The sequence below is a fragment of the Pipistrellus hanaki genome (genome assembly GCF_964339955.1).
Source record: "Pipistrellus hanaki genome assembly, chromosome: 6".
Lineage (NCBI taxonomy): Eukaryota > Metazoa > Chordata > Mammalia > Chiroptera > Vespertilionidae > Pipistrellus > Pipistrellus hanaki.
In genome coordinates, this window is record NC_140508.1 from 54,639,158 (window position 1) to 55,189,992 (window position 550,835).

Below are 550,835 nucleotides of genomic sequence, written 5' to 3' on the forward strand. Positions count from 1 at the left end.
AATTCCATCTTAGAACTTGAAACTTGGGAGAAACGTACACACACAGACACACACCATGTGCTACAGCAGAACACTCCCTCTCAGGGAATACTTCTTGTTCTGGGGAACTCCAGTGGGAGAGAAAAGCTGGTAGTTCTCATGTGTATGATGTTTCCAAGTCAGGGAATTTTTAAAAATATATATTTTATTCATTTTTTTACAGAGAGGAGAGAGATAGAAAGCTAGAAACATCGATGAGAGAGAAACATCGATCAGCTGCCTCCTGCACACCCCGGACCTTTCAGCCCAGAGGCCGACGCTCTATCCACTGAGCCAAACTGGTTTTGGCAATCAGGGAATTTTAATTTGGAATAAGAGCCTATTTAATTTCTTAAAGGGTAATGGAACATTCATTCAAATTCATATCTTTCCTACATTTCCCCCTAAATTTTATATCATTGTGATATCATTCAGGCCAACCCATTGGAGAGCAGGGTCCTACTTCCAGTTCAGTGGTCTGACATTGGAAGGGGACTCTCATTGCCCTGCCTTCATTTACTCACATTAAAAACGAGGCAAAGTAACATCTGATGTGTCATCCTCATAGAGTTGTGCTAAGCACCAAGTGAAATAATACTACTGCCTTCTTTTTGTGTAATACTTTGGCTTTTTTAATGTGCTCACACCTTTTATTCTCTTGCCAACTCTGGAGGAAAACTAACTCTTTGGACTTCGACAGCTTCCGTGAGGCCAAAACAGAGGAAACTATATGAGCAGGAAGATGCTTGGCACCTCACACAGCCTGCGACCACCACCTGGTTGCCCTCATCCCAGCTGGTACCAGGCAAAACACTATTTTTAATTTGTTCTTCATTCCAGTGAAAGTTCACCAAGGAGCCCAAAGTTTTGAGAGATTAAGCAGGATATTATCCTCACTCAAACACGTTTACAGATATGCTTTCCTCCATCTCCAGTATGTTCAATTGGTTTCTGTCAAATCAATGGGCCCCTGCTGAAACCGGTTTGGCTCAGTGGATAGAGCATGGGCCTGCGGACTGAAAGGTCCAGGGTTCGATTCCTGTCAAGGGCATATACCTTGGTTGCAGGCACATCCCTAGTGGGAGGTGTGCAAGAGGCAGCTGATCGATGATTCTCTCTCATCGATGTTTCTAACTCTCTATCCCTCTCTCTTCCTCTCTGTAAAAAATCAATAATATATATATATATATATATATATATATATATATATATATATATATATATATATATATATATATATATTTTTTTTTTTTTTTTTTTTTAATCAAAGAGCCCCTCTCCCTTCACCCAGGGACACCAAGCAGGGCTGCCCTAACGCCCATGCTTCCGTAATTACTTGCCTGACTTTCTGTGTGGTCAACTCTGCCCCTCGATGGGGACACGCCAGCCACCACACAAAAGGAGCCGTGACTCAAACAGCGGTCACCGAGACCAACCCCCGCCCCCCCCCCCCCCCCATTGCAGCCACTTAGTTAATCATAAATCACCTTTATTCTCTCCCGCTCTGTAAGCCCAGAGTTCGCCCTTCCCAGAGCAAGTCCACGTCCTCTCTTTGAGTAATGGGTTTGAAAACCCCAGCTCAAACACAAGCCTGCCCGGGGCGCGGGCTTATCGGGCCGCGTGGACGGGCCGGTGGAAGGGGCAGAGCCAGAGAACAATGGCACCGGGGCCGCAGGGCCGGCTTATCGCGCTGCCATCGGAACAGGCCCGGCTCTTGTTTTCCTTTCTGCGGGGCGCGAGCTGGTCCCCGTGTACAGTACCAGGCGGTGTAAAAGGCTGCTGCCGGGCCCCTCTGTGTGTGAGGCCTGTGGACACAAGGCGGAGTCCAGGTGATGCAGGCTGCTTCCCGCCCTGTGTTCCACAAATGGGAGAAACTCCGAGGCGGGACCCTTCGCCCACAGCGGGGGAGCGGCATCTTTCGGGAGATGGAGGCTTTGTGCATCCTGGGAAGAGCTGGTCACTGGAGAGCGCACCTTAGGAAGAAAAGGTGTTCGAGTGCAGCATCCCGAACAGGTGGTACCAAAGAGGAGAAAGGAAGCAAGGCCTTAAGAAATGCTACAGAACGTGAGGCCTGTGACTCACTCTCCAACCCAACTCTCCTCTGGTCATGAGACCTGGCAGCCTAACTCCCAGCCTAGACTTTATCTTGCAGGCTAGACTATGAAACATTCCCAGTTCCCTACAGTCCTTCACATGGCCCGAGGATTTGGGAATGATCCCACAGGAAGCTGCTTGGATGTCCCTGCTGATAGCCCCTCTGGAAGCAATAATCCAGGACCATTAACAATGCTATAAAGCCCACACCACTTGATTCAGGGCCTTTCAACATAAATTTTAGCGACTCTCTTTATTTCTAGCCTAAACTTCTCTTTCCCATCTCAGTTCTCCATGTTCTGTTCAGTTGTGTATTTGTAAGTTGTGATTCTTATTGAAAAGGGTGAGCCGCCCTAACCAGTTTGGCTCATTGGTAGAGCATCAGCCTGCGGACTCAAGGATCCCAGGTTCGATTCCAATCAAGGGCATGTACCTTGGTCGAGGGCACATCCCCCAGTAGGGAATGTGCAGGAGGCAGCTGATCATCGATGTTTCTCTCTCAATGATGTTTCTAATTCTCTACCCCTCACCCTTCCTCTTTAAAAAATCAGTAAAATATATTAAAAATTAAAAAAAGAAAGAAAGAAAAGAAAAAGGGTGAGCCATGGTGAAAAGTAAAATACTTGAGAGGGGAGATGTATGTGCCCTCCGGGATGAGATTTCAGACAAATCTATCTCTCCCTCTCCCTTCCTCTCTGAAGTCAATAAAAATATATTTTAAAAAAATAACAAAATGTTCTTTCCTTTTGGTGACATATGTGCTACTTGTTTTCTGACCTGACTCTATGATATATATATATATATTTTTTTTTTTAAGTAGAATCATACTACTTTTATTTATTTATTTATTTATAATATATTTTATTGATTTTTCACAGAGAGGAAGACAGAGGAATAGAGAGTTAGAAACATCGATGAGAGAGAATCATCGATCAGCTGCCTCTTGCACACCCCCTACTGAGGATGTGCCCACAACCAAGATACATGCCCTTGCCCGAAATCGAACCCGGGACCTTTCAGTCCGCAGGCCGACTCTCTATCCACTGAGCCAAACCGGTCCCGGCTGATTCTATGATATATTTTAATTGATTTCAGAGAGGAAGGGAGAGGGAGAGAGAGAGAGAAATATCAGTGGTGAGAGAGAATTACTGAGTGGCTGCCTTTTGCATGCCCCACAGTGAGGATTGAGTCTGCAACCTCCTGGTTCATAGGTGGACCCTAAAACCACTGAACAACACCATCCGGGTACTAGTATTAATTAGTATGGATAATGATTTTCCCCTCTATATCTTCTGTGAGTCATTAGCGGTGGTAAAGTATGTTATTATTTAATCGGGATCAGGCCTGTGCTAGGTACTTTTCATGCGTTACCTCATTGAGTCCTCAGAACAACTTATGAACGCAGGTACTTTTACTTTCCCATTTCATAGCCAAGAAAGAAAGGTTTAGTGAGAGAATATTTAACTAGCTCATACTGTAAATGGCAGATATGAGAAGTCCTAAAACTAGCTGGGTTTCAGGAACCAAAAGGATTAGGGCAACGATAATCCGTAATTTTTTTCTTCCAGCTTCAACATCTATTATTCTAAACTGAGCATAATTTTGCTTTATTGCCATCTGCTGTGTATTGAAATATACTATAGTGGATCAAACCTAATGTATAAAAAGCTATTGTGGCTTTTAAAAAAAGATTTGGCTCTAGTAAATTCTAACTAAATGGACTCATTTTTGTCTGTAGTTGTTCCCAAAGCTTTCAAAGAACTTTTCCTCCATCTCAGGTGCCCTACCCATTCTCACACCATCCCATCTTTCCAACTTCTGCCTTCTGCTGTCCACAATTTCCCCTCCTCCCTCCCAGCATACTCACTCCCACACCTGCCTCGCATTCCTTCTGCCACCAAGCCTGAATGGCTACCTCTGAACATTATTAAGACCCAATTCCAACCAGTAACACCTCTCTGAGTCCAAAGTCACTTCAAAAAGGCTGAAAAGAACTTTACAGATTCAAGTTGCTGCTCTTCTCCTCCCCCCCTGGATCCATGCATCCTCTCCCCTTATCTGAGGGGAGACTTCCCAAGACTCCCAGTGAATGCCTAAAACCATGGATCGTATCGAATCTTATATATACTATGTTTTCTCCTATAAGTACATACCTATTTCAAAGTCTAATTAATAAATCAAGCATAGTAAGAGATTAAGAACAGTAACTAATAATAAAATAGGACAATTAAACCATATACTGTAATAAACGTTCACCGGCTGGTGTGGCTTGGTGGTTGAGCATCAGCCTGTGAACCAGGAGGTCAAGGTTCGATTCCTGGTCAGGGCACATGCCAGGGTGAGAGGACCCAAGCTCCCAGATCAAGTGGGGTGTACAGGAGGCAGCCGATCAATAATTCTTTTTCATCATTGATGTTTGTATCTCTCTCTCCCTCTCCCTTCTTCTCTGAAGCCAATAAAAATATATTTTAAAAATAAATAAATTTTTTTTAAAAAGCTACTAGTATGTTCTTTCTCAATATCTTATTGTACTGTATATACAGTGTGTATACTCTGGTCAAAGGGATGATTCACATCCCAGCTGGGATAGAGAAGGACAAGGTGATGTTTTAGCATGTTACTCAGAAAGGCATGCAATTTAAAACTTATGAATTGTGTATTTCTGGAATGTTCCATTTAATATATTTGACCTCCATTGACCACAGGTCATTGAAAACAAAGAAAGTGAAACTGCAGATAAGGATGATTATTGTATTCCTTGGGAATCTTTGAGGACAGAGATTCTAAACTGTAAACATGCATGCAAATTATCTGGGAATCTTGTTAAATGCAGATCCTATTAAATGCAGATTCTGATTCCTGACTCAGGTGGGACCTGAGATTCTGCATTTCTATAAGCTCCCTGGGGATGCTGCTGGTCCCTGACCTCACACTTTATCTCAATCAGCCCCTTTGCATCCCTTCCAGGAAGGGGTATTGTTCACAACTTACAGATGAGAAATGGGCAAAGAGAGCTTATGAGAGGACCCAAGGTCCCAGAGCAATCTGAAATTAGCTCTGGGATCATTCTGACTCCATACAACAAAAAAGAAAAAAGAGTGTGTATGTGGGGTGTGTGTGTGTGTGTGTGTGTATGTAAAGATATTAAAGATAGTTATTGCCCATCTCATTTCAGAAACATGAACACTCACAAATGACAGGAGAAAACTTTCAGTCCTGCACATTGTCAGCACTTAATAAATATTAAATCTGTAGGTGTGAGTAGGAATGTATGAGGACCTGTTACATGGGAGGCCTGTTCCTTTCATTAGAAACGGGGCCACATGGAGGCCTTTCCAGAAGTTTCTCCTTGGAACTCCACATTTTACTTATGTTACTGATTAAACGTATTGACTCTAACACCTTTTTTTCCTCTTAGCAACCCAGTCCCATAGGGAACCTCACAAAGTCAGGCATTTCATAATTAATTTGATTAAGAAAGTAATAGTGTGGATAATAGAAATCATAAATGGTGAGTCACTGCCATCTCACAGAGTAGGAACAGGATGTTACGTCAGCAACACAGGGGACAGAGCCTTTGCTTCTCCAAGGAGGAAACCTTTGCAGCAGCCATAAGCCAGTTTGGTGCTAGATGCCGTTTGGGGGCCCTGTAATCTAGTTGGAATATGTGTGTCAGTTGAGAGAGAGGAACAAGAAGATACCCTATATAATAAAACCCTAATATGCAAATCAACCAAACAGCAGAACACTATGATGTGCACTGACCACCAGGGGGCAGACGCTCAATGCAGGAGCTGCACCATGGTGGTCAGTGCACTTCCACAGGGGAACACTGCTCAGCCAGAAGCCGGGCTCATGGCTGGTGAGAGCCTCTCCGCCTCTGCTACAGGCAGGCGGTAAGGAGTGAGGGGTCCCAGACTGCAAGAGGGTGCAGGCGGGCTGAGGGACACCCTTACCCTTAAGTGCACAAATTTCGTGCACTGGGCCTCTAGTTAAACAGAAAACACAGAGAACAAAGCAGCAAATACACAAGATTTCAATGGGCGGCACTCCTGTGAGTGGAGACTAGAGGCCACGAAAGCCCAAAGGAACAGCTCTTAGGAGCAAGCAGGATTCAGCTGGACTTGAAGGAAGAATGGCATTTGGGGGGAACGGCATCCCAGACAAAGACCCAGGGACGAGTGAGAGACCCAGGTATTCTCAGGCGGGAGAGGAGAGGAAGGAGAGATCCTTGCCAGGAAACAGGGCAGAGAAATGGGAGTAGCGGGCACCCGGGAAGGAGGGGAGTGACTAAGGAGAGCCAACAGGCAGGCTAATAAGTGGTAGACAGGCAGCTAAAGTCAGGAAAGGTGGCTTGAAACCCAGGCTTCACCATTTACTAGGTAAAAAATGGGAAGCATCACACCTGTTTGAGCCTTAAATACCATCATCTGTAACTTGGGCATAACAATTGTTTCTCATAGTATTCCTTCCGAAGGCCCTAGGTTATAAAAATAATGATAATAAATAAAAGAACGAGGTGAAGGGGATGGCACAGAGGAGGGGTGGGGTGATGGGAGGCTCTGACACATAGGTCATTTTCACTTTGGTGACTCACGTCCTGGTCCAAGAACTGATCAAGGGGCCACTCGGTCAGCTGCCCCTGCCTGACACTGGTGGGGAAGGAACCAAGTCCAACCAGACCGGAAGATGCCCTCTCCTCAGGCACCTGCCCACTCCCTGCCCAGCGCCTTACGGAGGGTCCAGAGAGGAACAAGGACAGGCCAAGCCACCAGCCACTGCAGGCAGGATACCTGTCTTTGTGGGTCCTGAGGCTGAGGTCCAGGAAGGGCAGTTTGTCTTTTTGCTAATAGATTAGGGAACAAATAGCACAGGGCCTCTCAGCACAATGGGCCTAAGAAAGGGCAGGGCCAGAAAGGACACGAGCCTGGGGTTCCTGCTGCTACAGCACAGGGGCCAAAGGCCGCAGGGGTGGAAGGTCTGTGGCCGGGCTGGGAGTGACCTGGTAGCTCAGGCTGCTCCTTTGCTCCCTGCTCCGGGTTCAGAGGCCTGTATGCCCTCAATGACTCATTATTCAGTAAGAAATCAGATTCTATTTAGAAAACAAACATTTCCTGTACATCTATCCAAGTGGGACACATTTGCATGATGACTCTGCTTATCACCACAGCAACCCTTTTACTTAGGTGTCTTTAATCCCCATTTTACAAATGAAGACGTTATCCTTCTGAGAATTGACTCCTAGTTCCAGGATTCAACCACAATTTCCTTCGTGCCCATCCCACCATTGTCACCAAGAGCTCTTGCTTCCCTTTTTTTCTTAGCCATAAACAAAGTTTGAGAACTTGTCTTAACATGTCCCTCTAACTAGGTTTGCCCGTGATGTGCCTACCATTACTTCGTTAGACTGTCCCCTCTGCTAGTCCCAAGGAGGAATAGTACTAACATTATCAATTTTACCAATGAAAGTGGCTTTTATTTGTGAGTGCATGAGTTTATATATACAGTTGACCCACACAAATAAAAGCCATTTTACCAATGAAAATGGCTTTTATTTGTGTGTGCTCAGCACATGAGTTTATATATACAGTTGACCCTTGAACAGTGTACACGACTTTGGACGCCCCCAAAATATAATTTATACAACAGAGTAACTTAAATGGTAGATTAACACATATTTTGTATGTTAAAAGTATTACAACCCTGCCTGGTTTGGCTCAGAGGCAGCCGAGGACCAAATGGTTGCGGGTTCAATTCCTGGTCAAGAGTATGCACCTTGGTTGCAGATTCCATCCCTGTGAACAAGAGGCAACCATTGAGGTGTCTCTCTCACATCGATAGTTTCTCTCTCTTTCTCCTACCTCACTCCCTTCCACTCTTCCTATGCAAAAATATATTCAGGTGAGGATTTTAAAAGAAGGTATTCCATACTGTATTCTTACAACAAAGTAAGCTAGAGAAAAGAAAATGTTATTAAGGAAATCGTAAGAAAGAGAAAATACATTTACAGTATTGTACATATTTATTTAAAAAAATCCATATGTAAGTGGATCCTCGAAGTTCAAACGCATGTTGTTTAAGGATCAACTGTGTACAATCTTTCTTAATTTTATAATTATATGTAAATTATATATGAGGAGATTGAAACACAGGAAGATAAATCCACTTGCCCAAGCTCATAGGTAGAAAATGGTAAACCTGGGGTTGGCATTTAAACCCATGAACTTTGAGTTCAGAGCATACAATTTCAAGCATAGGACTTACACATTTTCCCTATTTTAGAAATGCTCGGAAATGATAGAAGAATTACACTTGGAAATAATCAAAACATGGGGGAAATGTGACAAATAAACTTGTCCCAGGGTCTTTCGGTGACAAATATTTGGCATCACCATCTACCCAGTTGTGCAGCCGATACCTGAGTCATCTTGATTCAGTATATTTTCACATACTGATAATTTTGAGACAGAGTCTTATTTATTTTTCTGTTTTCTTTTTTTCTTTATCTCATTTCTTTTTTTTTCTTTTTTAAAATTTATTTATTTTATTTTATTTTTATTAAATTATTATCTGTGTACATATCTTACCATTGCCCCCCCCCCCCCCAGGCAGAGTCTTATTTAAACTAACCCATATTTATTCTATGCAACAGAATCTGAATCCAGTAAAGTGGTGATTCTTTTTCCTGAGCTGTAGACATTAGTCTCTATTCGGTCTTTAGTCATAGAACACATTATTACACATCATACTAAAACTAATTCTCTGCCCACGAGCTCTGTCCCTCCTCTGAACAAGTGAGCTATCCAGCCTAAAATAAATAGCAACTTTTATGACTAGCCGTATTGTTTTCACTCCTAAACAAACCTTCAGGAAAGAACGCCCATTACCAACATATTTGTCAATTGTAAATTGCCATCATTAAAACAAACACAATTTAAACCTTTCAAGCGCTTGGAGATTAGAATTTGGGGAGTTGGGAAGAGGGTTGCAGAAGGAGGTAGTATCTTTAAAAAGAGTAGGGAAGGAACATCCATCTAATCTAAGAAAAATATCCTAACCTTTAAGGATCCATCTATACCAGTGTTTCCCAAACCTCTCTCATGATGAGAATCACCTGGTGGAGTTGTTAAAACACAGATTCCTGAATCCCAACTAAGAAGTGCTAAACTTAACTAGTATACTAGTATACTTAACTAGTGCTCTACAACTTTACCTATATGTTCCCAAAAATTCTAGTTTAGCACTTCTTAGTTGGGATTCAGGAATCTGTATTTTAACAACTCCACCAGGTGATTCTCATCATGAGAGAGGTTTGGGAAACACTGATCTAGAGAACAGCAGAATGCAAAATAGGTGAACTTATGTGTATATGTGTGTGTGACACACACACACATTTACAGTATTGTACATATTTACTGAAAAAAAATCCACATGTAAGTGGATCCTCAAAGTTCAAACGCATGTTATTTAAGGATCAACTGTATGCAATATTCCTTAATTTTATAATTATATGTAAATTATAGATTTACATATAATTATATGTAAAGAGACTGAGACACAGGAAGATAAATCCCCTTGCCCAAGCTCACATAGGTAAAAAATCCAGTTCCAGGATTCAACCACCAATTTCCTTCGTGCCCATCCCACCATTTTCACCAAGAGCTCTTGCTTCCCTTTGTTTCATAGCCATAAGCAAAGTTTGGGAACTTGTCCTAACATGTCCCTCTAACTGTGTTTGCCCATTATGATGTAAATTTATGCAAGAGTAGGCCTTCCTTCTGCTGGATGCTGGCACCCACCGGCTTCCCTCTGGCCGCCAGCCCTTGCTTCCTTCAGAAGGTCATTCGAAAGGACATCCAGTCTAGTTAGCATATTACATATATATATATATATATATATATATATATATATATATATATATATATGAAAATCATAAGAAAGAGAAAATACATTTACAGTATTGTACATATATATTTCTAAAATTTATCCACTTGACATTTCTCAAGGGGAAATGAAATAGAAACCTCGGCTCACCCACCACAGCTCAGATCCCCAGCGCGGCCAGAGGGAGGTGCACTCCCAGTACCTGTGTGATCTCCATGGCTTGGGTGAAGCTAGCAGTGGCCACCCAACAGCAGCTCGCGCCCTCTTAGGTCCCCAAGACTCACCCTCCACATCCTCTATGAAAGGTACAGATTGATACAAAGAAACTGCCTGGCTCTCCAGCACTCTACCGCCAGCTTTGCAGTGTTTACTCCTATCCATGTTGTCAATATGGCCTTGACTTAGCAGAGAACTTCCATTTTATTTGTTATTTTTTAAAATATATTTTATTGATCTTTTACAGACAGGAAGGTAGAGGGATGGAGAGCCAGAAACATCGACCAGCTGCCTCCTGCACATTCCCCACTGGGGATATGCCCACAACCCAGGTACATGCCCTTGACCTGAATCAAACCTGGGATCTTTCAGTCCGCAGGCCAACGCTCTATCCACTGAGCCAAACCGGTTTCGGCGAGAACTTCCATTTTAAGGTGTTTGGAGCCAGGCAGCCGTCCAGTGTCAGACCTGAAGTGCTCGAAGAAGCTACCGGCTTCCTCTGAAACCAGCGTGGTCACGGTCTGATTTTGAAAAGCTCTTGGGCTCATGGCGTAAGAAGCCCTCGGAGCCTGTGAGAATGGCGTTGCCAGATGGAATAGGAAAACAGTGGCTGTTCTGTGCTGTCCCTGTGTGCTCTGTGGTTCACCGGGTTCACGAAATGACACCCGTCACCCAGAGCAGCCAAAGTGGCCCACGCGAAAGCCTGCCCTAAACTGAGCTGCTCCGAAGCAGGAAAGCCCTTTTCTCGGAAAGCAATGTTTTACGTGATCATCAAAATACTCGTGAATCTTTTAAACTTTGCAAAGCTTTTTCCACGTGACAGAGATGGTCGTGTTAACATCGAAAGAGTAGTGTACCCGGTAAATTGTTGCCTCGTTAAACTTCTTACAAAATAGTTGACTATAACTTTATTTTAAGGACGCAAAAGGGGCAATCTCAAGAGCCATAGGTATCTTAAAATAAATATGAAAAGCCCCCTCTCTACAATCAGAAGGTCAGTAGGTTCTGCGGATATTAGCATTTCTATCCTTTCCTTAATGCTTGTTTATTTAGCTGAAGGCCTATTTGTGGCGTTTCATTAGCATTTCAAAAGAGGGTTGTTTGTTTTTTAGGTTGATGAAGCCCACATTTTCCTTATTTTGAGTGGGGGTAGAATGAGTACTAAAGAGTGGAAAGAGGAAGAGTCTTGAAAACAGAGGATCTTAATTGAAATTCAGATTTGATGATTTCGCTCTTTGTGTTCTGGGCTAGTTAATTCCACCCCTCTGAGCCACCGTCTATTTTTCTACAGATCGAAGGTTTGTATTGGCAATAAAATAAAATACCGCACGTTGGGGCCTGGCATGCGTTGGAGCCCCATACTTTTGCGCATTCTTCCTCGTGGTTAAGCGTCCCTAATTAGTAGTCACACCTGGTTTCGGAGTCTCCCCATCACGTGAGGCCTGATCACTCAGGGCGGCCCTGGCCAGGCCCAGCATTGCCGAGATTCCTTCTGCTATTCCCAAATTCTTCTCATTTTTAAACACTCTCTGTCCTTTTCCCCAGGTCAAAGGAAAGGAATGATCTCTACAATAAAAACGAGACTTCTTTTTTTCCATTGACCTGTTGAATATTCCCTAACTACCCCTCTGTGTCCTAAGCGATGATGTAAGCACTCCGAAGGAACTTCTCACCCAGCATTCTTACCTTTCCTTGCTGAAACCTAGACTGGTCATTACTACTATTTCTTTGTGGGATTTTTAAAAACAAACAGGTATCTCTCTGTTTTTGCTGTCCTTGAATTGTTATGTATGCTAAAAAGAGAGCGTTGATTTTAGGTTACATGGCCCTCGTATCCTATAATCGACCCTTAAGTCTAGCTTTGATATTTTATAGACTCGAGGGCCCGGCCTGTTGGCCAGGTCCTGATGTGCCCACAGTCAAGCCCAAAGGGCCGACCTTCCCACTGGTTTGCAATCAGGAAGCTGACAACCTCCCAGCCAGCCACCCGTCAAAGTTCCCGCTGGTGACTCTCCCCCAGCAAGCCATCTCCCTTCCCCCCACTTTCCCAAACATCTTGGACATCTCAAATAATCCCAATTACACTCAGGTTGTTTAAACAAACAGCAGCACAATTCCCCAGCCCTGAGCCCCAGCTGAGCGGTCCCCTTCTCACCGTCACCACCACCCGCTCCCCACTTGCGGGCGAGAGCAGCCCCAGCAGAGACAATGGCTCTGCGCTCACAGTGGGCAGCTTCCCGTGTCTAAATGTTTGCAGACACTTGGTAGAGTGTCCCAGGCCAAGTTTCCAAAGGACAATACCTCCGCGCTGCGTTTGTTTAAGCGGGCAATCCCAGATAAGAGGGTGGCTGCCTCCCTCCTTCAAACGCCAAGAATGCGAGACGGGCTGGAGGCAATGCTGTGGGAGGCTGGGGCAAATTCCACTGGAACCGGAATGCCTGAGTCCCTCTCTCCACTCCTACCCTCCCTTCAAAGCCTGGATTCACCCTATGGGAAATCGGAAATCAGGGAATTGGTGGGGTTTTTAAGAATCTCTGAAATAAGAGAATGGAGCAGGAAAAGGTTCCGTTTTCAATTCTGTAGCTGGGTTGGACATAGGAGACAAGACACGGGGCCCTGCAGAAGGACTGACTACGCCTTCCCCATGGGGCAGCCCCCCTCTTGTGAAGTCCCGTCAGCACCCAGCACCTTACATTTTCCGCTGGCATGTTAAAAAGAAAAAAGAACCCATTTTTCCGACCTCTGGGTCTCTTCAGGCGATTTCTGCAAGGGCTGCCACCAAACCTGTAAGGATCAACAATTTGAGGGCACCATCCACAGTTCATTTATGCACCCAACCAATATCTGTAGGTTATCTACTTAGACCAAACCCTTATAACACAGGGATTGGGAACCATGTTGAAGTCAAGACTGTCACCTATGCTAGAAAGTGATAAGCATCTTCAGCGGAGCAGAGACACGGGGAGTTCAGGGAAGAAAGGACTTCTGGTGGGTGGAGGGAAGCTGAGGGGAGAAAGCATCTCAGAGGAGCTATGTGAGTCGGTCCTTGAACAGCTGCCACCAGCAGAAATGGGAACAAGCTCTGAAGTCGGGCTATGGATGGGCCCTTCCCCACATATTTCTAGTTCTCGCTACTTATGCTTGATTCTGCATCCATTAAAACAGAAATTCTTATATTTTCTGAGTCACAGACTTAAGAGGATCTCTTGACTCTCTCTCCAGAAAAATGTAGGTCACCAAAATATGGCATGCAATTGCAGAGCATTTGGGCATCCTCATTCAGGGATCTCAGTTAAAAATCCTTAGGGTTGGCCCTGACTGGGTAGCTCAGTTGGTTAGAGCATCACTCTGATACACCAAGTTTGTGAGTTCCATCCTTAGGGCACATATAAGAATCAGCCCAATGAATGCATACCGGTAAATAAATGGGGTGACAAATTGATGTCTCTCTCTCTCTCTTTCCTCTTTCTCTCTCTTCTCTCTCTCTCTCTCAAAATAAATAAATAAATTTTAAAATAAAAAATAATCCTTGGGCCTTAGCTGGTTTGGCTCAGTGAATAGAGGATAAGCCTGCAGACCACGGAAGGGTCTCTAGTTAGATTCTGGTCTAGGGCACAAGCCAGGTTGCCCCAGTAGGGGGCGTGCGTGAGGCAGCCAATTAATGATTCTCATTATCGATGTTTCTATCTCTTCCTCTTCCTTCTTCTATGAAATAAAATTTAAAAATATACATACTTTAAAAAAAAATCCTTGGGTTTGAATGTTGGTGTCAACAGACCCATTTTTATAGCATTGAGATAAAAATAAAATTCCCATTTTTCTATCCTTTACATTTTCCTCCATATTTTTTGAGTTAGATAATATATGTGGTCTACAAACACTAAAGGAGAAGAGAAATAATTTCTTCACTTTTCATGTCATTTAAAAAGTTCATTTACCTAAAGAGCAATTCCTTGTACCACCACCCAGGTACAAGGCTGTCATATTTCACCTACGATAGCCTGTCTGACCTATTGTACCTTGTTTGGGTTGCAATTTTTGAAGCAGGTCTTTCAAAAGCCCCAAAACTGACACTCTGAAGTGTCTCTCATAAAGGCATCTAAATCAGATTTCAGCATTTCCTTCTACAATCCCTGAGAGCCATGGATACAAGTGGAGGGATTCTGACTTAATGTCATTTCACCAAGATGGGACAGTGTGTATCTCTGAGCTTTGCTCAAGTCTGCACACCATACCTGCTGTGTGAATGAAAAAATAAAAAATAATGATTGAGGGAGTAAATGAGACGTCTTATAATAGAATGAATGGGGCAAATATACATGGGGTTTTGGTGAGAGCAAAATTTAGGTCACTTTATAATATTGTTCATTCAGAACACGATGTCCAAATAAAATATATATTTTAAAATTAATATGATTAGCTCATAATTTAAGAATATTGGGCTACAAATTCAAAAAATACAGAAACAAATTTCAATTTGACATTTAAGATCATTGTAAATTCACCTGCAAATGTAAGAAAAAGACAGAGATCCTGTGTACCTTCCATCCAGTTTACCTGAATGACATCTTGTAAAACGATAGCACAATATGCAACCAGAATATTGGCAACAGTACCGTGAAGATACAGAACAGGCCCACGCCCAGGGGAACTCCTGTTGTCCTTCTATAGCCACAACCATCTCCCCTCTGTCCCACCACCTCCTTCATGCCTGGTAATCACTACTTTGTTCCATTCTATAATTTTGTCACTTCAAGAATGTTATATAAATGGAATCATATAGTATGTATATGGGGGGAGGGCGGGGTTGGCTTTTTTCCTACTCAAGATAATGCCTTTGAGATTCATCCAAGTTGTTGCATGTATCAATCAACTGTGTTGGGTGTTGTTGTTATTTTAAATATATTTTATTGATTTCTTACAGAGAGGAAGAGAGAGGGATAGAGTTAGAAATTCTATGAGAATCATCTATCAGCTGCCTCCTGCACCCCCCTCACCAGAATCGAACCCGGGACCTTTCAGTCCGCGGGCTGACGCTCTATCCACTGAGCCAATCCGGTTTCGGTGGGTGTTGTTGTTTTTGTTACTGCTAAGTACCATCCCGTGGTGTAACCATGTTCAATCATTCACCCATTAAAGGACATTGGAGCTGTGTCCAGTTTGGGACTCTTAGAAGTAAAGCTGCTATAAACGTCCATGTACAGGCTTTTGTTGGGCATAAGTTTTTATTCCTCTGAGGCACATACCCAGAGATGTGATTGCTGGGTCACATCATAGTTGCATATTTATTTTTTTAGGAAACTGACAAACTGTTTTCAGAGTGACGGTAACCATATTACATTCCTGCCAGCAATGTAGGCTGGTCTTCTGCACATCTCCACAAACAGAAATGGTGTTGTCACTACTTTGCTTATTTAGCCATTCTGACAGGTAGCTAGTGATGTCTCATTATGGTTTTAATTTGCACATGCTTACTAGTTAATGATATTGATGACCTTTTCATGTGTTGATTTGCTATAAGTATATTCTCTTTAGTGGAATGTTTTCTTTTTTTTCCTTTTGCCCATTTTCTGATTGGATTGTTTGTTTTTACTGTGGGGTTTTTGAGGCTCCTTTAAAAAATCTAGATACCAGTCCTTTGTCAGATATCTACATTGCAAATATTTTGTCCCAGTCTATTTTAAAAATATATTTTTTATTGATTTCAGAGAGTAAGGGAGAGATAGAAACATCAATGAGAGAGAATCGTTGATCAGCTGCCTCCTGCATACCCCCTACTGGAGATAGAGCCCATAACCTGAGCATGTGCTCTTGAAAGGAATTGAACCCGGGACCTTTCAGTCTGCAGGCTGACACTCTATCCACTGAGCCAAACCAGCTAGGGCTGGTATCAGGGTAATATTGGCTCATAAAATAACTTGGGAAATGTTCCCTCTTATATTACCTGAGAAAATTATGTAGAATTGGTGAGAATTCTTGTTTAAACATTTTACAGAATTCTCTGAAATCATCTAAGCCTAAAGATTTCTTTTTGAAGGAGGATTAATTATTAATTCAATTTCCTTAATAATTATAGGGCAATTTAAATTATTTATTTCCTATTGGATGAGTTGTGATAGTTTGTGTTTTTCAAAGAATTAGTCATTTCACCTAAGTTTATTGCAAATCTAAATTTATAGGTTAATTACAGTGTTCCTTATTGTCCTTTTGATATATTTAGGGTATAGAGTGATAGGCCTGATATTGAAAATTTGTGTTACCCAGCCAGCAAAGCTCAGTGGTTAAGTGTTGACCTTTGAACCAGGAGGTCAGGGTTCAATTCCCTGTCAGGGCACATGACCAGGTTGCAAGCTCAATCCCCAGTATGGGGTGTGCAGTAAGCAGCCTATCAATAATTCTCTCTCATCATTGATGTTTCTATCTCTCTCTCCCTCTCCCCTTCTCTCTGAAACCAATAAAAACATATTTAAAAAAAAACAAACTTGTGTCTTCTCTCTTCTTTGTCTCTCTTGCTAGTCATTTGTTAATTTTATTATTTTGAAGAATCAGCTCTTTGGTCCATTGATTTTTCTCTATTGCAGTTTTGTTTTTTATTGAATTGTTTTCTGTTCTTTATTGTTGTTTCCTTTCTTCTGCTTCTCATGGGTTTATTTTCTCTTCTTATTCTAGTTTCTTGAGGTGAGACCTTAGCTTATTGATCTCAGACTTTCCTTTTTTTTTCCAATGTAAGCATTTAATGCTACAAATTTCCTTCTCAGCACTGCTTTGGCTGTATCCTACAAATTTTCATTTATATATATGTTCAACTTGAGACTTAAGTGTTTAGCTTCTCTTTGTGTTTGGTTTCCAAATGTTTGGAGATTCTTCAGTTACCTTTCAGGATTGATTCCTGGTTCAATTCCACTGTTGTCATAGACACTAAGTAGGGTTTCCAGTTCTTCTAATGATATCTGTATATGTTTTCTTCATGTATGTATAAATACATCTTTACACATACCTATGATTGCAACTGTAATGTATTATATATTTTGTAAACCAAATTTGTTTACAAGTGGTCTACCAACATCCCCAAGAACTTATTTGAGACACTAGCTTCCTGTTTATCTGAAGACACTAGCCCCTTTAGTCTTTCTATTAAATAAGGCTATTTTTCAGAGCAAGTAACTGAATCTTGCATTAAAAAGTCTTTTTTTTTTTAAATCAGTAATCTTGAAACAAAAAATACCAGCAGCTCTAAATGTCCATTGTTTGATGTCACATCTTCCTGAATCAGACTGTCTTCCAAATGAGAGAGACAGGGAAAGTGGCTAAAAAGAGGATCCATGGGAAGATGAAAGTCTTTATTTTGCTAAATATCAGTTAAAAAGGTCCATAACATGTACCCTACTTTTACCTCTATCAAATTTAAAGAGCCTGTGTAGGATAAAAGAAAGTTTAAGATCATTCTCAAAAAAAAAGCCCCTAGTTGATAAGGAATGTAAAACTGAGGAAGTAACTGGTAAAATCAAAAAGAGGGATAGGTCAGGAAAAGTTTTCCATTCCTTCAATTGGCTTTTCTAATTTTGACTGCCACAATTTTATAATAATTTACTAAATCACTCTAGGCTCTGAAAATCCCTTGATTGAGTCTGTACCCCAGGGGAGCCAGCCCCTCATACCTGATAATCTATATTTTTGAAAGAACTTGTTTGTTAACACCAATAAAAAACATACGCCTGCGCCCATACCCTTTACTGGATTACTCAGAGTGGGATGGGTGCTGATTCACTCCCAAAGGCTCTGATGAGCAGGCCAGGAAGGTTTTCCCAGTAGAGACCCGCCCCTTCTTCCCAGGATAAACACAAAGCAGAGACTAAGCTCCCAGCGGGATGACCTATAAGTGACCCTTGGACTGACCTAACACTCTGGTCACTCTCACCGACAGATTTGTTTATCTTGGAACCTTGGAGCCTCTGCACCCAAAAGCTTCAGCTCTAGACTCCTGGTCCTCCCGAGTGAGCTGTCAGTCACAGCTTAAGTGCGTGCGGGACAGTTGCATGATAGCCTGAGTTTATTTACCAAAACCCGGTGTTTATGCTGTCCAGCAACAAGTAGGGGCCATGGGCTGCTGACTTAGCAATTGGGGAGCCAACTAACTATCTCCATCAGGCATTAGCTTTTCACACTACAGAATTATCAATGGACCCTGCTGGCACATCTCTCCCTCAGAAATTAAACGTCCTGGGGGATCTGAATTTGACATCTCCAAAGGAGGGGTCTGTGGTCAGGCCATTCCTCTAGAGCACATGTGTCAAACACAAGGCCCGCGGGCCAAATCCAGCCCGCCAGGCCTTGCAATGTGGCCCGCACCGCGCTGTCATCACTGCACTCTGCTGTCAGTTTATGACATTGTCAGTTTATGACTGTTCAGTAAACCATTTGGCCCGCGATTTAGGCTGGATTTTAGATTTTGGCCCCTTCTCTGATTGAGTTCGACACCCCTACTCTAGAGCTTATCTGAGTGAAACGTAAGGGGCACAGCCACAGCTGATGCGAAGGGGAAGCTCGGTTTTTCTAATCCAAGCCCATCACGTTGTGGCTTGTCTAGGAAGACTACAGTTTCTTAGTTTACACGTGACAGTGATATCTTGATATTTACAAAAAGAAAAATAGAGATGCTGTCCCTCGTTTGGGCCCTGAATGAAGTGATGAACAAAATGTCAACAACAACAAAAAGACAACGATGAATGTAAAAATTTTACTAAATTATTTTTTTAATAGATTTTCTTTTCTCAGATACAATCACTTAAGGAACCTCAGCTGCCACATAGAATTCTGTACTTAAAATTTGGGTAGTAATCCCAACGGGCATAAGCCGATTTAGAGGGTTGAATTCATTCTTATTCAGACCTATCCCTATAGTTTCTTTAAGGATGCTGTTTCCCCTGGCTAAGTAAGGAAAACAAGGACATTTAGTTAAATGAGGCCAAACCAAGAAAGATGACAAGGTTAATTACAGAAATGGACTTTATTTCCCCCCTCCGAGCAGAAGATTTCAAATAGATCTGAATCTTTAAGGAATGCTTTTATTTGGCAGTCCAGATGAGGAGAGTGAGAACTGTCCCTTCAGAGGGCAGGGTAGAAAGAGGGCTGTCCTCCCCTTTCATCCTATTAAAGACCTGCTGGCTAGTGACTGAGAAGGCCCCTCTATTATCAGCCAGGGCTTAAATAAACCTTCTGCCTCTGCACCCAGCCGCCCCTCCGCGCAGCAGGCTCATCCATCACTGTCACCTTTGCAGAGTGGCTGCCATGACAGTTCATGATCATTAACCAGCCCTGGTGTGCTTTGTGTTAAAGTGAAGACACATCAAACGCAGAAACTCCATAGTTCCTTAAAGTTCCTGGAGACAGGGATGCGCTAGGGCCAACGTCGGCCAAACTTGACACACAGCTTTGACAAAAGGTGAAAAATGAGCCCTGGGTAAAGGTGCCCCGGTGTTTCTTCTAACCCCATCCCCCAACTCCGCTCTCGAGGGTTAGACACCGAGTGGAGAGAAGCAGTGTGAGGACTGGGCCGCAGGGCCATGCCAAAGGGACTGTAAGCCCAGAACACAGCAACACCGCTTCTTACACCGCCCTCCCCGGCCTTCCCCGAGATGCACCCCACCCCCCTCCAGCATAAAGGCCTGCTCCCGAGAGAAGCTCACAGTAAAGTACCTCCTGCTCTCCTTGGCACTCTCATCTTCTGAATCATTTCACAAACCTTCTTCCTCATGGGCTCAAATCCCTAAAGGAAATTAGGTTGAACAATCTCACTCGCTACTTCACAAAGGTTTATAACATGTAAGTAACAGAGTGCACGCAAGGCATTTGTGTATTGGGTGATCCTGCTCACATCTCATGATTTTTCTCTGGACCCATTGCTTAATTAAGACATTTATTTTTTAGAATATCTTTTTATTGATTTCAGAGAGATTGAGAGAGATAGAAACATCAATGATGAGAGAGAATCATCTATTGGCTGCCTCCTGCATACCCCACACTGGGGATCAAGCCCACAACCCAGGCAGGGGATCAAGCAGTGACCTCCTGGTTCATAGGTTGATGCTCAGCCACTGAGCCATCCCGTTGGGCAAGACATTTTTTTTTTTTTTTTTATCATGCACGACTTTTCTGCAATAAAGCCCAGCTTAGGGAAATGACTTTTTTTTTTTAATGTATTTTATTGTTTTTTTGTTTGTTTGTTTTTTACAGAGAGGAAGAGAGAGAGCTAGAGAGCTAGAAACATCGATCAGCCAGCCGCCTCCTGCACACACCCCTTACTGGGGATGTGCCTGCAACCAAGGTACATGCCCTTGACCAGAATCAAACCTGGGACCTTTCAGTCACAGACCAACGCTCTATCCACTGAGCCAAACCGGTTTCGGTGGGAAATGACCTTGGAAAGCAGTTTGATAAGGCAAGGGGAACTGGCTCTCCCACCCAGTATTTAAAATTCAAATAATAACAAGGAAAAAAAAACAAACCATAACCACCCTACTGTCAAGGAGGAGGAGTATGCATACAATTCCTTTATTCCTTTAGTCATTCAGAGAACATTTATTCAGTCCTTCTCACGTGCCCAGCATTGAATTATGCCCCAGTGTTATAAAGAGCAAAAGGGAGCTATGGGAAGTAACCTCACAGGATGGAAGTCACAGTGGGTAGTCATGCCCCACGCATGTAACTTTTTAGCAAAAGGCTTATTTTTGCCTTAAACCAGCCCTGCCCGCTGTTTCTGTGCATCTAGGTTAACACTTTTGAAATGCCCCTTCCAGACCCTTGCTTCTATAGTGTGACCACCCTCAAGAGAGCATATAGTCTTAGCTATCTTGTAATCCAGTGTTTCCCAAACTTTTGACGTATGGGTACCCCTCCTATAATTTTCGTAACGCTGAGTACCCCTCACTCATGAGAACGTAGAATTAGGCGCAGCTAAGCACGGTGCAGTGCATATCCCCACCAAACTCTTCCCGTACCTCTGGGGGTATGCGTACCACACTTTGGGAAACACTGAATTAATCCAATCACCTCCTAGCTTTCTCTCACCTTCATATAATTCTTTCCTCCTTAATTTCAAAGGTATTAAAGAAACTGCAAAACCGTAATTCTCCTGAACATTTAAGATTTTTTTTAAAGTTATTTTATTGATTTTTTACAGAGAGGAAGGAAGAGAGATAGAGAGTTAGAAACATTGATCAGCTGCCTCCTGCACACCTCCTACTGAGGATGTGCCACAACCAAGGTACATCCCCTTGACTGGAATCAAACCTGGGAATTTTCTGTCTCCAGGCCGAAGCTCTGTTAACTTAGCCAAACCAGTTTAGGGACATTTAAGATCTTGTACCATGATATACTAGTATGTTATCACTTTGGGCTCAAATAAACTCTTACAAAAATTCTCTACAGGCCTAATTGTTTTTTATTGTTGTTTTTAAAATGTTTTTTAAATTGATTTTTAGAGAGAGGGAGAGAATTATTTGTTAGACAGAAGCATCATCCATTGGCTGCCTCTTGCACGCCCCCTACTGGGGATAAAGCCAGAAACCCAGACATGTGCCCTGACCGTGGAATCAAACTGGTGACCTCTCGGTGCATGGGACAATGCTCAACCAACTGAATTACACTGGCCAGGATTAGACAAAATCTCTTTTTTAAAAAAAAATATATTTTATTGATTTTTCACAGTGGGGAAGAGAGAGGGACAGAGAGTTAGAAACATCGATGAAAGAGAATCATTGATCAGCTGCCTCTTGCACACCCCCTACTGGGGATGTGCCCACAACCAAGGTATATGCCCTTGACTGGAATCGAACCTGGGACCTTTCAGTCCGTAGGTGGACGCTCTATCCACTGAGCCAAACCGGTTTCAGCGACAAAAATCTAATCTTTCTAACAGCCATATGAGTTTTGTACCTTCATTTTTCAAATGAGAAACGAAAGGCCTGGCAGAGTTTGCTGTGCCTACAGCTCAGCTGGTAAGCAGCAGGAAAGAGGAAGCTTTCGAGGGGTCAGTGCATCTGGCAGTTCCCAAGGCTGGAGCATTTGATGTGGAGCTGGAAGGGTAGGGAAGGAAGCAAGAAAGAGGAGAGTAAAGCGGCTTCACGCGATATGTTCATATGTGTTTGTTGTCTAACAATTCAAACAACATAAAGGAATAGAGTGGCATGTAAGGATCCCTCCATCCAGACCCTCTTGCCACCATTTTCTTGGTTTCCCTGAGAGGTACTCAAGACGTAACAAAGTATATAAATATATAAAATATATATGTGATATATTTTATAAATTATATTATAATTTACTAGTATATTTATGTTATATATATATATATATATATATATATATATATATATATATATAATCGCCCATCTTGTACAGATGGTCTGGCTCCTTTTTAAACCACTTTATATATGGGACTAGTAAGATTTTGCTGAAAAAAGATTCCTCTGCTTTAAAAACACTTTTAAAGCTACTTTTTTTACTTTAAAGTATAATTTGATTGTTTGGATCTTTTCTTCCACCATATGATTGGTCATCAGTTTGATTTATTTGATGTGCAATTCTCAGCCGAGAACAAGGCCCCTCACTACAACATTGTTCCTGTGAGGAAAAGTGGCTTTACAATAGGCCACTTGAAAATATAGAGTAGTTCTCTTGGACATAAATTGTGAATACAGAGGAAATCAAAACAAAATTATTTATTTTTCTTAAAAAGAATTCAATGTTCTGCTCTTTAACTGAGATGTCTTTTGCTTTATTCTCTGTGTTCATATGTTCCAAATTCCAGCCCCAACCTTTGAGCAGTAGCATTAGGTATATTATTTAATTTTTCTCTTGGTTTTCTCACCTAGAACACAGAGATAATAATATCTACCTCAGAGGATTAGGAGAAATAAATTAAATAATATGTGTAAAAGTGCTTAGTGAAGCTCCCTAAATATAATAAACACTAACTAAATCTAATTTATTTTCATTATTAGTAGTATTATGTCTTTACTTGTATTTGCAAACCTTTATTATATGGGTAACATGTCAAATGGGTAAATTTTATTGCCTATCTCAATGGACTATTTTGTGAATTAAATGAAATAATATGTATGAAGCCCTTCCAGTACCAGGAGCATGGTAAGCATTTTAGTATTATATCCTTAGGACTTACATAAGGAAAGCTAGAACCTTTGTACTATGATGGCATAATCTTACAGTTGTATATTTACAGTATTAAATGTGAAAATTAATTGTATTATCAAGCTTACATCTTTAGAATTATTTTAAATTATCGTTGCACTGTGGGATTATTCTAGCATCACAAAAGGGATATTTATTATCCGAAGAACACACACTGCTTTTCCATATGCTTGAAGTCCTCTACTATAGCACCTCCTAAATTAATACCCTCATCATACCTGAGACCAGATCAATTCTAGACACCATTTTACAGCTAGAAAAACTGAGGGTCTGGGTCATCCACAGATATAATTTAAATCTCCTTCAACAAGCCCCTCCCCCAGATCTCCCCCATCTCAGGCCTCTAGGCTTAGATAAGTGGTTCTTAAATCCTGGCTCTGGTTTGTAACTGGCCTCTAATACAGCCTGCTTGTGGCTCCTGTGAGTGAGTGGCGAGCTCTGAGGGCCACTGCACCGCTCAGTGGCCTGAGTGTCAATCTGGCCAAGGGTTATGTGGTACAAAGGCTTACATAGCTACTTGCTGACTTTGGGTATTATTATTTTAGGTACCAATAGGAGAAAAATTACTGTACTATTTTCTTTTATTTATTTATCTTTAATATATTTTATTGATTTTTTTTACAGAGAGGAAGGGAGAGAGATAGAGAGCTAGAAACATCGATGAGAAACACATCGATCAGCTGCCTCCTGGACACCCCCTACTGGGGAATGTGCTCACAACCAAGATACATGCCCTTGACCGGAATCGAACCCGGGACCCTTCAGTCCCCAAGCCGACGCTCTATCCAATGAACCAAACTGGGGAGGGCTGTGCCCAAATCTTAATAAAAAGTCTCAGAGAGACATGACTCCATAATTGGTGTAATATACGAGCCTTGATGAAACTGGTGAAAGATGAAAAGGGAAATACCCTTTTCTTTTCTTTTGTTATGCTGCAAACAGGCCGAACAAATGAACGCGGGCTTTGGGTGAAAAGACTTGAAACCAAAGTCTTGGGAAGTCTGAATCCCAAAGGAGAGCTGTCAAGTTTCCGAGTGAGTGACATGGTTCCTATCAGCATTGTGACATTCTGTGTTGTGTGCCATGATTGATGGAGTTGTACTTAAAAAAAAAAAAAATGCATATCTTTATTGATTTCAGAGAGGAAGGGGGAGGGAAAGAGAGATAGAAACATCATTGATGAGAATCATTGATTGGCTGCCTCCTGCACGTCCCCCACTGGAGACCAAGCCAGCAACCCAGGCATGTGCCCTTGACCAGAATCGAACCTGGGACTCTTCAGTCTGCAGGCCCATGCTCTTTCCACGGAGCCAAACCAGTTAGGGCTGGAGTTGTACTTTTAAGAGTAGACTTCTGTATGCTTGTGCCTTTAGTTCTACGGGGATTTTCACAAATCCTAAGAGCACCCCCCTGAGGCGGTGGGGAGAAGTGCCCTTACCCTATCCCAGCGTGAAGGCTCTGTGGCCAGCAGGGGCAGTGTGGAGGGAGGCACAGGGAGGCAGTTCCCCTATGGTTGCCAAAGGGAAGCACCCCACCTCTGCTTATCCACCAGGACGCAGAGGGGAGGGGTGAAAGGTCAGGATGTGAGCAAAGCCCTCGCCCCCGGTCACAGAACCATTCCTCTACCGGGCTAACTCAAGCAAATGAAGGAAGCCAGGAAAAGGTGGCTCACGTACATAGCCAGTCACATCCACTATGTCTCATCTCTGATGGGTCTGAAACAGGCATAACCATTTTGGAGGCAATTTGGCAGTGACCACCAAAATGTAAATACAGGTGCTCCTCAGCTCTCGATGGGGTTCTGTCCTGGAAAACCCGTGTTCGGTGGAAAATGCGTTTACTACACCTAACCTACTAAACATCATAGCTTAGCCTCGCCCGCCTTAAACATGCTCAGAACACTTACTTTGGCCGTCAGTTGGGCAAAATCATCTAATACAAAGCCCGTTTTATAATAAAGTGTTGCATATCTGATGTAATTTATTGAATACAGTCTCCAAAATTCACTGGCAACACAGCACCTTGTGGAGTCCGGGTTGTTTGCTCTTGTGATCACGAGGCTGACTGGGAGCTCAGACTCACCGCCACTGCCCAGCACCCTGAGAGAGTATCTCAGCACCTCCCACCCACCAGCCGCGGAAAGATCAAAATGCCCAGGACCCGTTCTACTGAATGCATATCACATTCAAACCATCGTCAAGTCCCAAGTTGAACCATCGTTTAAGTCAGAGACCGTCAGAATGTATTTCTTCAGACTCAGCAATTCTAGGAATTCTCTTTTCCAGTGAGCTCACCTAAATGTATAAGACCATTCCCTTCAACGTCTTTATAGTTATGGGACATCTTTTTGTAAAAGCAAACACTAGAAACCATCTAAACGTCTATCGATAAAAGATTTGTGTTAAATAAACTATGGTGCAGATAAATCTGCCACTGTGACAGGAATGGAATAAATCTAGAGAGAAAGACATGGAGAGATAATTGAGCTTGTTCTAAAAACACAGTCAAGATTCATAAAACATACTCTGCTACTCCTGTAGTTACACTATTTGCATGTTAATAGAAGCAAGGGTGCCTGAACCAAAAAGAAGCAAATTTTGATGCATGGAATTTGCAGATATCCTCAGGCACTAGGAGGGGCTTTAGGGAGGATAAGACACTCCCAGGGGAGGCAGAAACCGCCTAGTAGAGGGAACCCCTTGTTCTGCTGGCCCTAAGTGAGGCTTCTTTGGTTTCTGGGGATTTGAGAGTGAAGGGACACCAGGAGCATAGTACCAGATTATAAATGAATTAAAACCTTGCTTCATCTGCACATGCACCTGTTGTTATTTGGTTAGTTATTTTTTTAAATATATTTTTATTTATTTCAGAGAGGAAGGGAGAGGAAAAGAGAGATAGAAACATCAATGATGAGAGAGTATCATTGATTGGCTCTCTCCTGCATGCCCCCTACTGGGAAAAGAGCCCAAGCCTGCAACCCAGGCATGTGCCCTTGACCAGAATTGAACCCGGGACGTTCAGTCCACAGGCTGACGCTCTATCCACTGAGTCAAACAAGCCAGGGCTGGTTAGTTGGTGTTTTGTGTGTGTGTGTGTGTGTGTGTGTGTGAGTGTGTGTTTAAATATATATTTTATTTGTTTTTTTACAGAGAGAAAGGGAGAGTGATAGAGAGTTAAAACCATCAATGAGAGAGAATCATCCATCAGCTGCCTCCTGCACACCTCCTACTGGGGATGTGCCTGCAACCAAGGTGCATGCCCTTGACCGGAATCGAACCTGGGACCCCTCAGGTTGCAAGCCGAGGCTCTACCCACTGAGCTAAACCATTCCTCCTACCGGGCTAACTCAAGTAAATGAAGGAAGCCACAAAAAGGTGGCTTACGTACATAGCCAATCACATCCAGTATGACACATCTCTGGTTTGGTCTGAAAACAGGCATAACCATTTTGGAGGCAATGGTTTGGAGGAATGGATCTGTGACCGGGGACGGGAGTACTGCTCACATCCTGACCTTTCACCCCTCCCCCCCGTTACTACAGTGTTAAAAAAACTAACTAACCCTGACCAGTTTAGCTCAGTGGGTAGAGCCTTGGCTTGCAACCTGAGGGGTCCCAGGTTCGATTCCGGTCAAGGGCATGTACCTTGGTTGCAGGCACATCCCCAGTAGGAGGTGTGCAGAAGGCAGCTGATGGATGATTCTCTCTCATTGATGGTTTTAACTCTCTATTTAACTCCCTAAATCCCACCACCCAAAATAAAAACCGAAGGACAATAAACCTTATTTAACCATCTGACCTCATCCTGGCCCCCTTCTTGCCCACCTGAATCCCCTGTTCCCCATGCTCTCACTCTCCTTTAGAAATAGTTGATTGACTCTATGTGTGTATATATATATTTTTTTAAATTTAAATTCTCTATAGTTTAAAGTATTCCATAAATCTCCTTTTCTCCCCATTGACCTCTCCCTGGCCACCCCACATCCCTCTGTGTATATTTTAAAGTAGTATACTTTTATTTTGGTTGTTTTAATTATAAAAGGGGTATTATGTTGTTTGTAATCTTTTAGAACTTATTTATTCACTTCACACATGTTAAGATTCATTTATATTGTAAGAGTTTAGTTTATAATGTTTGGTTTATAGTTGATATTGCTTATTTCATACAGTTGCCTGCTTTATTTATTTATTTATTTATTTATTTAATATTTATTCATCTACTCTCCAGATGTCTCCAGGCTTTTGCTATTGTGAACAGTACTGTTTGATCACTCTTGAGCATGCCTTTTATTGTATTGCTAGAGGCCCAGTGCACGAAATTTGCGCAGGTGGAGGTGGTGTCCCTCAATCTAGCCTACACCTTCCTCCAATCTGGGACCCCTTGGGGGATGTCTGACTGCCCGTTTAGGACTGATCCCTAAGGGCTTATGGGATCGAGTCTAAAGCGGCAGTTGGACATTCCTCCAGCAATCCAGGACTGCTGGCTCCTGAATTCTAACTTGCCTGCCTGCCTGATTGCCCCTAACCGCCTCTGCCTCTGCCCCCACCACCATGGCTTTGTCCAGAAGGAGGACCAGGTGACCAGAAGATGTCTGGTTGACCGGGTCTAATTAGCATATTACCCTTTTATTAGTATAGATTATTATTATGCAAGAACCACTTTATAAACCATGGAGTGGAACTGCTTGGTCATAAGGGTTGTAAATGTTCTACTTGAGGAAATAATGTCAGTCAGCTTTTAATGTGGTTATACCAAATCACACTCTAGAAGTCACATGTTAGAGAGATTTCTTTAGATCTGCACCACGTCCAACATTCGGTATTGCCAGACTTTTATGTTTACCAATTAAAAGGATGTGAGCTGTGGGCTTGGTTTGCATTTTGCTGACCACTGAGAACAGTGGGTATCTCTTTATCTCTGAATTGGTCACAGGTATTTTCTTTTTTTGTGTCTTTTGCATACTCCTCTGTCCCGCTGTTTGTGGTCCAAGTAAGTCTTGGGGCCTGAAATGGAAATTCCAGAGAAACATTTTTAAATGTAACTCATTTCCACCTGCCAGGAGATGGGGCCGGAGGGATGCAGAATCTTAAGAGTTTGGTTTTAATAGAGTTCAGCAAAAGTGTGAGCATGAAATCCTAAGCAGCCAGAGACTCCAGGAGGTGAGTGGAGCAGGGGGTGGGGGTGGGGGTGGGAGGCTGGAAGGCTAGAGCAGCCATGTCAAATTCTTCTCCTTGCCTGCACCTACAGCAGCAGCAAATTCCCAGCACTGTGTGCCAGGTGCTTCCCTGCACTTTCCACAGCACCCTGCCAGCAGCCCTCAGCACCTACATGTTTGGTGTTCCTTCCGCTGAGAGCAGAACAGCGAGTTCAGATTTCTACCCAAATAATTTGGCAACTGAAATGATAACTTCAGCTCTATCCTCTAGTCCAGTATTTCCCAAACTTCTCTCATGATGAGAATCACCTGGTGGAGTTTGCCGGGGACTGGAGGTGGGAAGGGGTGAGGATGGGGAATTGCTCTTCAATTGTATTCTTAACTAGTGCTCTAAGCTTAACAATTTTACCTATATGTTCCCCAAAATTCTAGTTTAGCACTTCTCAGTTGGGACACCAGGTGATTCTCATCATGAGAGAAGTTTGGGAAACACTGTTCTAGTCCTTAGAAAATGAATGTCCAGAAGTTTCTGAGCAGTGAAGGAAGAGCAACATACTCAAGAAAACCAATTTCCCAATTCATACACAGGAAACAGCAGGCTCAGTAGTCTGAAATTCAGAGGAGATAAATAAATAGGAAGCATGGAGTGCATTGCTCCCAGGAATGGCCACCTCTACCTCTGCTCTAGACCAAACAGTTAAAGGCAACACAAACCACCCCCTCACCTCATTAAGAAGCTGCAACTTATTCACTCTTCCAGGAGCCACCCACAGCCCTCACCCGCTTCCTGTCCTTCCCAAGATCTCCTGCCATCATGTCTACCAGCTGTCACCTTTCTTTAATTACCGATTAATTTCTCCCGTCTCAGCATTCCCATTCTCATTCCTCCCCGTTTTGGCAACACCTGACCTCGGCGTGCTTTCTCTGGCCGCAGGCAAGGTGAGGTCAAGCTGACCTGCTCTTAGTTCCTGTGCTCTGGGTCAGAGACAGCCCAGAGAGACACAAGCCACTGAGCGGCAAAGGGAAGGTGACCAATGAAGTCTTTGGTTTTCCTAACTTTACATGAAAATCATGTGTGCATACTCTTTTTTATTATAGTAAAATGTTCATAAGACAAAATTTACCATTTTAACCATTGTTAAGTGTACAGTTCAGTGGCATTAAGTACCTTCACGTTGTTGCAACTATCACAACCATCCATCTCCAGAAATGTTTCATCATCCCAAACTGAAACTCAATTCCCTCTCCTTACCCTCTCCCACCTCCAGTCCCTGGCAGTCACCATTCCACTTCCCGTGTCTGTGAATTTGACTACTTTAGGTACCTCATATAAGTGGAATCATTTAATATCTGTCTTTTTGTGTCTGGCTTATTTCACTTAGCAAAATGTTTCCCACATTCATCTATGTTGTGGAACGTATCAGAATTTCATCCTTTTTAAAGGTGGAATGATACTGTGCATCTATACCACATCTTGTTTATCCATGTATCTGTCGATGGACATTTGGGTTGTTGCCATCTTCTGGCTATTTTGCATAATGCTGCTATGAACCCGGGTGTACAAATATGTTTGATGAGTGCTGTTTTAAAACATTTAAAATTGTTTTTTCTTCCAATGTACAACTACCCTGTGCCTAACTGAAAAGCTAGTAAGAACTGATTAACAGGGTAGTTACCCCACTATAATGAGGTCAGTTTCAGCACAGGAGCCAATGAGTGTGCATTTTTGGGGTTCTGCACACTTCTCATCATGCTCAGCACCTGGGATACGTGCAATAAATATGGGCTGTTGGCGACACAGGCAACACATATCACATGAGTGCCTGTCAAGGCTAGACCTCACAAAGGGCCAGTGAGGCCCAGGTTATCAGTTCTTGCCATAGCCCAGTCTTATCAAAGGGTTATTTAGCCCTCATTTTGATTAGCCAAGTACTTTATAATCATTAACTAATAGATTTTTTTCCATCATCAACAGCCATCACCCCATATGTGGAAATGGAGTATTTGGTTAGGGAGGGAGCCAATTTCGTGTGGGATTTATGTGCAAATATGGGTGTAATCATAAAGACCAAACTTGCTTTGCTATTAGGAAATAATGTTTCAATTTAGCTAAGCAAGAATACTAAAGTTGGTGTTCTGTTAGTGAAGCCATTGTCCTGAGGCTGGCATGAGGCTGTGCCTGACTATCCAAAAGGATGGCATTAAGATCCATGACCTGTGCTGACTTCTCCCCATGCCCTCCCCTGACCTCCTTAGAGCTTAGAGCTTGTAGTGGTAAGAGGACAATGCAGTGAGAACATGACCCATAACGGCTGATCTCCAACAAGGTTGACCCAGGTGATATAACTATTGAGCAATCTGCCACAATAACCTCATAATACTACTCTGTTATTCAATAATGCAACATATGGGGCTTTTAAAATCCCATTCCAAGCTGCAATTTTTATAGTTTTTTTAAAGACCCTCGGCATGTGAGACTATACAGAGCTTTAAGTTCCATTTTGTAAACTGAGATTACGTTAGACAGTGGAATCTTAATTCGTCCTGGAAGGCTTTTCTAGAAGTGATTTGTTAAAAAACTGAGTCATTTTTTTCTCATTGGAAATAATGTAAGTTGGCGAAAGTGGGTCTTCTGTATTCGTCAAATATCCTTCCTAAAGGAAACCAAATATATGGTAACAGAAGGAAACTTGACTTTGGATGGTGAACACATTATACAATACACAGATGATGTATTATAGAATTTTACACTTGAAACAAATTATCTTATTAACCAGTGTCACCCCAATAAATTTATTAAAATTAAATATATGTACATGTCCTTTGTTAGACTCTACCTCAGGCATGTATGTCTTTTCCTAGGGACCATAGCAGTACCCTCATGAGGTACAAAGAGATTAACTCTGGATCTATACTGTCCAATACCATAGCCAACAACCACATATGGCTATTGTGTGTGCTGGACATGTGGCTAGTCCAAATTGAGATGTACACACCAGATTTGAAGGATATTTTTTTATTTAAAATGCAATAATTTTTATATAGATTATATGATAAAAGGATATAATTTTAAATAAATAAAATAGATTAAAATTAACATCATTTATTTTTAAAAATATAAATTTTTAAATTAATTTCAGAGAGGAAAGGAGAGGGAGAAAGAGATAGAAACATTAATGATGACAGAGAATCATTGATTGGCTGCTTCCTGCATGCCCTCCACTGGGGATAGAGCCACAACCCAAGCATGTGCCCTGGCCAGGAATCAAACTGTGATCTCCTGGTTCATAGGTCGATGCTCAACCACTGAGCCATGCCAGCTGTGCTCACTTATTTCTTTTTTTTACTTTTTTAAAATGTGGCTACTGGGAATTTTTAAATTATATATGTGATTCTCATGACATTTCTACGGTGAGAGATGCATTAGATCTTTACTATTTTTTTTTTAACCTTTACTACTTATTTTAGACTCAGTTGTGTTTCCCCTAAAATGTAAACATTGAAGCCCTAACCTCCAGTGTGACTGACTGAATTTGGAGATAGGGCCTTCCAGAAGTAATTACAGTGAAATGAGATCATGTGGGTGGCTCTCTGATTCAATAGGACTGGTGTCCTTAAAAGAAGAGGAAGAGACACTAGAAATTTGGGCACACAGAGAAAAGGCCACGTGAGGACACAGTGAGAAGACAGCCACCTACTAGCTAGGATAGAGTTCTCACCAGAAATCAAACCCTGCTGACATCTTGAACTTGGACTTCCAGTCTCCATTACTGTGAGGAAATAAATGTCTGTTGTCTAAGACACCCAGCCCATGATATTTTGTTTCAGCAGCCCTAGGACTCTAATAGGCCTCTTAAAGCGTGGTCCATGGACCAGCAACCGCCATCACCTGGGAGCTTGTTAGAAATGCAGAATCTCAGCACTACCCCCCGCCACCACCACCATTGGAACCAGAATCTACGTTTTTACAAGGTCCCTGGGTGCCTTGAGGAGCCCTGTTCTGAAGCACGGGCCAGCTTTCAAGAGGATGGAGGCCGTTTGTCAGGGATTTGAAGAGTGGAAGACCGAATGTGGGAGGTGTGCTGTGGAATGGAGAAGTCAAAAAACAAACAAAAAATCGGCCTTCCTTAGTGTCCTGTCTCCTCAGAAAGATCAAACATCCGGAGCTAATGTTGGGGAAGAGCCCTAGAATTTGAATACCCAGCCCAGGAAGCTTTTTCTGATCTAATGATTGGAATCACTGCTTTTCAGAGCTGAAGGTGATCCTTCCAAAAATACCTAGTTCACACTCTTGAGGGGGACACTATAGCTGACCCAAGGCCATTTGGTGGGGATGAGAACCTGCCACCATTTAATTTAATTCAGCATAAAAATTACAACAGATAGCTACAATTTCAAGGGCCCCATGGGTTGAGGTGTGTGTGTGTGTGTGTGTGTGTGTGTGTGTGTGTGTGTGCTTTCACTCGGAGAAGCCTGCTTAGCTGGTCTTGGGAAAGAAGGAGAGAAAACGGGTGAGTCCCGTGGACCTGAAGGGTGAGTGCACACTCTAATATCAACCACATGTTCTTTGCGCATCTGATAGGGATCCCACACTTCTCACTGCAAGTTTCCTACTAAAGGTTACCATATGCCATAGGAATGTTTCACCACCACGAACTAGCTATATAAGCTGAGAGCTTTAAATTACTGCACAGGCAGAGCGAGTTAATCTATGCCTTGATTATCTGTGTGTCTGGTTATCTAAAGACGTCCCTGGCATGGAGTTGTAACTCATGACTGACTTGCTAATTTGAAATATAGATGTGTGTCTTCCCTCCTTTCTCCCTTCTTGTGCGCACACACGTGCACACACTTAGATGTTGATTACAGTGAAGTTTGCAAATGGATTGAATGTATTGTCAAGTCTGTCCTCCATTAATTCTTATAGGTATATTGCTTCCTGGGAGTTGGGGAATTGCCATGCAATCGAAAGTCACAGAGGAGAAGGGTGTAGAAGGGAAAGGGGGTGGAGAAGATATTGCAGAGGAGTAAATGAGAAAATAAGTATAGATCAAATATTCATTGCTTCAGTTGAAAACTATTGCTGCCTGAGGGTTGGACCGAAAATATGTTTTAGAGTGGTAACTTAGATACAAATCTCAGCTTTGCTTCTTTTAAAAAAAATAATATATTTTTATTGATTTCAGAGAGAAAGGGGGATAGAAACATGAATGATGAGATAGAATCATGCCCCCTACTGCACATCGAGCCTGCAATCCTGGCATGTGCCCTTGACCAAAATCGAACCTGGGACCCTTCATTCCGCAAGTTAACACTCTATCCACTGAGCCAAACCAGCTAGGGCTCAGCTTTGCTTTTTAAAAAAAATATATTTTATTGATATTTTACAGAGAGGAAGGGAGAGAGATAGAGAGCTAGAAACGTCTATGAGAGAAACATTGACCAGCTGCCTCTTGCACACCCCCTACTGGGGATGTGCCCGCAACCAAGGTACATGCCCTTGACCAGAATCGAACCCGGGACCTTTCAGTCCACAGACTGATGCTCTACCACTGAGCCAAACCGGTTTCGGCTCAGCTTTGCCTCTTGATGGGTGAGTAACTCTTGGCAAGCCATTTCATCTGAGCCTCAGTTTACTCACCTATAAAAAGAAGAACAATAAGACTTTTCTTGTGGGATTTTCTTACAAATTACATGAGAAGATATAGAAAATGCGCATGGTAGGGTCTCAGTCAAGGTTGATTTTCTTTCTTTCTTTTCATCCTTTCTTCTCCTCCTAGTGAAACTGAGATGTTTTCTACACATGATACTGGCAAGGTGATGCTTTTACCTGCCCAGTCAGAGGAGAGATTGTGAATAGATACAATAAGATCATCTTCAGGGACACTTATTGTTTTGCTTTGATTGTTTTATTGAGCCACTCTGTAATTTTCACAGCTATCAGAGAACATAATGACCACAGTATCAAACAATGGAGATTTATTAATTTTTTTAAAAAAAAGTAGCAGAAGGAACAACAATCATAATATTGTCATTGCTTTATTCAAGAGGTAAGCTAATGATCTTGGTAGTTGAATGTTTGATATACTTTAAATGGCCATCTCAAGGTCTGTTGACATAAATTTAAACTTGCAGAGACTGTTAAAATCAGCAAAAGATCTTTTTTTTTTAACATCTCAATACAATATTTTAGAATGTTGTTGGCAAATAGGGCTTGTCTAGGTATAGCATGTAAAATATTGCTCTATTATTTCAGGTGTCAAAGACACTTAGCTGAGAAATAAAATTCCTCCCTGTATAAAAGGATCATGCCGCCTTTTAGTCATTTCTGGGGCTCTTCGAGTGGAGTCATCCAACTGGACCAATAGCTATGGCCAAAGCCAGAGGAGGAACGCTGGCCTGTCAGCCCATCCCTGGACTTTGGGACTTGGGAATTCAAAGGCTGTCTTTCCAAGGAGCTGGAAACAATAAAGAACCAAATGCAATATACACATATCTCTTTTCACCTACTTTTGCAGACTCATTCCCTGAATCACCAGAAAAGTAAAAATAATACTACTTATTGGGTCACTAACTACATGCTAGAAATGTATTAACTCATTTTATCTTCAAACAATTCTATCTGATGCCATTGGCCATGTTACCACACCGGGACAGAACTCCCTGCTCCTTGGGGATATGAACCATGCAGTCTAAAATGCACTTGTATTGCTTATCTGCAGTGGTCTGCTTGCTGGCATGCTGCACCTGCAACAGCAGCTTGACCTGCTCCATGGGTGTTACCACTGTCTTGGAGATGGCTACGGCCACTTCATCTTCCCAGAAGTCCTTGGTGAAGGACATAGCAGCGTCTTTTTTCTTTAAAAAAAAAAAAAATTTTTTTTTTTTTATTGATTTCAGGGAGGAAGGGAAAGGAAGAAAGAGGTGGAAACATCAATGATGAGAGCATCATTGATTGGCTGCCTCCTGCACACCCCACACTGGGGATTGAGCCTGAAACCCAGGCATGTGCCCAAACTGGAAATTGAACCATGACCTCCTGGTTCATAGGTCAATGCTCAATCACTGAGCCACGCTGGCCAGACCTTATTCACTTCTTTAATCTCTTGGCCACCAGCTGCTATATAGGGTGGGGCAAAAGTAGGTTTACAGTTGTTTGTATGGAAAATATTATAATTAATAAATACCGATATAAGGATAAACTCTGTTTTGCGTGCTCATAAATGTAAACCTACTTTTGTCCTGCCCTATATTAATTTGTTTGAATGTCCATTGCGGTCTGCTCTGAGTCAGGCACTATGTTCTTTTATGGAAAAACAAATATTAATAAGTTCCCACTCTCGTGTTTCCAGACTAGTGGGGTCTACAGTCATGCAATAAACAATTTCAGTGGAATGTGTGACCACTGTTACACACTTTTATACTAGTACACTCTCACACACTCATAGTCAAAGCTGGAGAAATAGAGGATTAGCAATGACACCAGGTTGGAAGCACTGGCAAGTGGTTAATATGTTAGTTGATTGTGAAGGCTGGAAGGTAATGGCCAGGCATCAAGGTAGGTCTGAGCATTTCAGTCAGAGCAAGAATGAGAAGGCATGATTGGGCCTGGAGTATTTCAGGACTTATCTGTGGGACTTTGGGATGTGAGGAGCAGAGGAGCACATGCAATGGGAGGGAAGTTAGGAGAAGTTCAGGCCAGGTAGGCAGGCTTCATGTCCCTTGCTCAGGGGTTTAGGCTCTATACTGTGGGCAAGGAGGTCCCACAAAGGTTTTACAAGGGGCATAATACAATCAGATTCTTCTTTTAGGAAAAACCCCTGGCAGCAGTGAGAAATATTGCCAAAAAGAGAGAGACCAGTGAGAGGGAAACCGATGACATGGCTATTAGTAAACCAGATGCAAGACTGGCTTGATTCCATGGGATGGAGCTGGGGACCACATATGAAGACATTTCTGAATTAGCATTAACAGAATGGAGAATGGCCTAAATGTGAAGGATTCGGGATCTGAGTTCAAACGAACTCTGACATGTCTTACTTGGTGACAGTATTAAATAATATAAAGCATTTATAGGAAGGCCAGGTTTGAAGGATTGGGGAGTGGGGCAAGAGTGTGAAATATAAAAAATAAAAATAAATAAGTACTCTTGCCTGGGTCCTGCTCCCAGAGATGCTGGTTTAATTTGTCTCTGGTGTAGCCTGGACATATGATATTTATTTAATCTCTTCAGGTGATTATAATGAGGAACCAAGTTGAGAACAACTATTAGGAAGAGATGAGAGAAAACTGATAACAGAACTCCCAGAACCACAATTTTCAGGCACGAAAAATAGCCCAAGTGTCCATTAATAGGATATTGATCAAATTAACTATTTGATTCAAAACTTAGCTTGAGGCTCCAAGTAAAGTGGAATAAGCATACTACACCCTGTCTGAATGCAGCTATAAACCTGGGCACAATGCATGGAGCAGCAATTTGAGGACTCTGTAAAGTAAATAATAGCAGATGGATTGGGAAGGAAACCAGAGTTCAAAGTACCTCTGAACCAACAGTGAGTTCACCATATTGTTTGCTTCAATTTTGCACAGACTAGACATAAGGTAGCCTGAAACTGCAGTGGGCCCCAGGAGAAATCCTCTGGTTCTGGCTCAAGAAACAAAAAATGTGTCTCCTAATGCTCAAAGAGGATGGAAGAAATCCCACTTTCTTTTTTCATTTTTCTTCTGACTGGAGGACTGAAAAGAGGACCCCAGGAACCAGGAAGTATTGGGGACATTATAAAGAGGAAAGTATTTGGAAAAGTGACCTGGTAATGTTGTTTATAAACCCCTGGACTCATCCTAAATGGCACATAGGTGAATCTGACCCTAAACAGTGTACCAAAAGCTTTCAGATGAGAATTATAAATGGAGATAGACCACCACCCACAACTTATCCTGGCCACAAGGGGGCACACATTCAGGACAGATCAGAAGAGCATTGCAAAGACTTTAAAAGTGGAATTGACATTGGGACCACCACCCACAAAAGTGTAGTTGAAACTTGCAGCCTGAAAACTGGGTTAACTGCTTACTAAAGTATATATTTCCCCCCCCCCACAAAGGAATTTTAAAAAGACCCAAAGACCCATAATATTCAAAATGTCCAAAATGTAATACAAATTTACTCCTCATAGGAAGAACCAGCAAAATCTCAACTTACATACCAAGATGATACAGATGTTGGAATCACCTGACAAATACTTTAAAGCAGCTATCATAAAAATGATCCAACAAGTAAAGACAAACTTTCTTTAAATAAATGGAAGATAGTCCCAGCAAAAAAGAAAATATAAAGAAAAAATCAAATGGAAGTTTGAGAACTGAAAAATACAATAAATACACTTTTAAAAATCACTGATGGGGTTCAATGGCAGAATGGAGATGAGAGAGGAAGGAGTCAGTGAATGTGAAGATGTGTCTGTTTAGCTGCCCCCTGGTTTTATCCTAATGTCTTGGACCTGGACCTTGATTACCATTTCACATTAGCTCTTGTACTTTCCAATTTATTTCCATAATGAGTTATATTATCATTGAGTTCTTCTAACAACTCTGGGAAATAAAGTCAGAAGACTAAGTTAATTTAAAAAATTTAGCTCATGTTATAATAAAAAGACAAATTGAAACAAAACAAACAAAAGAAATTATTTAAGCTCAACAGCAAAAAGAATAAAATTTTGTAACAAAAATGAACAAGCCTTGGGACCTTGTGGGACAATACCAAAGGCCTAACATTTGAGTTATCAGAGTCCCAGAAGTAGAGGAAAAAGTGCATCACAAAAGAAAAGAAGAAAATGGAGGAGGAGGAAGAGGAAGAAGAGGAAGGGGGGGAGCAGGAGGAGGAGGAGGAGGAGGAAACGGAGAAGAAGAAGAAGAAGAAGAAGAAGAAGAAGAAGAAGAAGAAGAAGAAGAAGAAGAAGAAGAAGAAGAAGAAGAAATAGTAAGTAAAAACATCCCAAATTTGGCAAAACACATAAAACCTACAGATTTGAAAAGCTCATCAAATCATAAACAGGAAAAACAAAAAGAAGCCATGGCCAGAATTATTATAATCAAACTACTTAAACCTACTTAGACCTAAAGTAATAATGAAATCTTACAGGCAACTAGAGAAAAGTGACATATTACTTATGGAGAACAATGACCCAAATAATTTCAGATATCTCATCAGAAATCATTGAAGCCAGAAGGAACCAGAACAGCATTTTGAAACTACCAAAAGGATAGAACTATCAACCCAGGATTCTATGTCCAGCAAAAATATACTTCAAGAATGCTGGGGAAATAAAAATCTCAGAAAAAGAAAGTAGAATTTGTTGCCAGCATACCTGCTTTATATAAAAGTACATTCTTCAAACAGATGGCAATGATACCAGATGGAAACTTAGACTATCAGGAATGAAGGAAGAGTAACAGAAATGGTGGAATATATGGGTAAATATAATAGACTTTCTCTCAAAAATTTTTTAAATTCTGCTTTATGGTTGAAGACAAAAAGTATAACACTGACACAATGTTTATAGATGTAATACATAAACAACTACCAAATGAAGCAGGGGTAGTAAAGACCCTGAGGGGTGGTAAGGTTTCTGCATTCCTCTCAACGTGATAAAATATCATGAAAAGGATGTGTTTTGTAATTCCTAGAGCAACCACTAAAAATGTTGTACATAGAGATATAATAACACACACACACATATATATACACACACACAATAAATAAAATAGAATACTAAAAGTACTCAGGTAACCTCAAAGATAGCATGAGGTGGGAAACAAAAAACAGTGGGAACAAACAAAATAAAATGATAGGTTTAGCCGAAGCCGGTTTGGCTCAGTGGATAGAGCGTCGGCCTGCGGACTGAAAGGTCCCGGGTTCGATTCCGGTCAAGGGCATGTACCTTGGTTGCGGATACATCCCCAGTGGTGGGTGTGCAAGAGGCAGCTGATCGATGATTCTCTCTCATCGATGTTTCTAACTCTCTATCCCTCTCTCTTCCTCTCTGTAAAATATCAATAAAATATATATTTAAAAAAATGATAGGTTTAAATTCAAACATAAATAAATCTATAAAATGCAAATAGTCTAAACAAATCAATTGAAAGGCATTGGCAGACCGCTTTTTCATGATGCCTCAGAGGCGGTCGGCTGCTTTAGGAGGAAGCTGAACCTCTCTTTCCCAGCCACTGGCTGCCAGAAACTCACTGAGGTGGACAATGAATGCAAATTCCCAGCCTTTAGTAAGAAGTCTATGGCCTGATGTTCTGGGTGAAGAATGGCGGGGTTATATGGTTCTAATCAATGTTGGGAATGACAAACAAGGTTTCTCCATGAAGCAGGTATCTCAATCCATGGCCATGTCTGCCTGCTGCTGAGTAAGGGTCATTTCTTTTATAGACCAAAGAGTTGTTTCGTATCTTGTCTGATGGAGTTGTTTTGTATCTTGACTATTGTGGTGGTCACACGAATCTACTATATGATAAAATTTTGCCTGGCTGGTGTGCCTCAGTGATTGAGTATCGGTCTATGAACCAGGAGGTCAGGGTTTGATTCCCAGTCAGGGCACATGCCCAGGGTGTGGCTTAATCCCTGTGTGGGGTGTGCAGGAGGCAGCCAATCAATGATTCTCTCTCATCATTGACCTTTCTCTCTTTCTCTCTCCTCCCCACTCTCTTCCTCTCTGAAATAAAATTTTTTTAAAAAAGAAAAAAAAATTCACTGAACTAAATACAAACACACACATATGCTTAAGTACATGTAAAACTAGTGAAATTAGAATAAGTATATGGGTTATATTAATGTCAATTTTTCTTTTGCAGTTGTACTATTGTTACCTAAGATTTGAAGATGTTACCATTGCGTAGAACTGAGTTAAGATTACTAGTTTGCTAGGCTGCCGTAACAAAGAACCACAGGTGGGTGGCTTAAACAATGGACATCTATTGTGTCTTATTTCTGGAGGCTGCAAGTCCAAAACTAAGTTGTCAACCGGGTTGTTTCCTTCTAAGGGCTGTGAGGAAGACTCTGTTCTCTCTTTGTCTTATACACTAAGTGGCCAGATTATTATGATCTCTGAATGCATAATAATCTGGCCACTCAGTGTATTTGTATTTCAAATGGGTACCAAAACTATTCTAGACTGTTGTTGGAGATCAACCACCTATTTGCCCTGAGCTTTCTATCAGCCAATGCAAAGGGGAAAACTGATCAGATGTACGATTTATAGTATCTATGATATCAAATAAATGAGGTATTCAAAAGAAGTACACCAAGTGGCCAGATTATTATGCGTTTAGAGATCATAGTAATCTGGCCACTCAGTGTATATGGCTATCTTCTCTGTGTGTCTTCACATCCTTTTCCTTCTACATATGTCATTATATCCAAATTTTCCTGTTTTATAAGGACACTGGATTAGGAACCACTTTAGTGGCCTTAGTTAAACTTGATTAGTTCTGCAAACACCCTGTCTCCAAATCTCGCATTTTGAGGTTTTGAGAGTTAGGACTTCAACATATGAATTTGGAAAGGACACAATTCAATACAGAACAGCTCTATGGATCTTTCTGTAGTATTTCTTACAACTACAGGACAATCTACAATTATTTCAAAATAAAAAGTTTTTAAAAAGATAAAGATGGGAAAAAATCAAGTCACAAAGTTTTCTCTGATCATAATAAAATAAGACTAGAAATCAATAACAGAAAAGACTTCAAGTACTTGGAAATTATTTTTTTAATAAATCTTTATTGTTCATATTATTACAAATGATCCTCATTTTTCCCCCCTCCATTGCTCTCCTCCATAAGGTTCCCACCCCACCCTCTGCCCTTTCCCCACCCCCCATTGTCTTCATTCATAGGTGCACAGTTTATGTTCAGTCTCTTCCCGCACCCTCCACTCCCCTTTTCCCCAAGAATCGTCAGTTCACTCCCCTTCCATACCTCTGATTCTATTATATTCACCAGTTAATATTGTTCATCAGATTTTTTTTTTTAATTCCCTTGGTTTTTAGATTCACTTGTTGATAGTTATGTATTTGTTGTTCATAATTTTTATCTTTATTTTCTTTCTCTTCTGAAAGAACCCCCTTCAACAATTCATATAATTCTGGTTTGGTGGTGATGAACTCCTTTAGCTTTTTTTTTTTTTTTTTATTAGCGAAGCTCTTTATCTGGTCCTCGATTCTGAGTGATAGCTTTGCTGGGTAGATTATTTTTGGCTGTAGGTTCTTGTTATTCATCACCTTGAATATTTCTTGTCATTCCCGTCTGGCCTGCATGGTTTCTGTTGAGAAATCAGCTGACAATCATATGGGTGCTCCTTTATGCTGCTTTTAATATTCTCTCCTTGTCTTTTGCTCTTGGAATTATAATTATGATTTGTCTTGGTGTGGTCCTCTTTGGATTCCTTTTGTTTGGGGTTCTGTGCGCTTCCTGGACTTGTAAGTTTAATTCTTTCACCAGGTGGGGGAAGTTTTCTGTCACTATTTCTTTCAGTATGTTTTCGGTATCTTGCGCTCTCTCTTCTTCTGGGACCCCCATAATTCTGATGTTGATTCGCTTTAAGTTGTCCCAGAGGTTTCTTACATTATCTTCAACTTTCTGGATTCTCTTGTCTTCTTGCTTCTGCAGAGGAGTGTCCTCTGGCTCTTTATGTTCCAAATCTTTGACTTGATTCTTGCAGTCTTCCATTCTGTTTTTAGGACTCTGTATAATATTTTTTATTTCAGACAATGTATTCTTTTTTTCTTGTTGATCCCTTATTATTTCTTGTTGATCCCTTATTATTTCTTATTGATCCCTTATTTTTTCTTGTTGATCCCTTATTATTACTTGTTGATCCCTTTTCATATCCTCATAGGTCTTATCGGCCTTTTCTAGGAAATTCTTAAAAAAAAAACCTTATAAGCGTGGTTTTGAACTCTATATCCAGTCGCTTTTTGTCCTCCATTTCTTTAGTTTGTGATCTGTTTCCTTGTCTCAGCATTTTCGCAGCTTCCCTGAGTTGGTAACCTTAAAAGTCTCTGTGTTCAGCTTGGATGGGGCGGAGGGTGGAGCCTACAGCCTTGGCTTCCATCAGCAACACCCTATGAGGCTCCTGAGTCTCAGTATTCCTCAGGGTCCTCCGGCACACCCTGCAAGCACCTCTGAGAGAAAGGCGCCCTTGAGTTTCGCCTGCCACTAAACAGTCTAGGCTCTCCCCCAATGAGCCCAAAACTGGGGTTCAGTTTAGTTGGAAGTGGAGTTGGAAGTGGAGTTCAGAGCAGTCTGGAGCTTTTGTCTCCTTCCCGCCAGGGCAATCCAGAGGCACAGTCAACCGTCCATTCTCTGCACACAATGTGCGCGTCTCCGGGAGCTCTGCCTTTCGCCGCTCCCCCGAGATTCTGGCTCACAGCCCAGGCTACCTCTGGATGAGCCTGGGTCCCCAAAGTCTAGCCCAGAACTGGGGTTCAATGCTGTCAGAACTGGGGCTCAGCACAGTCCGGAGCTTTTAGCTCCTTCCCGCTAGGGAACGCCTGCCAGGCACTCAGCCGCCTCCTCCTCTCTGGCTCCGTCCTCTCTGCGCGCCGCATGTCTCCGTACCTTAGGCTTTTACAGCTCCTCTGCTTTTCCTTCTGGTTTTCTCTTTCCTTCTTGTTGCAGAATTTCCAGTCAGTCGACTTTCCTGTAGTTCTGGGTAATGTCCATTTTGTATTTTAGTTGTATTTTATTGAAATTGTTGTGTGCGGCTGCGACTAGGTGTTTACCTGTGCAGCCATCTTGGATCCTCCCAGTACTTGGAAATTAAGTAGCATACTTCTACATAAATCTTTGATCAAAGAAACAGTCTCAGGGAAAAGAAATATATATTGATTTTAAGACTTCTATCTTTAAGAATTATAAGATGATAAACATGTTGTTTTAAGCCACTAAATTTTTGGTAATTGGTTACAGCAGCAGTAGGAAACTAATATGACTACAGATGTTCTGCTCCCTCCAGAACAAAGTACTGCCTACTAACTTCCTCATCAACACTTCACTCTTAGGAAACACAAGTGAGCCTCATATGTCTTCTAAATCCCTGACGGGGGGAGGGGGGGAGTGAAACAGAGAAGGCAAGGTTGTGTTTTCCTGTGAGATGTTAAAGATGTCGGCCAAGCAACCCAAGATCTTTCTCCTACACATCCCCAGAGGGAATACTGAGCTAAGCCTTGTTGAATAAAAAGGACTAGAAAGTCTTGATTAAAAAATCTAAGAGCTCATTACCCTCCACAGAGATTGAGCAAGATCTGTAGAAACCAAAGCCCGTGGACTTTTTTTTTTTTTTTTTTTTATCCCTACTGGCAATGTTATTACCTTCAGATGGCCATTTTTTAGGCCAAGAAGTTTAAAAGCTGCCCTCCTTACCCATTTCCCAGAACTCAGCTGTATCTGGCAGCACCTGCCCATCTACAGATCATCCATCAGCTGAAATGTCTGCATGTGGTTTGCTTCATGTCCATCCTCTTAAAAAGCCCCCAATATGCTTCATATCTAATGCATGTAATATGTTCATTTCATGGAACTGGCCCACAGAGGGAACTCATGTGATAGAAGACCCAATAGCAGGTTGGATGGCAGGTCCAGCTAATGGCCTATAAATTTTTTCCAGCTCTTTCTACTTCAGATGGATAAGGATAGCACAATCACTATCACCACCTTCACAGAAAAGACAGCTTTGGATCTGGGCCAGCTATGACCTAAAGATCCACTTAAAACTCATTGAAGAAGCACTTGAAGAATGTGGATCTATGACTAGGAGACAGGCCTGAATAAAATAATGTAATATTTCTTATAACCCAAAAGACAATGGTTACTATTTAAAGAGGGGAACTACTTGATATTGGCCCCAAGGAAACTTAATCTCCAGAATGTGGAATTTTATTATTGATAAGAACAATAACAATATTATTGAGCATCTGTTGCAGTAATCCTGTGGTTGTTTTGCTAACAGGAATTCCGCCTCCTTCCAGGAACAATGTTTGGGCAGGATTTACCTGCCACCAGCTCAATATGTGAGTCCTGGTTGGTCAAAGCCAATCCTTTATTTCATCCCTCTTGCCACAGTGATTAGTTCAGGGATTAGCACCCAATGAAGACCTGAGCCAATCAGCACTTGGCATTTCAAAGCCAACTGGTCCAGAGTGTGATAGCACATGACCAAACATAGCTTCACTAGAAGAAGCCCAGGATTTTTGATCTTAGGTGGAGGGAGAGACATTCTCTCTTTTTTGCTATGATGAGGTGCATGCAGTCCTGCAGAGCGAGAGCATCCATCTTGCAAGAAGGAAGGAGGCTGTCTGGGATGAGGCCAACATCCTGAAGGACCTTGTGACTTCTTTGGGCAACTAGATTAAACCAACTTCTAAGCCTGCCCTCTGGGTATTCAGTGACATGGAGCAACAAACTTCCTTGTTATTTAGGCCGGTGTGAGTTTGGTTTTTTCTGCTTGCAACTGATGCACCAACTATATGTCAGGCACTGTGTGAGTGGCTTTCACACATTCTATCTCAATCTTCAACATGGCCCAGTGATGGATGTGTTATCATCCCTTGTTTACAGATGTGAGGTGTTCTAACTTCAAAATGCTGTGAAGTGGAAGAGCCAGAATGCAGCCTCAGATGTCCATCCCTCAGACCTCTGCTTTCCACCAGAATCTGTTGGAAGACCCCTCCTCAGTGCCACTCTCTGCAGTAATTCAGCAGATAAGCCCTAGAGATATTTTCCCTATAGTCATACAGACTGCTATATTTCATATCTGGCATCCTGTTTCAGGATTTAGATATTATCTGTGTACATATTTTAACATTGCCCCCCCCATACATCCCCTCCCTCCCCAGAGTTTTGTGTCCATTGGTTGTACTTATATGCATGTATACAAGTCCTTCGGTTGATCTCTTATCTCCCCCAGATCTCCCTACCCTCCCTGCTTTAATTTGACAGTCTGCTTGTTGCTTTACTGTCTTTAAATCTGTCTTTTGGTTCATCAGTTTATAATGTTCTTTAATATCCATAAATGAGTGAGGTCATGTGGTATTTCTCTTTCATTGACTGGCTTATTTCACTCAGCATGATGTTCTCTAATTCTATCCAGGTTGCTGCAAATGATGAGAATTCCTTCTTTTTTATGGCAGCATTGTGTAGATGTACCATAGTTTTTGGATCCAATCATCTGCTGATGGGCATCTAGGCTGTTTCCAAATTCTAGCTATTGTAGATTGTGCTGCTATGAACATAGGGGTGCATATATCCTTTCTGATTGGTGTTTCTAGTTTCTTGGGATATATTCCTAGAAGTGGGATTACTGGGTCAAATGGGAGTTGTTCCATTTTCAGTTTTTTGAGGAAACTCCACACTGTTCTCCACAGTGGTTGCACCAGTCTGCATTCCCACCAGCAGTGCACGAGGGTTCCTTTTTCTCCGCAACCTCGCCAACCCTTGTCGTTTATTGATTTGTTGATGTTGGCAATTCTGACAGGTGTGAGATGGTACCGCATTGTTGTTTTGATTTGCATCTCTTGGATAATTAGTGACTTTGAGCATGTTTTCATGTGCCTCTTGGCCTTCCTTCTGGCTTCTTTTGAAAATATTCTATTTAGGTCCATTGCCCATTTTTTAATCGGATCATTCATTTTCCCTTTATTTAGTTGTATAAGCTGTCTATAGATGTTGGAGAGGATTTAGATATTTCTTACAAGTGTTGATGAATCATTGTAAAAAAAAAATAGTAATTAACAAATTCATCATTAGAAAGACACTAAAGGCCCAGTGCATGAAATTTGTACATTGAGGGGGTGTCCCTCAGCCTAGCCTGCACCCTCTTGAAATCTGGGACCTCTCGGGAGATGTCTGGCTGCCAGTTTAGGCCAAATCCCACAGAGATTCCTCCCTCTCACAATCCAGGACCACTAGCTCCTAACTGCTCACCTGCCTGCCAGCCCGATTGCCCCTAACCACTCTGCCTATTTACCTCATCACCCTTAACCGCTCACCTGCCTGCCTCATCACTCCTAACTGCTCACCTGCCTACCTGATTGCCCCTAACTGCCTCTGTCTAGGCTTCCAGCCGCTGCAGCTTCATCCAGGAAATCTGGAATGACATCCAGAGGGTCGTTCAGTTGTCCAGTCTAATTAGCATATTACACATTTATTATTATAGATTGCAGAAAGATCTTATAGAGTTCTTGTTGGCATTTTAGACAGAATTAAACTCCAAGATCCCAAAGGTAACCTAAGTATGCATGTATCTAATCTTAAATTAAGGTGATCAGACATCCCGCTTTTGGCGGGACAGTCCCAATTTTTAACAATTTGTCCCGAGTCCCACTGCGATTTTTTTCCAAAATTGGGACTTTTTTAAAATGCGACGGGACGCGGGACAAATTGTTGAAAATCGGGACTGTCCCGCCAAAAACAGGAGGTCTGGTCACCTTATATCGGGGGCATACACTAAAATTTTATTCATTGCTTATCTGGAATTCAAGTGTCACAGGGTGTCTGGTATTTTATCTGGCAACCCCACTATTGAGTCTGCCGCATCAGCAAGGTTGAAGCAGGGATGGGACAATGGGGGAGTAAATCATGAGATGTGGGAGGACATGACAGAAAACCCACAAGCCATGGGCAGAGACACCTAGGCGTACCTGTTACCTGATGTGGAACCAGCCCCAGTTGCTTCAATGGTTACCTAGTCATATGGAGAAGTCCGTAATTCACAATGGTTCATTTCCTCCCCCTTTGAAGATTTTTATTCTTGTAAAACATGAACTTTAATAATCACCACTTAAGTTGTATTACTATCTAATTTACTATTTATAATTCTTATATTAAGGAAACTCCAGTGCAAATACCAACTATCTACTTTTTCTAATCCCTTTCATTCAACCTTTCACATATTTTTCAGGCACATATCTTGTCTCAACTATAGTGATAGTGGTGGAGGATATAACTTGAGGCTAAAACAGGACCCTACCTTTAAAGACTCCACTCATTGTCTGGTACAATAGCCTTCAACATTTTTTTATTTTTATTTTTTTTAACCTTTTTTTATGTAAGTATTAGCTTTTCTAAAATATATATATTTTATTGATTTTCCTCAGAGAGAAAGGGAGAGGGATAGAGAACTAGAAACATTGATCAGCTGCTTCCTGCACATCCCCTACTGGGGATATGCCCGCAACCAATGCACATGCCCTTGACCGGAATCGAACCTGAGACCTTTCAGTCCGCAGACCGACACTCTATCCACTGAGACAAACCAGTTTCAACTCAACATTTTTTTTTTTAAATCATTTGCTCCATCAGTTTAAAAGAAATTCAACAGATCTCAGCTTTTGTAAATTTACTTATTTATTCATCATGTACATATCCTATCATATATAACAGTGATAAATATACACTTAAATACTTAAATAGTACATACTTATATAAATGAAACTTATGGCAATAAGCAATATAAATATAAATTATAACATTTTTGTTTTCTCCTCCTACTAAGAATCCTCTTACCCTCTTGCATGCTTGAATTCCAATGTGGAAGCCATAGGGCTAGTGGATAAGAAAGTCCTGTTAGTAAATAATTTGGGTGCAATCTGATAAGTCCTGTAACTGGGAAGTAACTGGGAAGTTAAAAGAACACAAAGAGGAATGGGAGCTCAGCTGGGGAAGAGAAGATGGAAAGCTCTATGAAGAGAATTAAAGGATAAGAGGGACTTTCCCAGGAGACTTGAGGATGGGGAATGCTTTTCAGTGGAAGAAAATCACTTTTTAAAAAGCATATTAGTATGAAAGAGGATGACATACCCAAAGAACAGAAGCACTTGCTTATGGTTTAGAAGAGTTAAAGGAAGCGAGATGGGTCATTCTAGAGCAGGCAGGAGAGGTGAAGTCTAGGAAACAGTGCAAACCTGAACTCTAAAGCAGCTCGAACCATGTGCATATTAGAAAGATCACTTTGATAGAGAAGAGAAATTCTAGATGAAATCTTGGAAAACTGAATAAAGGCAGTATATTACATGATAGTTTATTATGCCCAAATAAGATTTATCCCAGGATAACCCAGATGGTTTAATATTGGAAAATCTATTAACATAGACTTAGATTACATTTTAATAAAAATTATTTATCCCAATAGATACAAAGAATCTATTCAATATATTCCCAACCTAGAAAACTAGGACTCTCTTAAACAATAAAGAATATCTATCTTAAATATATAGCTAATGTCATATTAAAAGTATTTTAATGAAAGTCAGATATACAACAAAAATACCAAATACTAGCATTATCATGTCCTATTGTGCTAAACATTCTAGTCGATGCAAAAGATGTTAATACAAACAAGATTATATAGGTGGTATTACATAGTAAGTGGAAAAGCTGGGCTGTAAACCCTGAGCCTTCCTTCCTAACCACTACAGCTGGCTGCCCAGACTTGTGCTGGGAGCTGGGAAGATAGTGAGAAGCTTAAGGCTACAGCCTCAGAACTTTAAAATACGGACAGGCAAAAGGATGGGAAATAGCTTAGCTCACTCAATGCCACTAGGTTTAGCATGATACCTAGGACCTTGTAAGCAGGCATTCATCCATCCATTCACTCCCTGAACAAATATTTATTGAGCGCCCCCTCTGTGCCAAGCACAGTGCTGGCCATGGCTATAATCTGAACAACACAGGCATGGTCTCCACTATGGAGCTGAGCCTGAAAAGGGGAATCAGGCAGTAAACCTACATAAAGAGAAGTTCATTAGTTCAAATTGAGGTGATATCGAGGGAGGAACAGGTTGTAGTGAGAGAATGAGAGAAGGCACATGTTTTGGGACCTTGGCAGATACAGAGCTGTCAGTAGGTTTTTTTCTGATAAAACTCCATTTGAGAAGTGGACCCTGAAGGATGTGTTTGAACCAGCTTAGGGAGGAGCAGGGGAGGAGTGCCAGGTCCAGGAAGCCTAGGCCAGTGGTCAGCAAACTCATTAGTCAACAGAGCCAAATATCAATAGTACAACAATTGAAATTTCTTTTAAGAGCCAAAATTTTTAAACTTAAACTATAGAGGTAGGTACATTGTTATTAATTTAATTAAGGTACTCCTGAGCTGGCCTTTGCTAAATACTCAAGGGGCCAAAGAGCCGCACGTGGCTTGCAAGCCGCAGTTTGCCGAACACTGGCCTAGGAGGATTCAAAGGGCGAGAGATCAACCTGCCAAATCCTGCCACTCAGATGGAGACCTGAACATGCCCCTAGATTTGGCCACTTGGCTGTCCTGGAGATCTGCATTAGAGCTGTCTCAGGGGCATGGCATGTAGAACCAGAATTCCTTCCATCTGGAATGTTATTATGGGATAGTTAGAGGAAGTGTAGATACTCCAAAAAATACAGCAGAATCAAAGAAGACACCCCTTGCAGAGGAGAGAAGTTTTTGGTTTCTTTCCGGTGAGCGCAGTGGGCAGGTGGGCCTGCTCACTTCATCGCCTTGTTTGAACTTCCCAGGACCGACAGGTGGATGTTTTCCACCTCCTCAACTATTCCAGGAGGAAGGCCCAGGGACAGGGAGACCCCTGCCCAGGCTTCTAGAGGCCCTGGACTTCACCCTCTCAGTTCTGCAAGGTCTGCCAGTCCCTCCTCCCCAGTACAGGTCCCTTCTGCTGCCTTGTTGGCCAGGGCTCCCATCTCCTTTGCATAGGGTGGCACCATCACCGGCAGTGCCCGCTGCAAGGCCTTCACCACAGCAGCCTACCATCGCAACATAACCAATGTGTGCATCATTGGTAGGGATGGCAGCCTCCCAGGGGGGAGAAGTCTTTCTGAGCTAAGCCTCAGATGCAAACCAAGGAAAGATGGCATCAGCTCAGCTCATCAGCCAGCCCTCAAACTCCACCCCTGGACACTGTCCCCGGGGACCAAGTCTCTAGCTGTGGCCCCAAAGGTGGGCTTGAAATAGGCATCAGAGTGCTTCATCAGTCTGAACACATTAGTTAGAGGGTCAGGAACCAAGCTATTCTCTGCTGTCTCCTGTCATGAGAGGGTGGCATTGGGATTGCACCCCCTCACTTTTAAAATATATATATATATTATTGATTTTGTACAGAGAGGGAGAGAGAGAGATAGAGAATTAGAAACATCGATGAGAGAGAGTCATCCATCAGCTGCCTCTTGCACACCCCGCACTGGGGATATGCCCGCAACCAAGGTACATGCCCTTGACCGGTATCGAACCCGGGACCCTTCAGTCCCCAAGCCGACGCTCTATCCATTGAGCCAAACCGGTTTCGGCTATATTATTGATTTTTTACAAAGAGAAATAGAGAGTTAGAAACATCAATGAGAGAAAAACATCGATCAGCTGCCTCCTGCACACCCCCTTCTGGGAATGTGCCCGCAACCAAGGTGCATGCCCTTGACCAGAATTGAACCTGAAACCCTTTAGTCCGCAGACCGAAGCTCTATCCACGGAGCCAAACCAGTTTCACACACACACACACACACACACACACACACACACACACACACACACCCGCAGCATCTGGCACAATAACCCTGGCGGGGGATGGGGGAGGGAGGCTTCAAACCCACCTCAGCCCATCTCAAAGGCCCCATCTGGGCTACATCCCAGTCATTTCTGCTTAATTCTGAGTCGGTGTTTGAAACTGCCTCTTTGCAGTGGGCATGGGCTGGGCTCCGGTAGCACACTCTGGAAATGATTTGTGTTCTCTCCTGGTCCTCTATGTGGAGGTGTGAAGACCTTGGGATTCCAACACCCTAGACGCAGCCTGAGCACCCTCGAGCAGGATTCCTGCGTGTGAAACAGCAGCAGGGTGTGTCTTAATAGAGGTAGTTCCCCCCACCCCCACCCCCAAAATACCCAGCGCTTCCCCGCAGGTCAGAAGAATGCCTTGACATTTGAGGTGGAGGAAGTGGGATGACAGGAAGCAGAGTGACAGCGCATAAAGGAGGCCAGAGGCCGCTGGAGATGGGACTTATCTGTGCTTCTCCCCAGGCGATTAGGTTTGGGCCAGCTCTGTCTGTGTGGGTGCCGGACCCCAGCGCCAGACTCTCCTCTGGAAGGTCCGTGGGAATAATGGATGAGCTGACACCCGGAGCCCAGGGTGACAGCCCTGGGGGGGGGGGGGGCAGGCTGACTCCCGCAGGAGGGAGCCTGGGTGACAGACACCCTTTCAGAGAATTATCATCAACGGGCGCTGACGAGCACCTTTCCCAGAGAAGGCCTCGAACCCTGGACTTAGGAGGCTGGAGAGAGGCAGGAAACCCAAGGCCTCTCATGAATTATGAGCTGAAAAGGCTCGCCACTCCCCAGCCCTCTCCCTTTCAGACACTGGCTCCATTGTTGACAAGCAATTTGGCAGTTATTCTAAAGTGGCTAAAATTTGGCACACCCTCCCAGGCCTTTCCTGGTCAGATCAGGTGACCGTTTTCCTGAGAGAAAGAAAGGATTACCTGCCGCCTCCCCTCCCCTCGGAGGCAGGTGAGAGTAAATCCACTAACTGACCAGCACTGTCAGTTTACAAATACAACAGAAACTATAAAAGCCGCCTTTGTTCAGCGAGGCAGCCACCCTGGCGGAGAGGTTAGATTAGCAATTTGTCCTTTGTCAGAGGATTAGCAGAGCCTCATTGTTTTAGTGTTTATTTATTAATTTGCATCTTCTAGCAGATTCCACCCAACTCAAGGCCCCAGCTCCCCGCTTCCCTGCTCATTTTACCTCCTCTGCCGAGGGACTAACAAAGCTGGGTTGGAGCGAACCCAGCATGAAACTCATGCAAACCCCCTACCTTTTCCTCAAACTCTCGCCTCCCCTCTCCCCCTCCCATCTCCACCCCTCCACCACAGAGCGGAAATCGCAGCCTGGCAGAGGAGAGAAAAGACAGTTCGTCCAGACGAAGGGACCATTCTCCACACCTGTAAAGTTGCCTCTCTACCACAGAACTCCACACTCCATCAATATTGTGGGAAACCTACAATCCTAATTGTGATGTCAGTTCATCCTCAGGCGGGGGCCAGGTCTCACCACACCTGGGGGTTCCCTTTAATTTTGCGGTGGTTATGGGGGATCTGAATGGGGTGGAGATGACTTCCTCAAAGCTGACAACGGGATGGACAGTTATCACGTTCTGACCAATTGTTACCACATTCCTCCCAAAAGAAAACAACGGAGTAAGCACCCAATTGCACGTGATTCCCTACAAGAACTATACCATCCCAATTCCTTCTCAGGTGTTTTGGCCTAAGACTAGCTTACTTCTCATGTACACATAAGGAACTATTTGACATTGAAATTGGGACTCAAAAGAACTGTCAGTACAGAAAGGAACTCACTACAGACTGATTCATTTGCCTCTCAGCATAACCATTATGGCTTTTCTCAGTTAAGGTTCTTACAAGAGTATTTCTTAGATCGCATGATCTCACACATCTAGAGGAAATGATGAACAACATAGACTGATGAACAAAAACAGACTCAGAGAACGAGAAGCACCGAACAGACTTTTAAACCTCAGAGGGAAAGTAGGGGAGGGTGGGGGTAAAGGGGAAGAGATCAACCAAAGGACTTGTGTGCATGCATATGGGCCTGGCCAGTGGCCATGGACAACAGGGGGGGGGGGGGGCCATATGTAGGGAGGGGTTTGGGATGGGATTGGGGGATGAGGACAATTATGTGATACCATAATCAATAAAAAAACAAAAAAAAAACAAATAGAAGTGGCAAAAAAAAAAAAAGAAATAAAATAATTTTTAAAGCTCTACTATTTTTTCTTTAATCCTCACCTAAGGATATATATATATGTTTCAGAGAGGAAGGGAGAGGAGAGAGATAGAAACATCGATGATAAGAGAGAATCATTGATCAGCTGCTTCCTGCACGCCCCCTACTGGGGATCGAGCCTGTAACCCGGACATATGTCCCTAACCAGAATCTAATCCGCAGGCTGACGCTCTATCCACTGAGCCAAGCCAGCTAGGACAAGGATGTTTTCTTACTGATTTTAGAGAGAGTGAGTGAGGAAGGGAGAGAAAGAGAGAGACAGAGACAGAGAGACAGAAACATTGCTGTGAGAGAAAAACATTGACCTGCTGTCTTCCTATGTACCCTGACCGTGGATCAAACCTACAACCTGGGTATGTGACCTAACCAGGAATGGAACCCACGATTTTTCGGTGAATGAGACGACTCTCAAACCAACTGAGTAACACTGGCCAGAGCTTAAGGCTCGACTATTTCTTCAAAGCTGCAAAATTATTTTTCCAAATGAAAGCTTTTAGGGCCAAATTGCATGAAATAAAATAAGCACACTGTTCTTTCACATTGGTATCCCCTGAAGCATCTCAGAGTGCTCTGACTCTGCAGGACACACTTAGAAACTTCTGGGTTAAATAAAAAGGGTATGTATGCTTTCCTCCAGCTCTTACAAGTCAGGCTATTTCCTCCCCTGTCGTTTTCCTGATCTGCCATGAGGCTTGTGCATCAAAAGGATGCCGGTTCAATTCCTGGTCAGGGCATATACCTAGGTTGTGGATTCGATCCCTGGTCAAGATATGTATGGAAGGCAACCCGTTGATATTTCTCTCTCATCTCTCTCTCTCTCTCTCTCTCTCTCTCTCTCTCTCTCTCTCTCTCACACACACACACACACACACACACACACTCTCTCTCTCTCTCTCTAAGCATGTCCTCAGGTGAGTCTTAAAAGTTAAATAAATAAATAGCAAGTATACTACCAATAATAATAATAAACACAGGAAATTTTAAGAACTTTATATCTATTAACTCATAATTCAGAGTTAATTAGAATTAGAATTTATTAGACTATTATCTCTGTTTTGCACGTGAAGAACTGAGGTACAGAGCGGGGTCACACAAGTAGTAAGCAGCACAGAGAGAATGTAAACCTATGTAGTTTGCTTGCAGAATCCATACTATGCTGCCTCTCAGTTCTCTTGATGCCATTATCATGATCATTATCAGTGTCAATACCACTAAGTGGTGGTGAATCTGGAGGAGGCAAAGACAGGTAATTAAACAAGCAAAGAAAAGCAGAGTTTATCTGCTGGGGTGTCCCCAGACTAAGCCAGGAGACCAGAGTCGTGGGGCTGAAAATCTAGACATACAAGCAGCCAAGTTTTACAGCTGGGGAAGGCACCTGCCTGCCAACAAATTAAATCTATGCCCCCGAGCCGAAGCTGGTTTGGCTCAGTGGTAGAGCGTCGGTCTGTGGACTGAAAGGTCCCAGGTTCGATTCCGGTCAAGGGCATGTACATTGGTTGCGGGCACATCCCTGGTGGGGGGTGTGCAAGAGACAGCTGGTCGATGTTTCTCTCTCATTGACGTTTCTAGCTCTCTCTCTCTCCCTTCCTCTCTGTAAAAAATCAATAAAATATATATTTAAAAAAAAATCTATGCCCCACAAAAAGTGAAGTAGCTCCCTGCTTCAGCAGGACTGCAGCACAGTCTCCTAGTATTTGTGAGCAAATATATGTGTGAGGTATTATGCTAAGCACCATGTGAAGTTTCCAAAGATAGTTCACAAGGAACTTAAATGCAAAGATAGCATTAAGCTGGCCTTGAGACCGAGAAGATGGTAGATGAGTAAGGTGGATACTTGGCAGATCCCTTTGGAGCTGCCATCTTACTGGCTGAGATGAAAAAACTTTGGTTCCCAGAGTGGCCCACTCAAGGCAGCAGTTGCAAGAGAATTACCTTTGAGCTCTCTTGGGTCAAACAAGTCACCTGGTCTGAAACAAACCAAATTTCTAACTTCCTTAAGAACATCACTGGGAAACACTAGGGTGAAAGGTTGATTTGGAAATAGCTAGGTTCCTGGCCTTGATTTTTTTTTTTTTTTTGACAAGATGGATTCAGGAAAAATAAATTAATCTGTGCATCAGGATCAGCTGTGGAATTGTGAAAGAATGTTGGCCTTCATTGCAGGAAGGGAAAGTGCTCAAAAACTGCCTCCATGAGGGCTGGGGGCTCCAGGAAACGCTGTGTCTTGGCCTCTGCCCCCTGCCCCCAGCATGTCATTAAACCGGGAGGGGGTGGTAAGGAGGCCCATCTGCTTTCTCTTCTGTGCTGCCCTACACAGCAAATACTCGTGCTTACTCTCACTGAGAAATCTTGGTTCTATTTTAATGTAGAAAGAATTAAGATTGGAGAGATGGTACCATTACAGCATGAGCTCACTCCCCTCCATTTTTTGATCAAAGAATAAAGTTTCTGCTCTGCTTTACAAAAAAAGAAAGAAAGAAAGAAAGAAAGAAAGAAAGAAAGAAAGAAAGAGAAAGAAAAGAAAAAAGAATTAAGATTGGAAATACTTTGTTTCAGTAGAACTAAATCCAGATGCATCTTGGAAAATTCTAAACTTCAGCTTGGAGAAAATAGACTAAAATTATACTTGAATTAAAACAAGAAAATTAAAATAAATAAAATAATAACTTAGAGTCCAAGAACTAGCCCCCTTCTCTTTTCATCTTGAGAAAGAGCCCAGGAAATGTTGGAAATGTTTATGTTTTACCAATGTATTTATCTAAGTTAGAACTACATTTTCATTCATTTAGTATTGGGTTCCTAACATTTGGTGTATTCAAACCCCACACCAGAAAACAGGAAACATATTCAAGGAGGAAGCAAATCAGCTGCTTGCTCTGGAATCAAGACAACACCTGAACCATTTACTAAGCCCTACAGCCAAAAGGGCGGTGGGCCGCACGATCATTCCCTGAAGCAAAACCCAGGCCCAGCGTGGGACAGAAGAGTGAAGCAGTAATTCTCCTACCAGTTACGTGCTTCCCTGGAATCATCAGTAGAGACCAGAAGCCCCAGAGAAAAGAAAGGAAACCCAAAAAGAACAGTGAAGGATGTTCTAAACTAAGGGCTTGGAGACGCTCACTCCTTTCCTTTGGAAAAGTCATTATTATGGGAAAGAGAGAAACTGTGATTCCTAAAATGCATCTAAATTACTAACTTAATGTGATTGAAGAAAAGTGACCTATTAGTTTGAGTGGATAAAGTTGGGTAGGAATACGTGGGCTCACTTTGAAAGGCTCTCTCAGATGGCTGCGTATGCTGCTGCCCCAGGGCAGAAAAGGACTGGAACCCATAGCAACCCTACAACCAACATTATCCCAACTCTGCAACACAGCCCAGTGGGAGTGTCAGACAGAGGGACTGACAAGAAGCTGAAACTGCACAGATACAGCTCATTGGTTCTCTTAGCTAAACAAGACTTTTTTCACTGAGAAAACTTACATGCATTAAGAATTACTCTTTTTATTGTACAGTTCTGTGACTTGCCAAATACATATAGTCATGTAACCACTCTCACAATCAAAATATAGACTGTTCTGTCCATTCAGAATACTTCCCCAGGCCCTTATAGTCAACCATTCCTCCCTCCCCTAGCGCCCGGTAACCACTGATCGGCTTTCTGTCTCTAGTTTTACCTTTCCCAGAAAGTCATAAAAATGGGCCACACAGTACATGGCTTTGAAGCCTGGTTTTTTTCGTTTAGCACAATGCACTTGAGATTCATCTATGCTGTTTTGAATATCAGGAGTTCATTCCTTTTACTTACTGAGTAGAATTCCATGGTATTCATGTACCACAGTCTGTATACCATTCACCAACTGAAGAACATTTGGGCTTTTTTTTTTTTTTTGCTTTTTTTTTCTTCATTTTAAGACAATCACAAATCAAGCTCTTATAAACACTTACATACAGGTTTTTGTGTGAATGTAACTTTTCACTTTACCTGGATAAATACTCAGAAGTGTACCCAGCCAGAGTAGCTCAGTGGTTGAGGAGGTCATGATTCAATTTCCGTCACGGCACATGTTCGGGTTGTGGGCTCAATCCCCAGGAGGGGGCATGCAGGAGGCAGATGATCAATGATTCTCTCTCATCATTGATGTTTCTCTCTCTCTCCCTTTCTCTCTGAAATCAATAAAAATACATGTATTTTTTAAAAGAAGTATGATTTCTGAGTTTTATAGTAAATATGCTTTATTTTATGAGAAACTACAAGACTGATTTTCAGTCTCTACACAATTTTTGCAACTCTCCAGCAATGTGTGAAATTTCCAGTTGCTTCTCATTCTCACCAGCAGTTTGATTATGTTGAGGTTTTTGTTTTGTTTAGTTTTCTAATCTTAGCCATTCCAATAGGTGTGATATCACTTTGTGGTTTTAATTTTTATTTTCTTAATAACTAATGATGATGAAAATCTTTTCATGAGTTCATTTGCCATTGTGTATCTTCTTTGCTAAAGTGTCTATTCAAGCTTTTGCCCATTTTCAATTGGTTTGTTTGTTTTCTTATCATTGAGCTTTGAGACTTTGTCAAAAATTCTGGGTACAAGTTCTTTCTCTGACATGTGATTTGCAATTTTTCCCCCAGTCTGTGACTTGTCTTTTTATTCTCTTAGCTGGGTATAACAAGGATCCTTTTACTTCTAATTAAACTACATTATAATTTTGTGTGAACAATTAATCATATAAAAATGCATGGTTTGGGTTTGTTCTACTATGCTTACTACAGAGATAAGCAGAGTGAGCACGAATAATTATGGCAAGTGTGATCCTTATTAGGACACTTTCTCATACCCACCACATCTTAGGATCCAGCACACCCTCTGGTACATAGTGGACACTCAGTAAGAAATTATTGAGTGAAAGATTAAGTGAAATATAGGGCCAATAGAAAGAGTGCAACAGAGATATAGGTGAAGAGGGAGGTAGAAGCCAATACCTAACTATAAGGCTGAGAATTTTAAACCTTATCCTGTAGGCTAGGGGTGTCGAACTCAATCAGAGAAGGGGCCAAAATCTAAAATCCAGCCTAAATCGCGGGCCAAATGGTTTACTGAACAGTCATAAACTGACAGTGTCATAAACTGACAGCGGAGTGCAGTGATGACAGCGCGGTGCGGGCCACATTGCAAGGCCTGGCGGGCTGGATTTGGCCCGCGGGCCTTGTGTTTGACACATGTGCTGTAGGCAGTTGGAGGCCTTGAAGAATTTCAAACAAGGAAGTAATGAAATAGAATTTGCATATTTTTGAATGATCATACTTGAAGTAGCATAGAAAATAAGAAACGAAATGGTGCTAGTCATGAGACTAATGAGCAGACCATTAAAAGTTTTCAAGCAAGAGATGATGAATGGCTAAAATACAGATGCAACAGCAGGTACAGAAAGCACAGGGCAAATACAAGAAATATTAATGAATCAGCAGAATATCATTTTGCCTCAACATTATGTGAATTTGAAAACCTCTGACCAATATACTAGTATATCATGATAGGGAAGATGGAACCCAATGTGCATCATATAATTCTTTCTCACATACCCCTTGCAAACTTATACATACCTTCTCCTAATTATCCCCCCGCTAGTCTTCACAGCCAAATATTTTTTCTAAAAACATGACCACTTGCTTTTTCACCTCCTCATTTCTATTTTATGCCCCTTGACTTGACATGTGAGTAAATAATAACTTACCTTGAATCAGAAGCCCAAGAACATTTGACCAGGAAAATAATATTATTGAAATTAAATAGATAATTTCATGACCTATGTAGAACAGATTAACATAAACGTATAAAACAAGCAATCCTCTCTTTGTGTGTGTGTGTGTGTGTGTGTGTGTGTGTGTGTGTGTGTGTGTGCAAGTGCGCATTTTAGTATATTTGTATTGATTTCAAAAAGGAAGGGAAACATCAATGATGAGAGAGAATCATTGATTGACTGCCTCCTGCATGCCCTCTACTGGGAATGGAGCCCACAGCCCACGCATGAGCCCTTGACCAGAACTGAACCTGGGATCCTTCAGTCCGCAGGCTGACACTCTATCCACTGAGCCAAACTGGCCAGGGAACTCTCTTCTTTTTGTGCTGCCCAATCAAATCCTATAAGTCACTTCTCCCTACCTTTATCTGCTCACTTATCAATTTTTCAAATGCAGACAAATATTGACATTTGAAGTGTCAGGACTCAGAGCAGTCAGGAAGTTGCCTTGCAGACATACACTTTCAATAGACTCTCCAAGAAAGCAACAGAAAGTGTCAGGAAGCAGGTATTGTCCATAATATATTATATGCTAGGACAGTAAGAAGTCTTTAGGGAGACCATTGTTATATTTTCAATTTAAGTGCCTTTGAGACAATGCTTTTGGCACTGGTCTTTTTCTGCCACCTATTGTTGGCAGTGATTCACTGTCAAGATAACAACAGCTAAGAACTTCTAGCGCATGCTCTGCTATTCATAACTCTAAGAAGTTACTTAATCCCTCTGACCCCAGTGTCCTCATCTACAAATGAGATTGGTCTAGAACAAGATCATCTTTAAGATTCCTGCAGGAGGCGGCTTGTCGATGATTCTCTCTCATAGATGTTTCTATCTATCCCTCTCTCTTCCTCTCTGTAAAAAAATCAATAAAATATATTAAAACAAAAGATTCCTGATTAAATGAGATCCTGGTTATAAACCTAACTTCAGAGGAAAATCTTAATGTATAACCATTGATCTTAGTGAATTAGGGCATTAAATGTCTTTCTAAAGATTTTAAAAAGCCAACGCTCCTTTATTGTGCCAGTGGGGCAAATCAATACTTTTGTTGCTACATTTACAAGTAAACCTCCAGAACAAAGAAAAAAAATCTGGTGTCTGTTAATAAAGTCACTTTTTAAAAAATGGGATTTTTAAAATTGATTTCAGAGAAGAAAGGAGAAGGAGAGATAGAAACATCAATGATGAGAGAGAATCATTGATTGGCTGCCTCCCTACTGGGGGTTGAGCCTAAAACAAAGGCATGTGCCCTGACCAGGAATCAAACTGTGACTTCCTAGTTCATAGGTCAACACTTAACCACTAAGCCATGCCAGCTGGGCAACAAGGGCACCTTTTAAAAAAAAAAAAAAAAAAAAAAAAAAATATATATATATATATATATATATATATATATATATATATATATATATATATATTATTGATTTTTTTTTACAGAGAAGAAGGGAAAGGGATAGAGAGTTAGAAACATCGATGAGAGAAAAACATTGATCAGCTTCCTCCTGCACATCCCCCACTGGGGATGTGCCTGCAACCAAGGTACTTGCCCTTGACCGGAATTGAACATGGGACCCCCCAATCCGCAAGCCGATTCTCTATCCACTGAGCCAAACTGTTTTTGGCACAAAGGCATCTTTTTATTTTATTTTATTTTATTTTATTTTATTTTATTTTATTTTTCAAAGTCACCATTTTAAAAGAGATATCCAAATGTATATTTGCATGCCAGCCACAGCTAAACAATTTGCTACCTAAAAGCCAAACAAAAAATTCTAATTACTTTCTCTTTTTATTGAATTTATTGGGGTAACACTGGCTCACAAAACCATACAGTCTACAACTCAACAAAACATCATTTGCACACTGCATCATGTGCCCATCATCCAAAGCAAAGTCTCTTTCTGTCCCCATTTAATTCTAATTACTCTTAAATTCTCTTTAGTCATTATATCATCCCCATCACTTCCTGAATTAAATTTCCAAAATCTCTTCTAAAAGAAACTTCAATACAAACACACATATATACAAATGTTTTAGAACTCAGAGTACCATGAACTGTGTAAATTTTTTCCTCAGAGTAATCTCCAATAAAGAATTATATTATAGGGTCTGTTCAATTTCCAGACTGTATAGCTATGATTTCGAGAGACATATCATGAGAACAAAATCCTATTACAACTACATCGGATATAGTTATACTGATATATATGCTTAGGTATAGTCATATATGGATATAGTTATGTAGACTTCATGTTAATAAGATTTCACCAGTCCTCATCAGACAAAATCCAGGACCTAAACTTTAATTTGACCTTAAGATGACACATAGAAAAAAAATTAGTTATCTGTGTCATATGGAGACATAAAACATTTAAAATTTTTTATAGATTCAAATATGTTCTTTTTCTCCTTATTATTTCCAGGTTTCCAAAATTTCTTTTAAAAATTTTCCCAACTCTGAAATTATATAAATATTCTTCCAATATTTTTGCTTTTTTACATCATTGTATCTGGAGCTCATTTCTGTACATGATGTAAGAAAAAGAAAACTATCTGTTCCATATGGAAATTGTTAGTTATGCCAGCATTATTTATTAAATAAATCACCTTTTCCCCACTGAATTGAAATATTACTTTTATGATAGATCAAGTTGCTATATCTTCTTTGGATTATTTCTGGACTCCATCCATTGTGACTGATCCAAATATATTTATAGCAGTATTATTTGTATTTATAAAAACGAGAAAAAACTAAAATGTCTATCAATAGGAGAATTGATAAATAAATTATGGAACATCATATCATAGGATATTATTTACCCTGGAGAGAGAATGAGTTAAATTATAAACATTAATCTGGACAGATAGCTATGAAATACTATATTTTCTTTTTTTAAAGTTTAGGATTATGATTTGAGAAATAGAATCATTTATAATTGAATATTTGGGGAAGGAAAGTGTTCACATCAATTTTTTTTTTCAGATAGTGATGATGGGGAAGGGGGAGAATATTAACTTCATAGGTGTCTGAATTGCTTAAGTCATTGAAATAAGCAAGTATGAACTTTTTATATATACATATCTAGAAACATACCATAAATTAAAATATTATGATTTTATTTTAAATATATCTTAGAATGAAAATTTATATTTCATCCATCTCTGGAGAAATTGACAGCAATAGCCCCATGTTAGAATAGCAAAACGGGGACAACGCAAATGTCCTGCGGAGTGAGGTGCTGATGAGAACGAGTCTGGACTGACACCATGGCAGAAATACTCCCAACTAAGGAAACCGCTTCTCCCAGTGCTGCGATTTCTGAGTTTAAAGAAGAATTCTTGAAGCAGAGTTGCCTGGTGAAGATTATTCCTGAAAAAGGAATGATCAACAGTGGTTTTATGGTGCCTGGATCTCTCTGCTCCAGAGCTTACTATTTCCCTCTCCTTAGTACTCACATGGAGGGATTTAGCGCAGGGTCTGTCCTTCATTCTTTTCCCCCAATTCCATTATCAGAAAGACCAGCTGTTATTCTCAGGTGAACATGAATTTACAAGTATAAATAACCAGATCCCTAGGAGAACTACCTTAACTGACAAACAGTAAGCTGAACAACATATACATGTAAAGCAGAATTGAAACAAATGGATCAAGAATTTAAAATATGCATTATTCATATACACAAGGAAATAGTAAGTTATATAAGAGCCAAAAGTGAGAATTAAACATAATAAAAAGTAGAAAAATTGAGTATGAAATACATAAAAATTGAAATAAAGAACACAATCAATTTTTTTAAAATAACAGAAGAAAGAATTAGCAAATTAGATAGAGGAACTTTCCCATCAGGCAACAGGAAGGGATGTGCCCTATGTGCCATTGTTGAGTCAGCTCCTACTCCTGGCGACCCTGTAAATGAGTGATGTTCATAATATCCTGCCCTCAACAGCCCTGCCCAGCTCCTGTAGACACATGCATATGGCTTCTTTTATAGCATCAATCCGTCCCCTATTTTGGTCTTTCCCTGCTGCCTTCTATTTTTCCCAGGATTTTTGTCTTTTCCAAAGAGCTTTACCTTCTCGTGATGTGCCCAAAAAGGACAACATCAGTCTTGTCAGTTTTAGCTCCAGCAATGATTCAGGTTTTAGAATGTAAAGTGGTACAGGCACCATGGATGGTTCCTTTAAAAAGTAAAAATCGAACAATAATGTGATACTGCAATTCCACTTCCGGGTGCCCCCCCAAATTAAAAATAGCATCCAGAACAGATATTTGTACACCCATATTCATAGCAGCATTAGTCACAATAGCCAAGCCATGGAACCAACACAAACGCCCATCGATGGATGATTGGATAAACAAAAGTGGTGTACACATGCACTGGAACATTATTCAGTCCTAAGAATGGAAATCCTGGAGGCTTTCTCCACGAGCACGTCCACACCTTTCCCACCACTTCCCCCAGGTGTAGCCTTCCTGCTTCTGTTTCTTAAATCCAAGGGCCCTTCTGTAACTTGGTTCCTGAGCCCATGCCCAGCTGGCTCACTTTTCCTACCTTTGTTATTTTCTAAATAAACATTTGCTCATTAAAAAAGAGAGAGAGAGAGAGAGAGAGAGAGAGAGACAGAGAGACAGAGAGACAGAGAGAGACAGAGAGAGAGAGAGACAGAGAGAGAGAGAGAATGAAAATCCTGTCACATGCTACAGTATGGATGAACCTTGAAGACATTTGCTAAGTGAAATAAGCCAGTCAAAGAGGGACAAATACCTGCATGATTCCACTTTTTTAAGGCATCTAAAGTAGTCAAACTCAGAATCGAGGATAGCATGGTGGGTACCAGGGGCTGGGCAGGGGGAGTAGAGACTTGTTTCATGGGTATATAATTTCAGATTTGCAAAATGAAAAAGTTTTGGAGATTGGTTGCACAACAGTGTGATATATTAAACACTACTGAACTGTACATTTAAAAATGGTTAAGGTGGTATATTTTATGTTACCGAAATTTAAAATAAAAATTAACAAGCTATGGTGCCTTTTGAACTAGAAGAGTGGGAGGAACCTTTCTCTATTCTGCAATTCTGGGTGAACAAAATACACAAATCTTTTTACACAGTTATGGGTGAATAAAAATAACCTGGGCTACTTTGCTTTTTTTTCTCTTTCAATAGAAAAAGAAAAACTCATAAGAAGAGGGACTATGTCAAACACATTTAGTTAGAAATCTCTTACTAAAATAAAAGACTAAAGCAAATACCTTTTTTGTGATAATGATCCCATAATATTAAAAGGCACAAAATTAAAAGCACACAATGGCTTATTGTTGCACTTAAACCAAGGGTAGTGCTGTGCACTGAATTATTAAATAAGCAACTATGATAACCTACGATATTAAAGACAGTGTTGTGTCAGGGAGACCTAATGCATTGTTCTGGGGGGAGGGGGGGTCCCAGGGGACCGCCCTCACTCCCTTTTTGACAGCACATATGGATTTCACCACACGGATGAGCTTGTCCACAAGTGTCATATCTAACAAGAGAACAACATGTACATAGTCCCAAAATTTTGGTTTAAAAAAACAAAACAAATGCCTTTGCTTTTCCATCCCACCGGGGAATAGTTTTAATGAACACACTAGGTGACATCTTTATCAGCCCTCATAAACCTTGATTGAACACACAGCGATAAGGCCTGTTTAAACTGTCCTGATAACAGGCCTGGAGTCAGCGCCGGCCTTAGCAACCAGCCTGCAAAAGAGGCCTCCCCAAAACCCAGAGTGCCGGCCGGCCCCTCGGCGCAGGCACAGGCTTCTTTGGGGGTGAAGCTATGGTGGTGGGTAGGCGAGTGTGGGCCCTTCTCTCTGGTTTTCTTACAAGGAGACTTTTCATAAGCAAGTTTGGCTCCTGGGAGTGAGGAAGAGGTGGGGGCAAGGACGTGCTTTAGCCCCAGTGACCTTTAACATTTACATCCACAAACACAAGAGAACTCCAGACGGGGCGGTTTGAAAGGATTTGGGAATGGCCAGCTCTGGTTTTCTTTCCACCAGCATCATAAAGGAGTGAAAGGTACCGACATCTACAAAGCAGCGGGAGCCATGGATTTTTCTAGTAAGCTTTAAGTCTCCTACTGCAGCCCTTTCCTTTGATGTTCTCATTCAATCACTACTTGTGTCTTCAAATCCCATTCCCTTGCCTCCCAGTCCAGAGCCACAGCAACCCCCACAGGCTGCAGCCGCCAGGCCCTTTGGCGGGAGAGGCCATCATTCTAGGGCGCAGCGGAGGGCTGGTCTCAGCAGCCACAGCCAGCAAAGGAGGACAGTGGTCCATGAGGCAGGCTGACAATCGGCTTCATGTGTGACCCTGGAAAATGCTCTGAGCTGAGATGGATGGCCTCTGAGTCTAGCTGGTCCCAGCCTTATCCGACTTACTGGCAGCCCTTGAGTCCAGCTTGTAACTTTTCTAGGTCTCATTTTCTTCGGTAGAAAGGAGAGATGGTTGGACTAAAAGATCTTTTCAATCTCTCTCAGGTCTAAAATTAAATGATTCTCTTTCAAAAGCATTTTCCCATATTCCCCTAATCTCATTTTCCCCAATTTTTAAAGAACATTTAATTACCACAACAGGGTTATCTTAGAGGTCAGGACAGAGTATCCCGTAGGTTATTTCCTTCATCACGAAGATATCGGTTTTCACAATAACCTCCAACACATGGATGACAGTAAAATTTCCTCTCATCTCTCCCCATCCCACCCAAAACTGGACATGCCTCCAATGAGGGTCAAGGCAGACCCCTAAATTACCTTTCTGAAGGTCAGTAACCCAGATCTTTGCCAAAACAGTAGTGAAAGGAAGTTTTACAGCTGGGAAATTCCACCGATCTATGGGAAACACCTGGCCTATGTGATGTTCAGGGACTTGTATCTTCAATTGAGTTTGCAAAAGAACTCAAGCTTCTTTTGACCCAGGAGGTAAATAGGAAGCCAGGTCATCTCCAGGGAGACAGGGCGTCAGGACCTGTCTTTTGAGCTATACCCAGCACAGGCTCCACGCCAGCAAAGTCCCTTGAACATTTACATGGACTTTTATATTCGCAAAGTGGTTTCCCAACACGTAGCCATGAGTCTACACCCCCACCAACATTATATCACTTGTGATTTTTTTTTATATATATATAAAGAAGGGATTTTACGCAAAGTGAGAGAGAAAAAGGAAATGAAGTGACAAAACTAATAAATACTGAGCCAAGGATTCTAATTTTTCGTGCTAATTTTACATACATCCATTCAATGTGTGTATTTTCCAAACCTAAAGTTAGCACGTGAGAGGCGATGAGCAGGCATGTGTTTTTGAGGGTGATATGGCAGAATAGCTGGAACCTCATGTGGCCACCAAACCTACAGGAACTCCTAGGAAAATGGATGCTGGGATCCATTCTTCAGAGCAAAGACACAGGTTCCGAACCATCATAATAGTCAAGCATTAAATACAGAGAGAAGCAGACTTCTGGTCAAGATGGCTGAGTAAGTAAATGTGGTACTCGCATCCTCCCATGACCACATCAAAATTACAACTAAACTATAAAACACCTATCATTCATAACCACCTGCAATCTAGCTGACCATAAGTCCTACAATTAAGGATATAAAGAAGAAGGCACATCAAGACTGGTGGGAAGGGCAGAGATGCAGAATGGGTTGATCCCATACCATTGAGTGGTGGATGAAAATTAAGAGGGGAATCTCCCCCGGGGTGGGTTCACCCCTGAGGAATGAGGGGTCCCAACCCCACACCAAGCCCCCAGCTCATGGTTCCAGTGCCAGTAAGAGAGGTCCCTGTAACTTTGGGCTGTAAAAGCTAGCAGTGACTGTTGGCTGAGTGAGATGGAAGGCTGCTAGAGTCCCAGACGTTCTTCTTAAAGGGTGAGCACACAGACTTATGTGGACTCACTCACTTTGAGCTTCAGCGCTGGGGCAGTAGCTCAAAAGGCACCAGGGGCATACAGGGAGGAACTGAATTGTTTGGTATCAGGGCATGAGCTGAAGTGGCATCTTTCTCCCAGACAGAAGTGCTGGCAAAGACCTGCTCCAACAGAACTAGCACACAGGTGCCATATCTGAATCTCCATCAATCTGGTTCACACTGTTCACCTTGCCCTGATGATTCCCTGAGATACTGCCTCGCCCAACTTGTAGGCCCACTGAAGCTGTTTCCAGTGGATTTTTTTATATGAATGACCTGTCTTGGTTTTAATATATATATATTATTGACTTTTTACAGAGAGGAAGGGAGAGAGATAGAGAGCTAGAAACGTCGATGAGAGAGAAACATTGACCAGCTGCCTCTTGCACACCCACTACTGGGTATGTGCCCGCAACCAATGTACATGCCCTTGACCGGAATCGAACCTGGGACCTTTCAGTCCGCAGACTGACGCTCTACCGCTGAGCCAAACCGGTTTCGGCTGAATGGCCTGTCTTGGCTAATGCTTCAAACTTGCCTAAAATTTCTCAAACAAGCAGCAGCAAGTCTCAGTGTGCCCAAAACCTTATGCTAAATGGCCCCAGGCCTGGCACTAGTGGCAGATGGCCTTGATCACAGCTTGGTCTCTTCCAAGCTCAGAACACTTCCAAGCTCAGAACAAATTTCATCTGCAGAACACTTTGTAGTTCATGCCAGGTGGCCCTGGGCAGGACACAGGAGGCAACTGACATTGGACTCTATCTCCAAGGAGGCCCTACAGCCAGTGTACCTAGTGGATAGCTTCAGATCACATGGAAGCACCACCCAATGATTTTCCCAAGTGGCATGCTCAAGGGGCTGGCTCAGCAGGCACAAGAGCCCCGCTGAAGTAAGTCCTGCTCTGTGGAGTGGGTACCTACACAACTGATCCTCCATGGTGGTTGTATCCAGTCCTTGCAGCCAATTAGTCTGGGAGTAAATCCCTCCCATTGACATGCCAACGGCTATCAAAACTCAACTACAGACAAAGCTGGTTTGGTTCAGTGGATAGAGCATCAGTCTGTGGACTAAAGGGTCCCAGGTTCGATTCCGGTCAAGGGCATGTACATTGGTTGCAGGCACATCCCTGGTAGGGGGTGTGCAGGATGCTTCTCTCTCATTGATGTTTCTAGCTCTCTATCTCTCTCCCTTCCTCTCTGTAAAAAGTCAATAAAATATATATTTTTTAAAAAGGCTCAACTACAACAAGAGGGTATACACAGTACACAAAGTGTGGGGGCACCTGGAGTGTACAGCTCAGATGAAAGGAGAGGCTATGCCACTGGATCCTACAGGACACCTACTGTATAAGCCATTCTATCAAGCCCAGAAGACATAGTACCTCTACCTAATACTTAGAAAGAAATACAGGGAGGTTGCAAAAATGAGGAGACAAAGAAACATGTCTCAAATAAAAGAACAGAACAAAACTCCAGAAAAAGAACTAAACAAAATGGAAATAAGCAATCTATAAGATTCAGAGGTCAAACACTGGTTATAAAGATGTTCAACAAACTTGGTGAAGAGTAGATGAACTTCCTGAGAACTTCAAGATTACCCTCCAGCAAAACTATCATTTAGGATTCTAACAAAGAGATAAGAAATATAAAAATGCAACTAGAAAACATAAAAAAAGGACTAGTCAGAAATGAAGGATAGATTAACTGAAATGAAGAACACATTACATGGAATTAATAGTGAAGTAAATGAAGCAAAGGATCAAATCAGAGATTTGGAAGATAAGAAAGCAGAAAATATCCAATCAGAATAGTAAAAAATATCTAATAATAATTTTTAAAAGAATCCAAAAAAATATAGTGTAAGGAGCCTTGGGATAACTTTGAATATGCCAACATTTGCATCATAGTGGTGTCAGAAAGAGAAGAGAGCAAAAAATTAAAATCTATTTGGAAAAAACAGACAACTTCCCTCAGCTGATGAAGAAAATAGACATACAAGCCCAGGAAACACAGAGAGTCCCAAACAAGATGAAACCAAAGAGGCCTGTATCAAGACACATCATAATTAAAATACGAAAGGTTAAAAACAAAGAGAGAACCTTAAAAGCAGCAAGAGTAAAGCAGTTCATTACCTATAAGGGGAACTTCCATGAAACTGTCAGCTGATTTCTCAACAGAAACTTTGGAGGCCAGAAGGAATTAGCAAAATATATTCAAAGTGATGTAAAGCAAGGACCTATAACCAAGATTACCCTCCAGCAAAGGGTATCATTTAGAATCAAAGGACATGTAAAGATCGTCCCAGACAATAAAAAACTAAAGGAGTTCATCACCAACAAACCAGTATTGTATGAAATATTAAAGAGTCTTCCAGAAGAAGAAGAAGAAGAAGAAGAAGAAGAAGAAGAAGAAGAAGAAGAAGAAGAAGAAGGAGAAGAAGAAGAAGGAGAAATACATTATCTCTTAACAATTGAATCTAAAAACACAAATTAAATGAATAAGCATAACAGAAATAGATTCATAGATACAGAGAACATTTTGACAGTTGCCAAATGGGAGATGCCAGGCTTCACACAACTCAACCTAGATTATTTTTTCAGATTTTCCTCTTGTTTATGAAAATTCAACATGTCAAGGTCTGGAGTATCATAATTTTTATTCATTCCTTCCTTTAGTTAATGTATATTGATCCCCTACTGTATGGCAGGTAGCGTGGTATCTGCTTGATTCTTCCAAGCACTTGAAGTATAGTGCCGCATCAATTGAGATTAAAATCCTGGTTTCTCTTTTAGCACAGACCTCAGTTCCTTGAGCCTCAAGTATCCTAATCTGTCAGGTGGGGACAATAAAGTAACTACCACAGTAAAGTGCATGTAAGTGTCTGGCACAGAGGAAGTGCTTTGTAAGTGTTACTGTAAGCGATGGAGTGGCCTGTTTCTGACAACCGTTTCATTTATGGTGATTTTTCTCTCTAAAGATGTAGCTCAGTCCACAAAATACTCATTCATCTCACTAAGTGGCCATCAGATGTTGGACACTGGAAATGACACAACCAAGCATAAACAATGTCAATCTCTGCCTCTTGGTAATTTTACAGTGACTGCAAAAGGAAAGATGATCACAATTGGAAATGGAAACAACCACATGAGAATTAAAAAATATCAGTGCTTAATAACTCTGACAATACATTAGAATTATACAAAGAGATTTATTTTTCAAGTCGGGGACTTGCCACTTACCAACTGAATGATCCCTTTTACAAGTAATGCAAATAACACAGAACATTGATGAAAGGGTTTCACCTGTTAGCGAATGGGGCACGGATAAGCTGTGAATCCTTTGCCATACTCACTGAGAGAGTAGCGGTTTTGAGTGTTTATTATGTTGTACCAAGGGCTCCATGAGTTGGTTTGGTCCGAGGTGACTTCAGAGGGGGAAGAAGTTGAGCCAGGCTAGGAAGGATGCTGGGATTAGGATCAAGAGAAAGAAGCTGGGGTTTCCAAGATGCAAAGGAGATGGAGTTTGCATTTTTGGATTAGGGATAAATAGAATGAGCAAATTCAATGTTAGTATTTGTGCTGCCAAAGCAATCACTGAACAAATGTAAAAGTAAATCAAATATATATTATCCTCACTTGAGGATATATTTTATTGATTTTAGAAAGAGAGGAAGGGGGGAGAGAAACATCAAAATGGGAGAGAAACCTCGATCAGTTGCCTCCCATATGCACCCTGACTGGGGATCAAACCCACAGCTTGGGTATGTGCCCTAACCAGGAATTGAATCTGCAACTATTTGGTGTACGGGATGACACTCCAATGAACCACCCAGCCAGAGTGCAAATACTTTTTGTTTTATGCGTAGTTTACATGTCCTCTGTAGCCTGTAGGTATTATTAAAACAGAACATTCATTCCCCAAAAGGGAAAATTTTTATCTTAAACTGAAAAATGTATGGCTTCCAAGGCATAAACAAGCAGGCCGACCTACATTCTCACTTCATGGAGTCTTACGTAACTGACCATATTCACAGCACGAGCTACAGTGAAACTGCATGGGAAACAAAACAAGAGTAGGTCTGTGTATGTTCCTTTCGCTTTGCCCTTCCTATCTCCTGACCTCTGCTGTGTTCCCTGAAAAACCAGCAGCAAGTTCTCAGGGATCAGCCTGGAGGCAGCACTTTGGAGTCGGGTAAACATGAATAAAAGAACAACAATCAGAGAGAGACAGAGACACACAGAGAGAGCTTATTAGATTTTAGTTACAAAAATAAAATTAAAACATAGCCTCATGCAATGCAGACTCCCTCTCTCCCCCTAAGAGAGAACGGAACTGTGGTGTCAGAAATGGAACAACTCTGAGAAAGCCAAGATTAAACAGGCAGAAAATAAACCCATCATGTCACACCAGAGGATTTTTAAGATAAAAATTCTTCATTCAGCCTTATTCTAGGGAAACCCAAATCTCCCTCCTCACCCCCACACAAGGCTGGATTAGACAGGTAGGTATTTCTTGATTTGTTAGACAACTATTTTCCAGGCTTCTACAACGTGAAAGACCCTATTCAACGCAAGAGGTGAAGAGGGGGCGGCCAGCATATGACCCCTGTGAGACACTCTTTCAATTAGGAATTTGGATTTCTTCTACCATCTTCTGTTGTTGTCTGCATTTTTTTCCTGTCATCTCACTTTGGTTATGATACTAGGGAAACACATTGGTACAATCCCTTATGTATTGTGCAAAATCTGTGCTAATTTGTAGACCATCCTGAAACCCCAATTAATAACTAACCCTGGGATTTCGCATCACAGACTACAGTCTCCACATGATCCTCCAGCAACCTTATGGGTTAACCATCATCATCCTCATCCCCGTTTTATCCATAGGAAGACTGAGGGTCACAGAAGTTCAGTGGGTGACTGAAGGTCACAGGTTATTTGGCACAAAGTTCCTATTCTAAATCCCATTTCTTTCTACTAAACTATTTTTTTCCTGCATCTTTGGGTATTTAATTATCTCCCTCATGCTGAGGTAATCAGGATAGAGAAAGACGCCACATTTCAAAAAGTTCATTTTATTGGCTTCAACTGACATCTCTGACACCAGTACGAACCACGTGAGGCGTCTGAAAACTTCACCTCTGCTTTCACACATCCAGTCCCTCCCTTGCTAATGCGCAGGATTGTGTGGGCTCCGCTTGCTAATCTCCAGGACTCGAGCTCCCCGGACCGGACCCTGCGGAGGTGATCCCTTGCCTCTCCCTACATGTGATGAATGGTCCCAGAAGTGCAATGGACCGATTTCAGGAGCCAAAAGAACAACAACCCAGGGAACTCCGTAATCCTGCAGCAACACACACAAAGAAAGCAAGCTCCAAGTATTATCAAGGGTCAGGCCCAAGCATGGAGACACTCCAGACTCTTGTGTGTGTTGGAATTCCCACCGGGACCTTCAGCCGTCCTTGCTGGGTTCTCAGTCTGTAATGCCTTACAGATTTCAGGGCCGGCCTCTGACAGCTCTGACATATCTGAACTAAGCCTAACCTCAGCGAGTTACTTGAAAGCCTGATAAGTTGTACTGTACCTGTCAAAGCCTCTCTCCACCGAGATTCTCTCTCCTTCTCCAATGGGGCAACGAAACAAAACAAGAGCAGAAGAAGAAGGGAAAGAAGAAAGCGAATCTTCTTCATTTGACTGGCATAACCTCCTCTGCAATTTGTAATTACCATTGTATTATTTCAAATCCTAACTTATAACCAAAGGGAAATGTAGACTGCTTCGTTGAGAGGGCAAACATATCAACTCAATTTTCTCCAATTTTACAAGGCCTCTTTTAAAACACAAATTCCAGGTCCAAGCTGTGTAGGATAGAGAAGTCATGTCCACATTGTCAAACATTAGACACATCACTTTACCCCTTCCAAAAGTCAACAGGTTCCCTCTAGCATTCTGCACAGTGGAAGTCAGTTCTGCATATTGTCACCCTCTGTCATCCATGAGAGACAGCAAACGCTGGCCCCTGCCCCACACCCCTCCCTGGAAGTGGACTCACCCTAGAGGTGGTGCTCCTTGCTAGCCCCCGAGTCAGCATCCGGTAAGGAGCTCAGAAAAGATCACAGGGAACCTCTCAGGAAGGCCCTGGAAGAAGGGAAGATCCAGTCTCCCCTCATCTGGCCCAGTCCTGACTAGTGAAGAGATTTCACTTTGGACTATGGAACAGTTAGGAAATTAAAGATGTACCCAGGTCCAGTCTGGCTTTACAACCATCGTTCATTAGTCAGATCAGTAAAGACTTTAGGAAAAGGAATATGTCATGGAATAAAACGAAATCATAAACAATTTCTACCCTTGACCCATCGCTGTTATAAGACCTTGAAGTGATGTTTTTCATCCTTTTGCCACAATTCTCTACCTATTATAAAGAGGGAAGCCTACACCTTTCTTTCAAGAGTACTGAAACAGGAAGTAATTTTGAAGTGTTATCATAATATAAGAACTGCATAAATCTTAGAGCACAAATGATACTGCAAATGATTTATTTCTTAGCAAATAAAATTACCCCTGCTAGACAAATACAGTTACAAAAGGAACTGGTAGAGTGCTTTCAGGTGAGGTCAGCACAAACATATTGATGTGTTAGGGACATGGGGTCACCGAAGACATCCCTGCCCTCTAGGTACAGCTGACCCTTGAACAAAATAGGTTTGAACTTGTGTGGTTTAAAAAATAAATATTGTAGCCCTAACTGGTTTTGCTCAGGCCTGAGAACTGAGGGGTCCCAGGTTCAATTCCGGTCAAGGACATGTACATGGTTGCGGGCACATCCCCAGTAGGGAATGTGCAGGAGGCAGCTGATTGATGTTTCTCTCTCATCGATGTTTCTAACTCTCTATCCCTCTCCCTTCCTCTCTGAAAAAAAAAAAAAATCAATAAAATATATATTTAAAATATAAATAAATATTGTAAATGTATTTCTCTTCCTTATGATTTTATTCACATTTTTTGGTCTCTAGCTTACTTTATTGTAAGAATTCAGTATATACAATGCATGTAACATTACAAAATGTGTGTTAATAGACTGGGGTTTTTGTTTGTTTTTTATTGATTTTTTTTTTTTTTTAAGAGAGAGGGATAGAGAGATAGAAACATCAATGAAAAGAGAAACATTACCTATCGACTGCCTTCCCCAACTTGTGGGCCCACTGAAGCTATTTCCAGTGGCTTTTTCATCCAAATGGCCTATCTTGGCTCAGGTTTCAAACTTGCCTAAAATTTCTCAAACAAGCAGCAGCAAGTCTCAGGGTATTTGATACCTCACACTAAGTGGCCCCAGGCCTGGCACTAGCTGCAGCTGGCCTTGGTTCACAACCTGGGCAAGTGCCCTGATCCCAAATCAAACCAGTGACCTCTTGGTTCCTGGGTCGATGCTCAACAGCTGAGCCACACAGGCTGGGCAATAAACATTTAAGTTATTGGTAACGGTGGGCTTCCAGTCAATAGTAGGCTATTGGTAGTTAGTTTGGGAGAGTCAAAGTTATATGCAGATTTTCAACTGCACCGGGAAGCCCACACCCTTAACCCCTGCGTTGTTCAAGGGTCAACTGCGCTTTCCTCTCATAAAGATTTTATTTAATGTTTCTTACATTTTAAAATTTAAACAAAAAGTATTTTTAAAGCACGTCCTCCCACCAGTCCCACCTGTCCTTCCAAATGCAACTCCTATTAGCTTCTTGCTGTGCGTCTGCTGGGCTGTGTGGGCCATTTACCTGCATGTGTGCTAATACTAGTGCATATAGTATCTGATTTTTACATACACGTTCTCTTACTCAAGGATTATTTGACCTGTGGAACTTTAATATCAGTATGAACCCTGGGTAAGAATTTAATCTCTAAGGCTGGCTTGTTCCTTTTATACAGTAGAAGCTAACTCCAGGGTAATCACAAAAGAAATCAGTACTACAGCTAATTCTCGATCGTGCGAGGATTCATTTCCCAGTCTGAGAACTCCTGAGCCTCTGCTTTTTAAAAATATGTATTTTTATTGATTTCAGAGAGAAAGGGAGAGGGGGAGAGAGAGAGCAATAGAACATCAATGATGAGAGAGAATCATTCATTGGCTGCCTCCTGCACATCCCACAATGAGGAGAGAGCCTGCAACATGGGCACATGTTCTGAACAGATCTAACCGCGATCTTCTGGTTCATAGGTCAAGGCTCAACCATGAGCCACACCAGCCGGGCCTGAGCCTCTGCTTTTCCAGCTCTACGTGAGTACCCATGTTTTGCCCATTTTCTCTCTCACCAGCACCTCATCCAGAAAATAAACCGGTTGCATTCAAAAGACTTCTAATATAATCACTGTTACTTGTTACCCCTTTCATCAGTGTGTTCAAAAGCAGAGAATTTGGATTTCCCCCCCACCCCCTCTCTTATTGTCTAAAACAAAACAGGTTTATCTGCAAATTCTACTTACACCCCACGGCACCTTCCTCGGCTGCCCACAAGCACCAGGACAGCCCAGATTTGGCTTTGGCTGAGATTTATGGGGGCGCGGAGGTGGATTTCCTTCTCTACCCTGGCCTGCTAATGTCCAGTTGGCGGGCGTTCAGGGCAGAGTGCCAGGCCTGTGTTTTGGGGAAGAATCATCCAGAGAGATAGGGGCAGATGTGATTTGGCAGCTGTGTGAGATCTGGCATGTGATTTTACGTGCTGCGGTGTTATGTTTCTTAAACTCAGTACACGCACTTAGGAGGCTGTTTATCATCATCACGGAATATCCAGGCAGCCCCTACTTGGCACCAGAGGCAAATATGTCTCACTACAGTAATATTTCAGCAGGAGGCCCGGGAAGTGCATAAGAGAGTGGCACTGTGTGGTACTAACATATTATGCTGATACTGGCATTTCATGGGAAATTAGGACATTTTCCTGTTTCTGACCATCAGAGAGAATTCTGGAAAGGCCTAAGATACATGCCCAGGTTTATAATTGTTTTCACTTACTCAGTGAAAACAATGGTAAGCACATACTTTGAATTAAAGCATTATTTCTTGGGCTAATAAAAAAAAAATGAAACTAATACTAAAACTTCGTCTTCTCGCTGCCTTTCTTCCTTCCCTATATAATTCACAAATGAGGAAGAAAGACACTTTTTCGCCACTCTTCTGAGCAAAGCTGTCTTGCCTGGTGCTTACACGTTTTCCAGGGCTGTTTCCCGCCCCAGGTTAAGACTCCTTATTTGTGATGATAGGTTCTGGCAGCAGGACTTGGGAAGAGGTATCCCGAGACTGCACGGTGAAACCCCAGCACTTCCTTTAGCCAAGCCTGCTATTATTTTGCTGTCAGCAGGACACATGCCCGTGTATCACTCAAGAATAATGGGGTCCCACACATTTTTGAAGGATCCAAGTAAAACACGTGGGGCCAGTTTTGCAGGAAGCAGTCAGCGAAAACAGAGCAAGCGCGGCCCCTTGTCCCATCAGGTAGCTGAGGAAGTTCAGGGTAGGTTGATGAAGTGTAGGGATTCTCTTCTGACTTCGGACAAGGAGTCTGGTTAAGACAGAAACACCATCCCATCAGGAGATTGCCTCCCTGAGGCTGACTCCCCTCTCGTTTCAGAAGACAGGGGCAGGCTGATGCCCTCCAAGCCCCTTCAGATCAAGAATTCTCAGGCTGCCATCAGGGTTTGCCTACGTGGCCTTTTCCCCAGCAATAATAAAGTTATTAGGAGATGGGGAGGGAGAAGGGCAAGTGAAATGAGTCAGCATATTTTCGATGGGCCCCTTCACTTTACTAGTGTCTTGTCCCCACGCAGAACCCACCCTAGTCCCTAGAAGCTGGTTTGGGGAAACAGACAGCAGGCTGACCCCACAATGCCATGTTTATTTTAAAAAGACGTCACTCTGGGGGTGTGGGTTTGTAGTGTTTTAACCAACCGGTAACTCCTTCTCCGTCTTCCTCTTCCATAGCTAAGTTACTGGCACCAAGCTTTGGGTCTGGTGACAGGAAGGTAGAGTTGCCTTGTCAGGCAGGTGTCATGAACATGCCCGTTTTACAGGCGAGTAAGCTGAGACACAGAGAGGTTGCCTGATGAGCCCCAGATAAAGGCTCCCTCGTTGTCTTAAGACAGAGAGAAGAGCCCAGCAAATGGCAGAGGCTCATAAGCTCAGATCTTAAATTAAGCTAGCAAAGCAAAAGACTCTTTAAAGCTGCATAAAAATCAGGTCATGTCACTATTCCTAAGGCTGCTCATGGTGTCAGACGCCCAGCCCTGCGCCCGCCCGAGGGGAAGAGGACTTCCTGGAGGTCTCAGCACCCCAGGCCTCCTGGCAGGACCACTGCTGCACCGTGGAGCACCTCCTTCCTAAAAAACTGAGCTCCTTCCTGACCCAGCCAGCCTGCTGCTGGCCCCCATGCAGGCCCCATCCCTGGGGTAAGAGAAGATAGTTTGATAGCTCTGGAGCCAGAGGGGGGTGGGTAAAAGGAGCCGGGGGGGTGAGGACATCTCCAGGGACAGGCCAGGGGAGACAGAGAAGAGAAACTGCAGCAACAGAGAACAAACTCATCAACTGAAACCCACAGGTGCCCAGAATCATCACACGTCACCCCTCCAGCCCCCCAACCTGTCCTTGTCATGACTGCTTGCCGGAGGGAACGGTGAGCTTGCTCTGGCTCCAAGTGCCCCAAACCTCGCTACCTCACAAAGACAGACATTTGAAGTGGGGGTGGGGACAGCAGTAACCAGATTTGACTACCATCTTCTTGTTAAAAAACAAAGATTCTGACCAGGTTTGCTTCAAAGTTGCTTCAAACAAAGAGCTGCGACATATCCAAGAGCCCATCGGCAAGGTTGGGGGAACTTTACTAGGTTTTCTTCAAGATCGAACTCTACCTTCTCCAGCCCCGTTCGTCTCCAGTCCGCTTAGGAGGAGGCTGCCAAAAGTTTGGTCCTCAGAGAGGAGACAGAGCTGCATCAATCAAATAAGTATTTATTCAGTGCTGACATGCCCAGGACGGTGATAGGCCAGCAAGAAATCCTGGTCCCTGTCACCAATTTGTTTATAATCTAACTAAACAGAGATGGACTCACATAAAATGCTTTGTAAGCAATCTGCTAGGACGTCACTGAAGGCTAGCCCAGAGTGGGCACTTAACAAATATTTGTTGTGGGAATTGTTAAAACTTGTAGTTTAGCTGGAGGAGAGGTCCTGGCCTTGGTGTTGCTGGGAAGGCTCCGTGGCCCAGGGTCAGAAGGAGATGTGTGCTGGGTGGAGTAGGTTTTAGGCCAAGGGAGAAGAGGTTTATCATCACTGAGTCCGGGGGGAAAGTAGACAATGGGCCCAAGATGGCTGTATATTCTTAAGTCTCAGTTGAACACTCACTGTGCCGTGCTATGGGTGTCCCTGATTTTTTTTTTTTTTAATTGATTTTTTACAGAGAGGAATAGAGTTAGAAATATCGATAAGAGAGAATCACGGACCAGCTGCCTCCTGCACACCCCCTTCTGGGGAGGGATGTGCACACAACCAAGGTACATGGCCTTGACCTGAATCGAACCTGGGACCTTTCAGTCCGCAGGCCGACGCTCTATCCACTGAGCCAAACCAGTTTCAGTGTCCCTGATCTTTCTTACTGATACAATGACCTGTGGCCAAAAATAAAAAAGAGCAGTTTTTCCAAAGTAGACTGCATTAGGGGACATCAAGAAATCCTGTGGCCATGGCCGGTTTTACTCAGAGGTTAGAGTGTTGGCCCTCAGACCCAAGGGTCCAGGGTTTGATTCCCTGTCAAGGACATGTACCTGGGTTGCAGGTTTGATCCCAGTCCCCCCAGCCGCCTAGGCCCCACTGTGAGGGGGGAAGGAAGGGGGCGAGGGTGTGGCAGGAGGGAACCAATCTATGGGTCTCTCTTACATCAATGTCTCTCTTTCTCTCTCTCCTCTCTCTCTCTCTCTCTCTCTCTCTCTCTCTCTCTCTCTCTCTCTCTCTCTCTCTCTCTCTCTCTCTCTCTCTCTCCACTCCCTCCTCCCTCCCACTCTCTCTAGGATCAAAGGCGTAAATGTCCTCAGGTGGGGATTAACAAAAACAAAGAAATCCGGACTTGGAATTGCCTGCCTATCGTTGGAGAGGTACTGTCACTGGATGGGGACTAGGTCCCTTTGGCAGAGGGCCATGGTTGTTTCTTAGCTGTGTGCTTTGATCTGTCAGTAAAGCTGTGGTGAATTAGTTCTCTGGGGATCTACGCAGGGGATTTACCCTAAAGATAAAGAAGCTTCAGCCCTGCCCGGTTTGGCTCAATGGATAGAGAATCTGTCTGCGGACTGATAGGTCCTGGGTTCGATTCCAGTTAAAGGCATGTACCTTGGTTGCGGGCACATCCCCAGTGGGGGGTGTGCAGGAGGCAGCTGATCAACACCTCCCCCTTTACTAGACAGGCTCCTTCCAAGGCTTGGGAAGGGCCCAGGACTGTTTATGCATTCACCATTTGTAAAGTGGGCAAAAACAAGATATTTTATAGTTAATTGGTTGAGACCACTTCCTGTTTCCACTCCCACTCTTGTTTTGCTTCCCTTTGTCAGGTGGCCCTGTGTTTGTGAGAGGAGGCAGATGAGGGTGCATGGAGGATACATTTATTTGGGGTTTAGTTGGACACACCGGTGTGGCTTCCAGTTCCTTCTGTGTCTGCTTAAGGTGTTGCTAAGCCATCCTGGTATAGAAATGGCTTCTAGGACACTGCCGGGTGCCCCGATGGAAAGCAGCAGGGCCAAAGGAGGAATTGCAATATGCTGTGTCCAAGGGCGCCTGGTACCTGAAGGACATGGTTGTGAAGGAGAAAGATTTGAAATCAGTGAAGTCAGAAGCTGACTTGTGGAAACTCTTCCAATCATCAGACATGCAAATGTGAGCCAAAGATTAGGTTCTCATTAACCTTAGTCCAAATGGAACTTCCCTCCTGCCAAGGGGGCAAAGAGGGAAGGAATTGGATACGTAGGGAGTTTAATAAAAATATGCTTATTCAGATATAATTGCAAGATATAGAAAATTAAAAATTAATTTGTAACCATATTTTATGTACAGCAATTTACATGTTTAACTAAAACATCATTTTAAGTTAAAAGTAAAAAATGAATTGAGACTTTGTGCTCATTCCATTTGTTTCATTCCACATGGTAATATGAGGATGGAATACAGATTCCAGATGAATTCAGCTTGAATAAAGCAGGGTGAGGAGAAAGAGCACGTGAAGGTCAGAGGTCTGTTCAATAATAGAATGATCCTCTCTTGTCTCAATACTAAGCCAAATGGCTATGGTAGTAACAGGTATTTAATTCACTAAGAGGACTTTACTGACCCCTTGTGGACGAGAGAGGTTGGTGCACTCAATAAAGATTACAGTTTGGGGAACTTACTTTCACACTGGAAATCCTTTTGAGGGTAGAAAGGGGATTAAGGAGCAGAAAGGTGAGGTAGGTTACTACCACTTCCTATTCAACTTGAAATTCTCATATTCTGTTACTCCTAGCCAGTTTGGCTCAGTGGTTGGGGTGTCAACCAGGGAACTGATTCTGGTTAAGGGCATGTATGTACCTTGGTTGCAGGCTCGATCCCCAGCCCGTTAGGACAAGCGTTGGAAGGAACCATTTGATGTTTCTCACACATCGATGTTTCTCAGTATTCTTGGGAGGACAAGCAGGGAGGCAGTAAGACGTAGAGAAGGGGCACTGCAGACAGCCTTCTGTGGTCCTATGTTTAGTTTCTGTCTTTTAGTGCATCTGTCCCTGCGCCGTCACCTTCCTGAGTGCTTCTCAGTATTCTCCCCCTTTGGGGGCTGGATTCCGTATTGGCCTTCCCCAAATGGAAGCCTAAAGTGGGCTGCACTTGGGTATTTTGCCAGTTAGGCCCTGGCAGAATGGTTTTCCTTCAGGGCAGGCCTTGTTCAGGCGCACAGAATGCCTATGTGTGTCAGAATGGCTGCTTTTCCCTTCTCAGGCCAGAAGCATAGGGGGTTTGCCTCCGAGCTCCTCTGTAAGAACCTGGCAGGCCCCCTAATGGTAAAATTCAGGGGTGGGGGGGGGGGGCTGGAGTTTTTAACTCTCATTTGTCCACACTGAGCATCTAGCATTTGATCAATTAGCCGAGGGTTTTTGGTTGGCACTGGTTCCAACTTGGTGTCAGCTCCTGGGTTCTCTGGCACTGCCTGTGTCTGGTTTCTGCAGCACTGGCTCCTGTGGCCTCAATTCTCTGATCAAATAAGACTTGTTGATTTTCAGTTTGTTCAGCTTTTTTCTTGTTGTGAGGAGGGAAGTGTCAACTTCTGATCTCCTTTCATAGCAGACCAGAAATTCTAAAGCCAGATCTCCTTCTTTTTAAAGGACAATAATTATTCATACAGAGGCCAGATGGACATGGGTAGGGGCTGTCACAGTGAGACCAGGTAAAACACTTCTGAAATTATCCAGGCAGAGCTGATGGGGGTGGAGATGAAGACTAAAGAGATATTTCCAAAGAAGCAATAGCAGGATCTAACAAATAGATATGATAAAAGGTAGTCAAATATGACTTAAGTGTTTACTTTAAGAAACTGGGTAATAGGATTAACACAAGTATACTAGAAATAGTCTATTTAACACTGAGACATACTAGGTTTGAGATGCCTGCATATCTATTCAAATATGCCCAAAGGAAGTTGGGAATAAGAAACTTGGAATGTAGAATCAGGAATCTTCCAAACATATAGCTGATAACTGAGCCACAGTAATGGCAAGATCATCAATATAGAATATAAAGATAAGAAACCATATGTAATATACCAGTGCATTTATAAACCAGAATATCATTAATATCATTGTTTCCAGAACATTCAACATTTTAAGCAAATTATTTCATTTGAGACCATCCCACATTCATCGAGGAACTGCCTACATGCTATTTCTGCTAATCTTGGTGGGTTTAATGAACCTCTCAATGCAATCATATCAGTTCTCTAAATCTACTGCTGAGAATATTTTCTCTACCTATAGAATATTTAGTAATATAGGCCCAAATTCCCATCTGCCCCTGTGGTGGGCAGAATAATGCCCTCTCCCCCCAAAAGATGGCCATGTCCTAATCCCTGGAACCTATGAATATATTACATTGTTATGAATATGTGTTATGAATGTTATGGCAAAAGAGAATAAAAGTTGCAGGAATTAAGGTTACTTGTCAACTAAAATTGAAATAAAGACATACCCTGGATTAGCCAGAGGGCCTAATGCCTCAGGAGTGGAAAAGTAGAAGAGGCAATGTCAGTGATGCAATGTGAGATTCAATCACCCGACGCTGGTATTGATGGGAGGAGGCCAAGGAACATGGCTGCCTCAGAAACTAGAAAAGGCAAGGAAATGTTCTCTCCCCAAGAGCATCCAGAAAGGAACAGAGCCTTGATTCTAGCCCAGGGAGATTCACATCAGACTTCTGACCTCCAGGACTGTAAGGTCATCAGTGTCTACTATTTTAAGTCACTACGTTCATAACTATCTGTTATAGCAGCAATACAAAATCAATAGGATATTCTTGTACTATAACATACATATTAAAAGCATATAATCTTTCCGAACATCACTCTTTCTTCAGTGTGGTTTGCCCATGGTCAGTAATCAAAGACTCTATGATTTGATTCTGTTTTCCTATTAAATCAAAGTTAACTTCACCTTCAGGAGCTTTTTCCAAATTTTATGCAATGGGAAGAGAGAGGAAAGGAGAGTAATATGAGAAATAATGAATATTTATATTGACTTGAAAATCGGCCTTTTGGAAAGCTGCCACATCTGAAAATGCAAGGACCTGGTCTGGTATAAAGGTTCACCTAAAGCATGACATTTGATTAGAGCAGCGACTTTTAAACTTTTCATCTCATGGCACAAATTACTAAAATTTTGCTCCATACCAGAAAGTATATTTGTTGCCCATGTGACCAAAAAACTGATTAATTTTGATTCATTCACATTGGATGGCTACTGTTGTGTTGGTTGTTCTCATTTTTTTATTTGACAATCTAGGGAAAAGAGGTCAGTGCCCTCACTAGTCAGGAATTGCATACAGCACCGGTTGAAAATCTCTGGATTAGATAGCATTAGTGCACAGGCAGCATGGCCTAACAGTCTCATTGATACTCATTGTCTTAGCCATTGATGGTCTCTGTCCTGTTCTTGTCTTATACTTAGAGGTGTATTTTTTTTTTTTTTTTTTTTTGGTCCTAACAAAATATAGTAGTAAAAATGAGTTTATCAACTAGTTTTGTTATAAATGAAAAAAAAAACAACTAGTATTACAGAATTGTACACCTGAAACCCATATAAATTTAGGAACCAATATCACCCCAATAAGTTCAATAAAAAATGAAATAAAGGGAAAAACTATTAGCCAACTGATCATTCTTCAGCAATGAACATATCTGACATCATTTCTGATGTTCTACTTTCACCAATACACTTATTCTAGCTCATAAATGCCTACAATGATCTGTAATACACCATTTAAAAGTTATCAATGTCAGTAAATTTGGGGAATTCCACACTATAAAACTAAAAAACAAGCTATGAATAACTGTCAATGATAAAAAATATATATATAAGTCGAATTTTCTACAATGGCTTTATTTTTAAAACCTATACAGTTTCAATTAATAAAATACTGCCACAAAATATCTAATTATACAGCAACAGAAAAACAAAAATACAGTTAGAGGTTATCCAAAACTAAATTCACAATTTTGAAGATGAAATACATGTTTTTTCAAATAAACAATTTAAAGATTGTTTCAGACAGCTTTCCTCTTAAACGTCCGAGAGAGACATGCTCAATCTTTTGAACTCAAACTAGACAACCTCTCAATAACTTCACAATTGCTTCTATTAACATGAGAAGCTTAAAATAATTAAAATAATCCTCAAGCCACTCAATAACTAATTTAGTTACAAAATTTACTTGGCTACTCTTGAAAATGAAATCTATATCTGAATTGTGAAGAGGAACAAACTTTTTATAGAAAAAGTTGAGTCCTCCTAAGTAATTGATTTATTTTCTATTAAATGATCCTATTCAGACTACTTTCACAATATATCTTAATCCTGAAAGAGTTCGAGGTGTTAAAATACGAAAAGCTTCTTTGGCCCTTTGGATAGAGGTACCTTATATGTAAACAACTGTAATGAGAGCCTTCTGCATGTGGACACTGTGTCTTACTGAGTTGGAGATGTGTGTCCTTGTTTCTGAAAGACAGAGAAATTCATTTCCTTATAATAAAAGAGTTGATAGATACTGAGATTTATTTTCAAATGCCTTATCAAAATTCTATAAAGAACAGGTTCAAACGATCAGAGGAAAGCATTCCATAATGATATTACATCATAGGTTTTATTAATGGTAAATGTTTGCATTTATTTTTAAAAGCTTAGCTCTTGCTAAGCACCTTAAAAAAAAAAAAAAAAGCTAATAAGCAAGAATCATTTGCCATACAAAAACTATATTCACAAACTAGACTTTAAATTTAATCAAGTGAAAGCTAAAAACCACTGGAAAAAATACAACGCAAAACTCTGCTGAGTCAACTCAATTGCTTTCTCTAACTGAATATACAGTATTTAGGATGATACAAGCATGCTGAACTTAAAAGTAATGTTGTGGATTCAATCTAAGCAAGACTGGCAGTAAGACTGGCATATCGACAAGCAATTCCTGATTTCCACTCCCAGCCCCAAACATTTCTTTAAACTGAAATCACTTGAACAAAAGGTTTCTTTTTCATTTGAGAGGAAGATCATCTGTGTTTGCCAAACAGGTCCTCATTTCATATTAAAATGGCAAACTGAGCCCTATTTCCTCTTCCCAGAGGCTAATTATACATGGCTTTGCATAATGACTTAACATAGAACTACTCTTCTGGTAACAGTGTGGTGGCCATAAACAATCAGTTAAAAAAAAAAACACAAAAAAAAACTATTAAGTGCAAATCTAAAAGAATTCCTTTAAAGAATTACCCAAACCTAGCACACACACAGTATCGCTATTACACAAGCTTAAGCAATACAACCTATAAACATGTGTAGGATAGACACACACACACTATGCCTTCTATAAAGTTTTAGTAGTGTTGCCAAGTTAATAATTCTTTCAAGGCACTGAAGAATTGTGTAGATGAATTTTCCAAAATATAATTACCAATTGCTTCAACTGTTAAAAAGCCCTGAGTCAGAACTTTCAATAGCTTCCTAACATTATAGATTTCGGCCAAAATGGCACATTATTTACTTTATAGAAAATTATAAGACTAGTTTTGCTTTTTGGAGGAAAGAAGTCATGTTTAAGAAACAAAATCAAACAGACTGTAAGGAAAAGTAAGCTATCGGCACTATTATCTTTCTTACACATTTTATGCCAGGTGTGAATTCAACTTGTGGTTATGAAATTAAGTGCCAAATTGACGTGGCAAGTCACCTTTTCTGTACCTGCTCCTTAAATCCTCAACTAAAAATTTCAATTTTAACCTCGGGTTTCCATCTCCTCCTTAGTCACAAATACGGATAAATGCTGGAAAAAATAATATTCTGACAGAAAAGGAGATAGAAAATGCTAATGTAGCAACTTACAATTTTAACTCATCACCTAGTTCATATTTTAATGCTCATTTCACCCACTGTTAACCATTTATCAGTAAACTGAGGTTCAATCTAAAGAGTCCCCCTCACTGTAGCAAAGCAATGTACACATGAGACGGCATCGAATAGTTTTTCCTCAAATTTAATGTTTTAAAGAAGTACAATTGTAATTACTAATACTATTATAGTTTTATATATATGTTAAAGTTCCAAGACTATATATGACTACTAAGTAATATCAGTAAGCATTCCTATCATAATAGTCAAGCAAATAAAATTGCTTTTTGAGAAGAAAAAAAATTTTGAAACAATTACATGTAGACTTAAAGACAACTTACATTTTCAACAAGGCACACATAATTGTGAAAATCTTTTACCTTCCCAATTTAGTACAAGTTCAAAGCTTAACTAATTCTAATGTTTAAAATGTGTTTCTTTCCTCTGGTTCAAAATGAATTCACATACCCTTCCAATTAACAGACTTTTAAAACCTACTCAATTAGGACTGTTGATAATTGTAGGGGAGGGGAAGTTCTGTCATCCCCCAAATTTTAGAAACTCGATGTTTACCAAGACTTTAGATCTTGCAAGCACTAACAATTAAGATAATTCAGGCATTTCTTTTTATATTCAATCAAAATTCTACTCCAGTTGGGGGAGGAGGAGGAGTTTGTGTTTTAATGGGTATATAGTGTCACTTTTTCAAGATGTGATTGTTTCACAACAATCTGAATTTACTTAACACTAGTGAACTGTACCCTAGAAAATGGTTAAGATGGTAAATTTCATGTTGTTTTACCATAAAGAAATGCAAAAACTTCGATTCCAAAGTTCGATTTTTACACAAATTATTACTATAAAATACTTTAGACATTCCGAGAAGGTAAGTGCTTTTCCTCTTGCATTTTTTTTTAAAGCAAGCTGTATCAAAGCCTATAATTTCCAAAGCAATTGTCAATTAAACTATACTGGAAACTGGTTGAAAGGCCCTTTCTATTATTCAATTAAATGCACTCTCTCCACTTACTGCTTTAATAAAATCTACATGATCCCCTTTTCTCTTTAATTCAAACACTTGACTTTTTTAATTTTTTTTATTTTTTATTTTTTTTTACTTTGGCAAACCCTACTGTCTTCCCTATTCTACCCCATCACCAAATCTCTTAGTTCATTAATTTAACTAATTCCTAGTCCAAAAGGGTCCAAACTTGATAATAAACAAAAACGACAACGGGGCAACACAGATTAGAGAGTGTATTTCTATCATGTAAAAATGAAGCAAGCTTTGAAATTTGAATTGGATAAATCTTAAGCAACATGCATTTCAATATGCTAGAATAGTCTTATAGGCTAAAGCCATCAAATATAAAATTTAAGAATTCAACATTATCAATTAATTTTATACCTCAGTAGCTAGCTGGCCAATTTGCAATGTTTAAAATTAATAACCAAGCATAATTTAGCCAACTAAACTAAACACTTGTCTAAAATAATATTCCTATACTAACACAAAATGATCTTTTCTTGAAAAATGATCTTGCTCCCAACAAAATTAAATATGAATATAGTAGAAGCAGTAACAATGTTAAATTATGTGAAGAACACAATTGGAATAGCACCACCATCTGCTAAGTTGTATGTTTTGGGTATCAAAGCTGACAATCTTAGAAGAATAAAGCAGGTAGAGAAAATCCAATATCACTTGATAACTCTTATAAAACATTAGGAAATGCTATCAATACATTTGGATCCCTCTTTGTCTATAGATTACTTCAAATATATGACTGTATGATAAATTCTTTATGTGCTAAGGTGCTGACCATTTTTTTCAATGTTGTATATCTAACCCCTGAAGCCCAATATATTTTTTAATGAATGCATATTAGTTTTGTTTGTTTTTTTTAAATGATTCCAGGAAAAGTAAAAGCTCTTTGAGGCGTAAGATGAAGAGATGATAATGAGAAGGAAACACACCTAACTGGGAAAGTACTGCTAAACAACATATATAATAAGAGGGAGCAGTTTCACAGTTAGAGGAAAGTCACGTAAATTCCTATTCTCTTTCATGATCCCCAAATAAATTTTAAAAATTTTTCAGGTGGCTGAAAATGTGAATAAAGAAACATTTTCTATTTGTTAAGTAAATTTTAAAGTGGTACAAATACAGAAAATCACAAGTGCATAGCACTATAATTATATGACTCCCTTTTGTAATAGTTTGTTATTATATTTTTAATATGGTGGGAATAAACAAATCTGGAAGATAAAATTGCCTTTTAGGAATATAAGTTTTAGCACTGCAGCTCAGAAGACAAATAAAAGGGATTTAAGTAGAGCTCTAGACCACAAAACCCTCTGGTTGGCCAAACTATGCATGCGTCAGCCAGGTGTTCTCTCTCACCAGCAGATCTACTGGGAAAGAGAGGGGTGGCCCCGGGCAAGGAAGAAAAGGAAATCCTGACTTACACGGTCTTCAAATCTAAAAGAGCAGAGTATGTCTCTTTAGGTGAACATTATCAGTCAGATGTTTTATCATTTTATAACTTCAAAATATGGCTTGAAAATAGTCTCAGTGGCCCTTTATTAGATAACTGAGTAGAATAAATAAATTTTCAAATGTAAATTTATAAAAATTTAATCATTCTGAATGATGTTACTCAGCTAAACACAGATATGGAATTACCAAGACTATAAAATCAGCCAGCAAAGCTCACCAGTGTTTTCTCCAGCATTTGCAATGGCACAAGCCATTAAATAATCAAAAACATGATGCTATAAAGGCTAGAGACTTTATACTTTCAAGGTTAGTTGTTGTAGCAGGAAAAAAAAAAAGACTTAAGAATCAGATTCAAAGGGGGGGAAAACTACCAAAAAGATAACTACACTTAGGAGTAAGCTTACACACAATATTTAGTAGACACTATTGTAAACAGCTGGTATCTTAATAATCTAGCAGCAATGAACCCCAAAACTCTTATTTATGTGTATACTCATCCTAGATAAGATTACTCATTCAAAGGAGAGAAAATGATTAGAAGCTCTAAAGTCAAAGTTTAAGTTAAAAAATTTTATGGGTAACCAGACACATTTCTGGTCCTAGTTATTCTTTGTAAAGTAAGTATTTATTTTTAGGTTATTTACTATGTCTTGGGTATTGTTGGTAGTTTAAATAATGTCCTTGTCAATAGGCATAAAGAGAGACTATGTTCTTTATAGGAAGCCTCACTGAAGAGAGAATGGAAGCAAGACTAGAATCAGTATCACTGTCAGAATTAACAGACACGGAGAAGAAAAGACTGCTACCTTTGGGCAATGCATTATCCTTCTCAGCTCACTAGGCTATTGCTGTTGAGCATATCAGAAAGGTTGAATCAAACTTCAGAGACTATTCAGGGTATTATTGTTTCACTGGACAGATCAAACCTGGATAAGTAACCACAAGGAAAACTGAGGTATACTTTTCACAGGCATTTTTTTAAAGGCTTACTGAACAGAACAGTGTATAATGAACATAAGAACGAGAATCATTAACAGCAGTTTGATTGAATAATTTTCCTCCCTTCAGTTCCCCACTGTAATTTTTCCTTTTCATGTCTACCCGTCATTTTAACACTGGCAACTAGATTCAAGTTTCCTTCCCCCTTTAAATTTAGAAAATAAGCTAAATGCAAAGCCATTATTCTTTCATTCTATGCTTTCATTTACTCTAAGAATTCAGAAACAATCATTTGGATAACTTTATGTTACTTAAAAAGAATTCTCTTTAATATTCCCCATATGTGACAAAATAGTTTGACTTGCCCCTTTCATTTGATGCAGAACTTTTCTGAGTACCTGTGTCAACTCACTGTATCAAATCATGATAAACTGAAGGATAGCAGGTTATAACAAAATGTATTTTCTGAGGTCTCACAAATTTATAAAAAGATCTTTAAAGGATTTTTCCTCCTTCATAGATTTTCCCCTTAGCCAAAAGTAAGTTATCTATTAAGTACATAAATTTGATGTTTCAAATTAAAAAAAACACACATAAAACCAAACAAAACAAAAAACACACAACTTCAAACACTGTTTTGTAGAGTTTTGTTCTGGTACATTTACAGTTTAATTATACTCTAGTAAAGAAACTATAATATTAAAAATTAATTCATTAGAACCTCCAACTATAATAGTTTAAAGGCTTACTAAGATCTCATGACCAAATACCTTAGCTAACAAAACACACTGAGTTTCTCGTTAATACAAAAGAATCCTTCGTTCAATAGCCTTGCGACAGATTGGACATTCACTCATTCGGTCTCCACAGAGTTGGCACGTTCCATGGCCACAGAGGAAAATCATATTCTTTAGACGATCCAAACACACTGGGCACATTGTCTGGATGGGAGATAATAAATAAAATAATAAATGCTGAGACGTTTTATATTTTGAAAGTGTAACATGTGACAACTCTGTAACATCATTTTCTTTTATTGTTTTAGTCAAATAATCTTTCGTTGCTTAGAACTTTTTTTTTTTTTAATATACTTTATTGATTTTTTACAGAGAGGAACGGAGAGCGATAGAAAGTTAGAAACATAGATGAGAGAGAAACATCGATCAGCTGCCTCCTGCACACCCCCCACTGGGGATGTGCCCGCAACCAAGGCACATGCCCTTGACCGGAATCAAACCCGAGACCCTTCAGTCCGCAGGCCGACGCTCTATCCACTGAGCCAAACCGGTTTTGGCAAGAGAGCCAAATTTCTTTTTAACGCCACTTCAAAATAGACTCGCCCAGGCCGTGGTATTTTGTGGAAGAGCCACACTTAAGGGGTCAAAGAGCCGCATGTGGCTCGTGAGCCACAGTTTGCCAACCCCACGGGTCGTAAGAAATAACAGCTCAGACGAAGCCAGTTTGGCTCAGTGGTAGAAGGGTCCCAGGTTCGATTCCGGCCAAGGGCATGTACATTGGTTGCGGGGACATCCCCGGTAGGGGGTGTGTAGGAGGCAGCTGGTCGATGTTTCTCTCTCATCGACATTTCTAGCTCTCTATCTCTCTCCCTTCCTCTCTGTAAAAAATCAATAAAATAAAAATAAAATAAAATAACAGCTCAATCCTTTGAATTAAATCAGATGTAATTATTGAGTCAAATAGTAAGGTTGGGGAGGAAAAAAACTTTCTTACCTATGCTTACAAATTTTAGCTATTCTTTTATTTTTGCTTTTATTAAATACTGAGTAGATATAAGAGCATTTCTGTTTGTATGTATCTATAATAATAAAAACATAATATGCAAATTGACCCAATGGCTGAACAGAACGACTGTCCTTCCAGACTACCTTCCGGAAGAAGCAGGGGCTGCAAGGGCAGAGACAGCCAGGGCTGCGAAGGCCTACTCTTGCACGAATTTCATGCATCGGAGCTCTAGTAAAATATAAAGAATATGACCACCATGCAGCTTAAAACATGAAACACTATCTTTTATTTTTAAGCCCTTCTACACATCTTCCCCAATCCTTTCCATCTACTCCTCAGATAACTATTCTGAGTTTTACCTTTATCTTTCCCTTGCTTCTCATTATGGTGTGTGTGTATGTGTGTGTGTGTGTGTGTGTGTGTGTGTGTTTGTGTGTGTATTTTGGAAGTATACCATCTATACATAAATGCGCACAACTCCTATGTGTACAGTTTTTGTTGTTTTTTAAATTATATTTTTATTGATTTCAGAAAGGAAAGAAGAGAGATAGAAACATCAATGATAAGAGAATCATTGATTGACTGCCTCCTACATGCCCACACCAGGGACCAAGCCCACAACCCAGGAATGTGTCTTGACTGAGAATCGAACGGTGACTTCCTGGTTCATAAGTCAATGTTCAACCACTGAGACATGCCGGCTGGGCATAACTGAACAGTTTAATGCAAGTTCACAAACTCATAAAATGCATGTAATTGATAGTTAAAGCAAGAAGTGGAGTATCACTCCTCTAGAAACTTCTTTTATGCCTCCTCTCAGACATCCCAGACAAGAAAACCACTTCCCATGATTTTAAACACCATCTGAATGATTATCCAAGTTTGCATCCCCAAACATATTTTGTTTAGTTTTATTAGATAAATGACAAATTTCTCCATGTTTTTACTAAATGACATTCCTCCCAGCATTGTGAGTTATGGCTGCTACATATTCTGCCTAAACACTCTGACAGTTTTTAACACTAAGTTTTTCCCACAGTCTGAGAGGTAGCAAAAGATACCTCATAGTGGTTTTAATTTTCATTTCTTAATTAATAACATGGTTTAGCATTTTTTCATGTTTATGGTCATTTGTGTGTTTCCTATTTTGGAAACCTTTCAATCAGGTTTTACCTGCTGCAAATATTCAAATAGTACAAGTGATACATTAATATGAACCATGCCTATTATAGGAAACACTACTGGTTTTATAGAAAAATATGAAATGCCACTCTCAGGATCATTTTTATCATGCAGAAAGCCTTATTACCTGCTCCTTAATGTCCTGCAACTGCTGCTGCAACTTCTGCACATCTGCGTTGACATTCGTATTATCTTTGTCCTTTTGTAACACTGGGATATTTCCACTTGCTATAATAGAGATAAAAAAATCTAATGTTATGACTGTTTTGACACAGTAATGATTTTTCATTTCTAAAATCATTACTGTTTTATTAAAAACACAAGATTATTATTAGAATCCTCTTTACATGTGGACAATAGATACAGTAGTGATATTCATGCTATACTCCCTCACTTATAATCTTCAAAAAGAAATAGGTTTATATATCAATTTCAGATTTTATTTAACACAGCTAACCCAGACTTTCGGGTTTTCCAAGGCTCTGCTTGCTTTCTTTGACAAGTTCACAAGTACATTTTATACTCACTTTCCCTGTTCCTGCACTGTATGAACCCAAGAAGACAAGCAATTATTTTAGACAATCCTAGCAGCAAGCTATCTTTCTTTTAATCCCAACTCTACTTATTGTTAGTGATCTGAGATGAGGAACTCCATGAAAGAAAGGCCATGATCCATGGCCTACTAAAAGGGGGGAAATTTTTTATTTCATTTTTCCTGCTCTCTAGATTCTTGGTCTTTAACTCTAGTTAATCTATTCCTGGGATTATATTCTGCTTTACTGGTGATAAAGACAAAAGTCCTGGGCAGAAGTAGTTACACTAATGTTTTCCTCATCTGTACACAGACCAAAGAAATCAAAGATACCATCCAGCTTATAGTAATGCAAAGATGAAAAACATTTTTACATAGCCATACTATTGAAAAGGTTAAAGATAAATAATTTACTTTTCAATTTTCATCTTTCCACTTGTTCACTAGAATATACTTCAGTTTACCTACAGTTATTCTGTCCAAATTATTATTATTCCATAAAATACTCAAATACTCTAGGTAAACCTGCTAGATATAGGATGAGGCTAATACTTCAGTAAACTAAAAAAAATAATTTGTAATATGATGATCCCCCAAGATACACTAAACTTCATCTTTAAAATAGATAGCAAATTTTTTTTAAGCAAGCATACAATAATACTCTTTCTATTACATTGAAAGCATCTTAAAAGGGTAATGTTTAAAGTTCTGTAATCATAGCACAAGCTAGAAAATTTTTAGGTTTCTAGTAATGCAGCAAGAACAAAACCCTACCTGTTCCTCTGTAAATTTGAGTCATAGATCTTACGTTTTACAAGACCACAGTGTCCTATACATGAGAAGATATGTTCAGGGAAGTCCCAACAAGATGGATAATGGGTAAGAAATCCACTTACAGATATCATCAGTAGCATCTTCTGAACTTTTACCTCCACAACACATAATAAAAGGCACTCTTCGTTCAACCACTGCCCGACACTGCACACACTTTTTCATTAGATTAGCACAGTCTGGAAAATAACAACAGGACACTTCTTACAAAAAGAGAAAATGATTAAGAAAAGGGTTGCCTTTTTCTGCTCATTCTTATAAAACACATCCTGCAGGCCAAACCCGACCAGTAGACTATTTTTGTAAATAAAGATTTTTTTAAAATATATTTTATTGATTTTTTACAGAGAAGAAGGGAGAGGGATAGAGTTAGAAACATCGATCAGCTGTCTCCTGCATCTCCTGCACACCCCTACTGGGGATGTGCTGGCAGCCAAGGTACATGCCCTTGACCAGAATCAAGCCTGGGACCCTTCAGTCCACAGGCCAACGCTCTATCCACTGAGCCAAACCAGTCAGGGCTGTAAATAAAGTTTTAATGGAAAATAGTCCAACCCATTCATTAACATAGTCTATGGCTGCTTTGGCAATAAAATGGCAGAGTTGGGTGGTTGAAAAGAGAAACTACATAGCCCACAAATCAAAAATATTTATCATTTAACCTTTTGCAGAAAAAAATTTGCTAACTTCTACACTATGAAAACTTAAATAGCTTGAGCTCTTGTAAGCAGAATTATCTTTCTACATGCACTCTGACCACTGATCATAGGCATTATACCAGTCTTTGGTAAACAGAAACAATTACTTGTAGCAAAATGCTACAGTATAAAAACTTAATCCTTTCTTTAGTTGATGAACTGCATATCAGAATGAAAAAGGCTAAAGCAAATCTAGGTTACTGAGATTTATTTACCATGAAATTTGTATATTATGTTAGATATATTAAACTCAATACCTATTGAGTTAACTATTTTTTAAGAGGAGTTGCCATGCTTTTACTTTGGGCCCATTTAACTAAGGTATAATTTATTAAATGTGTTTAAAATCCTTCGTTGACAAATGTAAAAAAGCAAAGGGGAGATAATATGAATACTGAAAAAGCGTATGAACTTGAAAAGAACAAAGGGGATATATAAAGGCAAAGTTTAAAACATCTCTTAAACTTAAATATTATCCTCATGAAGCACATTGTCAAACACAAGGCCCGCGGGCCAAATCCAGCCCGCCAGGCCTTGCAATGTGGCCCGCACCTCGCTGTCATCACTGCACTCCGCTGTCAGTTTATGACATTGTCAGTTTATGACTGTTCAGTAAACCATTCGGCCCGCGATTTAGGCTGGATTTTAGATTTTGGCCCCTTCTCTGATTGAGTTCGACACCCCTATTGAAGGAAAGATTTTTATAGGTTCTCTTGACAAAGAGGTTAAATTAAAAATGGCTAAGAAGGCCAGAAATTACAACCCCAAATACTGATGTGGGTATTGGGGAAATTATGCAAGAAAAGCAACATTAAGGTGAAGACAAATGAAGATGTGTTAATTTTATATGTGAGAAAGGGATAGACAAAATGTTTCAACATTCATTTTTAGAAATAAATTTCTATTGCGTGTGAGAAGTGATCATTTTGTGCTAAAACAAATAAAATCAAAATTTGACATAGTGAAACCCAGCATAGTCTTCTTTAAGGCTCAGGAGCAAGGAGGAAGATAGGTGGCATTTTGGTTGAAAGAAAGAAACAGAAGGTACTAGCAGCCCACCAACTTTGTTGTTCATAAGTTATCAAAAAATGTGTTTCATTTTCTATTTTTATAGGCTGAGAAAGTTTTGTATAAGCTACTTACTTTCACAAGCACACATGTGTCCACATGGTTGAAAAAGAACAGCTGCTTTCTTGTCTGAGCATACCACACATTCTTCAATCTACAAAAATGAAGTAACACAGCAGAAGGGTGAGCATCTACAGATAAAACTCTAAGTTTCTTTTGTATACAAATATATTTCCTCTGTAAGGAAAAAACTCTGGGCATGCAAAATTTAATACATACTTCTCTGTCCTCTACTCTCTTGGTTTCTCATTTTCCCTGTTTAGCAGGTTCTATCTCCACTTTATTCTTCCCACCTGTCCTAAAGGATGATATAAAAAAAACTCAATTTCCTCTGAAGTTAGGAAGATCAGACTAGACTTCAATTTTCTTTTTTTCAAAAACTACTTTTGGGAGAAAAATTAAGAGAACAAATGACTAATATTAGTTTCCAATACTAATAAAAATTTAGCCAGACTGCTAAAACCCAAGGGGATTTTTCTGTTTACCTACATCTGAGAAATGCTACCTAACACATCCAGGAGTTGGTCAATTCTCCAACACTTGCTGGAGCCAAAAGTTTTTTTTTTGTTTTTGTTTTTTGTTTTTTGTTTTTTTTAGCATTTTTATTTTTATTTTTTTTATATTTTATTGATTTTTTTTTTGACCCCCTCCCTCCCACACATCCCCTTCCTTCCCAGAGTTTTGTGTCCATTGGTTGCACTTATATGCATGTATACAAATCCTTCGGTTGATCTATTATCTCCCCCAGATCTTCTTCCCGTCCCCGCTGTAACTTGACAGTCTACTTGTTGATATACTGTCTCTATATCTATCTTATGGTTCATCAGTTTATAATGTTCTTTATTATCCACAAATGAGTGAGGTCATGTGGTGTTTCTCTTTCATTGATTGGCTTATTTCACTCAGCATGATGTTCTCCAATTCCATCCAAGATGCTGCAAATGATGAGAAATCCTTCTTTTTTATGGCAGCATAGTATTCCATTGTGTAGATGTACCATAGTTTTTGGATCCAATCATCTGCTGACGGACACTTAGGCTGTTTCCAAATTCTGGCTATTGTAGATTATGCTGCTATGAACATAGGGGTGCATATATCCTTTCTGATTGGTGTTTCTAGTTTCTTGGGATATATTCCTAGAAGTGGGATTACTGGGTCAAATGGGAGTTCCATTTTCAGTTTTTTGAGGAAACTCCACACTGTTCTCCACAGTGGTTGCACCAGTCTACATTCCCACCAGCAGTGCACGAGGGTTCCTTTTTCTCCGCAACCTCGCCAACACTTGTCGTTTGTTGATTTGTTGATGTTGGCCATTCTGACAGGTGTGAGATGGTACCGCATTGTTGTTTTGATTTGCATCTCTCGGATAATTAGTGACTTTGAGCATGTTTTCATGTGCTTTTTGGCCTTCCTTCTGTCTTCTTTTGAAAATATTCTATTTAGGTCCATTGCCCATTTTTTAATTGGATCATTCATCTTCCTTTTATTTAGTTGTATAAGCTGTTTGTAGATGTTGGAGATTAAACCTTTATCAGTGGTAACATTTGCAAATATGTTCTCCCACACAGTGGGCTTTCTTGTTGTTTTGTTGATGGTTTCTTTTGCTGTAAAAAAGCTTTTTATTTTGATGTAGTCCCATTTGTTTATTTTCTCTTTAGCTTCCATTGCACTAGGGGTAGTATCAGTGAAGAAGTTTTTTTGGCATACGTCTGAGATTTTGTTGCCTGTGGATGCTTCAAGTATTTTTATGGTTTCCCGTCTGATGTTTAAGTCCTGTATTCATTTTGAGTTTATTTTTTTTTTTTTGTGTATGGTGTAAGTTGGTGATCTAGTTTCATTCTTTTGCATGTATCTGTCCAATTTTCCCAACACCATTTATTGAAGAGACTGTCTTGACTCCATTGTATATTAGTGGAGCCAAAAGTTTTGTGCTATTCTTCCTCCCTGATTTCTAAAGTCTTCCACAATCTATCCATAATGTCTCTCAATTTTACCTCCTCTTCATCAGTTAATCTGAGTTTTGAGTGTGTAACTATTTCTTAACTTTGGCTCTGGCTTCTTTTACCCTCACTCACCTTTTCTTCTCCATTATGACACACATTCAGTCTATCCACATCTTTTTCATTTAATATTACAACTCACCTATAACTTCACCTAAGCAACCAAACACTGCATGCATGCTCACTCTCTCTGGACTTACCAACTTACACCCTGTATGTGCAGAGAATTTATACAGTTGTAGTCACGGGAGAAAGCAGTAAGAAATTGTATTTATATTTCTGGATTCAAATTCCAGAGCCAGTACTAACAAACTGCCTAACATTGTTGAGCTGCTGTCTTTTAAAAATCTGAACGCTAAAGAACAATCCTTTACAGTGTAGTAAAGAGTAAATTAGAAGATAGTAAGAGGAGTCAGGTGACCCTTATTCAAGTATATCTTGAGCCAGTGAGGGCATAACTAAACTATGATATAGCAATTTTGAGAACATTTAAGAAAACTTGGTAACTAATAAAAAGTGAGGAATGAATGGTGTAGATATCTAGCACATTTGCTAAGTTTCTGACTTAACTACTGATTTCAAACAGTTGAAAGAAGCAAATTTCAGTCTTCTACAGCTCATAGTATTAACTTAAGGGTATTTTTTCCATCTCTAGGATTATACATCCAGGCTTCAGTCCTATTCAAGGTCTGATTACAGTGAAAGGAATAGTTCCCTTCAGTATAGCCATATAGCCCCAACTAAATAAAAACACTAAGGGGGAGAGGGGCGCAATGGTAAGATATATATATATAAAAAAAATAAAAATAAAAATAAATAAAAAAAAAAACACTAAGCAGTACATCTCCAGAATTGTGGGGTAGGGAGCAAAAATAGGAAAACCTGGACATGGATGGCTAAGGAGCCCATAGCCTGAGGTAAGTATACTAATTTTAATAACTCCCAAGAAAGGTTTTCCTCTCTCATAAAGGAGACTGGCTAGGACTGGACCTTGGCTAAGATTCAAAGATGTCAGTCAGCCATCTATTTGGCTGGCTAGTAAACTAAATAGAAAAGCAGAAACAATCTGGATGAAAGAAGAAATAAAAATCCCAAATGTTAGCAATTAGAGACATAGACAAAAGTGTTAAGAGCAATGATGGCAGGGAGGTGAAGCTCTAATTAATCTAATCTTTGTATATAAGGAGCATTTTTTCCTATAATGTTTTAAGATCTACTGTGTTAAGTACTGATGGAAGATTAAAATGTGACAATGTAAAAAAAAAAAAAAAAAAAAAGAGTAAATTAAATGTTATGTGTAACATGTTTAGTTCAATGTCTAATATAGAATCCAGGCCGAATTCATGAAAATTCTCTTCACCTCTCTCTGTATATAATGATGTGCTGGGTTTTTTTAAATGGTTCCTAATGCAACTCCCTAGGTATCTGAATTATTTATCAAGACTTTAAAATAATCTAGTAAATTTATTTACCCAATCCCGTTAATTAAAAACAAGACAAAACAAAACAAAACAAAACAAAAAACACTTTATAACCATAACCTTTTTCCTCTTCTGGAATTTTTCCTCAGGTTATATTCCCAGGAATGGAATTAGTATATTAATGTGTTTATTATGAAGATTTGTGTATATAAAATGTGAGGATGGTCTCTCAAAAATGTGAAGCATTTATTCAATCTCAAGCAGTTAAGAGAGTAACCAGCCTGGTCAGTGTGGCTCAACAGTTGAGTGCTGACCTATGAACCAGGAGGTCAGTTCCCAGTCAGAGCACATGCCCGGTTACGGGCTCAATCTCCAGGAGGGGATATGCAAGAGGCAGCTGATTAATGATTCTCTCTCATCAATGATGCTTCTATCTCTCTCCCTTTCCCTTCCTCTCTGAAATAAATAAAATATATTTGAAAAAAAAAGAGAGAGTGCCCATTTCCCACTTCCCTAGAGAAGAGTTTTTAAAATTTTATTTTCACTAATTTAATAAGAATGGTTAATAAATTCATAATTTTTTTTTCTTTTTTTTGTTTTGTTAATCCTCACCCAAGGATTTTCTTCCATTGATTATTTTTTTTTTTAGAGACAGTGGAAGAGAAGGAAAGACAGAGAGAAATATCAATGTGAGAAAAACACAGCAATTGGTTGCTTCCTCCACAACCCTGGCCATGCTTCCTGCACAACTGAGGTACATGCCCTTGACCGGAATCAAACTGGGACCCTTTGGCAATAACTTATAATTTTAAAATCTGTATTTCTTTAATTGCTAAAGAAACTAAGCTTATTTATTCTTCCTTCCTCCGATTACTAGTTTTACAATTTATCTTCCTTGAAGATGTGTATATCTTTTAACCACTTGGGGTCACTATTTCTTTATCTTCAAAGGCTCTGCAACCAATCTGGCAAATCTATTTGGTAGATGTGTTAGTTTTTGTACTTTTTTACAGGTTTGAAAATTTCATAGTTTAAAAAAAAATTGAAAGATTACTAATTCTTATCATTCAGAACTGATCTAAAAAAAAAAAAAGACAGCATATTCCTTCCACTCAGCCTCCCTGTTCTATCAATGCCCCCTTATAGATGCTGTTTTTCATTTTGTCTGTATATCTTAACACAGTGGAAAGAACTTAAGAATCAAGAGAACTGCATTATCATCCAACTGTTTGTGTACTTCCCAGAGCATCAGTTTTTCCAACTGTAAATACTACAGTTGAACTAGAAGACCACAAGGCTATTCCACATCTGAGACTCTGCTTTTGACAAGCTGGGGCTCGGAACTCACTATACTGGTACATGTCTTAAAGCACCTACAACATCCTATATGGCAGAGCAGCTCACTAAGTCACAGTTTGCCAAGGGATTATTAATTTTTAGCAGGAAATTATCATATACATCTATATCCTGACTACAAAACAAGACAATAAAGGTTTGTTGGAATAGGGCTTAATATAACATAAAGTCTCAAGCACAAAAGCAGAATACACAGACCAATCTAAAAACAAGAGAATGGCTTGGGTTTTTATTCTTTTAGATTCTTTCCCAAACTGTTACTTTGTAAGCAGCTAACTAAAGTTATCAGTGACAAGTAGAATACTCCATATTTATATATTAATCAAATTTGACAGATAATGCGTATAAAATACCAACACAGTGCCATGTACTCAGAAAGGGGGCAATTTATAAGTAACTACAAAACAAAATGGATTCAAATATATCTTTAGGTTATAAGGTGCTCTGAAAGCAAAATAGATAATTTTTAATGACTATAGTTTACATATAAAGAGGGAATCTCATGAATGGTCTCAATATATAAATTATACATTCCTATATTTAAAACAGAACATAATTAAATAGACACAAGGCATCTTATAACTTTATCATTAATTGTAGTTTCAAAGATCTTCATAAGATTATAAAATACCATATTAAAAACACATTACCTTTGTCCTAGATTGAACTTGTTCTTTACAGATGAGGCATTTCTTGACTCGTGGAGAACATAAAGAACAGGTAGCAACATGTCCACATGGGCCAAAAAGAGTATCTCTCTTCATATCTGAGCACACCATACACTCCTCTAAGGTTTCGGAATCATTACTAATCATTGAAGGACTTCGAGAACCCACTTGACCACTAATAAAAGAAAATATTTCAAATCAAGTGTATCGGAATATTTATATTACAAATTCAATAGTTAAAATGTTTTTAAGAACATCTAAAGCATCATTAATATATATATATAAATAGCTTCAGTTGTTAAAAAATTAAGCATCTGTGTATGAAACACTGTATACTATATATTCTGTTTATATACATCTCTGCATCTTCACCTATTTGTAGTACTATTTGAAATACCAAGTGAACAAGTTCTTACACATTGGAAAGGGTGGATCCAAATCTTCTAACAAAGAAATAAAAAATACTAGTTAAAAATTTTGCATAAGCACAGTTTTACTCAGAACTTGTTTTGCTTATGTAGAACCAGCTGAGAAAGGTATAGGAATAAAAAAATAAATAAAATTTAAAAATAATAATTAAAAAAAAACCCCGAGAGTCCATGTTAGTTATCCTAATTAAAGACAGGAAGAAATGAAGCATCTATAAAGTTCACAACTGACAAGGGCACTTGGAAAATATGTCACTACATAATTTTCTTATCCAATGTCACCCAATAAATTTAATAAAAAAAATAAAGGAAAAAAGAAGAGGAAGAGCAAAGACAAAAGCATTCTCAAGTAGTCTGTTATGAAACTACATGATACCTTATGTATAAAATATCAAGTTTTATGATAATATATAATACAAACCTGACTTTTTCTTTATGACATTTTGCCAGTGCTTTGCAGAGGCTTGGATCGGGACAGAGATCAAGTGGTGACTGACCCTTCTTATTTCGAATGCTAAGGTCAGCACCATTAGCAGCCAAGAAGCAGGCAATAGATGCTGCACTCTTCTTCTCTGCCCCCTGGGTACCAAGTCCCATTATTAACTGAAATCAAATGAAAAAAGAGTAATTACTTTCCCTTTAGGAATCTGTTATCAATTCCTACCACCAAATATAGGGTGGACAAAAGTAGGTTTACAGTTATGAATATGTGAAACACTGCTAATTCTTGCATTATTATTTATTACATTATTTCCCTTAAAAACTACTGTAAACCTGCTTATACATCACATATACAATGCGTATATAGAATATGTACCTACATACTCATACATGTTCGCACATGTGTACGTGCAAATATGTATGAATGTGTGTGTTACATATAAAAATGCATGTCTGGTAAAATTTAAAGGCCATATAAATATGGTGGATATTGATAAGTTGCAGCCCTAATATCCATTCCCCCTTTCCCTGTAGCCCCACTTTTCTCAGGCATATAGTTTGAGGACTGGTATACACTCCACTTTAAAGGTGGACCATGATGGATCAAATCAATTAGATATCAACCTGTCTGTGTGATTAGTTCAGGGATGACACATAACCCAAGTCAGGTCATCTATCTATTGACTCAAACATCTTACCTGAAAACAGTCATAATAATTGTTAACATTTACCAGGTGTCTACAATGAACCAAGAATTATTTTAAGGACTTTACATAAATTAACTAATTTAATCTTCATAACCTTATAGAGATAGTTATCCCTTCCCCTCATTTTAAAATGAGAAAAATGATGCACACAGGAGTTAAAGCAGCAATTCTCAAACACTTAGGTCACAGAACCCTTTACGTTTCTTTTTTTTTTTTTTTCAATATATTTTATTGATTTTTTACAGAGAGGAAGGGAAAAGGATAGTTAGAAACATCAATGAGAGAGAAACATCGACCAGCTGCCTCCTGCACACCCCCTACTGGGGATGTGCCTGCAACCAATGTACGTGCCCTTGACCAGAATTGAACCTGGAACCTTTCAGTCCACAGACCGATGCTCAATCCACTGAGCCAAACTGGTTTCAGCCCCTTTACATTCTTAAAAATGATTCTCAAATTCATATGGAAAGGTGAAGGACTTAGAATAGACAAATAACTTTGGAAGAAAAAAGTTAGAGGACTTATACTATCTTATCTCAACAAATAAAAAACTAATATGCTAAGTGTCTGGTCGTTTATTCAACCAATCAAAGTGTAATATGCTAATGATATACTAAGGCACTCAACCGCTCACTATGACCACCAGGGGGCAGACAGTCGACTGGTAGAACAGTCGCTATTGATGTGCACTGACCACCAAGGGGCAGACACTCCAACTGGAACGTTAGGTTGCTGCTGGGGTCCAGCGGATGGGACTGAGCAAGATGGGCTGGACATGCCCTGGAGCCCTCCTGTGGTTCCTCTCCAGCTGGCCAACCTCCTGTGTCCCTCCCTGGCCTCAATCGTGCACCAGTGGGGTCCTCTGCCTGGCCTGCACCCTCTTACAATCCAGGACCCTTGGGGGATGTCAGAGAGCCAGTTTCAGCCCAATCCCACAGGCCAGGCCGAGGGACCCTACTGGTGCATGAATTCATGCACCAGGCCTCTAATTTGTTATAACCTACAATAATCAGCTCGGCTGGCATGGCTCAGTGGTTGAGTATGAACCAGGAGGTCACAGGTTTGATTCCCCGTCTCAACACATACTTGGGGTTGCGGGCTCTATCCCAGTAGGAGGAAGCCAATCCATGGTTCTCTCATCATGGATTTTCTATCTCTTTCCCTCTCCCTTCTACTCTGAAATCAATAAAAATATATTTGAAAAAACAAAAACAACAATTAAGACAGTGGGTTGGCATCACATAGCTAAAGACAATAGTTCTAAACATACTAGAATATCGGATCCAGAAAGACTTCACATACATGGTTAAAATTGATTTTGGATAAAGATACACAGGTGATTCAATACAAAAAGACAGTCTTCTCAACAAACAGCGCTGGAATAACTGGATATCCACAAGCCGAGAGAATCCATGTGCATATCACTTATCTGATTTATAAAATTTGCATTCAGATCATATAATAACTCTCAAAACTCAAAAGTAAGAAAACAGCTCAACAAAATAATGAACAAATGAACAAATGAACAAATAAACATTCATCAAACATGTGAGTGACAAAAAAAACAGAGAAAAGATGTTTGATATCAGTAGTCATTGGGGAAATGACTTTCAGTGGTACTGAATTAAAGATTATCTTTACTCACTGTGTTTTTGGATGGCTCCCAGGCAGCATCAACCTTCCCCACATCTTGCATATCCTGGAGCTGACGTAGCTGAGACAAGGTATGATGCCTCAGAGCTTCATGCAAAGGAGTGTCCCCATCCTTATCCTGAATATCTAATTTGGCACCTGCTCGGACCAAAAGCTAAAAGAGAAAGACATCTCATTTTGCTAAAGTATCCCCACCCACAAGAAATTACAATACAGCTAACGTAAGAATGAGAGAGCCCACCTGGAGGGGCTGCCACTAATAATTCTTATGCATTTGCTTGCTACTATTCATAACCCTGCGGCTCCTTACAAATAGTGAAAATTATGGATATTGAATTAAAGAAAACAAAAAAGCTCTATACACTGAGCCAAACCGGCTAGGGCTTGGCAAATTATTTTTATTTGATTTTTACTTTGTTCTTTTTTAAGATCACATACAATTTAATTCCAGAGCAGTGTTTCTCAAATTCGAACATGTATCAGAATGACCTGTAAGGCTTATTAAATCAGATTCCTGCCAGTTCCCATCCCTGGAAGTTCTGATTTAGTTGGTATGAGGTGGGGTCCAAAAATTTGCTTTTCGCCGAGACCGGTTTGGCTCAGTGGATAGAGCGTTGGCTTGGGGACTGAAGGGTCCCAGGTTCGATTCTGGTCAAGGGCATGTACCTTGGTTGCGGGCATATCCCCAGTAGGGGGTGTGCAAGAGGCAGCTGATCAATGACTCTCTCATCGATGTTTCTAACTCTCTATCTCTCTCCCTTCCTCTCTGTACAAAATCAATAAAAAAATAAAAAATAAATAAATTTAAAAAAAATTTGCTTTTCTACTAAGGTCACAGGTAATAACGCTGATGCTGCTGGTTCAGCCTCCACACTTTAAGAATCACTGCTCGGCCCTGACCGGTTTGGCTCAGTGGATAGAGCCTCAGCCTGCGGACTGAAGGGTCCCAGGTTCGATTCTGGTCAAGGACATGTACCTTGGTTGCGGGCACATCCCAAGTAGGGGGTGTGCAGGAGGCAGCTGACTGATGTTTCTCTCACATCGATGTTTCTAACTCTTCTATCCCTCTCCCTTCCTCTCTCTAAAAAATCAATTATAGATAGATAGATAGATAGATAGATAGATAGATGTATATATACAAGATTCACTGCTCTACCAAAAAATATTTTTTAAAGATAACCTTTCAAATATTTTGTCTAGAATAACCAGGTTAATAAAATAAAAACATTTTATTTGGAATCAATGCAGCAAATATCCAGCCAAAGTTTTAAATTATAATTCAGTCTCAATTATATAAATTAAGAGGGAATGTACTTTTTAAAAACTAATTTATATGCTACTTTGAAATTCTTTGATTTAATCTGGGAATTCACAAATCTGGCAACAAAATTATAAAAACTTTAAATATCAGAGTTTTAAGATATTCCCTACTATAAACTGCTATAAAATAGTCTAAAATCATAATTTTTACATATAACTCTGTCTTCTGAGAAATCTAACAATGTGTTAAATTTCCAAAACATTCTAGAAATCCGTCTGGTTAAACTACAACTGCAAACTAAGATTCATGTTAGTAAAAACTTTACCCTAACAATCTGGGTGTGCTGTCGTTCAACAGCAAGATGGAGGGCCGTTTGTTGGTTCACATTCTGGATATCCAGGTTTGCATTACCCTGAAAAACAACAACAAAGTTTTTATAGTTAAAATCTAACAACAACTGAGACTGAAAAACAATGGGAAAATATTGTTGTGTGAAGATTAACAGAAAAAAAAAGTAACATGCAAAATTGCCTCGCAACAATGTCTGGCATAATAAAAAATAGGAAATTAAGAAAAGGTTCAAAAGATTAAACTTTATCATCCTGTTTGTATTAGAACCATTCATGCTCTCTGATTACAACTCTGATACCCAACTGTGCCCTTGCTTGAAGCATCAAGTACAGCTAAAACTCCAGTAATGCTATGACATTTTCTAGAAGGTGGAATTTCTGGTTTGTTTTTATTATTTACTAGAGGCCCAGCGCACAAATTAGTGCACGGGTGGGTCCCTTAGCCTGGCCATCGATTTGGGCAGATCAGGAGGGCTGGCCTGCTCGGGGGAGGGACCGCAGGAGGTTGGCCTCAGCAGCAAGTAACCAATGGCTGATTTTGTGAGGAATCGGGCTCCTTCCTCCCTCCTGTCTAGGTCCAGGGTGCAAGTGAAAACGATTTGGGGCTGTCAGGGCCCCAGAAGCAAGGTCTGGGTCAGTGCGTGTCATAGCTACTGGCCAGTCGTCTGGTCGTTTCAGTCATTAAATCATAAAGGTCACTTAGGCTTTTATATATTTAGATGTTTTTTGAGTGAAATCCTGAGGTACCTAATCTCAGCAGTTTTCTTATGACCATCTGATCTAAAAAAAAAAAAAAAAAAAAAAAAAAAAAGTAATATGCAAATTGACCATCACTCCAAGACATAAGATGGCTGCCCCCACATCCAAGATGGTGGATACAAGATGACTGCCACAAGATGACCAGCAGGGGAGGGCACTTGGGAGGGACCAGGCCTGCAAAGGAGGGCAGTTGTGGGCGACCAGGCCTGCAGGGGAGGGCAGTTAGGGGCAAACAGCCTGGTAGGGGAGCAGTTAGGCATCAATCAGGCTGGCAAGGGAGTGGTATGGGGTGATCAGGCTGGCAGGCAGAAGCGGTTAGGGGCAATCAGGAAGGCAGGCAGGCAAGCAGTTGGGAGCTAGCAGTCCTGGATTGTGAGAGGGATGTCTGACCCTAAACAGGCAGTCAGACTCCCTAAAGGGGTCCCAGATTGGAGAGGGTGCAGGCTGGGCTGAGGGACAACCCTCCCCCCGGGCACGAATTTCGTGCACTGGGCCTCTAGTTCTTATATAATGCAGAAAGTGAGGAATTTCCTTTTCAAATTTCCTGAACGTTTCCATCATTTAGATTTTCCAAAGTAGTAAGTATGCACTGTATAGATGTACCGTAATTTGTTTATCCTGGCACCAGCTGATGAACATTTGGCTTGCTTCCACTTTGAAACTATTATAAATAAAGCTGCTACAAATATTTGTGTGGAAATGTGTCCTTAGTTCTCTTGGATACGTACCCCGAAGTGAAACTGCTAGTTGTATAGTAAAATATGTTTAATCTTATAAGAAACTGCCAAATTGTTTTTTTAAAATGGTAGTTTGAAAATCACCACCAATGTTTGTGTATTCTAATTGTGCCAACTCCTAATCAACACTTGGCTTTTCTGGCCTTTTTAATTTTATTCATTGTAGTTGGTAATTAGTAGTATCTCAATGTAATTATAATTTATTTCCCTAATGACCAATAGTAATTTAAGCAATGTCACAGGATATATGACCAATATACAAAAATAATTGTATTTCTATAAACTAACAATATACAAAATTGAAGTTTTAAAACAATGTAATTTATGGCCAGCCAGTGTGGCTCAGTGGTTGAGCATTGACCCATGAGCCAGGAGGTAACAGTTCAATTCCCGGTCAGGGCACATGCCTAGGTTTCAGGCTCAATCCCCAGTTTGGAATGTATAGGAGGCAGCCAATTAATGATTCTCTCTCATCATTAATGTTTCTATTCCTCTCACTTCCTTTTTCTGAAATTAAAAAAAAAAAAAAAAAATACAATTTACAATAGCATCAAAACTTAAAGATAAAACTAATATGTATGAGAGCAAACTCTCAGAAAGACTTTTTAAGAGAAATTAATAATCTGATTCTAAAATACATATGGACATTCATTGAGGACCCAAGATGGCTGCTCGGGTATACACCTAGCCGCAGCAGCTCACAACAATTTCAAGGGAATACAACTAAAATGTAGAGTGGACATTGCCCAGAGCTACAGGTAGTCGACTGACTGAAAGCTCTACAATAGGAAGGAGGGAGAAAACCAGAAGGAAAATCAGAGGAGCTGAAAAAAAGCCTAAGGTACGGAGACATGCTGCGCGCTCGCACACGCGCGCACGGAGAGGTCGCAGCCAGAGAGGAGGAGAGGGCTGGGTGCTGCCTGGCGTTCCCTAGCAGGAAGGAAATAGAACCCCCAGCCTGGGCTGAACCCCCGAACCGGCAGCGCTGAGCCCCAAGTTATGTGCCAGACCCTGGGGACCCAGGCTCCGGCAGGGGGAGACAATCCCGGGGGACGGCGAAATGCGGGGCCCCCGGAGTCGCGCGCACATGGTGCGCAGAGGACTGAATGTTGACTCTGATGCTGGATTACCCTAGCCGGAAGAAACAAAGCCTCCGGCGGCAGCTCTGAGCCTCAGTCCAGACCGCCCCGAACTCCAGGTCTGGGCCAGTCCCTGGGGACCCAGGCTCGGGCAGGGGGAGACGGAGCTGTGAGGTGGAGTCCTGGGAGCGCAGCGAAAGGCCGAGCCCCCGGAGTCGCGCACACTGTGCGCAGAGGACAGTCTGTTGACTCTGATCCTGGACTCCCCTAGTGGGAGGGAGAAAGAAAGCCCCAGACTGGAGGAATTCCACGAGGAGCAGGAGCCCCTGCCGGACACCGGCCAGCCGGGCGCCAGCAAGGAGCCGGGCGACGGGGCCCCCAGTGGGGGGGGTGCCCCTGAGCCTTCGACTGCTGAGCGCTGGCAATGGAGCCAAAGACGGGGGCTGCTTCCTGGGCGGCGCCGACCCCGGCAACAGGCTGGAGCAGCGCGGGAGCCCGCGGAGAACAAAGGGGTGCCACAGGCCAACCTGCTGAGCTCCCAGGACAAGGAGGAAGAAACCAAAGAAGTTCTCAATGTGAAGAAATCAAGTGAGAGCAAATGATAGTAAAATTACTTAAGAAAGAATACAAAGAAGATCTTGAAAAATCAAAGACTAAGTCAGAACTCAACGCACCAGCCAACATTGCAACATAAATGCGTTTTGTTTTGTTTTTTTAAAAGAAAAAAAAAAAAGAGAGAAAAAAGGGACAGAATGTTGGAACAGCGGCGACCAGGCCTAGAGAGGCCAGGCACAAGGCAGTGGCAGCTGGGCCCGGAGCAGCAGTGGCCAGGCCCCAGAGCAGCAGCAGCCAGAACAAGAGCATCAACGGCCAGCACTGGAGCAGCCAGACCTGGGGCAGTGGCAGCCAGGCCTGAGGCAGAGGCGGCCAAGCCCAGGGTGGCCAGTCCAGGAACACCCAGACACGGAGTGGCTGGGCCCGGAGAAGCCCGGCCCAGAGCAGCCGGGTTGGGAGCAGCCAGGCCCAGAACAGCAGTAGCCAAGCACGGAGCATCCAGGCTGGGAGCGGCCAGGCTCGGAGCAGCCGGGTCGGGTGCGGCCAGGCCTGGAGCAGCGGCAGCCAGGCTGGGAGCGGCCAGGCCCGGAGCAGCCGGGTCTGGTGCGGCCAGGCCCGGAGCAGTGGCTGCCAGGCTGGGAGTGGCCAGGCCCGGAGAAGCAGCTGCCAGGCTGGGAGCGGCCAGGCCCGGAGCAGCCGGGTCTGGTGCGGCCAGGCCCGGAGCAGCGGCTGCCAGGCTGGGAGCGGCCAGACCCGGAGCAGCAGCTGCCGGACTGGGAGCGGCCAGGCCCGGAGCAGCCGGGTCTGGTGCGGCCAGGCCCGGAGCAGCGGCTGCCAGGCTGGGAGCGGCCAGGCCCGGAGCAGCCGGGTCTGGTGCGTCCAGGCCAGGAGCAGCGGCTGCCAGGCTGGGAGCGGCCAGGCCCGGAGCAGCCGGGTCTGGTGCGGCCAGGCCCGGAGCAGCGGCTGCCAGGCTGGGAGCGGCCAGGCCCGGAGCAGCAGCTGCCAGGCTGGGAGTGGCCAGGCCCGGAGCAGCCGGGTCTGGTGCGGCCAGGCCCGGAGCAGCGACTGCCAGGCTGGGAGCGGCCAGGCCCGAAGCAGCCGGGTCTGGTGCGGCCAGGCCCGGAGCAGCAGCTGCCAGGCTGGGAGCGGCCAGGCCCGGAGCAGCCGGGTCTGGTGCGGCCAGGCCCGGAGCAGCGGCTGCCAGGCTGGGAGCGGCCAGGCCCGGAGCAGCAGGGTCTGGTGCGGCCAGGCCAGGAGCAATGGCTGCCAGGCTGGGAGCAGCCAGGCCCGGAGCAGCGGCTGTCAGGCTGGGAGCGGCCAGGCCCGGAGCGGCCGGGACCAGAGGAACCGGGCCCAGAGCAGCCGGGTCGGGTGCGGCCAGGCCTGTAGCAGCAACAGCCAAGTCCAGAACAACTAGGTCGGGAGCGGCAGTGACCAGACCCGGAGCAGCTGGTTGTGGAACGAACCAGAGCAACAGAGGCCAGGCCCGGAGCAGCCAGGCCCGAAACAGCTCGCTCCTTGCCTGTACCTGCCCACGGCTGCCTCTCAGACATGGCTAGAAACTTTTGCGGGAACTTGAGGGTCTGCTGAATCAAGTGATGAAGGCTTAGATCTGGATGTGTTGAGTTAGTATAGCGCTGGGGTGTTGATCTGTGAGTGCCTTGGGTGGGGCCTGGATGAGGCTGGTTGACCTATTTGGAAATGTCTTTTGTGTGAAGTGTATCATTGGGCATGTGGAGGTATTATTGATATGAGAAAATGCTAAGTAACAGATTTACTATCTTAAAAGGGATTTACTATCGGGGAGAGGGAGGGAGGAAGAGACTGAACATAAACTGTGCACCTATGGATGAGGACAATGGGGGATGGGGAGGGGGCAGAGGGTGGGGTGGGAACCTGGTGGAGGGGGGAAGAAATGAGGAACCTTTGTAATAATATGAACAATAAAGATTGATTTAAAAAAAAATAAAAAATAAAAAAAATAAATAAATAAAATACATATGGACATTCAAAAGATCCAGAATATTCAAGTAATTCTGAGAAAGAACAAAGTCAGAGGACTTACTCTAACTGATGTTAAGTCTTACTATAAAGCAACAATAACAAAGACAGTGTGTTATTGGCTTAAGGTCTGCCATTTGGATTAGGATAAAAAAGAACATTACAATTAACAATACTTTTAAAAGAATTAATTTTAAAAATAAAGGCTTAAAATGGCAGGGGAAAGGTAGTTTAACTTTTGAACTATTTCTTTATCTAAACTTGTGTAGTTTATCTAAACTTGTCTAGTTTATGGAGAATCTACCTTATAATCTAGGGTTTAATTGCACATAATGTACTATCTCCTAAATTTTTCTACTTGACTCCTTGAAGTCAGGGACCACAGACAACTTTTTAATAACTTCAGTGCTTCTATATGGCATATACTTGATTGAAGCATTTGTAATATTTTGCTAAATATACTAAAATAAATTATAAACTATAATAAATAGGTCCCCATAAAAATTAGTCATAAAAAGTTAAGTCTTATTTTGGAAATGAATGAATGACTAAAGTAAGTGTCTGCTGCTAACCAGCCACACATTCCACAGGTCCAGCAGCAATCATGAATTGAATCCCCAGATCCTGGCTTCAGCCTGGTGTCACCTGCTGGCAACTGGCCAAATCAGCTTAGATATCAATATGATGGTTCTTGGTCCTGAGGCTAAATGACACTTCCAGACAGTGGCAGTGGTTCTGGAAAATCCCTTGTAGTTTTGCTCATTTCATTGGATCAATCCAGGAAGACTGTGCAGAGGGAACACTGGGGACTGAGGGACACACAAACATACCCTTGCCTCCCTTTAATAATCAGTGTCAGCAGACTAATGTGTACTATTTCTGAATGTGCATCATCATGGGATTTTACTGTAGCATACTAATAGGTAGCTGATAAACTAATAAATAAATGAATGGCAATGGTCTAAAACTGTTAAAAATTATTAAATTGCTTTTCTTACCTGATGTACCAACAATTCAGCCACTTCCACGTGATTATTAAGAGCAGCCAGATGCAAGGCAGTATAACCATCATCTTTTTTCTCATCCACAATCCATGGTCTTGGTAATTTAGACAGTAAAACACGCATTGCACTGAAAGTCAAAATTATGCTATTTTTATATTTGTATAATCTTATATTTAATTATCAATAAATAGTTGTTTTTGAAAAAAATATTTTAAAAATCTTTTAAGTCAAATGAACATATTTCTCTTTAAAAAATATTATGCACAAAGACAAAAAATTTCAATTTTTCTAAAACTCAAATGTACAGCATTTTAAATTTTTTTTTTAAGCATTTTAATATTTTAAGAAGTAAACAAACTGTTACTAACTAGAGAACAGAATCAAAATAGAATGGGAGTGCTACAGAGAAGAACCATGAGAGTCTAAAAATACCAAAGGGTTAAAAAATATACCCTAATAAGGATAATAATTTTGATTTGTGGAATCTCTTAGGTTCGATTTGAATAGTATATATTAGTGGAAGAGTTAATAAAAAACAACCAAGTAACAAAAGTATTAGTGCAGAAAAAATAGTAATAATAATTGAAACAAATTTTATGTAGCTTAAAGATTAACATTAACTCTGCAGAAAAAGTTAAAAATCTGTCATTTAGTAGTGCTAAAACCAGCTGATGTCAAAACACATAAAATGGGTCCTTATAATCTAATATTTGAAATTTAAGAATCAGAAAGAAAATATTTCCAAAATAAAAAAGGCAGTTATCCTTAAGAGCACCAAAGATCTATATGTATAAAAGGCTAATATGCAGTCTCCCTTCGGAAGTTGATGGTAAGAGGAGTTCGATCACTCACTATGACATGAGCTGACCACTAGGGGGTGGCGCGGAACAAAGGAAGGCCCAGCTGGCAACCAGCAGCTGGGGAAGGAAGGCTTCAGCCAGCAGCCAGAAGGAAGGCACCAGTCGGCAGCCAGAAAGCCCCGATCAGCCCTGATCACCAGCCAGGCCTAGGGACCCTACCCATGCAAGAAATTCATGCACCGGGCACCTAGTTAAACCATAAAAGAGCCAGAAACTAATTATCAAGAAATGATGCTTCTTAGAGAAAAATCAACTCATCTCTCCAAAAGAAAAGTAAAATTAGAAGCAACTTTTCTTGCTACATACATCAGTAACTTTTCTTCTTTTTTTTTTTTTTTTAATATATTTTATTGATTTTTCACAGAGAGGAAGGGAGAGAGATAGAGACTAGAAACATCGATGAGAGAGAAACATCGACCAGCTGCCTCCTGCACAACCCCTACTGGGGATGTGCCCGCAACCAATGTACATGCCCTTGACCAGAATCGAACCTGGGACCTTTCAGTCCGCAGACCGATGCTCTACCACTGAGCCAAACCGGTTTCGGCCATCAGTAACTTTTCTTAACAGGAATGTTTATGTGGAAAATTCATAATATAATTTGAGGGGAAAATCTCCCTTAACATATTTATCCAGTAATTGTTCTTTATATTGCTTTTTTTCCTCCAATTTTACATTTTATTTTTAATTTAATTTATTAGGGTGACTGGTTCACAACACCATACAGTTTCAATTTTACAACTAAATAAAACATCACCTGAACACTGCATGGTGCACCAATATTGTCTGGTTTTGTCCCCATTTTCCCCTCCTTTGCCCACCTCCACCCAGCCCAGACCCCACTTTTCCTCTGGCTATCGCCATAGTGTTGTCTGAGTCTATGTGCTACAAATGTATGCTTTTTTGCTTAATCCCTTCATCTTCTTTCATCAGTCCCTGTCAGTCTGTTCTCTGTATCCATGAGTCTGTCCTCACTTTGGTTGTTGGGTTTATTTTGTTCATTAGATTCTACATATGTGATATTTGTCTTTCTCTGAGAAGCTTATTTCACTTAACATAATGATCTCCAAGTTCATCCATGCTGTCACAAAAGGTAAGATTTCAAGGTTTGGTGTGATTTTTTTACGGCCAGTAATATTCCATTGTATATAAATGTACCACTCATCTTTTTTTTTTTTTTTAATATATTTTATTGAGTTTTTACAGAGAGGAAGAGAGAAGGAATAGAGAGCTAGAAACATCAATGAGAGAGAATCATCGACCAGCTGCCTCTTGCACACCCCCTACTGGGGATGTGCCCGCAACCAAGGTACATGCCCTTGACCGGAATCGAACCTGGGACCTTTCAGTTCACAGGCCAATGCTCTATCCACTGAGCCAAACTGGTTTTGGCCCATTCATCTTTTTTATCCACTCAACTACTAATGGACACTTGGGCTGTTTCAGATCTTGGCTATTTGAAAAAAAATTTCCCTTAACATATGTATCTACTAATTATTCTTTTTTAAGACTATAACCTAAGATAAATGCTCCACAGACTTAAAAAAAAAAAAAAAGGCAGTAAAGATGGGAAATAAAAGCTTTTAAAATTGTTCCAATAGGGTATAAAAGGTAAATAAGTAATAGTAAGATATATATTACCTAAGGTGATATCCTATATAATAAAAGCCTAATATGCTAAGTGTTCTGTCAGCCATTCAACTAATCAAAGCGTAATATGCTAATGATATGTTAAGGCGGCTCAACCACTCACTAAGACATGCACTGACCACCAGCGGGCAGTCGACCAGTCGACCAGTAGCTATGACATGCACTGACCACTAGGGGGCAGATGCTATGACCGGTAGGTTAGTTTGCTGCTGGGGTCCAGCTGATTGGGACTGAGCGAGATGGGCCAGACACGCCCTGGAGCCCTCCCGCGGTCCCTCCCCGACCCCAATCATGCACCGGTAGGGTCCCTCCACCTGGGCTGGACCCTCTCACAATCTGGGACCCGTTGGGGGATGTCAGAGAGCTGGTTTCAATCTGATCCCGCAGGCCAGGCTGAGGTACCCCACTTGTGCACGAACTCGTGCACCGGGCCTCTAATATGTGAGATAAAAATTTGAAATAGAGAAATGTCAGAAACATAGAGTAATAGTCTGAAGGTGCAGAATATGTGTAAATGAAACTGCAAGTCTCAAAAATAATGAGACTAAGGCCTAATATGAGCCAGAACGTGTTTCCTTAATGGCAGTGGTTTATGAATCCTACATAGCAAGTCCAAGAATTCTAAGAACAGGTTTTGGAGGATCCAAGAACCTCAAAAATTGTACCCAAATTTGAAAATTTACAGCTTTTCTCAGAATTTAAACAGGTTTATGACCCAGAGTATAATGAGACTCACAGCTTAAAGACACCCTTCAGTGTCTGTACTGAAGTTACAATCACTGTTTAGGTGTGACAGACTTCTTTGGAAATCTATGGACTCACCTGCCCTGAGAAATTCCCATAAAAATCTTAACCTATAATTTTGAGTCTACAAACCCCTAAATCACATTCATGAACCTCATAAAAGCTAAGGTTTCCCACCTGAGTTTGCTTTCAATAATTTAAAGAATTCTAATCATCCTCATTCAGTAAATTCAAACAAGATACTAGATATTCTGTAGATTTTGATTCAGATTCTTAATGGGGGAAAATAGTAGTATAACATCATACTACTGAATGCTCAGATTTGGATAATCATGATACTAATGCCATACATTGTCTGCTATTTTACGCATTTGGCTATGTGAGAAACAGAATTTATAGGGGTTTTCTGATTCTTGGACAATTTTAAAGATGCAAGCATTAAATCATGTGAAAAAAAGCTTTATTAAAAATAAAATGTATTAAAAATAGATATGTTACTTGGTGGGGGGACAAAGAGATGAAGAGAAATGAAAGCAGAAAAAAGTTCATCTTCATTATAAGCTTTGTGGTAATATTTACTTAAATATGTATGTATATTAGTTTGATAAAAAAAAATTTAAGTTAAAACACTAAGATAATATTTAGGCTTACTACCTTAAAAATTTTAATTCGCAACTTTACCGTGACAGGCAAGATATATAAATGCCGTGTATGTGTGTGTGTGTGTGTGATATATACACACACACACACATATACACACACACTTCTGAAACTACTAGTAGAATGGGAGATGGTGGGAAACATGCTTCCATAAGAACAAACTTCTCAGGAATATAGAGCATGTTTAATAATAGCTCAAAGGAAGAAAAACAAAAAAAGGAGTGACTTCTCTTCTGAACATAAGGTGTCCACTTCAGCTCCTTAGTTATTTAAGAGGAGACTGGTGTTATGCTGCAAGCACTGAGGCCCATAGAGTTGCTGGGATTGGAGTGGTACCGATTCAATAAATGAATTAATTTTATTAAGCTAATAGACTTGCACTTGTGGAGCATAGTATAGGAGATATTGAAATATTTTCCTTAATGCTCAAGCACTCTTTTGTATTTCTCAATCTGGTTGTTTTCCAAGAAGTTAAGGACATGGATGGTTTAAAGATAACATCTTACTACCAGTTAAGCAGGCATTTGTGAATACTGCCAAAGAAACATTAAGTTCCGGAACAACTAATAGTGGAGCCTAGCATAATCCTTGGCACATGGCAATACTCAAACGTTTGCTGAATGATGAACAAACGAGTTCTGAGAAGCAGAGGGGACAGCAGCTGTCTGCAGTGGTATGTGATAGTCAAATGGCTCTGGGTCCATTTTTAGGGCCTGCCATGCTTTGCAATCTATCTTCAGAGATAGGCAACATTTTTCCAAACAGACCACAATTAAACTGTGAAGGCCTTACAGATTAGTATTACTTAATATAAAAAGAGTTAGAATAGCACTAGAGCACAAACTAGGAGTTCAATAAATGCTAAGTTATTGTTGCTAATAAATAATCCCTCAAATAATAGTTAAAGCATGTTGGTCCAGAATCCATAAAGGAAGTTACTGAGAAAGCTGATAAATACCAAGAAGTTCTTTTGGGCATGCTAAAAGCAGGTTAGTATGTAATAATCTGAACATAGTTTTGTCCAATATGTACCCTTCTCTGAATGGACACAGACAAATCTAGGAGGGTATATACCAAAATGCTATCCACAGTAATCACTTTAAATAAAAACGAATGGTTTTTGTTAGGTTAGACAGGTAAAACCAGAGAATGGGTGTTACTTAAATGTGTTTTTAAATTCTGTTTTTGGTGTGTTTTTCCTACAATTCTTTTTGACAGATATTATAATTTAAAGGTTCATTATTTTACCTTAAATTCATTAATTAAAATTTTGGTAGTGTAGAATTTAGTTCAAAATGAGAAAGATATACAATGACAATACAGGCTGTAGAACAGGTAAGTTCTTGATCATTCTTAAATTAAAGACACTAAAATGATCTCTTGTAACTAGTGAGCCCTTATTTCTCCTTTTTTTTGTTTTGTTTTGTTTTGTAGTTTGTTTTGTTTTGTAGTTAATCCTTACCTGAGGATATTTTCCATTGTTTTTTAGGGAGAGTGAAAGAGAGGAAAAGACAGAGAGAAACATCAATGTGAGAGAAACACATTGGTTGCCTCCAGGGGAGGAGCTTGCAACTAAAGTATGTGCCCTTGACTGGAACCAAATCCGGGACCCTTTGGTCCACAGGCTGACACTCTATCCACTGAACCAAACCAGCTTGGGCTTATTTCTCCTTTCTTGAGATAAGCAAGGAAACCTATTTTACTTATCTTTATATCTCTTTTGAACATGTAGGATAAGGAGCTCACAGTTCTGTTCAATGGAACAAATAGTCAAGTAAACAATCATCTTTCTGAATATAATAAAGGAAGAACATTAGCAACATTATATTTTTGGTGTATGTTCCAGTCCCAAAAAGTATAATTCACTAACTGATTTCATTACTACAATATAGAGCAGCAGCAAGGAATAGTGGTTAAGAGCTTTGGGAGTCTGTAGCCAAACTATCTGGGTTCAAATTATACCTGTAGCAAACTGAACAGCAGGTGACTTGAGCAGATTACTTAACTTCTATGCCTCAGTTTCCTCATCTATAAAATGTGAGAATCATAAATCCTATCTCATAGGGTTGTTATGAAAATTAAAAAAGGACTTTGAAAAATTCCTGACAATACATTATATGTGCTTGCTGAAAAAAGGGGGGGAGGGGAATTTTCACCGCTACAAAATGGTTAACAAATCTAGGATAATGTAGAAACCTGAAAATTAACCCATCTTACACTCTGACACATGTGTCACCTTCTTACACACAGTATGTGTAAAACTATTTCAATAACTATGAAAGCTGGCTCTTTAAATTTACCAAATATCTACATAAGCTTGGCTGGTATGGTATTAAATGTTAAAGACAAAAGCAGTGTCAAGGACAAACTTTCCTTGTAAGAGAATGAACTTAGAAAACTGGTTTTTCTTGATTCTAAACTGATTCAACATTTAAAGTAAGAACAAGGCATAGTTGGTTTCTCTTGGACATTTTTAGATTTATAATATCTTAAATTTTATCTCCATAGGTTTTTTGGATTTGATGTTCTAATATTTTTTCTCCTTAGTTAAAAAAAATAAATTTCAATCTTAAAATTTATTGTGAATATGCTATTAAAATTTAGAGCAAAAGTATTTTTCCTTTGAGACATACGCTATATGCCAAAGTTATATATAGGTTAATGACTATTTTAGTCTGTAATAAAATGTGAAATGATCATGCTTAATGCTATTGCACAAAATTAAAGAAAAATGGTGATGCAGAAGGGAGAAAAGCACCACTTCACATTTGAAAATGAAATAGAATTTAATTAATAACATGCATGTTAATAGTTATATATGTATATATGGTTTCCAATACAGAAGTACACAATTACTCAAAAACATCCCTGACCCTGTTTTACACATAAACACTACAAAAATAAATAAATAAATAAAAATTGTCACAGAATTGTTTTAATTAGCACTTCCAAAATTTCATTTGCACACTACTCCCTTCTTAATGATCTTTTTCCACCTTCAATATACAGGTTCTACTTACCATTTCTACGTATTTTCCATTCAAATATTAATTCATTAAATTTAAAGAGCATGTATAGCAAAAACTAGCTCTAAAGATAATACTACAAAATCCCTTCAGGCCTCTAAGTATGTAAAATATCCTTATGCATAATATTTTAACCAACAAAAATTCAGGTTATGAAATATAATATAATATGAGAGCACAGATATTCTATTTATCCTAAAGACTGTCTTGCTTCTAGCTAGGGTGATATTTTTCCTCTCTCCTATTTTCTCTGCAGTGCTAAGTATAGTGACAGCCGCATCAGGCTTTCCCAGTCTCAGCGCAAGCTCAGTGAAAATCTGGGAAATGTAAGTGGAAACATGAGAGACCGCTTTATTTGGCAGTGCTTAAGAAAAAAAAAAAGGGCAGGACAAATGGCAAAGCAGTGTTTGGACCGCAGGATGAACAATCAATAGGCAGAAAGCAAGATAGAGGCTTCCTCAGTTTTTGGATCGACAATCGACAGCTGGGAGACTATTTTTTGCTATGGTTGACTAAATATGGTCAGGGAAGAGAGAGGCACAAGAGAGCCTGTTTGCCTGGGAGTGCATGTTTCAAATGCTTAGCTGCCTATAAAGCTGTAACAGTTTAGCCTGTAGCCACTGAGGGAAGAATTTAAGTTAACCTCTGTAGTGACCATGTGGAAATCCTGACCTTGCTTGCAGACTTGACCTCTGGATATGACAAGGTAGCTTCAATACAGATTTACCATTTACTCCTGGAAATGGAAAAAAAAAAAAAGAAAAAAAAAATCTCAAGCAAGAAATATGCAGAATTATTTCCTAAGAAGTCAGAAGAACCCAGTGTATTCTGAAGGGCAAAGGAAAATAGTATGGATGTTTATGGTTAGTTGGGAGAATGAGGTGTGTTTTGTTTTTTTGGCTTTCCGGCTGTTTTAGGTTATAAAATTAACTTGCTCTGCAACTTTCTCCCCTCTTCCGAAGCATTTCATCTGAGAAATGAGAGGTTCAGTATCTTGGACGTAGTAGCAACCTTCCTTGCTTGCTTAACTTTCTGTATAACAGATACAAGCTACTCATATCTATGCAATACTGGTAATTTAACATTCTAAATCGAACAGCCAGTGCTGATTAATTTTTTCTCTAGTTTATTTCTTTTTAAGGGTAAAGGAAGGAAGAGGGAAAAGATGGCTGATTTATTTTTGTTTGTTCAATTGTTTTTCAAATTTATCTTAAAAGGTGAGATTCTCTGTTCACTGATAATTCCCTCTGACTTCACCGACTCATGAAAAGAAGTGCTGAATCAGCGGATAGAGTGAAGGAACAATCAAGATGAGATGGCTGCTGCTGATGTGACTCTCTAGGTCATTATCTTTCTTCCTGCTGCAAATGCTGCATGACACTAAGCTCACAGGTAACAGAGCACCACAAAGCCTGTACTTTTAAGGATGCTTGTTTATGACTTTCTGCATGCTTACCTATTACTGACTCAATATATGTTTTTATTGTTAAGTTAAATTCTATCTGGGCAAAGCCTAATTTCACAGTTCAACTAGAGAGCTTATGTAGTGTAAAAAGGAATGCTGTTCAAATATCATGGCAGGTAATTCTTTATCTCAAAAATGTACAAATGCATTACTGTCATTTATATTATTAAAGATTTAGTCTTTTATTGTTTCAGATTACATGATTTTGCATCCCTAGTAAATTACACCCTGCTCCCAAAGTATGCTAAATTTTAAAAACTATTAATTATTTCAAGATTTAGTCAAGAAAGAAACTTGGCAGATTACAGAACACTTTTTTAAAATATCCTCAAAGTTGGCCACACAAATAAATCAGAATGTGTGTGGTGAAATTCTAATGCTGCAATGCTGAAACTGCTGTAGTACTGCCCTCTCTCCTGACACATTCTAATTTGCTCTCTGTGAGCTATACTAGCTTTTTTATCACAGGCTGCAGAAATTCTTTCCCTGTCTTTTTACCCCTTCTTTCCCAAAGTTCAAAATTTCTTACAGACTTCTTTTAAATTAACTGTTTACTACCAGAATAATTAAAGGCAACTATTATATCTTTCAATGATGAGTAATCAAGCTAAAACCCAGTGCTAATACCTTTCAGTTCTTTTAACTGTTCTGACAGTTGTCCTTTATATTTAAAAAAAAAAAAAAGAAAAGAAATGAAGTAAACTCACCAAAATTAAGTATTTATATACTTCTGTTTAAACTGTATTAAACCCAAAATGTAAAATGTAAAATTCAGATTAGTAGCTAATGAAGACAAAGGAATGACAAAGAGATTTTCAACTGATCATGAGTTCTTATCTGTAATCTTAAAAAAAAAAAAAAAATCCATCTTTAAAAATTCTGTTTAACCTTGGCCAGTGTGGCTCAATTGGATGGTGCATCATTCCATACACCAAAAGGTGGCAGGTTTGATTTCTGATCATTGCGCATATCTAGGTTGCGGGTTCAATCCCTGATCGGGGCACCTATGGTAGGCAATTAATGTTTCTTTCTTCTTCTCTGTCTCTCCCTCTCCTTTTTCACCCTCTCTAAAAATTCAATTTAGAAATTTTATAAAATAAATAAAAATAGAAAAATTCAGTTTGCTCTAAAAAGACCTGTTTTTCTCATTATCATTTCAGCTTTAGGGTGAATATCAGAAGAAATACTAATTTGTTGATTGGTTTTTATTAAGAAAACTAATCTATAAAAAATAATCTGTACCAAATTAATTACTATCTACTTGTAGGATCTAGAAGCACACTACAAAATAAGAAGAATTTCACTCTGAAGACTCTGAAGAAATACTAGGCTGATTGTATAAATTTCTGAAACATACTCTGTAAAAACTCCACTGGTTCTATAAAGCTATTGCAAAAAGGACCAAGCCAGGATAAAGTACAACAGATAACTGGTCAGTGTTTAGAAGTGTATGTCCACCAACAAGGAACCATAAATGGCATTAATGCAATGCTTCAGGTAAATTTTTTATGAAGTTTAGTCTTTGATTGTTTCTACAAATGATCTACCATTGTTCTACATCAGTAAGCGGAACGTTTTACTAATAAACGGGAAAATAAAACAATTCATGTTTTTACAGCTAACAACTTCGTAATACCTACTCAGAGTACATACTTCTTTATGTACCCATATGAACATACAATGCTATGGAATGTAAAGAAGTATGTATTTTTGGTAGGCACTAAAACGCCAAGAGGAAAATAAACTGCAGCTAAAAGAAGCCCTTACTTCTTTCTGTGTGAATGACCTTCATATGGTATAGTAACCTAGAATCAAAGAGATGACCTTTGGGAATAATAACATAAAATGTACCTACTGCTTATAGATGAAAACTAAATGTCACTAAGATTTAGATTTTTGAACAAAAAAAAACAAAAACTACTGAAATAGATTTAAAATGATCATGAAATTCCTTTCAAATCTTTTACATTTAAAACATAATACATTTTTAAATCTATTATTCACATGATTAATATATTCTTTTACATGAATATTTGAACACGAGAAAAAAGTATTACTAGCACAAAAGAATGTGATACACACATGACCTATTTTCTGTTTCCACAATTTGATCTTAATTTAAGTATATCACATTAATAGGGCTGACTGATTTATTAAGAAAAGATACAACAAAAGATGATTTCATTTACATTTTAACAGCTATTCATATTTTTATAAATTTATAATTTAATAATATTAGAGAATTTTTTGAAGCAAGCTTTTGCTTTAGATTTTCTTTTTTGAAAACTAAACAAAGTCATAATTTTAAAAGACTATATTTTAAGTAAAATCATACTCTCAAAGGAAAAAAGTTGCCCTTATCTTTCTCAAGTTTATCATGTCTTTATGCTAAGTTAGTACTTAAAATAAGTTAAAATGTAAGATTTATGCAAGAAAAATGACTAAATTCTGGGTTACAGCTACAAGTCAACAAAGCATATTTGTAACAGACTGCCAAATATTTAAAATAATTTATTATCTATATTATCCTTGAAACTTATTTTACCCAAAGGAGATACTCAAAATAAAAATACTATAGTCAAAAAAACAATTTATACAAATAGAATAACCTTCTTTTATTTTTAAAAAATATATTTATGTTGATTTCAGAGAGGAAATGAGAAGGAGAGAGAGAGAGAAGCATCAATGATGAGAGAGAATCATTGATTGGCCGCCTCCTGCACACCCCTTACTAGGGATCGAGCTGGCAACTCAGGCATGTGCCCTTGACTGGGATCAAACCTGGGGCTTTAGTCCATAGATCAACACTTTATCCACTGAGTCAAACCAGCTAGGGCAGAACAACCTTCTTTTAATGGTATATGCAATTATAAGTCAATTTTTATAAACATCAAAGACCTACTATATAATGTATGTTAGAGATATCAAAATACTTCCATATTTTATACAAAATTTATTTTGTATTATATTTATATATTAATAAAAATTATAAATAAGCTCTTAATTAATAAGCAGTATCTATTTTAGCTACTATGATAGACTTATATTAAAAATATTAATATTCTAGTCATGTATTATTAGAAGTATTATTTCAACTGGCATAGTCATGTAAAAAGTATAGTAATATTTTTAAATTTCTGTCACAAATTAGTATAAATAGCTATAAGGTGACTATAATTTTCTCTGTTTAATAAGACAACTAGGTAGTTAATTGTCTAAGTTGATTTTCATTTTATCAGATTAGAAAAAAAAGAAAGAATGGATCTATTAGATATGATAGCATATAAGTTATTACATGTTTATTGAAAATTATAAAAAGCTCATAATTTTAAAATTCTGTATTTCAAAGAAAAAAATAACTAAAGCTTAACACTTAAGAATAAATCTTCTTTCCAATCATCCACCAAAAAAAAAAAAAAAAGGCAATGCTTCATATTCCATTTAACTGCATGCCCTCCCTAAATATCAAAATCTGAAAATATACACCTCAAGAGGTTCCTCTATAAAACTATCCAAAGGGTATTACTATATCCATGTTTTATAATAAAGAATTATATTCATTATTCTATAGGTATAAAAGCTTTTAATTCATTTAAATCATCCAGTATCTAAGAATCTTATGATTGTAGTATTGAATATAATCCTTAGAAAATAAAATGACAGCATCTGTTATTCTTTTTTTATTTTTTTTATTTCTTTATTGATTAAGGTATCACATATTTGTCCTCAACCCCCCTGTTACTCATTTTAAAAAGTAAAATTATATACTGATTCTGGTGCTTACAACTTTAACTTAACATATCTACGAGTATTTTCAATCACTCTAAAATGTCACATTCATCACTTAGGTCAGCTGTTCATTTTTAACTGAGTACATATTAAACTCTGGGCATCTGCTGACACTGGTGTAACTCAAACATTTCAACTGTCTCTCTGACAGGGATAACAGATGCTGACATTATCAAATGCTGTACTATTTTTTTCCCATGGCCTCTCCTTGCCCCGATATGGCCAGTATATGAAACTGAACTGCCATCCAAAAGCACACTTGAGCAACTGGATCTGCTAAACAGCTCCCATATAACTATTAAAAATAGAAGCCAGTTTTACTGCTATCTTCAGCACTTAAGTCCAGGCAATTTAGCACCTGTTTCACTTCTATTAGAATAAAATATGGAAAAATTTTAGTTATATTAATTTCAACACAGCATGACACTTACAAACCAACAGATGCAGAATATACTTAATATGACAATTATTTAAATATTGCCTGAATTACTGACCTTCTCCCAGTTTAGTTCAGAACAGTAATTATTTCCTTACTCTTTATATTTCACTTACTTTTACAGGCAAACTATAATTTCTCAAACTTTTATTTTAATCAAGCATGTTTCAGAAGACTTGCCTACCTGACATTGAAATGCAACACTGAAGTTACATTATTAGCAAAAATTGCTGGACTGAGTTTTAATGGTAGGTTTTAATACTCAAATTTATGAATTGTAGCCACAATTCAATGTATTATTAATAAACTGATAATGAGGAATAACTAGGCAATCTGTACAGAGAATTCCGTCAAAGAAGTAGACTCTTAAAAAGGTTAAATTACTAGTCTATGATTTGTAATACTACATAAGTAAAAAACAAAGAAAAGTAAGCTAGCATGTATGGTAGTTCCTCTCAACACAAATCCAAGTAATACACTAAAATACACATGCAATCTATTTATAAACCAAAGGGCAGAGGTACTTTCTTAAGGCCACTTGTATTCTTCCAACCTTAGTCAGCAACTTTCTATTAGTCCTCCAGTATAATAATAAAAAAAGCAAGGTGCCTTGGCTGGTATGGCTCAGTTGGTTGGACCCATATACCAGCAGGTCACAGGTTCGATTCCCAATCATGTTTCGGGTTTGATCCCCAGTCAAGGCACTTAACAGGAGGCAACCGAACAATGTTTCCTTCCTTCTTTCCTTTCTTCATTGAGAATAAAAATAAACAATTTTAAAAAGGCAGGGGGTGGAAGAAAGGTGTAATTAACAGTACTCTTTCGGAACCTGTTAGGTTACTTGGTTTACTGCGTAGAGAGAAACATAAAACATTACTCTGAAATGCATCAAGATCTATTTGTTCCTTTAAATGTTGTTGGTTTCGAAACACCTTATTGTCTACATTTAAAAATTAAGTGTTAATAACAAAATGCACACTGATAATTCCTTAATGCATTAGCAACATGTTGAAGGATAAAGACTTTTCACTTTTAGAGCAGGAAATAGTAGGAAAAGTGCCTTCAAAATAGAAAAATTTATATTCAATGACTAAAGAACGGATATGAGAATCTAACTTATGTGAAAGGTCTATAACCATAATTTTACAAATAAAAGCATTTTAACTGTTTTAAAGCCCTAACTAACAGCATTGCAATGCTTTGCTAGAGCTGGTAAAATGGAACCAAATCGCCTCTTCAATGGATTTGGTCCCCTTCAACCAGCTGTAGCTATGCATTGATTACTACAAGACAGCCAATGGTTTCACTTCTAAGTATCAGACATGTCAACTAACTTCAACTTAAATTATTCAGATTGTGCTTTAAATTTTAAAAAATTGTTATTCTCTATTCTTCTTGTAAGAGCCATAGTGGTTAACAATGTTTATTAAAAGCTTTATGAAAAATGTGTGGGTCATTTAAGAATTACAAATAAAGTAATTTTACTTATTTATGGTCTCTTGGTATTAAGTTTCTTACCCTTCGGAAAAGAAATGGTAATGAAATGTAGGCTATGCTGCGTAATATAGTTTCAAAAAAGAACTTCCTATTGAGGAAAAAAGTATCTGGGAAGGTCACCTGAAACCATAATAGGAATGCCACATTGTGGTTCACATGGACATATTTTAAGTTAAAGAAAAATATAACATTACATAAAATAACACACTAGAAATGTTGGGTAGTATCTTCTGAAGAATTAGCATTTAATTTTACTGCCATTTACCTGAATATTGATAAAGTAAAAAAGATGAGGATACTGAAGAATATCTTGTGAAAAGACAAATAGTAAGAATCTCATTTTTCCAACTCTGAATCAAAAGTTCTTAATCCTCAAAAATGAAAGAAAACCTAAGCATTGTTACTTTTTTCTCTATAGATATTTCATCTCTTCAACTTGTCTCCTCAACTGTAAAACTAATAACATTCTATGAAACTCCTCATTCCTCTGTCTTCTTTGTCCTACACACACACACACACACACACACACACACACACGAGCCTCTCTCTCAATGGGAAGAAAATGAAGAGGAAAATGACAAATGATTCACCATCTTCTAATTTTCTTACTGACTGTAATTAGACTATAGCTAATGTAATGTTCTTTAATAAATACAAGCATTTCATCAATTAATGAAAGATTACAGAGGGCAAATAGTAGTTTAAAAACATAGATATTCACACAATCCTCAACTCCTTACCACTCCTCTATTTCAAAGCAAAGAGATCATCCCTTAAAAGATTGTGGGTAAAGGAAGGCATATGTAAATGAGTCAACGCCTCATTCAAGTTAATTGGCCTTCTTCCTTGTATGAATTACACCTGTCAGGCACATTAAATATATTTATGAATTACAAGGCACGCAGTGCGTGAGAGTAGATGCATGGACACAGAGAGAAAATGGACATACTATAAGTATAGTCCATTCAACAGTCTCTGAGCTACTTTTTATATATAGCACTCAGCATATTTAGAGTTTATAAGAAAAGAAAACCATTAAACACAAAGATATGGTCTAGATTATCAAATCTTTCTATATTCAACAGTCTCATAATTTAAAAAATTAAATAAAGGTATAATAACATTCTACAGGGAAAATACGAGGTGCTCACATATTCAGTAAGAATTAGTACGTGTCTTTGTGGGAATAAATAGATAAGTAAATAAGAAGGGCCTGTGAAGTTACCTTAGTGCTATGCTAAACTGAAAATATACCACATCATATGGCTCACTCATATTTTACTATTACTTTCCATATCCAACTTATATTAGAGAAAAACTTATAAATAACACTACCTAAAATAAGTGTATAATGTTGTTATCAGTGCCTCCAAAATACCTAGCAATTGTTTTTTAACAGCTCTTCAGGGAATGCTGCTAATTTGTTTTCATGTCTGCGAGGGAGCTCTAAACACTTCAAGGTACCTAAAAATGCAACATCCTCACAGAAAATACCTAAGTAATGTGCTGATTAGTGCCACTAATCAAAGGAAATTTAGTTTTCATCTTTAGCAACAGAAATGTTTTCAGCTCTTCATTTAAATCTGAAATTTTACCTGTTTATAAAAATAAAGGATAATATGGCTAAATTCTAGGGAAAATGCCAAATATCAGAATACATAAATAGCACTGTCCTTCATAAAGATTTCTTAAAATAAAAAATAACTACTATATTAAAACATACTTCAATTACATTCTAAAAAGCTCCAAATTTTACAAAGCATAACCGAAGTACTCAGTGTCTCACAGCAAAAACATATTCTCTTACATAATTCTTAAAGAAAAGCAATGCTTTATAAGTCTTTTTCTCTTAATATCTTTATTTCAGTTAAGGTTCTTTATGAATAAACACCAAAATCAGCTCTGAAATCTGGAATTTCTATTGATCTTCACCTTTAAAATCTAGATTTCAAAAGTACATTCTTCAAAAACATCAGACATTTAGACATATTTTTGATGAATAGGAAAAGTCATTTTCTTTTAAAAAGCACATCCAATAATTACTAATTCTACTACGTTGTTGGCTGTTACTGACTTAATGCTGAAAAATTATTATTAAAAGCAAAACTAGGAACTAGAATGCTACTTAAAGTCCATGTGTATACATGTACATAAAATTTTGAAAATTTTTCCGCATTTCTAACCATAATAAATTGAAATTATTATAAGAAATTATAATGCTGGTATTAAATTATACTCACAATGATGTAAATAATTTACTGTAGATATATGTGTGTATATATATATACACACACACACACACACACACACACATTCTAACAAAAAAAAAACAGCTAAGAATTAGTGCCATCAGTTGTATGTATGTATGTATGTATGTATGTATGTATTTTTATTGATTTTAGAGAGAAAGGGAGAGGGGAATAGAGATATGATATGAAGTTACAAATTTTCAATTATAAATAATATATAAGTTGTATCATTTTCCTGACATCTTGGCCAATTAACATTACACTCTTTATCTGGCAATCTACAGCTCACACCTACATAAAAATGCCTTAAGGAAACAGGAACAAAGAAGTCATGCAGTGAGTGCCTGGGCTGGTAGCTAAGCTAGTTAGAGTGTCATCCTGATATACCAAAGGTTTCGGGTTTGATCTCTGCTTAGGGCACATACAAGAAATAACCAATGGAACAACAAATCAATGTTTCTTTCTCTCTCTTTTCCTCTTTCTACCTCTTTCTCTAAAAATATCAATAAATGAAAAAATTTTTTTAAAAAACAGAAGTGATGTAACTTCATTTGAAGCACTACTTTACTGTAAACTAAAAGTGTTTTTTCCTCTTTTTAAAATGTCACCTGACACCAATTATCTGGTTAGAGGTGTCACTATTGAAAATGTTTAGGGGAATTCTCAAGAATTGAAGAAATAAAAGTAGTATAGTTCCTCCTCCATATATATAAGCTTAGCATTATTAAACATACTATGGCTATTTCTAATAAAGTGAAACAAATCAAAATATTAGAAGTCACTCGTTTCCTAAAATCTTCAATTTTCAGTTTACCTTAAACTTTATGATTTAATATTTAACCTAAATTTCCTCAATAAAATCTCTTTCTCATCTGTAATAATCACTGTTTAAACTCCTAATAGTTTCTCTATGGAATTTTTTTCTGTAATTGATCATATACACTCTAATAATATCTAATACTGTCCTGTCAAATTAAGAGTAACATTTACTGAGTTCCTATTATAGCCAAGGCATTGTGGGGAACATACAAATGAACATGAATGCCCACAATTTAAGTAGAAAGGTACATAAAAATGCATATACTTAGGGACAGCACAAAGCAGATTATAGGTGCAGTAAAATAAGAACACAGAACAAGGAAGTATACGGCAAACAGAAAAGTTTCTATGGTGAGATCTAAGAGTTCTAAAAGAAAGATAAAGAAAAAATGCTTAAATGAAAGAAGAAAGAAACAAACTATCTTAAGAAAGGAGAGTAGAATAATGTAGCTGAAGAGCAAGGTAGGCAGATGGCTTTTATTTAGTGAGAGATAAAGTCAGAAAGACTCAGGACACACTGTAAATGAGTCTGAATGCCAAGTCAAGGTGTAAAGATTTTATTCTATGATACAAACACCAATAAAGGCTTAACTGCAACAAGACTGAACACAGTCCACAAAAGGTTGCACCAAAAGTGTCCACCTCAGGTAACTGGGGAGGCTGAGCCACTGGACCTTTAGGACACCTAGCCACTCTATCAACTCAGGGAACCTCACAAAATTCGGAGACAAAGAAACAGGTCACAAATGAAAGAAATAGAAGAAAGCAAACGACTGACTATAGAGTTCAAAACCACAGTTATAAGGTTTTTCAAGAATTTTCTAGAAAAGGTTGATTAATTTAACGAGACCCTCGAGGATATGAGAAAGGATCAGCTAGAAAGTAAGCATACACTGACTAAAATAAAAAATAATATACAGAGACCCAACAGCAGACTAGAGGAACACAAGAATCAAGTCAAAGATTTGAAATACAAAAAAGCAAAAAACACTCAACCAGAAAAGAAAAAAGAAAAAAGAATCCAAAAATATGAAGATAGTGTAGGGAGCCTCTGGGACAACTTCAAGTGTATCAACATCCGAATTAGGGGGTGCCAGAAGAAAAGAGAGAGCAAGATACTGAAAATCTATTTGAAGAAATAATGACAGAAAACTTCCCCCACCTGGTAAAAGAAATAGACTTACAAGTCCAAGAAGCACACAGAACCCCAAACAAAAGGAATCCAAAGAGGACCACACCAAGACACATCATAATTAAAATGCCAAAGGCAAAAAGACAAAGAGAGAATCTTATAAGCAGCAAGAGAAAAACAGTTAGTTACCTACAAGAGAGCACCCATACAACTGTCAACTGATTTCTCAATAGAAACTATGCAGGCCAGACGGGAGTGGCAAGAAATATTCAAAGTGATAACTAGCAAAAACCTACAACCAAGATCACTCTACCCAGCAAAGCTATCATTCAGAATTGAAGGTCAGATAAAGAGCTTCACAGATAAGAAAAAGCTAAAGGAGTTCATCGCCACCAAACCAGTATTATATGAAATGCTGAAAGATTCTTCAAGAAGAGAAAGAAAAGGTAAAGATAAAAATTATGAACAACAAATACATATCTATCAACAAGAGAATCTAAAAATCAAGTGAATAAAAAATCTGATGAATAGAATAAACTGATGAATATAATAGAATCAGGGGCATAGAAAGGGAGGACTGACAATCTTCGGGGGTAAAGGGGTGTGGGTGGTGCCAGAAGAGACTGGACAAAAATCATACACCTATGGATGAGGACAGTGGGAGAGGGGGGTAAGGTCATGGGGTGGAATGGTGTGGGAACCAGGTGGAGGGGAACTATTGGGGTATAAAAAGAGGTACAACTGTAATAATCTGAACAAAAAACTGAAAATGGAACTCCCATTCGGCCCATTAATCCCTCTCCTAGGAATATATCCTAAGAAACTAGAAACACAAATCAGAAAGGAAACATGCACCCCTATGTTCATAGCAGCACATTTACAATAGCTAGGATTTTGAAACAGCTTAGATGCCCATCAGCAGGTGATTGGATCAAAAAACATCTACACAATGGAATACTATGCTGCCATAAAAAAGGAAGAATTCTCATCATTTGCAGCAACCTGGATGGAATTGGAGAACATCATGCTGAGTGAAATAAGCCAGTCAATGAAAGAGAAACACCACATGACCTCACTCATTTATGGATAATAAAGAACATTATAAACTGATGAACAAAAAGATAGATACAAAGACAGTAAAGCAACAAACAGACTCAAATTACAGCAGGGAGGATAGGGAGATATGGGGGAGATAAGAAATCAACCGAAGGACTTGTATGCATGCATATAAGCAAAACTAATGGACAAAAAACTCTGGGGGGAAGGGCATGTATGGGGGGAGGGGGGGAATGGAAAGATATGTACACATATAATACCTTAATAAAAAAAATTTTTTTTAATTTATACAAAGAATTATATTATTGCCCTAGATGGTTTGACTCAGTGGATAGAGCATCGGCCTGTGGACTCAGGGGTCCCAGGTTCGATTCCAGTCAAGAGCATGTACCTTGGTTGCGGGCACATCCCTAGTAGGGGTGTGCAGGAGGCACCTGATCGATGTTTCTCTCTCATCAATGTTTCTGACTCCCTATCCTTCTCCCTTCCTCTCCGTAAAAAATAAATAATATTTTTTTAAAAAGAATTATATTATTAATAAGCAATTAGGTAACTTAATAGTTATTTAGCCACAAGTTTAAAAAAATAATTACTATGCAAATGGATTAACATGGGGTTTAGAGGACACCCTAAGAATGGTCTTAAAGAAACATAAATTTCAAAATGCACTGCATCCTAATTAAAACTTTACAATTTAAGTGAGTATTCCTGATCCTCTATATCCATATTAAATATATATTTTGACATTTCATACTTCATTAGTTTAATAACACAAAGAATCATTAAAAAATTAATCTAGTGAAGACAATTTCCACAGACCTTAAAATGATTTAAAATACTAAAATAATCAAAAATTATTTCCTTATCAGTATCAGAAAAAGAGAACCAGCAACAGAAAAATATTCTTAAACTGCATATAAAATGGTGAAAGATACCATTTTTACCTGGGATTTCCTCTTAGTGCAGCATGATGTAGGGCATTAAACCCATTATTGTTTGTAATGGTAACATCTGCTCCAGCTTCCAGAAGGACTGCCAGGATATCATCACGTTTCTTACTTATTGCATCATGAAGAGGAGTATCACCTTCAGAATCCTTTTTTTTAATTTAAAAAGATTTTCATTAGTTCTTTTTCAATCATTCTCATCTGTAATTATTAATACTTATAATAAACTACTAAACAAAGAAACAAAAACAGAACCATATCCAACAACCATCAATAAAGCATACTATGGGTTTAATTTAATAAATGTAGGCAAGAAATAGCATTATAATGAATAAACTTATACTCAATCTAAATGACAAACACAATAAACATGCTGTAGCTTTAAAAAAAAAAAATGAAAGAAATTAAATACCCTCAAAATAATTAAATAAATAACAAAAATAAGTGAGGTGGAAAAGTGGCCAAAAAATTCATTCATTTAAAATCACTTGCTAATACCATTTTCCTACCATTAATTGCTGTACCCTGAAACTCCATACCAAACCTACACCAATCTCAGGGCCCATGGCAATTAATTAAAAGTCAGTGGTTCTCAACCCTGGCTGTACTTTAGAATCTGTTGGGAAGCTCTTAAAATCTTGTAATAAAATAAATAAATAAATAAATAAATAAATAAATAAATCATGTAATCCAGACTGTCCTTCAGATCAACTAACCTAGAATCTCTGGTTGGGACTCAGGCATTAGTAGTTTTTCTGAGTTTCCCAGGTGAACATATTGTAATATATTGTGTAGTCACTGTTAAGAATCATTACTCTAAACATTTTCAAAGGGCAGGAAAGAGAGTATTTAACTCAAAGTGAAAACAAATGTAAAAGAAAATTTGGCAGTCTCAGTCTATGTTTTTTTTCCCCAAGTTGATTACTTCCTTCATTAATCAACCAATGTAGCAATAAATTTTTATTCATTATTAGTCATCTGTGTAAATGGGTAATTTAGTCTTCATTCATTTCATAGTTTCATAAATACTATTTTCAGTAAAGCCATATATAGTTACCACAGTGGCCAAATCTAGGCTGCCCATTTTTATAATTTTATTTACATAGCCACACACATGCATTTTATGTATTATCTACTAGAGGCCCAGTGATGAAATTCATGAACAGGGGGCTGGAAGCAGGATGAGGGTGGTGGTGTCCCTCAGCCCAGCCTGCACTTCTCCAATCTGGGACTTCTTAGGGGATGTCCAACTGCCAGTTTAGGCCCAATCCCACAGGCAGTCAGACATCCCTCTCACAATCCCGGACTGCTGGCTCCTAACCGCTTATCTGCCTGCCTGCCTGATTGCCCCTAACCGCTTCTGCCTGCCAGCCTGATCATCCACCAACTGCTCCCCTGCCGACCTGATCACCCACAACTGCCCTCCCCTGCTGGCCTGATCACCCACACTGCCCTTCCCTGCCAGTCATCTTGTGGCAACCATCTTGTGGCAGCCATCTTGTGGTGTCGCGCAATGCCACCTAGGCTTTTATTTTATAGGACTAGGCCAGGGGTCTTCAAACTACGGCCCGCAGGCCACATGCGGCCCGCAGAGGAGTCTGATCCGGCCCGCCAGGTTTTTTGGGCAGTGAGCGCAGCCGAGGTGTTACAGTAGGAATTAGTAGTTCATATAGTCCGGCCCTCCAGCTCTCTGAGGGACCGTGATCTGGCCCCCACTTTAAAAAATTTGAGGACCCCTGGACTAGGCTTTTATTATATAGGATGGCTACTTTGGTGCTACAATGGCAGCATTGGATAATTGTAATAGAAATCATATGAAAGCCAAAAATATTACCTGGCCTTTCTTAAAATATATTTTTTTAATGATTTTTAGAGAGAAAGGAAGGGAGAGGGAGAGAAAGAAACATCAATATGAAAGAGTAACATCGATCAGCTGCTTCCTGCAAGCCTACCTACTGGGGATCAAGCCCACAACTGGGGCATGTGCCCTGACTACAAATCTAATCAGCAACCTCTTGGTGCATGGGACAACGCCCAACCAACTGAGCTGAGCCACAATAGCCAGGGCTTACCTGGCCTTTCACAGAAAAAGTGTGCCAATCCTAAGCATATATTCATCCACCCACATACAAAATTCCCAACACAAATTCAGTCCAACAATCCACCTTTCATCCTCCTATGGTACTAAAAATTCGTGATCTCCAACTTGAAATGGGCTCTTAACCTGATAGGAATACGCTTCTACAGGCTCTCATCTGTCCTCTCTCTAGCTCCCCACAGTAGCTATTTCAATGACCCTTTCTATACTGACCACTCCCCACTCACTCTCACCTAATAACTTTGCCTCCCATATCAGATACACAAAAGAAGTCAGCAGGTATAAATTACACACTCCTTCAACAGATTAATACCATACCTCCAGCGCCTTCCCCATCTTTTAATCCTGCCACCCTGTATCTCAGAAAAACTAGTCTGTAATAATCATCTAGCTGAACAGAATCTCTGACACTTTCGATTCTTGTCACACCCTCAGTCCCATTACTCCTGTTCTACATTGCTTTTCTAAGACCAATCCAAATCAATTCATCTGATTGCTGAAATTTTGAAAGGGAATAATCATTTCGTAGGCGACCCTCGCTTAAAAAAAAGTAGGTCCTACTATAATGAATAAACTTTAAAAACCTATGTATTTCCCAAAACAGAAAATCTCCTAAGACTGGACTAATGACTACACCAAGACTCTTAAATTACATAAGGCTAGAACTAAAATAATTTAAATAGCTATGAAGTAACTATTAGGAAATGCAACCTATTACACTTATTTAAGTTGCTGAAGCCCAATGTCATGATCAATAAAATTAAGTCAATTCGAGTAAAAAATACTTTTGCATGAAATCCCTATCCCCACCCTTCTATATAAGACAGATCTACTTGACACTTCCTTAAAAAGGCTTTTCTAAGAAGGAAGAGCTACCAATTTTATTACATTCTATACCTTTGGTATCACTTACTATGACTAATCATATAAAAAAGAATTGTAACACAGAAATGCTGACCATTGAAGCTAGTACTTCCCTTTAATAAGATCCTAGCAATATCTACAGAATATATTTTGTTAATGGTTTTACCTGTAGACTGGGATGACAACCAAAGTCCAATAAAGTCTTTACAACTTGAAGATGACCTTTATTGACAGCAATATGAAGTGGTGTCTGTCGGCGTTTGTTGCGAGCATTCAAGTCAGCACTGCCTCGATGTAATACTTCAATAACAGCACCTTCGTCTCCAAAAGCTGCATGGTGAACGGCTCTATCTCCATCTTTGTCCTAAACAGCAGAATTAAAATCTGAATTAATGAATATCTTAGAAAAATAAATAAATCTTGAAACTATAATTCATTAAGAACCAAATTGATATAAGAGAGAAAAAAATATTAAATAGAGCCAACAAAATAAGCAGAAATTCACTTTAATAGTGACTAGTCTCAAAAATAAATGACGAATTCTAGATCCATACAGGGGTGGGCAAAAGTAGGTTTACAGTTGTGAGTATACAATACACAAAGTATATTCTTGTACAATTATTTAATACTGTATTATTTGTATTACAACTGTAAACCTACTTTTGCTTATCCATGTATATTATATCAGACATATATTGCACCAATAGTTTTATCAGAAGTAGTTCAATTCTTCATTACCCTAATTTATCAGTCATGATGATAAGCCAATATTAGGAAAATACTGATATATAACACTATACATAAACTTTTTTCCATTTAAAAATTTTACAAAGACTTTTCAAGGACATAAAAATTACACTAACTTAAGTTGAGTGGTTTTAAAAGAAAGATGCCAAAAAATGTGATCTCAATTAGTTTTAAGGGGAGAAATATATCAACATATTAACACTGATTATCTTTAGCTGGTGAGTATACACTTTTCTGTGTATTTAAGAAAAGAAAAACATTATAAATACCACTTCAAAAGACAAAAATGAAACACAAACCAGCATAATTTCATACATCCAAAATTCTAAAACTATTTCAGAGGAATCCAGTAGGTATGCCTCATCTTTTGTAACTGGAGGAGATGAGAGTCGGAGAATTGGTGGTGGCAGGAGCCTCTCCCACCTGCAGGGCAGCACTAAGGATGTCTGACTGCCAACTTCAGACATCCCGAGGGCTCCCGGACTGAGAGAGGGTGCAGGCCAGGCTAAGCGAGACTAAACAATTCTAATATACTGGTTCCCTTACGAGGAAAAAAAACGTAACAGAGGCCTCTGAGTGTCACAAATCAGAAAAAAATCTTGACCCACATGATTTATATTCCCCTTCTCTCAACTTCCCCAGTATAATTCTTGGGTGAACCCAACTGGGATTCCAACAGCAGTTGGGGCTATTGCCAAGAATACTGAGGGATCACAGAAAACCAAGAAATACTTCAAGTTGTCTTTTATCAAATTTTTCTCTTCGATCAGAAAAGTCTTAGGTAAATATTAAATTTCAAAAATGAAAACAATTCATCTAATAATACAAAAGTAAGTACCATTTCTAGGACATTTTTACTGAAAATATTGTTCAAGCTTAGTTTAATTACCTCTGCTTCTACATCCACATTTTGTTTCAAAAGTAACTTCAAAATATCAACATGTCCATTCTGACTAGCAGCTTGCATAGCAGTGTGGCCAGCACATTGTCCATTTACCTAAATAAAATAAAAAAGAATAAAATGTTACAAATCAGAAAGAGCCAATATATAAATATAGTATAGGTTCAAATTTAGTACATTGTATGATTCTATGAAAATAATTTACTCTACCCCAAATGTATTATTTAGAATCAAAGAACACATAAGATCTTCCCAGATAAGAAAAAGGTAAAGGAGTTAATCACCACCAAACCAGTACAAGGAATGTTAAAGGGTCTTCTTTAAGAAAAAGAAGAAAAAAGATTTAAAATATGAATACAATACTAACAAATACATATTTATCAACAACTACTTTAAATTCACATGGATTAAATTCTCACATCAAAACACATATTGTGGCTTAATGGATAACAAAACAACATATGCTATCTACAAGAGACTCACTTCAGATTGAAAGACCCACACAGATTAAAACAAAGGAATAGAGAAAGGTATTTCATGAAAATGGAAACAAACAACAACAAAAAGCTGTTGTAGCAATACTTATACCAGACAAAATAGACTCTAAACAAAGACTATATCAGGAGACAACAAAGGACTCAGCAATTCCACTTCCTGGTATCCATCTGTAGAAACTCAAAATACTAAATCAAAAAAATATATGCTGCTTTATGCTCACTGCAGCATTATTTACAATAGACAAGATACGGAAGTGACTATCAACAGATGAATGGATAATGAAATGGCACACATCCTATATATTAATAATAAAAATGTAGTATGCAAATTGTCCCCTCAACTGGGAATTGTCTGGGAGTTCAACCAGGGGGCAGGGCAGGCTGGGGTTAGGAGGGAGGCCCTGGCCGATGTCGGCAGATGACCGGAAGAAGGGAAGGAGACCCTGGCAACAGCAGGCAGCCAGGGGGAGGGAGAGAGTACCCAGCAGGCAGCTGGCAGCCACTAGGAACCCTATTTCATAGGGATGAGTTTTGTGCACCTCGCCTCTAGTATTCAATAAAATTGTGACTCAACCATAAAAAAATGGAATGAGACATCACCATCTGCAACAACATAGATGACAACCCCAGCTTGTGCCCTGACTGGAAATCGAACCATGACTTCCTGGTTCATAGGTCAACACTCAATCACTGAGCCACACCAGCCGCGCAAAACATTTTTTTTTTTTTTAAATCACTATGTTGTAAAAAAAAAAAAAAAAAAATCACTATGTTGTACACCTGAAACTAATATAATATTGTATGACAACTATAATTTTTCAAAACTTTACATTCCAGAATGGAAAGAAAACTTTTGGGAGGAAAACTTCAATTATAAGATGTTCAAGAGGGAACTTCTATTATAAATGTTCCTCTAAATCAAGAGGAAGGTGCTATTAAAAAAACACCAAATAAACAAACAAACAACAACAACAAAAAACAACAGAAAAGCTAAAGAGAAAAAAAAGTCCCATTAGTAAGAGCTAGAAATTTTTTTCAGTATTTAAGATTATAAAAGTATATTTTGCTCTGGCCAGTGTGGCTCAGTAAGTTGGGCACTGAGTTCCCTTTCCATGTCAGGGAACATGCCTGAGTTTCAGGCATAATCCCCGGTAGAGGGTGTGCAGGAGACAGCTGATCCATATTTCTCTCTCTCCCTTCCCCCTCCTCTCTTTCTAAAAACCAATTTAAAAAAAAATTATATATATATATATATATATATATATATATATATATATCCTTATACTTTTATTCATGGTACAAAACAACTGAACCTCAATAAACCTCTTAATAAAATATATCCTTGTTTTTTTATCTTTATTATTGAAAGTATCACAAATGTCCCCTATTTCCCCCCCATTATCCTTTTCTACTGGTTCCCACCCTACCCCAAGCCTTCACCACTCTATTGTCTGTGTCCATGTGTTATGCATATATGCATATAAGTTCTTTGGTTTATCTCTTCTCACCCTACCTCTCCTCCTTTTGAGATTCATCAGTCTGTTCCATGCTTCAATGTGTCTGGATCTATTTTTTTGTTCATCAATATATTTTGTTCATTAGATTCCACCGGTAAGTGAGATCACATAATATTTGTCTTTCTCTGACTGGCTTATTTCACTTAGCACAGTGGTCGGCAAACTCATTAATCAACAGAGCCAAATATCAACAGTACAAAGGTTGAAATTTCTTTTGAGAGCCATATTTTTTAAACTTAAACTTCTTCTAATGCCACTTCTTCAAAATAGACTCACCCAGGCCATGGTATTTTGTGGAAGAGCCATACTCAAGGGGCCAAAGAGCCGCATATGGTTCGTAAGCCACAGTTTGCCGACCAGGGACTTAGCACAACATTCTCCAAGGGTAAGCATTCCTTTTTACGTCTGTATAGTATTCCACTGTGTAAATGTATGACAGCTTTTTTTATCCACTCATCTACTGTTGGGCATTTGGGCTGTTTCCAGACCTTAGCTATTGTAAATTGAGCAGCTATGAACATATGAGGTGAATATATTCTTTTTGAATATTGTTTTGAGATTCTTAGGGTAGATCTTCCTGGAAGTGGGATCACTGGGTCAAACAGCAGTTCCATTTTTAATTTTTTGTTTTCAGTATGGCTATACCAGTATGCACTGCCACCAACAGTTTACTAGAACATGTTTTTTCATTAAACGATGGGTTGTATTTAATTTATTTACGGCATCATACTAAAACAAGAGTAAAGTTTTATTTTCTTTTAAGCTTCAATCTACAAAGATAAATAGAACTAGCAAAACAGAAACCACACACACACACACATACATACATACACACACACACACACACACACACACACACACACACACTCATATATACAGGAAGCTGAAAAGCAGACTTAAGCCTACTATGAAAAATAGCTATGAAAAAATATGAAAAAGGTAGCAACCCTTTTTCCAAGGAAGCCCAAAAAGCTCGAAGTTGATGAGCTCTGAATATGGGGTTAATATGGTAGTGGATGTTAAATACAAAAGCATCAGTTGACAGTCCTCTTAAAAATCATTTAGATCCCTGGATTCCCCACCTCTGCACAGCTGCTCCACCCTCACACTAACAGAAACCTGAAAATTTATGCTCCAGAAAAGGTAAAGTGTCCCTGGCCACTGTTAAGGATGGGGCAAAGAACTAAAAACAGAAATTTTATGTAAATATTTACAGGCCAAGTCCTAAGAACCCAGGCCCTCTCCCCTTAATCAATATTCATAAGGTTGGTATCAGGTTTATAACTAGCAGAAGAACTGGAGATCTTTCTGGGGAGACAGACCAGCCAAAGAGAAAAGACCTAAAGACCAATACCCAAGAATAATCCAAGGAAATGTCCAGATCACTCGATAGTGAAAACCAGAGTCAACAAACACACACACATACATACACACACACACACACACACACACAGACCTTTTACTGAGCACTCTTATACATAAATGAACAACCAAGGAACACCAACATCTGAGAAATGGCCTCTGACATGAAAAGATTGTATGGAAGAAGTTAAAGAGGTAAAAATAGTTGACTCTGGAAGAATGAGAAAATAAGGTTGAGAAGGAGATGCCATTTTTCATAACAAATCTTGAACTACTTTTCCCTTAAATTTTTAGAATGTATGACATTGTTAAAAAAAAATACCTAAGATACCAATAATTAAATTTTATTTATTTAAAATTTAATACCAGTAATTAAATTTTTAAAATTAAATATAAAATGTAAATCTGCTTGATTAAATATGAAAAAAGTCTGACTCTTTATTTCAAATACAAAAACATTGGTACTTTCCTATCAGTAACAAATTATTTGTGATATATCTTACAACCAATCAAAAAACCACTTTGTTGCCAAAATCAGTTTGGCTCAGTGGATGGAGCATCGGCCTGCGGACTGAAGGATCCCAAGTTTGATTCCGGTCAGGACATGTACTTTGGTTGTGGGAACATCCCCAGTAGGGGATGTGCAGGAGGCAGCTGGTCGATGATTCTCTCTCATCGATGTTTCTAGATCTCTATCCCTCTCTCTTCCTCTCTGTAAAAAATCAATAAAATATATTTAAAAAAACAAAACACCACTTTGTTGTGCTATTGCAATTGCTCTATCAAATAAGCCGAAAATGCTATGTGAGCTCATAGGAATAAGATATTTATACCTTATAATTATAGATCTGATCTTCTTCAAACTGTCTAGCATATCTACATAAAAAGATGTGCAATAAAATCCATCATAAACACAGAGACTACCACTCCACTTACAATCTTGGTCGGCACTAAATATCATATTGGTGCCAGCATGGCAGCAATGGCAAAGCCAAAGGATGACTAAGTAAGAATCAAAATAACCATTTAAAATAAGGGCTTATATGAACAATAAGGTTACAACATAAAATATTAAGATTTACAAAGTGCATGACATCTAAGTCATCCGCCTTACAAACTATGAGAAGTCAAGTTTCACAGGAAAGAAAGGGTAAAAAGTATAAATATTTTAAAAAGGATAGAAGCCGAAACCGGTTTTGCTCAGTGGATAGAGCGTTGGCCTGAGGACTGAAGGGTCCCAGGTTCAATTCCGGTCAAGGGCATATACATTGGTTGCGGGCACATCCTCAGTAGGGGGTGTGCAAGAGGCAGTTGATCGATGATTCTCTCTCATCAATGTTTCTAACTCTCTATCCCTCTCTCTTCCTCTCTCTGTAAAAAATCAATAAAATATATTTTTAAAAATAAAACAATAGAAAATTGCTTATAATATTTATTAAAATATATTTAAAACACATGATGATATTTACATGAGAAAAATTTACTCAATTTCCCAAAAGGACATTAATCACTTAAAAACCTAAATATAAATTTTGTCAATCATAAAATAAAGGCCACAATGTTAAAATAAAATTCCAATAACTTTTAGATATGCATACTGAAAAATGATGACTGGTGTCTTCTTTAAAATATCTCAGAAAAACAAGGACTAAAGCGCATGTGGCAGTCTTAATAAATATTGAAGTAATGTGGCAAAATCTAAATAACTGTTGAAGTATAAGGTTCATTATACTATTCTATTTTAGTGTATCCTTCAAAATAATTTTTTAAATGCTCACATCCACATCTGGTCTTTTTAGCAAATCTTCCACTTTAGCAACATCTCCATTGGCAGCAGCCTTAACTAATTCTTCATTGAGGTCACCAGATTCTTGGGTTTCAAATAATTTCTTCAAGAGTTGGGAGAGTCTTTCTGTAAAGCATAAATAAAGCTGCTAATACAGGAGAATCTCAAATTTTTAACTACTAACAGACAAGCATTAACCATATGCCTATAATATATACCTTTTTTATTATTTTTATAATGTTATTTTTCTATTATGCTACAGATATTACCCATGCAAGTTACTATTACATATATATATATATCTGCATTAAATTTGAGCCCATAAGTATTGCAAGTGTTTTCTAATTTCTATGTCTTTCAAGTTACAATTTCAGAAAAAGCAGAGTTATAATAATAATTCAAGTCATACCAAAGATTTTAGAAATGGACACATCACAATAGGACTACCATGATACAAACTTCCTTTGAGGTCTTAAGCATACCAGCACAGTGAGTCTCTGAGCCCAATGCTACAGATCTTAGAATAAATCAACAGATCGATGATTACGACTCAAAAGAAATGTAGTCTCTATAATATCAGGGGAAATATTTTAGAGATAAAACAATTTTCAGTTGAAAATGGACATCTAAGTGTTAACAACTTATCTCAAAGGTGCCCATTGGTTAGTTTAGACCAGTGTTTCCCAAAGTGTGGTACGCGTACCCCCAGGGGTACAGGAAGAGTTTGGTGGGGGTATGCGTTGCACCGGAGTTTGGTGGGGATATGCACTGCACCGTGCTTAGCTGCACCTAATTCTACGTTCTCATGAGTGAGGGGTACTCAGCGTTACGAAAATTATAGGAGGAGTACACATATGTCAAAAGTTTGGGAAACACTGGTTGAGACTAAAATGAGAAAGAAATAGGGATTTACAGACCCTTTCCTAATATATTTTTTCTAAACAGCATTAATCAGTAGAAAACCTACTCAGTTTTTACTCCTTAATTCTTAGATCTTATTGTAAAGAAACAAAATCACACAATGGGGTAGAGGACCACCAAGTTCACATTGCTTGAGAGAAAAATATTAACCATCCTTCACTCTTTTAATTTATATGTAGTCAGCCTATTATGATACCATCTAACCTCAAGATAAAAATAAACACCATCTGATTTAAACTGTAAGCACACTAGCAGATTTCAGCAGGAAGTAAGAAACAGAAGCAGAGGAAGTGGAAAGCAGTACAAAATAAAATTGGAAGTCACTCTATGTTTTCCTTTACTTTCTTTTTTTTTTTTATTAATATATTTTATTGATTTTTTTACAGAGAGGAAGGGAGAGGGATAGAGAACTAGAAATGTCGATGAGAGAGAAACATCGACCAGCTACCTCCTGCATACCCCCTACAGGGGATGTGCCCGCAACCAAGATACATGCCCTTGACCGGAATCGAACTCGGGACCTTCCAGTCCACAAGCCAACGCTCTATCCAGAGCCAAACCGGTTTCGGCTCCTTTACTTTCTTAATATTTATTTTAATGTTATGTTTCTACCTTCTTTTCTGGATGACAACAATATATCTCAGTAACTTATAATTTGTTGTAGAAAGAACTGAGTCTGTGTACATAAAGCTGGAGCATAGAAATAAAAGACTAAGCTCGAGTCTACCCAAGCATCCAGTATATTCATATTTCAACATGGTTTTCTACTCATTGTAGAATGTATAGTTACTCTTATTGAATACTAAGAGAAAAAATATGGCTGAGATGTAAAAATATCCAGAAAGAAAGCCATCTGCTAGCAATCATGTTGACAACAAAAGGAAAATAAAACACTCTAAGAACGTGATGGTTCTTTGGCAGAAAACAAAAGTTCTGACTTAAGAAAAGAATGTTGAATTTTAGATATCTTAGATTTGATATGGAGAAGCACTCAATATATCTAAGATAGAGCACATATTTATGGAACTTTTCCAGTGCGTACCTCAGCCAGAACACAGGTTGTTCATTGTATGGGGGGGTGGAGGGAAGTGTTAGGAAAAAATTATAAAAAGTTTAAAAGGCAGTTAACCATCAAGCAGAGTTATGTGATCTGAGAGAAAACCAAGAACACATACAACATTAGTGGTATATGAGAACTAGGAAATTAGCAAAGGTTCTAATGTAAATCATATTACTTTTAAAGAAACACAAAATAAAACATACCACCAGATGCATTGCTAATGGCTGATCCTGCGGATGCCACCTTGGAAACTGCTGCTGGATTATATGTCCAGGATGTGCCACAAACTTCCACTTTTAAATCGCTGTCTGAATAAATCTGTTGTACTCGGCCAACTTTACCTAAAGTCTTTAAAAAAAAAAAAATTAGATTCATGTTTCCAAGTCCACAGTATATACCATAAAAATCAAACACCTGGTTTTACATGTTTAAAGAATTTATTTTATTTTGTTCCTAAAGGAAAACTTATATATATATATTGTTTATTGGAGCACTAGTATATAAATATTGAAATTTGTCTTTCAGGTGTTCTTCCTGTACCCTCTTTCTTCACTAATACTTTTATTTTAAATAATAGTATTTAGTCCCAATTAGTACCTTATCCCTACATTACATTCTCCACTAATGACTCTATCAAAAAATATTAACTGTAGTCCTTTTTGGACCTTCCCTGGCTAATTTAACTGGAATAACTTAGAAAATAAAAAGCGTAATTATGCCCAGCTGCCAATGAAGAACACAATTCTCGAAGAATTATGCTAATTTAGTTTATAAAATTAAAAGTACTTTTAAAACTTAACATAAGCATGGTATAATTCCTAGTCCAAAACTATTTTATATATACTTACTGGGAGCATAGCTTCAGCCCATTCTCCATGTCCTCTTTGCAGAAGCTTAATTCTTTCCAGATCATAACAAACTTGTACAAGATCACCCACTTGAAACTGTGAGGTGCCTCCTTCTGCACCTTGAGCAGCATCCCCACTTCGGACAATGTTTGCTTTAGTGAGAACAGCAGGATTGAAGGTCCACCTAAGGATCAAAGCCAAAACTCAAAATGAATTGTTTCATTTTAACAAAACATTTTTTTAATATATTTTATTGATTCTTTACAGAAAGGAAGAGAGAGGGATAGAGAGTCAGAAACATCCAGAAGAGAGAATCATCGATCAGTTGCCTCCTGCACATCCCCCACTGGAGATGTGCCCGCAACCAAGGTACATGCCCCTGACCGGAATCGAACCCGGGACCCCTCAGACCGCAGGCTGATGCTCTATCCACTGAGCCAAACCAGTTTCAGCAACATTTTTTATTAAGTATTACTGCCTGGAGAAAAGCCTTATAACATCAAAAAAAGTAAAGTCATCCATTATAATTACCTCCTGAATTATTTGTATTTCATTTTATAATTTTAAAATACAAATTTGGGAAAATAATCATCATAATCTCACCACCCGAATATGATATACTTCTGTGAAGATTTATTACCCTTTGCATATTAAAAATAGTTATAAAAATAATACACACTCATTTTTAAAAATTAAAACTTTTCAGAAACATGTAAAATATGTGAGCCTTGAGAAGGAGCATATCTGCCAAGAAGGACTCCTCAGGGTTAACTGGGCCCAAGTCTAGCAGCCATGTGGACAGAGGCCTCTCACATATTTTGCATTTGAGGGGAAAACTGCTCCCGGTTTCTGAATTCTGAGTCAATTCTTATAAGGGAGTTCCTAGTATCATCTTTTGACCAATGGACTGAGACCTGCCACATCCAATCAGAACTGTGCAGCTGTATCATTTGCTCTATCTGACCAATCAGAGCTGCCCCAGAATGACCAAATCAGAATAAACAATTTTGACCAATGAGGACCATGCCATTTGGATTAATCAGAACTCTGCAATATCAATTTCTGATTTGTATAAAAATTCAGCCAAAACCGGTTTGGCTCAGCAGTAGAGCGTCAGTCTGCGGACTGAAAGGTCCCAGGTTCGATTCCAGCCAGGGGCATGTACATTGGTTGCGGGTACATCCCCGGTGGTGGGTGTACAAGAGGCAGCTGGTCGATGTTTCTCTCTCATCGATGTTTCTGGCTCTCTATCTCTCTCCCTTCCTCTCTGTAAGAAAATCAATAAAATATATTTTTTTAAAAATAATAATTCACAGAAACCAGGGAGGAACTTTCTCTATGAAAGATAGCACTTTCAGTTTTCACCAGAGGTTGCATTTCCTAGGTTTGTAAACCTGAATAAAGTTTCTTCTCTTTCCACAACTGAGATTGGTAATTTTTGTTGACAAATGACAGTTACATTTCACACACACACTTGGATCATCATTCCCCACTGTACTAGAAGCCACTGTTAATACTACATTGTGTATCCGTGCAGATCTATCAATATGCTGAGTGACAGCTATAATGTAGGAAGAGAATTGTTTTCTTTTCCATAAATAGAATTATTATATAACTAGAGGCCTGGAGCAGAGCCAAGTCTCCTGCTTGCTCCATGGCCGGCAGCCATTTCTGTTTGGATTTGTTTACCTTCTATCATTGAAACTTTGCAGCCTTGAGTGGAAGCCTAGGCCGGCAAGGGCTGGCGGAAAGCTTGGCTTCCTCCATTGCCTGGGAAACCGAAGCCTCCCTCCTGCTCTCTGTGGCTGTAGCCATCTTGGTTGGGTTTGTTGCATACTTGCTCTGACTGGATGGTGGGCGTTGCTGGTGGGTATGGCTTGTGGGTATAGTGGAATGATGGTTAATTTGCATATTACTATTTTATTAGGTAGGATTCTGTGGCTTTTTTCTCAGAAAATGTATCTGGGAAGATTTATTTTTCAATGTCAGAAACATGGAACTACTTATTTCAGTTTAATGGCTATAGAATATTCTATAACATGGATAAATACTAATTACTTAACCATTCTATTGACTATCATTTAAAGTATTTTCACCCAGCCAGCATGGCTCAGTGGTTGAGCGTCAACCTATTAACCAGGAAGTCACCGGCTCAATTTCCAGTCAGGGCTGTGCCTGGGCTGTGGGCTCGATCCCCAGTTTTGGGTGTGCAGGAGGCAGCTAACCAATGACTCTCAACACTGATATTTCTCTCTCTCACTCCCTCTCTGAAATCGATAAAAATATTTTTTTAAGTAAAGTATTTCCATATTTTCACTACCATATTACAAACAAAACTATAAAGAACATCCCTTTATGAACATCCTTGTGCACATGGGGTATTTCATTAGAAATTCTTGGAAGGACTGTAACAATTTGTTTACAATTCTAATAAATAGAGCCAAACTGCTCTACAGAGTCCACCATTTCTCCATATCAGTGCCAATCTCATGGCTAAAATAGTATTTAGTTTTAATTTGTACCCAGGAAAAAAAGGTCATGTGAAAACACAGTGACACATCGACTCACAGGGGAGAAGGCCAGTGAAGACAGAGGCAGAGAAATGAGTGCTGCATCTACAAAAGCCAAAGAATACCAAGGACTGCTAGTAACCACTAGAAGATAGAAGAAAAGCATAGGACAGATTCTCCTAGAGCCCCCAAAAGACCCTAATCTTGTCAACATCTTGATTTTGGACTTCTTATCTCCAGAATTATGAAAGAATAAATTTTGGTTGTTTTGAGACATCCAGTTTGTGGAAATGTTATGGCAACCCTAGAAAACTAATATACCATCTAAACAATATTAAATCTTCCAATCTATCAATATAAACAGGAGAGGTCTTTCCATTTATTTACATATTCTTTGATTTCCTTCAACAATGTTTTAAAGTTTTTAGTGTACAAGTCTTGTACTTTTAAGGCTAAATTTATTCTTAAGTATGTGATGCTATTTTAAACGGAATTGTTTTCTTAATTTCATTTTTAGACTCCTCATTGCTAGTGTACAAAGATACAAGTTATTTTTCTCTATTAATATTGAATCCTACAACTTTGCTGACCTCATTTATTAGTTCTAATAGTCTGTAGGTTCCTTGTATTTTTCTATATACAAGATCATGTCACCTGTAAACTGAGATGATTTAACTTCTTCCTTTCTTTCTTCTTACTTTTCTTTTTCTTGCCTAACTGTCTCAGCTAGACTCTCTAACAATACTGAATAGAAGTGGGGAAAGTAGATAAGCTTGTTTTGTTCCTGATCTTAAAGGAATAGCATTTAGTCTTTCACCATTGAGTATGATATTACCTGTGGGTTTTAGAAATTCCCTTCTATTCCTACTTTATTTAGAGTTTTTATCATAAAAGGGTGTTAGATTTTGTCATATGCTTTTTCTGCATCTCTTGACATGATCCTATATAATAAAAACCTAATATACAAATTGTCCCCTCAACCGGGAGTTTGACCAAGAGTTCGACCACTTGCTATGATGTGCACTGACCATCAGGGGGCAGCACAGAACATGGCAGGTGTTGGCGACACGGTGCTGGCTGTGGGCGGCAGTGGAGGTGCTGTCGGCCCCATTGGGCCCCAACAAGAGTAGACTGCAGCAGGATGGTGGAGCAGGTGAGCAGGCGGCACTAGGCCAAGGCGGATGCAAGCTGGGTCTAACTGCCCCGCCAATCGCCCCACAGATGGCAACCAGCAGCGGGGGGGGGGGGGGGGGGGGGGCGCAACGGCTGGCTCCCAGACACTAAAGGAACCAGGAGGGGGCCCAATGACTCAGGCAGAAGGAGGCATGTGGGGTACCTGCCTTTCCAAACCAGACACTAGCATTTTGATGGACAGCCAGGCGTAGAGAACCGCACCAGTGCACAAATTTCATGTACTGGGCCTCTAGTCATGTATCAAATCTGAATACAATTAGAACTAATTCTATACTTTGGTAAGCAACTCAATGTTAATTTTTCCAATTCCCTAAAGAACCTCAGGAGGAATTGGGTAAAAAAGATAAAAGGATTAAGAAGTACAAATTGGTTATTACAAAATAGTCACAGGGATGTATAATATAGCATAGGAAATATAGTAAAAAATATTGTAATAACTATGTATGGTTCCAGGTGAGTACTGGAAGTATTGGGGGAACACTTTGTAAAGTATATGATTGTCTAACCACTATGCTGTTCACCTGAAACTAATACAAAAGGTATTGAATGTAAACTGTAATTGAAAACAAAAAAAGTTGCTGAAACCGGTTTGGTTCAGTGGATAGAGCATCGGCCGGTGGACTGAAAGATCCCAGGTTCGATTTTGGTTGCAGGCACATCTCCAGTGGGCGATGTGCAGGAGGCAGCTGTTTCTCTCTCATAGATGTTTCTAGCTCTCTATCCCTCTCTCTTCTTCTCTGTAAAAATCATAACCTTGGTTTCTTTATATACATGTCAGCAATAAAGTTGAACAATTATTCAATTTAACTACTCTTTTTCTTTAAAATGCCATAAACATATAAGTACATTAGGCATATTTTGAACACTAAAGAGCAAATATCAATACATAAAAGGTACAGGCCTTGTCTCCAAGAAACTCACAACCTAGAGGTCAAATAAATAATCATTTTAATAGATAACAGGAGACTTATACAGATGAATAATGTATGCATACACCAAGGAGAGCGGAAGGAGAGAGGAGATTCCCAAATATATAAGCTCAATATTTATAGGGTGCAAACCAGTTAATCCAGAAAAAGAGGGTATAAAGGAGGAAAGGTCATTATGCATGAAGGGAATGGTATGTGCAAAGGAACAGAAGTGAGAAAATGCATGTAACTCTATGTTGCTGATAAGGATTAGTATGTGTTTGTGTCTGTGGCAGAGAAAGCTGAGTTACCAGTTACCAGATATGGAGATATGGGCCAGAAGAGTATTAATTTTATCCTTCTCATTCATAGATGGACTCACTGTGAACACAACTTTTTGCTATACTTGGACCTAATGATGACACAATATACTGTATAGTCTGCTCCCTGAAGGAGAGATACAAACACTTCTTGACATTTATTCCCTTCCACCTTACCATCATATTCTGGATTTTTACCTACTGAGAACTACCTTTAAATACTCTTTGGTTATATCACATTATTTGCTTTCTTTAAGGCTCTTTTCTCTAGATTCGCTATTACTGAAAATTAAGAAATAGCACCAACCTATTTCCACTTGGATACTGTACTACAATATCATGATCTTCATCAATGCCACAAACAGTTCCAGTTGTAGTTAAAGTCTCAAACATGCCATCAGTCCATCCTCCATGACCATGCTGCAAAGACTGTACAATTTCTAGGTCAAGATCTATATTTACCAAGTCACCAATCTGCAACCCACCAGGATTCCTGTTGCCATTCTGCTCACCTGTAATTGCAGAGAAGGTGGACGAAGGAAAAAGAAAGTTATAGCAACAACATGCAACTGCATTATTTTTAAACAAAAACAAGCACCAAGATTTCAAGGATTCATAATCATGAAACATTTCAATGAGGGATTCAAAATGTGTATGTTGATTCTATCCTTTTCTTGTGAAGGGAAGACACAAGAGTTTCTTTTTTTTTTCCCCTTTGGTGCCAAAACCTGGGATCACAAGGAAGTTTCTGGTAGCAAGAGAAATGGATACTCTCAGCAAGAATATATGTATTTCTTTTATATTCTCCTTTAAAAATAATAAGGTGTCATGCAAGAAAAGAACACTTTTTATCAAAAAGGTAAATCCAATCATTTGGAAAGAGGAACACAGAGTCTACATGAGAAAGAAAAGCATTCAGAGACTAAAGGCTTATTAATCAGATGAATGTAGTAAATGTTCATCATGACAACAAAAAAGAATCTATAAAATTAAGGTAGTTTTGGTTTCTTATTCTTTTTTATTTTAATGATATGTGAAATTACATTTATTATGTTACCTTAATTTTGGGAGTTGTTTTTGCATTAGAAAGGAAATTCTAAGGATTCCATAAGCTATAAATTGTCAGATTCTATTCTTAATAGTGAAGAGATGCAATATATAATACAAAATTTTTCAGTAAGTTTACATTTAAAAGAAAAAGTTTCAAATATATTATGATATAAATGGCATGTCAATTCTCAAGATATGACAACTCAGTGTCTACATAAATCATTTAAAAAGAACAAATCCGCCGAAACCGGTTTGGCTCAGTGGATAGAGCGTTGGCCTGCGGACTGAAAGGTCCCGGGTTCGATTCCGGTCAAGGTTGCGGGCACATCCCCAGTAGGGGGTGTGCAAGAGGCAGCTGATCGATGATTCTCTCTCATCGATGTTTCTAATTCTCTGTCCCTCTCTCTTCCTCTCTGTAAAAAATCAATAAAATATATTTAAAAAAAAAAAGAAAAGAACAAATCCTTGCCCTGGCTGGTTTGGCTCAGTGGCTAGAGCATTAGCCTGTGGGCTGAAGGGTCCCAGGTTCTATTCCCAGGGGCACATTCCCAGGTTGTGAGTTAAATCCTCAGTATGGGGTGTGCAGGAGGCAGCTAATCAAAGATTCTCTCTCATCACTGATGTTTCTATCTCTCTCTCCCTCTCTGAAATAAAAATACGTATTATTTTTAAAAAGGACAAATTCTTTAAAACGAAAATAAGACCAAAAAAATATATCTTCAAGTAGCTTTAATGGTAATTAATTTGTTAAAAGTCCACTTAAATATTTTTCCAATTCCATGAACTCTGATCCATTATTTAGTTATTTCCTCCAGTCTGCTAACTCACCTAGCACAGGGCAGTGATCTCTGTAGAAAGAACCTCCTTTGGCATCCTGGACACACTTCAGATCAGACTAAGAAGGAAGAAAAAAAAAATCACTCTTGAAAATGTCAACTATAGCTAAAGTAAACAAAATGTTCATTAGAAACATACTCTCAGCAGAAAAAGGTGGTGGGATTAAAAAGTACAGATTGGCCGAAACCGGTTTTGCTCAGTGGTAGAGCGTCGGTCTGCGGATTGAAAGGTCCCGGGTTCGATTCCGGTCAGGGGCATGTACGTTGGTTGCGGGCACATCCCCAGTAGGGGGTGTGCAAGAGGCAGCTGGTCAATGTTTCTCTCTCATCGACGTTTCTAGCTCTCTATCTCTCTCCCTTCCTCTCTGTAAAAATCAATAAAAAATATATATATTTTTTAAAAAGTACAGATTGGCAGTTACAAAACAGCTATGGGGATTGTGAAGTACAGCATCAGAAATACGGTCAATAATCCTATATAATAAAGAGGTAATATGCAAATTAATCCTCATGCCTTCACAAGATGGCTGCCTACGACCAGGCTGGCAGGGGAGTTTGTGGGGGTCGACCAAACAACTGAACAAGCAGGCTGCATGGGGGGTTAGTGAGAGATGACCAAACAACTGAACAGCAAGCTGCATGGGGCTACCAGGCCGGCAGGGGGGCCATGACAGAAGACCAGGCTAGCAGGGCGGGGCAGTAGGGGGCAACCAGGCCAGCAGAGGGGGCAGTTGGGGGTCATTAGGCTAGCAGATAGGGAAGACTAGGTCGGCAAGAGAGGCAATTAGGGGCGATCAGGTCGGCATGCAGAGGCAGTAAGAGGCGATCAGGATTGGGGGGGTGGGAGCGCCTGGGGCAGTTAGGAACAACCAGGCAGGCAGGCAAGCGATTAGGAGCCAGCAGTCCAGGATTGTGAGAGGGATGTCTGACTGCCGGCAATCCCTGCGATCGGGCCTAAACTGGCAGTCGGACATCCCCCAAGGGGTCTCAAATTGGAGAGGGTGCAGGCTGAGCTGAGGGGGAAACTCCCCCCATGCACAAATTTCATGCAGCAGGCCTCTAGTCTATACTAATAAAAGGATAATATGCTAATTAGACCAGGAAATCTTCCGTACATCCTTCTGGACAAAGCCATGGTGGCAGGGCCAAGGCACAGGCAGTTGGGGGCGAGCAGGCCAGTGGGGGAGCAGTTGGGGCAATCAGGCTGACTGGGGGCCAGATAGGGGCCATCAGGCCAGCAGGGAGGAAGTTGGGGACAATCAGACCAGCAGGGGGGGCAATTGGGGGGCGAGAAGGCTTGCAAGGGGAACAGTTGGTGGCAAGATAAGGCAGACAGTGGGGGGAGCAGTTGGGGGAGATCAGGCAGGCAGGTGAGCGGTTAGGAGCCAGCAGTCCCAGATTACGAGGGATCAGGTCTAAACCAGCAGTCACACATCCCCCGAGGGGTCCCAGATTAGAGAAGGTGCAGGCCGGGCTGAGGGACAACCGCCCCCCCCCACCCGCGTGCACAAATTTTGTGCACCGGACCACTAGTATTGTAATAAAACAAGAAAGCAGAGGGGCAGTTTATATTTTAGAAACATGAAATAGGGGGCTTGAATATATGTACTGATTACACAACTATTACATTACTATTATACTTTATTATTAATATAAACTTTAGAGTAAACTTCAAAAACAAAAAAAATAATTTTAACATCTACTGTTATTTGTATTTTTACTAGAGGCCCAGTGCATGAATTCATGCACCAATGGGATCCCTGGGCCTGACCTGCAGGGTCAGGTCAAAACTGGCTCTCCAACATCCCCCAAGGGGTCCTGGATTGCAAGAGGCACAGGCCAGGCCAAGGGATCCCACCAGTCCATGATCAGGGATAGGGAGGGACATGGAAGGTTGGCCAACAGGGGAGGGATCGCGGGAGGGCTCCAGGACATGTCCACCCATCTTGCTCAGTCCTGATCGTCCAGACCCCAGCAGCAAGCTAACCTGCTGGTCAGAGCGTCTCCCCCCTGGTGGTCAGTGCACATCATAGCAAGCGGTTGAGCAGCCTTAATATACCATTAGCATATTACACTTTGATTGGTTGAACGAACAACCGGATGATTGGACAATTAGCATATTAGGCTTTTATTATATAGGATCAGCCACCAAAGCCTAGAATGCAAATATACCATAAAAATCTTATTATAATACTATTTTCTATGCAGATGATTTTAAGTCTTAGATTCTTACACTGACTATTAAATAGTTCAAACAAATATAATAAATATGTAAAGTTTATTAAATTTCTACTTTATAGATTTCCCCTCCTATTGCATATTCATGATGATTCAGATAGCTTTATTCTTACAAAAAGAGATGACAAAAGAAAAAATTCAAAAATAGAATTATTTCCCTTCTTTCATCCATCCAATATTTTCTTTTATGGTTCTTACTACTTACCATGCCCTCAAAGCCAACTCTGTAAAGGTTCTTAGCACCATTATCCCAGAGAACATATGCTGCACTATGTGGGCTTGATGCACTCCAGTCTTGGATTTCTGTTACCTATAAGAGAATTTTTTGAGAAAATTTTTTAAAGGGAGATAGAAGAGGTTGGTTCTTTTAGTTATATTTAAATCTTAAAAATTATTTGTTATTCTGTAAAAAAAGTCTCAAATGATAAAAAGTCTCAAATATGAATGTTATTTACTTCAGTGCATCTAGCATTTAGGATAACACAGAGTATACATAATTCAACACACATTTTTTTTACTGAATCAATGAATTGTCAACAAAAGCTGACCATAAAATCCAAAATAAATAAATCCAACAACCCATTTAGCCTAATATTTCTGGCTATCTCACCCCAGTGAAACAGGTTCTACACAATTCCCTTCAGAATAATTGCTAAAACTGACCCTAAACAGCTCTACACACTACCTGAGAATAGTAACAAGAGTTAAGTGGACTAGGTAACAAAGTAGCTGCTTATTACCCCCTAAGACTCAGGTCTTTGAAAGAATGGAATATAAAACAGATGAAATTGTAGCCCTAACTGGTTTAGCTCAGTGGATAGAGTGTCAGTCTGTGGACTGAAGGGTCCCAGGTTCAATTCTGGTCAAGCGCATGTACCTTGGTTGCGGGCACATCCCCAGTAGGGTGTGTGCAGGAGACAGCTGAATTGATGTTTCTCGCTCATCATTGTTTCTATCTCTCTATCCCTCTCCCTCTACCTTCCTCTGTGTAAAAAGTCAAAAAAATATATTTATAAATAAATTTATACTAATAAAAGACTAATATGCTAATTAGACCAGGAGACCTTCTGGACAAAGCCATGGTGGTGGGGCCCAGGCAGAGGTGGTTAGGGGCTATCAGGCCTGCAGGGGAAAGCAGTTACTAGGGAGATCAAGTAAGTTAAGAGTATTAAGTAAAGCTCAGGGAGGGCTAACCCAAACAGATTGTTTAGAATGGCATTCTGAGCAACAAAGCAACAATATTGAAGCCTAAAGATAGAAAGGTAAAATCTACCCGACAACTTTCTCAAGAAATACCAATATTTACAATGGAGCAGGAAAAAAAACTTTAAAAAAAAAAAAAAATGGAAATTAAGATTTAAAAAATTGCTCCTAGCATAGAAAAAAAAAGTGCCACAAAATTAAATTATAGTAATAAAAACTCCTGACATACTGTATTCTAGAATAACATAATGAATTAAGAAAAAGGTTTTACCTTCCCCCTACGTCCATTTCCTCCATCCTGATCTTCCCATTGCCAGTCTACTCCTCGTACCACTCTGGCACCTGCAAAGATCCCTCTGGCTGTAATCTTCTTAGATTTTCTACGAGATTCTAATAGAACCCTAAAAATAAAATTATTTCAAACTTGTTTAAAAATAGGTAACATAATTTTTTAACAACAGTATATTAAAGGTTATTTCGAAAATATAAAAGAATTTTTAAATAGTAATGAAATCCACATATAAACACAATCTACTTCAAATTATCACTATACTCTTCACTGCTTTAGAGATAGCAAACTCAAATCAAGTACAACTGTTAGGCAAATAATATAAATGAGTTTCTAAAAAAAAAACAGTGCCACAGAAATGAAAAATGGCAAGTGGCACTTTGACCTCAGGCTTATTTAGGAAGACAACGGGGAGTGGTAGGGACTTTGGTGAACTCAAGCATGGATTTGTCTACAGGGTACAGGTGCTCCTGTGCTTCAGCAAACTCTTGCCACGAACAAATGTAAGCCCAGTGCTAAGTTTTCTGGGGGTGTGCGCACATGAGTGTGAGAGTGTGTGTGAATGTGTGCATATTTTAAAAGTATAATAGATAAACTTAGATTTTTTTTGTGAAATCACCCAATTTCAAAAGATTAACAATTGTTCAAAATTTTGGAATATGGTACATGTCAAGTAAAATATATACATCTGTGGCCTAGTCTTGACCTGCATTAAACTGCCTCCAAAGTTCTGCACACCTACAGAAGACTGTGGACCTTGAAAAAGATTCTAATTATATGGACCAGCTGGGTTTTCCAAGCAACTACCCCATATTCTACATCCTTCTCATTCATAAAACCAAAAAGATTTTGGGATTTTTTCCTTTTGCTTTTCTGCTTTCATCTCATTATTCTATTCATTTTTAGAATATCTTTATTATACTCTAATTTTTTTAATTGTAAACAAAAGACAAAAATAAGTTGTTCCAATTACTTAGTAAATAAATGGCAGGAGCATGATTTGAACTGGGAAACCAGGTCACCCAAATCCATCTTTCAATTACTCTTGCTGCTTTCCTATGACTGGCTAGATTCGTGCTCTTATGCATTATCCATCCTATCTAATAAAAGAGTAATATGCAAATTGACCATCACTCCACCCAAGATGGTTGCCCCCATGTAGACACAAGATGGCCATCACAAGATGGCCAGCAGGGAGGGCAGCTGTGTACGATCAAGCCAGCAGGGGAGGGCTGTTAGGTGCAATTGGGCCGGCAGCAGAGCTGGCATCGCTCAGGCTGGCAAGGGAGGGGTCAGGGGGGTGATCTGGCTGGCAGGCAGAAGAGGTTAGGGGCAAACAGGCAGGCAGGCAAGCGAGCAGTTTGGAGCCAGCAGTCCTGGATTGTGAGAGGGATGTCCGACTGCCCGTCCCATCGGGCATAAACAGGCAGTTGGACATCCCTCAAGGGGTCCCAGATTGGAGAGGGTGCATATGGGCTGGGCCTGTGCATGAATTTTGTGCACTGGGCCTCTAGTATCTACATAAGAAGACTAAATTACCTGAAACTCTATGCCCTTTCACAATTAACACTCCTCTCTCTTACTCCGACGACGACACTCAGTACATATCCCTATGTAGAGTATAAAACATTACATGATAATCACTGTTGATCAAATAAACCCTTAACTTGAAAACTCTTTAAGTACTTTACCTTCAAATTTACACAAGCAGAGTAGCTGCCTCAAAGTCTTAATAAATGCCTCTTGACTGGATCAATGGACCCTAGTGGTAGCAATTAACAAAATAGAAAATACAGCAAAAAGAAAATAATCAGCCCTGATGGTAGCTCAGTTTGTTAGCACAGCGTACAATACACCAAGCTTGGGGGTTCAATCCCCAATCAGGGCACATATAAGAATCAACCAATGAATGCATAAGTAATAGGAACAACAAATCAATGTTTTCTAAAAATCAATCAACAAAATAGTAATAATAAAAACACCAGCTTGTTAATAAAAAAAATAAAGAAGAAAATAATCAGTCTCTCTTGGGCTACCCTTGCATTTCCAAATACTGAGTAGTGCCAGATCTCTAACTGAGAGAAAGAATCGCCTCAATTATCTTGGAAAAATACTTAGAGCTTTGTCTTCGCAGAGGCAAGCCTGGTCTACTTATAGCCTGCTACCTGCTACCTCCTGCCTAAACTAGCTCTTAGAAGCTTTCCTAATCCTGCTTTTAAGGCTGAATAGTATAAAATTTTAATACAAACAAGAAGTTGCGACTGAAGAAAAGCTATTTCCCATACCGCTCACTCCCAGGTGTGGTGATTCTATAGAAGCGGTGCCTTAAGTGGTGCTTGTCTCCATGGTAACACACTGTGCACAAATCATAATTCGTACACTCGGCACACTTCCATCGAATGCCAATGATTGGCTGCTGGCGGCAGGTATCACACATGGTTCCATCATGCTTAATGCCTATTAAAACAAGGATACATCCTTATATTAATTACAGGTATTATTTACTTGAATATTATTTGTTAAGGGGAAAAATAAGAACACAACATTTTACCAAGTATTTCAATAAAGTAGGAAATAATATTTCAAATGCACCATATATAGTTTCAAGATAGCGTATTACAAATATTTTAATCAGCACAAATTATAGGCTAAATAGCTTCTATCCCTTCTTTTTTCCATTAATAAAAACATTTCTCAGTAGTGCTTCCCTTTAGCAGTTGGGGGCAAGATCAGGCCAGCAGGGAGGGCAGCTGGGGGCAACCAGGCCAGTAAGGGATGGCAGTTGGGGGTGAGATCAGGCCAGCAGGGAGGGCAGTTAGGGGTGATCAGGCAGCAGAGGCAGCACGGCGGGGGGGGGGGGGGGGGGGGATCAAGTTAGCAGGCAGAGAGGTTAGGGACAATCAGACAGAGGGGTTAGGGGCAATCAGACAGAGGGGTTAGGGACAATCAGGCAGGCAGGCAGAGGCAGTTGGGGAGGTGATCAGGCAGGAAGGCAGGGAGGTGAGTGGTTAGGAGCCAGTGGTGTCAGATTGTGAGAGGGATGTCCAATTGGAGAGGAAACATTGATATTTCTTTCTTTCTCTTCCCCTTCCTCTCTCTATAAAATCAATAAAAACATTTTAAAGTATTAAATATGAAAAAAGAAAATCATAAAACTACTAAGAAAAAGTTGAACAGCATACTTTACAATTTTGAGTAAAGTTTTTCAAAGCATGGCACAAAACCTAGAAGTCACATGCATGCCCATGTGAGCACACATATACATACATAAGTGTATAAATAGCGAAAAATCTGTAAGCCCACTACAAAATTGCTGACAATGATTGAGGGTGCACAGATGGGGAAGGAGAAGGAACTTTCATCTTTTGTTTGATATACTTTTGAATTGTTTAGTTTTATTATAAGCATACTAGAGGCCTGGTGCATGAAATTCATGCATGGGTAGAGTGCCTAGGCCTGGTCGGGAATCAGGACCAATCTGTGGGGTGACCAGCAGGGCGGGGGGGGGGGCCTTGCTAGCACCCACCTTGGAGGTAACCTGTGGGGCGATGGGGGGCAGTGCCAGCCCCGCCCCCTGACGCTGCTGTTGCCGGTTGCCTCCCTCTGCAGGGCCACCAGTGGGGCAATTGTGGGGCGCCTGCTGGCACTCGCCTTGGCTGGCCTGGGGCCTGTGGGCAGCTCCTGCACTGAGCGTCTGCCCTCTGGTGGTCAGGGCATATCAGTGTATCCTAGTGACCAGTCATTCCACCAGTTGCTCCACCATTTGGTCAATTTGCATATTAGGCTTTTATTATATAGGATTATTAATTTCATACTTTTTTAAATATATATTTTATTGATGTTTTACAGAGAGGAAGGGAGAGAGACAGAGAGCTAGAAATGTCGATGAGAGAGAAACATCAACCAGTTGCCTCTTGCACACCCCCTACCGGGGATGTGCCCGCAACCAAGGTACATGCCCTTGACCAGAATTGAACCCGGGACCTCTCAGTCCGCAGACCAACACTCTACCACTGAGCCAAACCGGTTTCGGCTAATTTCATACTTTTAAAAAGAAAACACAGCCAGTGTGACACAGTGGGCTGGGTGTCATCCAGTGCACCAAAAAATAGTATCCAAAGATACTATTTGTAGTAGATAGAAACAAAAATTTAACATAACTGATGTAAAAAACATGGAGTTATTGCCTGACTGGCATGGTTCAGTGGTTGAGTATCGACCTATGAACCAGGAGGTCATGGTTAGATTTCCAGCCAGGGCACATGCCTGGGTTGCGTGCTCAATCCCCTGTGTGGGGCATGCCAGAGGCAGTCGGTCAATGGTTCTCTCTCATCATTGATGTTTCTGTGTCTCTCTCCCTCTCCCTTCCTCTCTGAAATCAATAAAATATATTTTTAAATAGGGTTACTTATGTATAAACTATAGTCATTCATAAAGGAAATTCAGTTATTAAACCACCTTATAGAAGAAATGTTACTGACATCATAAACTGTATTATTATTTTATAAAGCAGTTTGCAAACAAATACAGTATACCATTTTGGTAAATAAATTACATAATACATATAATTCATGTGCACATAAAAACTGGAAAGATAATCCCCAAAATGTTCTGACGGGATTACTCTTTGTAGTTTTCCAAGTTTTCTACACTGTATTAATTCTAGGAAGCAGCTGGGTGAGTAGAGGTATTTAACATGTAGTATAAGCATATAATTAAACTAAAAGCTAAAACAAACAAAAACATGAGGGATTCTAAACAGATTTTAAAGAAACCAACTTTTAAATATTTACTTTAGCCGAGACCGGTTTGGCTCAATGGATAGAGCGTCGGCTTGGGGACTGAAGGGTCCCGGGTTCGATTCCGGTCAAGGGCATGTACCTTGGTTGCGGGCATATCCCCAGTGGGGGATGTGCAAGAGGCAGCTGATCGATGACTCTCTCTCATCGATGTTTCTAACTCTCTATCTCTCTCACTTCCTCTCTGTACAAAATCAATAAAATATATTTTTTAAAAAATAAAATAAAATAAATAAATAAATAAATAAATATTTACTTTAGCAATAGGGTATTAACTGTTATTTAGAAATTTTTATTTCTTTTAAGCCTTACACAAATTAAGCAATTCATGTGTATGAAAAGAAAATATATACAAAAAAAGAAAAGAAAATATATACCTTATTTAGATATACTTCTCATTGCCTCATATCTGAAGTTAGAGTCTAATCTGTTCTACTACAGGAAAACACTATGACCAAAAACATAATATCAAATAGCATAATAGTAAATATCTCCACAATGATTAGGTTTCTGAACAAGATGTAAAATAGGTCTTCTATGTCATTACAAAAAGTACAATCACTAAACAATCAGTATCCCTATGCATTTAGAAGATTTTTTCCTAAGCTATCAAATGAGTTGATAAAAAGCATAGGGAAAATGTATCCCAACTCTCACTGACCACAAAAAGAAAAAGTTCAGTTTTTAGCTATCTATATAGTTCATCTCTACCTTAATTTTCCACAAAGCACAATGATAACATTCATGAGCTCATAATCTTAAGCAGGCTTTCTTTAAAAGAAACCATTTAAATATACAATAATAGCTGGGGGTGTGGTTTTTGTGGGATTTTTTGTTTTTTAAAGGCCCTTCTACAATTCATGGTTTTAAAGAATACTCCAGGAAAACCATTAATGCACACAAAAGCATATCCAAATCCGGGTTCCCACAGTTCAAACACCAACTACTGAGCAGCTGTGAAAGAGACTAGTGCTGAGAATTGGAAAAAGTAAGCAAAGCAACACCTCCTTCCATTACCAACATGAGCACTAAAAACCTTTTTAAGAATGCAACTGATTTTTTTAAATTGATATTTAAAGAAAACATAAAACAGGAGAATGGGCATTACATAAACAAGGCCCAAATCTGACTTATATCTCACTTTGGTGGCGTTTGGTTTCCAGTTACTACCGTGTTTCCCTGAAAATAAGACATCCTCCGAAAATAAGACCTAATGCATGGAAAGATAAGACATCCCCTGAAAATAAGACCTAGTGCAACTTTGGGAGAAAAAAATTAATATAATTTCGGGGAAACAGGGTACATCTATCCAATTTATTCTCATCTAAAACTATTTCCTCCCAGTCTAAACCTCCTTCACCCTCGCAAGAATTATTTCTTAAAAATTTAATTTCATAAAACTTAATTCCCTAACTAAACCTATTATATTTTTTCTCCTTCCTATAGAATACCATGTTACCATCAAGAGTTAATGCTCTCTCCCTTTGCTAAGCTTTAGGAAGACATCTGCCACCATTAAATGAACCACCTGATGATAGCTTTTGACTCATTCTATTAGTACTCAAATGACCATCTGCTGTTTTACCGGCATCTGGCCTAAATGCAATAACTTAGATAATTTACACAGCTTAAGTCTCTTTATTGGAAAATTTTATGAGAACAGTAAAACGTGCTAGTCAAGATCAATAACCACAAGTTAAAAGAGCCAATGAAAACAGCTCACATTCACAAAACGCTAATCTATGCAAGTAAAATGTTTAATTTCTAGCCAGAAAAGATGATTGAAAGAGGGTACTGAAGTTCTCATTACAAGTAGTTCACTATATGAATCACTTCGACATGGAATAAGAACATCTAAATTATCACTTTGCATAATAGCAAAAGTAAGCAATATAATTGTCTATTTACAAAGAGAGTGGGAACCTATATTAGGTATACAATGGCATACCTAAAATGAATGTTCAACATGAATGAATCCTTCAACTGCAGTACTGAATTTTTTAAGTACACAATTCAAAATGCTGCAAATAAAGCAGTGTACACTGTTTACAGATATATAAAAACACCAGAGGCCAGGTGCACAAAATTCATGCAAGAGTAGGCCTTCCTTCCCCCAGCAGCCGCACCAGCTTCCCTCTGGCATCTGGGACCCGGGCTTTCCTCGCAGCCCCAGCTTCATCTGGAAGGTCGTCCAGAAGGACATCCGGTCTAATTAGCATATTATGCTTTTATTATTATAGATAGCATAGCCCTAGCCTGTTTGGCTCAGTGAATAGAGCATCGGCCCTCAGAATGAAGGGTCCCGGGATTGATTTTAGTCAAGGGCACAGACCTTGGTTGCAGGCTTTCCCTGGGCCTGGCCAGTGCACATGCAAGATGCAACCAATTGATGTGTCTCTCTCACATCAATGTTTCTCTCTGTGTGTCTCTCCCCCTTCCTTCCCCTCTCTATTAAAAAAAAAAAAAAAATCAATGGAAAAAATATACTCAGGTGAGGATTAACAAAAAAATTAATCAATTAATTTAATTAAAATGGCATAAATGTAAACCCATTGGAATAAGTTATTTCTAGATAGTGGTTATTCTAGCCTACGAGAAGAAGGAAGAGAATGTAATTGGGAAGAACAGTGTTTCAAATGTATTAGTAATGCTTTGCTTCTAGATGGGTTCACAGGAATTTATTAATTATTTATCTACTTGGATATTTAAATATTATGTAATAAATTTTATAAGTTTTTAAAATAAAAAACATCCCTAGACTAGTATAGTGCCAAGGTTAATCCTCTAAATTTTTGCCCTACTTAAAAGATTTCACCTAAGATTAAAAAATAATTTATAAGTTATTAACCAATTCTTAGGTGCAATTATTTATTATGGCATATTGTTATCATTCAAAAAACCAAGAAACTCTATTTCTGACTTATGAATTCATTCAATTTGAACCCCAAATTAATGTGACAAAATGTTTACAGAGATTTAAAAGAGGGTTAACCAACTAGAGTATGCATCTTAAATTCCTAATAAGGATGAGGCCTTGGTAACCTACCAGTTGGTATAGTTCACATTCCTTACTCATGAGAAATACTAAATTAATGAAAACAGAATTGTTATTATTAATAACACTAGACACTAATTATTAGTACCAAGCTTGGTGCTTCACATATTTTATTTAACCTTCCCAACAATACTAAATGGTAGGCATTATTATCCCCAATTATAGAGGAAGAAATTGAGGCTCCGAGAAGTAACCTGCCTGAAGCACACATTAGTAAGTGGCATGCTCAAATTCAAACCTAGGTGGGTCCGATTACAAAGCTTGGCCCCTTATGCTATTCACTCTGCCAGGGATTTTTTTCTACCTAGCTCTTATCTGAAAAAGAATTACATATCTAGGAGTCATGTTCCCCTTTCAACATACTGGATTCAAATATATGCTATTAAATCATATTCTAATGTTCAAGTAAATCTTGAAGAGATACATTTTAAACATTGAAAAGATTATCTATTTTTTTGGTTAATTTCAATAGTGTAGTAGAATAAAACACCATCTACTTCCAACCAACTCTTTTTTTTTCCAACCAACTCTTATTATGAGTATTTTTAAAAATGACTTTGAAGTTGTCTCACCCAAAATCTACAACTCTATCATATTTTTTCTATTGGACAAAAATTATTCTCTCATCTAATATCTAATTTTGTAACTCTTACTACTCTATTAGAAGCTTGCATAACAGAATTACAATCATGCCCTCATGCAGTCCAAACAAAAGAAGTTGTCAAATTAGGTAGACAATTGACAATTTTATTAATATATTTGTTTTTTGTGTTTTGGGGTTTTTTTTAGCACTTGTTACACAGGGGTAAAAAATGAGGTCAAACAAAATTAGAATTATATCTGAATTTTTTCCTGCTAATTGGTAAAAATTCATTATTCCATTTCAGAAGCAAAAGACCTGTGTTCATACCTTGACCTATTCCAACTTCATTTTATAGGTGAAGAATTAAGGCTCAAAGAGAATTAAGGCTCAAAGTTCATTTCTCATAGCCTGTTTTCTCATCAGTAAAATGAAAGCCATCAAATAACATTGTTAGGAGGATTAAATGAGATAATGTATGTAAAACAATTAGCATAGCACCTGACACATGACTGAACTCAGTAAATGTTAGTCCATGTCTCTAATTAATAGACCCATCTGATAAAATCTAGAATGAACAAATGTTTTCCCTGCTAAGTGACTGCACTGTCCACTATTCCATGAAAAGAGACTATTGGAAAGAGGAGAGCAAGACACCATAATGTAAAATATTACCACCCCAAGCAAGCTTTTATGGTTTATCACTAGCTCTGCAAAACTCCCAAAATTCAAATAATTATTTTTTATATTAAAAATTTACCACCCCTTTCTTGCTTTTTTAGAAACAAAATTATCACCAAGAGGAGAAAAACTCATGAGTGTACTTAGAAAACATAAACTAACTCTAACTAAAGTAAATGTGCTTTAAAAAGTATTCCAAAGCAAAAATGAATGTCTATCCGCTGTTTCATTATCTCCTCCACTAATTTAAACTCCACCTTATCTTGGTCAGTTGTTTGGAACTCAGAACCCATTTTTTCTCCCAGAAACAACATTTTAAAGATACTTAGGTCTCAGATATTTTACAAAAACTGATTTACTCTACATAGAAATAATCTAGGGGCAAACAAAGATAAAAATTATTGTTGTGGCCGAAACCGTTTTGGCTCAGTGGTAGAGCATCTGTGTGCGGACTGAAAGGTTCCAGGTTCGATTCCGGTCAAGGGCATGTACATTGGCTGCGGGCATATTCCTAGTAGGGGGTGTGCAAGACGCAGCTGGTTGATGTTTCTCTCTCATCGATGTTTCTAGCTCTCCCTCTCTCTCCCTTCCTCTTTGTAAAAAATCAATAAAATATATATTTTTTAAAAAATTATTGTTGTGTTCCTAGTTCCACCTAAGAGATGGTTCAATCGCTGTAATCCAGACATAATGGTAAAAGAGGCAAGCTAAATGGTGTGAGGCATATGAAAGTATGCGAGTAAAGAAATGGCTTTAAGAGAATGAGAAGGCATGTTCTAAAAAAGCCATTTTTCTACTGGTACTTAAAATGCATAAGCTCCTGCTTGGGGACTTAGATCAGCGCTTTTCAACTGGTGTGCCACAAGAATTTTTAAAACATGCAATATCTGACTATTTAGTCAGGGGCACTGACCTCTCTTCCCTTAGACTGTCAAATTAAAAAATGAAAACATCCAACACTAAAATAACCATCTAGTGTAAATAAACCAAAATTATACTTATTTGTCAGATCTGCATTTTTTTTTTTTTTGGGTGTACAACAGAATCTTTGTAATTAGTTTGTGTGTGCCATGAGATGAAAAATGTTGAAAATCGCTGACTTAAAGCACTGGTTTCCAGGAGACGTAGAAGATGGTCCTTTGAAAGCAAGATAAAATATAAAAATCCACAATCTCTTATCTGTAATTTCAAAATCAAAAACTCTTAAGTTTCTTGTATGTTAGCAGCAACTTACTTACGGCTTACCACTAACAAGATGCTATGCATAGTATGTAGTCTTCATCACCTTAGTATAATTATTCATACATTTCACTGTAAAAATACTAATATATTTGCTAGCAAGGTGCTGCTGTGGACCTCAAAGTTGTGTTAAAAAATATATGGCAAACATACCATATTATGGTTCTAAAATCCAAAAGTTTATAAACTCAATCCCAAGCATTCTGAATAAAGAGTTGTGAACTTCCATTAAAACTTTTATTTTTAAAAGTTTGAGCCGAGACCGGTTTGGCTCAATGGATAGAGCGTCGGCTTGGGGACTGAAGGGTCCCGGGTTCGATTCCGGTCAAGGGCATGTACCTTGGTTGCGGGCATATCCCTGGTGGGGGGTGTGCAAGAGGCAGCTGATCGATGACACTCTCTCTCATCGATGTTTCTAACTCTCTATCTCTCTCCCTTCCTCTCTGTACAAAATCAATAAAATATATTTTAAAAATAAATAAAAAAATTTAAAAAAATAAAAGTTTGAGAGCATGAAGACCTAACACTGATGCTCACCTCTGGCACATTCAAACCTGCTGAAGTTTTCTGGGGCCTAGGTAAGCAGATTTGTATAGTGTATCTTAATGAAACAAAACAACAGGTTATTGACTATCTTGAGACACATACCTAAATGTCAAAATTAAAAGTAAGTTCCAGCCCAGCTGGTGTGTCAACCTATGAACCAGGAGGTCACAGTTTGATTCCCAGTCAGGGCACATGCTGGGCTGCAGCTCAATCCCCAATGTGGGGCATGCAGGAGAAAGCCAATCAACGATTTTCTCTCATCATTGATGTTTCTATCTCTCCCTCTTTGAAATCAATAAAAACATATTTTTTAAAAAAACATAAGGGGCTTAAAGAAGAGGTCCCATGGGACGATATCCAGAGCTTTGAAGAGGAGTTGGCTGATACTGGGGTCACTGAGGAGTGGACACATCAAGGCTATTTCTGAAAAGAGGCAAACTGGAATCAAATACTGATACTGAAAGGCTGCTGGATGAGATGACACCGAGGAGCACGGAAAACAAGAAAAGAGCAAATCCCTCCTTCCCCTGCAGCCTTCCAATCTCCTCTAAGTCCCTAAAGTTGGCAAAGCCAACAGGATTCAGTTGTTCAACAGGAATATTGTTTGCCAAAGTCCCAGACCAACCTCACAATGCAGAGCTAGAGAAAATTTATATTTAAATTGGCTTAATCCATTTATTTCATAAAGGAAAAAGCCACATAAAGGAAATTTCCTGCCACACCAGATAATATAATTATCTATGTTGCCCTTCATCACACATATAAACATATTGTAAGTATGAATAGGCTCATTTTTCTCATAAAACAAAAAGAAGCTTAACAAAAACAGGTTAGATTTCAGTAATTTGAATATTGGATAGGATGTGATAATTTAGTAGATAACAATGTCATAGATTCTGCCAAGAGCACAACTTGGCTTCAAAAATGTAGGATTTGGCTCAGTGGACAGAAGGGTCCCAAGGTTCAATTTCAGTCAAGACCATATGCCTGGGTTGTGGACTTGATCCTCATAGGGGGCGTGCAAGAGGCAGCCAATCAATGATATCTCTCTCTCCCTCTCCCTTCCTCTCTGAAATCAATAAGAAAAATATTTAAAAAAAAAAGTGTAGGGTGATTGGGACTTTGAGCTGCTATTTAGAATACAAATTTAAAATATTTAGAGCCCCAGTAAAGTAAAAATACAATACCGTAATAGTAAAGATTGACCAACTAGACAATCTGCAGCTTTGTATGCAGCTCAATTACTTGTTTTGATAGCAAAACCTCACTCTCATAGTAATAATGTTGTTTTTAATAGGAGGCTAATGTAATTATAATAAACTACCTGTTACATATTGTATACACACAGAAAAACTGCTGATGTCCAACAACAGTGTTACATTAGTCAACTAACCATACTAGATTAGCATAAATTATTTAAAATTCCTAATCAATTTTTCCTCAAATAAAGTAGTACAAATGGTGATCATTTCTGAACTACTATACTATAAATGGAAGAGAGAATGACAGAGAGGGAAAAGCAAACTAACTGACTATTCATCCTAACATTTACAGTTTACCAGCTTTGTGACTAGACAAGTTTTTTTAATTTCTTTTTGTATCTGTTTTAAGATAATATCAATCTAACCTCAGATCAAATGAGTGAAAAATTATTTGAAAAAATTCTCAGAAAATTCATTCAGAGCCGTGGCTTTACTACAAAATGGAGATACAAGGAACACACAAACACACTTTCCTTCCCCTCAAACTAATAATCTAGTGCAAAATTACAACACAGCATACCTGTGGCAATAGATAGAAGCACAGAGTACACTGGAATCATGCTGTCTAACAATTAAAGAAGGTGGAGGAGAGACTTGAGTAAGTGGCTACCTGGAAACACATCCAAAAATAAACATCTGATCCAACCAGAGGGATAAGGCAGTAAAGTACAGAACCAGAAATACATATTAAGATAGTATTACATTTATGCTCTGGCTGAGTGGCTTAGGTGGTTGAAGCTATTGTCCCATCCACCAAAAGGTGTTATTCAAAGTGTATCCATGAGCTAGCAACATCTGTATATCACCTGTGAGCTTCTTAGAACTACTCTGTCTGAATCCCATACAGAATCAGAATCTGATTTTAACGGTCCACAAGCAATCTGTGAGCTTACTAAAAAAGTTTGAGAAGAGTTGCTAGTTGATTTCTTGAGGTCCTCAGGTTCAACCAAGCTGCAATCTACAGGAGTATTAAACTTTCTTGCATCCTTGAAAACATTGTTTTATTAGATGGAGATAAATAAGGAAGGGTATTTTACATAAGTCTTTAAAATAAAACAGGATCTATAGGAAAGTCAGGTTTTCTTTACATATGCCATTACTAAGAAACATCTCACACTATTTCATCCTTAACAGGTGTGACATCCTCTTCACCTGTGTTTTCCGAAGGCTCTGTTACCTAATAATACTCCCTCTCCTTCTGTAGTTCTGGAAACATCAGAAATAGGGGGCCTGGGCCTGGCTGGTACGGCTCAGCGGTTGAGTGTCAACCTATGAACCTGGAGGTCACAACTGATTCCTGGTCAGGGCACATGCCCAGGTTGCAGGCTCAATCCCCAATGTGGGATATGCAGGAATTGATTCTCTCTCATCAATGATGTTTCTATCGCTCCCTATCCCCTCCTCTCTGAAATCAATGAAAGACTATTAAAAAAAAAAAAAGAAATAGGGGGTCTCCAAAAGGAAAAGCTGGAGATATTAACTCATTTCATTTATTATCCAGGGTGAGCACTTTTAGATCTTCAGTTGAGTACTAACATCTGAGGAGTTTGTTAGAAGCACTCTTTGCTGGGAATGGAAAAAAAGTACAAAGAACTGCTCCCAAAACAGCCTGGACCAACAATACCAGAAGCTATTTTTTAATAAACCTAATCATCTATACCCTTGACTTTTTGTTATCCATACCCAATAGGAAACCCAAAATCATTTTCTCTACTCTTTCTCTGGAAATAATACTGTAGTCAAGTGACCACAAAACAAGTACTAAGTAAATCCTAAATCCTATAAAATCAGTACCTAAATGATAAAATATCAACTGTGCATCAATTTCCCACAATTAACTCTAAATTAATTCAACAATAATGTATACATATATTTGTGCTATCTTCTTGCTCACTACAAATTAGCCAAATATATCTGGACATTAAGATAGAAGTTATATCATTCAAATATATACTAAATTCTTCTTCTCATGGTTTGACTCTCCTAGGCCATAAATTCAAACATATCATGTGTCACCTAAGAAAAAAAAAACTTATATGCCAAAATATTACAGTCCTCACATACAACCCAGACACAAAATATTCCATATGTAATAAGGGAATACGAGAGATTCACAATGACCCAACCACTCCAGAATCCTTAACTCTCAGAAAAGTTTTGCAGAATTTTATTTTAAAGGTTACCCATTTCTTAATTCCCAAATATACTGTAATAAATTTTTTGCTCATATAGTGTGGGTATAAATAAGGGAAAAAAATGAACATCAAAGATAATCTCAATTGTCCTTACGGTAAATATCATAGGACTTTTTTAAATTAACTATAAAATATGTCAAGCACACACACAAAAAAAGGCATAAAAACTTAACAAACACCTATGCGCCCACCACCTAATTTAAGACATAAAACATTACCAAAATAGTTATACCCCTGGGGTACTACCGTGAACTGTGCTCCACTTCCTCCAACATAAAGATATCCACTCCCTGGAAGTGAGGACATTACTTTTCTTGTAGACTTTTACCACACACATATGTATTCCTAAACCAATGAGGATGAGGAGCAATGTTGCTCCCTATTGGGTATTTGGTAATATCTGGAAATATTTGGGGTTATCATGACTGTATCTATGTGTAGAGGCCAGGGAAGCTGGTCTACAATGCACAGAACAGCCCCCTACAACAAAGAATTATCTAATTAGTCCAAAACAGCAATAGTGCCAAGCTAAGCAACACTGCTCCAAACAATAAATAGTACTGTTTTGCACTTTAACACATCATAAGTTTCTTTTCCAAAAAACTTTACTTTCTTGCTTTATTTGCTTAATATTAACTTTGTCTTCTATACAGAACTTCACTGTATAAATTCAGTTTGTTTAGCCATTCTTCTGTTGATGTACCTTTAAGTTTTTTCCAATTTTTCGCTCTTTAAATCTTTTTTTTTTTTTTTTTTTTTTCAGAGAGGGAGAGGGAGGGAAAGAGAAACATCAATGGTGAGAATCACCCATCAGCTGCCTCCTGCACACCCCCTACTGGGAAAAGCCCACAACCCAGGCCAGGTGGCCTTGACAGGAACGAAACCCAGGAACCTTCAGTCACAGGTTTTATCCACTGAGCCAAACCAGGTTCTAATTTTTTTATTCTACATGCAATATTTCTGTGAACATTCTTATACAAGCCTCTTGATTCTCAATGAGAGATTCTGTCTAGGGCAGTAATTTTCAAAATGTGATTCTTGAACCCCTAAGGTAGTCCCCAGGACCCTTTCAGGGGCTTCATGAGGTCAAAGTATTTTCATAACTATACCAAGGTTATATTTATCTTTTTCATGTTGGCATTGCAATGGTAGGTAAAAATGCTGGTGAGTTAGCCAAGTTAACACACTCATTAATGAGACATATGGGTAGCCTGTACCTCCTGAAATAATGCAATTCTTAGGGCAAAACATCGCATCTACGGTACTTATACCTAAAACACATATCTGAATTGAATCGTGAGGAAACATTAGAGAAACCCAACGTAAAGGATATTCTATGGAATTATTAGTAAGTGTCAAAGTCATGAAAGACAAAGAAAGACTAACTGGACCAGATCGGAAGAGACCGAATGACAACTAAATGCAATGTGTGGTCCTGGATTGGATCCTGGAGCAGAAAAAGAACGTTAGTGGGACAACTGGCAAAATCTCAATAAGGTCTGTAGATTAGTTAGTAGTGTTGTAGCAATATTATTTTTCTGCTTTCAATAATTGTACTTTATAAGACATTAATATTTTAGGACTATGGCTGAAAATCCAAAAGGAACTCTTTTTACTAGTTTTGTAGTTTTTTGTAAGGCTGCAATTATTTCAGAATAAAAATTGATTCTTTAACTATTGTGTAAATAAATATCAAGTATGGTATATAATAAATACGTATTAAATCTTCAAAATATAATATAATGCTAACATCTATTTTTTAATATTTTGAAGAAGAAAAAAAGAAAAACTTGGATAGTAGTATTATATTCCTGGGGCAAAAACAGAGCCAAGAGTTTGTGATTTGTTCCGGTATTTCATAAGAAGACTAGCTGCCCTTCTAGGAGTGCTTTTATTTTATTTTATATATTTTATTGATTTTGTACAGAGAGGAAGGGAGAGAGATAGTTAGAAACATCGATGAGAGAGAGTCATCGATCAGCCGCCTCCTGCACACCCCCTACTGGGGATATGCCCGCAACCAAGGTACATGCCTCTGACCGGAATCGAACCCAGGATCCTTCAGTCCCCAAGCCAACGCTCTATCCATTGAGCCAAACCGGTTTCGGCTAGGAGTGCTTTTAAAATGCTCGCTGAAGAGCCTGGCCTGCCCTAGCCAATTTATCTCAATAGATAGAGCATCCGCCCAAGGACTGCAGGGTCCCAGGCTCTATCCTGATACTTCAGTTGCAGGCTGGATCCTTGGCCCTAATCAGGCCACATGAGGAAGACAACCAATAGATAGTCTCTCTCTCACATAGATATTTGTCTCTCTGTCTCTCCCCCTCCCTTCCATAATCTCTAAAAATCAGTGGGAAAACATCCTCAGGTGAGGATTTAAAAAAAGCATCAACGCATGAACCACGAGGTCCCCAGTTCCATTCCCAGTCAGGTTACATGCAGGGTTTTTGGGCTTGATCCCTAGTAGGGCGCGTGCAGGAAGCAGCCAGTCCATGTTTCTCTCATGGAACTTTGCATCGCTCCACTCCTCTCCTTTCCTCTCTCTAAAAAATAAAAATAAAAGCTGAATGAATTTTTTTTAATTGTTTGCTAAAGAATCAGTTGAACAAGATGAATTGCTACACACAGCAAATTAAATAATGCATGGAATAATCTTGAAAATTAAACTAAGATTTTATAACAGTTAACCTCTGAAAAGCACCTGCTCTATTTAAAATAATGAAACTGTTTATAGGACAGATATACTCCATACTAGACATTAATATCCATTTAACAAATTGCTGTAGTACGAGATTTGTTACACTTTACCTTTACCCTGGAAAGACATTTAAATTTCCCTATAAACCTATAATAACTTATCCCATGGTGCCTCCAAATTATTGAGTTATGGTCAAACTTTAGTTTGAGGTAGCATGAAAACATTTTAAGAATGTACAAAAACAGGTATAGGCCTCATACAGTGTTGCTAGGAGTTTAAATTGGTAAATGTCTTCAGAGGGCAATTAGTCGCTATCTATCAAAATGTTAAATACGTGTATCCTTTGATGCAATTCCACCTCAGATATACTCAGCACAAATGCACAAGGATACACTTACAAGGATTTAATCAGTCCATCTCTGTAAATAAGAAGACATGAAACACTATCAATGCCCATCAAAAAAGCACTGGTTAAATAAAATACTTCATCCAGTCACTGGAATACCATGCAGCTATGAAAGAATAAGGTGCCAACATGGCACAATTGCCAATCCATATTATTAAGAAACAAAAGTGCAGAAGAGAATAAAGCTTACTACTATTTTTGCTTAAAGGGTAATAGATTTATAGTATATTAATATATATGCTTGCAATGAACAGATATTGTGTAAGAATACACAAGAAACTGCGAACAATGGCTGCCCCTTTTTGTACTGTTGAAACTTTCCTTTTGGTACTTCACGTACCAATGTTTCAAAAGCCAAGTAGGAAACACAATTTTATGAATAATCTCAAAAATTGAGTTGGCTTGTATTCATATCCCTTTTGATTGCTGCTAACAATAACTAGGTACCCACTTAAGGATGGTAGGCTATGTCAGAAGTAGCTTATTTATGCATTCTAAAAAGTATCAAATTTTGAATTTGAACTATTTTCTACTGAATACTATTAAGGATAAATGTATATGAAAAATGAATTTGATTAAAACAAGTTAGACCTTTCATTTATATTATATAAAAATCCTAGAGTCAATAACACACAGATCCCTGAAATTTTGTGAATCAGGAAGGACACTGACTCGTTGCTGTGTTATTGGATAAGTCTTGGACAGAACCTTACATACAAAATGAGATGTTAACAAAAACATGTATCGGGTGTTTTCTATGCTTATTTTTCACTTGGAAAAAAAGTATTTAACAAAAAGAAATGCTTAGACTGCTTTCCCTCTATTGGTATAACGATATAAAATGGAACAATTTAGATGAAAAACCATTCCACGGGGTCCCAAGCAGCATCCAGCTGCCGAACTCCTAGTGAGGAGAGGAAGGGAGGGGGGTACCAAGGGCCCCTTGGCAATTGTCACCAGTGAACTAAGCACCATATGGCAAGGCAGGCCTCCCTTCTGACAGTTATCGCTTGGGGTCTGATTCATTTCTGATTAATTTCAAAGGCTTGCTAGACAAGCCTCTCCAGACCCCTACTCTACAGAAGGGGGAGGAGGGGAGCTGTCTGTTGTCTTCCCCGGGCTTTGTGTCTTCCAGGCTGGAAAGCATCCTGGCGATGGTGTTGCTCACCTTTTCCCTTAGTGATGGGGGGGGGGGGGGGCAGTCTTTTCTGCAAGTTTTTGTTTATTAGAACTGACCCTAAAATTCCTTTTGCCTCTCCCCTTCCCGCTCCCTCCAGCCGGGCGCCGCGGGAGAGGCGTTCCACCCAGGCCTCCCCCGGCGGCCGCCCGCCCGCCCGCCCGCCTCGCCCTGCCCCGCGCGGCGGCCCGGCGGCGGCTTACCGGTGGGCGCGCTGTCCAGGATGCGCAGGTCGTAGGCCCCGGAGCAGCGGTAGTTGGCGGCGGTGCCGTTGTCCCACACCACCACCACCTCCTCGGGGCTCTCGAAGCTCCGGACCGTGCCCACATGGCCCTCGCCGCCGTCCTGCTTGCCCCACTTCCAGTCCGGGCCGCGGACCACCCGCGCCCCGACCCCCTCCACCATCACCCGGTTGTTCCGGGAGTTACTCATCGGGGCGCCGGCGGTGGGCTCCGCCGCAGCCGCCGCCGCCGCCGCTGCCGCCGCCGGGGGCCCCGGGAGCGCGCCGGGCCCGGGCCCGGGCCGGCCTCTGGGCGCCGGCGGGGGCGGCAGCGGGCCGCGGGGGGAACCCTCGGGGGCGGCGGCGCGATCCCCGCCGAGCCCGCCGCCACTCCCCAGCCGTCGCCGTCGCCGTCGCCGCCGCCGCCGCGCCCCCGCTCAGACAGGACGCCGGACCGCAGCGACTCGGAGGCGGCGGAGGCGGGAGGGCGGGCGGCGCGGAGGGGAGGGGAGAAGGGGAGGGGAGGGCGCCGTGGGCGGGGCCTCCTCCGCTTCCTCCCGGCTCCCGACCGGGCGACGGCCACGGCCGCCAGGAAACCGCGCTCTCCCCCGGCCGGCCGGGAGCGCGGGGAGCCGAGTGGAGCTAGCCCGGGCGGCGGCGGCGGCGGGGGGCGAGCTTAACTGCCGGCCTCTTCTCTCCCCGGGCCCCTCGCCTCGGTGGGCGCCCGAGGACGGGGCCGCCTCCTCCCCGCGGGCCGGGTGGGACCAGCCGGCGTCCGGCGAGCGCCCCGGCCCAGGGCTCGGCTCTCAGCCCCACGCACGCCGCCGCCGCCGCGCTCCGCCCCGCCGCGGAGTCCCCTCCGGGCGCCGGCGACTCCACATCCGGGCACCGGCGGCCCCCGGCCGGAGCACGCCCTCCCTTAGCGCCTGGGAGCGGGGCCTCCAACACAGCGGGTGGGGAGGGCTCGGGGCCGCGCGACCCGGGGAGAAAGGGGAGGGAGATCGGCCCCGGAGCGGCAGGCCGGGCCCCGGGGAGTGCGCATGCGCGCGCCAAGAAGCGAGAGGGGGAAAAAAAGGAAAAGAAAGGCGGCGTGGTGGGCGGACGCCGGCCTCAGCCCCGGGGATGGGGAGGCGGCTCCCGGCGGTTTCCTGCGGAGGGTGCGGCGCACCCCACTAGCTGGGAGGAACGGGGCGGGGCGAGGAGCTCCGGCTGGCGGGCGGGCCTGGCGGGGCTGGAGGAGGAGACGGGGGTGCGACCCGGGTAACTGGTAGCTATGGTGAGGTCAGTCCTTATGTTAGTGTACTAAGTGTGAATTTGGGATTCCGTGTTGTGGTTTTATATATATATATATATATATATATATATATATATATATATATATATATATATATATAGTCTTTTTTTGTTTTTTAACGGGGCGGGGAATAGAACAAAGTATGGCATTTTTGCATGAGTCAGTTGAAAACATTTCCAACTAGAATGGATGATGTTAGCAGAGTGGTTGGTGCTGAATGATGTGTGTTGTGTCTTGCCTTCCTGCGGAGCCACAGTGGTAAGAGGACTCCAAACAGCAAGCTTCCAGGAAACTGTACAAGCACCTTCCCCGCTGAGAACCCACACACCCACCCACCACATAATTTAGTCCCAATCACAACATACAACTTTGAAACGAAAATAAGACTGTAACAGAGGGTTCTGGTGGCTGTTATTTAAATGGCATTACGATGCCCTAGCAGGCTTGACTCAGTGGACAGAACGCCCGCCTGAAGAGTCCTGGTTCCTCCGGTCAAGGGCACATGCTGGGGTTGCAAGCTCGATCTCCAGTAGGGGGCATGCAGGAGGCAGCTGATTGGTGATTCTCTCTCCCTCAAGTCAAAAATATTTAAATAAGTAAATAATAAAATAAATGACATTATGATGTGTAGGATTTAAAATCATGTTTCAGCCCTCACGGGTTTGGCTCAGTGGATAGAGCATCGGCCTGTGGACTGAAATGTCAGGTTCGATTCCAGTCAAGGGTTGTGGCACATCCCCAGTAGGAGGTATGCAGGAGGCAGCTGATGGATGTTTCTCATTGATGTTTCTAACTCTCTATCCCTCTCTCTTCCTCTGTCAAAAATCAATAAAATATAATTTTTTTAAAAATCATGTTTCAGCCCTGACCAGTGTGGCTCAGTGGATAGAGTGTCGACCTGCGGACTGGGGGGTCCCAGGTTCGATTCCGGTCAAGGACATGTACCTTGGTTGCGGGCACATCCCCGGTGGGGTGTGTGCAGGAGGCAGCTGATCGATGTTTCTCTCTCAATGATGTTTCTAACTCTATTCCTCTCTCTTCCTCTCTGAAAAAAATCAATAAAGTATATATTTTTTTAAATAAAATTAAAAAAATCATGTTTCACAGCTCAGCACGGATGCATTGTAAGCATACACCATGCTTTTCCTAGAAGTCAAAGAAGCAGGGAATATTCCAACAGAATTGAATAATCAAGTGAAAAGAAAGGAGACATAAAATGTAACCAATGAATTATGTAGTGAAATAAATCAATATTCTCAATTTTTTCTTGTAAATAAAATAGGAAAATGCCAATATGTAGTCCCAAAGGCCAAGTAGAACTAATTTTAGAAACTAAACAAAGTATTTGCTCAAAAATACGCCAGTCAAATTTCTAGCAATGTCAAACATTTTCATTCTGGAATTTTTTTTTTCTTTATACCTTTTTTTTTTTTTTTGTTACTGTTACTTTTTAAATTTATCTTTATTGTTGAAAGTATTACAGAAACTTTCCTCCATTGCCTCCCTCCAGCTCCTACCAGCTTCCCAGTCTTTCATCGCACTATTGTCTATGTCCACGGGTTATACATATTTGCATGTAAGTTCTTTGGTTAATCTCCCTCTGCACCCCTCACCCCCTTTCATCCTGGAATTTTTAATGTGCTCATGCTGACGTTGCTCAACTACAACTAATCAATTAAAGACATGTCAGGATTCCTGCTCTATCAACTCTTTCTTCTTTCTCTGGGATCTTTTCTGATTTCCTTCTTTCCTTGTTAACCATTTAAATTGATCACGTGAATTAATACGTTGATGAAAAGATTTTAGAAAATTTATAGCCACCGCACAAGTTTTACTCGTCATTAACTTTGTAGCTTAAAGTAAGTTGACTCAAGTAAAGGCCAATCAAAATGTTAGATTTTTTTAAAATATATATTTTACTGATTTTTCACAGAGAGGAAGAGAGAGGATAGAGAGTCAGAAACATCGATGAGAGAGAATCATGGATCAGCTGCCTCTTGCACACCCCCTACCGGGGATGTGCCCACAACCAAGGTACATGCCCTTGACCGGAATGGAACCTGGGACTTTTCAGTCCGCAGGCCGATGCTCTATCCACTGAGCCAAACCGGTCTCTGCCAAAACGTTAGATTCTTAATAGAGCAACCTTGCATTTTCTATCAAACACAGTATATTAATAATTGCTTTCACATGTTTATGTTTTGTCTCACCCAAGAATTTTATACTTACTAAGATATAGTCTAATATTTAGGTAGGCATTTATTCTTTTTGTTAACCTCTACTTATTTGTTTATTTTAAACATTTTATCATTTTTTATTTTCAATTACAGTTGAAATACTTTATTTATTACATTAGTTTTAGTTGTACACACCAGATTAGACATTATATACTGAAGGGTCCCGGGTTCAATTCTGGTCAAGAACACAGGCCAGAGTTGCCGGCTCAGTTCTCATTAGGGGGCATGCAGGAGGCAGCAATCAATGATTCTCTCATCATTGATGTTTCTATCTCTCCCCTCTCCCTTTCTCTCTGAAATCAATCAAATAAATAAATAAATAAAATATATAGAAAAGTTTTCATACTTTCTTTCCTCACTCCTCTGCATTTCTAGATGTTTAAATTGGTATTCTCCAAAGTAGACCCACACCAATTTGACTACTGTGTCATACATGTGTCTGTCATGTTTAAAACCCATTCATTTGGCACATATGTTTGCTTATCTGCCTATCTGTTCAGAAACATGTAGGGTCATTCAAAACTAGTCAGATTTTTATTCCAACCATAAATGAGATGAAATCAATAAATCTTTGCCCCAGAAGTGAAGCAGTTTTATTATTCACCTATTCTACTATAATACTATGAATGAGTTTGTGATTGCTTTACAGTCTACACTGTATAATATTTGGAGAGCAGCTTTATAAGTTAACAGTTACATCTAGCACATATCACTCAATAACATTATGTAGTCTAGAATTCAGCCACATCTACTAACTAAAATGGAAGAAAAATGCAGCTTTTCGAGAAGAAAAGCATGTCATCTAGTGTCCACTTAGAAAAACATAGACCACTGTAAATATTCAAACAGATAGCATTTAACCCAACAAATTGTCTGCTAAAGTGTTGTCAGGACTGCAGACGCCAAAAGAGATTCATAACTGGAAAACACCATCCCCCAGGACTAGAGGAAGAAAAGAGAAAAGGATGTTATCTAGGACCCATGACCACTGTGCCACTGAGGCTGCTGACATCGGAACCACTGCTGTTTTGTAGTAAGCTGGCAGCCCAGGAGCCCAAAGGCAGAGAAAACCAGGAGCCCAAAGGCAGAGAAAACCAGGAGCCCGTTGTCACTGTCGCCGCCGAAGTCAGAGCTCCATGAGTGCAGGGCACTCACACTCTGCTGCTGCAACCCTGTGGCTGCCCTGCCCGAGTAGGAACCCAGACGCTGCCAGAAATTCCATCAGAAACAAGAAACAATAAATGGCTTCTCTTTTCAGTTGGTCTTCCATTAGTCTGCCACAAATAACTGGAATAGTTTACCCTGTTGAGTACTCAGCACCATTCTCACCTTCTACCATACTGAAACTTCCACATAAAAAAGAAATAACATCATGCATCTGCCTAATAGTATGCAACTATCCCACTTAACCACTTAAAATGAAGATACTGGCCGAAACCGGTTTGGCTCAGTGGATAGAGCGTCGGTCTGCGGACTGAAAGGTCCCAGGTTCGATTCCGGTCAAGGGCATGTACATTGGTTGTGGGCACATCTCCGGTAGGGGGTGTGCAGGAGCAGCTGGTCGATGATTCTTATCGATGTTTCTAGCTCTCTATCCCTCTCCCTTCCTCTCTGTGAAAAATGAATAAAATATATTTTAAAAATAAAATGAAGATACCTTCACTCTGTCTCCCCATTGAATTTTGATAATTGTATAGATTTAAAACAAAAATGACTTAAGGTGCCCATCTCTTTAATTCACTGTGATTAATAGCCACCAAAGATCTATGGGAGCTAAAACATTCTGACTGCCATTCCTCGCACTCATTTTAGTAACTGCATTCACTGAGTCTTTGGTGAGCAAGCACTGATACCTGCCCTATGTTCCTCTGGCCTGAAATCAAAGAACCTATCTCAATGGAGAAATCTCCCACCATCATCCCTGACCTGCAGATGGCAGCCGCAATGAGCTTTTAAAAGATTCTGGTTATCCCCTCATCAACACATTTCTCAATGTCTTAGTGAACACAGTGTTCTCCAGAACAATTTTTTCTTGCTCCCAAAGTCTTTGGTTTCTTTCCTTGAAATTATACCAGGGAAGTTTTGGTGTCTCAGCCTACTGAAAGCACTAGTAAGCCACCATTAACTCCTGTTTTCAGTCAACCGACCTGCTACATGAACTACATGAATTACACATTATATCTGAAAATGGTTAAGTGCTCCCATATTGATAAATTCAGTCCAATCCAATGTTAAGTCCTGTTCTTTGTGTTCTTTTACTGGCACTTGTAAAATCCATAGACTCCTACGCATATTCTAAGGTCTCTGACAATATAAATTTGCAAAATGTTGCAATTGCGGGGCAGGGAGGGGTGGAGATATAATCTAGCTTCTCCCAGGTCAAACAAGGAACTGCATCATGTGAATTTTCTACAGGGTCTTCAATCAAGGGAAGTCTAGTCACCTCAAACATGGGGGAAAGGAATGTTTTAGTTGGCAAAGAAAGATTAGAGGAATGAAATACGATAATTTAAAAAAAAAAAAAAAAAAAAAAAGGAACACATTTAACACACAAAACAACTAGGTAGATCTCAAGGGCATTATCTCAAAGGATTACATACTATATAATTCTATGTATATAACATTTTGAAGTGATAAAATTATAGTGATAGAGGACAGATCAGTGGTTGCCAGGAGTTAAAGTTGAGGGAAGAGTGTGACTATTATGGAATAATGCAAGAGTTTCTTTGTGGTAAAGGAACAATTCTGAATCCTGATTGTGGTGTATTTATTTATAGAATCCACACATATGATAAAATTTCATAAAACTGTACATGCCCAAAAAAGGAATGCATGTAAAAACTGGCAAAATCTGAATACAGTCTGTACCTGAGTTGATAATATTGTACTAATGTTAGTTTCCTAGTTTTTATAAGGTACTATGGTGATGTAAGATCTTATCATTGGAGGAAACTGGGCAAAGGGTACATGGGAACTCTGTGTTTTTTTTTAATGTATTTTTTCATTGGTTTCAGAGAGGAAAGGAAAGAGAGAGAAATAGAAACATCAGTGATGAGAATTATTGCTCGGCTGCCTCCTGCACCTCCCCTACTGAGGATCAACCTGAGCATGTGCCCTTGACCAGAATTGAATCCAGGACCCTGCAGTCTGAAGACTGATGCTCTATCCAATGAGCTAACCCCGGTAGGGTGAGAACTCTGTATTTTTTGCAACTTTTCATGAGTCTTATACTGCTTTTTAAAAGTAAGTTAGTACTGAAACCGGTTTGGCTCAGTGGATGGAGCATCGGTCTGCGCACTGAAAGGTCCCAGGTTCGATTTCGGTTAAGGGCATGTACATTGGTTGCAGATGGTTGCAGACACATCTCCGGTAGGGGGTGTGTAGGAGGCAGCTGGTCGATGTTTCTCTCATCGATGTTTCTCTCTATCCCTCTCCCTTCCTCTCTGTAAAAAATCAATAAAAAATATATTTAAAAAAATAAAAATAAAAGGATGTAAGAAAGAAAGAAAGAAAGAAAGAAAGAAAGGAAGGAAGGAAGGAAGGAAGGAAGGAAGGAAGGAAGGAAGGAAGGAAGAAAGAATAATATAAGGGGAACATGGGGGTTTCAGTTTCTCAGATTTATTTTAATCCATCCAAGTGTCTTCATTCTAATTCTCAAGAATTTCATTTTTTCCTAATCTGTGCCCTGACATTTACTTAGTAGGGATTCTGGGTCCTTAGTAATATCATCACACTGATGAGTTAAACTACCTTGGAATTTCCTTTTCTACTCTGCTTCTAGACCTCTTTTATATGAGGTTATAAATATCCTCATGTTTAAATGTTGTTTTTATATCCTTCTTATTCAGTTGTTTTTGTAACTTGAAGCTGCATGCAATCTTAACTAATTCAAATTCTTGACATAATTAGCATATTAGAGAATAAAAACAAATTTATTCTCTAAGGACTTCCATCTTGTTTATTTTAAAAATTATATTTTTTCTAAATAATCAAAAACAATGTAATATTATCGGAAACTTTTTATTTCAAAGAACTGAAAATTCAACTCAAATTGGCTTAACCAAAAGGAGAAATCTATTAGATCATGTAACTAAAGTAAACAAATACGCACAAAAAGAGAAGTTCTGGGTTAATATGTATACTGACTTAGCTCAAACAGCATCTTTATGATTCAGTTTTTCTTTTCTTTGATCCCTTTGTAGTCACCAAATGGCCTCAAGCTTCTAGCTTCCTTCACTCTTACTGCTAGAAGTCCCAGCAGAAAAGAGCTCTCCTACCCTCTCCCAACAGTCCCAGCAATAGACTCCCTGTGACACAATGACTCTGAATGGAGCATGAATCTTTGAACAAACTCAGAGGTCATGATAGGCCTGGATGTCATGTCCCCTTCAGTTGGGTGAGTTGTCAGCTCTACTCAAAGCTCTTGGTCCAAGAGTGGAAGGAAGGAAACCTATGCCAATGAAAGTGGGATAAATGCTCGTGAAAAAGTTGTTTTGGAAAATAAATGTGTGCTAATGATTGTGTTGGAACATACTTTGCCATGTTTAAGCTGAAATTAATTCTGAAACAGATTTAGCGGAAATCAGCAGACATATTAGATAGCGTCAGCTTTTTGAATAGAAACAATGTGGTGGGAAGAAATGAGGCATTGGTTCTAGTTTAACACTGAGGCATACTAGCTCTGTAGCTTCAGCAAAATCACCTAACTTCTCTGGTCCTGGTTGCCTCACATATAAGACAATGGACTAAATAATATTTGCACGTATAATGATTCTTGGTTCTTCTTTTTTTTTTTTTTTTTTTTTTTAATGTGGATTTCTTTCTTTCTTTTTTTTTTATTTCAGAGAGGAAGGGAGGGTTAAAGAGACAGAAACATCAATGATGAAAGAGAATCATGGATCGGCTGCCTCCTACTAGGGAGCCAGCCCACAATCTGGGCATGCGCCTGTTGCAAAAGACCAAGAAGACCAAGCACGCTTCTGAGGAAGTAGGAGGGACACTGTTTAATATGCCAGTGGACTCAGGGAACAGCCTTCTGGATCTGAGTGATGGAACACGCATAGAACTCTTTTATCTCCCTCCCTGTGATCTTTGTTCCACAAGAATGGATTATGCTTCCAGTCCTTTTCGAGGGCCTTGCAAGAAGGCCCCCGGTTGTTGGGGGTCTCCAGGCCATATCTGATGGTCTGGCCTAGAGTCAGAGTTAATAGCCCTCCCTCTGGGCGGTGTACTGTCCATAGTAACCACTGTTCTGCAAGACCAGTATCTGGGAAAGAGGTAGTGACTTAATGATAGGTTATCAGGAATGTACACTGAGCTTACTGGCTTGGATTCAGATCACTAGCCTTCAAATATGAGGGTTACATTGGATGGAATTACTCCTTTTAGCCTCCTCACGTCCTTGACTGGAATCGAACCCTGGACCCTCCAGTCCTGAGGCCAACATTTCATCCTCCGAGCCAAACCAGCTAGAGCTCTTGGTTCATTTTTTTGTAATATATCATAATGTACTTAGGCTTGATAAGTGCCAAGGATTGGTATTAGATGAGTCCCAACAAACATTTCTGTAGCCAAATTTGCCAGAAGGGAAAGCATGTTAGGGCCATAAGTTTTGTCCTATCTGCGCCAGGTTGGCTCTTAAAGGCACTCTGCTCATAGGTCCCGGTCTTTGTGAGCTGAGGCATCTTGCATCACCCCCACAAATTTGTACCAATACCACAGATCCCAACCAACAAATAGCACTTCTCCTTTGTCTTCCCATGTTAGATTCTCCAATAGGAACAGCTTAAGTGATGCAACAAGACTCTGGTGAAATCTTAGATCTGTTTTGGTTTTTTCTCCAGGACGATATTACAAAGCAATTGTTCCCTCCTGTTGGCATGTGATCAGACACTCAACATATAAACTCCAGCAATTCCTCATGTCACCAGGAACCCTTTTGAGTGTTTTCAGGCATTCCATTGCAGAAAAATATGGGAATTGGCAGTGAGTCCAATTATAATTCTTAGTGCCAACTGTACAAACTTTGTGTTGTTTGTATTTGCTTTTCAGTGACAGTTTACAATCAACATTATTTTATATTAATTTCAGATGTACAGCATAGTGGTGTTCCCCCTGATATTTCCAGTATCCACCTAGCATCATATATAGTTTTTACAGTACTAGAGGCCTGGTGCACAAATTCATGCACTTGGGGGGATGGTTCCCTCAGCCCAGCCTGTGCCCTCTTGAAGTCTGGAGCCCTCAGGGGATGTCCAACTGTCAGCTTAAGCCCACGTCCTGTGGGGAGCAGGCTTAAGCCGACAGTTGAACATCCTTAGCGCTTCTGCTGTAGTTCCGCCATTGGCTGAAACCAGCTCTCTGACATCTCCTGAGGGGTCCTGGATAGCGAGAGGGCACAGGCCAGGCGGAGGGACCCCACTGGTGCACAATTGGGGGTGGAGAGGGATGCAGGAGGGCTCCAGGGTATGTCCGGCCCATCTCGCTCAGTCCCAACCAGCCAGACCTCAGCAGCAAGCTAACCTATCAGTTGGAGCGTCTGTGCTCTGGTGATCAGTGCACATCATAGTGAGCAGTTGAGTGGCTTTAGCATATCATTAGCATATTGTGCTTTGATTGATTGAATGGCCAACCAGATGACTGGACACTTAGCATATTAGGCTTTTATTATGTAGGATTATTTCCTATGCAGTATTTTATATCCCATGACTATTCTGTAACTACCAATCTGCACTTCTCAATCCCTTCACCTCCATTTCACCCAGTACTTCTGCCAGGATTCTTTTTCCAGCCTTACGAAGAGTTCAGCATTCTGGAGAAAGGGGCTGTGCATATATGATTAAAGAGTCCAAGGACAAAAGATATTTTTGAAAGGCATTGGGGGTCAGAGGAGCTTCAGCTGAAGGAGCTAGAAGACTCTCCTGGTCTAAGGACCCTGTGCTTTTATTAAACACAATTTGTCCCAAGGCAAGATGGAAATATACACTTCAAAGGGTAAGGTATCAAAGGGTAGAATACAGAAGCATTATCAGGTTAGGGAATAGCCTACAGCTGTTCAGGTGTTTGGCCAACAGGAGGCAATAAAATGCCCTGAGCTGTCTGGCACCAACCTTTCGATAAAACTCTTGTAATTATTATATGCTGAAATTGGTTCTTGGCCTCCTTCAAAACCCCTCCCTTCTGGCAACCATCAGTCTTGTAACTCTGTATTTATGAGTCTGACTCTGTGTTTTGGTTGTTCGTTTATATTGTTTTTCAGATTCCAAGGATAAGTGAAATCATATAGTACTTGTCTCACTCTGACTGACTTATTATGCTAGCATAGTACCCTTTCTGGTCCACCCAGGCTGTTGCAAATGGTAAGATTTTGTGTTTTTGTTATGGCTATGGGTATGGGTATGGGTATGGGTATCTCCAGTTTTTTTGTCCAGTCATCTATCATCTATTGATGGGCACTTGGGTCTTTCAACAGTTCATTATCTGTGTATAAAAATGCCAGGAGTGCCGAAACCGGTTTGGCTCAATGGATAGAGCGTCGGCTTGGGGACTGAAAGGTCCCGGGTTCGATTCCCGTCAAGGGCATGTACCTTGGTTGCGGGCATATCCCCAGTGGGGGGTGTGCAAGAGGCAGCTGATCGATGACTCTCTCTCATCAATGTTTCTAACTCTATCTCTCTCCCTTCCTCTCTGTACAAAATCAATAAAATATATTTTTTTTAAATGCCAGGGGTTTTGGAATATTTTTTTTTGTATTCTCTTACTTTAGGGAATTTATCATTTCATGTCATCTGCAAATAATGACAGTTTACTTCTTTTTCTTAAGTATGTTCTCATTAATTTTTAGGGAGAGGGGTAGAAACATAGAAACATTGATGAGAGAGAAATGCCCCCTTTTAGGGATCAAGACTGCAACCTAGCCCTAACCGGTTTGGCTCAGTGGATGAAGCTTTAGCCTGCGGACTGAAGGGTCCCGGGTTCAATTCCAGTCAAGGGCATGTACCTTCGTTGCAGGCATATCCCCAGTAGGGGGTATACAGGAGGCAGCTGATCGATGTTTCTAACTCTATCCCTCTCCCTTCCTCTCTGTAAAAAAAAACAATAAAATATATAAAAATAAATAAAAATTTAAAAAAAGACTGCAACCTAGTCATGTGCCCTGACCAATGATTGAACCCAGACCTCCAAGTTCCTGGGTCGACGCTCAACCACTGAGCCACACTGGCCAGGGGACAGTTTACTTCTTCCTTCGCAATTTGGATGCCTTTTATTTCTTCTTCTTTTTTCTTTTCTTTTTTTTTTTAAATATATTTTATTGATTTATTCACAGAGAGGTAGAGAGAGGGATAGAGAGTTAGAAACATCGATGAGAGAGAATCATCGATCAGCTGCCTCTTGAACACCCCCTACTGGGGATGTGCCCGCAACCAGGTACATGCCCTTGCCCGGAATCGAACCCGGGAAATTTCAGTCTGCAGGCCATGCTCTATCCACTGAGCCAAACCGGTCCTGGCCTTTCATTTCTTCTTCTTGTCTGATTGCTGCAGACATCTCTGTCTTGTTCCTGATCTTGAGGAAAATGCTTTTACTTCTTCTCCATTGAGTATGATGTTAGATGTGTGTTTTTCATGTATGACCTTTACTCTGCTGAGATATGTTCCCTCTACTCTCACATTGCTGAGAAATTTTATAAATTAACTGCTGGATTTTGTCAAATGCTTTTCTGCATCTTTTTGTATAATCATGATTTTTAGCCTTTTTTGTTTATATGGTGTAATGTGTTAACTGATTTACAGATATTGTACCAACTTTGCATACCGAAAATAAATCTCTCTTGATCGTGGTGTATGATCTTTTTAATGAATTGCTGGATCTGGTGTGCTAATATTTTATTGAGGATTTTTGTATCTGTGTTCATCAAGGATATTGACCTATAATTGTCTTTCTTTGTAGTGTCTTTTTTTTTTTTTTTTTTTTTAAGGGCCAGGAAATACCAAGAACAAGGGAATGATGGTTTTTACTTATTTATTTTATTTTAAATATATTTTATTGATTTTTTACAGAGAGGAAGGGAGAGGGATAGAGAGTTAAAAACATCAATGAGAGAGAAACATCGATCAGCCGCCTCCTGTACAACCCCTACTGGGCATGTGCCTGCAACCAAGGTACATGCCCTTGACCAGAATCAAACCTGGGACTCTTCACTCCACAGGCCGACACTCTATCCACTGAGCCAAACCAATTAGGGCTCTTTGTAGTGTCTTTATCTGCGTTTGGAATTAGTATAATTCGGACTTTGTAAAATGAGCTTGGGAGTTTTCCTTCCTCTTGAATTTTTTTAGAAATAGTTTGAGACATATAGGTGTTAGTTCTTTTTTTTATATATATCTAAAGGAATTTTTTTTTTCATTTATATATATAAATTAATTTATTGGGTTACAAGTTTTAAGTGTACAACTTGTAAAATGTGATCTGTATGCTGCCCCAAGCAAAATATCTTTCAATCCCCATTTCCTCCCCTTTGCCCACATCCACCTGTTCCCAACCCCTCCTCCCTTCCCTCTGGCTATCATGAAACTGTTGTCTGTGTCTATGTATTATATATACAGGGTGTCCCAAAAGTATGTTTTGCTTAATCCCTTCACCTTCTTTCATCCAGTCCCCCAATACCCTTCCATTTTGACAGCTGTCAGTTGGTTCCATGTATTCTCCCTCTGTTTCTATTTTGTTCATCAGTTTATTTTGTTCATTAGATTCTACATATAAGTGAGATCAGATGGCATTTGTCTTTCCCTGACTGTCTTATTTCTTTTAAAATATATATATATTTTATTGATTTTGTACAGAGAGGAAGGGAGAGAGACAGAGAGTTAAAAACATCGATGAGAGAGAATCATCAATCAACTGCCTCTTGCACACCCCCTACTGGGGATATGCCCGCAACCAAGGCCCTTGACCAGAATTGAACCCGGGACCCTTCAGTCCCCAAGCCGACGCTCTATCCATTGAGCCAAACCGGTTTCGGCTGACTGTCTTATTTCACTTAGCATAATCATCTCCAGATCCATCCAGGCTGTCACAAAAAATTTTCTCTTCTTCTTTCTCTTTCTTTCTTCCTTTCTTTCTTCTCCCTCCCTTCCTCACTTCCTCTCTTCTTCCTTCTTTCTTCTTCTCCTCCTTCTCCTCCTCGTCCTCCTCCTCCTCCTCCTTCCTCTCTCCCCTATCACCTCTCCCCTCTCCTTCCTCCCTCCCTCTCTCTCTCTCTCTCTCTCTCTCTCTCTCTCTATATATATATATATATATATATATATATATATATCCTTCTCTCTCTCTCTCTCTCTCTCTCTCTCTCTCTCTCTCTCTCTCTCTCTCCTCTCCAAATAGTATGCCATTATGTCAATGTATCACAGCTTTGTATCAGTCATGTACTCATGGGCACTTGGGTTGTTTCCAGATCTTGCCTATTGTAAATATCACTGAAATGAACAGAGGGGTGCATATATTCTTTTGAAATCATGCTTCAGGCTTCTTTGGGGTGAGTGAGAAAGCAACCAATCAATATGTCTCTTTCACATTGATGTTTCTCTCTGTCCTCTTCCCTTCCACTCTCTCTAAAAAAAAATTAAAATTAAAAAAATAAAAATAAATGGGAAAATATACTCAAAGATTAACAAAAAAAAAAAAAAGTGTAGCTAAAACCGGTTTGGCTCAGTGGATGGAGCATCAGCCTGCGGACTGAAAGGTCCCAGGTTCGATTCCGATCAAAGGCATGTACCTTGGTTGTGGGCACATCCCCAGTGGGGGGTGTGCAAGAGGTAGCTGATCGATGATTCTCTCTCATTGATGTTTCTAACTCTCTATCCCTCTCTCTTCCTCTCTGAAAAAAAAAAATCAATAAAATATATTAAAAAATAAATTAAAAGTGTTTAATAGTTTCTGTGGGTCAGGGGTCCAGGCATACCTTAGTTGGGTCCTCTGCTCTGGATACACTAGGCTAGTTGCTGCGTCTTTATTAGAGGTTTGACTGGGGAAGAATTGGCTTCTAAATTAATTCAAGGTATCAGCAGAATTTATTTCCTTGAGTTGTGAGTCTGAGGGCCCCATTTTTTGCTGGTTGTCAGCTAGAGGCTACCACTAGTTCTCCTCTGTGGCCCTCTCCAGGGGAAATTCATATGGCTATTTGCTTCCTCAAGGCGGGCAGGAGAGCTTTTAGCTCCAGTGTGCTACACTAGAGTCATATAACATAACTAGAGGCCCAGTGCACAAAATTCATGCGGGGGTGGGGGGTGTCCCTCAGGCCAGCCTGCACCCTCTCCAATATGGGACCTCTCAAGGGATGTCCAACTGCCCATTTAGGCTCAATCCCACTGGCAGTGGGACATCCCTCTCACAATCCAGGACTGCTGGCTCCCAACTGCTCGCCTGCCTGCCTGCCTGATTGCCCCCAACCGCTTCTGCCAGTCAGCCTGATCACCCCCTAACCACTCCCCTGCCAGCTTGATGGACACCTAGCTGCTCCCCTGCTAGCCCAGTTGCCTCCATCTGCCCTCCCTGTAGCCCCAGTCACCCCTAACTGCCCTCCCTTGCCAGCCTGATCACCCCTAACTGCCCTCTCCTGCTGGCCTGGTCACCCCCAACTGCCTTCCCCTGCTGGCCCAGTCACCCCTAACTGACCTCCCTGCGGTTGTCCCTCCAAACTGCTCTCCTCTGCCGGCCCAATCACCCATAACTGCCCTTCCCTGCAGGCCTGATCCTCAACTGTCCTCCCCTGCAGGCCTTGCCCCTCCCAACTGTCCTCCCCTGCTGGCCTGGTCATCCCTAACTGCCCTCCCTTGCCAGCCTGGTTGCCCCCACTGCCCTCCCTTGCAGGCCTGATCCCTCCCAACTGCCCTCCCTTTGCAGGCCATCTTGTGGTATCCATCTTGGGTCAACATGGGGGCAGCCATCTTTGACCACATGGGGACAGCCATCTTGTGTGTTAGAGTGATAGTCAATTTGCCTATTATGCTTTTATTATTTAAGATGTAATCCCAGGAGTAGTGACACCCCATCATCTTTTTTTCTTTTTTTTTTTAATTAATATATTTTATTGATTTTTTACAGAGAGGAAGGAAGAGGAATAGAGAATTAGAAACATGGATGAGAGAGAAACATCGATCAGCTGCCTCCTGCACACCCCGTACTGGGGATGTGCCTGCAACCAAGGTACATGCCCTTGACTGGAATCGAACTTGGGACCTTTCAGTCCACAGGCCAACTCTCTATCCACTGACCCAAACTGATTAGGGCTCCATCTTCTTTTTAATACTCAATTGGTTAGAATTAAATCACAGGTCCTATCTGTACTCAAAGAAAAGAGATTACACAAAGGCCTGGATAATTGAGGGTCATATTACAGTCTGAACTCTTATTTCCTCATTTATATTGGAAGTGACAGTTCTTTCTTAAGGGAAAATTATGAATGTTCTTTTAACAGGAAAGAACTTGGACATCTTCCATCTCAAATATTTATTTGATAGGTAGGGAATTGAGGCTCGGAAAGGGTAAATGATTTGCTTAACTTTGGTGAGTTCCAAGTTGTTTGCTCCCCAGTCAGAAAGCTTTCTACAAACTGATGCCTATGATGCCTATGATAGTTTATTTTGTGATATTATCACTTTATTTTAAAATATTTTTAAAGTTTTCAATTAGCAGTAACCACGCCTTAGATAAACCTCATTGGCTATGATGCTGCCACTGTGCAAAGCCTTAATATTTTTCATTTATTTTAGAGAGGAAGGGAGAGGGACAGAGAGAAAGAAACATCAATGAGAGAGACACATAGATCAGCTGCCTCCTGCATGCCCCCTATGGGGAATCAAGCCTGCAATCTCAGCATGTGCCAGGAATCGAATCAGGATCTCTTGGTTCATGGATCAATGCTCAACCACAGAGGCCCACCGGCCAGGCTGTTAGTATCACTTCAAATGTAAGCAAAATGAAATATACATCTGTTTATGGGGGGGCAAGGAAGAAGGCAGGGGCAGGCATTATAAAGAATGTCACATGTAGCCAAAACTGGTTTGGCTCAGTGGAAGAGTGTCGGTCTGGAGACTGAGAGGTCCCGGGTTCGATTACGGTCAAGGGCATGTACCTTGGTTGCAGGCACATCCCCGGTAGGGGTTGTACAGGAGGCGGCTGATCGATGTTTTTCTCTCATTGATGTTTCTAACTCTCTATCCCTCTCCCTTTCTCTCTGTAAAATATCAATAAAATATATTTTTTTTTAAAAAGAAAGAAAAAACAGAATGTCACATGTAAATTGTCAAGTATGGCAACCACCATGTGTACATTTGTGTTTCTGTACTTGAGTACAAGAGCCAGCGAGTGAAAAAATTACTTGTATTCAGGGGCAGACTGGCACTTATAGAGTATAAATAATTCTATGGATTAAAAAAATACAGGCTCAGTGAAGGTAACTGAATTATTCTGGGTTGTGGGCACCATCAAGTTGCAATGACCAAATCAAGGCAAAATAAATTGCTCCCTTCTGGCCCATCCCCTTTCCCTAGCACTGTTTATATAATTAATTTACAATCCTGTGAAATTTTCATAGCCCTTACTTTTTTCCTTTTGCCTTTATGTCTTTCCACTCTTGGTCACCCCTAACTGCCCTCCCTTGCAGGCCTGGTCCCTCCCAACTGTCCTATGATAGTTGGGTGTGGGGATGGATGGGGGTGGGGAGGAGCTCGTAAGAAACAGATTGTTAAATCTTCCACACCTTTTAGATGTCTGTAAGTATATCCTGGCTTTTAGGCATGTTGCCATAACTAAGCCTAGGAGAACCTACTTCATAAATGGTTTATCTGCGTATTAGGTAATTTGAATTTCCTTCAAGTTCAAACATTCACAAACCAGTAATAGGCTTTATAATTTTTTTAAAAAAATCCCAGTTCATATTCTTGATCTCATTTATTTTCGGGAACTACTTCTCATTTAAGGCATACTGAAGAATTCAGAGAGGTTTTGAAAATCAAGTCTGAATGTTCTCACTGTTGAATGTTTATAAAATATTTTTTTCCCTTTTTGATAGTCTTGGGAAAACAACACAATTTCCGAGGGTGAAGGGGGGCGGGTGTAGAATTTTTTCACTACATAGGGAGTGCATTCTCCTAACGTATCTGTGGCATTAACTCCCCCAAATCTTGGAATCCAACTCACACTTCTAGGACACCTTAAACTGTTCCGTTTCCAGGAAGGAGTCATCCAGACCCAGGATCACTCAAGGTCACTGGGGCAGGTATCCTGCCCGGCCCACTTCCCTCTCGGAAGCCGGCGCCCGCGTTCTTCCCACCCTTGGGCTTCACCCAAGTCCGACTGCGACCTGGAGGCGAAACCCCGTTAGCCCTGCGGGCGGCAGGGCTTGGACCGCGCCTCCGCAAGGTTGCTGAGTGGCTGGCGGCGGGGGCGGTCCGGAGGAAGCCGGGGCGGAGCCGGCGGCATCTGGCGGGCTGGGCTGCACTTCCCGGGGGCCGCCCGGCGAGCCACCGGCGGAAGCCGCACTCTGCCCGGCAGGCGACGCTCTGCTCCCGGCTCCTCCGCGCGCCGCGCCCGCCCGCTCTCCCGCCCGCCGGCCGGCCGGCCTCCCGCCGCAGGAGCCATGGACCTGCGGATGCTCTCCCGGGAGCTGTCCCTGTACCTGGAGCACCAAGTCCGGGTTGGGTTCTTCGGCTCGGGAGTGGGCTTGTCCCTGATCCTGGGCTTCAGCGTCGCTTACGCCTGCTACTACCTGAGCAGCATTGCCAAGGTGAGCCGAGGGGAGGCGCGGGCGCCGCCGGGGCGCAGGGCCAAGGGCGGCTCTGCGGGGAGCCACAGCATCGGGGCGTAGCGGGAGGCTAGGCGCTGGCTGGAGGAGATCGCCGGCTGGGGACGTCCTGGGGGCGAGCCTGCTGCTCCCCGGCGTCGCCCTTTCCCCCCACCCCCGGCATCCGAGGGTCGCCCTTGGAGCGCGCGCGCGCGCGGGGAAGCCGGCCAGCCCCGGGTCGCCTGCGGGGGGTCCGCCCCGCTCCGCGGACCGCAGCCCGCACCGTCTGACCTCGGACCGCTGCCCTGTCCCCGTGATCCGCCCCGCAGAGCCGCTCGGGAATGCGGGAGCACTTTTTAGAATGACGGATCACTTTTTTGAATGACTTATTCCAACTCGCGCCGGTCCCGATCCCCCGGAGGAGCGGATACCCGGCCCTGTAAAGCCCGTTGTGGCTGTGGGTTATTTGCGTCCGGCTCCCAGTAATCCCGGGGATCTCCGCCCGCGTCGGGGACGAGCCGGGCCGGTTGTGGCTCACAGTCTGCAGAAACTTTCTCCGTTCCGCATCCTTCACGGAACTGTCTTTTCCCACTCCCCCGCAGAAGCCCCGGCTGGTGACGGGGGGTGAGAGCTTCAGCCGCTTCCTTCAGGACCACTGCCCCGTGGTGACCGAAACGTACTACCCGACCGTCTGGTGCTGGGAGAGCAGAGGGCAGACCCTGCTGCGACCCTTCATCACCTCCAAGCCCCCCGTGCGGTACAGGAAGTAAGTGCATGTCCGTTGTCAGCCATACCTTCCAGATCGCCGCTCTTTGCATTCTGCTGGTCAGTAGAACCTCTGGTTTAGTAGAAAAAAAGGAGGAATGGTCATGAAAAGCATTCCCTTCACCCCACACCCAGCTGCAGGGACATGTCAGGTATTGCCTTTCACCATTTTTTATTTTTTTTTTGGGGGGGGGGTGTGTGCTCGGGTGTAAATGGTTTCTTTCTAGATTACTACGAGAAATGTTTGGGGGTTACTCTTTTCCAAAGTCATCATGCACCTGCCCCTGAGGACCAGATCCTTGGATGATAGGTACAAGTTCACTGTTGCTGGGGATAAGGGTGGGGGTGAGAGGATGAAGTCATTTGGATTTTTGTGTGGCAAACCCCCCTGTACAAGGGCTTTTGGATAAGCAAATGGGTTCTTGGTGATAATGCCCTTGACGTGTTAAGGAGGTGGTCCAGGATATACCAGGAACCAGGAGATTGAAATGGTGCCTATTACTAATTTCCCTGAGTCATCTAGTCCTTGTGGGGTTCCTCTGGTTGCCTGGAACTTGCACTATTTGTCTGTGAAATTCCTATATGTTCAGAGGTACTATGGGAGAAGTACTTTAAATTTAAGAAGCAAATTTTGTAATAGACTCTGGGAAGACTCCGTTATTAAGTCAAACAGGCAGAGAAGAGATCGTATCTGCATTTTATTTATTCATAATTCACTGTTAAATTATTTGGCTGACCTCAATCAAATAGGGGTTAAAGGCTGGGTATTTTAGAGAAATGAGGAACTAATTAAGATAAATACTTGATCCCGGCAGGTGTGACTCAGTGGTTAAGCCTCGACCTGTGAACCAGGAGGTCATGGTTCCATTCCTGGTCAGGGCATGTACCTGGGTGGTGGGGCAGGAGGCAGCTAATCAATGATTTTCTCTGTCTTCATTGATGTTTCTATATCCCTCTCTCTTCTTCTCTGTAATCAATAAAAAAATATATATTTTTAAAGAAATCACCCAACCTCCGTGGCTCAGTGGTTGAGCGTGGAACTATGAAGCAGGTCGATTCCGGGTCTGGGGACATGTCAGGTTTGCAGGCTCAATCCCTAGTAGGGAGCATGCAGGAAGCAGCCAATCAATGATTTTTTAAAAATGTATTTTTATTGATTTTAGAGAGGAAGGGAGAGGGAGAGAGATAGAAACATCAGTGGTGAGAGAGAACCATTGATATGATCCTCCTGCATGCTCCCTACTGGGGATCGAGCCCTCAACACGGCATGTGCCCTTGACCTGAATCGAACCTGGATCCTTCAGTCCTCAGCCCGACACTATTCACTGAACCAAACCAGCTAGGGCCAATCAGTTGTTCTTATTGATATTTCTATCTCTCCCTCTCCCTTCCTCTCTGAAATCAATAAAAAAAAATTAAAAATCAGAGTAATGCATAAAATAAAAAGATAAATACTTGAAATACTTTGAAGTTCATTTTTATATACTACCTTTTACAAGTGTTGCTGGAAATACTTTAAGGTACTAATTTCAGAATATTTTTGTAATGAAAGAAAGTGATAAAAGTGTTTGTTAGTGAGTGCTGAAGAAAAGTTATTTTGAGATGACCAAATACTATGTTATATTTGTAGAATTAAGACACTGATATTAAGATGTAACTTGAAGCATTGAATGTGTCTCTGAATTGTTTCTTTTAGTGAATGTGTTAAAACGGCAGATGGAGGACAGATTTTACTGGACTGGTTTGATAACGATAACAGTAAGAACTATATGGACGCCAGCACCAGACCTACTATCTTATTGTTGCCCGGCCTCACTGGAACAAGCAAGGAGTCATATATCCTTCATATGATCCATCTTAGTGAAGAACTAGGATACAGGTACTGGTGAAAGATTTCCCCCCCATTTTTCTCTTAATTAATTCTAAATGAAACACAAATTACCTTCCTTTGTTTCAGAAATGCTTATTGTTTATTGCATGGATTAAGCAACCCCCTACATTGTTATTTTCTCTATTTCTTCCTTCCCTGTTTTTTTTTCTTTCTTTCTTTCTTTTTTTCTTTTTTCAGGAAGATGTGTAACTAAATTATTTCATGGGAAGTAGCATTTAGCATAGTGGGCATTCAGCAGATTTTGGTTGAATGAAATTAGAATCACCTAGGAATTGACATAAAACCCAGGTTTGAGGACCCCTGAAGAGAGTGCTGTATAGAATAGCAGATCCCTGAGAGAGTATACTGTGGCCTTCATGTCATGTTCCATATTTGAGTCTTCGATCCACTTATCTTGCCTCAGATCCAAGTGTAAAAAATATTCAAAATCAGCCAAAACCGGTTTGGCTCAGTGGTAGAGCATCGGTCTGCGGACTGAAAGGTCCCAGGTTCGATTCCGGTCAAGGGCATGTACATTGGTTGCAGGCACATCCCCGGTAGGGGTTGTGCAAAAGGCAGCTGGTCGATGTTTCTCTCTCATCGACGTTTCTAGCTCTCTATCTCTCTCCCTTCCTGTCTGTAAAAAAAAAAAATCAATAAAATATATTTTAAAAAGTCACATTGGATTAAAAATTAATTTATTTGCAAAGTACTTTTCACATGGTAAGCAATATAAAAAAATATATATTCAAAATCAGCTTGTAGGTGATCTATGCCTCTTTGCATGTCCATATGGCTAGTGTTCAGTCAATGATGTCACACCATTTTTGAAAAAAAACATTATTCAACTTGGTTAGCAGATGCAATTGATTTAGCAATATTAAATTTCAGGTTCAGATCTAAAATCTTAAAACCGTCATTGCAAAGGTACTGCTTTTTTGTGCCTCAGTCTTTTTCAGCTGATAATAATTATTGTAATGTGACACTCTGAGTTGCACTTAGAATTGTATCTTATGTTAAACTTGAGATACTTGTTTGTGTGAAAAACTGAGGTTGAGTTTATATTAATAAAAATATTTGTATATACATCTGTAACAGTGTTAACAATATAAATAAAGAGAAAGTATTTTTATATAAAGGGGAAAATGCCAGAAGAGTTATTTCAATGTTGACAAGTTAATTCTGATCTTTTAAAGATAAAGCATATTTTGTCCATGAAATGACAATCTCTCAGAAGCTTTGATATGGCATTTCAGAATTATGGTTTCAATGACATTTGCACTAAGCAATATCAGAAATGTATCATTATTGGATGTTTAAGCACCAATGTGAGACTTGATTCCAATTTTTTGCTAAAACTTAGTCATGCTCAAGAAGTACAGATCATAAAGCCTTTTGCACATATTTAAATTGCTGATTCTATACTTGGCCTGATCTATCTCCCAAGATTTAGAAAGTACTTTTAAAAACAATGCAGTTGAAACTAAGGGACTGAATCTTATAAGTCTTAGAGTTGCCAGGAAGTATGGCTTTCTTCCATCATTTGTAAAAGTTGCCAAATTTTATTACCAAACTAAAGACCCAGTGCACGGATTCATTCACCGATGGGGTCCCTTGGACTGGCCTGCACTCTCTCACAATCTGGGACCCTTCAGGGGATGTCTGATTGTCAGTTTTGGCCAGATCCCAGCAGGCCTGATCCAGACAGGAGGGACCCTGATCCTGTGTGTTGAGAGTCTTTCCCCTGGTGGTCAGTGTGTGTCATAGTGACTGGTTGTTCGATTGTTCAGTCATTCGGCCGCTTAGGCTTTTATATATATAGATAGAGAGATTTTATTACCATTTTATTACACTGAGCTTCAAAGCTGTTGGGAGGTTCTAACTTCCCTACGGGTTAAAATCTCTTTGGCGGATTTAGAAGCTTTATTGAGAATATATGACACAAGGAAGGCTTGTGTTAGGTACTATGTGGAGATACAAAGAGTTGTGAGAAGTTGTCCTTGCCTCAAGAAGCTTATGAGAGGGGAGGCTGGATCAGGCCACTGTCAGTTTCTTGAAGACCCAGTTTATTTGGGTTCAGGGAAATCTAACACTGAATCAGGTAGTAGAATGCATGAATAAAGGAAGGTCAATAAATATTTCAATAGCCTTTGGGCCTATCCTCACTAATTTTTAATTGACAAGGAATCTCTGAATCTAAGTTGGAGAGAGTGTATTAGTTAGTTTTTGCTGTATAACAAACTATCCAAAACTTAGTGGCTAAAACCAACCACCATTTCGCTCACAATTCTGTAGGTCAGCAATTTGGGCTGAGCTCAGCTGCGTAGTTCTTCTGGTCTTGGCTGGAATCTTTTGTGCATTTGTGGTCAGCAGCCAGAATAACTCCATGTTTGGGTACCCTTTACAAGGATGACTCATCTCAGCTCCACATAGTCTCCATATCAAGCTCTCCCTGAGGTTGATCATTTGGTGGCAAAGGCTTCCAAACGTGTGAAAGTGAAAGCCACATGGCTTCTTGAAGCCAAAGCTGAGAACCCTCACAATGTTGCTTCTACTGCATTCTAGTAAAACAAAGTCACTTTCTAGTTGAAGCAAGTCAGCCCAGAGTCAAAGAGTAGGGAAAGAGACTCCATCTCTTGACAGACATCTTTGCAATCAATCAAAGTTGGTCAGGTAGTTGCAAAGACCACTGAGGTAAAAAATGCACCTGGAACTTTGGCACAAGGCTGAGTTGAGTTCTTAGGTGGCAAAACAGATCCAAGTCGTTGATACTGTGGCCTGGGGTCTAGTAGGTAACATAGCTTGTGGAAGGCTGTGTAGTGTGGGGGGATGTACATGAGCCTTGGAGCCAGGCCTGGATTCAAATGTTGGAACTACCACTTACTTAGTGACCCTGGGCAATTAATTTTTAACTTCACCAATCACAGTTTCTTACTAGAGAGTTTAATGAATCAGACTGTATAAAGTACTTGGTTGAGTGCCCTGAACAAAGTGGGTCTTTAGAAATGTTCAGGTCTTCCTTCTCAGGTCTGTTTCCTGATCAAAGTAGAACATTTTTTTAAAAAAAATATATTTTATTGATTTTGTACAGAGAGGAAGGGAGAGAGAGAGAGAGTTAGAAACATCGATGAGAGAGAGTCATTGATCAGCTGCTCTTGCACATCCCCTACTGGGGATATGCCTGCAACCAAGGTACATGCCCTTGACCGGAATCAAACCCGGGACCCTTCAGTCCCCAAGCCAACGCTCTAGCCATTGAGCCAAACCGGTCTTGGCCAAAGTAGAACATTTTTTTTTAAAAAAAAAAATATAATTTAAAGAGCAAGTACAAGTAAATCTACCTCTTGGAAATATAAACATCTAGTTATCTCCGAATACTTATTCCCCCTTTCTTCCTCAGTAACAGAATCTTCCAATTTCAGTTGGGTAGATAGCTGCCCAAAAATAAAGACTTCACTTTAAAACCTCCCTTGATGCTAAGAAACAGCAGGCCAAAGTGATATCAGTAAAAGTAGTGTGCACAGCTGCTAGGAAGCATCCTTAAAGGACCCTGGTGTTGCATTCTCTAATCTCCATTTTTCCCTTTCTTGGGTGCTGGCATGCAGATGTGGTAGCTGGAGCTGAAGCAAGCCATGGCTTATGCAGCAATCCAATATAGGAAACTTAGTTTCCTGAAACTATAGGGCACCATACAAGCCCTGGTCTACCTTCATGGGCTTTTACATGAGAAATAAATTTGTACCTTGTTTCAGTCACTGTTATTTCGAGTTTTCTGTCATTTGTGGGCAATCCTGGCACTTCCTAATACATTTCTTCCCTACCACTGCCAACTCTTTGTCAGTTCAATTAGACTGTATGCTCTTTGGGAATATAGGTTCTGATAGTGTCCTTTACAGTAAGTACCAAAATACTAAATGACTGGCCTAGATTTCAGTGGACGTTTTATTACATAATTTTTTTTTCCAGGTTGTATTTTAATGTTTTAAAATGATACATACAAAGAGCAAAATCTGCAAACAGTACAAACGTATTTTCGGTGAAAAGTGTCTTCCTGGTACCCAGTCACTCAGCTCCCTTTCCAGAAGCAATTTCTAGTACTAGCAATTTCTAGTACTAGCAATTTCTTTCAGAGATAGTCCTTGTCCTTGCAAACACGAATGTGAAGATCTCCCCAGTACCTTTTATGTATTTATTTTTAAAATTTAATTAATCTTTATTGTTCAGATTATTACAATTGTTTCTCCTTTTTTTCCCCTTCATAGTTCCCCTCTACCTAGTTCCCACCCTCTGTCCTTACCTCCCCCCCCCCCGCCCCCGTCCAATAGGTGTATGATTTTTGTCCAGTCTCCTCCCATACCCCCCACATAGACACCCTCTTCCCCCTGAGAATTCTCAATCCACTCCCATTCTATGCCCCTGATTCTATTATATTCACCAGTTTATTGTGTTCATCAGATTTTTAATTCACTTGACTTTTAGATTCATTTGTTGATAGATATGTATTTGTTGTTCATAATTTTTATCTTTACTTTTTTCTTCTTTTTCCTCTTTTAAAGAATACCTTTCAGCATTTTATATAATGCTGGTTTGGTGGTGGTGAACTACTTAACTTTTTCTTGTCTGTGAAGTTCTTTATCTGACCTTCAATTCTGAATGATAACTTTGCTGGGTAGAGTAATCTTAGTTGTAGGTTCTTGCTATTAATCACTTTGAATATTTCTTGCCACTCCTGTCTGACCTGCATAGTTTCTGTTGAGAAACCAGCTGATAATCGTATGGGTGTTCCCTTATAGGTAACTGTTTTTCTCTTGCTGCCTGTAAGATTCTCTCTTTATCCTTTGCCCTTGGCATTTTAATTATGTTGTGTCTGGAAAACAAAAATAGTACCATTCTCTAGGGACTTAACATTATCTATCTAATTGTTAGATATCCCACTATAAAATGATACCTCAATTAACAAATTTTCAGAGACAAAGCTCTTTTAGAGAGCCTTGTGTTATCACTTTTGTTGTAGTTATTCAACTGAAAATATGGTGCATTTCTTTTCAACCTAACTAGATTCTATTCTCCTTGAGGCCAGGAACCTTATATTTTTATTTCATTTTTCTCTAGTAAGTTCTGATTCCATCTTGAAATTAGTTCAGCAAAGCTCTGGACAAATAGCTTAGTTGGTTAGAGCATCATCCTGGTATGCCAAGGTTGTGGGTTTCTCTTCCTCTCTTTATGTCTCTCAAAACAGTTTTAAAATATATATATATATTTTATTGATTTTTTACAGAGAGGAAGAGAGAGGGAAGGAAGAGAGAGGGATAGAGAGTTAGAAACATCGATAAGAGAGAAACATCGATCAGCTGCCTTCTGCACACCCCTCACTGTGGATGTGCCCACAACCAAGGTACATGCCCTTGACCAGAATCGAACCTGGGACCCTTGAGTTCGCAGGCTGACGCTCTATCCACTGAGCCAAACTGGTCAGGGCTCAAAACAGTTTTTAAAAATTAGTTCAATAAATATTCTGTTTAATAAATTTTGAATGAATGTGTCATTCCAATATTCATGTTCACGTAAAGTGCTTAGAACATGATCTGGCACATAGTAAGCACTAATAAGTATCTACTGCTATTATTATTACCTGAAATCAGTGTAGTGCTTTCTAAATGTTCATATCACTCTTTCCTTTGCTGATTTTTATTTCCTTTTCTTTTAGTTTTATTTTTTATTAAGTTTATTGGGATGACATTGGTTAATAAAATCATATAGGTTTGAAGTGTACATTTCTATGATACATGAACTGTATATTATATTGTATTATTTGTATCCTGAGAATCAAAGACTTGTGGAATCTTAGAACTGGAAAATATTTAAGGTCACCTGATAAAATCACTTTATTCTGGTAGATCACTGGGCTTGAGCAGATTCAATGCTCTCTGGTCCCCCTCACTATAATAGTGGTTCTCAAACAAGGGGGCTATAGACAGCCCCGATGTAAAGAATTACTTGGTCCATAACATCCATAGTGCTAAAGGTTGAGAAATCTTATACTGTAGGTATGTCTCTGCTATGTCTTCTCTTTATTTATATTTGCCATGCTTTGAGAGGAAAATTTAAATAGTTAAAATATGCAGGAAAAATAAGTTTTGCAGAACGATTTTTCTCATGTACATACTCTTTAAAGTTGTTTGGGAGAAATTATAGGAATTATTTGGAGAGAGCTGTTACAAAGTTAACGGAGGTTTATTGAATGCCTTAGCAATAGTAGATGCTTCTGTTAAACAAAAAATTTTAACTTTAAAGAGACTGAGTGTGTGTGTGTGTGTGTGTGTGTGTGTGTTTTAAAGAAAGTGTTTATTGGGCCACTGCTAGCAAAAGAAGAAGATGGGTCTAAGAGCATGGAGTCTAAACCACCTGCAGCATCACTAACTAGAAAAGACAAACATGTCCTTCGTGGCTTTTTTTTTTTTTTTTAAATATATTTTATTGATTTTCCACAGAGAGGAAGAGAGAGGGATAGAAAGCTAGAAACATCGATGAGAGAGAAACATCAACCAGCTGCCTCCTGCACACCCCTTACCGGAGATGTGCTCGCAACCAATGTTGACTGGAATCGAACCTGGCACCCTTCAGTCCACGGACTGACACTCTATCCACTGAGCCAAACCGGTTTTGGCCTTCATGGCTTTTTTATACATCAAGTAGGGGGAGAAAGATGTAAGCTGTTCTAAAATAATTTACATTAGCTGTAGACAGAGGGATGGGAGACTAGTTCTGGGAGGGCCAGCAGTAAGTACAGCTCCTGTGTAAGCAGGAAGCAGACTCCTGGGGTTCCACTGCACCTGGCTGTGCCGCCTTTCGATAGATAGTCTCAGAAATAGCCGCCTAGAAGTTAGTTTAATAATCCCAACATACAGAAGAAAAAAGAAAAGAAGAAAATAAAAAAACCCACAAAAAAATAATTTCAGCATACATTGAAGAGTGTAAGTAGTCTTTTGTTGGTTTTTACCCTGCTGTTGTTAGCTGATGAACCCTTTGGTGTCTCTTTTTAATTTAGAACATCTCGGGGGTTTTTCTTGTCATTTCATGGCTACCTCTTTTAGCTTTATATGTGTTCCCTGATGACTGACAGGGCAGAAACGGGGTTAAATGAAAGAAGAAGCTGAAGGGGGAGAAAGGAACAGAATGGCAGCCCCCATTCTGCCTTTCTCTGTAGCTGCTTTGCTCTTTCATTCTTTATCTCTCTGCCCCATTCCCAAGACTAGAGGTAAATACAGTGATCACTGCTGCTGAATGAACATTGTCAGGAACTAAGGCCTGTGGAGAGGTCAATACAATTTCTCTTCTAGCAAGAGATACCAGAGCTGTGATCCACTTTTAAAAGTTGCCTGAAAAAAAGTGAAAATATCCCAGTCTGCAGTTTGGAAGAAAATCCCAGGTGTATAGCCTGCTTTTTCATGAGTTTGCAGATCATCTTTTCCTTTCCCCTCATAAGGTCTGTTCTCTTCTCTCAGTCACACGGTGATGTCTTGACCCAAAAGCCATTTTTTATCCAGTGGTTCTTTTCTGAATGAGTAGGATCTTCAAGGCTCAAGGTCACAATGAACTTTAGTCCCAATTCCAGTGTAACTTAGGTGCTTATGCAAGTAAATACACGCGACTAACTTAAATTTTATTTGTCTCTAATCTCTCCTGCCACATATTTAGCAAGAAAAGATTAAGCACTAACTGACATTATGCTAACGTTTCTGCATGTGTTTATAGTATATTTAAGGTCTTCCTTTGACTAGTCAATAAAATGTAATATTTCTAGCTTTTTCTCTAATTAGATTGATGAGATTTTTAAACATTTCCTTTTTCAATTGGGCCTAGTAAAATTTCCTATATGACCTTTCAGAAACAAGACAGAATTCCTTTGCAGAAACATATCCTGAATACCACATTAAACTGTAACCCCCCTTGAGGAGAGAGTCAGCGTTGTTGAATGTTCAGTAAGGCAGTCAGGTCATTGGTGCTTAGAACCCATGCAATGATCAGCAATACCCTGAAGAAAAGGAATTAGAACCTTAAACGTCCTTGATTATTGATTGGATAAGTAAACAGTAAAAAAAAAAAAAAAAAGAATTTTAATGGACATGAATATAGATTAAATCAAAGAAACCTGTGCAGACACAAGTCAGGATTCATTTCAGGATGGCACAAAATACATATCTGGGGTTATGACTGACTGAAAATGTAATGAGAGTTAAATATCTTAAATGCAGAATGAGTATTTAAAGCTAACCTGGCGCTGCAACTGCCATTGTTACTAGTGGCTGTCGTTGTGTACTTAGCGTGAGCCAACCCTGTTCTAAATCCTTTACGTGTGACGATTGACCCAGAAGAGGCAAACAGGTTTATAGAAAGCTCAGGTGCCAGGCTCCTTTCAGCTGCACCTTAGTGTTTTTGCCTCAGGTAAAATTCCCGTACCGGTGTTTGCTGAGCCTTGAGAGAACAAGAGCTTTTATTGAGGTTAGGAATATGTATTTATTAATGTTGCAAATAGAACAGGTAGAGGCCTTTTTAAAATTTGAACCAAAAACAATTAAATTTGACTTTTATTTAGAGTTGTTTTAACAACATCTATTGGATATGTGTGCATACGGATAGGAAGAAGTTGTAAAAATTCTGCTTTTGGTAGGAAAATGTAACATCATTTCAATATACGGTTTTCTGATTTGAACCCATGAATTGAGTTTAGAGAACTGGGAATGTATTTTCATGCACTTAGATGAAATTGTCAACATGCTCATGTCTTTGGGAGAGATTTTTTAAAATCTTTTTTGTGCTCTAAAACAGTGCTAGTAAGATGATTTTTGATAATGCAGTGTGAGCAAGAATCATGTGTAAAAATAACAAAATTGTTTTATGCTTTTAGATGTGTTGTTTTTAACAACAGAGGAATGGCAGGCGAGAATCTCTTGGTAAGTAAATTTAAACTAATAACAGCTTAATTTTTAAAAGAATCATTTCTAGTTTTATAATGAAAAGCATAACTCATAAGCAATTCAAGATCATTGTGGAAAATACAGATAAGCAAAAAGAAAATGGAATTTGCAAGATCTGTAATTTATACAACCCAGGGAATCCCCTTGATCTATGTTCATTCAGATCTTATATTAAATGGTAAATATGAAATATATTTTTGTTTTTATAAAAATTAATGTTTTATTTTATCACAATGTTTGTACTTAGTGTATTTTAACATCAATAGATATTTATCTACATAATTTTTAATGCAAAAACATGTTTTCTTTAAAAATTAACTAGAACAGTCCTAGCTGGTTCGGCTCAGTGGATAGAGCGTCAGCCTGTGGACCAAAGGGTCCTAGATTCCATTTCAGTCAAGAGCATGTACCTGTTGAAGGCTCCTCCCCATCCTGGACTCTGGTTGGGGCTCTTGCAGGAGGCAACCAATCCATGTGTTTCTCTCACATAGATATTTCTCTGTCTTTCCCTCTCTCTTCCACTCAATGTAAAAAATCAATAGAAAAATATCCTCAGGTGAGGATTAAAAAAACAAAAACAAAAATTTAACTACTACTTAACAAATTAACCAGCACAGTGACATTTTTTCCCCTTAAGAATTCTACTTTTTGCCGAAACCGGTTTGGCTCAGTGGATAGAGCGTCGGCCTGCGGACTGAAAGGTCCCGGGTTCGAATCTGGTCAAGGGCACATACCTCGGTTGCGGGCACATCCCCAGTAAGGGGTGTGCAAGAGGCAGCTGGTCGATGTATCTCTCTCATCGACATTTCTAACTCTCTATCCCTCTCAGTTCCTCTCTGTGTAAAATCAATAAAATTAAAAAAATTAAAAATAAAAGAATTCTACTTTTTCATGAAAAGATTGACCAAGTTATTTGCCTATATGCCCATCAAAGTTTACATAAAGAAAATATTATTTTAAATCTACTTTTTTTCTAACCCCTAAAGTTGTTGTGTTGTTGTTTTTTGTTGTTTTTTTTTATGATAGAAGTTTTTTCATCTCCTGGGAAATCATCACTCTATTTGATGTTAAGCCTGTGAGTTTATACTCACTGAAATGTTCTGAAAGCTTTTCAGCTACTAGTTCCTCACCACTTCAACAGATCAAAGACAATCCTATCAGAATGGAAAGAAACATTATTTTGAGTCATCGATAGAGCATGTTATTACGTCTATAAATTAGTCATGCTGAAGATACAATCATGTCGTTAATGCCAGTGCTTTAAGAGAACACAGGGAAAGAAGAGACCCTTTCCTTTGTTTTAAAGTGACTCGGGCCTTGGAGGGAATCAAGATCAATACGTTTTTAAAAGCTAAAGTTATGAAGTGTTTGTGATCTTACTAGAGTGCCCCATAAGATTTCGATGTGAAGGTTCACATTTCCTTATTTATCCAGCCTTTTAGGAATCTTATAGACAAATGGTGGATGCGCTAAAGGGGAAGATTTAAATTTGTCCCTGTGGCCCTGGACTAAACAAGTTGTTGTTTATTTGTTTGTTTTTAAGCGTGCAGTGCTATTTATTTAATCCTCACCTGAGGACAGGTTCATTGATTTTCAGAGAAAGGGCTAGGAGGGAGAGAGTGACAGAGAGACAGAGACTGATATGAGAGAGAGATCCATAGGTTGCCGCTCCCCTACAGTCCCCCACAAGGGATTGAACCTACAACCTAGGTGGGTGCTCCTGACTGGAACCCATCCCTCGACCTTCTGGTGTATAGGATGATGTTCCAACCAACTGAGTCACACCATCCAGGGCACAAATTGTTTTTGAGCAGCTTTTGATTTGCTGGGTGCCTTTTTTTCTTTCTTTCTTCTTTCTTTTTTTTTTTTTTTTTTTAATGCTTGTGAGGGATGAGGATATTTTCCACTGATTTCTAGAGAGAGAATGGGAGGCATGGGGAAGGGGAGAGAGAGAGAAGAGAGCCAAGAATCCATGTGAGAGAGACACATCAATTGGTTGCCTCCCACACTTGCCTCAGTTGGGACCCAGGATGGAACCTGCAACCTAAGCATGTGCCCTTGACTGGGGGCTGTCGCTCTAGCCCCTGAGCACAATGGCCAGAGCTGTGTGTCTATCTAGGTGTTTCAAGGATACAAAGATGGGGAGACATGAGCTGAGACTCTCAAGGAAATCACGTGCTACAAAGTAAACTCCATTAGGTCCCATAGAGCGAGGGAGAAAGATCTGTTCATTCAGCCGAACCGTGTTATATGCCTATTAAATCAGGCACTGTAGGATGAGGAGTGTACACATTATTAGACACAACCCTAAGCCATAATAGCTTTAACTTAAGTTACAAGAGAGTGTCAGACACATAAAAATATGCACAGTACAGTGCTAAGTGCAACTGTGAGAAGATCTATTAAGGCTACGGATCATAAAGGAATGGAGTAGCTAACTGCCTGGGGGAGGGGAAAGAACACTGTAGTGGAGGTAAATTTGAGTTGGATCTTGAAGGCTATGGTATTGAGCAAGGAGAGGGAAAGAGAAGCCTTCTCAGCACAAAGATCAAAGTATTAAAGAGCATGGCCTATATCCACCCACTCGTCATGGCTCAGTGGCTGAGCGCCAACCAGGAGGTCACAGTTCGATTCCCAGTCAGGGCACATGCCCTGGTTGTGGGCTTGATCTCCAGTAGGAAGAATGCAGAGGCAGACAATCAATGATTCTCTCTCATCATTGGTGTTTTTATCTCTCTCTCCTTCTCCCTTCCTCTCTGACATCAATAAAAACATATTTGGGCCCTAGCTGGTTTTGCTCAATGGATAGAGTGTTAGCCTGTGGACCATCAAGTCCCAGGTTCGATTCTAATCAGGGGTATGTACTTTGGTTGCAGGCTTCTCCCTGGCTCGGGTCCTGGTTGGGGCTGCAGGAGGCAACTAATCGATGTGTTTCTCTCACATCAACATTTCTCTCTGTCTTTTCCTCTCCCTTCTACTCTCTCTAAAAATCAATGGAAAAATATCCTCCGGTGAAGATTGTTAAAATAAATAAATAATAAATTAATTTTTTAAAACACACTAAAATTAATCTTTAAAATATATACATATATACACATTTGGAAAAGATATGAAGAGCATGGACTAGCAAATACTTGTGGAGGGGCCCAGGCAGTGATTGAGCATTAACCTATGAACCAGGAGGTCAACAGTTCAATTCCTGGTCAGGGCACATGTCTGGGTTGCAGGCTTGGTCCCCAGGGGGGGCATGCAGGAGGCAGCCAATCAATGATTCTCTCATCATTGATGTTTCTATCTATCTCTCCCTTTTCCTTCCTCTCTGAAATCAATAAAAAATATTTTGGGGGAAAAAAATACTTGTGGAAGGATAATGATGATAATTTTGTCTAAGGTTTATTGAGGACTTAGAATATATCAGTTATGTTTTTTCATGCTTAATAATCAGCAATAGAAACAACTCAATGATTTAGGTAAATATAGTCACCATCATCCCCATTTTCCAGAGGAATAAAATGAGACATAAATATGTTAAGAACTTGCCCTAGCCAAGGAATTCAGAGCCAGGATTTAGACACTGGCTCCAGGCGGCCGGGAGCTGGTTCCAGGGCTGCGGCAGACGAGGAGAAGGTGTGTGTGTGTGTGTGTGTGTGTGTGTGTGTGTGTCTCTGCCCGGCCTCCTTCACCCAGGCCCACATGCCCGGAGCCCCTCGTCCCCGTCTGGGAAAGAGCTAGGAGAAGGGGGGACCCCGTGAGGCCACCTCTGAGCTAAAATGTCTATTTTCTTCATTATTATTTTAAAAAATATGTTTGTATTGATGTCAGAGAGGAAGGGAGAGGGAGAGAGAGAGAGAAACATCATTGATGAGAGAGAATCATGGATCGGCTGCCTCCTGCACACCCCACCCTAGGGATCGAGCCTGCAACCCCGGCCTGTGCCTTGACCGGGACTCGAACCCTGACCTCCTGGTTCCTAGGTCACGCTCAACCACTGAGCCACGTTGGCCTGACAGTAGTCTGACTATGTGCTTATGTTCTTCACCATTATGCTATACTCTCTTCTCATTATTCAGGAAGTGATGGGAATTCTTCTAGGATCAAATTTTGAAGTCTCATGTGTAGTATCATCAGGAAAGTAGTATTGAACCATAGACAATAAAAACACACACACAGCTGAAACCGGTTTGGCTCAGTGGATAGAGCGTTGGCCTGTGGACTGAAGGGTTCTGGGTTCAATTCCGATCAAGGGCATGTACCTTGGTTGCGGTCACATCCCCAGTAGGGGGTGTGCGGGAGGCAGCTGATCGATGATTCTCTCATCGATGTTTCTAATTCTCTATCCCTTTCTCTTCCTCTCTGTAAAAAATCAATAAAATATATTAAAACACACACACACACACACACACACACACACACACAAGAAAACACACACACACACATGTTTTTTAGCCCTGGCAGGTTTCTCAGTGGTTAGAGCACTGGCCCCTCACACCAAAGAGTAGCAGGTTTGATTCCCAGTCAAGGGCACGTGCCTGAGTTTCAGGTTCAATCCCCAACCCCAAGCCTCTCTCTCTCTTTCTCTCTGTTTTTCTCTTTCTCTCTCTCCCTTCCTCTCACTCTCTGTAAAAATCAATGGAAAAAATATCCTTGGGTGAGGATGGATGGATGGATGGATAGATAGATAGATAGATAGATAGATAGATAGATAGATAGATAGATAAAACAATGTTTTTGCTTTATTGGGATATAATTGACATATAAAATAATTTGATCATGGTCATGTCTTAGAAGGAGAACTTAGGGCAGTGTGTGAAAAAAAAAGATGGAAGGGTAGGGATTTGGAGGCTGGGAGGCCAGTAAAAAAAAATCAGTTACTATAGACCTACCCATAGTTTGAAAACAGAGGTAGGAGGTAGGAAGAAGAGAGAACAAAAATGAGGGATATTCATGTGATAGAAAGATTATGTGGGAGTCAGGATTCACATTTCTAGCTTGGTGAACTGGCAAAAGGGATGGATATTTGCTGAAATAGGACATTTAGGAAGATTTATGAGGTTTATATATAACAAAAATAAATTCCGTTTTAGATGTTTGTGGTGCTTTTAGATCATCTAGGTCAGTCGTCGGCAAACTCATTAGTCAACAGAGCCAAATATCAACAGTACAACGATTGAAATTTCTTTTGAGAGCCAAATATTTTAAACTTAAATTTCTTCTTTTTTTAAAAAAATATATATATTTTATTGATTTTTGACAGAGAGGAAGGGAGAAAGAGATAGTTAGAAACATCGATGAGAGAGAAACATTGATCAGCTGCCTCCTGCACACCCCTAATGGGGATATGCCCGAAACCAAGGTACATGCCCTTGACCAGAATCAAACCTGGGTTCGATTAAGAGACTTAATTAATTATAACTTAATATATACTTCTTGTACCCTAATGTGTCACATTATTGATTTTTAGAACTAGCTTTGAGAGTTAGGTCCCTTGGTAACCCTTCTTCCTTCCGCCTTAGAATTATGAACAATTACTGTTTCAGACTAGAGGAACCCTGTATTTATTTACACCTTGCCTTGAATCCAGAAAAGAATTCAATGTAGTTCCGACTCAGAGTAAGACCTTAGCTTAGGCATAAAAAAGAACAAAAGATGAATCAGCAAAGATCAAACAGGAAGGAACTCTAACAGAAATGAACCCAAAAGAGCTAGAAAAGGTGAAATAGAATTTAGAGTAAGCATTTCTCCTAGGAGTGGAAGACATGCAAAAGTAAAAGGTTGGCTGAAATAGGTTGGTGATATACTTAGAATTTATAGGGATTACCATAGCTTCTGCAAAGCAGTCAGGTAGAAATGTTGTCCTCATTTCTGATCAGTCAGTGCAGCGATGAGGGAAAGCCAAAGCCCTGCTCACGAGGAAACGAGAAGCCTGCACTTCGGGCCCCCGGGGGCTGTTAGCCGTGGGAGACAGGGCGTTCTCGTCTCAGTAGACTGAGCCTCAGCTATCCCTGCAGGACTCTTGGAGTCCTTGAAGCAGTTGGAACCTTTTCTTACTCTCTGAAAGACAGGTAGTTCTTGGTGTTCAAGATTAGGAATCTAGAAATGTTAGACTCCCTAATGTTAATGATTATTTTGTGAACTCTCATAGTTCCCACTTACTTTAGGAATGATCATTTACAAAGGATTCAGCCACTAAGATTTTCTGATCCTAATAATTTTTCATAGATTGTTTTCCTTGTGCCCTAACTCTGTGTGTGGCCGTGTGTACATGTGTATGCATGTGTACATACATGTGCACACATACTTCACTTAAAGCTTGCATAACAAGGGTACATTTTGGTGACTTGTTCATAAGTAATTGAGAAATTTTAAAGCTATACAGTGTTTTATTTCTGCTGACGTAGTGTCTTCTCCTTAACCATACCCTAGACTCTCAGTATTTCACACTCTCTGCATCTCTTCATCTTTCCTTATCCTCTGAGTCAAGCATGTCCAACTCAAAGGCTAACATGGGCCAAATAAACAAGGTTTAAGTTTATGTGGACTACTAAAAAACAAAAGCTTCAATTGTCATAGAAATGTAGGTTTATTTTGATAGAGATATGCTGAATACACAGGGCTGAAATACATGAGCAATCATTAACATAAAATAATAGAACATTTTAATGAAAATTAATATTTTTTCTTGAACATTAACTTATCAGACACTGAATAATTGCAGAAATTAATAAGTGTAATTTAAGTAAACCTATTTTTCTTATTCTTTGAAAGCAAAATATTTCCTGTTGTGCACACCAAACAATTTAGTCCAAGACTAATGACGTGGCAACTGGCTGCAAAATTTTCACTGCTGGTATTAGTGGAGAGAAATGGTACACGTAAGGGAAATGAATGCAACACGATTATAGTAATCAGTCATTAACGAACATTGTAGTTCATTACTAGTAATTATGTATAACAGGATATTGTAAAAGATAAGTTATGAAATTTCTATTAAAACATTTCTTACATACCGTTATATTGGCTGGGTCACAAAAATACTCGTTGTGAGCTGTAAGTTTGACATGCTTGCTCTAAGTACTCATCTGAGCTACTCACTCCATCACCTCCTCCTTCCTCTTCACACATCCTTCCCTACTATTCCTTTCTTTTCTTCCCTTCCATCTCACTGCCCCGCCCCAGCAGTCTCTCTTGGAAATCTCTATAGATTACAGATTGACCCATCTTGTTTTTGGATTGCTAGCTAGTGCTAATTAGAATCTTCAGAGCAAGAACATGTTCTTTAACACCCCCTTCTATCATTAATTTTTTTTTTAAATGAGCTTGATATTTCAACTTACCTAGTCTATTTGTCAACTAGAAAATGAGAGGATTTTTGTTTTTTGTTTTTTGTTTTTTTTTTAAAATAAATGTCTTTAGGGTTCTTGATATCTCAGATTCTATTTAGAAATCTAATACTCATATTAAGGAATATAGATGTGTGTGTGTGTGTGAAGCTATATGAGAACTTTGGTTGACATTTATGCATTGTTTGTTTATGTAAATCTGGTTTCCTATTTCATTGTGAGTTTAGGCAGAAAAGGTATCATCTAAAATAAATTTGTTCTTGTGTAAAAATTAAAAATAATTTTAGCCCTGACGGGTTTGGCTCAATGGATAGCGTGTTGGCCTGCGGACTGAAGGGTCCCAGGTTTGATTCCAGTCAAGGGCATGTACTTTAGTTGCAGGTACATCCCCAGTAGGGGGTGTGCAGGAAGCAGCTGGTCAATGTTTCTCCCTCATCGGTTTCTAACTATCCCTCTAGGACCTTCCTCTCTGTAAAAAATCAATAAAATATATTTTAAAAATAATTTTAATTTTTAACTGTGCAGTATGAAAAGACTCACATGTAATAAAAATTCCATGTAAGGATGATTTTTTTCACCTGAATACTTGTGACAAATTCTGCAGTCACTGTGAATAAGCATAGTAGTAGATATTGTCCTATTTAGATTTTACAGTGAATTTGTGTCATTCAAATGCATTTAATTACAGAGTATTTTTTAAATTATCTCAGCTTAGTCAGCTGTTCAAGTGTTACAGGATTTATTTAACCTTTCTAAACTCAATTTCCTATTTATAAAATAAATGTGATAAAAGGATCACCTTCATGGTTTTGCCATTATAAATGCTGTCAGGTTAACATTTATCTTTTGGAAAATTACATATTTGAAGATCTCAAAAAGATGACAGTGAGCAGTAGGTAGTGTCTTAATATTGGGTTTTATCAGGAGGATCGCTGAAAATTGTAATTTTCTTAGACTACTCATTAGTGATTGAATAATGGATATTGTGATCGTGGTTTATTGTAATCATGGTTTATGGAATACTGTAATCAGGGTGGTGCAGATAGCTGATTTCAGTACTTTTTAAAAATATATATTTATTGATTTATACAGAGAGGAAGAGAGAGAGATAGAAAGTTAGAAACATCGATGAGAGAGAAACACTGATCAGCTGCCTCTTGCACACCCCCCACTGATGATGTGCCCACAACCAAGGTACATGCCCTTGACTGGAATCGAACCTGGGATCTTTCAGTCTGCAGGCCAATGCTCTCTCCACTGAGCCAAACCGGTTTCGGCTGGTTTCAGTATTTTTTTTTTTAAAATATATTTTATTGATTTTTCACAGAGAGGAAGGGAGAGGGATAGAGAGCTAGAAACGTCGATGAGAGAGAAACACTGATCAGCTGCCTCTTGCACAACCCCCACTGGGGATGTGCCCACAACCAATGTACATGCCTTGACCGGAATCGAACCTGGGACCCTTCAGTCTGCATACCGACGCTCTATCCACTGAGCCAAACCGGTTTTGGCTGGTTTCAGTATTTTTATTAGAGTAATGTTATCAGATTCCTCTCCTTGTTAATAAATTTTATTTTACATAAACTTTATTCATACACACATTTACACATATTCCACAGACAGGATTGACCTTTGTTCACACATCTCAAACAATGCATCTGTGAAGCTTTTCAACTAGAATCAGAGCCTTCATTGAAGAAGTTCACATGAAAAGCATTTGTTTAAGTACATTATGTATGGAAGCATAATCAGCTTTACATATTTTACCATTTTAAGTGTCTGTTTCATTGGGGTGCAGCTGGGGCTTTTATTATAAAATCAAATGTTTAATTAATAGATCAGACTGGATATTGCTTTATCTAGAGTGAAGGCAGTACCAGAAAACCACACTCCTTCATTGGTAGACAGCACTCAGGATAGAGAAAACAGTTTTCCAGTTAGAAATGAGCCACAAATTTAAATTTTTATGGCATTATTAGAAAGCCCTTTTTGTTTGTTTCTTTTTAAACAAAGAATTACTTTGTCAGGTATAACGGTTTTTGTTTTGTTTTGTTTTGTTTTCCTATAAGAAGATGTAATCCTCCACTTTTTCTTCATAAATTTACTGTTCTTGCTTAGTCCGAGACACATCTGAGTAGGGAACTGTGTTTCTGTTTAATTTATGGTATTTAATTTAAGGTCTTCCATTTCTATCAAGCCTTCCTTGCCGATCAAAGTCTTTTTGTTAGTGCCAACTTGAATAGCATTGACTTTAAATAACATATATGTGTATTGCAAGATAAGGAAATTATAAATTTTTATTATTCATAATATGTGCAAACAAAGGTTATTTCCCCATATTTATGACTTCCTGCTCTTTTTTTTTTTTTTTTTTTACATTTCTGCATTATACAAATCATGAACCTCACCATTTTAAATGCTGTGCTTTGCCTGTCACTGCTTACAGACGCCAAGGACGTACTGTTGCGCTAACACGGAAGATCTGGAGACAGTCATTCACCACGTGCACAGTCTGTTCCCCTCTGCTCCTTTCCTGGCAGCAGGGGTTTCCATGGGAGGGTAAGGTTTTTCCTTTCTAACATGTTTGAGAGAAGTGGTCTCACCAACTGCCTCTCCCAGAGAGGACCGTTAGCTACATAGACATTTTAGAGTAAATGTTTTGTTAATTTTATCCTATTTTACCACACGATTGAATGAATGATTGAAGGAATTCGTTCAGGTGGATTTTAATATTTCCCTTGATTACTGGTCTCTGCAGTGAAAAGGATACCAGTGCTTACTTGGGGTACTGGGGTCTCAGGTTCCCTGATGTACTCCTGGCTGGCCTTGCAACCGTGTTTTTCGGAACCACTCAGGAAGCTGAACTTGTAGCATGGCTTTTAGCACTCCAGTCATAAGATAAACACTTACTGCTCCTCCAGCGGAAGAGGCCTCCAAAGACTCTTTCCTCAGGTGTGGTTTGGTTTGTTTGGCTTGGTTTGGTTGGTTGTTTGGTTTGGTTTGGTTGTCGGGCAAATGACCTATTCTGGAATGCTCTCCTAGAAACTGTAAAGTGTTGTTGTTAACTCCCTATTCCAGCTGATTTTTAAACCTCATGAATATGATTATAACTTGTACTGCTTGGAATTACTTTGGGGCTCTCTTTTTGGAACTTTTAGGCTATGTATTTATTATAGGTAGGTTCATTTCTGCTAGTAATATTTATATTTTTTGTTCTAGGGACACTGGACTTAATAAAATCCAAAATTTTTATTATCTGGCATTTTAGATTTCCTAAACCATTGCCCAAAGCTACTCTTTAAAATCAAGAAACACATGAGATATAAAATGTCTTGATTTTATAATTGATTTATCTGTCATTTCAATTCACAGATTGTCTTAAGAGCATATTTATTTGAAAATGACAGGCTTTTTACAAATGATAGACTCTGAAAAATAGGCATTACCCACCTTTTTAGACTCTGATAAACATAAATTAAGAGGAAAAGAGTATGTTTCTTACATTAGCATGGGAGGTCTGACTTGACCTACTAAAGGAAGAAATCTGAATCGATGCAGAAAACCCAGCAAAATCTCTGAATTGTGCTTCATAGGCAGTTTTTCACTTTTGTTTCTTCTGCCCCAAAATGTGAACCTAAAAGGACAAGGTGCCAGCTGAACTTTTTTCCCTTAATCTTGTAAATTCTTGACTTTTTTTAAGGCCAGACCTTACGTAAACAGGCCCAGATTCTCTATTCAGAAGCTCCTGGGAAATGCCTATTCATGTCACATTGAAACCTCAGTGCCTGAAGGCAGAACTTGACCATTAGCCTTTGCAGCTGGTTGAATATTAATGTCTTGTACATTGTTCGAAGGAAGCACCCTGTCTAGTTGCCTAGCACTCTGACACATTCCCAGGTCAGTTTACCGTTTGGGGCTGTGTTTTACAGCGTGACACTTCTTTTGGAGTGTAACAGACCAAAGCGTCTGACCAAGATCTGTATGCCCCCACGCCTGCGATGCCTGGAGTCAAGTAGGGGCTTTGAACCAGAACTGAGTCTAACTAAGGAACCCACGCTGCCTAGACCCAGTCAGATTCCTGTCTCCCGATGAATTGGTAAACTCGCCTTAAGAAATGTATAGAGGAATAAAAAAGAAATGTATAGAAACTTACAAATATACATACAAGTAAAGAGAAGACATAATGATCCCTCACATATATTAATCACACAGCTTCAACAATTATCAACTTAAGGGTACTCTCGTTTATCATATCACGCCCCATTGCTCCCAACTCTGATTATTCTACAATAAATACTACATCATTTATAAATATTTCAGTAAGAATCTCTGAAAGTAATCTCTTTAAAAAAAACCAAACAGTACTGTTTTCATATGTAAACAAAACTAACAGTAATTCCTAAGTATTATTAAATATTTAGTATCACATTTCTCCAATTGTCAGTTTGTTTGTTGGTTGGCTGATTTTTACAGTTTGAGTCAGGAGCCAGATAAAGTTCAAACATTTGGATTGATAGGCCTTTTAAGCTCTTAATTCTCTCTCTCTCTCTCTCTCTCTCTCTCTCGTGTGTGTGTGTGTGTGTGTGTGTGTGTGTGTGTGTGTGTGTAAGATGAAGTCCTTTTCCTGTCAGAGAAAATCAGCACTTTTTGGAATAACATCTTGACATAATTTTGCTCTTGGGTAATAACCAAAACATACTCTAGCCACCTACTTGAATATAGCTACTCCTGCTCCTACTTCCTGATGGCTTCCCTTCCAGCCCTCCCAATGTGCCCATTATACCAGCCTCCGACAAATCTATGGCTTTCAGCCACAGAATAAGGCCACCAAAACTAGGATCAGAGAATGAACCCTTTGCAGGTGAGTAAGCATTAATCCTTGAAATGGCTTGGTGAACCACAGCACAGTATACAAAGTCGTTACAAGGGGTCCTTTTCCAAAATGAAATTTCCGATCTGAAACCTCATCAACATCACTCTGCAAGTCATTTGGGTTGGAAAAATGAAAACAATTTTTACCCATTTCTCCAATTTCAGAACCTAGGCAATTGGAGAAATAAAGAACAGAAAGTACTATAATGAGAAGCAGAATTTAGGGTATCATTCGTTTTCTTAGATGACTTTGTTAAATTAAGATTTCTGACATTGGTATTAGTACACTCCATTGTTGTCCCTTTACCCACCATAGAACTAGGGTAGAATCAGGAAAATTGATAGACTAAAAAGAAAGGAGGAAAATGTGTGATTAGGAGATAAAGATAAATAACAGGAAGGAGGAAACTAGTTACTTTAGGGGCCAATTGCTCTGCCACCACTCAGAAAGTCTAACTCTAGACTAGGGAGCCCGTTAGAGATTGGCTCTCTGTACAAGGTTGCACAGGCAACCAGAATGGCGGCCCGGACTGATTCTTCGGAATCCCTTGGCGGGAGACACAGATATCTGTAATTGTTTTAAAAACTCCCCCAGTGATTCCACTGTGCAGCCACATCTGAAAGCCTCTCCTGTGCCCTTTCCTCATACCAAGGGTTGAAAAACCACAGCCTGCAGGCCAGATCTGGCCAGCTGTCAGTGTTTGTATAGTCCAAAAGCTAAGAAAGGTTATTTTACTTTTAAATGGTTGGGAGGAAAAAATAAAAACAAGAATAACATTTCGTGACATGTGAAAATTATATGAAATCCAAATGCCAATGTCCATATAAAATGCTTTATTGGAACATGTTCGTGTCTGTTTATTTATGTATTGTCTACGGCTGCTTTCAAACTACAATCACAGAGTTAAGTTGCCACAGAGATTATAGCTCCCCTTCCCCCACAAAAAAACAACCAAAAACATGTATTATATAGCCCTTTATTGAAAAAGTTTGCCTGAAACACCCCTGGCATACTAAATTAAACATTTAACTGGAGGCTGGGGCATAGAGAATTGCAAAATTTTAATCAATCCCCAATATCATTGTGAAGTAAAGAAAACAAAAACACTTTTACAATGGAATTCTCTCATGTTTTATTTCCCAGAAAGATGCACTTATAAGCAATAACTGTATGCTTTTTCTCCACTCACAATACAGTCAACTGCAAGGTAAACAAGTATATGAATGTAAGGAAAGAATGAATATCCTGTACTTGCATGCTTTCCCAAGTATTTAAACACTGGTTTATCTTTTTCTTTCTTCATAGTTTATAAAGTCCATAGTTGGGTATGGAATGTCTTGAGAGAGAACAAATGCATCACCGAGTTTCCTATTTCTCCTCATTTTAGAATGCTGCTTTTAAATTACCTGGGCAAAATGGGGACCAAAACTCCTTTGAAGGCAGCTGCAACCTTTTCCGTTGGTTGGAATACCTTTGCTTGTTCGGAGTCACTGGAGAAACCACTGAACTGGCTGCTTTTTAATTACTATTTGACAACTTGCCTCCAGTCTTCAGTTAATAAGTGAGTCATCTTTAAAATCTGCTGTCTCCAAAACTTTTGGGTTACATACCCCAACAATAAGAAGTTTTAAAGCACAGCACTGTTAATATATGTATATTTACGTTACATTGCATGCATTCACTACTGCACAAAATAGACTTCATATTAGAATTGTATACAAGAGATTTTGAGTATAAACTGAAAATATAGATAAAAGTTCTAATGTTTTCTTTCTGTACCCCAATAGATTATCTTGTACAACCCGTATGGTATGGGCCCCCATTTGAAGATCATTGTTCTGTCACTGCCCTAAATTATTCTAAAAGACTAAAAATATTACTATCAAGTGTGTTGAGTAACAATATGAACTATTTCCCTGGATTTTCTACTTGTTACTAATGTCAGTACCTAGCTCTCTTCTAGGTGGTGAGTAATGTATATATTAAGTGTGTTCAGTGCTGAATGATAGGTTCCTTAAGTATGTGTTTGCAGTCCCCCCAGTTCTTTTTTTCTTTTTTCTCATTTTTTTTTTATTTTTTTTTTTAATATATTTTATTGATTTTTTTTTTACCCCCTCCCTCCCTCCCACACATCCCCTCCCTCCCCAGAGTTTTGTGTCCATTGGTTGCACTTATATGCATGTATACAAGTCCTTCGGTTGATCTATTATCTCCCCCAGATCTTCCTCCCGTCCCCACTGTAACTTGACAGTCTACTTGTTGATATACTGTCTCTATATCTATCTTATGGTTCACCAGTTTATAATGTTCTTTATTATCCACAAATGAGTGAGGTCATGTGGTGTTTCTCTTTCATTGATTGGCTTATTTCACTCAGCATGACGTTCTCCAATTCCATCCAGGATGCTGCAAATGATGAGAAATCCTTCTTTTTTATGGCAGCATAGTATTCCATTGTGTAGATGTACCATAGTTTTTGGATCCAATCATCTGCTGACGGACACTTAGGCTGTTTCCAAATTCTGGCTATTGTAGATTGTGCTGCTATGAACATAGGGGTGCATATATCCTTTCTGATTGGTGTTTCAAGTTTCTTGGGATATATTCCTAGAAGTGGGATTACTGGGTCAAATGGGAGTTCCATTTTCAGTTTTTTGAGGAAACTCCACACTGTTCTCCACAGTGGTTGCACCAGTCTACATTCCCACCAGCAGTGCGCGAGGGTTCCTTTTTCTCCGCAACCTCGCCAACACTTGTCGTTTGTTGATTTGTTGATGTTGGCCATTCTGACAGGTGTGAGATGGTACCGCATTGTTGTTTTGATTTGCATCTCTCGGATAATTAGTGACTTTGAGCATGTTTTCATGTGCTTTTTGGCCTTCCTTCTGTCTTCTTTTGAAAATATTCTATTTAGGTCCATTGCCCATTTTTTAATTGGATCATTCATCTTCCTTTTATTTAGTTGTATAAGCTGTTTGTAGATGTTGGAGATTAAACCTTTATCAGTGGTAACATTTGCAAATATGTTCTCCCACACAGTGGGCTTTCTTGTTGTTTTGTTGATGGTTTCTTTTGCTGTAAAAAAGTTTTTTCTCATTTTTTAAATTAAGGTATTATATGTGTACATACCTTACCAATCCCACCTCCCGCCCCAACTCCCATACATGCCCTCCCTCCACAGAGTTTTGCGTTCAAAATATGAAGTCAGTCAAGTGTGGTTGTGTGGAGGGAGACAATGTTAATCAGCTTAACAATAACCCATAACCGTTGGACCAACTCCCAGTTCTTAACATTATCAAAATACCATCTTTGCACTCATTTTTCTGGAATTGTATATATTCTAACAGTTAAACAGTATGGTAGCAAAGAACATAGATATGTTTCTGTTTATTGTTTTATGACTGTTACCATGCATTTTTGGGTGAATTGATAAATTAAAATATAAACTCTAAATAAATGTCAGTTAATTTGTGCAAGACTTAACTGAAAACCATAGTTACCCAAAAGTTGGCATTAAGCATTGGATTAAACTTAACCTATTTGTTACGTAAATAAGGGTGTTGCTTATAAAATATTGATAAGAATACTAAAGAATCATCAGTTACTGTTGGTCACTGGAATGAGGGACGGTAGCAAGAAAAGTGAAGAAGGTGATTCGAATTAAAATATGGTTATACAACAAAAATGACCAACATTTAAAAAATAAGTACATATTGATGTGGAGAGAGTAGAGCGCCTGAAGAATGGCTCCTTTGTAATAAACACATCCAACAGCAACTTGGGCTTACTCCTCACAGGTGGCAAGATTCCATGACCTTCCTGTGATATTATGCCATATATAATTTTTTTTAAAGTGCATATATAAAAATGCAAGTTATAATTTTCAGTATAGCCATTTAAAAAATAGTATCTTCAGATAATGTATCCAATTAAAAGTTCCTGGTTTACATGAGGCCTTTTTGGCCAAATTGGCTTACTAGCAGCAGTGTGTAGGTCTAATTTGTTATGAAACTTCCCTTATGCTTATTTTATAGAACTGGTTCATTCTTTCTCAATAGCTACTTTAACCAGGCCAGTTGAGTGTCGACCCATGAACCAAGAGGTCACTGGTTCAATTCCCAGTCAGAGCACATGCCCAGGTCGTGGGTGAGATCCCCAGGAGGGGGTGTGTAGGAGACAGCTGATCGATGTTTCTCTATATATATCCCTCCCCTTTCCTCTCTCTCTAAAATCAATAAAAACATATTAAAAATAGAAGAAAAAAAAGTACTTTAAAAATTTCTTTGGGACAAATATCTGTGTACTCTGATTAACTAGATATTTACCATGGAGCATCAACTCAGTGCCCTGTGCTGGGCTTAGTTATATATTATGTAGATATGTTTGAGATAGGAATGAACTTACTCTTTTCCTTTTGAAATTCTTTCGTTTCAGGCACCGGCATATGTTTGTAAAACAGATTGACATGGATCAAGTCATGAAGGTAGGAGAAAAACTATATGTAATACTTTTATTTCCTTTTTTGATCCCCAAAATAATTACAGTCTGTTTTTGTGTTACAGGCTAAGTCCATTCGAGAGTTTGATAAGCAATTTACCGCAGTCATGTTTGGATACCAAACAATTGATGATTATTATACGGATGCCAGTCCAAATCGTAGACTGAAATCAGTAGGGATTCCAGTGTTGTGTCTGAATTCTGTGGATGACGTTTTTTCACCCAGTCATGGTAAAATTAACATATTTATGTACATTTTGACATGAGTTAACTGTTTTAAAATATTGTTAGGCACACAATAATAAGAAATAAAATGCCGGTCTTATAGTTTCCACTGTGATAAACAAAAAAAAATAGTTACTCATACTTTAATCTAAACATATCAGATCAGCTCTAGCCAGTTTGGCTCAGTGGATAAAGCATCAGCCTATGGACTGAATAGTCCCCGGTTTGATTCCAGTCAAGGGCCATGTGGGCTTGACCGCCAGTGAGGGGCATGCAAGAGGCAGCCAATCAGTGATTCTCTCTCATCATTAATGTTTCTCTCCCCCTCTCTCTTCCTCTCTGAAATAAATAATCAGATCACTTTAAAGTTGTCACAGTCCACTATGAGAACAAATTAAGACTCAGTATTTTAATTGTTCTCATTTTTATAACCTTTCCTTCTTATCAAATGTACTATTCTTTGGACAGTGTATATTATAGTATCTTTGCTTCAAAAATCATCACTTGCCTTTGCTTTCTGATATTCCTTCCTATACAGAAGGCTTTGGAATATTTCTCCCCTTTTAACCTGGGAAAGAACTGGAGACATTATAACACGATGTCCTTGAATCTCTTAATGAGTGTAGCACATTCAGACTCTGAAGTTATGTTTGAAGGGAACAGTCTTTGTTTTTTCTCTGGATACTGTACAAAAGAAAATTATGCCAAATTAACTTTCTCTCTTAATTCAAGAAATATGGGGTTTGGAAACAAAAATATAGAGCTCAGGGTTCGATTTTAGTCAAGGGCACATATTTGGGCTGCAAGCTCGATCTCCGGTCCTGGCCTGGGCGCATAGGGGAGGCCACCAATCAATGTGGCTCTCTCACATGGATGTTTCTCTCTGTCTCTTCCCCTTCCTCCCACTCTCTCTTTAAAAAAAAAAATCAGTGGAAAAATATCCTTTGATGAGGATTAACAAAAAAAAAAAAAATTTTTTTTTAAATCAATGGTGATGACTAACAACAACTAATAAGTAAAGGAATCAATAGATTTGACCTCTAAGTTTTTCCTGTGGAATTTTGTAAAGCTTTTTAGAAAACGTTTTCTCCCTGTTTTTCCCCCTAAGTACTTAACATTTTTCTCCCATCTACTTAATTAAAAAAAGATGATTCTGACTACAAATATGACACATATGTATTGTCAAATTTAAAAAAAAAATCACGCCGAAACTGGTTTGGCTCAGTGGATAGAACATCGGCCTGCTGACTGAAAGGTCCCAGGTTCGATTCCGGTCAAGGGCATGCGGGCACATCCCCAGTGGGGGGAGTGCAGGAGGCAGCTGATCTATGTCTCTCCCTCATCGATGTTTCTAACTCTCTATCCCTCTCTCTTCCTCTAAAAAAGCCAATAAAATATATATATATTTTTAAATCACTTATCTCTCTAGGAGATATCAACTAATTGTGTGATTCATGACTAATCACAGATAACAGTAGATGACTAAAACTTTTGGCCTTTGACCACAAATCAGAAATTGAAACTGTAAACTTTAATATGGGTTGAATTACATAATGATTGTTTAGCCTCTCCACTGAATTAAGAAAGTCTGGTATTTATTTTTATATTTCACCTACCCTTCTCCTACCAACAAAATGTCCCAATATTTACCCTGACCCAACTGGTTTAAGTTGAAACTCATTATTTTCTATTCTTTCTCAAGCTTATAAAATACTCTTGCAACTTGAAATAGTGGGCAATTGTCTGCATTCTGAGAGGGAAGGCAGCCAGCATCTTTCACATGACTCAATGTGGATACAGCCTTTTGTTCTTCTGATGTGACTGTAACTTCCAATGTTAGAAATTCCTGAGCATATTCAGAGTGTAAAATCGGGGCTCTTAATAATTCCATTACAGGCAAATGAAGCACTCTAGATATGAGCCTGAATGTAAGGTGAAAAGTAAAAGCAAAAATAGTATCACTCATTTTCCCTGCCCCGCCCCTTAGCTTCACACCCGAGCCTGTTATAGAAGCTCATTTTTTAGGTGTTGCTGGCTAAGGATGTGAGTTCAGGCCCCCTTTTAGACAATAACTTGACTGGCTAGGCTTTGATTTAGGGAGTATTATGAGGAGTCAAATTTAGAGCCTCATCTAAACAGGCAACGTAGGCACACAGCAGAAGCCCCGATTGGAAGGAGCTCAGTTCTCTTTATAGTGTCAGCGTCTTTCCCTTCCTTAGGAGGGTGTAGGGTGGTAAGAGCTGACCTTTAGCTACCTCTAAACTCTGGCCAAGATGTGAAAGTCTAATTATTGCATCAACCATGTTATCTTAAATAGGGAGGCAAGATTTAGCATATCTGAATCAAAGCAATTTTCATGCCAGTTTGGAAGCCATTATAGATCTTAAATCAAAACATTTTCATTGTTTGAACTCTAAGCATGTGGGTGGAGGAGGGGAGAACAGCTTTAATTCATATCCGTAAAGTTTTCACTCAGGAAGATTTTTGTAGATCTTATAAAAAGACTCTCATTACTGCTGAATTATTTACATACTAGAGGCCTGGCGCATGAAATTTGAGTGCATGAGGTAGGGGGCAGAGGGGTGTCCCTCAGCCTAGCCTGCACCCTCTCGCAATCCGAGACCCCTTAGGCAGGGTCCCTAGGCCAGGCAGGTGATCAGAACTTATCAGGGCTTTTCTTCCCCCGGCTGCTGGCAACTGGCCCTGCCCCCCCCCCCCCACACACACACACACGCCTTGCCATCTCTGCAGCACTGCCCCTCCTCCCCCACCATCAGTTACCTCCCTCTGCAGGTGACAGGCGTGGGGTGTGATATCTTGGCTGGCCTGGGCCTCCCTCTGTGGGGCAATGGCGGGGGGCTCCCACCCAATCACATTGCACCCTTGTTGGCTGGCCTAGCACCAGCGCGTGTCATAGTGTGCTCATCTGGAAGGTCGTCCGGATGGTCGTTCTGCTGTTCAGTCATTCAATTGGTTTGCATATTATGCTTTTATTATTATAGATTATTATAGATAGCAACTATATTTTCAAAGTAAAGTTACTCTTTTTCCTGACTATGAATATAAATTCAGAGAAGGAATATAAATAAAAAATAATCACCAATGTTTTTAACCATCCCAAAATAATCAGTTACCACTTGGAATAATATTTTATTTCTTTTTTTTTTTTTTTTTCTATTTATATATGTTTTTACTATACAGATCACATGTATAATTTTGAATTCTTGATACAGCCACCATTTGGGATCTAACTTCATGTAAAGTTTAACCAAAGTCTTACACAGTGAATTCATAACTCTCACAAAGGTCATAAGATTAGTTTTTCTTTCCTGGTATAACACCTAAGTGGGAATCTTGCTGCATAATATAAGTATTTACCATTCCTTGAAATACCTTTAATTTCTCATAACAAGATTGGGCCTGTTCTTTTGTGTTATGATTAAACACTTGAATTGATTCTTTAAAAAATGATGGTCCAATACATAATTGTAAACATGAACTGTTATAAAAATATACCCTGGCTGGTGTGGCTTAGTTATTTGAGCATTGTCCCATGCACGGAAAGATCACTGGTTCAACTCTGGGGAGGGAGGGGATGTGTGGGAGGGAGGGTGGGGGGCAAAAAAAAAATCAATAAAATATATTAAAAAAAAAAAAAAAAAAAAAAAAAAAAAAAAAAAGGAAAGATCACTGGTTCAATTCCTGGTCAGGGCATATACTCAGGTTGTGGGTTTGATCCCAGGTCTGGATGCATGTGGGAGGCAACTGACCAATATTTCTCTCTCTCCCTCTTCCTTCCTCTTTCTCTCAAAAATCAATAGAAACATATTTTAAAAAACATATAGATGATTAATATAGTCAGACTTATTCCATTAGCCATACTCATTACAAATATGTTTAATTTTGTTTTTAACTATTGGAAATAATAAAGACATACATTTTTCCTTATTTCTTTATTATCCAAAAATTGGTAATAATCATATATTTTCTCTCTCTCCCTTTCTTACCCATCCTGTCTTTTTCCTCAAGCTATTCCAATAGAAACTGCTAAGCAAAATCCTAATGTTGCTTTGGTCCTTACTTCTTACGGAGGCCATATTGGTTTTCTGGAGGGCATCTGGCCAAGGCAGTCCACGTATATGGATCGAGTCTTCAAGCAGTTTGTGCAGGCCATGGTTGAGCACGGACATGAACTCTCTACCATGTAGTTTTTCAGGTGCGTTTTGTCTGAACCATAGAAAGCAGCTCAGCTTACTGCGCACAAATCTTAACTACTGTATATAAAGCAAATAAGCCAGCTGGTGGTGAAGAGGTCCATAATGACATGCAAAAACCATTTTGGGGGGAAATAAAACAACTATGTAGCAAAAAATAAAATGCAGATTTAGATTGTAATTTATGTAGATTTTATTTTTACTATGCCTTACCAAGTATGACCTTAAATCAAGTAGTACAAACATGCAATTGCACTTAACCAAAACCATTGAGTAAAAATATTTTAATTCCTCAGGGTTTGAATTTAGGCTAATACTTGTTAGATTACTCATTTTACATGATTTAATGGTACTTTAATAACTACCAGAGATTATTGGTAAGAGATTTTGGCTATTTGAATGTAAGTTATAAGTTGGCACATTCCTAAGGGTATTTATATGATAATGACATAACTGAAATAAGATAAAATACAATATATGCTAAATATTTTGTGTTCTAACTTTCAAAGGCAAATGCAACATTAGACTGACTTCTATACATGCTCTTTTATTCTGATATTAAATTAAGGCTGACTTATGTTTTATAATGATTATAGTTTACATGCTTATTTTTAAAATAGTATATATATGCATAAATATATCTCATTATATTAAAATAAATTATATTTTAAATTGTTTCTTTGTGAGTTTGTTTTTTGGCTTTTTTAAACCCTCAATTGAGGACATGATTATTGATTTTAGAGAGAGGGGAATGGAGAGAAGAAAAGAGAGAAACATCGAAGTATGAGAGAAACATTCATCAGTTACCTCCCATACTCACCCTTACCGGGGATCAAACCTAAAACCTACGTATGTGCCCTGACCAGGAATTGAACCCACAAAATTTCAGTGTATGGGACACTGTTCCAACCAACTGAACCAACCAGCCAGGGCTCTTTGTGAGTTTTTATCTACAAAAAGTAATCCCTAGACAGCAATTTATGATAAATTCATGAGTTGCATTAGCAAGAAATATTAAAATTGTTTTGCTCATTGTTTCCAGAATATTGGGCTCACACCATGCATACCAATTAAAAATACTTTCAGTTCCACTGAGTTCACAGGAAACACCTGTAGCCCAACAGCTCCATGTGGAGGAATACCAAGATCCAAAGGGCAGGCGGGTGAGAGACAGATAGGGGCAGTGAAGACAACAGCAGGTCAGGAGGGATGGTGGCAAAAACTGCCTCCTGCCTCTGGGAGGAGATGAGGTGACTGGTAATTGCTCTTGGTGTCATGGCAATAAGCTCCCACCTGATGTCATAGGGCAACGTGGACTGGTCCACGTTTTAATGAGTCAGAACCAGTTTGCACAGTCTTCACTTTAAGGGTTAAAGTCCAAAATGTGTAAGTCAGAATTATCTATGAGGTCAAATTCTTCTCTCAGGCCTTCATCAGATGAACTGGTACCTCCAGAGGACAACTTTGTCACCAACTACAGCAGCACTGGTGCCAGGGGGACATGGGCCCTTTCCCTTAGATTCAATCTTTTTCCGGATAAAGGACACAGGGTTAAACCATGGAAGTGCCGGTGCAGTTTTGCATTATAGCCACCAAAGATGTACAACTCCCCATGGTAGCCAAAGGCTGGGTGGCTCTGGTGTCCCCTTGGGCAGCACCAGAGTGGCTGGACAATCCAGCCAGGTATCAGTCCTGGTGTCAAAGACTCAGATGGGTTGCAAGTAAATCTCATTGTTGGAATGGAACGGTCCAAAGCGGTCCACGACATATATGACTGCCCAGCATTAGTGGCTGAGTGGAAGTCCCTCTAGCAGCGCAAGATTACCCTTTGTATAGATGAGGGGCCATGTCATGGCATCTAGCTTGTGAATGTCATTAGAAAAGCAGTCCACCAGCTACTCAGAACTCTTAAAATGTATATGGTCTTGCCAAAGACACAAGGTGAATGTCTATCCAGGGCCCCAGAAATTGTTCCTAACACGGGTTGTGGACCATTTGTATTGATATCAAAGGTGTAGAGCACATTGCAGGCTCCTTCCGTGCCATTCTTCCCACCCCAAAGGAAGACGTCGTCATCGATTATGGTTGAGTGTCCATTCCGCATGCATGGTACCTGTGATTGATGAGTCTCACGGGGAAGGGGAGGCAGCTTTGTCCAGCACAAGGACACTGCATTGAAAATATGCACAAAAAATAAGGAGTGCTTCAAGGATTTGTGTGTCATCCTTGTGCATGAATCATGCTCATCTTCTCTGTATGGTTCCAATTCTAATTTTAGCATATGAGCTACACACCAAAACATTTTTACAATGGCATTATAGAATACCTCAATGGTTAGTAAACTATGACCCTGAGTGAAATTTAGCCTTCTGCCCATTTTTGTATTTTGCCCAGAACACAGCCACGCCCACTGGCTTACCGATTGCCTACAGCTAATTTGAGCAGAGTTGAATAGTTGACACACAATTTTAATTTTAAACCTTTTTCATCTCACGGCACACATTACTAAAATTCTGCAGCACACCAATAAATATATGTTTCACTGATGTGACAAAAAAAAATAGGCATCATTTTGGTTCATTTACACCAGATGGCTATTGTGTTGGCCGTTATTTTTAAATTTGACAAGCTAAAGGAAAAGAGGTCAGTGCTCCCGACGAAAGTCAGGTATTACATGTTTTAAAATTTCTTGCAGCACACTGGTTGAAAATCGCTGGCCTACATCTAAAATACTATTTGGCTTTTCAGAGTGAGCTTGGGACTCCTAGTCTACTCCACAAATAAGACACAGGAATGTTTTCCTTTTAAGAAATGTGATGAACTTCTTTATGACTATATTTATCTTGTTTTCCTTGAATTCTCAAATGAAATCCTGGACCAAAGCACAGAAAAAAATGTTAAGGCTTTTAAGATATCCTGACAAGTTGCTTAATGTTTTTCAATGCACCTTCCCATCAGCCTACTCCAAATGGTCTTCTACCTACAGGACAATAAGCACTATTTAAAAATTATTTTATCAAAAATAAAATTTGAGCCCTACCAGTTTGGCTCAGTGGATAAAGTGTCAGCCTGTGGACTGAGGGGTCCAGGTTCAATTCTGGTCAGGGGCACATGCCTGGGTTATGGGCTGGATCCCCAGTGGGGAGCATGCAGGGGGCAGCCAATCAGTGATTCTCTCTCACCATTAATGTTTCTCTATCTCTCCCTCTCTGAAGTCAACAAAAATAAAATATTACTGAAAACTGCATGAGTACCAAAAAAAATTTCTCTAGTTTTAATATTTTACAATGTTGGTTTGTCTCATAAGGTTAAGTTCCTTTTTCCTTTTCTTAAAAAAATGATGAATCTCCTACAGCCTCCTCATTCGTCAGAATGAACACCAGAGCCAATTTACCAGTTAAGAACACAGGGTTCTTGGATGTAGACTTGCCTCTAAATTCCAGCTCTGCTGATTAAAAACTGTGGGACTTTGGCAGTTACCTAACCTCTCTGGGCATGTTTTCATTTTGAAAACAGAAAACACCATCTGCTACACAGAATTGTTCTGAGGGTTAAAAGAAATAACATATCAAGGGCTTAGCACAGAATCTGGCACAGAGTAAAATAAATACTCCATCCAATATTTGTCAAATGACAAGGGTACTAGTTAATATTGTCCACTAAAAAAATCCGTTTGGCAACTGCATTCAATCTATAAGAAAAACCTGGCACAGAATAGGCATTAAGTTCAAGAAATTACTATAAAATTCACCAGGATAATTTTGTTAAACCTTTAAATGGAGAACATTCACTTGACACCTGCAATTTTCATCTTATGACACACAGAAGGATATTACAATTGACGTTAGAGAGAAAAAAACATTTAAGAATGAAGGAAAAATTACAAAGCTCCAGAAAACACGGAAAATCTTCACTGTCCTTGCAGATTCATAATGCGTATTATCTTTTAAAGTCTTATTAATTCATGTGCATCCTCTTAACAGCCAATCACACAATATCTGTAGTTCATCAAATCTCAGACATCGATTTTTAGATGCACTATATTTCTGTACTAAAAAAAACCTGATTTGATGCCGTCTTAAGTTCATGCCTTAACGATGCATCTTTTTTTTCTTTAAAAATTTATTATTGCCCAAACCGGTTTGGCTCAGTGGTGGAGCGTCGGTCTGCGGACTCATAGGTCCCGGGTTCAATTCCGGTCAAGGGCATGTACCTTGGTTACAGGCACATCCCTGGTAGGGGGTGTGCAAGAGGCAGCTGATCGATGATTCTCTCATCGATGTTTCTAACTCTATCCCTCTCCCTCTCTGTAAAAAAATCAATAAAATATATTAAAAAAAAATTTTTTATTGATTTCAGAGGGATAGAAACATAAGATTGGCTGCCTCCTGCACAAACCACACTGTGAATTGAACCTGTCATGTGCCTTTTGGAGAAAATTTCTGCTAAAAAGCTTCATTCATATTGAGTTATGTTGCTAATAGATGCCTGATGCACAAAATTTGTTCATGGGTAGGGTTCTTAGGCCTGGCCAGCGAGCAAGGCTGATCTTTAGGCAGCTGGTGGGGTGGTCAGGGGTGAGGGTGGGGGTACCCGGCACCCATCTTGGTTGGCCTGGGGAGAGCTCCTATGTCGAGGGTCTGCTGCCTGGTGGTCAAGGAACATCTAGCGGCTGGTTGTTCCAACATCTGGTTGATTTGCATATTAGGCTTTATTATGTAGGACTGGTTGTGAATTCAATGTAAATATATATTATTGTCTTTAAACAGAAATGCACATATGAAACGATTATATATTGATCAGATTGATGAAAATGTTACTGTAGGCTCATAGAAATCTAATTTCCCCTAGGAATACCAGTTAACTCAGAATTTGCAGCAAATTATTATAAGACTTAATTACTGTGAATAATAAAAATCTACTGCATTTGACATTTAGAGCTTTTGCAATTATTCTTTTGTAAATTGAATCTCACATATATACTAACCTTACCTAAAATATACACACTTTAATGCTTTACTGACAGGAAAAGCTGGTTCAGATAAATGTAACACTACCATGTTTCTACACAAATATAATTAGCAAATTTCCCTTCCTTTTCAAAATTATGTCCTTAATTTTTACATTCACAAAAATTTCCACATTAAATAATGAAGGCTAATATTAGGTATACTTTTTAAATTATAATGTATATAAAAATGTCTATTTGTTTAAGATGGACTTTCTTCATAAAGAATCATCTTCCAGTTTAGGGTCTTAGTGTTATATTTTATGAAATGTCATTCTAATGTAATCATGTAAATTTTGACTGAGTATATTAATAGATTTCAACATACCAAGCCATCCTTGCATATAACCACAATAATTATAATAGGCTATGGGCCCAGTGCACAAATTTGTGCACACTGAAAAGAACTGTGGGTCGCAAGGCTGTGGTGGGCACAAGGGTGGGTCTCGGCCCATCTGCTGCGACCCCACCCAGTTCCTCCCATTGCAGATCCTGGTCCCCCATCCACCAGAAGCCCCACACCCATCCAACTGATGGTGCAGAGCAATCAGAGCAGGTGCCAGCAGCAGGTGGGCACAGCGGTTGCTGCCCTGATTGCCCCTCAGGAGCAGAGGGAGGTGAAGAAGCCCTCAGGGGCAATCAAGGCTAGCAGCCACTGTTCACACTGCTGATGGCGTTGTTATTGGGACTGGAGCCAGGTGCCCACAGCAGGTGTGAGTGGCAGCTCTGAGTGCTGGTGAAACTGTGGCACGTGGAAGCCAAGAATTTTCAATAACCATCACAGGCTTACCCCTATAACGACGACCAGCGCCCCACCTTCATTTGGCGCCCCTGCTCACCTGATCTACCATCCTGTCCTGGCTGATGCCCACCATGTTCCACGTGCACCCCTGGTGGTCAGTGCACATCATAGCGACCAGTTGTTCCATGTTCGGTCTACTTGCATATTAAGGTCATATATATATATATCTTTAATACATTAAAAGACACTGTGAAATTTGATATTCTATTATTCCACTTAAAATTTTCCACCTAAATAGAATTCTTTAAAAAACCTAAATTTCACTAAATCTTAAGCTTAAAAGGTTTCAGATGTATGCAAAATGAAGCAGCCCTAAGATCTTCATATACTCTTTGGGGGGGAAGTAGGGCAAGAGAAACAAATTAAAACTTAGTCTGTTTTCTACTCATACTGCAGTGCTTCCTTTATAGCTAATGGCAGTTCAAACAGCTTTATCCTCATACATAAAAATGAAATGACTTCGAAGGGATTAAACTCAATCTAGTAACCACTGTGGTTTACTTACGTTTAAACTATGTTACTAGACTGGGTTTCACAATGCAAACATCTAGATATTAAAACACACACACACAAAAAACAGGTTAATAACTTTGAGGTTACACTGGAATGACTTAAAATAAAAATGAGAAGCCAATACATATTGCTTTGAAAATAGACAATAGGAAGTACTCTTATCAGATAGAGTTACCACAATTTCCAGTTACATATCAATGTTTATTTTAATTTTGCTTCCCTTTTAACCTATAAGGTCTGAGGACAAGAATCAACTTATGTTAATTTACTTGTGCCAGGTCTTTTCTGTTTGTTGCCTTTGAATATCCTCTTCACCTTTCTGCATCATTGGGTTTCCTTGCTGTCTGCTTAGGTTCAAATAATTGGAATGCCAACAGATCAGTGATAGACAAGATTGAGACACACATATACAAATACTCTTGCTATCTCTCAGCTTACAAAACCTTTTTAGTCTGCATACAATTTCCTCATTAAAAAAACAACACTCCACAAGCTTAAATGAAAATACCGACTCAATCCCCTCATCTTCAAAATTAATTTTCTTCCCTTAGCATATAAACAAATGGTAGTAAGCTTTACAAGGAACTGTATATACTGAGAAGTATTTTTTTTCTAAGCTTAGCCAATTAAAACAATTTTTAAAAATCCTTAACTACTGGAAAGAATCCAGTGTTGTCATAAAATAAGTAGTTTTCCTTTTGTTCTTAAAGGACACCTTAAGTTCTTGATAAAGGGGCTACTGTCAGGTATATTCCACAATAACACGTTTCAAAACTGCTTATAACCTCGTGAATGTTAACTGAAGTTTCAAGTCAGGAGAATGTAAAATTATATTCTATCGAGACTACTGAAAAAATAAAACAAAAACCAAAAAGCATTATCACAACAAAACCAATGATTCCTAATTTGAAGATGACTATCACCTTTTACTAAGTACCTAAGTTTCCATGGAGTACAACTCAGGAAAGGAGAATCAATTTTATAGACCATTCCACAGGACTTCAGCTTCTGAAATAAACAAAATCCATTTCACCTATAGGTAGGTTTCATAGAACTGAGTTGAAGTAAAACAAAATACATATTCAGTGCATGTGAAGTAAAAAGATGTATGTATATTCTATATGTATTTATAAAAGAAATATTTTAGTTAGAAAAAATTAAAAGCCTGACCTATGAATGGAATTCTGGAACTGCCATGTAATAATACTCAGCTCTCATTGTATTATGTCATGAATATATATGAACTATTAAAACTAAATGTGATAGTCAATCGACAGCTGGCCTACATTTATGTTTATTAAAAACTGACATAAACAAACAAAACCTGTACAAAAAATACCCCAAATCGCATATCACTTTGAAACAGTAATCTTGAGAGACATTATCGCCTAGGACCCCCTCTTCCTCTGCCCCGACCACGTCCTCTTCCTCTTCCTCGGCCTCGGCCTCTTCCTGCAACTGAGGAAAGAAAAAAATAAGGTAAATTCTCTTCTGATCTGATGTTACCTGGTCACCACAAATAGCATCTACAGTAAAGAAAACCTTCTTGGCTTCCCTCAAATGTAACCTCAAATCACCCCTCCAAATACACCCAGAACCAAGCACCGCTGACCTTTATTGTAGTATTTGTTAGTTTGAATATAATTACTGAGAAATAAATCAAGTTTTAAAACATTTTCCTTTGTGATTGTGTCTCAAAATCCCCTCCAAAATGAAATGCAAATTATCTGAACTTCACACAAGATGGATTTAAAGATATCTTATCAATGGAACAGAACATGAACACCATGTACAGAGACTTTTTGTTACTGGATAGAACCAAGCAAAACCTAGTATTTTAATCTATATAGCAATATCCCTTGTCACTTGGCCATCTTAAATCTATTTAAATATCAGTGACAGAAAACTCTTACCAAATGAACTTATTTCATCTTTGGACAGCTATAAATGTTTTTAAAAATCCTGACATGCAGTTGTCAGTTACATTCTATCTATTATTTTCAGCTTTCAAAACAAATAGTAAGTCTAGAATATCTGTTAATACAAGGCAGATTAACCACACATCTTTAATTTCTTCTAAACTACTATTCATGATAGAAAAGGAAAAAAATAGTAAATACCCTAAGGACAAAAATAAAATATAAGGCAGAGAACACATAGTATCTGAAAGAATTTCCCCCACAAATTAACTTAGAAAGTAGTCTAAGGACAGTAAATGTTTAGTAAAGGAATAATAACTCCCTAGAGACCTAGGATGTTGAGAACCAAAGGTAAAATGAGGCCACCATCCTAAAAACAAACAAAAAAATAGCTGACAATTTTATATGGAGCAGTAAACTATCTAGTCCTCTTCCCCACCTTACAAGGCTAATTATTATTTCCCTAACAAGTAGGTAAGAAAGAAAAGGTAAAATGAACCTAAAGATACAGAAAGTCTTCAGATTTGAAAACACAAAGTGGACAGGAGCAAGAGGCACAGAGCTAAAGAAAAGGGACAAGGGTATTAAATCAGCATTTTTTAAGCTATGAGTTGTAACCTGAAATTTTCTTAACTAAAAGAGGACAGGGCCCTAGATGGTTTTGCTCAGTAGATAAAGTTAGATTCTCGGACTGAAGGGTCCCGGGTTCAATTCCAGAGAAGGGCATGTGCCTTGGTTGCAGGCAAATCTCCAGTAGGTGTGCAGGAGGCAGCTGATCGATGTTTTTCTCTCATTGATGCTTCTAACTTTCTATTCCTCTCCTTTCCTCGCTGTAGAAAATCAATAAAATATATTAAGAGAGAGAGAAGAGGGAAGAGGAAAAAGAGAGAGAGAGAGAGAGAGAGAGAGAGAGAGAGAGAGAGAAAGGATAGAAAGATTAAAGGCATTTGTATGTATTAAAGGCCAAGTCATTGTTCTTGAAATTTGTTTTAGTTATGAGTGGGTCACAATACAAGGTATATTTTAGTGTGGGAGGAAGGAAAGTCTCAAAATCATTATATTAAGTGGCAGTCTATAAAACACCAGCTTCTTTCTCCTCCCTGCTCTTACAATAATACCCACCAGCTAAGAAGGCCAGCTTTCCCTTCCCAGAACTTTAAGTAACAGATGACCAAAGAATAAGGTACTTAATTAATAAAGACCAAATAAAAAGAGAAACCAGAGAAAATAAGCATTGACAAGCACAGGAAAAAAAACAAAAAAAAAAACCCATCCCCAAAACTATGATTAATGTCCTACCAGTTAATATCCTACACAGTATTATTCATATAAGAAAAACACCTACATCTAACAAGAACAGAATTCTATGAAAAATTATCAGAGAACACAAGAGGCTTGAAGATTAAAGGTATGCTAGATTGGAAGATAAGGCCAAGGAAATTTTTCTGGAAACAGAAGACAAAAAAAACCCATGTTGAGAGGGTCCACCAAATACCCAGAACAGCAAAATGAAGAGAAAAAAGGGAGGACAAGCAAAGATCCTATTCCAAGTCATTAAGAAATTTCAGAATACTGAGAATAAAAAAAGCTAATGTTCAAATCTTCCAAAGTGTGTACCGGGTGGGAGATAAGGCCACACACAAAGATACAGGAATTAAGAATGGCATTCCTGTTTTAATAACAATACCAGTAAAAATAATAAATACTATGATAACAAGTGCACTCATGGCAAGTATAGGCAATTAAAAAAAAACCAAAAAACCGAGTTGTTTGCAAACATTTATATTTTGATTAGTGAATTAAGTTATAAATACATTCACAGAAACGTTTATAATCCTTCCAACTTACCAGCTTCTCTTTTCTTAGATTTGACCTTTGGTTCAACATCCACAAGTAGTGTATCCAAAGGTAAGCTGTCTGGCAGAATAAAATATCGAATGTTATTTCCGCGAATACTCAGAGTTTCCAGCTGTACAGGTTCTCGGTTCTTCAGGGTCATTTTCACAGCTTTAAGGTGAGTATTCATGCTGACATCTACACCTAAAGGGAAAAAAGAGGGTGATTATTAGCACAATAAGAAAGGCAACCAATTAATATATCAAGTACACTGTATATCATATTACAGAAGAGTACTGTTCTGCTGCTACAGTGCAAGTAGCTATGACATAATTATGTAAACTGGTAAATAGGGAGATACTGTCAGTACAAATCAGAAGTCTTTCCTTTAGAAAGATTTTCCCTGCCATGTTAGATATACTTTCAAAAGTGACATCAGCAAGCCATGGAGAGACCCTAACTGATACACACGCCTATTTCCACTGTTGCCATATATTCTCTTCATAGCCTAAAGCAGTGGTCGGGCAGCTCATGAGCCTCGGCTTGCCACTCTATTGACTAACGAGTTTGCCGACCACTGGCCTAAGGCAATGCTTATTGCACAGTTCCCCCATTGTCTTTATAACTTCCTTATACCCTGTTTCTATCTTCATCTTTGCTTTAAGAATAAAGTCCTAGCCGAAACTGGTTCGGTTCAGTGGATAGAGCATGTCTGTGGACTGAAGGATGCCAGGTTCGATTCCGGTCAAGGGCATGTACATTGGTTGCAGGCACATCCCCGGTAGGGAGTGTGCAGGAGGCAGCTGGTCGATGTTTCTTTCTCATCGATGTTTCTGGCTCTCTATCCCTCTCTGTAAAATATCAATAGAATGTATTAAAAAAAGAAAAAAAAAAGAAAAAAAAGAATAAAGTCCTATATGCACAGTACTATTTTTTCTTATTACTAGAAATTTAACATGTTTTTAGTATTTTTAAAAATGAGGGTTACTATTTTTGTTAATACTTTATTACTAAGTTGCATAAGTTTTGAGTGGTCCATCTCACACTACTTTTCCCATTAAATCATTATTTTCGATATGAGATTTTGCAAAATAAAAGCATGGTTTTTCTATGATTATATGGCATGACAACAGAAATACTCAATTCTTTTTTTTTTTTTTTTTTTTAATTTTTAGTGTTCAGTTTTTTGTTTTGTTTTGTTTTGACCGGAATAGAACCCAGGACCTTTCAGTCCGCAGACTGACGCTCTACCACTGAGCCAAACCGGTTTCGGCAATACTCAATTCTTGGAGCACTTAATAATACATCTGAATATACAGGATAACTAAAGATCTAGTTAATTTATATCCCTAGAAAGTTAAGGCCAAAATACATGAATTCTCTCAACTGTCTCAATATCCATCTCAAATTTATTAAGTCTTATTACTAATATTTTTCTCCCTCTTTCCAGTCAAAGAGGTTCTCTGCTTTCCCAAAATTATACTTTGGATACATTCCATTTTTGCGGGGGACCTTGATCCATCAATGGGAGGCAAAAAAGAAAAAAAAAAAAGATTTATAAGCTCTTTCTATATTTCAGGAACTACATGATAAGACATTTTAATTTAATCTTCAAAATCCCTACGGGTAGATTATCCCTACTATGATGACTAAAAGATATACCTATAAAGGATACAAGAAACTTGTAATGGTGTTTGTCAATGAAGGAGGGAATTAGATTTTTTTTTAACTAGATTTTGCTCCCCCAACTTATTTTACCCACCCCACCACTTAATGTCTTCTATGTTAGGCAAACCTTGCATTACATTATTTGTGTGTGTGTGCCTTCCATCACAACTTTAAAACACACACACATTATTGATTTCAGAGAGGGAGAGACAGAAATGTCAATGAAGAGATTCATTGCTCGGCTGCTTTCTACACATGCCATACTTAGGATCGAGCCCGCAACTCAGGCAATGTGCCCTGACTGGGAACTGAACTGTGACCACCTGGTTTATAGGCCAACACTCAACCACTGAGCCATGCCGGCCAGGCCCATCACTAGTTTTTTTTTTTTTTTTAAATATATTTTATTGATTTTTCACAGAGAGGAAGAGAGAGGGATAGAGAGTTAGAAACATCGATGAGAGAGAATCATCGATCAGCTGCCTCTTGCACACCCCCTACTGGGGATGCGCCCGCAACCAAGGTACATGCCCTTGACCGGAATTGAACCTGGGACCTTTCAGTCCCCAGGCCGACGCTCTATCCACTGAGCCAAACCGGTCCCGGCCCATCACTAGATTTTGAAATCCTAAAAAGAACAGACCTTAGGAGAAGGCAGACTAATCACTGTTTATAGAATTTTAACTTAATAGCAATTATACTTCTTCAGATATGGTCAGTCTATATCACAATCTTACACTGTATTACTGATTTCTTCATAGCAATTGGTATTACAAAGTTCTAATATATACACAAAAAATATCAGTTTAATAATGTATATTTCTCTTGGTTTACTCAGATGCTTGATCTATATGTTAAAAAATTATTTATAAATTTGTAACTTAAACATTTAAGAGAGTGGGACCACATGCCAAGATAGCATTTTCTTTCTTTGGCTCATCAATTCTTTTGAAACTGCAACTTTGGAAGGGGGCCTACTATGAATGAAAAAAAAATCACAGTGGCCTTCAAATATAAACCTAAACATATAACATCATTACAGCAAAGAGTTAAACAAATAACAAAAAAGTAATTAAGCCGAAACTTGGTTTGGCTCAGTGGATGGAGCGTAGGCCTGCATGCAGACTGAAGGGTCCCAGGTTCGATTACGGTCAAGGGCATGTACATTGGTTGTGGGCACATCCCCAGTGGTTGTACAGGAGACAGCTAGTCGATGTTTCTCTCTCATTGATGTTTCTAACTTTCTATCCCCTCTCCCTTCCTCTCTGTAAAAAATCAGTAAAATATGTTTTAAAAAAAATAGTAATTCCTTACTGTCCCCTCAATCTCCCACATATATTTTTACCCAAGATAGTAAGACATGGAAACCCATCTTCTATCTTCAAAGTCTTTATAATCTAACAGGAAGTACAAAATTCGAATCCTATATTAAAAAAAAAAAAAAGTAATATGCAAATTAACCATCACTCCAACACACAAGGTGGCCGCCCTCATGTGGACACAAGATGGCCAGCAGGGAAGCTGTTAGGCATTGATCAGGATGGCAGGGAAGTGGTTAGGGGGTGATCAGGCTGGCTGGCAAAAGCAATTAGGGGCAACCAGACAGGCAAGCAATTGGGAGCCAGCAGTCCTGGAATGTGAGAGTGATGTCCGACTGCCTGGTAGGATCAGGCCTAAATGGGCAATCAAACATCCCTCGAAGTGTCCCAGATTGGAGAGGGTGCAGGCTGGACTGAAGGATACACACACCCTCTTTGTGCACAAATTTCATGCACCAGGCATCTAGTAAAAGTAATAAAATATATTTTGGAAGATGCAACATTGCAGGCAAAAGGACACACACACAAGATAAAAACATGAAAGGCATAAAAGTAGGATAACAGAGATCACATATAAAACATCTTGGGGAACCCAGTTCAGTCTTAGCACAAGTAATTAAGGAGAGGTTAAAGTAAGAAGGCCAGTGAAAGAATTCAGACAAAAAGAATGAGATCCCTACTATAAGAATGTTCATTAAGCAACAACAAAAATAAATAAATAAATGAATAAATAAATAAATAATTCTGGTCTGTAGATAGAAGGGCTTTATAAAAACAGTCTAACTTCCATACCTGTGATTGTTCCATGGACCTGTGTTCCATTCTTTAATTCGATGGTTACAGTTTCGTGACTCAATTTCATCAAAAATCTATAAAGACAGCAGGAATAAAACGATAAATTTTCACCTTAAGTCAAAAGGGTGAAATTTCTAATTGTTGAAAATCTGCTTAGATTGTATCTGCATCAATTCCTATTAATAATCTCCATAACAATTTCAGGTTTCCCTGAATTAAAATCTTAACATTTATGAAGGAGCATAGTAAGAACACAGTCATTTGGACACTTCTGATTTTCTAAACCATTGTAAAGCATCATCTGTGCATACAGATCTTAAAGTCATATAAGCCACAAAATTGAAATCAAGAAATTATATGGATGAAAGTGGTCAAAAAGTACGTATTTCATTATAAGATACAGGGTAGGTAAGATGTACAACATGCTGATTATAATTAATATTGCTGTATGGCATATCTGAAAGTTGTTTAGACTTTTGTATCTAACATATATTTGGAATGTAAGGATAATTTCCCTTTTTTGGACCCCTCAGGGCACAAGCAATACATCAGAGCAGAGACTATAAATCCTCTAATTGTTATTGACGTAAATTATGGACTATTAATTACCATGTACCCACCTATGTAAAAGATGTTTCATTTCACTTTTTATCCAATCCCAGAGGTTTCACTGCATTTTTCTCCTGCCTCCCTAATCTGTCACCAATGAATTTCATGTAACCACTTATACCCTTTTGATTATATATACTTGAGCACTGGTAGGCAAATCGTGGCTCACAAGGGGTGGCTCGCCACTCTTTTAATGAGTTTGCCAACTACTGTACTAGAGGCCCGGTGCATAGAATTGTGCATGGGTAGGGTCCCTCAGCCTGGCTTGCACCCTCTCACAATCCTGAATCGCTTGGGGGGTGGGGGGGCGTGTAGCAGTGAAGTGGCAGGCAGCCTAGGAGGAGCCCCAGCCAGGGCCCGGCGCAGCTCCACTGCCACTCATCCCAGTCCTGCTGAGCCTGCCACCACTCAGTAGCACTACCGTGGAGGCAGGAGAGGCTCCCACCTCCGCAGCTGCGCTTGCCAGCTATGAGCCCAGCTTCTGTCTGAGCAAGTGCACTGACCACCAGAGGGCAGCTTCTGCATTGAACATCTGCCCCTAGTGGTCTGTGAGCATCATAGTGACTTTTATATCTACACTAACAAAAGAGTAAGATGGAAATTGACCATACTTTCACTATGCCAACCAGCCAATCAGGAGCAAGTATGCAAATTAACACAACAAAGATTATAGGTTAATTTGCATATGCGGACACCACCCCCGCCACTCCAGGCCTCTGGGCAGCACAAGAAGGTGGAAAGGCAGATCCAGGCCACAGCAAAAAGACAGCTCTGGCCAGAGCGAAGGTGGTGCCAACAGCCAGGGTAGGGAAAGCCCATTCTTGCATGAATATTTGTGCCCTTGACCGAATTGAACCCATAACCCTTCAGTCCCTAGGCTGACACTCTATCCACTGAGCCAAACTGACTAGGGCAGTGGTTGGCAAACTGCAGCTTTTGAGCCATATGCGACTTGTTAGCTGCCGTTTGCTGCTCTGTTCACTAATGAGTTTGCCAACCACTGGGATAGGGGCTTAATCACAAAGAACAACAGCCTGTAATTATTGGAATCAGTGGTTGGCAGACTCATTAGTCAACAGAGTGGCAAAGGACCACTGGGCTAGGGCAACATTTACACTTTAACCAAATGTCTATGGAAGCCTTTTCCCATGCCTCATCTCATTTGATCCTCACAGAAGTCCTGTAGTAGGTAGAGAGGAGACTTGGTGGAATCCTATTCTCTTTTCATTAGCCAGGAAAAAGGAGATTTAGAAAGTTTAGAAACTTGACCCAACTGAAAAAAATGGTGGACCCTGAAAATGACTTCAGGTTTTCTGAATATAGTCAGACACTGCTGCAGTTAAATATTTTACCCTTTGTTCTCCCTGTGTGATCTACAATAATCTGCTTTGTGTTGATATTTACTGCTGTGTTGCTGACAATTACCTAAGAGAAGTTGGGGTGCTTTACTGGGCTGGAAAAAGTTTAGCTAGTGCTCGCTTCAGCAGCACATATACTAAAATTGGAAAGATACAGAGATTAGCATGGGCCCTGTGCAAGGATGACATGCAAATTCAGGAAGTGTTCCATATTTTTTAAAAAAAGAAAAAGTTTAGCTAAATCAGAAAGCAGGCCTAATTAAGCAAGTTTATTCCATATATACATATAAAAGACTAAGCTGACTTGCACATGCACCATATATATAAAGCTCTTGCTGGCACCAATTGCACGTATGTGTTTTGATCTATTATTATTGATCGTGAATTTGGTTGACACTTCCATCATAGAGAAACGGTGTATAGTCGAAACCTGTTTAGCTCAGTAGATGGAGCCTCGGCCTGCGGACTGAAAGGTGCCAGGTTTGACTCTGATCAAGGGCATGTACCTGGTTTTGGGCACATCCCCAGTAGGGGTTGTGCAGGAGGCAGCTGATTGATTTTTCTAACCCTCTATCCCTCTCTCTTCCTCTCTGTAAAAAATCAATAAAATATATTTTTTAAAATTTTTTCTTCTAATTACTTTTCTTTCAATGTGCACAAATTCGTGCACCAGGCCATTAGAAACGTATAAAATAATGTGCAAAACTGCCATTCTCTGAAGCATTATATCAATGCATATTTTGCTTCCCTTGACAGTTTGGGTCAAATAAAACCACAAATATATATTTAAAGTTGCTTAGAGGCTGCTGACCTTTCGGACTTCATGGATCTCTCCCTCTCTCTCTCTCTCTCTCTCTCTCTCTCTCTCTCTCTCTCTCTCACACACACACACACACACACAGCTATCACAAATCCATTAATACAAATCCTAACAAACACTGTCACCAATTTTTTAAATTTGTGTGTGTGTGTTTGAAACTGATTGAGGAAAAAAAGGCACTCTGCTTTCTTCTATTACTTATGAGGTTGAATGTCTTTTCATAAATATGGGAAATTTATATTTTTTTGTGAATTATCTATTCACATTATTTACACACTTTCAATTAAGTTAAAAATTTTTTTCCTACCAGTTTGCCACAGCCATTCAAGTTTGTGGTTTTCTTTAGTCATACAATATTCCCTCTCCATCACCTATTTTATATTGCTAAATTTGTAAATACTTCCTAGGTATGTAATTTGTTTAGGAAAATGTTTTCCATCCCAAAACTGGCTCTTATTTTCATCCAATTCTGTATTTAGTACGCTTCATCTAGTTTTTTTGTTCTCCCCTAACTTTTATTATGAAATATTGCAGAGGAAGAAAAGTTGAAGGGTTGACATATTATTGCAATGTTGCCATTTGTATGTCTCCCTCCTATACACAAAACTTATATTTTCACCAAATCCCCTGAAAATAAATCACAGGCACTTCAACATGCATTTTCTAATGAGAATATTATCCCACATAATCACATCTAGAAAAATGAACAATAATCCCACAATACAAATTTAATATAAAGTTCACATTCACAATTTCTTATACATGTAGGATTACCTTTTTTCTCCCCTACTAAATTGCTGTTGAGGGGTATGACTTATGATATTTAATCTAACCCTGATTGTCATAGGCACTGAATAACAGTTGGCTGAATGTTTCAATAATTAAAAGGAAGCCACCCTTAAAGTACCATTTTTAGTGGTACACCTTCAAAAAAGGGGAAATTAAATTACTTGGTCTGGGATAATTTTTTCCCCTATATTCTAAGACATAGAATAGGACTGAATAGTCATTAAAATTTATTTTAAAAAATTGTCACAACACGGAAATCTTTAAATGAGACAAACTAATTTCAAAGAGTATTGCATAAAACTTAACTAAATGCAAAAATATACTTTTTTCTAATTAAAAATAGCTTTTTAAACATTTTTTCAAGAGAAGTGATTTTAAATATTACTACATGCAATAAACATTAATATTTCAAGAAAAATTTTAAAATATTACCTAAACAACTTGTAGGAAATATTAAAAATCTTGCAAACAAAAATGTACTTTTAAGTCCTGAGATCTTTTTTGGGGGGTTGTTAATCCCCACTCAAAGATTTTTTCCCACTGATTTTTTTTAGAGTGGGAGGGGGAGAGACACACAGAAACATTGATGTGATACAGACACATTGATTGGCTGCCTCCCAGACCAGGGAGCAACATGCCCTTGACCCGAACCGAACTGGGACCCTTCAGTACATGGGCCGATGCTCTATCCACTGAGCCAAATCCACTAGGGCTCTGAGACCTTTTCATCCAAAGTTATAGCTCAAATAATGGACTAAAAGTTAACGTTAAATGCTTTCTCTACAAACTCCACCATGAGGAGTGTGAAAGGTCATTTCAATCACACTAAAAATTATCTACTAGTCTGCCTTCCCCACAAAACAGAAAAATCCAACAGAGGAAGGACTTGACCTTAAAAAAGAAAAAGAAAAGGAAATCCAAGCCCTGGCGAAGAGTGCAGTTGGTTAGCCCAGATGCCAAAGATTCGGGTTCCATCCCCAGTCAGGGCACATACAAAAACCAAGCAATGAATTTGCAAATAAATGGAATTATTTCTCTCTCTCTCTTTCCTATCTATCTATCTATCTATCTATCTACCTACCTACCTACCTACCTACCTACCTATCTATCTATCTTCTATCCATCCATCCACCCATCCATCCATTACCAGTGCACAATTTAACAGGTGCCCCATACTAACAATTCTTAACTCAATAGGCAATATACTAGCTAAATATTTTAACTCCCAGCTTAGTTATTAGAAACCTCGAGCTTCTCGGCTTCAAGAAAAAAACACCAGCAGCAAATCTATTTGCAGATAGTGTAAAATCAGTTACTCAAGTATTCAGTAGGTTAAACCAAACAAGTTTAAGAAACAAAACGGAAGAAACAGCGATTATCGTGTAGTCAGTCACAAATACGGAAAGTGATTCTGTCCCAACTTGGGAAATTCTTCCTAAATGAAAGGCCTACTGTATTTATTTCTTACTGATTTTGGAGAAAGAAACATCCATTTACCTCCCTAACGGGGATCGAACCCGCCACCTTTTGGTGAACAAGAAGACATTCCAACCAATTGGACCTCACCGGCCAGGGCTCAAAGGCCTACTCTACTTTAAAGGGGAATATAAGTTGAATAATCTTAAATCCAGAGAGTATCAAAAACTAAACAAACAAGCAAGCCAGAAGCCCATCCTGATTTAAAACATTTCGAAAATTGGCTTCATTATTTCCCAGGTAAAACCCCCGCAGGTTTTAAGCACTCTTTTTAATTTAAACCATTTGTGCAGGACATATGCAATTTTTATCTCTTCCACGTTCTCAGGGAGTGCGCCGATTCCTGAGGGCCGAGGAGAGCTCCAGACTCAGAGCGATCTAGGCTAGACACTCGGCAAGCAACCGAAAGCCTGAAGCTGCTCCATTCAGGCCTAAGACCCTGGCTGGGAAGAAAGGGCTCGGTCCTTACGTCCACCTCGAGGAAGACAACAGGGATCCCCGAGCAACCCAGCCCGAAGCGCCAGGCCTCAGCGCCGGCGGCGGCGGCGCGGCCTAGATTGGGCGGGAGCGGCGGGCGCCGGAGGCCGTTAGCAGGCCGCGCACGCGGCTTTCGCGCCTCTTGCGCCTCCGGCAAGTGGGGCCGCCGGGCCTCCCGTTTCCGGCCCAAACCGTTCCTCCACGGCCCCCACCCGGTCTGGTCACCTCCTCACCTCACGAGCTTCATCCTCACGAAGATTTCTGTCCGAGAGTGCACAACACCCGACAACCGTGGGCCACCGCACCGGAGTATGAATGGCCGGAAACGCCTACTCCCAGGCCGTCGCCGACGTAAAGAGCGCGCGGGACGCTGCGAACGCACAGCGGAACCGCCGAGGCCGCGCTGGGGCGCACTCCCTTCCGGCCGCGAGGAGCGCCACAGCGGACCCTGGCGGCTGGAGGTGTGACTTGCAACTGCTGAGGGCACTTGAGACCGCTGAAGGGCGTTTAGGGGCTGATGTGGAAGGTAATCTCCTGTGAGAGGGAGATTTAACAAAAATTAAATTCAATCCGTGGGCCCTTCCCCACGGCAGTCCACCTCGTGGTATGCCGCACCAAATCTACCCGAGAGCGAAAGGAAGTTCTGAGAGAAGCCCAGAGGATTACTACGCTAATTCTGTTACAAAGCCAGGAACATTATGGAATGTACCTGAAGAAAATCACTCAATTTAGCTAGTTATTTTCACTTTAAATTCTGGTCACCAACTTCTAAAGGGTACCCTTCCCTACCCAGATATTGTGTTATGCTTCTCTAAAGAGTTAAAAAACAAAAACAAAAAAAACACACAACTATTTCTTATTTCTTATACCTTATTTCTTCTCTTCCTCTCCAATCTTTTACAGTTCAAGTCCCTCTCCCAAATCACTCTCCCCTAATGTTTCCTACCTCTTTGCGAAAACTGAGTCCATCCTTCTGTTTTCCTTCCTGTTACAAGGGTAGATGTATTATTGCTTCTTTCAAAGGCAAATTCCTCTGTTGTAATATGAATCCCACCTCTCATTTTCTTTAAAATATACTTTATTGATTTCTTACAGAGGGAGAGGGATAGAGAGCTAGAAACATCGATCAGCTGCCTCCTGCACACCCCTTACTGGGGATGTGCCCACAACCCAGGTACATACCCTTGACAGGAATCGAACCTGGGACCCTTCATTTCGCAGGCCAACGCTCTATCCACTGAGCCAAACCGGTCTCACCCATCTCTCATTTTCTTAAACATTTCATTCATTCAATTATCCCCTTTGAAATTGAATCATCTGTTTCTCCCAGTCTACTGGATTTTTTCCATCAGCATACAAATTTATCTTACAAACAAAACAAAGCTCTCTGATGTAGCACCAGCTACCGCCAGATTTCTTCCACAGCAAAACCTCTTGAATGAACTGTCTCTGCTTGTTTTTATCACCTCCAAATTGACTCTGCAAACTACCCTGGAATTGCTTTTCTAAAGATTTTCAAAAACCTCCAAGACAAACTTTTTCCTCATCTTACTCAACATATCAGGAGCATTCAACATAGACACTCCCCTTTTGAAACTCTCTCCCTGTTTGGCTTCCAGGATGCCAAGCACACCTGGTTTCATTCCCATCCCACTCTTTTTAGGTCTCAGCTGCCACATCCTCTATTGAGCCATTCATGTTGGTGTGCTTCACAGATTACCCTAGATGTAGTCTCCTTATGGATACTTCCTCCTTTAGCCTAGATGGTCTCCTCCAAAACCATGGCTTTAATTTGTATCTTGAAGCCTGAACTTCATCTTTTATCATCAGAACTCATGAATGCTCATCAAACCTTAATGTGCAGCCCTGGCCAGGTGGCTCATTCAGTTGGAGCCAAAAGGTTGCAGGCTCCATTCCCGGTCAGGGCACATACTTAGGTTTTGGATTTGATCCCCAGTTGGGGTGTGTTTCAGAGGCAACTGATGGATGTTTCTCTCCCTCCCTCTTCTCTCTCTCTCCTTCCTTTCTCTAAAACCAACAAAAACAGTCCTCAGGTGAGGATTCAAACAAACAAACAAAAAAACCTCCAAGGGCATAAAGACTCGATGAAACTTTAAATGAAAATTCTGATTCAGTTAGTGTGGAGTCTCAAATTCTGCATTTCTAATGTTAAATGGAAAAAAAAAACAGGCTCCAAATGCAGTAACTTGTGTTAACAGCCTATACCAAACCTAGATTTAATATCTGATATAATTGCGGTTTCAATCTCTCCCAGAAACATAACCTTAGCCAGGGTGGAATTTCTCGTCACGCACTTAGCAGTCTGTCATCCAGGCTCTCTCCCTTCTCCCTGGATAGAAGAGGCAATCTACACGTTAACAACCCCTTCACGTCTCTTCCCCCAAAGATGCCCTGCTTCTTTTCTTTCATTAGTAGCTTCCTTGCCCCAACCTACTCTTCCATTTTGTAGCCCTCCTAGTTGCTAAATGGGATGCTGCCTGATTCATGAGTTGCTTAAGAAAGCTAATTAGATCTTCAAATGTACTTGTTTGAATTTTGTTGTTTAACACTAACAAGCCTTCAGTTGATGATGACAATTGATTAGCAAGGCTATAATGAACAGTTGTGTGCTGTCTTCTCAACACCTATCCCCTTCTCTTCACAACAGTCTCCAGTAATCATCTGAGGGTTCATGTGCTCCTCAGGAAGTTGGCTCTACCCTTATGTCAATAATCACATTCTATTATTTGTCCACAGTGAGCTTGGGATGTAAACTGATCAATCAAACCTTAGAAGGGGAATAATCTTTCCTTTTGGATATGAACGGAGAAGTAGTAATTGGAAATTCCCTAAGAGAACAACCAATCTTAAGAAAGTTTTAAGCCCTGGCCCACAGTGTGGCTCAGTTGGTTTGGTGCCATCCCATATACTGAGAGGTTGCTGGTACGATTCCAGGTCAGGGCTTGATTCCCAGTAGGGGGCTTGCAAGAGACAGTGAATCAGTGTTTCTCTCTCTTCCTTCTCCCTCTTTCTTTAAAATCAATAATAATAAATAAAAAAAGCATATTTTGAAAATAAAAGTATTAAGAAAACAAAACTGATATTAATGAGCCCCTGGATTAAAAATAGTGACTAAATGTGGGTGTTCAAATTAAAATTACATAAAATTAAAAAAATCAGTCTGGCTGGTGTGGGTCAGTGGTTGAGCATTGACTTATAAATCAGGAGGTCACAGTTCAATTCCAGGTCAAGGGTTGTAGGCTCCATCCCCAGCAGGGGGCATGCAGGAGGTAGCCAATCAGTGATTCTCTCTCATCATTGATGTTTCTGTTTCTCTCTCCCTCTACCTTCCTCTCTGAAAAGAAAAAAAAAAGAATTAAAAATTCAGTTCCTTAGCTACAATGATCACATTTTATGTGCTCAATAGCCATATATGGCTATGGTTACCCTTCTGGACAGTGCAGATATAGAACATTTCTACCCTCAAACAAAGTTTGATTAGACAGTCCTGCACTGTTAATCCTCATATTTGTTTCCTTGTTTGCATTTACTTGTTTACTTATTTATTGCCTGACACAAGAATATAAACTGCCTAAGGCAGTGGTTCTCAATCTTCCTAATGCCTCGACCCTTTTAACACAGTTCCTCATGTTGTGGTGACCCCAAACCATAAAATTATTTTCATTGCTACTTCATAACTGAAATTTTGCTACGTTTATGAATCATAATGTAAATATCTGTGTTTTCTGATGGTCTTAGGTGACTCCTGGGAAAGGGTTGTTCGAGGCCCACAGGTTGAGAACCGCTGGCCTAAGGCAAGGATTCACTTCTGCATTCCCATCATTTAGAATAGTGCCTTGCACACAATGTGCCCTCAAATATTTGTGAAATAACTGAATGTCTCTTCCATTAGAATATATGCTGCACAGCCCAAGTGCCCATTTGTAGATGAATGGATAAAAAAAGCTGTGGTACATTACATAATAGAATACTACTCAGCCATAAAAAAGGAAAGTTTACCTTTTGCAACAGCATAGAGAGGTGTGGGAAGTACTAAGCTAAGTGAAATAAGTCAGAGGAAGATTAATACCACAAGATTCCACCTATATGTGGAATATAATGAACAAAATAATCTTAGAAACAAACTTATAGCTGTCAGAGGGGAAGGGGGAAGGGTCCTGAGTGAAAAAGGGGAAGGGATTAAACAAACACAACCAAAAACAAACAAACCCCAAAACCCCAGGGGAAAAAAAAACCTAATAGACAGACAGCAGTATGGTCGTTACCAGAGGAAAATGTGAGTAGAGGGGGGCAGGAAAGGGTCCTGGGGGGGATAAATGGTGATAGAAAGATACATGCCTTGGGGTGGTAAACACACACTACACTATACAGATGATGTATTATAGAATTGTACACCTGAAACCTCTATCAGAATCATTGATTGACTGCCTTTTGCTGGGGATTGAGCCCACAACCTGGGCATGTGCCCTTGACCTGAATCAAACCCAGGACCCTTCAGTCCACAAGTCGACGCTCTCTATCCACTAAGCCAAACTGGCTAGGGCTCTTGTTTTTATTTTCTACCTTTAATTTTTTTTTAGAATTTTTATTCTCATAAGTCTGTCCCGAATTAAAGTCAACAAGAGTGATGTAACAAAGGGAAAAGCCTGGATTTGCTGCTAGCAGGAGGGTCAGTCCGAAAATAAGATTTCCCTGTCTTCTGGGAGTTAGTAGAGGTTACATGGTACAGGCACTTAGATTGCTCACAAGAAAGAAAAAGGACAAGGAAATGAGAATGTTATGTGTGGGGAAATGCAACTATTCCATTATTAGTTTTTAGAAGTAGATGTTCTAATGATAAGCAAGCATAGAAAAGTACATTCTGCAGTTTGGAGTCAGGAAGGAAAACAGCTTAAGTCCAGGAGATGACATTTTCAATTTTGAGTTACAAGTAGGGACTTTCATTTCTTTGTGTAGTGATTGTGAAAAAGACCATTACAGTTGTATAAAAAATAAATGCACATGATTTCATATGATCTGACATTTGTACGGATTCCTATGCTCTTGATTGTGGCCAATACATATGGAATACATCACTCAGAAGCAGAGGCCTGTTTTGTGGGAATGTAAACTTGTAAATACGGTTTGTGTGTCTGTTTGCCAGAATTTGAACTCCTAAAGATAAAGTTTGCTTTTAAAAAGAAATCCCACCAATTGTCTGACAATCTAAAGGTAAAGACCAGATACTCTGGTAGATAACCAGTTTTAACCCCATTGGCAGTCTATTCCTGAGTTTTTTTCTCCTAATTTAAGCCATTTGGCATATGTCATTAATATATAATTATCAGGAACTGGAGATTGTAGTGGTAATAACAGGCAGGTTTTTGACAAGTAACTTGTTTGACTATTTTTTGCTTTTGTTTTTAAACCATAGTAGACACTTGTCAGACTAAGTTGACAAGCAGTTCAAATAAAGTTTTGTGGGAAGATGTATTGTTAGAAAAACATCAGGCTTGCCAAACTTAGGCTACATTTTGGTTGTACTGAGTTTCAAAAAAGGAGGGCCGGAAGGGGAGAACTCACCTATGACCCTTTCAATTCTTAAAGGCAAGAATACCGATGTATCCATCCTGCAAATCAGAAAGAGTAGCATAGGAAAGTGTTTAAAAGTAGTGTGGGAATCACGAATCCTGGGGATAGAACACCCTGGATTCTATCTTCAGAGGCTTGGAAGAATCAAAGCTTTGTCTAAATACCGGCCATAACTACATCTAGTGGAATAGTCTACAATTTCTTGTGGATTCTCGTCTTGTGCTCGGGTTCACAAGGGGGTAAAGTGTGCAAGGAGGTGAAGTCCATCAGTTTTTGCAGGCGCTGTAGTGCCAAGCAGGGGAAGGAAAGAGAAGGGTCAGTTACCTCCCCTTTTCTTTGACCTTTAAGATGAAAGGCATTTGAATTAGAGGTCGCAGAGAGCAACAGTACCTACAGCCGACCTAGGCCCCAGCAGCGACGCGGTTCCAGCACCAACTACCACCGCTGGGGGCGTGGGCGGCTTCATTCCAAGAGACCACCCCGAGGAGTGCCAGGGGCCACCGCGAGGGGGCGCAGCCGCCCCCCCCCCCTCCCCCGCAGTGAGGCGCCCACCCGCGGTGCGCGCACGCGAGGCCTCCCACCGCGCCTGCGCCCGGGGTGGACGCTGGCTCGCCTTTCCCCGACGCCCCGCCGCCGTCCCGGCCGGAGTGAAAAACTGCGTGACACGCAGCGAGCGTGGCGGCCATCTTCGTCTTCGGAGTACGTCAGCCGAGCCCGTGCGAGCAGAGGAGGAGCGCTGCGCAAGCGCGCCCCGGACCGTCGCAGGTAACTCCCCTCTGACGGCTGAGGCGTCGCCGTCGCCGTCGCCGTCGCCGCCGGAAGTTTGGCGTTTCTGCGCCGCGGAGGGGACGGCGGTCCCGGCAGAAGCAGCTGAGTGTCTCCTGGTACCCGGATGTGAGGCGCTCCGCCGGCGGACCCTCGGCCAGGAGTGAGGAAGGTACTGCGAGCGTCCCGCCCGCCCCGCCGCCGCCGCCAGCTGTCGCGCCGCCGGCGCCCGCGTTTCCCTTTCGGCAGCCCCTCCGGAGAGCCGGCTCGCTCTCCCCCTACACCTGTGCCACCCTTGGGTCCTGCTGCCTCGCACGCCTCTTCGGACTCGGCTGGTCCCGCTTCCCGGAACCCCTGGGAGGAGGCAGCGGGCGGCCACGACACGCCGCCGCCTGAGGTGAGCAAACAACCTGCGCGTCCCGGTTGCCCCGTCGCCGCGTCACCTGCTGCTGCTCGCCGGGCGGGTCAGCGGGAATCAGGGACCGTGACCGAGGACTTGGGTGAGGCTGGGGCTCCCCAGGTGGCGGGCAGCCATTGCGGCCCCGGGCGGCGGGCGGCGGCGCTGCCCCGCAGGTAGCAGCCCGGCCTTGTGTCCGCCCCCCGGGGCTGTCCTGCGCGGCGGCGTGTCTCCCCCCCCCCCCCCCCCAGCCATCGCGGAGCTGCGGTGCCTGCGGCGTCCGCCCCCGCCGCACGCTGACCCGGCCCGAACCCTGAGCTCGCCTCCGCGGTCCGCCGGGCGGGACGGGGGTCCTGTCTTCACCGCCTTCGGCCTGGGAGCGGGGAGGTGGCCCGGGGCCGAGGCCGGAGAGAAGTTGGGTTTTTTGGAGCTGAGGGTCTGGGCACAGGTAGACAGACCTCCCCTGGATAGAGGTGCCCTGGGGGCCATAATGAATTGATAAGAGAGGTGCGGCAGGAAGGGAATTGGGTTCTCGGTGTTTGTCATTCATATCATGATTTGACGACGAGGGTGTGTTTGTTTCACTCGGGCAGAAGCATTGGGGTAGCAAGTCCAAAAATGAGCCAGCTCGCCCACCCCAGCCTCCCAGCCTCCCTGCCACCCCGCCCCCACCTCCGAACGCGGAGCTCGGAAAAGCCAGCCTTGACCGTATTTTCCGGGAGAGAGGCGAGGGGGCGGCGCCGCGGGGGAGGAGGAAGGGGTTGGTTCGTGGAGATTCGAGAAGTTAGTTGTTTTCTGTAGTAGCACTTGGCTGGAATGGGATACTTCCAGCAGGAGGTAATTGCAGCACACAGTGTTTAACTATTATCAAATCATAGTTCAGTAAATAATTGCCTTTTGCTGAAACCAGTAAAAGAATGGAATGGCAAAATGTGGATTTTGTTTTCCCCAATCTAAGTTAATTTTTTTTAAAAACTAGATGAAACGCTGGTCAGTTGGAAACATCCTGGTTGCAGTGAACTTTGCTGTATTCAACCTTTCTTCTTATTTGGTCCTCAGTTTCTGATTGACAAAAATGGAACTTTTTTTTTTTTTTTTAATTTGAGAAACTTGGAAATTCTCACCAGGGAATCAGTTATAGGAATAGGATGAAAAGTGCCTTAAAAATGCTTAATTTGGAAGCTGCAAATTCAACTTTACAGCATGTGAGGAAATAAGAAAACAGAAACACTCTGTTTTAGACAGAACGCAGTACTGTATGTATCCCTTAGGTCAGGTGTGTGCTTTGGAAATACCCTTTTTAGAACAAAACTTGCCCTGGCTTACGTCCACTTTAATCATTCCTGTCTGAGGAAAATAAGCTGTCATTCCTCATTGACCAGCATTATAATTCTGTAGTGAACAATAATTTAAAAAAATATATGTTTTATTGATTTTTTACAGAGAGGAAGGGAGAGTTGGAGAGAGAGAGAGTTAGAAACATTGATCAGCTGCCTCCTACACACCTCCTACCGGGGATGTGCCCCCAACCAAGGTACATGCCCTTGACCGGAATCCAACCCGGGACCTTTCAGTCCTCAGGCCGACGCTCTATCCATTGAGCCACACCGGTTTCGGCATGAACAATAATTTTTTTTAAAAATATATTTTTATTGATTTTTTACAGAGAGGAAGGGAGAGAGAGGGAGAGAGAGAGTAAGAAACATCGATGAGAGAGAAACATCAATCAGCTGCCTCCTGCACATCCCCTATTGGGGATGTGCCTACAACCAAGGTACATGCCCTTGATCGGAATCGAACCTGGGACCCTTCAGTCCGCAGGCCGACGCTCTATCCACTGAGCCAAACCGGTTTTGGCAAGAGGCGCATTTTTAAAAATATATATTTTTATTGATTTCAGAGAGGAAGTGAGAGAGATAGAATCATAAATGAGAGATAATCATTGATCAGCTCCCTTCTGTATGCCCCACTCTGGGGATGGAGCCTGCAACCCTAGGCATGTGCCGTGACTGGGAATCAAACCCCAACCTCCTGATTCATAGATCCATGCCACACCAGCTGGGCATGATTAAAATTTGAGTACATTTTATTATAAAGCACTGTGGGAAATTGGGTATACTCTTAAATTGTTTTTAAAATGTATTCTTTAAATATTTTTTTCTTGTAAAATGAAAATGTGGGTTTTCTGAAATGATCATTTTATGTAAAGTTTGAATACTGTGGATTTTTTTGGGCCTCAATATGATTTCATTAGGATTATAATAATAAATTAGCTTTGGGTTGTCAGATTAACAGGTTAGAGAATACATTTTTGTTTTTGATTGTAAGGTTTTATTTAATACAAAGGAGGTTTTTAAGTAGTGTAGTACTGGATTAGTGATGATTTAGCATGTATGGCAAATTAAAGTGAAATTGTCCTTAGCATACCTGAACAGGTGATTGACAATTACTGTAGATTTGTGTATTAATTTACCTTTTTTCCAAGGTAGGTGCCAACTGCCAAGTGTTTCTAAATAAGATTTAGAAATTGAGAGGAAAAGAAGTACGGTTATGTAATTCACCAATTTAAAAACTAGGATTTTTAGTGCTAAAGTAATAAAGAAAATTAAGGTAATAATTATTTTTGCTTATACTTCTGTAGAGCAGCTGTGGGTTAAGTGCCTTAGTTTATTTAAGCTTAGCTGGGCATCTGTTGGTGTGGGTGGGCTTTGCTTCTCATTGTAGGTTGGGCTTGTCACTGTATTTGGGATTTGCCTCAGTTCTATTTTGTGTTTATTCTGGAGTCTAGGTTGAAAAGGCAGTGTCTACCTGGTGAAACTCTAGTCATAGTGATGGCAGAGGTAGAAGAAGGCAAGCTCAGTTGTACAAAGATATTTCAAACCTTTGCATCATTTCTGCTAACATTCCGTTGGCCAAAGCAGATCAGATGACCAAGGCATGGAGACAGGGAAATATACTTTGCCCACCATGGGGCCAAAGTGAGGCATGTGGCCAAGCTTAGCATCAGTTGGAAAGGGAAATAAATTCCTTTCATGGAGGTGATTATTTTTGAAGAAGAAAACCCACGTCTATTAAACAATGTAAAATGAGATGATGCCCATATTGCAGCTGTACAATGCTTTGCATGTAATCATGAAAATTGTCATTAGGCCTGCCCTAGCCAGTTTGGCTTGGTGTATAGAGCGTCGGCCTGCGGAGTCAAGGGTCTCAGGTTTGGACTTAAAGGTCTCAGGTTCAGTTCCGGTCAAGGGTATGTACCTTGGTTGCGGGCACATCCCCACTAGGGGGTGTGCAGGAGGCAGCTGATCGATGTTTCTCATCGATGTTTCTGACTATCTCTCTCACTTCCTCTCTGTAAAAAAAAATCAATAAAATATATAAAAGAAAAAAAGAAAACTGTCATTAGGCCATTGTTTACTTAGTATTGCTTAGTCTAAGTTGTTCTAATATATCAGTTAATAGAAAATACTGTTTTTGTATGCTCATGTTTTTTTAATAGATTGTTTATATTAGCTATAGGTTGTGTTTTTTTTTTTTTTTTTTTTTTTTTTAAGATTAATTCCTAAACGGGAAGTTATTAGAAGCAGCATTCATTAGAAGCATCATCAGTCAAAGAAAAAAGTGACATGTGATTTCATTTCAGTAAGGTAAGTGATTTATACTTTTATAACTTGGTGCTTTCCAAGATGATTATTAGTGTATCAAATAATAATACACTAATACTTTGTATTTTCAGAGAGAAATTTTATTATATTTTAATTTTTTGACAAGGTTATATGTCTACATAACAAAATATTAAATGGATATATAGTGAAAAGTAAGCTTTTTTTCTCACTTCTGACATGTGGTCCCATAGTTTATTTGTTTGTTTGTTTGTTTATTTAGATGTTTTTACATTCTCTGGGCCTCACAAGTGTTTGGAGTTGATTCTCGGGGAGAAGAGCTCTCCCCATCATTGGTACCGTTTATTTTCTGTCTCTTTTAAAAAAAATATATTTTATTGATTTTTTACAGAGAGGAAAAGAGAGGGATAGAGAGTTAGAAACATCGAAGAGAGAGAATCATCGATCAGCTGCCTCTTGCACTACACCTACTGGGGATGTGCCCGCAACCAAGGTACATACGTGCCCTTGACCGGAATTGAACCTGGGACCTTCCAGTCCGCAGGCCGACGCTCTATCCACTAAGCCAAACCGGTCTCGGCTGTTTTCTGTCTCTTGATCCATTTGATACACACTCCTACACCACCACCTACATTCTTCTTTTTTTTTTTTTTTAATACATTTTATTGATTTTTTACAGAGAGAAAGGGAGAGGGATAGAGAACTAGAAACATTGATGAGAGAGAATCATCGATCAGCTGCCTCCTGCATACCCCCTACCAGGGAGGTGCCCGCAACCAATGTATATGCTCTTGATTGGAACCGAACCTGGGACCTTTTAGTCCACAGACCGACGCTCTATCTACTGAGCCAAACTGGTTTCGCCCATAGTTCTTTTATATTTATACTAGTGGCCCGGTGCACAAAATTCATGCACCGGGCAGAGGGGGCGTGTTTCCCTCAGCCCAGCCTGCACGCTCTCCAATCAGACCTCTCTCTTGCAATCTGGGACTGCTGGCTCCTAACTGCTCATTTGCTTGCCTGCCTGATTGGCCCTAACCTCTCTGCCTCACTACCTGCCAGATCACCCCTAACTGCCCTCCCCTACAGCCAGCCTGATCTCATCTCTGTCTGCCTCTGCCTGCCTGATCACCCCTAACTGCCCTCCCCTGCCAGCCTGATCACCCCTAACAGCATCTGCCTTGGCCCCCACCACCATGGCTTTGTCCGGAAGGAAGTTGAATGTCCGGAAGATGCCCGGTTGACCCAGTCTAATTAGCATATTACCCTTTTAGTAGTATAGATAGATTATATAAAATAGGATTGTTTAAATGGGGGGAAATGCCTTTTTCATCAGGAGGAAAGCTCTTGATAGACATACATAATCCCTATGTCTGGACTGATAGCTAGCCATATATGCTGCCAAACTGGTCATTAAAAATTGAACTGCTTTCTTACACTTTACACCAAACAACTGTTACCCTTAAAACCCCTCCTCAGCCCTCACCTTAGGTTCTGCCTTCACAGTTCACTCAGATTAGGTTCTGATTGGCCAGTCTGTGTCAAGAACTCCTGTTTCCTAGGCAGCCATTGGCTTGTCACACTTCACCCAGATTTGGTTCTGATTGGTTGGTTTCTATGCCAGTCAGCATCTCTGGGCCTATCAACGAGCCTGATCAGAGAGATGGGGCTGATCAGCAGCCCCAGCAGAGGCCAGCGAGAGAAAGAGAAGGGGGGGGTGGCAAGGGCTGATCAACAACTGTCACGTTGGCTATGGATCAGACCCTGCTTTGCTCTCTCCAGGCTTTTGTTTGGGCCTGATTTACAGCCCTCTGTCTCCTGTACTTTCCAGGAGGTGCAGGTGAAGGTCAGCCACCACCTGTTCCCTGAGAGGGACACCTGGTATAAGCTACAAAGCAATCTACAGATGACTGCTACTTGTGCTGGGCTTAGAGGTGCTCAGGAGAGGCAAAGCTGTGAACCAAGGCCAGCTACTGCTAGTGCCAGGCCTGATACCATTTAGCAAGAGGTGCAGGACAAGCCGAGGCCAGATGCTACTTGCCTGAGAGATTTTAGAAGTCTGAAGATGAGCCAAGACAGGCTGTTTGTATTGAAAAGCTAATCAATGAAAATGGCTTGGGTTGGACTTGCAAATTGGATGGGGCATTTTCTCAGGGAATCATAGGTCAGGTCTAACAGCCTTAGCCAGGTTGATGGAGACTCCCCTACCAGCTCTGTCGGGGGAGGTCCAGAAAAGGAATTAAGGCCTCTGCCAGCATTTCTGTTTGGAAGAAAGCAGCCCCTCCGGTCCTCATTCTGATGTCAGATAATTCAGTTCCTCCCCATTGCCCCAGTGTAGGAGCTCAGAGCAAATGCATCTGAGTCTGTGCATGGGCCACTTAAGAGGAATCTTGAATCTCTAGCCATCCTCTGGCTCATTTGGCCAAAAACCCTGATGGTTTTTATAGCCAGAAGTTATGGGGATTTCTCTTCCTGGCCTGGAACTCTGGGTGGGGGACCTGGTGTGGGTAGAGACTCCCTCATTCCTCAGGGGGTACCTCCACAGCCTAGACATTCCTTGTAATATTGGCCACACTTTTAAGTGTAGGGCCAGTCTGTTCAGTGTCTCTACCCCTCCTACCAGTCTCAGTGTGGCTTTCCTTTTTTTTTTTTTTTTTTTTTTGTGGGGTGTGGAGGTGATGTTAAACTGTACTCTTTTTGGCTAGGGTACTTTAAAAAAAAAGATTTAAAAATATATTTTATTGATTTTTTTTTAGAGAGGAAGGGAGAGGGATAGATAGTTTGAAACATCGATCAGCTGCCTCTTGCACACCCCCTACTGGGGATGTGCTCACAACCAAGGTACATGTACAGGTTTGACCAGAATCGAACCTGGCACCTTTCAGTATGAAGGCCGACGCTCTAGCCACTGACCCAAACCAGTTAGGGCTTGGCTAGAGTACTTTAAAACATATTTTTATTGATTTGAGAGAAAGAGAGAGAGAGAAACATCGATTTGTTGTTCAATTTATTTATGTACTCAGTTGATTTTTGTATGTATCCTGACTGGGTATCAAACTGGTAACCTTGGTGTATTGGGACAACAGGTCTAACCAACTGAGCTGTCTGGCCAGAGTTAACGTGACTTTTTCCTTATATCCTCAGTTGTAGGCCTTCTGTTCAGCTAGGGTTCAGGCAGCTCTGATTGATGGTTGTTCTGTTGTAACCTTGATGCAGTTGTGGGAGGATTTGAGTACTGTTTACCTATGCCATCATTTTGACTGGGGTGTGTGTGTATGTATGTGTATATGTCTATGCTTACTGATTGTGGGCCTTATTGGTATTTTTTTAGGTCTTTTCTCTAGACTTGTCAAATTCATTAGAAAATAATCTTTCCGTTTTCTTTGTAGAAGGCATAGGTCTGGCTGCTGTTTAGGAGTCTGGTTAGGCAAAGAGGGCGAAGGCAGTGGTTTTACCAATCAGTATATGAACTCCTTATTTTCTTTGTTGCCACTTTGTTACTTTTTGCTTCATCTGTGACTGTTGAGCCCCCAGATGAAAAGCCTTTTGTTTTACTCCAGCCAGACATATATACCTCCTGTCTTCAGGGAGTGATGCAGGGCAGTCTTCTGGGTGCCTGTAACTGGAAAGGCAGTCTTGCAGTCTTTTGATTTTTTTTTGAGTCCCATTTTTATCCCCATCTCCTATGGAGCCTGGTATTGCTAGGTCCTGAATCCTAAGGGATTCTGTGGTTTATGTAGTTCTGCTGCTTATCATTTTCTCTTTTCCTTCAGATTTATGAGTTGTCTTGTTTTATTTTAGTGTATTTTTAGTAGGTTTTACATGAGAGTAGAGGTTAATGTGTGTTTAAATTTGCCTTTTTCTTAAAATATGGGGAAACCTCAGAAGTAACCTATTTTATTTTTGTGAATTGATTTTAGAGAGAGAGGAAGGGAGGGAATGAGAGAGAAACATTACTGTGAGAGAGAAACATTGATTGCCTCCTTTACATTTCCCCACTGAGAATTGAATCCACAACCTGGGTATGTGCCCTGACCAGGAATTGAACCCGAGACCCTTTATGCCTGGGATGAAGCTCCAACCAACTCAGCTACACAGGCCTGGACTAAATTTGCCTTCTTAACTGTCATTGTTTTTCTATGTATAGAGTTACTTATGTAGCACTGCTTTTCCTCACAATAGGGTTTTATTTTATCAGTTTAAAAATTAAAAAAAAAAAAATATATATATATATGTATGTATATATATATATATATATATATATATATATATATATATATATATATTGTTCAGAAAGGAAGGGAGAGAGAGAGAAAGAAACATCAATGATGAGAGAGAACCACTGAGCCATGCTGGCTGTGCCTACATTACCAGTTTAACACATATGCACATTTAATGATTTCTTTTTTGTATTGACTTTTTTTCCTGCAATATAGAATTGATGCATGCTATTCTGTTAGATGCATGTAACATTGTTCTCTTGATGCTAGAAATACTGAAATTATGCTGTGTGTAAAGTAAGCTCTGAAGACTAATGTTAGGACAGGGTAAAATTACGGATTGTGATATTTGATGGGAGAGGAATGAATGATTACATTTTTTCTCTGTATCTTTTTCTTGTAGGTGGTATGTAATGTGTTGATATATAAGGAATGATTTTGTCAAATTTTCATGAGTTATGGTGGCTGAAAGATCAGTTTTGTCTTGTGGGAACAGAAGTGTAAGTAACCCCAAGTAAATTAATTTTCAACATTTATGCATAATATATAAGGCACATTATTGATTATTCATAAGAATGTACTTGGGATACTTTACTCTTTTAGCCTTAATTATACAGACTAAATAATTCAAAAGGAGAAGTTAGATTTTATGTAAATAAAGATTATTTCTGTACAGTATTAGTGTTGCCATATTTCTTGCATTGTATAAAATTTATTATTTTTTTAATTTTTCAGAAATGGCAGCACAAAAGGAAATCTATGTTAATGAAATATTTTATTAAACGAAAGAAGTTATATAAGAACTTTAAACCAACAGACTCAGCAAATAAGGGAAGACATGTTTCAAATGAATCAAAGTCCAATATCTCTAGATTCCAGAAGAAAAAAGTTTCCAAAAACTTTGTCAAAACAGAGGGGTCAGTGATAAATAACTCCTCCAGTAATAGGGCCTATCTGAAACCCAATATTAAATAATAAAATTATCAAAACAGATTCAACCTGAATTAAGTATCTTTCACAAAAAGCTCCAAAAATATCAAATTAGAATTAAATTGTCTCCAAATTTCTATTGCCTTGCTCAAAGTGAAGCAGATATCTTTTAGCCTTCATGCAAGCTTTTATCATGTTCTAGGGATGACAGAAACCTTACTTGAAGCAAACTAGTATTTTTGTTGAAATGTGTATTGGCATCAAAGTCATTTTTTTAAGATCTGCTCCTCAGTAATAATACTGGACATTCAGCATTCGCACCTACCAGGATACAAAAATCCTCTCAGAAGTCACTCAGTAAAGGAGGACCTGATTCAGGAACAATGTCCATTCAGGAGAAATCAAAAGAAAATTCCTCCAATGTTACTAAAAAATGTGACAATAAGAATTTAGAAGCACAAATTCAAGGTTCTGAAAAGAATCTAGCAAAGAAATCAAGTCCAAAGCAAGCTATAAAATCATTGGCTAAATCTTCTAGTGAAAGTAAAATAAATCAGCCTGAATTAGGGACATTTATGAGTACAAGGTCAGCAAAAGCAGCATCCAATGATGAAAAAGCTAGTAAATCCATTAATAAAAATATGGTGACTCTGAAGGGACATTCTCAACAAGAATCTACAAAAAAGAAATCTCAGAAAAAATCATTGCCTGAAACACCTAAATCAAATGAACAGCCTAACCGGAGATCACAAAGACTACAGCAGCTTACGGAGGTTTCAACAAGGTCTCTGCGGAGTAGAGAAATCCAGGGTCAAGTTCAAGCAGTTAAACAGAGTTTGCCACCAGCAAGAAGAGAGTACTCTAGCAATACTCAGAATAAATCTAATAAAGTTAAAACAAGTCAAAAACATGTGAAAAGAAAAGTACTGGAAATAAAATTTGATTCTAAAGAGGATGAAAATCCAGTTATCAATGAAGTAGTAAATTCCCCAAAAGGAAAAAAACGCAAAGTAGAGCATCAGCCAACTTATGCTTGTAGTTCTCAGTGCATGAAAGCATCTGAAAACTGTCTTCAGAAGAATATTAGAAAAGAGGAAACGAAATCTGTGCCTGTAACTTCTGAGATAAAAAAATCATCTGTCCCTAAAAAAAGTGAGATGAAGAAGTCTGTTCATTCACAAGTGAATACAAGTGCAAAAGTCTCCAAAAGTTCACAGCCATCAGTGCCTGAACAAAGTATAGATAATGAGCAAGCAGGAAAGAATAAAAGAGGTAGCATTCTCCAGCTCTGTGAGGAAATTGCTGGTGAAATCGAGTCAGATACTGTAGAGGTAAAAAAGGAATCTTTACAAATGGACAGTGTAAAGGAGGAGAAGCCTATGGAAATAAAATTGGATAAAGCTGATACTGAAAGACAAATACTTCATCAGAAGGAAACAAATAAGGATGTTCAGTGTAATCGTTTCTTCCCTAGTAGAAAAACAAAGCCTGTGAAATGTGTATTGAATGGAATAAACAGCTCAACTAAAAAGAACTCCAACTGGACTAAAATTAAACTCTCAAAATTTAATTCTGTGCAGCAAAATAAGTTAGACTCTCAAGTTCTCCCTAAATTGGGCTTAGTACGAACTAGTTTTTCACTACCAGCATTAGAAATGCCTCATCCAGTGACTCAAAGTACATTTTTAGGGACAAAACCACATGATAAAAATATAGCTTGCCAGCAGGAAGAAATTAATTCTGAAGAAGTTAAAAGTAGTGATATTACAGTTGAAATTAATAAAGCCACAAAAAGAGCTCCTGAAAATTGTCATTTGGATAATCAGATAAAACCACCTCCAGATTCACTATTGGATAATCAGATGAAAGATTCTTTTGAATCAACACCAGATAAGGTAATATATTTTCATTATGTACAATAGAATTGTCAGAGTACTTTTTAATAAGTAGTAAGTCTTTAAATATATTTTATCTTAAGGAATCATAAAAGTCATTTTGTTTTATTAATCCAATCTTTTGGTGAGTGATAGAACTCTAGCTGTCTCACATTTTACATGAATGTTTCATAGTTTCCTCATTTTCACACTTCATTTTTATTTATTTAATTAATTAATTTATTTATATTTTTATTTTAAAATATATTTTTATTGATTTCAGAGAGGAAGTGAGAAAGAGAGATAGAAACATCAATGATGAGAGAGAATCATTGATTGGTTGCCTTCTACATGTCCCCTACTGGGGATTGAGCCCACAACTTGGAATGTGTCCTTGTCTGGAATCAAACCTGGGACCCTTCATTCCTCAGGCCAACATTCTATCCACTGAACCAAACTGGCTAGGGTGTATTTAAAAAAAAAAATTTTTTTTTTAAAGGAACTCCTATTATTTATTTATTTATTTTAAAATATATTTTATTGATTTTTCAGAGAAGAAGAGAGAGGGATAGAGAGTTAGAAACATCGATGAGAGAGAATCATCAATCAGCTGCCTCTTGCACACCCCCTACTGGGGATGTGCCCGCAACCAAGGTACATGCCCTTAACTGGAATCGAACCCGGGACCTTTCAGTCTGCAGGCCGACACTCTATCCACTGAGCCAAACCAGTCCCGGCTATTTTTTAAAATTTTTATCTGAATCATAAACCAGTTGAATTTTAGCTTTTCCTTTTTATTTGACTAGTGATATGTTCCATTTTTTCTGTTAATTGCAACCACAGAAACTATGTTTATAGTGACTAAACTATAGAATTTAAAGTTGGGGCTAAATTCTGACCAAACTGTTAAAAATTAATTTCAGCTGACACAAATAAGCCTGTTTTTTCCATTTAATAAAATTTAAAAATTAAAAATTTTTTGTCAGTAGGGTTTCCTTTGGTTTAGCCATTTTGAACAATTGGTAAATAATATGTGAAAGATGTAAATATTTCAATCTTTAGTCTTAAGAAATTATAGTAGCTAAGAATTTTTATTTTAATCCTCACTTAAGGACATGCTTTTAAAAAATTGATTTTAGAGAGAGGAAAGGAGAAGGAAAGAGAAACCAGCAGGGATCCCAGGCTAAGGAACCCCACCTGCCAGAGGGGCCCCCACTCAGCAGATGCTGGGGAAGAACTGCGGGAGGTTGGCTCTAGGGCAGGGGTCTTCAAACTACGGCCCACGGGCCACATACGGCCCGCAGAGGAGTCTGATCCGGCCCGCCAGGTTTTTTGGGCAGTGAGCGCAGCCGTGGTGTTACAGTAGGAATTAGTAGTTCATATAGTCCGGCCCTCCAGCTCTCTGAGGGACCGTGATCTGGCCCCCACTTTAAAAAGTTTGAGGACCCCTGCTCTAGGGCATGTCTGGCCTATGTTACCCAGCCCTGCTCTGCTGGCCACCTTCTAATTAATTTCTTTTCAATGTGCATGAATCTGTGCACCAGATCACCAGTATAAATATACTCTCATTTTGACATTCAATCAGTTTTAAAAATTGTGATATTTTACCTTTTTTGTACTAACTGTTAAAAATCCAGTATGTGATTTACATTTATAACATCTCAAGTCAGTCTACTAACTGCATTTTAAGTGCTTAATAGTCAAATGTGGCAGTGGCTACTGTATTGGGAAAAGTTTAGGTAGATAAAACTTAGAAAAAATATCAAGCCAAGCAAATATATAATATACTGTGGGAGAAGAAAGTGTTTCATTGTAGCATGAAGGGGAATAATGGGAGCTGATGCTGGCAGGATAGCTTGTGGGGAGGTCATGAAGAGACTTTTAAGGCACGTCTAGATGAATTACTACAACTAAAAATAATTATCTTAAATTTACTTAATATGCTAAGATTCACTAGAAGTATTTTAGGATATGACTCAAAGATTGATATAAAAGCACATATTAACATTTTAAATTATGTGTTCAGAATTTCAGCCTGCATTTGGAATCTAAACGGGAAAACAATCTAGTAGAAAATAACACTACTGCTTCAACTCTGCTCAGTCAAGCAAAAATTGATACAGGGGAGAGTAAATTTTCAGGTAACACTTTGAAAATATTACTTGAATTTCACAATGTTCAGAGATATTTTTTTAATGTCAGTATAACAGGAAAACCTATGAACTACCAGGTAGGGCTGTTAAACCCTTCTTAACCATTACTTATGTTTTTCAAAAGTGTGATTATCACCATAATTGTTTCTGTTAATTGACCTGTTTCAAGAGCTTAGGTGTGATTCTTTGACTCCCTACCAAAAATTCTTTTATTTTAAATCTTCTGTTGTTTGTGACTTACTCTCTAGAGAAATGGTACCTAATGAATTGGCTGCTTCCTGCATGCCCCCTATTGGGGATCAAGCAACCTAGGCTTGTGCCCTAGCAGGGAATTGAACCGAATTAAACAGACCTCCTGGTTCATAGGTCGACACTTAACCAGCCAGCCACACCGGACAGGCCAGAGACTACAATTTCTTTCTTTTTTTTTTAAATAACTGCAAGCTTTTAAAAAAATTTTGTTTTTCAAATATTTTTATTAATTTCAGAGAGAAGAGAGAGGGAAAGAGAGATAGAAACATCAATGATGAGAGAGAATCATCAGTGGGCTGCCTCGTGCACGCCCCCTACTGGGAATCAAGCCCGAAACCCAGGCATGTGCCCTTGACTGGAATTGAACCTGGGACCTTCAGTCCACAGGTTGATGCTCTATCTACTGGCCAAACTGGCCAGGGCTGCAATTTCTTTAAACAAAAATGTTTTCACTTATTTCCATTAAGAGGTTATATAATTATGCAGACATTAAGCAAATTTCTTTATTGTTCAGTTCCAGTAATTGGTAAAACTAGAGGAATACTGTTAATTTACCATTACATCTTTTTGCAGCTCTGCACAGCCTTTTTGCCTTTTCTCTGAAGAATAATTTCTAGAAAGGGGGCTCTAATTTTATCAAGTGGTCTTTAATAAAAATAAAGCATGCAATATATTGAGCTTTTTTCCTTTGAAATGATTTTTTTTAACTATTAGATGGATAGCAAGAATAAAGCTTAATATATAACTCATCTTGATTAAATTGCAGGTTCAACTCCCAAGCAGCACAATATTCTCAATAATCAAACATCTAAGACCAGTGATAACAGGTATGATATTAGTTCAATATAAGTGTAAATGTGACAAAAGCTAAAAGTAAACTGAAGCATATTAAAAAGTTTATTTGAGCAAAATTAATTAGAATTGAGCAGCATTTAATCCAGCAGATAGAAAGGAGCTTTGAGGATCTGTACAGAATGACTTTTATAGTCATAGGGTGTGGGAACAAGGAAGTTATACTGGCAAAAAAAAGTAGTGTTGGTTATTGCAGAGTTAACTTTCCATAGAGGAAGGCTGGGGTATATTAGGCAGATTATCTTAACTAGTGCTGATCAAGTGATTACTGATTGATTGGTTTAAAATTCTATTTCTGGAAGAGCCAAAACTGTATTTAAGCTTCTATTTGATAACTTGAGGCTTAGGGTAAGTGACTCCATTTGGGTCTGTTCTGTTTTTTACATAATTTGATTTTAACCTGTAAATTTTGAGTTTGGGAGATTTTTTTCTCTAACAAGTTATGCTTATAAACACTCAGTTTTTCACATAGAAAGACAGTGATATTCACACTTTTTTTTTTCATTATATATTTTTTTTCTATGCTTATATATGCTGTTTTATAGCTTTTTGTTTTTTTAGTTAATGTATTTGGGGCTGTATAATGTAACTTTTTCCATCTTATTGCATTCTTTTAAAATCTGCCTTATATTTTGTTCCTTATTTAACACTTCACTTTATAGACATTTTGGTTGTTTCTAGTTCATTTATTTTAATATATATATACATATATATATATATACATATATATATATATATATATATATATATATATATATACATATATATATATATACATATATATATATATATAAAAGTCCTATGAGAAGCATATATATCTTTGTCCACTATGTGATTTATATCTAGGATAAATTTCATAGCCAGAGGACTTAACTTGCATTGCCAAATTTCCCTCCAGAGTGGAGCAAGTGTTTGAAAAAGATCTTTTCCTCAAACCCCTCAAAATGCTGGATATTATCAACATGTAAAAGTTTTAAAGATCAGGAGCTTTTTGTTTTGTCTTTAATATCATAATTAAATTAAACCTGACTTATTTTACTTTAGAGCAACAGTCGCCAGTTGGTGGTCTGCGGACCACTGGTGTTTGTGAGGTTCGAAAGGTTGGCGACCTCTGCTTTAGAGATTACTGAAAACAGTGTTTAGGACAAACTGTAGTGACTCAGATTGCTAAAACTATAAAACTTACTGAAACTATAGTAAGTGCTGCAGTTTTTGTTTATTTGTTGAAACTTAGTAGTGTTCTTGGTTTTCCATTCTTGATTTTTAAAAGATTAGTTTTAAAATAGAGTTGAAATTTGTCAGTGTTGCTGGAAAATAAGTTATTTTTTTCCTTTCAATAATTTGAAGTGACACAGATCTATTATATAACATTTACTAGGTTTTTTGTTTGTTTGTTTGTTTTAAAGGGAAACAACACCAAATCATTCTTGGCCCAAATGTAATTCCCATTTGGAGATAACAATTCCAAAGGATTTGAAATTAAAAGAAGCAGAGAAAACTGATGAAAAACAGTTGATCATAGTAAGTATATAACTTGACTTTTTTGGTATAGTATTGTCATAAATATTTTATTCATGCACATTGTTAAAGAATAAATTCATTCTCTTTTTCAAAGAGCCTTTTTTTTTTTGTCACCATAAGTCTTCATTATGGAAATATTCCTAATATCATTACAAATTTCTCTCTCCCCATCCTCAGATAGTGAGTCCATCATAATAAAGAATAAAATTTAAATTTGCCTTGGCCTAGCAGCTCAGTTGGTTGGAGCATTGTCAGATACACCAAAGGATTGTGGTTTCAATTCTCAAAGCACATACCGAGGTTGTGGGTTCAATCCTGGTCAGGGTATATATGCGAGGCAACTGATTAATGTTTCTCTCTCACATCAGTGTTTCTCTGTGCTACTGTCTTTCCCTCCCCATCCTCTCTCTAAACATATCCTCCATTGAGAATGAAAAACAAATTCAAATTTATATATTTCTTTTTTTAAAATATATATTTTATTGACTTTAATACAAAGAAGAAGGGAGAGGGATAGACAGAAACATTTGATGAGAGAGAAACATCGACCAGCTGCCTCCTGCACACCCCCTACTAAGGGATGAGCCTGCAACCAATATACATGTCCTTGACCGAAATCGAACCTGGGACCGTTCAGTCTGCAGACCGACGCTCTATCTATCCACTGGGCCAAACCGGTTTTGGCTCATTTTTCTTTTTAATAAAGTATGTGCCTTTTTTTTTTTTTTTTTTTTTTTTTAATTTTTAATTTTATTGATTTCAGAGAGGAAGGGAAAGGGAGAGAGAAATAGAACCATCAAACAGAGAATCACTGAACGGTTGCCTCCTGCATGCCCCTGGGGATTGAGGCTGCAACCCGGGCATGTACCCTGACTTGGTATTGAGCCATAATCTCCTGCCTGGTTCATAAGTTAACGCTCAACCACTGAGTCACACCAGCGGGCTATATTTCTAGCTTTATTTATAACATACTGATACTTCATTACTTTCTGAAATATATCACTTGATCTATTTTTTAGTAGTCAAAATATTAAAATAACATGGAGCTTAATACATAAAATGATTTTTAAAAAAATACATATTTTATTGATTTTTCACAGAGAGGAGGGGAGAGGGATAGATAGCTAGAAACATCGATGAGAGAGAATCATTGACCAGCTGCCTCCTGCACACCCCCTACTGGGGATCTGCCCGCAACCAATGTACATGCCCCTGACTGGAATCGAACCTGGGACCTTTCAGTCTGCAGACTCATGCTCTCTATCCACTAAGCCAAACTAGTTTCGGCCATAAAATGACTTTTAAAATACCTATATTTTAGTACATTATACATTATAATTTTACAGGAAGATAAACCAGTAGTTTATTTGAGATAGAACATGGGTATTTTATTTTTTAAAAAAATTTATTTCTTTTAAGTATATTTTTATTGATTTCAGAGAGGAAGGGAAAGGGAGAGAGAGATAAAAACATCAATATTGAGAGAGAATAATTGATCGGCTGCCTCCTGCATGCCCCCTACTGGGGATCGAGCCTGCAACCCCGGCATGTGTCCTTGACTGGAATCGAACCTGGGACCTTTCAGTCCGAGGCCAGTGCTCTATCCACTGAGCCAAATCAGCTAAGGAAGAACATGGGTACTTTACAATTGGGTTACAAGTTGGAAAAGAGGGAGATATTTTGATTGACTAAATATCTATTTTGAACAAGTGAGTGCTATATAAACAAAATGAAGGGACCCACAATAAAAATAACATTTAATGTACTTTCAGTCAACATAATCAGTAGGATTTTGGGGGGATTGGATGATTGATTCTAAGTTTAATATAGGAGAATAACTTTGCAAGAATTGTCTAGAAATTTTTGAGGAGGATTAGTGAGGTAAAGAGTTGTTTTATATCTATATATATAAAAGGCTAATATGCTAAGTGTTCTTCCCACTGTCCAACTTGTCACTATGATGTGCACTGACCACCATGGGGCAGACGCTCAATGTAGGAGCTGCCCTGAGGCACACTTAGAAATGGCCATGTGGACCTGGCCAACAAAGCAACACTCAGCTTCCCCTAAGTGGGACACAGGCACCACCCAGAGCTACAGCCCACCATGCGTCTATTGGCAATCTGTATTTCCTCTTTTGGAGAAGTGTCTATTCAGGTCCTTTGCCCATTTTTTATTTTTATTTTATTTTTGTGTTAATTAGTTGGTTCTTTTTTTTAATCTTTATTGTTCAGGTTATTATAATTGTTCCTATAGAATGTATTCTATAGAGTAATTTCCCTTTTCATTTTGTTGATGGTTTCTTTTGCTCTGCAGCAGCTTTTTAGTTCGATGTAGTTCTGTTTGTTAATTTTTTCCTTTGTTTCCTTTGCCTTAGGCAATGTTTTAGTGGAAATAACTGCTATATGCTTTTACATTCTTTCATGTGGCTACTAGAAAATTTAAAATTACATTTGTGGATTACATTTCAGTTGGGTAGGGCTGGTCAGGAGATGATGATGGTACTAATTATGATAGCAGTTAAGACTTTCTGAATGCATTTTTCCATGTAATCCACTCATATTAATTAAGTTAAGCTATATTAAAAAATCATGAGATCAGTACTACTATTATTTTCCAATTACCAATGAGGAAATTGGGGAAGGAATGCTTACTCATTCCTATGAAAACTGCCTGCTTGAAGAGATATTTGTATACTGATGTTCATTCATTATTCACATTAGCCAAAAGATGGAAGCAATCAAAGCGTCTGTCAGTGGATGAATGGGTAAACAAAATGTGGTATATATTTACAATGGAATATTATTCAGCCTAAAGAAGGAAGGAAATTCCGACACATGGTACATTATGGTTGAACCTTAAGGATATTAAGCTAAGTGAAATAAGCCAGTCACAGAAAGACAAATACTGTATGATTCCACTTCTATGAAGTATCTAGAACAGTCAAATTCATAGAGACAGTCCCAGATTACATTAATTTCCTGGCGAGGGCAGTAGACAGAGTGTTTGTGCTGAATTGCACAGGTCAAAGGCAATTTGCTGCAGACACTCATTTTCATCATTGTTCTGAGGGAAGTCTTCGAGAATCAGGTGGTTTCCAAGAACTGGGTAGGAAGAGAGATTAGGGAGCTGCTGTTTAATGAGTGTAGGGGAGGTTGGTTGCACAACATTGTAAATGCACTTAACATTACTGAACTGTACACTTTGAAATGGTTAACATGGTAGATATGTTGTATATGAATATCTTTTTATTTATTTATTTTACATTTTTAAATTAAATTATTATTTGTGTACATATTTTAACATTGCCCTCCCCCCCCCCCCCGTTCCCATTCATACCCTCCCTCCCCAGATGAATATCTTTTTAAAAAATACATATTTTAAAATTGATTTCAGAGAGGGGGAGAGAGAGAGAGAGAGAGACTGAAACATCAAAGATGAGAGAGAATCATTGATTGATTGTCTCCTGAGTGCCCCCAACTGGAGATTGAGCCCACAACCTGGGCATGTGCCCTTGTCCAGATTCGAACCCAGGATTTCAGTCCACAGGCTGACACTCTATCCAAAGAGCCAAACCAGCTAAGGAAGTATAGGTATATCTTAACCACAGTTACAAATTGTTTCTTCTGCCTGAAATAGATTTACAGGTAACTAATTTTGTCAATGGTTTGAATCCTTTAGAATTAACTTCCCTTTAGTTTTATACACAATCTTTTATTTATCATTTGATTTCTCTTTGCTATTTGACCCTGGTTTTGACATGCTATAGATACTTATATCTTAGATTTTCCCCCCCAGTAATTAGTTGAAATCGCATAGTTTTAGAATAGAAAGGGTAAAAGGATTGTTTTTCATTTTATTCTTTTTAAAAATATATATATATTATTGATATTTTACAGAGAGCAAGGGAGAGGAATAGAGAGTTAGAAACATCGATCAGCTGCCTCCTGCATATTTCCCATTGGAGATGTGCCCAAAACCAAGGTACATGCCCTTGACTGGAATCGAACCTGGGACCCTTAAGTCCACAGGCTGACGCTCTATCCACTGAGCCAAACCAGTTAGGGCATTTCATTTTATTCTTAAAGTTAGATCTTATTGCTGAAATTTTCTTGAATAGAAAACATTTGGTAAATTATTACTCTTCTATAGTACAAGCATGATTTACTGGACATAGTTGATAGATAATAGAAAAAATTAATTTTACCTTTTCTCAAGAGTTTCAGGTGACATCAAAATACTCTTTAATATCTACAATCCAGAATAAAACCATTAAAGAGACAGACAAGTTATTAAAAAGAGTATAAAACACTTATTTTCTTTAAACTTTAGCAGTATAAATATTCCAGATAAAAGTATATATTCTCATTTGTAGAGATTTGCTATTTGGGGCTTTAGGAATAAGATTTTAGTGTTAAAGATATTTCTCAGTTCCTTTCATTTGTTATTAAATGCTGTGGAGTGAGTGATGAAATTACTAAATAAAACAGTTCTCAAAAAAAAATTGCACACATTTCAAAGATTACATCGTTATTTTTGTAATCATCATTGTGTATTATCCTATATAAAAAGAACTAATATGCAAATGGTCATCACACCCTCACACCGTCAGGCAGTAATGGCTCAGAAACTCAACAATGGGGAGCAGCCAGGCACAAATGAGCTTGCATGAGAGGGATGGGGACCAGTCAGGCTGTGGCCCAGGAGAGGGACAAGTCGCCTCCCTCATGATCCCGGGTGCCAGCGCCTGTGGCTGCAGCTTGGAAGAGGGATAAGTTGCCCGCCCCGTGGTCCCAGGTGCCAGTGCCTGTGGCTGCAGCCCGGGCAAAGCCACCTGCCCATTGCGGCTGCAGCCAGCCTGGGCAAAGCTGGCCTGGGTCCTGGGTGCCTGCAGCTGGCCAGAGGGAGGGAATCCTGGGTCTTGCATGCAGGGTGAGGCAAAGGTGGTTAGGGGCGATCAGGTCTGCAGGAGAGCAGTTAGGGACAGTCAGGCAGGCAGGCAGGCAGAGGTGGTTAGGGGCCATCAGGCAGGCAGAGGTGGTTAGGAGTGATCAGGCAGGCAGGCAGAGGTGGTTAGGGGCCAACAGGCAGGCAGAGGTGGTTAGGAGTGATCAGGCAGGCAGGCAGAGGGTTAGGGGTGATAGGGCAGGCACGTAGGCGAGTGTTTAGGAGCCAGTGGTCCTGGATTGTGAGAGGCAGTCGGACATTCCCCGAGGGGTCCCAGATTGGAGAGGGTGCAGGGTGGGTTGAGGGCCCCCTCTCTGTTCACAAATTTAGTGCACTAGGCCTCAAGTTTATTATAGATTAAATACTTCATATTTTATGTTCACACCTTAGCTTTAGAGACTAATGTTCTAGAATTATTCTTTTGGAAAGACAAAACTCTGTTTGTTTTTATAAATAGGATGCAGGACAGAAGAGATTTGGAGCAGTTTCCTGTAATATTTGTGGCATGCTTTACACAGCTTCAAATCCTGAAGATGAAACACAGCATCTGCTCTTCCACAACCAGTTCATAAGTGCTGTAAAATATGTGGTAAGTGGAATTCATGCCTTCTAAAACAGATTTTAAAGAGATGAACAGCCAAATTTAAGTCACTGAAGATTTTCCATTTTTTTTGGAAATGATACTGTATACAGAGCCAAACATAAAAACCAGCTAATTTGTCTGGTTTATGTTGTGGGATTTTTAATTTTTAAGGTAGTTAATGTATCTCTTCTAACAAGTAATGCTACTCAACGAGTATTTTTAAAGTTTCTTTTGATTTTAGAAATTATTAGCTATTGATTAGTCTATTTAATATTATATGGTTTGACATAATATTTTTACTTGGGATTGATGGTGATATATATTATACCAAAGAGATTGGTTGGGATTTCTTTTGCCTTCTCTCTTTTTTGCTATTATGAAAGGTTTTCTTTATCAAATTAAAAAAGAAAGTTAAGATCTCAGATTTGTAATATACTAAAAAAGATCACAAAAAATAAAATGTTTTAGTACATATTTTTTTAATGTATGTACACTTAAGGTATAATGGGTATTATTAAATATTTGTTTCTGTAAATAGCAAAGTTTTCAATAATTTTGAACCATTTTAGATATTTTATGAAAATAGTAATTTAATGTAATTGCTGTTTACCTGTATCTGAAATGGAATCTATTTCTGTTCTATACATGTTACCTTCACATTACTAAGACCTCCAGGATATCTGAACTGAGTTCACCAATTCATTTCATGTAGGCTTTTTATATATATGTACCAGATGTTAAATATGAATTATTTAAAGATTTTTCTTGACTTTAATTAAATTTGTATTCTTATCTTTGGTTGAGGGGTTTTTATTCATTGTTTCATTTATCCAGTTACTTCTACCCAAGATATATGGGGTTTTCTTTTTTATGGTTCCTTACTGTGGTGATCCATTATATTCCTTATTTCATCTGCCGTTTCTGCAACCTCCCCCCTTCCTACCACTTAATTAAATAAAACATAAGGTGTGTGGACATAGAATAAATATAGCTTTGATATTGGCATTTGAAATTTGTATTTTTCCCTTTTGACTATATTGTCCTTACAATTTGAAAAGAAAAACAGTTATATTGGGTAGCTAAATTATAGAATACTTCTGGAGTAAAAAATATTTGTTTATTTTACACATGCGAATCTGGTAAGAGTTAATTTAAATGAGTACTCAATTTACATTATTTGATTTTGCCATCAGTTTCCTAAAATTATAAGAAATTAGGTTTAAAAGACTTAATTTTTCATCTTAGGGGAATTTCTTAATTTCTGAGAGAAACATTAAAGAAATCAGGATATATGTACTCTGTTTTCCACAGTACCAAGGGAAATTGGTTTATGGAGCAAGGTGGAGTCATCAACTTCTAATAAATTGATTTGGGAAACTTGATTTCTGTCCCAGTTTCCCTCCTTCTCCCCCTTCTCCCTTGATGGGACAGAGCTATGGGTTATTTATTTTTTAAATAAACTCAAGAGAAGGAATTGAGTTTAGCAGTTGGCCATCCTTTGCTAACATCAAGATCATTATTCTTATCTTTTGCTTTTTTCAAATGTAGGTAAACAAAGTCTAAGGTAGTAACGCCTCTAAAACATTATAGTATTTTATTTATTTTTTTAGTGTATGGAGATATAAGAAAAACATATCTATATTAAAGATGTTCTGCTGTGCTCACAGCTCTGGATTATAGTTTGTGACATTACCACTTAGATTGGGTATCTAGTATTGTGCTTTAACATTAATTAGTCTCTTTTTTTGTTAAGATATAATTCAATATTAAACACTTTTAAAAAGAAACCTATTTTTATTGATTTCAGAGAGGTAGGGAAAGGTAGAAAGAGATAGAAATATCAATGATGAAAGAGAATCATTGTTTGGCTGCCTCCTGAACGCCTCCTACTGGGGATTGAGCTTGCAAACTGGGCATATGCCCTTGACCGGAATCGAACCCAGACCATACAGTCCATAGGCTGATGCTCTGTCTACTGAGCCAAATAAGCTAGGGTGAATATTAAGCACTCTTAAGTGTTTGACAAAAACATCTAAATACTTTTAATGCTAGTTATCTGTTGTGTTTGTTTCTTGGAGAGAAGCACATGGAAAAGAAGTCATTTAGGTGCTCTGGCTTTAATTAATTTTATTTATTTATTTATTTTTTATTTTATTTTATTTTTTAAAATATATTTTATTGATTTTACACAGAGAGGAATTGAGAGGGACAGAGAGTTAGAAACGTCGATGAGAGAGAAACACCGACCAGTTGCCTCTTGCACACCCCCTACTGGGGATGTGCCTGCAACCAAGGTACATGCCCTTGACCGGAATCGAACCTGGGACCTTTCAGTCCACAGGCCGACGCTCTATCCACTGAGCCAAACCAGTCCAGGCGCTTTAATTAATTTTAAATAGACAGTGTTCAGGGACCTGAAGTAAAGGTTTGTTCTACTTAAAAACAGAATAAATGAGAACAATAGTTTTACTTTTAAATTTTTAATTAAACATTCTTTAGAAAATAAGTAGCTTCTCCATAGGGTAAAATTTTTCCTTTAGACATGGTAAATGTCTATGATAGTAAAAAATGGCCAAAGACCTGTTTTCAAAAGATTAAAATATTATTTATATTATATAGTTATAGTATAAATTGATTCTCATAAAACCCATTTTTGGTTGACTAATATATTTCCTTTTCTTTATCCTCTTTGGTTTGGGGTTGGGGAGAGAGTGATGGTGCACTCTTCATTCCTTCATTGTACTTACTTGCCTCATTGACACCATTTGAGGAAATGCATTTTATCTGACTTATTAGAAACTATTTAGGAAAGAGTCTCTTAATGCTTCAGAAGTAGATATTGCTTCTTGAAAGGCTTTTTCATGTGAAGTTGGTTGGGTAAGACAACTGGAACAACCAGTTAAGCTCATTCCTTCTGTGCTTATTATTTAAAGCTCCTAGTTTTAACCTCTGGTTCAGTCCCATCTTACTAGATTTAAGTGGCTTTTGTTTTGTTTTGTTTTTTCATGCAGGTTCTGCTCATTAATCACCACGAGTGTGGATCTGAAGAAGAGTTTATTACCTCTCTTTTTTTGAGTATGTTTAACTTCAGATACACACAACGTAGCCTCTCCTTTCCTATTAGATTCTTAGAAGGTAGTTATATTTTTACAGTCTCCTTCTTGTGACTTTGATAGTTGTGACCAATAAGAATAAACACTTATTCCTTACATGTTGGGCTACTGCATGCAAATCAGTTCATTTAAAACCTCCTGGAGGTCTTTGGCATGCTAGACATAAACCATGAGTGTGTGTTTGTGGAGGTAACCATGTTCCAAAGAAACTTAAGAGTTTATTTCTTAAGAAACTAGGAGAGATATCTTTTAGGTTCTGGGAATCATTGACTTTTAAGGGGCTTGCTTTTGGTGTGTGATTTTCAAAATTAATTAAATGGGAAATGATAAATTAGAAATAGGCTTGTGGTATCTCTGTGTGAGTAGTATAAAAATCTTAGCTTGCATTGTACCTATTGTATGCTTAACAAAATTGCTGATTTGTCATAGTTAAACATTAATAAGCATATAATTTTTTCATGTTTGCAATTTTTAGACACGTTGATATTTTCTTTTTGTACATGAATATGAAATGTACATACAATTTATTTTTCTTTTGTTTTAATCTAGGGCTGGAAAAAAGAAAGGATTTTGGCTGAATATCCTGATGGCAGGATAATAATGGTTCTACCTGAAGATCCAAAGTATGCCCTGAAAAAGGTAAATTTCTAGTGAAATTTCATGTAGAATGGCTAAAATAATTTTGCAGCTAATTTTAAGAGAATAAGACATTCTAGCATAGCACATTTAAACACCAATTCTGAAAACATGAAATAAGCATTTAAAGAATAAAACTCAACTAAAAAATCACGGTTAAACTTTGTAGTGTGTCCAACACATATGAACTGAATTTTCAATGACATCATTACTATTCTGTCTACACTAATAAAAGAGAAACATGCAAATTAACCATCATTCTGCTACACCCACAAACCATGCCCACCAGGAGCAAGTATGCATATTAACCCAACCAAGATGGCAGCCAGCCACTGAACCAGCAGGAGGCTTGGGTTTCCCCAGCAATGGAGGAAGCCAAGCTTTCCGTTTGTTCTGTGGTTCCTGACTTCAGATAACACTGTATATATGACTGGACAGTACCAGATGCCCAAATAAACTTCCATTCTACCACTGCTTAACAAGTATAGACTAGCATTTAGAATGACATGTAAATAATGCCTCCTGTCTTTGAAACATTGATCCTTGCACAAAAACAAATACAAATGTTGGATTAATGATTGACTTAATGAAAATCAAAATATGGAAATTTGCAATTCCAATTATGATAATTTAGAAACACACAGTGGTAGCTTTGCTAAGCAATCATATATGGCATTCAGCCTTTTCTTATTAGTAAGACTCCTCAGTAAATGCTAATTTCCCCATTTAGTTTCTCAAGGCAAAATCTTAACCTGCAATTAAGTATGTTACTAGTTAATAACCCATAATAGGCTAACAATTAAAATCTAGGGTATGTGAGTCATTTACCTTTAGGAATCAAATCAGGAGTTGTGAGATACTGTTCCAGGAATAGAAGTTGGGTTTTTATCAATAAATAAGGGATATATTATATGGTATTCTGTAACTCAGAGATGTGAATATTTAATCCTCTTAGGAGTTATTTGCATTTTAAATTTAGTAGCACAAATCCATGTTTAGTGGGCTGAATATCTGCAGATTATTTTGTAACTGGAAAAGGAACTAATTTTTAAGTGCCTACAAAAATCTGGACTTTGAGTACCTACAAAGGTTTGAGCTTATTATTGTTTGACCACAATTCTAGAAGGTAAACTAAAGGAACTACAGTTTGATGCCATATTAATATTAGGGATTCAAATCTCTGCTCCTTGATTTTCTAGACGTTCAATATCTACTATGGGAAAGTTGCTTAATTTTGAATTTTATTGCTTCCATAAATAAAGTAAGGAACCATAGACCTCTAAGAGATATTGGATTTAAGTGAGATAATATTCGTAACTTTGTATAATGTTTGGCTTATAAATGGTTGGTAAGGAGTAAATTTGTTTTTTTTTTCTGTGCCCACTTTGTTTTACTGATGAGAGTACTAGTTAAGATTGGAAAGGAAAGTAACTTTCCTGGCTAACATTCCAGTGAAGTTCTCTCTGTGATCCTTCTTAATGAGAAGCCTTAATGTTTTTATGGCCTATTATAGGACCTCTTACTTTTCTTGTTCCTTAGATTGTCTTAGCATCACTCTGCAGTTTTTCCCCTCATTTTGTAAGTTGGTCCACAGGATTTGAAAAACAGTTGTTGGTAACACAGTCATTTAAAAGAACTCATTAGAGGATTTCTTCAGAATGATATACTCAACTTATTGACTTGAAATTGTATATTTTTACATATATACAATGCTTTCATTATTATTTTTTAAATACTGTTCTTTACTTGACAGGTTGACGAAATTAGAGAGATGGTTGATAATGATTTAGGATTCCAGCAGGCTCCACTAATGTGCTATTCCAGAACTAAAACTCTTCTCTTTATTTCTAATGACAAGAAAGTAGTTGGCTGTCTAATTGCAGAACATATCCAATGGGTAAGTGAATTTTAGAGTGTTCATATTTTGTTTGACATTTAAAGAGTTTACTATGTAATCTGAGTAACATAATCCTAGTTAAATTTATGAACTTTTAATGTAAGGAAGAGTGTGAATGCAAAATTTTTGCGTGTAATTTTTTACTACAATAGAGCTGTGTTTTCAGTGGGTATTGGTTTTTCAAGTTAAATATGTAAGATAAAAATTGTATAAATCAAAAGTACTTTTAAATTTTGTTTAGGAAGTTTCCATGTTGGATACTAATGTAATGTCTGTACCAATTAGTCCCTTCAGTATTGGGATAAAGAGTTGGAAAACTATACTTCTAGGTCAAAATCCAGTCTGTTTTTTTATTTTTTTTTTTTTTTAAATATATTTTATTGATTTTTTACAGAGAGGAAGGGAGAGAGATAGAGAGTTAGAAACATCAATGAGAGAGAGTCATTGATCAGCTGCCTCTTGCACACCCCCCACTGGGGATATGCCCGCAACCAAGGTACATGCCCTTGACCGGAATCGAACCTGGGACCCTTCAGTCCCCAAGCCGACGCTCTATCCATTGAGCCAAACCGGTCCCGGCCAGTCTGTTTTTTTAAATAAACTTTTATTGTAACACAGCCATATCCATTTGCTTACATATTGTCTGTGGTTTCTTTCACACTATAAAGATTGAGTTAAATAATTGCAAGAGAGACCAGATCGACTTTTATAAAAAGTTGCCCACCTCCAAAATAGGTCGCCACTTCTTTGGTTGAAATCTAGATGATGAGTTGCTTGCATTTAAGATCTAAGTTGTACAAAAAAAACGAGCAGTAGAATCGGTAAAACGGGTATGTTCACATTATGAGAGTTAAGTAGGAACAGACTAACTTAAGAAAACAAAAGATTCAGAACTCTCCTTAATCATGCTCACTTGAGGCATACCCTATTTGAAATTTGTCTATTTTCAGCTCTTGAGTTCTTACTGATGAATTCAATACTCATTGGATTAGACTTCTATTTAGTTGGTATCTTTTAGATTGCTTACAGAGCTGTGTGTGTACTTCATCATGAAGTTTTCTAATAAAGTAAAAAGTCAGAATAAGTGTATGAATTAATTTCTGTATGTGCAGCTATTTTTTTCAAAAGAAAATTCAACCTGAAATTATAGTTTTATGAATCTTGCTGTTTATAATAACAAAATTGATTTCAATCAATAGCTGAGAGAGTAGTTTGGGAATATTAATTTGATATAAAATGACTAACTCATGAAAGCTTGCCATATTGAAATTGAAACCCTTGTGTTGTTTTTTTTTTTCTATCTTACTTAGTTCTAAAAATGGCTAGCAGTCGAAGTGTTTAGACTAGAAGGTAGATATGTAAGGCTTGATTTTTGTGTTGTTGTTAATTCTTAATTGTATTGTCTAATTATTTTATGTTTAAGACTAGACTGGTAGAGAAGATGTATGTTTTTTAAAGCACTTTGTTTTTTTAAAGAAAGGGATGAGTGTGTGGGGAAAAGTACTTTTCTAAATTCTTGATACTCTGCCATCCCTATTCCTAGTTCCCACATAGCGTGAATCCTAGTACTATGGCAGCAATCACAGAAACCATTGTTATGACTGCTGAGTTCTTAAGATGTACTTTTACTAGTTCTTAGGATGTGGGAGGTAGAGAAAACTAGCATTCAGTTCCTGTTGTGTCAACCATGATGACAAGATGCTTTGTATGTATTACCTTATTCAGTTTCTCAACAATTCTCTGAAAGAAATGGATATTTCCAATTTATAGGTAACAAACTCAGAGCTTAATGAAGTAACTTCCTCTCTTGGTTATGTAACGAGTAAGTGAATTAAAACAGAAGGTAGATCCAGATCTATTCCCTAAAATGAGTGTGAAACCATAAATTGTCCCCATATGTTTGTTAAGAAACAAGACAAATGTAGAGACCTCTTCACTAAGGTCAGTACTAGACAATTGCCAAGTAATATTCTTATTTGAAATTTTTTTTCCCAATTTTAATATAGGGCTACAGAGTTATAGAAGAAAAACTTCCAGTGACCGGGTCAGAAGAAGAAAAAGTCAGATTTGAAAGACAAAAAGCCTGGTGCTGCTCAACATTGCCAGAGCCTGCAATCTGTGGGATCAGTCGAATATGGGTATTCAGCATGATGCGTAGGAAGAAAATTGCTTCTCGCATGATTGAATGTCTAAGGTAACTTGAATGTAATCCTTCACATTTTTTTCAGTACTTTAGGAAATATTGCCTTAACTTAATATTATTATTATTTAATAATATTATTTATAAATTAAGCCTTTTATTCATTTTTCTTTTGCTTTTCTCACTTGATTTTTAATCAAAGGTATTGAGGAAAAGACCAAATTGCATGTTTTTTTTTTGTTCTTTAAAGAACCTATGCTAAAAGATTAATGGAGAAGGTTAAAATTAGTCATGCAAATGAGGTTTAGTTCAAGCTCTTGTGTTTGTTTATTCATAGAATCCCTATCTACTACCCTGTTTCCCCGAAAATAAGACAGTGTCTTATATTAATTTTTGCTCCCAAAGATGTGCTAGGTCTTATTTTCAGGGGATGTCTTATTTTTCCATGAAGAAGAATACGGTACACATTTATTGTTAAATGAAAATAAAGGAAATTTATTACTGTATACGGTACGGTAGTATGGTAGTTGTCAACACAAACCAGACAAACTGTGAATCCCGCAGTATCAAGAATTTACTCATTTATTCAATGACAATCATGTCATCATCTTCTGGAACATCATCATAATCCAATTCCTGAATTTCCTGGTGAATTTCTTGTGACTCCATTTCTTTCAGAATCAGTGGACCAAATCTCTCATGTTTAGCCTAGGGGGGCCTTATTTTCGGGGGGATGCCTTATATTTCACTCAGAAGGAAACCTGTAAGTAGGTCTTATTTTTGGAGGATGTCTTGTTTTCGGGGAAACACGGTACCTGTTGATAATTGTTTTAAAAATAACCCATCATTGTTTTAAGTGAGATTCTAAGGCTCTGGGATCTTAGCCCCTTTATGTGTTTCTTGTCTCTCTTCCCCTTATTTTATCACTAAGTTGTGATTCAGATGGGCTCAGATCTATCCACCCTTTTCATGACAAGAGGCAGGCCTGTTTTTAGCTCTTTCAGAACTAAATCTAGAAAATGCAGCTGATTAAATGATAGTCTTAAATAAGGGTATTGGTCCTTTAAACCTTGCAAAACTTAGATTCTATGACAATCATAAAATTGTTCTAGTTCATAAAAACATAAAACAGTATAACCTTGTATTTGTTCTGTGATCCTGAAATTGACACAATAAGCTTCCTATTAAAGCACATAGAATTTTTACTTTTTTCATTTATTGATCCTTCTTGTTTATGGATAATTCATTGCGAATATATAGAAATACAGTTAATTTAAAAAATATATATATATATTTTATTGATTTTTTTTACAGAGAGGAAGAGAGAGGGATAGAAAGTTAGAAACATTGATGGGAGAGAATCATCGATCAGCTGCCTCTTGCACACCCCCCACCGGGGACATGCCCGCAACCAAGGTACATGCCCTTGACCGGAATTAAATCTGGGACCTTTCAGTCCGCAGGCCGACGCTCTATCCATGAGCCAAACCGGTTTCAGCAGAAATACAATTAATTTTTAAAAATATTGATCTTGTGTCCTATAAAATTGCGGATCTCATTTTTAATTAGACTCTAATACTATATCGTTTTGAAGAGTAGAGGTATGTGCAGAGATAGCCTTACCTTGTTCCTAATCTCTGGGGAACAATTTTCAGTCTTCCACCATTAACATTTGGTGTTCCTTGTTCTTTTTCAGTTTAAGAAAGTTCTTTCTTCTCAGGGTAGTTGAATATTTCTATCATGAAAAGTTGTTGTGTAAATGTTTAAAAACCATTGTTGCTTTCATATATATATATATTTTTTTTTACCTCAAATTATTATATTTTAGATGAATAGTTATTTTCAACATTTTTGGCAAATACAGCATTATCTAAAAAGTCTACTCAAACTGTATTTGACAGGTTTTTCTAATTTTATCCTTCCACTTCCCCACCCCTCTTATTTTTAATAGGAGTAACTTTATATATGGCTCATATTTGAGTAAAGAAGAAATTGCTTTCTCAGATCCCACTCCTGATGGAAAACTGTTTGCAACACAGTACTGTGGCACTGGTCAATTTCTGGTATATAATTTTATTAATGGACAAAATAGCACCTAAAACAAATCTTGCCTACAGAAGACATCTATTGAAGAGTGGATTGGTTTCTGTCTTTAACCAGGAACTAGGGCCATTTTTGTTACAATGAACTCAGGACTGGCAACAGCCATGAGGTTGTTCCATTTTCATAAAATTGGAAACAATGCAGTAATAGCTTATTATTGTTTTGTTTTTTAAAGAAGATATTTTATTATCTTTTACAGAAATTTATGATTAATGTATTTTATCTATAGTTATTTAGACATGTTTACATGCAGCAGATACTTGTTCATAGTGGACTGAAAACTAATGCAAGGACTATGGTCTCAGTGATAAGTATATTTTGAAGTTCTTAATATGGAAATATACCAGTGTAGTTTGGTACTGTATTTTTTTTATATATTGATCTGCTGATAACAGTTATAGTTTTAAAGATTGTATTTTCACAGAGCAGAAACCAGTGTTTTTAAGCTATTATTCAAGGAGGGTATAATATTAAATGTTTAGGAATTAAAAGCTAATTTTTTAAGGGCCTGAAATATACTTTGAAGGATTTTCCACTAAAAAGCAAAGCTCCAAATAAGCAGAAGGAATTTGGAATATCGAGCTTTTCCTCCCATTTCTCTTTCTTGCTCTTGAAGGCATAAAGAAGTGGAAGGTTTAAAGAATTGAGTCTTTCTTTCTTGGAGACATATAAGTGACTAGAATTAGGATGGTACCCTCTAAAGTTTATTATCTTTTATTTCTTAAATGGCAACTGGGCACACTTAGGCTATTAACAAAACTCCAAAGAGTTTTATAAAAACCCATAAAATAGTTGCAAGCTAAATATTAATCACTTGGTATCTGCTTTGTTATTCCTCAGAAATACTACACTGAGTATATACCCTCATTACTGGACTTCATTTTGATACTTGTCAATCCTTCATAGTGCCCTCTACTTTTAAAGGGTTTATATGTTGAAAACTGCTGTGGCCTTTTATGACTTGTATATAATGTAGGATAAAATAATAAAATACTTGATAGCTTTTTCTAAGTAATAAATGAGTGTTGTGTTGTCATTTGTGCTTTTTCAGGGAGTTTAATTTGGTATCTTGAAAAATGATAAAAATGCTGGCTTCTTAAAAGATTAGTTTTTATCAGTTTGCCAAAGATCAGCATGTCAGCAACTCCTCTGAACTTTAGTAAAAGGCACATCCTGACAGAATATCTATATATCTATATATAGACATAGATATATAGATATAAATATGTGTGTGTGTGTGTGTGTGTGTGTGTGTAATAGGCAAATTGTCCGGGACACTGTAATGTCACAACCTCTCAGGAGGAGGCTGTGTGTGCAAGTGGGAGGGGACTGTGTGCTCCGTGAGTCAAGCCACGGATGACATAGGCCCCAGAGAACAGGCACACCGACAATCCCACCTCTGTGCGTGAGCTGCAGAGGAAACACCTTTTCTGACCGCTCATTGGCTAAGCTTCCCCTTACGTCACTCGCAGTGTTCTTGATAACTTGGGTAATAAGAATCCAAGAAGGTGATCTAGGGTTTTTCCACCTTGTTCCTGGAGGAAAAAACGAAGGTCCGCTGCTGGAGAGGCTAAGAAATGTCATATCCTGCCCTAGCTGGTTTGCTTCAGTGGATAGATCCTCAGCCTGCCAACTGCAGGGTCCAGGTTCAATTCTGGTCAAGGGCATGTGCTTAGGTTGCATTTGAGTTTTTACTGTGTGTCACACCCTGTCTATGGTCCTGCATTATTTTTTTCGTTATCATGACAACCTTATGAGGTAGAGTTTATAAATAAGGAATCTGGAACTTTGAAGGTAACGAAGAGACTGCTAAAGCAGTCTGAGTAAAAAATTTTGAAACATTGAACTAAAGCTGTGTTGTATGGGATGAAGATGAGAGAAGATGGATAAACTCTTAAGACAATATACTGGAAGAATTGATACAAGTTGATAATTGACCAAAGAAGAATTATGGCAAAAGACCTAGGGTAATTGGGAATTTTGATTTGGGTAATTAAGTAGATGGATTGACTGAGAAGGAAAAACTGGAGAATTTTGTTGGGAGGATTGGATAGGAAGAATTTTGGTAAAGATTTTAAGGTAGTTGAATATTTTCTGAGTGGAGATAACTTATTTGGTATATAATTGGATATATTGCGTTAAGGAAATTTATGATTATAGTTATTTGAAGGTTTAGAAGAGTTCACCAACCTGAAATTTATTTTTAATTTTTAAAAATAAATCTTTATTGTTCAGATTATTACAGATGTTCCTTCCTCCCTCCCCCAATAGCTCCCCTCCAGCCGATTCCTACCCTCAACCCCGTGGCCCTTACCCTCTGCCACTGTCCTCACCCATAGGTATAGGATTTTTGTCCAATTTCTTCCCTTACCCCTCACACCTTCTTCCCGCCGAGAATTGTCAGTCCACTCCCTTTCTATGCCCCTGATTCTATTATACTCACCAGTTTATTCTGTTTATTAGATTTTTTTTTTTGTTCATTTGATTTTAAGATTCACTTGTTGATGGCTATGTATTTGTTGTCACTTCGTTGTTCATAATTTTTATCTTTTTCTCCTTCTTAAAGAATAACCTTCAGCATTTCATATAATCCTGGTTTGGTGGTGATGAACTCCTTTAGCTTTTTCTTGTCTGTGAAGCTCTTTATCTGACTTTCAATTCTAAATGATAGCTTTGCTGGGTAGAGTAATCTTTGTCAGTTATCACTTTGAATATTTCTTGCCATTCCCTTCTGGCCTGCTTTGTTTCTGTTGAGAAATCAGCTGACAGTCGTATGGGTACTCCCTTGGAGGTAACTGTTTTTCTCTTGCTGCTTTTTAAGATTCTTTTTCTTTTGCCCTTGGTATTTTAATTATGATATGTCTTGGTGTGGTCCTCTTTGGATTCCTTTTGTTTGGGGTTCTGTGCGCTTCTTGGACTTGTAAGTCTATTTCTTTCACCAAGTGGGGAAAGTTTTCTGTCATTATTTCTTCAGGTAGGTTTTCAGTATCTTGCTCTTTCTTCTTCTGGCATCCCCATAATTCTGACGTTCGTATGCTTGAAGTTGTCCCAGAGATTCCTTACTACTAATAAAATACCTTCATATTTTAGATTATTTTTTTCTTCTTGTTTTTCTGGTTGTTTTTTTCTTTTTTTCTCTCTTATATTTCAAGTCTTTGATTTGATTCTTGTGGTCCTTTGTCCTCTGGTCTACTGTTGAATTTCTGTACATTATTCTTTCAGACACTGTATGCTTAATTTCTGACTGGTCCTTTTCCATTTTTTTGGCATTCTCATTAAGATCCTTAAAGGTCTCACTAAGTTCCTTGGAGGTTTCTAAAAGATTCTTGAGTAACCTTATAACTGTGGTATTGAATTCTATCCAGTAGTTTGCTTTCTTCCATTTCTTTCATTTGTGACATGTTTCTTTGTCTCTGCATTTTGGCTGCTTCCCTGTGTTGATGGAGTGGCTTTGTGTGGTAGGTGACCTATACAGCCTAGTGGTTCAGCTTCCTCAATCACCTGAGGTGGACACGCTTGGTACACCCCTTTGTGGGCTGAGTGCACAGTCTTGTAGTTAAGCCTTGATTGCTGTTGGTACACTGGGAGGAACTGACTTCCAGGCCAATTGGCTGTGAGGACCCACTGTCTCTCTAATGGAAGAACTACTGTGCTGGAGACACCCTAATGGGGCAGGACTTGCTTCAGTGGGGTTTTGGTGCTCATTGAGTCTGCCTCTTGTGTCACTTAGGGATGTGAGGAGTTGAAATCTGGTGTTGTCTCACACTGACCACTAGGTACACTGGATCCTGGATCTCCAAGGAGGTGCAGGTCAGCTCTGTCAGAGGCCACCCAGCAGGAGCTACAGCAAGATCTGCAGATTTCTCATTGCTTGGGGTTTGGAAGTTTTGGGGCTGACCCAGCTGCAGTTTGTTGGGTTAAGCTGCGATAGGGCAGGCCATTCATATGCAAAAGCCGCTACGCAGTTTGGGTGGGTTTGTAAATTGGGTAGGGCAGGGTCTCGGAATCATTAGGGCATGCAAACAGCGATAGCTGCCAGTCAGCCCTCTCTGTGTCTCCATGTTTCTGTTGCCACATGCCCCAGTGCAGTAAACAATGATTCCTGCGAGCACTTTTGCAAGAGAGCCACCCTCACTTTCCAACCCAATGACAGTCCCGTTTCTTCCCATAGGAGTCTGGATCCCCAGAGTCTCATGGGAAATGAGTTCAGAGCAGTCAGGAGCTTATAACTCCCTCTGGATTGAAAGAAGCGCATCCAGTCACCAGACTGATTCTCGCGCCTCCATACCTCTGTTTTTCTATGCCTATGCACATCTTACCCGGTCTCAATGTGCCTTTCTCTTTCCTTCTAGTTGTAGAACTTCTACTCGGCCAGCTTTCCCATGGTTCTGGGTGTCTTTTAGTTGTAGTTTTGATGTGGTTGTGAGAGGCAGCATGTACAGGTGTATACCTTATGCCGCTATCTTGGTTTCTCCACCCTGAGATTTATAAAATGAAAGGGTAGGAAAAAGTTGTGAGGAACCTTATTACTTGAGATGGCATGCCCAAGAAGAGTGACTGAAACTAGGGAAAAGTCTCAAGAATAAAAAGAATCAATACTGTCACATCACGATTGAAACTGAAGAGTGACTTTAGAAAAAGAAGAGGGATCTACAGAGTGGTGGTGGCAGTATCGGACACAGTAAGTATGCACTAGCAGTCACAGTTAAACTTCAAAGGAGGTTGATTGTACAACTGCTGTTTATAAAGGGGCTTTTAAATTTTGTTTGCTGCCATTGAATAGATGTTTCATTATAAAAATGACTCATATATGGACATTATAGGAACCACAAGTATAGACAGGAACTATTTGGTTCTAGTATTTGGGGTATGTTTTGGTCTACATGGCCATGTAATGATTTTGTGTGAATTATAAATGTCACTGTTTTGCAAGTTCATAATATAAAATAGTGAATTTGGTGTATCGACTAAAGGCATGACTTTGCTTTTTCTTTCTTATAAAACTTGTTCTATCTTTTGTCAGTCACTGAAGTCAATACTAAGGAATTTACTGTGTGAATGGTTTTGTCCTTAGCCTTACCTTCCTGGAATCACCTTTAGTGAGGGTTTTCCAGTGAAGGCAGGGTTTCAGTGTTACAGCAATATTATCTTAAACCTAGAAGAAACTTAAGGGCCAATTACCATGACTAAAGAGATTTCCAAGAAATGTTTGTCCCTGGATGTTCTAGGTAATTAGCAGAATAGGAAGGCATGACAGTTTCACAGCTTTTAGTCTTTCCAAGGCAACTGTTTGGAATATGTAGTGGAACACTGGCAGTTTCTATTTGCTCTTGAATTTGTCATCATACTTGTATTTATTGCCCCTCCTAAGGTAATGAATGGGAGCTTTTGGCCTAGGAGACTGTTTTCATGCTTCTATATAAAAGTCTATTATTTTAACAGTCTATAGAACTAACTGAAAGGTATTATTCTGGAATAAGTTACTTTCCTAATTTGATAAAATTCAAGTTAGAAATAAATTGGGAGATTAACATCTTATGTCATATTACACAGTTCTTGCAAACCATTCTGCCTTAATGAAGGACAGCAAAGTGAGTACAGGTGTCATCTACACTAATAAAGAGAAATATGTAAATTGATGATATGACCAACAGCCAATCAGGAGATATGTAAATCAGCGGGACAAAGATGGTGGTGGCCCTGCTGCTGGCTGCTCCAGCTGTGGAACAGCTGGGTGGGACAGGATGCCTGCTATGATGGGGGGGAGGGGATGTGTGGCAGAGGAAGCTACAGCCGGATGGAAGCGAAGACGCAGACTCCAGCCAGAGTCAGCAAAGGCTGGCAGGAGCAAATGTGGAAGGCGGCGGCCAGAGTGGAGGCCAGGGTCCTGGGTGCCAGAGGAAAATGGGTGCTGGCAGCCAGGTGAAGGAAGACCTATTGCACAAATCTTCGTGCAACGGGCCTCTAATCTAATAAAAGATTTGGGATATGTGTACAATGACTATTTCTAACATCTCTTGAATAATCACTTATAGATCTGTCTCCTATAATTATGTGGAATTCTGCAAATGGACATCGTTGTGGATAGTTACTTAACACTTTGATGGGCTGTTATGCCAGGATAGTGGAATCTTAGAGTCATCCAATCTGTGATATATGGACTTGCAGCTGTTCTTGGACACTGTCAAGGGAGCTCATTTCATTTATGAATATATCAGAAAGTTAAAGAAGACAAAACTTATTTTGAGTGTGAGAGAATTTTAATACATCACCAAATTAAATGGAAGGACAAGAACATACTGTAGACACAACTTAAGACAATTTAAAATCATAAACAAAATGTGAGGTAGACTAGTGAAATTCACCAAATTTTGGTTAAGAAAATTTTACAGTAATAAAGTTAACAGGTGCCTCCTTTTCTAAAAAAAAAAAAAAAAAAAAAAAGCATTTGCATAAATTACAGCCAAAAAACAAAACAAAACACCTGACTACAACAATTCTAATTTTACTTTACATTCAGTATTAACCTGTGTGAACTGTCGTAGTTCAACAGGTCTATAGGTTTAATTATTATGGAGGCCTAGAGAACACATTCATACCACAATGTTTCTAAGGAATGGCAAGGCTTGAAGCTGAACACACCAAGGTATGTATTAACAAATCATGGTGTCCTGTGCTTGTGCAATTTTATCCTTAAAGGAGAAGGACCTAACATTCTCTAAAGAATTATACTGATAAGGTGATTTTAAAAGATTTAAACCTTAGTTAAGAAAGACATTGAAAAGAATAGACAGATCAATTTGAACTATCATTGGGGTGATGGTCTTTTGACTTTATTCTGGTATTTCTTTCCACAGGGTTAAATAGTATTTAAGAGATTCTAATCACTTGATTTTTCAGAGTGCAGCCTTCACTAATATGGAGTACCTGCATCTGAAATAACTACTTTAAAAACGTTCTTTAGACTATGAAGCCATAAAGCCAGAAGAAAACCTGAGACGCCATCTGCCCCAGCCAGGTACATCTGTTTTAGAGTTATTTCAAGTATTTTATTTGCCCTATATAGTAATATTATTGGAATATTGCACAAACAGTGGGTTTCTTGATAACATCTGCATTAGGCCCTTTTAACCAAACAGGAACATTTGAAATACATTCATATCTAAACCACTTCAAAACGTACCTTTGCCAAAAATTCTGTTATACTAAAATTAAGGAGTATTTTTAAAGCATACATAAGGCAGATCAGATCCTCTTTTAAGGACAATTAAAAATGGGATTTAAAAGAATTGTTCATTCAAAATATATTTAAAGCATCATAAGTAACTATATTAAAACCAAGAGATCTGCAAACCATTTTCAGGTTAGTATATTCCATCTTACTAGCTGTAAACTCCTTGTTATCACAAGCTAATAAAACTGGTCAATTAACACTATTTGTTCTAAGTAAATGCAGGCTTAGTAGGCCCCCTTTCAGTAGTTTCAGGCCATAAATAAGATAACAATTCAAGTAAAAATGGCCATGTTAAGTGGGGATAAAGTGGTACATACAGGCTAATCAGAAAAATGTCAAGAGAATTGGAGTAATTTAAGAGGAAACTTCCAATGGACTTAATTCTAAAACATTTTCTAAAAATCTGTTTTTAATTTTAAAATAATGGTGAGAAATTTATAGAAACTTATGCCTCCTACTATTGATACTGAACAAACACTTCCCTTGCTGATTTTAATGAGTCAAAGACTTTTTAGTTTCTTAGGATATATTCCTAGGAGTGGGATTACTGGGTCAAATGGGAGTTCCATTTTCAGTTTGAGGAAACTCCATACTGTTCTCCACAGTGATTGCACCAGTCTGGAGTCAGAGACTTTTTAATGGGGTCTTCCTTACTCCTTACAAAAGAAATCTACTGATAAAGACAGTTCTGTCTCTATGAGCTCATTTCCCTTTTCATCAATTTCCATGTAGTGGTCAGTATAGGCAGATAAAGTATTAAGTGTATCTTTCAAAGGAAGCTTTGCTTGAGTCTCTGAAAAGAAACAAACTAGTTCCACTCCATACAGAGCCATTGTCTGGCATGTATTAACTTTGCTGGTGTCAACTGCTTACTTCCAACCAAGTAGGCTGGGCATGCAGTGACTGCCAAAAGTTCCTTAATTGGCTCAACTACTGAATCAGGTTCTTCTTATACAAGATTAACCACTGTTCCATGTTCTCATAGACATGGTGTGCTTGGAGACTGGAATCATTATTAAAGAATGGAAAAAGCAAAGTAATTTAAGCAAAGAGAAGCTGCTATATACACAGTGCCTGCTCTGCATTTACTGATTTGTTTGTTCAGTTTAAATAGTAAACTTTAAACTCCTGTGGAAATTTTGCCAAAAGTTTCAATACATATAAGATTATAAATCTTAAACTAACACTGCACAGAGAAAGACAAAGCTACTTCTTTTTTTTTTTAAATACAAATATCTTCTACATTCTATCATTTCAGACCCCTGAGTAATACTGTACCAAAGTACAGATCTGAAGAGAAACTGAGGGTTCAGGCCTCAAACGTTAATCTTCAATTAATTCCACACCAACGGTGTCTCATGTAACACATTCAGGCTAGCTAATGCTGAGTCAGCTTTCCCCCTAACAAGGTGTAGTAGAAAACACAATGCAAACTCCATGTTCGTTCTCCAAAGTATATCCTCCTCAGGCTCCACGGGCAGACCATGTCTTAATTGCATAACTGCCTAAGATGGAGCTAACCTGAATGGAAGGTCCTGAAACGGAACTGAAAGAGAGCAATGCCCCTGAAGGTCTGGGGCGTTCTTTGGAGAACAGACAGACAGGCTGCACTTCGCTCCATCCACAGTGATTGTACTTTAAAGGAAAAAAAAACCCAAGTTATTGTTTCTGCCCCACTCCCCCGAGGCATCCCTTTGCTGTTTTTGTTCTCTTCAAAAGTTCATACATGACGTCCAGTAAGAAAATACAGGGGCTTGTCATCACTGCTGTTAGCAGTTTGAAATTCATCCCGGAGGCGGAACTGCCACTCATCCTCTAGTTCTAAGCGGACAATTGTCTGGCGTAAGGAGCTTCTGTCTTGGCAAATGACACAGAGGGTAGCACCTTTGGTTAAAAAAGAAAAAAAAAAAGAAAAGAAAAAAAAAAGCAGAAGTGCATTTTAGGCTCAGGAATTGATAAGCAACTTTACCACCTCTCTACAATGTATCCCTAAGTGAACATATCTGAGAACCAATGTAGTAGGTAAGTGACCCATCATTTAATTTTATTATTTTGTATAAGTAGTATTAGATTCAAAAGTCTGAAGTCAGAGTGTAAAGTGAAATATCTCCAATTACACCCTCCCTTTCCCCTGTGGTAACCAATGTTTCTCATGTTTCCTCTTAAGTAGGATTTCTCTTATATAACCTCAGCTCTATGGGACTGGGTTATTCTTGGTTGTGGGGCTGCTCTGTTCTTTTGTCTGTCTGTCTGCTTTTAAACAGAACATGATTATATTTAATACACAAGTTTGATACAACCAAAAAGTAAAACACCAGAGTAAAATAGTAACAAAAAACATGATATTTCATTTGCAATGCATGAGAAATGGTTAACATCTTTAGTCATAAACAAGCTCTTAAAAACCAATAACAGCCGAGACCGGTTTAACTCAATGGATAGAGCGTCGGCTTGGGGACTGAAGGGACCCGGGTTCAATTCCGGTCAAGGGCATGTACCTTGGTTGCGGGCATATCCCCAGTAGGGGGTGTGGGTGTGCAAGAGGCAACTGATCGATGACTCTCTCTCATCGATGTTTCTAACTCTCTCTCTCCCTTCCTCTCTGTACAAAATCAATAAAATATATTTAAAAGAACAAAAACAAAAACAAAACCAATAACAGAGACAATATAATGCAAGGGAACTGGAAAAAATGAAATAATACAAGTGATGATTAAGCACTAAGCATATATAATGATTTTGCTGAGCAGTGATGAAAAATAATTTCTCTGCCGTATCGGTGAGCAGAGTAGAGACACTGACACCTAATATCCTTCAGTTTTGAATGGTGTTGTGCAGTTTGAGCTCTCATAAACACTGTGAGGCAAATTAATGAGAAGGAACTATAATCAGGAGGAAAGCTAGTTTTGAATCTATATACATATAAATTGAATATTTTTAGCCAGAGCAGTTCCAATAAATTGGAATTATTTCAACAAGTTAGTTGAATAAATTCAATAGGAATGATATAAAAGCATGTTTAATGCAGAGAAAATGTGTGGCCAGTGTAAGCACTTAAAACACTATTTGCCTATCAATATATCAGCACAACCCAGGAGGGTGCACACAAACTCAGTTAGTAGTGGATGATAGCGTAGGGAGTTCAGTCAGTCGTACTGTGATCTGTATTGATGGGGGTGGTGGGTACCAGAAATATTGAGGGGACATTTTATTTCGCAGTATACCTGAAACTAATGCAAAATAATATTGAATATAATCTAATTGAAAAAAAAATTTTGTAACATGGAGGAGGGTAAAATTAAAAGGAAAACAAAGGTACATAAAACAATTATTACATACTTAACAAATTTCTATTTGCCTAGAATCTAAAGATTATTTTTAATGAATACATTTTAAATCTACTCTGTGATAATAAGTAAAATCAGAAATATATGGGAGCCCTAGAGGAGGCCTCTCAATGGCACGTCCTAGGTTTCGGTATTAATGTCTCCAGCTTTCCATCTCTTGGATTCAGTCCAACAGCAACAAGGACAACAGTCAACATGCCTGCTTCCAGTTCTCTCCACGCCACCCGTTAGGTCCCCTTGAACATGAGCTTTCTCTCTCTTGTGTTGCTTGGCGGGGAGTGTCCATGGCCACGCCCAGGAGGCATCTCTGAGTCTTTTTGAAGACTGCCTGGGTGCCTCAGATACTGGCAGGAGCAATGGCATGAGTCCCGTTTCGTCATCACATGCATATCACCAGGGCAGCTGCTCTGTTCTTGTAGGATGTCTAACAACATCCTTGGCTTCTACCTACTATACTGCCAGCAGCAGCAGTGTAACAACCTAAATATCTCCAGATGTTGGCCAAATGCCCCCTGCAAGGCAGTCATCCCCCACGACTGTTCCAGATGTGTGGTGTGGTTTTTTTTTTGTGTGTGTATAATTACCTAATCTCACTCATAAAGTGGTAATACGCTGTACACAGTATTCTGAACCTTACCTTTTTCACTGACCTCAGAGGGCATCTTGTCAGGATTATTTGTGATGCCTGATCTACAGTTCTTAGGCAAATCTAACTCTTTGTATAGGGCACACTTGTCGTAAGTGAGTAACCTGATTTTTATTAAAATTAGATTATATGAGAAGCATTACTTCTCTTCTTGCATTGATTCCTTCCTAAAGTTAATAGTGGCAAAACATTTAATGTTACAAATCTGGCCATTCATCTAGTATTCATCTTAGTATGTCAAGACTTGATTCCTCAGTTAAAATCAAGATACTCAATTTACTGGCAAAAAAATGACTGTTAAAGTGCTTTTTAAAATATATTTCTCCCCTTTGTATTTTGTCCAATGGGAACCAATAGCATTCACAAGCAAAATACTAAATTTGATTTACCTTTTAGAAATTTAAATTTCTTAAGAAGATCAGCACCTACAAAAGAGTCACAGAGGTACAAGAGGAGTCCACTAAAAAACACCCCTTCACAGTTGACATTGCTGGAGTGGGGTCTGGAGCTGATGTAGCAAATGGCCACCTGGAATGATCAAGCAGAAGGAGCATGGGCATTTCAGAAGCAAAGTGTATGCACTTTACTGAATGAGTCAGTGTCTTCCTCTTTAGCTGTCTGTTTCAGGATAAAGGAAAATATGTATATTTTTAATTGAAACTTAAATGAGTTGGTTATTTAAACTTTGCACCTCTTCTATTTAGTGTACCAAGTTTTACATATTTAAAGCTTCTAGTTTATTTTTCATAATCTGGGATGGTTATGAAAGAATTAGTAGTAAGAAACAAAATAAGCCCCTCCATCTAAGAGTGTTTATAAAATAAAGCCGTCTTCCACAGAAAGGTATACGGAGGAAAAAGAAAATGTTTAGATTACCTTATTAGTGAGAGTAAACACTTTTAATCAGCTTTACATGTAGATAGACTTAAATTTTCAATTGATTAGAAGCTTCAAACTGCATAAATAGACAAAAATAGACCCAGAGACAGAGAAGCATCGAACAGACTGTCCAATCTCGGAGGTGGAGAGGTTTAAGAGATCAACCAGAGGGCTTGAATGCATGCACATAAACATAACCAAGGAACACATTCAGTAAGGGGGTGAGGGAATGTGCTGGGGGTGGGAGTGGCTGCGGAGAGGTCAATGGGGAAAAAAAGGAAACGTAATATTTTAAACCAGTAGTCGCCAACCGGTGGTCCGTGAGGTCCAGAAGGTTGGCAACCACTGGTTTAAGGAAACTTCGGAGCAGACACTGCCAACTGGTGGTCCGTGGACCACTGGTGGTCTGTGAAGTCCGAAAGGTTGGCGACCTCTGCTTTAAACAAAAATAATTTTAAAATAAAATATCATCTGATACATGTGATTGGGGGAGCAAACAACTGTTTCTGCCCAGCTGAGGTAGTGGGCTTCTCAGCAGAGCTGACCTCGGAGCTAAGCTTTGAGTGTTCACTGGCTTACTGTGGAGAGGTGGAATGTGGGTGGGGAGGGACAACGACCATTGCACCTTGTGTGAGCCTTTGCCTAAATGAGTCTGTTACAGATTCCTTTTTGGCTTTTTCAAATGGGAGCTAAAATGGAAAATAAATGGATGGAAGTGGGTAAAGCACAGTACGAGCCCACTCCCCCTTTACCTCTGGTCCAATGTTAAGATAGCAATCCACAGCTAACACAGGACTCTTGAAGTTCCGGATGGCTTTGGGGAAGAGTTTGTAGGAGGCGTGCTGAAGGAACTTCTCCAGGAGGAACTGCGCTGGGGCTGCCAGTAACGTGTGCTCGCTGTCGGGAGCACAGACATACTGAAGGGGCAGGATGGGTGCTAAGCTCTCTGACACCTGAAATCAGAGCCGAGATTATCATGGAACACGTGTGTGTCACTGGATGAAATAGGCAAGGAAACACTGCATTGCATCCTGGCAGTCCCCAAATAACAGTACAACAGTGACAAGCCTGTCCTTGGGTTCTGAAAATGTTTTTCACTTAGTACAGAACAGTACTGTCATATCTCACGACTCACACACAGCAAGAACAGGTGGCGATGGAAAAGCAGGCTTCTTTGAAAGTTATTGCACTTAGCAAGTACACTGTGAGGAACAATAGGAAGCCTTTTATAGTGCTCTGGAGAAAACAACTGAGGGAAAAAAAAGCAAAGGTTTCTAAGCTTCACTGGGGGGCGGGGTGTCCCCATATGTTATAAATGATTAGATGCCAGTATATCTTAAACAGGAAAGGATTGCCCATGGAATTTGCAACCTTAACAGGTTTTGATCTGTTACTTTCTTTTTCTGTTTTTAATAATTTTTATTTTTCAATTATAGTTGAAATATGATATTAGTTTCAGGTATACACCCCCAGTGATTAGACATTATATAACTTACTAAGTGGTCATCCCAATAAATCTTGTACCTATATGACACCATTCAGTTCTTAGAATATTATTGACTATATTCCATATGCTTTAGATTTAAGGCTTCACAAGTCCCTCAAGGATTCCGTTTCAAATGTCAAATAGACACTTGACTATTGGACACTTGACTATTCTGTTAACAACCAATTTGAACTTAGTCTGTTCACCTTTTTCACCCATCCCCCAACTCCCTCTCATCTGACGACCATCAAAATATACCCTGCGTCTAAGTCTGTTTCTGTTCTGCTTCTTGAGCATTTTGCTTGTGGATATCATGGAGTACAGGTGTGCTGGCTCTGGGGACTCCAGGGAGGTGCAAGCCAAGGTCAGTCAGTCGCCTTTTGTGTTCTGGCTGGTTCCGCCCGGTGGTATGAGCTACAAAGCAATCTGCAGATGGCTGCTAATTTTCCTGGGTTTGGAGGTACCCAGGTGGGGCTAAGCTGTGAACCAAGGCCAGCTGTGATTGCCTAGCTAGGAAGGGGCACTGAGGCCAGAAACTGCTGGTTTGAGAGATTTTAGGAAAGTTTGAAGCATAAGACAAGACAGACCGTGTGTTTGAAAAAGCCACTGGAAACAGCTTGGGTGGGCCTGCAAGCTGGATGGGTGGGGTCTCCAGGAATCACCAGGGCAGGCAGGAAAACACTGAGCCAAGTTGATGGAGACTCAGCTATGGCACCTGCCTGCCAGCTGTGTGTGTGCGAGGTGGGGGAGGGGGTGTCTCAGAAAAGGAACAATGGCCTCTGCCAGCACTTGTCTGGCAAAAAGTTGCACCCCCTCCCCAGCTCTTACCCCGATGCCAGACAATTTAGTTCCTCCCTGTATATCCCTGCACCGTTTTAGCTGCTGTCCCAGCACTGGTGCTCAGAGGGAGGGAGTGCAAGTCAGTGTGTGTGTGGGCCCTCTGAGAGGAGCTCTAGCAGCTTTGTCTTAGCCAAACTTCCCACCAGTTTTCACAGCCACAAGTTATGGACACTTCTCTTCCTGGCACTGGAGCCCCAGGCTGGGGATCCTGGTATGGGGCCAGGATCCTTTGCTCCTCACAGGGGACCTCCCCAGCCAAGATACCCTTTCTGACTTTTGACCAGCCCATTCTGCTCCTACCAGTCTGTGGCTTCTCCCTTAAACCCCTAGTTGTAGGACTTGGGTTCAGCTAGATTTCTGAACGATGGCTGTTCTACAGTTCAGTTGTAATTTTGATGTGGTTGTGGGAGAAGGTGAGTACCACCTTTTACCTATTCCACCATCTTGACTGGAAGTCTCTGGTCTTTTACTTTCTTGACAAGCATCTTGATTTACTTTTCTCATGTATTACACTAAGAATACAGAATGTTACGTTTGAAACGGAATCCTTGAGGGAGTTGTGAAGCCTCAAATCTAAAGAGAAGGAATTGTGTTGTATTTTCAAATGTTGTGTCTGGCTGTAGGTGAGTCCTCGGGAAATGAGGACTGCAAATGCAGATTTGGCATTAGGACTCCCCACTTTCTAATTAAGTGGCAAAGTGCTTAATGCCAGGACCTACCTGATAACAAAGATATCAATAGGAAATTGTTGTCAACAGAATCAAGCTTGCAAACTTACCATGATCTTTGGTTTAATGATAAAGTCCCTTTGCCCTCCAACCTGAATGTGTTTCTTCATGAGACTGAAGTTATTAAAACGACAGATGAGCAGGCCACTGCTGTTTGTTCTCAGGTTAAAGTCAACGTCTTCACAGAAATACCTAAATCATAATCACAATAGGTTTCTTTGGCAGCCTGACACATCTCAATGATCATTACACACAAAGAAAGAGATGTGAGGCAGATGTTAAGAGACAGCCTCACACAGAATCAACCTTGTCTTCATGTAGAGCTGGCCCTCTTAACACCTGTCTGTGTGAAGACCCCAATTTGGGAATCAGCCATCGAATAAAGGAGGAGTGAGGTGACTCTGGGCCCAGACATTTCTCAGGACCTTAGGCTTCTTGAACCAAACTAGACTGCACATTCTACACACACTTGCAAGACAGGAGTGCATAGGTGCTCTAAGTTCTTAAATTCTGGCTGCAAATAGGATGAAGCATCTGTCAAATTTAAAACAAGCGAAATAGCTACAGCATATCCCAGTAGCTACAGGATTGGGGATTGACAGAAGAGGGACTTTATGGTCCCTGGCTTTTCTTTATTTGGCCAGATGAGATTTTCCAGGATATGGACATAATTTATTTAGGAGGCAAGGCCAAGGTTAGCCTGCTCATTCTCACCTACTGGCTTTTCTACAGGATATTTGGGGAAAGTGATTACCTTCTGAGGTCAGAGGAAGAAGGAAGAACTAACCTGCAGTGGGCTTATGGGTCCACACACTGACTAATGTTGACTCAACAGTTTGTCCCTACTCCAGGTTTTGTTGAATAATGAGATCACCGAAACATTTTCTAAGTGTTTTATACTGTAACACCTGCTAAGGATTTAGGTCAGTTTGAAGGATGGTGAAAGGGACACTTTGAGACTTGATTCTCCCCCCTTTCTCCCTGTCCATGTAAAGAGATTCTCAGTTTTCAATGAAAGACAGAAACAGGAATAAAAAGCACGATAGAGTTAGAGCTGGGCAGAGACTGTGACCAGGATCACTTGCACCCAGGAGCCTGGCTACCTGTTGAAGTCGTACTGCACGTTCTGGGTCAGGTCTATGTTGAGGAGGATGAAGTCATGCACGTGGCACCTGGAGAACGGGACCCGCAGCCTCTGGGCGGCCAGCTTGCTGCTCCATTTCTGGATGCCCAGGATTGCATAGTGGATGATTTTTGGTGTTGCTTCAATGTGCTGTAGGACACTCTTCAAGGACACATTCTTACTGGAAACTCCTTCCATGGGCTGGCTACGAAATGTAAAGTTAGCTTATGTAAGTTATCAACAAATATTATAGAAAACAGGGTCATTTATGAAGGGCCAACACTACTATACAGTGTTAATTATCCGTAATAAAATTAGCTCATTTACTTTCTATTAGCCTGGAATGGAAGAAAGGGGTCAAGCTCAGTTTTCATACTGCCAGACACTGCTAATATTTTAGGAAACTTGAGGTGTATCACTTGAAGACTGAGAAAGCAAGCCAGCCCCTGCTTCAAAGCGAATAATGAGCAGGAAGTTACTAGCGTGAGGTAGCCAGAGGTCAGAAGTATTCTTCTGATTATTGTATAATGATGGAATATTTGAGAACGTCACTGACTTCAAACCCACAATGAAAACAAGGACACAAAAATCACAATGCTTGAGTTGGAAAGGCCTAGAAATCTGGCTGTTTCAACAAGGGTGTTGTTGACATCTGGGGCCATTTCTTGTGTTGGACTTTCCCAGTGTCATTATCCCCTGGTTCTCATGGACCCCTCGCCACTGCCCCCGGAGGAAAACCAGTGGTATTGGCCCAACCATAATTTTACAGGTGATGGAAATGAGAAAGGTGAAATAACTTTCCCTCTCATCCAGATAACACAGCAAAGCTGGGGCTAAAACGCAGGCTCCCTGTTTTAGAAGTCAGTGCCTTTTTTTTTTTTTTTTTTTTTTTTAAATCAATCTTTATTGTTCATATTATTACAAAGGTTCCTCATTTCTTCCCCCCTCCACCAGGTTCCCACCCCACCCTCTGCCCCCTCCCCATCCCCCATTGTCCTCATCCATAGGTGCACAGTTTATGTTCAGTCTCTTCCTCCCTCCCTTTCCCCGATAGTAAATCCCTTTTCAGATAGTAAATCTGTTACTTAGCATTTTCTCATATCAATAATACCTCCACATGCCCAATGATACATTTCACACAAAAGACATTTCCAAATAGGTCAACCAGCCTCATCCAGGCCCCACCCAAGGCACTCACAGATCAACACCCCAGCGCTATACTAACTCAACACATCCAGATCTAAGCCTTCATCACTTGATTCAGCAGACCCTCAAGTTCCCGCAAAAGTTTCCAGCCATGTCTGAGAGGCAGCCGTGGGCAGGTACAGGCGAGGAGCGAGCTGTTTCGGGCCTGGCTGCTCCGGGCCTGGCCTCTGTTGCTCTGGTTCGTTCCACAACCAGCTGCTCCGGGTCTGGTCACTGCTGCTCCCGACCTAATTGCTCTGGACTTGGCTGTTGCTGCTACAGGCCTGGCTGCACCCGACCCGGCTGCTCTGGGCCCGGTTCCTCTGGTCCCGGCCGCTCCGGGCCTGGCCGCTCCCAGCCTATCAGCCGCTGCTCCGGGCCTGGCCACACCAGACCCGGCTGCTCCGGGCCTGGCCGCTCCCAGCCCGGCAGCTGCTGCTCCTGGCCTGGCCGCTCCCAGCCTGGCAGCTGCTGCTCCTGGCCTGGCCGCACCCGACCTGGTTGCTCCGGGCCTGGCCGCTCCCAGCCTGGCAGCCGCTTCTCCAGGCCTGGCCACTCCCAGCCTGGCAGCCACTGCTCCGGGTCTGGTCGCATCAGACCCGGCTGCTCCGGGCCTGGCCGCTCCCAGCCTGGCAGCTGTTGCTCTGGGCCTGGCCGCTCCCAGCCTGGCAGCCGCTGCTCCGGGCCTGGCCGCACCAGACCCGGCTGCTCCGGGCCTGGCCGCTCCTAGCCTGGCAGCCGCTGCTCCGGGCCTGGCCGCACCAGACCCGGCTGCTCCGGGCCTGGCCGCTCCCAGCCTGGCAGCTGCTGCTCCGGGCCTGGAAGTCAGTGCCTTTTTTTTAAAGAAAATCCTCACCCCAGAATATTTGTCCATTTATTTCTAGAGAGAGGGAAAGACAGAGAGAAATATCACTGAGAGAGAAACACATCGACTGGTTGCCTCCTGCATTTGCCCTAACCAGGGCCTGAACCAGGGAGAAGCCTGTAACCAAAGTATGTACCCTTGACTAAAATCGACCCCAGGACCCTTCGCTCTTCAGGCCAACACTCTATCTACTGAGCCAAACCGGCAAGGGCTGGACTTTCTAAACAAAACATACTCTCAATAGACTTATAGCTAACCAAAGCCATGGTGCAGAAATGGCCCGGGAATTTAATGGCATACTGAATGTCTAAATTTTAAAAATATATTTTATTGATTTTTTTTTACAGAGAAGAAGGGAGAGGGATAGAGATCCAGAAACATCGATGAGAGAGAGACATCGATCAGCTGCCTCCTGAACACCCCCCCCCCCCCCCCCCGGGGATGTGCCCGAAGCCAATGTACATGCCCTTGACCGGAATCGAACCTGGGACCTTTCAGTCCGCAGACCGACACTCTATCCACTGAGCCAAACGGGTTTCGGCTGAATATCTAAATTTTAAAAAAATGTACTCGTGAGGGTGGTCTTGTGGATGATCTTCCTGCTCTGGAAAGCTATCCCTCCTCTATTCCATGCATAACTGCAGCCAAAGAGAGGACCTTCTCAAGGGGACCGCCCGGGAAGTACCACTACCTGGTCTGCTCCTGAGCACTGTGCATGTTCCACAGGACACAGGAGTCGTCCATCACAACGATGAAAGGCCAGACACACTGGCGTTTAACCCCCAGCTCTTCCAGGCGGTTCCTCTCCAGCTCCAGGTTGTGGTATGACAGCTCCTTAATGAGAAACCTGGCAGCACCTGGAGGGCAACACAAGTGCAGCTGCAGGTCCTTCACTCAGGAAGCCCCACAGCCAGCTCCCTCTGCCCACAGGCATGCCTGTTCCTACGGTGACCGCGGTGAGCAGGGTCACCGAAGTGTTCAGAGCAAACTCCAGGTAAAAACCACAGAGGAAGTCTTTAAAATGCACAATTATAGCCAACAGCGACAGGTGTCCGCTTGAACCTATGGTCCGAACACACATGGCCCCACCCGCCTAGTGATATATATAGGCTGCAAGTAAACAAAGCTTGATCCGGTGCATGTCATTGAGTAGGATCGAAACTCACGAGAATGCTGTAAACACCCTGACCACGCCCTTACTCTGCCTCGTGGCATCTGGCTATAAAGTAAAGACACGGCTTGTAGTCCGAGGCGCTGCTGGCTCCCCATGAGGGAAGCAGCGTCCCACCGAGTCCCAGCTTTCCTTCTCTTGTCTGTCTTTTCTAATCCTTCGCCGCCCCCGCTCGGGGTCACTGAACCTGGCCGAGCTGGCGCGGCACCTCAGGCGCCCAGGGGCCGAGTATGCCGCGGCCCATGGCAGCTCCCACCACTACCTCACGCCCTCCTGCAGGGCTGCTCCCTACACCGGTGACTTTTTAAGTCACCGGTACTGAGAAGTAAAAAGTCCTGCAAAACTGCAGAGGGAGGAAAAATAAACATCTGAAGAGGAGTACACGTCCCCCGGTCAGGAGGGCAGGACGCTCTGCAGAGGCAGGGGACCCTCTGAGAGGTTCCCGCCCAGGGAACGGAGCTCGGGAGCTCGCCGTCAGCCCTGCCCCCTGCCCCTGGGGGCCCTTACCCACGCCTGCGTTATTGAACGTGCCGGGGAGCACAAGCATGATGTGGTTGGGCCAGTACTTGCGGTACAGCGGCATCTCATATTCTTTGACCACCAGGAGATGCAGGTGGCTGATGCCCTCCATGGCGTGAAAAAGGTTTAGGAGTCCGTGCTCGTGGCGACCACTGGAAGGAGTGAAAATAGGGCTCTTGACTGCATTCAAATTCTGTTGGAAACAAACACACACACACAAAAAAAGACCAGAGACCAAAAGGGGAATTAAAACCCTTGGATTTAAGAAGCTTCGAGAACCTGATGTAGTACCCGATAGTCCTCGTGTCCAGATACTGCCACCCACCTTGTCGGACACCAGGGGCAGGCGCATGCTCTCCAGGTGTTTGCCCTGCTTGCTGAAGACAAAGTGGCTCTCTTTGGACTTGGGGATGATGAAGTAGAGCTGCACCTCTTCTCCCAGCATGGAGGAGGAGAACGTGAATGCGTGGAGGGTGGAGTCAGACACCTACATTCGCAGAGAAGGGGAGGAATGTGAGCTCACGGTTGACAGACTTCAAGGCCGCTCGTGAAGGTTGTTACTGAGAACGTATTCCTGCCACAGGACCTGGCCGTGGACAGGGTTGGAAAGGCAAATATGCCACCTGCCACTGGTACGAGGGTCAAGCATCTCGTCCCCATACGGCCTGTCCGTGGGCGGCGTGGCACTGTCCTTGCAACCCCAAAAAAGGCCCTGGCTATCACTCTCACTTGCCACTTTCCCCATCACTTGTACTTAAAGATGCTCTGGCAGAAAACAGACACTATGGGGTACCGGTCCACCTTCTGTGTTCCTACCTCTCAGTTCTTTCTAAATAATAAAAGCGTAACCATGGACTCCTCTGGATGCCTAGTGGTCCAAACCATCCACTGCTAGAAATAAGGATGTGTCTGGGTTGGTGCAAATCAACAAACGTGTTTACTGCTTAAGGGGCCCACCATATACATTTGTTAGGTAACAGCACCATTTTCACCAACAACCCAAAGGGGATCCCTAAATACATCAGAATATCTCGTTTCTTCAGGATCAGCTTTATTCAGCGTCTCAGCTATTCTCTGACACATGTAACCATGTTGATGAAGTGACTTAAGACATTAAAATTTAGTGTATTTCCCTCTCTTACCCCTCGCCCTCAGCCACATTCCAGAAAAGCCCAAAATAATTTTAATCAACTGCTTCATGCACTGTGCTCACAGAGAGTGGCTCCATCTCACCAATCAGCAACCTTAGACAAGGGCCTGAACAGGGGAGCCTTAGTTTTCGCCCCACTTCTACGTGAGGTCACGTGGTAGCCGGCAGGGGGAAGGGCGCACCTGGGAGGCGGAGGTGAAGTCCATGTAGTGGTGGCACTGCTCGCAGTGGTGGAAGGTGTTGTAGGCCGCGTACTTGGTCAGCATCATAGACACGGTTTCTCGTTTCCTGGGCTCCTCAGCTCTGGATTCCTTTATTGCTTCTGTGCACAAAGGGTCAGAAAACCTTCCCATGAGACGCACGAAGCCCCTAGGCCTGGGAGAAAGTCCCCAGCTCCCTGAAAAGGTTTTTCCAAGGATTCTAGAATTTACACTGAGAAGCGGGTATGAAAGTAAAAGGTGGTGTGTGTGTGTGTGTGTGTGTGTGTGTGTGTGTAAGGGAAGAGAAATGCAGAGAGGAGACTGAAGCTGCTCTCAAAGATTCAACTGCCTCGGGCCTCCTGCCCGACTTAGGTTCCCGCTGACCTTCCGGGGAGAGAGGCCTGGCTCCGCCTGCACTGACCTTGCTTGACCCCTGCTTGCTTCTCAGTGTACACCAGGCTCATCAGGCTGTACTTGGGATCATGCACGCTGATGTCAAAGGGCATTTTGTTGAAGCTCTCGATGTCGGGCCAGGGCTCTCCCTCGGACTGGCTCGCTCCGCTGCTCTCGCTGTGATCTGGGATAAGAAGAAAGAGTGTGCAAAGCAGGCAGACAGCCCAGCCTCCCTCCCACGTGTCAGGGACAGAACGTTTCCCGAGATATCCATTCCAATGGGTGGACCAAGGCATTTCTGGAAAACGAGCTCCCATCCCCAGGTGGAGGGACCAGAACTGCCCCTTTGTACCCGTGCTGGGGGGGACACCTGCCCTGACTGGCCCCCAGCAGTAGCCTCTGCACATCTGGTCCACATCTATGAGATCAACGAGTCTCCCACGGGAGCGCCTTACATGGGTTTAAAAGCTTGTTTAATTTCGGATGATCTAGATTCTTAGAGTTTTAGTTGTGGGGTTTTCAGATACAGACAGCCTACGTTCGAGACTGCAGGGATGCAGGGAGCAAGGTCCCCAATGTCTGCTTTGTGTCAGAACTGTGGGGAAGCTGGACAAACCCCGGTGCTGGGCTACACCCGCTCCAACCTCCCTCATCACCAGGCACCTGTGGGGGCATCAAGCTCTACCCAGGTTGCAGTCAAGGCTGAGTAGCCCGGGGCTCGAGTTCAGCTGCTGCCCCCGACCACTCAGACCTGCAGACGCCGACCTTAACGCTTAGAGTTCCCTGATGGTTGTACGAGTCCCAGGTGGTGTGTTCAAAGTGCACAGACCCTGGCAGGCACGTGGTACATACGCAACAGATGATATTTATTGTTATTAACAAAATTTGTAAGATCAAAGCTTGACAACTTTCAAAAGGAGAAACTTAAAAAAAAAAAAAGAAACCAGCCCAGAGATGAGAAGTACAGCTCTTACCTCTTTAAAACGATGCTGCTTATTTTTCTATCTTTGGGGTGAAGTTTGCATTTTATTTAAAAGCCAAAGCTCATTCTAGTTTTTAAAAAAGGGGTCACTGTGCCTCTCCAGAGCACTGACACATCCACCCCACGGAAATGAGGGAGAGGGGATAAAGCCATGCTAACGGCACTCCTTGCTACAAAGGCCAGGCTCCAGGGTCAGGGGCTGTGCAGACCGTCTCACAGCTCCCTGCACAGATCTGGGACCCGAGGACAGAATGAAGGGTATTGCTGACTGTGGTGCCGAGGGCCTTGTGGGAAAGTCAGCGGGCTGGAGGGCTCCTCCCGGTTGGTTTGGGCCCAGCCCCCTCCAGAAGGCCGAGGGGAGAGTGTTCTAAAGCCAACCAGAAGCTCTGGGTCCCTTCTAAGGTGGGCCCGGGGCAGCTCAGCGGGGGACACAGGAGATGAGGCTGTGACCATGGAGTGAGTGTGTGTGTGTGTGTGTGGGGGGGGGGGGGGGATCATGCATATGAGCTGGTAATGATATAGGGCCAAAGTGATTTTAAAATGATTAATTACGGCTATTTTACCTAGTCTTGCTCTAGAACTAGACCCTTGGGCTTGTCACAGAACAGGTAAATTATTTAGGAAAAGCAAGTGAGGTGAGACCTCCACGGCAAATCTGACAGAAGTCGCCAGGGCCTTTCCCTCCTTCTCGCTCGAGGACTTCTTCCTCATTACCTCTTCTTCCTCATTACCTCTGCTTACCCCAGTGTCTCTCCCCTCTGCCCCCTCCCCCTTCCCTCCGGCACAGTCAGCCATTCTGAGATGTGCAGCCAGGTTCAAGGCCAGGCTATCCTTAGCCACAGCTAATGCTGGCTGAGCCCTGCTCACAGCAAGGATGGGCCACAGAGCGGGACTGCCCCACAGGTGCCAGCCGGGAAGCGCTGGGAGGGGCTCAGCTGGGACGATCTTCCTGAACACCAGCCCGCACGGCCCTGCGTGTCACTGCCAACGTGAGGGCGTCTGGTCACGGCTCAGGCTTCGGCTGCACACACACGTTTTCATTTCATGAGAGTAATTAACCCACATACCTCCCCTCAGAGCCTGCGGTTAACATAGAAGATACACTGACTCTCCAGCAAAGCCCTGGTCTCCAGAATATAAAACATGCCCAGACCATTAAGCTCAGCACCGCAACTGAATTTCAAACCTAAATGATCCCACCACCTAAGCAATTAATCAGCCACACAGAGCTCCATAAAACGCCTTTCTGCCCAGCGCCTGGCGGCCTGCGGAGACGGGGAGGCTCCAGAGAGGGGAATGACTCCGCTGCTGACCTCCAGAGGCTGGAGCACAGCCACAGTTCGCTCACACCCACTCGCCGGCACATCACCTTGACTCTCCGGGATCCCTGCGTGCGTCCCCAGGAGACCCCAGGAGGTAGGGAAGGCCCCGGGTTCGGTGCTAACGCCCACGGCTCGCCCCGGCCCCCCAGGCTCAGGACTCACCGGTGTTGATCTCCCCCTCGTCATACACATCCACCTCCAGGAGCCTGATGAGCATGCGGAAGAGGATCCTGAGGAACTGCAGATAGGAGCCCGTCTTTCCCACCTGGTGGAAACAGTTCCCAATGGGGGAGAGGGAAGGAAAAGAGGTTTCAGCCCTGGGCTCTCCGAGTCTCCTGATCAGAGAGCCCTGAATGAGGGCCTCAATGTTCTGGGCCACACCCCTCTCCTTCTGCCCCCGGGCTGCTGCTTCTTCTTTAATTAAAAAAAAAAAAATAATAAAATATATATATACATATACATATACATACATATATATATATATATATATATATATATATATATATATATAAAATTGATTTTTTTCAGAGAAGAAGAGGGATAGAGAGCTAGAAACATCAATGAGAGAGAAACATCGATCAGCTGCCTCCTGCACACCCCCTACTGGGAATGCGCCCGCAACCAAGGTACATGCCCTTGACCGGAATCGAACCTGGGACCTTTCAGTCCGCAGGCTGACGCTCTATCCCTTGAGCCATACCAGATTCTGCTCCCCTCCGGGCTTCTTCCCTTCTTGGGGACCCCAGCTTAGGATAGGGTCTGGCCCCGGTCCTACCTGGGGGGGCCCAGTCAGCAGCAGCCGTCGGGGGTGGCAGGCCCGGGCGCCGGAGCCGGGGTCGGGCTGGTTGCTGTAGTCGGCGTGGTGCTGCCGGGCCGCGGTCCACTGCCTGTAGTAGAGGGACTGCTCCTCGCTGCCCATGTCCTTGTGCAGGAGCGGCCGCAGGGAGCTCACCCAAGCCACGTCGGCGTGGGGCAGCAGGGACGCCGAGGACGGCAGCTTGCCCCCCCTCTGGGAGCCCAGGAGGCTGTAGGCCGCTTTGGACAGGATCACTATTGGGGGCAGGGTGGCGTGCAAGCCCCTACAGCCTTGGACAGGCCCAGCGGGCCAGGGGAGGGCCCGCGGGCCCGAGGAGGAGGAGGACGACGAGGAAGGCTTGGAGGTGGTGCTGCTCGCCATCTGGGGGCCCAGGGAGTCGCACTCCTGCTTCAGGGTCTCCCCGGCGCCCGCTGTGCCTGCAGAGACCCCTTCCTCCAGCCCCGTGCTGTTGGCCGGGCTCTGGAAGCCGGGGGTCAGGGGCTGCTTCTGGGACTTGTCCGCGGTGCTGGAGGAGCTCACCCCGTTCTCCATGATGGAGCCTGGAAGCAGAAGGACAAAGCCCACCCTGTGACGGAGGCCAAGGCTCCTGGCACCTCCAGGAAGAAGGGCCAGGCCAGGAAACCAGGCTCTGCACCAGCCAGAAGCCATGCTGGGACTCTTTCCCTCCCTCCGCACGCTTCTCGCGCCCCTGGCTGGCTCAGGCCGATGGGAGACACTGGCTGGAAACCGGCTGTGTATTCCCGGGCTCGCCCCAGCAGGGTCTCCAGGGCGGGCAGCCTTTCTCCGTGAGGGCCGCGGCCCTGTCACACCGGCTCCTCTGGTTTCTTCAGGCCCAGCAGGGTCAGGGCACCCGGGGGTATCGCATCTTTGTAAACAGTCCATTATTAAACGTTCCTTGATGACCTCATCTGGTTGTGCTAGCCGTTCACCCCAGAAGACTGACCACTGCAGGCGCCCCATTCCAGTCCTGCTCAAGTGGCACCGCCACCTCCTGGGTCTCAGGACCTCGCCCTCCGGGCTGTGGACAACCTCCCTGGCTGTGGCCACTTCCACGGACGCCCAAGCCAGCATGGGGAGTGCCTCCATGGGAAGGAGGAGGGAAGCATAATCTCCTAACGAGGTGCTGCCCACCCTGGAGACCCTACAGGGATCTCGCCCAGAGGGCCCCGCACATTTGGCCAATTCACTACAAATGTGTCTTCCCCCTGACAGGGCAGCCACTCTTTGGTTTGAGGACACACCTAAAGCTCATTACGTTTAAGACTGAGGCCCTCTCTGGGCTCAGATCCTTGCTTCCCAGGCATGCAGGTCAAATCCCAACCTTGGGAGATTCTAGATCTAGATCAGTGGTCGGCAAACTGTGGCTCGTGAGCCACATGCGGCTCTTTGGCCCCTTGAGTGTGGCTCTTCCACAAAATACCATGTGTGGGTGCACGCGTACAGTGCGATTGAAACTTCGTGGCCCATGCGCAGAAGTTGGTTTTCGGCTCTCTAAAGGTATTTCAATCTTGTACTGTTGATATCCGGCTCTGTTGACTAATGAGTTCGCAGACCACTGATCTAGATGGGCACCAGGAACTGGAGGTTATCGCAACCAAGTCATTCCGCTTGCTCGTCTGCCTTTTGTTGTCTTTCTGTGTTGTATGAGAGGATGCCTTTCTGTCATGGCTCTGACCTTCAGAGTCCACATGTCTGTGCCCTTTGAGCAATGAGCCTTCCCGAGGATCCCTGGAGTCGGCCCAGGGCTGGGGGAATGTGTGCTCAGTGGTGTGAGCACAGCCCCCAGGTCAGGTTGTCCTCAAAGGGAGGGAAATTCTAAACAGCAAAGGCAAACCGTTACCTTTGGGTGGGTTCATCAGAGCAAGGCCAAGACCACGGGAGCCTTGTGGGAGGGTTCTGGCAATCAGGGCAAGGAGGGGATCTGATTAACGAGCCACAGGAAGGAAGACAAAGTCTCCTCCACTGATGCTGCATCTCAAAGCTTCTAGATGTGACGGCCATCCTCCCTTCTGTTACCCTCTCCTGTCCTGGCCCTTATTCTGAACTAGTCTCAGAGGGAAACCTGGGAGCCTTTAGTGGAGGGGCAGGAGGTGCAGCCCTGGTCCCTCCAGTAGGACAGTCCTCAAGCTCTTTAGGCTGATAGTCAACATTGAAAGAGAAAAGCCCACCAGAACAGCCTCTTCAGTTCCCACAGGGAGCCATCTCACAGCTACAGGATGGACAGAAAGACCAGGGCTGCTTTCGGACACGCAGTGGTGTGTGGTGTGTGTGTGTGTGTGTGTGTGTGTGTGTGTGCCGGTCACAGTGATGGATGGAGGAAAGGAAACGGGGACAAAGGAACATGACTGTGGTTACCTCTGGTAGGGGCTTTTCATTTCTGCTCACTCCTCTCTATTTTGTTATATGCTCCAAGTTTTCTATGGTAAGTTTTATTACTTTCATAGTCAGAAACAAATGGAAATACGGTTGTATTTGCTGTAGTACAACTTATCAGAAGAAAAAGCAACTGGCGCACTGCCATAGGCCATACGGTAATTCTGCAAGAGAGAGCTGGCAGGCTGCATGGTGGACCATCAGTCAGCCAGTGGCCCCAGAGTAGCTTTCAGGATATGAACACTTGCCATTAAGTACTTAGAAAAGTCATCCAGCCATCCTTCCTTCCATCCATCCATCCATCCATCCAGTCACTCATTCAAACGTTTTGTGCCAGGTACTAAGCCAACTAACACAAACTTACAGCTTCAGGGTCTGGAAGGAAGAGACGGCCTCTGTGCAAATACTGGAAGCATAGTATCTATGAGATCATTAGGGTAGGAGAAACTAGAGGAAATGTGCCAACTAAGGTTGATAAAATTTACTCTACTTGGCCTATTATCAAGTTTGCCTTTAAATGTTTACCCATGGAAGTATTTTGGGGCTGTTCAACAGTCATGCTTTCTAAGTTTCTCTCCCAGGAAACAGGTCTGGAGGGGATGCCGGAGCCACAGAAGACTCCTCTGGAAACCTCAAGGGGTGTCAGTAGATGCCTTTGCCTTCCACACAACTCCCTCCCTTCCATGCCCCTTCCTCATCCTTCGAAAGAGAAAAGAGAGTACCTACCCGAGGTTCCAGTGACGGCACTGCTGTTGCTCTGGGGCCTCTCCAGATCGATCAGCAGCTCGTCCGAGTCGTTCTCACTCACGGCGGCTCTCTCCTGCTCCTTCCCGCTGAGGTCCAGGGCCACAGTGGACCCCCGGATGACCTCTTTTGAGACATAGCAGCATGCCAGACCCACCTCCTGCTCCAGGGCTGTGCGAGTTAAATAGCTTGAGTCAATTAACCGGAGGTCACAGTACTTCAAAGACCTGCACAGAAGCAATGATGTTTTTGGTGAGACCATCTGCCTCGTATGCAGCGTTGGTGTATGTCTGGATAGAGCTGGATGTCTTCCAGAAGCTAAAGTCATGGTTTCAGCGCCAAGGAAACCTTGATTTAAACCTCAGCTCTGCCAGCTCCTAGCTGTTATGATGTCATCCTAGTCACTTCATTTTATTCAACTGTAAGCAGATTAACAGTGCCTGGCTAATATGATTTTTGTAAAGAATGAATGGCAAGACACATATAAGGCATTTAAGGCAATACATTACATGGTAAGCACTCAGTTAATGCACTTATTACTGTTCTTGCCATCAATCTGAAGGCCTTGGGTCCTTGAAGGGGTTGGGGACAGCAGATTAAGAGACTTCATCCGTAAAGAAATCCTGGTTTCAGGCAGGTGCCTTTCCTTCCTGCCTCTCTGGCTGCCCTGCTTGAATGAATAAACGTTTCTCTCTATGGCTATCTTCCATTCCCCACATTGCTAGGTGATCTCTGGAAAGTCAAAAGAAGGAATCAGAGAAAGCTTTATTTCTTATGTCCCTGAAAGAAATTCTATTTTTCACTTGCCAACTGAATGAGATGGTTAAGTATCAGCCAAGTTGTAACCTTCAGCTCATCTGGGCAACTCATAAAAGAAACATACCTGGGAAAGGTTTCTCCAAGAGGATCTTTGCCGGTTAGTATCACAATACAAGGCAGACCTTCTAAGTCTTGGTATGTCCGAGGGATCCATTCTTCAGGTTCATTTCCTCTCCAGGTCTGTAGAAAGGGGCCCATACGAAAAAATTAAATTTCCACCTTTCAAAACATTTCTAGGTCCGGATTTTTTAATATACAACTGTGCTTCCAAATGACTTCCAGTAAGTATGTGTACACATTTTAATTGCTACTAAAAAAGCACACACCTGCCAGAAGAATGTGGCCTTTAGTTATATTTCAATAGGATAAAGCAGGAGATCTCGGTATACATCACACATTAGCCACACAGGCCAAAGAAATGATGTGAAATATCCCACAAACCTTACAGAAAAAAACCTGGTTAAAATACTTGACTCAAGGCTCTTAAACATACTATTTTCTTCATATCAGACTCTGAGGCTGATTGAAAGATGAGTTTTAGCCAGCTGGCAAGGCTCAGTGGTTGAGCGTCAACCTATGAACAAGGAGGTCACGGTTTGATTCCTGGTCAGGGCACATGCCTGGGTTGTGGGCTTGGTCCCCAGTAGGGGGCGTGCAGGAGGCAGCCGATCAATGATTCTCTCTCATCATCGATGTTTCTCTCTCTCTCTCCCTCTCCCTTCCTCTCTGAAACCAATAAAAATATATTTAAAAAAAGAAAAGACTGTTTCAGTTGTGAGTGACTAAAAAATTAATCTCAACAAAACCCCATGACGCAGAAATTTTCACCAAGAAAATCATGAAGTTAGCCACCTCTGATAGTCATTTTTCCTCTTTCTCCCTTTATTGACTTTGAAAATAGCTGACAGCTCCAAAAAGTCTTTCTCAGGAAGGCTAAAAATAGAACCAACAAAAAGCCTATCCCTTCTTTGGAAGAGTTATGCAATTAGCTCATGACTTTACATAGTCTATTAAGCATCAGCTTCTCATATATATCAACACATTTGTACATGTACACACATGTTTATCTATAATAAATGGAATGCATATCTTGAGAACATGAATATATCAATGAATGAAAAAAATCTCACTAACTTGAAAGATGTTCAAAAGTGAAAAAATTTTTAAAAAAAAATATATTTTATTGATTTTTTACAGAGAGGAAGGGAGAGGAATAGAGAGTTAGAAACATCAATGAGAGAGAAACATCCACCAGCCGCCTCCTGCACACCCCCCACTGGGGATGTGCCCGCAAACAAGCTACATGCCCTTGACCTTTCAAAGGTCCCTGACATGAACCTGGGACCTGTCAGTCCCCAGGCTGATGCTCTATCCACTGAGCAAAACCGGTTTTGGCAAAAGTGAAAAAATCTTACATTTTTAATATTTCCTACAACTTTTGTGATATACTATGTTAGTACAGCTTTGGTAATATATTTAAAATCTTTTTTTCTTGAAACATTAATGTTTATTCTATGTAAATTGGTAATTATTTTGTACCTAAGATCTGGTAATAGATTTATTTTTTATATTGGAAAAAAAAAGATCTTACAGATTCTTCTAATTTAGAGCAGAAAAAATAGAACATCTTTTACATTGACAAGGTGGTTTCTACCTTTTATAAAAGTATGTAGCATCTAACTATGCTTTATATCAGCTTTCTAGCCCTAGTTATTTTAAGAAATAAACTGACACTTCTGATAATAGTTGGGAACAAGGACTAAGAAGTGAGGTGTTAAGTAATGCATGCAATGTTATTTTAAAATAGATGGGTAGCCCTAACCGGTTTGGCTCAGTGGATAGAGCGTTGGCCTGCAGACTGAAAGGTCCCAGGTTCGATTCAGGTCAAGGGCATGTACCTTGGTTGTGGGCACATTCCCAGTAGGGGGTGTGCAGGAGGCAGCTGATTGATGTTTCTTTCTCATTGATGTTTCTAACTCTGTATCCCTCTCCCTCCCTCTCTGTAAAAAATCAGTAAAATATATTAAAAAAATAAAATAGATGGGTACTTCCTTTGCTAAACATAACATGGGATAAAAAGAAACTTAAAAAGCAAGAAATAATCTGATAAAAAATTTGTTATTGTCTAGAAATACCAGTCTTTAGAAATAAACGTACTAACAATTATTCAAATGAAATGTATGTGCTTTGTAAAACTGGAAGAACTATAACCTCATTGCCAAATTTTTGATCATATATTTGCATACTAGGGGGAAATCAGTGGATCTATGCAACTTCACAAGTTTGAGAAACTTTTCATTTACTAGAAAAATTAATCTCTCAGAAAATTTTTCAAGTATTAGAAGGTCTCTATAAAAATTCAGTTTTCCATACATTTTCATGTGAAAGGGAACCATGACTTTACATGATTTATAGCAAATAATTCTTCAGGTAGGAAATATTTTCTGTACAGCCATCCCACTGGACTCGTGATTTCTCTGACACTGGGATTCTCCCTGAATATATTTTATCTCCCAGAAACCATCCATAGACTATGGTTCCACCAAGAATAATGAGGTCAGGTTACAATGATGGGATAACAGGTGTTATATTTTACTTCAAAAGATGTATTTTCAAAAGATTAAACAAATCTTGCTTTTACTCCTGACTCGTCAGAGCTAGCCAAACCACTATAAAATGCCTTTCTGTCACGTTGCTACTCCTGATGAATGGTGCTGAGGTCTTAGATAGACCAACCCTGCCCAGAGTGATGTCACTGCAGAGGCATTTAAGACAATGCAAAAGGCTGGGTGAGCACTGAGTTCAAGGAGAATATGGGGTTCAAGGCCAAGGAAACCTAATGAACTCTTCACAGGCAGAATGTTTCTGGAGAAACTGATATAGATCTAATCCCCGTACCCTTCCAAAGTGCTTGTAATCACTTCTAAATTAACTACAATCCATGAAGAATATTTGGAAGGTCGCACAGAAACAAGACCGTCTAATAAAAGAAGAGGCACCGAGGCCAGAGATAAAAGCACAGCCACGGCACCCCCATAACAGCACGAGATTGGTAACGTGGAAATCAGAGGGCGAAGCAGAGACCACCTGGCGAACGAGTCTTGCTTAGGGTGTGACCATTTCAACAGGATTTCATATTTCCACTTCCACACAAATAGTTTTAACAGGACGAATTAATATGATCCAGTCGTTTTCAAAATATGAAAATCTCTTTTGTGTGGTTGGTGCCTGGCAGCTACTCATACAAATGGAGAGAGAACGGCTTTGAGACACCCCCGCGCGCCGCCCGCCCTCCTTTGTGAATGGCAGCTCTCAGAACAGCGCCTGCAAGGAGCTATCACCCTCTAAAAGCCCTGCGGGTGATTCTGATATGCTGTCAGCCAGCTTCAGAGCCTCAGTGCTTGATTGTGGCTTTCAAACTGTGGCCCGGAGGGGCACATTACTAGGACCTGCTGATTTATACTGACTTAGTAACTGGCACTTTTGAAGGATCTGAACAAATGACCTAAGGCTTTAATAATAGCTACACTTGCCGAAAACCGGTTTGGCTCAGTGGATAGAGCATCGGTCTGTGGACTGAAAGGTCCCAGGTTCGATTCCGGTCAAGGGCATGTACATTGGTTGCAGGCACATCCCCAGTAGGGGATGTGCAGAAGACAGCTGGTTGATGTTTCTCTCTCATCGATGTTTCTAGCTCTCTATCCCTTTCCCTTCCTCTCTGTAAAAAAAATTAACAAAATATATTTTAAAAAATAATACACTTGGTCAGTGTCAATGGAAACCCAGAAAGACCTCAAGGCCTCACATCCTTTAAAACCCTCTCCTGGCAGCAGGTGTGGGGGACCGCACAGAGCAGTGCTGATGATTTACCTTTCCTCAGTTTTCACCATCAGCACTAGTCACCTTGTCTCAAGACCTATGTCCCAATGAGTTTCAGGACTCCTCTTTGTTAGTCAGCCTTGGAATTCTGGTCCACCACTATATTTTAAAATGGTGAATCTTATATCTGTAGACGAAACAGAAATGCTGCGATTTTTCCACTATATATAGGAGTTTTTCTATTTTTAGGGTTGTTCCTGTCGTTCATCAAGATAATACAAGATATTGTGTTTGCATTTTGGATTATTCCATTGGGTTGGCTGATAGAATGCAATAATAAAAAAAAAAGTTTGCATTTGCAGAATGCTCCGTGAACACTAAATAATGATTCCAAGATGAGAGCCCTTAGAGATCCCACAGTCCAGCTGTCGTTTGCAGGCGGGAAACGGCAGCCCAGGGCGACCATGCAAATCCCCCAGGACGACGTGATTCTCTTTGTGCCGAAGCAGATGTGTGTAAACTCGGTTTAGTTCCGTAGTTCGTGCAGGGTGCAGACGCCATGTCAGTCTACGTCAGGCATACAACCCCTAGCTCTGTGCTGTGCCGATACGTATGCAGGTGTTTTATTAAATGGTTTTAAATGGCTGGGACACTCTGGATTATGAAAAACGTGGGCAGGGCACAAGGCAGGGAGTTAGTGGATTTAGGAATTCTCTCACACTCCCCATGCCTAGCAGCAGGTGCTTAGTACAAGCAGGCATCTCGGGGCCGTGCAGAGGGAGTGGGCTTGCTCATGCACCAAGTCCCTGCGCAGGATGTTCAGAGGGTCTCCCTCCAGCCCAAGCCTTGGGGCTGGGCGTCACAGCAACTCTGAAGAAACAACCAACTGGTGAAGAATCTCCACATGCAGGAGGGCAGGGAACAGTTCTACACGAGTATGGAAGATAAAACAATACTTTACCGACTCTAGACATGAGCTGACAGGCTAGACAGACAGAAAAGAACCAGTGAATCCACGATACTTATTTTAAAGGCGTACCCCACAGAGGCCGGAGAGGACAGCTTACCTTTTTATTTCTGAGAAAACAGATGGCCGTGGGCTAGATGCATCTCAGACAAGGCCAATAAACATGGGGTCAAATGGGGTCATCTCATTTTTGCACCTGCAGTTGGAGAGTATGGAAGACCAACTGCATGCATATGCTAAAAAACGGGGGAGCTGGGCAGAAACGTAATAAGCTGGTTCCAGTTAGGAAAAGGGAACATCTCCTGTCGTTTAGCCTTAACCGTGTCGGGAAGATGAGACCGACACGTGTGCAAAACCCCGTGAACCTCAGGCTACCTACGTGGGGATTTCTGGAAAAACAGAAACATGCGGAATTTCGAAGGAGAAAGACATGTCTGCCCAGGGCTAACCTTTAATCGTGCCACGAAGTGGGTTGCGACGCTGACTTCGGAGGCAGGGTTCCCCAGGATGATCTCGAAGCGGTACTGCAGGCCCAGCTTGTCGCGCACTTCCTGCAGCCGCTCCTTGGCCAGCATCGCCAGCTGCACGGAGGGCACCCTGATGATGAGCATGTGTCCCCTCCCGCTCTTGGTCTTTCCCGGGGCGCTGATGAGGTCGTCCATGATGCTGAGCGTTTCTGGCGTGCTGTGGTCCCGGAGGGACGCCATGGTGGTGAGAGCCATCAGAGCTTCCGAGTACTGCTGGATGAGAAGGTAGCAGCGGACGACCATGCTGTGCAGCCTGGGGTACCTTCGACAGAACACAGGGAGCTAGTCCTCGGCCCAGGGCTTGCTGGGGCAGTAAGGTCCACATGGTGGGAACCCAGACCAACGGTGGTGGGAAGGGGTGAGTGACCAGTGGCAGCACTGAGTTAGAATGTTGTCAGCTTATTTCCGAACCTTAGGATTGCAATTAAAGGAAACTGAGACTTTAATACCATTGTCTGTAGCATATCAGACATAAGAAGAGTCATTATTGTTACTAATTTGGGGGCTATAAGAAGAGTCATTATTGTTACTAATTCGGGAGCTAGCCCCACAGAGAGCAGTATGAATCTTCCCATAAAATGTGACTTGGTGCTGGAGAACACTTGGAGTTGACTGGAGAAACAGCACCCCCTAGTGGTGCAGCCTCCCATCACGTAAGCCGGCTCAGTAAAGAGAACCTGGGAAGGAGCAGGGCTGTTTCCTGGCTTCACTCAATCGCCACCTCACCCCACCTCCTGCCTAGACTGCCTGGTAAAAAGATCACTTTACTAAAATTGGAAGTTTTTACAAGTTCAGAGCAGGCAGAAAATGAATCTCTCATTTATGTGCTGGACCTCAGAACTGATGATAAAATGAATATAAATGGGCAAAGAGGACCCACTTGCAGGCATGAAGAGATGCTGGTCAAGGAAGTAGCTGCTAGCAAAATGAGGGTGAATCTTCGTGCTTCCTTTCTGGTTGCCAGCTGTTGTTGGCACGTGTAGCTGCCTAGCAGCTGGGTAGGCCAATGAAGGATTTCACCTTTGTCCCACTTTATAATTCTATTTAAAGTAAAACAAGTGGTTCACTGGCCTTCTACAGACAAGTCCAAGGTCAAATACCAACTGGGATGATCAAATGAATTGTGTGTTTTGAAGTACTTTAGAGTTGGAAAGGAGCATAGATGCCCTGGGCTGTGACCATTTCACCTTCTCAGAGAAGGAGGAATTAAGGAGCTGAGAGAAATTCAGCTACTTTCCCCAAATCATCCAACTGGTCAGAGACACAGCTGGGACTAGATTCCACTAAGGTCTCTGACAATAGTATCTTCTGACATTGCCAGGACTTAGTAGATTGTAGAAATCCTTCACTTCAACCAACCCTGGGCCATTCCCTTCAAGTAATCAATACATTATAGCAATTTTTAGCCAGGGGCAACTGGATGGAAGAAATAAGCACAGATAATCCATGTCTGAAGCTTCATGTTTTTTACTGGGCCATGTAGGAAAGCCAAAGTTGAACAAATGATAACTTTGACACGCAAGCATTTCACACTCTGAAAGAAGCATGAACATAGAAGTGAATAGTTTTCCCAATCTGTTAATGTTTGCATTAAACTGCAATTGTAGTTTTGTATTACCAAAGTTGTAATATGTGTTGATGGGATCATCTACTAAAATACCAGTTATAAAACTCTGAATGTTGTTACCAGAAGGAAAGATAAATTTCAAGCAGGCAGACGTAATGGGTGGGTGGGAAACACTCACAGGGGAAGCTCATGGGCTGGTTTTGGAAGTCTAAGATCACATTTGCTGTGAAAAGGATTAATGTCACAGTGTCAGTTAAGTCTTCTCAAATCCAACAGCTGCAAACATATAAAATCCTTCTCCAACCCTGCTCCTTTTCCTGACGCGGCATTTTAACTTGCTGGATCAGATGCATCCACCTGTCCTCATTTTCACTTCTCTTTCTTTTTTCTTAGCACCATTATGAGGCAGGTTGTTACACAGATGGCTTGTGACCAAATTGAAGCAAATGTTAATAACTAGAGCTATTGAAATTTACAGTGTGCTCATCAGATAGAGCCACTTACCCCTGTCACTGGATGATCAGAGAGTATTGTGGAGGGCAGGGAGAGGCCTGTATTAGGTCAGGCAAATTCTAATGCCTCTACCTACTCTTTGAGTCCATGATTCAAGATCATAGAGGCAAAAAATAGGAAAGCCCTTTACTCTTACAGAGTTTGATCTGGAATTGGGGAATAAAAAGAAGGCAGAGGAGTCAGAAGAGTCATGTCCTTAATTCCCAAGGTCGGGGGCTGGAGAAGGTGCAGAAGGAACCAAGCTTACTTAAATGATCTGACTGCTCCTTAATTTTCTCCAGTCTATACTCCAAATGTCTCTTAGTAAAGTTTAGTTTTTACCAGGTCATCTAAGGTTACTGCGTATGGTGGACAGAGGAGAAAAAGGGGGACAGGTGGGGTGTATGGTGGGAGAGGCCAGACCTCAGAGGAATGGTCTTTGGTAAGCAGATCCCTCTCTGCCCAAGCTTGGGAGATGATTCAGGGCATGGAAAATGGTTCTAAGTCCCACTTCGAGTCGCTAGTTTCCTTTGTGGGTCTCAGATGATCATAGAAAACCCACATGAGTAGAAGGTCATCTAAGGAAAGGCTATTTTTGTTCTGCTGTCACTTGCCAACCACACAGCCTGGGCTCCACCGAGCTCTCGGTGACATTGACACAAGACTTTTGGCTATTTTCGACATGCAAGTTCAGCTGAAGAAAAGGTTGAAGGTCTTTATTTACCTTTCCAAGAGAGTGTTCACCATTTTTTCAAAAGTCTCATCGCATCTCAGAAGTGGGCTTGTGATCCCCCACTGAAGAGACTTACTGTACTCATTCAGGCCAAAGTACAGCTTCCCCTCGCAGCTCATGTCCTCCTGGTTCAAAACACAGAGCAAAGCCCAGTGAGCACAGGATACAGTGTGTTTTTTTTTTGTGTGTTTTTTTTTGGGGGGGGGGTGGTAAGGACTGTGTAATAGGTAATTTCCTGGAAGGTTAAAAAATGTGAATAAACAAGTGGGACTACAGCAAACTAAAAAGCTTTGCACAGCAAAGGAAACTATCTACAAAATGAAAAGGCAACCTATGGATTAAAGAAAATATTTGCAAATCATACATCCGGTAAGGAAGGGGGTGATATTCAAAATACATAAAGAACCCACACAACTCAATACTGAAAAAACACCAATCCAATTAAAAAATGAACAGAGGAATTGAATAGACATTTTTTTTTCTAAAGGAAATCTACAGATGACTCTCAAGTATAGTCATCATGTGGTACATTAGATCCTCAGACCTTATTCATCTGATATAGCTAAAAGTTTGTATCCTTTTACCAACCTCTCCCTATTCCCTGCCCCCTCCCAGCCCCTGGCAAGCACTGTTCTACTGTTTTTATAGGTTTGACCTTTTAAAATTTTATTTTAGATTCCATGTATAGGTGATTCAACACATTATTTGTCTTTCTCTAACTTATTTCACTTAGCACAATGCCCTCAAGGTCCATCCACATTGTTGAAATGGCAGTATGTGTCTCTTTTTCATGGCTGAATAATATTCCTATATATGCATATATGTACATATATACATATACACAGGGTGAGGGTTGTGATGATGGGTGTTAACCTAACTTACTATGATGATCATTTCATAAAACAGTATATACAAACTTTGAATCATTATGTTGTGCACCTGAAACTTTAATGTTACATGTCAGTTACGTATATCTCTGAAAAAATGCTGATGTTTTCTCCTCTGTGGCCCTGCACAAGCTGTCTGCTGCTGGGAACGCCTGGTCTATCCTTTCTCTGTTTCAAGGCCTATCCCCAGTGCTCTCTCCTCCATGTCTCCTTTCCTGGATTTCCCCAATGGATGGGATTTCTCCCTCCTTTCACTCCTAAATAATTTTTTTTTGAAATTATCTTATTCTACTTTGTTTTAGTTTTATGACAAGTAAAAAGTTATACAAAAAATGGAAATATAATGGACATATAACATTATATTAGTTTCAGGTTAACAGCCATCACCACACATAGTTACAGTTTTAACTATGAACTTTTGTTTTTTTCTTGTGCTAAGAACTTTTAAGATGTTTTATTAGCAACTTTCAAATATGCCATACAGTGTTGTTACCTATAGTTACCATGATGCACATTACATCCTGGGACTTGTTGATGTCATAACTGGAAGTGTGCACTTTTAAACTCCTTTCACTCATTCTGCCTACCCCACCACCCCTGCCTCTGGCACTCGCCAATCTGTTTTCTCTCTCTATGTGTTATTCTCCTTTGGACAATAGTGACTTTGATATATATTTTGCTTTCTCCTATAAATCATGAACTGTGTGTGTTCTTGGAAAGATCTACCAAGCACACATTGTGCTCAACAGTATTTTTTTTTTTTTAGTTGAATTTCTTTGCTTTTTTTTCAGACATTCCTTCTTTAGGACATTGGCTTTAGGAGAACTAAAGAAGGCTAATTGTTAGGAACTTCTTCCCTAAATGTATAAAGTTGTAGCTATAAATTAGATTCACTATTTCTACCTTTTCTCCACATTGATCTCAATTTCATAGGAATGATGTTTTTAAACTTTAGAGTATAACTCCCATTCCTCATTCATTTTGAATATAATCCTAGGTATATCATATCTTTAATCCATAAATATTTAACTAGATACCTCTAAGATAAGACCCCTTTAAAATACAATCACAATACCATTATTAATCCTAAAAATTAAACCATAACCCATAGGAGTGACTTTTAAGAAAAATTAATTTGAGCCTGTTTCTCTTATTACTTCATTCAGGAGAAGATATAGTAAAAGGCTGAGTCCTTCTTCCTATCACTGGTGCGATATCTCTGGAAGAGGCTGAACCAACAAGGTAAATTAGAACAGTTCTCTCCCCTGCCAACAACATATTGAAATGTAACCTTTAATAGGAGAACTATCTGTTTGGTTAAGAAACTATTTTTCCTTTCATCAGTTCTAGTGGCAATCCATTCTGGGTCAGGGCAACTTCTTAGGTAGCCGATAGGTGTGCCCTCATTAGAGGCAAAGGAACTGTGGTTGCCTCTTGCCCATAACTTGCCCACATATTCAATGGTTGGGGGGGAGAAGAGACTAAGCGAAAACGTGAAGGAACTGTATGTGAGTGAACACATTGAGACAGTTCTCAGAAGGGAGCAACTGTTGATGCCAATGTGATCCAGTGGCCTGAGCATGCTTGACTGTATTACAGTGTAATATCCAATATATCAATATTTCCATACACAGGATCCATGGCTTAATGGCTAATCTTTATTTTTTAAAATGAAACTCTTATTTATTTTCCTTGATAGTATATTAAGCATACAGCTTACAGGTCTTTGGGATGGAAGCCAAAAAATATCAAGACCTGGATATGTATAACGTTGAGATGGTTCTTCTCAACACATCAATCTCAATGCATCATCCTCAGTTTCAACCAGAAGTCTGTGAGAACTGATTAAAAGGAAAAATCCCATTCATGGGGGAACATGAGGGTAAACTAAACAGTGATACAGATGAGGAAGACAGAAACATGGCAGAGATGCCACCCAACAGGACAATAACATTTCTAGGTCTCTCTCAGATTGAAATGAATCAGTTAAAGGCACAAAGACAACCCATAATATTGATGACAGTTGTCAGATTACATCATTTTGGGGGGGGACAAACTATAATAGGATGTGTAATTTTGTATCTGGTAATAACAAAAAAAAACAAAAAACACACCCAACTAATCTAATTTATATAGGACATTATTCTCTATTTTTAATGTTATAATAACTATAATTATTAGAAGATAAAGCATTATGTTAGTCAGCTTCTTGAATTCTTGTGCTGTATTTTACAAACCCATGACCACCTTTTGTTACAAGATCCGGCCCTGGGGAACAAAGAACATGGCCATGTATGGGCAGAGACTCACCGTGCTGTCCAGCTGTATCCAGTGAACCTCATTGCTGGAGCTGATTCGTGACTGTTGGGTCTGTAGAGTGTATGGGAAGGAGCTAACCTGGAGCACCAAGAGGTTAAAAGCTTCTAGAACTTCTCTGCAATTTATGACTCTATCAGCCAATCCGTGGCTAGGTTCACCATGTGACAAAGAACCCGAAATGACACTGTAAAGATATTGAAAGTCATATTAAAACATCCTAATCAGACTGATTAGATGCAGAAGCTGACATCAAAATGGAGGTAACTTTTTAGCTCCTTTTCCCTCTTCTTTTTAATTGGGAGCAGGAGTAGAAGCAACAAACAATTGATTTGGAAGAGCAAAGGTATCAGGAATTTCCCCCCCCCTTTTCCAGTTTGCTCCTGGTCTCTATACCTCAATGTGTAAACTCAGTTATCCAAGCCAGGGATAGCTAAATCCACAGTGGAGATGGATCGCTTTAGTTTGAAAACTCACCTGAATGAGGAAGCTTCTCCATCAAAACATGATGCTTATCACTGCCCAATGGCCTGTATTCCCTAGAGCAGCCTCAAAGCTGCAGGGGTCCCCAGCATGTTAATACCACTCTCCCTCCTCCCTCAGAGTTGCTAGACCAGCGGTTTTCAACCAGTTTGCCACAAGAATTTTTCAGATATGCAATACCTGACTATTTAGTTAAGGGCACTGACTTCTTTTCCTTTAGATTGTCAAGTAAAAAAAAAAATGACAACAGCCTATACAACAATAGTCCTTCAGTGTGAATGAATCAAAATTATACCAATTCTTCTTTGTCAGATCAGCAAAAAAATATTTCTGGGGTGCTGCAGAGTTTTAGTAGTTAGTATATGTGTGCCATGAGATGAAAAAGGTTGAAAATCGGTTTGCTGGACTGTAGGGAAGGCTCCTTTTACCCCTCTGTCCCATGGCCAACGTTTTCTGAATCGTTTTCAGTGTGAACAATTTGGATTACCAGGTTGCCCTGGAAATACTAGGGAATTAAATACAGAGATCCAATAATTCTCAGAACTATTACCCCAGTTTCAAAGACTAGGTATATAAATAAGGTCAGCGAGCTATTTCTGCTTATAGAACACTAGAGGTAACTAAATAGGATGTGGGCAAAATTCCTTTCCTTTTCCCCTCCTTCTTCATTCCCTCCCTCCTGTGTGCTCTCCCTCCCTCCTTCCCTCCCTCCTTCCCTTTCTTCTTCCTCCTTCCCTCCCTCCCTTCCTCCCTCCCTCCACCCTCCCCCTCTCTCCTAGACATAATAAGATATACAAGATTACTTATACATACATATGGCTCTGCATTTTATATTGTGGAGTGCCAAATACATTCTAGTTTCTGAAAAAGCACTTTTGCAATTCTAGCATTTTTTAGCACAGACCAAAAACACTTCCAGATTCTTAATCTCATTGTGTCCTGAAGAACAGAAAATCTATAAACATTTAATGATAATTAGTGCCTGAGGACTATCTAACCCCTTTAAATTATTTGCCTTATTAATCCATAGGAGCAAAGATACCCTGTACCAGATCATTACTGAAAGCTGGCCCCACCTTTTACTGTCACATATACTGTTCTTTCATTAATAAGCCCACCAAGAGAGAGAATATTTTCTTGTTTCAGCTGGTAAATTGTGGAAGGTCTCAGACCTGCTCTCAGATCATTAAAGGGGCATCTCTACTGCGGTTAATGGTAAGAGGAAGGAGAGAAAGGCGAAGAAAGAGAGAAACAGAAGGAGAGGAAGGAAAGGAAGGGAAGGCAGAAAAAAAACAGGAAAGGACCGAGAGGAGGAATGGTGGTGAGAAGGAAAGCACATGGCCCTCCTGGGAGCTCTTTAACCTCAACCTCCTCGCTGTCACATTTCCTCCGAAGCAGCCAAGTTCCACAATGCTCTTAAGATGGTATTTTTAATAGGAATTTGTAAATCCTCCCACAGTATATTTAAAATAAAGTGATAAGTTGAAAGAGCAAGGAAAGGGTAGATATAAGTTGTTCATAAGAAGATGCCAAGTACGAGGGTCCCTGGGTTTTCACATCATCAGCCTTTAAATAATGTACTACATAAGCACCGCTGCTGTAGAAGGAATATTGCGTTTGCTCACTCGGAAGCAATCACCTCGTTAGTTCCACATGGCAGTTGTCGTGAACTAGCACAAACAGTGTGTACGGGTTCTGTCTCACTCTTCTCATGAAAACTTCAAACTTGGCTTGGATCTCATTGTCCAGGCGAACAACATACTTCTCTGCTCTCTGATAAGCCGTCCCGTTTTCCTCCAGACCCAAGTCTACAAGGACACCTGCCAAGAAGAAAAGAGTTAATATATAAATGAGATAAACTCAAGTTCAGTGTCAACTTATATACTGGGCACTAATCACATAGAGAGGCTTGCAGAGCAGATACACACACACACACACACACACACACACACACACACACGTATATATTTCATATTCCCCACCACAATTTCGAGATGGAAACATCGGATTTTCTTTTCTTGAGAATACCCCACCCCAACTTCCACTCCTCCTACAAATGCCAGCAGCAAATGATCTGATACATTAAGTAGAAGCAGTTCAATGTAGGAGCCCCCAGTCTAATTAAATTCTATTTAAATATGGGGTACTGCTGCTAACAGCTACTCCAGGTCTCTCAAAAAAGTAACACTTTGGGCTACAGTTCATGGCCAAATTAATATAACAATTCTTCCTTACCCCAAATTTGGCAATAAAACATATGCAAGAAGAAAAAAGAAAATAACACATGAGGTCTAAAGATACCACAAGTAGACGATGAGCTTTTAAATTTAGTCTTTTACTCATTTTCATACAGGGACATTCTGCACAGTATCTAGAGCAGTGTTTCCCAACCTTCTCTCATGATGAGAATCACCTGGTGGAGTTGTTAAAACACAGATTCCTGAATCCCAACTAAGAAGTGCTAAACTAGAATTTTTGGGAACATATAGGTAAAATTGTATACTTAACTAGTGCTCTAACACAGATGTTATATACAGAGCACTAAGTTAGGTATGCAATTTTACCTATATGTTCTCAAAAATTCTAGTTTAGCACTTCTTAGTTGGGATTCAGGAATCTGTGTTTTAACAACTCCACCAGGTGATTCTCATCATGAGAGAAGGTTGGGAAACACTGATCTAGAGTATAGGAATCCCACAATAAGTGCTAAATTATGTACTAAATTAATAAAATGAACTAAATTACCCACTATGAATATATTCTCAAAATGGTAAAAATTATGAAACTTTGGTACTGTATAACTAGTTCTGTCTATGATAAAATTACTTCTACATGTAAACATATAAAATAGTTTTAGGCACATGGAAATTGTTCTTGGTATAATTAAGTAAAACACCAAATCCTCCTTTAAAATGAAGAGACAAAGTGGTAACTATACGAGAAGGATGTGTTAACTAACCTTAGTGTGATAAATATATATAAAAAATGTATCAAATCATCACAATGCACACCTTAAGCTTACACAGTGTTATTTGCCAATTATAGCTCAATAAAGCTAGGGGAAAATACAAACAAAGTAAGGGTGCACAACCCTCCACCCCCCCAGACACTTAGCTGCGTGGAGGACAAGTGAAGCCCTCTGAGATGAGAGCCTGGTGACTCAAGCCCATGGCCCTACAAGCAGGAGGAGGAATCAGAAGGGTGATTTGGGGTTAGAGATGCCATATTTGGGGGTTACATGTGGTCTTTGAGGACCAGTCCTCATTTCAGGGCCTGAAGGATACCTATTTAGAATCTAGTATCAGTCACACCTACTAGCCTCAATTGTGTGGAAAAAATTAAGAATATAATTAAAAAAAATAAAACAAAGAGACTTGAATTAATTGTCGACTTAACTTTATTTAGCTAGCTTTTCTTTTACTATAAAACCAGCTTAATTAACAACCATGTGCAATTAACATCAAGATGCTATAATACAAATAGTTCTAATTGGTATTTTTTTTAGAAAGGACAAATGCTTTATCACATGAAAAAATTGTTTTGTAAGAAAAGGTGAACAGAAGGTAATTTTGCTTTCACACATTTTTCATTAGAAGACTTTCCTCAGCGATTGTTTTCAGTTTCCACCCAAGTGTAGTCAAATGTACTTCCAAAAGCAATAAAACATTTGATTTTACAGGCATTCTGATTTTTTAAAAAGTGAATTGCTTTTAAAACTTATCTAGCAAAAGTGACTTATTGAGGATCTACTGTGTATCAGTTATTGTGTTAGGCCTAGGAATACAGCGGACAGCAGGTCAAAGACCTTAATCTAATAAAGCTTATGGTGGAGAAAATGGATAATTCCGTCAGGTGTGAAGTAGCATCTCATTGTGATTTTGATTTCAATTTCTCCCATTGGTTAATAATGCTGAGCATATTTTCATGTGTTTATTGGCCACCTGTGTATCTTTTTTGGATAAATAACTATTCAGATTCTTTACTCATTATCTTAATTAGGCTGTATATCTTTTTATTATTGAATTATAATGGGACTTCAGATATCGTACATGTAAGTCCATTATCAGAGATATAATTCAGAAATAATTTTTCCCATTTTGCATATTTTCTTTTCACTTTCTCAACAGTATTCTTTCAAATATTTTTCATTTCAATGGTGTCCATTTTTTTTATTGTTTGTGCTTTGGAGTTATACATAAGAAACCATTACTTAATCTAAAGTAAAAAAGATTTATACCTAATTTTCTTCCAACAATGTTATGGTTTTAGCTCTTTCATTAGGTCTTTGATCTATTTTTAGTTACTTTTGTTTGTGAGGTATGGAGTCAACTTCATTGCTTCGTATGCGGATATCCAGTTGTCCCAGCACTATTTTTTGAAAAGATTATTCTTTCCCAATTGAATGGTCTTGGCACCATAGTTGAAATTCAGTTAATCATAAATAGGAGGGTTCATTTCTGGATTTTCTCAGTTTTATCCCATTGATCTATATGTCTGTTCTTATGCTAGTACCCCACTACTGTGATTACCATAATTTTGTATTAAATTCTGAAATGGAGAAATGAAAGTCTTACAACTTTGCTCTTCTTTTTCAATACTGTTTTGGGTATCCTGGGTCCCATAAATTTCCATATGAATTTTAGGACCAGCTTGTCAATTTCTGCAAAGTAGCCAGTTGGGTTTCTGATAGAATCTATAGACCAATTTGAGGACTAGTGCTATCATAAAATATTAATTAGTCTTCCAATTCATGAACATAGGATATCTTCCCATTTATTTGGATCTTCTTTAGTTTTTTTCAACAATGTTTTCTGGTTTTCAAAGTGTAGTTAACACGTCTTTTGTCAAATATATCCTTAAGTATATATTCTTGTTCATGCTAATATAAATGGAAGTGGTTTCTTAATTACATTTTTTTGTATCTCTTGTATCATTTTTGTGACTTTTCTGTAGATCTAACATAATACATTTTAAAAGAAGCATGACCATATCAAATATATTTGCAACTAAAACACATACATTGCTGACCGAAGTGTTAATATAACCACCTTAGAAAAAAATTTAAAATCATTTAGTAAAGTTGAAAATGTACATAGTCTCTGCTCCAACAAGTCTACTTCCAGAGACACTCTATCTGTATATGTGTATGTGTACTAGCACTTGCTGAAATAGTGAAAAACTATAAACAACCCAAATGTCTGTCAGCAGTATCTAATATCAATATAATATTCTCTGATACACAGTTCACATTTGAATTTGACTAACTGTCCCACAGTTTTTATTTTTATTTTTATTTTTTTAGGTCTAGCATCTAATCAATAATTAAGCACTGCTTTGGTTGTCATGTTCTTTGTTTTGTTTTTCACTTGTGGACATTTTAATGAACTTCCTTCCATGTAGCTTCAAGCTACCAGGACACAGGCCCCACCAATACCCTTCATTTTCTCCTCAGCTCTTCTGCTGGAGAATTTGGCCCTCACCATGACAGGCTGCTTTGGGAGCTTTCCCTCCCCCAGAACTCTGCAGTAGCCTGATCGCACCCCCGCAATGATAGGAGCATCACCAGCCTTTCTCTTGGCAGCATTTACCCGTATCTGCTCACTGACCAGGTTCCACAGTTTATCAGTTGGGCAGAAGCTCTGGTTCCTCAAGTGGTGATGCCTCATACCAACTTTCCCAAAGTCACCTGGGCGATATTTATTGAAGCTGATCCTGTGATGACTGATGCAAGCCACCAGGATTACCTTGCCTCTCCGCGCACCTCCTCCGCCCCCGCCCTCCCGCCCACAGGAGCTTCCTGTGCTTGCTGATGTGGCCGTAGTTGTGGCTCACGTGCCCCTGCTTTTGTGCCCCGAAGTTTTCTGGTCTTCCTCAGCCAGGATGGCATGTCGGTGGCTGAGATGCAAGAGCGGTTGTCATGTTTCTTTTTTCTCCATAATTAAAACAGACCCCTATTTTTATTTTTTTTTCCTTTTTGGTTTCTCATTGATATATATTTTTTAAATGCAGGCTGTTTTGTAGAATGCTACAGAATCTGCATTTTTCTGGGGGTGTCCTTGTGATTAGACCATGGTTAAACATTTTTGGCAATTACACCTCATAAATGACATTGTGTACTTCCCGCTGCTCATAATGTCAACCTGACTCATAGCTGGAGATGGCAAAGTTTGATTATCAGTTATAATCATACAGTTACTGCCAGATCTCTCCTCTGTAAGGACACCGTTTCCTTTTTGTAATTTTTAATATGTGGGTGATACTTTTTAAAACTGTGTGGGAATATGTGTTCCCAAATGACTTTCCCCCCAGTGGTTTTAGTATCCATTAATAATACTTGTCAGAATCAATAATTACACTGGTATTGCAAAATAGGAATTCTCTATCATTTTCCTACATTTATTAGGTAGTACTATTTTGTAAAGAAAGGCTTGCTCTTCCATCCCCTCATATCTGCTGCCACTTTTTTTATTTTTATTTTTATTTTTTTTTATTACTATGGACTCATGGTTAAAAAAAAACCCAATAGGTTACAATCTATTGCCATCATCCCTTTTGATGTTCAAAATTATCAAATTTGGCCAGTAAAATCCCCTTCAAGCAGGCTGTTTTGTCCTTTTGAAATGTCCATATCAATCTTGGAGTAGTACTCCATCGCTTTTTGAAACAAGATATTCCAGACTGTTCCCATCTCAGAGGTAGGACAGTTGGGAATGGTATTTATAAGACAAGACCTAGATGTTAAGTGTTAACATTGATACTGAGATGTCACTGTTTTTAAGACCTTTCTGTGGAAATAGCTAGGAAACACTTAATTTTTCCCCAAGTTATGAGTTTATACTTACATCTCCAATACAAATCTAAAAAGCTGTTCCTTACTTATTTCCATTCCATATTTGAGGCTCCCTTCTTTCGTGTGAAAACCCTAGTGCTTAACAAAAATTACAATATTTATGCATTTTCTATATCCTATGAAATACACAAATAGTTTTTTTTCTTTTTCCCCCACAAATAGTTTTAAAATTATTTATACCACTCCCAACAACATAATGATTAAAATTCAGCTTCCCAGTGATACCAACAACAAGCAAGGCTTAACAACAAGACTGCACACATAGCCCACAAAGGGCTACACCAAGACTGTCCACCTCAGGTACCTGGGAGGCTGACTCACTGAACCATATAGGACACCTTAGCACACAAAGCCACCCTACCAACTCAGGGAAGCTGTGAAAATGCCAAGACAAGAAAACAGATCACAAACAAAAGAAATGGAGGGAAAAAAACGACTGGATATAGAGTTCAAAACCACGCTTATAAGGTTTTTCAAAAATTTCCTAGAAAAGGTCGATAAGACCTATGAGGATCTGAAAAGGGATCAACTAGAAATAAAGAATACATTGTCTGAAATAAAAAATGTTATACAGAGTCCTAAAAACAGAATGGAAAATCGCAAGAATCAAGTCAAAGATTTGGAACATAAAGAGCCAGAAGACACTCCTCAGCAGAAGCAAGAAGACAAGAGAATCCAGAAAGTTTAAGATAATGTAAGAAACCTCTGGGACAACTTCAAGCGAACCAACATCAGAGTTATGGGGGTCCCAGAAGATACGAGAGAGCAAGATATCGAAAACATACTGAAAGAGATAGTGACAGAAAACTTCCCTCACCTGGTGAAAGAATTAGACTTACAAGTCCAGAACTCCAAACAAAAGGAATCCAAAGAAGACCACACCAAGACAAATCATAATTAAAATTCCAAGAGCAAAAGACAAAGAGAGAATATTAAAAAAAGCAAGAGCAAAACAGGTAGTTACCTATAAAGGAGCACCCATACGATTGTCAGCTGATTTCTCAACAGAAACCATGCAGGCCAGACAGCAATGGCAAGAAATATTCAAGGTGATGAATAGCAAGAACCTACAGCCAAAAATAATCTACCCAGCAAAGCTATCACTCAGAATCGAAGGAGAGATAAAGAGCTTCACTAATAAAAAAAAGCTAAAGGAGTTCATCACCGCCAAACCAGAATTACATGAATTGCTGAAGGGGGTTCTTTAGGAAGAGAAAGTAAATAAAGATAAAAACTATGAACTACAAATATGTAAGTATCAAGTAAATCTAAAAACCAAGGAAATTAAAAAAAAATCTGATGAACAATATTAACTGGTGAATATAATAGAATCAGAGGTGTGGAAGGGGAGTGAACTGACGACTCTTGGGGAAAAGGGGAGAGGGGGATGTGAGAAGAGACTGAACATAAACTGTGCACCTGTGGATGAGGACAATGGGGGGTGGGGAAAGGGCAGAGGGTGGGTTGGGAACCTGATGAAGGGGAGCAACCGAGGGGGGGGGGGGGAATGAGGAACATTTGTAATAATATGAACAATAAAGATTTATTTTAAAAAATAAAAAAATAAAATTCAAGATTTATTTACAATCATTTTTGCCCTTAGAATATATCACATTGAGATTGTACAATAAAAAAACTGGGTTCAAAAAAATACTTGAGTTAATTCTTTTCGGTGTGTGGTTATAAATTTATTTCTGTTTGCATTGAATATTAAGTTTTTCTCTATCATTTTAATGTAATATTTTTGAATATGTAACTCATTTATAAAGATCAAAAGTCAAACTATATGTAAAATTATACTCATCCATCCCTAACTCTTCCACCCCACATAGATAAACTTTTTCATTAGTTTATGGTTTAGTCTTTATGTTTTGTTTTGTTTTGTTTTGTTTTTAAAAATAGGCACAGAGGTGTGGAATCTTGAAAATGGTCAGAAATGCTGAGAGAAATGTCTTATCTGAGAAAGGTCACTTTCTGTCTTCTTGATAATTTGTTTATCAAGATCCTATAGGATTAAATAAAGGTTTAGATTCTAATAAATTATGAGCAAATCTGTCACATTTTTACAACTCAATAAAGACTGGAGATCAACAGTTTCCACCTGGTAGCACCAACAGATACTAAATCTTACTTTTGACATGAATGGAAACTTAATAGGGAACAGTACTCTTCTTTTTATGACATCTTGCAACTCACTGAGCTTGAGAGCCCACGGCGGTTGGGGATCACTGTGTTCCCTGAAGGGGATTAATTTGTACCGGTGGAGCTGACATGAGGTGGTGCCCCAGTCATGGGCATCTTCCACAGAAATAACCAACTTGAAAGGTCCCTGGAGAGAAACTTCCTTGGACAGCCAAGGACTCCAAGCAGCTTGAGTAGAGCCACTTGTGCCCCTTCCTCTTCACCGAGGGCTACAGAAGCCAGATGGACTTCAGGAACACTTAGCCCTAGCCCTTTGTGGGACTAGAGAAAAACAACATCATGTCCTCTGAGGCCCTTCCTCTCAAAACTTGAAAAGAGGAACAGCAAGGTTTCAACCATCTAGGGGCCTTGAAGGGAATGAAAACAAGAACACACACATCCCAAGTCCACAATACTTGTGAGTACCAATATCAAAGGCCTTTTCATAAAGGTCAAAAGTCTGAACGAGTGGCCAGAACCCATCACTAGAAGGAGCTAAGTGTCTCAGAGAAATCCAAAATGTTCAGGAGTCATTAAAGGTGATCCAGTACTCACCTCAATGCTCCATGACCCTGCCTTTTTATTTGGAGGGAACAATGTATTCTAACTTGTACATTCCTATCCCTTGACATTTTTTTTTGTGTGTGTGAATAATGAATGCCAGATTTTATTCTGTCAGGAGTTACACATAAGGGAAGACGGAAGACTGATGGTAATCAGAGGTACCTTGACGTTTTTTTAAATAAAGAATTTTATTTCTAATTTTAAATTTCTTGTTTTTCTCATTAAGAAAATACCCTAAAGAAAAATAAATCTGCTCTCAGTTTTAGCTGTCCATCTTCTCTGTGGATTGAATTAATTTCTCCAAAGGTATGGTATGCAAAAATATTCTAATGTTTAAAAGGATATCAAAATCAAGAAAATAGTAAATTTCAGAGCATGCTAACTTTTTAAGTATTGTGATAACAATGGCTATTCCTTCACCCTGGCAGTCTCTCTTTAGAGCAAATAAGTAACCTGGAAATTGAAATAGCTGGTAAAAATTCCTGCTAATCGCTTTTTGTGCCCATCGCATTGGCGGTCCCTTTGTCTTCTGGTGGCTCAGCTGAATCCCTCTGTCTTTCCCGGGGGGGAGGGTTCATATTCTGGGTTTGCTGAGACCTGTCTGTGTGTGTATACCTGTGCTATTTGTTTGGGTCAAGGAGGGAAGCAGCTAGACCTGCACAGAACGGCATTCTGAACACGCAGACACCACTTCAGAAGCCTGTGTGACTGGCAGATACACCTGATACATACATATCTAAGGTGGGCAAAGTAGATTTCTAGAACATGGTTTGGACTCAATTTGTTTCTGCCAGAGAACTACCAAATCTCAAATAGTACTTCTATGTTTTCCTTTTAAAATATATTTTAAATTAAATTCAATTCAACAAAATGTTATATAAAATTTAGTTCAATAAATATTAAGTGTCTGCTGTGTCATAAACAAGACAGAAATGTTTCCTGAGTCTTTTACTTCCTAGTTGAAGAGAAATAGTATATTAGAAGCTGAAGATACTGCAGGGGTCATCTGTGCTGTCAAGAGTTCAGTAAAGGCCCGGCTGGTGTGTCTTAGTGGCTGAGCACAGACCTATGAACCAGGAGGTCATGGTTCGATTCCTGATAAGGACACATACCCAGGTTGTAGGCTTGATCCTCAGTGGGGAGTGTGCAGGAGGCAGCCAATCAAATGATTCTCTTTCATCATTGATTTTTCTATCTCTCTCTTCCTCTCTAAAATCAATTAAAATATATATATATATATATATATTTTAAAAAAGGAGTCAAGAAAAGGATGAAAAGTCATTGGTAACATCAGTGAGAGTCCTATAAGGGTAGGGGTGAGAAGTGGAGGCCCAATTCTAGGGTGTTGAGGAATGACTGGGAGGTGGAAATAACTAACAACAGGCAACTCAATAAGGTTGGCAGTTAACTAGCGAAGGATGAGCTGGCGAGTTAGGTAGGATTAACAGTCTTGTTTTGTCTTCCAGAGAGTGAGGCAGGTTTAAATGGATGGAATGAGCCCCAGGCGAAAAAGGAGTTGAAGGTGGTAATGAGATAAGAAATGATAGTGTGAGTGCCACGAGAAGACACGTGGCATTTACAAGGTGGGAGAATTAGGCTGAAATAGAGGAAGGCAGCTCTTTCACTGACCAAGAGCAAAGGGGCAAAGATGGATGTATATACAGTTATCTAAAGTTTTCTTCTACTGGGGGTGGGGGAGGAGAGAAGTTGGTGGCTTGATCATTTGCTAAGAGAGAAAGTTTAAGTTGGATGTTTGAGTGACGGAGTCTGCAATAGCCACTGTGGAGAATGGGGGAGAGAGCCAACCAAAGAACCAAAAAAGAACTTAGGATGGCATCAAGTAGAAAGGTTGATTCTCCTCGCTTTCCCCCCCCCCCCCCCCCCCCCGACGGTGTTTGTAGAAAAGGAGTCTGTGGTCTGACATTAGGGATATTAGAATTAAGGATTCCAGGATCCAGTAGGGGCTGGATATGACTAGAGAGCAGGTAACCAAGGAGGAGTGTAAGTAAAGGTGCTTGAGGATGAGCAATGTATGATACGAAGACCAGGATATTGACTAGTTGTCCACTTGGATAGAAAGTACCTCTGGATCTTGGGAGGAAAAGCATGCTGGGTGCTTTGTAGAGTGGTTGGGGGTAGCTAGAGAGCAGAATCGGATTCTGAAAATGTGGGGAGAAGGAAAGTTCAAGGTAGGAAAGAAGAAGGGAAAGAGAGAATGAAGGGCACCGATACAGAAATGAGAGCTGAGAAAGCATCCAAGATAAATTTTGTCATCTTGAAATATTTTGCCTGGAGTTGACCATGAATATTAGAGTATTTACATGGTTTCTTGGCAAAATATAGGATATAAACTCTTTTTTCCAATTGAGAAGTTAAAAACATATGAGGATAACCCGCAGAGCTCACTTAACCTTGCATTTTGTCTACACTCAACAAAAGCAAAATAAATCTATTATCTGAACTAAAAAAAAAGAGAAAAGAAATACCTCGGATGAAGGCAGGTTGGGAGACAGAGAAGACTGTGAGCCAGGTGCTATCTTCTGTACACCTGGCATGGGCACGGGGCTAACTACTTATTTGGAAATTGACTTTAAGAACGCTAAGTTCAGGTACCTGTTGAGTAATATTTGTACAAAGGAATCTCTGGTATTTCCTGATTCCACTTGAGAACAGAGTGATTTCCTATTATTTTCTCCCTCCCGCCTCTGTCCCTGCCCAATAAATACTGCCTTTCTTTTGCTTAAACTTTAGGCGACTGACAAGGAGGTATAAGGTTAATGAGACCAGGAAAATATACTTTGGAATGTGAAAATGCCTTCACATCTATCTTTTCATTTCCCTTTCTAACCTCTACTACATCCATTAAACTTAGCAAAATAATTTCCTTACATCCATTTGAAACTTCCTTACATCCATTTGGATAGGATAATGTATCTACCTATCAGCAGGTGAAAATGCCTCTCTGGGTCTTTTACAGTCAGGCATGTGTTGAGGTGTCAAGTTGGCATCTTTCCCCTGAACCGATAAAGCTTCTGTGACTGCATGCTACCTGTGACTCCCATTCGCTGGGGCTCCCCGCTACACCGTTTTAAAAGCAGGATGGAAGAAAGTGTGAAGAGTCACTGAGACTCCCTGTTTTCATCCCTCCCACCTTGAACTGGAAGTGCCTTGCGTTTTTAATGCATGGATACTTACTTTATAAAACACAGGGTCTCCTGAATTAGAAGAATAATGTCACGACATCAGATTTTAAAAAAAACGAAACTGCTACTTCTGCACTGGATCGCTCCAGTCCATTTTGGGCAAACTTATAAATATGTTTAACACATTTCATTTCTTTTTTAATTCCTTAAATTATTTCCATAACATTTTCTTTTCCTCCCTTCCTGAATTAGAATGTGGTTGAGGTATCAAGTGCTTCGCCTTAGTGCTGGGTCTGCAGCTACGTGATGGCTTCTATTTTCACCTTTTTCTTTCAGCCACACCAGGGCTGCCAAGGACGTGGCCTTTCTGAGCCCTGGCTGCCTCTCCCTGCCTTGTGCTTTTCCTGGCAGGCTGGCTGCTGAAACGCTTCCTTCAGGGAAAGGCAAGTGGGACAGAGAGCGGAGCACTTGAACTTTGTTTCTCCCCCTGCCCATCCCTCCTCTTCCTCACTCTCGCCTCCATTCAAACGTTAGTTGAGCACTCACTGCTGCCACTGCCCTCCGTGAACTAAGGCAACTTGAGGAAACTGAGTCAGGTGATTTCTTGAGAATCCTTTCTATTTTTGTATTCGTGATTTTTTTAAAGAGTTGTTTGAGTGAATAATCTCTTGCTGACTATTTACTTTGCTCTAGATAATTTCTCTTTACATCTTAACATCCGTATGGTCCTTCCTGTTCCTCTTATCAATTGTTGTGTATTCCAAAAATATGAAGGTATAAAAATATCAAAGCAAGTAAATTTTGGTGTGTTACGTACGATGTGGAATATTATACATTCATCAAGAATGATACTGAAAGCCCAGCCAATGTGGCATCGACCTATGAACCAGGAGGTCACAGTTCAAATCCCGGTCAGGGCACATGCCCAGGTTGTGGGCTCAATCCTCAGTGTGAGGCATGTAGGAGGCAGCCAATCAATGACTCTCTCTCATCATTGATGTTTCTATCTCTCTCTTCCTCTCCCTTCCTCTTTAAAAATCAATAAAAATATATTTTTTAAAAATAATGATGCTTACAAAAGCTTTTAATGACATGGGGAAATGTGTGTACTATAATGTCGGCTAAAAAACAGACACAGGCAGAGAAGAAAGTCCAGAACACCAGTGACTGAGCCATTTGTGAACACCTACATTTTAACAAGTGGTGATTCTTGAAAGGTGGGGTTATAAACATGTGAATGTTCCTACTTGCTTTTATTTTTCAAAATAAAGAATACTATAACTACTAATGGTACCTATGTTTCTCCATAACAAAAATGAATGCACTTACTTAAAAACATATAGAAGTAATTGTTTTGGCAGCAAAAATTTCAGTATGTATGCTAACATCAAACTTGAATACTTAAAAAAAAATGTTTTGCCTTGAATTTTTCAAATCTATGCATAACATTGATTTTTCTGAATTCCAAGCTTAGGTAACTAGCCAAATTCTGGTGCCTTTCAGAGAAAGGATTATCCTAAAATAACCACTTTAGAAAAATCTGAAGGCATTGAAAAGGGAAAAGGAAGGACCTCTATAATTTCTTCATCTGTCAAAACTGCACAGTTTTATTTAGAGTCTTGCATTTATCAAGCGAGGTGAAAGCACAGGTCAGCAAGAGGTCACTTCAGGAAAAGGCTCACAGCGAGCACAACTGCTGACCAGGGATGAGCTCACCCCTTGAAACAGGTGCGATGAGTTTGCTCAAGCATGATTTGGGATATCAGATCACAGACTCAGGAAGGCCACAGATGCCAATTGGTGCAAGTAAAATACCAACAAGAGAAGGCACTCTCTCCATGATATGGAGTGGAAAATCCATAAGAAGTAAAGCATCTGGTCAATGCTTACGTAGTGTGACTAAAGTCCATGCATTTTCCTCAATGGAGGGGGGCAGAAAGAAAATGCAGTAACAGCCAGGAGCTGAAGGAGCCTAGAACTCACTCTGGTTTCTGGGAGAGCTATAAGAGAAGGTGTTTGATCTTCTCTGGCTAATCACCTATAAGTCAATCCAACAGGTTTTGTAACAGGGCAACAGGTCATTTTGTAACTTGACATTCAGAATTTTAGAGGCACAGTTAGGCCTCCAGAAGGCATGGACTTTACATGTGGCAGTTATAGAGGGGAAAATCTACTGTCAGCTCATTTGGCCATTGGAACTAACAAAAGATTTCCTACAAAGCTGTGCTGCTCAAAGTGTGGTCCTCAGACCAGCAGCACTGGCATTTCCTGGGAGCTTGTTAAAAAGCAGAATCTACAGTCCACCCAGACCCACTGAGGGAGAATCTGCATTTTAACAAGATGCCCAGGTGATCTGTAGCTACACTAACATCTAAGGAGCAACTGTGTGATAGGCGCAAAACATAAAGCCTACACTTTAAGCTCCTCTAAATTCTTCTGCCTCCTACCATTTTCAATATATTGAAAAAAATATATTTTTACTGTGGCAAAGATGTATCCTCCAGCTAAAATGGTGTGTGTGTGTGTGTTGCCTTCAGCTAAGGTACTCAGAAGCAACTTGACATTAATAATTTCCATTTCAAACTGAGTTTACAAAGGCAAGAATTTTCTAAATTCTTTACTGCTTTTTATCATTCCAAGCAAATTTTATGGTTAAAAGGGATAGTACCACAGATTTCTAGGTTTTTGCTCTCTACCTTTTCATATTAACTGGGAAAATAATTTTCTTCTATATTTATTCTCTTAAAGTCATTAGGAGAAATTTCAACTATGTTTTCCATTGAGGCTTCTCATGATTGACATGGGGGGTGGTGTTTTGCTCTCCGGGTTGAAAATGCACTGGTAGCCGGGACCGGTTTGGCTCAATGGATAGAGCGTCGGTTTGGGGACTGAAAGGTCCCGGGTTCGATTCAGGTCAAGGGCATGTACCTTGGTTGAGGGCATATCCCCAGTAGGGGGTGTGCAAGAGGCAGCTGATCGATGACTCTCTCTCATCGATGTTTCTAACTATCTCTCTCCCTTCCTCTCTGTACAAAATCAATAAAATATATTTTTTTAAAAAAGAAAAGAAAATGCACTGGTAGTGGGCTAAGTTGGCAAGAATCCACTGAGGGGTACATGACCTATCCAAGCCATAGAAGGAGTTCAGGAGGCATAGACCCCATCATCCGAGCAAGGCTGTCCGCAAATGAGTGACCAGTATCTTGTCCATTGATGCCACCATGGACTTCTGAGTATCAGGCAACATGTACTTCCATTTACCTTTGACCAAGGAGGGAAAAGGCCAGACTACTTTGAGGGAAAACTTACAAATAAATTTGAATAACATTTACTGTAAAAAAAAAAAAAAAAAGGATGGAATTGTCCTATAAACATTTGGATTAAGTAAAGAGGTAGCGGAAATGTAAGGCTGAATCTAGTTAGGGTCCTCTTTGAAAGTTCATTCTTACCTGATTGTCGAATCCGTTGGAGAGTTTGCTGCACCAGAACCTCTGATCTCGGGACAATGATGATGAAGTCCACTTTGCTGAAGTGGCCGAGGTCCAGGCTCTGGCTGCCGCTGTCAGCTATAGCACACACCTGGGATAAGAGTTTTCTGGCAACTGTAAGCTGTGGTTGATAAATTTGGAAGGTTTCATTATCTATATCTAAAATAAAATAAAAAGTTATAGGAAGAAGATTAATTCACTTCTGTAATGGCCACTGTGAATCAATGGGGACATATAACCATACAACACACACACACACACACACACACACACACACACACAGTAATGCTCTATCACCAAGAGCTCTCGCTTTCTGCTTTTACTCTCTATTGCATTTAATAGATTTGTCTATTTTCCCTGGAAACTTGGTTGAAAGGATGTGTTCAAGAGTGGATGTGGTAATTTTACAAATGTAATATTTTAAAATCAATTGTGAATAAATTGTCTCATAAATCACTAACTCAACACTCTCCCCCCACCCTGGGGAGGAAGCGGGGTACAGACCACACTCTCCCAGCGGGAGCCAGGGCTTATCTCTGGAAAGGGGAGGAAAGAGTTTCCAGTTTTCTTTAGGAATATCAGCTCAGGTCAGGTGCCCTCGTTCAGGGAAGGAGGCCATGTCCTAACCACAAGAATGCCGCGTTCCTCTGAGCTTTCCTGGGTGGCACTGCAGTAAAATTTCCTCTCCAGCAAGCCCACTGCAACATGATTTAAAATGCTCCTCCCCGTGATCGCCTAACACAGGTCACGAAGACACTACCTTCACCTTGTTCACACTTGACTTTGCCAGTGCTTGTGACCTGGCAGATCTAGGCGACCGTGGTCAACTCCAGTGCTGACACTTGTACTATCTGAAGAGGCTCAGGACACAGCCAGCTGGCCACTCACTAGGTGACACATTAGAAAAACATTGCCCAGATACTCTAAGTATGTCAGTAGCTTTTTATTACAAGTTATAACCAAGCAATCAATCTCTCTTATACGTGCATGCATGCATGGACACAATGAGACAGGCTTAGTCAGCTAAATGCCTGGGCAGGCTACATCCAATATTTCTTGAAAAGGCTGCTTTTTATCAGAAACACATGTGGAAGTCTCACTGGCACACACAAGGGCCCAATTAACTGGAGCTAACCAATACTCTCTAAAATCAAACTGCAATACCACCAACTCAAAGATGGTAGTCCTTCCTGACGCCTCAGCCACTACAGAATCCCGACAGTGAGTGGAGGTTTACACAGGTAGGCGGGTCTCCTACTGGCTGAAAGAACCCACTAGAAAAGCCCCTGACTGCCACTTTTAATAGTAGCCCCAAAAGTTCCTGACCCACAAAGATTACCAATCAAAATAAATCTGTCTTCTGATCACTAGGTCATTCCCGTCCCCCGCGGCCCCCCCCCCCACTTCATTTCACAGATTAAATGGGTGGGGACTTCCCTAGGTAATGGGATAACTTTGTAGAGGTTAACTTAGCAACGTTTGAAGTTTGAAGAAACCTACCAATATCTTTAAGCAATGTTTCTTAAACAGGGAATCAAGGATACGTATGTCAGAATTTGTAAGTCTTCTGAGAATTTATAAATTCTAACTTTGTTAGTAATTCAAAAACAGTATAAGTACATTTTAGATCATCTCAATGATCACTTGATTATCAAATAATGTCCAGAAGTAAAAAATAAAATAAAATTGTATTGCCTGCATTTGCATTGTTTTTATGCTAAGCCATGCTACTCTCATTGCTGCGGCGATCCTAATATCTGCACGATGCATTCCTATCAAGTGGAGGCCAAAAGGCTGTCAGCAGCAGCTTATATGGATCTGTTTTATATCTATGTTTTCTCCCATTCTCCCCGCCCCCATCCTTTCCTATGATGTCCCTACCACACGGGGAATTGGGGGAAAGAATCTGAACCGAAAGGAATCCAATCTAATGGCCAGACTCCTCACCCCCGGTCCCACCATTCCCCGTTGCCTCCAGGGAGCCTGTGATAAGGCAGATGATGTTTTGCTATTATTGCTGCTGCGTCTGTCGGGAAGGCCTCGTGATCCCTGATTATGTGTCTTACATGTCAGAGAGTAAATGAAGGTGGTGGAGAGCCAGCCCTGCACGGACTGTGGTCCAGACTCTTTCATGCAGTTCTTTGAAGGCCTCTGCACACCGACAACTCTCTGGGCACAGCTGGTGGAGCTAAGCAAAGTACACCAAGGACCCAGGCATCTTTCCAGGAAAAAGGAGATAATGCTTAAAATAAAGCGTTTGGCTTTGATTTAAATTCTAGGACATATTTGCTAAGAACAAGGTGTTTGATCTCGAAAAGGCATTTTTAACCCGAGCCAGATTTATCATGTAGTTAATGATGAAAAACCTGTTACAGTCTGTGATTTGAAGACAAGACCTCAAAACCCTCAGAAGGACTTAGCCTCTAGAATGTCTGGCCTGAGGGCTGATTCCTGCCTTTGGTCTGAGGTGACATTACCCAGGTTTTGTGTGGGAATCATAGCAGCAGCCTCCTGAGGTGACACATATTCATGAAGGTCACCATTGAAAGGGGTAACAACACTGTCTCCTCTTCTTTGTTGCATTTTCTCTAGCAGCTTGTCCAGGTCATCGCCTGTTACAACAAAATAAAGCGGAGATAAGATTACAGGGAATGGTGTGTTTTCACCAGGCTCCAAGAAGGGCAGTTAAGCTGGGTTCTCATCGAGGTTGTCAGTCAGCCAGCTTTTCACATCTGAGGCTACACGTGGCCATCCCTGCAGCAGACTACACGTGGTCTCCTTAGCCAGCGCCACCCTCCTTTATATCATGCTTATGGTTTATACACTTTCACATGCTCTATCTCTCTGGACCTCCATAATACTAAAAGCAGGCAGGATGGGATCATGATATCTCCACCTGACATTAAAACTCTGAGATCTGGCCGAAACCGGTTTGGCTCAGTGGATAGAGCGTCGGCCTGGGGACTGAAAGGTCCCGGGTTCGATTCCGGTCAAGGGCATGTACCTTGGTTTCGGGCACATCCCCAGTAGGGGGTGTGCAAGAGGCAGCTGGTCGATGATTCTCTCTCATCGATGTTTCTATCTCTCTATCCCTCTCTCTTCCTCTCTGTAAAAAAATCAATAAAATATATTTTTTTAAAAATTAAAAAAAATTAAAATTTGAGATTTGGAGAGAGAAACTGTTACTCAAGGTCAGACAGCAAAGTGGTGGCTGAGCTGAAGCCTCCCATTCTGGTACCCCCGATCCCCCCTCAGGCACAAAATACTGAGGAAAAACCATACCAAAAGAAGGGAGGGTGAAGGGAGCTCAGCCGGCAAGCTTAAGCCCCACACTTATCTCCTCGACAGGCTAAGATTTAAATTCAGAAAAACCACACAGCCAGGGTTGGTGATATTGCTGAATCCTACAACCACTCACCTAATGATGTGGATTTGAAATGCGATGCCAGGAAACTGACCTTTCCTGTGATGAGCTCATAACTTATTTCTTTTAGAAACTCACTTGTGGTGAGCATGCTCTCTGCCAGAGCTCTGGACTGATGCTGACCTGCAGAACACAGAGAGAGAAGATGATGTGCCAGTGAACAAATGTTCCCTGGACATGATTTATAATAGCGAAAATTGGCAACAACTAAAGCATGTAATGATAGGGACCTAGTTAAAGAAATTTTGGCACATCAAAAGATGGAAAATTACACAGCATTTGAAATGACAATTCTAAACTTGTTTATAATACGATGTTAGGTGGTAAAGGGAGAAAAAATGACATATCTTATGTTTCTAAGTGTGAAAACATACCAGACCTGTGTTTAAAGGCTAGGGAGGAAAAACCTTTAAAAATTGTGTTTACATGCTTTTCTTTATGATGAACATCTGTCTTAAAATATAAACTTATGCCCTAACGGGTTTGGCTCAGTGGATACTGAGCATTAGCCTACAGACTGAAGGGTCCCAGTTTCGATTCTGGTCAAGGGCATGTAACTTGGTTGTGGGCACATCCCCGGTAGGAGGTATGCAGGAGGCAGCTGGCCAATGTTTCTCTCTCATTGATGTTTCTAACTCTTTATCCCTCTCCCTTCCTCTCTGTAAAAAAAAAATCAATAAAAGATGTATTTTTAAAAATATAAACTTATGCTGTTAAGTTGATTTTAAAAATAAAAAACAAAAAGTCCTAATGTATTACACTTTCTGAAAGAGACATGTATCATGGAGATATGGGAAGGCAGGTTTTGCCAAAGTGAGGGGTCTTGGTCTCTTTGGCGGAAAGAGCTGAGAGCCACTCCCTAGAGGAGAAAAGCAAATTTAGTCCAAACGGCCACTCAGGATGGTACCTGATAGAAAAGCAGCATAAGAAGCAAAAATACATTTTTGTAATGTACCAACTTTCTGAACCATTTACCGAGAGTCAACAGTACAATATTAAATATCCTCTTCGGTGAGGAGGTGAATACATGAGCTACGTTCCTGGCAAATCTGATTCACTGGCTTAGCCACCTGTGGCATGGCATTATCACATGCCAGAGTGATAACATTTCCAAAACTTTTTGAGAAGAGAAGTTACATGAGACAAGGGTATCTGTTACGAGGGTATGCTTTGAAATAATGCTCCCACAACCAGCTGACAGGGACACCAGCCAACGGGAGGCCTACAAAAATCTGATCTGAGGAGTTAAGGAGAAGTTAAAATTAGGAGGAAGAGCCCCAGTGGGAGCACTTAATCAGAGATTAATTGCATGAATACCTGAAACAGTCAATAGCTATTTTTTTCAAATAATTAAAGGATCGAATGAGTGGGTTAAAAACACACACACACAACACAACAAGAAACATTACTCACCTAATACTACCACGCAAAATTCATTTCCCCTGATTTTCGATGCACAAATTGCCACCACATAATCTGGTAGCCTTTGGTAGTGTCTCATTTCACTGAGAGTCCTCAGTGTCTCTGAAATGCCCTCCGCCAACGAGTTCTGGGTCACAATCACATGAACCAAGTCTTGAGACACGCTGGCAATTAACCTCGCCAGCCAGGGGAGCTGGCCTGGCGACACAGGTGCACACTGAGTGCCCATCTGCAGGGCTCGCTCTCTCAGAGTAAATTCCTGCATAGCTTTCAGCATAATTTGCTCAAATTCTTCCCTGAGAGGTATCTGATCAGGACCTAAATTGAAGAGAATTAGATTTAAAAAAAAATATATCACAGCTATTAAAGACAGACATGAACATGCAATCCTTTTAAGCCCACCATACATACTCCAACTGTCCAATAAGCTTTTTCCTGTAGTGGCCACAAGTATAGAGGCCCTGTTAACCGTTTTCCGTTGTGAAGTTACCATCTCTCTTCTCTGCCTGCATCAATGCTTTTATATGTTTTATTGATTTCAGAGAGAGGAACGATGAGGGAGAGAGAGAGAGAGAGAGAGAGAGAGAGAGAGAGAGAGAGAGAGAGAGAGAGAGAGAGAGAGAGAGAAACATCAATGATAAGAGAGAATCATCAATAGGCTGCCTCTTGCATGCTCCCTCGATCCTCTGGGGATCGAGCCCTCAACCCAGGCAGGTGCCCTGACAAGGAATCGACCCATGACTTTCTGGTTCATGGATAGATGCTCAACCCCATTGGATGGGCTACTCAATATGTATTTTTTTAAACGCAGGGTTTTGTTCTCCTTTATTCTAATCTTGATATCTTTAAAAGAGGTTGTACTCAGACGTAGTATTAATTCTATTGTACGCTTTTGGAGATGGTCACTGAAAGTGGCATATTGTCTAACCTATGAAAGTTGGCATTATGTAAATGGTTAATGAATAATGAAGTAAGAAGCTAACCTGTTGATATACTATAACCAACCTTAGGCTTCACTCCTTTCTCATTGTATTCATAGGTATTATGTAAAAACACTTTCATGTATTGCCTCTATCCCTAATTTTGAGAATACTGTCCATAGGAAAATGAAGTTTAATTCTTTTCACTCCCAATTTACATGTAGGCAGTCCCACACGTTCCTCAGATAGAGAATGCTCTCATCATCTAGTTATCCCCCGGTGTTCTTGGTTGCTAACTATGGCATGCAGCCTTTCCCACCACCGTGGCTGTGGCTGCGCTTCTACGGGTGACCTGTGGCCTCTGGAATTAGGAGGTTTCTGCTTCTCTTATTCTCTTTAGAAACTCAAACAGACTTCAGGACAAAATAAACAAGTCAATGTTTGGCATCCAGATGACACAAATGAATTTCTACATTTAGTTTAAATTAAAACCAATGAGACTATGCTCACTTCTGCTATTCAGTCTTTGTTGTTGTTGTTTGTTTGTTCTTTTCTGTGCAGAGGTTTGAAACTCAGAGGTTTGAAACTCACTCTATATCTGTTTACTATATAGACTGAACAGATATAGACTCTTCAGAATCTGTGAGATCAGACAATGGTTTCAGAACTCAGGGCTAATAGTCCTTGCGGAAAAAAAAAAAAAAAAAAAGTAGAAATAAGGGACTGGATTTTTGTAGGGGAAGGAGGCATTGTGAGTGAGTCAGGGGTTGAAGTGGCCTACCTGTACCTTTCCATCTTCTCTGGGGAAGTAAGAAAATGAAGGTTTAGTAATACTTTTAGGGTAGGAAAATTAAATAAAATATTACATGTTTTAAAAATAAACAATTTTAATCGGAGAGAACAGTTTTTCCAGGATTGGCTGGAGGCCAGAGGAAAGTAGGGGGGAGAAATCCTGACAGATTTTTCTCTTCTCTGCATGGAAAGGGCCAGGAAACGGCAACGCTGGCATTGTGCTTATGTTTCCCTTGTCCTCCCCAATCAGTTTCTAGCGGGACGTGATGCCTTCTTGTCACCTGATCTTTGTTTACTTTATCAAATTAGCATCATGGTTAGTGGTCACTAGGTACACAGTTGGTAGAGAGCTCAAAGGGGAGAGGTTTGCATTGACTGTGAAAGCAGTGAAGTCCCGGGGAGTAACTAGGTGATGAGAGCCTTCTCTAGCTGGGGGAAGTCAGAGTCTGTCTAAATCTAAATTGGGAGTGAAAAGAATTAAACTTCATTTTCCTGTGAACAGTATCCTCAAAATTAGGTATAGAAGCAATACATGAAAGTGTTTTTATGTAATACCTGTGAATATAATGAAAAAAGAGTGAAACGAAAAGTTGATTATAGTATGCCAGAGAAATGACTTCTTAAACTGTCTCCAATTTCCCCATTGCCTCTCATAGACACCCTGAAGGCTCAGAGGCCTGGTTAATAGGTGTGTCCATAAGACTCACTCCAAACTGTGATTAACAAATTCAATTAGGCAGCAGAATTAAATCCAAATATTGAGGCATTCTGGGAAAATAAAATCACTGAACATGTTCATAGCATTCTCCATGGCCTTAAAACTCACTTTTATAGAGTTTTGGCTTAATTACTATTAGGAATTGGGAAATGGAAAAATGTATCAAAGTTTCAATGAGGTAAGAGACTTCTAAAAGTAAAATGCCTTGCTTCCAATCACCTCCCATTATTTCATCCTCAGCCTTTGCAGCTAAATTGCAGGAGCCTTCCCTCTACCTTTCACAAATTTGATAATAGAATTTGTTCCTTTAAGTGCTGATCTCCAGTAACTCAGCTTAGCTCCGGCGTCAGCTCTGATGGCTTTTCAGATAGAACCACTTTAATAGGAAGAGACCAGGTTCCAGCAGACTCGGCCATCCCAGGATCTCTGGATTTGCTGATTTCACTATCTACCTCAAATGATTTTCAGATTGTGAAATAACAGAGATTTTTTTTTTTAAAGTGACTGTAGCGGAAAGGCCTGCTCTTTCTGAAGAATCTTGCTTTTCTTCCTGTTACCTCCAAGTAACTGAACCATCAAAACTTTAGATTTGCTTTTAGAAATTTGGATTTCCTTTTCAAAATGTCTATCTATAATCTACAGCATATATGAAAATATTATTGCTCCCTTTTTCAAAACTTCGAAAGGCAAAAATATTTTTCAGTGACTCCAGAAGAGTTAGTTGTTGAGAAGAAGCAATGTTCCAACGTACACAATTAAAAAAAAAAAAAAAAGGAATTGCTATTCATCTTGCACATTAGAAGACGTAGTTAATTGGCTATAAGTAAAAGCTAGAGAGAACTCATCCTGCAGGGTGAAGAAAAGTTTTATCTGATTGAATGAAAATTTTCCTTTTTTTTAAGGTAAGAGCTTTTAGTTATTTAAGGGAAGACATTTTTTTTTTTTTTTGATCATTTAGTTCATTTGGTTAACTAAGATTTTTAAACTATTATTAAGACTGAAAAAAAATGCTATCCTGATTGCCTTGGTTTGTTAAATAAGCATTACTCTATTTGTCCTTGTTTTACTGATTCTGGATATATCTAAAGCTCATTTTAATCTTGGAATACAGTCAAAAGTCTGTACATACAAATTAAAATTATGACATCAAATGGGCTGCAGACATAGGTGGTTTTTATTATTTTATTACCCACTAGTAAGCACAATTTATCATGGAAGTGGCTCAGAGATATCTGAAGCCTCACAAGTTTCAAAAGCCCGTGCCAAAGCCATTCCCAGGTCAAAGCAGGTCTTTGAGCTCCCAGGGCAGCAAGGGGTGCAGGCAGGAATGCTAGCTGATACCCCAAAAACCAAATCTGGCCTGCTGAAGCTTTCTTTTGCTTTTTACACTGTTGAGCCCAGTGTGTATTATTCAACACAAAAATATTTTTAAATATGAAAATAATTCACAAAAGGGCAGATAAAAATTTTTAGATGTAATTTTACACCTTGAACATCTTCGTAAGTAAATCAGTGGCTTGAAGTCCTAGTGTGAGTATATAATTAGGCTGCATGTTAGATGGCCTACTGCAGTTTGCAAAATAAAGGACATTGCAATGTAAATGATGCTGAATCACTGTAGTATTGTCAAAGCACCTGCATACACCCACTGCGGGGCTCAGAGGAATTATCAAATAGAGGAAGTGAAGAGTTCATGACCTATGTATCCCCCTTACCCTACAGCCTAGAGAGCCTTCTAAGGGGGTCTAGTTACTACCTCAAAGAAGGAAAAAAGCACTATGAGACTACATCAAAGAGGTATAGCTAGGAAAGGAAAAAATGGGTGTAGGGATAGTGGATAAACAAGATAAAAAAGACTAAATGGAAAACTGAAAAATAATTTTCAATGGCTACATTTGCATTCCAGATGGTAGCTGCATTTTCAGAAAGATCATTTGGCCAAGGAGGGGTGCTCACGCCTCAGCCCTTTGAGGTTCTGTTATTAAATACTTTGGAGACTTCAGATCCTTTATGAGACTGGACACTAGGTGGAGCAATTTACCTCTCCTAGGACTCAACCAAGGGATGCTACATCTGAGAGAAATGGGGAAGAAAGAGAAAGGAAATAGGCAAGGGATGGAAAGGGGGTAAAATGAATAGAAAAGAAATGGAGGAGAGGAAAGGGAAAGTCACAGAGAACTGAAGAAAAATATTGTTAGAAGTGAAAGAGGGAAAGTAAGAGATAGGCAGTATGTGAAAGAGGGGAGAATAAAAGGAAAAAAGTATGTCACAAAAAGAAATAAAAATTGTCAACATCAAGTGATTCTTGAAAATAACTTACCCAGCCGCACAAGATACTGTATTGTCAGAAGAATCATGTTTTCCACACTCAGCAGCTGGCTGCCAGTCAACCCTAATTGTTCCATATCTTTGTTTTCCAACTGTGGAATCTTGTAGCAATTCACCAGCAGAGGGCTCACAACAATGTCACCAACATTTCCATAGAAATAGGGTAAAGTGCCATAGCCTGCTCCAACAGAAGCAGGTTAATAAAGTTCAGTCATTCTGAGATTCAATCAGATACACTTGCTCAACTAGGATAAATAATGCTTAACAAAGTCCTCTACTCTCTGAAATGGCTACCATACAAATCACTCAAGTATATCAATCCTAGGGAATTCATTCAGATGCATGCTCCTAATTCTATCCTTATGTTAAACCAGATGAATAGGAAGCAAAATACTAAAAAAATTATAATATCCCTGTTTCCCACAGAAAGGAAATGTTAATATTTCTGCCATAAAGGATTGATGAGAATTTACAAAGTATCTCTGTATCTTTTGTAAAATAGCAAGAATAAAATATTTCCCCATAAAATTCCTAATCAAGTTTCTTTTCAGGAAAGTCAGAAAAGAAACAAACTTTGATAACCTGTGTCACTTATGAAGGCTTCCCTTGAAAATTTTTTAGTTCATTGATCAACAGCAATATTCCACCTTTCACTGGTTATTGGAGGTTCCACTCTTTTTGCTATCCCAGCTACTTTTAAAAATATGTATATATTTTATTGATTTTTTTTTATAGAGAGGAAGGGAGAGGGATAGAGAATTAGAAACATCAATGAGAGAGAAACATTGATCAGCTGCCTCCTACACACTCCATACTGGGGATGTGCCCACAACAAAGGTACATGCCCTTGACTGGAATTGAACCTGGAACCCTTCAGTCTGCAGGTTGACGCTCTATCCACTGAGACAAACCAGTTAGGGCAATCCTAGCTACTTTTATGTTCTCTTTCTAATGTCAATTAACAGTCTCAAATTATCTTAGAAGTAGGTAGGACAGCTGAAATCGTTTTGGCTCAGTGGATAGAGCGTCGGCCTGCAGACTGAAAGGTCCCAGGTTTGATTCTGATCAAGGGCATGTACCTTAGTTGTGGACACATCCCCAGTAGGAGGTGTGCAAGAGGCAGCTGATTGTTGATTCTTCCTTGTCGATGTTTCTAACTCTCTATCCCTTTCTCTTCCTCTTTGTAAAAAATCAATAAAATATATATATTTTTAAAAAGAAGTAGGTAGGACAAAAATGTTGAAATATACACTGAGTGGCCAGATTATTATTATCTCTGAATGCATAATATTCTGGCCACTCAGTATATATACATATATGTTGGAGGTCTGGTGCATGAATTCCTGCATAGGTAGGGTCTGGCCAGCCTGGCCAGGGGTAGGGGACATGGGCAGTTTGCCGGCCTGCCTGCTGGTCGAACTCTTGGTCGAGGTGACAATTTGGATATTAGTTTTTTATTATCAATATATAGGATATACACTGAGTGGCCAGATTATTATGGGTTCAGAAATCCTAATAATCTGGCCACTCAGTGTATATCCTGTTTTGGTGGTGTGGTCAGAAGGACAGTCCCTCTGTGACTTTTTCTAAAAGGCAGACACAAACTGTCCTCAAGGTTTAATAGCATTATGCATGCAACTCAAAAACTCAATAAGAATTTACTGACATATGGAATTTTAAATAACTGGGATTTCCCCCAGTGGCTACAGGTCTAGGATCAGTGGATAGGGAAGCATGGTACAGTGCAGGGCTTGAAATAAAACCATTCATGCCAGTAGGTTCAAGCCAGTTTGCAAGGAACAGATAGCACTTCACGTAGACATATCCTAAATCCGTAATGGGGATTAAACACCCTTCTGTTAAGTCCCAAAGGTAAAGCAGGCAGTCTCCTTCTGGTCTAGGCTAGCCCCGAAATGAGAGGACTTCTGAGTGGGTATGAAAGGCACGAAGTTGGTTTAGAATCTAGGGACCCCTAAATGTCTATGCCTCCACGTACAGACAGCTTGGAACGAGTCAGACTCCTTAAGTTAAGATACTGATTCACAGATGCTTCCCCATCTACAGCTCTGGGAGCTCTCGGTTGTCCTGAGTGGGATCTATTAGCTAGGTCAACTTGTTTCTTTCCTCTGTGATCTGTCTCCCTTTATCTGAAAAGTCCCCTTCCCTGTCTTGTCCACTCTTGCCCACCCTTCAGGATCTAGCTGAAACATGACCTCTGAGAAGTCTTCTCAGACTCTTCTGCAGACAGAGTTAAGCTCCCTCTCCTCTGAGCTCTTGCAGTTCTTGCTTGTGAACCTCTACCAGCTCAAGTATCCTAGAGTGTTGTAATTGTCATTTTCATGACAGACTCCCTCACTATCCGGTGTTCCTTGTGGGCCCAAAGACTGCCTTATTCCCGATGTCTAGTCACACATTCAGTATAGCATGGAGCTGACCAACAAAAGCTGAAAGAATCAATAACCGGATAAATCCATTAATGAGCACATAATGCACAAACAATGCAATGGAGAAGCACTCCTAAATTCTAGCTGACACAGACAATTTGAAATTCCTTTGTCTTACCTATCAGAATTACTGGTCTAACGCCTGAGTTACTTAGCAGGTTTTCAGGTACAATTACAGTTTCCCCTGCAGGAATGGGTCGAGGCTGTAAAATTCCAGTTAATGGGGTCTGTGGAACTGGGGCAGATAGAAGGGACTCTGGAAAAAAGTAGTTTGACAAGAAGGATTAGACATAAAAGCTAAAGGCAATACAATTAAAATAAATGTGGTATTAATACAAGTTTTAGAAGTCTAATGGTTTATTGATGCTTTCTTCATTAAAGTAATTCATGCTTATTGTATAAAATTAGAAGTGAGAAAAAGAAAAGGAAAAAAATTTTAACAATTATCACATTATCTGGAGATAACTATTATTTAGCATTTTTGGTAGTTTTTCCTTCTAGGAAGTCTTTTGAATTCTGTTTTGTATTTTATCTCTCCCCATCAGAATATCAAGGCATATCTTCTCATTATAAAAAGTTGTAAAAGTATAGAAAAGTGTGAAGATCAACTCATCATTAATCAGTACTACCTTTAGCAACTGCAGTAACACAGTGGCACGATTCTTTGTGTATATAGCTACATCTCTCTGTATTCTTTAAAGTTATTTATTTCAACAAATTTAAATTTTAAAAGAACTACATCTACATCTTAGAACTGGTATATTTACATTTGTCTATGTTTAGTATGGCAAGGTAGATGAGCATTTGAACATCTAACAATAAGCACCATATGGCCACACCTTAGGTTAAAGAAGAACCAGTTGGTATTTCAGGATCCTAGTCAAAGACTGAACCATCCAGGCCAGAAATAGGTATGGGACACATAAGGAACCAGATCATTGAAGGACATATCTAACACTACTGCTGGCAAAAGCAAGTTCACTTGTGCTATAAGATGGTGGGTTGATAGCATCATGTACTATGTAGAAAAGCATGGCTTGTCAAAACCATGACTAAAACAAAGCCAGATGGTGACTTAAGATCTTTTGTGGTAACACATGTGCTTCTAGTGAAGGTGGATGTGATGGGGCCACATGTGAGGTACTATCAACAATAGTGGAAACAATGGCTGGCTAAGGAAATTTATCTTCAAGGGTGCAGGGAAAGAACAAGAGTAGGAGACACTGCTAATTCAATAAACTTAAAACTGACCATCTGTTGAAGTCTTACCAGTTCTTGAAAGAGGGCGAACTGTAGGAACAGGTACAACGGAACCAGGTTGGGGGACAGGAGACCCAGGGTACCATCCCCGGTGGCGTTTCTTTGGTGGCCCAGAAGTGAACATGGTAGCTGAAGGCAAAAAAGAAAGATGAGCCTTATCTTAGCAGCAGAAGGAAGGAAAAAAGCTAGAGAAACCTTAAATCTGATTATACTCAGAAAGCATAAGCCACTCTTCTAGAGGCAAAGATAAAATTAGGAAAAGCCACACTAACAATTCCACTTATCATCTGTATGCTGTTGTACAACGTAGAGTTTTACCCAGATTACTTCATTTCATTCTGTCAACATCCCCGTGAGGTTGTAGGACGCATATGTTGTTATACTCGTTTTGTAGATGGTGAAAGGAAGGCTCAGACTTGCCCAGTGTCACATTAGAGAGGAAAGTCCGTGGTTTTCCAAGACACTTCCTTATACATAGGTTTCAGCATTATTTCCTAGGTAAGTGCTCATTCTGTATATTCACCAAGATATTTAATCATTTCTGGTTACACCAATCATAAAATTTTAAAATAGTGCATGAGAAGCTAAGAAAAATTCGAAAGTACACTATCAGATAATTCATCATTCCAAACTCTGTAGCACTTGATTATTCTTCCATAATTAGGTTGCATTATTTCAAAACTCGATTGTACCTTGGTCTCCTGATGCATAGCTAGGTCTTGGTGACAAAGGGTAACTCCCTGGGCGGGCTTGAGCAGAGCTGGGTGTACTGCTCTTCCCTCCTTGGCTAGTGTTTCCATTGGCAGCATCTGTAAGACACAGGAGTAAACACTCAGAGTAGAGGCTGGGCAGGAAGGACACTGCTCTCTGTGATGCTGCAACCATGTGATAAACCTCACACTCTAGGATTGAAAAGAATCTCACTGACAGGATAGCCCAGTTAGATACAACCATCAGAGTAATAACTTCAGCAAAATGAAATATCACCTAAAAATCATCTTCTAGGACCCCAAGAGGTCTTTTAGAATCATTTTCAGTGAAATCTTTGGAGATGGTAGATAGAAGAAAACTTTTTTTTAAAACTTTGTATTATGAAAAATTTCAAACATATATGAAAGTAGAGAGAATCCTATATAATAAAAGCCTAGGTGGTGTCATGCCCGCGCGACGTCACCACAAGATGGCCACCACAATATGGCCTGCAGGGGAGGGCAGTTGGGGGTGACCAGGCTGGCAGGGGAGGGTAATTGGGGGCAACCGGGCCTGCAGGGGAGGGCAATTAGGAGTGACCAAGTCATCAGGGGAGGGCAATTGGGGGTGACCAGGCTGGCAGGGAGCAATTAGAAGGCAATCATGCTGGCAGGCAGAAGTGGTTAGGGGCAATCAGGCAGGCAGGCAGGTGAGCTGTTAGCTGCCAGCAGTTTTGGATTGTGAGAGGGATGTCCAACTGCTGGGTTAGGCCCGATCCCTGTGGGCCTGGTTGTCAGACATCCCCCATGGGGTCCCAGATTGGAGAGGATACAGGCCAGTCTGAGGGTCCCCCCTCCCATGCACAAATTTCATGCACCAGGCCTCTAGTAGTATAATAAGCTTCATACCCACACCCAGCTTGAACATTTATCAACACTTTCTATCTAGTCGCCTCATTCCACATACACAAATACATGCTCTGGATTATTTTGAAGCAAACTCCCTTATATCATTTCATCCATAAATACTTCTACATGTGCTTCTAAAAGAAAAGAACTCTTAACAAACAACTGTAATATTATTATATTTAAAATTAACAATGATCAATAATTCCTTAGTATCAAATATTCCACCAGTATACACATTTCCCCAATTATCTCACAAATGTTTTTCTACAATTGGTTTGTTCAAACTGGGATTCAAAAAAGATCCACACATTGAATTTAGTTGTTCTGTCCCTTAAACTTCTTTTAATATATCGAATTCCACTTCTTTTTCTTTTTTACAATTGCTAAAAACCTTGCAGAATTTCTCATTTTTTGGATTTTGCTTATTGGATATCCATGGTGTCACTTAACATCTCCTCTATTTCTTATAAACAAATCATTAGATATAAAGGCTTGCTCAGATTCGGGTTTGATTTATTTTATGAGAGTATCTCATAAGTACTGTTGTCCCAGTCTATTTCCATCAAGGGGCATAGAATGGCTGGTTTTCTCTTCTGATGTTTCATGAGGTTCAAGAGTTGTTAGGCTAATTCTTGAATTGTAAAGTTGTTCATCAGCCTTTCTTCTGATATTTTTAGCAACCATGAGATTACTGCCAAGATTCATAATTTCATTAAGTTTTTAATACTGCAAAAATTTGGATCCAGTTTATTCAAATCTATAATCTAACCTGGATAAATTGTGATGCCTAACTTGGAAAGTTTTCTCCTCATTCTTCTTCTACCTTGCTAATCATTTCTTTTCTAATACATTGAAATTCTTTTAGGGTTCTATACTTAGTTCATAGCTTGCCTTACCCTACATTACTCCTTGGCTGATACTATTTACTCTGGTGATTTTAATTACATGTGGATGGCTCAACTTTATACTATAGAATCAGTTCTGATTTCCCCCATGACAAATTAAATGGCTATTGAACAGCTCTTCACTTGAATGCCTCATGGGTGTCTCAAACTCAACATATCCAAAATCAAATTACAATCTCCTCCAGGGGAACCTGCCTTTTTTTTTCTTCTGTATTCCTTGTCTCAAGCAATGGCACCAGCATCAGCCCAGAAAAATGGACGTGAACCAAGACCCCTTTGCTTCATTCTCACTTTAATCAGTCAAGTTCTAATGATTTTTCTTCCTAAGTAGTTCTCCAATCTGTCTCCTCTTCTCCAACCTATTATTACCCTGGTTAAGGACCTCATCATTTCTCACTTAGATTACTGAAACGACCTCCAACTAATTTTTCCTACCACTTGTTTTCTTGGCTGCCAAAATGATCTAGCTCACGTTCAAATATGACCATGTCACTCCTCTGTTCCACAAGTAAAATCCATGCCTCTCAGTCTGGTCCCCTGTGACCTTTCCCCTGTCTACCACTTACTCACCTCCTGCCACTCCCTGAGTTTTACATTTTATGGTTCTAACAATTCCAAACTGCTTAAGTTCCTGCACACTTTCCTATGCTGCCTCTTTCCTTTCCTTTTCAAGCTTTGCTCTGAATTTTAAGTGTCTTTCCAGAACTTATTTGTATAGTGACTGTTTCCTCATAGTTCAAAGACCAAGCTCCTCCAATAACCCATTCTTGATTAGTCCCAAAAATGCTGGGTTAAAACCCATTTTCTGTGCTCCCCTAGCATATTGTTATATTTACTGCAGTACACTGACAATTACTTCTTATGGGTCTATCCCCCTTGCTAGATTATAAGTATAATCAGAGTTCAGGGACTGAGCCTAATTTTTCTTTGTACCCCCAGTTCCTCATCAAAACAGGTTGAATGAAATCAAGCTTCTCTCTCTCTCCTGTGTGTCAAATGCCATTCTTTGACTCTTCTGGTTGGAACACAGAGAACACAAGATTTGTATAATAATACATTATTATAGACAGCGCCACTTCTGTTTTCAATTGGCAAAAAAGCAGCTTCTGTTTTCTTCTACCAAGTTGTCAATTAAATTTCACACACGTCTTCTATAGACTATATATTTACCAAAGAAATATAAGTGAGGAAAACATCACCTGCAGCATAAGTCTTCCCTACAACCTGCAAAGATAAAGCCAGTGGCTTCACAACATTCTTATTCCGGGTCAGGTCCTGAGCTCCACTTAAATTGATTGCAGAATTAGCTGGACTGAGAATTGGTGAATCTTTAAAATGAAAGAGGTTGTTCAAATTAGCAGCCATTTAAATATACAGGAAGGAAATTAATTAAATAAAAGTGAGGTGAGAGAAAGCAAATTATACAATTTCAGTTTTTTTCCTTGACCCATTAAAGTCAATGTTTCTTTTTTTCAGGTTTTCTTTTCTATGTGTTTAACAAACACTCACTAGAAGTTACTATGGGCTGGGCACTAGTATAAGAACTTTAAATATATCACTTCACTTAATCCCTATTAAAACTCAATTAGGAAGGTATTATTACATTAAATAGTGATAGTCATTTAACTTGATTAAAGGCATTTGAGTACAAACCCCAAATCCCTGACTCTACTCTAGCATAACAGCTTAATCAAAACACACAAGAAAATATCAAAGGGGGCTGTTAAAACTCTGAGAGTTTTGGGGAAAAACACTCTGAAAACCAGGATACTGATGGTGCTATGCTAGAAATTATCTTAAAAATTAGTATTCATACCACAAAATGATTCCTCAGACATTTAATTAGTATTTCTCATAAAAATTCTAAAGACTTAAATGGTCCTCAACTGACTCAGAAGAGTTAATGTGCCTGTGCCTCTCTAAGGGCTCGATTCACCACTAGGGAATGGTTTTATGGTCTATTATCCTATATAATAAAGCCTAATATGCTAATTGTCCAGTAGTCCATTCAACCAATCAAAGCACAATATGTTAATGATATGCTAAGGCCACTCAGCCACTTGCTATGATGTGCACTGACCACCAGGGGGCAAATGCTCTGACATGTAGGATAGCTTGCTGCTGGGGTCTAGCCGATTGGGACTCAGTGAGAGCCAGACACGCCCAGGAGCGTGTCTGGCTCTCACCATCCCTCTCTGGCTGTCATTATGGTTTTGATTTGCATTTCCCTAATGACTAATAATGTTGAATACCTTTTCATGTACTTATTAGCCCTTTGTACATATACATTCCTTGAAGAAAATGTCTATTCCAAATCATTTGCTTAAGTCTGATTGAATTGTTACCATTTATTGAGTTGTAAAATTTTTTTTTTTTGTAAATTCTGGATACAAATCACTTATTAAGCATGTGTTTTGAAAATGCTTTTTCTTAGTCTGTTGCTTGTCAGTCACCTTAATGAAGTGTTTTGAAGTGTAAAAGTCTTGAATTTTGATGAGGTTCCTTTTATCAATTTTCTGAAAATAAATAGTTAGACTTACAGTCAATGGATTTTTGACAAATGGAATTCACTGATAAGTCTATTCAAAGATGCTACTGAAATAATTGAATATCCATATGCAAAAAGATGAACTTAGATGTTCACCTCAGGTCATACACAAAAATTAACTCAAAATGGCTCACAGACATTAATGCAAGAGATAAAATAATAAAGCTTTTAGAAGAAAACATGAAATAATATTTCAAGATCTTGGGTTAGATTTTTGCCATCTATTCTTGAATTCTTGTTCAGATTAAACACAATACATCCCTGTGTGTGTGTGTGTGTGTGTGTGTGTGTGTGCGCGCGCATGCTGTGTGTATAAAGTAGGCATATAACTATATAGTCACCTTCAGTCAAAAGAAAAAGTTGTACCTGGCTTGTTGACTAAAGTTTGAATTATCAATGACATAAATATGTTGAAAGAAAAGTATGCAAGGATAAGCCACAAGCCAACCAGAACAGAACATCCAGAGCTTGGCAGGTGGAATTTAAGACAAAGCTGTGTAGTCAGTAATCCCCTCTTTAAATAACTATGCAGTGGGTGTGTGCTTACATTTCATGCTAAGAAACGATTATTAGAAGCAGCCACTGATTGCAGATTAAGAAAGCAATCTTCTGTATTAGGATGACTTTTTATCAGCTAAGCAGATGCTACATCCTCTAATATTTGTAATGATTTCAAAATGTTAACATGAAATTCTTACAGCCTATTATTTTCAACTTATATAAGAAGAAATTACTGTTGAAAATTGTATAAACATAATTCATTAATGAAGAAAGTTTTAGATGAAAGCCTCCTTTTTAAAGGCACTTTCTTCTATTAAATTCTCTAGATTGCACCTAAGATTATTAAAAGCTAATTTCATGGTCAAATGGCCACTTTCCCCACCCGAAGGAAACACAAGAATATTGGCATAGATCTTGGCAGCTTGTGTTCACTGTGAGTCAGTCAGTGACTTGCCTGTGTCTCTTCATGGCTAATCGACAGAGCCTTCGCCAAAGCCCGAATCTTGTTTTCCTCTATTTCGGAGCAACATTTGTTTTCAAAACATATTTCTTGATAAAGAGTCATGTGTTGCTTGATGACAGGATGTTCTGAGACATGTGTTGTTAGGAAATTTCATCATTGTGTGAATATCATAGAGTGCACTTACACCTAGATGGTATAACCTATATCTAAGGCTATATTGTATAGACCCGTGGTCGGCAAACTGCGGCTTGCAAGCCACATGCGGCTCTTTGGCCCCTTGAGTGTGGCTCTTCCACAAAATACCATGGCCTGGGCGAGTCTATCTTGAAGAAGTGGCATTAGAAGAAGTTTAAGTTTAAAAAATTTGGTTCTCAAAAGAAATTTCAATCGTTGTACTGTTGATATTTGGCTCTGTTGACTAATGCGTTTGCTGACCACTGGTATAGCCTATTGTTACTAGGCTACAAACCTGAACAGCATGTTAGTAGTGTACTGAACACTCTAGGAAATTATAGCACAACTAGTGGACTGGTGCATGAAATTTGTGCATGAAGGGGGAGTTCCCTCAGCCCAGCCTGCACCCTCTCCAATTGGGAACCCCCTTGGAGGATGTCCAACTGCCGGTTTAGGCCCAATCCCATAGGCCTAAAATGGCAGTTGGACATCCCCCTCGCAATCTGCGACTGCTGTCTCTTAATCATTCACCTGCCTGCCTGCCCGATCACCCCTAAACCCTCTGCCTGCCTGCCTGATAACCCCCAACTGCCCTCCCCTGCCAACCTGGTTGCCCCCAACTGCCCTCTCCTGCCGACTTGATCTCGCCCCCAATTGCCCTCCCTTGTTGGCCTGGTCTTCCCCCAACTGCTCTCCCCTGATCTTGCCCTCAACTGCCCTCCCCTGCCAGCCTGACCTCATCCCCAACAGCCCTCCTCTGTTGGCCAATTTGGTTCTGATTGGTCGGTTTCTATGCCAGTCAGTGTCAAAAGCTCTGCCTCCTAGGCAGCCATTGGCTCCTCATAGTTGACACAGATTTGGTTCTGACTGGTCAGTTTCTATGCCAGTCAGCATCTCTGGGCCTATCAATGGGGCCTGGTCAAAAAGGTGGGGCTGATCAGCAGCCCCGGTGGAGGCCTGGAGAGAAATGGAGGTGTGGCTACTGGCCAGACTAGGAGAGAGAGAGAGAAGCAAGTGCTGATCAAATACTGTCACACAGGCTACAGATCAGACCCTGCTTCTCTTTTCAGGCCTCTTTCTGGCCCTGATTCGCAGCACTGAGCCTGCAGCACAAGCAGTAAGCACTGGAATCGAACCTGAGATACTTCAGTCTGCAGGCTGACTCTCTATCCACGAAGCCAAACCAGCTAGGACAAAAGTTATACTTTTAAAATCCAGAATGAAGTAGTCTTAGCTGAATGCAAGACACACAGCAAGAAGTGTCCCATATAAAGTGAGCTTTATTATCATTGCTATTATTAACATATTTTAATAATCACTTCCATCTTGAAACAAATAAAAATAATTTATCAGCTCATCAGAATTTCACATAGATTTTAAAGAGGAATGCTAAACAGTGAAATAAATACAGCCTTCCTTTCAACTTGAATGGTTGACTGGATACTGGCAAAACACATATGCTATGAAGTCTGCATATCAGATGAGTAAAATGGTACTTTACAAAATACAAGTGCACTGAAAAAAACTCTCAAGTCCTTTAAAAACACTTACCTTCCTGCCTAAGATATAACCTAGACTTGCTCCTGAATAGTTTTCTCAAACACTATCTGCCCTGATCTTTTTGGTTATAGCCCTCCAGCCCTTGCATCACCTGGAAATATTAATTCTCACCTAAAGCCTTGTTCTGACCTCAGGGCCTGGGCCTGTGCAGTCCTCTCTATACTGAAAGAATTTTCAGAGGCCTTAGACTAGTGACTTATCTGCTCGGTATCAGATTGTCCACTCTGCTGATCCTGCTGTGATACTGTAACATAGTTTCAGGCACTAAAATTTTATCTGGTTATTCATATCCAAGCTCCTATCTTGAACCACTAGAAACTAGAACCTGGATTCTTCTGCTATGATCCTCAGTCCTATCCTGGGACCTTACTTTTTATCCCAGTTGGGACAATACACCCTATTTTTGGGCTTAGTTAGAGACATACCCTGGAACTTCTGTCCCCAAAACATGCAACCTGACAGCTATGAGGCAGACTTTCTTCATATCTGGATTTCCACTTATTTCTTCTAGAAATGGGCCCTATGTTTCAGTTAAATTTCTTGTCAACTATCAGTCCCTTCCTCCATCCTGTCCTAGCACTGGCAGGATTTGGGATTCTGGTCACCCAGAGGCTGGCCTATCTCAATGCTGAGTTCTAATAGTAACTCAAGAAATTCATCTCTATTTTAAAACATGTCTGTTCAAACCAGCCAAGAGTAAATTTTAAATGCCTCATTAAATATACATCGACTGTCTGAAATGCCAAAATAAAATGCCCCATTACCTGTCTGAATGAATCCTGATTTGTATCCATTAGTTGTGCCATTTTCTGGGGTCACCGTTGATGATACTGAAGCGTTTGGTTTAATAGAGTGGCAAGTAGCAGAGGATTGTCGGCTTCTACATTCTGAAAAAGAATGAGAGTCACATTATGTGTGGAGGCCCAATATTATGTTAAAACAGGTGACAAGGAGACAATCCATAAAATCTCTAAAATAAATGGCTGCTCCTTAAATGGCAACCACTTTCCTTATTTGAGGTCCCCCTGGCTTTAGTCCTGACTCCAACAGAATGTTCAACATAGTGAACACAATTTGTCTTCCTAGGGCCAGATGTCATGCTCAGAAAACCAAGAAATGGTCACAAAGAATGATCAGAATTTTTAACCCACAGACTAGTTCCCAGGGGAAAAATTACTCATAACCAATATAGTTATACTAATTTAATGGGTAAGACTGAGGTTAAACTATTAATAGTTTTTAAAAATCTAATAAGCTTTTAAATACCAATTAATCTGCTGCCCATGATTTATTTATTTTTTTTTTATTTTATAAAAAAATATATTTTATTGATTTTTTACAGAGAGGAAGAGAGAGGGATAGAGAGTTAGAAACATTGATGAGAGAGAAACATCAATCAGCTGCCTCTTGCACACCCCCTACTGGGGGTGTGACCGCAACCAAGATACATGCCCTTGACCGGAATCGAACCTGGAACCTTTCAGTCCACAAGCTGACGCTCTATCCACTGAGCCAAACCGGTTTTGGCATGCCCAGGATTGATTTAAATGTAGAACAATATCCTGGAGTCAAGCTAGGCTACCTTTAACCTTAACTTATATTCAAGAGTGCAAGAAAAAAATTAGAAATGTTAAAATTATTATTCTCAGTTCTTATTAAAGGAAATAGGTAGAGAATATTCAAGTTGATTACTGATCATGAAACACCAAGCTTCATTTTAATTAAGCTAATATGGGTCTCTGATACATTTAAAAAAATATATTTTATTGATTTTTTACAGAGAGGAAGAGAGAGGGATAGAGAGTTAGAAACATCGATGAGAGAGAAACATCAATCAGCTGCCTCTTGCACACCCCCTACTGGGAGTGTGACCGCAACCAAGATACATGCCCTTGACCGGAATCGAACCTGGGACCCTTCAGTCCACAGGCCAATGCTCTATCTACTGCAGTGTTTTTCAACCTTTTTTGGGCAAAGGCACACTTGTTTCATGAAAAAAATCACGAGGCACACCACCATTAGAAAATGTTAAAAAATTTAACTCTGTGCCTATATTGACTATATATAAAGTAATTCTTTTGAATAGGAATCAAACAAACACAAAGAAAGTATTTTATAATTACTTTATTATGAAATATTAAGTAAACAAAATAGTGAAAAATTATAAAATTCTTGTCTTGTCTGCACCTACGGCAGGCACACCAGGCAACATCTCGCGGCACACTAGTGTGCCGCGGAACAGCGGTTGAAAAACGCTGATCTACTGAGCCCATCCGGTTTCAGCCTCTGATACATTTTAATAATACCTTGCACTGGTTCAGGTAGATAGCAAATGCTATGACAATGTTCTTTATTGCAACTTCCAACAAAGTTATACTATATGTTTTATCATATTAGTTTTGAGATAGCATGTGAAGAAACTATTTAGTTTGTCATAGTCCCATTCATTTAATTTTGCCTTTATTTCCCATGACTTTGGGGGTCAAATTAATGAAATGTTCTCTACAACCCAGGTCCATAAGTTTAGTACCTATGTTTTCATCTATAAAATTTACTGTTTCAGGTCTTATATTTAAGTATTTGAATCATTTTAAATTAATTTTGGTACCTGGGGACAAAGTGTAGTTTAGGGCCATTCTTTTGCATATGTCTTTCCAATTTCCCCAGAACCAAATTTGGCTCCTTAGTAAAAAATTATTTGCCCATAAATATGTGGTTTTATTTCTGGGCTCTCGATTCTGTTCCATTGGTCTGTGTGTCTGTTTTTCTGCCAGTACCATGCTGTTTTGATTATATTAACTCTGTAGTATAATTTGAAGTCAGATAGTATGATATCTCTAGCTTTGTTCTTTTTTCTCAGGATTGTTTTGGCTATTTGGGGTCTTTTGTGGTTTCATACAAATTTGATGTGTGTTTTTTCTAATTCTTTAAAAACTGACATTGGGATTTTGATGGGATTGTATTAAATCTGTATATTACTTTGGGTAATATGTCCATTTTATGTTGATTCTTCCAAGCCATAAATATGGGATATTTTTCCATTTCATCTCCCCTCCCCCAATCTCCTTTAATAATGTTTTTTAGTTAGGTCATTCACCTCCTTTATTAAGTTTATTCCTAGGTATTTTATTCTTTTGGTTGCTATTACAAAAGGAATTTTTTTTTCATTTATTTTTTTCTGAGTTTTCATTGTTATCATATAGGAAAGCAGTGGAATTTTGTACATTGATTTTTGTATCCTTCAATTTTACTACATTTATTGTTTTTATAGTTTTTTGGTGAAGTCTTTAGGGATTTGTAGATACAGAATCATGTCATTTGCAAAGAATGATATTTTTACTTGTTCATTACCAATCTGGATGCCTTTTATTTATTTCTCTTGCCTGATTGCTTTGGCTCAGACTTCCAGAACTATCCTACTTAATGAAAGCCTAATATGCAAATTGACTGATGGCAGAACGACCGGTGGAACAACCAGTCGCTATGATGCACACTGACCACCAGGGGGCAGGCACTCAATGCAGGAGCTGCCTCCAGCCCACAGGCCCCAGGCCAGCAAAGGCAGGTGCCAGCAGGGGGCCCTCCAATTGCCCCGCCAGGCCAGTGCCAGGCCAGTTGCCCCACAGTTCGGCCCTAATTGCCAGCCAGGCCTAGGAACCCTACCCATGCATGAATTTTGTGCAACGAGCCTTTAATGTTGAATAAGAGTGGTGAGAGTAGGCATCTTTGTCTTATTCCTGATGTTTTTAGGAAAAGCTTTCAGTGTTTCCCATTAAGTAGGATATTGGCTGAAGTTTTGTCACATATGATTTTTATTATGTTGAGTACTTTTCTTCTATACCTTCTTCTTGATTTTGCATCTATTGATAAAATCATGTGATTTTTATCTTTTGTTTTGCTAATATGATGTATTCCATTGATTAATTTGTGTATGTTGAACCATCCTTGTGCCTCCGGAATGAACCCCACTTGATTGTGATTTTTCTTAAATGTATTATTGAATTCTATTTGCTAGTATTTTTTTTTATAAGATTTTTGCATCTGTATTCATCAGAGATATTGGTCTGTAGTTTTCTTTTTTTTGCGTTATACTTGTCAGCTTTTGGTATCAGGGTTATAGTGGCCTCAAAAAGTATGTTAGAAAGTATGCCTCTTTTAAAAATTTTTTTGGAAGAGTTTGAGAAGATAGGTATCAAATCTTTTTTGAATGGTTTTTGGAATTCACTAATGAAAGCACCTGGTCTTGGACTTTTATTTTTTGGGAGACTTTTTATGGTTGTTTCAACTTTCTCACTGTTGATTAGTCTATTTAGAATTTCTAATTCTTCATGATTCAGTCTAAAAAAGTTATATATTTCTAGGAATTTATCCATTTCTTCCAGGTTATTGAATTTGGTGGCACATGATCTTTCACAGAATGCTAGTATGATCCTTTATATATCTGTGATATCTGTCATAACTTCTCCTCTTTCCTTTCTGATTTATATGAGTCTTTTCTCTTTTTTCCTTAGTGAGTCTAGCCAGGGGTTCACTAATTTTATTAATCTTTTCAGAGAACCAGCTCTTTGTTGAATTAATCTTTTGTATGGTCTTTTTGTTCATCATTTCATTCAATTCTGCTCTAATTTTTATTAATTCCTTTCTCCTGCTGATTTTGGGCTGTTTTTGTTCTTTTTCTCTGCTCCTCTCGGCTGAAGGGAGCACCAGTCACATCCAATTTCCTCCCTTTTCCAAGCTGAGCTCCACCATGAGCTCCTGGCTGCATGGCTACCTGGCACATCTCAGCCTTTTTGCCTTCTTGCCTCTCCTGTTTGTTCCCATTTGCTCACCTTTAGGTGCTTCAATATCGTTTCCCATTCAACTAACCATATGGGAGATGCTATTTGCAAACAATAGCTCCGACAAGGGGTTAATACCCAAAATATATAAAGAATTCATACAACTCAATACCAAACAAACAATCCAATTAAAAAATGAGCAAATAAACTAATTAAAAAATGGACAGACACCTCTCCCAAGAAGACATACAAATGGCCAATAAATATATGAAAATATGTTTAATTTCACTAGCTATTAGGGAAATGCAAATCAAAACTACAATGAGATACCATCTCATACCTGTTAGAATAACTATTATTAATAAGGTAGGAAATAACAAATGCTGGAGAGATTGTGGAGAAAATGGAACCCTCATTCATTACTGGTGGGAATGTAAACTGGTACAGCCACTATGGAAACCAGTATGGTGGTTCCTCAAAAAATTAATCGAGTTACTATATGACCCAGAAATCTTTCTGGGTATCTACCAGAAAAACCCAAAAGCATTTATTTGCAAAGATATATGCACCTCTATGTTCACTGTAGCATTATTCACAGTGGCCAAGACATGGAGACAACCAAAGTATCCTCAGATAGAGGATTGTATAAAGAAGATGCAGTACATGTATACAACGGAATACTACTAGGTCATAAGAAAAGATGAAATACTGTTATTTGCAATAACATGGATAGACCTCAAGAATATTATGCTAAGCAAAATAAGTCAGTTAGAATAAGCTAAGGACCATATGATTTCACTCAGGTGTGGGATATAAAACTGAAACTCATAGACACAGACAACAGTATGGTGGTTACCATACTGGTGGTGAGTAAAGGGAGCCAAATATATGGTGACAGAAGATGGTTTGACTTTGGGTGGTGTGCACACAATGTAATATACAGATTTTGTACCATAGAAATGTATATTTGAAACCTATATAATACTATTAATCAATGTCACCCCAATAAATTTAATTAAAAAATAATAAATGGGCTATAAATGACAAAGCTAATTGTAGAGGTTCCTTTAGAGTGTTTCCAAGTTTATCAGATACAAGCAAGGGGTGGAGGCAGTTTTTTGTCTCCTTCTATGCTACGATCTTCCTTAAAGAGCTAGTATACTAGTATTTCACCTAAGAGGATATTTCCACATTATGTGCATATATGAATATTTGTAAACTGATATCATATGTTAGTATATGTGTATATAGACATAAAATTCCAATTCCAGCAACTGCTATAAATGTGAGACTTCAGAAGTCACCCATTTGTATCACAAAGTATTTCACAGACATTCTTTCCCAGAAAGATGAGATGTCACTGACTACTAAATAAGAAGTTAAAAATATTTTATGCAACCAAAACAAAAGCTTTAAAGGGCAGCTAAAAGGCCAGGAGGCACCCTGGTCAAGGTGGCTCAGTTGGTGGGAGCATCATCCAGTACATCGAAGGTTGTGGGTTTGATTCCTGGTCAGTGGACATACCTAGGTTGCAGATTCTATCCCCATGCAGCGTACAGGGAAGGCAACCAAATGATGTTTCTTTCTCGCAACGATGATTCCCTCTCTCTCCGTCTTCATTTCCCTCTCTCTGAAACCAATAAGCATGTCCTCAGATGAGGACTGAAAAAAAGGGGGGGGGGAAGACAATGCCCAACTTATCTTTGCTCTACAGAGAACAATTTTTCTATAGGAAAATTACTTAAATTTTATTAGAATAAAGAGTTATTTATAAACACACTATATTTATGACTTAGTAGTCACAAATTAAGCTCACATCTGGTTTGGAACATATAGCCATTTCCAAAGGAGTTACACAATGTCATTTCAAATGCAACCACGAGCAAATATGGTGAAAGACTCAGAGGCAAATCTGCAGTTGTAATTTGGATTTATTATATTATTTTTCATGGTCAGGTCAAAATATTGCACAGACAACAAATAGAAACATTATAAACAATTATCATATTGTCTATGAAATAGTAATATGAATAACAGAAAAAAAAATCTCAGCATATAAGAAACTGATCAAAAGAATAAGGATTAGATATTCCACTGCATTAGAATAATTATTAGAACTTGTGTTAAATTCCCTCAAACACACGAAGATGTGAAGTTTCAACTGGATTCATTTCTATAAGTATGTTAGTTAAGCTCTTCCTAACTAAAAAATAAATAAATAAAACTTTGTCACCTGAACAGTGCATTTCCCCAGGTATTCTGAAGAGAGCATTATTTATTCTGAAGTATGCATAGTTTTAATTAAAACAGAAAAATATAGGTGCTTGAAAATTACCAAAGAACCTATTAAGTAAAGTAGAAAGAGCATGTAATCAGGAAACTGACACTTTGAGGGCCACTCCAAATAACAGAAGAGCTAGAAAGAGTCCATAACCCCCTCCCCGTCAAGAGCTATACTCCACCCTCCCAAGAGACAAATACTTAAAGACATGCACTTTCCTAAACTTGAATAGGCTGTACAAAAAATCAAAAGCAAATCAAATAACCTGCCAGAAGGCGTTGGGGTTTCGGATAGCATTCTGAACTTGGGATGTTTATCTATAACACACCTGAATTCTGAATGGGCCACTTGTCATTATGACAACGTCCTCACTCCCTTCCCTTCCCTTTCCCTCCCAGAAGTGGAGGCTACCTTTCCAGCAGATAAGAGGTCCCTTCGACAGAACACCCTGGGAGCTTCTGACTAGGTAGTACTTTAAGTGCTTCTGCTTCTTTGGCTGGGTGGTGAGCTTCAAGTTAATGTGGTTGGAAAATTCCGTGAAATACCGAAATCCTCTTTCTCCACAGCCAATACAGTTTCCAGAAAACCCTGGAAGAACGGAAACCCAAGTTACTGGTGGCCTTGTATGTTGTTACAATACCTTTATATATAAGAAGCACACAATTATTAAGCATTTTTGACTCAATAATTTCCTAATTTAAAAAATAATAATTCAAAGGAAAAACACAGGGACAGTATTTTAGCAGTTATTTCATAACAGTGAAAGAATGAAAATAATTTAAAAAAATATTTTATTGATTTTTTACAGAGAGGAAGGGAAAGAGATAGAGAGCTAGAAACGTCGATGAGAGAGAAACATCGACCAGCTGCCTCCTGCACACCCCCTAACGGGAATGTGCCCGCAACCAAGGTACATGCCCTTGACCAGAATCGAACCCGGAACCTTTCAGTCCGCAGACCGGCGCTCTACCACTGAGTCAAACCGGTTTCGGCTGAGTCTTTATTTTATAGTCAGATCCCATGAGGCAAAGCAAGGGCATGGTCAAGATGTTTACAATGTTCTGGAGAGTTTTGAATTTAGTTTTGATTACATGCACCTGAGAATTCTTATCAAGCTTTGTTTTGGCAGCACTTGCTGCACCTCCCACAGTCCACATCACTAAGCCACCTAGGACCACAGGTTCAGACCATAGGTCAAGCTTACAACCATAGCCTTTGGCTATAATTGTGTTGAGAGGGCTTTGCCCTCCAAGCTGGGACCTGCATGTGGCTTTACCACGAGAGGACTATGCCCTCTCATGGGTCCAAAACTTGAACCTGTCCAAACGCTGTAGCCACTCTCCACAGACCCCCAGTAGGGGGCATGCAGGAGGCAGCGGATCAGTGATTCTCATCATTGATGTTTCTAGCTTTCTTCCTCTCTGAAATCAACAGAAGGAAGGAAGGGAGGGAGGGAGAGAGGGAGGGAGGGAGGGAGGGAGGGAGGGAGGGAGGGAGGGAGGGAGGGAGGAAGGAAGATGAATAACTATATGCCAACAAATAGAACAACCTGGATGAAAAAGACAAATTCCTAGAAACATACAATTTTCTAAAACTCAATCAGGAAGAATAAAAAAACCTAAATAGACCAATAACAATTAATGAAATTAAAGCAGTAATGTAAAAAACAAAAACAACAACAAAAACACACACACACATACACCAACTCACAGCAAACAAAAGTCCTGGACCAGATGGCTTCACAAACAAATTTTACCAAACATTCAAAGAAGAACTAAAACCTATCCTCCTCAAATTATTCCAAAAAATTCAAGAGGAGGGAATACTCTCAAGCTCATTTTACAAAGCCAAACATGTCCTAATTCCAAAACAAGACAAAGACACTACAAAGAAAATTATAGGCCAATATCCCTGATGCTGAAATTCTCAAGAAAATACTAACTAATCAAATCCAGCAATACATTAAACAGATTACATACCATGATCAAGTGGAATTTATTCCAGGGATGCAAGACTGGTACAATATTTGCAAACCAATAAATGTGATACATCACATAAACAAAATGAAAGATAAAACCCACGTTGATCATATCAATTGATGCAGAAAAAAACATTTGATAAAATCTAACACTAATTTATGATAAAAAATCTCACCAAAGCGGGAATAAAGGGACCATATCTCAACATAATAAAAGCCATATGTGAAAAACCTACAGCCAATATCATACTTAATGGACAAAAACTAAAAGTGTCTCCCTTAAGATCAGGAATAAGAGAGGAAGGCTGCTTTCACCACTCTTATTCAACACAGTACTGGAAGTTCTACCACAGTGATCAGAAAACAAGAAATTAGAGGGATCCAAATTGGAAAGGAGGAAGTAAAACTGTCATTATTCACAGGTCACATAATATTATATATATAAAAAAAAACCCAAAAGATTACACCCTAAAACTACTAGATCTAATAAATGAATTTGGGAAAGTAGCAGGATATAAACTCAATATCCAGAAATCTATACACAAATAGTGAACTTTCAGAAAGAGAAACTAAGAAAGCAATTTAATACTGCAATAACAACAACAAAAAAAGGTACCAAGGAATAAATTTAACCTGGGAGGTAAAAGACCTGTACTTGAAAACCTATAAGACGTTAAAGAAAAAAATTGAAGAAGACACAAATAAGTGGAAGCAAATTCCATGTTCATAGATAGAAGAGTTAATATCATTATAATAGCCATACTATAATACCCATACTAAAGCAATCTATAGATTCATAGATTAAAATATTAAGGGCATATTTCACAGATCTAGAAAAAGTATTTAAAAAATTTATATGGAACCAAAAAAGACCCAAATAGCCTCAGCAATCTTGAGATAGTAGGACACAGTTGGATACCAGATATCAAACTATACTATAAGGCTACTATAATCAAAATAGTCTGGAACTGGCAAAGAATAGGCATAGAGATCAATGGAACAGAACAGAGATCCCAGAAACCAATCCCTGCCTCTATGGTCACTTAATATTTGACAAAGGAGGCAAAAGTACACAATGAAGTAAATATAGTCTCTTCAATAAATGGTGCTGGGGAAATTGGACAGGTATATGAAAAAAAAATGAAACTAGACCACCAACTTACACCAGACACCAAATAAACTCAAAATGTTTAAATGACTTAAATGTAAGTCACAAAACCTTAAAAACCCTAGAAGAAGATATAGGCAGTAAAATCTCAAAAAATCTCAGATATCTCTCATAGCAGTATGTTTGCTGATGTATCACCTAGGGCAAGGGAAACAAAGGGAAAAATAAACAAATGGAACCACATCAAACTAAAAAGCTTCTGCACAACAAAAGAAACCATCATCAAAGTGAAAAGGGAATTCACTGTATGGGAGAACATATTTGCCAATGATACATCTAATAAGGGTTTAATTTCCAAAACATAGGAAGAACATATACAACTCAACACCAGGAAGACAGACAATCCAATTAAAAAATGAACAAAGGACCTTTCAAAGAGGACATACAGATAGCCAACAGACATGAAAAAATGCTCAACATCACTAATCATCAAAGCGATGCTGATTAAAACTACAATGACATATCACCTCACAACTACCAGAATGGCCACCAGCAGTAAATCAACAAACAAGTGCTGGAGAGGATGTAGAGAAAAAGGAACCCTAGTGCACTGTTGGTAGGAATGTATACTGGTGTGCAGCCACTGTGGAAAACAGTATGGAGTTTCCTCAAAAAATTAAAAATAAAACTGTCTTTTGACCCAGTGGTCCCACTTTCCTGGGAATATATCCTAAGAAAATATATATCAGAAAAAAATATATATGCACTCCTATGTTCATAGCAGAGCTATTTACAATAGACAAAATCTGGAAATAGCCCACGTACTCATCGATAGATGAGTGAATAAAAAAAGCTGTGGACATTTACACAATGGAATATTAGGTGGCTATACAAAGGGACTCAGGTTTTGCGACAGCATGGATGGACCTGGAGGTTATAATGCTAAGCGAAATAAGCCAGTCAGAGAAAGACAAATGCCATATGATCTCACTTACATGTGGAATCTAATGAACAAAATAGAACCAGAGTCATGGATACATGGTACAGTCTGACAAATGTATGAGGGGAGGTGGGTGGGACAGACAGGATGAAAGGTGAAGAAAATAGTCAAAGTACATGTATACATAGCCCATGAACACAGACAAAAATGTGGTTAGGGCCAGAGGGAGAAAAGGGCAGGGTTTAGGTGTAAGGAGCAAAAGGGGAATGGGGAACATCTGTAATAACGCCAACAATCAAAATAAAAAAAATAGCAAAAAACAAAACAAAACACAATAAAATGGCATTTCTGTAGGACCCAGCAATTCCACTTCTGGGTAAATATCTGAAGAAATCCAAAACACTAATTTAAAAAGATATGTGCACTTCTATGTTTACTACAGCATTATTTACAATAGCCAAGATATGGAAGCAACCCAAGCACTCATCAACAGATGACTGGATAAAAAAGATGTGGTATATAAGTCCAATGGAGTAACATTTGGCCATAAGAAAAGACTGAAATCTTACCATTTGTGACAGCATGGATGGACCTACAGGGTATTGTGCTAAGTGAAATAAGTCAGACAGAGAAAGACAAATACCATATCATTTCACTTATATGTGGAATCTAAAGAACAAAGTGAACAAATAAATAAAACAGAAACTGACTGATAAATACAGAGAACAAACTAAGGGTTTGCCAGATTAGGGTGGGAGAGGGGCAGAGAGGTGGTTGTTGTAGGGCTGAGTAAAAAAGGTGAAGGGATGAAGAAGTATAATTTGGTAGTTACTAAATAGTCACATGGATGTAAAGCACAGCATACCAGAAAGCAAAACAATTCTGAGATAAAGGTATGCATTATTACATATATATATATGTAATACACACACACACACACACATACACACACACACACACACTAGAGGCCCAGTGCACAAAATTCATACAATGGGGGGGGTCCCTCAGCCTAGCCTGTGCCCTCTCGCAGTCCGGGACCCCTCAGAGGATGTCCACTGGTAGTCAGACATCCCTCTCGAGTCCAGGACCCCTTGCTCCTTACCACCTTCCTGCAGTGGAGGTGGGAGAGGATCTTGCCACTGTCACTGTGCTTGTCAGCTGTGGGCCCAGCTTCTGGCTCCTGTGTTTGGTGTCTGCCCCCTGGTGATCAATGCCGATTATGGGGATGGATTGTTCCACCAGTCATTCCACTATTTGGTCGATTTGCATATTAGGGTTTTATTATATAGGATATATTTTTTCCTAATTATGTTAGATAACTAATGCTAAATATAAAATGAGAATCACATCAACCAAGGGTAGGTATAAATAATGAGTGGTATGGATAAACTACAAGTAAATTACAAAGTAGATAATCCACAGCTGAATAATTGAGAGGACCTGACATCAGGTGTTTTGAGAATGAATAAAAAATTAAAAAACAATTTTTAAGAAGTTAACAGGAAAAGCGTTTCATACTTGCACTAAACTATATAGGGGTAAAAGTATTTTACATTTGCTCAGATGGAAAATATAATAAATAACAATATAAGAATAAACTGTGTTTTGCATACTCACAACTATAAATCTACTTTTGCCAAACTCTATATTCCTCAACTAATTCTGCGATTTCAATAAATTCAGTGATAATTTAAAATAAATTTGTATTTTAACCCCATCTTGGAAGGAATTTTATAGGCGTGAAATACTCACCTAAAAGTGCATTTTTCCCATGATCATCCGGCAGAAATCGTTTGTCTACAGCACACACTAGGATGTGTTCAGGAAGATTGGGAGACTTGGCCCCCACCAGAAGGAATCCTGCTGGGATGTCGATTTGTTCCATACACAGAGATACCAAACGCAAATCCTTTCCCGCTTGACAAAAACCTAAAAACCAGAAAAAAGACAAAGAAATGTTTAGGGAGGTTAAAATGCTTTGTAACCCGTTTGGAGGGTAAGATTTACCTGTGGGAATCACTATTAAGAACATAATTTAAAGTCTGTGTACTCCAATGAGAAGACAAATCTATTATATGTCTTATAGAGATGAAAGGACACTAGGAGATATTCTGACTGGTGTAGCCAACACTGACAACTTTCATATTTTCCCCCCATAGGTAAGGATATGATAAAGATACAGCAAACTTTGAAAAAAAAAATGTAACTTTCCATGCACATAATATACTATTTTAACTTTCAATGCAAATTCACTTTTTCAAAGGAACAGTCAAAGAACAGAGAACAGTCAAAGGAACAGTCAAAGAACATCGATGACTCTCTCTCCTCCATTTCACATAGTGGAGACTGAAGCTCTGAGTTTGGGGACTCATAAACGAATTGGCAAGGACTAGAACTCAGAACTGTCAGGTTATTTTCACTAGTTATGACATGAAATGACAAGATCTGACAAGATAACATATTATAGTAATTCATTAGTTCATGATTCATTAAAAATCATTTGCAATTGATATTGTATTAGGTCTGGGGATACAGATATCTTCCTCTAAGAACTCATTATAGCCCTAGTCGGTTAGGCTCAGTGAATAAAGCATCAGCCTGCAGACTGAAGTGTCCCGGGTTTGATTCCAGTCAAGGGCACACATCTCAGTTGCAGGCTCCTCCCCAGCCCAGGGACCTAGTTAGGGAATGTAGAGGCAACCAATTGATGTGTTTACCTTTCATCAATATTTCTATCTTTTCCTCTCTCTTGCACTCTCTCTAAAAATTAATGGAAAAATATCCTCGGGTGAGGATTTAAAAAAAAAAGAACTCATATTACAGTTAATTGGAAGACTGTATAAGGAACTGAAAATCACAAAACAATATTAAGGAGGACTGCTATTTTCTGCTATAGATCGTTGATGTGCAAGTCTTCAGGGAAAAGATCCTCCCTGCACTCTAATCATGTGATTGATTCCCCTGAAGAGTTGTGACAGTCCAGATTAATCTGGAGCTGGCACCTGACCCAAGCTGGGCCACTGTAACATCCCACGTATCTAGACCTACTTGATCAGTCCAGGGATGGGCACTGGACATACACCATGCCAATCAGAGCATTTTCCTTAAGAATTCTGAATATGGAACCAGAGAGCATGGCTTGGTTAGCTCTGTGCAACTCTGCCCCTTGCCCCGTGAGAGAAGTCTGTCAGCAAAGATAGGAGGGATAGGGTGGGGGTGTGGTGGTGGTGGTGGTGGGGGATGCTCTGGCAGAGTCAGAGTTCGGATCCCTGAGGCTCAGCTGTCTCTGCCTTTCCCACGGTTTGGTCATGACACCTTTTGCTTTGGAATTCTTCCAATAACCTCTTCATTCTACCTAAGCTAGTCTGAGTTGGGTTTTTGTCACCTGCAACCAAATTAGGCTGAATGAAAGTATGATAAGTGCTATTTGAGGGAGCTATGGGAGAGGGAGAATGGACTCTTTACACACAAACGTGATGCAACCTCTATCATCACTGCCCAATATAAAGTGGAGAAGAATCATGCTAAATTCTTCCAGCATCAATTAATATTATGATGTTAACCAAATGCCAACTAACAATTGGATGCCATCAGTTAGTATATGAGAAATGAAAACAACATCCAAATTTTATATAAAGCTGTGGTGCTTATAAAGCTAATATATATGGTCTGGATCATCAAACTACAAAAGCAGACATAATAAAACTGGAAAAAAGTCAACAGAAGAAAGACTAAATTGATAAGGACAATGTGGTTTAACTATCTCAAGCTTGTAGATAACCTTTTAAACATTAAAAAATTTCAATTATAAGTTTAATGTTTGGAAATTGAGAAAAATAATATAAAAATGTTTTTGTGTTCCTTAGCTGGTTTGGGTCAGTAGATAGAGCATCGGCCTGCAGAATGAAGGTTGCCAGGTTCAATTCCGGTCAAGGTCACATGCCTGGGTTTCGGGCTTGGTCTCCAGTAGGGGGCATGCAGGAGGCAGCCAATCAATGATCTCTCTCATCATTGATGTTTCATCTTTCCCTCTCCCTTTCTCTCTTTCAAAAAAATATATTTTAAAAAGTTTTTATGAATTCTTTAATACTCTTTAATGAATCTGTTTTTACCATTCACAATATCATTTATATTTGTTTGAAAAAGTCATTTTTATATTCAGTCATATTAATTATTCAGTTTACAAACATTTTTGGAGGCTAAGAATACATAAACCCCTTGAAAAAAATTCTGCTGCCCCCACTCCCAGTAAGGGACAGGATTCACTGTTTATTTTAAACTCTGGAAATTGGAAATTGATAATAATGATGATGATATTATCATGATATTGATGGCAGCTAAAATTTATGGAGCACTTAATGTAAGTCAGGTATAGTGCTAACCACTATTTAAATTATGTTATTTAACCCTCTCAACAACTGTAGGTAGGTGCTACTACCTCCTTTTTAAAAAATATTTTACTGATTTATTTCAGAGAGGAAGGGAGAGGGATAGAGAGTTAGAAACATCGATGAGAGAGAAACATCGACAAGCTGCCTCCTGCGCACACTCCCCTCCCCACCCCTCTGGGGATGTGCCCACAACCAATGTACATGCCCTTGACCGGAATGGAACCTGGGACCTTTCGGTCTGCAGGCCGACGCTCTATCCATTGAGCCAAACCAGTCTCGGCATACTACCTCCTTTTCATAGATGAAGAAATTGAAGCTCAAAAAGGTTAGGGAACTTGCCCACGATTACATATGAGTCCAGAAAAGTTTAGTGATATAAGACATGGGAAGTTTACCATGTGAAGACAGATAAAAAGTGTACTATTCAACTTAGCTAAAGAAAAACTAAGAACAGTTATAATCCAGAGCTAAAATTATGAGGGGTGAATACAGTCTTTCCCACCAAATTCTAAAATACTAAATCTGGAGGCATTTTATAGTCCTAAAAGGAACACTAAATTTTTAATCAAAGGATTTATTAATTTACATGTAGACAATAAACCTAAAAACACATTTCCCCTAAGAAGTATCACTTTTGTTATTATTTGCTCCAAAAAGTAGTATCTTCCCAAATTCAGTGATGAGAGGATAACAACTGTCTATTTTTTTAAAATAAATTTTTACTGATTTCAGAAAGAAAGGGAGAGGGGAGATAGAAACATCAATGATAAGAGTGAACCATTGATCTGCTGCCTCCTGTACGGCCCACACTGGGGATAGAGCCTGCAACCCAGGCATATGCCCTGACTGGGAATTGAACCTTGATCTCCTGGTTCTTAGGTTGATGCTTAATTACTGATCCACGCCAGCCTGGTCCGATTGCCTATTGATGGCCAACAGAATGCTTGGGGAATTGTCTCTGTCACTCAGTAGTAATACAGCCATCTACAGCCTTGATTTACTCTATATTAGAAAGAGTGGACTAGATAGAACCATAATCAGCAGGTTGGTACAAATTGGTACAGGAATGTACCAACCTGCAGATTATTACAATCCTTTTTAGACCATCGGAGCTATATGGAACTTCAAGAGTATCAGTTAAAACATTCCCCAACAAATGATTATCAAACCCCCAGGAATTCAAATATCTGGTGTAACAGGTGGCTCTATTTTCCCACTGTTAGAAATGTATTAGATTATTAACCTAATAAAGATCAATATTAAAGTTCAATTAAAATCTCAAACAAAATGAAAGAAACCTTATTATCCCTGTAGGATAATTTTGAATTATCTTTGAACTAACCCCAAAAGAAAGATCTAATGTTTCTTTTAGAGGCTCCTGGAGAAAGCACAGGCAAGAAAGATAAGCTATCATTGAGGTGGGCATACAAATTACAACTTATTTGACAAGTGTGCCTCTAAATAGTTTCATTTTCTGAGAATAAAAGTAAAATATTGTCTAAAACCAAGACTCTCGCAGCAAATTACTTTAATTAAAATAAAATAATAGAGGGGGTCCTCTTTATAAACTCCATCTGCATTTCCTTAAGAAAATAGCCAAAGTTTTCACTTCACAGAACCCAATTTGCATTCTCCAATTATCTCCAATTTGAAGGTTACAGAGTAATCTAAATGGGGGGAGGGAAAAGTTTACTGAAACAGCTGTAAATACAAACTGAAGCAATCAAGGCAGTATTTGGAGGCCTAAAATTTGGTTGCTCTTCACCCTTTTAGACACTCAAGGGCCTCCCAGCAGGGTAGGAAACTACTCTATTCCAATAATTTACATAAGAAATTAGCAACCAAAATTTACATCTGAATGGTAACCCCCCAGAAGCTCATCAGGTGTGAAGTATCTGCTTATCTAAATTGCCTCTAAAAATAACTTCAGCTTCCTTAAGCCTTAGGTAAATACAGGATTTCCCATGACAGGAAGGTGGTCCACTGAAGCAAGTCCTATTAACATTGCCCTATTTTACTGACATTTTTATAAGGAACATTTCAGGGCCCTGAGGGAGAAGACTCTTAGAACTACCTTAGAACGAGTCAAATTGAAAAAGGCATGGATGAACTATAAACTGTCCAATTATAAACGATGCCTTTTGTGTTTAGTGACCATGTCACCCTCAGGTGAATTAAAGGGGGGGGGGGGAACAAAAAATGGACGCTAATTAATTATAAGAAACCAAAGTAGCTGATGGAATCTAAGTGTAGCTAGCATTTTGGGGTTGTCTTAGAAGATGAATCTTGTGCTGAGGTGAAATAGTTCTTTTTTGGTAGGAAAAAAAAATGTGCCTCTAAGATAACTATCCTCTTTAAAGTAACTATTCTCTTTAAAATAACTATTACTCTTCCCTTATGCTTCACAGACGCATTTGCTATCTACTAAATCACTGAGTTTATAACTTGGTGAGTCATAAACAGCTTTCCATACCTGCTTATATATAATATCAATGGATATCTCAAAGGCAGTCTGAAAACACACCTAGGGCACAGGAAAAAAAGGACACCCTCCCCCTATTTTTGGTATAAAATTTGATATTTCACAATGATCCCCTAAAACTTTTACTCTGGTTCTATTTAATTTTTACATAGAACAAGGTTCTTGGTGTCAAACCAACAATATTTTAAGCACTATTTCCACCTCTAGCTATTACTTGATAAATGAGTTGACTCATCAATTAAATAAAAGGCATGAACATGGCTATAAAACAGATAAATGGAAACCAAATGCCAGTTACCTCCCACACCACTACAGGTTTAAAGGCCTGTAATACATCAATGAGCAAATTGGTATGTATCATAATATATTAAGTCTCGGCAAAAGAAATCAATCACGTGGAAGTCAATACATAAGGAATGATATGCCAGAAGCAGGCCCAGCTCCAGGAGCAGTAGTATTTATTTGCTAGAGACCACCTGTGGTGAAGCAGGCTAGATAAGCTACAAGGAAGGTTATTCAGGTTTCCAAATCCCCTAGGTAGTTTATCAGATAAGAGGAAAAGGTGGAGGGAGGGGGAAGAAAGGGAGGGGAGAGGAAGAGATAGAGATAGAGAGAAATCAAGGAGAAAATAAAACTTCCAAACAATGCAGACTCATGAATCTGGTTTGGCATATTTGAATCTAGTTTATCCAAATTATTTGTACTTCAAGTTTTATAGAGGAACTGTCCTCAACTTTCACCTCCTTCTTCTCTTCTCCTCCCTTCCACCTCCAAGATTTTCATGATTTAGAATCACCCCTGGTCCAAATCAGTATAAATATAAAAGTTATACTTTGGCTAATATGTATAAGGTAGAACCCACATACTAATTGCGGTAGGAAGGTCAGAAAACAGCATTGTATATAACAAAATGCAGAAAACAGGGTATAAATTAAGTTGTGACATCACCAAAACCATGAAGTCCTGAACATGTTTTATATTAGGGCTAGGATTTTCTTTTTTAAAGTGTGGTAGAAGAGGTGGTTGACAAAAATACATTTTTCTCTTCTATAGATAATAATATACTGGGTGAGTGTTCAAAATAAATGGAAAAGGTAAATATGAATCATCTGATATCTCTGTTATTATTTTGTGGGTAAAAAGAAAGAAGTAGGAAAAGAAAAAAACACTAAAAAAAACTTCGGCAAGTAGTACCCTTCTTGCAGGAAGTACTTAGAAAAACGTGACCAAGTCTGCCATTGTCACATACCATTTCCAAAAGTCATCAACTGCAGTGAATCTTAGTCTCTTCATCGATAAGATGGGGTGATAATACTTACCTTTCTTATAACACCTGCTATGATGTCATAGGAGATCATGTAAGAGCATAATTATTCTTCATTCCTTTTTGTAATTATTGGTTTCTAGCCTTGAGCACCACATCTAATGAATGGAAACTAGTCAGGCGATATTAGGAGGATTAAAGAAAATAAAAAACAAAAACAAACAAACAACAAACAAAAAACACCTAAAACCCACCGTCTGTAGTGCAAGACCCTTCTGGGGCAGGTTTTTGTGAATAGGGAATTGGTGGGCTATTTGAATCAGACATTTCTTCATCATCTTCGTCATCTTCCATTTCATTCACTGTTAGATTGTTAGAAAAATCCAGGCTTCCATTTTGAGTGTAGCGGTGTACCAAGTCTTTATCCAGATCCTCCACTTTGGGTTTTACATCTGGTAAGCAGATAAATCATAAATAATTAATAAAAAAGATGTTGAGGAAAGATAATCAAAAGAAAAATTCATAGTTCTGAAAGATGTCTGAAGACAGGCAGACGAGCATTTTCTAACAATTAACCAGTTTATTTCAGAGGCCCCCAGTTTGGAAGGCCCACTCCTTTTAAAAAAAAGTCTGGAAATGTATGCGACTGAGAAACTTACCTGCAGGTGAGAACGGATGCTGGTCGGGGTCCAAGTAGAGCTGGGAGAAAATTGGCCGTGGCACCACACTACTACATCTCAGAGAGGCTTCTATGGAGTTGTGGAGAGCTTCCTCAAATCGAGCGGATTTCAGTTGCCCAGCATATGAATTCCCCATGGTCTACACCACCATTCCCCCCCCCCAAAAAAAAAGAGGAAAAAAGGGGAAAATTTATATAGTTAGAGGACCATATGTTTTCAGAGTACACATATAGTTGATATAAACTATATTCATATATCCTAACATAGGAACGATCTGAACTATACACATATTTCTTGTCACAGCAATTTATTTAAAGTATCTGTTATCAGGTCACATTGCCTTTTGCTTTTACAGTCCGAACACATTTCAAAAGCCGCTTTAAAGGCTCTTGTATCTGAGAATCAGGCAGTAATAAAGCCTTATGTCAAGTTCTCCAACCAGTAAATCAAGATTGACCTCTGGATTGTGAAGCCCAACCTGGTGACAACGGGGCCACACCTCCACCTGAAATCTGGTGGGCTACCATAACCCCACACCAACTCTCTCCATGGGTCCGAGTAAATCTCCACTTCTTTCTCTATTAAGATCTTATTACCCTAGGGGGAAAGATTCTTCTCTGGGGGAAAAGAATGAAAGCTTTAGGATGACATATTTAATTGACAACTTTCTGAAAGCAAGATTTGAGCCTTTTAAACTCAAGGACTCATTTATGTATTACCAGCATTTATTTGAAAAACACTATTGTGTCTTTTGCTCCATCTGAATCACAATCTTATCTGAGACTCTTTAGCAATTGATAGTAAGAAGTTCTGAAGTAATGGTCTTTGATTCTCATCATTAATACTTATAAAGAATTTGCTAGTTACAAAATTTTCCACATATATCAATAATAACTACAATTTTTCGTGTGCTATTGGTTATGATTCTCAAAGTAAGATCTAAGGTCCCAGAGGCCCTTTTTGAGGTTCATGAGGTCAAAACTCTTTTCAAAATTGCTAAGATATTACTTGCCTTTTTCACTCTTATTCTCTTGTAATATATGTAAATTTTTAGAGGCTGTATGAAGTGTAACATTCCAACAGATTGAATGCAGATAGACTACTCTTCTCATTAGCTTTCAAAAAAATAGTTGTTTTTCATAAAATTTGTTATTTATGTTGATGCATATTTCTTAGTTTTAATTTCTAATAAATTTAATCTACATAAATAAAATTCAGTTTTTTAAAGTATAAAAAGGTTCTGAGATGAAAAGTTTGAGAACTGTTGGGCTAGGCCAGTGGTCGCGAGCCACATGCGACTCTTTGACCCTTGAGTGTAGCTCTTCTACAAAATACCACGTGCGGGCACACACGTACAGTGCGATTGAAACTTCATGGCACATGTGGAGAAATCGGTTTTCGGCCTGGGTGAGTCTATTTTGAAGAAGTGGCATTAGAACACTCAAGGGGCCAAAGAGCCGCATGTGGCTTGTGAGCCGTGGTTTGCTGACCCCTGAGCTAGGCAGTATGCTAAGTACTTTATAAAGATTATTTAATTCTCAGTGTTCTGAAGTATGTATGACCTCTTCCCACTTCATAGATTAAAAAACTGAAGCTTGGAGAAGCCAAGTGATTTGCCCACTATCACCCAACTGGTAAGGGTTATATCTAGCCATGTGATGACAAATCCTGCACTCCTAGAGTATGACATAGGCTCAACTTGGGTAAATCTCATTTCAAGAGAGGCAATTTTGCAAATATCTTAGCCCTACTTTTCCCAACAAAGTAAGAGAGAGAGAGGGAGAGAGATATTAAATTTTATCTGGAATTCCAACTCTGATTGACTTCCTAGAGGAAATCCCTGGAGGACTGGTTGAGAAGGAAAGTTGAGTATGCATCTGGGCTCAGAGGAGAGAGAGCCAAGATCCAGTGGTAAGGACTCATAGAAGACATATGTAATCCCTCAAGAGCATCACCATGAAGAGACTTGGTAGAGTGAAAAAAAACTGATCAACTTTATTACAAATAAAAGCATAATTGGGCTTTGTTAAAAATGGTAATGATAATGTGAAGAATTGTAGAACTGACCCTAGACTTCTTTAGTGCTTAGTATGAAGTTCTGATCCTTCTCATTGTCAGTCCAATGCTATCATTGAACATGTAGTTGTTTTTGTTTTTGTGGTTCTTTATTTTCTTATTGAATTTGTTGAGGTAACATTGATTAATAAAATTACATAGGTTTCAGGTATACGATTCTATAACATGTCAATTGTATATTGTACTGCATGTTTATCTCCTCAAGCCAAGCCTCCTTCCGTCACCATTTATCCCCCTATACTGGACTCTTCTCTACCCTCCCCCACCCCCGTTTCCCTCTGGCCATACTCTTGTCTGTGTGTATTAGTTTTTTTTTTTTTTTTTCCTTAATCCCTTCACCTTTTTCACCCAGTTCCACAAACCCCCTCACCTCTGAAAGCTGTCCGTCTGTTCTCTATGAGTCTGTTTCTATTTTGCTTGTTCGTTTATTTTGTAGTTTTGAAAAATAGACTTTAAAAAGAGGGTAAGAACAAGTGAATTTGCAAAGTGAACATCCCCTCCACCCCTTTCTGGTTCTTCAGGATTCCAGGGAAAACGAAATTCATTCCAGTGCTTGGAATGAGAGCCTTTCATTAAGAGTTGGAATTTCTACTACAGCCTGCTAGCGTAATATTCCAAACTATTTCCCCCAGTTATGGTACACTTATACTGACTCAGCTGTACTCTCTCAACAAGTTTCTCTTTTGACCAAATATAAATATTTTTCAAGGTACTGAACTTGGGCTGTTAGTAAAGGTTAACTTTTAATAACAACTATCTGGAGGAGATAAAAAATATTTTTCAAAAAGTACTGTTAAAAGGATCATCATAGTTAGTGATAAGAAAGAACAAGAAAAACACGAATTAAAAAATTCATGGTCCCTGGCCGGGTAGCTCAGTTTATTAGAGCATTGTCCTGATAGCCAAGATTGTAGGTTCGAGCTAAGGTCAGAGCACATACAAGAATCAGCCAATGTGTGTGTAAATAAGTGGAACAACAAATCAATGTTCCTTTCTCTCTCTTTCCCTCTCTCTCAACCACTCAATAAAAGAAAAAGAACTGCATCTAGGATACTGCTTTAGGGTTGCCTGGTTTAATAGCTAGTTAGGCTATGGAGCAGGTAGATGGGGATCGATATATTAAGTAATAATTTACTTTTTATAAGGTTTCAAATTTTTATTCCCAAGCATTGTCTACTGAAAAGTCCAAGAAACAATGGCAATTCAATAACAATAAGCACTTCCTAATATCATTCCCACTGAAAAGAATTCAAGTTCCTGGAAGATATGGCCAATTCCAGATCTGGGGCAGGAAAGACAAAAGATGAACCGTGAGCATCTTGTTCCTGAAAGCAAAGAAGCTGTCAAGGACTAATGAGTGGGTCATTGTCAGAAGACACAGGTGCCAACATGAAGTGTTCCCATGAGCCCAACATTAGAGAAACCCAACATAAAAGAAGATAAATGCAATGAACTGAAGCATATTTAATAACTAAAAACTCAAAAATTAATTTTAATATTCAAGGAGAAAAGGAGAGCAATCCTTTTGGAAAACAAAACCAACAAAAACAAAGCATCTATTTGAACCCTACTACAAGACAAAGGAAAGAGTGAAGCATCCATCCTGCTCTTCCTGTACTTAAAGTAACCAAATAATCCTGATTATTGAGAAAGATATTTTTTTAAATGAAGAGTTCTTACTGTAATAAACATGGAAAGAATGACAGAATTATAAAATTACCAATTTGCAACCCTTAATGCAAAATTCATTTTAACAACGATATCAAGTGATACCATTAGATTAAAAGCTGATGGAGAACTTTATAATGGAGGGATCAGGGTGACACCTCCTGAATCCACTGATCAAGCTTAGCACCACTAAAAGTGAGGCACTGAGAGGCTGCGTGCCTCTCCATGGGAGATAATATGAAACACACACACCACCTAGGAAGTATTCTTGGCGATGGGTGTAATGATTATAGTCCAACCTCTAGAGCTAACTTGCATTTATAGGACCAAGGAACAAGTAAATGAAACCACAAAGAAACAAGCAGATTCAGAATGAGGGACAGGCGGACAGAGCAAATAATCTAGTTTCTGCAACAAGCCCAAGTTATCTAGTTTGAAAATAATGAAACTAGGGTTCAAATTTAGACTAAAATGCCCATGTCTTCCCCCTCCCCTGCCACTAAACCATTATTTGAAAGTGAAGATGGTAAAGTCTATGTGTTTATTTTTTTTAAACATATTAAAATATAAGCATATTGAGCTTTTTTTGTGTTTGATCCAGTTATACATTAAGTGGACTTGAAGAGATATTATCTCTTCCTAAGCATATTCCAAAAATCACAAAGCTAACCAAGCATTCAAAGCAAAAGATTTTTATTCATCCTCCTTGCTAAAAACCTTTAGAAAATGCAAACAGATTAAAATATGAAATTTCCAGTTTCTTTTAATGGTTCTGTAACATTTAAATGTGGATGGATCACTTGACAATTTCTGGAGGCCAACGTATTTTTGGTATTGAAATAAAAACCCAGACCTAATAACTTAATTATGTAATTAACCATTTTTACCAATAATAATTTATAGATATGCAATATGTCTTAAATTGTTATAGAACTAATTATTGTAATATCCCAACTCATTTAATAATTATTATTAAAAACTGTCATCATGAAAAGATAAAGTACAATGCTATGCTTCCTTTGTAACAAAGAGTTACATGTTACTATTGGAAATCTTTACTTTCTTCCTCCTTGAAATACCAGAAATTCTTCTGTAAAATAAACACATCTCGTCAGGACTCTCTGGAACTAGTATAATTACCAAAGGCAATCCCTGTGTAAGATCAAAGAAGCAAAACAATAACAGGCAACGTGTGACCTCTACCATGTCTCCAGAGACCAATTTTTCAACAGGGAGAAGAGTCAATAATCCAGAACAGAAAACATTAAATAAGGAGAAATGCTTCCAAAGTGTGGTTTACCACATCCATTAAGGCTGCCCCATTCAGAGAGTTCCCAGACTCTATGGTTTCAGACAACAAACTTCTGGGGATTTATCACAACAATCACTAAAATCTGCATAAAACACCAGAGGCAAAAAAAAAAAAAAAAAAAAAAAAAAAAAAAAAAAAAAAGCCAATGTCCCCAATGAAGAGAAGAATTTCAAAAGATACTATAATAATTTTCCACATCTCACTGGGTGCTTTAGAGGTAACAAGGAAAGGGCACAGATGACTTAATATTTTTCATAGGATATTCATCTAATTTCTCTTACTTACCTATCCCAATTTAATTTTCTTAAGAAGATTTTTGGAACGTGAGCTATGAACATTAACCAGATAAATATAATTAGTAATAACATATTAAAGACTTCTGCAGGTTTTGTTTTGGTACTATGGGGTTACTACATCTAGAAATGAGGCTTTGGTCTTTGTGATGTAATTGAATGACTAATGAGAATTATAAGGGTATAAAGAGATATAAAGGAATTCCTACTCACAGTAATTATAGTAAAAATAGAAATACCTTTAAAATCGACTTTTAAAAGCACCACAACAAAAACTCTGCCTGAGAATCAGCAAAATCTGATCGTTTTTCTTAGATACCACTGCCAAACAGCTGTCCGTCATCTTTCAAAATCAGATGTGAGTTAGGGACTGAACAAGAGTATCTGAATTAGTTAACTTGCTAAAAACAAAAACACCCATTCTGGTAAGTCAGAGAGTGGTAAAAGAGGGAATTAGCTTAAAAGGAAAAGCATTGGAAATTCGAAGCAAACTGAACATTCTGTTCTTATATGGATTTTGTTACTCCCTCTGCCTTCATCTTTCCACGCTGTCATCTGCCCCTGTCTTTCCATCTTCTTATTAACATTGCTAATTGTATTTGTCAGTTTTGCCATGATTTCAATGCTACTTAAACAGCTGTGGATTTTCTCTAGGCAATTATCAGTCACTACACTTAAGTTCCTAAATTAGTTGTTGAAAGGCACTTTAACCTTGAGAAAGGAGACATTGAACACACTCCATACTAAGCCTTACATTTAAGTATAGGTTGCTTTAAAAATGAGTAATTATAAAAAAGAATAGAAAAAAAAATCACACATACAAGTAATTCACATATTTTAAATTTATAAATCAGTAAGAAGATGCTAAACAAAGCCTACTGTATACTTCTTATCATTTTTCTTTTTCTCTTACTAGTACATATTGTAATATTCTCTCTCTCTATCTATCTATCTATTGGAACAGTTTACCAAATTCCTCCAACAGTTTCCTTACTACCTACCCGTGTTTCCCCAAAAATAAGACATCCTCCGAAAATAAGACCTAGAGCAACTTTGGCAGAAAAAATTAATATAAGACACTGTCTTATTTTCGGGGAAATAGGGTATCAGTGGATAACACCCTTCAAAGACATCCATAATCATATAAGTGGTACATTGAGGTCATGGGCTGGGAAAAGAAAGCTCTTATAACAGGCAGAATCCTCCCCCCTCCCACCCCGAACCCTTCAAAGAGAAAATTCTTTATTATATTTGCTTTTTAAATGATCTATTCTTAATTCTAGCATTTTCTTAAGCTACAAAATGAGCAAAAACACATTCAGGGAGAAACACAAGGTTTAAGGTTATTCACTAACTGACACCCACTTCTATAAAATACACATAAATTAAAAAAAAATCTTCTATGATTCAGAAACATTAAAATTCAACGATAACTTTTTAGAATTAATAAGTGGGTTTTTTTTTTTTTTTTTTTAAAGATTTGTAATATCCTGTTTGTGGGTCAGTCAAAAGCTTGTTAGAATGATTTTTAAATTAATGTAGGCTCATTTTTATCCCTATCTCTCCCCCACTTTCTGCTCCAAGGAAATAAAAGGGTGGTATTTCGGCAGTGTGAAATTCTTCACTGAGTGAAACACATGAAAATGAAAAACAATTTGGAAAGCATAGTACACTTCAAACCCTAACGATTCTCTCAGACCTATATTGACTCTTACGGTAGTTGCCAACATTTGGTAAGGATTATCCTTCCATTAGACAAAAGCAAGCATTCCTTAGATAAATCAGGAGTTTTGCCAGTGAGACTCATAAAACCTTTTCACAACACAGATTTTCAAGAGAATCCTTTAAGGTTTTAGGAGGCTGCTCCTTTTACTAAGTAACAAAATACACCCCATGGTGTCTCACTGACCCCACTCAGCTGTCCTTTGACCTCTTCAATTGTTGAAGCCTAACTCCAGGGTCCACAGAATTTGCCTCCCATATCAAAAAGGCCAATGTTGCTTCCTCCTAGCACCTGGTGTAACAAAACGCAACAGTTCTCTCTCTTCTGGCTCCGCAGCTCCATCTCTGACCACTTTCCAGATGTTCCAGGCCCAAATGTTAAGCCAATACTAGGTTTCAGGACCTGCGTGGTCACCGTGAGGGAACAACAGGGACCAGGCTGAAGTGGCAATGACCCTCTTGTTCTCGCTGGCCTCAAAAGGATACGACGGGTCATAAAAGAGGAAAAGATCTTTGGCCTCTCTTGAAAATGCCAGGCTATTTAAGCACATTGTAACTTCCAAAAGGAGAGACAGTCTTAGGTTATGCCCTGTCAGATGAGGGTTAGCCAAAACAGTACCCCTCAGTGCTCAATTCTAAGTTAACTTTTGATTTTCTTTGACATAGGGAGAAGAAGGACAATATTGCCTCTTTTTCTTTTCTAAATTACAAGCCTTCTTTAAAAAAACGCACACTTTTATAAAATTTCAGAAACATACATCTCAGGATAGTTTGATTCCAATTTTAATATGGTTGTTTTTTTCCTGCAGAGGCTAGTAATCTAGATAATTAATAATAATATCTTATTAGACAATTTGAAAGAAAGAACCAAAATCAACAAAGGGGAATGAAAAACTGAATTCTATTATCTTAATTTAGATACTTAGGAAATATAACCTAGAGGCTGTTGTAGGGGGGAAAAACTTATTGCTGAATACTTTTTTCCTTTTCTTTTTTGGTGGAGAGGATGGGGGAGGAGAGAGAAAAGCAGAGAGGGGAGGAAATGGAAGGAGAGTTCATAGAAATATCTGGTTAATCAGTTTAAGTACAAAATATTGTAGCTTTATTTAAATGATAACTATAATTTCATAAAACATTTTGGTCTTAAAAATTCTGGGGGTTATTATAATTGTACAATACCTTTGTTTATTTATTAACATTTTTGAGTCACGTTCATGATTAAGTTGGGATGTCAACACTTCAGGGAGCCTGCTGCCTAGATTTTACTTGTTTAAAGCTTTTTTGCACCTGCAAAAACATAAAAAATAAAAATATATACATAAAGATGAGTTATTTAACAAATGCATTATATTCCAGAATATAATAGTGTAAATATTTACAATTCCAGAGAAATGACAATGAGAAATGAATTATCAAAAATTACACAACTCATAACTGGCAAATACAGATATTTCTCCTTCAATACTCCCAAAATAATTATTCATAATGATATATATTCAAAAATAGTTTCTGTTGTTCTTAAGATTTCCTCTCACTAACTGTAAAATGAATAAACTTATCAAGTCTGCATTTTGACAGGTGTTACCATAATGCTAAAAGCCCGAAAACTTCTATTCTATTTTTAGGAATAAAACTAGTGAAAGATAATTTTCTTATTCTAAGTTTAAGTTTCTCTGGTGCTTCTCAAAATTTACCTCCTCAAAGAACTATAAAAAATATAAACATAGCTAATATTGATTAAAATTATTCTCTGCTTTTTAAAACAAATGCTTTAATAATTTCCCAGAAAAAAAGCCTTCCAGAAGAAAAAGAGCTATTGGTTTCCTTACTCTTTTGGGTGGTGTATTCTTAGAAGAAATCAGACTATTTATAATTTTATAACTGTGTGAAAATTACAGAGTACAAATTATTTTGTTCTCTAGATAGATTATGGTCAAAATAAACTACTGCATGGTCATAGTCATAAAACATAAGTAAAATAAAAACTATTTGTCATTGATTTTTAAACATAAACATAAGTGCTTCTATTCCTTTGTTAGTGTCTAAAGAGAAAACAAAAGATCTTCCTGAGAATGTACAAATTTCAATTTGCATATTTATAGCACTGAAATATTTAAAGTGATATTAACTTATGTTTAAAAACATTTTCATTTTACTCTCCTTTTATGTCAAATTGAAAGAGAGAAATGAGAAAACACCATTTTAGATTTTGAAATAAAAATGTTTATCTTACCTCTCTTACTGTCAGAAGAATGTCTTCAAGGCAAAAGAACAAATAGAAATGCAAGACCTAAATTTTCAAACTCATGTATTTCCTATCTACCCATACACAAATGGGCAGCCTCTTGCAAGTCTAGGAGTTTTGCTACCTACATCCAAACCCAAGATTACCCCATATGGTCCACAAGGTCAAACTGCATTACTGCCAATGAAACTATATGACTCCACAAGGACCTTAATGATTTTTAAAAAAGGTCCGTAATCCAATTCCAATAGCTTCAGAGTCTAAAATTGCTAATTTTTGGCCACGTGCTGCACACTTCACCTGCTAGTAATGACATTTTAGTATTTTCTTCTAATTACACTCAAAGCTAAGACCTTTGGCCCTGGGCCACAGACCCCTATTCAGGCTGCACACATTCTCTTAAACGACCTGATCCTTTGTTGTCACTCTTACTCTTTCATCTATTATTTACACCCATAGAGAAGGAAGATACTCTACCATTTGTATAGCTTAAAGCTTCTAATCATCTTAATTTCTTTGCCTTCCAACCTATGGTCTTCTTTATAGACCAGTGCCAAAAAGTTTGACAAAATCATTTTTTTTCAACCACATCACCCCCCCCCCCCCCCCCCCACCTCCCGCAAGCCCTTCTTCCCTTTTTCTACTCTCTGACCAAGCTCCTTCCCGGTTCCTTTGCTCACACAGGCACGATTCACAAATTGGCCTTTTGCCAACAAAATTAATTTCTAAATATAGAAAATCTCCACCTTGTTTTGACAGATCGATAACAATTATATTTTTTTTTCTTTCATCAAAGAGCCCATAAAATTAAAGAGAACGTTGCTTAAAATAACTAAAAATCTGCCCCCAGCCTCCCTAAAGCCTGGGCATAGAATTGTCAAAGAAGTTTCAGTATAAACAGTAAAGATGATAGAAAGTGGCTAAAACTTTTCAAACATCTTAATATCTACAGTTGCTCACAAGAAAGAAAAAGAAAAGAAAAAATAGAAAAATGAACTGTAAAGAAAAATTTGACGATTAATAAATGTTTAAATCTTTACATTTTAAAAGATTACTAATTCCCCAAACATCAACACCCTCACATAAAACATTCCGAATCCCTGTAATTTCCCCACACTCTCCCCAGACGGTTTTGGTAATGTCCAGACCCATTTTGCAAATCCAAAGCACAGAACTGTTTACCATGATGCAGATGTCCCCCTCAGATCAGGAGAGCCACAAAAGCCTCTGGTTTCCAAGTGGCTTATAAAATGGCATACAATCCATCTTGGCTCTCTCTTCCTCTACTGCTCAGCTTACTCTTGATTTCTAACAAACAGTATTTCCTTGTTGCCTGTCCTCTCTGCAGACCCTGAAGCCCCTTGTCTTTTCTTATTTTCACCATTTGCTTCAGCCAGCAGTTCACTGGAGACCCATCCATCTTGTAATGCCTAAAGTGACAGATGCTCTCAGGAACCACCACACTGCTGAGTGAACAAAAGATAACATCACCTCTAGGAACTCCAGAGAGAAATACAACTGCAACCTCAAGACAGGGGCTGACTTGACAGACATTGGACCATAAACCTCTTCTAAGCGAAAAAGAAAACAATTGCCACACACCAAAAAAATCTGACACAATCAAAGGCAGAAAAGAGTGATTATTTGTGGATTGCCTTTTCACTCTGCGGCTCACTTTTCCCCCCAATGCTTTTATATTGGGGGCAATTCACTTGCTAAGAGGCAACAGAAGTTCTGGGGTGGGGGTCGGGAGGGTGAAGGGGGGAGGTGAAGCTTTTCTCAAGTATCTTCTTTTCTTCAACAATATTCAAAGAGGAATTCACATATGTGTTTCAGTTAATCTAAGGCTTATATATGATACAGCACTCTTGAGCCTGACTTGGCTTGTTTGCGTCAAGCAATGTTGGCACTCAGAAATGCTGACTCAATCCTACTGTTCTGAAAGGCAAGTTCTACTGCTCTGAAAGGCATATGCATGCTTTGCAAATTAAAAGTACATTAGGAATTAAAAAGCAACGTGTGACACAATGTCAACAATATGGGGAGCTCATAGAAAAAGCTCACCATTCATTCCTCAGACAGCCTCCAACTTGGGTTAAAAAGACAGTTAACAAGAGGATTCTGGGAAGGACTACAAATCTCTTTTCTAACAAAGGAAAGGTCATTTTAACATCTCCCAGCAACAAACTAATGACAGGGACGCTGTAGATGCAGAGGACTCTGCTTGATGCTATCTGGCGTTCTTTTGTTTTTGTTTTTTAAGTATCTTAGTTAAAGTCTTCATTCAACATGAGGAAAATGCAAACCGCTAGCATTTAATTTTAATTTTAAGTATAACATTTAAATACGGTGAAGTGAAATTTCTGAAGAACAGAAAAACAAAAACAGGTTTGGAAGGCAATTAAGAATATTGTTCGATCAATGTCAATTATGGAGATTAACAACCCATGTTTCCAAAGGATAGCAAGCACGAGAGAGAGAAATCTCCTTTGCAGCGAAGCGCTATCATTTTCAAACAGGGTAAACAGTGCAACTGCCGGTTAAATCTAAAGGAAAGAGCCAACTGCTCAAAAAAAGTTCTGTTAATTATATTTCTAACAAAATGGAAGGGTTTACAATGACATTTCTTTAAGAGAAATAGTTAACACTCTTGCACAAAAAGCCTTTAAGTTATAATTCTTTTGGAGTCACTAATGACTCTTCCCATTCCAAGGTTACTAAAAATTGTTTTAAAAGATATTTTTTTTTCTATTGTGTTTGAATTACTGGTGGAGTAAAAGAAAAATTTTCAATTTGATAAGTCAACATATCTCGTTCTTAACATTTTTTATGTGTTTATTTCCTTAAACACTTTAGTGTATCTGAACAAATAAGCCAGTACAGATATTTCACAATAAAATTTTTTTGTTTTTATTTTATGCTGGCAGGACAGAAAATATACAAAATAATTAAGTAAATATATACAATTATATAACTCAATCTTTCAGGGAAAGATTAAATAATTATAGGATGTTGATCAATATACGAAGGTCTTGTTCGAATATGGACTTGATCTTTAGACAACTTTAACACACTGACCCTAAGTGACCCCACAAAAGTCCTGTCCGAAAGAACCACATCCTTCAACACTCTCAAACTTTGGCATTAATAGCAAGAGAGTGGTGTCTTTGGAATGACAGTTACATTATAGACCCAATTAAATGACCTACTTTTAAACACAATAGGATCAATACGCAAGCAAGAAAAGTACACCCCAGTGGAGAGTTCTGATTGCCTGATTGATCAGAAACAAAACAAAACTTTTCCTTTTTAAGGCTTCCTCCCAGATCACAGTCAGTGCCAGAAATCCACACAGGAAAAAAATCCATCAAAATGAAACCCTAAAAGGCTTTACCCTTCACCATCCTATTTGCACTTCAAAAACCTCTAAGTCCTTCAGTTAAACCCCAGGGCCGAACCATTTCAATAATAAGAGAGGTGGCCAGCGTGATTTATCTCCCATTTGGCCTCTGGACAGAGCTGTAATGTCTACGAAGCTTCCCTTCACTGACTCAAACCCTCCCCCAAGTCTCAACCTTCATGTGTGCAGCTTCAGATCTGCAACCTTATAAACAACTCCTACGCCCCTTCCAATCAGATGCAAGAACAACCTGTAACTCAAGATTTGGGTACGTTTTCTTGGCAATGCTTTCACTGCTGAGTAATCAGAGCGTTGAAAATACCAGGTTAAATTTCAGGTTCTCTTCAATACAAGTTGAAGAAGAAAAGAAACTTCTTTTAACTTTAGGTTCTTTTTTCTCACATGTTTATTGTCAGAACTTCTTCAATGTTTTCCAGTTTATACCTTGATATCCTTTACGTACTGGGACACATCAGGCAACTTCCTGCAGTGGTGTTCATCTAAACGTAAACCCTCGCATTGTCAGATATCTTAACCAATCCAAAAAAATGAAGATTTCACAGGTCACAGACTCCTGGGTCAAAAAGACCTTAGGAACAGATATCAGACCACTGTGACTCAACTGATTTATTATACCCTTGTTATCAAATGTGTACTATAACTGTCATCACACACACTCACACAACTTTCCTCCAGTAAAATAAACACCAAACAATGTCAACAGTTATTTAAACTGAAATACAGCTCCCAGAAATTATCAAATGTGAAACATGGCAAACGTAATTATTCCATAAAAATGAAAGGATACTTTTGTCACCAGGCATGAATTTCAAAATTATGTGTATATACTTCCTACTGTAAAAAGATAATGAAAAATATAAGCATCTTTTTCCCTACCTGTTCATTGTTTTCTGACTTCATTTAAATGAGAGGAGTTTTTCTAATTGATTCTTGATAAATTCCATCTAAAAGCCAAATTAGCAACTTGCACTAAATAATTCCACTATAATGAATCTAGTTCACAAGTTGATATTTTTGAAGTTATTTCACTCATTTCATAAATTAGAGATTCCATAGGCCAATAAATAGAAATGACTTTATTTAAACCTAACATCAGTTAAGAAAACATTTAAAAATAAATATATCACTGATAGTTAAAAGTACAAGAAATACAAATTTTTTCCAATTACAAAAATTACTTATATTTTTGGAGATATTTACCAATAAAATTATATTCCTCCCATTAAAAAAATGCACCACTAAGATTCTTATACCTCATTAGCAAATATTTTCCATTTTCAGAGTTCCAAATACTACAAATTCTAAAAAAACCTCAACCCTCACAGCAAATGATTTTATTGCATGCTACCAGGTTGAGGAATAATAGAATTGTATTTGAGATAACATAAAAATTCAAACTCTTTACATAAATGAAGAAAAATAGCTGGAAAAAACCTAAGGGACATAATTTTTTATATCACTGAAACAAACTGTGGCACTAATTATAATATTCAGGAAAACAAATTTCTTAATCTACTACATTTTATATATATTTTTTAAAAAAAGCTTTCCTCAGGGAATCAACAAGAATAATTGATTCACCGCAGAGGAAATATTCAATTTTCATTAAATATTTATTCAGTGCAATAGGCTGTTAGGTCTATTTAGACCTCAAAGAAGAAATAGTTCCTGTCTAGTAGAAATCAGGTCTTGAGAAAATTGAATGGAGATGAGAAGCAGTTCCTCAAGTCATAATACTATATTTCAAAATGACAATGTTAAAAACTGAAGATGTTCTATAAAATGTATATTACTTCTTTGAAAGCTGATATGAATAAAGTGACGCTTAAGACAGTATTAATTTTTAATAAAGTTTGATTCTATTAAGGTAGCACAATAATATCTGGATGTTCAAGATCTGCAGTTACCAACTCTTCTATTCTGTAACCATACTAGTCACCTATCTTCTCTGGGCCTGTTCCCTTACCTATAAAATGGGAGGTAAAAATTAATATGTTTCTAGATTGAAAACACTATGGTGTAATGAGATTGGAGAAGAGATTCCATTCACAATAGCAACAACAAAAATAAGACCCAGGAATCATCTTAATAACATATATGTGATAACATCATTTTCCAAATTGCACAACTTTATCTAGGTGATTTAAGTGAAAATGTACACATGCAACGAAATATGCTAATTTCTTAAAGAGAAGCCTAATCGTTGTAAAAATATATTTCTCAAACAAAATAACAATACAATCCCCCAAAATATCAGAATTTTGGGGAACATTATTAAAACATCCATAAATTCATCTTTCTGTGCCTGTTCAAACTTTTCTCCCATCATACTCCAATATGAAACCTGTTCCTACCAATTAAAAAAAATTTTTAAATTGATTTTAGAGGGAGGGAGAGGGAGAGATAGAAACATAAACATCAACCAGCTCTACCTTTTGCAACCTCCCCCCCGCTCCTGCCCCCATTGAGGAGTGAGCCTGCAACCTGGCCATGTACCTTGACCAGAAATTGAACTGGCTACCTCTCAGTGCATGGGTCAACGCTCAACCATTGAGCCACACCGGCCAGGCTGTTCCTATCAATTAGATTTTATTCCTGTTCCCTGGAAATAATCTCAAATCCATCTCTGTGCCTTTGTTCAAGTAGTCTGACCCACTCCTTACTTAATTTTTCAGGCAGTCATAATCAGTTTCTTACTTAGCTCACATTTATCTTTATTATTTTAACCACCACAACATCTAGCACAGGTCTAAGTGTATAGCTGGCACTTAAGACATAATGATATCACAAATATTTTCAAGGTAAAACTTACTAATATTGAGTGAGTACGGAAACTCTGTCTCTATGGGTACTTAGAATACTTTTATTTTAAGAATTGAAAAATTCTTCCTTTAATTTTTTGAGTAGATAATACATTTACCAGATTAAAAATCTAGCAGTAAAAAGTAGTAAAAAGTGTTTCCTCAACTGTCGTCCCACAATCTCCTGTCATAGGAAACTTCTTTTATTGGTATATATATATATACACATATATATATATATATACCAATATACATATACATATACATATACATATATATATATATATTAAACATATTGACTCTTTTGGACATTGCTTATTTAAGGTAAAAACATTTTGGTGAGACCTCTATATAAGCAAATAAAAATCTTCCTCTTTCTTTTTTGTGGCTACACAAAATTCCCTGGATTGTATATAACATGATTATCTTAAACTAGTCTCTTAATGTTGCAGTTTCTTTTTTTTAAAAAATAAATCTTTATTGTTCAGATGATTAGAGTTGTTCCTCTTTTTTGCACAGTTTCTGATGTTTGTTATTACTCAAAATATTGTAATAATTAACCCTGCATTAATTAATACACACTAATTTAGCACTAGTTGTTTAAATGCCTAAAATGAAATTTATGGGTCAAAGGATATACAATATGCAGTTTCAATTTTGTTAGATACTGCCAAACTGCCTTGTTTTTGTTTTGTTTTAGCAGACCCAAAGCAGTCTTCATTTCATCCACACATCGGAAACATTTTTAATTACAGTTTTCTAAGGTCTACATCAAGCGGTAAAAAGCCAAGAGCACATAAAATTGGTTTGAAGGAAATTCTGGTCATGAGGCACTAAGTGAGGGATGAATTAAGGGTTGAACCAATTTATACTCCCATGATCAATTTACGTATCTTATACCTTTCTACAATATAGAGTAGTACCTATTTTGGATCTTTGTCAATTGGACAGATGAGAAATGATATCTCAATGTAGTTTTCATCTGTATTTTTCTTATTAGGAATGAAACAAAATATCTTTTCAATTCATTTTCATTTAAATGTCATTCTCTGAAATGTTCAGCCTTACCATTTTTTCTGTTTGGTTGTGGGTTTTATACTTGATTTACAGGAGCTCTTTATATATTATGGAATGTTGTCCTTTGGGCATGATATGAGTTGCAACATTTCCCCCCTAGTTTGCCATTTTGCTTTTGCTTATGGATTTATTTTTCCATGCAGTTTCAATTTTCATTTTATCAAATTTTTAAATGTCAAGCCAGTTGCATGGGAACACATAACTCACTTCACCTGTTTAAATAATCTACATAAGCCAGTGTTATATTTCCTAGAGGCACAATGAAAGCAAAGGAGTGTAATAGAGGGGGAGAGAGATAAGGAAAAACATCTATCTAAAGAAACAAATTCTCAAAAATGTTTTTTTTTTCTCTTCCCAATTTAAGAAAGATTCTAAAGCTTTTTCAGCTTATTTATAATTTTGTGAGGGTAACAAAATAGATATTTCCACTCTATCCTACCCACTCTAGCTTTTGCCAGGGGCATACACACACACCACCGCCACCACCACCACACCTCACCACAAAAACAGAAGGTTTTAGAGAAGGAGAATGGACAAGGTATGTCTGAAGTAGCCAACAGCAGCCTAGGATGAAGTTTTTGATTAAGTAGTTTCTAATCCTAGAAGAAATAAAAAGAAAGAACATTTTTCCAGGCATTCTTTTTCTGCATTTTAGACTTTCAGTTAGTGAAAGGGCTGCAAACTTCTGGTAGAGGGAAGAGGACCCCAGTCAAAAATGTTAAATGCGGTTTTTTCCCCAACAAGGATGTTATGAATTTCCTTCCACCATCCAAGAATTCCCACTACCAGCTCCTCTCCCACTTCCTATAGCTATTCTACCTTTCTTAATCATACTCTGGGAGTATCGTGGAAAGTGAATTAGGAACCAGATCAAAGGTTCCTAAACCTAAGAGTGTAGGAAGAGGTGATGGGAATGCACATCATCGGGGTTGAAAGGAACAGAGAAGAGAAGCCCTTGTGGTAGGCAGTTAGTCCAATCAGTTGCTTATTATTGTCTTTGCTGATGCCTCCTACATCTATATGTTTGGCTATAAAGTCTTTTCTGAGTTGCTGCTGTCCCCTCTACCTCAATATGGCAACTCAATATGTCCAAAATTAATATGTCCAAAACAAAACTCATTATTCTTAGAGTGAAAGTTACCCTTATTTCCCAATTTCATGAAATACTGTGAACTGTGGTAGGAAGGATGATAAAGGCAGTCCCTATCTCAAAGAGATCCCAATCTAGAGGTAAATATATTTTTTAAAATTTCTTTATTGATTAAGGTATTACTTATGTGTCCTCATTCCCCCATTATCCCCCCAATCCCGCCTACTCATGGCATCACCGCCCTGTGTCTGTGTCCATTGGTGAGGCTTATATGCATGCATTCAAGTCCTTTGGTTGATCCCTCCCCTTTTACCCACCCTCCCCTACCTTCCCTCTAAGGGTAAATACATTTTTGAATGTAAATATTCACTAGAAGTTGGAACAAAGTACTATAAAAGCACAGAGAAAGTAGTAATCCTATCTGGGCAAATAAAGAAAATATCAGAGAAGAGATGGCATTTGGGTGGCTTTCAAGGATACATCTAGCAGAATTGGGTAGACCTCCCACCTATAATACAAGGTTAAAGGCATGGTGTATCTTAAAAATTTTGGGAGTTGAGTTGCAAGAGAATACAAAAGTAGGTTGTGCCTAGTCTGTAAGGGACCTTATATGCCAAAGTAAAAAGTTGAATACCTAAAAGCAGGAGAAAGCCAATGGAAGATTTTTTTTTTAAATGAATTAACATAATCAGATTTTTTTTAAAAAGAGAAGATAACTCTGGGAGTATCGTGAAAAGTGAATTAGAAACCAGATGAAAGGTTTCTAAACCTAAGAGTGTAGGAAGAGGTGACGGAAATGCACATCATCGGGGTTGAAAGGAACAGAGAAGAGAAGCCCTTTTGGTAGGCAGTTAGAAGATCAGGACTCCAGCTCAGGAGTGGGGTCTGGACAAACAGAGCTTGGGGACAGATGGCTGCCACACAGATCATTGATATCAGTAATGGTGAGGTTACCCAGGAAATGCTGCTAGGGACAAAGGGTTTGGAGTAAGAGGGTCAAGCAGGGAAGCCTGTTGAAGGAGGAACACCCAGCAAACCAAATGGAGAAGTAGGAGCGATAGGAAGGAAACCAGGAACCCATAGGCTTGTGAAAGTCAGGAGACAAGAGAGTTTGGAGGAATGGGAGGTGGTCAACAGCTTCAATAGGTGAGAGAGGTCAAATAGGACCAAGGATGAAAATGTGCCATGGCGTATAGCAATTACTCTTCCAAGAAGTGTGGTGAACTAGGGTGGAAATAAATTGGTAGCTACAGGAAAAAAAAGTGTAATTACCAGGAAGGACGCTTGTATCTCAAGGAAAAGAGATGGTAGAGCAGAGAGGAGATGATTAATGGAATAAGGCCCGGGGGGGGGGGGGTTTAAAGGAGGTAGAGGGGGAAAGGAAGCAAGGTGCACATAGATGACAGAGCCACCAGGCAGGAGCCTGGATCCCTGATGAGAGCAGAGATGCTGTATCAGCCTTGGAAATTAGCCTCCAAACTTTTTGTGGGAAAGAAATAAATGTCCAAGTTGCTGTTTGGTGTTTCCTGTCATTTGCAGACAAATGTAATCTTAACTGATGCAGGAGAGAAGGATGTTGTGGGGGGAAAAAACAACAACAACAAGCAAGCACCTCTCTGAAATAGCACGGGATGTTCAGAAGACAAGAGCAACCTGGCCTTCTGAGACCACCATGAGTGAGCGAGGGAGCGGATTAAGGAAGATGAAAATGTAGGCCCAGGTGTGAGGAGTTGAGACCGGATCCTGTAGATAAAAAAGGAGCCACGCAGAAAGGTGTTGAGCAAAGGAATGACACGTTCCCATTTCGCCTTCGAATAGATTCCTCTGGTGGCATTGGAAGGGGATCATTAGAAACTGGTGACGAAATGACACAGGCAAAGGATTCACAATGAAGCCTAGGTCTCTACTTGGCATTGCTTTTCTCACTCCCTCTCCTCCGCTGCCCCCCCCCCCCCCCACCACTCCTGTTAGCACTTCCATTCAAGCAGGCCATTTCCTTATCACTCATTCAACAAATATTTATTGAGTGCCTCTTCTGTGTCTCCTCCTGCAGATACAATGGCAGAAATGGTCTTTGCCCTCAAAGATCTTAGTTAGGGATACCAGCGCTGGAAGCTTCATATGTGATATCTCATTTAAGCTTCAGAACGCCTTACGACAATTTTATTATTAAAAAAAAAATAATTACCAGTGAGATAATCCAGTCTTAGAAAGTTGAATGACTTGCTCAAGGTCACATGGCTGGCTAGCTGATAAATGGTGGTGCCAGGAATCAGACACAGAATCGTCTTACTTCAAAGCATGTTTTTTTAGTTACTTGGCTATGTTATCTCTCATGCAACTTTGTGTGCTGGGTTAAGTACTACGGCAAAGAGTACAGTGGTTTGGATTATTGCAGCTTCCTAAGTGGATGTTCTTTCTGCATCTGGCATGTTCCAGCCAGGCAGTTTTTTTCTGAAATGCACAGTGGGGAGGATGGTGGCACCCTGAGGAGGAAGATGAGCTTTTGAATGGAAGGTAATGCATGCAGGTCTTAGCTAGGCTGATTTTGGGACACTGTGACACACCCAGTTGGACATATCCAGCAGTCATTTCATAGATGAATGTGAAGTTGAGGAGGGAGCAGGTTTGGAGATAAAACACTTGGCGTCACTAGCTCTTACAGGTCAGCCGAATCCAAGGCAATTACTGAGAATCTTTAGGAGCTCCTGGAAGTGAGAGGAGCACCCCGCTGAGAAAAGGGCAGTGGGTACAGGCTTGAAGAGAACAGAGCTATATTTGGAATAATGGATCAGGGGTAAAGGAGAGGGACTCAGCCAAAGCAGTCAAAGATACAACTGGGTTATATTTAGGGTTATGGGGCAACGAAAATATAATGATATCCATCTGTATGCCTGAGGGATTTTCTCTAGTAACCATCACTATCTCAAGAATAGGAAACCTTGCCAAAATGCTATTATTTTACCAGTTCTTTTCTCCCATCCTGACTTAAGGCCTTGCCTGTGAGTTCCCAAAACACTCTGAATTTACCTTTGACCTGTTAATGAACACTGGAACTATCAGGTTCTATTTAACTCAATCTCCCTCAATCCTCAAAAAGTCCTTAAGATTTAAAAAACCTGTGTTTTTTAAAAAATATATATTTTATTGATTTTAGAGAGGAAGGGAGAGGGAGAGAGAGATAGAAACATCAACGATGAGAGAGAATCACTGATCAGCTGCCTCCTGCACACTCCCCACTGGGGATCGAGCCTGCAACCCAGGCATGGGCCCGTAGATGGAATCGAACCTGGGATCCTTCAGTCTGCTTGCTAACACTATCCATTGAGCCAAACCAGCCAGGGCAAAACCTGTGTTTTTTGTTTGTTTGTTTGTTTTGTTTTTTTAATATATTTTATTGATTTTTTACAGAGAGGAAGAGAGAGGTATACAGAGTTAGAAACATCGATGAGAGAATCATCGATCAGCTGCCTCTTGCACACCCCTTACTGGGGATGTGCCCGCATCCTAGGTACATGCCCTTGACCGGAATCGAACCCGGGACCTTTCAGTCCGCAGGCCGATGCTCTATCCACTGAGCCAAACTGGTCTCGGCAAAAACCTGTGTTTTTTTGAAATCCTTTTTATTCCAGGCAACATGCACAGCACTAGTTGTACCATTGTCTTGTCTTCAGTAAATCTGTACGTTTCTGAGGGGCAGAAACTATGACTCTGCACCGTCCTACAGGAGCATGATGTCAGCTCAATGTCTTGCGCACACTATGCCCTCCTTAAACATCTGTGGGATTGGATCGACTTTATCTGGAAGCTGACATGTAGAAACTAACCATCTTATACTATCAATCAGTTTTTAAGTTTTCAGATTTGGAATAAACTGTCTCTCATCGTGTTTTAACCTTTAACCTTTCATCGTGTTTTTCCTTAAGAGGAAGTTAGGACAGCACCACCCCCGTACGTGCCACTTTGTCCTGGGCGTTTGGGCCTTCCTGGCAGCTCTCTGGGCTGTTACCATGAATGAGCTACTAAGCCTTTCTGGGCCTTTTGAGTACTTATGAGTGAAACTCAAGTGATTGGACACAGCAATTGCTGATGTCCCTTCTCATTCTAAATCCCAAAGAACCCATGACCCCCGGAAAACCTTCAAACCACATCGGAGAACGACTGCCCTATGAAGAGCAATGAGAACACGGGCTCCATGTTTCATGATTAGAAAATGGGAAAATAGATCCTTTTTGTATAAAACTGAGTTAAAATTTTATAAAGCGTATGACTTCGAAACTGATGATGCAGACAGTTCACTTTGGTAGTAGAAAGAGCAGAAAGCTGGAAGAATAGGAAAATCATCGTGGATCCCATATGTACCTCAGTAACACTTTGTTTTTTTTTTTCCCCCAGATAAGAAATCAAAGAGTGTAAGTGACTTACTCAAGATCATAGATGCATGAAGTAGCAGGGCTGGTACTAGAGTGCAAGACTCCCAGTCATGGACTTCCTTTTTTTAAAATAACCAAATTGGTCAAAAAATCTCCTGAAAGACAAAAACAGATGAAGGTGACATTGGTTGAGTTTAAACAGAGACTACTTTGTTCTTTCCAGGTTTAATAACAAACAATTCTAGTGACGGGCACGGAGGGGCAGCAGATGAAACATTCTGACCCCTAAACAAAAATATTTGTATTTTCGCACCACAGTTAGTAAGTCAATTGTAAGAATTAAGTAAATGGAAAACAAGGATAATTAGCAAAGCCAGCAAACAATTTCCCTTCACTCTTTTGGAAAACAGACTGAAAAAAGAAAGAGAAAGAAATCCCTGTGGCTGCCTTCATTAGCAGCCAGGGTGTTGGATCCCATTGTAAATCCCATTTATAAAGGCCCATGGCTACCTGCAGAGCCCAGGAGTACCAATCACATTAGTAAAGACACCCGATGACCAAAGGAAGCCATGAGGGTCTGGGAAAGCTGGTAAACAAAAGGCAGCATTCCAAGTGAATGCCATTGCTGGAGTCTGTATTGTAAAATGCCTGGATTTCAGAAAACCTAAAGCAGATTAGCTGAAGGCAACAAAGGATTCAAATAAGATACAAAGAACTCATCTTGACACATTAAGGAACTGTCTTCAATAGATCATCAGGTATTTATGTATAATTATTATTATTTTTTTTTAAATTCCACCTGAGTTGTGTTTGAAGCAGTGAGGCCTAAAGGAGCTGGGACCTAAACATGGTTCTTGAATACTACACGTTCATGACCAGAATTCACGACCAGCCTTTTCCCTTTTAATCTTCCTGACATTTTAAAGGCCTGTAGCAACTTTAAAATTTGTTATGCCCATCATTTCAATTTGACTACGTTGTGCACAAGTGCTGCTTTAAATGCCAACTAGAAAAACTCAGATCTCTCCAACTGTAAGTGATTTTTTTCTTCCTCATTTTTGCACCACTTACAAAGAAAATAAGCGACACTTTTGGATATGAATTGCCAAAATGAAAAGAAGCAAAACATTAGGCTCCGGTATAATTTCCATCACTTCACATGCTTGTTTTGGTTTGCTTTCAAAGTTTAAACTCAAATACAATTTAGATGCTTAAATTTGAAAATGTGGAAGAAAAACCTTTACTTCCATGTGGACAAGGCTGAGATCTGTTGTTTTTAATTTTGTTTTCTTTTGGGGGGGAGGGGGAGTTAGGGAATTATGTTAAATAACTTCAATAACTTGCCACATTATTTGCCAGTTTTATTCACTAAGGTATCCATATTGCTAAGCCTAATAACTGATGTAAAATTTAAATAATTATTTGTTAAAAGTCCTGTAAGAAGACATGGGCACTGCTCTGGCCAGGTGGCGTAGTTGGTTGGAGTGTCATCCCGTACACCAAAGGATTGCAGGTAAGATTCCCAGTCAGGGCATATACCTACGGTGGGGCCTGTATGGGAGGCAGCCAATCAATGTCTCTGTCTCTGTCTCTCTCTCTCTTCTTCCCTCCCTTCCTTCCTCCTCCCCTCCCTCCCTCCCTCCCTCTTTCTCTCCAAAATCAATAAAAACATATCTTGAGGTGAGAAGAAAAAAAAAAAAAGACAACATGGACACTACATGTGTAATATTAGATCAAATGTCCTTTCACTTAACATTTTCAGGTATACAGACCCATCCATTATCCTGAAATCTTACAAATGTATTTAGAGACCCAGCAGATAAGCAGGTAGATAAAAATGGTTCTGATAAGTAGTCCTAAAAGCCTACAGCCAAAACTGAGGTACAATAATGAGAACCTTTCCCAATAACTTCTACTGTTTGGAAATTAATTTCTCTTCATGCCTCTTCAGTTTTGTTTGATTGTAATAATCACCCTTCACTAAGAACAAAAGTAATTCAGCTCCCACTTTCCCTTTGAGAGACACTCCCATTGTTTTGTCAAGTCCTAGCAGGGCCACAAACCAGGTGGCCCTGACACAGGAGGAAAGAATTTACATCTAATGGTCTGCTGTCAGCTGGGGCCTTCAGGCCAGTTGATAACTTTGACTTCATTTGTGTTCAAGTGGAAGAACACGGGGAAAGTTCAATGAGTCTGAGCTTTTTGGCTTCACCACTCCTCTCGGTTTAAAATGATATTATAATAAAATTGTAATAAGGTTTACACATTTTAAAATATTTATTCAGAAAACACAAGTCCGTCTTCCTTGTCTGACAGAGGGAAAAGAAAGTGAAGGCACATGTGGCTGAGCCACATTTCAAGTTGGCTGCAGAAGAACTAACCCTCCCCCTACCATCACCAGCAAACTCTCCACTGAAGACACCCTGCCCGGTGCTGTGTGTGGCCTCTCCGGCCGTCTCAGTTTTGTCACACAGACAGTGGCAGAAATACGCCCTACCAAGTCAGTAGCAGTGCATTTTCTCAGATAGCTCCTTATTTGCTGACTACCTACACGGAGAGTCTCCTTTCATTATCTCATCTACTCCTTCCCTCTCTCCTTGAGAGCCAAGAGGCAGGACCAAGAATGGCCTGAGCTTTGCTGCTCCAATGAGAACAGGCAGTGTGGTGAATAACAAATCTAATGAAAATATATTCCAACCAATACAGGATTGGCTCAGTGGTAGAGCGTTGGTCTGCCGACTGAAAGGTCCCAGGTTCGATTCCGGTCAGGGGCATGTACGTTGGTTGTGGGCACATCCTCGGTCGGTGTTTCTCTCTATCGACGTTTCTAGCTCTCTATCTCTCTCCCTTCCTCTCTGTAAAAAAAATCAATAAAATATATTTTTTTTTAAAAAAAAAAGAAATACATTATCCACTACTTTACAGTCATTTGGCTTAAGCTAGTTATCTGTAAAATGGGAATAATATCTCCTACCTCAAAGAGTTATAGAGTGGATAATGTATGTGAAGGTCTGGGCATATGTTAGGCATACAATAAATGTTATACTCTTTCTTATAGAAATGCTTAACCACATGAGAAATAATGCTTTTATTCTTTATAGAGCTCTTTCATGCAAATTATCTCAATCTCTCTAAGATTATCCCACACATAAGTATTCATAAGCCAACTACTCAAATGAATTTCTGTGACTCCAGAACCAATGTTTTTTTCTATTGTGCTGCTAAGTGAGGGGTTGTAGTGGTGGAGACCACATTACATTCCTCTGTCATAATATCCTGTGGGTGAGAGTAGGGAGCATGAGCTGAACCGGCAGGGATCTTCGGAGCATTCAAAGGAAGCAAAAAATAGATATACAATCAAATAAACCCATACCACTTAGTAAGGCAATAGCCAAAGAGATAAGCTACCCTTGCGCTTATCAACAATGTATCCTTTATTGATTAAAAAAAAAGCAATGAGAATAAAAATGAAATGATTATAATGTCTGAGAGTCCAGTTCTATATAGGAATGTGATAGTTTTAGGTCAAAGAAAAAATTATAAAAATAATAGACCTACAAAATATTATCTTCATCTAAGGTTGAGAAAAGTTTCCTGTCATTAGATGCAACCAACATTTAAATTAAGCCAAACTGCCCTAGCTGGTTTGGCTGAGTGGATAGAGCATTGGCCTGTGGACCAAAAGGTCCCAGGTTCGATTCCAGTCAAGGGCACATACCTTGGTTGCAGGCTCCTCCCCGGCCCGGGCTTTTTGGGGGAAGCAATCTAATCAACGTGTCTCTCTCACATCAATGTTTCTTTCTGTCTTTCCCTCTCTCTTCCACTCTCTCTAAAAAGATCAATGGAAAAGAATCCTCAGGTAAGGATTAACAACAACAAAAAATTAATTAACTAACCCAAATTTTCACCTCAGAACTACACTGGGAATTTTGAAACACTTTACTTCATTTAATGCTCACAATAACATTCTAAGATACATAATGTATTCATTACAGATGAAAATACAGACTCCAGAAAACTGAGTGATTTGTTTGACAAAGTTGGCAGTGCTGAGATTCAAACCTACATCCATTAAACCCTATATGTTAATTTTTCAAGCAAAGTTACACTATGTTCTCTACAATAACAGAAAAGAATGTGCGAAGTGGTCCAAACTATAATAATCATTTTATTTATAACTCACAAGAGAACTAATGACTATCAAGTTGGTCAAACATGAGTTTACTTACACAAATTGTGAAAATCCCTAAATAGAAATTTCTAAAGTCAGAATGACATCCAAAAATTTTGGTTTAGATTTGAAAACAATTATGAAGTTATTTTTTGGTGTATTAAGAAGTCAACCTAAAGAAACTGGAATTCCTAGCTCACTATTACATGATTCTATATAACTAAATAAATTTTGACTTTGCTATTGGCATTTTTAAGCTTTAGATTTTCTTATAAGATAGATTTAAAACTTAACTCAGAATAAAAAAAAATTTCACCCAGAAATAAGATCTTCACTCTCTGTTATAACCTTTCATTTTACTACCTAACCTGAGAAAATATTCGTTGAGAAGCAAAATTTAAGGAACTTCCTAATGGAATTGAGGTCTGTGGACCAATGGTGTAAGTTGGAAGACAAAATGCTCTTTATTTTTGGATAAAAAGTGAAGAAACCAAGGGGAATCCCAGGAAGAAACAACATGGAGAAACAAATGATCACAGCTATGGATGGAGACCATCTATAGTCAAGTGAGGCAGGGTGGGTCAGTCCTGCTGACTCAGGTGCCCCGAGAGGCTCTGGAAATCACAGCTGGTCAGATGGTGATGACAGGAGGGGGTTGGGGAGGGAGAGGTGGTAGAAGGTGCTGAATGATAAGTTAGGAGTCGTAGTAGGGAAGAATAGAATGGATGTTCCCATTAGTATCAACAACTGCTACAGCATTTGCTGTTTTGGGCCTGAATATAACAAAATAGGAAATCTGGTTGCAATTACGAGTACTTCTGATTTTTCTTGATGAGACCACTGTGGATACTGAAACACTCTTTGACCTTGGAACCATTCAGATCAGTGTTTCTCAGAAAGTCTAGTTCAAAGGCTGGGTCAGAGTCACCTGGAGAACACGTTTACTGTGTTGGTTCCTCATCCTCTGTTCTCAGAGGTCTATGAGTCACTGGTTCTGGGGAAGGAATAAGAAATCTATCTGCATTCTGAATACCACAGAAAGGGCTGCCAGACTTAGCAGCCCTAACCCCAGATGATTCTATGACATCAGAGTTTGAAAACCACTTATTTGTGTTAAAAAAGATAAGATATTAACATTGTGTATGATTGTTAAACAGGATGCTTGTTTGCAACAGTCAGCCGAACACATTAAAAAGAAAAACAACAACACACGTTGCAGTCCGATTCCAGGGCTAGAGACTTGTCTGCTCTGCACTTCAATCTCCTTTGGAAAATGAAAACGAACCAATAATAGTACCTATGAAGCCCTCTGCCATTCTGAAATTATGCTCCAAAGAGGTAGCGAGGAGCACAAGAGTCAGGAAAGGACATTTTGCTATGACGACAGCAACGTGCTCCTGGGATGAGTATCATGTCTGTCTCCCACCCCTTCTTGGGTGTCTGTGGCCTTTGACCTTTCCCTGTTCCTTTTAGGCTGGCCCTATCGAGAAACTAGTAGAGCTTAAAAAAAATTAAATATTGTTTATCAACTAGGTTTAATTGTGGAACCTAAAAAAACAACGAATCAATCGTGCAGTATTTCCCAAACTTTTGACATATGTGTCCTCCTATAATTTTCGTAACGCTGAGTACCCCCCGTACTCATGAGAACGTAGAATTAGGCACAGCTAAGCATGGTGCAGTGCATATCCCCACCAAACTCTGGTGCAACGTGTACCCCCACCAAACTCTTCCTGTACCCCTGGGGGTACGTGTACCACACTTTGGGAAACACTGATTTAGAGCACTAAAAACAAGCAAATTAAATTTCAACTTCCTGAGAAGTATTGTTCTCATAAAAACATTGGGATGACATTATGCTTAGGATGCAAAGAACGCCCCCCCTCCCCAACTCCTGTAGGTTTTGTATTCTACTTTTCCCCTCCAAAATGGTTTCCTAATCAAGTTTTAAGTAATGGTCATTGGATCCTATGATACATGCAGGGTCTGTTTCTTCACATTCATATTGTGGGATGTTCAACTCTGTACTAAGAGGTATCTAGTCTGTGAAATTCTGAGGTAAAGGTGGCTGCCAATGGTACTCCTATTTCATGGAAAAGCGAGACTAAGACCACAATATTAGTAAATACCAATTATTAAAGCATTTCACTAGAAGACAGATGCCGGAAGAAAGGGGAGTTCTGAGAAGTCTGAAAAGGTAAATTTTGATGACTAGCATTATCCAGGTGGTTAGTACATGGCCTTGTGCCTCAGAAATCATGGTGCTGCTTGCTGCCTCAAACCTCCTGCTCTGGTTTGCCAATGTCAGCGCCTGCCATGAAGGGAAATAACTTTAAACATCAGTCCCATTAGGTAGCGCTTAGGCCCCCAAATAAATATATGACCCGATGTAAGGAGGACAATAGAATTTGCTGAAGATTTTTGGCTGTATCACGGTCCTTAGGTCCTGTTGCTTTCCCACTAACAGATGTGTAGAAGGCTGGGTGGAGCCTCACCTGATGTCACTGCCAACTCAAGGGCTTAGTGACGATGTTCCTGGGCTGTGGAAGCCGCCAGGGCTTCTCGTGACGGCACTTCCTCCTGAGGGACTTTACAGGAGGGGGGAAGACACCTGATTCACACGGCCAGGCGTAGCAAAGGGAGCATGTGAACTTTCAACAGGAGAGGAAGCTTTGTACCAGATGTGAAGGAGTGAAGTTTATTTTTCCATTTAGCTTGTTTATTTAAGCAAGAAGGAAGGAGACTGCGGCTGCTTCCCTTTCCAAAGTGCTCAGGGAATGACCTTCTTCCGAGCCCCTTTGCTCCCCCTTCCCACCTCCCCCCACTTTCTTTATAGATGAACAAAGTTGGCTACTGCCATCTCCAGAGGGATCTGGAAAGGAACCAAGTCACTGACGATTCCATTTCATCCATAGCTACTTTAGCCTTTGAAACCTGCCCATCGACAGAGCAGACCAAGAGGGGAAGGTCAGTGCAGCCCTGTTTGGATGGAGAGCGATTTATTAAGGAAATTATTTTAAACCTGCAAAGCAATGATAAAGACCATAATCAAGGTCTTCCTAAGATTCGTCTAACAACCGATAAACTCTCGAGTCTTCGGTTACTGTATTTTCTCCCCTTTTAATCTTTGTGTACAAGGAGCAAGAGTGATACAGCTTTTAACTATAAAATAACATAGCCAAAAGAAAACATCTTTTGTCCTTGGTTCACCTATCTTCTCACATTATTTTGGTCTGACACACCATTTGTTTCTAGACTAAAGATCTTCTTGGTATATATTCAGAGACACACTTATCTTTTTTTTTTTTTTTCAAAAGTTGTTGAAACATTCTTCCTTATGCTGAAGCTATGATAATGCTACTAGTCAATAATATAAAACACGCCACAAAACCTTTGCAGGTATTTTGATTACATGTTCGTTATCAAAAAGGCCAGGCTACAAAATATTAAATGACCTTCCCCTATTATTCATTTGCACATCCATTTTAATTAACACATACCTTCTCCTCTTCCATCATAATATGCCCCCATCCTGCTTCTTGCAGGAAAAGAGAGAACACGGTCACTAAGATTAATGGGGCATTGGTAATGCATTTCAGGTACAAATGACCCACTTTTATGTAGTGCCAGAACAACTCAGCAAGGGTTTAGGAAGGAGAAATCATGAAGTTCTTTTCTGCCGAATTCATGCAGCTGGTGGTGATAAATTGATTGTTCTCCTTTAATAGCAGGGCCAGAAACACAACGAGAGAAGCATTTTCTATAACTGGCTATATATATTTTTTATTAATTAGTCAACAGTTTTTTCTTCAAATTGTTATCTGTCATGGAGATGAATCACCTCTAGTTTTAATTAAAGCCCTCTCGAAATTTAACTCATTCTGCTAAGAGTGCAGGAGTAGCACCAGGAGATGATTTTTCTCTCAGGAAGGCAAAGTGCAAAATGTTCCCTCCTTATAAAGGAAGGAGAAAAGGGATCGTACCAACTCCCAGACTTTCATTTCCTGGAATTGTTTTTTTTTTTAAACACTTTGTGTGTTTCGTGACAATTATTCCTTTCTCATCTTCAAAACTAAAACTGCAAGTAGAATTGGTAATATATAAAAATTTAGATCCTGCTTAACACCCAAGAATCCTACATTTTGAACTTAAATCAATTCATCTAAGTATCATGATCAAGTGTGAATTAAAATAAGGTTCACTCATTTGGCCAGTGGCTTTGACTCTCACAAAAATCTGAATCTTGTTCTACAATCACTATACTTATTGTAAAACTTACAATTACTAACACTGGCTAAAACTTACAATGCTCAATGTAAAGATTTCCCCCCCCCCTCCCCCATGCAACCTAGTAGTCAATTCTTATTTAGTGTGGCTACCATTTCACAGCACTTGTGTTGGGGGCCCAAGAAAAACAGGGAAGGAGTGTCTACTGTGGGGATGTCAGTGCAAATCTGTTCTTTAGGCTGCAGTGTAAAAGTGTGCCAGTGGTCATACATACTCACAGAGCCACTAAAATAATACATTACACATCGTGTTAACATTTGATACATTAATAATGGACACCTGTGTGTGTGCGCGTTAGTGCGGATGTACACAGTCACGCATCCTTTCAGACATCAGACTCTGAGAAACCTCAACTACCTCGCCTAGCACCAGTGAAGTACCTGGAAATAAGAAAGAAAAATTGCATTTTTTACAGTGAATTAATGAAAGAAATGTGATTGACTTGGATTTCAGGTACAGGTTCACCTTCAGGTATAAAGCAAAATAGCAGTTTACCAGCAACAGGACACAAACCCTGGGGAGAAGTGATAGCTCACCTGAAGGCAACAGTCTGCACAGCTACAAAAAGCAGGTAGTAAAAATAAAAGTATGGCTGCTCAGTGCACTTAGCACAGGAGCAAACAGCCTACACTCAATAAATGCTTCAACAGTCACTGGGACATCACTGTATTTCAGTGTAGCTCAATAGCACATCTTCATCATTAGAGAACCCTGGGTCTGTTAACGCGCATTACTTAAGAGACAATATTAAGTAATATATTAAAGGAAGAACGTTCACTGAAAAAATATATTGTTTAAGTTGCGAGGCTTCAGTTGTTTGGGAAAAAATTATTTGAAGCCATTATTGTTATGGTTTTTTTATTGTTTAAAGTATTACATATGTCTCCTTTTCCCCCAATTGACCCCTCCCCCCTCTCCCTTTCCCCAGGACAAGTCCCCACCCCCCAGGGTCCGTGCCCTATTGTTATGTTTTATGCAATGTGTCTTGTCTCTTAAATTTCAAAGACTTTTCTAAATACTGCTTTGTTATGTTTAGAGAGGTTATCTGGAATGTTATCTTAAGTATTATCGCTATTTACACCTAATTCTATTATTATGTTATTTTAAAATCTGATGCTTTAACTCAGATATTAAAGCCCTAAAAAGATTTGCATAACGAACAGAAGGAGGAGTTGCTTGAAACAAAATTTCCCAATTCATTAATTACTGGTTGAATGACACAATGAAATGGATGTAATCCACCAGTCTGGGAGAATGCTGAAAAGACAACAGAATAAGAAGATTTCAGAGTAGCTGAAATCTTTCTCTCTTTCTTTGAAAATCTTCTGTCACAAGTCAGAAGGATAATGTCTCTTTTCACCCAATGAGAAAGCTGTTCTCACACGAGCATAATTAATCTTCTGACACCATGACAAAGAAATTCCTTAAAAGGATTTCTCTGATTTCCTCTCAAGACAGAAGATTGTCTTTATCCATCATCTGTTCTTCCTGATCCCTTCTTTTTGAATATCCACATCAGCAGAATTGTCCATCAGAAGAGACAGCAGGAGGGAAATCTCTGCATGATTGATAGGGCCCCAATGCTCTGAAGGCCTATTTAAGTGCAAGCATCTATTGTTGCAAACTTACTTTACAGCAGTTAAACAAATATAATAGTCACCAATTCAACCATTGTGCAGCTTAGACTTGACTAAAACTAGTAAGTGAAGTTCGCTAATGACAAGGCACTGATTTTGAAACCAGATAAAGAACTCTACAGATAAATTAGCCCGATGTCTACTTTGAAAGAAGAAAATTCTCAAAGCTATGCAACAGTGATATGTACTGTTGAAAGTATTATATACTCTACTGTATATAAATGGACATTCCCATTAAAAACACAAGAAAAGTCTGATACTTTTCATCTTAACAACCATTCAATACTTCTTACCTACATCATGGCTATCAGGGTGGGGGTTGGGGGAGGAAATATCCAAAACTGTATGTTACCATTAAAAAAAATCAGGTGTTTCAAAGAAGAAAGTGTTCCCAACACTCTCTTAAATTTGTATTTTTCAGACTCATCACAGTAAAGCTTTCTCAGAGAGAGATTTAGGTATGTCTGTATGTTGTTAACCCCATCTGTGAAAACAAAACAAACAAAGCCCACTTGAGACTCCTTGTGAGAACCCGCCTCTTCTTTGGGTGGAATGAATGAACCAGAGCCCTATAGGCCAGCTTCAGGTGGGGGAGCAAAGCATCCTGGGCAAAGGCCCAACCCACAGAAAATGCAAGCCTGGCTCCACTTTCAAAGCCATCTGTACAAAATGGAAACAGACCTAGAAATCTCACTGAACTTGGTAAGAGCACACCCAATATCAACAGTAGAGGTTACAGCATGCTCTGTGCTCTTTATAGATGCTGCCAAAAAAAAAAAAAAAAAAAAAAGCCACAAGAGCCCAGACACCAGGACACATTGACACTATGAGTTCTGTCTGCACCACAGTGACCTTGACTACTCAGTTCTGGATGCACCCCGTGAAAATATTTGTTTATCCTTCCAATTCCCAAACAGTGAGGCTAGCCCTCACACTGGTGGCTCCAACCTATTAGTGCTTGCCTTGGATCGGTTATTAGGACAGACTGACTGCCCAGCCTGACCCACCGCAGGGCTTCTCCAGCTGACCTGCCTCTTCCAGCTAAGAAGAGCATCGGACAGCTGGCCCATAGCCAAGACCCACATGGTCTGCGATGAGAGGCTTTGCTTTGGTTTTTCTTCATTGACAAAGCTACATTCAGGATTGATTACCCCTTTGAAGACGGGGTGGGGGGGTGGGGGGGGGGGAGAGATAAAAACCCCACCTAGTTATCCAGGATAAAGACCTGGGAAAATCTTTGTGGCTAACGAGGAACACTAAGCATTTTGAATGTAGAATATGACACAGAGTTTGTGTATAGAGAAGCTGGAAACCAACAGAGAATGAGCTGGTAGTGAGAGTCACACAGAAGAGAGGGCCAGGTGGGGGATGCAGGCAGACATCACAGAGGGGACTCCGAAGTGTTCCCTCTCTAGCCCAGAACCCTGAACCTCTCAAGGCTCACATCACCAACAGCTCCACATCACTGTTAGCAGCGCGTCTGTGAATGATGAGTCTTCCCAGCAGGATTGTGTGTATGCATGTTTGGTGGGGAGGAGAACAAGAACCAATCCTTGTCATTTCTGTATCCCTGTTATACATTGTACATAGCAACTTGTCAAGGTCAATAAACACCTACTAACTGGTCAGAATGGAACCTGAGTACTAGTAAGAGACTATTCGTGCTGCTCAAGGCCAGTGGTGTAAGATCCGGGAAGGATCAGACAAATCTTCCTCTTCCCCCAGGCTACTGTTTGTAGGTTGGGCTACTGGGGTGGGGGGGTGGAGGTGGGGGGAAGCAATGAAGTCTGTGAAATGCAAGTCTAAGTTCCATAGGAATATCCTCTTGCCTATAATAATCCTTAATGAGAAAAACCCACCAACGTGTACGGGAAATCTCTGTACCTTCCTGTCAATATTGCTATAAATCTAAAACTGCCCTAAAAAATTAAGTCTAACAAAAAAGCCAAAAGCAGAACAAAATAAAACCTACCTGTGCTCACAAAAGCTCAGGGGGGAAAAAAACAACACAAAAAACTTCAGTCTTTTGCCCTTCAGAAATATCTTTATAAGAAAAGGATCAGTTGTAATGTCCATTACAAATATTTATAATTGTGTTCAAAAAATTGACTGGATTAAGACATGCATTGACTGGCTTCCAGCTCCACCACTTCTAAGGGTGCACGTTAATTCAGTCTCCCTTTGCCTCAGTTGCCTCATCTGTAAAGTAGAGATAATAATCATGCCTACACGTTGCAGGGTGTTGTAAGGATTAAATGTAAATCCTGGCATTTGTCAAATATTCAACACATAACAGCTAATTATTATTTATTATTATTGCCCACCCCGTACCCCATTCAACTCTCTAATTGGGTATATCCAGCTCTATTTCTGGGAGTTCATCTTGAGACACATATGTCCCCACACAATTGTATATGCAATATGGGAGTTTTCAATGCTAAATGGACACTTCTGAGTGACTGGGGTGGGGGGGGGGGAAGAGGGAGGGAAGAATGAGGAAATTAGGCAAAACAAGTAAAGAAGAACAGGGCAGGCCAGGGTGACACAAGGGCTGGAAACAAACAATTTCCCAGGCCTCTATTTGAACTACTGCAAGCATGTGTGGGCCTCGTTCTGCCTCCTCTGGCTCAGCCTTACCACCTGGTTTCCTGGCTGTCTTGGCACTGTTTGCAGGTTGGGATCTTCCTGGGATACACAAGGCACATTCTGTACTTGTTTTTATTTCCACTGAATTCAATGAATATTTATTTTGCTCCTGTAAGTGCCAAGCATTGAGAGATGCCAAGGATACATTTCATGAACAAGACCATACCCTCCTGAAGTTCACAGCTCAGAGGGGCTGACATGAAAACTACATTCGGTGTAACAGAGAACACACTTAGTGTACCAGAGGACACTGAAGCCTGGGAGTGAGGTGGGGACTCCAAAGATGAACCCAAGTTTGTATGACAGAGAAAGGATGGGGAACTATGGGGGAAAAGAAGTGAGTGTCACTTTGCATGTCTGAGCCCTAGAGTGCATGAAGGCAGAATGGCAGGAATTAGATTGGAGAGTGAAGCTAGGTTAGGAAAAGCAATTAGGCTTAAAAAAATTATTTTTAACAGTTAAAGGGGCAGGGAGGGAGACCTTAAAGATTATAGACAAAAGAGTGACATGATCAAATTTGTTTTTCAAAAAGGTAATTCACTGAACCAAAAGGGAAACATTGGAAAGGGAACAGGAAGGGGAACAGTCAGAAATTGGAGTTTGGGAAGGAGATGATTTGGTAAAAGACAAGGAAGGACTATTTGTTTAAGACCTATGTAGGATGTTGAACTGATGGAATTTAGTGACCCCCTAGATTAGAAGATATAAAGAAGGGAGGAGAAATCTAGGGTAACTGAGAAGTTTCTAGTGATGAATGTCATGCTGTTTATTTGGATATGCTAATTAAGGAAGTGTTACCCTGTTTCTGTGTAATTTTGTAGAATCACAGGCCAAAGTTCTTCTTTTACCCTATGTCACTCACCCCTGGGCCCCGCAGAAGGGATTTTAAAAATAGATTGAAACCTTAGGAAAATAAGATTTTCAATTTGTTTTTAGTAAGGTATTCTTTTACTTGTACTTCCTTTCCAATGGAATCCCATGACGCCTACCATAAATTTTAATTTTTAACGGTTACCCCAGAAATTCAAAGTTTCATGGTTTGTTTCATACGGAAAGGCTCACTGGAGTTTGTGGCTACACCAGTCTGTAAGTATGAGACAACGAGGTGAAAAAAGAAAAAAAAAAGAGCAGACATCTGCCAAAAGGCTACATTTGCCAAATGGGAAATGAAAACATGTTTAGAGAAAGCGTCAGGAGGAACAACAGGGTGGTTAGTGCCGTTCTTTTACTGCGAGGGAAGCTCCCTAAGTGGGAAGACCTTGTTTAATGATCACTTTCATTATTAGAGGGTCAGGTCAAAGAGAACACAAATCCTTTTCGGAAAGTAGCAGCAGTCTTATTCTCATATTATTGTTTTGTGGGTATCTACAATAGTATATCGTATTAAAAGATGGCTTGTATTAACAATGAACTAAAAGTGTTACAGCAGAAATAAAATCAATATGACATTTTAATGAAAAGCAACACGGTTAATTCACTAAATTACATGATTACCCAACATATGCACTTTTCTAAGAAGATTATTGGGCCTTGGCTGGCGTGGCTCAGTTGGTTCGAGTGTTGTCCCATATACCGAAAGGTAGTGGGCTTGATTCCTGGGCAGGACACAGGCCTACATTAAGGGCTCAATCCCCAGTAGGAGGCCTGTATGGGAGGCAAACGATCAATCATCGATGTTTCTCTCTCACATCTATATTTCTCTCTATGCTAGGGGTGTCGAACTCAATCAGAGAAGGGTCCAAAATCTAAAATCCAGCCTAAATCGCGGGCCAAATGGTTTACTGAACAGTCATAAACTGACAATGTCATAAACTGACAGAGGAGTGCAGTGATGACAGCGCGGTGCGGGCCACATTGCAAGGCCTGGCGGGCTGGATTTGGCCCGCGGGCCTTGTGTTTGACACATGTGCTCTATGCCTTTCATTTTCTCTACAATCAATGAAAAACACATCCTCAGGTGAGGATAAACTATAAAAAAAATAAAGAATAGAAAACTACCACTGAGTTTGGGGAAGAACTGTGGACAAGATGGTTGGAGCTATCAGTCTTGGACCATGAGGTGTATTTATGAATGGCAGCCATGCATTTCGCAGCAAAAGACTGTAACCAACTCAGGCTTAGTTTGTCTCCCCTGGGATTTTCTGAAAGTGAGAGAAAAATAAGATCTATTTTATTTAAACCACTATTTCTTACTTATCTCTTAATCACTGCCAAGCCTAATTCTAACAAAAACAACTCCTTTTTTTTTGTTATGATCTTAGCTTTTATTTAGTTTTTGTATGTGCGTAATTTTTCTCACAAAAAGTTTATATTGTATACCCTGCTGTTTTTCATTTATCAATTTATATTTTCTTATGCTAGAAAACAATTTATAACAATCTTTGAAGACTCTCAAAAATTTTATGATATAAATGTACCATCTATAAAAATAAAAGTATAATATGCTAATTAGACCAGACAGCCGAATGACCTTCTGAACAACCTTCTGGACGAAGCTGGGGCTGCAAGGGCCAAGGCAAGCTGCCTCAACTGCAAGGGCAGAGCCCCTTGCACGGATTTTGTGCATCGGGCCTCTAGAAATTTAGTAATCAAGATTGATGAACCGTTAGCAAGACTCATAAAGAAACAAAAAGAGAGGGCCCAAATAAATAAAATCAGAAATGAAAGTGGAGAAGTAACCACTGACACCACAAAAATACAAAGGATTGTAAGAAAATACTATGAATAATTAGATGCCAAACAAGATGGACAATATGAATGAAACCTAAAAATTCCTAGATACAATCTGCCAAAACTGAATTAGGAAGAATCAGAAAACCTGAATAGGCCAATTAAAACTGATGAAATAGAAGCAGTAATTAAAGAACGCTCAGAAAATAAAAGTCCAGGTCTGGATGGCTAAATGTATCATAATTTATAACCAGTTAAGTGGACTTTCCCAATCCCATATAATAAAAGCCTAATATGCAAATTGTCCCCTCAACCGGGAATTCGATTGCTCGTTATGACGTGTGCTGACTACCAGGTCAGCAGAACATGACTGGCATCAGCAACATGGCACTGGCAGCAGGCGGCAATGGAGGCACTGCCAGCCCCGATGGGCCCTGATGAGAGCAGGACCATGGCAGGATGGTGGAGCAGGTGAGTGGGTGGCACCAGGCTAAGGCAGGTGTGAGCAGGGCCCAATTGCCCCACAGATAGCCCCGGAGATGGTGACCAGTGGCATCGGCAGTGGGTAGGGCTGCCTCCCAGCTCCCAGGCACTGAGGGATCTGGGCTGGGGCCTGATGACTCAGGCAGTGGGGGACAAACAGGGGCACAGGGGCCCAGGTGCTTCCCAGGGCCCAGAGGTCAGCTGGGACCTGCCCTTCCATTCCAAATGCTTGTGCTTCGATCGCTGGCCAGGCCTAGGGACCACACCTGTGCACAAATTTTGTGCATTGGGGCTCTAGTTTATTATAGTTAACTAGCTAATATTAGACTAAAAATTATACAGATATATCTTCACAACAAGGCAGGATGACAAATATTCTCTGCCATTTAGTGTTGAGCAGTGTGGCCATTATTTCACTAAATTCAATTTCTAGGTTGCATCTGAGCATAGAAGGCTTAAGGAGGAACCTAGCAGATATTTGGTTATTGGTCCACCAAAGATGAATAGCAGATAATGCTGTCACTTGTGTAAATGTATTATAACTATCATTTCCCCCCAGTAAATCCATTGTCTATTTTTACTTGTTTCTGATGTCACTAGTGTATGATATAGAGTGTGTGAGAGGTATAGTTCTAGAGTTGGATGACGAAGGTTCAGATTCCAGCTATGGCACTCACTATTTATGTAAACTTGGAAAATTCTGTAATCTCTCTAGCACTCCACCTTCATCTTACAGAAGAAAATGTCAAACTTATCTTGCAAGTTCATTATGTACTAACATTTTACCAAAAAGCTTCAGACCAGAAAGAAGGTTGACCCCATGAAAACAGTACCTATGGTAACTTCTCTAGCCTAATTGGAAGTAGATAAGACAGGTAGAATTCCTCTACTAAAGAGACTCTGGTGACATCTGGAACCTCAAAAGTTATAAAATTATATTTAATCTTGATATAAAATAAAGATCAATAAGATAAACTCTTACCAATAATTTTATTTAAAATCATTCTCAAATTCTAGTGAGCATCCTAAGAGTGATGAAAAGCCAGTCTTGTGTATCAAGTAATCAGAAACTATAACTATACATGATATAGTGAGAAATGCTATTGAGAACTGGAACCCTAAGACCTAGGAGGAGTCCTCATACGCAGTAATAAGCTCATCCCAGATACGGTCTCATTCTAGAGCAGAAGAGTGAAGTAATCCCCCTTAGGTACATTAGCAATAATAAAGATTAAAAAATTTTTCCGGTTGATTTTTAAAGACACAAAAATTGCCAGCTACCTAGAATTTCCAGCAACCTGTTATGTGAATAATGCCTTCTATATTTAATCAACGTTTAACTTTCCCTTATGAGCCAAATGACACTGTAAAAATAGGGGACATTTGCACTCAAGTGCTCACAAACTAAGCTCTCTTATGCAGTTTTTGCTTTTATCTATCGATAGAATGACAGGACAATATAGTGCTTCTTCAGTCAGGTTCAGTAAACATGAATTAAACATCTATGTGCTGAGTGAATATCATTTCATGAAATAGTACTTATAAGAAGCATAAGTACGTACACACCCAATCTTCCCAACAATTCAAATACAGTAACAACTTCTCTCGGGGTCACTGACCCAGAAACCTCAACTACTGGAAATACAGTCCATTATCTAAAAGTAAGCAAATTACTATACAGACACAACAGAGAGACACCACAAAAGCCATTCTAAAAGTATTTTCACTTTACTCAGAGAAGACACTCAGGAACTCACCCAAACTTGCTTCCTCTCAGTTTAGACTCGGTTGGGAGAAATCTGCCTAGAGCTTTCCTTTATAGTTCTAAGTAGCACTTTAAAGTTTTCTTCACTTAAATTAGTTCTTCTAAACCTCAGTACTATTGACATTGGACAATCAAAAATGTCTCTAGAGCTCGGACAGTGTGGCTCAGTTAGCTGAGCACCGTCCCATGCATGGAGAGGTCACAGGTTCAGTTCCTGGTCAGGGCACATGTCCAGGTTTCAGCTCAATTCCTGGTGGAAGGTGTGCAAGAGGCAGCTGATTGATGCTTCTCTCTCCCCCTCCCTAACCCTTCCTCTCTGTAACATAAAACAATAAAAACATATTTTAAGAAAATGTCTCTAGATATTGCCAGGGGCAAAATCAGCCCTAGTTGAGAACTACTAATTTAGATCAAGCATATTTCTCTTTAAATTTAATCCCAGGGTGTTTTCTTGCTAATCTAAATGGTATCTTTATAAATACTACTTACTTTCACGTTTAAATGATATATCAGCTACTTCCTGAATTCTTTTAATGTTTAACAGCTTTTCAGTCGATTCTCATGAGTTTATGAGGAAGACAATCACATCATCTGCAAAATGGTAATCTCACCTCCTCTTTTTCTACTTAAAAATTTTAAACTCTCTTTTTCTAACTTCACTGTCTAATAGCCCACAACGATAATAAATCAAGTTGGTAATAATGAACATCCTTATTTTGAATGCTCCTAATATACCCTCATTAAGCATGATGCTGGTGTGGGGTGGGATACATACTGTATCATGCAAATAAAATACCCATCTCTTGTCCCCCCCATCTTTTTCCATTTTTTAATAGTTTTTAACCAAGGGCAAATGTTGAATTTACAAAGTAACTTTTCAACTTCTATAAAGATAAAATTATGCTTTTTCATTCATGCAAGAGATTATTCAAACAATTTTAGAATTCCCAGAATAAGTCCCACTTGGTAATCACTGTTTTAGTATGCTTTTGAATTGTCTGTGGTTGTCTGTTTGTATGCTATCTTTGTTGGGTTTGGATACCACTATCATGACAGCATCATAAAAAGAATTTTAAAGATTTCCTTCTTCCCAATAATGTAAGTAGAGCTGAAATTTTTATTTCTTAGAAGTTTAACAGAACTGCCTCAAGAAAACATCTAAGACTGTCGCTGCAGTTAGAAACAAGGACAGACTGTCACATGTGACAAAGTGGATCCTCACTTGTTCTTGCTCTCTCCTCTTCTGCATCTACCTTCCTGTCCTGACTGCTGGCCAAGAGTGACTTCAGGCTGGCCGCCTGATGCTGGCTGTGACTTCCCAGAGGCAGCTACACGGAGGCAACAGTTTCCCAGAGACCTTTCCATGAGGTGAGGTCCCACTTGGAGAGCAGGCCATGCTCAGCACCCACAGCCATGTTTCAGAATGCCTGGTTAGTGATTCCATGAGCCTCTGACTACCCCTTTCAGAACTGCATTTTCCCAGATGCCCCCACATTTGTGAAATGAAATAATTCCTAAATAAATTTTAGGGATTACAGTGACTCTGTTTCCCTGACTGAACACCGAATGATTAAAGAGGGGACTCACACATTCACACAAAGATCCACTTATACATTTAATTTGAAACATATGCATGTGAATTCATTTGCTAATCTTTGAATGAAGGATAAGAGCTTTTGCTTTGGGTATGGGGCAACTGCTTGGAGGTTCCTTTGATGAACCACATTCATAATGCATTATCTATAATTTCCAGTATATATTTGTTTAGAATAAAATTTAAATACATGTATGAAAGAATATGAGTTCAGAATACTTGCAGATTTTGATGATTCTTCCTATCAATATCTTTTACAGTACTTAAACCACACCTATTACATTAAGAATTATTTTTATGGTGACCCTAGCCCAGTAGCTCAGTTGGTTAGAGCATCATCCCGATATGCCAAGGTTGTGGGATCAGTCCCCAGTCAGGGCACATATAAGAAGCAACCAGTGAATGCATAAGTAAGTGGAACAGCAAATCGATGCGCGCTCTCTCTCTCTCTCTCTCTCTCTCTCTCTCTCTCTCTCAAATCAATAAATACAATAAAAAAATAAATTACTTTTGGCAAATCACCTTTATCAAGTTTTTTCGAAATTGTTTAACCTAGTTCTCACAGAAAAAAATAACTATATATTTTTCAAATTTACATTTAATTGGTTATTTAATGTCTAATTAAATTGTGCAATTACAACTGGCAAATACATGATTGGGATCAAATAACTCCTGGGAGGGGAAATGCCTGGGCCATGATCATTTAGCCATCAGTGCTCAGTCTAGGGGTAACTTTGTATTTCTATAGATACTCTCTTTTCAACAATTTAAAACAACTGGAAACATTAGCTACTATTTTTTTTTATAAAAGCCCAGTAGCAAGAGGAGACAACAAGCTCAGAAAGTCCTAAGAACACAGAAGCATGTGGTGTTCTGTCCAATAGTACTGACTTCATCTCTTCAGCCATCATCAAAATGAGTCAATGTCATTTGGCAGCAACAAAGAGATCTGGGAGAGAAATTTCAGCTGTAATCTTAAAGAGTATTCTAAGCATAATGTTTCACTTTTTCTGGTTTTCTGTAATTTGAGCCAGATTGCTCTCTTCCAGCACTTAGACAAAGACTAGCATAAAAGGAAATTGCTCATGCCCTAGTTTTGCTGATGCTTTCAATAACACCAGAGTTAATATGGTAGATTTGTTTTTTGCTTGTCACAAACATGTTTCCCTGGTTTACTGTAATAAAGAGACTATAGCTAGGAACCCAGTCAATAGTAAAATTAATAGCTTATATCCCACACCCAGCCTTTAAGTGAATTTTGAAAAGATTTGTCTATTTTGTGTGCCTTTCTATCCATGTAATAAATGTTTCCAAGATCATAAAAACTCAGGTTATAGCCTCTGGGGAGTTCTGGTTTGAGGTGTTTTTTATTTTTATTTTTATGTTTTGGTCTCAGTTACTTTAATTTACATGCTTAAACATCATTTATTTGGGTGAAACATTCACTGGACTAAAAAAATGTGAATTGCCAATGCTCCCCAAGCCACGAATACATCCACTTTAGTTTCACTCTTTATTCTTAGTTTGAATACTGTTCTCTGCTCATTATCTGCGATACAGATTTCCTATTAATGTATGAACATCCCAAGAGACAGAACACTTCTATCTCTGTTCTACTCCTGGCTCACAAGTCACATAATGGGAAGAGGGATTTGGTGGAGAGAAAAGTAAACCAATGGCCAATCCCACACCAAGTCCTCTTCGTATGCTGTTACCATGATTCCCCTCAAGCTTCTTATGAGGTAGCTATTTTATCCCAATTTAAAAACAAAACAAAACTGCCCTAGCTGATTTGGCTCAGTGGATAGAGCATTGGCCTGCAGACTGAAGGGTCTCAGGTTCTCTTCTGGTCAAGGGCACATGCCTGGGTTGCAGTCCTGGATCCCCAGGGTGGGGCATGCAGGAGGCAGCAAATCAATGGTTCTCTCTCATCACTGATGTTTCTCTCTCTCCCCCCTCTCTCTTCCTCTCTGAAATCAATAAAAATATATTTAAAAAAAGACACTATCATTAAAAAACAAACCAAAAACAAACAAACTTGAAGTTCAGAAGTTAAAAGATTTCCTTAATGTTACACATAGTAAAGAGTCAGAATGAGGTCCAAACCAAGATCTGCCCTGACTGTCCCACACTGACTTCCTCTACCAATTTTTAGGACGTCCTTCATTGTGAAGGCTTTCATCATAAGGCAGTAAGTTCTATTTTAAAGATCAAAAGGGGAGTAAAAAATATTTTTCCAGCCTCCTGAAAACTATGATAAAGAAAGCCAATTATTGTAGCATTATCTGCATTTATTAACACTTTTGATAAAACATGTATAATAGGCTGTGTGGGACATACGATCAGTAAAGTTCAAGTATTATTTTTTTCTCTATTGAATTTATTGGGTGACATTGCTTAATAAAAATATATAAATTTCAGGTGTACAATTCTATAACATATCATTTCCATATTATTTTGTGTGTTCACACCACTCCAAGTCAAGTTTCCTTCCGTCACCACTTTCCCCCTTTCCCTCTGATAATCAGCATATTGTCTGTATTTATGAGGGGTTTTGTGTTTGTGTGCGTGTGTGTTTGCTTTATCCCTTCACCTTCTTCACCCAGCCTTCCCAACACCTCCTCCCCTGATGGATGTCAATTTGTTCTCTGTATCTATGTGTCTGCTTCTATTTTGTTTGTTTGTTTATTTTGTTCATTAGATTCCACATATAAGTGAAATATGTTGCTTGCTTTTCTCTGGCTTATTTTACTTAGCATAATACTGTCCAGGTCCAACCATGCTTTCACAAAGGTAAGACTTCCTTCTTTTTTATGACTCAGTAGTATTCCACTGTGTAAATGTAACACAGGTGTTTTTTTTTTTTTTTAATCTACTTATCTACTGATGGACACTTGGGCTGCTTTCAAATCTTGGCTATTGTAAATAATGATGCATTGAACATAGGGGTGCATGTATTCTTTTGAATTAGTGTTTAAATCTCTTCAAATACATTCCCAGAAATTGAATTGCTGGGTCATAAGGCAGTTCCATTTTGAATTTTTTGAGGTGGCTCCATACTGCTTTCCACAGTGGTTGCACCAATCTGCATTCTCACGCACAGTACACAAGGGATCTCTTTTCTTCACATCCTCGCCAAAACGTATTTGTTGGTTTGTTGATGATAACCATTCTGACAGGTGTAAAGTAACATCTCATTGTAGTTTTAATTTGCATTTCTCTGATGGTTAGTGACGTTGAGCATCTCTTCATATGTCTATTGGCCATCTCTATGTCCTCAAACTTTGTTCTTCTTTTATTAAGAGTATAAACCCTTAATAACCAACACCTAAACCAATGGTTAGATTAACCGGAGATCTTACTGAATGCAACCTCTACCTCTCTACCCTCTACCTATATGCCAAATCCACTCACTTACAATTAATGTTACAGAGGCCATCTCTATTTTTACAAGATTTTCATATATGGTCATTTGTTTTCAGATAAAACCTGACTCACAGAATATCTTTTTTTTTTTAAATTGAGGTATCATTGACATAAAACATTATATTAGTTTCAGGTGTACAACATAATGATTCAATATTTATACATAATAAGTCCAGTTAACATCCACAAAATACATTTTGATGTGCTTTAGAAATCCATTAAGTTTCAATTCCTAGCCTGGCCAATGGGCATGGTTCAGTGGTTGAGCATCAACCTCTGAACCAGGAGGTCACATGCTGGGATTACAGGCTTGATTCCCAGTGGGGGGTGTGCAGGAGGCAGCCAATCAATGATTCTCTCTCATCATTGATGTTTCTATCTTTCTCTCCCTCTCCCTTCCTCTCTAAAATCAATAAAAATACATATATTTTTTAAAAAATTTTCAATCCCTAAAGTCAGAAACGGGCAACTATGTTCCTTGAGCCAAATCCAACCTGCAGCCTGTTTTTATAAAGAAAGTTTCACTGGAAGACAGCCATACGCACTCATTTCTATACTATGTATATCCGCTTTCACAATACAGTGACTGAGGTGAGTAATTGCCACAGAGACCATATATGGCTGGCCTGCAATGCCTGAAATATTTACTATCTAGCCCTTTAAAGAAAAAAATTGATCCTGATATATTTTCATCCCCAATCTAAAATTATCTATGAAACAGCAAATTAGAGTATACTGAGTAGTCCTAAATCTACAATAGGTTGTTCCCCAGTTCACAGATCAGATGCCTGGCCCCACCACGCTTGGCATTTTTATTTTGGTGTTCCTGCTAACATCTTGATGATTTAACAAAGATGTATCAAGTGCCTACTACATGTCAGGCAGGTGTTGTACTAGGTGCTCAGGGCTCAAAACTGATCATTTTGGGCTTCAAGGAGTTGATAAATGTACTTATTATGTTTCAAACAGTACTTGTACCACATTCACACAAGAATAATTCATCATTTTTGGATTCAAGAAGTTTACTGGTTTTCCAGTAAAAGCACATGCTTTCACAAAGCCAAAGGGATAATTACAGTATTCCTAGAGCATTCCCTGCTACCTCTGAGATTCTAACAATGGGTGGTATAAAGAACATGTGTTACCACCCTACTGCCCCGTTCCATGGGCTATGCATATACCATAAATATATAAGTTCTTTGGTTTATCTCTTCTCGTCCCACTATAGGGTAGTGAAGACTAGGGGGTAGGGTTTGGGAGGAGAGGGGCAAAGGGGAGAAAATGGGAGATATCTGGAATACTATCAACAATTTTAAAAAAAAGTTTTAAAAAAGAACACGTGTCATATGGAAAGTGTGGCAGAGAGTAGAAGCACCTTTCCTATAGCAACTTGGAGTTTGAACCACAATAATTAGGTCACTCTGATAAAAAAAAAAAAAAAAAAAAAAAAAAAAAAAAAAAAAAATCACTGACAACAGACACAGGAAGAGCTGGCAAACAGGCAAAACAAACAATTCACGCAATTCCTAGGTATCAAGTAATCCCCCCCACAGAAATTCCCTAATGTTTCTGCTTCAGCCAGCCAGGGAAAATAACTGCCCACTTTTTGACACCAGAATAAGCAAGAGGCTGATAAACGGCTATTTTGTTTACTTTAAAAAATTATATTTGTAAGAAATAGCCTACATGTGAATAGTGAGGAATGGGAGAAATCAAAGAAGTCATCACTATTCTTCCACTCTCCATAAAGATGGGGCAATAGCAGTGTAATTTGGCTTTGGGAGGACATAAACCTGAGCCATGTATTTCAGAGGATTCTAAGAAATGTGATTTGAATCCAAATTTGAAGGATTTTTTTTTTTTTTTTTTTTTTTTACATTTTAGTTTCAGTGGAAAGATAAAAGGGAAGAGAAATTATTTACAACCCTAACACTTTCTCACTTTTTGTTGGCACAATTAATCTATATATATAAAAGCCCAGCGACTGGAACAGTGGAATGACTAGAACCACCAGTGGCTATAATGTGCAATGCAGCAGCCGACCAGCCTGATCTGGGTCCTGATTGCCACCCACCCCCTCTGGCCAGTCAGGTCCCTGATCGGCCCCCAAAACCCAGATCAGGGGAGGGACCAGCTGGCTAACCTTCTGCATCCCCTCCCCTGGCCAGCCCAGCCCAAGCAGCCCCAATCGGGGCAGGCTGGCCAAACCCCACCCATGCATGAGTTCATGCACCAGGCCTCTGGTCTGTTGTTATAAAATTACATTGGGAGACTGCAAACCAAAAGCAAATGTCTTGAGTGCTCTATTTTCTTGGATCATCCCTGGTGTGGTTAGCCTATATCACTGGAGTAAAAGGCCCTGTATCTGTGGGTTTATGCTCCTCCTCTTATTAGCTGGACAGCCTTAAACAAGTTTCCTCACTTCTCAGAGCCTCCTCCTCTGCAACATGTGGTTAATACCCCTTACCTTGCTGTGTTCTCTCACAGACTAAGTAATACCAGTCAGGCCATAACACAGCTACTGACATTTAATTGGTACTAAATAAAATATCTTCTTGTGGTTGTCATCATAATATACAATATATGTTCAAGTCCCTAAGACAGCTCTGAAGCTGATGTGGTAGACACTTGCCTCCGTGGTTTGGCTTGGAAATTACCTGCCTCGCTCCTATGTTTGCTCTATAGTCACTAAAACACTGTAAACGTCTTCCTCGGGCTACTGAAATGTCGCCCACTGAGAGCTGAGAGTGGCCAGCAAAAATGCCTATGCCTCTGTGCACTTGACATCTTAACGTGTTACCAGAAGAGCCCTGTTTGAGGATTAGGAGGTATTTAATGAGCATAATGTCTTCAGAATAAAGTTCCTGTGCTGAGCAGCACATTTGTCTGAGGAAGGAAAGAAACATATAGCAGGCAGGTGGGTGGGTGTCACTTTGGCTCACTTGTGGAAATAGTATGCTCATTTGTAAAGAGGAGTACTACCTACCTGCAAAAAGTGAGGCCAATCCTGCCTATTCATGACAGTTCAAAACCATCAGAATGACTTGTTCTGACCTCCTTAGAATAAACAAAGCTCCATGCAACTATTTGCATTATCCGACTGTTATGAAAACAAAACAAAACAAAACAAAACAAAAAAACACACACACCAGTTTTCAAAAAAATCTCCAAAGTATTTGCCAAGGACTGTGTTTTGTTTATTTTGTTCTTGTGAGAGAAGGCAATGATAACTTATGCTTGCTTTGCTAATTGGCTTCTTTAAATTCATTTTCAAATGTAGAATTGCATAGTTTTTGCCTGGCCAAGAAAATGAATTATTGTCCTGTCCCTCACCATGTGTTGGAGCAGTCTGTCTCTATTTCCTCACCCTCTATCACTTCCGTCACTCCTTATAAATGTTACATTTCACACTTTATGGATATAGCTTTCTCAAAATTGACATTACAGGCCTCTGCTCACCAAATTTGTCTTGTGTCCATCTTCATCCTCTACAACAACGGGTCTCTAACAAGATGTGTGCTATGTAAGACAGTATTTGAGGTGGGGGAAGAAATTTTTTTTTAACTTTAATCATGCCTTTAATTTTGGCTTTAAAATTTTCATTTTGTGTATTTTTTTACAAGGCATATGACATATCTATACAGTAGGAAATAATTACTCAAACTCTTATTAATAGTATATATAATCAATAACATTTTGGGGTTCACTCATTTTAGCAGTAGTTATCAAAGAATGGCACAGGAACTGCTAGGGGTATCTGAAATCCTTTCAGGGTGTCTGTAAGGTCAAAACTTCATTCACAATAATGCAAAGGTGGAATTTACCTTTTTTACTCATGCTCTCATTATTGCACAGTCGAGTTTTCCAGAAACTGCATGACATATGATATTGCAAAAGATTAAATGCAGATGCAGATATGAAAACACAGTTGTTTTTTATTAAGCCAGACATTAAAAGGACTTGTAAAAAAAAAAAAAGTAAAACAATGATGTTCTTGTCACTAAATTACTTCTTGTATCAGAGAAGTTGGTTTTCATAAGAATATATTGTTTATATTAACATGTAATGAATAATTATTGCTGTTTTAAAATGAAAAAAATATTTTAAAATCTTAGTTTTAAATATTGTGATGGCAAAATCAACACATATACATTGATGTGTTGGATCTGGCCCCTACCAGTTTGCAAGAGAGTTTTTCACAGCTTGAAATAGTCCATGGTGGGAGTGTATACCACAGAAATCAACAAATGTCACAAACCATAGCTTGTTTTTGGAAAACTGCTTTACCAGAATCCCACTGGATATAACTCAATTAAAAATTCTTTGGGATCCTCAATAATTTTTAAGAATGTAAAGAGTTCATACCCCCCCCCCAAAAAAAAAGAGGGGGCACTTCTGCTTTACAGTGTTTAACAATGCTAACTACTACATTCTTGATACTCCTGCCACAACCCCACTTACTTCTTTGTCCCCTCACTCTGCCTGTTCTTAGTTCGGCTAACACGGCACAACACAGAATTCCCTTCTTCTTATCTCATCTTAACCCCATTTTCCCTCTAACCTGGTAAGTACCACTCTTCTAATTTAGTCTGAAATTTCTCTCTGCTAAAATAATGTGCCTCCCAAAATTGCATCAGAATCACTCAGGGTACTTATTAAAAGTGAATATTCATAGGACAGTTGTATCTCCCCAAACCTACGGAATCACATGCCTCTGGAGAGGATAGTCACCTTTTAATATTCAGGGTGGATTTTTATGATGATCTTAAGTTTGAACAGCCTCTAATCTTCTCTCCTTTGGGGACCTCACCCACTTCCGTATCCTAAACACCCCTTCTTCTTCTTTTTTTTTTTTTTTTTTCCTAGCTACAGTTTTGTTTCTTGAGCTTGAGACATACATCTTTAAATGCTCCTATGACATCTCCATATATTATCTTGCCACCACTTCAAGCTCAACATGCCCTAAACATAACTCCTCAACTTTCCAAGTAAATCTGTTCCTCATTCTGTTGTCTTTCCTTAGTTAATAACATCAGTTATCTCTGTTACTCAGATTTGGACTACTAAAATGATCTTTACTTTTCACTTCTTATCCATTACTCCCACGTCTAACTAGGTGCCCAGGATTATACATTCCATTTCTGAAACATCACTTGTACTGCCTCTGTCCATTTCTCAACTAGTATTGGCCTTCTGACTTCTGCCCTAGGTGATTAAATCTCTTTGTCAAGAAGTTCAAGTTCTCAGTGATTCAAAAACCACCACCTTTTAATGCTCCTATGACTTCTAATGTCACCTGCCCGCAGGTAAGTATTACATAACACTCTTTTGGAAAGGTCTTTGGAGATTGTGGTCATGTATCATTCGTCATTCGTCATGGGTATGAGTGTAGGGTCCAGCACAGAAGAAGAAGGCTTTGGTATGTGAGAGAGCCCACATCTACTGCTAGGCAGGCAGAGCAGAGATACTGAGAAATCATCCCGATGAGTTATAACACCAATACTACACATACACTTATAGAAGTTAAAATTCTATCTGGAACAGGTTGGGGTAAACAAGGGAAGGCTCAGTAACAATGGGACAAAAGCTTTACATATAGGGCCAGTGAGAAGGGAAGAAGGTCAAAGGGGAAAAGACAGTATGCAAGGTATGTTGAATATCTCCTGTTTGTCCCTTTGATCCAATCTGTAACCCATCTGCACTGCTCTGTGTTGGGAGTCTGACCTGAATGCATCACATCCACCAGAGTTACCTGTGTTCTCGCTTCTGGCTGGGGTTGGCCTAAGGGAGTCCTGGAGGGAGTGAGATTGGAAGGAGGAAATGGGAGAGTGAAGTCAGAGTATTTTTCTACCAGCTAGATTTCCTATGGATGCCTGAATCCTCCAGTGAAGGTTACAGCTCCTGTCAGGCAGCCATTCCCAGTTCTCCATGGTCCGAATAGTGGCCCCTCCCTAGCACCTTGGCCTACGGCTAATAAGAACACCCCACTGTTACCAGTCCCGAGGTCCAGCCCTGTCCCTGTGCTGGGCTACCTCCTGCCTACACCTTTGTAAATAGTAACTTTTTAACTGCTCAAACAATTCTAATTTGAGTATGCCATGAATTTCCTGTTAGGACCCTGATTGATACACATGAGTACAGAAAAAAATATATATAGTGAAACTAAATAAAGGGAAACGGGGAAAAAAAGAAGGATGAGGAGGAGAAAGAAGAAGTGGAGAAGGAGGAGGAGAGACAGTAACTAATTTTCCTCCATGAAACATGCCCTTCTCCTATCTTGGTCACCTTCTTCCTCCAGCCCCCCTTCCATCTTAAGCTATCTTCTTCTCCTTCCACATTTCTTTATCTACTCTCCCTATTGCTTTACTTTATCCACCATCATCTCTTCCATCCACATCCATTCCTTATAATTTATTAACTTAAGCTCTTCTTCCTCCAACTCTTTGTTCATTCTGAAGTAAACATGGGCTTCATCTTCAACCCAGTTATATGGCTTTCTGGGCCCTGTCTCATATAAACTTCCTGTAGATGGGGCCCCTGCAAAAGTCCTGTCTTCCATAGGAGACCAACACTGCCTTCCGTCTCATGGCTGCGTTGAATACACTCCTATTGCTGCATCCTCTAAATTCCCTCACATCCCCTACCCCCAGGCACACACCATTTCTGCCTATTAGTTGTCATTCAAGGAACAGAGAACCTTTGGTCTAGATTTGTATTGTCTAGTCTGGTAGCCAACTATAGTGTACCAATTGAACTTAAAATAAAAATTAAAAAAATTCAGTTCTACAGTTACATTAGCTACATTTCAAATGCTCAATAGCCAATATATAGTAATGAGAACTGTATAGAACATTGCCATAATTACAGACAGTTCGATCGAACAGATTAGGGTCTATATTAGGGTTTTTAAACCTTAGAACTATTGACTTATTGATCCAGGTATATTTTCATTTGGGGGAAGGGAAACTATCCTGTGCACTTATCTCTGTCCTCTACCCACTGATGCCAGTAGCATTCTCAAAGTTGTGACAACCAAAAATGTCTCCAGGCATTCCAGGACTCTGTTTTAAATGAAACCATTCAGCAATAGATTGTGTTTTGCTCACCCACAAAGAAGGGGTAAGTCCAGTCAAGGGGAAAAAAAAGGTTGAGTTGCACTCGAAGCAAGAGTTGACACACAGCTGGAGTAGGAGATAGGATAAGAAAAGAAGGCCAGAGAATAAAAGGACACTTAATATAAAACCTTTGTGCAGTTTATGACAACTTTTAAATAAGTCCTAGTCTTCCAGTGAGGTTCAGTGAATGTTCTTCTGGCTGCTCCCATGGCCCTTGATGTCCCCACCCCACTCCCTGAAAATATCACAGAATTTTGGCTGTTATGTAGATTGATGATCTCTCCCATTAGGAGCATGAAGTGTAGGGCTGCCAAAATATTATCACATAATGATGTTAAAGATAACCAAGAGGCCTTCCTAACTGGACAGGAGAGGAAATGTCACATCTTTCTTGACCTGCCTAATTCTGTGGCCTCTGACTTTAACAGCTCTTTAGGGTTAGTAGTAATTGAGAGCAACATAGGAAAAAGTTACTACAGCTTGAGGCTCAAGTGGGTATAACTTAACTATGCAAAGCAGATTCCTCTCAAATGTTGGCACCAATCCTAAGAAATGTCCTGCAGTAAACAAAAAAATGTAAAGACAATTGCTCAAATCTATTTAACCATAGGCCCTTCTCCTGAAGTACACCCACCGAATATGTTTTATCCAATGCTAACATAAAGAAAAGAAGGCTTGTGCTCAACTGGAATATTCCATCTGCCCAGAAGGATTTCATTGACACCCTACAAGATTCCCACACAGAAAGATGAAAGTACAAAGAGGTCCTGTGATGGGCTCAGGAAACAGTCACGCTTGAAAATTACAGAGGTCACTGTACAGAACTAGAAGCTGGGAACTAAGAACGGAACAAGCCAGGAGTAGGCATCAGGCACAACCTGACAGGCTGGTGATTTCCAGCTTTTTTTTTTTTTTTTTTTTTTTTTTTTTTTTTTTTTTTTTTTTTTTAGCAAGCTCTCAGGACAGGAGACTACGGAGGACATATGAGCACCATGGGCTGTAAGGACACAAAAATCAGGTTGATACCTCCCTACTCAGTCCAGGGCCACAAAGAATGACAGCAGGGATCCTAAGGATTGGCGAGGTTTACGAAACTGGTGGTATGACTGAACAAAACAAATCATGAGATGAACGTCTCCTGCAGGCTCAAGCAAGGCACTGTGTGGTGCTAAAACTCTACACATGAATAAGGCAAAGCCCATGCTCTTCGTGAGCCCATGATCAGCTCCCCATGGACCAATCGTGATGATGGAGGTGGCAGTGGTATTACTCCACTGTTTAATACTGGCAAATGTGTGAGGCTGGGATGGAGGGACTCCTGGCCCAGGATTGGGAATTATAATTATCTGAACACCTAGAATGTTCTGTAAATACACAATTGGATATAGCTATATAATGGCAGAAACCAAACAGTGTCTCCCTCCTTCCCCACCTTTGTATTCACCTAAGACCCATACAACCTGTTTGGGTTTACAATAATTGATGACTGAATACTGAGTAAGGTGAATAGATCTGGGGGATCTATTTCATACAGTAGATCCCCCAAAAGGCAGTAACTTTTTCTTTTATTTTGTGCCCACTCTGCCGCCTATCCAGGTGATATCTATGCTTTGTCAAAAATAGTTGATAGCATCCAAAATCCAAGAAATGATAACATCTGCATCAGACAGGATCCCAGCAGGAAACAGATGGTTCATTCAAATTAGAATAATCTGTGGAGACTTATTTGAAAGGGACTGTTTGTAAAGATATGGAGACAGTGTGGGGGAACTATAAGGATACTGCTATAATTTGGAAGTGGTGGCAGCAGCACTCTTACACTCCTAGGGGAAAGAGATGAGAGGAAGAATAGATTACAGAAACCCAGAAGGAGAAAGCCTTGCAATGATGCACCATGACCTTAGGTCGAGGGGCACAGGCAGCCCAAGGCAACCCCACAAGGAGGGAGCCGGGGGAATAATTAGCCTGACCTTACTCTCATCCTTCCCTTGGATCTCCTGTTGGGACTCTACCATTGGTGGAAGGCAGAGGGCATGGAGTTCTTGTGTAGTCCTCACAGGCAGCCTCCAGTTTAGATAGAAGGAGGGTAGAGAGGGGTGGAGAATAGATTAGAAGGGGCAAAAGGAAGATAATCCTTAACAATAGGTGATTTCTATCCCTGAACTAGTGGTGTATGGAAATCTTTAAGATGCCAGTTTATCCATGATCTACTGAGGAAGAATTTCTATACTCTTATTCTCTATTGATTGAAATGTGAGTGTGAGGTCTACCATGCTAATTTAGAAAGAGAATTTCATCCAGACCAAAAATCGAATCCTAATTAAAATGAAATTAAGTTCAAACAACAGAGAAATTGTGAACCTTAATTCTTCCAGACTTGAAAGAAAATCACAAATACCAATTCTGAACTCCTGGATACAGGTGAAGATGGTGGTCAAATTCTATCAGGGGAAATGATCAAAGGATTAATGTACCAATGCATATAACTAATACTTCTATTGTTACAGACTATTGCAAAGTTCAGTATTTGGGGGTTTGTTAGTGGACTAAGTGGAAGGAAAGGTAGTAAGGAAAAACAAAACATCTTTATATCTTTTCCTTTTGATAATTCTATGGCATGTGGTCTCTTGACATTTATTACTACACCACAGTAAGGGAGAGGAAAAAAATCTTTTGATTTTCTCCTCTTTTCTGTCTTAATAATAGACATACATTCAACTCATTATACTTGATTTGCATAGATTTACAGTCACAAAATAACTATGTAAGTATTCATTACTTATATGTTTATCAGTTCCTTGCAAAATCATCATATATGCAAAATCTTTACAGCTAAATTAATTGCTGTTTACCACACTCAGTCTGGAATTTATGTTTTCTTTCCTGAGAGATGTATGCATGGCTAGCTACTTCCTGTTCAGAGCAAACTGTTCTCATCATAATGATTACATACCACAATCTCAGACTCTTATCTGCAAGGAGTACACTTTGTACTGTTGTTCAAGCATATAATACTCACAACAATTTGAAAATAAAAGATATGCACAACTGATAAATCATGACCAGTTTACTAGTATATGCAATGAACATTGCAAAAACTAACTCACTACCAATCACCAATTTCTTTTGCCAAGTCACAAATTAATGGAATAACCAGAAAGGAAAGATCCATTTCTTGTCTTTGGATCACTTAATTGTCACAAAAATTTGGCAGAAATATTCTCATTAAAATATAATCCATATTGATTCAGTACTTTATATTCTCCATACGCCTAAATATTCTTATTCACTAATTCAACCATAAGCATTTAATGAGCACTTACTGCACATACATACAATGTTATAGGTCCTAAGGTTACATCAGTGAACAAGACAGACAAGGTCTCTGCCCTTATGGAGCTTACATTCTAGGGAAGATGGTGAATTTAAATAAATGGATTAATAAATAATAACTTTATAAAGATAGTGATCCTTGCTAAGAATAAAATAAAATAGACAATGGAATGAAGAATAACAATGGAGGGAGAGACATAATTCAGACGATATATTTAGGGAAGGCCTCTCTGAGACACTAACATTTTAGGAAAGACTTAAACAGTACAAGTCAGCTACGTGAAGATCTGACGGAAGACCATTTCAAGACAGAGAGGAGTTAAGGAAAAAGCCCTAAGGTGGGAACAAGCTTGGGATGCTTGAGGAAAGTCAGATGGTCAGTAACTGAGAGGAAAATGATAGGAGATAAGACAGCAGAGCTAGTCAGATACCAGCCCATGCAGGGCCTTGCAGAGCAAGGAATTTGGATTTTGTTTCAAGAGTGATGGGAAGTTGCCGTGGGGTTTTGAGATGGAGAGGATCTGATCTCTACTTTAAAGGATCACTCTGGTTCTGAATGAAGAAGGAGAAGGCCGTTGCAGACACTGCAGAGAAGATGGTGGCTGGCATTACAGTGGGAAAAAAGGAGTGGACAGATTTTGGGACCTCGTCTCGATATAGGCCTGCTTACAGATTGAATGTATATGGGGGATATGTTCAGGGAAAGGAAAAAATAACTCCTAGGTTTTCTATCTAAGCAACTAAATATTATCATTAACTAAAAGGGATAAGCAATGTAGAAAAGCAGGCATGAGGTTGGTGGAGTGATTCTGTGAAGGAATGAAGAGTTACATTATGTACACAGGATATTTGAGATACCAAATGGAGATATAAAGTATACAGTAGTATGGAGTTCTGGGGAGAGGTCAGATACGTGTTTTTTTAAATCCCAAATGAAAAATATTATTAGAAAAATATGCTCAAGAAAGGTAAGAACTGAGTCTTTAAATTTACTCTGTAGACTCTTGTGCCTGACATACTGAAGTGCTGGAAAAACAACAACATAGGACAATGAGAAGTAGTTACCATAAAATCAAACACTGAAATATCCTTTTTGATTTGTTTCTTGGTACTCCTACCAAGTTAGCTCAAGTACTCCTCCACCAAAAACAATTTGACTGACGATTACTTGTAGCAGAGAATGACCACAATCAGGAAAGTCATAATCAGAAACAGTAATGACGGCTTAGCTAATGAATATGTGAAGTACTCCACTAATTCTGAACCAGATGAACTGATTCAAGCCTGAACACAATAGCACAGATGATGTCCCAGAAGGCAGGACAGCTGCAGGAAAGGCCTGTCAATACTGCTACATCAAAAGAGCAAATTCTATGAGGGGCAACTGACTAAAAGGTGTTAATTCCTTTTTTTTGGGGGGGGGGGCGTGTAGGTCAACAGAATTTCATAGAAATGAAAACACCTTCTGACAGGTTGTTCCCCAATAGTCTCAGCTTCTGGTTGGCTGGATCTCTCACTCAACTACGTGATTCATCATCAATTTGTGAAAGAAAGGGGAGGCAAAAGGCATTCCAGTTTTCATAAAAGGAGCTCTGTCGTCCCAGTAAGCGTTACCTTATAATTATACAATTAAGAAGGTTTAAATGAAAAGCAAACGTGAATTTAATAGACACGCATATATCAAGAATTTTTACTTGGGCTAATTTCTTTACAGTAAGGTCTATGCCCCTTTGTAAGGACAATAGGACAGGAAGTAGCAAAGTCATAATCAGTGATCTTAGATCTTTTTGAAGTGCAAAGAGGCAAAGTAACAGCCTACAGGGTAAAACTAACATCACACCTCTGAATCAGTAAGTGAAGAGAAAATCATTAACAGCTAACCTATTCTTTAGTGAGAGTTTTCAAAACCAATTTGAAAGTCCATGAAAAAATGTTATATTTATGCTTAATAGTTAGTCCTTCTAAAAATTTATTTCCAATAAATTTCAGGGTTAAAAAAAAAACTCCCAAAGAACAATACTTTTCTATTTGGGAACTTCCTTTTCTATTTTTAGTTTAACACTAAGGGATTTTTTAGTGGTTTCTGTGCAAGTCTAACGGATGACGGTAATGGCAACCAAGGGGAGAGAAGGCATCACTTCAAGGTGAACCTTGAAGGATTCCATGCGAAGACCTAGACCTGAAGAACATGTTGCATTCAAAAGGCTTGGCAACCAGACAAAGTCATAATTACAACTCTATGAATACAGAATCTCCACCTCCTTCAAAAAAAAAGTATAATACTACAACTCATTGCTACTCCATTCTTTGGGCGGTAAAGTATTTCTTTCAATCTTCTACCTCCCCTTCCCAGAAAAACGTGTGCATCTTAGATATTAGTCTGCTCTTCCATGAAGGAGAGGGGTTTAAAAAAAGAAAAGGGAAGGAAGAAAGGAAAAGGCCATCAGTGTTCATGGTAATATGCCAGAGTCAAGAAGTAAATGCTGTCAAAAGTTTGTCTACCAGGACGTCCATCCTCTCAGTCTCTCTCCTTTCAGTTTCCTCCTCCTATCTCCTGCCTTCTGTTTTCCTTCCTTTAGCAACCTCCTCCCAGCTACAGCTTCTATGCCACCAATGGCCACTCCATGCAAAAACAGGCCCAAAAAAGTATGGATATGTATCAATGGTTTAAAAAAGATGAGTGTAGCATATTATAATTGGTCATTTTAAAGGTGTGGTAATTGGCTTGAGTCAAGCCACATAAATATTCAAGATAAGTGATCTCTCATTCAATGAATTAAAAAAAAATGTTTTGTTCTTTCCAATCAGATATCACAACCAGCTATAAAAAACATATAGGACTTGTTTGACAAGTAATCAAACTATGTCCCAAGAGCTATGTAGGAATACCTAATTAATATTTCTGTTCCACTACTTCTAGGCTTTCTCCCAAAATTTCACCAATGTCTAGGCTTTGAGAGCATGAAAAGAATTCAAATAACTCAAATGCTTTCAATTCTTTATATATATATATATATATATATATTTATTATTGAATTTGGAGAGGAAGGGAGAGGGAGAGAGAGAAACATCAATGATGAAAGAGAACCATCAAACTGCTACCTCCTGCATGCTCCACAATGGAGATCGAGCCTGAAACGGGGGCATGTGCCCTGACCGGGAATTGAACTGTAACCTCCTGGTTCATAGGTCGACACTCAGTCACTAAGCCACACAGGTCAGGCAAATGCTTTCAATTCTTTGTGAGCAAGGTGTACATGTGTACCGTTTGCTAAAAGGGGTAGATGGGCTCTCAGGGGAAATAACTAGGAACTAAAACCTGTACCAGAGGAAAGTGTCTGGGAGGGAGTTTCACAAGCTTCCCTCTCATGATATTAGAACCAAAAGATATGATTCTTCCTGTTAAGTTCTACAAAACAAACAAAATAACCTGCTGTCACCCTCACTCCAACTATGCACATAAAGGTCAAAATTCCTTTAAGACCAGTGAAATAAATGGCAAATGACCTCAGTTACACTAAATCAGGGGTCTTCAAACTACGGCCCACGGGCCACATGCAGCCCCCAGGGGAGTCTGATCCTGCCCGCCAGGTTTTTTGGGCAGTGAGCGCAGCCAAGGTGTTACAGTAGGAATTAGTAGTTCATATAGTCCGGCCCTCCAGCTCTCTGAGGGACCGTGATCTGGCCCCCACTTTAAAAAGTTTGAGGACCCCTGCACTAAATAATTCTAAGAACACTTACATTTCTTTTCTGAAGAGCCAATACCAGCAACATGGGGAGTATTCTGTGTACTGAATTAAACACAGGCCCTACATTCCAAATGTGAAGAAAACCCAGGAGACTCAAACTTTCATTCGGCATAACTCGGGTAATCCTTATAGCGCCAGCAAGGCCTTCCTGAAAATAAGCTGGAGGATAATTTTCTGAGAGTAGGATAATGTGACTTTATTCAGATAGGCAGCCTTCTTTCTCCCTACTTAAGAGTGGTGAGCGTCCTGGGGATAAGGGGAATCTGGGTGGTAGTATTTCGAGAAAAGAGAAAGAGAGGACAATAGCAAGAACACAGCAATAAAAGAAGTTTTCCATATTGGTTTTGTACAATGTCTGGTATGTAGGTAGGCATACCAGCTGAAAATATGTTCCATTCTTTCTGCTTATTTTGGGCTGATTATATAAAACAAAACAACGTACTTACATCAAAGCATCTGTGAAGATAAAATCTAAAAAAAGTTTTCAAAACAGGAGAATGTTTGGAGAGGGGGCAGGGAAGAGGCAATGCAAGTTAGAGCAGGGTAAAGTATAGTTACAAAACTGGCTTCTGAACAAAAGAAAATGGGAGCATAAAACATTTATGACTGTTTTCACTCATACAGTTTCTTCCTAAATCAATTAAAACACTGGCTTATGAGGGATTTACACCATAGTGAAACTCCTGACAACTTCAAAATCAACTTCATGTTTGGGTTCCATTCTTTCAGGTGATGAATAGTAGGACATCAGTGGAGGAATGCCACTTGAAGTCAGTCATCTATCATGAACCAAAATGGCTAAGTGCCCCATAAACTGCAATGATCCATTTCCTATTAGCATCACACAACAGAAGGCAGCCTCATCTGCATTAACAAGTTTTATGACCTCTGCAGGCACAGAGGCTAATGTTAGGAAAAGGGTTATTTTTGTTTTGTTATAAATGTTCGTTATGATACCATAAAAAATTCCTTAAAAATACAAACTACTGATTGATTCATTAAGGAATTCTTTAAAAAGATTGTCCGTCTTGGGCTTTATTATTTTTTAAATTTAATCCTGGTAAAGAAGTTTCACTCTTTTTGGTCAAGATCTAGCTGGTTTTCTATATGTAATACACACTTTTTGCCCCCCCAAAATGACAACTATCATGACAAGCCACAATTAAAATATTTCCTCACTTTCCCTAATTTAGATGACACTGACCATTTTCAGCATCCTACGTTTCAAAATATAAATATGTCTTTTGATTTTAGGCTAACTCTAGGTTTCCTAATTCCAAGAAAAAGCATTAAAAATAGCATGTAATGATTGAAAATAAGGAAAATGTTGAAGCATTTAAGTTCAATAAATTTCCCATAAAATACAATCTAATGGTTTAAAATGTGTTAGTGGGTCACATCCAGATGACTAGTGACACTCTTGACTACAAACATGGCCAGTAGTTACCTTCCTACAACAAATGGTATCACTTTCAAACAGAGAGAAAAAAGAAAGGAAACCCAAATGGCAAGATGAGAAAAGCAACTAAGGAAAAATGGGTACCATATAATAAGAGTAGGAAAACAGAATTTCTTCTTCTATATATTTCTTTTTAAAACCTCCTCTTTTGAAATGAATTACTGAATGCACAAAAATTCCAATTTTTATCTGGCAGTATTGTTTTGACTTAATTTTTACAGAGAGTAGTTTCAAATGAACACTGTATATGTATTGTATTTTTGAAGACTCTTCAGTCTTCCCTCAGCCCCTCACTATTTTTTTTTTTTTTGGCAGAAATACATCAATGAACTTGGAAAACAAAAATGTATATGGAAAATTATATTATTTAATTGTTTTCATTCAATTATAAGCATCCCTGAAAATAACTATATCATAAAATCACAAATTCCCAGGGGAGACAAAGAATTCGATGAGGTCCATGTCCTCAAGAAGCTTATATTCTATTTAGAGAGTCAAGATACATTTATTAATAAGAAAAATGAATGAACCTTAAGTGAGTTGCCAAAAAATAAGTATATAGCACTTTTCAAATATCAGGACTAAAAAAAGCACTTGTTGACTTTAAAAGAACTTTAGAATATAGAAAAAGAGAACAAACTAGGAAGAAGGACAACTTAAGCGTCGCCTTGAAGAATAAGCAATCTAGCACACTGATAATTTCAACTTTTTTCCCCCTAAAAACAAAATAATCTGGAATATATAGGTTCCCCTTAAGTGTTGTCCCAACTAGAATGTATGGTTCTGAGTCCCCCAAATCAGCAAGCCTTTCATAGTTGGACTTTTAACCTCTCTGTTTCCTGAAACTCTCTCTCTCGATGCCTATTCACCAAATGATGACCATCATTGTTTTCCTTTCTCCTTTGAAATCACTAATAACCCTCAAGTCAGATGATCCCACCCACCAAGAACTAGGGGATCCTGCAGAGTGAGGGCTGAATGTTTATGACCTTATTTATGCCAAGTAGATTTTAATCATCAGAAACTTCCCTGACCTTTCGAAAGAATGCCACACAAGGATAAACCAAAACAAAACAAAAGTTACAAGGTTTTCCCCAAAAAGGTACAAGGGAATCTTTTTTAATTCCTTCCAAGCTATGACCTGAAGATTTGGGGATGAGTATTTAGATCCTGAAGTATGACCATGTTCTTTACTCCTAGTCTCTCTCATCTTGTGGGTGAATTACTGCTACTGTCTTCTAACATGTTCCACAGATCCTAGAACTACCCCCACCCAATCCGTTCTGTATGACTTTGCCAGGATAATCTTCCTAGACCACAACACGGTACACGTGACATCCTCTGATGAAAAATCTTCAGGGGCTCCCCACTACTGACAGGATGCAGTCCAACTCTAGCTGGTGCTTCCCTCATGGCACCCAGAGAAAAATGCAAGAATATCTGAAGCACATGCAGATAACCAGAGGGGACTTCTTGCTGACAAATACAGAACAAGGCCAGAAGGGATAGCAATACAACTGCCCACCTGTAATTCATTCCTACCCCAGCATAAGAGCTGAAAAAAATAGGTAATCTGCCCTCTGCAATCATATTTATTTATTTTTATTTTTTTTATCTCAAACTTTACTATGCATTTGAGCCACCTGGGGTCTAATGAAAAGGCAAATTTTGATTTTTGAGATTCGGCATTTCTAACAAGCTTCCAGGTGGGGCTGGCTCTGCTGGTCCGAGGACCACACTATGTATGGGCCAAGAGATTCCAATTCAATGGTCCTCAACCTTGGCCGCACATCAACAATCACCCGTGAAACTTAAAAAGTCTGGATGCCCAGGCTACCCCTCCGTTCAATCAGAATCTTCAGGGGAATTTTTCAAGCTCCCCACGCTGACCTTAATGTGCAGCCCAGTTGTATTTTCTACTTCAGCCAAACCATTCTCTCATTATTCCCTCCACCCTGTACTTTCCATGCGTACACTGCCTCTTCTCTGCCCCCTTAAGTCCTGCCCTCCTTTTAGACTTGCTGCCAGTCCTCCCTACTCTGTGAAGATGTCTCCGGCACTGAACACCAGCAACGTCCTCTCAGACCCTGTCGTACCGCCTGTCCCCTTCCTGATTCCCTGTCCTGCGTTAGCAGTGCAGTGTGCATCGCTTGAAGCTGGTGATGATTACTATGCTTTCCCATACTCTTAAGGCAAGTACGTACAAATGTTAGAAGCACCTTGTTATGACATTGAGATGGACGTTTAAGAAAATTCAGCAAATAACAGCAAGCAGATTATTTTGAGTCTGAAAAGAAACAGAACAAAAATGTCCCTTCCTTTCTCAGCCAGGAAGGGACATTTCAGGACTTGACCATGCCTGTTAAACAGGTGCAGAGATCTAGTTCCTCTTGGTTAAGAAAAAGCAAAGCCTCTATCTGGCCACTAAGATTTGCTCTGAGGAAAGGGCAAAAAGGAAGAAAGAAGTCAGAGTCTGGGGCCGTGACCTTTACGGTAAGCTATGGAGAGGCTAAAAAAAACAAGCCATTCCTCACCGCATGGAAAGAAGAATTCTCTGGGCATGATGGTCACAGGAGCCCATTCAAATCTGGGACTGAATGGACTGGGTACTTGAGTTTAATTGTTAGCAGACAGAGGCTGGGCCCACGGCAGGTCTGCCTAGGGTCAGCTGGTAGTGTGGGGGTTCTTGACTCTCAATATGAGTCCAGGTGACTTTGAGAGTATGTTTATTAAAGCTTGGGACAGTGAGACAAAGGAAGGGCTTTAGGCAAGAAAAGCTTAAGGTGGGAGAGAGAAAGTCAGTGAAAAGGGGGCCTTGGAGACAGGTTCTGAGGGTTAGCCTGCTGAGCTGCTGTTGCCCACTGCTCCCCTGGTTGCAAGTCTCATGGGGTCCCTTAGAGTTTAGGAGAAAAACAGCAAAGATATAAGGTGTGGGCATGTTCTTTCCAGAGCAAGCTGTGGCTTTGTCTTGAGGCTTTTTATATATATATATTACTGATTTTTTACAGAGAGGAAGGGAGAGGGAGAGTTAGAAACATCGATGAGACAGAAATATCAATCAGCTGCCTCCTGCACACCTCCTACTGGGGCTGTGCCCGCAACCAAGGTACATGCCCTTGACCGGAATTGAACCTGGGACCCTTCAGTCTGCAAGCTGACGCTCTATCCACTGAGCCAAACCATTTAGGGCATCTTGAGGCTTTTTATGTCTCTTTGTCTGGAATCCTAGGGGAGGTCTCAGGGAAAGGTAGTAACAAGATATTCATTAGCTTTTCAGGTGTGCCCTTCAATATGTTGATTCATCAAAATGTGCATATAGAAGGGTCAGAGGTTATTTTCTGGTTAGTTCCATTTTTAAGGAATGTTATAAAGAACACCACTGAAGAGGGACCTGGACCACGGCTGTGCTGTCCCAGGATGGTCTGGAATATGTAAGCCATTTGCTCCTATGTCCTTGGTTAGGGAAGATAAAACCTTTTGGTTCACTAGCTGGCTATAAATTGCTCAGATTGTTTTGCCTTGTTTAATTACATTGTCTCAGTTTCCCTTATTCAACTTGTTAAGGAATCTCTCTAGCTTCTTATTCTCCTGTTTCATAACTAATTCCCCAACCATTCCATTTTAGGACATAACACACTCCTAGTGCCATAAAAATAAGGGGAGGGGGGGGGGAGGAAATTGTCAATATAGCTATTTTCATGAATTCATGAAATGCTTAGTTATTAGACTAAGACTATCTTATAACATCAGTATCTTAGCCAGAAACCATTTTTTAATAAGAAATCAGAAGGTTAAAAGGGAGGGGGGGGAATACTAGTAGAAGACTTCTGATGATCAGAACAAATCATGGAAGACATATCTAGGAAAATCCATCACAATTCCAAACTAAGAAAAATTTATGTTAGGAGATGCAGAATCAGTAATGAAGAATTCATCTCCAAAGTCATTATGAGCTCTCTCTATTCACTGTGTCCTTAGGTAAATTCCTTCATCTTTCTAAGTCTCCATTTTTTTTCCTCTGTGAAATAGGAATCATAATGACAACTAATCCATCTATTTTAAATGATAAATGTGGTAGCTCTTCAGTTGATACCACACAGTAGATGCTAAATTTGTTTTTAATCTATTCAATTAGGCTTTTACCATGAAAGTCATGCCTTATAGCTCTATACTTTGACCCTATCAAGACACACACCTTTTCCTGAAATTGCATACATATTTTTAGTGCCTCAATGCTTCTGCATACTATGCCTACTGCCTGTAATGAACCCTCTCAACTTCCTCCCTTCCTCTTATTTTGTTTTTAAGTCTCACTTCCATGCTACCTCCTCTCCTCTGGGTGTTTTCTCCATCACCCCTGCCACAGAGGCTGTCTCCTGAACTTCTAAGAGCACTTTATAGAGATATGAATTGTGAGCACCTGTATTTCTTTCTCTCATTTGTGAATTTCTAGAGCCAAGCTGTCCAACATGATAGCCATTAGCCTCATGTGCCACTATTAATATTTAAATTAATTAAAAATATACACGGAGTGGCCAGATTAGTATGATCTCTGAATGCATAATAATCTTGTCACTCAGTGCATATATATATATATTAGAGGCCTAGTGCATGAATTCATGCATGGGTGGGGTCTGGCCAGCCTGGCCAGGGCGTGGGGACATGGGAAGTTGGCTGGCCTGCCTGCTGGTCGAACTCCTGATTGAGGGTACAATTTGCATATTAGCCTTTTATTATATAGGCTATACATGAGTGGCCAGATTATTATGCATTTAATTGTATACAAATTAAAATGCAGTTCCTCAGTACATGAGCCATAATTCAAGTGGTCAAGAGACACATGTGGCTATGGCTATTGTGTTAGACCACACAAAATGTTGCTATCAACACAGAGTATTCTCTTGAACAACACAGTCCAATCTCTTGGTCAGGGACATCATCTTTTACTTTTTAAAATACTTGCTGAGGATATGTTTATTGGTTTTAGAGAGAAGAAGAGGGAGAGAGAAAGATAGAGACAGAATTATCAGTGTGAGAAAGAAACATTGATTGGTTGCCACTCATCCATGTCCCAACCAGCGACCCAACACCCAACTGAGGTATGTGCCCTGACTAGAAATCGAACCCACAACCTTTTGGTGTATGGGATGATGCTCCAACTAACTTAGCCACACTGGCCAGGGCTGAACCACATCTTTTTCATTCCTAGAACCTAACACTCACTTTAGTGAGTTTGTAAATGAATGATAATAAACACAAAAACAGGCATGTTTACACATACTCTTTTGGCTGAATGAGAAAGGATTAATTATTCATTAATGTTTAAACTTATAAGAAAGGAAAACTAAAAATAAGCCTAAGAATGTGTTGCATGAAAAGATCAAGTTTATATTCCAACCTCGAGCAAAACACTCATTTGAGTATTCAATGGAATATGAAATACATATTTTAATCATTAAACTTGTATAAACAACAGTTATATACACACAAAAACCCTACAGGAGAAAAAAGAAAATATATGTAAACCACCTAGCATGAAGGCCATCACAAGGCAGGCACCTTGAGTTGAGAAGTCCAACCTTTTGTCTTCTTATAATTCATACAGTTATTCTGTCAGAAGATTATTAAGATTTTGAGTTAAGGGATATCACTGCAGTGGTTGAATAGTCAGTCCTATTTGGTGGTTTGGATGTGTCTTACTTGCCTAGTTTCACCAAGTGTACTTGGTCCTTAATCTCAGAACCAGAAGGTATTCCTCCCATGTGAGAGCCTGAAAATCGGCTCTGCATGTCTCTAACAGTCTCAGACAAGGCCAGCGGCATGACAAGGCCAACAGAAAACATTTTCCCCAAGGCCAAACCAGAGTTGCAAAACCACTCCTCTTGTGAATCCTGCTTTCATCCCAATGACTTCCCCAGGCATCTCTGAGCCTCTCCTATCCTAAACAAAGATTGCTGAGATACAATCACTAAAACACCACCCAGTCCAATGTCTTCCCCAGTCCCTCCTTAGAATCTTTCAGCACAAGTCCAAACACTACAAAAAGACCTTCATCTTGCTGGATGTCCTGCAGTGCCCTGCAGTGGTCTCTCCTTTGCTACTTCAAGTTAGTAAGCCTAACTATGATTACAGTAGTGTTCTCGCAGTCTTTGCCTAGGACCAAACTTCAGGACCTATCCTGTAGTGGCATTCATTTCACTTAATAAAATTTTTCATACAAAAAAATAACAGAATGTTTCTCAATTCAGCTATAAAAAAGAATGGGGTTCTGATACATATTCCAACATGGGTAAACCTTGAAAACATTATGCTCAGTGAAAGAAGCCAGACACAAAAGGCTACATGTTGTATAATTCCATTTATATGAAGTGCCTAGAATATGCAAATCTATATAGAGAGAAGATTCTAGTGGTTGTCAGAGCTAACAGGAAGCAGGAATGGAGAGTGACTGCTAACTGGTATGGGGCTTCTTTTGGGGATGATGAAAATGTTCTGAGATTATATTGTGGAGATAGTTGCACAACCTTGTTAATATATGAAAGATCACTGAATTCTACACTTTATAAAAGTGAATTTTATGGTACGTAAATTATATCTCAATTTTTTAAAAAAGACTTTTTAGTTTTGCTGTTTTCTTTTTCTACATATATATCTTTATTGGTTTCAGAGAAGTGAGAGAGATAGAAACATCAATGATGAGAGAAAATCATTGATTAGTTGCCTCCTGCATGCCCCCCACTGGGGACTGAACTTGCAACCCAAGTATATGCCCTTGACTGTAATAGAACCTTTCAGTCCACAGGCCGGCCTCTATTCAATGAGCCAAACCAGCTAGGGCTATCTCCCAATTTAAAAAAGAACTAAGTTTCTTGATTTTAACTGGTAGTACAGTTTTCTGTGCAAGTTACAGAGTTGTGGAAGGTAAACAGTATCTTAAAGGAAACTCATTAAACTACTTTGGATAGAGTAACTTAATTGATCCCAGTAGCACCTAATAAGATTTCTCAAGTAAATTATTGTCTTTATTCATATTAATCCCTCATTTGTTTCCTTCTCCTGCTGCTTTCACCTTTTTCTCTAAAGTCTATCAGTTCTGCCTTTTGAATTTTTATCATAAAATTGCCTTGCCAAATAATCTAACTTTTCAAATGCTGGTCTATAATTAAAACCAATGTACAAATATAGCTCCACTTGTCCACTTGTCTCTACCCTACAAAAAATACATATTTCAAGATGGTGTTGAGCATAGAGGAGTTAAACACGGATGCCCAGGAGCTGCTGGTACTGGAGCAGGTCTAATGGTGCCAAACAGGATGGATTAAGATTCTATGCAATGGGGGATCCACGTTCAACTTGATTACAAACAGGCAATGTCTCTACCCTCAGAAATGGCTTAAAACACCCCTCCTATTACCACAATGCACAAAGCACATTCATCCACAGAGAACAAAGGCATTTAATCAAGAGATCTCTGGAAAGAAAGAGGCACAGGATGGCAGCTCCATTAAATGATAACATACGCAACTAGCACTGGGAAAAGCATTTCATAGGCAGGACAGCCTTCTCCAGAAATCTAGTGTGGAGGAAGGGTATTTGAGACTGTTCTGAGCAAGTGACTCAGTAAAAAACAAGAACTTTTTTTTTTTTTTTTAACCATTTACAAATTGTAATTAAGACGCTCAAGCAAGAGGTAAACGTCCCCACACAGAAGACTGTGAGTCAGCAACGTGGAAGCAAAGAGAGTTCAACCCAGATCATGACAGAGAATGTTCCCTGGCTACTTTCGAGGGGCTATTACCGTACCAGCTTCTCAGAGAAGGAGGAATTGAAAGAAACATCAAAACCACCCTGTATACTTTATAGTTCATGTTATAGAAATATTCAGAGTAAACTACACAGACCAGTAATTCTTACTTCAGAGTGTGGGTTCTGTTATCCTTAACGGAACTATTAGCTGTTTGGTATCATTACATAGAGATACCCGCACCCATGGGGGGTGGTAGCGGTTTCAGGGCCCCCAGCAATGCCACAATCCACCCCTCAGCTCTCAAAGTAGTCCATACTTGATGTGTTCTCTTCCTTGAAGGTTTTAGTCCCCAGTGAAATGCATGAACTCAGCCTTATAAGGGAAGCCTAGGAGTCACTTCACCTATTTCACAGTTTGTCCAAGTTTGGCTGATTCACAATTTCAGCATGCTGTTTAATATGTTATGTTCGTGACATCTTCAAGTAACATGGGTTCCTCCCTTCCTCCCTCCTTTAGCAGTAAAAAGAAAATTGTAAAAAATGGTATTGGCAGTCTCTCACCCTGTATTCTTTCACCTAAAATACAGAGAGTACCAGGAGCTGTACCAGGTGTTGGGAACACAAACAAGAAAAAGCTCTTACTCGGTAGTGGGGAAGCAGACCTGTGCCCAACAGGGAAATGTCCCTAACATGGGGGTGACAGTGAGTCAGAGAAGGCTTCCACACTGAAGGGAACACTGGAGCTGAACTGACCAGGATATCCTCAGGCAAACAAGTCAGTGAGAGCAGGGGCAGGGAGCACAATCCAGGTCAGCAGAGGGAAGAGTGCATGCAAAGTCACTCAGATCTGACAAGGCTTGGGATTCAGGAGCAATGGGGCAAGTCCTCAGGGTAGCAAGGGCACAGCCTGGGGAGGTCGGAGAGGAGCGAAATAGGGCTGGATGATTGTGTGTGATCACCTGGGTGAAGAATGGTGGCCTAGAAATTGCTTGTGGTTGTTGACATCCATGGAATGATACAAAAACAAAACAGAAAAAGTACTTGTTTAGAGGATAAATTGTTTGGATGGGGAAAAATTCCTACGGCATAACAAATATTGCTTGTTATAAAGCGCTTTCAAAAGGAAAAGTCTCTTTATATAAATGAGAGCTAATAATGTCGCTTGGAGAGGTCTGCTGAGAATTACATGCCTTGAGCCCACAGTAAAGCTTCACCTAAACTTGAAAGGTTCAACTTGAAATAAACTGGGGTGTTTTTTTTTTTTGTTTTTTTTTTGGAAAAATCCAAATCATGACTTAGAAAGGTGAAACAGAGCCAGCCGTCCAGTAGTTAGGAATTAGAAAAGCATTTAGATAAACTATAATTTTTAAGTATAACATTTATGTTAGATTTAAGTATAGCATTTATGTTAGATAGTGTTGTGATATCAAAATAAAACAGAGTGAATTAAATACCAAGAGATGGCTCATTCATTTAATACAAAATATAAGCAAACTATATGAAAAATAAAGGCCAAAAAACTTACTTTATCCTTGAAAGTAATATGGTACTACAGTTAGTTAGCATTGACTGAAGCTTCTTCACTCTCATTTTTGGGCTGGAATGTAATTAAAATGACCCATTTGGTAGTTAAATGAAGTAGAGTGGGAAACCAGGTGTTCCTGCTGTTATATTTCCCACAGAAACACTCCAGGGCCAAAGCCCACTTTACCATTTTCATTTCCCAGAAGCCAGGTTGCCTAGCATTTGGCAGCCATCACAAATACGGGCAATAAGTTAGGAGTAAGCTCTTACAACCCATCTGTTTAGGTCACTGTAGCCAGTGAGTTGCTGGTTCTGATAGAGCTACTTTTGCATTTTCTACTAACATTATGCAGCATCAACAGGAAAACCTTCATGCTTTCCTAATTTTGGAGAAAATTAATAGCAACCACGAGTGTATCCTGTTGCTATGGTAATGCAATGCCACTTTCAACTATCATCCATTTCACTTGATCAATAACTACCCAAATAAAAAAATGGTAATTTTTGCTCTCATGCTTGGTATAAAAATATACCAAGGGCAGTGTTTCTCCGGCTAAAGGTAGGAGTGACTCAAAAGCTATTTGGCTGCTGCAGGGAACAAAAATACTGGGGCTCTGGTGCTGGTCAGTGTTGTTCAGTGGTTAGAGCACTGGCCCACATACCAAAGGGTCACAGGATCAATTCTCTGTCAAGAGCATGTACCTGGGTTGTAGGTTCCTGGCCATAGTCAGTGTGAGTGCAGGAGGCAACCAATCGATGTGTCTCTGTCACATCATTGTTTCTCTTTCTCTCCCTCTCTCTTCATTCTTTCCTCCTTCTCCCCTCCTTTTCTCCCTTCTACTCACTCTAAGAATCAATGGGGAAAAATATATCATTGGGTGAAAATTAACAACTATGTTATAAATTAAAATTCACTTTTGTAACATGTAAGAAAGCTCAATAATTTCAATGAAGAACAGAAGACAGAGCTAACTATCAATGTTTGATAATAGACAGTTAAAATATTTGAGTCATTTACTAGTAAATTCAAATGGCAATGAACATTATACTCCATTTTAACAAAAGACTTCTCTGAGGAGTTACTATTTAACATTTACAAGTGCCCACAGTGCAATGGAGTGTGCAGTTCTTCAGAACAAATGTGTTTAAGTTCTGTTCTAAATTCTGGTATGGGGAGGAAATAGCATGAATGACTACTTACACGTTTTATTCTATTTCTTTTCTAGTTCTTAAATAAAAAACTCACACCAAAAAAAAAAGTTTCATATAATTAATTTTTTTAGAGGTCAATTCATTTGGAAAATCATGGAACCAACAGCGTTTAAAGCAGCCTAGATAAAAGACTTTATCATATTCAATGGAGACATTACAGAACTACATGATTAGAATTAGATTTATAAAATGCTACTTAAAAATTAGAATTGAGAATCTCTGGCCTAGTGTTAGCGTCCACCCTACATTTAATCAACTTCATATGGTTATGTTATTCTAGCCATGACTACAACCCTCAGAACTGTCTCCTGTTAAACCATTTCATCTCTTTTATTCAAGGCCAAATCTTTAAAAAATGTAGACAAACAGCAGTAAGGAGGGCTGAGAAGCATGGCAAACAGGCTATTTGGTATCCAAACACAGTGATAATTCTCAAGTCCATGGCCAAAAATACAAAGCAAGATTTATCAAAACTGCTGTGTTTACATACTCATTTAGAAGCTGAAAAAAAATCTAAGTTGTGGGTTATACACTCCACACATCTGAAAATCATGTGACCTTGGGGCAAGTTACTCAACTTCTTGGAGCCTGCTTCCTCATTTGAGAAAATGAGGTTAATAATACCATCACACAAGATTGTTATAAACATTAAGTGACATAGCATATGTAAAGTGATTAGTATATATTTACTACATAATAGGGATTCAGTAAATATTTCTGCAGGTGTTCCTTTATACATCTGGATGCTATTCCTACATATGTTCATTATTTGTGGGCAGCTAGTCAAATGTTTTCTCTCCTATGCTGAAGCGAAAACGTACTTTTATGAACATTCTATAAACCAAAAGAGTGAATTCAAAACTAGCCTTCTCTCGAATTGAAGTTTTACTAATGCCAACACATTCATTCATGCATTTATCTATTCAGTCATTCATTTAATTACATGTTTACTGATTACTTTCTAGGCATTACGTCCTGGTGATTGAAAGACGAATTCTTCCTGGTCTGTTGCCTCTGAGGGTTTACAACCAACTTGCCAGGCAGTTATTACAGCCAAGGAGCAGCAGGCACAGAGGTAAGCATAACAGGCTGGAGAGGTCAGAGAAGGCTTTTTGGAAATAATATGCTTGAGACTTTACTATCCATACTTTAACTGTCTATAAAGAGGAAAATTAGATGAAATATCTTTAAGAAATTACAAGAGATAGAAAATCTCATTTATTTGTAACTTCTAATGAAACTCAGGTTTCACATTAGCCAAGAACTGGTTTGCCTGTTTTGTCAACCCTCTTCAATGACAACTAGACTTCACTCGACTGTAGGATGGCAGAGGCTGACTAGATGCTCACCAAACCCACTTCCTCTCCTGGGAGACATGGCCAAACAACAATATCTCCTCGTTCTCAGAACGGAATGTGCCTGATGTAATGGCCAAGACAGCGAAGTGTTGTGTGCCTTCCCTATACGCTCTCCTCCTTCGAGATGACATCAGAACAAGATGAAAGGAGCTTGGATCCCTGAGCCACTGCAAGGAGAAACTCCTCACCATGTGCAGACTGCAACGTGAGTGAGGAATGAAGTCGCTGAAATTTTGAGAATGTTTGGTAGACAGCAGTTAGTTTATCCCAATGAATCATTCCATTTGTGAAGGTAGTATGTAGTCAATCAGAACTTTAAAGAACACAGTGATGACAGATATTTTTAGTCCCTTTTCCAATACCCATCCCCCCTTCTTCTTTGTTAGAAGCACCCTGGTTTTGTTTGAGGTGCTAATGCACACAGCTCCAGGAGGATTCTGATTGGTCTAAATGATGAATACTGCTCCCCACCTTCCTAGCCTTCCCTGCAGTGAAGGGTGGTCAAGCAGACCCATTTTAAGGCGACCCAAAGGCAGTGTACTGCAGAGATTCCTGAGGTGAAGGGGGACCTTCATGGATGGCATCATCCCTTCTTTCCTTTCCTTGACTCAAACCTGCATGACCGGGGCTGCATTCTAAATTAATATAACATATCACCAGTGCCATAAATCTGTGGGCTGATAGTAGCTATGCATGAAAAGAAAAGTGCATGATCCAACTAAAGGCATTCAAAGATACTTTTTATTTAAACACAAAATAAACGTGACAAAATAAAGACCCCAATGGGCCCAAAGATACTTGTAAAATTTGGAAATGTTAATTTCATTTTCAGATATCATCTATAATATTATCTATCTCTCACACTTTCTTAACGTGCTTCTTCAAACTAGTCAAATGTACTGGCTAAGAGCTCAGGCTTTGAATCAGAATGCCTGGACTTTTGAGATTCCAGCTCTGGCCCTTACTCTGAGTATAAATGATAAACTTCTAGGGTGTTTTTTTTATTATTATTATTAAAATAAAGTTAATAATAGCAAATTTTTATTACTAAAATAAACTTAATAATAGCAAATGCTAGGGATGGTGATAATGATTAAATAAACATAAAATACTTAGTAGAGTGTCTGACACATAATGCTTAAAAATATAATATATTAAAAGTAATAAATATAAAATTTGTTTTTATTACCTCCAAATTTCAGCCATACAGCTTCAAGTAATGAAATAATTCATGGTGTGTGTGTGTGGGAGGGGTGGTGTCTCTGGTTCGCATGGGTATACGTGAACTTTACATTCATGGCCTCCTGGTGAGTAAACTAAAGAATAATTAAGGTTGGCCGACAGCCTTTGGACTCCTTAGGTTTTAGACAGGGTTAAAATAACATCACGGCTAAATTGTTTCAAGCAAAGGATTAGAGTCAATGACTAAGAGTCAAGGGCGGGATGGGAGAGGACACTAGAATAGGGAGCTGTGTGCCCTCTCCCGTCCCTGTGAAACCTAGTGCTTGTGGACTCTGGAGCCTCATCCCAGACAAGATGATAAAGAACAAGTAAAGCCACAGATGATAATCCCAACAGCCTCCCTTCCCACTACCCCATTCACCATCCCATGCTTCTCCAAAACGGCCTATTCTCCGTCCCAAGGACGCAGCCCCCTTCTTCTGCCTCCACATCTCTGCTCATCGGATTACTTTCCCTAAAAAACCCATCAGCCTTTCAAAACCCTACTCATTTCTCAGTCTAGCATAAAAACCTCCTCTTTCAAGATGTACCTCTAGTTTACCCTCTCAAATACCCTGTTTTCCCGAAAATAAGACAGTGTCTTATATTATTTTTTTCTCCCAAAGTTGCGGTAGGTCTTATTTTCAAGGGATGTCTTATCTTTCCAGGCACTAGGTCTTATTTTCAGAGGATGTCTTATTTTCGGGGAAACATGGTAGTCTGCCTGACTTTTTTTTTTTTTGAAGCTTTGTTGAGCTTCATTCATTCATTCAAAAAAAATATTTTTCAAGTATCTCTATGACCTTGTAATTATCCCATGTACTGAGAGGGGACATAGTCTTGGCTCTTTGGGAATAGTTTTAACGGTTACAATAAATTGAATTTACTTGTAACTTTTCTCTTCCTCAACAGGATGTACACTGGCTTACAATAAGAGACATACACTGTGTAATCTTAAAGTTCATGGCTAGAATAGAGAAGAAATCAAATATACTAACCAGAAAATATATAGTTCCGCATGAAACGTAGCTCCTGGGGAACCAGGGTAATAAGAAGAGGAACACAATGATCTTTTATCAGGACATTCTCTTATCAACAGAGAAGACAGCATACCGGTTCCTCAGGTCAAATAAAACCCCAAGTACCACATACTTTCTTCCTTAGCAGGGTTACAGAGGTTTCAAATAATTACATTTCCATCTCAAAACTACTACCCTGTTTCCCGGAAAATAAGACAGTGTCTTATATTAATTTTTTCTCCCAAAGTTGCACTAGGTCTTATTTTCGGAGGATGTCTTATTTTCGGGGAAACACGGTAGAAGAGAGGCATAGGATATAAACTAGTTCACTAAATTTCAAACTCCTTAAATGTAAGTAGTACATTTATTAAGAACAATAGAGACAATTTAACACTATATTGGAGGGGAACTCACTCTAGATCTCTTTTTCAGAATTAGACAAGCTGAAATAGCGTGCAAGGATTTAAATGAATGCCATTTACAGTACAACAAAGCACACATCGCATAGAGAGGACAGGTAATGTTTGCGTCAAATAATAAAGCTATATTCATTTTTACATCTCTCGGTAGTGGACACCACATTGTTACTAGGGAATAATTCCTTCCCGCTGAAACGGAGTCTGATATGAGTTTGGGTAAAGGGAAAGAGCTTGCCTTCTCTGGTCAGAAGATGACACACTCGGGGCAATCTGGGCCTACAGGAACAGTGTTGTGGACATTGCCATCCACAGTTTTAATTTCCTTTGAGAGCTTTGTTTAGTCCCACTCTTTTTGTTGTTGTTGTTGTTGTTAATCCTGAAGACATTTTTCCATTGATTTTTAGAGAGAGTGGGAGGGAAGGGGAGAAACACAGAAAGAGAAACATGCACGTGCTCCCTGACCAGGGCCAGGGATTGAGTCTGCAATTGGGGTTTGTGCCCATGACTGGAATCGAACCAGGGACCCTTCAGACTGTGGGCCAATGCTTTATCGACTGAGCCAAACTGGCTAGGGCTACAATTACACTTTCACCTAAATGTATCCCATCGTGTCAACCTTAATCTAAAACCAAATTCATCAACTCTCCCCCCAAAACAGCAATTTCTACTTTCCCTGTTTCTGCTAATGGTACCATTTTTCTCAGGAGCAATTTGATCTGAAAACATGGAGTCATCAGTCTTTCATTCATTTCTTTTGATTTCAAAATTCAATCAGTAATCATACATATCTTTTCATTTTACTTTTTTAGTTTCTTTCTTCTTTATTACCAATACTCATATTTAGGTCCATTTTACCTTGAGCCCATATGTATACAAATAGAAATATCCTATTTCTAAAATGGAACACTGTCACCCTCCTGTACGGAAACTTTCAGTGGGCCCTGTTACTCACTAAATGTAGTCTGGACTTCAGAGCCTATAATTCACCTACTTTATAACATGTCTCTACCCAACAGCTTGACTCCCTATCAACTTCTTACATACATCACTTTAATACTGTCCTACCACTATCCCATATTCACACTCCCTGTTCCTCAGTGCAAAATTGATCTCCTTATCTCTGCCTTATAAATCTAATTTCAGTTCTTCAAGGATTAGGTACAATCTTACCTCCTAAGCAGAGTTTGCTTAGACTTCTCCATCCTTCATTTAACTCACTACTACTGTCATCTACCTGGCTCACTCAACAACTATCTATATATATAAAACCCTAATATGCAAATAGACCGAACATTGGAACAACTGAACAACCAGTTGCTATGACGTGTGTCGACCACCAGGGGGCGTGCGCAGAACATGGCGGGCGTCAGCAGCAGGCAGCAGAGTATGGAGCATGATGGATGGTGGAACAGGTGAGCGGGGCACCAGACCAAGGTGGGGTGCTGGTCACTATCATTGGGGCGTGCCTCTGGTGGTTACTAAAAATTCTTTGCTCCCCTGAGCCCCGGTCCCACCTGGCACTTGCACCCACTGCCAGCACCTGGTGCTGGTCCCGATCGCTCAGCACTGTCAGCGGGTGCTAGCGGGGCCTGAGCCATCAATGCATGGGAACAGGCAGGAGAAGGGCTCCTGGCAGGCAGGGAACCAGGGGCCGTGGTGGAAGGGGCCGAGCGGGGGCACGGAGGATAGGTCAAGACCCACCTCTGTGCCCACCACAGCTTCGTGGCTCACAGTTCTTTTCAAGCACTGGGCCCCTAGTTTGAATATAACTCTATGATATCATTAATTTTGTCTTATAGAGCTTTATCTTATCTTCCCAACTAAAATGTAAGTTTCTTATACTTCTTCTTTGCCCAACAATACTTAGCATCTACAATAGTAGGAATTTAAATATATCATAGACTTTGAGAAGAGAAGCTCTAGAGGACATCTATTGCCAACTCCTGCCCAGGATGGGAATCCTTTTGATATTCCTTAGAGCCAATCCTCAAGCCTTTATTGAACACGTGAGTTCATAGCTACATCACAAGATAGAGTGTTCCACTGCTGAAGAGCACAAGTCAACAGAAAGGCTTTCATCAATCTCAAAAACTCAGCTAAGTGAGTAAAAATGCAAAGTACCAAACAGTGTGTTCGGTGTGATTCCCTACATATGCATGCGCATGTCCAGAATATATCAGGAAGGATATCCAAGAACCTGGGGGTTATTTGGATGGAAATGGCAGTTGGGTGACCAGGAGACAAAGGTGGGGGGGAAAAAAACACCTAATTTTCACTATTAGACTCTGGTTTACTTAATAATTAAACAAGTAAAATATGTTTTAAGTTCTTTCTTGTTATATACTTAATTCTTCCTCTGTGAAACTTTTATTCCAATCCTATGTATGATCTCTGAAGCTGCCCAACGTAACTCAACTATGTTGATTGACTGGAATTTTGATGAACTGTTGCTAAGATTCAGGTCAATATGTACATTCAGCTTCAGTTGATTAAATCCCTTAAAAGTAACAATTCTCTTAAATAACTTAAAATTGGCTCCAGTATGTTTTAATATGATTAAACAATACTTATTTTTATGTACACTTTTCAAATCAGTTGTCTTGTCTTAAATGTTGTATACAGGCCCTCAATTGTATTTCATCCATATCATCATAAGACATTTGTTGTCTAAGGCATTTTGATGTTATCTTGTATATTACACGAGCAGCTTTGTGATGATCTCGACACCTGCAGTGCCTTCTTATTACCTAACACATGGTCATCGGCTTTAAGAATATATTATTACTTTCCAGAATTATGCACAATCCCCAAATTTCAAAACAGTCTTGAGAAGAAAGTCCATTCTTTAACATCTTTTAAATTTTGCACAATGGATGAAGATGTTTTCTCGCCATTCTGAATAAGCACATATCTTAGAAATCAAACGGTCCTGGCTATGGAAGCATCTCTGGGCCCTCAATTTCTTCTCCATCAGGAACACAGGGTTGGGCATTGGGCTTGTGTTGAGAGCCCTTCCCCATGTAGCTTGCTGTCTGCTTACGACGTCTTCACTCCAGCAGGTGCTCAGGTATTACAGCACACTTAGTTAGGATTTATAACTACTCACCTTATGAAAGCATTCCTCTTCCTGGTACTATGGCAAGAATTCCTTTATGCTGGAATCATCACTAGCTCCAGGCATTCCTCATCATTTATCAACAACAAACAACTTGGACAGAGATCTTTCATGAGCCCATTTGTATTTCAGATGAGACCAATCGCCCCATTTGAACTATGCGATATTGACATCTTGAAACTTGTCAGCCTTAAAAACTTTCATGAGTTTGTAGAGGTATAGTGGAGACCTCAAGCAATAATGACTACTGTCAACAGCTACAGGGTGCACTATAATTGGTAATGGGCTCTAAAAGTCTCATCAATAAAATCCAGCTCAATTAAGTAAGCACTCCTTGAGTGTCTGCTGGACACAAGGAAACGTGGGGGAACGCTTGGCTCTTTTCCACCCTGGATAAAGAGAAGATATCAAAGGCCCCCTCTGAGGGAAAGGCTGCTTGAGATGACACTGTGCTCATCAAGCTTCCATCTGCCCTATCAATTCTATCGCGATTGCTAGCTTCCAATCTTGCATCTGGGAATTTTTCCTGTGATGTATATCCTGTAGTTCCAGTTCTCAATAACGTCAGAACCAACTGAATCCTGAGGCAAACTATGCCCCCACACCCCAAAGTCCAGGCTGGTGATGTGATCCTGTTATCATGCATTTTCCTATCAGCATTTGGGATACCTGGGAAACCTCACTTTGCCTTTCTAATGTGTCAGAACAAAAAATAATAAAGACTTATCTTAAATCTCCTTGGTCATTTCTATTACTCCTGGAGGGCAGAAAGTAATAGTGCGAAAAAATTCCTGCAAATACCTTCCCTTATCAGCCTTTTAATTGGAAGAGGTCATAATGCAATTAAACATGTGCATCTTGAAATATCTATGCTGGGATCTGAAGAATCCAAAGGCAGTGAAGACATTGTTCCTGCTCTCTTGAGCCTCATGGCTGAAATGAGGAGGTGGGCTTACCCCAAACCCAGCTGAGAACAGCTAAGTGACAAGTCACCTAATACTAACAATAAAATAAGAAAGCATCCTTAGAACTATAGGAAACCTGGAAGGTGGGGGATTTTTCCTCTCTCCATAAGCAAAAATATTCCAACATCCCTGTCAGGATCATTACATTTCTGATTTAATGTGAAATTCACATTTTACAAGGCAGTCCATTTAATTTTTCACAATCTCTTATTGCTAAAACATTTTTTCCTATGCTGAACCAAATCTCTCACCTATCTATTATTCTACGACTTTCAAACTTCATTTTTTTAGGAAGTGCAATGTATCCTTAAAAGAAATCTTAGGCCCAATCCAATATATAAAGCAGTTAAAAGTGGGATTCTTCTGCTGGGAGCGGCAGAGGGCCCTCAGCATATCCATGGCACTCCTCCTCTACCTCCTAGCAGCACAAAGCACACCACAGTGAACTTGCAGCTCTGCAGAGCAAAAGAGGAAAAACCACTGTTTTAAGTATAGATTAACAATTTTAAGAGCTTTAAGGTAATTAGATAAATCTGATTCCAACTGCACATCTTTAAGGCAGCCATCTTGTCTCTACATCTTCTTGGATTAAATGTGCCCTTTCAAATTGTCTGTTCCCTTATGGTCAATACATACTTTAAATTATTTTTAAATACTGTAATCAGCTAAGAATACTGTGTGTCTCCTACTCTCTGGACAGCACTCGAAGTCGAAGAGGGCTTAGTGGATGAAGAAGGACCTGAGGTGGACCTTGAGAAATGCAGTATTTAGATAGAGAGATGATAAAATTCCAAGCTGGGAAGCCGGCATGAACAAAGATACAGAAATTGAAATAAGGGCCACATGACACACTTTAAGCACTTCTCTTCCAGACCCTTATGGGTTCTTTTTCACTTAGCCAGCTGCCTACTCTATTTCTCAGAAGAAAAGTAAGCCAGATCTTATCTCCATGAATGTAGACTTCTATTGTCTTGATACCAAATGAGAAACATGATTTGATCAGTTCTAAATCCAGATCATTTCAATATTACAGTTACTGCCACACAGGGTAAGAGTACTTGATGAAGATGTTTGATATGTCTGTGGGGGGCGGGGGGAAACACTGTCATCTCACGAGTCAACACCTTGACAAGAAGATTCATAAAGGTTATAACACTATTGAGGAGTATTCCAGGGGATTCTCAAATCTAAAGCATATCCAAAGAACCCTGGCCAGTGTGGTTCAGTTGGTTGACCATTGGCTTGCTTGATCATTGTCCTGTGCAATGAAGGGTAGCTGGTTTAATTACTGGTCAGGCCAAGTTGTGGGTCCAATCTCCAGGGAGAGCACACATGGGAGTCAACCAATCCATGCTTCTCTCTCACATCAATGTTCCCCCCCCTCTCCTTTTTCCCCTCTCTCCCTTCCTCTCTCTCTAAAATCAATAAAAAAAATACTCTTAAAAAAATCTGTGCATTTCATTAAAAAATAAATAAGTAAATCATACCCAAAGAACACCTTGCCTCTAAAAATTATCTTTTATCACTTAACAAGCCACCTGTAATATGTGCCCCAATGATCTCCTGACTGTAAAAACCACTTTCAGATATACTAGTATGAGTGTTAATCCACTAAGGTAAAACATCCTGTGAAGATAAATATGAAAATACTGATTGGGGAGGGGGTTAGTAAGTTTATCCAAGTTCAACTTGTGTTAATTTTACCATTTACAGATAAGAATTCAAGCACAATGGACGTTTCATATAATTTGGTTTATTATTAAAGACAGGGTATTTCATATATATCCTTTTCCCATATAATGTATTTATTAGTGATTATATGAATACTTACTATTTTGCATGACAAGAAAATGGGATTTTCACACACACACACACACACACACACACACACACACAGCACTCAAAAGCCTGGGGAAATTAATATTGTTCTAAATTTTAATATGTGTTGTGAATCCATAGAATTTTAGGGTATTGAGGGGGGAAAAACTGATCTTACTAGCATTCAGGGTAAATGATTCACACATTTTATTTCCATTATTTTCTTTTTTCCTTCATCTCAAAAGGGGATAATCTGAATTGCTCTAATCTGAAAAACAAGTGTAGCAAATACTTGACAATGAAGATGGAAAGCTTCTAAAAATCTGTTACCTTAGTAACGGCAAGAATGTGGAAGAATAAGAATACACTGTCAGGACATCATTTCAGATTCCACAGATTTGAGGCCTAAATACAGTCAGCTTTCATTAGCTTTTTGTTTTTCCCAGCAGGTCCTTGGACTTTGAAACAAAACCTGAATGACAGCTATGAGCAATTCCAGCCTGGCTCCTGATTAGCTATGCCAAACAAAACAACTCTCTGCAGTGTAAACTTTCCAGGCATCTGCAACCAAATCTCTGTAGAGACTATAATTCCTCAGTGAGATTTGAAGGAGAGTCAGAGGTTGGCGGGCTGTGGTGAGGGGTGGGAGGGAGTGGGGGTAGGGGGGGTAAGGGGAGGTAGGGAGTAAAAGGTAAACAGGAGGGGGAGGGGAAGAAAAGAATAAGACCTTCCCCTCTACCTCAACTAGTTCCCTGAACTAGTCTCTGATTAAAGCAGGGAGGAAAGGAAAGTAGAACTTTGGTGGTGGTGGTATTGTAGTTTTTACCTCTGTCTATCCTACAATTTTGACTAACCAGTTCTATAAATCTAAATATTTGATTCCAATTAACACATGTAACATCCTCATATTCCAAACCACCCAGGCATTTAAACCAAACAAGTAATTCTGAGGCCTTATTACCATCAAATAGAGCAAGCAGTCATTAAAGAGATCTGAACGAGAAAGGGAGCAACACATATGAATAGGCTATATCCCAAATGAATGCAAACTAAGACTCTGTGCCATTTGCTGTCATTCACTTTCACTGCATACATACCTAAAAGTAATTACATCAAATGACTGAACTGTGCTGTGTGGTCCCATCTGCCACATACTTACCCGTAGGTCCTGGTGGAACTATTAAGAAGCTTTATTCCTATGATCCCTTGATTCTACCTAAAGAACACTCCTTTATCTACAAAAAGGAATTACAACAGTAGATCTCAAAGCAGTCTATTGTGATCAGATGCTTGCTTTCAAAGTTATAAGTGGTTTCAGAAAAAGTTGTCTGGAGAAAATTCTGTAATGGAGTGTGAGATGGCAATTCAGATGTAAAGAGATGGGTTAAACTAAAAGGTTAACTTAAACGGCTAGCAATCCTCCTAAAACTTCAGCAGTGAAAATAATTATTTTTATGTTTCTTTGCCAAAAAGCAAGATGGCAGCATTGAAACTTCCTCTTTTCTTCCAGAAAAGTGATGTTTAAACACACTCTGATCTCTGCTGCTTCTGAGATAACCTACAAAACCTGATGGTTGGCTTACGTAGAATGGTGGGCAACAAAGATCCCTGCTTCTGCTCAATAACCTTTTTTCTAACAGTCTCATGATACAATAAATACATAGCATTTAAAGTAAGGAAAATACCTCTAACACCTTAAGATGTAATTTTCAGACATAAGGCAGCAGATGTCACAGAAATCTTAATGTTACAACACCATATTATAAAAACCTAGCCTACATGTAGGACAAGATTCAATTTAAATCATCAAAGATTTGAGTGGAAAATTCAAGTTCAGACATAGAGGAGTCTATAACAAATTTCATCAAAAATCGCAATCAGGAAGGTATTAATTTTGGAAGCTAAGGACCAGGAAATTTTCAAAATTTGAGATAGGTAATATCAAACCTGAACGCTACATTCCAAATTATTTTATTTGACTTGTCTGCCATCTCACCATATGATTACACTATTGAAAAAAACCTAAAGGATATGTTTGATATTAGAGGAAGATAAGGATAGTGGTATTAGGACAGCAGAAAACCCTTCATTATGAGACTATGCTTGAAATCCCAAACCAAACCTGCTGGTTCAGCACAAAGTCATCAACAGAGTTCTTATCTGTAAAGGGACAACCCATTGTCTGGCTGGAACAAAGGGCAGGGCCAAGGAAATCAGCCCAATCTGGGCCAGATGGTCACAGATTCAAGTTTCATTCTCCCCACCACCCACCCTCCCTGGCACTACAAAAATGAATGCAGACAGCATTTTTGATCACCAGGTAATAACCTTGAGTGTAAGGTATAAACATTTTACAGTTACTTACACCACCCGCCCCCTCAACACCATCTAATTGACTAAATGAGAAAATTGCTATGCAGCAGCTATTAAAAGAAAAATACCTCTAAACACCCAATGTCTGTTTCTTAGGCATGACTTGAAGTTTTACCAGGTGGAATTATTTAAAATATTTATATTAATTTGTTCTCATCTATTGTGTTGCCTTACACCAATGGTCGGCAAACTCATTAGTCAACAGAGCCAGATATCAACAGTACAATTATTGAAATTTCTTTTGAGAGCCAAATTTTTTAAATTTAAACTTCTTCTAATGCCACTTCTTCAAAATAGACTCACCCAGGCCGTGGTATTTTGTGGAAGAGCCACACTCAAGGGGCCAAAGAGCCGCAGTTTGCCGACCACGGCCTTATCCCATGACATAAAATGGAAATGAACCCAGAGAAAACTGATTTATTACACTCATTTTCTACATGTTAACTACTGGGCCATCACCTTACAAAGAGTCTTATGGTTTTTAACCCAGAAACACTTTTCGCCAATGATAAGCTACCAACAAAAGAAATCACTGGTTTTGCCTATAAACCAATGGGTCTGCCCTCCTATCACAGAACCTGTAAATCAGGATACTGCTTTAAATACATACTGCACATCCCTACTGGGTACTATAAAACTCAATTTTAAATTCTAAACAGCAACTATAAATTAAAGCAAAACATATGCAGAATTACATCTTAAAAACTGTAAGCACTCGATGGAAACATACATATTAAAGAATGTCATAAATAAAAACTCAGGATCTCTCAATAAATTTATTCAGAAAACACTCGTTTACTTATCCTAGCTGTATACAAGGAAGATATTTAGATTAAACAAAGGTCTTTTCTTTGAAGAGAACCCTTGACTCGATAGATAGCTGTTGCTTGGGAAATATTTACATTATGTGACCAAAGTAAACTTTATCAAACAACAAATAGCAATTCCTTTAGTAAATTTTATAATCCCTTTAATAATTACTTTGTAAATGACAATGCAGGAATACATTTTATTGGCATTCTGCAGTGCCACTTTTCCAAAATTTACATATAGAAAGGTTAGGGTAGATCAAAGAGATTTTTGTCTAATTTGTTTATTTTACACGAGATAATCACAGGCTGGTAATTCAATGGCTAAAGACAAAAATGACTTCAAAATATGCAATCAACTCACACAAATGGCCTGTTTTATTGTAGGGAAGTAGAAAAAGCTGCTAAAGTCAACACAAGGTAACCTCCCTTAAGAGAACATTCATGGTAGCTTCTACAATGCCAACAAGCCAATGTAAAATGAAGCCAAATTACAGAGCTTTGAATCTTGAAATAGTGATAAGTGGATAGTTTTTAAAAAACTTGTCCACAGAAATTATTTCTGGAAGTTGATTTATATTCACAGTATCAGACTAAGGTTTAAGCACTGGTTTAAAATATGGCCTCAATATATACTGGATAGGTGGGTGTGGGTGAGATACATACGTCAGTGTGCTTCTGCTAACTTCCATATTTTTTAACATCTCAAATGTAATTATTTGAAGTGTATTTCTACATCCCTATTTCTACGACTGATCTCCTTTACCTAGTATGACAAAATAATACTCAGCATCATACTGGAAATTGGTGAACTGTTGTTATAGCATATACATTTTTGTTTAACATAATTAAATCTTAGAAAAAGTGCTAATGTGAAAAAAATGAATAATCCATTAAGAACTTTTAAAATAAAGGCAGCTCAATACCGGCTATTTAACATGTTGGGTTTTTTTTTTTTTCTTTAGTGTAAAATAGGATTTTATTTTAATGTTGATGAAAAAGAAGAAAATGACTATTCAAATTAAAATTCCCTACCTTCTGAGTTCATCTTTAGAGTCTCTAAGATAAATTTACATTTGAATGAAACACACACAAAGGCAGCTGGACTATCATAACCATCCCACACACATTAGTGTTTTCAGAGATTTAAATCTCTAATGCTTAGGAGAGAGAAAATTGTGACTACACAATTATTTTTAATCAGTCAGTTTTATTTATACATTACTGCAATATAATTTATATGCTAATGGTTTAACTAAATATAAGAGTTAAGGGAAACATGTCTCTAAACAGGTCAAAACAGAATTTATGAACAAAAGTCAACTCAGAAGAGACTTCTCATGCCCGTAATTTAAAGAACAGCTTTTAAATAAGATACAAACAAAAACTATATCAAAAATAATAAATTATATAAATGTAATGAGTTAGAATTTAGCAGACTGACTTATGATCTTGGTTCTTTACTAAACCCTAGGATAAAGAAGTAACAGACTTCAAAGCTAAAATATTATTGTAGAAGTACTGAGTTGTAGTTATCCTTCAGGCCTTTATTCTTTTTATTTTTCTTTCCTTAACTTGTTATTTTCCTTTCACAATTCAGGTTCACAATTCAGGCAGAAAATTTAATTCTATTAAATTAAAGAAGAAAACTATAAGAAGACAACACATTTATGACAAATATGTCACTAATTAGTCTTATTTTTATTATTGTACATAATGAGAAACATATCAAGGGCCAAACTGGCGTGTACATAGCTTTCACTGAGGAAAAACTGATGAGAATCCAAATGTCAAAAGAGTGAATTGTATTGATAAGAAAATGCTTTATGATCTATGCTTCAAATGTTTGTTATTTCCTAATATAATCTATATACATTAATAAGAGAGTAATGTATTAGATTAAGTACTCCCATATGACTATAAATGTGCTTTAAACACAACAGGTCAAAAATAAGCTTTCATTAATTTTCACATCATATTTTCTTATACCTTAAATTTACCACATAAAGAATTTCTCAAAAGGAACTTATTTACTAGAATTAATCTCTGCTCTAAGACATAAAAGAGGGATCCGAATTAAATGTGATGAAATCCATACGCCTCTCTCAAAATACACTTGCCACATTTTTTTTTGTTTTATTTATAGATATCTTACTGTACATGAAGTGTTACTAACAAACCTAAGGCTCATACCATGATTTCCTTAACATTTCCAGCACTGATTCAAATTTTACATTCAGTGTCTCATGAACAAAGTTAAAAGTACCTTCTAGATTAAAAAAAATGAAATGGATAGTACTATGTATAATATTTTAAACAATAAAATAATTTTTTAAAATGAAATGGACATTAAGTCTCCATTAGATATCAGTTAAATTGAATTCTTTTATAGTTTTGGTATATGGTCAGAGAACAAATGACATCCTTACATATTAGGTTATATGAATCTTTCACTACATTAGTAATGATTTGAGGAACATGGTTTAAATAAAATTAGGTCTAAATCTACAAAATCACAAGCACATAACTGTGTTTTAAGTAGATTACAGGCTTCACCAATGTCAGGGACATTTTCCTTTCTCTTTCTCCACAGTACCATTCCAATTATAGGTACTTGATAAAGACTTAAGTTGACTCTTATTGTTAATTTTCTGCCCAATGGAGAATTCTATTATCTCTACTGGATATAAACTTCTTGCTCAGTAGGAAAACTATGAAAAGAAAAATGATTTCTAAAAGAGTGACAAATGTATTTGATGCAATAATTACTTTTTACCCAAATGAAAACTGAAAAGCAGTTTGATATTATAATTGCAGTTGCCAATTACCACTTCAAAGACCTTTAAAAAAAAATCAGTGCAGGTTAAACACAAACTTTACTCTAGGATAGAATTATGGTGTCTGTTTGCAATACGTGAACTTTAGCTTCCCAAGGGTAAACACCATACAGTAGTCTGGTAATTTCTCATGTAACAGTATCTAAAGTAAGCCCACACTGTTTTGATTTTGAAAGTCTTATCAATTTAAAATCTAAGGAACAAAATGAATTGTAGCGTTTACATAGTACAAGAAATTGGTTACATTTTTCAACACATGTTTTCCAGACTATCAATTCCATGGTTCTGCCCCAGTATTATCCTATAATAGAAATATATAGCATCTCAGTAATTTTTATTAACTGAGATATATTCATTGGTAAATTTAAAGTCCACATTACCTAAACTATACAAGTAAGTTTGTAAGTAAGTAAATTTGATGATGTCCTGAAAATGCATGAAGGATTACAAAAACATCCATTCGTTAAACTCAAAAAGGGAAAAAATGCATTTCCTTTCATCTCTGCCACAGAATTGTTTGGGATTTATTTTCCCTGTTAACATCCTTTATTCAAAAGATAATGTTATTGACCTAGCTTCCAAAAGCCTCATCTTGGTATCACCAGTAGAGGTGATAAGCTCATGTAGTTCCATCTACCCTCCCTTCGCCCAGCATCCTTGGAGTCAATGGTTTAGGTCTGAAAGAAGTTTGGCCCAGGTTAAGGATGGATTCCACAGGCATGGGAGAAAGCTAACAGGCCCCTACAGGTACAGAGGTCACTCATTCATTCATTGAAAAATACTTATTGAAGGGCAATGCACTTGTTCTAGGTGTGGAAATGGGGAGCAAAAAAGACCAAGTACCTATCTATACCATTTTCAGCAAGAGTAGCAACATTTGCCACACGTTATCTTGCTGGATAATATAACAAATAAGATACAATTCCTGACATTCAGATCTTACAGTCCAATTGGGTTACAAGACATGTATCCAAGTATATGACACAAAGGAAAGAACAAAGACTTTGGAATCATCCAGCCCGTAGGTTTGAATTCTGACTTTTCCACTTATTACTTGTGGGCTATTGCAAAATTTACTTAAACTTTTCAGAGGCTTATTTTTCTTAGCTATAAAAAGAGAATCATAATGCCTACTTTGCAAGGATGTCGTGAGCATTAGAAACAATGTGTGTACAATGCCTAAAATAGTGTATGTTAATTTTTATTAAGCTATTAAATTATTAATTCCAACTATAAATTAAAGTATTAAATAGCAGGAAAGAACCAGGCAAAGAAGCACATATGAGCCATAAAGACCTTTATAGTTGATGTTTACTAAAAGCTATGTTTTGTACGTACACACATTTTCTGACATATATACATACTCCTCTGAAATTCCAGATATGCAACTATGCTATGTACTATTACACGGTTCCATCATAGCTTCTGCTCTGGAGGCAGAAGCTGAGATAGCGCATACCAGTGACTCAGGAGTCTTTATGATGGCAGAAACCTCAAGCATTTGGAATATCTGAAATGCCATAACCCAACACACTTCCAGCCTTCAACAGAGCTTCAAACAGATGTGAAGATGGTCCATTTAATGCATACCAATATCAACCAATTCCTTATACATCTTTTGACTAAGAATACTATGAAACACTCTAATACTAGCATTAGATTGTTCCATTAATATGAACCAGGGGATGAAATGTGACTTTTCCATGGTCCAATTTTCCTTTAAAAAGAAGAACTTAGTATTAATAGTTGGGAGACAAAATTTTAAAACTAATTGCTACTCTTTGGCAAAGTCTGAGGACTGTTATTCAGCAGGTCTGACGGGGGGAAAGATCTAACATTTCATGAGGGTCTATTTTATACTTGGCATGTGCTTGGTGCATTGATCCATTATCTCAAAAATGTGACTGATCTAAAATCAAATTATGAATCAACTGTCTTAGAGTAAAAATACATGTCAAGAGCCTCAGAGGAAAATAGTTATTTGTTCAATAGAGATTTTATTTCTTAAATAATGAATTAGATTGACTTTGTAGTATAATGTAACTAGAGGCCCAGTGCACAAAATTCGTTCTAATCAGCCTGGCCTGCATCCTCTCACAATCCGGGACCCCGTGGGAGATGTCTGACCTAAACCAGCACTTGGACATTCCTCTCGCAATTCGGGACACTGCATGCACCAGTGACCATACTTTTTATGCAGGTGAAGGGCATCTTGCTGTTGTATGGGCAGCTACATTTTTTGCCCTGATTATAAAAGTAGTACATAACATGATCCTTCTGAGGCAGTAGTACCATTTTCCCCATCTTATGGATGGAAAATGGAAGCAGAGAGAAGTTAAGTAATTGGTTTTGTCACATAGTTATAAGTGTCAGAATCAGGGCTGACCACAAAATGTCCATGTATGTCATAGCTGCATCATCCTGTTTTTTCAGTGTTAGAGAAGCCTTGTCAGGTTTTAATTTTTAAATCTAAGAGACTGTATCCAATATATAGGGTAGGGTCCCGAGGCCTGGCCAGCGATCAGAGCCATCTATGGAGCGATCTGTGGGTGGGGCAATAAGGGGCCCCTGCTTGCTGGCACCGCCCCCCTGATCACCGCGGCAGGTCGCCTCCCTCTTGGGGGGCAGATGCTCAATGCAGGAACTGCCCCAAACTGTGGGAAGCTCCTGCATTGAGTGTCTGCCTCCTGGTGGTCAGTGCATGTCATAGCAATCGGTCAATCCACCAGTTGTTCTGCTATTCGGTCAATTTGCATATTAGGGTTTTATTATATAGGATTATATAGAATAAGGCTGCCAAAGGACGTAGTTGTTGGTTTTCACATCAACCCATTGAATGATACAATTTGTAAAATTATGTGAAAGAGAATGTAAGAGAAACATTCCTTACATTAGTTCGAAGTGAGATGTTGATGCCCATACTACCATTACCACTAATATTACTATTACCACGACCTTAATCTCCTGCTCCAGCAATTCTCAAGTGATTATTAAATCATCAAAGTAGGTAGAGCAGCTAGCTGGAGATAAACCTTAATTCATGTGGGGAGTTAGGTTGCAACAGGAAGTTTCCCTATCAGCTAAGGCTCCAGAGATTTGATTAGTTTATGTTCTTCAAAAGAATCAAGAGATCAGAGCACTTTTAAAATAGCCATCTAATCTAACTCCAGATAAAGACACTACAGAAAAAGAAAATGATAGGCCAGTATCTCTGATGAACACAGATGCTTAAATCCTCAAAAAATATTAGCAAACCAGATCCAGCAATACATTAAAAAGATCATGCACCATGAACAAGTGGAATTTATTCTGAGTATGTCCAAAAAATCAATAAACATTATACACCGTATAAGCAAAATGAAAATATGATACAACTATATGATCATATCAACAGATGCAGAAAAATACTTTTATAAAATCCAGCATCCATTTTTTTATACAGTCTCAGTAAAGTGGGAATAGAGGGAGCATACCTCAGCATAACAAAGGGCATATATGGCAACTCACAGCTAATACTCAGTGGGCAAAAACTATCAGATCAGAAACAAGACAGGGATGTCCACTTTCACCACTCTTATTCAACATAGTACAGGAAGTCTTCGACCCAACAATCAGACAAGAATAAGAAATGAAAGTCATCCAAATTGGAAAGGAAGAAGTAAAACTGTCACTATTGGCAGATGCCATGATACCATACATAGAGGCCCTAAAGATTCTACCAAAAATTCACTAGAACTAGTAAATAAATTCAGTAATGTAGCAGAATCAAAATAAATATCCAGAAATCAGTTTCATTTCTATTCACCAATAATGAAAGGAAAACTAAAAAAATCAATTGTACAAAAAATAATGCCTAGGAATAAATTTAACCAAGGAGGTAAAAAGACCTGTACTCAAAAAATTATAAGACACTGAAGAAAGAAACTGAAAAAGATACAAATAAGTCAAAGCATATACTTATTCATGGATAGGAAGAATTAATATCATTAAAATGTCCATACTACCCAAAGCAATATATAGATTCAGTGCAATTCCTATCCATATACCAATGGCATATTTCACAGAATTAGAACAAATATCCCAAAACCTTATATGGAACTACAGCAATCTTGAGAAAGAAAAACAAAGATGGAGGAATCAAACTATACTACAAGGTCATAGTAATCAAAACAGCATAGCTCTGGCATAAAAACAGACACATCAATGGAACAGAACAGAGAGCCCAAAAATAAACCCACACCTTTATGTCAATTAATATCTGATATAGGAGACAAACAATACAACGGGGTAAAGATAGTCTATTCAATAAATGGTGATAGAAAAACTGGACAAATACATGAAGAAAAAAGTAACTAGACATCCTTCTTACACCATACGCAAAAAATAAACTCAAAATGGATTAAAGTCTTAAATATTAGACTCAAAACCATAAAACTCATAGAAGAAAATACATGCAATAGACTCCTGGACATTTCTCATACCAATATTTTTTCCAATATATCGCATTGGGTGAGGGAAACAAAAGAAAAAAAATAAACAAATGTGACTATGTAAAACTAAAAAGGTTTTTGTTTGTTTGTTTTTAATGAACCTTATTCTTTCTTTCTCTCTCTCTTTTAGTAACTTTTTAAAATATTTACTTTATTTATTTCAGAGAGGAGAGGAGAGGGAGAGAGAGATAGAAACATCAAAGATAAGAGAAAATCACTGAACAGCTGCCTCCTGCACGCCCCATATTGGGGATCAAGCCCAAAACCTGGGCCCGTGCCCTTGACCAGAATCAAACCTGGGACCCTTCAGACCTCAAGGCCGATGCTCTATCCACTGAACTGAGCCAAACCAGTTACGGAAAACTAAAAAGTTTTTGCACAGCAAAGAAAATCATCAACAAAATAAGACAACATACTAAATGGGAGAACATATTCACCAATGATACATCTGACAAGGGGTTAATATCCAAAATTTATAAATAACTTATAAAACAACACCAAAAACAAACAATCCCATTAAAAAATGGGCAAAGGACCTAAATGGACTTCTCTGAAGAGGACATACTGATGGCTAATAGACATATGAGAAGATAGATGCTCAAGGTCACTAATCATCAGAAAAATGCAAATTAAAACACAATGAGATATCACGTCACACCTGTTAGATGGCTATCATCAAGAAATCAACAAACAGCCGAAACCGGTTTGGCACAGTGGATAGAGTGTTGGCCTGTGGACTGAAGAGTCCCAGGTTCAATTCTGGTCAAGGCATGTACCTTGGTTGCAGGCACATCCCCAGTGGAAGGTATGCATGAGGCAGTTGGTCGATGTTTCTAACTCTCTATCTCTCTCTCTTCCTCTCTGTAAAAAATAAATAAAATATATTTTTTTTAAAAAAGAAATCAACAAACAAGTGTTGGTGAGGATGTGAAGAAAAGGAATCCTTGTTGTTGGGAATGCAGTGGAAAGCAATATGGAGCTACCTCAAAAAATTAAAAATGGAACTCCCTTATGACCCAGCAATTCCACTTCTGGGAATATACCCATAAAAACCCAAAACACTAATTCTAAAGAAAGTTTGTACCCCTATGTTCATTGCAACATTATTTACAATAGCCAAGATTTGGAAGCAGACTAAGTACCTGAAACCTATATAATTTTATTAACCAATCTCGCTCCAATAAATTCAATAAAAAAAGAAATAAAATAGCCATTTTTTAAATGCTGCAAATCTAAACATTATGGGGAAGATTTTTATGTAACATTTATTAGCAATCTAACCAGAATTTTTAGGATTCTTTCCAACAAATAAAATTGAGGAGAAATATTGTGGAAATACCCTTACCATCGTCCATCTTCCATCTCCAATTTTGTACACAGTATTATGATTTTTTCAAAGAACTGCCAACTAAATACAGACTGTCAATTCTGTCAAATGTAATTGTTCAGGCAATATTTTGTATTTACTATGTACTCAATATTCTATCAGACATTTTAGAAAGCACAGACTGTAAAATGCTATAGTACCTCCTCTCAAGGGGCTTATATGCTAATATTTAGGAAAAAAATGCTTTCTAAAAATAATTAGAAAATACAGATTTCTAAAATAAAATTCTAAAAGTAATATAAACTGTAAGTGCTATTAGAAGTTTAGAGGAGGAAAAATTAATGAAAACTCCAATATTTAGTATATTTCCATAAAGGAAATAAACTAGACCTCAAAGCAGTGGTTCTTCAACTTTTGGGGGCATGAAAATGGTCTGGGGCTCAAAATCTGATTTAAATAGCATTTCCAATTTATTCTAAGTGGCCAATAGTTCATCAAAAACCCGGTTAAACAATAGTCTAATTTGCAAGAGTCTTTAGCGCAATGCTGCTCAACAGAACTTTCTGCAAATGGTAGAAATATTCTATACCTATGGAGTCTACACAGTGTTAATGATTGGCCACGTGTGGCCATTAAGCTCTTGAAATGCAATCAGTTTATCCGAGGAACTGAATTTTTTATTTAACTTTAATTAAATTTAATTTAAATAGCCACAGCCAGCTCTAGAGAATATGAAGATATTTCTAAGAGAAACATGAGCCAAGCCATAGGTAGAAATGCACATGAGCAGGATATATAGGCAGGGAAGACGATTGGCTTGTTTAGAATAGAGGTTTGTATTAGATTATCATAAGGTCAGGTTATGAAGAGTCTTGAAGGGAACTGAGGAAACTGGATTCCATGGCACACACTGCTGGTTGCCTAATGCAGCCATTTCCATTTTTTTCTTCAATAGTAATAACTCCAGAGCTTTTGCATGCTTACCTGAGAGAGTGGACCTTGATTATTCTACATCACTCATGGTATATCCATTTTTCTTGTCAGTGACTGGCTTATGCCAGTGTGTTAAATTCTGGCCAGAGATTTGGGACATCTAAAAACTGTTTAGCCTGGCAGTGCCCTCGGCGGTCTCGGATCTGTCTCTTGCTTCAACAATGTTTGGATGGAACAGATCCAGGGACGCCCCTTCTTGCAGCCTCCAACCACTCTCCTGTGTCTTATCCAGTCACCACCTTCAGAGCCACCTCCTGGACCAGCCAACACATGTGTTTTTTTTTCTCTACCTTAACTCCTTATTGCTGAACAACCATGAGCTCCCAGATTTGTCAGAATCATTCCACCGAGCTGGAGGCTACGGCCAACCACCTTGGCCAACCTGCATCTGCGGGCCTCCTACACCCACCTCTCTCCGGGCTTCTATTGCCTCGGTGAAGAGGTGGCTCTCAAGGATGTGGGCCACTTCTCCCGCCAGGTGGCGGAGAAGACGCGTGAGGGCTCAGGCTGAGCATCTCTTAAAGTTGTAAAAAAAAAAAAAAAAAAAAAAAAAAGCGACGTGACTGCATTCTCTTCCAGGACATGCTGAAGATGAGTCGGGCAAAACTCAGGATGCCATGGAAGCGGCCACCAGGCCCTTGCGGAGCTGCACGCTCTGGCTTCTATCCATGCAGACCCTCATCTCTGTGACTTCCCGGAGAACCACTTCCTGGGTGAGGAGGTGCAACTCATAAAGAAGAGGGGCGACCCCCTGACTAACATCCACAGGCGGGCCGGCCCTCAGGCTGGGCTGGGTGAGTATCTCTCTGAAAGGCTCAGCCTCACGTACAACCAGGAGCTGGAGCCGCTTCTCCTCCGCCATCCTGCGGGAGAAGTGGCCCCATCCTGGAGAGCCCAGGCCCCTCTGCATGCCCTGGTGTCTGGCTAAATATAAAGGTAAACTGAGGCTCTTCCAAAAACTTCTAGCCATTCTGTTAACCACCCTGAAGTCTTCTCCCATGCATTGGACCAAATGAGACAATAAAGGTTTTTGCAACAACAACAACAAAAAACAAACAAAACAAAAAAAAAACAAACAGAAAAACTGTTTGGCCTAAATAAAAATAACCTTTTTCTGACTCTAGTCAAAACTTTGTGAAGCTTGGGAATGCCGGTATGTTGCAATAAATAGACAAGATGAAAGACAAACACCAACAAACAGAGGATGGCTGAGAATGACTAAAAGAACTTGGGTCCTTGGTGACACTTGAATTAACCCAAGAATTGTGCTCTTCCATTCCCCTCAGACAGTTTGGGCATATAATTAATTCATTACTGTTTAAAATTTCTAATTTTTTCCCTATTCCATACAGCTGACAGCATTATACCAGGATACTAATGTTTAGGGTGATGCCCTCTGGAATATGCTGATGTAGGCAAAGGGTAGCTATTGAAGGCATTCCATTAAACTTGGAGACTCAGATGAAGCAATGTTCAAGGCTTAAAAATGGAATGCATTTTTAAAAAGTCAGAAGAAAGAAAAGGGTGAGTGGAGTAGAACGGCATTATTAAAAGACCTAAAAGTCAAAGTTACCAAAGATTTTGGAAAAATTAGAGAAACATTACTATTACAAAAAATCATTAAAGCATACAGATAAATACTCAAAGCAAAATTGGGAAAACAGCTCCTCTTGTAAGGGCAATAGGATTGATTGTCAGTGATGTTTCTTCTCTGATTTTAAAAAAATATATTGATTTTTTACAGAGAGGAAGGGAGAGGAATAGAGAGTTAGAAACATCGATGAGAGAGAAACATCGATCAGATGCCTCCTGCACACCCCCCTACTGGGGATGTGCCCACAACCAAGGTACATGCCCTTGACTGGAATCTAACCTGGGACCTCCCAGTCCGTAGGCCAACACTCTATCCACTGAGCCAAACCAGTTTCAGCTCTTCTCTGATTTTATATATTGTTTTCATATGTTATTTCTACTTAAAATCTAAACAAAATACAGAACAAATAGTTTCTCTAAGTGTTGTAGATTTAATACTTTTTTTGAAAATGAAAAATTATTAAAATATTATTTCTCTGTTTTTGCTGCAATTGAAGATACTGGACTGAAGAACAAGGTGGTAAAACCACCAGGAAAGCAAGCAGGACTACCTGAGTGACATTGAGGAGTCAAGTAAACCCTGCGGCGCATTGTTTTCCTCTCAAGGCAGATTGACCTACAGCTCTAAAATTCCACCATGTCTGGTTCCAAATGGAAGGATATGCTTTTGAATTAAAAAAATGGCATGCAGTCGAAACAGGTTTGGCTCAGTGGATAGAGCATCGGCCTGAGGACTAAAAGGTCCTGGGTTTGATTCTGATCAAGGGCATGTACCTTGGTTGTGGGCACATCCCTGGTAGGGAGTGTGCAAGAGGCAGCTGATGGATGTTTCTCTCTCATTGATGTCTCTAACTCTCTATCCCTTTCCCTTCCTCTCTGTAAAAACTCAATAAAATATATATATTTTTAAAAATGGCATGCAAATGATATCAAAATTTAATTTTCTTTTTAAAAATATATTTTATTGACTTTTTACAGAGAGGAAGGGGGAGGAAGAAAGAGTTAGAAACATCGATGAGAGAGAAACATCCATCAGCTGCCTCTTGCACACCCCCAACCAGGGATGTGCCCGCAACCAAGGTACATGCCCTTGACTAGAATCGAGCCCGGGACCCGAGTCCACAGGCCGATGCTCCATCCACAGAGTCAAATTGGGCAGGGCCAAAATTTATTTTTCTAAGTTCGGTTCTCACCCTTTATCATGTAAGCTGAGTCTGAAAGGGAGTAAAAGTCAATCTCCCTCAACTTCTCTGAGCAAACCAGAAATAATTGTTTTGTAGCTTTAATATAAACTTTAATAAACAAACCAGTTTTGAAAAATTTAATATGCATTAAAGTTCTATATTAACATCAAGTGATAGCTTATTATTTTTTTAATTTGCATTTCCAAATAACTAATAAGGAGGCTAAGCATTTTTTTATGTTTATTGGAATTTGGAACTTATTGAATTTGGAATTGTGCTTCAGTGAATGACCTAGCCATATCATTTGCAAAATATTTTTAAATTATGGGGTTTGGGTGTTTCGTTGTTGTTTTTTACTTTTTTTTTATTGTCTAAAGTTTTACATGTCTCCTTTTCCCCCCAACTGACCAAATGACACCTCCCCCCTGTTGTATTTATCTCACCCAATGATATGTTTATTGGTTTTAGACAGAGAAAGGGAGAGAAAGAGAGAGAGAAGCTTTGATGTGAGAGAAACATCGATAGGTTGCCTCCTGCACCTGCCCCAGCCAGGGATCAAACTCATATGCCCTGACTGGGAATCAAACTCACAACCTTTTGGTGTATGGGATGATGCTCCAACCATCTGAGCTACCTGGCAGGACTAAAATTATGTTTTATAAAATATTTTGTATTACTTTTTTAGGAGTTCCTTATACACCAGAAAGGATAATATTTTTCTGCATATGTAGAGATTTCCCCTCTCACTCTATCATTTATTTACTGTATTTGTTTATAGCTCTTTTTTGCTTTACAAAAATGTTTTTAAATTACATTATCAGATATGTCCATTTTTTTTTATATATATATAGCTGTTTTCTTGGTTAGTTAAAGTAAATGCCCTTTGTTAAAGTAATAGTGATTTAACTGTGGAATATGTATACTACAGGATATTATGTAGTCATTAAGAAGAATAAGTAAGAGCTATGCCACTTTACTTAGAGGATACCCCTTGTGTTTTATTAAGTGTTAAGTGAAAAATAAATATGATTATATATATATATATATACATACATGTGAAACTGTATATAAGATCCTAAAATTACATAATATATAGAGGTTTCATGATCATGAAAAAAGTTATAACAAAATAAATAGCAGATGGGCCACATAGTTGGCGTGACAATGGAGGGTAAAAGAGGAAATTTAGGCTCACTACATTTTTTAAAAGATGTGATTACAGTTTTATAAAAAATGTAATACGATCCCATTATGTAAAATTGTGTTGGTGACTACCGGTAATAAATCTGCATAGAAACACATAAAAGAATGACCACCAAAAAGTTAATGGTGTTTAATTTAGGATGGTTAGATTTGAAGGTGAAGGGAAGAGAAAGAAGAAAAAAAGAGAGAGAGATAAAAAGAGAGAGAAGAAGAAAAGAAAACATAATAAAATATATTTAAAGTTGTTCTTTCCAAAAAACAGAACAGACTGGATGAGGGAGAGACAGAACCCTCAAGAGAAAAGATTCCCCAATCCTCTGATGTGGCTAAGAATTATGGTAATAGTCTTACAGTTCCCTGAATATGCTAATAGAGTTATATACATAAACTTACTATAAGTAGTATCAATTTAATAAATTTAAAATGCAAGAAAGAAATGAGACATTACACCAATTATACTAGTAACTTCGTTTCACATTGTGACTTCTATAGGCACCTGCTCTATAAAAACTAAGTTTACAGAATGATAAACCTAAGGAGTATTTCTAAGACTTCTGTGTTCATGAAATCACCTGGGAATATTGTTAAAATGCACAGTGGAGGGTCCCACCCCAGAAACTCTTATTCAGCAGATCAAGAGACCAATAATCCACACTTAACAAGCACCCCAAGCAAATAAGGCAGGTGTTGAAAGATCGCACTGAAAAACAGCGAAGTTAAAGATGTCTGGTCTGTTTACAAACTGCTTAACCAAAGAATTTGAAGAGTGTGGTATACTAGAGAGAACAAAGAATTTTGAAGTTAAAAGATCTAGATTACCTCTCTGGCCTAATCCCCCACTCACTCTGTCACTTGCGCCTGCTCTTCAACTGCGGGACTGGCCTCCTACTTACTCCCCTCACAACGGCCAAGAATGCTCTTTCTCTAACCTTCCAATGGTTCAGGTCCCTTGCAGCCCTCAGGTCTTCACTCAGGTGTCACTCCGTCAGTGACACCTTGTAGAAAATCTCAGCTACCATCTCACTTTCGACATCCCCTTTTAGGACTTTCTTGTGCCTCTGCTCATTGTTTGGTGAAAATCAGCCTTTTATTCTATATGAGAACAGCTGTAGGCTAAAAAGGGAAAGCTGTGTTATACTTATATGTATATGTAAGTTCTCCTGTTCTCTAGTACCTAAGCTCTCTACTCAAATAAATAAAATGACCCTACAGTAAGGATATTTTCACTTACCAATATATCATGGATATTTACTAAAACCTAATTTTAAAAAAACACACACACACAATATTTAGCTTCTTTGTAATTCTTTTACTCTTATAATGTTCCAGATGATGTTTTCTAATTATTTATCTAATTATTTCTTCCTAACAAATTCTTAGAAGAGAAATTTCTGTCAAAGAGCTTAGACCAGTGCTGTCCAATAGGACTTTCTCCAATGAGAATGGAAATGTTCTGTGTCTTCACAGTCCAATATAGTAGCCACCAGCCACACGCAGCTACTGAGCACTTGAAATATGACTAGTGCAACTGAGAAACTGAATCTTTAGTTGTATGTAATGTTAAACTAAATAGCACATGTAGCAAAGGACTACCACATTTAACAGGGCAGATATTGTGATAAGTGATCCCAAATAGATCTCCAGAAAAGTTGAATTATTCGCCTTCATTCTATAGTGTATAACAATTATTCGCCCCATTGCCAACACTAGGTATTAGCAATCTACTAGAGGCCCGGAGCATGAAATTCGTGCATGGGTGCAGTCCCTCAGTCAAGCCAATGATCAAAGCATGAGCATCTGGCATGGAAGAGCAGGACCCAACTGACCTTTGGACCCTAGGAAGCACCTGGGCTCCTGTGTGCCCCCCTCCACCTGAGTCATCAGGCCTCCACCTGGCTCCCTCAGCGCCTGGGAGCTGGGCGGCAGTCCCACCCCCCGCTGCCACCATTGGTTGCCATCTGTGGGTCAATTGATGGGGCAATCAGACCCTGCTCGCACCTGCCTTGGCCTGGTGCTACCTGCTCACATGCTCCACCATCCCGCCACAGTCCTGCTCTCATTTGGGCCCATTGGGGCCAGCAGCACCTCCACAGCTGCCAGCGCCATGTTGTCAACACCCACCATTTTCCGTGCCACCCCCTGGTGGTCAGCTCATGTCATAGCAAGCGGTCAAACTCCTGGTAGAACTCCCAGTCGAGGGGACAATTTGCATATTAGGCTTTTATTATATAGGATTGAATCTTTATAACCTGAAATTTTTACAAATGCATTTCTTTATTAATATGTATTTCTTTATTAATAACTAGTGGCCCGGTGGATGAATTCATGCACATTGAAAGAGAATTCAGGTATCCAGATATCTGGCTCCCTCCTCCTTCCTATCAGGGTGTGGGGTGTGGGTGAATGGGAATCTGGGCTGTCAGGGTGCGGACAGCAAGCTGACCAACGGCTGATTCTGTGAGGAACAGGGCCCCTGCCTCCCTGCTGTCAGGGTCTGGAGTGCAGGTGAACAGGATTTGGGGCTGTAAGGGCACTGACAGCAAGGTCTGGGCCAGTGCTCATCACAGCTACGGGCCGGTCATCCGGTTGTTGGTCATTCTGGTCGTTACGCCATAGTAGTCACTGGGCTTTTATTATAGAGGATGTTGAACACGGTCATCATGTTGCAAATATTCTCACCCATGTTAATTAAATGAAAGGCAGATTTGCTTTATTGGGCCCATGTTTTCTTTAAAATTTATTGTCAACATTTAATTTCCAGCTCCAGTTGCAAAATAAGTAATCTGGCCACAGTGACCCACACTACCATTGGGCATAAGTCAATGGAGCATTAGAAATCTGCCTCTTTCAGACTTTCTTGTCCGCCAGAAATTATCATCCCTTATTATTATACAGGGTTCCTGCGTCACTCACTCAGAATACCTGCTTGGCCTCTACAAGCAACCCAGTTTATAATTCCTACTCTGAATTACATTTTGAGAGATTAAAAGACAAACAGCAGTCTGGCCAGTGTTGCTCAGTGGTTAGCATCGACCTATGAACCAGGAGGGTTCGATTCCTGCTCAGGACACATGTCTAGGTTGTGGGCAAAATCCCCAGTAGAGAGCTTCAGAAGGCAGCCAATCAATGATTTTCTCTCATCATTGATGTTTTTAATCTCTCTCTCTCTCCCTCTCCTTTCCTCTCTGAAATAAAAAATATATATATATTGTTTTTAAAAAAGACAAACAGCATCTAATAATAGTTAACTTTCATTTCATACTTAGCATTCAAAAGTGATGCTGTGATATATATGGATGATTTTATAACTAATATTCAACTAGCAGAAGAATACTTTTCTAGCGGTTATTTCCTACCCTCTCGAGCAGTGGTTCAGCATCAGAAGGGCTGTTAAAACGCAGACCTGTAGGCCCCAACCCCGAAGTTTCTGACTGAATAGGTTGGATTGGGTCTCAATAATGTTTACCTAATCCCAAACACCAAGTACAGCTCCACAATGAGATGAGGTTTTCTCAAGCACACGGACACTCCTGGAAGAGTAGTGAAAATGTATAATTTTTACAATATAAAATTTCCAAAACATGTCCACATTTATTACTCCACTTTATTTTCACAACAATCCTGTGCTGGAGGTTGATAAATAGAGCAGAAATTGTTAATCCCATTTTACAGAAGAAAAAGTAAGGGACAGGCGTCAAGAGTCTCCCCTAAACACACAAGCAGCGAAAAGAGCCAGCACAAACCCGTTTCCTAGCGCCTAACCTTGTAACATAGGCAATCCAAGACACAGCTGGAGCTGGCTTCTCCAGACGGGTCCCATAAAACTAGAACCATGCCCAGTAACAGAGAAGACCACCACCGGTGGCATGGGTCGCAGCAGCAAGCATTTATCAAGTGCTGATTCCATATTAATCTATGCTAATCATGCTTAGAGTCTCTACTAGAGGGCCATTCATCCGACCCTCTAGTTACTAGTACAGTGTTTCCCAAACTTCTCTCATGATGAGAATCACCTGGTGGAGTTGTTAAAACACAGATTCCTGAATCCCAACTAAGAAGTGCTAAACTAGAATTTTTGAGAACATATAGGTAAAATTGCATACCTAACTTAGTGCTCTGTATATAAAATCTGTCTTAGAGCACTAGTTAAGTATACAATTTTACCTACATGTTCCCAAAAATTCTAGTTTAGCACTTCTTAGTTGGGATTCAGGAATCTGTTTTAACAACTCCACCAGGTGATTCTCATCATGAGAGAAGTTTGGGAAACACTGCTCTAGTAGAAAAAGATTAAAAATAAAATCCGAAATCACAACCTTGAAGAGATAGCGAAATCTCTATAACCTAAGTCAAAAGCAAATATGCTCCAGGGGCGGGGAGCAGGGGTAAATACAGCGCTGGGTAGAAGAGAGGAGCCTCTGTGGGGGCTTCACATCTGGACTCGGAGGAGTTGCTATCACCGGTCTGTCAGGAATGGGAGGGAAGGAAGAGTACACAATAGGGAGCCCTCCTGGGGCTGGGCAGCACAAAGAGCTGCTGTTGTCCATGTGGGGTGTGTGTTTGCCAGAAGTATCAGGGCTGCTGGAACTCCAGAAGTTACAAGGGCATGCTTTTGTGTCCTCTAAATTACCTTGACTATATAAGAACGCAAGTCAGAGGGCATAACTTCATTATTCATTTGTAGCCAAAAGATAACATGACCAGGAACCATGCAACTTTTTCTCTGACTCCCCCCCCCTCCCACGTTTGGAAGAAACATTCCTAGTAAAAATCCACTTGATTGTGATCACAATCAAGATAATGATAAATCAGCCTTTCAAAAGAAGAAAAAAAAAAAGAGGGTTTCTTCTCCACTTAAGTAGAATTGTTATATATTCTTTATTAATTTTGACGGCTACGTTTCTAAGGTTAAAAAATAATAATTAATAAAAATCACTATAGGCTGAGGACACAAAACTATAATTAATTTGAAAGAGTCAATTAGGAAATTTGATTCTGTCACGGACCCGTCCTGTCTGCCCATCTTACAGATTAGTTCAAAATGACTGAGGTGGTGAAGCGCCTACCCGCCCATGTTGAACACAGTAGCAATCCTGCTGAAAAAGGTCCCTCTCACTTCTACCAAGACCAAGGAACACAGCTCACAAACAAAGGGATACAATTTTACACTGGCTACACAAGTCAGTCACAATAATATAAATGTTTTCAAATAACAAGCCCGCACACACACGGTTGTTAATGAGGTATAAATGTATATAATCCTTTTGGAAAGTAAGCTGGTGATTATCAGAAATCAGAAAAATTCCTAATAAAAATAAAAGCTAACATTTACTAGTATACCCCATTTCCCCGAAAATAAGACAGTGTCTTAGATTAATTTTTGCTCCCAAAGATGCGCTAGGTCTTATTTTCAGGGGATGTCTTATTTTCCCATGAAGAAGAATATGGTACACATTTATTGTTAAATGAAAATAAAGGAAATTTATTACCTGTATACGGTACAGTAGTACGGTAGTTGTCAACACAAACCAGACAAACTGTAAATCCTACAGTATCAAGAATTTATTCATTTCTTCAATGACATCTTCTGGAACATCATCATAACAATCCAATTCCTGAATTTCCTGGTGAATTTCTTGTGACTCCATTTCTTTCAGATCAGTGGACCAAATCTCTCATGCTTAGCCTGGCGGGGGGGGGGCTTATTTTCGGGGGGATGCCTTATATTTCACTCAGAAGGAAACCTGTAAGTAGGTCTTATTTTCGGAGAATGTCTCATTTTGGGGGAAACACGGGTATGTGTTGTCATGTATTGCAACTTTTTATTTCAACAACTTTATAGAGAGTTATTACTAAACCCATTTTACAGGTTAGAAAGCTCCGAGAACATAAATTATTTGCCTAGTACTGCCAATAAGTGATGGAGATAGGTTTTGGACCCTGAACCTTTACTTTAAGGCCGACCCAATTACAACTGCACCATACTGACTCTCCAGGGCAGTGGTCGGCAAACTGCGGCTCTCGAGCCACATGCGGCTCTTTGGCCCCTTGAGTTTTTAGCAAAGGCCAGCTTAGGAGTACCCTAATTAAATTAATAACAATGTACCTACCTATATAGTTTAAGTTTAAAAAATTTGGCTCTCAAAAGAAATGTCAATCGTTGTACTGTTGATATTTGGCTCTGTTGACTAATGAGTTTGCTGACCACTATTCCAGGGGAACAATCCTAAGGAAGTTTTTAAAAAGAATAAGAAGAAAATTATACTCATGAGGATGGGCATTATACATTTTTTAAATACTGGGAGTGGGGGAATCTCAAAATACAGGAAAGGCTGATAAATTATGGTATGACAAACTAATTACAAATAATAGGAAGTGAATTATAGCAAAATGTTTATGAAAAAATCAATGTAAAAATGTATCTGCAATATGGTAAGACATCTGTAAAAGCGTATGTTCATATGGCAAGACTAGGAAGAAAACTGGAAAAATAAAAATGATTCCATTTTAGAATTTCACTATTACTACTTAATTTTATTTTGTTTCTGTCAATTTTGTCAATCAAGATTGCTCTAAGTATCCCTAAAAATCCATTTCAGTTCAAAACAATTTCTAGTTGTAATAACAATTTCTAAAACTTCACTGTAATTTATTTACATTACAGACTTGTTTAAAATAATTTACATAATACTTAATAATTACAGAAGATGTAAAGTACGAGATCTTAACATCAATGGTATTTGCAATCACCACTTAACAGCATTCTTTTGAAATCTCTTGATTGAGATCATACACAATGACTAAGGTAAGCTAATTTTTTTTACTATCATAACCTTGCAATGACTCCTCAGCTCCCTGTGTTCATCCAGGAATCATTAGCCCAGGGGTTGCAGGTATTTTAGGGATTAGAAAAATTTTCTACTAATAACATTATCTTTAAGTGAAGAAGTATAAAAGTAGCTAAAATATCTTAGCTATAAGGGATATTCATTTTCTAAATACCTTTGAGAATTACTAATTAAGTCACATCAAGTCCCTTTGAAGTAGATACATGAACTTTACTACCACTTTAACAAAAAAAGAAAAAAGAAAAGAAAAGTAAGATGCTGGGAAGAGTAATTTCCCCCAAAATGATACCCTGAGCTGTGAAGAAAATTCACTCTCCTTAGCCACACAAGGTGATGCACAGAGGCCCATTCAGCCCAAGGTTTGACCTCTTTCAGTGGAAAACAGACACTGTGTGGAAAAGGAAAGCAGCTGTCCTCCAATAATATCAATATCATAAGGGCAGGAATGTAGTTTAAACATCGATAAATGAATCTACCGTTGAGGAATTTATTTTGTCACTCCACAGGTCCAACTGGGTTACCTATAGGCAGTCTTAGGACACCTACAGAAACTCTTTAATCACAGAAGTTTGGAGTTAGAAGGACACTTAGAAGCCCCATAGTTCAATTCCTTTAATTGAGGGGGAGACAAAGCATTTCTAAGGAAGTGACTTCATTTAGCCAGAGCAAACCCAGACTTGCAACTAGAAGACGCGAACAAATGTCTTAAACTTGGCCTTCATATTTCTCTCTTACCATTACCATTTTTATATTGTCATGTTAACAAGAGTATGCATATGTGCTTCCAATGTCTTCAGCTATATATGGCACTAGACAAAATAAACTCATCGTTCCCATTCTCTACTTCATAAAGAGTTCCAAAGTGGAGAAAAAGGTCAACAAAGGCTATAAAATCCACTGGTGATGGGCGTGCAGGTGGGATAATAGCTTAATAGTTCTACTTTCAAATGGATATCTGCTCTAAGAATTTGAGTACTCTAACTGGTCTTCAGCTGCAGTAAGTCTTCCCTAGGCCAAATAAAAGGTTCTAATGTCACCATGAGTGAATATCAAATTAATAGCTATCACCATTGATATATAGAATTCATTCTTTACTTACATTCAGTTCCTTTCTCCCTTTAGTGCCATAATGTAATTCCATCTTAATAGGAAGCTTATGGGAGGATATACAAGAAATTGACAACAGTGGCCTCTGGGGAGGAGGAGGAGCGCATTGGGAGTATGGGGTGGGAGAGAGAGAGCTTACATTACAAAGAAATTTCTACTCTATGCATATTACTTTTCAATGTACACTAATTAAAATTTTCCCTTTAAACACATGCGTACAATTCTACGACTAAATATTTTCAATAAAACACTTATTTTTAAATTTCCTCTTTTAAATGAGTTTCCAGGATTGCCATTTGTAAAACCAGCTAGATATATGCAACAAGAAAAAAGAACCAACACAGTGACAAAATTCAAAGCAGAATTCCATAAGCACATGTGTTAGAGGGGCCATTTCATTCAAAAACCTTGTGCGGGGAAAACCTCTTCCCCATATTTAAATGGCTGGGTTTTAAAAAGAGATTTCCCAGCTTTTTTTTTGGGGGGGGGGGGCGATTCTAAAGGCGTGGAAAGTAAAAATTAAAAATTGGTTTCCACCTCGTGGACAGGGGACAGAGGGCCGGGTGGGGCGCGCAAAGACCCTGAAGCAGCCAGGTCCACGGAGGAAAGGAACGTGATGGCGAGTCCCTCCGGGGTCCGGCCGCCTGGGGCAGTTCCCCTGCAGATGGGTGCACCGGGTCTGCTGCCGACGTGGGCGCAGTTCAATCGAGAAAGCCCACGGACGGACGGAATCCGCACGGAACCTCCTTCCACGGGGCTCAGAAGAGCGACTGGAGGGAATTGATTTACTTCAAGCAAACCGCCCCATCGTGACACCCTCGACCGGCCGGCCAGGGCACACACCTCGCTCGGCGGCGGTCCCCTGGTGTCAGGGTCAGCTGTCAGCACGGCCCTTTGTGTCTCCCTCGGAACCGGGGCGCGCGAGTGGCCCTCCGCCGCCGCCGGGGGACGGGCGCGATGGCCGGGCGGCACGCGCGCGCTCGCGACCAAGTGACATTTAGTGCGGAGCCCGGAGACCCGGGGACGCGGGCAGAGAAACGCCCGGCCACCGCCGGACGCGCTCCGCTTCCCCCGGCGGGGCTCTCCGCATCCCCTCCCGGCCCCCGCCGCCCTCCGGCCCCCGGAGCCCCCCGCAGCCCCGGCGCTCCGGGGCCGGGAGGGGCGCGCCCCTCGCCGCCACCTCCGCCCCGCGCCGCGCCGCAGCCTCCCTGCCCCACGCCCGGGAGCCCTCGCTCCCGCCACAAAGGCGCGCGGAGGGCTGGGGTGACAGGCCTCCGGCCTCAGGGCGCGCGGACCGCCCGGGCTGGGTCCTCCCCGGAGCTGCCGGGAGGACGGGTTCGGGTCCGGACGCGCAGGCGGCACCTACCCTCGCCACGCGCGCACACACACACGCACACGCATCGCACACACACGCTCCCAGCCCCGCTCCGCCTTCCCGGTCCTCCCTCTCCAGAGAAAGTCCGCCGTCCCGCGCAGCCAGTGTCCACCGCCCGCGCCCGGGCAGCGCCGGCCCCGCAGAGGCGTGCGCCCGCGCCCGGCTGGCGACCTCTCCCCTCCCGCCGCCCGGCCCCGCGCGCCCGGCGCCCCCGCGAGCCGCTCACCTGGCCCTGGAGCGGCGCGAGGGCAGAGGGGACCGGCGGGGTGGCCCTCGCCTCGGCCGGGGATCGTCTCCCCCAACCCCCAGTCCGGGTCCCGGCGCTGCGCCTCCTCCGCTCGCCGCCGCGGCCGCCCTGCGCCGAGGTGCTAGCGCCGCCGCCGGTGGCTGGCGTCTCGCGGGCCGGCGCGCAGGTCGCGCGCTCAGCTCCCCGGGGCGGAGCGAGGCGGCGGCCACCGCGGCGGCCGGAGGCGGATTCCTCAGGTGCTGCCCCTCCCGCCGCCCGGGAACCTCCGCGGCCGGACCCCCCGCGCCTCCTCCTCCCCCGCCCCGCCTCCCGGCCTCCCGCAGCCTCGGCGCCCCGCGCGTGGCCTTTTTAGGGCCACCTCGCCCTCGAGGGTCACGGGCGCACGTTGCCTTACCCACCCCCTCCATGTTCACGCCTCCGTTTCCCAACTCGGCGGCCGAGGGGATGGGTGTGGCCACGGGGAGCGTGGAGGGGGCTCCTGGAAGGAAGAGTGCCCCCCGGGGGCGGCCGACGCGCGCAGCCAAGAACATTTTTTTCTCTCTCTCTTTCTCTTCTATTCCGTGCTCTCGCCTCTCGGCGCGATTGCTTTCTCTGCCCAGAGGTCGGCGGCTGAGCGTGAACTCTGCCTGGGCCATGATGGGTCAGAAACCCTTGGCCTTTTGCAGGAAGGGAGAGGGCAGGGGCAGTGCGCGCTCAAAGCCAAACAGCCCGGGAGCTCCGGCCACAACTGACTTTTGCACAGAACGACGGGGCAAGCTCGCCGGCCCCGCGCTCAGGCAGGCTGCCGGCTCGCCCGAACTTTTTAGAACCAAAAGGAATCCTCCTCCCAGGGGCAGCCACTCACTCCCAAGGGGACCCTGGGCCTCACCTGGGGTGCTGCAAAGACAAATGTTCCCGAGAGGTGTCCCGGCCCGAGGGTGACAGATGTAGCTCTACTTTTCACAACTGCTGGTTTTTCTTATTGGAAATGTAGTTCCATTAAAAAAAAAAAAAAAAAAAAAAAAAAAAAAAAAAAAAAACAAAAAAAAAAAACTGTCATTGTTGTCAGACAGGCGACCAGACTCCTTCCTTCCCTGGATGGCCCACACCCTAGAAGCAGCAGCTCCATGCTAGGTGTGGTGGGAGCGGCTAGGTAAAAGTTTATCTGTTTTTGGTGCCTTGGAGGCAAATAGAGCCCGGGGTAGCTTGGCGAGGAGGAGAGAGCCCCAGGAAGCTCAGCATGCTCCTGCAAGTGGGGGAACTACCCTGGCGCCCAGGGTCCCCCACCCCCCACCGGTTTGTTATCATTCTATTGTTACCGTAGTGCAGTCAATTATAGTTTTAAAACTGCTTTTTTAATTAAAATAGACCTCGTAGGATCTCTAACTCACTACTGTTTTGTTTGCCTGTCTTGCCTGATGTTTTTTTGAATCAAAATGCATCTCCCCCTCCCCCTTTCTCTTTTTGTAGATACCGAGGGAATGGACTGGAAATCTGGGTCTCCAGAAAATAACTGTGAAGGTATAGTTCAGTTGTGACCAGCAAAAGTAAGGTATTTATTTGTGGTTCTCTCCAGCCTCCATTGGAAAGACATACTCAAGTGCCATTTTTTTTTTTTTTAATCGCTTTGCTCCTTGTGGGGATAAGGAGCAGAAATGTTTGTGTTTTATTTTTGTTTTATTTTTACCATTGTATTCCTATTATCCAGTCTTTAAAACACATAGAAACATTTTATGGGCCACAGAGAGCCAGAAACGTGGCTTTCTCAGTCGCCCCTATACCCCCACATTCTGGATCTCGCTCACATACAGGTTTAGTAAATGAAATTGATGCGGTTTTTCAATAACTACAGCAGAGAAAGGTGCAGATGACTAGCACTATAGCTAAATATGTGGGGAAGGGATCCAATGCCAGTGAGCAAACTCACCAGGGGAGCTGGGCATATAGGTTGGAAAAGACAGTGACTAAAAACCTGAGGTTTCAAGTTCACCTGGTGAATATAACCTAAGCGCACAAGAGGTTAAAGCAAGTAAGAATCTTTTGAAAAACCCAATCCTTCACAAGGGCTGTGTAGTTAGGAAGGGGGACACCTTCCATTGTAAAGAAAAGCTAACTGAGAACAATGAGCCTAGCAGCCTTAGAGTAAAAACATAGTGTGGGTTTCTCTCACTTTAGTTCAAGGACCATTTGTTGAGTGCTAAATGCACTAGACTCCAGAGGTGTGAGGGCAAATTCGGCACACCTGCTCAAGGACCTTAGACTAATATTACAAAACTCTGGCATTCATTCTTCATTCACTCACCAAATATCAACTGAGCACCTGCTGTGAGCCAGATGGTGTAATGGGAACTGATAAATAAATTTTAAAAAAGTCCCTAACAAGGTTAAAAGTTAGTGATAGTCATCTACTGTATTCTGGTTGAAACATATCTATGCCTTCTTTATTAGATAACCCACACCCTTGCCCTGGAGTTATTTGTGTGTATGCCTTGTGTCACCTTCAGAGTGTGTATATCTCTTATCATGCCCAATAGATTTCTGTGACTATCAAGTTTGATAGAATTAAGAGTGACCAGTTTGGAGTTGGGTCCCACATCTTTAAATTCTGGTTCCAAGACTTACTTATTGTGTAACCTTGACAAAGTTACTTGACCCCATCTTAGTGACCCCACCTGTAGAATGACATTATAATAGTACAAACCTAAGAGAGTAACTATGTGAAGTAAGACAAGGCATTGTGCCTAGCACACTATGAAATGCCGTCATTGTCTGTGAATCCCTCCACTCTTCCGCATAACAATAATTCCCAAGTGCTTCCCCATAGCTAGATACATTGCATTAGAACCAAAGTTCAGTGAAAAATGTGAGTCTCATAGCAGTCCAGGTCTTTAAATAATAGCATCTTTCCGGGTGGTAATTGTGAAGGTCCTTTGCCTGTCAGTGGAAGTTCTATGATTTTATCCTGGTTCCGCTCTCAAGGATGAATACCCTTTGTCACAAATTTCTCTGCTTCTTGGCGCCACACTCAGAAGGCTCTTCCTTGTTCTTTATCTTCCATGGCCACATTCCAAGTGGCACTGGGAAGTGAGACTGTACAATTTCTACAGCCCATTTCCTGCTGGTACAAGTCTGGGACAACTGGGTATCCACATGCTAAAGAATGAATTCTTACATCCGCCTTACGGAGGGTACAAAAATTAACTCAAAATGGATCTTAGATATACAGTAGTCTCCCCTTATCTGTGGGAGATACATTCCAAGACACACACCTCTCCATGGATGCCTGAAGCCACGGGTAGTACCCAACCCAATAGATATTATGTAGTTTTTTTCAGTACATACATACCTATGATAAAGTTTAATTTCTAAATTAGTCACAATAAGAGATTAACAATAACTAATAAACTAGGACAATTATAACAACATATTATAATAAAAATAAAGTTGTGAAAGTTTAGAGGTCATTATTGAGTAAAATAAGGGTTGCTTGAACACAAGCACTGTAATACTGGGGCAATCAATCTGATAACTAAGATAGCTAAAGGTGACTAATGGGTGGGGAGTGTATACAGCATGCATATCCTAGACAAAGGGATGATCTACATCTCTGCTAAGCAGAAAGTAGCAAGATTTTTATCACACTACTCAGAAGAGCATGAAATTTAGAATTGTATAAATTAGTTCTAAAATTTTCCATTTAGTATTTTCAGATAGTGGTTGACTGAATGGTAACTGAGACGGTGGAAAATGAAGCCACAGATGGAGGGCAGGGGTTGCTGTGATGTAAGAGCTGAAACTATAAAATTATAGAGTTGTTTGACAATGGGTTAGGTCGGCAAACTGCGGCTCTCGAGCCACGTGTCGCTCTTTGGCCCCTTGAGCTCTTCCACAAAATACCACGTACCTTAATTAAGTTAATAACAATGTACCTACCTATATAGTTTAACTTTTTAAATTTTGGCTCTCAAAAGAAATTTCAATTGTTGTACTGTTGATATTTGGCTCTGTTGACTAATGAATTTGCTGACTACTGGGTTTGGTAATGATTTCTTAATATGACACAAAGTATAAGCAACAAAGGAAAAACTAGGTAAATTGACTCAAAAAATTAAAAACCTTTGTGCATCAAAGGAGAGTATCAAGAAAGTGAAAAGGCAACCTACAATATGGGAGAAAATATTTGTAAGTAATATATCTGGTAAGGATCTATTTTCTAGACTATATATCCTAAGAATCCTGAAATACCAATCAGAAAGAATATATGCACCCCTAAGTTCATAGCAGCGTTACTTACAATAGCTAAGATCTGGAAACAGCCTAAGTGCCCATCAGTAGATGAATGGATAAAACAAAAAAAACAAAAAACTGGTACATTTACACAATGGAATACTATGCAGCTGTAAAAAGAAAGGATCTATTACCCTTTGAGGGACATGGAGATGATTATGCTAAGTGAAATAAACCAGTCAGAGAAAGATAAACATCAAGTGATCTCATTTATGTGGAATCTAATGAACCAGAGAGTGGAGACATGGAACAGTGTGGTGGATCTCAGAGAGAAGAGAGGGTGCAGGAAGAAATTAACCAAATAACATATGCATGCCCATGAACATAGACAATATGGTGGTGAAGGCCTGGGGCAAGGAAGGAACCTAGTTTGGGGGAGGGGGGGTTAAAGAGGGGAAGGGGATATTTGTAATACTCTCAACAATAAAGGAGCTTTATTTTTTTTAAAAAAATAACTCTTACAACTCAACAATTAAAACAAATAATTGAAATTAAAAATGGACAGAGGAGTTGAACAGATATTTCTCCAGTGAAGATGTACAAATAGCCAATAATCATACGCTTAAAAACGCTCAATATAATTAGCCACTAAGGAAATCTAAATCACAATATATCACCCTAGCTGGTTTGGCTCAGTGAATAGAGCATCGGCCTTCGGACTAAAGTGTCCGGGTTCGATTCTGATCCAGGGCCAATATCTCGGTTACAGGTTCCTCCCCAGCCCGGGCCCTGCCTGGTTGGGGCTCGTGCCGGAAGCAACCAATCATTGTGTTTCTTACATCAATATTTCTCTCTTTCCCTCTCTCTTCCTCTCTCTCTAAAAATCAATGGGAAAAAGATCCTTGGGTGAGGATTAAAAAATAATAATAAATTAAAATCATGATATGCCACTTTACATTCATTAGAATGGCAATTAGCAAACCCCCCCCCAAAAAAAAAAAACAAAAAAAAAACCCACAGAAAATAGCAGGATATATACAATGAAATACCATCCAGCTTTATAAAGGAAGGAGATCCTGACACATGCAGCAGCAGGGATGAGCCTTGAAGACAGTATGCTCAGTGAAATAAGCCAATAACAAAAGGACAAATACTCTTTGATTCCACTTTTATGAGGTATTTGGAGTGGTCAAATTCACAGAAACAGAGTGATGGCTGATCTGGGCCCAAGGTGAAGAGGCAGAAGTGATAGGAGTTGTTGTTTAATGGGTATAGTTATTAGGGTTAGGGTTAGAGTTTCAGTTTGGGATCATGAAAAAGTTCTAGAGATGGGTGGTGGTGATGAATGTACAACAGTATGAATATGCTTAATGCAACAGAACTGTACCCTCAAAAATGGTTAAATGGTAAATTTTATTTTGTGTATAGTTCACCATAATCTCTATTTAAAAAAAAAAAAGATATAATAACAAAAGCTCTAATTTTTTCTTAAGTTATAATAACAAATGTTAGTAAAGACATGGAAAAATGGGATCCTTACACGTTGCTGGTAGGAATGTAAATGTAAAATGATGGAGCCACTGTGAAAAACAGTCTGGCAGTTCCTCAAAAAGTTAAACAGAGTTATAATATGAACCAGCAATTCTTCTGCTAGATATATACCCAGGATAATTTAAAACATATATTCACACATAAACTTGTACATGAATGTTCATAGTAGCATTACTTACAATAGTAAAAAAGTGGACACGACTTACATGTCCATAAGCAGGTGAATGGATAAAAAAAAAAAAAGTATATGCATACAATAGAACATTATTCAGCTTTAAAAAGGAAAGAAATCCTGACACATGCTACAATATGGATGAACCTGGGGAACATTATGCTAACTTGCTTTTTTAGTTTTTTAGGTTATCCTATAAAATCTTCTTTAAATGTTTGAATCTCTTCAGGGGTCCTCAAACTTTTTAAAGTGGGGGCCAGATCACGGTCCCTCAGAGAGCTGGAGGGCTGGACTATATGAACTACTAATTCCTACTGTAACACCTCTGCTGCGCTCACTGCCCAAAAAACGTGGCGGGCAGGATCAGACTCCTCTGCGGGCCGCATGTGGCCCGCTGGCCGTAGTTTGAAGACCCCTGTATGTAGATAGATACTTTTAGTAGAAAGATCATGAAATCTGTGATTTGAGACTATGCAGAACTAGTTGGAATGTTTTATCTGTTTCTTTGATAGTTTTCTGAAAAGTTGGGTTTTTTTAATCTACATTTTTGTTTATATTTCTTTCCTCCTTTTTATTTATTACTTTCTAGTTTGTTTGTTTTTTTAACACACACACATGTTCCATAGTGATATTTTCTTGTTATCATTACTTACCTTAGTTTGCTGAAGCATAGTGTGAGGTGGTAAGAAAAGGTAAAGAGAGAGAGAAAAGATGAATTTGGCAGTCCCAAGGGTGATAAGGACTTCTTTTTTCTTTTCTTTTTTCCTCATTAATGCACTCTCAACAAGTTTGATATATCCTTTCCCCATAGGCATGTCTTTTAATTATTGACATTCGAGAAGATAAAGTTATGCTCAGCAAAGCTTCTATGTCACCAGCTCTTTTCTCTGTGATGTAGCAATCACTTCTCTACTTCTTCCAACTTACCTCAGACAGAGGCTAGGTTGTTAGGCTTATATATTAAAGGAGAGGCAATTTGATGATCTACTTTCAGGAATAAACAAATCAAAGAGGGAGGTTATTATGGGTTGAATTACTAGTATGTCCTCCCAAAATTCATGTGTTGAAGTCCTAACTCCCAGAACCTCAGAATGTGACCTTATTTGGAAACAAGGTTGTTGCAGATGTAATTAGTTAAGTTAGAATGAGGTCAGACTGGGCTAGAGTGGGCCCCTGGTTCAATATGACTGCAGTTTTCATAAAGAGGGAAATTTGGACACAGAGAGCACACAGGTAGAACACCACGTGAAGATAAAGTCAGAGATTGGGGGATACATCAACAAGCCAAAGAACACCAAAAATTTCTAACAAACCACCAGAAGCTAGGAGAGAGGCATGGAACAGATTCCCCCCGATATCCCCCAGAAAGAACCAACCCTGCTGACACCTTGATTTTGGTTTTAACAGCCTCCAGAACTGTGAGATAATAAATTCCTGTTGTGTGAGCCACCTAGTTTATGGTACTTTGTTATGGCAACCTGTGCAAGCTAATGCAAAGGCTTCTCAAGACGTTTTATATCTAGGACCACCTCAGGCGTACAATCACAGTTAAGACTTTAAAAAGACTTTCAGGAATTTTCTTTATCGGTACATTTTTTAATGAGGTATAATAGACATGCATTATACTAGATTCAGGTGTACCACATAATGTTTCTATATTTGTATAGGTTGTGAAGTGATCACCACAGTTAAGTCTAGTCAACAACCATCTCCATACCTAGTTACAGAATTTTCTTCCTTGTGATGAGAACTTTGAATACCTACTCTTTTAGCAACTTTCAAATATGCAATAAGTATCATTCACGATAGCCCCCATGCTGTACACTATATCCCCATGACTTAGTTATCTTCTAACTGAGGCCTGGAAACATGAAACAGCCTGACGAATCTCAGAGGGAAATTTGTACCTTTTTACTCCCTTCACCCCTTTTGTGCACCCCTCCACACCTGCCTTTAGCAACTATCAACCTATTCTCTGTTTATGTAAGCTTAGTGTTTTCTTTTAAAATTTCACATATAAACGAATCATACACTGTTTGCTTTTCTCTGTTTGACTTATTTCACTTAGCGTAATGCCTTAAAGTCCATTCCTGCTGTTACAAATGACAAGATTAAATTCCTTTCGATGGCTGGATAATATTCATACACATGAACACACATACTCCACATTTTCTTTATCCATTCATCTATCAATGGACACTTAGTTTATATTCATATCTTGGCTATTATAAATATGGGAGTGAACATGGGAGTATATATCTTTTTGAGGTAGTGCTTTTATTTATTTATTTATTTTGTTTGTGTATAAATACCCAGAAGTGTGATTGCTATATCATATGATAGTCCTATTTTTAATTATTTTTAGAAACTTTCATATTGTTTTCCATAAGTGCCTGCACCAATTTACATTCTCACCGATAGTGCACAAGGATTCCTTTTTCTCCACATCTTCATCAGGATTTGTGGTCTCTTATCTTTTTTTATAAAAACCATTCTAACAGGTGGAGTTGATACCTTATCTGGTTTTGATTTGCATTTCCCTGATGATTGGAGATGTTAAGCATCTTTGTCATATACCTGTTGGCTATCTATAAATGTCCTCTTTGTGAAAATGTCTTTTGAGAACCACTGCCCATTTTCTAATTGGATTATTTGATTTTGTGGGTTTGCTTTTTCGGTTTTTGGTTTGTGGGTTTTTGTTTTGTTTTGTTTTGTTTTTTGTTTTGTTTTGTTTTGTTTTTGCTATTAAGTTGTATGAGTACTCTATATTTTGGATATTAGGAATTTCATAACTTTCTAGTTTTTCTATGTTTATTAGAGTCTTTAGAGAATCATGATTAACACCATAAGACCTAAGGGCCAGGTTGTTTTCTTTTGGGCATTTGAAGAAGAAGGAATTTACAAAAATCATGCTTCTCTTTACCAACCCTCTTGTAGGGGAGAGGGGAAAAATGACAGAAGGATGAAAAGACAATGTCAACATAAAAAAAGAAAGACAAGAAGGCTGCCCTTGGGGCCTGTCAAAATAAATAAATAAATAAATAAATAAATAAATAAATAAATAAATAGATAGGGAGCTTCTCTGGTTTCCCAATACCTTTAACTTCTCTTCTCCAGCGAATCACAGGAATCTCTTAGTGGACCTCTTATATGTTCTTTGTTCCTGTCCTTTTTCAGCATAAATGTTCATAGCCGGTACTAGGAGTGAGACAAACAAGACCCACTAGGATGCAAAATGTAAGGAAGCATTTATTCTGCTGTGCCAACCCTGAGTTTCCACCACCCTGAGAGTGAGGCCCTCCTCCCTAAATTTTGCACCCTAGGTGCCCATTAAGTGCAGTACTCATCTGTTTCTCTCAATAACTTCAGTCAAAAGTAATTGCTTGTCCAATGTGCTGCCATAACACTCTGCTTATTTTTCTATTAACTAAAGCACTCATATCACTCTGTGTCAAAATCTGGATTCATCCTTGATTCACCTTACTCTTTCACACCCCACACTGAATCCATCAAGAAATCTTGACTCTGCTTTAATAAGTCTGGCCACTTCTAACTCCTGCACTGTTACCACCTTGTTGAGACTCTAGACCAGTGGTTCTCAACCTTTCTAATGCCTTGACCCTTTAATACAGTTAGTTCCTCATGTTGTGGTAACCCCCAATCATAAAATTATTTTTGTTGCTACTTCATAACTGTAATTTTGCTACTGTTAAATGAATCATAATGTAAATATCTGTGTTTTCCGATTGTCTTGGGCTCTACAGCAGTGGTTTTCAACCTGTTGGTCGCTAGCAGTTTCCACTCACCAGTTTCCAAAAAAAAAACTCCACCCACCCACCCTCACCTTTTCCCTAGTTTATACTCCACAAAGTAGTCAAAGCTTCCATCACCTTTTAAATTTTGAGACATCACATCGCTCTCCTATCAAAAACCCCAGTTGGCTCTCTTGTGTTCCTCACAATAAAAGCCAGTCTCCTTGGTAGGACCAAGGCCTACATGGTCCTACCTGAGTCCAGCCTCTCTCCTACCTGATTTCCTACCATATTCTTTCTCTCTACCTTAGCTCCAATCACTCTCCAAGTACATTCATTCCCTCCCTAGAGTTCCTTCCAGCCCATTCCTGCCTCAGGATCTTTGCCATTCCAATTGACTCTACCCGGAAACCTGTTCACTCAGAAAGGAACAGCTTTACTTCATAATCCTTTTCAATTCTCAGCTTAAACAGCACTTTCTTAGAGAGGCTTATCTAAAATAACACCCTGGGGGTGAGTGGGGGGGCTTTTCTATGGAGCACCTTTCCCCACCCATTTCCCCCAGGCACCTCCTCCTTATCTCTCTCTCTCCTAAACTTCAGGACCCTTCTTTTGCCTCTTTAAAGTATTTCCTGAGCCCATTTCTTCTATAGTTCATTTCTTGAACTTCTGTGACTTTCTAAATAAACTTCCTCTTTAAAAAAAAATTTTTTTATTATTGACTTCAGAGAAGAAGGGAGAGAGATAGACACATCAATGATGAGAGGGAATCATTGATTGGCTGCCTCTGCATGCCCTCTACTAGGGGTCAAGCCCAAAACCCAGGCATGCGCCCTTGACCAGAATGGAACCTGGGATCCTTCAGTCCGCAGGCCGACACTGTCCATTGAGCCAAACCAGCTTGGGCTAACTAAGCATTCTCTTATAAAAATAAAAAATAGTAACACCCTCGTCACTGGTTTACACTGTTTAATTTTTTATAATGCTTTATTTTTCTTCAAGGTATTTATTACTATCTATATTTTATTATTCACTTATTTGTATACCAGAAGTCCAGGACTCTTAGCGCCTAACTATCCACCTGCTCTCTACTCGTACTGATTGCTCGGCTCCCTGCTCCCTAGTGCTGCCACGAAGGCGGGAGAGTCTCCCGCCACTGGGCTCTCCAGCCGCCAGCCATGAGCCTATCTTCTGGCTGAGCTGCGCTCCCCTTGTGGGAGCTCACTGACCACCAGGAGGCAGCTCCTGCATTGAGCGCCTGCCCCCTAGTGGTCAGTGCACATCATAGTGACCGGTCGTTCCTCAGGTCATTCTACCGTTTGGTCGATTTGCATATTAGGGTTTTATTATATAGGATTATCTATCTTCTCCACTGGAATATGGGCTACATATTGGCAAGTCTTGTCTTTCTTTCTGGGCTTTATCTTCAGCACTTCGAACTGTAACTGGCCTAGAAGAGCAAAAGGAATATTCAATGGATGGATGGATAGACGAGTTTTACTCAGTTTTATAGTTCCCTTACATTGTATTGTTTTATCCATTACAAGTCGTTTTGGTAACTGTCAAGATTTTACTGCTCTATATTTCCAAGGCATCTAGCATAGTGCTTTGCTATTCATTTATATTCAGTTAATATCCGTTAAATTGAATCAAATCTACCTCTCTCTAATTTTTTCCTCCCTTAGTCTTATCCACCACACATATTTCTACAAGATTAATCCAGTTAAAATCTAGGTTTGATCATTCTCTCCCCTAATGAAAATCCTCCAAGGGATTTTTTAAACTGAATTTTTAATGTAACTATTGTCTTGGGAAATCTTCTATTTATGAAATACAGATAGATTGCATACATGCTATTTAATTCTCATGATTACGCTATAAGTAATACTTTCTTTTCTTGATAGATGAGGAAAAAGCCTTACAGAGGTTTAATGTTTTTTCTAGGGTCATTTACCTAATAATTGTCTGATATATCTGATTCTAAGAGTACAGCTGAGCTCTAATCAGTTTGGCTCAGTGGATAGAGCATCGGCCCTCAGACTGAAGTGTCTCGGGTTCAATTCCAATCAAGGGCATTTGTCTCAGTTGTAGGCTTAATCCCCAGCCCTGGTGGGGCATGTGCAGGAGGCAACCAATCGATGTTTCTCTCTATAGATGTCTTCCTCACCCTTCCACTCTCTCCAAAAAATATGAATGGAAAAGTATCCTTGGGTGAGGATTAACAATAACAAAAAGAATGCAGATGTTTACACTATACTTTGCAACTCTTCTTATGCTTCCAAATTTTATAATAAAATCTTAGGAAAAATTATTCAATATAGGGAACATTCTTATAATAAAGTAATGTATTTTAAAACTATGAGAAAATTTTATATGAAAATTAGTCCAAATATATAAAAAGAGATTGTCCTCCCCCCCAAAAAAGAAAGAATATTTATTAAATTATTAATATAATAGTAGCTGTATTTTTATACCATTACGTGGTACGTTTTTCCCTTTTTGTACTCTTTAGCATTTTACAAATCTTTAAATAGCATATTATTTGATTCAAATAAAGATTAAGTATTTAAAAAGTAAAAATGCATAGTGAATTGTATTTTACAATCCTACAGTAAAATTAGTAGGACTCATGAGAGAAAATGGGAATTAACAGATAGAAGCAGGCAGATAAAATTGAGAATTGGCCCTAAGACTGCCTCCCACCCAGCTTTGATAAATTTTACCTGAATTACTTACAGGAAACTCCCCACCCCGCTTTTTACCAGAAGATCTCTGCTATTAAAATATACCTACTTTCATTTTTCCCTTGATGAGAAAAAAAGGCCATTTCTAACAAAACTCTTCATACTCCTCTAGGTCCCACCGCTTAGAGCTGGCCTAAATCTATGGTGCCTTTGACAGCAACCATTCACTATTACCCACTTGGTGTGTTAGTAGAGGCCTCCCAGTCATGTGGAGTTTCGGATTTGTTAAATACATCCTGGGGCCTTTTTGCAAGAATATTCCTGGAATTCTGGCCCCCTACTGTTAAAATAAATAAATTCTCTACACCATCATGCCAGAATGGAATTGGGCTTGGGAGCTAAGGTCAAGGGTAGGGTCAATCAGCAGGGGTCTTACAAAATCTTAGAGGCTCTGACATCTTAGTGCAGGCTAAGCTTTTTCTAATGTAAAAGTGAGTGTTTGCAGATTCTTGAAACAAACAAACAAATGTGACTTGGCATCTTTTTTTTTTTTTTTTTTTTGGCCTCCTTAAAAAAAAATCAGTAGTTATCAGGTGGCAAAATCATAATTAAAATTACAGGCCTTACTTAATAAAAAGTAACTTTTCTTAGACTTAACTATTATTTTAATCAGATAATTTCCCACAAAGCCTATTCAATGGACAAATGCAAGCATAAAAAGTTGTCTTTAAGGCAGTATCTTTGGAAAAATACTAAAGAATCAAGAAACTAAAATTAAAAGCAAAAGAAAAATTTTTGAGTTTAAATGATATACTTGACACCATTGAAGTGCATTAATGTAATACAGACTTAGTTATAACTGCAATTTGGTTTGGGTTACCTGGGGAGGGGGGCGGGAGAAGATGAACATGTTCTTTAAGTTTGCAGTGTATAAAAGTCATATGGTTCTTATATATTCTAAGTGAAATAATTAGATCTAGCAAAATAATTAGATCTACAAATATTCATTTAATACACAAATGCAGAATTATAGCATTTTTTAAGGCATAAAAGGCATTCTTATTTCCCAAATTTAGTTTTCAGAATACAGTCTTACATGATGTTTCATTAAAAAAAAAAAAAAAGTATTCAATAGTCAAATATGGTTTGGAAATTATATATGTTCTACCCTCATCTTAAAAATTCATAATTCAAATAATCATATGAAAGGCTGTGGAAATTCTATGACAAGAACCTTGTATAACTTTGTCTAACTCATGTTTCTGAAACTTACATGATCATGGAGCACTTTTTTTGCATAATATTTATTAACATTTTGCATAACTTCTTTGGGAAACACTGCTCTAAACCAATACTTTAATTTGCATGGGAAGGGAGGGCCAGAGGTAAAACTGATTTGCTTAGGAAACAGTCCTTTATTTTCTAAAGAGAGACTCATAGGTAAGTAAGCCACATAGTATTTTAATTTAAAAATCAATTTCAATTATTTCTTCCTATTGAAACTTTGCTTTGAACTATCAGGGATTATGGTCAGAAACAATCTAGACTTATTTTGATTTCTGCAGCTAGACTCTTGGTGAAATATTCGACATACTCCACTCTTCCCTGAATCTTAAATTGGTTTATGTAAATCAAGTAACTGGGAATCTGATAAAAATTAAATTATTGGGGTTGGGGGAGGGTAACTCACCTGTTGATGATCTATCTATAAAAATATCACTGTAAACAGGGTTTTCAAAATTTAGTAGGGTTTCTACTACCCTAGAAAGTCTTCCCTGAAAACTCCCATTTACAGTAGTTTTTGCCCTTCTCTAATCTATATGTAATCAAATTCTGTCTTCTATCGTTACCTACCTACCCTGTATATTGTATCTCCCTCAATAGATTGCAAGCTTTAGAGTGCTAGAACTAATTCTTTTCTTTTGAGTCATCTTAGACACATAATAGATTCTCAATAAATACTTTTTAATGACTCACAAATGACCAGTGCAGTGGCTTTCTTGACATTTGGTTAAATTATCTTTCTTAAAGAAAAGCTGATCTCAGAGTAAAAGTAGTTCTGTGTTTTAGCCTGTCTTATGGCAAGATCTTAGAGATGTTGAAAGGAATAAAGGAAACTTCCTATCCCTCCCTGTCACTGATGATTCAGAGCAATTTTGTTAGAGGACAAGTGCTGTACTAAAAAGGTTTAAAAAAAAAAACAGTATCCACAAAGTGGAATATTCCACTGTTCCAAAGAATTGTAACTTTTATTATATGTACATCTTGGAATGATATGCACCAGTATGGTCAAATTAACTCATTGTTTTGCCCACAAATGAATCAATGTGGGCTCATTGTGTAAGTGCCATGTTCTCAACACTGCTATTGACACTGAGGGGTTATAGGTGTGTAGTGGTGAGTAAGGTTCCTCCCTTCAAGGGATTTACAATCCAAAATGGTGGAATAAGCCCTAGCTGGTGTGGTTCAGTGGATAGAACTTTGGCCAGCAGACTGAAGAGTCCCAGCTTCAATTCCAGTTAAGGGCACATGCTTGGGTTGCTGGTAAAATTTCCAGCAGGGGGCATGCAAGAGGCAGCCAATCGATGATTCTCTCATCAGTGATGTTTCTATCTCTCTCTCTCTCCTTCTCCCTTTCTCTCTGAATTCAATAAAAATATATTTTAAGAAATAAAATAAGTAAAAAGGGGACAGAGGACCTGAATAGACCTTTCTCAAAGGAAGACATACAGAAGGTCACAAACATATGGGAAAAAATGCTTAACATCACTAATCATCAGGGAAATGCTAATCAAAACCACAATGAGATATCATCTCACACCTGTCAGAATGGCTATTATCAAAAAGTCAACAAATAACAAGTATTGGTGAGGATGAAGAGAAAGGAAGACCCTCATGCACTGCTGGTGGGATTGTTAATTGGTGCAGCCACTGTGGGAACCATTATGGAGGTTCCTCAGAAAGTTAAAAATAGCCGAAACCGGTTTGGCTCAGTGGTAGAGCATCGGTCTGCGGACTGAAAGGTCCCGGGTTCGATTCCGGTCAAGGGCATGTACCTTGGTTGCGGGCACATCCCCGGTAGGGGGTGTGCAAGAGGCAGCTGGTCCATGTTTCTCTCTCATCGACGTTTCTAGCTCTCTATCTCTCTCCCTTCCTCTCTGTAAAAAAATCAATAAAAATATATTAAAAAAAAAAAAGAAAAGAAAGAAAGTTAAAAATAGAACTACCATGTGGCCCAGCAATTTCACTTCTGGGTATTTATCTGAAGAAAATTAAAATTGAAAAGCGATATGCGCTCCCATATTTATTACAGTATTATTACAATAGCCAACTTATGGAAGCAACCTAAGTGTCCACTGATATATGGAATATTACTCAGCCATAAAAAGAATAACATTTTACCATTGTGACAGCATGGATGAACCTAGAGGGTATTGTGCTAAGTCAGATAGAGAAAGACAAATACTATAAATTATTTCATTTATATGTGGGTTCTAAAACAAAGCAAAACAAAACAAACAGACTCATAGATACAGAGAACAAACTGTATCTATGGTTGCCAGTGAGGCAGTGCTTAGGAGGGGGGATGGGTAAGAGGTACAAACTTCCAGTTAAAAATAAATGTCATGGGCATATAATGTACACCTTAGGGAATATAGTCAGTAATATGATGATAACCTTGTACAGTGACAGATGGTTACTAGACTTATCGTGATAATCACATTATAAAATAGATAAATGTTGAATCACTATGTTGTAGACCTAAAACTAATAGAATGTATGTAAACTATATTTTAATTTTTAAAACTTTGATAAAAATCTCTTCTATTTAGTCATTCTATATAATATTAGGCAAATTCAAGCCTCAGTTTTCCCACCTTTAAAATGGAGGTGGATTATACCAAAAACATAAGCAACAAAGAAAAAAATAGATAAATTCAAATTCATAAAAAATTTTAAACTTTTGTACTTTGAAGGATAAAACCAAGAAAGTAAAAAGACAACTCACAGAATGGGGAAAAATATCTACAAATCATTTATCTTATTTACTTATTTATTTATTTATTTATTTATTCATTCATTCCTCACCCAAGGATATTTTTCTATTGATTTTCAGAGAAAGTGGAAGAGAGGGAAAGACAGAGAGGCACATTGATTAGGGTCTGGGCCGAGGAGAAGCCTGCAACTGAGGTACATGCCCTCATTTGCAGGAGGTTGCTCTGTTCACTGAGCCAAACCAGCTAGGGCCTGAATAAACACTCTTTAAAGAGGACGTACTACAGATGGCTAATAGACATATGAAAGGATGCTCAATGCTACTAATCATCAGAGAAATGCACATTAAAACCACAATGAGACATCATCTCAGACCTGTCAGAATGGCTATCATCAGTAAATCAGCCAACAACAAGTGGTGATGTGGATGTGGAGAAAAGGGATTGTTGGTGGGAAAGTGGATGGATGCAGCCACTGTGGAAAGCAGTATGGAGTTACCTCAAAAAATAAAAAATGGAACTACCTTATGACCCAGCAATTCCACTTCTGGGACTGTGTACAAAGAGATCGGAAACCCCTAAGTTCATTGCAGTATTATATACAATAGCCAAGATCTGGAAGCAGCCCAAGTGCCCACCAGTAGATGAGTGGATAAAAAAATCTGCATTACAAGTACGGTTGCGGGGGTTATGGGGGAAAGGAAACATATGTAATACCTTAATCAATAAAGAAAAAATATGTGTTACATTTACACAATGGGATACTACTCAGCTGTGAAGAAGAAAAAAGTATTATGTTAAGTGAAATAAGCCAGTCAAAGAAAGACAAGGACCATATAATTTTACTTATATATGAAATCAAAGGTGTAGAAGGCCGCCTGGGAAGACACATTGGCATTTTCCTTAATTATCGTCGGCTAAACTCAAGGCTTAGGCAGAGCCACGCCTTGGGAACATGTTTCCCTAAGATGGCGAACATGTTGTCAGCTTTGCCTTCAATCAACTCAGGTGTCGTCAGAGGCAGGACTAGATATGTAAATCCAGGCATGCTAGGGCCTACTTAAGAATGCAAATAAGTTGGTGTTACTTCCTGGTATTGGGGTATAAAATAAATGTGCTGGGAGGGGTCCCGTTGTCATCGTCTTCCTGCCTCTTCAGCAGACAAAATGGCGGCCCACCAGCTTTAAATCTATCTCTGTGTCTTCTTTCTTTCTTTCTATTATTTCTCAATCCCTGGTTGCCTCCACTTAGAACCGGTTTGTTCATCTCTCTTTCCGTTCGGGATGCGGAAAAGGGAGATCCCCGTGGCTGCTGTGGAGCCTAAGACCATCGGAAAACACAGATATTTACACTACGATTCATTAACAGTAGCAACGTTACAGTTATGAAGTAGCAACGAAAATAATTTTACGGTTGGGGGGCCACCACAACATGAGGAACTGTATTAAAGGGTCGTGGCATTAGTTGGGTTGAGAACCACTGCTCTAAAAGCTTAAAACAGAAAACTCTGGGAACTCTGAAGAGAAAGAAGGGTTTAGAGATAAACAATTTTTCATAAAGGTTTTATTTTAGGTCTGGAAGGAAATGGGGGATTTTAGCATGTAGAGACTAATCTACCTGGTGTGAGCCTCCTGGGTAAAGGGATTGTGTAAGGCAGATAGCGCAGAAAAGCTGTGATCTTGTCCGGGGAGGAAAGCATGATCTGATTTGATGGAGTGTGCCCTGCAAGCAGGATGGACTGAGAAAAAAGGCTGAGGAGGGAAGTTGAGGACAGACCTTTGGATGACCTTGAATAATACCCCAGGAAAGGTTTTGGATGGCAGTGGGAAATGAAGTTTTTTGAGCAGGGAATTGATATGATCTGAACTGTAATTCAGGAAGATATCTGGCACCAATACTGGAATGAGGTAAAAAAGACAAGACAATCATAAGGAACTCAATTCAGTAACCCAGGGCAGTGCTATATGGGTCTAAACTTAAAACAGGATTGGTGGAAATTGAAAGGCAGCAATGGATGGGAGATGTTTCGGAGGAACCAATTAAACAAGCTTTTTTAAAAAAAAATTATTAATTTTCTTTTTTTCTCTTGGAAATTCTTTATGGGGACTTTGGCTTTAACTGGCTGATGTAGGCAGATTGGGTGCCAAGTAAATCATGTTGATTTATAGCTTATATATAAAAAAGCCAACTAGTTAATAAGCGTTAGAACATTGTGATCTTGGTACAAATGCTTGATGTGCTCATGTTCTCAAACATTATATTTCATTTCAGTTTTTTAATGTGTGGTTCCTATACCATGGACCAAAAACTTCCAAAAATAACTTAACTATGGTTTACTTTTCATTATCTAATCATTCTTGTGAGCCAAAATTATTTTTAAAAAATTAAGAAATACTAAATCCACAAGTCTATTATGTCTAGCCACATTCCCAATCTACCCATCATTCACAACATTGCCAGATAAATGTTCCTGTTTAATATGTTTAATACTCAATCACCCATTTGAATTTGTATAGTGATTCTCTCATGCCTGTGCCCCAAATTGCAAATTTTCTGCTAGACATTCAAGCAGAAAAGATCAGGTCCCATTTACCTTTTCATCTTTGCCTCCAGTGACCTCTAACACTACACCTTCTCTCCAGTCTAACTGATCTCTTTGTTATCCCCTACTCTCAACATGCACATTTGCACCTCAGTGTTTTGCTTTCAGACTTTTTCTACCTGCAATTCCCTCCCATCGTCTTTATTTGAATTCTTACCTGCCCTTTAAGACTGGCTTAGATTCTACCTTCTTCATTACCTCCTCTCCCAGGTACATCAGAGAAAGCTGATCTCTGCATTTGCTAAACTGTATAGCATTTATTGTCGGCACCACATAATTTGGCATTTAATTATCTGCTTTATTTTTTATAAGTGCTGGCTGTGTCTCCTTTCCTTGAGAACAGGTTAACTCTATTATGTGCTTCTCCTGATTCCACCTTTACTCTCAGCATTAGTTAGAATTATTTTGGTTGCATGTGACAAAACCTCAATTCAAATAAGCTTTGAAAAGGGAATTATTTTACCGATTGTAAAGAGTTCATGGATAGCCGAAGCCAGTTTGGCTCAGTGGTAGAGCGTCTGTCTGGGGACTGAAGGGTCCCAGGTTCAATTCAGGTCGGGGGCATGTACATTGGTTGCGGGCACATCCCCAGTGGGGGGTGTGCAAGAGGCATCTGGTCAGTGTTTCTCATCGACATTTCTAGCTCTCTATCTCTCTCCCTTCCTCTGTAAAAAATCAATAAAATATATATTTTTAAAAAAGAGTTCATGGATAGAATAGGATTTAGAAGCATATTTATTTATTTATTTATTTATTTATTTATTTTTTAAATCAATCTTTATTGTTCATATTATTACAAAGGTTCCTCATTTCTTCCTCCCTCCACCAGGTTCCCACCCCACCCTCTGCCCCCTCCCCATCCCCCATTGTCCTCATCCATAGGTGCACAGTTTATGTTCAGTCTCTTCCTCCCTCCCTTTCCCCGATAGTAAATCCCTTTTCAGATAGTAAATCTGTTACTTAGCATTTTCTCATATCAATAATACCTCCACATGCCCAATGATACACTTCACACAAAAGACATTTTCAAATAGGTCAACCAGCCTCATCCAGGCCCCACCCAAGGCACTCACAGATCAACACCCCAGCGCTATACTAACTCAACACATCCAGATCTAAGACTTCATCACTTGATTCAGCAGACCCTCAAGTTCCCGCAAAAGTTTCCAGCCATGTCTGAGAGGCAGCCGTGGGCAGGTACAGGCGAGGAGCAAGCTGTTTCGGGCCTGGCTGCTCCGGGCCTGGCCTCTGTTGCTCTGGTTCGTTCCACAACCAGCTGCTCCGGGTCTGGTCACTGCCGCTCCCGACCTAGTTGCTCTGGACTTGGCTGTTGCTGCTACAGGCCTGGCCGCACCCGACCCGGCTGCTCTGGGACCGGTTGCTCCGGTCCCGGCCGCTCCGGGCCTGGCCGCTCCCAGCCTGTCAGCCGCTGCTCCGGGCCTGGCTGCTCCCAGCCTGGCAGCCACTGCTCCTGGCCTGGCCGCACCAGACCCGGCTGCTCCGGGCCTGGCCGCTCCCAGCCTGGCAGCTGCTGCTCCGGGCCTGGCCGCTCCAAGCCTGGCAGCCTCTGCTCCTGGCCTGGCCACACCAGACCCGGCTGCTCCGGGCCTGGCCGCTCCCAGCCTGGCAGCTGCTGCTCCGGGCCTGGCCGCTCCCAGCCTGGCAGCCGCTGCTCCTGGCCTGGCCGCACCAGACCCGGCTGCTCCGGGCCTGGCCGCTCCCAGCCTGGCAGCCGCTGCTCCGGGCCTGGCCGCACCAGACCCGGCTGCTCCGGGCCTGGCCGCTCCCAGCCTGGCAGCCGCTGCTCCGGGCCTGGCCGCACCAGACCCGGCTGCTCCGGGCCTGGCCGCTCCCAGCCTGGCAGCCGCTGCTCCTGGCCTGGCCGCACCAGACCCGGCTGCTCCGGGCCTGGCCGCTCCCAGCCTGGCAGCCGCTGCTCCGGGCCTGGCCGCTCCCAGCCTGGCAGCCGCTGCTCCTGGCCTGGCCGCACCAGACCCGGCTGCTCCGGGCCTGGCCGCTCCCAGCCTGGCAGCCGCTGCTCCGGACCTGGCCGCTCCCAGCCTGGCAGCCGCTGCTCCTGGCCTGGCCGCACCAGACCTGGCTGCTCCGGGCCTGGCCGCTCCCAGCCTGGCAGCTGATGCTCCGGGCCTGGCCGCACCAGACCCGGCTGCTCCGGGCCTGGCCGCTCCCAGCCTGGCAGTCGCTGCTCCGGGCCTGGCCGCACCAGACCCAGCTGCTCCGGGCCTGGCCGCTCCCAGCCTGGCAGCTGTTGCTCTGGGCCTGGCCGCTCCCAGCCTGGCAGCCGCTGCTCCGGGCCTGGCCACACCAGACCCGGCTGCTCCGGACCTGGCTGCTCCCAGCCTGGCAGCTGCTGCTCCGGGCCTGGCCGCTCCTAGCCTGGCAGCCGCTGCTCCAGGCCTGGCCACACCAGACCCAGCTGTAGAAGCATATTTAAATGTAGGTGCTTAAACAACGTCACCAATCTCTCTCCATATCTTGGCTCTGATTTCCTCTGAAAGAATGAGTTCAGGCAAAGTATGAGTATTAGCAAATGGGGCCAGTAGCAACTTATGCATTTACATCTAAATTATTGAGTAAATTCATCAGGAAGGATGCATATGTTCCTGCATTGTTCTCGAAAAAGCCCCGAGGCCAACCCTCATACTGCCTCGCAAGGATCATATACCAGTACTATCCTTGAACCAATCACGGAAACTTTTTTTTCCCACTTATTTTGTTTTTCTATTTTTATTTCAATAAAATACATTTTTATTGATTTCAGAGAGGAGAGAAAGATAGAAACATTGATGATGAGAGAGAATCATTGATCGGCTGCCTCCAGCACACCCCACACTGTGGATGGAGCCTACAACCCAGGCATGTGCCATGACTAGAAATTGAACAAGTGACCTCTTGGTTCTTGGGTCGGGCTGCAATTACAGTTTACGTTCAGTATTATTTTGTACTAGAGGCTCGGTACATGATATTTGTGCACAGGGGAGGGTCCCTCAGCCCAGCCTGCATCCTCTCCAATCTGGGACCCTTTGAGGGAAGTCTGACTGCCCGTTTATGTCTGATCCAGGCCTAAATGAGCAGTTGGACATCCCTCTCACATTCCAGGACTGCTGGCTCCCAACTGCTTGCCTGCTTGCCTGCCTGCCTGTCTGATAGCCCCTAACCACTCTGCCTGCCAGCCTGATTACCCCTTAACCACTCCTCTGCCAGCCTGATCGACGCCTAACTGCTTCTCTGCCAGCCTGATTGCTCCTAACTGCCCTCCCCTGCCAACCTGGTTACCCCTAACTGCCCTCCCCATCTAACCTGGTCACCCCTAACTGTCCTCCCCTACAGGTCAGTCACTCCCAACTGTCCTCCCCTGCAGGCCTGGTCTCCCCCAACTGCCCTCCTCTGCCAGTCTGGTCCCCCGCAACTGCCCTCCCCTGCAGGCCACCTTTTGGCAGCCATCGTGTGTTCACACGGGGGCAGCCATCTTTGACCACATAGGGGTGGCCATCTTTGACCACATAGGGATGGTCATCTTGTGTGTTGGAGTGATGGTCAATTTGCATATTACTCTTTTATTAGATAGGATCAGTTTCAGGTGTACAGCATAGTGGCTAGGTAATCATGTACTTTACATTAAGGAATACACACACACACACACACACACACATGTAATAAAGATGAGGGAAATAATAAAGTTCAGAGCAGAAATAAAATAGAGAATAGTCTGGGTTGACTCTTAAGCAGACTGACTGTAAGGATTGAGAGCTGGTAAGAGGAGATGCAAAGTAATCTCTATTTTGTTTATTTCTGTTCTGATCTTTATTATTTCCCTCATCTTTATTATTTCCCTCTTTCTACTAACTTTGGGATTTGTTTGTTGTTCTTTTTGTTGTTCATTTAAGTATACGGTTAGATTGTTTACCTGAGGTTTTTCTAGTTTCTTTTTTAAAAAAATTTAAATTGATTTCAGAGAGAGAAAGGGTGAGGAAGAAAGAGATAGAAACATCAGTAATGAGAGAATATCATTGATCAGCTGCCTCCTGCACACCTCCTCTGGGGATTGATTACACAACCCAGGAATGTGCCCTGACCAGGAACTGAACCACAACTTCCTGGTTCATGGGTTGACGCTCAACCATTGTGCCACACTGGCCAGGCAAATTTTTCTTGATTCTTGAAATAGGCTTAATGCTATGAATATCCCTCTTAGAACTGCTTTCATAGTGTCCTGTAGATTTGGGGTTGTTCTGTTTTCATTTTTTCTCAACATATCTTTTTATTTCTTCCTTGATCTCATTGTTAACCCATTTATTAGTTGAGTAAAACGTTATTTAATCTCTATGTCTTTTGTGTGTTTTTCAGATTTTCTTCTTATAATGGATTTCTAGTTTCATACAATTGAGGCTGGAGAAGGTGCTTGATCTGATTGCATTGTTTTTAAATTTATTGAGACTTTGAGGGGGAAGGGGAATCTGGGAAGTTTTTTATTTCTCCTTCAATTTTATTTTTTTAATATATTTTATTGATTTTTTACCGAGAGGAAGGGAGAAGGATAGAGAGTTAGAAACATTGATGAGAGAGAGACATCGATCAGCTGCCTCCTGCACACCCCTCACTGGGTATGTGCCTGCAACCAAGGTACATGCCCTTGACCAGAATCGAACCTGAGACCTTCCAGTCTGCAGGCTGACGCTCTATCCACTGAGCCAAACTGGTTTCGGCTCTCCTTCAATTTTAAATGATAGCCTTACTGGAAGTCTTAATTGTATGTCATTGCTTTCCATCACTTTGAATATTTTGTGCCAATCCCTTTCTGACCTTAAATGTTTCTGTTGAGAAATCAGCTGACAGTCTATGGAAGCTCCTTTGCAGGTAACTGTCATTCTCTTGCTGCTTTTAAAATTCACTCTTTGTCTTTACCCTTTGCAATATTAATTATGACGTGTATTGGTGTAGGCCATCTTGTTTGGTACTTTCTGGATTTGTGTGTCTTTTTTCTTCACCAGGTTAGGGAAGTTTGCAGTCATTAATTCTTTAAATAGGTTCACAATTTCTTGCTCTTTCTCTTCTCCTTCTGATGCAGATATTGTTATACTTGATGTTGTTCCAGAGTTCCCTTAAACTATTCTAATTTAAAACATTTTTTTTCTTTTTGCTACTTTAAATGGGTGTTTTCTGCAATTTTTTCTTCCAAATCACTGATTTGATCCTTTGCTTTATCTAATCTGCTGTTGATTCCTTCTAATCTATTCTTCATTTCAGATATTGTATCCTTCATTCTAACTGGTTCTTTTTTTAGGGTTTCTATGTCCTTTCCTTAAAAAAAAAAAAAAAAAGTATTATCTCTTTTGCCGAAGTTCTCACTGAGTTTATCCATTCTTCCCCTAGGTTTTCTGAGCATCCTTACAACCATTGTTTTGAATTCTGTGTCTAGTAGATTGCTTGCCTCCATTTCATTGAGTTCTTTTTCTGGGGATTTCTCCTGTTCTTTCACTTGAGGCACATTTACTTGTCTCCTCATTTTGATGCTTCTCTGTATTTGTTTCTATGTATTGGGTAGATTTTCTATGTCTCATAGTGTTTGTGGGGTGGCCTTATATAATAGGTGTCCCGGGGGCTCAGTGGTGTAATCTCCCTCATCTACTGAGCTTGGTGCTCCAGGAATGTCCGTTGTTTGGGTTATGTGAACCCTTCTCTTGTGTGGGGAAGCATGGGACTTGGTTGGAACGTAAGGAGGAATCTCTGAAAGGTCGGAGGCCTCTGGGGAACCTTGCTGAAGGCAGCAGCCCCTCTCTTGACTTTTCAAACAGGTCTGACCGCCTGGGTGTTTTACTAGAATCTTTATGTTTAGACTTCAAAATGTCCTTGTTTGAAAGACACTACAGATACAGGTGCTTTGTCAAGGATGCTTAACCTGCTGATTGTATCTAGAGGTTAATTTTAGTTCAAGTTGTTGTGACAATAAAAACCCAAGAAGGCAGGCAAATGAGGCTATTTCCTTCTAAAGTAAAACAGCCCCTTGCCTTCTCTTTCACGAAAATGTGTGTTAGAGTAATCATTTACTCATCATTCTGGTCTGCTGGTCAGCCCTGGCACTATTGTAGTTGAGTCTTTTTTAAATATATATATATATATATATATATATATATATATATATATATATTACTTATTTTTTAGAGAGAGAGGAAGAGAGAGTGATAGGGAGAGAAAAACATTAATGTGAGATCAAAATACCCATCAGCTGCCTCTCATGTGCTTTGGCTGGGAATTGAACCAGCAACCTTTCAGTGCATGGGACAATACCCAGCTAACTGAGCCACACCAGCCAGGGCTGCAGTTGAATCTTTTTTTTTTTTTTTTAATTGAATTAAAACTATTTACTGTTGTAAACCTTTAACAAAAGCATTATGAGATCTAAATACAGTCTTTGACAGTTTGAACAAATAAGTGGTATATTTAAAAAAACAAAGCTGATGAGCATTAGATCCATTCTATATATTTTCTTTCAACCATTTAAGCAAGAGAACAGCACAGTATTTTTAAAAAGAAATATAGCAAAGATTATCCCTATTGTAATGGCAAACTCTGGAAACTGTAATAAATAAAAGTAATTGAATAGTCAAATGGTCATATTCCTAATCAGGAAGACGTTAAAGGAAGAACAGTCTGCAATCCAGTTATCCTCAATTGTCGACAGAGAAGGCTTTTTCTTGTCAGTTGATTTCATGTAGTTGAGTCTTGATTACTGTTGGCCCATATGTGGATGAGGCAGATCCTTAGGCTGACTGATTATGAGGATCAACTCCAACCACAGTGTACAAGCTGTTTTTGGGAATGACCCCACAGAGCAAAATTTACCCAAAGCAGAGTATTGTGTGTCTGTCATGATCTCCTTTTGGGTGTGCTACTTGTGGAGCTAATCAGATACTGCTCTGAGATATTCAGCAGCCAGCCACCAGGGGTGTTGGTTCTGAGGCCTCTTGAGGTCAATATTAGATGCTGCCTGTGACTAGCCCTCGGCTACTTGCTCGGAGCTACACAGTAATCCACAATTGGTGACTGCCTCTGCTGGGCCTGGTGTGTATAGGAGAGGCCAAGCTACATACCGAGGCCAGCTTCTATCAGTACCAAGCCTGAGGCAGGTCAGCAGAAGGCCCAAAGTGCCCTGTGATCTGGCTCTTCTGCTGGCTGCCTGGTAGGGTCAGCCACTGAAAGAGCCTCTGGCAGTATGTGAATCGCGTGAGGGAGGTTTTGACGCACCAAGCAGGGGCAAGCGACGTTAACCAAGTTGATACAGGTCCAAACTCAGCACCACTGCTGGGTTTGTGGCCACACAGAAAATGTCTCACGCTGCCCAAGCTCAACCACCACTCTCCCGGGGCGTGTGGACCTTTGCAGTGATGTGGGGTCTCAGGGAGTTTTCAGGGGAAAGCCAGTGGATTTCATCAGGCTAAAAAGCAGGTTAAGATTTGTTCATGTGTCCAAGGTTCAGCACAGGAGCAGTAGTGCCTGTCATGGTGTACTGGGGGAAAATGACCATCATCCCAGAGTCATATAACTCAGTCTCTCTCTGTGTGGGTCTCTGACATTCCCTGAGTCTGTCCGGACCTCCTTGAGAGCTTTCTAGGGAAGACCTAAGAGGGCCCAGGCTGCCTGCAGTTACCCTGATTCCTTGGCAGGGCACGAGCTTTGCCGGGTGGGGCCACAGTGAGTCAGGAGGGTGGAGCTAACGCAATTCTCCAGGCTGACACTGCATAGAAGGGAATACTCCACGCGGGAAAGAAGGCATTTATGGGAGGTGTACGAGAGGAACTCAGCACAGGGACAATGGTCATTGTCCCTCTGTCCCTCTCCCCAATCTCTTCCTGCATGACTCCAGTTTGCTCTGAGCCACCATCCCTCTGGGTGAGTGCCTGAAAATGATATTTTGTGTGCTACCCCTTTAGAGGGTGCCTGAGTTTCTAGAAGTTCCCATCTCTCCCTAGTGGATGAAAACCCTGCTGATTTTCACAGGCAGATGTTACGTGGGCTCCTCTTCCCAGCTCTAGTGCTCTGGATTGAAGAGCCTGGCATGGGGTTGAAAACTCTCACTCCTGAGGTGGGACTTGTGTGGCTGAGCTATCCCTCCAGATATCCCTCAACTGCCACATGTGGGTCATGTTTCTGTGTCTTTCTATTTTGGCTGCCTGTCTGCATTTGTTTCTGTATATTAGGCCAGCCCTTTTTGCACCCTTACCCTTCCAATCAGTCTTTGTGTGGCTTCTTCTGTATGTCCTTAGCTATTAGACGTTTGTTCATCTAGTCTTCAGTTGGTTATTCACATTGATTACTCTATAGTTGAGCTGTAATTTTGAATTGATTCTGAGCAGGGGTGAATGTAACTTCTACCTACTTTGTTGCCATCTTGGCTCTTCTCCAAATCACTTGTTCAAGCCTCTGCTTCATCTAGTCTATTGATTCCTTCTAGTGTATTCTTCATTTCAGATAGTGGATTCTTTATTTCTGACTGTGTTTTTTTTTTATTATGGTTTTGTAGCCTTTTTAATGCTTTCTATCTCTTTGTTAAAGGTCTCACTAAGTTTCTTGAGCATCCTTAAAAACCATTGCTTTGAGTTCCATCTGGTAGATTGCTTGCCTCCATTTTATTCCAGTTTTTGTTTTGTTTTGTTTCCTGGGCATTTCTTCTGTTCTTTTATTTGGATCATGTTTTTGTGTCTCTCTATTGTGGCTGCCTCTCTGTATTTGTGTCTATATCACAATCTTCATAAAGTGGCCTTATGTAATAGGTGTCCTGGGAGCTCCATGGTGCAGTCTCCCTGGTCTCTTGAGCTAGGTACTCCAGGAATGTCCTTTGTTTGGGCTATGTGGGCCTTTATATTGTCTTGATTGCTATTGGCCCATCACTGGGTGGGGTTAACTCTTAAGCAGACTGACTGTAAGGATTGACCTGCTGTGTGGGGTCTGATCCCCATGAAGTAAAATTTGTCCAGTAAGGTCTGGTGCCTGCTACAATTTTTTTTTTTTTGGGGGGGGGGGTGCCACTTGTAGAGCTAATCAGGTTATATACTCTGATGTAGTCTTCAGCCAGCCACCAAGTGTGCTGGTTCTGAGGCATCTTGGAAGGACTCCATTGCAGGCCAATGTCAGCTGCTGTCTGTGATGAGCCCTAGGCTACCTGTTAGGAACTACAAAGAAATCCACAGTTAGTAGCTGCCTCTGATGGACCTGGGTATGTGTGGGAGGGGCCAAGCTGCCTACTGACGCTAGCTTACAGCAGTACTAAGCCTGGGGCAAGTCAGCAAAAGGCCCAAGGCACCCTGTGATCTGGCTCTGCTGCCAGCTGCTTGTTAGACTCAGCCGCTGAAAGAGTCTCTGATGGTATGTGAGTTGCATGAGGCATGTTCTGAAGTCACCTGGTATGGGCGAGTGGTGTTCACAAGGTTAAAACAGATTCAAACTCGGCACCCGTGCTGGTTCTGTGGCCACTCAGCAAAAGTCTCCTGCTACCCCAAGGTGACACAAAACATAGCACGTTAATTGAGAAGATAGACAATTGAAGGTGTTTATTAAAACCAAGCAGCAACTTTGGTTAATTTGGCAGGGGATAGGTCTAGAAATAAAAGAGATATCTCTCAAGTTTATTTCTTTATTTTACTGATTTTTAAAAGGAATTTAATTGGTTTTTTAGAGCGACAGAAAGAGAGAGAGAAAAAAAAGAGAGAGAAACATTGATGTGAGAGTAAAACATTGATCGGCTGCCCCCCTCCATGTCCCCTACCAGGGATCGAGCTCACGACCCAGGCATGTGCTCTGACGAGGAATTGAACCTAGCACCTTTTTGGTGTATAGGACGACACTCAACCAACTGAGCCAAAACGGCCAGGACAAGAGTTTATTTTTTTTTTTTTTTTTTTTTTTTTTTTTTTATTTTTTATTTTTCATATTTATTTTTTATTTTTTATTTTTTTTTAATATATTTTATTGATTTTTTTTTACCCCCTCCCTCCCTCCCACACATCCCCTCCCTCCCCAGAGTTTTGTGTCCATTGGTTGCACTTATATGCATGTATACAAGTCCTTCGGTTGATCTATTATCTCCCCCAGATCTTCCTCCCGTCCCCACTGTAACTTGACAGTCTACTTGTTGATATACTGTCTCAATATCTATCTTATGGTTCACCAGTTTATAATGTTCTTTATTATCCACAAATGAGTGAGGTCATGTGGTGTTTCTCTTTCATTGATTGGCTTATTTCACTCAGCATGATGTTCTCCAATTCCATCCAGGATGCTGCAAATGATGAGAAATCCTTCTTTTTTATGGCAGCATAGTATTCCATTGTGTAGATGTACCAAAGTTTTTGGATCCAATCATCTGCTGACGGGCACCTAGGCTGTTTCCAGATTCTGGCTATTGTAGATTGTGCTGCTATGAACATAGGGGTGCATATATCCTTTCTGATTGGTGTTTCAAGTTTCTTGGGATATATTCCTAGAAGTGGGATTACTGGGTCAAATGGGAGTTCCATTTTCAGTTTTTTGAGGAAACTCCACACTGTTCTCCACAGTGGTTGCACCAGTCTACATTCCCACCAGCAGTGCGCGAGGGTTCCTTTTTCTCCGCAACCTCGCCAACACTTGTCGTTTGTTGATTTGTTGATGTTGGCCATTCTGACAGGTGTGAGATGGTACCGCATTGTTGTTTTGATTTGCATCTCTCGGATAATTAGTGACTTTGAGCATGTTTTCATGTGCTTTTTGGCCTTCCTTCTGTCTTCTTTTGAAAATATTCTATTTAGGTCCATTGCCCATTTTTTAATTGGATCATTCATCTTCCTTTTATTTAGTTGTATAAGCTGTTTGTAGATGTTGGAGATTAAACCTTTATCAGTGGTAACATTTGCAAATATGTTCTCCCACACAGTGGGCTTTCTTGTTGTTTTGTTGATGGTTTCTTTTGCTGTAAAAAAGCTTTTTATTTTGATGTAGTCCCATTTGTTTATTTTCTCTTTAGCTTCCATTGCACTAGGGGTAGTATCAGTGAAGAAGTTTTTTTGGCATACGTCTGAGATTTTGTTGCCTGTGGATGCTTCAAGTATTTTTATGGTTTCCCGTCTGATGTTTAAGTCCTGTATCCATTTTGAGTTTATTTTTGTGTATGGTGTAAGTTGGTGATCTAGTTTCATTCTTTTGCATGTATCTGTCCAATTTTCCCAACACCATTTATTGAAGAGACTGTCTTGACTCCATTGTATATTAGTGCCTCCTTTGTCAAATATTAATTGAGCATAGTGATTTGGGTTGATATCTGGGTTCTCGATTTGATTCCATTGATCTATATGTCTGTTTTTGTGCCAGTACCAGGCTGTTTTGAGAACAGTGGCTTTGTAATACAGTTTGAAGTCTGGTATTGAGATACCTCCTACTTTACTCTTCTTTCTCAGGATTGCTGTGGCTATTCGGGGTCTTTTATTGTTCCAAATGAACTTTTGGAGAGTTCTTTCTAGGTCAGTGAAATATGCCGTTGGTATTTTAATGGGGAGTGCATTGAACTTATAGATTGCTTTAGGAAGTATGGACATTTTGATGATGTTGATTCTACCAATCCATGAACATGGTATGTTCTTCCATCTGTTTACATCTTCCTCTATTTCTTTTTTCAGTGTCGTGTAGTTTTCCGCAAATAGGTCCTTTACTTCCTTAGTTAAGTTTATTCCTAGGTATCTTAATTTTTTTGGTGCGATCGTAAATGGAATTGCTTTTTTAGTCTCTGTTTCTATAAACTCACTGTTGGTGTATAGAAATGCCATAGATTTCTTGGTGTTAATTTTGTATCCTGCTACATTGCCAAATTCATTTATTAAGCCAATTAGTTTTTTAATGGAGTCTTTTGGGTTTTTTATATACAATATCATGTCGTCTGCAAATAAGGATAACTTTACTTCTTCTTTTCCAATTTGGATGCCTTTTATTTCCTCCTCTTGTCTAATTGCAATGGCTAGTACTTCCAGTACTATGTCAAAGAGGAGTGGCGATAGTGGGCATCCCTGTCTTGTTCCTGTTCTTAGAGGGAATGGTTTTAGTTTTTGCCCATTGAGTATGATGTTTGCTGTGGGTTTATCATATATAGCTTTTATTACGTTGAGGTATGATCCTTGTACTCCCACCTTGTTAAGAGTTTTTATCAGGAAAGGGTGTTGGATTTTATCAAATGCTTTTTCTGCATCAATTGATATGACTATATGATTTTTATCTTTCAACTTGTTTATGTGATGTATCACGTTTATTGATTTGCGGATATTGTACCAACCTTGCATTCCTGGTATAAATCCTACTTGGTCATGGTGTATGATCTTTGTGATGCTCTGCTGGAGCCGATTTGCTAGAATTTTGTTGAGGATTTTGGCATCTATGTTCATGAGGGATATTGGCCTGTAATTCTCTTTCATTGAGTTGTCTTTATCGGGTTTTGGTATTAGGGTGATGCTGGCTTCATAGAAGGAGTTTGGAAGTGTTCCTTCCTCTTGAATTTTTTGGAATAGTCTGAGGAGGATAGGTTTTAGTTCTTCCTTGAATGTTTGGTAAAACTCTCCTGTGAAGCCATCTGGCCCTGGGCTTTTGTTTGCTGGAAGCTTTTTGATGACTGTTTCAATTTCTTCCCAAGTCACTGGTCTATTGAGATTTTTAGATTCTTCCTGATTGAGTTTTGGAAGTTTGTATTTTTCTAGGAATATGTCCATTTCCTCCAGGTTGTTCAGTTTGTTGGAATAGAGTTATTCGTAGTATTTTGTAACAATCCGTTGTATTTCGGTGGGGTCTGTTGTTATTTCACCTCTTTCATTTCTGATTTTGTTTATTTGGGTCCTCTCTCTTTGTTTCTTGGTTAGCCTGGCTAGAGGTCCATCTATCTTGTTTATTCTTTCAAAGAACCAGCTCTTGGTTTTGTTGATCTTATGTATTGTTTTTTTGGTCTCTATGTCGTTTATCTCTGCTCTGATTTTTGTTATTTCCTTCCTTCTGCTTACACTGGGTTTTTCTTGTTGCTCCTTTTCTAACTCTTTGAGTTGTAGAGTTAGATCATCTGTTACTATTTTTTCTAGTTTTTTGCAATAGGCTTGTAAGGATATGAACTTCCCTCTCAAAACTGCTTTTGCTGTGTCCCAAAGATTTTGGATTGTTGTGCTTTCATTGTCATTTGTTTCCAGGATGTTTTTAATTTCTTCCTTGATTTCTCTGGTAACCCAGTCCTTGTTTAATAGCAAGCTGTTTAGTCTCCATGTGTTTGATTTCTTTGGATTATTTTTATTGTAGTTAATTTCCAGTTTTATGCCATTATGGTCTGAGAAGATACTTGATATGATTTCTATCTTCTTGAATTTGAAGAGACTTTGCCTATGTCCCAAAATGTGGTCTATCTTTGAGAATGTCCCATGTGCACTTGAGAAGAATGTATATTCTGTGGCTTTGGGGTGGAGCGTCCTGAAGATGTCAATTAATTCCATCTGGTCTAGTGAGTCATTTAGGATTGATATTTCTTTGCTGATTTTTTGTTTAGATGATTTGTCGAAGGGTGACAGTGGGGTATTAAAATCTCCTACTATGATTGTATTGCTATTAATCTCTCCCTTAATGTCCTCTAGCAGTTTTTTAATGTATTTGGTTGCTCCTGTATTGGGTGCATATATATTTACCAGGGTTATTTCTTCTTGTTGGATTGTTCCCTTTAGTATTATGAAGTGGCCTTCATTATCTCTTGTTATGCCCTTCACTCTGAGATCTAATTTGTCAGATATAAGTATTGCTACCCCAGCTTTTTTTTCATTTCCATTTGCCTGGAAAACTTTTTTCCATCCCTTCACCCTCAGTCTGTGTGCATCTCTTTTTCTGAGGTGGGTTTCTTGTAGACAACAGATGTATGGGTCTTGTTTTCTTATCCAATCTGTTACCCTATGTCTTTTGATTGGAGCATTTAATCCATTTACATTTAAGGTTATTATTGATAGGTACTCATTTGACGCCATTTTTATTCTATACCCGTGTTCCTTCTTCACTTCTTATTTCTTTATTTTTACAGTAGACCCTTTAGCATTTCTTGCATTGCTGGTTTGGTGGAGATAAATTCCTTCAGTCTTTTTTTGTCTGTGAAGCTCCTGATTTCCCCTTCAATTTTGATTGATAGCCTTGCTGGGTACAGTATTCTTGGATTCAGACCCTTCCTTTGCATGACTTTGTATATTTCATCCCATTCCCTTCTGGCCTGATAAGTTTCTGTTGAGAAATCAGTTGCTAGTCTGATGGGGGTTCCTTTGTATGTAACTTTCTGTCTCTCTCTGGCTGCTTTTAAGATTCTTACTTTGTCGTTGTTGTTTGCCAATTTAATTATAATGTGCCTTGGAGTCTGTCTTCTGGGATTCATTTTGCTTGGGACTCTGCGGGCATCTTGGATTTGTGTGGGTTTTTTCTTTTCTATTTCAGGAAAGTTTTCTGTCATTATTTCTTGAAATACTTTTTCCATGTCTACCTCAGTTTCCTTTCCTTCTGGAACCCCTATTATTCGAATATTATTTTGTTTTGTTTTGTCCCAAAGCTCCCGTAGGCTCTCCTCCTGCTTTTTAATCTTTTTTTCTAGAAGTTGCTCTACTTGGGTATTTTTTTCCATCTTATCTTCTAGCTCACTGATGCGGTCCTCTGCTTCATCTAGTCTACTCTTGATGCTTTCTATTGAGTTCTTCATGGTAGCGATGTCACTTTTCATTTCTTCTTGGTTCTTCTTCAGTTCCTCATGGCTCTCCTTCATTTCCTCATGGTTCTTTCTCATTTCTTCTTGGCTTTTGTCAAATTTCTCTTCCATTCTTTTTAGCCATGCTATGATCATTACTCTGAATTCTTGCTCTGGCAGGCTGCTTACCTCTGGCTCGTTTACTTCCTTTTCTGGTGATGCCTGCTTTTCTTTCAAGTGCGGACTATGTTTTTGTCTCCCCATGGCCTCTCTTTTCAGGATGTCTGGTTATGTGGTATTCCTTCTCCTGCGTTGATTTTGAGGTACAAAATACAACACTCACCACTTCAGGCTGTTCACCTAAAGCATGAAATTCATGCAGGGCTCCTGTCTGGCCTGCTGCCTCTGAGGCTGGGGGCCTCTGCCTCCTCTGCCTCAGTTCCTCAAGAGTTTATTTTTTAAATCCTAGATTAAATAGCTGTTTCATGATTCACGTGATGGGGAAAAGCCTGTGTCCATCTTTAATTGGAGCAGAGAGTGGGGCAATAGGAAAAGGAGAAAATCTGGAACTTTGAAGTCAGATCAAATTCAATCTTCTGCCACTTACTAAACATAAACTTCGCAAAGTTTTGCATTCTCTCCAAGCCCGTTTCTCTATTTGTAAAATATGGAATAACAACAGCAGTATATACCTTATATAGATTGTTTTTAGGATTAAGTGAAAAAATGCATGTGAGATATTTTTCACAATAACTGGAATATATAGTGAATGCTAATTAACTATCAGCTAATATTATTATATTGCGTTGTTATTATTATTATTATTAATGCTTAAGGTGAGTTTTTTGAAGGAAACAAAAAACCATCAAAATAACTGCTTTGTACAATGGTATATGTACAAAGATAATAATTTAATAAAAAAAAATTTTTTAAAGAAAAAACAAATAACTGCTTTGTAGAAGCAGGATCAGGCCCCAAAACCGTCTGAATGGGTCCAAAGTGTTCAAAATCTCGACAGCACATCTGCAAGCACAACTCAAGATCGTTCTGGATTCACTCGCAGAAAATGATCAGAGTCCCTGTGGATGTCAAGCAGGTGAGGGTGAGAATGCAGCCTTTTGTAAAGTCAGAATTGTGGTGTCTTGTTCACATCTCTATTATGTGTGTCTGTGTCTCGGGACACTTTAATACAAAGAATGGAAGAATGAATCTAGGACACACTATTTTGGACATATGCCCACTCAGAATTTATCAAAGTGATTCATAAAGTATCAAAATTTTATAAGCAATCTGCAGTTTCCAGGAAAAGAGAGATCATGATAGCAATACCCAGGTCTATGAGGGGTCATTGTGCCTGAAGGAAACATCCTAGCAGCCCAAGGAACCAAAATGTTATCGTGTAATATTTTAGCCTCAGTTTTCATTTGCTGTTACTTCTAGAATACCAGAACTCTGTACAATGATGAGGCAGAATGGACTATGAGGCAGGGGTCAAAATCAAAGTACGATGCATTTTCAAATTTAAATCAGCTGAGTGCATACTCAGTCTCCACAAATCCAAGTCCCTTCAGGTAGCTTTAGGTACTTAGGTTTGTCTCTTTCATTGCTTTTATTGTCAAGTGTTACTGTGATGAATATTCTCTTATTAGCTGCCATTTGTGGAAATTATTTATATTTCATTGAGACTGTTTTCAAATAAAACAGTGACAAAAGTAAATTTTAATCAACAAATCTCAAAATTTTAAAAATTATATACATTAGGAAAGCAAAGTCTTTATATAAAAAAACAGCTTTTAACCAATAGCTGAATGCTGTCCAAATAAGGTTTAAAAGCAGTTAGTGACTGAGACTGAGCTATATCTATTAGGTTCCAATGACATAACTATTACAAAAGTAATATGCATGAGAAATGACTTATTCTCTTTTAAATGAAATGTATATTCTATAACTACTAAACAAATAAGTTAAATGTTGGCTAAAAATGGGAAACCAGAGTAAAAGAAAACATGGGTAAAGGAGACTAATACAATAAAGAATAAAATAGGTTACAAATAAAGAGATATGGGATTGGAAGAAATAAGGTTGAATAAAGGAGAGAATAAGTGAGAAGTTTAATGGTTTTTTGATGAACCTAAATTGTGGAAGAGGAATAGTGAGAAGAAGGGTTTGAGGGAAAGGAAGAGGTTTCTCAAGACCTCCATATCAAAGAGAAACCAAGATTTAAGCCCAGAGCCTGAAATTCTCTTGGGACTTGGTACAGACCAGCATCTGCCACCGTAATTACAAAAGGTGTCATCTGACTGACCTCTTGCTGCAATGTTAGACTAGTCGTGTGAAACAAAGCAAAATTTTACTTTCTTAACATCCTTTAAATATGTGTTACTTCCTTTAATAGCACTGCTGTACTTGGTCAGGGGAGGAAGAGAAAGTTAAATCCTCATTCAATAGCTTTAAAAATGTTCTATTATTTTTAAGTCTATTTTTTCCTCTTAAATCTTCTAACTTCTTAAAGGCCTATACTTTTACATGTTCTTTTTTCCCCCCTTCTAACTTACATGATTTTGAAGTATTTTTTATTTGCTCTCATTAGAAGCCCAGGGTAGTTATTACAAGTTCTTTAGATCTTGCCTTTAGAATGAATAATTTAAAATTCTAAATTTGAGTTATAATCAATACAAAATTAATTTCCTTCATTTGTGTGGTGGCACCTAGTTTGCAAGTGTTTCGTTTGTGGGGTTTTTTTGGGGTGGGGTTATTACCGAATATCACAGCTAATATAGTGACAATATTTTTGGTGATCAAACCTAAATATAATTTTAACATTTTCCATTAGGATAAAATAAAGGATGAAAAATTAAGTTATATGTGTCTGTAACTCTGGTCACAGTTTAAATGGGCAGCATTTTACTCTTCAGTGAAACTCTCATATAATATTTATAGAGACTTCCATCTAATTTCTAAATACTAAATAAAGCATACCTCCTAGAAAATAACAGGAATTAAGAGTAAAGTCCTACAAGCAAAATAATGAATTACTTGTCTCTAGTATATTTATGTTTATATTCTTTTTTTTTTTTAAGGTAATAGCAACAGTCATAAATTGACCTGATCATCAATCAGTATAACACCTCTTTGGGCCTTAACATATGGTCCATTTACTTCCCATCTTTTAGCATTTAGTCTACATTGGGGTTTGAGGTGCTGTCCCTACAGTGTATCCATCAGAATAAACTTTCAGTTTTCCTGGTAGTCTGATTAGAGGACTTGTTGGGCTGGGCTCTTAGACATCTACAGAATTATTTTCTACCTCACAATGAGAATTGAATGCTTTACCACATTTTGGCTTTTATATCAGTTATGATGGGCACAGAATGTAGGTAATGAGTAAGGCCTTTTTAATTACTAAAAAGGGTACCTAATTTCTCAGGTTACTTTTGGGAAATATTGCATATGTCTTCTTTGGCTTCTTATTTTAAAAGACAATCTAGGAAGTGTTTTCTAAAATTGTCTACTTGACTCAGATGAGTCCTCCATATGCCTGCAGTTCAAAATCTCCCAAACACCTGAAGCTAATAAAATATGTCCACTGTAATTAAAGACTAAAAATTAATGTTAAAAATAATAATAATACAAATATATCCCTGTCCAGGTAGCTCACTTGGTTAGAGCATTGTCCTGGTATGCCAAGGTAGCAGGATTAATCTCTGATCATGTCACACACAATAATCAACCAATGAGTGCATAAATAAATGGAACAACAAATCAATGTTTCCCTCTCCCTTCTTCTCTCTCTCTTTACAATCAATAAGAAAAATTAAAATAAAATAATCTCTGTGTCTTTAGTTTGCTTCTGATTTATTTATTATTTTGTTTTTAGATTCCACATATAAATGAAAGCATATGGTATTTGTTATTCTTTTCTTCATTTATTCCATTTAGCATAATTCCCCCTAGGTTCATCTGTGGTGTCAGAAATGGCAAGACTCCATTCTTTTTTATGGCTGAGTAATATTCCATTGTATAAATATACCGCCTTTTCTTTATCCATTCATCTATTCATGGACATTTAGGTTGCTTCTTTGTAAATAAAGATGCAGTGAACAAATAGATGCACATGTCTTTTCAATTTAGTGTTTTGGGCCTGACTGCTGTGGCTCAGTAGTTGAGTGTTGATCTATGAACCAGGTGGTCATGGTTCAATTCCCAGTCAGGGGACATGCCTGAGTTGTGGGCTTAATCCCCATTGTGGGGCATGCAGGAGGCAGCTGATCAATGATTCTCATTATTGATGTTTCTCTCCCTCTGTCTCTCTGAAATCAATAAAAATATCTTTAAAAAGTAGTGTTTTGGGTTTCTTTGGCCATATACCCAGAAGTGGAATTGTTAGGTCCTTCTTTGTTTCTTATTATAGCCTTTCTTTTAAAGTCTATTTTGTCTGATATAGGTATTATTATCCCAGCTTTCTAAAAAATTTGCCTTAGCATAAAATATTCTTTCCCATCCCTTTATTAGGATAAAAGTTTTTTTTAAATATAGTTTTATAAAAAATATTAGAAAAAAAGTTAATTTTAATTTGGAAACAAAATGTTATATGCATTAAAAGTGGTGCTTAAATATTATTTTCAGATAGTTATAAGTTGGGCAAAAGTAGGTTTACAGTTGTGAGTATGTGAAACACTTTATTCTTGTATTATTACTTATTTATTAGTAATAAACATAACCTGTATGTCTTTCCATCTGAATAGCTCTAAACCTACTTTTGCCCCCTGCCCCCCGTATATGTATTTAATGTTCCTTCTCTGTGATAAACTGAGAATGAAAGAAGATATTGAATCAAAGAACATGGTAAAAAATAACTAGGATCAGAAAACCCTGGGAGACAAAGGAAAATTAGGAGCACTTCATTCCAATTCCTTCAAATATGATCCTTGTTTTATCTGTCACATTAGCAACAACATATAAATGTTCAGTTTTAGGCTCAAGGTTGATCTGCTAAATGAAGCTAAAAATAAATTTCCAGGAAAACGTAATAGATTGGCCTACCCTGCATTGTACCCTGTAAGTTTTATGGAAGAAATTACCCCTCCTTAAGGAAAGGAATAAAATGCTGTTCTGTTTCTAACTCACTCACTATAAATCACTTTGGAAGCAGAGGCTTGTCGAATAGATGTTTCCCAACAAAATGAATTGCAAAGAGGCTGAACTGTTTGACTGAAATAAGAAGATGAAATTTTCAATTATTTGCTGAAGCTGCATTCACGGCATAACAAAAAACATTATGGCCAGAAGAGAAGTATTTTCAAGACTCAGTGTCCTTTCACTAATATAAATAACTCTATTTTGGCAGTTCTGATCATTTGGAATCCAACAAAGAACAGAACATTGTCACTAACATCCGCTGTAATAGAAAGACGGCAGTGTCAAATTTTCTTCTTTGAAGCACTGACCTAGATGCTTACGTGATGTTCCTAGGATTAGTCACTTTTCAGCTTGTGAACTTTCTTAGATTAGTTCAAAGTTGCAAGGAGTTTCTATCTGGGATTGTTTCTTGGGGCTTTATGCAGAGTAGGTTTTAAATGGAGTTAGTCTCTCCCCTCCCCCCAAAAGAGTTGAGGAATCCAAAACTTGGGCAGGTTGAGTAGGGAGACCATTAAGAAGGCTGTTGTGCCCAGTCAGTGTGGTTCAGTGGTTAAACATCAACCTATGAACCACGAAGTCACAGTTTGATTCCCAGTCAGGACACATGCTTGAGTTGTGGACTCCATCCCCAGTAGGGGGTGTGCAAGAGGCAGCTGATCAATGATTCTCTCTCATTGTTGATGTTTCTATCTCTCCCTCTCCCTTCCTCTCTGAAATCAATGAAAAGGAAAATGAAAGAAGGTCGTGATCATGCGATCATGTGATCAAAAAAAGGTTGGGCCAGGGTAGTAAAGAGTAATAGATTAAACGTATACTTTGGAGTCAGAAATAATAGACTTCGTTAAAAAACAAAACAAAACAAAAAACCAAGAATGACGACAAAATTTTAGGTTAGAATAATTAGATAGGAGTGGAGCCATTTATAAAGCTGGTAAATTGAGAGATCTGAAACGAAAAATAGAAGTTGAAGTTAATAATATGTGACTCTGTGCATAAGAAAATTTAAAATACCTTCAAGTAAAGCACCCTCAAGTCTTTGCTTTTGAAATCATGTTCTAAGTTTTTTTCCTTGGTACAGTATGGTTTTGGTGTATTCTTCACACCTCTTAAATTATTTAATGCTTTGAAAGTTCTATAGATAATCATAATAAAAGATAAAATATTCACTATTTATCTTTTGTGAAGATTAGAAAATTTTTTTTAGATAATCTTTTCAGCCTTTCCCCAAGTTCCATGATTTTTCAAATAAATACAATGCTCATAAATCACTTTTTAAGATAGTCACTATTAGTTGGTTTGGCAATGCTAAGCAAACTCATGTAACATTATTTAAAGGGGGGGGACAAAGGGAGGGAGAAAGACTAGTTTTTTTCCCCTTTATTGATTAAGGTATTACATATGTGTACTTATCCCCCATTCCCCCACACACACTCATGCCCCCCCTCCCCTCCCCCTTTCCTCCCACCCCCTGGTATCTGTGTCCATTGGTTAGGCATATATGCATGCGTACAAGTTCTTTGGTTATTCTCTTTTTTCCCCCACCCTCCCCTACCTTCCTTCTGAGGTTTGATAGTCTGATCAATGCTTATCTGTCTCTGAATCTGTTTTGTTCATCAGTTTATGTTGTTCATTATATTCTACAAATGAGTGAGATCATATGGTATGTATCTGAAAAAGACTACTTTAAAATTAACTTTAGATGTTCATTCATTCAAACAAAAGATAATAGTGACCTCTAGTGTTCATTGGGAGTATCTGAAATTTACCCGACCTACAGCTATTGAATGTACTTAGCATAGAAATGAATGAGAGGGAGACAAGAGAAAAAGGTCATTGTAGTAACTATAGTAATGATTAAAATGGGTGCATAATTTCTGAGAGCTCAGAGCCCCTAATCTGATTTCAGAAATTGAGGAGTAAAATCCTGAAGTATCACAGGTGTCAGGGTGGAAAGAGCATTGCTGTCAAAAAACAAACAAATATACAAAAACAGCAGCGTGAGTCAAGGTAGAAAACCAAGTAATGAATTACAGTGCAGGACAGTTTCAACTGCACCAGCATAAAACAAGTGAGTGTCAGGAAAGAAAACAGGAGAGGGAGGCAAAGCGACGATCAAGCAGAGTTTATGCTTTCTACATAACAGGAAGCCACCCTAGAGACAGCCTTATGATTCATATAGAGAAGTAGCAGCCCTAGGGGGGAAGGAGATAAGTAGTGATTAAAATTGGATGTTATTGTAGTAGATGATGCAACCGTAAGAAGAGAAGATGGATTTAATAAATAATTGGAAGATAAAATCCATAATGGGGCTTGAGTGTGTATAAAACCTAATGCCAAGGAGAGAGTCAAGGATGTCACTTTCTTTTAAAGGTCAGATAGATTGTATGTTCATCAATTGATGCTTTTAAATTATAAGAAAAAGAATATGGTTAGTAGGAAAGATGACATGTTAACTTTGAGGTGCATGGGAAATAGTAATGTGTCAATGCCAACAGGTAATTGGATTTCCTGCTTTTGATCCTCTGAGAAGAGAATTAAGTAAGAGATGTGAATTTACTTTTATCTGCATAGAGGTGGTTGCAGAAACAATAAAAGTGGATAAGATTTCCCAGAAAGGGGTATCTATATAATAAAAGTCCAGTGACCGTTATGGTGGAATGACCAGAACAATAGTCACTATGACACTCAGTGACCACCAGGGGACAGATGCTCAATGCAGGAGCTGCCCCCTGGTGGTCAGTGCTCTCCCACTGGGCTCATGGCTGGCAAGAGCAGTGGTGATGGCATGAGCCTCTCCTGCCTCCACAGCAGCACGAAGGAGCTGCGAGCCAAGCAGTAAGGAGTGAGCAGGTGGGCGGTTAGAAGCAAGGGGTCCCAGATTGCGAGAGAGATGTCTGACAGCTGGACATCCCCCAAGGGGTCCCAGATTGCGAGAGGGCGCAGGCCGGGCTGAGGCTCCCCTTTCCCCATATGAATTTCATGCATCGGGCCTCTAGTATAGTACACAACAAAAAAGAGCAATTTTACAAGGTTGGATTTGTTTAGAATATATTAGAAAGAAAAGGTCGTTCTCACTTCTGCGGCACATACACTAAAATTGGAGCAATACAAAGAAGTTGAGCATGGTCCCTGTGCAAGGGTGACACACAAATTAGTGAAGCGTTCCATTGTTTGTGTTATGCCTGGATGGGGCTGGGAAGGAATATAAGTCAAAACAAAATCAATTTGTGGCACTCATCAGAATTGTGACCTTTGCACTATAAAGATGTTCGTATAAGGCGAAGGAAGGAAGGAAGGAAGGAAGGAAGGAAGGAAGGAAGGAAGGAAGGAAGGAAGGAAGGAAAAAAGGAAGGAAGGAAGGAATCAATTTATTCAATATCAAGGCATAATTAAATGAATGAATCAATATTTCCAAGGTTGTCTTTTGAGGTTGCCATTATTATAGTATCAAATGAATATATATTACATTTATTTACTATATTAATCAGGACTGCTTCAACAAATAAATAAGGAACTTTAAATAAACTAGCATGAGTAAAAGACTTCCTTATCATGCAAATTGAAGTCTCAGGGAATTGACTACTCCAGGCACAGCTGAATCCAAATGCCATGTTTTTAGTGGGCTCTCTCCATGTCTAGAAGGTACTTGAGTATGTATTGACTTAATTTTCACACAGAGGCAAAAAAAGATAGTGGGATGAATTTGCATATAAAAACAATGACAACTGAGGGGGGGAAAACAACTCTCTTTGCCTGCAGGGTCTCATATCCACCTCCCTAAAAGAACTCTGATTGGTTTGATGTTGACACTGGTCATCTGGTCAACCTCACCCGTGTCCATCTGGTTCAGGGCCGAGAGCCAGGCTCTCTGGTGCAACCCTCAGCCTCAGACACCTCTCCTGGCAAAGAGCGTGTCTGCAGGCCTGGACACAACCAATCACTGTGCCCAGAAAGATGATGTATTCTGATTGATCACCCTGGGTTATGGCACACGGTGATAACAGTAAAGCCGTGTATGTATTAGGTAGCTCTCTGAGAATTACATGGAAAGGTTGTTTCCTCCAGGGACTCATACTTTATTTTTTAAAAACTTTTTTTTTTTTTTTTTTTTTTTTTTACAGAGAAGAAGAGAGAAGGATAGACAGTTAGAAACATCGATGAGAGAGAAACATTGATCAACTGCCTCTTACACACTTCGTACTATTTAAGAGTAAATTTTCAAAAATAGTGTAAGACTTTGACAGTGATAAGTACAAAATATTGATAAGAGATATTAAAGAAAATCTAGGCCCTGGCCAGGTGGCCTATTTGGTTGGAGCATTGTCCATGCACCAAGGGTTGTGGTCTATTCCTGGTCAGGGCACAAACTTAGATTGCAGGTTCCAGCCCTAGTTGAGGTATGCACAAGAGACAATTGATGTTTCTCTCTCACATCAATGTTTCTCTCTCTCCCTTCCTTCCTCTCTAAATTCAATACAAAAACATATCCTTGAGCGGAGATTTTTTCTAAATCTAGATAAGTGGGAACTCATATCATGATCATCAGTTGGAAGACACAATCTTGTTAAGATTAGTAGTCTTCCAAAAATGATCTGTAAATTCAATACAATTTCAACCAATATCCTAACCGACTTTTTCTAGAAATTGACAAGTTGACTCTAAAATTTTTCTGGAAATGCAAAAGACCTAGAGTAACAATCTTGGAAAAGAAAAACGAAGCTGTTCTGGCTGGTTGTCTCAGTTGTTTTGTCCTGTGCACAAAAGGCTGCCAGTTCAATTCCTGGTTGCAGGCTTGATCCCTGAAGGGCGTGTGCAGGAGGCAGCAGCTGATCCATGTTCTGCTCTCACTTTTTTTTTTTTTTTTGGGGGGGGGTAAGGGAAGTGGGGGTCAAAAATTTGAAACCTTGATGCTTTTTATCCTATCTAATAAAGAGGTAATATGCAAATGGACCATAATTCCAACACATGGCCACCTGCTTGTGGACACAAGATAGCTGCCACAAGATGGCTAGCAGGGGAGGGCAATTAGGGGTGACCAGGCTGGCAAGGGAGGGAAGTTAGGGGTGACTGGGTCAGCAGGAGAGGGCAGTTAGGGGTGACTGGGTCAGCAGGAGGATAGTTAGGGGTGACCAGGTCTAAAGGGGAGGGCAGTTAAGGGTGACTGGGCCTACAGGAAAGGGCAGTTAGGGGTAACCGAACCAGCAAGGGATGGCAGTTGGGAGCAACCAGGCCTATAGGGGAAGGCAGTTAGGGGCAATCAAGCCAGCAGAGGAGGGCAGTTAGGGGTGACTGGGTCAGCAGGGGAGAGCAGTTGGGGGTGACCAGGCCTGCAGGGGAGGACAGTTAGGGGTGATTGGGCCAGCAGGTAAGGGCAGTTAGGGTTTCTAGGCTGGCAGGGGAGGGTAGTTAGGGGCAATCAGGCCAGCAGGGGAGCAGTTAGGTGTCGATCAGGCTACCAAGGGAGTGGTTAGGGGTAATCAGGCTGGCAGGCATAAGCAGTTAGGGGCAATCAGTTAGGCAGGCAGGCAAGTGGTTGGAAGCCAGCAGTCCTGGATTGTGAGAGGGATCCCAGATTGGAGAGGTTCAGGCTGGGCTGAGGGACACCTTCCCTCCATGCATGAATTTCATGCACTGGGCCTCTAGTGGAAGTATAAAAGAGAAAATTCATATTCTTTTCCCTACTGGAATGGATTTTTAAAATATTTTTCTTTTTTTTATATTTTTCTTATGTTTTTATTTTATATTCTATGTCTCTTTTCTCTAGAGCTCTTTGAAGAGAGGATATTGTCTTATTTTCATGTCACATACAATGCACATAGTAGTCCTTTAATATATGTGTGTGTCTTTGTGTGGATAAACTGGGGAATCTGTACTGCTTGGTGTCAAAGGTGAAGAGCTGGGTGCTCTCAGTTAGAACAGAAATAATAGTGAATCTCTGAAGAAGATCTAGAAAATGCTCTGCTATTCTTTCTTGGAAAGCAACTTAGCCCAGTAAGGATAAAAATGTGTATTAAATACAAATACTATGTGTTTTTATAACCTTAGATGGAAATAATCAGAAAAGATGCCTTGTGATTTCGATATCATTTGTTTCCTTGAAAAATAAAAGTTCTTCTTTGAATTTAAAAACACAGGGGAGAATGGAGAATGAGCTCAAGTATGTGTCTAGTAACACGTCAACATCTCTAAAAACATTGCTTAAAAACTAGTCTTTCCTGGCTGAGTGCTGTAATTTATAACATAGTTCCCACAGAGCTTTTCATGGTCATAAATGGCTTTATTTTTATAATCTTTAGCTACAATCTTAAAAATGCCAAATGGAGGCTGTTTTCTGTTGGGGTGGATGGGAGGAGAAAGGTAACCCTAATGGCACTTCCTAAAATTTTTGTTGTATTTGAGAATTTCACTATTAGACTTATGATTTAGGTTAAAGTATGTCTTAAAAGTAGCCATTAAATTATTTATATCTTATTGCATGAGTTTGCATAGTAAATATTTTAGTATAGGTAGACTGTATGCAGAGGTTAAAAGATGTCATACTCCAGACCTTCTTTGACTTATCAGCCAAGTGATCTTGAACAAAAGAGGCTTAATCTTTCTAGCTTCAATTTACTAATCTATGAAATGGGACTAATAATATCTATCACACAGGGATGTTGTAAGAATTAAGTCAATAACAAAGGTAAAGTTCCTCTGAAACAGTTCTGGGATGTTTTTTTGTTAGCTAAGAAAGAGCAGAGCATAGTATAAGACTCTGGACCCATAGGTTAAGTTTTGATGGAATGGAAGGGACTGGAAAAGGCCTAAGTACAGGGAGCTACCATGGAAGGAAAGAAAGGGCTTTGGCTGAGAATGCCAGTGGATAGAAGCCATCATGGGGATTCTGAAAGATGCTGGGGACACTCCAGAAGGAGGGTTAGGACATCAGCCCAATATTGGGTGCTAGTGCCAAAAAACAACAACCAAAAATCCATGGTTACTTGGCAATTTCACTTAGAACAGATCTAAGTAAATATTTACCTAATCTTGACATAGGAAAAAAGATTTCTCAAGTTTGGAAACAATGTAAGAAATCATACACAAAGTTAATGTTTGACTACCAAAGAAATCCACTTGACGTCTGTACTTTAAAAATATTTAAAGAATTTTTAAATGAATAGAAACTTCATAAAGAGAAATTACTTTTAAAGGTTGCACAGAAGACCTTCAAGGTAATGACAGTGGATTACACATAGGCATCTACTTTTGCTCCTTCTCACCACCCCACTAAAACAACAGTGAAGTGATTGTCATAAAGGCATAAACCCACACAGGTGGAGAGAAAGGGGAAAGGAGGCAACAGAAGCCAGATTTTGAAGCTAGAAAACAAAAGGGGTGATAAATGGCTTAGCAAACCACCCGAAAATAGAATCTTAAGTCAGCAGCGGGGAGTGGCACCCATTCCAATTTACACCACAGGCTCCCGTGGGCTTAGGTAGTGGCAGCATGTGGAAGTAGGGAAGTGGAGGGGCAGAGACTGAAAACAGGACGATTGGTTGAGCGTCTGTTAACGTAAATGGACCCCAGGTCTCTTCCCTACTCGACAGCTGGGTTACTGGTAAGAACCTTCTGAGACCATGAGGGTTACTCTCAGGAGAGATTAAAACAGGGAACACCAGGCATGACTAAAAGTGGGGCATATAGAACTGAAAACAGAGATTAAGGAAACATCTACAGTTGCATCCTGAGACATCTTGGCCTCTTCCCCAGTCAACAATCAGAAGCCCTGTCCTTAACAAAGGAGATCAGAAGAGTTTTCTTTGAGGAATTTGACCAGCCCAATAAAACAGACCTAAACATACTGACAGCTCACCCCCTTATGAAGGCCACATTCAACACATGCTCCCTTTCCTCTTCCCTCTTAGAGCCTGCCAGTAGTTTTGTAGTCGATATTCTTGAGGATATGAAAACAACCAAGAAGTACTATACATCTGAGGGGAGTATCCAATATGAAAGATAAAAATCAAAGAAATAAACAGAAAAAAGCCACTTGGAGAAACAAACGTTGCAAGAGAAAAAGATACTGTGAAGAAGGAAAAGGAGGAGGAGGAGGAGGAGGAGGAGGAGGAGGAGGAGGAGGAGGAGGAGGGGGAGGAGGAGGAGAAAGGAGGAGGAAGGAGGAGGAGGAGGAAGGAAGAAGAGGAGGAGGAAGAGGGAGGAAGAGGAGGAGGAAGGAAGAAGAGGAGGAGGAAGAGGGAGGAAGAGGAGGAGGAGAAGGAGGACGAGGAGGAGGAGGAGGAGGAGGAGGAGGAGGAGGAGGAGGAGGAGGAGGAGGAGGGAGGAAAGAGTAAGGGGAGGGGGAAGAAGAAAAGAAAGGCTGCCATTAATATCCTGAGGGAGATAAGGAGTCATATGGCTTCATGAAATAAGAACACTATGCTATTTTTAAAAGAAGGAGAGGTCTCACAAAGGAAAAGAAATATCCAGAAACTTAAAAATATGATAGTAAAAGTTAAAACTCCAAGGGTTGAAAGAAAGTTTAAGGAAGTCATCTAGAAAACAAGGTAAAAGACAAGCAGATAAATAAGAAAAGCAGACAGAAACATTAAAGGTCCAGTGAGAAGGTCTAAAATCCTATTAACAGGAACTCCAGAAATATAGAATAAGGAAAATGAGTAAAAGTGTTCAAAGAAAAGATTCAATAATGTTTCTTGTTTCTGAAGCACTTGAGTCTTCAAATGAAGAGTCTTGAAAGCACAGCACAATGGATAAAAACAGGCCCACACCAAGGCACATATGGTTAATTTTATGCCAACTTGGCTAGATTGAAGAAAGTCTAAACAAGATACTTACCAAACATTTCTGGGTGTTTTTGTGAAGGCATTTTGGATTAGATTAACACTTAGACTCCTGGACTTTAAGTAAAGCAGGTTGTCTTTCATAATGTGGGTGGGCTCCATCTAATCAGTTGAAGTCCTGAGTATAGATTGACCCACAGCTTAGCCCACCATCCAGCCTTCTTTAACACTTAGGAGGATTCTCCTGGGGGCTTTTTACCATCTTCATGATCTGGCTCCTGTGATATTTCTCTCCTCATCCCTGAGTCCATCAGACAAATCCCATTGTGAAGAGAGTTCAACTCCTTTTCCACTGGACTCTTGAGACATTCAAATGTAGAATTATGCCTGAGGCATATGTTTGATAGTCTCCCAAACATCCCACTGAGAGTAAACATAAAGTCCTCGAGAGAAGTATTTCCTGACATCTTAGACTAGCTTGTCTCAATCTCAAACCCCTTTAGCCAAGATAATTTTATTATACAATACAGTTTATTATTACATAAAGTCTTATTTATACTCCTGGTTTCCTAAACTTAGCAACCATTTTATTTTATTTTCACATAATTATGTTCTGAGATAAATGGTTTTTCCAACTAAGGCGTTAGTATTTGCATGGGGGGGGGGGGCGCGGGGGTGTTATGTTCTTTAAGAGAGTCACCGAGTTGGAATGTAAGTATGAAAGCAAAAAATTACTATCGTGCTTTCTCTTAAAAACATCTGGTTATCGCATTTTTAAAAACCAGGGACTTGTTGGTGGTCTCAAAATATACACAGAACTTAGACATTTATTGTACAAAGGAAGACCTACCCCACCTAAACTAGTGACATCTACTTATATAATCCTGCGAATGTCCTTTGACCATGTATTAAACAATCAAGGTGAAATGCTGTCACTATCAAAGATAGCCACGTGAGGAGAGGCAGTCGTGAGCAGCTGGAATCGGAGAAAGAATTGTGATACTTTCACTTTGCATTCAAGTTTGTTTTTCTGAAAGTACTTTTCTTACAAGTAGGTTAAACTACCACTAGATGGCAGTGCAGGGTGTACTAGTGGTCTTTAAACTACAAGTTAATGAGAACCAGGAAACTGGCTTCAGCCAGGCTGAAACTCAGAACTGAGGCTCACGTTGCTTTCATCCTTCCTTCCATCCATCCATCCACCCACCCACCCACCCATCCATCCATTCATCCAATATTCAGCCAGCAAATATTCATTGCCTTTAAAAAGAACTTTGATAATGGTACAATTGAGTTTAAAGCAATATTATCAAAACCATATTTTAAAGTAATTGAAAGATAAAAGACAGAAACAGATTGAAGTGCATTGTTCCTGCGTAATGGGTATAGATGGAGAAGTCCAAAGTAGGCACTGCTATGTTTTTAAGCACAAGGGATCAAGCATTTCGTTTGATTCAATGAGAGAGCTTGGAAAGCCATTTCGTGGGATCAGAAACCCCTTACGAACGATTCAAGGTCAAAGCTTTGGAACTAGAGGAAGTAAAAACATCTTCAGCCAACAATAAGGTGGTGTTAATGAATTTTCACTGCTGTTCCCTATGGATCCAGGTAATCAAATAGCCGAGGACAGAGGCAATTTGGTACCCATCTTATCAGTTTTTAACTGCAATTCCTTTCCTTGTATGCTATCAGAGAGAAGCATTTAGTTCATTTACTTACATATTTGCCACTTGTATACCCCCTGCTCTGTTGTTTCTAGACTAAATTTCATCTACATCTGCTGGGAGTTTTGTCTTCTCTATTAAGAGACCTTTGTATGACTCCAAAATTAATGGGAGAAGTGGGTTTGTTTCTCAAGTTGGCCCCTTTGTTCAAACTGCCTTCTACAAGTATATCAAATAGGGGAAAATGTGGCATCCTCTAATGATCAAAAGTGTGATTCCATTCTTTTTGTATATAGAGAGAATAACCTACAATAGAGAGTAGCCTTGCCCTCTAAAGCAATGCCTTTTAAACCTTTTAGAATCTGACCCTCAATAAGAAATAGGTTTTACTTCACAGCCATGCCAACCTCTAGTCTAGCTGGTTGGCTCTCAAATCCATTCCCTGCTCTTCTGCAGATCCTGAGAGGCTGCATTTCTAGGGCTTCCAGGTTCTGTGAACTGACTTCTGTCTAAATTCCAACCATGTGTGGCACTGCTATGACACTGGAGAGTAGAGGAATGAAAAAATTACAGTGATTCTCCTCACCTTTCTCTGCCTGTGCTGCATCTTTGATGGTAGCTGAGTCTCCTCTCTGGCTCCAGCTCCAGCTCCAGCCAAAAGGCCCCCCGCTGTGATCTTCTGCTGGATGATCCCAGTTCTGGGACCCAGCAACACTGCCACCTCTCTTCATCCCTCCTATCTAACGGTATTAGTGGTTTCTGCCAATGCTGACCTCTGGATTGCCTCACCTTCCCCTCCTCGGCTTCTCAGCCTTTCAGCATTTGTGTAACAAGTTCCTGTATTAAATTCTCTCTGTTCAAATCACAATGACAATGGTATCTGTTTTCCTGATACATTAATTTCCTGAAGCCAATGTTTCATTGATAATATTTCTTTTCCTGTGTGCAGTGATTCTGATATTTCCTATTGTATTATCTCGCTTTTTTTTTTAAAAGCAACTTTTAAAAAATTATTTTTATTTCTTTTATACCTTATTAGGCTGAAACCACTTAATAGGTCTTAAATGCTGAGTCCAATGACTGAAGGCATGGGATGAAAATCCTTCACAGAATAGCCTCAAAGATGTTCATGTTCAAAGGCAAGAGAGTAAATAGCTTGGGGTCTGGAGTCTTAACTTTCTAAGATCGAATTCTGCATCCCATTTTTGGTGCCTCATTATCTTGAGCAAATTAAATTACTTAGCCTCCCTTTAGTTGTAGTTTCCTCATCTGTAAAATGGGATGGAAAGGCCCTGGCTGGCATGGCTCAGTTGGTTGAGCGCCATCCCATGTACCCAGAGGTTACCAGATCCATTCCAGGCCAGTGTTGTGTGTGTGTGTGTGTGTGTGTGTGTGTGTGTGTTTGTGTGTGTGTCTCAATTTATATATTTTTTTAATTTTTAAAAATTAGATGGTAAGAATGGTACATTTCACTGAATTATTGTGGAGAAACTATGTATGTGTAAAATGATTAGTAAATGACTGGTCACAGTAAGTACTCAGCAGAATAGAATATGTGCTATGACAGGTGGTATGAATTTAGCGAGTCTAAAAAGTCAGGAGAAACAATTTTTTTTTTCAGACAACACACTCTTTAAGCCCCTCTTTCTCACTTCTGAGTATCTGGGCGGAGTGCTGTTGCCAACCAAGCAGGAAAAGATGCCTGATTCAGTCCATGAGGCCAGGAAGAAATGTTGTGAATCCAAGTTTGGGGACTGCCCATTTACTGTGGCACCTAAAATCGTTAAGTTCGATAGTCATTGGACTATAAATCAACAGATGTGAGGTGGAGGTGGGATGTCCACATCTCCTTTTAATGATCTTTTCAATTCATATGACAGGATAACCAATGCATGCCTAGAAAAGATGCAGGCAGCATCATACAATGAGAAGAACCCTGGATTTAAAGGCAGATCACTTTGGTGCCAATTTGGACTTTGCCACTTTTTACTGATGTGCCAGTCACTTAGAATTTCTATGCCCTGGCTTCCTCATCTGTAAATGGGTATGTAATATGATTATTTCCCGTAAATCTTCCTGAAGCAATTGTCTTTACAATGCTTTCAAAATTAACATTTCATTATCTCATATAAAAAATACTTTTGATCATTCAAACGTGGCCATTCAGATTTGAGTTATATGAACTCCCTGTGATGTGATGAGCATGGAGATTATTTCTGTGAAAGTATTTGTTATTGCTTCTGTAATAAAGACTGATTGAGTTAATAACACACTATTGTACCCAACCCCTGAATGGCAGTGCTTAATACTTACCAGGCATGCACATTCTAACAGCCTTTGTGTTAGTATAATGGACCAGTGTATTCTATTTGCTGCTGGGGATTTGATCATATCCTACAAACAAAGACAGATTGTTTTGAATTAGTGTCTGTTGGGCAAAGATGTTCAAGTGTTAAATTACATTAACTACGTGTGAGTTTTAATCAACTTGAGCCTATTACTTTGCAAATGATATTTCTCTGTAGAATAACATTTTTCTTAACAAATTAGATAAACTAAATTATTGATGTTTCTACATTTAAATCACACTTTCAGCATATACAGTCATTTTTTAGAAAGACATTTTGTAGTTTCCAGAAAGCCACTAAAACATGTCTTTAAAAAGCAAAAAAGTAGCATAGTTAAGGCTTAACTGTCTTCTGGGTAGTCACATCTGATAAATTTGTTATGGTGCCTGAAAATGAGCATGTATAATATCCATTCATCCTTTCTGTTGTAAAGTATCTATTCTATACTTGAAATTGTGTTGCTGGAGGAACACCAAACAAAGATAAATAAAGGCTCACAATCTATTGAAGAGATATAGATAAAAACAAATAATTTATAATGCAAAACAGGGGGTATTAATATTTAATGAATTCACAAATTCATTAAAAAATATTTTTGAATGAATTTACTGCCAGCATATTCCAAACCCTACACTAGCTATTAAGAATAAGATGTAAGATTTAAGAATTTATAGTCAAAATAAGACATTGGCAAATACGGAAGAAATTACCAAAGGATGCCTAATCTAACTCTGCACAATTGTAACAGGAAAAGCTCCTTGTAAATAAAATTTAAACTGTGTTCTTAACAACTAATAGGAGTAAAAGGAAGAAAAGGAATAAGGGTGTTCTAGGCAGAAAAACAACTTTTGCAAAGGTACTAAGATCAGGAAAACTGCAAATAATTTAGTTGTCTGGATCCTTGCTACACATTGGAAAGTGGCAAGAGATGCAGCTGAGATGAATCAAGTCCAGATAATGAAGTACTGTGTGTGCTGTTCTGTTTGTACAATATTTTATTCAAAACATTGAAGGCTTTTCATCAGAGACTATATATACACATATATTTTCACAAACATGTTATGTGTGTGTGTAATGTACTTTATTGAGAAACAATTCACATACCATTGGAGTTTTTAGTATATTCACTGAATTGTGCTACCATCTTCAAGAAACCATACTTAAAATATTTTTTCTCTCCAAAAAGAAACGCTGTCCTCATTAACAGTCACACACCACCATTTCATACCCCCAGCTTTACACAAACACTTTCTGTCTCTATAGATTTGCCTATTCTGGGCATTTCATATAAATGGAATAATGCAATATGTGGGGGGGTTTTGTGTGTGTGTGTGACTAGATTCATTTACTTAGCTTAATGTTTTTTTAAAGTTTATTCATGTTGTATCATATATCAGTATTCATTCCTTTTTACTGTTGGATAAATATTCTGTTTTAGTTTTATATTGCTGCCATAAGAGGTAAGCACATACTCAGTGACTTGAAGCAATGCACATTTATTACCTTACAGTTCTTTGGGTCAAAAGTCTGGGGTCACTGGGCTAACATCGGGGTGTTGTCAGGGATGCATTCCTTTCCGGAAGCTCTAGAGAAGAAATCCATTTCCTTGCTTTTTTCAGCTTCTAGAGGCTGCCTGCATTCCTTGGCTAGTAGTTGGCTTCCTTCCTCCACCTTCAAAGTCAATAACAACAGACGATCCTTCTCATATTGCCTAATCCAATGGTTTCTTCTGCCTCCTCCCATTTTTAAGGCTCTCTATTTTAAGATCAGCTGATTAGCAATCTTAAGTCTATCTGCTGTTTTCGTCCTCCATTTGACGTATAACATATTCACAGATAATGGGAATTAGGATGTAGATATACAATGGTTTTCCTATCACTCCTTGTAAAAATATACCACCTTTTATTTTATCTATTCATCAGTTGATGGATATTTGGGTTATATCCAGGTTTTTGCTATTATGAACAAACTAGAGGCCCAATGCATGAAATTCTTTTTTTTTTTTTTAATAAGTTTTTATTTTTCATATTATTACAAATGTTCCTTCCCCCCCCCCCCCCACCATTGCTCTCCTCCACCAGGTTCCCACCCCACCCTCTGCCCTTTCCCCTCTCCCCATTGTCCTCATCCATAGGTGCACAGTTTATGTTCAGTCTCTTCCCACGCCCCCCTCTCCCCTTTTCCCCAAGAATCGTCAGTTCACTCCCCTTCCATACCTCTGATTCTATTATATTCAACAGTTAATATTGTTCATCAGATTTTTTTAATTTCCTTGGTTTTTAGATTCGCTTGTTGATAATTACGTATTTGTTGTTCATAATTTTTATCTTTGTTTACTTTCTCTTCTGAAAGAACCCCCTTCAGCAATTCATATAATTCTGGTTTGGTGGTGATGAACTCCTTTAGCTTTTTTTTATTAGTGAAGCTCTTTATCTGGCCTTCGATTCTGAGTGATAGCTTTGCTGGGTAGCTTATTTTTGGCTGTAGGTTCTTGCTATTCATCACCTTGAATATTTCTTGCCATTCCCTTCTGGCCTGCATGGTTTCTGTTGAGAAGTCAGCTGACAATCGTATAGGTGCTCCTTTATAAGTTACTACCTTCTTTGCTCTTGCTTCTTTTAATATTCTCTCTTTATCTTTTGCTCTTGGAATTTTAATAATGATGTGTCTCGGTGTGGTCCTCTTTGGATTCCTTTTGTTTGGAGTTCTGTGCGCTTCCTGGACTTGTAAGTCAAATTCTTTCACCAGGTGGGGGAAGTTTCCTTCACTATTTCTTTCAGTATGTTTTCGATATCTTGCTCTCTCTCATCTTCTGGAACCCCCATAATTCTGATGTTGGTTCGCTTGAAGTTGTCCCAGAGGTTTCTTACATTATCTTCAATTTTCTGGATTCTCTTGCCTTCTAGCTTCTGTGGAGGAGTGTCTTCTGGCTCTTTATGTTCCAAATCTTTGACTTGATTCTTGCGATCTTCCATTCTGTTTTTAGGGCTCTGTAGAATATTTTTTATTTCAGACAATGTATTCTTTATTTCTTGTTGATCCCTTATCATTTCTTGTTGACTCCTTATTAATTCTAGTTGATCTCTTTTCATATCCTCATAGGCCTTATCCATCTTTTCCAGGAAATTCTTGAAAAACCTTATAAGCGTAGATTTGAACTCTATATCCAGACGCTTTTTGTCCTCCATTTCTTTCGTTTGTGATCTATTTTGTTGTCGCATTTCGCAGTTACAGACGGGACGGGGTTTCAGGGTGGAGCCTGCAGCTTTGGCTTCCGTCAGCCCCGCCCTATGCGGGTCCTTCAGTGCTCGCTGCCGGCGCCTCTGAGAGAAAGGTGCCCTCGATTTTCGCCTGCTGCCAAACAGTCTATGCTCTCCCACAATGAGCCCGGTATTGGGGTTCAGTTCAGTTGGAAGTGGAGTTGGAGGTGGCGTTCACAGCAGTCTGGAGCCCCTGTCTCCTTCCCGTCAGGGCAATCCTGCGGCACAGCCGGCCGGCCCTTCTCTGCGCGCTGTGTGCGCGCCTCCGGGACCTCCTTTCTCCGCTACCCCGGGGTTCCGACTTACAGCCCAGCTCCCTATGGCTGAGCCTGAGTCCCCGGGGTCTGGCCCAGAACTGGGGTTCAGAGCAGTCAGGGGCCCAGCACAGTCGGAGTTTTATCTCCTTTCCGCTAGGGAACGCCCGCCAGGCACTCGGCCTCCCTCCTCTCCGGCTCCGTCCTCTTCGCGTGCGCCGCGTGTCTCCGTACCTTAGGCTTTTACAGCTCCTCCGTGCTTCCTTCTGGTTTTCTCCTTGCTTCTTGTTGTAGGATTTCCAGTCAGTCGACTTTCCTGTAGTTCTGGGTAATGTCCATTTTATATTTTAGTTGTATTTTATTAAAATTGTTGTGTGCGGCTGCGGCTAGTTGCCTACCCGAGCAGCCATCTTGGATTCCTCCCAATGCATGAAATTCATGCGAGGGGCTTGGCCCTCGCAGCCCTGGCTTCATCTGGAAGGTTGTCCAGAATGTTGTCTGGAAGGTCATTCAGCCATCTGGTCTAATTAGATATTACACTTCTATTGTTATAGATGCTGCTATGAACATTTGTGTACAAGGTTTTGAACAGTTATATGTTTTCATTTCTCTTAGGTATATACCTAGGAGTGGAATTTCTGGCTTAAGACTTACTTTTTGGGCCCCTAGTTGGTTTGGCTCAGTGGATAGAACCTTGGCCTGCAGACTGAATGGTCCCAGGTTCAATTCCAGTCAGGGTTGTGGGCTCGATCCTCAATAGGGGATGTTCAGGAGGCAGCTAATCAATGATTCTCTTTCCCTCTCCCTTCCTCTCTGAAATCATTAAAAATATATATATTTTAAGAACTTACTCTTTTGGAAGATCATTTTAGCCAAAAGTGAAGAATGGTTAGGGGAGCTATATACTGAGTGTTATGCAAATACGGAGAGAGAACAAATAATATCTGTTAGTGAAGGTTTCAGAGAGGAAACATTTGAGCTGGATCCTCTAAAGGTTATAATGCCATTTGTGACGTTTTTAAATTGTTTTTTATCTTTATTGTTGAAAGTATTACATAAGTCCTCCTTTTCCGCCTATTTACCACTTCCAGCCCACTCCCAGCCCCACCTCCCGCAGGCCCTCACCACTCCATTGTCTGTGTCCACAGGTTATGCGTATATGCATACAAGTTCATTGATTGATCTTTTCCCACTCACCCTCCCCTTCCTTCCTCTGAGGTTCAACAGTCTGTTCATGCTTCTGTGTCACTGGACCTATTTTTGATCATCAGTTTATTTGATTAATTAGGTTCCAAATATAAATGAGATCATGTGGTACTTATCTTTCTCTCACTGGCTTATTTTGCTCAGCATAATACTCTCCAGGTCTATCCATGCCATTGAAAATGATAAGAGTTCTTACTTTTTTATTGCAGTGTAGTATTCCATTGTGTAAATGTACCACAGTTTTTTATCCACTCATCTGCAATGGGCACTTAAGCTGGTTTCATCTTAAAAAATGGGCAAAGGACCCAATAGACACTAGTGGATATACAGAAAACCAAGAGACATATGAAAAAATGATCAGTCACTAATCATGTGAGAGATGCAAATCAAAACGACAGTGATATATCACCTTACACCTGTCAGAATGGCTGTCACCAACAAATCAACAAATGACAAGTGTTGGCAGGGTTGTAGAGAAAAGGGAACCCTACTACACTGCTAGTGGGAATGCAGATTGGTACAGCCATTATGTAAAACAGCATGGAGTTTCCTAAAAATAAAACCCACAAAAAACAAAAACACTCCCATTTAACCCAGTGGTCCCACTTCTAGGAATATATCCTAAAAAACCCAAAACTCTCATCAGAGAGAATATATGCACCCCTATGTTCAGAGAAGCTCAATTTTTTAAATTGTTAGAGTAACAAATTCATTATAGAGAATTTTTAAACTTAGAAGTTTCTAAAAGAAATTAAAAATCACTTAATACCCCTCCCCATGCAATGAAAACCACTGTTAACTTTCTGCAATACTTTCATTGTGTGCAGGCATATGAATTGAGTTTGTATAGTATATACTAGATTAAATCATGCACATGTCGGGTCCCCTGGGCCTAACCTGCCATCAGGGCCATGTCCACCATCCCGTGAAGCCTCTCACGCTCGGTAGACGCTGCCAGTGGCCCATGGCACTCCTCAGATGCTGTCGGCGCCCCATGATGCTCTAGAAGTCTTACCCAGTGTGGCATCATGGGACTCATAAATGCACCTCCTGGCGAGTCCAGTAGTTGGCTGCGATGCCATCATGGCATCACGACCACATGCCTTTTATGATATAGATAATTTTACTATCTTGTTGCAAACCTTTGGTGATTTTTTCAGAGTTCTGAAAAAGTTAATAGTATTTTGACAGTGTTCACTAGTGTTCTCATTGCTTTTTGTGGAGAAGTGAGTTTCGGAGGTCCTCAACTAATCATTTCAGAATAGCCAACTGCGTATTCACTTTCTATAGTTATGTAACAAAATTACCACAAACTTAGCGGCTAAAACAACACCCGTGTGTTATGTCATGGTTGTTGTAGGTTGAAAGTCCTGGCACAGAGTAATTGGGTTTCCACAGGGAGTGGGCCTAAGCCAGCAGTCAGACATCCCTCTCGCAGTCCAGAATCCCTCGCTCCTTACTGCCCACCTGCTCACTGAGCCTTAGCACTGCCATGGAGGCGGGAGAGGCTTCCGCTACCGCTGCCGTGCTCGCCAGCTGTGAGCCTGGCTTCCGGCTGAGTGGTGCTCCCCCTGTGGGAGCACACTGGCCGCCAGGGAGCGGCTCCTGCATTGACCGTCTGCCTCCTGGTAGTTAGTGCGCATCATAGAGACTGGGTCATTCTGGTCATTCCACAGTACTGGTCGCTTAGGCTTTTGTTATACAGGTTGTCCATTCTTTTCCATTAACATTATATCATGAGCATTTCCCATACCTTTAACTATCAAAAACAATAAAAATGTTACATAGTACTACAGAATAAGAAAATACCGTCTCTCATTTAATTAGCCCTCTACTGTAGGATATTTAGGTTTATTTTCAACTTTCTATAATGATCGGTAATACTATGAGGAGAATATATTTTCTTTGATTCAGATCTTGAAGAATGAGTAAACTGGATATCATGGAGCCTAGAAAGATAGTTGTCCCCCAAGAACATGCCTTTGTGCACTAATCCTAAAGGATATAAGAATTAAAGTGTTCAAAAATTAAAGGTTTGAGTTTGCATTTCTATCTATAATAATAAAAGCATAATATGCTAATTGGACTGGATGTCCTTCTGGATGAGCTTCCTCAGCCTTTCTCTAAATTTTATTTGCTTAGTCTTTACTTTTTACTCCATACTCTCCCATTCTCTCTAAAGATTAATGGAAGGAATTATAATAGAATTCCTGAGAATATAGTCTAATGTTATCATAAGACTTTTCCTACATACTCTACACACCTAATGTTCTGTGAGAAATCTGTTTTCTTTCCTTCTAACACATGCCTGTACGTTTTTTGTTTGTTTGTTTGTTTGTTTAATTTTCTTTTTATTTAAACAAGTGAAGTTTTGTTTTGTTTTGTTTTAAATATATTTTATTGAGGAAGGGAGAGAGAGGGATAGTTAGAAACATCGATCAGCTGCCTCCTGCACACACACCCCCCCCCCCCCCTGCAACCGGGGACGTGCCCGCAACCAAGGTACATGCCCTTGACCGGAATCGAACCCAGGACCTCTCAGTCCGCAGGCAGATGCTCCATCCACTGAGCCAAACCGGTTTTGGCTGCCCATATGTTTTGATTAACGCTTGAGCCACCCCTCTCCAGTGGTAACATAGCCAGATCATTTTTCTAGTGCGCTGATGAGACTGTCCTGTGGAATGGAATCAAAGCCTCAAGGAGCAAATTATATTGAGTTTCCCTTCCATACAAGATCCTGACGGAAATTAAACTGCTTTCATGTGGCTTGCATTCATATGCACTATGGCATAAAATGGTGTTTTGCCAACATAGTTCCCTATTTTCCATTTGAATTCAGCTAACGACCTTACTGGGAAAGACAGACAAGCTTTGAAAAAAAATAAAAACAAAAAAACAAGCCTCAACCTCTTAAGCAGTAAATTCAACTTGCAGACGTGTTTTGTTGTTTGTTTGTTTGTTTTTAAGACCAGAAATAATCTTACTGAGGATGTGTAGCCAAGAATCCTCTAAATTTAACACAAGTGCTTTTCATCTTTTGGATGATGACCTGAGAAAGAGAGTACAGTGCCAAGAAAAATATTTCATGGTTTGGGTTTTTTAAAAAATATGCTAAAAAAAAAAAAGGCACAAAATTTTGGAAAAGCAGAACAAATAAATATTATAGGTGTAATTAATCTCTACCAGGGTAATATTTTTAAGAGAGGACATGGTCACTATTGTGCTGGATGGGCAACATGGTAAAATGCAAAAGGGCAGCCAGGCTCCATGTCAGGAGATGGGGTCTTGTCCTGTCTCCATCATTTACTAGCTGTGTTAACTTAGACAAGCTACCTCACTCTCTGAGATTTGCTTTACTCATCTGAAACAGTAAAGCAATAACATCTACCTGCCGATCTACAGAGTTGTTTTGAGAAGCAAATTAGTTGAGGAATGAAAGTGAAAGTGTATTCAAATTATAAAGTGATGACTCCTGGCCAGGCAGCTGAGTTGGTTAGAGCATCGTCCCAATATGCCAATGTTGTGGGTTCGATCCCTGGTCAGGGCACATACAAGAAGCAAACAGTGGGTGCATGGATGAGTGGAATAGCAAGTCCATGCTTCTTTCTCTTTCTCACTCTCTCTCTCTCTCTCTCTCTCTCTCTCTCTCTCTCTCTCTCTCCATCTCTCTCTCTCTCAAATCAACAAGTAAAAACAAAACAAAAAAATTGTAAAGTGATGTATAAAGGTAAGGAATTATTACTAATGTAATATTTCAAGATGATTAATAATGTGGGTGAGGAGGAGTTGAAAGTGTGGCTGCATCAGGAGTGGGCAGTCCAGGCAGAAGTTCTGTGCGTGGGCCATCACCAACAAGTGGTTTCACCTCTCCTCAGCAATAGAAATGCTGTTTCTTGCACAAATAGCTCCTGGCACATTTGTGGAGGAGACAATCTGTATTGTTCATCAAGAATCTCTTCTTCCCCTCGTTCTTGTCCTCTCCCTTTCCAATTGTTAATTCCAAAAGTCTATTTCTTTCTGTTCTCAGGAACATATTCTCAGCGAAATACAAGTGGTAATATTGGCTTCACATGTTCCTTCACAGAGGTAATTAGGGGATCCAAGCCTAAACCAAAAGCAGTGGTAGTCGAATCAAATGTCACAGGAACAGAACAGTTTATATAAGTGAGCAGAGCAGGTTCAGGAAAGCCGGGAGGTGACGGGACAGAGACCAAAGGGGGCATAGGCCTCTCTCAGAGAAGGCATCCAGCTCCTGCCCACTGTAGCCAAGTGGGTGTGTGGGCACCAGTATTCCCAGATCTTCTGACATTTCACTTACAATTCAGATTTTTGTGAGAAATCTCCCAGTTTAAAAACATTAGACTCTACCTACTGTTAAAATGCAAAAGGGCAGCCAGGCTCCATGTCAGGAGACGGGGTCTTGTCCTGGCTTAACACACCTGCAAGTTGCATCTATCTGCAAGCTACCTGTTTGTATCTTTAGACATTGTAAGGCTATATGAATCAGTGGAAAGAGTTTTGGAGCACCACATACCTGCGGAGATCCCAGTTTTGTCCCCATTGATTAAGCTTGAGCAAGTAATTTTTTGTTGTTATTAATCCTCACCCAAGGATTTTTTTCCATTGATTTTTTTTTTTTTTTTTTTTTTTTTTTTTTTTTTTAGAAAAGTGGAAGGGAGGGAGAGAGGGAGAAAGAGAGAAAAAGAAAGTGAGTGGGAGCCTACAACCCCAGCATGTGCCCTTGACCTGAATCAAACCTGGGACCCTTCAGTCGGTAGGGTCTGTTCCATCTACTGAGCCAAACCAGCCAGGGCAGGTGACAAACATTCTTAAAGTTCTGAGAATTATTTTATTAAGAGGGCTTGTTTATGCTTGAATAGAGGAAAGTGAGGGAGGGGTGGGGGAGGTAGGGATAGAGAAAATAGTGTATCAGAAGTTGTTCTAAATTAAAAGGAAAGAGAAAGAAGACTGTCAAAGAATTCATTGCTATGATATCAAGATAGGTGATTGGTAGTCTATATAAATTTCAGACAATATTAGCATATATTACTCATCTATTTACTACTTTAGGACAAGATTCGTTTGTTTTTGGTGGTAGAAGTCATTCCATCTGTTTCAAAATACTTTTGCCCACAATTATTTATTTTTTTATTGTTTACACAGAACAGCCATGTTTCCTTGGTTTTATTTTCCCCAAGAAAAATGTTGGACCAGAGCAGTGCTGTATTTGAAGTGGTTTTTATGAGTTTCTCTATGTGTGTTTTGATATCTGATGAAGACGAGGTGTGTCCTCTTGGTAGACCTTCTGGCTTCTGAGAAGAATGTACATATAATTTTTCTATGCTAGAAAGCAGATGTTTAAATAGCTCCCTTTATGATTTTCTCCTTGTAGAGTGAAAATATTTGATGGAAAAGAAGGAAGGGATAGTTGGAGTAACTACAATATGTTATTTTAAAATGCCACCATCCTCCTCTCTCCTCCTGGTTTTTGCCCCGCATTCATTTTTTTTTTTTATGCAATCACACACAAATTGGCCTTCTCTCTCTCTCTCTCTCTCTCTCTCTCTCTCTCTCTCTCTCTCTCTCTCTCTCTTTTAAAAAATATATTTTATTGATTTTTTTACAGAGAGGAAAGGAGAGAGATAGAGAACTAGAAACGTCGATGAGAGAGAAACATCGACCAGCTGCCTCTTGCATACCCTCTACTGGGAATGTGCCCGCAACAAATGTACATGCCCCTGACCGGAATCGAACCTGGGACCTTTCAGTCTGCAGACCGACGCTCTACCATTGAGCCAAACCGGTTTCAGTGGCCTTGTCTCTTGCTCAATGTGTCTGCCTTTACAGGCTCTGCTGCCCAATAACCTCTAACAGACCTTTATAGTCTAATAATATATTCATGGGAAAATAATATCATCTTTACATTTCTGGTATTGGTGATTGTAGAATATGGGACGCAATAAAGTTGGGCTAGCAAGGAAGAGCCAAAGCTAGGAATCCCAAAGAACATTTTTTATGTTCCGGGAACACAGTTGATCACTGAAGTTACAGTGGTGTCTAAATTGCAGTCTTTACAGTCAACTGGAAGAGACACAGTCAGATACCCAATCACAGCATAAATTAAGAAGATAGTTAGAGATGACTTCAGTACAATAAGAGGATCCACAGTGTGTGTGTGTTTGGTTGTCCACGAACAGCTTTATAGACATCATAGAGGCCTGATGCACGGAATGCATGTAAGAATGGGCCTTCCTTCCCCCGGCTGCTGGCACCCGCTTTTCTCTGGCACCAGGACCGGGGCTTCCCTCGCAGCCTCGGCTTCGTCCGGAAGGTCGTCCAGTCTAATTAGCATATCACTTTTATTATTATAGATACAGCAACTTGTATGTAATAAAACACACACATTGGGCATGCACATTTGAATGCGTTTTTAGTAAATTTATATAATTGTGCTATCGTCACCACAATCAGTTTTTAGAATACTTCTGTTGCTCCAAAAGTTTTCCTTGTGTGCTTACCTGCAGTAAATCTCCCATTTCTGCCCCCTCCCTGAGGCATCCATCGGTTTGCTTTGTCAGAACAGCCTTGAGTCTAGAGCCAATTGACCTCACTACTGAGACTGTGCCCTTCTGAGGACTTCATCCAGTGCCTGTGGGAACACGAACTATTCTCAGCCCTGTACAAATAACCCTGTAGGAATTTTTCTTCCTGCCCCTTTCCTGTGGTTCTTTCCTCAGCTTCATAATTTCCTCACACGCAGCCTAAAACTCAAGAGCCCTTCTCTGCAAATCTCTAAGAGCGATGATTCACGTGCAGCCCTCTCTCCGCTGATGCCTTGCCTCAGACAGGGTAGTTGCTTTGGTCTTCTCAGCTCTGGCTCTTCAATCCCGTGAAACTCTTGGGCTGGGTTTTTGTTTTTCTTCCCTGCATCGTGGCCTGGGAGCTGGGGTACTCTTCGGGCTCTCACTTCACTTGTCCTCTTATTTCAGGGATTGCCGTCTTGTGCTGCCTTATTGTCTAACATATGAAAACCATTGTCTTATAAATTTTATCCATCTTTTCTAATTGTTAAAGGTAGATGGGTAAGTCTAGTCTCTGTTTTTGCATTATAACTAAAAGAATGAGTTCTAGTTTTAAGGGCATTTTCCTATTATTCCCATGTATCACCTACCAATGGCCAGTTCTATATAATACAATGGATTCTCAAATGTGTCAGCAGTGACTCAAACAAGTGTTAAGATCAAACACAGAAAATATAAATGTAAAGTGTGTGTATACCTATATTTTAAAAGCATGAAAATAGTGATGAATCAGGGAAAACCTTTATATGTTGTTATGAA

At 39.7% G+C, this 550,835-nt stretch overlaps 5 protein-coding genes, 1 long non-coding RNA gene and 1 pseudogene across 22 annotated transcripts; 3 read left to right on the plus strand and 4 right to left on the minus strand.

Moving 5' to 3' along the window:
* Positions 1-83,771: 83,771 nt before the first annotated feature.
* MIB1 (MIB E3 ubiquitin protein ligase 1) lies at positions 83,772-174,808 on the minus strand. Its single transcript, XM_084888082.1, has 21 exons — positions 174,090-174,808; positions 157,534-157,705; positions 155,231-155,360; positions 153,962-154,066; positions 151,511-151,577; positions 149,940-150,144; positions 144,701-144,884; positions 144,056-144,200; positions 141,864-141,997; positions 136,698-136,805; positions 135,228-135,425; positions 132,097-132,248; positions 111,764-111,896; positions 105,610-105,696; positions 104,016-104,177; positions 101,644-101,825; positions 100,777-100,969; positions 95,365-95,443; positions 93,589-93,702; positions 92,288-92,388; positions 83,772-90,176 (listed from the first exon to the last, which is right to left on the minus strand). Exons 1-21 carry the CDS (start codon positions 174,316-174,318, stop codon positions 90,036-90,038), a joined length of 3,021 nt encoding a protein of 1,006 aa, XP_084744208.1. The 5' UTR covers positions 174,319-174,808; the 3' UTR covers positions 83,772-90,035.
* LOC311624642 lies at positions 117,137-126,739 on the plus strand. Of its 2 annotated transcripts, none has more exons than XR_014795363.1 (3): positions 117,137-119,590; positions 119,927-120,101; positions 121,442-126,739. It is a non-coding gene; the product is annotated as an uncharacterized lncRNA (long non-coding RNA). The 2 variants fall into 2 exon arrangements; XR_014795364.1 differs by having other exon boundaries at positions 117,137-119,572.
* A 17,313-nt stretch (positions 174,809-192,121) lies between the features above and the next one.
* ABHD3 (abhydrolase domain containing 3, phospholipase) lies at positions 192,122-225,855 on the plus strand. The gene is made up of 9 exons (XM_084888136.1): positions 192,122-192,419; positions 193,019-193,182; positions 194,878-195,060; positions 203,960-204,005; positions 213,816-213,928; positions 217,630-217,803; positions 220,677-220,725; positions 220,805-220,970; positions 224,994-225,855. The coding sequence occupies exons 1-9, from the start codon at positions 192,273-192,275 to the stop codon at positions 225,170-225,172; spliced, it is 1,221 nt and encodes a 406-aa protein (XP_084744262.1). The 5' UTR covers positions 192,122-192,272; the 3' UTR covers positions 225,173-225,855.
* Positions 225,856-229,515: 3,660 nt separating this feature from the next.
* Positions 229,516-251,514, minus strand: SNRPD1 (small nuclear ribonucleoprotein D1 polypeptide). Of its 6 annotated transcripts, none has more exons than XM_084888143.1 (5): positions 251,368-251,514; positions 244,801-245,101; positions 239,036-239,112; positions 235,269-235,460; positions 229,516-232,959 (listed from the first exon to the last, which is right to left on the minus strand). In XM_084888143.1, exons 2-5 carry the CDS (start codon positions 244,812-244,814, stop codon positions 232,883-232,885), a joined length of 360 nt encoding a protein of 119 aa, XP_084744269.1. In that variant the 5' UTR covers positions 244,815-245,101; positions 251,368-251,514; the 3' UTR covers positions 229,516-232,882. The 6 variants fall into 6 exon arrangements, with proteins under 6 accessions (XP_084744269.1, XP_084744270.1, XP_084744267.1 ...); XM_084888144.1 differs by having other exon boundaries at positions 251,335-251,514; XM_084888141.1 differs by lacking the exon at positions 251,368-251,514 and adding an exon at positions 250,773-250,877.
* Positions 236,510-487,308, minus strand: GREB1L (GREB1 like retinoic acid receptor coactivator). 6 transcript variants are annotated; one of them, XM_084888067.1, is made up of 35 exons: positions 487,140-487,308; positions 402,095-402,197; positions 388,215-388,322; positions 379,944-380,103; positions 379,539-379,736; positions 372,900-373,076; positions 367,533-367,709; positions 360,827-360,949; positions 356,016-356,144; positions 353,006-353,122; positions 352,323-352,442; positions 351,172-351,309; positions 348,602-348,787; positions 343,843-344,169; positions 342,424-342,552; positions 341,483-341,617; positions 338,967-339,164; positions 324,419-324,599; positions 322,291-322,483; positions 319,085-319,218; positions 316,224-316,563; positions 311,053-311,168; positions 310,152-310,396; positions 307,011-307,591; positions 306,398-306,500; positions 303,960-304,115; positions 303,521-303,660; positions 302,514-302,675; positions 302,177-302,381; positions 301,190-301,355; positions 298,429-298,653; positions 297,376-297,517; positions 295,024-295,224; positions 293,782-293,920; positions 286,774-291,283 (listed from the first exon to the last, which is right to left on the minus strand). In XM_084888067.1, exons 4-35 carry the CDS (start codon positions 380,098-380,100, stop codon positions 291,120-291,122), a joined length of 5,904 nt encoding a protein of 1,967 aa, XP_084744193.1. In that variant the 5' UTR covers positions 380,101-380,103; positions 388,215-388,322; positions 402,095-402,197; positions 487,140-487,308; the 3' UTR covers positions 286,774-291,119. The 6 variants fall into 6 exon arrangements, 4 of the variants coding, with proteins under 4 accessions (XP_084744193.1, XP_084744194.1, XP_084744195.1 ...); XM_084888068.1 differs by lacking the exon at positions 388,215-388,322 and having other exon boundaries at positions 487,140-487,281; XR_014795353.1 differs by lacking the exons at positions 286,774-291,283; positions 293,782-293,920; positions 295,024-295,224 and adding an exon at positions 236,510-236,534 and having other exon boundaries at positions 297,068-297,517.
* Positions 250,804-283,178, plus strand: ESCO1 (establishment of sister chromatid cohesion N-acetyltransferase 1). Of its 5 annotated transcripts, XR_014795359.1 has the most exons (13): positions 250,804-251,321; positions 254,876-254,968; positions 259,568-259,664; positions 259,900-261,989; positions 263,995-264,109; positions 265,140-265,200; positions 266,632-266,746; positions 272,151-272,282; positions 275,288-275,411; positions 275,939-276,028; positions 277,779-277,922; positions 279,929-280,116; positions 282,014-283,178. XR_014795359.1 is itself a non-coding variant. In XM_084888107.1 (12 exons), the coding sequence occupies exons 4-12, from the start codon at positions 260,478-260,480 to the stop codon at positions 282,159-282,161; spliced, it is 2,505 nt and encodes an 834-aa protein (XP_084744233.1). In that variant the 5' UTR covers positions 250,804-251,321; positions 254,876-254,968; positions 259,568-259,664; positions 259,900-260,477; the 3' UTR covers positions 282,162-283,178. The 5 variants fall into 5 exon arrangements, 4 of the variants coding, with proteins under 4 accessions (XP_084744233.1, XP_084744235.1, XP_084744234.1 ...); XM_084888107.1 differs by lacking the exon at positions 275,288-275,411; XM_084888109.1 differs by lacking the exon at positions 275,288-275,411 and having other exon boundaries at positions 250,994-251,096.
* Positions 328,142-330,203, minus strand: LOC311624640 (large ribosomal subunit protein uL15-like; annotated as a pseudogene). Its single transcript has one exon. The product of its transcript is annotated as a large ribosomal subunit protein uL15-like (transcript).
* Positions 487,309-550,835: the final 63,527 nt, after the last annotated feature.

Excerpts from the sequence above, each read along its gene's own strand:
- GREB1L (XM_084888067.1), bottom strand. The coding sequence starts at position 380,100 with ATGGGGAATTCATATGCTGGGCAACTGAAATCCGCTCGATTTGAGGAA. Across the intron at positions 316,564-319,084 it reads GTGAACACTCTCTTGGAAAG|GTACCCCAGGCTGCACAGCA; the intron begins GTAAATAAAGAC and ends GTTCTGTCGAAG. Across the intron at positions 302,676-303,520 it reads ACTTCACCTCCGCCTCCCAG|GTGTCTGACTCCACCCTCCA; the intron begins GTGCGCCCTTCC and ends CTGCGAATGTAG.
- SNRPD1 (XM_084888140.1), bottom strand. The coding sequence starts at position 245,628 with ATGAGAGGTGGGATTCATATTACAACAGAGGAATTTGCCTTTGAAAGA. Across the intron at positions 239,113-244,800 it reads GTGAGGATGAAGCTCGTGAG|ATTTTTGATGAAATTGAGTC; the intron begins GTGAGGAGGTGA and ends CTGTCTTTATAG. Across the intron at positions 235,461-239,035 it reads GGTCCATGGAACAATCACAG|GTGTAGATGTCAGCATGAAT; the intron begins GTATGGAAGTTA and ends TTTTCCCTTTAG.
- ESCO1 (XM_084888107.1), top strand. The coding sequence starts at position 260,478 with ATGTCCATTCAGGAGAAATCAAAAGAAAATTCCTCCAATGTTACTAAA. Across the intron at positions 272,283-275,938 it reads TAAGTGCTGTAAAATATGTG|GGCTGGAAAAAAGAAAGGAT; the intron begins GTAAGTGGAATT and ends GTTTTAATCTAG. Across the intron at positions 280,117-282,013 it reads CGCATGATTGAATGTCTAAG|GAGTAACTTTATATATGGCT; the intron begins GTAACTTGAATG and ends TATTTTTAATAG.
- MIB1 (XM_084888082.1), bottom strand. The coding sequence starts at position 174,318 with ATGAGTAACTCCCGGAACAACCGGGTGATGGTGGAGGGGGTCGGGGCG. Across the intron at positions 154,067-155,230 it reads GAAATGGACGTAGGGGGAAG|GTAACAGAAATCCAAGACTG; the intron begins GTAAAACCTTTT and ends ATTCTCTTATAG. Across the intron at positions 141,998-144,055 it reads CATTAGCAATGCATCTGGTG|AAAGACTCTCCCAACTCTTG; the intron begins GTATGTTTTATT and ends TATGCTTTACAG.
- ABHD3 (XM_084888136.1), top strand. The coding sequence starts at position 192,273 with ATGGACCTGCGGATGCTCTCCCGGGAGCTGTCCCTGTACCTGGAGCAC. Across the intron at positions 193,183-194,877 it reads CCCCCCGTGCGGTACAGGAA|TGAATGTGTTAAAACGGCAG; the intron begins GTAAGTGCATGT and ends TGTTTCTTTTAG. Across the intron at positions 220,971-224,993 it reads CGTTTTTTCACCCAGTCATG|CTATTCCAATAGAAACTGCT; the intron begins GTAAAATTAACA and ends TTTTTCCTCAAG.